The sequence below is a fragment of the Neofelis nebulosa genome, chromosome 18, assembly GCF_028018385.1.
Source record: "Neofelis nebulosa isolate mNeoNeb1 chromosome 18, mNeoNeb1.pri, whole genome shotgun sequence".
Classification (NCBI taxonomy): Eukaryota; Metazoa; Chordata; class Mammalia; order Carnivora; family Felidae; genus Neofelis; species Neofelis nebulosa.
In genome coordinates, this window is record NC_080799.1 from 28,450,460 (window position 1) to 29,027,175 (window position 576,716).

A 576,716-nucleotide genomic window follows, 5' to 3' on the forward strand; every position below is an offset into this window, starting at 1 on the left:
GGGGCCAAAATGAAGAAATCAGGAGACTATAGATGCTGGAGAGGATGTGGAGAAACGGGAACCCTCTTGCACTGTTGGTGGGAATGCAAATTGGTGCAGCCGCTCTGGAAAGCAGTGTGGAGGTTCCTCAGAAAATTAAAAATAGACCTACCCTATGACCCAGCAATAGCACTGCTAGGAATTTATCCAAGGGATACAGGAGTACTGATGCATAGGGGCACTTGTACCCCAATGTTTATAGCAGCACTGTCAACAATAGCCAAATTATGGAAAGAGCCTAAATGTCCATCAACTGATGAATGGATAAAGAAATTGTGGTTTATATACACAATGGAATACTACGTGGCAATGAGAAAGAATGAAATATGGCCTTTTGTAGCAACGTGGATGGAACTGGAGAGTGTGATGCTAAGTGAAATAAGCCATACAGAGAAAGACAGATACCATATGGTTTCACTCTTATGTGGATCCTGAGAAACGTAACAGAAACCCATGGGGAAGGGGAAGGGAAAAAAAAAAAAAAAAGAGGTTAGAGTGGGAGAGAGCCAAAGCATAAGAGACTGTTAAAAACTGAGAACAAACTGAGGGTGGATGGGGGGGTGGGAGGGAGGGCAGGGTGGGTGATGGGTATTGAGGAGGGCACCTTTTGGGATGAGCACTGGGTGTTGTATGGAAACCAATTTGACAGTAAATTTCATATATTAAAAAATAAATAAATAAATAAATTTAAAAAAAAATAAAAAATAAAAAAAAAATAAAAAAAAAATAAAAAGAATGAAAAGAAAGAGCTCAAAAAAAAAAAAAACAATACAATTAAAAAATGGGCAGAAAACATGAACAGACATTTCTCCAATGATGACATAGATGGATAACAGACACATGAAAAGATGCTCAACATCATCAATCATCACAGAAATACAAATCAAAACCACAATGAGATATCACCTCACACCTGTCAGAATGTCTAAAATAAAAAACACAAAAAACAATAAGTGTTGGCAAGGATGCAGAGAAAAAGGAACTATCGTGTACTGTCAGTGGGAACGCAAACTGGTGCAGCCACTGTGGAAAAGAATATGGAGGTTCCTCAAAAAATTTAAAAATAGAACTACTACATGATCCAGTAATACCACTAGTGGGTATTGACCCAAAGAAAACAAAAACACTAATTCAAAAAGATATATGTGCCCCTGTGTTTATTGCAGCATTATTTAGAATAGCCAAATTATGGAAGCAGCTCAAGTGTCCATCAATAGATGAATGGAGACTATATATATATGAATATTACTCAGCCATTAAAAAGAATGAAATCTTGCCACTTGCAACAACATGAATGGATCTATAGCATATTATGCTAAGTGAAATAAGTCAGAGAATGACAAATACCATATGACTTCACTCATATGTAGAATTTAAGAAACAAATGAAGAAAGAAAAAAAAAGAATCAAAAAACAGACTCTTGCCTACAGAGAACAAACTAATGGTTACCAGAGGGGAGGTGAGTAGGCGAATGGGTGAACGAGGTGAAGGAGATTAAGAGTATATTTATCATGATGAGCACTGAGTAATGTACACAATTGTTTAATCCCTATATTGTATACCTGAAACTAATATAACACTGTATGTTAACTATATTGGAATTTAAAATTTTTTAAGTGCCTTAAATAATTCATAGATTTCTTCCTTGGATCTTTCCATAAGAGCCCATACAATAACTGTTTTAGGCCACCAAGACACAATAGAAAAGAAACAGTCATTGTAAAGGGAATTAAGAGATACAAACTTTGAGTTATAAAATAAGTTGTGGGGATAAAAAGTACAGCATAGGGAATATAGTCAATAATATTGTAGTAATGTATGGTGACAGATGGTAACTATACTTATCATGGTTGAGCATTTCATAAAGTATATAATTATTGAACCACTATGTTGTACACCTGAAACTAATATTGTATGTTCACTATACTTCAATTTTTTAAAAAAGCAGTATTTACCCCAAAAAGCACACAGTCTAGGAAAAGAGAGATGTAAAAAGATGATTACAGTACCATGCTTCAGTGTTACAGGAACATATAGTCAGGGTCCCAGCAGAAACAGGGGTGACTGAAGAGAATTCAATGAAGGGGCCTTAGGAAAGGAGAAGGGAGAGTTACAGGAAGCAGAGGAGACAGTGAAGCATGCCAAGGCCAGCCACAGTAGGAAGCTGCCACCACCACTCTCTGAGTTGGCATGAGCAGTTAGGGAACCCAGCAAGCACTGGAGCTAGGGCAGACAGGGGCTGTGGGCTTGGATGAAGGGAGGCAGCCGCAGCCCCACAGGGAAATGAGAGGTGGAGTAAATGTCTCAGCCCCTCTTTCCTCTCACTCTCTGGTCTCTTGATGGTGCCTCCCACTGGCCAAACCCAATCAGAAGTCCAGGGAGAGTCCATGGAGGTCACCAACGGGACACAGAGGAAGGTGGAGAATAGCAGAGAGAGGTTCTGGAGGTTAAACAGAAGATGGCCTGCACAGCTACAGGGTCCAACCCAGACTAGCGGCAGGCAGAGAGGGTGAGTCTCCCAAGAGAGTTGGCTACATGGAGGAAGGGTTTCCCAGGAGGAGGGATGATGGTGTGTGGGGGCACAGGCATAGGAGAGGCACACTATATTCAGGAAGCTACAGGAAACCTGGTGTGGCTGTAATTAGGAGAGAGAGAGAGGAAGGGCCAGAGATGAGATCAGAGGCTTGTTAAGCATGCCATTCTCAAAAGAGGAAGAATAGATACAGCCCTGGGTTTCTCGGTCTCTGCATTATCAACATTTGGGTTCAGATTATTCTTTGTTGTAGGGGGCTGTCCTATGCACGGTAGGATGTTTAGCATTCCTTGTTTCTAGCCACTAGATACCTGTATCAACCCCTGGCCCCCAACTCACGATAATGAAAAATGCCTGTAGACATTGCCAGAGGTCCCTGGGGCAAAATTATCCCAGTTAAGAATCACCGACTTGGGAGAAGATAGGTTTAGTTCTGGGCATATTGAGTTTGAGGTACCTGTGAGACATTCAAGGGGAGACGTCAGATATGCACTCGGGCTTATGGATTTGGAGCTCAAAACAATGGTCTGGGTTGGTTACTCGGATTTTGGAATTGCAAGCATACAATTGATGTGTATAACCTGACGGCCTGAGATATAAGCACGATATGTGTTTGACACACCAAACTCCTTCAGTGAAATGTTCTTTCTTTTATTTCTCACTGACTTTTACGTTAGACTACAAAGAGAGGGAGACAGAGAGAGAACCAAGGGCATTAGGGAGTTTGATAGCACTGGATAAGCATCTAGTTTAAGGGATGGAGGTCTGAATACAGTGAGTATTTAAACTCATCCAGGCTCATAATCCTCCAGTCTGTCTCTAGACAAGGCATTTATACTACTCTAGCTTCCTCCCTTAGGCCTCTCTTGTTTCATTTAGTTTGAAACATCTAGAATTCTTATAACAGTTATAACCTTTTATAATATGGTATAAGACTTTTTTTTTTTTTAATTTTTTTTCAACGTTTTTTATTTATTTTTGGGACAGAGAGAGACAGAGCATGAACGGGGGAGGGGCAGAGAGAGAGGGAGACACAGAATCGGAAACAGGCTCCAGGCTCCGAGCCATCAGCCCAGAGCCTGATGCGGGGCTCAAACTCACGGACCGCGAGATCGTGACCTGGCTGAAGTCGGACGCTTAACCGACTGCGCCACCCAGGCGCCCCAAGTATAAGACTTTTTTTTACAGCAATGTGGCATGATGGAGAGGCTGTATCCTTCATGATAAGTTGGGAGAACATTCACATACTGATTCTGTAAATAATCCATAAGAGGCCAAGAGCCCACAAGAAGAGCATAAAGGTGCCTGGTGAGATCCCCAATAGCAAATGTCTCCCCAAAAGAGGTGAGAGTTGTCCAACGTGACTGATGACTACAACTATGTTACACTTGAGGCAGAAAATGGATTGAGAATGGTTTGTGCAATGGGGAGAAAGTTTTTCCTTTCAGAGTCACTCCTTTCGACGTCACATAACCCACCCTGACCCTTAGATGCCATGTGAGACACTACATTCAGTGAAACTCCTAGGAATCAACAGCCCAGCATAATTTGCATCTTGCCTCCAGCCTAGGCCTCCCATCTAGTTATGCAACGATAAATACTGACCATCTGCTATATGACAGACCAGAATTTGGTGCAAGGGATATGTCAGTGAACAGAGGACAGAGAAAACTCCCTGTCTCTAAGGAGCTTACATTGTAAGGCAGAACCTGGCTTCTCCAATAAGGAAGTGGGCGTAGCAGAGTTCTCAGTAGTGGGAAACTTTTAATTCAACTTCTTTGCTCCCTGATATATAAGACCGAAGGTAATTCTCACTGTTTTGTTCATATATTTTGATCTAATTTTTGTGATAATTGCAGACATGGTATCTACCCTTTAAATGGAACAACAGGAGATGTTCAGAGAATGGTAGATGAGCCAATGGAGCCTACAAGCTGGGTTACCTTAATAAAAATATCATTCAGCTGTTGAAAAAAAAATGCAACTCTGACAACCCATTGTGGCCTCACAGAGGTTTATGATTATTCACGTGATAACAGAAAGGGACTAGGTTTGGTCCCTTCTTTTTAATCCAGCAATTTTGGATGGCATTTTCATGTGACATTTTACAATCCATATGTCCTTCAAAATCATATCCCCTTCTCTCATCACAAAATTGACATGAAGTCCAAGGGGATGGTCATGGTGAGAGCTTCCAGTTCTACTGGACAAACAAACATCCTCCTTCCTCTATTTTCTGAGCCAAATACTGCCCCTCCAGTAGGAGAATTCTCCAGCATGGAGAATTCCAGCTGGAAATGAGGGACTCCCACAAAGCACTTTGAATGAGATCCTTTAAGGCGGAGAGTTCCAGTAATATTTCCACTGACCTGCCTTTTCTCATTCTCCCAAAGAGGTATCTTTCCACGTCCATAAGGTGATATTCTATCCAGGCAGCAATGCAGGTTTCCAGCTCACAATTCTTTGTACCACCTCACACAGCCTCTCATTTGCTACAATGTATCGCCAGGCTTTCTATACTACTTTTACCTCTGACAGTCATGTACAAAGTACTACTAGAACTCATCCTTTTTGTTAACAGCAGCACTTCCTCCCCGCCCCCCAACCCCAGTGACTTATACTTCTCATATATCCTAGGAACCAGTGTCTCATTAGGCAGATTCTGGAGAATAAGTGGAGAGAGGATCCTGGCATCTACAATAATGAAGTACTAATACACGCAGGCTCAGACACAACAAACTTTATCTGGGTTTCTTTTATGTGCCAAATGCTTTTGTGCACACTTTTTTGAAAGCAAATACAGCTTCAGTCTATTCCAGACCAACAAAATGCAGTACTTGTAAACATGATCATCCCCTAGTGCAACATATTTATTCCATGACTGACAATCTTTCTGAATCTATCCATTGAGGAAGAATGAGCCAATTGTTCATCAGATTTACACATCTGTATCCTCCTTAAGCTTATCGTCTCCATGGGGGCCTCTTGAAATAACCCAAACAGATGTGCATGAGGAACCATGCTGAAGATGAACAGCTGTTTCTGTATTATACACACAGTCAATAGTAAATTCCACTTGATGTAAGTCTGGCTATAAAAGTCCAAGGAAGCTTAGCTATTCAGTAGGGTTTCAATCTGAATTGGGACGGCCATTCAAAAATGTCAGCTGCAATGCTGCCAGTTTATATCGTAGAACTTACACATATTCAGACATGTGGCCATGCTGACAGACAAGAGTAGATAAAAGATATGTACACAATAGGGGCTCTTGGGTGGCTCAGTCGGTTAAGCATCGGACTTCGGCTCAGGTCATGATCTCACAGATCATGGGTTTGAGCCCTGCATTGGGCTCTGTGCTGACGGCTCAAAGCCTGGAGCCTGCTTCGGATTCTGTCTCCCTCTTTCTCTGCCCCTCCCCCTCTCATGTTCTATCTCTCTGCCTCTCAAAAATAAAAAAAGTAATAACAATTTTTTTAACCACATAAAAAAAGATATGTACATGCACATAAAAATGTAAAATTTCCTTTTATAATCAACTTTTCCTTACAAATGACCTAGATTTCCCCCCCTTAAGTTTCAGAAGGCACTTACCTTGAGAAAAATCATGAAACAGTCCAGACTTTTTCTCGGCATCCTTATTTTCTCTCCACTCCTTAGTCTTGGTCTGCTAAGACTGCCATAACAAAATACCACAGACTGGGTGGTTTAAACAACAGAAATTTATTTTCTTACAGCTCTGAAGACTGGAAGCGCAAGATCAAAGTATTGGAAGGTTTGGTTTGCCTGAAGCATCTGTCTTTGGCTTGCAGATGACTGTTTTCTTGCTGTGTCCCCACGTGGCCTCTTCTGTGTGTGTGTGTGTGTGTGTGTGTGTGTGTGTGTGTGTGTGTGCAACCCTGAGTGTCTCTTCTTATAAGGACACCATCCATCTGTGTCCCTTATGACATCATTTAACTTTAATCACCTCTCTAATGGTCTGATCTCCAAATACAGTTATGTTGAGGCATAAAGCTTCAACATACAAATTTTAGGGAGATACGATTCATATTACATCAGGTACCTGGTATTCTATTTCTTTCTTCACTCTCCCTACATGCTGCTCTGCCTCTGTTCCCAGGCAGGAATATTATAAACCCATTTCCATTACTTATAAACATGTAAACATCTGTTGAAGGGTTAAACACATTTAAGTTGGACATGAAGCCTCAAGCCAATGGAAGAACTCAAATCTCTTCCAACAGACAAAGTCGTAGAGCTCAGGACAGAACTGGAGTTGGAATCCCCAGGCTCTAAGGATGAGAAAGTAAGCAGCACGCTTGCGTGACGAGAGACTATAATTTTTAAGTTCAGAGTTGGAAAAGTAAAGAGATTTTCCCTTGTCTGTCATTCATTTAACCCTTTCTATATTCAAAAATATCAAAAAGATAATTGGAGATAAAATTGCATTTTTGTATTCCCAGATCTCTTTGAGTTGGTCATTGGTGGTTTTTTTGGACAGGTACAGAATATTTCTCAGACTACAGTATGGGCCTCTTTCTTAGGAGCGCATTTCCAAAACCCTAGGAACTATTCCCAGTGGCCTGGCATTGGGCATACAGAGGGTGTTGCCTGGAGGGTTTCCAGTGGGCCACAGCATTGCCCCATTGCTGCAGGTTCACCCTGTGGACCCAATAGTCCATCAGAGGCTGGTGTCAATCAGGTGCCCAGGCTGTTGTAGCACCTGCTTCCTTCCATTTATAGCATTAAGAACTTTCTTCCTGGGACCAAGCTGCATTTGTATACTCTGAAGGTCCTCATCAGAGCAAAGTAACAGAGCTTCTAGATCAATCTGCTCTCTCATGAAAATGGGAAGGAATTCTTCCAGGTGGTGGGACTGCAAAAATACTTCCAGAGGAGTAGCATCAACCACATCTTCCTCCCACTCCACTTCATCCTCATCCCAAGGCAGATCATCTTCTTGGCTGTTTTCCACTCCCTCTTTGTTAGCCTCAGCTTCCTCAGCCTCTGCTGCTCCTTGTCTCTGAAGCAATTCACTGTGCATCTGAAATCCCAACACCCTCTTGCTGTCTGAGAGGTCTTCGGGACTTAATATTCTGTTCCTTCTAAAAACAATATTGCCTAGACCCGGACGGTTAAGAATGGACTCGTGCTGCACACCTCTGTCCTCCTTTGCTGAGAACTGGAGCTTCTCTTTGAAGTCCTGGGAGAATGTGTCTTCCTCCTCTTCTCTGAACACTTCCATCACATTCCTCTGCCCACTTCTGCTCTCCTTCCCTTCCAGCTCTTCTGTATCTTTGTTCTTCTTGAACTTTATCTTGAAGGTGTCTTTAATGCCCTTAGTTGCTGACCCAAATGTACCAGAAGCAGAAGCATTTGAAAGGGATGACCTGGAGAAAGTAGCCTTGGAAGAAGAAAGAGTCCCAGATTCCTCCTTGCTATAGGTGCGAGCCATCTTATGTTGGTGTTTCTCTTGGAGCCTCTCGCACTCTTTGATCTGCCTCCTGGCATTCTTCTGAGCCTGCTCCTTCAGCCTGGTAACTTTCTTGGGGCTCATGATGTTCTGGGCAGTGGCAGCCTTATCCAGGAGAGCAACACATTCATTCTGCTCTCTGCTAGCAGCAGCATCCAGTGGAGACTGTAAGTTGTTGTCCAGGGCAAAGATGTTGGCACCAAAGTTGACCAGGAATGAAACACAGTGGGTATGACCATTGGAGGCTGCATAATGCAAGGGAGTATTTCCCCAGATGTCACATCTATTAGGGTCCCCTCTAGAAAAAATATCAAAAATATACATAATTTTTGTTTCTTAGAACATGAGGTCCAAAATAAATAAATAAATAAATAAATAAATAAATAAATAAATAAATACAAGATGAACAAAATACATGTTAACCCTACCTTGGCATTGGTTATAACTTGTGAAAGTCTAAACACATAGAGAAATCAACATGGCCAGAAACAGAGAGAGCCCATCTCTACCCTTTGTTTCCTTTTTAGAAGAAAAGCTTTCCAAGAAACATCCTCCTCCCCCCAAAAAAGCCACTTTCATGTCTCATTGTTCCCAAATGGGTCACATGTCTATAGGAAGAGAAATAGAACTACTATAACTTAAGCCAATTAAAATTTTCCCCTGAAGCTAGGGATAAGATTACCCAGTGGCATGCTTGTAAATGTTTAACAACTGGCTTACCCAAGAAAAAGATCAAAGCTCTGATTTATGGCATGTGCCAATTTTTGTGTTGTACATACACCCATCATGGCAAAATTCAAGCTACTAATGTGATATTACTGGACACAGTTTGGAAGAGATGTACGGTAACACACTGTTATAAATTATTCCCACCATATATGTAGATATTGCAGATGTGCGAAATCTTAAGAACATAGTTAATAGTAAAATGCACTAAATAATTAGGAAGTGATAAGTTTTGAGTATTGAAAAATATAATTTATTAACTGATAGGTTAAATAACCTTATTTTTAATAATGACTCTGTTTAGCAGACTGAAACTTCCTGAAAATTTAGCAATCATCTCTCATGAGCCGGTAAGAGCTCATTCCCACTCTAACAGTGTTACCCCACTGGAGTCACATGTAGGAAAATAAAGAACTGAACAGAACTGGGTTCCCACCAGCAAGAAAGAAGAGGAGAATGGATATTGTGTAGGTACCAAACAGTATCTACTATAACCATTATTCATACAAAGGGTAGAACATACCCATTGATTCCCCAACTTACTTCCATGTAATTACAGCGTCATATATGCGATCAGTTCTGCAACGGTTTATGGTGTGATTGGGGGTACTATTAGATGGGATTAAGGCCAGAGACCCCATGCCAGCATAGAAACAGTCATGTGGTAGGTGCTCAGTAAAGATTTGTGGGATGAATTAATGCCTACTGGAATCTTGCCCCAGGCCACAACCCCACTCCCCCTATGAGATTGTGAGTTACTGGCGGTCATGTTGTCTAATATGGCTCTGGCCCCAAGCTCAAGCCATTGATGAGGACTCTGATAATACAGGTACTAAGAGGGATTCTTCCCTCACCCTAGACTACACCCCCAAACCAGGATCCCTCTAAACTTTCCCCAGTCTGGACCCATGGAAGGACAGGAGACAGGTTCCGAGAAGGCCTCTTGACATTCTTGGTGAGTAGGATGTGGAAACAGGAGAGACAATCCATGCACTTGCAACTGCCACATCAATGCCCTGTGACCCTTCCTCTGTTGCTTGCTACTCAAAGTTTGGTCCCTGGATCAGTAGTAGCAGCTGCAGCTGCTAGTTTGCTGGAGATGCGGAATCTTGGACTCCAGCCCAGAATTCCTGAATCAGAATCCGAAGTTTAACAAGATCCCAAGGTGATATGTAAGTTCCCTGCAGATTGAGAAGAGCTACGCTAGTTAACGGAGCCTAACCAATGTCCAGTAATTTGATGAATCGGATTTGTAACTCCTCCATGGAAACCCTTGGTCTCCTCAGGCTTTTCAGTTGTGAAGGTTTATACTTTCAACACCATCACCACCACCCACCATCACCATCTCCTTCTTAAAGAAAGACCAGGATAATTATCAGAGGGGTAAAATAAGGCTCAGAATGGTTAACTGATTTAAGCCTGTTACACAGGCAGCATACTTTGGAACAGGCTTGCCTCCAGGCCTAACGGTCTCCAGCACAATGCAGTCTTACGTTAACAGACCTCAAGTTTTTCTACTTTACCAGCTATGAGGCCTCAAGCTTAACTCACTGAGGACTCAGTGTCCTCATCTGAATGAGTGTGAGAATAATTTTCATGGAGTTGCTATGTGAATAAGTTAACATAAAGCCTTAGAAAAGTGCTTGGTCCATAGTGAATACTCAATAAACATTACCTATTATCATTTCCCTTTTCCCTAAACTCATAATCCCTAATTTCATATATTTATTTTTCCCACAGCATTATAATAGCTCTTGTGACTTTTGTTAAATGTTTAGTTATTTTGAGAGAGAGAGCACAGGGGAGGGACAGAGGGAGAGAGAGAATCCTAAACGGGCTTTGCATTCAGAGTGGAGCCCGACATGAGGCTTCATCTCGTGACCACGAGCTCATGACCTGAGCCAAAATCAAGAGTCGGACGCTTAACTGACTGAGCCACCCAGGCGCCCTAGCTCTTGCGACATTTTAAACACTTACAGTCGTACTTAATTTGCCCAATATTTATGCCCCATCTCCCTAATGAGATAATATGCCTGAGAGGGCCAAGCCTGTGTCTTTTTGTCCTTTGTATCACATCTCCTAGCAGAAGTCTCAGACTCAAAGAAACCAAGCAGGTAATTTAAGCAGCTGAATGGAGCCAAGCTTGTTCTTTCAACAAAGTCATAGTTGAGTGTGAACTTCAATGAGAAAGGATAGCTGTCACTCAGCAGCAGCTGACTGCCACCTTGAATAAAAGCAGCCACAATTTGGCCAGGGCTTCCATTTTCCACATAAAGCCAGACATCCAGGATTTCATGTGGAATTTTTTGAATTTCAAACGTTGGCTCCAATTTAAAAGAAAAATACAGTGAAATCCAAATAAAACAGAGTTTTGGACTGGATCCAGCCCATACTCTGGCAGTTGGTAACCTCCTTCTGAGCAGAGAAGAGCATGAACAGATGCACATATGGGTGATGTTAAACATGGCATATCTGAGGAACCAGGAGTATATTTCGGTTGACCAGAGTGCATGGAGATGGGGCAAGGGAAATCAGTGCAAAGGGGAAAGTAAGAAAATGAAATTTAATCTAAGGAAAGCAAATATTAAATAAGACCATTCTGTCGGGCTGCTACTTCCAAGAGGTCTGCTCAGTATGCCTGATTTAATTGTTTTAGATCAAAGAAAACCTCTTTCAGTCTTAGTGCAGTTGTGTATCTTAGGGGGGCACAGTGCCTCACCCCCAAAGATGTAGTTTTACATTTTATTTATTTTAACCAAGCACCATATTCAAAAGACTCCTTAAGTACTCTAGACATCAAAGAGGGATTGTAAAAACATCCAAGATGGTACTATAAACATAAACAAAAACATACTGGTTAAATTTGCTTGAAACTATTGGGTTGTATAAGTTAAAAAAGAAATTATTGAGAGGAGTGAGCTATGGTGGGGATGTTCAGGGTCTTAAGGAGTTTAGGTTAAATCTACATGCTTTGGAACTTAAAGGAACTTAAATGATCCTTTCAAGATGGAAGGAAGAACATCAAGAAAACCTTGAGATGACCCCAAAGATGTGTCTTGTTCTAAGAAAATTTCAAATGCAAAATTCCAAATTTATAGATGAAACTGTCAGTAAGATGATTTAAAAGTTTCCCTAGTGTATTTATTTCCACTTATAAAAATTCTATTTAAAAGCAACTTTCTTGGGTGCCTGGGTGGCTGAGTTGGTTAAGCATCTGACTCTTCATGATCTCACAGTTTGTGAGTTCGAGCCCCAAGTAGGGCTCTGTGCTGACAGCTTGGAGCCTGGAGCCTGCTTCAGATTCTGTGTCTCCCTCTCTCTGCCCCCCACCTGTTCACACTGTCTCTCTCAAATAAATAAATATTAAAAAAAATTTTTTTTAAAGCATCTGACTCTTAATTTTGGCTCAGGCCATGATCCCACAGTTCTTGAGTTCGAGCCCCGCATCAGGTTCTGTGCTACAGCTCAGAGCCTGGAGTCTACTTTAAATTCTGTGTCTCCCTCTTTTTCTGCCCTTCCCCCAGCTCCCTCTCTGTCTCTCTCTCTTTCTCAAAAATAAAATAAAATAAACATTAAAAAAAATTTAAAGGCAACTTTCTGGGGCACCAGGGTGGCTCAGTTGGTTAAGCAACCAACTTCAGCTCAGGTCATGATCTCGCAATTTGCGAGTTGAAGACTCGCGACAGGCTCTGTGCTGACAGCTTGGAGCTGGAGCCTGCTTCAGATTCTGTGTCTCCCTCTCCTCTTCATGCTCTGTCTCTCAAAAATAAATAAAAACTTTAAAAAATTTTTTTAAATAAAGCAACTTTCCAAATTTGTGTATAACTTAAAATATTTCCTAATGACAAATTTCATGGAGACCTTATATTTTTTTAATGTTTATTTATTTCTGAGAGAGAGAGACAGAGCATGAGCAGGACAGGGGCAGAGAGAGAGGGAGACACAGAATCCAAAGCAGGCTCCAGGCTCTGTGCCATCAGCACAGAGCCTGACACAGGGCTCGAACTCTTGAACTGTGAGATCATGACCTGAGCTGACGCCGGATGCCCAACTGACTGAGCCACCCAGGCGACCCTCATGGAGTACTTCTAAATTCAATCTTTGTCTTTCAGTCTTTGGTGTCTTTCATACTTCTTGATAGAATCATTACACATACCCGCCCAGATATGCACAAACTGGTCCCCCTCGTTTGATTATCTGAATCCAATATTGATGCTATAGTGTTTGCCTAGGCTAAATTCAGTCTTGGGTTGGTTTCTTTTCCTATTTCTTTTTTCCAAAAGAGAAACTCACTGAAGAGATTTTAAAATAATCCCCATTTTGCTCTTGCTTTTTTGTAGGTCAGTGCATTTGGGCAGTAATTTTTAAAACTGGATTGGTATTATAGTCACTAAATGGGCAACTTGCTTATATTAACTTACTCTGAGCATCTGGTCCACATCATTTTTTCTCTTTTGAAGTTAATTTGTTTTTTGTGAAGCTGTTATCAGAAAAAAAACTCAGTATTTCAAAAATGTTTTTCTACATAAGAAGGAATATTTGGACTTTCTAATAATCAAAGAAATATAAATGAAAACAATGTACTACCATTTTCTTGCCCATCAGATAGGCAAGGATTAAAAAGAACACTAATACTCAGTTTTGGCAGGAGTATGGGAAAATGAACAATGCTGGAGGAATCATAAAGTAGTTCAAATTTCCTGGCACATTATGTGCCAAAAGCTTTTAAAACATAGTATCCTCTTGAATCAATAACTCTGCCTTTAAGAATTTATCCTAAGGAAATATTAGACCCTTGTGTAAAGATGAGTAAGCAAGGGTGTTCATCCTAACTTGTTAATAACAGTTGAAAGACTGGATTCAAATTTAAGTGTTATGAACAAGCAACTGATTAAATAAATTATGATGAAACCGTAAAAACAGAATACCATATAGTCATTAAAAACCAGTGACATGCTGGGGCGCCTGGGTGGCTCAGTCAGTTGAGGGTCCGACTTTGGTTCAGGTCATGATCTCACACTCCGTGTGTTTGAGCTGCATGTTGGGCTCTGTGCTGATGGCTCAGAGCCTGGACCCTGCTTCAGATTCTGTGTCTCCACCCCTCTCTGCCCCTCCCCTGCTCATGCTCTGTCTCTCTCTGTCTCAAAAATAAATAAAAACATTAAAAAAAATTTTTTTAAAACAGTGGCATGGGATGCCTGGGTGGCACAGTTAGGTGACTGTCCAACTCTTGATTTCAGCTCAGTTCGTGATCCCAGGATCATGGGATCAAGCCCCACATCAGGCTCTGTGCTGAGCCTGCTTTAGATATTCTCTCTCTCTCTCTCTCTCTCTCTCTCTCTCTCTCTCTCTCTGTCTCTTTCTCTCCCTCTCCATCTGCCCCTCTCCTCACTCTTCTAAATCCAATCTCTGTCTTTTAGTCCTTGGTGTCTTTCATACTTCTTGATAGAACCATTACACATATCTGCCCAGGTGTTCACAAACTGGTTCCCCTCATTTGATTAGCTGAATCCAATATTGATGCTATAGTGTTTGCCTGGGCTAAATTCAGGCAAATTCTCTCTCTCTCTCTCTCTAATTAACAAAACAAAACAAAACAAAACAAAACAAAACAAAACAAAACAAAACAAAACACCAGTGGTATAGATTTCTACTTCAAAGAGCAAATAAAAAACTGAAATTGAAAATGATCCATAATCTATTGTTAAATAATTAGAAGCAGGTGTCAGAACAGTTTGTATAATATGACTGCCTTTTTTCAGGGGGAAAAATGTATGTGTATGTACATGTTCTCAAAGGAAAAAGTCTGGAAGGACATAAGCCCAAATGTTAATGACTGTGAAAATTGGTTTGATTTTTACTTTATTAAATTTATCTTTGTAATATGATGTAAAATTTTGCAATAAGTATCCTTGAAGAATCAGGGAGGAAGATAACTTAGGTTAGCAAGTGAAACAAAACAAAAAAAATTCACATACACTTTGAAGGCAAAATGAAATTTTGTATAATTGGAGCCATCTTCCAAGTGTAGGAGAACATATGTAATTATTGCTTTTCATCTTTAAATTTTGAAAAGAAAGGAACACAGTTTTTAACAAATCCAGAGTTTGGGTATTAATAATTACCACATGATCCACTGTCAGTGATCAATGACTGATTAACTTCTAAATTCAATTTTTAATTTATTTCCCTTTTTAACTCCCTTAAGTATAACTGGCAATTGATCTCTCACAGTTCCTGAAAATTGGCTGTGGTCAATATGGGAGCCTAAGAAAACCTGTACAAGATATTTTTTTCAGCCTATGTACTCCATGGCAACCTAACACATTGGTGGAATATGGGGTCTTACCTTCCTCTTCCTCTACTCACCAAAACATCCAGTCAACTGTAATTGATCCTACACCCAAACTGCCACTCCAATCCATCCCTGTCTCTCCATTGTCATTGCCACTGCCCTAGTCCAGTTCATCTCTCATCTCAACCATTAAAATAGCCCTTGAACATTTTCCGTGACTGCTACACAGCTGCCTGAACAAGTTTTGTAAACACAAATCTACCAGGTGGCTACCCTGCTTAAACCTGACAATGACTTCCCATGCCGTTAGGATAAAGTTCAACTCCCAGAGTTTACAAGGCTCTTGTGATCTGGTCGTTTCTTATAACTTGGCCTCTCCCCATTAAAGCTGCATCCAGCCATACTCAACTTCAGTGCCTAGAATGCAAAGTGCTCTCACTTGGGGGGAAAACATTCTTCCTTCCATCTTCTGGCCAGCTTCTTCTCACCTTTTAAGTTACAGCTTCAATGATCCAGAAAGCCTATCCTCACTCTATGGTTTGGGATAGATGCCTGTGTTATTTATGTAGTGCCCTTTCTTTCCCCCCTTTATAACCAATATCATCTATGACTTAACTTATTTAATTTCTGTCTTCCTCTCTCAAATCTGATCACCATGAGGAGAGGAAATGGGTCTCTCTTGTTGACCAGAGCATCCCCAGTGGCCAATAAAATGGCTGGTACATTGCAAATATGTAAAAGTAAATATTTACTAAATTGAAATTGATTCACTTAGCTCCTTTATTAATGTTTTCTTTTTTCCTTTCTTTACTGCCATCGGGTTATAGTTGCCAACACTGCCTAGCCCTTCTGGTAACATGCAGAAGAAAAGAGATAGGTAATTCCTGCATTAGAATTTGGGGGAAGTGTGTATGCATGTGTATATATCTGACAGCTAGAGAGATAAGACACGCTGAAGGTCCCTTATAAAGCCAACTATTTCATCTAAGAATCATGGCTTGCATTAGGGTTGTGTATTAATAAAAGGCTGTGGATTTTAATGGAATAGATAAAAAAAAAAAACAATGCATCATTTGTTCCAATCAAAGTTAACATCTTAAAGTCAAGTAAAACAGTGATTTCTTTTTAAGAGCCAACCATTTAAATTTCATGGAAAAGTTTGTTTGTTTGTTTGTTTGTTTGTTTTAAAGTAGGCTTCAGACCTAGCATGGAGCCCAATGTGGGGCTTGAATTCATGACCCTGAGATCAAGACCTGACCTGACATCAAGAGTCAGATGCTTAACTGCCTGAGCCACTTAGGTGCCCTTATGTAAAAGATTTTTAAAGACACAAAATTAAAATATCCTCCCCCCCCCCATCCCCCTGCCCCGAGCAGATAACAAAGCCTTAAGAGTTCAGGATCTTTCTATGTGTGGCTCATAAGGGATGAGCCATCCTCATGGTACCAGTTCTTAATGTGAAAAGAGCATCTCTAGGCAGTTTTCTCTTTTTCTCTAAAAAGACAATTATTTAGACAATCCATAAAGAACAAAGTATTTTCACTGACTTCCCTGTCTCTTGCTGCTGTCTGTAAACTCCTACCATAAACACTGTTTCCAGTAGAAACCATCAGGTTGAACTTACCCTCTGCTGCAGATTATTTCTAGGGCTTCCAAATTCCCATGGTAAGCTGCCAGGAGTGTGGGAGTCATGCCATCTTCATCAGAAAGATTCAGATCTCTCTTGGTAGCCTCTTTCAAAAGTTCTAAGTAGCTATCACTAGCAGCTTGGTGGTAGCGAGTGGACATTTTTCCTGCCCACCTAAGCCCAGCCAGATATTGCTCTCCAGGCAGATCAGGTTGTTGGTGAAGTAGCCTTCCTGCAAAGCTGGTTAATCAGTAACAAGGAAGAGTGTCACCTCAGGACAAAGGTCATTCCAGCCTCCTCCATGGAAGGCAGCCAGAAAGGTCCACAGCACTGAACTTGGACCTTTCCTTTCTGGCATGGCCATGACCTGGAATAGTAAGGAATGCGGGGTTCGTCTTGAGTGTTTTAAGCCACTTTTAATTTTTTCTGTCCATTAGCATGTCTTGAATGTAGTATTGGTCATCTAGGCACAGAATGTACAAAATAATTTCCAAACAATTCAGAACTAGTCTAGTTCACCGGGGAGGTCTATTTTAGAAACTATTTTATTGAGGTATAATTTATACACTATGAAATTCACCCCTTTTAAGTGTGTAATTCAATGATAGTAAATTTACATAGTGGTTCAAGCATCACCACAATCCAATTTTAGAACATATCTATCACCCTCAAAATATCCCTCATACTCATTTGTAGTTAATCCCCATTTCCCCTCCCAACCCCAGGAAACTACTAATCTGCTTTCTGTCTCTATAGATTTGGTTTTTAAGTGCATTTAATATAAATGGAATCATAAAATATATAGTCTTTGTGTTTAGGGTTTTTTTTTAGCTTCACATAATTTTCTGAGGTACATTCATTTTTCAGTATATAACAGTACTTCCTTTTTATTGCTGAATAATATTCCACTATAGAAATATACCAAATGTTCATGATTCATCCAATAGCTGATGGACATTTAGATTGTTTCCCCTTTTTGTTTTTATGAATAATGCTTCTAAGAACATTCACACGCAAGTCTGTGTGGACATATATCTTTATGTCTCTTGGGTTTATAGCAAAGAGTGGAATGGCTGGGTTACATGATGATTTATATGTAACTTTTTCAGAAATTGCCAGTGTTTTTCCAAAGTCACTGTACTGTCATACATTTCTACCAGCAATGATTGGTGATAATTTCTCCATATCTTTGCAGCCTTTGCTGCCTTTTTGCTTATAGCCATCCTTAGCGGATGTGAAGTGGTATCATTATGGTTCTAATTTGCAATTCCTAATGATTAATGATGTTGAGCACATTTTCATTGTGCTTGTTAGCCATTCTTACATCTTATCTTTATTAAATTGTTTGCCCATTTTTCTCACTGGGTTATTATCTTATTATTGAGTTATAAGAGTTCTTTATATATATTGAACAAAAATCCTTTATCAGATCTATTTTGAACTGAATGAAAATGAAGACACAACATCTCAGAATTTTAAAACAGAGCTTGGCCCAAATGTCCATCAACTGATGAATGGATTAAGAAGATGTGGTATATATGAGGTGCCTGGGTGGCTCAGTTGGTTAAGTGTCTGACTTCGGCTCAGGTCATGATCTCACCGTCCATGAGTTCAAGCCCCATGTCAGGCTCTGAGCTGACAGCTTAGAGCCTGGAGCCTGCTTTGGATTTTGTGTCCCCTCCCTCTCTCTCTGCTCCTCACCTACTCACACTCTGTCTCTCTCTCAAAAATAATAAATAAACATTAAAAAAATATATATATATATATACATATATATATATATGTATACACACACACACAGTGGAATACTACTCAGCAATGAAAAAGAATGATATCTTGCCATTTGCAACAGTGTGGATGGAACTGGAGGGTATTATGCTAAGTGAAATAAGTCAGTCAAAGAAAAACAGATATCACATGATTTCACTCATATGTGGAATTTGAGAAACCTAACAGATGATCATAGGGGAAAGGAAGGAAAAATAAGATAAAAACAGAGAGTAAGGCAAACCATAAGAGACTCTTAAATAAAGAGAATAAACTGAGAGTTGATGGGGGTCAGGGGTGGGGAAATGGGTGATGGGCATTAAGGATAGGACTGGTTGGGATGAGCGCTGGGTGTTATATGTATGTGATGAATCACTGGATTTTACGCCAAGACTACACTGTATGTTAACTTGAGAATAAATAAAATAAAAATAAAAAATGTAAAAAATAAATAAAACAGAGCTGGGGGAGAAATTAGCAGTTTTTAATGCCTGTATTAAAAAAAGAGAAATATCTCAAATCAATAACTTAAACTCCCACCTTAAGGAAAGGAGGAAAACATGGAAAAAGTAGTGCAAATAAAGAACACAATGTAAGACCAAAAACATGGTCCAAATATCTCTGTAAAACAAATAGGTGTAAATGGACAAAATTCACCAGTTGGAAGACCCAGCTATATCTTATTCACAACAGACACAGCTAAAATATAAAATTGCAGAAAGATTGAAAGCAAAAAATGGAAAAGTTTTATCAAGAAAATACTGACAAAAAATGGTATATCTATATTTATATCAGACAAAATATAGTTTAAGCCAAAAAATTACTAGGGATAAAGAGAGATGATGAAAGGAACAATTCATCAACAAAATATAATAGTCCTAAGCTTGTGTGTACCTAATAACATAGCCCCCAAATAGAGAAAACAAAAAATAATAGAACTGGAACAGAAAGAGCAAATCCACAATCACAGTAGGAGATTTTAATTAACTTTCTTAATATTATATATATAATGATAATGTTAATTCACCCTCTGTATATCATACACACACACACACACACACACACACACACACACAAACACATATATATTAGGTTAAAGATTAGTAAAAATATAAAATATTTGAACACAATTAAAAGCTTGACTTAACAAACCTATGTATAACTCTATACTCAATAGAAAAAAGCATGTTCTTTTCAAGTACACAGAAATATTTATAAAAATTGCCCACCTAGAATGCAAATTGGTGCAGCCACTCTGGAAAACAGTGCAGAGGTTCCTCAAAAAATTAAAAATAGACCTACCTAATGACCCAGCAATAGCACTGCTAGGAATTTACCCAGGGATACAGGACTACTGATGCATAGGGGCACTTGTATCCCAATGTTTATAGCAGCACTCTCAACAATAGCCAAATTGTGGAAAGAGCCTAAATGTCCATCAACTGATGAATGGATAAAGAAATCGTGGTTTATATACACAATGGAGTACTACGTGGCAATGAGAAAGAATGAAATATGGCCCTTTGTAGCAACATGGATGGAACTGGAGAGTGTGATGCTAAGTGAAATAAGCCATACAGAGAAAGACAGATACCATATGGTTTCACTCTTATGTGGATCCTGAGAAACTTAACAGAAACCCATGGGGGAGGGGAAGGAAAAAAAAAAGAGATTAGAGTGGAAGAGAGCCAAAGCTCTCTTTGAGCCAAAGCATAAGAGACTCTTAAAAACTGAGAACAAACTGAGGGTTGATGGGGGGATGGGAGGGAGGGGAGGGTGGGTGATGGGTGTTGAGGAGGGCACCTTTTGGGATGAGCACTGGGTGTTGTATGGAAACCAATTTGACAATAAACTTCATATATGGAAAAAAAAATTGCCCACCTAATAAAACCAGTGCAGGCATCAATAAGTATCAAATGATAGATTTCATGCAAACCATGTCCTGTGAAGACACAGCAATAAAATTAGAACCCCTCACCCGATACAACTGATAAACTGTATAGATATTCTCTTGAAGTATATATTTTACATAGTTTTTATCATCAAATACATACATTTTTGCATTGTCTTTTCCTCTCTTTAATCCACCATAAGTATTTCCCATATTGTTAAAAAACCTTTAATATGTTTGGATAATAGTCCATGGAATTGAGGTGAGGAAGATCTATTTTCAAAGTCTATAACTCTTTATTCTTCTTATCTCTTTCTGTCTAAGCCTTTATTCCAAGATAAATTATCTGTCAACTTTGAGAAAGTACAAGCTTTCATCTGCAAGTTTCTCACGATAATTAGCTCCAAGAGTCAATGTTTGTTCCTTTTTCTGGTTTCTATGAGAACCAGTAGAAGCTGTAGAAGCAACCTGGAGGACACTATTATTTATTTGTAAGGAGGGAAAAAGAATTTTTTTAAGACTGCAGAGAGTGAAATATTCAAATGTGATTATGGATACTTTGAGAACAACTAATTTTTTCATGAGCTACTTTAATTTAGACACAATTACATTCATTAATATATTCTAAAATAGAAAATCATATATAATCTGACAGAGGGCTTCTCAAAGATCGATTAATTATAGTGTATATAATTATAAACTATATTATTAGCTTATAGAAAGCTAAGTGCCAATCAAACGAGGAGTCTGTTACAGGATGAAGATGATGATAAAGATAATGTGATAATGATGGGGAGAAGGAGAATGATAAAGATAAGGATGGAAGCAAAGATAAAGGAGGACAGAGCAATCATTCATATAGGAAGAAGGGTTAGAAATGGAGGAGAAGGAAGAGTTTCTCAACTCCAGTAGCACTCATGACTTGGACTTGAACTCTTCTGTGAAATGGTAAGACACCTGAGCTGTTTGTTTTAATATTTTTAAATGATATTTAAATATCCTGGCACCCTTTGGCATTTCCTTGGGAAAACCCCTTCCTTAAAAGAAGAGTGTGTTGGGAAGGTGAGGTGAAGCAGAAACAGATCCTGAACTTGAAGATCCTCCTTACACCATTCCCTCAAGAGGAGATTGACAGAGAGGGTTGAAATTAGACCTAGAAGACCTGAAGTCCATATATTCTGGAAGAACTTACTGCATCTATTTGAGTTTCCATTTCTTTGTGAATAAAATTGGAGGATATTGCTCATGATCATATTATCATCTAAACTTATAGTAGTAAAGGTGAAATGATATAAAATTCCTTGCAAACTGTGAAGTATGGTTTTACAAACTGGAAGAGCCAAAAAGCCATGTGATTGTGGCTAAGAGTGCAGTTAGAGAGAGAGAGCTCTAAAACTTAGTAATTGGTCTCTTTTCTTATTTTCTACTGTACTTCTCAAAGTACAAAGGAGAGACACAACTGATAGGTAAGGGCAGAGATTAATGAAAATACCTAAGACAGATCTGCATATAATTTAGGCACTAACTGCTCATGAGGAGTCTAGATAATTATGGGGCAATTGTGGCTTTTGACTGTATGTTTTGACAGTATTGGCCTTGTGGAAATAAGTATTGAATCTGTCCCAACAGTATGCTATTGGACTCTTTGAAGGTCAGAAAAGAATATCTTCCCTACACACTGGTTGATAGACTTTAAGGGTCAGATTTAAATGTCCATTTAAATATCCAGAGTAAGTCAGGTGCTCATCACCTTCCTGCTGTAACCAACCCTGTCCTGCTCCCACCTCCCTATACACCTGCAATATTAGAATAACTTTAGAAACTCTTGCTAGTGACTTCTATGCCCCTCTGCTGCCACTTAGGTTCAGAGGGGGTAGGCTTTATTTCCTCCTTTGTTTTCTTAAAAACTCATTCATTACCTGACACCCCATGCATTTAACCATTTCACTTTGAGAGTCCCTTAGACCCAAACACCACTTCTTTCTGCCAATGACCCAGAGAAAACAGGGTTAATTGGCACCCCCAGGGGCAACACTTAGAAAGATTCTCCCCCTAAAGGGTCTCCTCCTCCCCACAAAGCAATGGCATTGTCCATTCTTCATTGCTGTGTTTATAATTTTGCAGCCTCTCCTGCCACCTGACAGCTTGATGTTGTAAACAACTGTCCCATCTACCATGGAGTCTAATCCTGGATGAAAGGAAGTAGTAGCCCTTGGATGAAGAATTTACCTAGGACTCTGACCTATCTATAAAACAGAGTCTTGTGTGTTCCTTTGCCCAGAGGGAGAGATGGAAGGAACAAAGATTAGTGGTAGTTGATACCTCCAGTCTACCCCCAAGAAAAACCAATGCCAACAAAGTGGAAACCCAACTTCTTCCTTGTTCTGAAAAACCATTCACTGCTAATTGGGAAAGAAATTCAATGTGAAGCCCAGAAACACTTATTTTTATTAACGAGATTGCCCCCTAAACCCAAGAGACCTGGTTTTCAAAAGCAGCCTGTATTTGTTCTCCAAAGCTATTTACGCCTAATTATAGAGGAAATTCACTTGTATGGTAGGGAAGCACATTTTTACCTAATAAGGAAAAAGAAAAGATCCAAGCAGAACGTTGCTTTTAACAAGATTGTTTTATCTAATGAGCATCTTATTATGAATTTTAATGAAAATAAAAGGATTAACAGAAAGTGAAAAAAATTATAAAGGATTACAGAAGTCCTATTGTTACATGGAACTTATAGGAAGTAAGCAAGGACAGAATAGGCGTCATTAACACATTACTGTATGTGCTGGACTTGGGTTTGTGAGAAACAAACCATTTGAGGTAAAGACATTTTTAAGTCCATTACTCAGAAAATGTCACTTAGTTATTTATGTACGTTTTCCTCCTGAGCACAGCAACAAAATCTTCAACCTATTTGATGTGGATTTTTCCTCTTCAAAAGAGATTCAACAACCCTGCTTCTCATTTAAACACATATATCACTCAAAATACAGAGAAACTTTCTTTGCCACATTGAAGGTCACTGGTGTTGTTTTTCTTAGAAACATTGTTAAAAACAAACATGAGGCAATGAAAGGAACCACTGTCTGCCCTTTTGTTTTTTTCGTCTCTAAATGAAAACATTTATGAAAATATTTAGGTGGGTAAGTTGACTATTGAAATTATAATGTCCCTGAAGTATTGATTGGGCTTAATTTATTCACATAAGTTTCAAGCCATTCAAAGCCCTATTTTTCTGCCAAAAACACAGACAGAGCTGTTATTGTACCATCTGGTTTGCATGAAGAATCTCTTGGCATCTCTTAACTGCATATTTTATAAATGCTAAATCCCAGATGGCATTACATTGTAACAGTGGAGAGTTTTATAAAGGTTTCCAAAAACAAATTCTTTAAAATGTGAATACTGGATAGTCTAAACAGGGGCTACGAATTTAAATTCTGCACTTGAATCAACTGGCTTTGTTACCTAGACAAATTTACTTTTTCTTTTGCCCTTACTCCTTTCTAATTATTATTGGCTCTGTGAATTGAAGATTTCAATCAATAAAATCATATGACCAAGTCCTCACTCAAAGCTTAAATTCATATAAAAGTTGTAAGAACAATGATCACTGGAAAACCTGTATTAGCTGCCATTTTGTTTCAAGATAGAATTTACCACAAAGGAGGGATGTTACAGTACCTGTTAGCAGATCATCAAATACCGTCAAAACCATTCACTACTCTTAAAGCTGATAGTTGGACTGGAAACTATGCAACTGTGAGCAGCATGCGTTATGTTGAAACAAAGCCCTAGTATGGTAATAGCTAAGAACACAGATTCTTAAGTCAGAGACTGACAGACACTAACCCAGAAATTAAATCCCACCATTAATTTGGGCAGATTACTTCTGAGCTTCAATTTCCTCACCAGCAAAATGAAGAGAAAACCCCACAGAGTTATTGCAAGTAATATTATTCACAGGGCTGATGCAAGTAATTAGTTACTTCACACAATGTATGGTCTGTAGTCAGTACTCAATGAATGTAAATTAGTAGTAGTCCCACTGGAAGTAGAAGCTGAAGTCAAGCAGAAGTAGCAGTACTACTGGTAGAAAGGAAGGAACTCTTGGGGCGCCTGGGTGGCTCAGTTGGTTGGGTATCCGACTTCAGCTCAGGTCATGACCTCACAGTTGGTGGGTTCAAGCCCCACGTCGGGCTCTGTGCTAGCATCTTGGAGCCTGGAGCCTGCTTCTGATTCTGTGTGTTTCTCTCTCTGCCCCTCCCCTGCTCACACTCTGTCTCTGTCTCTCAAAAATAAAAATGTTTAAAAAAATTTTTTTAATTAAAAAAAGAAAGGAAGGAACTCTCTCCCTTCTTTAGGTCAATCATAAATGTATAATTACTGCATTTTCTTAAACCTTCTCTTTCCTTTGCATTTTTCTTCTCCGTAACAACAAGGAACTGGCTTTTTGTTTTGTTTTGTTTTTTGGGTTTTGGGGTTTTTTTGGTCCTATCCTTCATCATGGTTCAGTAAAAAGAGTATATATTTTATAGTCACACAGAGTTGTCTTTCAATCTGAGAATGTGTATTTGTCTTCTAGGGTTGCCCCAAAAAGTACCTCAAACTCGGTGGCTTAATCAGCATAATTTTTTCCTTACAGTTCTGCAAGTCAGAAGTCCAAGATCAAAGTGTCAGCAGGGTTGGTTCCTTCTGAGGGCTATGAGGGAAGGATCTTTTTTGGGGCCTCTCTCCTTGGCTTATAGATGGCCATCTTCTTCTGTGTCTTCATATTGTCTTCCCTCTGTATACATCTCTGTCCAAATTTCCTCTTCTCTTACAGACACTAGTCATATTGCATTCGGGCCCACCCTAAAGATCTCATTTTAAGTTAAGCTAGAGGATCTATCTCTAAGTACAAGGCCTCTCAAGAACTGGGCTCAGAACTGGCATAGTGCCTGTTCTACCACATTCTGTTGGCCAAACCAGCCAGACTCAAGGGGGAAGTGAAGACACAGGAAGAAACTGACCTCGAAGCACACTGCAAGGGATGGGAATACAGGGAGGGGTGGAAGATTGTGACTTTTACAACAAATCTTCACATCAGCTTCAGAACTTTAATATTTAACATATATTCTATCAACTAAAAGTAATGTGCTGCATTGCCAAGAAAACCTTTCCTCTATTTCTGTGGTAACCACTGCACTCTTTACTAGCTATGGAGTAATCTGTATTAATACTTTTATATAAATGGGTTTTTATTTAGAACTTCTGAGCCTTCTCTGTCATCCATTTACCTAAGCTGCCCTATCTTTATATTTACAGATCAATGAAGTCTTGTATGCCTTTGTTCTAGTTCTTTCTGAGCCCATGGCTATCAAAAGGCTTATTCAACTTGGATCTGTCTAAAGATCCCAAGGGGAAAATGATATTAATATTGTATAGTTACACTGTTAAAGGAATTACCATATGATGTTAAGAGAGAATGTCAAGAACATTCTCATTGACATAATCTATCTTGTTTTCCTAAGTTAAATTCATATTTGACATTTGAGAGCTATTTTAAGCTATATTAGCATAGCTGGTAGAAGTTTCTAGATTTCTTATTTATCTTATACTGCTAAATTCTAATTAATGCCATCTTGTACTTCTAAAGCTAACTGATCTGCAAGAGAAGCAGAGTTTTAAAACACCTCCTCATACACACACACACACACACACACACACACACACACACTCACAGGGGGAGAGAGAGAGAAAGGGAAAATCATAATGAATTAGAAAGAGTTTGGGAATGGACATCAGGACCTGATTTCTTACTGGATCTCTGCTGCTAACTTTTTGTAAGATCTTGAGCAAGTTACTAAACCTCTTAGGTGTAATTTCTTCATTTTACATTAGGGAGATGGACTTTGGAAGCCTCACGTACCAAATCCACTCACTTGGGTGCTATACCTTTATATCATGAAATTTGAACCCATGGGCCTTTGATTGTATACCTTCTATTGATCACTTAAATACCACTCAGATTTACTGTTACTTCTGTTTGCACTTTAAAATTATTTTAATTGGTTATTTTGTCACCAAGACAACTCAATCAATACAGAAAAAAAATAGAGTCAGTAAAACAGGAGTTCCCCACCTCCGTATTCCTATGGATGATATTGTGCATATATTTATAACCAGTAGTAGAAGAAGAGCACAGACAAACCAGAACCAATAATTGTTGTAAATGGCCAGCATAGCTGGACTGGGCTTGACTGCCTGTATATCTGCATGGTCTCTTCCTCTGGGTAACACAATTAGCTCTCTGGAAATACTTTCCTGGACTTTTTTTTCCATAAGAGAGAGAGCACGCACATGGAAGCAGGGGAGAAGGGCAGAGGGAGAAAGAGAAAGAGGGAGGGAGGGAGGGGGAGAGAGAGAGAGAGAGAGAGAGAGAGAGAGAGAGAGAGAGAGAGAGAGAGAGAGAGAGAATCTTAAGCAGATTTCATGCTCAGCGAGGAGCCTGATGCAGGGCTCGAACCCATGGTCCTGGGATCATGACCTGAGCTGAAATCAAGAGGCAGATACTCAACCAACTGAGCCATCCAGGCACCCCATCCTTCCTGTACTTTCAATGCAAATATACATTTATATACACAGACACAAAAATGTATAGACATACACAGGTTTTTTTTTTCTTTTTTTAAGTACAATATAAAAACATTAATTATACAACTCCAAAACTCCAATTTTATTGTGGTCATCTTTAATATTACCATCCATAGATCCACATGAATCCAGATGCATTTTAGAATTTGAAGATATTCATACTTACCTAACAATCTGATGATGACATTTAGGTTGTCTTTTAATATGTTTATATTGTAGAAAATAAGACAGCAAGCAAGCTTGGAATTTAAGAATTGTAAATTGTTGGGATGCCTGGGTGGCTCAGTTGGTTAAGCATCCAACTCTTGATTTTGGCTCCGGTCATGGTCTCACATGCTTCTTGGTATCAAGCTCCACGTCAGGGTCCAGGCAGTGTGGAGCCTGCTTGGGATTCTCTCTCTGCCCCTCCTCCACCCTCCTCTCAAAATAAATATGTAAACATAAATGAAAAAGAACTGTAAACTGTCATTTATGAGAACTGCATTTCAGAAGGAGGGCACATGCTCAAATGAGGCAACAATACTGCCTTGTTATGCATAACAACTTAAAACTCCATTCAAGAAATGCCTGGTGATGAGCAAGTAAGAAGTGACCTCAGGACCATCAGGTAGAGACCCACTCAGAGAGTAGAGGGAATACCTTGTAGTCATTGGCACAAAGAGTGCTAATGAAATTAGTCGCGAAGGAAGATGGTGGTGCAGGAGGACTTAGATTCCACCCACACCTGCCTAAATAACCCAGAAAACCGCCAGAAGACTAGCAGAACAGATTCTCTGGGACCAAGTGTAGATGAGAGGCCCACGGAAGAGGGTAGGAAGGGCAGAGAGGTGGTGAGCGCTACACGGAGAGCTGGGGCGGAAGGGCAGCCCACCGGCAAAGCAGAGCCCGCGAGTCTGGCTTACAAAAGCGGAGGGGCCGGACAGAGTGTGTTCCGACAGCAAGCGGGACTTAACATCTGGAAGGTTATAAGTTAACAGCTCTACTCAGAGAGAGCGAGGGCTGGAGGACAACGGGAGGGAGAGTTGTTGAGCCCCTGATGACAGAGCTCAGCTTGGCAGGGAACAAAGGTGCTGCCAGCGCCATCTCCCTCGCCCATGCCCCAGCCAAAATCCCAAAGGGAACCAGTTTCTGTCAGGGAACTTGCTTGCACTGCGCAAACACCCAACACTGTGCTTCTGCGGATCTATCCCTCCGGCGGCGGGTCTGACTCCCTCCTGCTGCCGTAGGGCCCCTCCTGAAGCGGATCACTGAATCGGATGGAAAGAGCCTAAATGTCCTTCAACTGATGAATGGATAAAGAAATTGTGGTTTATATACACAACGGAATACTACTTGGCAATGAGAAAGAATGAAATATGGCCTTTTGTAGCAATGTGGATTAAACTGGAGAGTGGTAGCCTAAGTGAAATAAGTCATACAGAGAAAGACAGATACCATACGTTTTGACTCACGTGGATCCTGAGAAACTTAACAGAAGACCATGGGGGAGGGGAAGGGGAAAAAAAAAAGTTAGGGAGGGAGCCAAACCACAAGAGACTCTTAAAAACTGAGAATAAACTGAGGGTTGATGGGGGGGTGGGAGGGAAGGGAAAGTGGATGATGGACATTGAGGAGGGCACCTGTTTGGATGAGCACTGGGTGTTGTATGGAAACCAATTTGACAATAAATTTCATATATTAAAAAAATAAAGGGGCGCCTGGGTGGCGCAGTCGGTTAAGCGTCCGACTTCAGCCAGGTCACGATCTCGCGGTCCGTGAGTTCGAGCCCCGCGTTGGGCTCTGTGCTGACAGCTCAGAGCCTGGAGCCGGTTTCAGATTCTGTGTCTCCCTCTCTCTGACCCTCCCCCGTTCATGCTCTGTCTCTCTGTCTCAAAAATAAATAAACGTTAAAAAAAAATAAAAAAAAAATAAATAACATTGAAAAGAAAAAAGTATACCCTAAAAATAAATAAAGAAATAATAAAGAAATAAAGAAATAAATAAAAGAAATTAGTCTTTGGTGTACTCACCACCTTTACCAGTTCCCACAGTGGTCCTCCTTCTCTCCATGCCTCCTGCTCAGGGCTTTTGTGCTGCCCCTTAGTCTCCCAGAACCCCGAATTTGGGGCTGGGATCAAATCTGTCCTTTCCAAGGCAAGACCTCCTACTTTGGAGAAAAGGCACAATATTGGTAGAGAAGCGAACCTGGGGGTGGGGCCTGGGAAAGTGGAGTGACACATCAGTCTCTGAACCTTGCTTCCACACTGCATCCTCTACGGCCTTCCCATCACAGTCTTAACAATCATGGTAGGAAATTACCTTCACATTTGCAGAAAAGTTGTCACTTTTTGGAAAATATGCTTCAGAGAAAAGGAGTAACTATTGCTACCATGCCTCTGCTTGGAATCTAAATCTTCTCACTGTCTCTAATCCCAGAAACCTGCTTATCCTGGCTTCTGTTCCCTCTCCCCAATTCCATATAACATAATGGGTTAATTCCCATTGAAGAAGTTGACCACTAACAATCACTCATTTTCGTGCCTTCCCTCCAAGTATGTGCCAAATTTTCCCCATCATAAGATTCACCTGTGGTGCTTGTTAAATAGTACATTAACTCAGGACCCTCCCCTGGAGAGCCCAATTCAGCAGCTTTTGGGTGAGAGCCTGGAATGTGTGCTATTAATGAGAGCCCCATGTAATCCTTTGATCAAGAAAGTTGGGGAAACACTGCTCTAACCTACAATGGTATTTCAGACACCTGTAACAGGGAGTGGAGATTACCCCTCAAGTTACATTACAAAGACAACACCATAAATCAATAATTACAAGTGCCACCCTGCCACTTGCACAGAATTTGAACATGGCTGCAGAAATCTAGGTATCTCGAATTGCAGTAAGAGATGCTGAAAATATCTTGATTGGGCCTTACAAAATCTGAGTCCTCAACCTGGCTCTGACACTCAGTTGTTAATAGGTTGGGCAAAGTTGCTTTGCCTCAATTTCCCCATGTGTAAACTCCCAATTGGTATGCACTATGACATTATTATTTAGAATGTTACTCTCTTTGACCCAGAATTTCTACTTACCAAGGGTTAGCCAGGGGAATATACAAGAATGTCCATGGTATTATGGTTTATGATGATGAAAAGTTAGAAGTCTTTGTCATGTCCATCATTAGGAATAAACGCTGATTTATGTAGACATTGAATACTATGCAATCTTAAAAATGGTAATGGAGATCTTTATGTTTGATATATAAAATGCCCATGTCATGTAAAGTGGTAAAATCAGGTTACAAAACATTACCTAAACTTTGATCCCAGGTTATTGGTTTTTGTGTGTGGTGTTTGTACAAAAAGCCCATAAAGCTATATATCTAAATATTAGCAGTGGCAAGATTACAGGTGACTTTTTCCTTTTCTCTATATCCTTCTGTAATTGTCTGAATTTTTGTAGTTAATTTAAGTTTTTATACTTGGGGGAAATAATATATCATCATTTTTTGTAAAGGTACTTCATGCACATTGCTAGGGTAGTGATAACAGCCAGGAAACTAGGGGTTACTTAAAGGAAAGGTTTGTTACTTGAAGATGGTATGAACAAGAGATGTTCTTTCTTCAATAAAATCCACCACCCTCTTTCACTCTACACTGGAGTTGTATTTTTCCCAAAAGATACTAATTTTGCCCAGTGTTATGGAGAAAAACACCAATTCGTTCACCTGGAGCCAATTTTAGTGACCTCTGGTTTCATGGCTGGCCCACAGAGAAGCTGGTAGAATAACCCAAAGGCAAATGTCAGGAAGGGCAGAATTATGCTTCCTTCAGGCCTTCCAGAAAGTCCTTCCTGTCCCAAATCCCTCCTCTCAGGTGAGAAAGCTGGAGAAAACTCAGGTGTCTCCAATGGGGAGAGGGTGGGGTCATGTTCTATGTTCTGCTATAAAAAAAGCACAGAACAACCCATCCCTCTATCTGGTTGATTTGGTGATACATTTGGCCATGGCTTCTAGACAGAAAGGAGAGAGTGGGAGTCCTTCAAGCTGGTTTAATACAGATTGGAGGTGAGTAATTTTGGCAGCAGAGTAGGGACAGACACAATGGCCTTGTTTGCTGAAGCTCATTCCTCCTTAACTCTCTCCCCAATCTCCTTCTAGCACCTACAGGTCACTTTTTCTACTCTTTATCCTCATGACTTCAGTGAATTCCATAGGTGTTTTGCAGTTGGTGAATCCTGTCTTCCCAGGTATGTCTGTTGGGTGAGGGGAAATGCCCTTAGCATCTTTCAAACAGGTTGCAGCTAGATGGCCAGGGAACATTAACATGGGCCACAATCTCCACTCACCCCGTTTCTTAGTTTGATCAAGTCAGTAGATTTTGCTATTACTTACCCATGACTTGCTATACTAGCTAAAGAAAAGATCTTGCAAAACACCTACACTAGTTTTTATTCCCTTACTGCCTCAAGCTTTACGGTACCCCCAAAACAGCAGAACACAACACTAAATCCCCATCTTTAAGGGTAGTCCTTTTCAAACACAAGCTTATGCTTAAGGAAAGCATCAACATGACAGACAAAATTGGAGCTGCTCTGCTTAGGAGTTTTCTAAACTTTCACGTGGGCAAGAGGATGTAAAATAGCATATTATAGGTAGAATTTAGCCTTTAAAAAGTGTTCTTGGGCTTACGTAGGGTGAAGTTTTTAAGTTTAAGTAATTTCTACGCTTAACACGGGACTCAAACCGAGGACCCTAAGATCAAGAGTCTTGCATGCTCTTCTGACGGAGCCAGCCAGGTTGGGCATTTTTTAAACTTCAAGTTGAAAAGTCTTTAGATAGAACGTTCGTTCTCCAGCTTTTCACAGACCTACCATCCCCACCTCTGTCAGCATCATTGTCAAGGTTCTAGCCTGGCCCCTGTTCTGGGGCCTATTCTGGGCTTAACTGGAGAGTTCCAGAAAGCCCCAGGCATTTAATTGACAACTTCCCTACAGTTGGTAACTTGCATTTTAGTTATGTCTTTGCCACCAATCTGTGAACTCCCTGAAGGTAGGGGTCAGAGTTTGCCTCTTGCAAGTGGTATTCTTCCCTGATGCCTGTTGGAGAGGTGGCTCCACAAGTTTAGGAATCCTGCCTCCTGCAACTCAAGGAGGCCCCAAACTTTTCCTTTCCTTTTCAGGTACTGTCACTTGCTATGAAACTAGAATGGCAGTGGAATTTCCAAGTGATTTTGGCACCAAAAAATGGCATACATCTGTGGTGGGTAGGTAATGTGTATATTCTTATCTTAGTCTTAGTAGAAAACTCTTGGTTCAAGGCTAGCCCTATTTTTCAGGTGAGCAGAGTACGCAAACTTTAGAGTAACTGACACCCAATTCCCATGATGCCACAGGGGTCCCTGATTTGCATGATTCCAGTAAGAGTGAAAGACCTCCTCTTGCCTTAGAAACCTGTCTTATCTTAGAATTTCCTGAGAAATCTTTAGTAGCAAACCACAGCATCTTTTATTTTTATTTTTATTTTTTTTTATTTTTTTTTTCAACATTTTTTATTTATTTTTGGACAGAGAGAGACACAGCATGAACGGGGGAGGGGCAGAGAGAGAGGGAGACACAGAATCGGAAACAGGCTCCAGGCTCCGAGCCATCAGCCCAGAGCCTGACGCGGGGCTCGAACTCACGGACCGCAAGATCGTGACCTGGCTGAAGTCGGACGCTTAACCGACTGCGCCACCCAGGCGCCCCGCACAGCATCTTTTAAATCTTGGGTCCTATCACCCATCTGGGACAATAAAAAGTAAAATGATGGAGCTTAGAAATGGATTGATACTCTTGGCTATGTAGCTTTGGTTTACTTTGTTACTGTAATGCACTTCTTGGCAATTTGCTCTGGCTTCTATAGATCCCTTTAGTTTTGAATTGTTGAACTGCACTTACATCTTGGATCCAGAAAAGCTCACCTTAAAGGCCCCATATGAGACCTGTACCAGAAGAACGGTAAGTAATAGTTTTGAGGAGTGATGGTGGGAAATAGTAACCTAGTAGTTACTAATAGTAACCCTACTAGTTAAGGATTTGGCTTTAGAGTAGAGCAGTTACTCTCAATCAAGGGTGGGTGGTGGTGGTGGTGGTGGTGGTGGTGGTGGTGGTTGGTTGGTTGGTTTTTGTTACTGTTTTGGGGGGTTGGGGGGAGTTGTTTAGTTTTGTCTTCCAAGAGGACATTGTGGAATGTTTGGAGACCTTTTGAAGACCTTACTGGCTGTCACAACTGGTGTAGGGGGCTGTCTGCCACTGGCATCTAGCAGGTACAAGCCACAGTTGGTGCTAAAAAGTCTACATTGCACAGGGTGGCTCCCTTTAACATGGAATTACCAGTCCTGAAATGTCAATAATGCTGAAAATGAAAAACCCTGAAGTTAGGGCCTTGGTATGAGTTCTGGCTTTGCCACTCTCAAGTTGTGATCTTGAGCAAGTAAGCTAACCTTTCTAAGCCTTGGCTTGCTCATTGCAAAAGGGGGATTATGGTACCTTTTCTACAGGGCACCTAAAAATTAATAAGATACAGATGAAGAACTTGGCACAGCAGTAAGATACAACAAATGTTTAAAATGAGATATTCTGATCAGTAACCTCCATGGGCAACTGAAGGCTATTTTGGTGCTGGCAAAGAGCACTGCTATGCTATAAAAACAGGTGTTGGAAGGCAAGCAGCAGCTGAGCAATAGGGTTTTCTCTATTGCCAAGCAACAGTACTGCCCAATCAAGGTTATTGGGAGCAGTAAAGGAAACCTGTCAAGCAGCCAAGAATCACTTGGGGAACTTTGTATACACTTAGTTCATTGATCTAAGTTGATGACTTAGGTCTAAGGTACATTTTAGAAATCTGCATATTTAACTGGCTACTTGATCCAACTCTGCAGTTGAAGAGTTGCAACTGGAGAAAAACCTCCAGTAATTAATTTTTCCTTTCGGAGATGGCCTTTGCCAACTTGGAGAGAGGCTAGAGTTTGCTTTAGACCAAGGGTCTGCCAACTACAAACTGTGGATGGCCACATTGAGCCCATGATGTGCATGTATGCATGTGTGTGATAGTCCTTGAGCTAAGGATGGTTTTTAAAGACTTAAAAAGTACATGTTAGGGGCGCCTGGGTGGCTCAGTCGGTTAAGCGTCCAACTTCGGCTCAGGTCACGATATCACGGTCCGTGAGTTCGAGCCCCGCGTCGGGCTCTGGGCTGATGGCTCAGAGCCTGGAGCCTGCTTCCGATTCTGTGTCTCCCTCTCTCTCTGCTCCTCCCCTGTTCATGCTCTGTCTCTCTCTGTCTCAAAAATAAATTAAAAAAACGTTAAAAAAAAAGTACATGTTAGAAATTGTATGTGGCTTTAAAATCCTAAAATACTTATTAATAGTTAATAGAAAAAAGGTGGCTGTCCTTTGCTTGAGACTGAGTTCCCTAAAAGAGGGGAAAATACCAAAGATGGCCCTGTCTAGCACCCAAACAATGGCTGATAAATATGTGCTCAATATTTGTTTGACTTGGGCAGAGGTGCCAAATTAGCTGGAACCACGATATTCAAAGGTAAATGTCAAATCAAAACCTGAACTCTAATCCCTGAAGCTCAATAAACTATTTTCTGCCAAGACAGGAGTCTTACCTAGCCTATAGCTAGTGCTTTCAAATATCCTATCTTTGTATAGGAATGGTTACTTTCCAGAACCTGTGGTACTAGTAACCTCAAGAGTCTGGCCATTCAGCTGGATCCAATGGTCTTCTGGAATCATCTTTCCCACCAAATTACCAGCACTTACTGTTACTATGCCTTTGCACACAGCTTGGCCAGCACCGGATGATCATCCAACTCAAGGACCACAATGCTGCTTCAAAACATAACAGTTTGATGTATCAGATCAACTGTCCAGTTATGCAAGCAGAAGAAACCCATGAGCATGCAGGATCTACTATCTGCACAAAGGATTCCATGTCTGTGAGTGAAGCAGACTGATGGCTTCTCATGGTTACTGCAGGGGAAATGTGGTGGTCTACACAGAGCTGGTGTTAGGAACAGGATCAGGATTAGAATCTGGTATTCACCACTAATTGATCATGTGGCTTTGGATTCATTTCTTGACCATATTGAGCCTTAGTTTCCAAGTCTTAAGCAGGGACAATAGTACTTAACTCAAAGGATGGCCCTGAGAATTAACTGGGAGGGTATATACAGTGCTCAGCACATCATACCTGGCAATAGAAAGGATTACATTGGTAGCTGCAATCACATTAAAAAACATGTGACAAACTGAATGCCCATGATGTGCCAGGTTCTGTGCCAGATGCTGAGATACAGTAAAAAAGCAAAATAGCCCAATCTCCTACTCTGGGATTTTATAGTCTGACATAACTAATATCAACAATGGGAAAATAAATTCATCCTTGATTATAACAATGATAAAAAGGCATGACTTGACTGAATGCTTGATTTCTGTGGACAAAGGGAAAAAATGAGCATCTAAGAACTTAGTGTCCCAATTGAAAACTGGAAGAGAGTTGCGATCTTGCAATTGCTTTTTGTCATCAGAAGCCTGGAGGTGAAATGATGTCTAAGGGCACAGCTAGTTTTCATGACTGGACTTGTGCCTCTTCTTACCCCACAACCAGACCTCTTGGTAGAAGTACACAGCAGTTGCTCTGGGTGTTCTACACATATTGACAGGTGGCATGATTTCAGAAACCTTCTCTGCCAAATCAAAGCCTCACATCATGGTTTCTTTACTTTTTCTTTCCAGTTTACCTTTAATGTCATTCCTGGCCTGGCTGATGAAAATACGGTATGAAAGTCACCTGTTAAATTACAGATCTAAGTAACCTTTAGTTCTAGAGTAGAAGTGACCTAACTTCAATCTTGACTAAAATATTAAGTAGACGAATAGCCTTGGAGTTAAGGTGAGCACGAGCCCTCTAAATCAAACTTGTATCTTTAGGATACCAAGAATCTGATGGGATGGAGCATTGAGGTTGGTGATGGTACAAAAGCCAAAACTCTGACTCTTCAGGATGTCTTGAGACAAGGATACGATATCCTGTTTGATAACCACAAGATCACCTTCCAGGTGTCATTCAATGCCACTGGAGTGACTCACTACATGGTAGGTATGAATCTTCTTGTACCACCACCAAAGGACAGACCAATATTCAAAGTCTAAGCATGGTCTCAACCATGTCTTCAAAATAACTGAGAATACAATTGATAGAACAGGTATCTTAATGCCTCCCATGTGCTAGGCGCTGCACTGAGTATGAAAGATAAAAGGGTGAACAAAACAGATGTGTTCTTCCCATAGATCTATCTAGATCTACTCTATAATGTGATCTAGGGTACCATGAAGGTCTTTGAGGAATTAAGATGTTGTCGTTATACATGATAGGACAAAGATTGATTGTAGAAATTGGTGCTTTGAGGGCCAACAATGAAGACATGAAGTTAAATGAGTTAATGTGTGAAAGTACTTTAAACAGGTCCTAGCAAATAAGCGCTTAAATGTCAGCCATTTTAACAAGAACAGTCCTGTTACACAGAGAATATAAACAGATTGCTGAGTTTTACAAACATTTCCTCTGAATGCTGTTAAGATAAAACCAGCTTTTGTTCACATCTGCCTAGGAGTGACGTATAGGTCCTACCAGTAGACAATACTGACTGGCCAGAGGCTAGGAAACATAAGATTTAAAAACTAGAACATCTGATCAACAGTCACTGGACAAAATGCTTAAATTCTATTTGGGCCAAAATAGTGCCCAATACTTGAGTATATATTTGCCCTGATGACTCCTAGAGCATTTGTTAGAAATTCAAGTAAACCAATGTTGGAAAAACGTTCTCTCCCCACCCCACCCTCAGCAAGGTAACAGTCACCTCTACATGGTGCCTCTGAAGTTGATACATGAATCTCTTGGGCAGAAGATAATCTTAACAACACGAGTGCTTTGTATGTCAGGTAAGGCCATGACATACAGGAAGGGGCAACTCCAGTTGTGGGAGACACTGTTCTAGGGGCTTAAAGCTGATCATGGGCATTGTGTTGGCCATTCGTTCTAGATGCTGTGACCTGTAACGCCACACATGTAACTCTGACCATACCGGAGTTTCCTGGGAAGTTAAAATCTGTGAGCTTTGAAAATAGGAACTTTGCTGTAAGCCAGCTGCACAACAATGGGATTGATAAAGAAGAATCAAGTGGCTTGACATTGCACTTCAGCAAAACTCTTCTCAAAATGGAAGTACGTTCCTATCATGAACAGCTAGGCTTAAAGGAAGCCAGACTTGAAGCACAGTCGTTAAATAACCCTGATACAGCTCATGACTTGTCCATAAACTGTCAGTAGAATGGATGCAAACTCGAAGACCTCATTTGATCACTTGGCCTAAGCGAATTCTCCAGTAACTGAAATTTACTCTGAAACATACAGCCTCCTAAACCGCTGCAATGGAAGTATTCCTGTGTGGGGTTTTTTGTTTGTTTCAGTGTGTGTGTGTGTGTGAGTTTAACTCAGCTCATCGAACTGATTGTAAGTTGTTAATGATGACCCTCCTATGCCCTACTAAAAGCAGGACAGTTTGATCCAAACAAAAGTGTCCTGAACTGTTAACTTGGAGGCCAGTCTTGACTGATGGAATTGCCAGGGACACCAGAGAGTCATCTTAGGTTGGGGTAGTGTGTTTCGCAATAACATCTGACAACATTTGTAGAATGCTTGATTAATCAGACCTAGCTTGGCAGAGCACTCCACTCTTTGGAATTTGATCTGTAAATTCAGGCTTGAGTGAAAAGTACAAAGAGCATGCAGAGCTGGGTATTTCAGGGCATGAGTTTAAAGCAATAAATTTCCTGCCTAGGAAAGCATCCTGATCTGGAGAAGTGATAGGATCTTGCTTGTTGTGGTTTGAAGGGAATCCAGATTAATTCTAGAGTGTGACCTACAGGTATTCAGTGTACTTCCTTCCTGCTTCACTGGGACTGTTGTGGGCCCCCAAGGCTCTGGCTGCTAATTGATATTCTTCTCTCCTTGCAGTTCTCTGAAAAATGCCTACCCTATCAGTTCTACTTAGCTTCACTCAAGCTGACCTTTGCCTTTACACAAGAGACTATATCCACGGTGCTTTATCCTGAGTGTGTCTGTGAGTCACCAGTTTCTATAGGTAAAAACATTTCCAAGAAAAATGTTTTTCTACAGTATTTCTCCCTTAGCCTTTCTGTAGGTCAGAATGGGTATAGAAGTTCGGACTCTGTATTGCTTCTTACTGAGGAAACTGATCAGATCAGAAATCTCAGTATAGCTACTAAAACAGCATCCTAAGTAGATAAGCTCTCCAAAAGACAGTGATAGGTACCTGTATGTATAAGGGATCCATGTTTAAGTAGCCTGGATGTATTGTGGTCTAGGAGCCTGAGCCCACCATCTAAGTAAGATTGATTCAAACCTGTAACTATAAGGGCTACAAAAGTTGAAAAGACTTCCCCCAAATGCTGATAGGTGGCTCAAAAACAGGGAGTAAGTATTTCTTCAGTATTGCCTCTGCCCCTGTGCTACTCTTATTTACTAACCTGTATCCAGTCCAGCCAATAAGAAAACTAGCTCCTGCATCCACTACCCTCCATCCTTGCCCTCCCCAAACCACTCAGGATTTGTAAGTCTTGAAATAAGGGACATGATGATACAAGGCATTACACTTTAAGCCATAATCTGATCCATGAATAACTTCAGCCCCTCAAGGGTTTCTCCTAGATCTCCTCATCCACTCTTCAATGTTGGTAAATACCATTCACCTGGCAGACAAACTACTTTAAACTCTAACCACCATCTAGTTACAGGTGACGTGTGTACTCAGGATGGGTTTATGGACATAAAGGTCTACAGTCACCAGACAAAACCAGCTCTCAACTTAGAAACCCTAAGGGTGGGAGACTCATCCTGCCAACCTACCTTCCAGGCTGCATCTCAAGGGTTGATACTGTTTCACATACCCCTGAATGGATGCGGGACAAGACATACGGTTAGTGCTGGCAGACTATGGAATGCTAGGGCTTGACTTCAAGGTCACTTGTTAGTAGCTTCTAACCTTTATCCCACTTTAAGTTCAAGGAAGGCAAAGTCATCTATGAAAATGAAATACATGCTGTCTGGGCGGATCTTCCTCCAAGCACAATTTCTAGAGATAGTGAATTCAGGTATGATTAAATTGCTACTTGTTAAGCTCCAGATGAAATTCAAGCAGGATCCTAACCTAAAATTCTTCTGTACCACCTTGCCCCTCCCCTAATGTCTTACAGAATGACAGTGAAGTGCCATTACAGCAAAGGTGACTTGCTAATAAATACCAGAGTCCAAAGTCTTCCTCCTCCAGAGGCCTCAGTGAGGCCAGGTCCACTTGCCTTAATCCTGCAAACCTACCCAGGTGAGATGTTACAACCTAAAAAATCTGCTTGGGGCACTTAGGTGGCTCAGTTGGTTAAGTGTTCAACTTTGGCTCAGGTCATGATCTTACAGTTACTGAGTTCCAGCCCTGCTCTGCTTACAGTGCAGAACCTGCTTTGGATCCTGTCTCCCTCTATCTACTCCTCCCTTGCTCACCTCCTCTCTTTAAAAAAAAAAACAAAACAAAAAAAAAAACAAACAAACAAAAAAAAAAAAAAAAAAAAACTGAAAAAATTTTTTTAAAAAACCTGCTGAAATCCTTTGAGGTAAATCTTCCCTAACCTGAACTTTGTGATGATGCCAGACTAATGGAACATTAGTGATGCTTGCTTTAGCTCCTATTGAAACCATCAACCACTTGCGGGGCGCCTGGGTGGCGCAGTCGGTTAAGCGTCCGACTTCAGCCAGGTCACGATCTCGCGGTCCGTGAGTTCGAGCCCCGCGTCAGGCTCTGGGCTGATGGCTCGGAGCCTGGAGCCTGCTTCGGATTCTGTGTCTCCCTCTCTCTCTGCCCCTCCCCCGTTCATGCTCTGTCTCTCTCTGTCCCAAAAATAAATAAAAAACGTTGAAAAAAAACTAAAAAAAAAAAAAAAAAAAAGAAACCATCAACCACTTGAATACTGAAGAGGTCTCAATTCCATTTCAGATAAATCCTACCTCCAACCTTACGGGGAGAAGGAGTACCCTGTGGTGAGATACCTCCGCCAACCAATTTATCTGGAAGTGAGAGTCCTAAATAGGTCTGACCCCAACATCAAGCTGGTCTTAGATGACTGCTGGGCAACACCCACAGTGGACCCAGCCTCCGTCCCCCAGTGGAATATTATCATGGATGGGTAGGTATTCTCTATAGATAAGGTAGCTCAGCTAATCAAAACACCAGTGAAGAGACTCCTGGCTGGCTCAGTACAGCATGCGACTTTTGATCTCAGGATTGTGTGTGAGCCCCGTGTTGGGTGTAGAGATTACTTTTAAAAAGTTTAGAAAAAAAAGGCCAGTGAGAAAATAAAACCCTCTAGGGTTTCAGAAGAGCACTAGGTCACAAAAGTGCTGATTTTGGTACTCATTAGTAACCAGTCATTGGTCCAATAGGATGATATATTTTGCTCTTAACCTTGAATCTAAAAGAATGGGTTCCTCTTCAAGGATGCCAGGCTCTAATACTCTTGATCTAGAAAGAAGAGATTGCCAGTTCCTATTCACCCATGTTCCAAGCAAGGTGCTATGTACTCAGCATGCATTAGTTGAATCTCCTCATGCTATGAAGACACTAGCCACCCCACTTCGTGATAAATCCCAAGCTGGCTGCTTAAATGATTAGCCAAAATAAGATGTAGTAAATAGTGGGATTTAAATGCCTATCTGACTCAATCCATAATGCTCTGAAGCTGTGACTAGACACATGGGAATTGGTGGCTGTCCTCCCAGCTCTGCCCTCAAGGGTCTTCATCTGTATAGAAACCATAGATTATCTTCCTTGAAGCCCTTATAATCTGTTCCTAAGCTCTTAAACTCCAGGTACACTCTTGGTCCAGGAATACATGTAGCCCACCTAACATAAGATTTTCTCTACAGCTACCAACCTCTTGTATCATCAGAGGTAAAATAGCAGTTCTCTACTATTTTTTTAGTGTTTTATTTATTTTTGAGAGAGGAGAGAGAGAAGTGAGGGGGGATGGGCAGAGAGAGACACAAAATCCAAAGCAGGTCCCAGGCTCTGAGCTGCCCGCAGAGCCTGATGAGGGGCTCAAACTCCTGGACTATGAGATCATGACCTGAACCAAAGTTGGTTGTTCAACCAAGTGAGCCACTCCGGCACCCCAGTTCTCTACTTTCCTTGTCCCTGATCTATACTAACTGCCTGGGATAAAATAGGTACTCAGATATGTATGGAAGGATTAAGCCAATGTCCGATGAAAACACACATATAAAACTGGAGGTTCTTGATAAGTTTAGCTGGCAAACAAATAGGTACTTAAATTTTATTAATGCACGTTTGAAAAACAACTAGCATATACAACTCATGACTTAATATTGGTGGAGATGCGATGTCAGAAGTAAATAAAATGTACAGGAAGAAGATAGAACAATTCTGAAGGTGTTTGAATACACATAGCTGAATATGGGCAGATGCTGAGTTAAACTTCAGGGAAAATGAAGCTGATAATCTTTGCTGATGTGTGCCTCCTAGCTGTGAATACAACCTGGACAACCACAGAACCACCTTCCATCCAGTTGGCTCCTCTGTGACCTATCCTACTCACTATCAGAGGTTTGATGTGAAGACCTTTGCCTTTGTATCAGAGGCCCAAGTGCTTTCTAGTCTGGTAAGTGATTAAGTCACCCGGGACAGGTCAAAAGTGAGTGCATCAGTTCCACTTAACTCTTCTTCTATCCCCAGGTGTACTTCCACTGCAGTGTCTTAATCTGCAGTCGACTGTCTGCTGACTCCCCTCTGTGTTCCGTGACTTGCCCTGTGTCATTCAGACACAGGAGAGGTAATATCTTGAAGTCCTTGTTGCCATGAGTTGTCCAAGCAAGACTGGTCTTTATAGAACTAGAAACTAAGAATAAGGGCTTTGGCGTGCTTGGATGGCTCAGTTGCTAGAGCATGGAATTCTTGATCTCAGGAATGTGAGTATGAGCCCCAAGTGTGGTGAAGAGTTGACATGGAAAAAAAAAAATTTAAAAGAAAAAAAGGAGGGGCGTTGATTGAGACTCTTCATTCAGTTCCAAGAAACCTTCTTAGCCCAGTCTGCCCTACCAATAGAATAAGACTGAGATGACCAGTTCTTGATGAGACTGGGCAAATTTGGTTTTATACATGGACTGGAGCCTGATGTTTTGCAAACATGACTCCCAAAAGTTACTATGCTGGAGTCCAGGTTGACTCGGAACTTAATCTTTGAATATTCTTAGAGATTTCATCCTATTCTTACCCTAAGGTGTATGTCCTCTCCTGCAAAGGTGGGGAAAACCCACATAGAGCAGGGGACTCGATGGAGATGTGCTCAAAAAAGTCCATCAACACCCCTCTCTACTACTGGCTATTCCAGAGGTCAGACAGACACAAATTCCAATTTCTCCCTCCAGCCACAGGCACCACTGAAGAAGAGAAAATGATAGTGAGTCTTCCAGGACCCATCCTCCTGCTGTCAGATAGCTCTTCACTCAGAGGTATGGAGCTAAAGCTTAGGGTACTTCCTGAACTCAAGTTCATACCTTTTATGTTGAAATTAACCATACATGAGTAATACATGATTATAGTAATTCTAAGCAGTGAAAGCATAGGAGTATCTCTTCCTAGCTATACTTGATTAAGTCTCTTGTGTACTCTTCCAAAAATCCCCCTTAAAAAAAAATCTCTCTTTAACACAAGTGGAATCATATTTTCTACCTGCTTTCTATGATTTTACACTTACTTTAAACACTTAAATCTGTACAGAGAGCACCTCACAGCTAACAGCTACATAGTACTGCATGCATACAGCTGTAGTTTAGCCACAGTCCTCAATCAAGGACCTGTAGGTTACTTCGAGCTCTGTCAATAATGTCACAGTAGAAGACTCTTAAATCTTTGCCAATTAAACAAATTCAGGATATCTTTCTAGAAGTGAAACTATGAGATCAGAATGAATGTGCCTTACTACTGCCAAATTTGAGTCTGTACTAGACGGTGTTCCTGGTCACATCCCATATCCTCATCGCAAATGGTCTTAATTTTAGGCTTACAATTGGAAATTGCAAGTTTTGTTAGGGACTTAAGACAGTGTAAGAAAGTGTGCATCTTTCTACATCTCTATGAGAATCATCTCTATGAATGCCAGAATGTTGGTTAGACTGGAACAGTAAGATTGTTTCCAGGTGTCAGCCCACCTGATTTTAGTTTAATTAAAGTTAGTAGCAAGTAGGAGCAGCAGTGGGACCAGAGAGAGGAGGAGGTTAGCTCAAAGAGTAAAACTAAATACTCTATTGCAAGCTTCCTAAAGGAGACATTAGAGGCATAATTTAACTTCTCTGGGGAGCCTAAGGCTTGAACTTAAGCCTTTAGATTTGAAATGATCTTAAGACCTGAATGTCTGCTTTCTTCCCAGATGTGGTGGACTCAAAAGGGTATGGGGCTGCTGGATATGTTGCTTTTAAGACTGTGGTAGCTGTGGCTGCCTTAGCAGGCCTTGTGGCAACGCTAGGCTTCATCACCTACCTGCGCAAGAACAGAACCATGATGTTAAATCACTAAGGATTTTCAAATAAAATGGTTGAAGTAAGCTACTTGGTTTTTACCTCATTAACCTTACAGTCATGCTTTAATGGTAACTATAGGACCTTTCCACAATCCAAATGGGCTTTAGTCTGTGTGGATGTGAATAAGGAAATGGGTGACTTCAGTGCTTACTGTCAACGCAGCTTTGACGTCCTTAACCAAAACTGGTAGAGCCAGAGAATTAAACAGTGGCTCTTGACTACAGAGACAAGTCTTAAACCCCTCCATTCATCTATGCAAGACTAAAAGACAAGAAATCACCCCTAGTCACTGGCATGATTTTCTTTGTCTAGACGGGCAGGGAAACCAGGTGTTCCCAAGGAATTAATTGAATTTATCTAGTGTTCTGCTCCAACATTGCCTAATGGAAATTATTCCTTGAAAATTTACCTGAGAACTTGAGGTATTCAGTCACATTCTTCCCTGTACTCCTCATGCAATTCAAGACCAGCAATCTCCCTTGGAGGGATAAAATTAGAAGGTTCTAGTTTACTTAAGTGCAATTACAACATTTCTAGTCTCTTTAAGACTCCACAGCTGAACACCAGCCCTTTAGCTGAGCCGGAGAGTGGCTTTCCCCACTACCAACACATGATCATTCATTGTTCCTGAGCCTTTTTACCCTCAGCGTCCCCTAGCTTCTGCTACGCTGCAATAAAATCAGTATGACTAGTGTTTGCTTCACACTGAAGAAGCTCTAACAGACCATCTTCAAGATAACTAATGGAGAATATAAGTGAGTTCATTTCTATAACTAGAAAAAGCCTAGGTCTAAATGAGAACATGTTTTGGAAAAAAGTCATAAAGCTTTTAAATGTCTGAACAGGGGTGTGCCTGGGTGGCTCAGACAACTGGGCATCTGGCTCTTCATTTTGGCTCAAGTCATGATCCCACAGTGGTGGGATTGAGGCCTGAGTTGGGCTATGCACCGGGCATGTAGCCAGCTTAAGATTCTCTCCCTCTTCCTCTGGTCAGCCCCTACTTATATGTGTGTTCTCTCAAAAGAAAAATTAAATATCTGTACATGGCAGGGAGGTGAAAACAGTGTTTTGAGGACTTCTTCAACCCTCAATTGGGAAATGTCATAATCTGGTGTTGTTAAGTGTTGTTTCCTTAAGAAGGCTATGTATAATGTAGGTCTTATATATTGGAAGGAGGAATCCAATATTCATTTCCATTCATTAGATATATATGGTAGAACTCATCCCTGGTGTGGGGAAGGAAACCCCACACCATTATATGAAATGTCTTGTCTGTCTAGAGTAACAGGTTAAAAATTCAAGGTATCTCATCAAAGCCCTTCTTTAAATACTGCTTGATAAGAGAATATGGCCTTAACCTACCAATGACAAATGGTGTTAGAGTCCAACTTTTCTGTGACTATCCTGTAACAGTGTTACATATTAGAATCAGAAATCTTGCATATGCTGTACTTTGTAAAATGGCACTTAAGAGTTGGCCACTTAAGTGGCTTCCTGATCTCCCTGAGTCTATATGGACTGGGCAGATGCGGTAAGGGTCCTGACAAGGGGCTATTATGCAATAGGGTCCAATCACATGGGTCCCTATAAAAAGGGTAGATAGATCAGAATCACATCATGTCCCAAAGGGAGAAATCAGAATGACATGGGCTACAAGCCACGGAATGCAGGCAGCCTATATTAGGTGGGGCATGGCAAACAAATATATTCTCTCCTAGAATACAGCCCTGCTGCCCCATTTTGGACTTCTGAATTCAAGTTGCAAAATAACCTGTGTTTTAAACCACTCAGTTTGTATTTCTTAAAACAGCAATAGGAAACAAATATAACCTCTAATGCATCCCTACAGCCAACACTTTGCTAGAAATGCATACATTTTACAGAAGAGCAACTTGAACCATAGTGTAGCTTGTCCAGGATATCACTGTGTCTTGATCATGAAGCTGGAACTTCTCATCCCCGGATTGGTCTGTTTGTGTAGAGTCAGGATCAAGGTGACCTGGGCTCCAGCGTGCTGCCACAGACTTTTTTCTGATGTTTGCCACAAATGCTTGGGCAGAACTCAGAAAAGCTAACCGGCTGTGGAACAGCTGCTAGGATGAATACTTGTTGCCATGGTAACCTGGAACAAGTATAAGAGTGATTGAAGAAAGTCACGTTCTCAACTTTGGGTGGTACGCATCCTGCCATATGTGGGGGAGGCAGCCTAGCTGTGTGGGGAGTGAGCTCAAATCCCAAGAGGCTGCTCCTTCACCCAGCGTCTGCAATCTACCTTATCCAGTAAGGATAAGCTGTAATTGTGACACAGGTCTCAGGAGGTAGATGAAGGGCATGTGGGATTCTAACACTCAGCCCAACAGTTCCATGGGTGGAGGTTACAGGGGTTGGTAATGGACCTATGAGCCTTGGGAAGTCCCCTCTAACATTGAACTCTTCTTTCCTGCCATTCTGCTGACTTGGGTGGTTTTATGAAATTTGCAGGGTGCTAGAATAAGGTTTGTGTTCTAGTTCTGTCTCTCTCTTGCTGCATGACTTTGGGCAGATGGAACACAATCTCTGAGTCTACTTCCACATCTGTAAAATGGGAATAAAACTTATTTGGGGGCATCTGGTTGGCTTTGTTAGTGGAGCATGTGACTCTTGATCTTGGGGTTGTAGGTCCCAGCCCCACACTGGGCACAGAGATTACTTAAAATCTTAAAAAAAAACAAAGCCTACTTGGAAAGCACGTGAGCATTCAATAAGATGGTCAATCATCAAGTTCTTGTGTATGTGATGCCCAGTCAGCATTGGAACCATCTAAATAAAACCTCGGAGATAAAATTATAAGCAACTGAAGGTAGGATATAACTATGTACTAGGTAACAGGTACTTAATCAGGCATATATTTTGAAAAATAAACATGTCCTGACCCCACTTACTAAACTAGAATCTTTAAGGAGGGGTGTCTAAGCATGTTTAGGTTCTGTGGGAGGCCAAAGAATGGCCCTCAAATATCCATGTCCTAATTTCAGAAACATGTGAAATGTTACCTTCCATGGGAAAAGAGGAGTTTGAGTACATGATTAATTTCGGGGTCCTGGATAGGGAAATTATCTGAATTATCCCTGTGGGCCCTAACTTCAATCACAAGGATCCCTGTAAGAGAGAAACAGGGTGAGATCTGACCACAGGAGGACAAAGCAATGTGACGATGGCAGCAGAGACTGGAATGATGCATAGTGAGCACAAAGGAGGAGCTACCAGCCAAGAAAAACAAGTGGACACCAGAAGTTAAATGAGTCCAGGGAAAGGACTCTCCCCCAGAGCCTCCAGAAGGAAATAGCCTCACTGGCATGCATCTTGACTTCAGCCTAGTGAAACTGATTTGAAATTTCTGATCTCCAAAATAAATCGGTTATTTTTAAGCCCATGAGCTTGTGGTAATTTGTTACAGCAGCAAAAGGAAACTAAAGCAAAGCTGCTCCTGTGAGTCTGACATACACCCCTGGGTAAGAATCGCTGTGTTAAACAAAGCGATTGGTGGCAAACTTTGTCACAGACGTGTTACAAACACACATGGTTGCTCCAATATAGAGTCGAAGAACATGGGAACAGTTTATCATCTCAAGGACTTGGCAAATTCAAGTAGCAACCAGCCTCGTTTCTAAACCATAGTATATCCTGGTGAAATAGAAGAATTGCAGAGAACAGAAGTCCATCCTGATGTGGGAATTTAAGTTGTAACCCGTTGAGTTACCAGAATGTGAATTTCCTTTTATGGTTGTCATTACTGGGTCAATAAGCAGAAAATACATAGAGCTACATTGCTTCTGGCTTGAAGGTGGTGGTGCATGGAGAGGCAAGCCACTTCACTGTGGGCAGGAGGGCAGGACAGGGTGGTCAGCAGAAGGTAGTGTTATGTAATCAAGCTGGAACGCTGGTGGAGACACCAAGCGGCACTTGGAGATTTTGGTGGATCGGAGATTTATTTAACACCGGCGGGCGCAGAGGAGACCGTTTCTCCAAAGATCTGAGCGCTGAATGCAAGTGGGGAGGGTAATTTATAGTTGTCAGCTTCCACACCTGTGGGGGTTTTCACACGCGCAGCAAACAAAGGAAGAAGAACCTGGAGGAGGGGGTCTCTAAACTAGAGACCAGAGTTTGTTTTAGCGCCATCAGCCATTTTGGCGTACTTTATTCACTTCTCCAACAGTAGAACATGCAGTGTCCATGGTCTTGGTCATAGCAGCTTCCACCTGATGAGTCAATGGATTCCAGTGTGCATAGGGTGGGCTACTGGGTGGCAGGAGTAACGACTTCTTCTCTTGAGAGTAGATTTCCCTGCCAGAGGTTAGCATTTTGGCTAACCTTCTTGGTCCTGACCTTTGATCACAGGGCACCTGAAGAACTTTATTTTGTGAATAAACACAACTACAACAGTCATGAGTGCACTGGAACAGACAGTGTAGTGTTGGCTGCTTAATCAGAAAGGGTTTTCTTCCCCCTTTCTTTTACTGTAATACTGTGATTTATAATAAATACATATTTCGTCTTTGTCCAGGTCTAGCACAGAGCTCCTGAAACCCTGGGAATCTCCTAAGTGAAGAGGGCAATCAAGGAGTCTTTTGTAATGTTAATAGACGACTTAAGGAAAGCCCCTAGATAACCAAGGAAGGGGATTTGTTGCCAGGGACACCAACCTCAAATAGACTGTAGAGACCTTCAGTCCCACCCCCTTGATGGGGAGAGAGCACAGAGGTTGAATCAGTCACCAGTGGTCAGGCACTTAAACAATCATGACTGTAAAACCCAAACAGGTGGGGATTTGAGAAGAGTGATGCTTTCAGAGAGGATATGGAAGTTCCTTGTCCTTTCTCCATGCCTCTGCATCAATTCCATCTGGCTATTCCTGAATTACATCCTTTAATAATAAACCAGTAATCTAGTAAGTACACTGTTTCTCTGAGTTCTATGAGACACTCTGGCAAACTCATCAAACCCAAGGAGGGTCTCATCAGAACCTCCTATCTGTAGCCAGTCCATTAGGAGGAGCACAGGTGACAACCTGTACTTGTGACTGGCACCTGAAGCAGGGTGGGCTGGGGTGGAGTCAGTCTTATAAGACCTAGACCTTAACCTGTGTGTGGGATCTGATGCCACAGTGACATCAGATAGTCACAGAATTCAGTTAAATTGTAGGACACGAGATGGTGTCAGAATTGCTTGGTGGTATGGGAAACCCCCCACCCCCACCCCGCCCTGACATACACATTGGAGTTGGTCCCAGAATCCTCCTTCTTCTCTCCCCACTCCCTTCTTCCCTAATAAGAGAAATTTGACCTTGTTCTGGAATGGGGTAGTATATCCCCCAGGGGGTATACCCAGATTGGGCTAAATAATGAAGATAAAGTCTCATTCCTCTTGCAGATCAGCTACCAGCAAGCATATGATTCTGTTCAATCACATTTATTGAGGGATATTGGAAGGGGGCTTCTGTCTTTTGCTTCCTTGTTTAAAAAAAAAAAAAAGTTATGTAATTCTAGCCCCTTTTCTTCCTGCCTGTGGATGTGGTTGTGTGACATTGTGATTCCTTGAGCTGTGGCAGCCATCTTGTGACCATGAGGAAATAAACCTAATGACGCTATCTGAGAATGATGGAGTAAAAACAGAAAACCTAAATTCCTGACTACTTCATTGTGTTTCCTCAATCAACCCTGGAGTCACTTGCATCTTTTAAAAAGAAAACCACAGGCCCCAAAATGGAATAACTTATGCTAGGCCAAGTTACCAAAACAGAGCTTAATACCTAACCTAATTGCAGTTTCAACCTACCCCAGAAATGTAGTCTTAACTGGTAAATCAGGAATTTTTTAATCAGCACCAATGGGCCCTCTCCATTCCCCAAAATAAGATGAGATCATCTTTATCTGTGTAAGACCTCCTGCTCTTCCCCTAAGGGAGAGTGACCTTGCCTAAAACAATTTTTTTCTTTTGCTAATAACTTCTTTGCCCTACCCTCTTTCCTATAAAAACCTTCCACTTTGTACAGCTCCTCAGAGATCCCCTCTACTTGCTAGATGGAATCATGAATTGCTTCATAAAACCAATGTGAGAAGTGAGATGATTCATTTTCAAACATACCAAATAAAAGCTGTGCTGTCTAGTTAACCATAGGTTTACAACCTATTGGAAATATGTACAAGCTGCCCACACACACCCCTCCCCCACCCCTTGCAACAATGGAGTCCCCAACACTTGGACACTTCACTTCCTGGTTATTCCTCTCCTCTCCATTTCCCCAGGCTTATTTTTTGTGGGCTCTGCAATGAGCATGTGCCAAAGAACTGAAGTTCTCTGTGTCACCTCAAGGAGTGTACATTTGTTCCAATCAGACTACATGGCCATAGGTGACTTCCAGGTAAGGCTGTTACCTCTGTAGTACTCAGCCAATGAGGAACCAGGGGAGTAACGTGCACGCTAGAAGATAAATTGCATGCTATAACTGCCCCAAGTTGTGCCTGTCCATCAGATACCTGCTCTTGCAAGAACTTTGATTGAAGCCTTGCTTCACTGTGCTCCAAGTCTCCTAGTCCCTCCTTTGATTGGGCCAGTGGATTTATTTCTCACAACCAATTAGATCTTCAAATTTTCTCAGCTGAAATTTTAACAATCTTTGACGTTGAGTGAGATTCTAAGGATTCCTATTTTTAAAGGGAGGCAGTTTGTTTCTTGTAGGTAAAAAGCACTCAAAATGATTCAGGATTAAAGAAACTTTATTTTTAGGAGAATGACTATGGGTATAATTTGCATCTGTAAGAACACCCCAAGTTATATGTAAGCTGTCCTTTGGATTAATAGCCAAATTTGTATAAATCACAAAGAAGAACACCTTCTGTTACATTTATTTTGTTTTGGCTCCCACAAGGCCCAAGAGGACCAGAGTCTTGTTCTGTTCATCTTTGAATTCCCACTGGTACTCACGTGGGGAAGTGGTTGACCAAAAATATAGTACAAAGAAGTTTGATTCTATGAAAATTAGTAACAGGAAACAACACTAAAATGGAGTCAGGAAGTTTTGGCATGGGGAGTTCCCATGCCCTACCACTCCAAATCAATTGCAGACACAACAGAAGAGATGAATTTTACTGTGAATATGGAACCACTCTACTGTTCCAGGTGGAAGTAGAGATGTTTTCCTCATTTCCTGCCCCCCCCCCACCGCCCCCACCAGGCAAAAGTTCAACCAATGAGAAGCCACTATACTTCAAACTCCCAGTTTCCTCCAATGGACTTTTAGTTCATAACAGCTTTCCCAATTTACCTCTTCTCTCCTTAAAAAGAGCGTTCCTCAGGGCACCTGGGTGGCTCAGTCCATTGAGCTGTCCCTCTCTTGATTTTGACACAGGTCATGATCTCATGGTTGTGGGATGGACTCTGCTCTGCACTGGGCATGCAGCCCGATTGGGATTCTCTCTCCCTCTGCCCCCTCTTGCATGCTCACGCATACATGCTCTCTCTCTCTCAGAAAAAAGGGGGGGGGGGGCACCTGGGTGGCTCAGTCAGTTAAGTATCCAACTTCAGCTCAGGTCATGATCTCATAGCTGGTGGGTTCAAGCCCCACACTGGGCTCTGTGCTGACAGCTCAGAACCTGGAGCCTGCTTCAGATTCTGTGTTTCCCTCTCTCTCTGCCCCTCCCCACCTTGCACTCTGTCTCTCTCTCTCTCTCGAAAACAAACATTAAAAAAAAAAAAAAAAAAAAAAAAGCATACCTCTCCCTTGTAACCTGGACTTGCCTACAGTTTTGCTGCTGTTTGTCCCCAATTGCAATTCTCTTTTATTCACAAATAAACCCATCTTTTTCTGGTAAAATAACTGGCAGTATCTATGAGGTTACCAATTCAAAGCAGACAGTATGGTCTCTTCTCTTCCATACTTAGGAATGGATCCTCCTCCCTTAATTCTGTTAGGGTCACAGGGGCAGGGAAGATGCCAGGAAGCAAGCATGGATGCAGGAAACATGGGTTCTAGCCCTGGTACTGCAGACTTACAGTGTCTGGCCTCAGGTGTGCATCTTCAGGAGAGGACTGAAGAGGCAATCCATTTATTACCTTGTTACCCAAGCTGTGTGGTCTGTGCAAGGCTTCCCCTGGGAGCTGGTAAGCAACGCATAAACTCAGGTCCTGCTCCAGACCTAAGGATTCAGAATCTGCCCTGTAGCAGGACTCCTTGTTACGAATGCACATTAACAATGCACATTAATGGATGCAAGTTAACATTTGATGTGTGAGTCAAAAGCTTCTTCCAGTTAGCGCTACTCCCTGCTGGCCCAGCTTCATATTGCCTGAACGTGAGCTCCCTCTTCTGGCTCAGAAATTAAGCGCTTTCTTTAGGAAACACTTCTGATCCATTTGTTTTTTTTTTTTAAGGGTTTCAAATGGGGCTTGAAGCTAGCTCCAGCACCTAAACAGGGGCATAAGGGCTGTTTTTTTTTTTAAGGGTTTCAAATGAGGCTTGAAGCTAGCTCCAGCACCTAAACAGGGGCATAGCATATGTATAGGACCTTGAGTCTCCTCCCGCGTTTTGGAAACTTGAACAATGCCGACAGCCAGCCTTGTCATTTCTGCTTTTTTTGGTAATATTTATTTATTTATTTATTTATTTTAATTTTTTAACGTTTTATTTATTTTTGAGACAGGGAGAGACAGAGCATGAACAGGGGAGGGTCAGAGAGAGGGAGACACAGAATCTGAAACAGGCTCCAGGCTCTGAGCTGTCAGCACAGAGCCCGACACGGGGCTTGAACTCACGGACCGAGAGATCATGACCTGAGCCGAAGTCGGACGCTTAACCGACTGAACCACCCAGGCGCCCCAATTTTTATTTATTTTTGAGAGAGAAAGAGAGAAAGGCAGACAGAGAGAGGGAGACCCAGAATCCAAAGCATGCTTCAGGCTCCCAGCTGTCAGCACAGAGCCCAACGCAGGGCTCGAACCCACGAACTGTGAGATCATGACCTGAGCTGAAGTTGGAGCTTAACCGACTGAGCCACCCAGGTGCCCCATGTCATTTCTGCTTTAACAACAAAGCAGGGAGAGATGAACAAACAGTGCCTGACCTAGCAGGCTGGTGATGGGCTAGTCACCAGCCAGCCCTGAGACCTCTGGCAAACTGTTGGCCCAGTTTCCTCTTCTGCCAGCTGATGAGTATGGCATGAAGTTGGAACAGAGTGACCTTGCAAAACTGTTGTGAAAGGTCAAAAATAGTAATCGATGTGAAAGGTCTTTGAAAACCTGAAATGTTTGTTTCACAAACATGAAGGTGTTTTCCTGATGCCATTACTGTAACTGGCTGCTCTAGCACAGACCTGGCCAACTCCAGTCTCTGATCCCAGATGAACTGTGCCTTGCTTGGCCTAATGCTCTTAATTCTCATTATTTGTCTACATCAAGATTTCTCAACCTTGGCACCAACATTTGGGCCCAGATAATCTTTTTGTAAGGAGGTGTCATATGCACTGTAGGATGGTTAGCAGCATCCCTGGCCTCAACCCACCAGATGCCAGTCTCACCCCCTCTTCCAAACACACACAGTCATGACAATCAAAAATGCCTCCAGATGCTGCCAGACTATAACAGGCTATAGATCCAGACTTCTTGATCTTTGTAGTCAATGGAAAATGTTGTTCAGGGGCTTCTATGTATAAGGTTATAGGCTACCCAAAGTGAATAGACAGACTTTGTTTCCATCCCCAGAGCACTGGTGGAGAGGAGGCACGTAAGCAGGGTGGGAGGAAGGACAAATGCAAGAGAATAGCACCAAACAAGAGACAATTTCGTTGAGCAAGGGTATAATTGTTCCACTGTGTTGTAGCACTTTTATAATCTAGAGATCACTTGCCTCCACCTCCCAAAGATTCTGGGTGGGTAGCATTCTCACTACAGACTGAGGAAGTCAACACACAGAGAGGTTGTCACTTGCTCACCATGCCTGGTCCACAAGGGCTGTACATATAAAGACAGTGCACACAGCAAGACATGACTTCAATTTAAGCTGGACTATGGAAGGTGGAAATGTTTCAAAAAGGGAGGTTTGGAAAGGGGATGCCCAACACCATTGATTTTCAACTTTTCTGCCACACACATGATGGATAGTATCCACCCTAACGACACACCCAAGAGGCACACCAAATTTGTATGTAATCCCTACCCCCTTCCTTTCCTTCAGGAAGGCAAAGAAAGCACTTTAATAATTCGTAGTTGTCACAGCTCTTACCAATCACTCAGTGTGTGTGTGTGTGTGTGTGTGCGTGCACGCATAATTTAATCACTCAGGATATGTGTATGCATGCACGCACAGGGGTTCTGGGGGATGTCATGGCATAGGTAAGGTTACTCTCAAATTCTACGTCCTCTCTCTAGCTCCACCTTTTCTCTCCTGCTCAAGGAAGCACAGCAGAACCTCATGAAAGTACCGTTAGTCATTCTCAACCTTCTTGGGACAACTCACACCTGATCTGCCTTTGCCAGAATGCCGCAACTTCTGGGCTCAATCTCCCTTTTTTTTCTCTCTTTTCCAACTTCTATTTAAATTCTAGTTAGTTAACATACAGTGCAATATCGGTTGCAGGAGTAGAATACAGGGATTCATCACTTACCTATGACACCCTGTTCTACACGGAGCAGACTGCAGAAGTTGCACACAAGTGGTAGTTGAAATGGTTACTTCAATGGGGACAATTTTAGGGGAAGCCAATCACTCACATTCCGTTTCATGAAACCGGCGATCTCTGGAGTTCAGTGACACGGCAGCAAAGGATGTGGGTACGGTCGCAGACGGCATCTATTAGGGCATGGGTCCAAATTTCAGAAGGCCTCAAAGGCAGGTTGGAGGAGTGGATATTGAACAGTACACGGGTTACACAGGTGGGTTTTGTAGTCAGGCAGACTGGGCTTGAGTCCCACCTGTTTCTGGGTGCCCTTAAAACAGTTTAACCACTCAGTCTTTTGGCTTCTTCATCTCTAAAATGGGTGGTAGTGAGGATGGACTGAAAACGTGTATTGATTTGTAGAGGTTTCATGAAAGTCACAGCTTTCATGCTCTGAGGGCAAATTACCTTTCCAAATGAGCCACACATTGAACTGTATCTAAAAAGCAGGCACCTTTTGAATAATGGGTGAGTCCTAACATTCCTCCAAGCTTGGCTAACAATAGGCCTCTTACACGTTCCTGTTGCACTGTTTTAAATGATGGTGCACTGTGCATTTTGACAACTGTGCCTTATGGGCCCGTTCTATGGCAGGCACTCTGCTAGGTTCTGTACGTTATTTTACTTTGTTTGATTGGCAAAAGCCTTGGGCTCCAGGCAATATTATGGGGAGCCTGAATTGCAAAGCTATGATTAGATGCCACGTTTCTTGGCAGAATTATTGAGTCAGTTCTGCTCTAAACCTTAGTTTCACTTCTAAACTCCAGAGGCTGATGCATACAAAAAATGAGAAGCCAGCAGGGGCAGCTTGTGATGGGTCTCACTCAAGTGTAGTGGGAAAGCACCTTGTACTTGCAGAGTTTGAAGTAAGGATGTTTATATAATCGGAAATGTGTTTTAAAATGATCTCTTGGGGGGCGCCTGGGTGGCGCAGTCGGTTAAGCGTCCGACTTCAGCCAGGTCACGATCTCGCGGTCCGTGAGTTCGAGCCCCGCGTCAGGCTCTGGGCCGATGGCTCGGAGCCTGGAGCCTGTTTCCGATTCTGTGTCTCCCTCTCTCTCTGCCCCTCCCCCGTTCATGCTCTGTCTCTCTCTGTCCCAAAAATAAATAAAAAAAAAACAAAAAAAAAAAAAAAAAAAAAAAAAAACGTTAAAATGATCTCTTGGCTACTCCTAAGAGACCATCTCATAAGATGTCTGTGTAAAGCTCTCAGCACTGAAAATACTCCCAAACATTATATCCTCAGCCCAGACCTACACTCTAAGCCAACAGTCTACTTGATTCATCCTATTGGTGTTAAAGGCATATCTGACTTAATATAAGCAAAGCAGATTTTGAATATTCACCCAGTCCCCACCTCAGATAGTGTCTTTGTCTACCCACCAGCTCAAGTTTAAAAAAGTTAGGTGCCATCCTTATGCCCCCCTTTCCTTCATCACCCACATGCAATCTACCACCAGATGCGGCTCTCCAAGGGAGGGAGGTCTCCATTACCTCCATCCCAGTGTGGTGCCACAACCATCCTCTGCTCTGGGCCTCTGGAGACCTAAATGGCTTTCAGCTCCCAACCCACTGCCTATAGAGTGATCTTTTAACATCCAAGTCTATGTCCCTCTAAACTTTATGGTCTTCCCTTTACTCATTGGTGTAAATTTCTTACTATATGGACCACTGCACGATGGACTCCTATCTCTTTCATCTACCCTTTGCTTACCAGGCCCAGCCACACTGACATTTCGATTTTTCCAGTCTCTGGGCCTTTGTGTCCCTGTGCCTTCTGCTGGGAACACGCAGCCCCAGCTCATGGCATGGCAGTAACTTCTCATTCTTTGGTTCAGAGAAGAAATCCCTGCTTGCTGTGACTAAACTGGCCTCCCACAGTTATTTATCACCCTTTACTTTCTTTGATATGCTTGTCACAATCTAATACTTTGTCTGCTTGTTGTAGCAGGTAGACTCTAAGGTAGAGCCCATGATCCCAACCTGTGGTACACATGCCTTTGTGCGATCCCATCCTTTCAAGTGTGGTTGGGACCTGTGATTGCTTCTAACCCACAGAATACAGTGAAAGTGACAAGATGTACGTGATTATGCTACATAAGAATGTAATGTCTGCCCTGCTAAGAGACTCTCTCTCTCAGTGGCTTTGAAGAAGCAAGCTGCCAGGTGTGAAGTTCTATATACATTGCACGGGACTGGATGCTGCCAGTGACCATGTGGGCTTGGATGTGGATCCTTCCCCAGGTGAGCCTCAAATGAGAACCTAGCCCTGGCAACACTGTGTTTGTAGTCTTTCAAAGGACCCAGCTGAACCAGGACTCCTAACACACTGAAAATGTGAGTTAACATATGCTCTTTTAAGTCTATAGTTTGTGGTAAACTGCTATACAGCAACATTTAATACACTTGTTAAACAACTCCTGTGTTAGAAAGTGAACTTCAGGACTGGGGACCTTTTCATTTTTCCATTACTGAAGCCTCAGAACCCAGCTGGGTACATACCATAGACAGAAAATAGCAGACCCTTGCATGAAGAAAAGAAACATTTAATAAATACCAACTGTTAATACTGGCAAGAAAGGGCACCTCTTGTTCTCAAGTAGAGGTAAAACCACCTTTAGGGACAGGCATGACAGTCAAGGGATTCAGAAGTTTCCAGATGAAGGCCTTTATGCCCTATCATAAGTAGCAGGCTTATTATTTTAGTTTGCCCAGTAAATATTTCCTCTCCTTCTCATATTCTTTTGGGAGTATGCACACCATCCTATGTGAAACCAGTGGACCTGACCTAAACCATCCCTGGTTCCCATGAACCTATGTCCCAGCCCTGCCCTATCAGCAGAGTCTAACATCCTGGCCACTGTGATTGGTTCAGGGTTGCTCACATGACCCAAGTCTGTCCAATCAGAGCCAAGCCCAGAACATCTGCTTGTACTGTTGGAAAAGAGCAGCTTTCTTACCAGTGCAGAGTGCTGACTGTAAGGTTGATGTAAAGCCAGAGTTGCTGGGACCCCAGGTAAGGAGGGCCTGACTGGAAAAGGAGCTCACAAGGAGGAAAGTAGGGCTGAGGGATGAAGGGAGAGAGATGCCTCAAAGCACCACTGGATCCGGCAGTACCTGAAAATCTAACCCCTGGCTTTTTAGTTGAGTGAAATGAACTTCCCCCTTCTGCGCCCCACTTTTTAAAGCCACTTTGGGTGGAGTGTCTATCACAAACCCTATTACCTGGGATCTGACATGAAATCAACAGAGAAGGAATAAGCAGGTATGATGTCTTGGGGGTGAAATAAAGAGTTAAGAAGCTCGTCTAGATAAATATTTAATAAAATGCCACAGCAGACCACTGAAGTAGAAATCCCATGGGATTTTAAAAGTTTGTGTAATCCTTTAGCATTGCCATAGGACTTTTTACAGATGTGGCTTAACAAGTTCCTTAAAACAATACAAAAGTGTCAAGTGCAAGTATTTTAGAAATTAACAGCACTTAACAGTACTCAACGTGGGAACTAAGCCTTTAGACTTTTTCAAAAGTGCCCTTGGCCATAAAGTTAACTTTGGACTGTATTTTCCAGCTTTGTCTGAGAGGCCATAATTACCAAATTTTGCTAGTTTTTCTGATACAAAGCTAATAAGGCAGAAGAATTTGTTCTGTTTTCGATCACTTTTGCCACCTCGTTTCAAGGAAGTGAAGAAATAAACAGCTTCCTCATTTCAGAAAGAAAGAAAAAAAGAAAGGAAGCAAGGAAGGAAGGGGAGGGAGGGAAGGAAGATAGAAGAAAAAAAAAAGAAACCATAGTTGCTCCAGTTGGGCCCTTGGACACAAGATTGGAGTCTTAGGGGTCAAGCTGCTGGCTGTAAGGAGTGGGGCCAAAGTCAAGACTGCACACTGGAGAGGAGTGAAAGGTGGGAGGAGCTGCCAAGCCACTGCAATTTTCAGCTAATTCTCACGTGAGGGTGGGTCAGCCAACAGGACCACAGGGACTCAAGAGCAACTGATCACCAAGTGGCCTCAAGTTGCCCCCGCAGGATCCTACAAATAAGAGAAAAGGCTAGAGGACACATACAGGGAGTGTTTGACCACCCAGCCCCCTTCTGAGTCAATCCTAAGGGTTGAGTATGATCCACAGACTTCGAGAAGTGCTTGCAAAAAGCTCTGGCTTCGCTCAGCCGATCATTCCTGGTAGAGCCCCTCTAAGTCTGCGGACTTCATAGCAAGCTGACAGTCGCCACCGGAGTTTTGTTGTGTTAACAGTCTGTTTGGTAACAAGAGGAAATGGTTAGCCCTACGGCCTCTTTATTTGTTTATTTTTTATTTTTTGAAATGTTTATTTTTGAGAGAGAGAGACAGAGCATGAGTAGGGCAGGGGCAGAGAGAGAGAGACACAGAATGTAAAGCAGGCTCCAGGCTCTGAGCTGTCAGCACAGAGCCCGACGCGGGACTAAAACTCACCAACAGTGAGATCATGACCTGAGCTGAAATTGGATGCTTTAACCGACTAAACCACCCAGCCACCCCATGTTTATTTATTTTTTAATGCTTATTTATTTTTGAGAAAGGAAGAGAGAGATAGAACATGAGTGGGGGAGGGGCAGAGACAGAGGGAGACAGAAAATCTGAAGCAAGTTCCAGGCTCTGAGCTGTCAGCACAGAGCCCCATGCGGGACTCAAACTCAGAAACTGTGAGATCATGACCTGAGCCGAAGTTGGATGCTTAACTGAATAAACTACTTGCCACCCCATGTTTATTTGTTTTTTTTTTTTAATTTAATTTTATTTTTTTAATGTTTATTTATTTTTGAGACAGAGAGAGACAGAGCATGAATGGGGGAGGGGCAGAGAGAGAGAGGGAGACACAGAATTGGAAGCAGGCTTCAGGCTCTGAGCCATCAGCCCAGAGCCCAACGCGGGGCTCGAACTCATGGACTGTGAGATCATGACCTGAGCTGAAGTTGGATGCTCAACCGACTGAGCCACCCAGGCGCCCCTGTTTATTTGTTTTTTAATGCTTATTTATTTTTGTGAGAGACAGAGAGAAAGAGAGAGAAAGAGAGAGAGAGAGAAAGAGAAAGAGAGAGAGAGAGAGAGAGAGAGAGAGAGAGAACGTGGGTGGGGGAGGGGCAGAGAGAGAGGGAGGCACAGAATCTGAAGCAGGCTCCAGGCTCTGAGCTGTCAGCACAGAGCCTGATGCGGGGCTTGAACCTATGACCCATGGGATCATGACCTGAGCCAAAGTCAGAGGCTTAACCAACTGAGCTACCCAGGCATAGGGCCTCTTTAAAGAGCTTTAATGCTGAGCATGCACAAAACTGAATACAGGACTTTCTTTGTTGGTTTGTTTTTAGCTGCTTCTTGAAACACCAGATTTGAGGCTTTACCATTTACAGATGGAAATTGAGGGCACAAGAGGTTAAAATGACTGAGTTAGGGGTAGGGATTATGGCCCTTCCCTCTATTCTAATTTGGACACTGCATTTTCTCAGTGTATTGTTCACATTCTCGCAATAATCCAGTGATTGTTGGAGTAGCCCTATTTTACCAGTGAAAGAAAACTGAGAACAGAGAAGTTAAGCAGCTTGTTCAAGATCACACAGCTAAAAAATGGCAGAGCTGGGATTGAGACCCATATCTTCTGATTCCAATTAATCCGCTGTTTCTTGACATCTTCAACAGAAGAGAGGTAGGGGGCAAAAAGGAAGACAAATAGGGCTTTTTTAGCCCCTGTGATGGCAAGTTTCTGAGGGGAGTGAGAGTGGAGATAGCATTATCGATATTAAGTGCATCTATAGATTATCTTTGAATTTCAAATACCTTTGCCAACATGGACACCCCAGTGCAGAAAACTGTGGCATACACCAGAGTTTGGCTGACCAACACAGCTGAGAAAACAGCACTCCATCTCACAGCCTCCTTGCCAGCTTAGAACAGCCAACTGACACAATTCTAGCCAAGGAAGTCAGCTTGGGCAGGATGGGGAGAGGTCCTAGGAAAAACTGCACTTACTTGATAAAAATGGTCAGACTCAAGTGGTGAGGGAGGTCTCATTTTTTTTTTCTCCCTTCATCCTGCCTTGAATGTTCTTGGTGTAGCCAGAGCCACAACAGCTTTCTTGTGGCCATGAGGTCACAAACCAATGGGCTAAGCATGGCAACACCAAAAGACATAAGGTGGCTGGTATGTAGATGACACCATGCAGTTAATCCATTTTCTTAAGGACATCTTACAGTTTTATTCCCTTTTTTCTTTTTCAAAAATTTTAGCTGCATATTATCTTTTGTTTTAAGGTCAAGATCCCATTTGCATCATGGAATAAAGTGAACAGTTCCTCTTTCTTCCCCCCTATGCTTTGGAACATTCAGTAAGAGGTTTCTTGAGTTTAAGAATTCACTAGTGCAAGGGTTTTCAGGTGACAACTATTTTCATAGTAATATAATATGCTCAATGCCTTTGTTGCTCTCATTCTCCACAAAGGAACAGTGGAGTGTTTTTTTTAAGCTTATTTTTGAGAAAGAGAGAGAAAGCATAAGTGGGGAAGAGGCAGAAAGAAAGGGAGACAGAGGATCCAAAGGGGGCTCTGTGCTGACAGCAGAGAGCTCGATGCGGGGCTTGAACTCACAAACCGTGAGATTATGATCTGAGCCTAAATCAGAAGCTTGACTGACTGAGCCACTCAAGTGCCCCAACAGTGGAGTTTTCACAGTATATGTGGAACATCTGCATGACTCCATGAACCAATATTCTCCAAATGAGCAATGCATGAAGTTAAAAAACACGCACCATAGAAGATCTAATAAAAGTGCAAGACAGACCAGTAGATTTTAATATAATGAACTACAAAAAGTCACATTTCAGTTAACCTTTGAGAAACTACCACATATTGAGTTTTCGTGTACTATCAAAGAACATCCACAGTCATCTGAAAAAGCTTTTCCTCTCTTTGTCAGTCACACATTTGTGAGGCGGGGGTCTGCAAAACCCAGCTGACCTCTATTAAGGAGACCTTAAAGATCTTTGTAACATGTAAAACAATGCCACTTACTTCATTTTGTAATGGGAAAATGTTACTTATAAAGATGTTATTTACATCAACTGGTAAAACTGCTCTTTTTAAAGGAATAAACATTTTTTGAATTTGTTAATTTCTACTACAGTAATTATTGGTACATTTAAACCACATGAACAAAAACTTGGGGAGATTCAGTAGTTTTAAGAAGGTAAAATGGGTCATTTTAAGAAGGTAAAAAGCTTGAGAACCACTGCCCTAATGAAAACAATCAGTCCAGGGGTCTTGGTTGGGAGGAGAAGAGGGCTGTAAGGAGATAAAGGAGAAATCTTGGGTATCTTTTTTTGTTTGTTTTTGAGAGAGAGAGACAGAGTGCGGGCAGAGGAGGAGTAGAGAGAGGGGGGCACAGAATCCAAAGCAAACTCCAGGCTCCGAGCTGTCAGCACAGAGCCTGACATGGGGCTCGAACCCACAACACTGAGATCATGACCTGGGCCAAAGTTGGATGCTCAACTGACTGAGCCACCCAGGCATCCCTCTTGGATATCTTTTTACTCTCTTTGTTGACAAGTAGGTGGTATTCAGGTTTTGCTACTTCCTGCGGTATAGCAGAGCAGGGTTCAGAGGTGGGGAGAAATTTTGGCTCAGAAACATCAGCTTTAATAAGCCAAATTTTGGCTAATATTTTTCCTTTTATCTCCTTTGAGACTGATAGTCATCAAAACAATTTAGAGAAGCTGAATGTAACTCCAGAGACATCAACCAGGCAAGCCTGTGACAACCACCCCTGAGGTATTTTAAATTATACCTACTTCACATTTTATTTTCCAACATGAGTAACAAGAGGATAACACTTTGGTAAGAAGTTCAAGGGCTAGCCTATAGAAAAATAAAATTCAGGATGTAGGTTCTTTTAGGGCAAGGGTTGGCAAATCCCTTGGGCCAAATCTGGCCTGCTGCCTGTTTTTGTAAATAAAGTTTTATTGGAACACAGCCATGCTCACTTGTTTTCTTATTGCCTACATTGTTTTTTGGCTACAACAGCACAGGTGAGGAGTTACAACAGAGACCACATGGTCTGCAAAGCCTAAAATAAAGTATTATCATCTGGCCCCTTAAAGACATTGTTTGCTGACTCCTGTTTTGGAGTCACTTTGGAATCTTGGTTAAAAAGCTTCAGAGTTAAGTGATTTGTATTTAAGTCCCTTCTCCGCCACACTTTGCTTTGGGACTTGGCTTCATTTAGTTGTCATAGACTGGAGCTAGTACCTGCCTCACAGGATGGTTGTGAGGATTATATGAACTAAGGCCTGGAAAGCGCATAACAGAGTCCCAGGCACAGAGCAAGTGCTTGATGGGTAGCTGCTGTCATCAATTAAGCAAGAGCTTAAATGAAGCATAATGGACAGCCCACTTGGGACTTAGATTCTAAATTCATCAAGGAGAATGGATAGAAATCAAGTATTAAAAAAAAATCATCTCTAGGGGCTCCTGGGTGGCTCAGTCAGTTAAGCGTCTGACTCTTGATTTCAGCTCAGGTCATGATCTCATGGTTATGGGATCAAGCCCTGCACAGTACAGAGCCTGCTTGGGATTCTTTCCCTCTCTGCCCCTTCTGTGCTCTCACACACTCTCTCTCAAAATAAATTTAAAAAACATTAAAAAAAAATCTCTGAAAATCCCTTAGGAGGGCAGTCCATTATAGACAAACATACTGTCTTACACTAATCTCAGTATGTCTGGTTTTCCCTCTAGCATTTAAATACATCACTGTTCCTTCAGTGAAGGCCCAGATGAAGTGTAGCTGGCATTTAGGAGCCATAATGTAGGAACATAATCCATGTAATCAAACACAAGATAACACACTCAGTATGGTGAGATACACACACACACACACACACACACACACACTCTGAAGAGCAAAGGGAATGAAGACAGACTTTGGGAACAGCAGATTTGTGGCCCCCTGCATCATCCTGAGGTACATGCATGCTGAGTATTTCCGGCTGCCCCCCTCAAAAACCCTTAATTTGAATTTTTGTAAATTTAATGGTATCTTTTAAAAGGAATTAGTAACAATTACTTCAGAGTTGCCATGACAACAAAATGAGTAATTGTGTGTGGTGGTTGTTTGAAACTCCATTGTAAATTCCCATGTGATGTCTGATGTATATGGAAACCTATAAGGAACACCTGCCTCTCACCATTTTACTAACCAAATAGGGTTAAGGTATTATTTGTGAAAATCCCCCAAATGGTAAAGATTAAATTATTGCACTGACATGTATTTACCTGGGAGAAAACCAGTAGTTGACAAGGCTGGAGACCATCACATAGGACACCATGATTGTCCCTGACATGACGAGTGACACAAAGCTCAAGCCACAGAGGACACAAAGCAGTGAGAGGCCACCCACAGAGATGACCAGTCCTAGAAGAAAGCATAGTTAGGAGAAGCATTCAGCTAAAACAGATTGAAAGCTACCAGACCCAAGGCCACTGTGCTTATGACAGTTAACAGACTTTTTAAGTGAGATTTCCCATAAAGATCCAGGTTTCCAGCATCACTTTAAAAGAAGGTAATCTAGGGGCACCTGGGTGGCTCAGTAGGTTTAGTGTCCGACTTCGACTCAGGTCATGATCTCACAGTTTGTGAGTTTGAGCCATGGGTCGGGCTCTGTGCTAACAGTTGAGAGCCTAGAGACTGCTTCGGATTCCGTGTCTCCCTCTCTCTCTCTGCCCCTCACCTGCTTGCTCGCTCGCTCACTCGCTCTCTCTCTCTCTCTCTCTCTCAAAAATAAATAAAACATTAAAAAAAGATTAAAAAAAAAAGGAGGTAATCTAACCACCCAAGTGGGCATCACTGCAAGGCAAATACCCTTTTCCTTGCCTTGGGAGTGGTCAAATAACTCAGGACTCCATCCTCATGGCTGCAGTGATATAATTTCAGGGACGGACCTTGCAAAGGAAGGAAATCAGACAATATAAATGGATGTGCTGCCTTTTTACAAAGATTTGCAAAATCCTGGATCCGTGTTTTTCCAAGTGTGGCCAACAACCACTATATCAGAATCAGATGCATCAGGAAGGCTTGTAAAATTTCGGATTTTTGGACCCTACTCCAGAACTACTAACGATCTCTGGATGAAGCCTAGAAGTCTGTATCTTCAAAAACACAAGTAAGACTTAAACACACTCAAGTTCCAGACTACTGTTCTAAAGGCTTTATATATGCTGTTCCTCCTGTTTAGAAAGTCTTTACTTCCCCAAAGGAAACAAGAGTTGTTACAGATCTGTAAATCCTGTCCTCTGTTAAACTTTGCATGATACACCAAAATGCAGTGGTTCTCTTCCCCTCCTTAAATTTACTTTTGCTACAGTACTCATTCATTCCTCCACTCATTCATTCATCCATCTCTCTATCCGTCAATATTTAGTGAACAGCTACTCTGCCAGGCTGTATTTTGCTCATCTGCCTATGATGCTCACTTTCTCCTTTGAATATAAATTGCCTTATCCACAGTTCCCCGGGCAGGGAAACAACTCTGCGTGATCTTAACCCTGGGAAGTCGTAGGATAAATCAGAGGTGATTGCCTGACCCAATGGCAACCACCTCTTTGGCCAGTATTTTGTGATTTGTGATCTGATATGAAAAGGCAAACTGAGCTGGTCAGATCTGCCTTCTCAGTAATTTTATCTTAGCAACAAAAGGAGAAGTTGACAGCTGGCAGTGTGACTTCAGGAGGAAAGGTGGGGAAGAGGAAACATTACCACCTAGCAAGGTACCTGGCATGCAACGGATATTCAGTAACTAGTTGTGAAATAGACTGTTACTATTCATGTAGAAGCTACTAGGTTTCATGGGCTGAGCTAAATACTTTATGGAACTATGAATTTTAATCCTTACAATAATGCTTTGAGACAGTTATTATATCATCCCCATTCTACATATGAGGAGTTTGAGGTTCAGAGAGGATAAATAACTTGTCCAAAATTGTGTTGGTGGAAGTAGGATTCTTTTAAAAAAAAAAAAATTTTTTTTTAACGTTTATTTATTTTTGAGACACAGAGAGAGAGAGCATGAACAGGGGATGGTCAGAGAAAGAGGGAGACACAGAATCTGAAACAGGCTCCAGGTTCTGAGCTGTCAGCACAGAGCCCGACGCGGGGCTTGAACTCACGGACCACGAGATCATGACCTGAGCTGAAGTCGGACGCTTAACCGACTGAGCCACCCAGGCGCCTCTGTGGAGGTAGGATTCTAATGTGGACTCCAGAGTCCATCTTTTAACTACTCTGACAATCTGCCTTGGTCATTCTGATTTTTTCAATAAGAGGAAACTTTGATATCAGTGGCAGGTGCCAAATAAATACTGTGCTCCCATTTGAATCATTTTCCAAGGGGGTGAATAGATGAGCAGGATACCTTCCAGTAAAATGACTCCCACAAGAGCAGCCAGGGAGGTAAGCACCACAAGGAGCAGGAAGAATCCAACAGGAATGGCTGACACAGCAACAAACACCAGCATAGTGAGGGCCAGAAAAGGATGCCTGTCCAGGTACTGACCCACCGGAGACTTCATAAAGGCAACCACCTGCAGGCAAAGGAGAAAGAGCCAGGATTAAACGCTACGTCTGACCCCCAGGTTGATGGACCCACCTGAGCTGCAGGAAGTATATAAGCAAAGGCCATGAAGTTGGATGGCTCATAAGTAATGTAACAAGTCAGCAACACTAACAATTTTCCCAAGACATGAGTCACCCTGGCAACAGCTTAAGGTAGCTATAGGCAGATGGCAGGTTTGAGGGTCATAAGACTTTAAGTCTTATGAAAGTAGGAAAGACCTGGTCATGGCTCTACCGCTTAACACACACCCTCTCAGAAGAGGCCCTCAGCATGTGTACACATGGATGTAAAGTACACACCATTTGTCTCCTACTTCACAGCTGAAGTTTCATAGTTGAGGCCACTGAGGCACAGAGAGGTTAAGTCCTAGCTACTTGGCATCACCTGGGAGCTTGTTAAAAATGCAACATCTCAAGCCCTCCCCCAGACCTGCTAAATCAGATGATTTTTTTTTTAATGTTTATTTTTGAGAGAGAGAGAGAGAGAGAGAGAGAGAGAGAGAGAGAGAGAATGAGCAGATGAGGGCAGAGAGAGAGGGAGATAGAGGATCCAAAGTGGGTTCTGCGCTGACAGCAGAAAGCCTGATGCAGAGCTTGAACTCAGGAACCGTGAGATCATGACCTGAGGTGAAGCTGGGTGCCTAAACGATTGGGCCACCCAGGAGCCCCCATACCCCAGATGTTGATTTTTTTTTTTTTTTAATTTTTTTTTCAACGTTTTTTATTTATTTTTGGGACAGAGAGAGACAGAGCATGAACGGGGGAGGGGCAGAGAGAGAGGGAGACACAGAATCGGAAACAGGCTCCAGGCTCCGAGCCATCAGCCCAGAGCCTGACGCGGGGCTCGAACTCACGGACCGCGAGATCGTGACCTGGCTGAAGTCGGACGCTTAACCGACTGCGCCACCCAGGCGCCCCCAGATGTTGATTTTTAATGAGATCCCAGGTGACTCGTACGCACATTAAAGTCTGAGAACCAATGGCATTTGCCTAGAGTCACGCGGTTTCCAAGTGGCAAAATCTAGGCATCCAAAGCTGAATCTCTTCATTCTGAATGTCTAATGCGTGCAATGGCTTCACCTTGTTAGGAAAAAATGCTTTTATGTCATCAACTTGGATACCACAGTCAGGACATAGTCCGATGACACCTGCAAGCTTATGCTGTATTAATAAACAAGCTAACTTCCTTCACCAGGCAAAAGGGTTTTTTTTGGATCTGGCTCAATGGGGAAGGGCCGCTTTAATAGAGAACTGGCCCTAGACAACCCCACAAGGATGGGCTTCGCCCCTCTTCTTAAGCCCCATGCTGTCTCCTCACTACTGACATGTTGGTTCCAGTTCCCTTACAATGTTCCATCAAGAACTTTTCCCCATCAAAACTGGTCCTTCCCAGGTCTCATTCCTCAGTGCCTTACAGGCCAGCAGCTGAAATGAAGAGGAAATTCAAGCTACAGTGATCGTGGATGCCACTACACAAAACACATGTACCTCTTAATGACTCCAATAGTGGGGATCTGGAGGCAAGCTAGAAGGCAATAGGGTTTTGCAGTTGAAGTTGATAGTGATCAAAATACAGTGCTCATGCTGCTTAACCAGAAAAGGCTGTTGTTCCAAGAAGCCACTGCCCTTGGTCTTGGGGCTTCAGCACTGCTTCCTTAGAACTCTCCAGGCATGAACAACTTCACTTCCTGTGAGGCCACAAAAATGGCACAATGCCCACTAGCTATACTGCCTCTAGCTCCTCCTGAGAAAAGCTATCAGATTTGGCTATTCAACTTCTCTAGCCAGAGGTGACTATAGTAGGAATGCGAGCTCACATAATCAGAACCCAATGAGATTCTCCTGTTAAGTCAGCTGAAGGTGAGAGAACGGGTCACGGGAGTGGGGCTGGTCCCTGGATCTGTCTTAAGTCCTGATTGTTTCCAGCTGTAGTCCACATATATTCTTATTAACTCCTCCAACCACCCAAGGCATCATCTGACAGACTGAACTGTTCTCTCTGACCCTTATAATCAAGAGACCCAGTAACCACAGTGGGGAGATGAGGCTGGAACACCTGAATGCCAGGCTCATGAGTTTACACCTGGACCATCCAGCACAGTAGCCCCATGTGGCCACTGCAGACTTGAAATATGGCTGATGAACTAGGTTTTTAACTTAGTTTAACTTAAATTTAAAAATGGATATATGCTTCAGTCACAGGAATATTTTTAATTACATTTCAAATAGGTCAGGTAGGTTTCAAATAAATTTTCAAATGTAAATTTCATGAAATCTGAAGAGATCAAGTATTTTCTTTTTTTTTTTAATGTTTATTTATTTTTGACAGAGAGAGACAGAGCATGAACAGGGAAGGGGCAGAGAGAGAGGAAGACACAGAATCCGAAGCAGGCTCCAGGCTCTGAGCTGTCAGCACAGAGCCTGATGCGGGGCTCGAACTCACAGGGCGTGAGATCATGACCTGAGTCGAAGTCGGACGCTCAACTGACTGAGCCACACAGGCGCCCTGAGATCAAGTATTTTCAATGGATATTTAGTACCTGAATTGAGATGTGCACTAAGTATATTAAAAAATGTAGACTGGGGTGGCTGGGTGGCTCAGTCAGTTGAGTGTCAACTCTTGGTTCCAGCTCAGGTCAGGTCAGGATCTCATGGCTGTGGGATCCAGCCCTGAGTCGGGCTCCACGCTAAGCATGGAGCCTGCTTGAGATCTCTCCCTCTCCCTCTCTCTCTCTCTCTCTCCTCCTCCTCCTCTGCCCCCCTTCCTTGCTCACGCTGGCTCTCTCTCTAAAATAAAAAAATAAACCTAAAAAAAAGTAGACTATCTCGTCACTAATTTTTTATATTATTACATATTGAAATGATATTGTTTTGGATATTTTGGGTTATATAAAATATATTATTGAAAGTAATTTCACATTTCTTTTCATGCTTTTTAATAGGACTACTAGCAAATTTAAAACTCTATACACACATTGCACAGTACTTCCACTGTAAAGCACTTGTTTAAACTTTATCTAGAAAAAAAACAGGAGGCAAACTGCTGGCATTTGAGCATGACTATGATATCATGAAAGCACTAATTTAAGATATATGAACCTGGCAGTCATGTGCAAAAGGCAATTATGAGAATTCGCCTGAAATCAGGCAAGAGACACTGATGGGCAAATCTAGGCTGATGGCAACATGAAAGTGGAATGACAAAAGAAAAATCAATAGGACTTGGGGACAGTTTGGCCTGGTGATCCAAAAGGAGAAAAGTAGGACTATTCTTCCAGACCCTAAGAGAATCTATTTTTTTCTTAGCCTCTTCTGAGTCTGGGCCCTGTGACCAACAAACAGAATCATTCAGATATGCAGAGAGACCATTTTAAGATGCAGTTAAGCCCAGCAATTGTCTTCCCCTAAGAAGTACGGCCCTACTTAGGCCAGTCTGTCATAGAAGAGGAGGATATGATTCAGTTACACCTAATAATAATAGAGGGGCAGCTGAGTCAGTTGAGCATCCAACTCTTGATTTCAGCTCAAGTCATGATCTCAGGATTGTGGGATCAAGCCCTGCAACAGGGTCCTGCTGAGCCTGCTTAGGATACTCTCTCTCTCCCTCTGCCCCTCTCCCCCACTCACTCTCTCTCTAAAATAAAAAAAGGAAATAAAAAAAAAAATAATAGAGAACATTGATTAAACACTCAGGCACCAAGCACGGTTTTAAGTGCTTTCAATGTATTTCCTCATTTATTTTCCCCTAAGACACTCACAGGCAGGTAAGGAGGAACTTTATTTAAATCCAGGGAATTGGAACATAGCAATTAACTTCTCATTCTCATGGCAATAGAGGGGGATACAATGGGAGGATGGAAAGTGGGACAGCTTATTATTCAGTAACATGAACTGCAATTTTCCATCCCTATCCTGGAAGCAGGCACATGTCATCCAACCTGGATTTTACAGGGAGGGTGCTGTGCTGAAGAACTCAGGAATGCCAGGCTGGGACAGACTAGCACTGTTATGTGCCAGGCTCTGTGCCACAGCTTTTCTAAACAGCTTCTGAGATCACCTCACAACAAACCAATGAGCCTAGCATTGCTTATTTTAGAGAAGAGGTGATGGAGATTCAAAGACCCTAAGCAACTTGCCCAAGGTCAAAGGAAATTTATTTTAAACTGCACACAATTTATTTTAAACCTGCCTGAGTATGGCAGGTTCCAAAGTAAGGGTGATGTGGCCAGTATTTAAGGACATGAAGGCTCCATATGGAACTGTTTAGGAGACAGGCCAATTCCCTGGTGTCAGAATGCAAAAGACAATCAGTGTCCCTTGCTACCAGAGAGAAGGAGGACAAAGGCATCGGATTATTTAAAACCACTGGTAAAGTACTGGTATCCAAAATCTATAAAGAACTCACCAAACTCCACACCTGAAAACCAAATAATCCAGTGAAGAAATGGGCAGAAAACATGAATAGACACTTCTCTAAAGAAGACATCCCGATGGCCAACAGGCACATGAAAAGATGCTCAACGTCACTCCTCATCAGGGAAATACAAATCAAAACCACACTCAGATATCACCTCACGCCAGTCAGAGTGGCCAAAATGAACAAATCAGGAGACTATAGATGCTGGAGAGGATGTGGAGAAACGGGAATCCTCTTGCACTGTTGGTGGGAATGCAAACTGGTGCAGCCGCTCTGGAAAACAGTGTGGAGATTCCTCCAAAAATTAAAAATAGATCTACCCTATAACCCAGCAATAGCACTGCTAGGAATTTACCCAAGGGATACAGGAGTGCTGATGCATAGGGGCACTTGTACCCCAATGTTTACAGCAGCACTTTCAACAATAGCCAAATTATGGAAAGAGCCTAAAAGTCCATTAACTGATGAATGGATAAAGAAATTGTGGTTTATATACACAATGGAATACTACTTGGCAATGAGAAAGAATGAAATATGGCCTTTTGTAGCAATGTGGATGGAACTGGAGAGTGTTATGCTAAGTGAAATAGGTCATACAGAGAAAGACAGGTACCACATGTTTTCACTCATATGTGAGATCTTGAGAAACTTAACAGAAGACCAAGGGGGAGGGGAAGGAAAAAATAAAGTTAGAGAGGGAGGGAGCCAAACCATAAGAGACTCTTAAAAACTGAGAATAAACTGAGGGTTGATGGGGGGTGGGAGGGAGGGGAAAGTGGGTGATGGGCATTGAGGAGGGCACCTGTTGGGATGAGCACTGGGTGTTGTATGAAAACCAATTTGACAATAAATTTCATATTAAAAATTAATAAATAAATAAAACCAGTGGTAAGGACAACTCCAAGGTGCTGGGTAACAGTTTCTCCCAGACCGCGGTCCCTGGGTGCCCACTGGTACGTGATTCAGAGGTTAGTTCAAAAACATCCCTCGTGGGCCAGCATGGGAGCAAAACTAGTTAGTCATAGCATCAGGGGGCATCTGCCCAGCCCATGTTCCTTCTCTCTTCCCACCTCTCTGAACACCGTCCCTTCCCACAATAGGGGTAGGCCCCTGGAGCCATGTTTCTCTCCACGAAATGAGAAGCCCCTGCCCAGCTGTCACCAACCTGGCCACAGGTGACTTGGTCAAGCCTGATCCTAGGAATCAGAGATTCCCAGAGAAGGCTCCTAAAGGGCTTCAGGGAGGGAGATATAGGGAGTTGAAGGTACCAGCCTGGGGAGTCACACTGGCGCATGTGAATGGAAGAGTCAAGAAAGCCAGGCTGTAGAGAGAGGAGAATGAAGGTGATGCACAAGGAAAAACGGTAACTGGAAGCAACATGAGCAACATGGCCCAAGAGAAGGTGTTGAGAGTTACCTCTAACCCCTGTTAGAGTTACCTCTAACCCCTGGCAGTGACCTGTCAGATCCTGATTCACTTCCCACCCTTGGCTTCTAAGATAGCCTCCCATTTCCAAAGTCCCAGCATGCCTCACTACTCGTTTGCTTAAGCTATTTTGAGCAGGTTTCTGACTCTCAGCCTAAAAGTAAGACAACAAAGACTTGACATTCCAGAGGCTTCCTAGAAGAAATGATGGGAGTTGTTTCACAAATACTCTGTTTAGAAGCCAATCTATTCTTTTCTGGAATTTAAAGGGCTGATTAACTCTGAGGAAAGGCTAAAACTTATTTGGGAGAAATAAATCATCTAAATATGCTCCAAACAAGTAGATGTTTCTGTAAATTATGCTTATGTCAATCTGATGGAAGGTTCTGTAATACCTTTTCTTACATTTTTGTTTTTTGTTGGTAATTTCACCATTCAAAATGGCAGAAATACTGTCTAGTGTTCTTAAGTGTAAGAAGGCTGTGATGTGCCTTAAGAGAAAATACTTTGTTCAGGCAAGATTTCTAGTGCTATTGGCCATGAGTTTAATGTTAACGAATGAACTATATATATATATATATATATATATATATATATGTATATATATATATATATATATATGTAACCTTCAAACAAAAATACACATGCAATAGTTTATGTATTTATCAATCGATGAGTATGTTGTGACCATACATTTGCCAGAGCCTAATCCTGTAGTTCCCCTGGAGAAATTGCGAATTCATTGTTTGAGGTGACCTCATAGAACTTAACTAACACATTTAATGAGAATCAAATGCACATGGAGATGAGCACAAGGACCTTTCCTACTAAGCTAACTTTTAGTAACAAGAGTCTCATCCTGCTGACTAGAAAGCTGCTTGGCCAATTTAAAAATAGCTTGGTAAATCCACCAAGAGGGCCAGAGGCATTTTGGGGTGAGTCCAGGAAAGATCGCTAGAGTATATTGTTCTAGACTGCAAAGTGGTAGCTCTTCAAATAGACCCTAGGGGAATTGTACTGTCTAATACAAAAAACAGATCACAAACTAGTTCATTTCATTACATATATGTATGTACCTTATGGGTATACTGCATGGGAAAAAAAAAAGTCTGGAGGGAAATACAACACAATGTTAATATTATCTCTGAGAACTGTTATTTTTTTTCCTGACAAAATGCTGAGTGACACATAGAAGAAGAAAGATAAAAATTCAAGAAAGCAGAATATACCATCTCAAGTCCCATTGCCATTGAATGGGTACTGAACATCTGAAAAGTGGCTAATTCAAATGGAGATGTGCCATTAAGTGTAAAATACACACTGGAGTTTGAAGACTTACTACAAAATAATGTAGAACGTTTCAATGACTTTTTTCATTAATAATTTTTTATAATGATTACATATTGAAATATTTAGATATATTAGACTAAATACATCAAAATTAATTTCACCTACTTTTTACTTTTTAAATGTGGCTACTAGAAAATTGTAAATTACATATGTGGCTCCTATCATACTTCTATTGGACACTGGGTTTCTAGTGGAAAACTGGACTCAAATCTTAAAGTAGGCTTTAGCCCCTCAGTCTCAAGATAACAGGACAAAATTAACAACAAAACAAAACAGGAAGGTATCTGTGGCAAAGACTGAGAGCTACCCTCTATATCTAAAGAACTGCATTTACCCCTAGGGGAGACCTGCAACTAAATTTTGGTCTATGAGATATAATTGGAAGTGCTGCCTGTGTGTGACTTCTAGGAAGACCCTTTAAATTAGAAGTGGCTTGCAAGTCTTTCTCCCCTTCCCTCCTCCATCCCATAGCCTGAAATGTGAATACAGTGGCTGATACTTTAGCAGCCATCTTGAACAATGAGTTTGAAGATCACAATTTAGGCATGTCAGAGTGGTGAATTAGAAAGATTCCTGACCTACTCCAAATTTCTTCTACCTCAGAGAGAAATAACCTTCTATGCTGTTTAAGCTGGTGTTATTTTGGGATTTTTCCATTACATATCCTGATTGGAAACTGACCTTTGAGTTATTCTGGATAGACTCAATCAGCAAAGACAGCTTCCTCTGCAGTTCCTGCAAGTCCTTTGAGGTACTCGGGAGGTCTTCTTTTGCCATCCTGAAACCCACTTCAGTCTCTTTACGGGTTAATTCTTCTATCTGTAAGCTGTCCAGGGCAGGGTGCAGTCGAATCTCTCATGTCACCCTGTCTCTTGCTGTCACTGGTGAAACAAGAAGTAACTTAAACCATTAGTAGTATTCACCTAGCCAGTTCAACAAAAGCTTCTACTATCCTCACGCATTGATGGTAGGTGTGCAGGCGGAGGGTAGCTTGGCCGTATGTATCAAAATTTCTAAGTGCACACACCTTCTTCCAACAATTCATTTTCCAGAATCTGAAGGAGATAATCAAATAGGTATATCAAAACATACAAAAAGGATGTGCAGTGCAATTGTATTTATAGTATGTAATAAGCAGCAAAACATTGGAAAGAAGCTAACTGTAAGAAATTGGTTAAATAATGACAAATTCATAAAATGGAGTATTCGTTACTTGTTAAAATGATAATGTGGAGGGGTGCCTGGGTGGTTTAGCCGGTTAAATGTGTGAATCTTGCTTTTGGCTCAGGTCATGATCTCACAATTTGTGAGATCCAGCCCTGCATCTGGCTCTGTATTGTCAGCACAAAGCCTGCTTGGGATTCTTTCTCCCTCTCTCCCTACCCCTCTCCACCCCCTTCAAAATAAACAAATAAACATTTTAAATAATGATAATATGGACATTTAGTGATATGAAAATACATCCATGGTAATAAGTAAAAAAAAAAATTACAAGATATCCCATACTGTTACGTAAACCTTAGTATTTTACGTCTATATTCCATAGTAAAATAAAAGACCTAGAAGGATATGTATCATATAATACCAAAATATTAATGATATTATCTCTGGGGGCTTACGTTTATTTTTTTTAGCCTGACAAACTGCTGCAAAGAAAGGTGAAAGGTGAAACACTATTTTAAGTCCCATTGCCTTTTTCCCCCCAGAAAGCTTTTCTTAAGCAATGATGGTGGTCAATTTCTTTATTCACTACCCACATTAACAGGTTGGCTCCCAATTACACAGCATCATAAATCATTCTCTATTTACTTGTAAATCTCCTAACACAGGTGCCTCAAGGGGAAACCTAGCTACAATATACTCCCTGACTCAACAGCCTTTAATTTCCAGGACTGTCCTAATCACATATAACTTATAAAACCAATTTGTTCAATTAGATATCTATTTTTTTAACCCTTACTGGATTTTCATACAAAAAACATATTGTTCTTATTTTGTATTTTCCAAAACTGTAGGGCTGAACACAATTTCTTCCTTACAAATGACCTCTTGCTACTGATAGTAAAAAAGCCTCAAAGATCCTGTCACAGTGGCCAAAATTAACTGAGTGATGCCGACATTTGTTTACCATATTGACTATACCACATGGTAATTATGTGAGTTAAGGGGGGAGGGGTTACTTACTAATACCACTAAGGCCTAGAATGAAAATTAAAGTCCATTTTAATTACCCCAGCTAGAGTGCTTCTGCTACAACCCCGTTTGTGAAACAGGAACGCTTTGCACAGTAAAGGACTAACCCCTCTACAGCCATATTCTGTCTTTGAAGCTGCTACTCGCACAGATTTTGGATTTGGGATGTTCCCAGGACTCAGCTCCCCTAATCTCATCTCTGCAGCGGGCAGAAACAAGCCCAGCTCCCCTTACTGGTCTCCAGAGGCCTTAGGGAACCCAAGGGCCACCCAGACCGGTTAGGGAAGTCCGATGGGAACCAGGGTGGGTAGAAGGCCGTGGGCCATTGCGGTGAAATACATCCACCTGGCTTCCAATCCCCAGACTGCCTAATCACTCACTCTACGGAGGGGTCTCCCCAGGCACTTAGAAGTTTCCAAACCGAAGGCGGCAATCTCTTAACCCTGCGCAGCCCGTAAATTACCTGCCTTCTCCGCCTTCCCGGCTGACCAAAGAGATCACTAACCAACCTTCCCGTCCCCCTCCCCCAGCCATGGCTCTTCCACTCCCGCCCCTCCCGGGGCTAACGGCCACCCGGAGCGTTCCAGCTAGAAGGGAAAGGGGGAGCGTCTCTTTTTGGGGAAAAGGAATGCGGGGCGCCTCGGGCCTACCCATGCCGCTTCACCCATCAGCTTCCAAGTCTCTCAGCCTTCGAAGCCGCGAGGGGGAGGAGGCGCCCTGCTTCTAGGGATCCATGGGCATTGGGGGAAGCGGCAAGGATGCAGGTGGAGAGGGTGGTCCGCCTACGAGAGAGCACGGAGGCTGAGAAAGGGAAGTTCAGGGGCGATTGGAGTACTCTTGTCATTAATTTGGGGGAAAAGAATACACCTTTGTTACTTGGAGCTCCCCTCTCTGCAGTGACAAGGGAGAGGGTCCCTCGGTAGAGAGGAGGGACCCCTTGAGAAGGAGGGCGCCCATTTTCATTAATCCTGCGGAAAGGGTTTAGGACTCCCCCAGCCAGGTTTCCCCAAGGGGCAGGGTCTCGGGGGTGGGATGGGACTGGCAAGCCTGTTATCAAATCTAGTGGTGGATGTGAGGGTGTGTGTGCACTCCGAGCCCGTTTTAAGGTTTCGAAGGGGTAAGACGTCCCTTTTCACTACACAGCGGACAGGGGACCACACCGCAAGGCACCCACTGCCTTCTCATTTGCCCTTCCCCGCGAGGGGGTCTAGCCAGCCCAGGCATGCTGTATCCTACCACCCAAGCTTCGAGCTCTCACCAAGGCTCGGCGGCTACACTTACCGGTGTCTGCGACCGGAGCTGAGGGAGATGGGAAGAGGGGGAAAGGTAAAGGAGGAGGAGGAAGGAAGGTTCTTCGGCACTGGCGGGAGCTGCAGCCGGCTTCCTGCCCAGTCCCGGCCTGCCACCTCCCTGCGCCGCGTCCCGCCCCTTCTCCGCCCTCGCCCCGCCCCCTCCCCCGCCCCTCGGTTGCCGACGTCTACCCCAACTTTGCTCTGCTCGGCTCTTCCCGCCTGCTGCCGGAGGGAGCCGGAGCCAGCAAAGGCGCGCCCTGGCCTCGCGCACCACGCTCCGCCGAGCGCGCTCTCTGCCTCAGCGTTTTGGAGCCATCCCAACAGGCCCTGAGAGCTTTACAGATGAGGAAACTGAGGCCCAAAAGGAATTGCCCGTCCCCCACCCTTGGCTTGAGGTGAGAGTGCCCATGCCACCGCCAACACAGGTGGGCTGGCCTCTGAGCACGGGTTTGTGTAGAGTCTTAGGGCTTCCCCTGCCTAAATGCCTACACCTGTACCAACTCTTCTGGAAGCATTCCTGGAGTTCAGGACACCCAACAATGAGGTATGGCCTTTACTGGAAGGTGTTAGCCATTACTTTTCATGCAGAAGTCACGAACCCGCGAGATCCTTAAAGATGGGTTCAGCTATTATCTCTGTTTTTTTTATGGATGAAAAAGTCTAAACCTAAGTCCCTCAGTCCTACATCAGAGCCAGACACGTCCCCTGGCCCCAAACCCATAGAGCAGGGTTTCTCAATGGCAGCAATATTGACTTAGTAGGTGGGAAAATTCTGTATTAAGGGGCTGTGAATTGTAGAATGTTTAGCAGCATTCCTGGCCTCTTACCCACTAGATGCCAGTAGTAATCCCTTTCCTCCCAGTTGTGACAACCAAAAAATGTCCCCAAACATTGCCACAGGTTCTGTGAGGGGGCACAATCGTCCCCAGCTGAGACCCACTGCGGTTGAGGGTTGAGTGTATCCGTAAACACCATGGCTGGGGGAGGGGGATCCCAACAGTTCTGGGCTCTGATCTCATGGCTTACTGTGTGACCTTGGTGAGTTACCTCTCTAAGCCTGGGCTTTGTAAAATGATAGGCCCGTGCATTGGCCTGCTACTACATAGTTTTCAGGCACTTTCCATCCAGGGACCTATGTTGACCTACCTTTCTTCTGTGACCTGGATGACAGTCACAGGGTTTTAGTGAGGACATGTGCAATAATAGCTATAAAGAAGTTAATACCTATCTGGAGTATAAAAGAGACTCAAAAAGATTGGATGGCACAGTCTTTTACCAACTAATGTTTCTAGAAATAAACAGGCTGGTGGATAAAGACATAAGCTTGGGGTTAGTAAGAATAAAAAGAAGCTAAAGGAGGCACCTTGGTGGCTCAGTTGGTTTAGCAGGTCATGATCTCATATCATAATTTGTAAGTCTGAGCCCCGCATCAGGTTCTGCACTGACAGCGCTGGGCCTGCTTGGATTCTCTCTCCCCCTCTTTCTCTGCCCCTCCCCTGCTCACTCTCTCTCTCTTTCTCTCTCAAAGTAAATAAACTTAAAAAAAAAAAAAAAAAAAGCTAAGGAATCCTGCTCTACCTCCACAACAGCCAAGAAAAGAGGAGCTAATGGTGGGGATAAGTGTCCCTAAATTCTTAAGTTTCAGGCAATCCTGTGTGGCTTCATGCACTTTGATTTGCTGCAGTATGATGGGTGCCCCATCTAAGAAAAAGTTGTGGGTTTTTTTCCTTTAGAACAAAACATTACAACCATCATTCTTATTTCCTTTCGAAAGTTGAACTGGGTCCTCCGTGGGATTGTTCAAGAGTGCCATCTAGGGGCGTCTTTGTGAATCCTTTACTTCCCCCTCCTCCACCTCTGTCATTGTAGGGACAGCCAGGTTTTGTTTTATCCTTGTGCTTTGGCTGCCTTCTGCACCATGTTATGTATACTCTGATGACTAGGATGTTAGCTCTCTCCATAGCATCAGGACTTGGCTCATGATGACCATTGATGGGTCAATAAGATATATTCATATGCAGCCTCTTCTATGCTTTTCAGAGATTACTTACTCTGGGTGAGCAACCATTTCAGGTCTTAGAAAAGATCTGCCAGGAGCCTTGGGCTCTGAATAAGAAATGTCTGAAAATTTCCCCGCAACACATTGAGATCCTAAGCTGTTTATATCACAGAGATGGGGACAAACCAGACTCTAACTGACCTCTTCTCCCTGTATTGCCAGATATAGCAAATAAAAATTCAGGACACCCAGTTCAGAGTGAATTTCAAGTGAACAACAGATAACTTTTTAACATAATTATGTCCCAAATACCGAATGGGATAAACTTATGCTAAAAAAATTATTTGTTGTTTATCTGAAATTCTAATTTTACCGGGCATCCTGTTATATCTGGCAACCCTGTGTACTTAGAGTTGAGGGATTGAGGGATTTGAAGCCTGCATCCCTCTTGGGACTTATCAGACAGAAGATTAAGTCAGACAATTCTGGTGCAGATGAGGTGGCTGGGGAGTGTGTTGGGGGGAGATGGCATTTTCATTCTCCTTAGTTGATATTTTATTTTTTTTTAATTTTTAAATGTTTATTTTTGAGAGAGAGAGAAACAGCATGAGCAGGGGAGAGACAGAGAGAGAGGGAGACACACAATCTGAAGCAGGCTCCAGGCTCTGAGCTGGCAACACAGTGTCTGACCTGGGGCTCAAACTCAGGAACTGAACCGTGAGATCATGACCTGAGCCGAAGTCAGACACTTAACCAACTGAGCTACCCAGGCGCCCTATTTATTTATTTTCTACGTAACAGACCACACGTAGGTTTTTGGTTAAAGCTAGGGAACAGATTCCATAGTCAGGTTTAAGTCCCAACTTTGCCACCAACCTAGCTGAGTGATTTAACCTGCCTGTGTCTGTTTCCTCAGCCATAAAACTTGGGATAATAATTGTATTTATTTTCTGGGTTGTTGAGAAGATTTGGAAAGATGATGCTTAGCACAGTGCTAGCAGATAGTATAGCTCAATACATGGAAGTCATAATCATTGTTTTGATGTTTTTGAACACAGGTAGACTTAGAGTTCACTAACTTTCAGATGGAGGCATGTCTCCTCCTCACCCACAGGGTCATGGGGCTCATTAGCACCATACCAGTCTCTTTCTACTGTTTCACTTTGTTGGGCTACAGCCACTGGTTTTTATGTGACATTGGGTTTCATGCCCCATTATAGGAGGCCTGGTAATAACCCCATTTCTGTCTAAACCAAAGTTTCAAACCCTGTCACTAGTTCATTTATTCCAGATACTATTTGAAATTGTATATATTGTGTTATCTAAATGTCGTGTCTGTCCAGAAGATGGGGGCCCCCAGTTGTGGGATAACGATCAGGTGGAAAACAGTGGCAAGGGCAGTGAAGGATTCACCTGAGGCAGAACAAGGAAGCTGGAAGTTTACCAAATACACCTCAAGGGAGGTTGGGAGGGGCAGGACAGCAAAGGAGAGGCAGTGGGTGCGGGCTATTTTTAAAAGGGAAATGTGAGGAGGAATGGGGATGTATGGAAAAAAGGGAGACTTTATGGTAACTATGCCTGGTTGTAAGTAGCCCATTGGTTAGTTAGGGCCTATGGATGTTTTGAGGTGAGTGCCCTGATGGTCTTGTCTATATTCAGCCAGGAGGTCACTGTGAGCCCTTTCTACATTCCATTGCTCAAGATTGTTTGCCTAAAAGCGGACTCTACATATATGTCTGATGGTAGAGAGTAGAAATAAAAGAGATGGGGAAGCACAAGGTTATTTTCAAAGTATGGAGAGGGGTGCCTGGGTGGCTTAGTTGGTTAAACATCTGACTCTTGGGGCGCCTGGGTGGCTCGGTCGGTTAAGCATCCGACTTCAGCTCAGGTCACGATCTCATGGTCCGTGAGTTTGAGCCCCGCGTCAGGCTCTGGGTTGATGGCTCGGAGCCTGGAGCCTGCTTCCGATTCTGTGCCTCCCTCTCTCTCTGCCCCTCCCCTGTTCATGCTCTGTCTCTCTCTGTCCCAAAAATAAATAAACGTTAAAAAAATTTTAAAAAACAAACAAAACAAAACAAAACAACAAAAACATCTGACTCTTGATCTTGGATCAGGGCTGACAGTACAGAGCCTGTTTGGGAGTCTCTCTCTCCCCCTCTCTGCCCCTCCCCTGCTCATGCACTCTGCCTCTCTCAAAATAAAAATAAATAAACTTAAAAAATAAAAAAAGTAAGAAAAAGGAGAAACAGAAGTACTTGGTGCTGTGCTGGTAGGATCTCAGAAATGTTTGTTTTCTGGATAGGTCCTTTGTGGAAAGAGCAATGGACTCTGGAGTCATAAGGACAGGCTTCAACTTCTATTTAGCTCTTATGAGTTGCATCAATTTGGGAAAGTTATGTATTTTTCTCAATTTTGGTTTTCTCATCCATAAAATGGGAACAACATGGCATTTTGGGGAAAAATGAATGAAATAACAGATATGCAAGCATGACACCCCAAAAGAGCTCAATAAGTCTAACTTGGTTTTGAGAGAACTTTGAAAGCGACCAAATAATGTGTGCTTTGAATGTTTGGACAGCAGCTAATACTGTAACCTGTGTACACAAGTATACATGTGTGTGAGTATGTGTATGTGTGTTTCTGTGTTTATAATAAGAATTATATTAAAAAAAAAAAAAGAATTATGTTAGCCACAACATCTATAGCGTGCCTCCTATATCAGGTGACCAAACCATCCCACTGCCTAGGACTGCGGGGGTTCCCCGGATACAGGACTTGGAGTGTTAAAACCCAGAAAGTCACAGGCAAACTGGGATGAGTTGGTCATCCTCCTGCTCTGTGCAGATTTTTACAGACATTATCTCATTAAACCTTCCAACCTACCCTGTGAGGTAGGTACTCACGTTTGTTGCCATTTTACATTTAAGAAGGACATTTAGAGAGATTAAGCAACTTAAGCCACAAAGCTAATTAATGGGAAGTGCAGGATCTGAACCCAGCTGGGTCCAGCCTGAGAATTTAACCACCATGCTATAGGCATTTAGACTTTACCAAAGGCATAGTCTTTTATTGCCACTCATCTCTACATTCCCAGATCTTTGCTAAACACCCTCCCATCTTCCCTTCTGTCACCACCAATTTCTGCTGCCCAGCCAGGCCTCCAGCAAAGGGAGACACCAGCTGAGTCAAGCCCAGTCTTGTATCTGGGCACAGCTGAGGCCCCTCCTTCCTTAGCAACAGACGCTGAAGCCTGGTTACCGGCCCCAAGGCCTGGGTGCAGGCACCTCCTATGTTAAAACAGCCCAGAGAGGAGGAGAGAGAAGAGTTCAGGCTGCTAGGGTATTGTTTAGTGGAGGTGTTTCTTCCCTCTTATCTGTATTAACATGTAACTCTGCTTCCATTTTTCCTCTGCAGTGAACTCGGTGTGTTCCTGGAAAAGTTCTAAGAGAGGAGCTGCTCAGTGGAAGGGAAGAGCGGCCAGAGCAGAAGGCATTGCAACCACAGCAGAAAAGCCCTGCAGAACCCCAATGCTCTCCCTTCTTCATTCTCTAGCTTCTCTTTCTTTCTTCTTCTACCAGAGAACTCCTCAGGGGGCCAAAGTCTATGACCTCAGAGAGACAGCTCTGTGAACACAGCTTTCAGAACATTTAGAAAGTTCCATTTTCTGTGTCACCTCACTATGCTATAAGCAAGTGTGAATTTCAGAGCCACTGGTACAAGAGGATCATCCCTAGAGAAACGGAGAGCTCTTTATTCATTTTGTAATAGACCCAACTAAAATGGACAACATGAGTGACGTGGATTGCTCATCTCAGAAGGTAGGTGTGAATTTTAAGGTGTATTTCTTTTTTTCTTTTAAACCTGTATTTTCAACATGTAGGGAATTTGGGAGTGGGCAGGAAGGGGATGTTTGAATCATAGACTAATTGCCATGTTAGATCCCCTTGACTGAGCAACTGTGTTAACATTTTTATGCTTTGTCCTTTGAAATATGCTTTTTGCTGAATTGGGCTTTTGGACTAAAAGCCTCAGGTTTTGCTGTGAAAACTTCAGGAATAGATACCTGTTGTTCCTTTCCCTTCCCTTCCCGAGGCCTTTAGACCATATATTCCATCCAACAGTTCCCAGATGTACATCAGAATATCCTAGAGAGCATCTTGAAAACAGAGACTTGGCCTCACTCCCAAAGGTTCTGATCCAGAAGACTTGAATGGGGTCCTGGAATCTGTATTTTTAACTAAGAATTGAGTGATTCTGCTGTAGCAGGTGAGCTTTTGAGATCGGCCTCCAAGAAGAACATGCAAACATGATGTGTAGTCAGAAATCATCCATCTGAAAGTAATAGTGTTACCCCATCTAGATGTCAGAATCTTGGTATTCAAAGCCAAGATCCATTAGGTTGCCATACCCTAAAGTGCCCAGAGGAGCATTTTCATGTTTTTTTTTTTTTTTTTTTTTGAGAGAGAGAGAGACAGAGCATGAACAAGGAAGGGGTAGAGAGAAAGAGAAAGAGAAAGAGAGAGACACAACCCAAAGCAGGCTCTAGGCTCTGAGCTGTCAGCACAGAGCCCGACACAGGCCTTGAACTCACAAGTGGTAAGATCATGATCTGAGCTTAACTGACTGAGCTACCCAGGCACCCCAAACCAGAGGAGCATTTTAAGTTGAAACTTTATGAAATGAAGGTGGTTCTTACAAAAATCAATCTTTTTCCTTCAAGATGCCACAGAGCATTCTTAGGTATGGTCATGTTCTGCTCTGGAATTGATTTCTAGATCTGGTGATCCTGTGTGTGTTCCATGTATCCCTGTCCCATGCACTGAGATGTTTTCTGCTCTCCGTATTTCTGGCTCTGTGTGTCTAAGTCTTAGTCTGTGCCTATGAACAAGCTCAAATTTTTAACTTGTTCTCCAAAGGTTCTGCTTCTATTATATGCTGTAAAATTCTTAATATTGGCTTGCTTTTTGCAAAATGTTTCAGTTTCTTTATTTTCTCAAGAATGGCTTATGTCTTTGTATGATGATTCAGCTGCCTCTGTGTCTGCCCCTTGGATGAACATCTCTCAGTATGAAGGAGCATAAATATAATTTAGCTCAAACCCAAAAGGGAATCTCTGGGCTCAAGTAACCGAGAAGTCCAAATGGGATCCAGGAGTCCAGCCGATGTCACTGGGAGTCTATCTTTTGCCTTCTGGGAGTCTTGCTTCTATGTTGGCTGTATTCTAATGAAAGCTTTGTTTCCACATAAGGCAAAGATGTTTATTGAGAGTGCCTCTTTCTCAATAGGTCTAGTGAAACTGTCAGGAAAGACTGATGAGCCCAGCTTAGGTCACATGCCTGTCCCTGAGCCAAGCACTGTGTCTAGGAGGGTGGAGAACCCTGATTAGCCTGACCTATGTCACATGTGCTTCCTGGAGCCAGGGACTGGGTGGGATCAGGTGACTGTATAGCACGGACTGAAATTGGAGAAGAGCCGATTTTGTCCACTGGGGCTGTGCCCTACTAATTTTGGTAGGGAGAATAACTTCCCATTTGGTGTCAGAGATGACATCAGGTTTATCCCAGCCACGAGCAGAAGCAAGACACCTCCTGAATAATGTTAACGTCCTACTTGACTGTAAAAGTTCAAGGTTTTTTGGTTTAACTACTCATTTCCATTTTTGTTGTAACTTACTCAAGATGTCTGAAATTTGTGGTGTTTGCTTGTTGCTCTTTTAATGAAGATTTTTATTTGAAACATATTTAAAAGCTAGGCCAAGGGAAAGATTTCCAGTGACCATAAAACTTTCTTGCTTGCAAAGACAAAAAAACAAAAAACAAAAACAGGCAGCCAGAACTTATCAATCATTACATGCTGTACATCTGGGATCCTGATAGAAATCATGAATGACTTCATAGCGCTGAACGTACCACTGCCAGAATCGACCTCAGATGGTGTGGTACCCACTTTGGATGACCAGGTTCCTTTCAGGCTGTTGCTGGAGTTCTATCCTTTTGTTCACCTGATTGGTGCAAATCTGATACTAATTTCAGTACCGAAAAATCATCTTGGAGATAATTGATCAATTCTTAGGTCCTTGAAACTGAGGTCAAGAACAGAGAGGGGCACCTGGGTGGCTCAGTTGGTTAAACGTCTGACTTTGGCTTGGGTCATGATCTTGTGGTTTGTGGGTTCAATCCCCACCTCAGGCTCTGGGCTGACCGCTTAGAGCCTGGAGCCTGTTTCCTATTCTGTGTCTCTCACTCTCTGTTTCTGCTCCTCCCCGGGAGCAAATCCCCAGACTTGCATTCTATCTCTCTCAAAAATAAATAAACATTGAAAAAAAAAAAGAGAGATAGACACAGTTATTTAACTCAACAAACTGAGTTCTCTAAAAACAGCAGAGTCTGCAGGTCTCAAACTCCTCCCGTTTAAGTTGGAGCCCAAGGATCCCTATTTTTAATAAAGTTCTATTGGTGAGTGTGATGTGCCACAATTTTTTACAATAACTAGATTAGGCCATTAGACCAGTGGGCCTGTTGTATGTTTTTTAAAGATCTCAGGCTTGGTGTGCATCTTTATTTATGGGTTTGCATGTTTTTGTTGAATTTTAAGATCAACACCTTCCTAAAGTGATTTGCCATGTTATCAGTACTCACTGTTTCCAATGTGTTGGGATGCAGAGTCATGTGTATTTAAAATTTTTTTAATGTTTATTTAATTTTGAGAGAGAGAGAGAGAGAGAGAGAGAGAGAGAGAGAGAGAGAGAGAGAAACACAGCATGATCAGGGTAGGGGCAAAGAGAAAGGGAGACACAGAATCTGAAGCAGGCTCCAGGCTCTGAGCTGTGAGCACAGAGCCCGATGCAGGGCTTGAACTCACAAAATGGGAGATCATGACCTGAACCAAAGTCGAACACCTAACCAACTGAGCCACCCAAATGCCCCCAGAGTCATGTGTATTTAAAAGCACCTCTGTGTGGCCAGGATGCATTACTTCTATTCTCTGGGCTTTAGTTTCTTCATGTCAAACATGGTTATCAAAAACTCTCATAAGGAAAAAAAAAACCTCTCATAAGGTTGTACAGTGCCTAGCACGTAATAATTTGGAATAATTATAGTGGTATTATTGTTATTTTATGAGGTGGAGTCATCAGTGAGCAGTTGGTTAGGGCGTGAGGGTGGCTGACATCCGATTCATATACCCCCTATCTGCTACCCCCTGCCAGTTCCCCTGCATGACATAATTTGCTGATTTAAGTAAATCAAATGAATCCAGTAATGTCTTATCTTACACAGTTTAGTCCAAGGTCATTGCCTTAGGTGGAAAATCATGGAGAGCCAAAATTGCCCTTGAAAGCCCCTTAAACCATCTTTAAAATGCTATACAGCAACATGTCTCAGTAAGTACAACCCACAGTTTTCCTTTACTTTTGGAACAAATTGTACCTTCTCTGTCACAGCCCCAGATAAGTAGTTGTCGTGCACATAGAGGCTGGGTCCTAGGACAGAAACACACACAGAATTGTTCAATACTGCTGTCACTTTCAGCTCTGCTCAGGAGAGGTACTTGGGAACTGAGAGTGGCCATGGGAGCCGCAGGTTCACCCCTACCTGAGGCTCACCCCTAAGTGCACCCTCACTGAATGGAATGGTGGACTCAGACACCCATACTATTTAAGTGACTCTTTTTTTTTTTCAAAGCAGGCAGAGCAGAGAGTTGCTCATGTGTGTGTTAAACACACAAAGTACAATGCCACCACATAAGCAAATTTCTATTTGGAATTGTGTTTTTGTGAAGTGCAAGGGTCTATTTTTTGTTTAAAGTTAACCCCTTTAATCACAACCCAGGATAGGGTAACTTCCCTCAGAATTTGGGGTCTTCCCAGGGGAAAAATATTACCCTAAATTTGCTCATTGAGGAGTAGCCAAGGAGAAGACGCTGGAGGAGAGACATCACTGATTTAAAAATGAAACCTACACTATGGATGGGGGTGAGAAGGTGTTTAGTGGGCATAACTCTGTCCCTAAAACTTATCTTAGGGATCTTTTTACTCCTTGCCAACCTAGAGGCTTGGAAATCTTCCCTGATTCCTGAAGAGCGGCTTTGTTCCCATTTCCCACAGATCCCTGAAAGTGACTCAATACATCACATGAGCCACTCCCAGATGCGGCCAGAGCTGCCCCCTCTGCCTGCTTCTGCTAATGAGGAACCATCTGCGCTCTACCAGGTATGTTCACTGGGCTGCTGCTATTCTACTGATATTAGTGGGAGACAAACAGCTAGGCTTGACGAGTGGGATCAATGGCTTTGGTCACTTCTGCCACCAGAAAAGGCTATGGTAGTGGGGGGAGAAAGAGCTATCTAGTAGTACAAAGGTGAGTTAGGATCCAGCCTTCTCACTTCCCTGCTGTATTATTGAGACTTTCTGAACTTCTGCATCTTCAGTTGTGAAAAATATAAGGATGATTATTTCTACTTTACAGCCATGTCCATAAAGAATAAAGACAATAGAAGTAAATCACCTGATGCACAAACATACTGCTTATTGAAAGCCAGCTTTTGTCCTTGACATCAGAAATCATGCTCATGGTGGTTGGAGAAGTGCAATTGGTGAACATCCAGGAAGCATATGGCTGAGTTTGCAGGAAGTAGAAACAGCGTAGGGCATGCAGGACTCTCTTGAGTCTCCATGTGAGTGGAACTTAAGCTCCTCCAAGAGATGTCCTTCACCTCGTCATACTCTGCATTTCTTTCCTTGTAGACCATCATGTCGCATAGCTTTTATCCCCCCTTGATGCAACGTACATCGTGGACCCTGGCTGCACCCTTCAAAGAGCAGCACCACTACCGTGGACCCAGCGACTCCATTGCCAACAACTACTCCTTGATGGCCCAGGACCTGAAACTGAAGGACCTGCTGAAGGTTTACCAGCCAGTCACTATCAATGTCCCCAGGGAAAGGACCAGAAAGGGACTGCCATTAGGTAATTGTAGCAGTGTGCCATACCAGATCCAAATGGGGCTTTGCAGTGAGATTTTTAGTCGTGGGTTCTAGTTCTGGCTCCATTGCTTGCTGAAGCTAACCTTGGATAACCTCATAGGGTCTCAGTCTTTTCATCTATGAAATGGGAATGATTGTAATATCTAGCATTACATTTACTGTATGCCGTGTCCCTTACATTTACCACACACCAAACACTTTTCTGTGTACTTGTGTTATTGAATCCTGAATAACAAATTATTCCCAAAACTTAATGGTTTAAAACAACCACCACTTATTATCTCATAGTTTCTATGGATCAAGAATCTGAGCATGGCTTAACCGAATAGTTCTGCCCCAGAGCCTCTCACAAGCATGCAATCAAGGTATCAGCTAGCCCCACAATCCTCTAAGGGCACTGGGAAGGATCCTCTCCCAAGCTCATTCATTTCCTCAGGTTTTTGCTGGCTGTTGGTCATAGACATCAGTTTCCTGCCACATGGGTCTTTCCGTAGGGCAGTTCACATTATGGCTTCTGGCTTCCCTCATAGGGAACAGGGGAGAGAGCAAGAGACAGAAGAGAGCCAAAAAAACAGAAACCACACTCTTTTTGGAATTTAATTTTGGAAGTGACAGCCTATCACTTTTGCTGTATTCTATTTGTTAGAAGTGAGTCACCAGGTCTAGCCTGCACGCACAGGGATTGCACAAGGCCGTGATGCCAGGAGGTGGGGATCATTGGGGGCCATCTTGGAAGCTGTTTACCACAGTACTTTATATGTATTAATTTATTTAATCCTGCTGGGCACACATAAGTCTGCTTATCCTTCAGTAATTTTTGTTACATGTGTGTTGGAGCCTCAGTCTGCCCTCTGTCTCAAACTTATTTTCATATTTTTCATTTTTCTCTCTGTGCTGGGTCTGGGTAAGTTCCTCAGATGTATCTTCTGATTCACTAATTTGCTCAACTGTGTTGAGCCTTGAGTTTATCATGTCTAATGAACTTTTTTTACTTTCATGACAAAATCTTTTCATTTTCAGATTTTCTTTTTTTTTAGTTAAAAAAATTTTTTTAAGTTCATTTATATTAGAGAGTGTGGGTGCAAGCACAGGAAGGGCAGAGACAGAGAAAGAAAGAGAATCACAAGCAGGCTTTGTATGCTGTCAGTGTGGAGCCCTGCACGGGGCTTGATTCTATGAACCATGAGACAATGACCTGAGCTGAAATCAAGAGTCAGATGCTTAATCAACTGAACCACACAAGTGCCCCTCATTTTCAGATTTTCTAATTGATTCTACCTGCCAATTTGTCATTTTACTCTTATAGGCTTAGCTCTTTCAATATTCCTGGGAAGATCTTAAACATTTATTTTGGAGCAATGTTTGATTGCTGTATTATTTTTACTTTGCAAAATTATCCCTTGCTTGTTGAGTCAATTAACTGTCTTTCTTACTATTGGTTTTTCTCATATGGTCTGGGATTTTAATTTGCAGGCTTCTGTTGAGAGTTTTTTCCCTTCTTGTGACTTGCATCCCCCCCCCATTGTTTTTATTGAGGTATGATTTACATACAATAAGATGCATAGATCTTAAGTGTTCAGTTCAGTGAGCATTGACCATTGTTTATACCATGTAGCCACCACCCAAACAGGATATAGGGCATTTCCATCCCTAGAGAAAGCTCTATTGTGCTTATTTCCAGTGAGTTCTCTTCCCTACCCAAAACCATCCCGTTGCTTTCTGATTTTTGTCACCATAGATTAATTTTGATTGTTTTCACTTAGAAATGTAATCAGTGTACCTTTTTGACACATACTTCTTAATCTAACGTTTTTATTCTTATGCCTTCATCTGGCCTCTTAGGACCCCAAATTAGTACCAGACCTTATATTGGTGGCTTGGGACTCCCATCCTAGGTGATATTTGGAGATCTTGTAGATGTGGTCACTGAGGCTGCGTGAAACTTGGCCTCCTTATTATTGGGCTGTCTCTGTTATCTCTGGCCAACATAAGAATTGAGGATCCTTGTGCTTTATCTGCATGACAGTGCTGTCTTCATGGATAGGGCAGCCTTGCTTCAGTCCTGGCTTTATGCTGTGAACCTAGATCATTGATTTATTTTGAGAGAGATGGAGAGAGAGGATCCCAAGCAGGCTCTGTGCTGCCAGCTCAGAGCCTGACTTGGGTCATGAGGTGGGGCTTGATCTCATGAACCGTGAGATCATGACCTGAGCCAAAATCAAGAGTCAGACGCTTAACCAACTGAACCACCCAGGAGCCTCTCAAAATGTCAATTTAATATTATGTCTTCAACACTTCTCTGTTGCTTGTTAATTCCTTTAGGCTGGAGACTTAAGTAACAGTATCTAGTTAAAGCTTTATAATCTAGTTTTATTTTATTTTTTATTTTTATTTATTTTTCTTTTTTTTTTTTTTAACGTTTATTTATTTTTGAGACAGAGAGAGACAGAGCATGAACGGGGGAGGGGCAGAGAGAGAGGGAGACACAGAATCGGAGACAGGCTCCAGGCTCTGAGCCATCAGCCCAGAGCCTGACGTGGGGCTCGAACTCACGGACCGCGAGATCGCGACCTGAGCCGAAGTCGGACCCTTAACCGACTGAGCCACCCAGGCGCCCCATATAATCTAGTTTTATATCAACTATTGAATTCATTTGTAGTTACCTTGTATTGTGCATGATACTGGTTTTTCTATTTGTGATAATCATATATTTCCTTTAAAATAAATATGCCAAGTGTAAAAGTCTTCACCTACTTAGAAATATTAAACAGTAATTTCCAACATTTAGAAAATAGGGCATACAGGATTAGGGAGTGAATCGAGTAGGACTGATATTAATACTTGACAATTGTATGGGTGAATAGAAGGTATGTGCATTCGCATTTCACAGTTGGGGGAACTGAGGCCTGGAGTGATGAAGTCACTGCTTCAGAGTCACACAGGTGATTAGTGGTGCATGTAGAACCAGGCGGCCCATCTCCTGCCTTATCCCCATTGCACCGAGTCTACTCCCCTTAGTATGCTCTGGGACTGTCCTGTGGACAGAGGATGACTCTAATGTGTTTCTTCTCCACTCTTCTAGCAACTAACTGCTCATCAGAACCCAACAAGAAGAAAAGAAAGTTCTCCTCTAGAGACAAAGAGAATCCCACCAGGTAAGTATCCCTGTGGGTGCAGGAGATTGTAGGACACCTGGCTGAACTGAAGAAGGCTGTGGTCTCATTAACCATGCTCTGCTTCTTGACTTTAAAGCATTCCCAGACTTTAAGTAACTCATGTGTTTTTCCACCAGTGCTCTTCACTCAATTTTTTAAAATGTTTATTTACTTTTGAGAGAGAGAGAGAGACAGAACACAAGTGGGAGAGGGGCAGAGACAGAGACACAGAATCCAAAGCAGGCTCCAGGCTCTGAGCTGTCAACACAGCCTAATGTGGGTCTCGAACTCATGAACCATGAGATCATGATCAAAGCTGAAGTCGGTTACTCAACCCACTGAGCCACCCAGGCGCTCTCTTTTAACCCAATTTTTTAAGGCTCTAAATAAAACTAAAGTAACCAACTGAGCAGAGGCACCTGAGTGGCTCATTGGTTGCCAACTCTTGATTTCAGCTCAGGTCATGATCCCAGGGTCCTGGAATTGAGCCCTGCATCAGGCTCTGTGCTGAGCATGGAGCCTGCTGAAGATTCTCTCACTCTCTCCCTCTACCTATCTCTTGAACTCTCTCTCTCTCTCTAAAATAAAAAAAGGAGGGTTGCCTGGGTGGTTCAGTCGGTTGAGCGTCTGACTTCAGCCCAGGTCATGATCTTGCGCTTCATGCGTTTGAGCTCTGGCATCAAGCTCTGTGCTGACAGATCATAGCCTGGAGCCTGCTTCAGATTCTGTCTTTCGCTCTCTCTCTGCCCACCCGCCACCCCGCCACTTGCACTTTGTCTCTCTCTTTCTCTCAAAAAGGAATAAACATTAAAAAAAATTTTAAGTAAAAAATGAAAATAAAAAAAATAAATTTACCACCTGAGCAAAACCAATGCTAGCATACCTATGGATGTTCCATGGTTAGAGGCTGTCACTGCAGTGCACATCCATACTGTTAGATGACACAGAGGAGAGGGGTTTCCATTGCAGAATGACACTCAGCAGCTTGGAGACAGTAGGCCTGGCACAGAGCACCTCTGCAGAGAACCAAAGGATGTGTCTACTTTTCAGGACCAAGCTGGCCCACAATATCTCAGCCTTATCATCCATAAAGAAGGAGGCAGTGACATCTTTGACCCTGCCAGGAAGCAGACCAATGAGTCCAGAAGAACAGATTGGTGTGATGTTACAGCAGGAGATGAAAATAGAAGGTAAAGAAACCCAACCATCTGAATCAGACTTAGAGGTATGTTCTTGTTGCTTCCTTTCTCTCAGTTTGCTAAGAATTATTCTTGACAGCTCAGTGATTCTAAACTCAGGGAGAATAGCAGAATCACCCAGGGAATGTTTTAAAAATATCAAAGTCCAGACCCCATGACAGACTACTCAATAAGGATATGTGTGTATTTGTGTGTGTGTGTGTGTGTGTGTGTGTGTGTCTGTGTCTGTGTGTCTGTGTGAATTGTTTTAGTAGGTCTTAGAAACCTTTGAGTCCTTATAGAACATAGGTTGCGGGACACCTAGGTTGCTCAGTCAGTTAAGCATTTGACTCTTGATTTAGTTCAGGTCATGATCTCATGAACCATGAGATCAGGCCCCACGTTGGGGTCTGCACTGACAGCAGGGAGCCTGCTTAGGATTCTTTCCCTCCCTCTGTTTCTGCCCCCATGCTCTCTCTCTGTCTCTCAAAATAAATAAATAAACTTAAAAACAAAAACAAAAAACCAATGGTTTTAAAATGGTGACCCATAAGCTAGGGTTGCAAAATTTTGAAAAATAAAACAAAAAACAGGACACCCAGTTAAATTGGAATTTCAGATATACAATAAATAATTTTAAAAATTATACTAAAATACTAAAAGTATAAGTATATCCCAATGCATCCTGTATTTGGAAGTTTCTTCTCTATAAGCAGCTTCCATTAAGGTTGGAGGAAGGTGAGCTCAGCCTCTTCTGACTACAGACAGTTGTCACAAAAGCTCAAAGCTGATTTCCTACACTTTGTGCTTCTCACCCATCTTGAAATATTTGTTTCTAGAGCTATTCAGCCATCTGGCAGCTTAGAGCCCTAAACGAACAAAACTTCCTGAAATCAACCAGATCACATTGGCCATTTAAAAAAATTTTTTTTTAATGTTTGTTTATTTTTGAGAGAGACAGAGACAGAATGCGAGTGGGCTAGGGGCAGAGAGAGAGGGAGACACAGAATCCGAAGCAGGCTCCAGGCTCCAAGCTGTCAGCACAGAGCCCCACGTGGGGCTCAAACTCACGAGCTGTGAGATCATGACCTGAGCCAAAGTTGTACGCTCAACTGACTGAGCCACCCAGGCGCCACCACATTGTCTATTTTTGTTTAGTTTGTGTGTTTGTATTGCTTTCCTAAACTCAGAAGCCCATGGTTTGATCAGAACTATTGTAAGTTTCACTTGGACTTGGGGAATTTCCCCTCCCTGGCTGCTACAAGCCACAGGATCAAAGTCCTTTGTAGACCACCATTGTTGTTGAGGACGGTGAATTATCCGGTCCATTTGAGGAGCTTGTTAATTATGGTCTTAAAGTTCACCGATGGGCTGCCTCTGTCCTGGCCTCAGTAGTCATTCCACTGCTCCTCTCTGCATGGCTTTTGACAAGTCCTTCCTTATAACCCACTGAAATTTCTGGCTCTGAGTCAGTCCTCCAGAGTCATGGAAAAACTTGCCCGCCATCACACTGCAGAGAGTGTGTGGTGATGGTCCCAGAAAACCCGATTGTAGCGAGTGAAGGGTGGGGATGGGTGCTGTGTGAACAGGGCCCCTTGGAGGCTGATGGGTGTGGGCAGGTGAGCACAGTTAACCAATCACAATCATTGTCTTGCTGGTGGTTTGTTTATGGAAGAGATACTATTACTATTTGACCAATGGCATCCGAAAAGATATGATTGCTCCTGAGGAGGATGAAGTGATGTTTCGGATTTCAAAGCTGATTTCTAACACACTGCTGACAAGTCCCTTCCTGGCACCCCTGATGATCATCCTGGTGAAGGAGAAGGAAAATGACTACTATAGTAGCATCATGAAAAGCATTGGTAAGGTTGGGTATAAGTGGTTCAAGGGGCTCCCATGTGGAGGGCACTGTCTTTATCAGTCCACCTTCTGTTTCCTCCTTTTCATTCAGATGCTCTCCCCCCATCACTAAGGTCTACACTAGCACTTCCTGTACTTTGATGGGCACCCACATAACCTGAGAATCTTATAAAAAATGCAGATTCCGGGGGGCGCCTGAGTGGCTCAGTCGGTTAAGCATCCAATTTCAGCTCAGGTCATGATCTCACAGTTTGTGAGTTCAAGCCCTACATCAGGCTCTATGCTGACAGCTCATAGCCTGGAGCCGACTTTGGATTCTGTGTCTCCAGCTCTCTCTGCCCCTCCCCCACTTGCACTCGCTCGTGCACTCCATCTCTCTCTCTCTCTCTCTCTCTCTCTCTCTCTCTCTCAAAAACCAGATTCCGATTCGGTAGATCTGGGGTAGGGTCTGAGAGTCTGCATTTCTAACAAGCTACCAGGAGATATGGATGCTTGCTCACCTCTGGGCAACACTAGGACTAGCAAGGGTTTACCTAAGTTTTAAAATCTAGCTCAAGACCTGCCTCTTAAGTACTTTTAGCTCTCTGCACCCCACAGTGGTCCCTCCACCCTCTGCATGCACAGCACTTCTTATCTCTACTTTTAACTCACCCTACTTTGGACCATCTCTGGGCCATTATTTCTCCTCTGTCATTTCACACTGGCATTGTCTTTTCATTTCTCGTGGGTCTTGGCTCCCTTATTAGACTGTCAGTTCTTTGACCGTGAAGGACATATTATTGATCCTAGCTCCCCTTCATTCCTTAGGCCCATGTCTTATACACACAGTAGGTCATCGGGAAATATTTAATGATGGTGAGTAATGTGAGAAATACATCGAAGGGGCATAATGATATTAGTTCCTCATCTTTCTATTTTCTCTGGCCAATCGCTGTGTTTACCAAGTTATCTAGTTATTTTTAATTTCCTAATTAACTTTCTAATGGTGTCAGGGTAATGGCTCCTTGTCCTCTCTAGGGTAGAACCAAACTCATAAGGTTAAACTTGTAAAAAGTCTTTTAAATTCCAGCCTCAATGTACTTCTGCAGTCTTATCACCTTAAACTCGACCACTTGCATCTGATATTTCAGCTACAAAATAACTCCCAGATCCTTCAGCATGTTTTACAAAAGTCATAGAACTGCATTTCATTATATGCTGTTACTTCTTTGGTTCTTCCAAAGAACGTTATATGTTCTTTCCTTCCTATCCTGTCTGCAAATGCCTACTCATTCTTCACATTCCAGCTCAAATGTCCCTTCCTCTGTGAACCTTTTACCAATCTTTCTTTCCTTAGCATGTGAAATATTTGGTTTCTGAATTTCCAATTCTAAGTATATGGTATCATCCATTATGTTGATTTTTTTGTGTATGGCTATTTAGGTGTGAGAAATCAATTAATGATGAATGAGGTATCATCAAATAGTAGCTCCTTGTCATGCATGATGCTAGATATCCTAATAGGTCTCAACCCCAGGTTCTAAGCTCCAGACTGTGAAGTTACACTCCTCCTTCTCCCTGAAATATCTTCAGAAAGAAAACAAACCAACAGAGTGGAGCTTCCCCAATTTAGTTATACCCAGGGGATTATCAACATAATGGGTATTATCAGTGTAACCGGTCAGAGGCTCATTTACATTCTGAATTCTGCAGCTCAGAGCACAGAGTGTTCCAGGGCCTGCCTTACTAACAAAGTATTTGCTCTGCTGGTTATAGTTGATTACATCCTCATGGACCCAATAGAGAGAAAAAGACTCTTCATTGAGAATATTCCCCGTATGTTTCCTCGAAGAGTGATCCGGGCCCCTGTGCCCTGGCACAGTGTCTACAGGAATGCCAAGAAGTGGAACGAGGAACATCTGCACACAGTGAACCCCATGATGCTCAGCCTGAAAGAACTGTGGTTTACAGAGTAAGAATTTCCTCCCTTCCCTTTTCTTTCCCTTTCTTTCTTGTTTGCACACTTAAGAGACTATCTATGCTGGGCACAGTTAGGGTAGCCCAGCCCTTAAAAGGAAATGATGAAAATCCTGGACCAAAAGTGCATATGAACTATAAATGACAGCTCTCCGTGCACAGTGAAGGTACTTTTCTTTGCATGACACCCAGTGCCAGTCTCTAAGCCCTGGTACGTACCAGTAAAGAGCACAGACTTGGAGCCAGCCCGCTAAGGGCTGTATCTTCACTCTGCAGCTTCCTAGGTAATATGGGTATGTTACATCATCTGTCTGGGTCTTGCTTTCCTGATCTCTAAATTAAGGGTAGTAAGAGTTCCTGCTTCATTGGGCTGGTAGGAGGAATGAATAACTTAATACATGCAAAGTACTCAGAACAGTGCCCGACCCATTAAGTGTGAATGAGCCATTAACTCTGTGAGGACATGTACCACACTGAATTACAACTGTGTGTTTGCTAGTTTGTCTTTTCTCTAGCCTATGAGATGTATGGGAGATTGGGTCTTATTCCTTAGGTAACTCATTACCCGCACAGGGATGGCAAACAGTGGTCTGTTATGTTCATCAGTGGAGCGCCTGGGGGGCTCAGTCAGTTAAGTGTCTGACTCTTGATTTCAGCTCAAGACCTAAACTCATGTTCATGAGTTCAAGCCCTGCATCGGGCTCTGTGCTAACAGTGGGAAACCTGCTTGGAATTCTCTCTCTGCCCCTTCCTAGCTGGCGTGCTGTCTCTGTCTCTCTCTCTCTCTCTCTCTCTCTCTTTCAAAATAAATAAATAAAGTTAAAAAAAATTTTTGTTCATCAGTGACTGAATTGGCCACAGGAAGTGGAGGAGTTTAGAGGATGCAAGAATCCCTTTTCTGTCATTTTTCTAAATTGAGATATAATCCACATACCATAAAATTCACCCCTCTTAAGTGCACAGTACGGTAGTTTTCAGTGCATTCACACGTTTGTACAACCCAGAAAGAAATGCGATATCCATTAGCAGTCACTCCTTCATCCCCCTTCCGCTCAGCCCTTGGCAACCACTAACCTGATTTCTGTCTCTACAGATTTAACCTATCCTGGACATTTCATGTAGATGGAATCACACCATATGTGACCTTTTGTGTCTAGTTGCTTTTTGCTCAGCATCAGGTTTTCAAGGTTCATCCACCACTGAAGCATGTGTCAGTGTTTCATTCCATTCTGTGACTGAATATTATTCCATTGAAAGGCTATACCCTGTTGAGTTTATCCATTCATTAGCTGCAGAGAAAAACTGTCATTTTGGGGGAGTCCATCAAGGGAGGTGCCAATCCTGGTGGGAACATGAGGCCAACAGATTTCACTGAAAGGTCAGGCTGATGACATGATGAGCTGCCATCATCTGAGTTCTTTATTAGAAAAATTAGAGGCTGGGGGCATCTGGGTGGCTCAATTGGTTGAGTGTCTGACTCTTGCCTCAGGTCTTGATCTTAGGGTTGTGAGTTTGAGCCCTCTGTTAGGCTCCACGCTGGGTATGAAGCCTACTTAAAAAATGAAAAGTAGAGAGCCAGGAGGCTCAGTTGGTTAAGTGTCCGATTCCTGATTTCGGCTCAGGTCATGATCTTAGGTCACATAGGGCTCTGCGCTGACAGTGTGAAGCCTGCTTAGGATTCTCTCTCTTTCTGCCTCTCCCCTGCTGTCACCACACCCCCCCCCCCATTTCTCTCTCTCTCGCTTTCTCAAAATAAATAAAATAAATTTTAAAAAATAAAAGAAAAATTGAAGGTAAATATGCTTACTTAATTTTGATTGGCTAAACTTGCCAGTAGCTCAAATATTTTATTTTGGGGAGGCTCTGTAGCTTTGAGTGTCTTCAGTCTTAAGGGAGGCTTGTTACCTGGAGAACTTCCTTGTTTATCACATTCTTTGTTTTACTTATGTTTTAAAAGGGAATGGAAGGAGAAGTCAAGCTAGCATGGAGCCCACCAATGTTAAATAAGCACATTCCCTTCTTTGGACTGTATTCAGTTTTCTAAGTCATTGGAGGTGCCAGTCAGGACTGAAAAGAAACAGTCATTTTCTAATGAGGCAGAAGCATATAGGGTAATAATTTATAGTATGGGCTCCAAAACTACACTGCCTACATTCTGATTCTCTCTCTGTTAATAACAAACAGTGTGATTTGGGGGAACTTAATCTCTCTAGGCCTCTATTTTTTTATATGTGAAATGAGAATAATAACAGTTACCTCATGGGTTGTTGGATGAATTGCTTACAACAGTTTTGGCATATAGCTGTTCAATAAATGAAGGTGCTGCTTTAATTATAAGCATGTTTATGGCCTCAAAAAATAACCTAGAAATTAACAAAAAAGGTCAGTCTTAGGGATGGTAAATTGCTAAATGCTCAAAGCCAAAAAGATGTACATGTGCATTTAATTTGATCATGTAGTGAAGATGGCAAATTATTGAACCCATAGCTTCTGAAAAGAAAGAATTCTTACCGCCTGCTTTTAGGGGTTTCCTAAAGATTACGTAGGCAACAAAGACAAACAAAGCCATTTAGAAGGTCTTTGTCAGCTGAGCCAAAAAAAAAAAAAAAAAAAAATCAACAATGAGAAAGATTTGTTAAGGAAATGATACAGACTGCTCTTCTTTATGGCCTGCATGATTAATTTTAAAAATTCTAAGGAGTCGCCTAGTGGTTGGCAAAGGGTAAAGGACCTGGGGGCTCAAATAGGGTTGTGGTCTAAAAAGCCATTGTCAGAAGTTTGTTAGAACTGAATTAAAGATAAGTAGCATAATTACCAAGTGGTGACAAGGGCCATACTCAGGTTGGATATCAAAGGTGTGGTGAGGGAGGTCTCAGATTCTGTCCTCCCCTAACAGTGCTTTGTGACTGGCCAGACAAGATGGGGACCAAGTTCACCACCTACACCAAGGAGGAATAGGGATTAGGAATAGGAATAGGGTAGGCTGTGGGATTTAAGAAAGGTGAGAAAAGTGCCCAAGAGGTCATTACAGTGGATAATGAAAATGAGAAGCAAGACATGAAATGAGCTAAGAAAGTGAGGAAAGGTCTAATTGAAGAAGTGAAAGGCAGTGATTATTTAAAAGAATGAGTTATAGGGGTGCCTGGGTGGCTCAGTCGGTTGAGTGTCTAACTGCAGCTCAGGTCATGATCTCACGGTCAGTGAGTTTCGAGCCCCACGTCGGGCTCTATGCTGACAGCTCAGAGCCTGGAGCCTGCTTCAGATTCTGTGTCTCCCTCTTTCTCTCCCCTTCCCCACTCATCCTCTGTTTCTCTGTCAAAAATAAATAAACATTAAAAAAAATCAAAAGAGTGATTTATAAATGAGTGGAATAGATATCAGGAAGAGATATGGTGTCCCTCTGAGCTAAAAGAGGCCTTGGGGAATGTGGTAAAGGGCAACACATCCATTGATCTGAGAGAAATAGGAGAAGATAAGAGCCTCGCAGGAGAAGGTGGAAGGAGATTCGTGTATTCATTCAACAAATATTGCGTGCCTGCATTGTGTGAGGGACTGTGCCAAGGTATGCTGTGCATGTCTTGGTGAGTCTGCCAGCCATCGGGGTAGTAGGTCTGAAGGGTTTTTTTTGTTTGTTTAGACCAAAGCAGTCCTCCAAGTTGTCCTGAGTAGCTTATCTAGGGGCCACGTTGAGGATTAGATGGAACCCACTTGATCATGAAGGTGGTGCTTCGCTTGACCTGTCTTCTCTCTCTTTGCTGTTGTAAAGAACTTTGATTTGTCCATTTCATATCCCAGTTCCCAGGCAGACAAATAACCAGGTTGCTGCCAAAACCCCACTCCTCAGATGGGTTATTTGGAGCAGGACAGATAGGAAGGCTCAGCAAACACCTATTCAGTTGGCTCATCTATCTACTCTTTGCAAGGTTCTTGTGGACTGTCTACCCCTCCTCAGACTTTCATATTTTTCAAATATAAATGGTTTTACTCTCATTGAAAAGTGAGGATGGGGCACCTGGGTGCCTCAGTTGTTTAAGTGTCTGACTCTTGATTTCGGCTCAGGTCCTGATCTCACAGTTCGTGAGTTTGAGCCCCACATCAGGCTTCGCACTGAGCACGGAACCTGCTTGGGATTCTCTCTCTCCCTCTCTCTTCCCCTTCTCTACTCACTCGCACTTGCACACTCTCTCTCTCTCCCTCTCAAAATAAACAAACAAAAAGATAAGAAAAGTGAGGATGTGTGCCCTTTGAACCCATCCTCGAGAATTCATTATTGTCTTCTCAGCCCAGGACGGTTCTCCCTCTCTTTTGGCAGATTTAAAGACCTCAGGTTTGTTCGAACAGCAGAATTACTGGCAGGAAAATTGCCTTTGCAGCCTCATGAGTACTGGGATGTGATCCAGAAACACTGCATGGAAGCACGCCAAATTCTTCTCAACAAGTCAGTATCTGGCCTCAGAATGGGACCTTGTCACAACATCATAAACTCTCAGGAGGGAAAACTGGTTCCCAGCCTGGAGGTTGCACAGTTTGCTGACTTCTCACTGACATCTTTCTCTGTCCCTTTCCTTCCACATTCCATCCCACCAGTATTTGTGTCTCCCCAGGTCCATGCTTCAACCCTCATTCCTGTTCTCCCTCTGCCTTTTTGAAACTCTCATTACCATTCTTTGTTGGGCTACCACTTCCTTACCCTCCCTCTGAAATCTGTGAGGTCTTGCTAAGTTACATGACTTGAGTTTGAATAACTTGTGTTCAGGTGGCCCAGATAAACAGCTGCAAGATTCCAGGGTTAGAGAGTTTTCAGTCACTTAGACTATTCCTTTTCCCTTTGCAAATGCATGCAGGATGATGTCCAGAGCTAGAGAAACCCCCTTATGTAAAATGATGGTGGTAATACTGACCAGTGGGTTTTTATTATCAGAGAAAATGTATATGCCATAGTACATAGTAGCTGCTTGATAAATATCATAATTATTGTCTTTACAACTCTGGCTGTTACTAGTACTTCTCTGATTGTTAGAGTAGCACCTTCCTAGCAATCATAAAAGAGATGTGATAGGATGAAAAGGCCAGTGGTTCCCACTGGGAATTAAAAATTGGGGGAAGTAGGAAGAAAGAACAATGAGACATCCATTTTTTCTTTTTCTTTTCTTATTTTCACTCTCAACCTCTGAGCAACTATCACCACACTGGAGTTTCTCTTAAGTTTTCTTCTTTTTCTCCTCTTCCTCTCTTTCCCCCTATAAAGTCTGAATCAGAGGCCAGGCATTTGCCAGGGAGAGAAGTTGGACAGAACATTCCATTTCTTTATGCCCCTTCACCCCAATCTCTGATTATAGTGAAGAAACTAGAGACTCTTTGAGCAGGACATGCCACCAGCATCCCTTGTGCCTTTGGATGAATAGTCTCTCAATTCAAATCTTACTACTTTCTTTCCAGGAAAGAGGCGTTGGCCGGGGAGGTGGCCAGGGATATGAAAGTACCGATTTGGAAAGCTGCTTAGTGGGGAATGAGCCACCTTCCTTGTTACAGAGAGTGGGGAACATCTGATAGGATTTCTCCGAGCTCATAAGAGCTTCTTACTTCTCTGCCCTTCTTTTTTCACAGGTGGATCCCCACCTGTGCCCAGCTGTTCATCTCACAGAAGGAGCAGTGGGTCCATTTTGCTCCCAAGAGTGACTATGACTCCTCTCATAACATTGAGGAATATTTTGCTTCTGTTGCTTCCTTCATGTCCCTCCAGCTGAGGGACTTGGTCATTAAGTCTCTCGAGGACCTCGTCTCCTTTTTCATGATACACAAGGTATGTAGGGGACCAGCAGTAGGCCCTTTGAGGGGAAACAACCAAGACAGAATCAGAATTCCATCATGTAGGTCTTCAGCTACATTAGTTCATGAAAATGAATTTTGTGAGTCACAGCAAGCTTTCCTGAGGTAATTGCCTATACCAAATTGCCAAAGATCTCCAGAAGTGGAGAAGTTGTTACAAAAATTGAAAGAAGATAGAATAAAATGGAATTCATACCTCCTATAAGAGGGAATGGGGTCACTTTTTCATCCTCTGTGAAGGAAGGAGTTGAAAAAATTTTGTTATCAATCTTTGGCTTGATATTTAAGGAGTGTTGTGTGTATCATTGCAAACATTGGCTTTTGGTTCTTTGGTCTTTGAAGGGGCATCTCTGAAAACAAAAGGCTTTGTTGACCTAATTAATAACTTTCTTCATGAAACTACTTCAGTGAAGTCAAAATAAAAGCTAAAAACACTAAGCCTTGGATTTCAAAAGAGCATAGCATCCCCTAAACTTAGATAACCTATGGACCAAGGTTTGTTTACATTTTATGCCACGTGCACATTTTACCTTAAAAAGGAGTAATAAAAATATATAATTGCCTGCTTATAAAAGGTTAAGTTCTAAGTATTTTTACAAATGAAGTAAAGATGAACAATTGTCCTTTTGCTCAAAAAAAGTATAGAAGCCAATGTTGCTGAATTTAGACTGTGATGTTAGCTTTGTAGCAAGGACCAATCAATAGATGTCACTGTAATCATCCACTTTGCTAAAGCAGAAGAGGCTCAGATGTGGAACAAATCCCACTCTAAAATTCCCCACAAAGGGAAAAGTTAAATCTTTATATGTCTGAAAGAAGGGGAGATTTATGGGTATTTGATACATGGTAGCTATTCAGCAAATGTTTATCAATCATCCTTAAACAGATCTAGAGATGTCTAATATCACTGACTTAGGCAAATACTTTCCAGCTACCCTGTGACAATTTCATTAGGCAGGGTAGTTTATGAGAGGTATCTCCTATTACTACCCTCATAGGGAATTGTAGATATCTCCATGCCAATATTTCTGTTGTAGGAGTGTTGACATTTTGAGTGTTTAAAATAGACTATACACTCATTAGCTCCATTTGAGGTATACAGATAACTATTTATGTTTTTGGATTCTGTCAACAGATTTTTATTGAGCATCAGCTATGTATTAAATGCTACCTTGGAGATTTCAGAGGAAGTACAGGGTTCAGACAGATCCTGCCCTTGAGGTTAGAGTAGAGAAAATAAGATGTACCTATAAATCTCTGCAACAGAGAAAGCTAAAATAGCATGAAGGAAATAGAAACACATAAGTTCAGAAGTGAAAGAGATTATATCTTGCTAGAGAACAGAGAAGCTTCCTAGAGCAGGGACTTTTGAGCTGAATTTTGAAGGGTGGGAAGGATTTGGAAATAATTAATGCAGGAATATCTAAGCAAAGAAAATATACTGAATTAAAACTTCTGGAATGGGGGAGTGGATAAGCTCAGGGTGGGCTAAGCCATACCCAGACCTTATGTGAACATGAACAGTGCCTGGTACCCTGCATTTCCTTTTCTGGTATTCATGTAATACTGTGAATGGGTAAAAATCACTCCTTTGATTCTGGAAGGCCCCATCTTGTGACAACTGCCATATCTTATATCTCCTGAAGGATGGGAATGATTACAAGGAGCCCTACCAAGAGATGGAGTTCTTCATACCTCAGCTAATCATGATCAAACTTGAAGTCCATGAACCCATTATCATCTTTAATCCATCTTTTGATGACTGCTGGGAATTAATACACAATTCTTTCTTGGAAATTATTAAAAACTCTAGGGAGATCCCCAAGGTATAGTACTGACTTACTCATTTATAGTTTTATTTACTTATCGAATAAAATATATTTAAAGTGACTGTTTGTACAAGGTAGTCAGAAGAGTTTTTATTTTGAGAGCTCAATCCTGAGTATGCCTCCCGTGACCCCAGACAGAAGATTTGGGCCATAAAGAAATGTCCACGCATTAGAGAATTGTGCTTCTAATACAAGCATTAATGGGGCGCCTGGGTGGCTCAGTCCGGTAAGCGTCCAACTTCAGCTCAGGTCATGATCTCATGGTTCATGAGTTCAAGCTCCGCGTCCAGCTCTGTTGTGAGTACAGAGCCCACTTCGGATCCTCTATCCCCCTATCTGCCCCTTCCCTGCTTACATGCATGCTGTCTCTCTGTCTCTCTCAAAATAAACATTAAAAAAATTTTTTTAAGAATTATTTTGTCAGCAAGTAGAGTTCCTCTTTTCCTCAACATGACGCCAACTTCAAAGGGACAGATGTGTCCCAAGCCGTAACCAACTTGGGTTGACAATCCACGATGGAGCAACGCCATGAACTCACCAAGAATCTTCATGAAATGATACCTAATTTAGTTCTTGAAGTTGCATTTGTTTAACCACTGAAGACATCAAGGGGAGAGATTGAAGCTTCTCTTCCTGATCCAAGACCTTTCCAGCTTCCTTTCCAGGATGGGATTGGTAATCATATTCCAGACACGTAGCAGACTTTTAGTGCTGGGCAGGATCACCCACATGAGTGTGACTCTTCTGTACTCTGTACTCCCTCTGGGTGGCTGAAGTGGCAAGAAGGCCAGTGTCCAGAGCCACACAGGAAAGGGAGCCATGGGGTGTTTTTCTCTATTTTTCTCCCCCTCCCTCATTGCCCAGGCATTATGTGTGATGCTTAGGTACTCTTAAGTACTCTTTTCTTTGCAGTCCTATGCTTAGAGGGTTCCAAGAGCTCAAGAGTAGAGTTTGGTGTTTGTTGTAGGGAAGCATGTGAGGCCAAAATGCTCTAGTCGATTTCACCAGATAACTCTAAATTTGGGGTTTCGAACCCAACCAAGCCTAGTTAACAAGAAAACTGGGTGTGTGGAAGGGAAAGAAACAGTGGGCAACTCTCCTACAATTGATATCCCTAGAAAGGAAATGAAAGAGAAGACCCTGTAATTTGGAAGGATAAGTGTGGGGCTTGGGGACAGATAAAATACATACCACTCAAGTTCTCTTTCACTGATCTTGATTAGCAATGTTTGCAAGCAGCTGGGCCGGGAGAGCCAAGGGCTCATGTGGTCGCTCCTGCAAACACCCAGCAGGGGTGGTGGAATTTAGTGGATTCCCATGGCAAGAAGATGTAGTCACAGGTTATAGCGTGTACCAGGTTTGAAAGCTAGGCCCAAGTGAATGCCAATGACTTCATCAGACTGTGAGAAAAAGCAGCCCAGTCTCAGCATTCTCTATCTAGACATGCCCACAGCACTGGCTCCTGTGTCAAACTCCTCACACGATTCTGTCTCTGAACTGGGTATTGAAACTTAAATTTTTTTTTTTTTAGTTTTTTAATATTTATTCATTTTTGAGAAACAGAGAGATACAGAGCACGATCAGGGGAGGGGCAGAGAGAGGGAGATACAATCTGAAGCAGGCTCCAGGCTCTGAGCTGTCAGCACAGAGCCCGACACAGGGCTTGAACCATGAACCGTGAGATCATGACCTGAGCCAAAGTTGGACGCTTAACTGACTGAGTCACCCAGGCACCCCAAAACTTAAATTATTTTTAATGTTTATTGTTTTTGAAACACAACTGTTTTATTTATTTATTTATGAAACACAATTTATTGTTTTTGAAACAGTGACTGGGTGCCCCATGAACTGGGTATTGAAACTGAGTGCCCCATGAACTGGTGCCCCAGGTGCCTCATGAACTGGGTATTGAAACTTTAAAAGAATAGCCCCTCAGGTTGAGTATCTAATAAGTATATCTAAGAACTGCAACAGATGGACATTACCCCTAATCCCTACCTTTCCTGCCTTTTTTATGGTTGAACATAAATATTATTTCATTTATTTTTATTGTTTAAGTGTTTATTTATTTTGAGAGAGTGAGAGAGAGAATCCCAGGCAGGGTCCATACTGTCTGGGCAGAGTCCGGCGTGGAGCTCAAACTGACAAACTGTGAGATCATGACCTGAGCCAAAATTAAGAGATGAATGCTTAACTGACTGAGCCACCCAGATGTCCCTCATTTTATTTATTTTGGAAGTTTTATTTTAAAGTAATCTTTACACCCAATGTAGGGCTCAAAATCACTGTCCTGAGACCAAGAGTTACATGCATGCCCTACCAAACAAGCCACACAGTTTCCCTTAAACATAAATTTTTTTAAGTTGGGAAAAATGTCAGCATGAAGTTTTGAAAATAAGTTTCAAGGTATAGAAGGGAAGCCTACCTATGAGAAAGTTACTAAAGGAAAGCAAAGTACATATTAGAAAGTATTTGTCTTGGCAAAAAAATTAAGACATAGATGTTGTAATACTGATTGAAATGAAAAGAGGTGAATGAGCGGCATAAATAAAATGAGGTGGGGTGAAATAAGGAAGGGTTTTCTAAAACTAAAAATGCAGCAAGGAAAAAAATCAGCATTAGCAGCCATGTCAAGACATTACTTTCGTAATCAGGAATACACACACAGATACACACACACACATTACTATGGAGTCTTCCTGATGGGAGACTTTTCTCACTCAGAGTGCCAGGGAAATCCCAAACTTGGAGAAGTGTGCAGGCATAAGCACTGAGGGTGATGACAAGACCAGGAAGTCAGGGATCAGAGAGCCATGGAGATAAGAAGATTGTAAGAGTGATTACCTGGGAAGGGCACCATTGATCTCAGCTCAGTTTTACAGACTACTACGGAGCATGGGAGAACCTGCCACATTTAAAGGGCAATAAAAGGCATTACTTCCTCTTTTGACTGAAGACTTCTCAAGAAACAATCCCTTATGCTGTCCACATGTGATCTGTTGAGTGGCCTGGATGTACCAGTTGTGTGTCCCTAAACCATATCTTTTTCTTTTTTTTTTTTTTTGTAATGTTTATTTTTGAGAGAGAGAGAGACAGGCAGACAGAGAGGGAGACAGGATCAGAAGTGGGCTCTGCACTGACAGCAGAGAGTCTGACACAGGGCTCGAACTCCCGAACTGTGAGATCATGTCCTGAGCTGAAATTGGACGTTTAACTGAGCCACCCAGGCACCCCTCCCTAAATCATTTCATCCATATGCTTGACCAATGCCCTATCCTCCATCTCCTTGGAGAAGGATCACTCCTCCACTGTCTGCAGCATGGCCACAGCAAAGAAGCTGTTTGTTCCTCTGCTGGCTTAAAAACCTTAGAATTGTCCAAAGAAGGAGGATACAGACCATTTGCACTGGGCTTTCCCTCTTTCTAAATCAGTGTATTCTCATCCATGGTGTATAATTGCTGTAACCAAGTAGAGCACTCTGACAGTCTTTTCTGGGACCCATCACCATAAGCTTTCTTAGGGAGGACATTGGGTACCCAGCACGGACTTGGCAGTCTTCTTGAATCATGCAAGCGAGAACATTTCCCAGGGATACACACATGCCATTTAGAAGTTGGAGTACTTGGGGTGCCTGGGTGACTCATTCGGTTAAGACTCCAACTCATGATTTCAGCTCAGGTCATGATCTCACGATTCTTGAGATCAAGCCTCACATCAGGTTCTGCACTGACAGTGTGGAATCTGCTTGGGATTCTCTCTCTCTCTCTCTCTCTCTCTCTGCCCCTCCCCTACTCATGTTTTCTCTCTCTCAAAAATAAATAAACTTTAAAAAAAAGGAGTACTTGAATTATCAGAAAAGATACTGTTCTAGCTATAGACTTTTTTCCCCCTCTGATCTGAGAGAAGAATCTAGTGTCTCTCCTTTTCTTCAGGGGAGAAAATGGAAGTTCAGAGAGAAGTAGCTTAGCTCAGGTCACATGGTCAATTAGCAGCAGAATCAGATTTAGAACCCATGTCTCCAATAACTTCATTAGTAAAAGCTGATCAGGGGGACAGGGAGCCACCACTATAATACTCATTCAGTCACACCATATTTACTGAGCACTTACTATGTGCCAAGCTCTTCAAAAAAAATTTTTTTTTAGGGGCGCCTGGGTGGCGCAGTCGGTTAAGCGTCCGACTTCAGCCAGGTCACGATCTCACGGTCCGTGAGTTCGAGCCCCGCGTCAAGCTCTGGGCTCATGGCTCGGAGCCTGGAGCCTGTTTCCGATTCTGTGTCTCCCTCTCTCTCTGCCCCTCCCCCATTCATGCTCTGTCTCTCTCTGTCCCAAAAATAAATTAAAAACGTTGGAAAAAAAAATTAAAAAAAAAAAAAATTTTTTTTAATGTTTATTTTTAAGAGAGGGAGAGAGAGAGAGAGCACGCCTGAGTGGGGGAGGGGCAGAGAGAGAAAGACACAGAATCTGAAGCAGGCTCCAGACTCTAAGCTGTCAGCACAGAGCCCAACACAGGGCTGGAACCCACAAACTGTGAGATCATGACCTGAGCCGAAGTCAGATGCTCAATCGACTGAGCCACACAGGCGCCCCACTATGTGCCAAGCTCTTGTTGAACTCTTCACAATAGTGAAGAAGTCAGACACGATCCAGGCCCTCATGGTATTTATATCCCATGACAAACCTAAAACGGCTCATTATACATTATTTCGTTACAGTTGTGCTGAGTGGGAAGAGTTCAGAATGTGGGCTTTAAGCAGGGAAACTTAACATCCTAACTAGAGGCCCAGGGGACTCTCCAGGGACAGGAGACTTGAAAGGGGCAGGGAAAGATGAGTAACCCAAGAGGGAGAGAAGAGAGGATAGAGGTAAAGGGACCAGGAGGGTGATCCTGGCACTATCCAAGGGGAAACAAGTGTCAATGCAACTGGTGTCTCTGGAAGGGAGTCCATTGCAGAAGATTTTACCTTTTGGTACCATTTCCCTTCCTGTGTCTTGTGGATGTGTCACTACATAAAAGTGGTTTCTGGGGCGCCTGGGTGGCGCAGTCGGTTAAGCATCCGACTTCAGCCAGGTCACGATCTCGCGGTCCGTGAGTTCGAGCCCCGCGTCAGGCTCTGGGCTGATGGCTCGGAGCCTGGAGCCTGTTTCCGATTCTCTCTCTCTGCCCCTCCCCCATTCATGCTCTGTCTCTCTCTGTCCCAAAAATAAATAAAAAACGTTGAAAAAAAAATTAAAAATAAAATAAAATAAAATAAAATAAAATAAAAGTGGTTTCTAATCCTTTAGGTGGAATCTATCCTGTTCCCGGAGTTGAAAGGATATAATCTGATTCTTGGAACCATTAACGCTGAAGAAAAACTGGTTTCTGATTTTGTGAATCAAACCTTCGAGGTATTTCAGAAAAATCAAGTCGGCCCCCGCAAGTAAGTGGGTTTAGTTGTAACTTAGACATTTTGGCATTGGTTTGTTTGTCATCAAATAAATAATCGCTGTTCCCATGCACCCAAAACACATCTGTAGTAAGAACAGCCAACACTTATATTGGAATTACTATTTATCCCCATCTTACAGATGAGGAAACTTTCCCAATGTTATACATCAAATAAAAGAACCAGAATTCAATTACAGGTGTGCCTCCACTATCTGAAAGCTGCAAGGCCAGATAAGTTTTGGCATTTAGAAATTGCTGGATTTTAGCAAAGTAACATAATGCATATTTCAGATATTATGATGCAGCTTCAGCAAGATCTCAGGTCACACCCCTTCATTAAATCTATTGATATTTCTGTAGTGAAAAATATGACTATTCACACAAGTAGCCTCACATTGGTTTACACCAGCTTTTGCTATCAAATGAATTTTGAAGCAACTTTCTGTTTTCAGAGCTTTTGGACTTAGGAATTAAAGGAAATTGAGGACAAGTTATCTGAATGCTCCTTAATCATTGTACTGTAGGAGGGCACCTGGGTGGCTCAGTCGGTTAAGGGTCTGACTCTTGGTTTCAGCTCAGGTCATGATCTCACGGTTCATGGGTTTGAGCCCCGTAATGGGCTCCGCACTGACAGTGCAGAGCCTGCTTGGAATTGTCTCTCTCTCTCTCTCTCTCTCTCTGCCCCTCCCCCCTTCCTTTTATCTCAAAATAAATAAACTTAAAATCATCATACTATAGAATATCTCACAGTTGCTCATGTGAGCAGTCCCTAGTTTAGGGTGATCATTTATATAATACTGCTTCCAAACTGAGACACTTTGAGAGTGAAGAGGTATTAACAATTACCATGGTACAACAAGTGTAAATCTAAGCTGTCCCAGGAAAACCAGGATATATGGGTTTCCTGACTGCAGCTCTGTCAACATTTTATACCAGAAAATCCTGTATTGTGAGGAGCTGCTGTGCATGGTAGGATGTTTAGCATCATCCCTGGCCTATACCCATCTTCCCACAACCAAAATCATGCCCAGACATGGCCAAATGCCCCCTGAGTGGTCAAATCGCCCTCAGTTGAGAACTACTTCTGATCTAGTCTGAGAATCATAAATTCAGATTTGGAAGCTCTACCCTTATGAGTTTGATTTGGGGACATCTATTTGAAACCTCTGTTCTCCCTGTTCTTGAAGTCTGACACAGTTTGTCTTTCTGGACTGACAGCTTTGGACTGACTGCTCCTCAGATTGTATCTCAGGTTTAGACTCTCTGAAGTGTTGGGGCACCTGGGTGGTTTAGTTAAACGTCCGACTCTTGATTTCAGCTCAGCGCATGATTTCACAATTTGTGAGTTCGAGCCCTGTGTCGGGCTCTGCACTGACAGCATGGAGCCTGCTTGGGATTTTCTCTCTCTTCCTTTCTCTCTCTGCCCCTCCTCCTCTCTCCTCAAAATAAGTAAAAATAATAAACATTTAGAATCTCTGAAGTGTTGGCCAACTCTTGGAAGTATACCACTGTGGCCCCAAAATTAATTCTGCTTACTTAATACCTTCTTATTTTAATTCAAACTTTTTTTAAAAAAGGTCTTATTTTTAAGTTATCCCTACATCCAATGTGGTACTCAAACTCACAACCCCAAGATCCAGAGTCACACGTTCTACTGACTCCGTGAGCCAGGCATCCTTAATTCAAACGTATTTTAAGTCAGAACATCCCAAACACATCCTCCTCCAATTTGGGAGAAACTGTCCAGCTATTTTTGCATGATATGACAGAGCAGAAAACTAAATTTATCCCATAGATGTTAGGTTCATTAGTTCCAAATTTTCATCTTAAAATTTAGACATAGGGTTTTAGAACTCGAAGAAAGGATAGGAGCTAATATGTTGGGCAAAGCATTTGTTGCTTTGTATGTATATTATTGTAGGTAAGCTTTACAGCAATCCTATGAGGTGTTACTATTTCTACTTTAAAGATACTGATATTTGGAAAAAAAGAGAAATATCTTGTCTAAGTTCATATAGCTAAGAAGTGGCAAGATTGGAGTTTGAAGCCAAAGTTCTGAATTCCCAGTTCACTGTACCTTTTGCAACGTTTTATTTCCCTTTCCTAGCTAAGGCTAATTTTTACTATATTTATGTCTTCATTTTCCCCTCTGCCTAATCTGATTTGGTGACCTGCATTTGCTTGTCTGATTTTACACTCTTCGATTATGGAAGGTACTTAAATGTATACAAAAAATACGATGACTTATTGGATAACACGGCTGAACAAAGCATCACTGCGTTCCTGAAAGAAAATCACGATATCGAGGATTTTGTGACGGTAGGGAAAGTAATTTGATATATATCTTGGAGACGTGTGCTGCAGACAGTCCAATGAGTAGTCAGTGTATTTCAATACATTGTGCTGTGCTCAACATTGGACTGGGTTGGCTGGGGGTGAGGCTGGGGCAAAAGCAGGGAGGCTAAAGGCAAATCAAGCTACTGACTGTGCTCCTTTCTACAGAGGATCAGTAGCATAAAAAAGCGGAGAAATGAAATTGCCTCCATGCACATTACCGTGCCTTTGGCCATGTTCTGCCTTGACACCATGACCCTGAATTATGACCTGTGTGAGCGAGCCCAAAATTTGAAAGACCGTCTGATTCAATTCCAAGTGGATGTAAACCGGCACACCAATACCAGGTATCATGATTGTGGGTAGAGAAGTAACAACAGTATTTGGCATGAACGGGAGAATAGAAAAGTGGACAAAACTTGCACCTTCTATTAATGACCAGACAGAACTTCTAGCTCAAGTTGTTTTTGCCCCAGAGTGAGGGTGGCAGGGAATTCAGGTTCAGGCTAGAAGGTGATCAGTAGGGAAAAAACTACATGGGGCTTGGAACAGGAGTGTGGAAAGCACCCTGCAGCTAGCCATCTCTGATCTCTCAGTGTTTGCTTCCTTGGAGGCATCGTCAGGGAGATGCTGCCTCTTGGGTTTGGCCATCAGAGGTCCTCTCCCTGGCCATGTAGTACATTTTCAGAGACACAGGGTGCTTACAGGCATCCCCCTAGAACCACTCCTATGCAGGCTTCTGCTGTACAGATCTGAGGATTCTGTCATTTGGTCTTAATTAAGCTCTATGTCATACCTTCATTTCACTGATGACTATATATTAGTCCAAACATTTTTGGTTCTAAGGAATAGAAGCCCAGACAGGTTGGCCAAAGTGGAAAAGGTAATTTGGGTCTCACGTGTTGAAAAGTTGAGGAATTGCTAGCTTCAGGCCATCAACACTACAATTAGGATGCAGTCTCTCTCCCTCTACTGGGCTTTCATTCTCTCTCAGGGTTTCTCCCGTTTGTGGGCCCAGCAGTTCCAGGCTTACATCCTCCCTGGTTCCCATCCAGAGGGGTCAGTGGTTTCTGTCTTTCCAGTTACCTCAAAAAGTCCTGGCCTGTGTGACACTAGCCTGACTTGGGTCTTTTGTGCAGCACTGAACCAAATGCCATGGTGAAGAAGATGGCTTAGATCGGGTGGCAGTCCCATCTCTGGGGTGGATGTCTGCCCTATGTGAACCGTGTGAATTTGGGGTGGGGGTACCCCAAGACTTAGGGTGTAGTTCCCAGAAGAGGGAAAGATGCTAAGAGGCTGGGAGACCAACCATCTGGGGTCTTTCTTATCAGAGCACTAAACCCATATATGAGGGCATAGCTCTCATGACCTATTTACCTTCCAAAGGCCACCTCCAAATACCATCACATTAGAGAATAGGTTTTAACATAAGGATTTTGGGGGCACACAAACATTCAGCCTGTAGCAAAAACACTAGTGCCCAGTGTGTGGCTGTATTTGAAGCCTAGGCCTTGAAGGAGATGATGAGGTTAAATGACGTCATAAGGATGGGATCCTAATCCGATAGGGCTGTTGCCCGTGTAGGAAGAGGAGGAGGCACCAGAGCTCTTTCTGCCTCTCCCCACATGAGGACACAGTGAGAAGGCAGCTGTCTGCAAGCCAGAAAGAAAGCCTTCACTAGGAACCAAATTGGTCGGTACTTTGACCTTGGACTTCCCAGCCTCTAAGAACTGTGAGAGAATAATTTCCTGTTTTTTAAGCCATCCAGTATGTGATGTTTTGTTATGGTAGCCCAAGCTTACTGTTAGAATACCCAACTAAAAATGCAAAGGAGGCTGGGACGTGTAATGTGGCTCTGAGTCCAAGAAGTGGAAAATACTATGTAATATTGAGCCTATGTAGTACAGTAGATAATTTTTCTCTGCAGAAAGTTTCTAAATTGTGTAGAAATTCATTTTTAAGATCCTGGAAGTGTCTGCAAAGATGTTTTAATCATTTTTTCTTCAGTTTGATGTAATTAGCTTCACTATGGAGGGGTCTCTATACATTAAGAAGGAATAGTGAGTGTCAACTATACTTCAATTGAAAAAACAAAAACAACAAAAGAAGGAATATTGAGGACTGAAAATATTGGAACGAGTGGTTTTTATAATGCATGAATGTCAACATGTAATAATCAATTACTAATAAAAATTATGATAGCTATTGCTAGCATTTCTTGAGGGCTACTATGTGCTAGGCATGGATGTATTACAGGCAGTTTGTTCCTAATTATAATTAAAATACTGATGATGGTCATCGCTGGCTTTTGCATAAGTTAGGGACATTCAAATTATCCTTAAATAGCATCCTTTCTTGGGGCACCTGGGTGGCTCAGTAGGTTAAGCACCTGCCTCTTGGTTTCTGCTCAGGTCATCTCAGTTTGTGAGAGCCTGCTTGGGGTTCTCTCCCTCTTTCTTTCTGCCCTTCCCCTGCTCACTCGCTCTCTCTCAAAATAAATAAACTTTGAAAAAAAAGATAGCGTCCTTTCTCATAGTCTTGTGTTTGGGAAGCAGGCAGTTAGGTCTAGTGGTCCCAGTGGTTGAATGTCACTTTCTCTTTGCCAACCAGGAACTACCTCTAGCACATGAGGATAAACTTGCTGACATACTATAAACAGTAGTGATTACCATTCGTTTAGTGTTCTACTTCAGCGTAAAATTCAAGGAATTGCTATTGCTGGTGGTGGTGGTGGTATTCTTGTTGTTTGGGTCTAAATCTGGATTCTACCCATGGCATATCTGTTAAGAGTACAAGCTTTGGAATCGTTTGAGCCAGGGTCACATCTTGTCCCTGACACCTCCACAGCATGTTGCTTTGGACAGAGTTACTCAGCCTTACTTTCTTCCATTATAAAATGTTGATAATAACAGTCCCTACCCCTTAGAATTGTTGTGAAGTTTAATATATATATATATATATATATATATATATATATATATATATATAATGTGTGTATATATATATACACAGATATGTATATATTATGTATATATTATGTATGTATACATAATATATACATATATATATATTCACTGATTAGAATAGGGCATGGCACATAGTAAAGGGCTTAAAACCTATGAGATGTTATTTCCTTTACTATTGTTTGTATTCTTGAGGTGTGGTGTGCACATGAATATTACCTATCACAGATCTGCAGGTAGAGAAAAGTTGGAAACCATTGTTCTAGTCTCCAGATGAGAATTATACCTGTTTAGCATAAGTCTTAAAAGAAAGTGATTTTAGATGGTAGAGATGATGATGGCTGTTCCTCTCTCTGTAGCATTTGCAATCAGTACAGCACCATTGCAGACAAAGTCAGTGAAATTCCTGCCAACACTGAGGAGCTGGTATTCCTCATTGAATTCTTAAAGAAATCCAGTGATGTCACGGTGTTCAAACTCCGGAGGCAACTTAGAGATGCAAGTGAACGGCTAGAGTTCCTGATGGACTATGCAGACTTGCCCCGTAAGTCCAATGACATGTAGATTTATGTGCAAACGTACATGTATATTTATATTTTTAGAGGTAAGGAGTCAGGAAGGAGAGTCGGCAGTCCTACCTCTAAATGTCAATATTGGGAGTGCTGCTTTTCAAGTGTCCTTATACGTTAGAAGCACCAATTCCATGGTCTTATCCTCAGGAATTTGAATCAGACAAAGGGATTTCTTATTGTTAGACTAAAAGAAGAAATATCTAGGGACTTGAGTTCTTAGATGCCTGTCCTGGTATCTTGTGTCTGGTTTCTGGAAAAAAATCACTTCCAAATGCAGAGTCCTTTTATAAATGGATAGATTTCAGTTATCTATAATCTTAATACAATTTCACCTTTGAGGAGAGGCCAGGGCACTTTCCTTCATGCTCCTGAATATCTTTATTTTTTTTTATTTTTATTTTTTAATGTTTTTTATTTATTTTTGGGACAGACAGAGACAGAGCATGAACGGGGGAGGGGCAGAGAGAGAGGGAGACACAGAATTGGAAACAGGCTCCAGGCTCCGAGCCATCAGCCCAGAGCCTGACGCGGGGCTCGAACTCACGGACCGCGAGATCGTGACCTGGCTGAAGTCAGACGCTTAACCGACTGCGCCACCCAGGCGCCCCGCTCCTGAATATCTTTAAAGGAAAGAAATGGCCAGAGCCCTTTCAAGGCTTGTTGGGCCAAGTTAGAGTTTTGTAAGGACCAGGTTCTGAGGGAAAAACTGATACACTCTCCACAAGCCAAGTTTTCAGATCCTCCTTCCATCTGGAAATACCTGTGAATTTACCTGGTGTTCATGGTATTTGGGGGAAAGAGTGATGGGAGGGAGAGATGGGTACTGGGACTGAGAGAGGGGTTGCCCTAACCATCCCCCTGCACATTCATGAGCTGTGCCCTTGACCATGTGAACACACACTGCACCTCTGCTTCCTACGTTCTTCAGGGTACAGAGAGAGCCCAGGACATTTCAGCTGACCTGAGCCTTAGAGTGATACTGATTTTATTACTGACATTTAACTAGAAGGGAGACTGAGACTCAGATGAGGTGACAATTTAAAGAAATGGAACTTCAGCCCAAGTTTCTACTCTACTCAGACGCACCCTGGGAAAACAATGAAGCCTAATGGTTAGAACATTAGCTTTAGAGTTGGTTAGACCTGGGTTTGAAATCGTCTCTGCTGCCTTCTAGTGGTGTGACCTTGATTATTTGGCTAAACTTTGTTTCCCATCTGTAAGAACAAGGATGATAATACTGTTGCCCTTCTAGCCTGGCACTTGGTAAGTGCTCGATAAACATTGGCTATCATTCATCCATAATGGGCCCATCCATTCATTGCCACCCCCACACCCACTTCTGTTGACTTCTTGTTCTGCTGAATTAATTCCCTGAATGCTGACCTATGCTGAACAGTGTCCTGGAGCAGACTGTATGTGTTTTACAGAAGAGGACATCAAACTGAACAGCACTCTTTTCCTCTGGCCAGACCAGATTGAAGATATCTTTGAAAACAGCCGAAACTTGCTCCTTAGCAAGAGAGATCAGGCTGAGATGGACCTCATTAAAAGGTACAAGGAGAGTCTGAGGTTATTTCAGAAATGATACCCAGCTTTGTAACACACTGCTTGTTTCTGGTTCTGCCTAGAGCCCCCCCACCCCCCACAGGAATGCGTGGGCGAAGGCTGAAGACAAATGGTGGAGAAGAAATTTCCTTTTGTTTCCCACTGAGGGATGTTCTCTTTAAGCCTGCTTCACTGTGGTGACCCTGCCAATGCCTTCTCTCCCTGCTTTGAACAATTGGAATTTGGTGGTACAGAGAGAAAAAAGACAAAAATAGTGGCATGTAATAATGGCCTCACAATAATAATAGCAAAATTGTCAGCCTTACATTGGAGACCACAGATCTCTGAGTTATCAAGACAGGGATAATAGAGGCATGGTAGGAGGCTGAGAAATTGCCTATTTTGCAGCTGGTCTTGTTCAATGCTAATGTGGCTGTATCATTTATTCATTCATTATTTGTCAATTCAACCAGTATTTATTAAGGATTTTTACTATGGGCTGTGTTGTATTCTAGACATGTAAGTGTGTTTGGCTGCTAAATAAAGATTTTAATCCAGAGGCAGAGAAAATATAGGCATACTGAAAAATCAAAAAATGTTGAGTGAAGTGGGCCAAGTGCCACGTACAGGGCAAAGACATGCACGCAAGCACACATACCCATCCCAGCTTCTAACACTTGGTTTGTGAACTGTGGTCATACCAGTTACTATCCCCTTCACGTGTGAAGTGCCCACTGCCCAACCTTAGGTCTTATAGTCCCTGAAAATACTTAGAAGGAAGGAAAAATGTAGATAAAAGAAATTTCTACATAGAATGGGAGTTTGGGCTGAAGGAGAAAATGTGCACACAATTTTTTCTTCCAGTGGCCTTTTCTCTCTACCTAAATGAATACTGTCCTCAGAACCTAGAACTAGCCCAGTAGGTGGTACTGAAAATTTTTAATTAATAAACTTTATTTCTTGGAGCAGTTTAAAAATTCACAACAAAAGTGAGAAAGTACAGAGTTCCCATTTACCCCATGGCCCCTTATGCACAGCCTCCACCATGGAACTGATTTGCAGGTTCGTGAACAGGAGCAAGTTTATCTTTTTGAGCCTTAGTGTCCTCATCCAGAAAATGGGATAACAGAGTCCATCTCAGATCATCTCATTTCCTGAGACGTATCATTGTGCAGAGGGATGAAATGAGACGATGTGATATTGTGCCTGAGTGGTACCCAGCACATGGTAGGTATTCAGAAACCATCCGCTTCCTTCATCCTTTGAACAATGACTTCTTTGGGGAAAAAAATCCCCAGACCACAGCCTTACAAGCATACTCTCAGTGCTCTAAGACTATTCAGAGGCAGCAAATGCTGTTAAAGTTCAGAGGAGTGACGGGTGGCTCTGGGAGAAATGTGAACTGTCATTTATGGTGAGAGGAGAACACTATTGGAGGGGCGACTCTTACCCTGATGGCATGACTGGTTCCTGAGCTCTCAACAGCGGATTCAGCACAAGAGCACCTCTAGGAGAACCCCATAGCCCTGGGTCCAGCCTTCTCTTTGGTGAACTCTTAAAACTCACATCCATCATTCTTGCATTAGTGCTGAGAACAATGTGTGAGGAGGGCTGAGCAATATTCATTGATTCATTTGTTGTCTGTGAAAGCAACCCCATTCCCTCTCTAAGAAACTTGACCTGTTTTCCCAGCCCACATTAATTTTTGGCTTTGGTGCTAATTTTTCTCCATTTGCTATCCCCATCTCAGTTCCCATTGTTCCCTTGGCCCAAGGGGTCATAGTGGCTTCCCTGTAAGGCTACCCATATTTCACCTCTGTAGGCAGTCTCTTCATTAAAGCCTCTCTCTGTGGACATTGGAGTAAGTTCCATTTCATGCCAGAATTCTGACCAGTCCACCATCTTGAAATCCCTAAATTACCCTCTCTTAGACTCCAGGTGGTCCCACAAATACAACTCATTTACTCAACCTAGTTTCCTGAGTGCCTACTATTTACTAGTGACTGTATTATTATATGAAATATATGCCTATGTATTTATTATGGCCATGAAAATACTTTGGAAACTATAATGTGCTAAGCAATTATAACTCAACACTATATAATATAATCTACCTTGTTAGAAAAAGGGAAAAATAAATTTGTGACCTGCTTTGTTGCTAAAAGGTCTTCCCTGATCATTTTAGCTGGAGTAGCCTTGTACTTCCATCCACTAGGCACTCTTCCCTGCTTTATTTCTTCAAAGTATTTATCACCATCAGAAACACAACATTTTATCTTTATGTGTGAATTTATCCATCCATCTCTCCACCCACCCACCCACCCATCCATCCATGTGTATTTCTTGTCTAGATCTCCTCAAACTAAAATGCAAGCTCCATGAGGCTAGTGTACATCAAAAATATGTCCCTGATGCCTAGAGCAGTCCTTGGAATGCATTAAGCCCTCAATAATAAATATCTAATGGATAACAATAATATGTGTATACATACATTTTATATATATGTATATAGTATATAGATTTCATATATGTGCACACGTATGTATTTACCAATACAGGAAAACATCTGGAAATGTTTAACCACCAATAGATTCATAGCAGGCATCTCTGAGAGGTAGGATCATAAGTTAATATATTATATTATATCATACATCATATCAGATTCTCCCCAGGCTTGAATATGAGTGAGCAATGCTGATACTCTGAAAATCAAATTGGAAAGTCCAGATGTGATTGGGATGTCCTTTGCTTTTAGGTGCTCAGAATTTGAGTCGAAACTTGAGGGATACAGCAAGGAACTGGAAGGGTTTAGGAAACGTGAAGTGATGACTACAGAAGAAATGAAGAACAACGTTGAAAAGCTTCACGAGCTTTCAAAGAACCTAGATCAAGCACTGGTGGAATTTGAGGTTTGGGGTCTAGGGGTCTGGGTTGGAGACTTATGACTCTGTCCTGCTCTCTTCATTCTGTTTCTTGGTTTTGCATTGTCCTAACATCACCTGTCAGGTAGATACTATTGATTGGTTGGTTGACCACTTCTTTCATTGGTGCTTACAGCTACCTTTTTCTACATCCCTACATTATACCAGCTTTGTTAGTTGCTGAGTGCACAAAGAAGAAATTACAGTAGAAAAATTGCTCACGTATTTTGAGTATTATGTGCTCAACAGTATACAATGGGCTTCATATGCAATATATCACTTAACACCCATAACAAACCTTTGGGGTAGGCATTGTTATTGTCCCTATTTATCTCTATTTAAAATGGGAGAACTAAGGCATAGAGAAGCTAAGGCAATTTCCCTGAAGGTCAGCAAATAAGTTCTTTAACCATCAAAGTCCTTATCTTTGAGGTAAGTCCACATAAGAAGGCAATATCATGTTGGGGCGCCTGGATGGCTCAGTCGGTTAAGCGTCCGACTTCAGCTCAGGTCACGATCTCGCGGTCCGCGAGTTCGAGCCCCGCGTCGGGCTCTGGGCTGATGGCTCAGAGCCTGGAGCTTGCTTCCGATTCTGTGTCTCCCTCTCTCTGCCCCTCCCCCGTCCATGCTGTGTCTCTCTCTGTCTCAAAAATAAATAAATGTTAAAAAAAAAAATTAAAAAAAAAGGCAATATCATGTAGACAGCTAACGTACATAAGAAAATTGTGAAAATGGGGACGTGGATATGGTAGAGTAGGATCAAAGATGATGGAGCAAGTGTCAAATTATCCCAGGGTTTCATCCAGCTAGATCTTAGCTGTCGTGGCCCTCAGAGGTAGCAGAGGGACCGTCTTACTTGAGTCCATGCCTTATTTTTCTCTCTTGCTCTCCAGATGAACAAGCATCTTCCTCAACTTGGTGTTCAAGGCACTAAGGAATTTGCCATGGTGGCTTCCAGGGTTCAGAAAACCAGCCACCCAATAAACAGCATCCCCTTTTGCCCTGCAGTTGATCAATAAGGAAGAGGATCTGTTGGAAAAGGAGAAGAGTACCTTCCCTCTCCTGCAAACCGTGTTGACCAACAAAGGGCCTTATGAGCAGCTGTGGCTGACAACGTACGAGTTTAGCATCAAGTCAGAGGAGTGGATGAACGGTATGTTGCAGGCTCACTCTACTGGGACAGGGTAGGGATGAGATAGTGGATCCAACCTAGCCAGTTCTAGAATAGGGTTTGGACTTTAGCTTCAGGCTGGACTTTTTATCATATTCTTATACTCTAGAGTAACGCAGCCACACAGTCGAATTTTTCCAATGTGATAATGATGGAAAGTGGGGATTGAAGAGCCAAGACCTTTTGCTAGGGTAGAATTGAAGGGGCAGCCACCCAGAGCTGTGGATTATGGAGAGGCAGGTGAGAGGAGAATAAGATGGCAGTTGCACTACTGTGCTGCTTCAAGAAAGGCCAGAGTGCCACAGATAACTGTAAACTACTCCTCTTTTTCTTTAGATCCTGGAGGCTAGAGAGAAATTAAGGTAGAGTCAACAGGACTTAATGATTGATCTCAAAGGGGCAAGGGGCAAGGAGGGAGAGGGGAGAAACTGGAGTGATTTCCAGATTATTAGCCCAGGCAGTTTGGTGGATATTGCCATCACTGAACGAGAGAAGTGACAAATTTGTTGGGAAAAAAGACACATCAATTTGAATATACTGGGTTTAAGGTGTCTGCAAACATCCAAATGGGAACATTAACTAGCATTTGAGAAAATCAGCCTGAAGTTAAGTTATAGGTTTGGGGGGGGGGGGTGATTTATATTGGGAAATGATTGAGTATAGATTACAAGTAAAAGGCATGAATGATGTCACCTGGGGAGAGGGCATAAGAGCAGAGGACAAACACAGGGACCCTTAGAGGTGAGCCTTCAGTTTCCAGTGCCGCAGTTATTTCAAGCACAACTGTGATGAGCATCTTTGTACCAGTTTTCTGGATGCAATTTTGATCGTTTTCTTAGGATAAATTCCTGAAAGTGAAATGGCTAGATCAAAGCTATTGTAATGAAAATTACTAGGATTTTAAAAACTGGTTGTTGATGATGATGATATTGTTACGGTCTTCCAGAAAAGTTATGTTTTATTACCCTTCTAGCAGCACTTGAGTGCCCATTCTTCACACCCTCAATGAACCTGAGAAATAATAGCTTTGAAAACTTTTTGCTATAGATTTACTTTATTTATTTATTTATTTATTTGTTTGTTTAATTTAGTTTTGTTGATTTAATGTTTATTTTTCATTAAAATTTTTTTTTAATGTTTATTTGAGAGAAAGAGAACATGAGCAGGGGAGGGGCGGAGAGCGAGGGAGACACACAGAATCCAAAGCAGGCTCCAGGCTCTGAGCTGTCAGCACAGAGCCCAACGTGGGGCTTGAACCCATGAACCGCAAGATCATGACCTGAGCCAAAGTCAGACGCTTATAACCGACTGAGCCACCCAGGCACCTCTGTTGATTTTATGTTTAAATTGGCATTTTCTTTTTCATTTAAAAAACTTGCATTTTCACTGATGCTCTTAAACTTTCCAGGTTATCAGTCATATCTAAACAATATATTTTACCTTTATTTATTTTCTTACCCCTTTATTTATTCACTGTTCTGTGTTGACCAGCACTTCCAAAATAAACAGTGGTAATAATGGGCATCTCTGCCTTCTTCCTGATTTTCATGGGAATTCTTGCAGAGTGTCACCTTTAAACATGATGCTTTTCATTGGTTTAAGATACAAAATTTTTATGGTGTCAGAGAAATATTTATAGTTGACCAAGTCTTTTTATTACAAAGAGATACTGTATTAAAATTTTTTTACACTTAGGGGCACTTGGTTCAGTTAAGAGTCTGACTTTGGCTCAGGTCATGATCTCACATTCGTGAGTTCAAGCCCTGCATCAGGCTCTATGCTGACAGCTCATAGCCTGGAGCCTGCTTAGGATTCTGTGTCTCCCTCTCTCTCTGCCCCTCCCCTGCTCCCACTCTGTCTCTCTCAAAAATAAAAAAAAATTTTTTTTTAGTTTTTTTACATTTAATTTTTTTAATTCATATACAACAAAAAGGACTTTTTTGGTATATAAATGTTAACACATGTATAGATTCACCACGATCAGAGAGCAGAAGTTTCATCATTTCAGTAAAATTTCTTGTACTGCCCCTTGTAGTCACACTCCCCCCTCAGCCAGAAGACCTGGCATTGTTGAGCTCTTCATTATTACTATAGTTTTGTCTTTTTGAGACCTTTTGAGAGTGCTTCTTTCACACAGCATACTACTTTGAGATTCATCGAAGTTTTTGGATATATCCATAGGTCCTTCCCTTTTATGCTAGGTAGTGTTCCATTGCATGGATATACCAGTTTGTTTACCCATTTATCCACTGGTGGATATTTGGGCCGTTTCCAGTTTTAGGCTGTTATGAATATAGCTGCTATAAACATTCATGCATGAGTTTTTATGTTAACATAAGTTTCTGTTCTTCTGGGATAAATGCTTGGGAGTAGATTGCTGGGCCATATTTAAAGTTTATATATAACTTCATTTCAAAAATGCCTTGTAAAAACAAAGTGTTCCTAATTCTTCCCTTCTATCTGCTGTGTCATTTCTGTTCTTCATTACACCTGTATATAAACTGTAATCATCAAATATATTGTTACTCTTATTATTTTGAACAAACTGTTAGATCATCTAGGAATAAGAAAAATCAAAGTATTTATTTTACCTTCACTTATCCTTTCCTTAATGCTCCTCTTTTCTTTAAGTAAATCTGTGTTTCTGACAAATACTTTTCCTTCTTTCTGAAGAACTTCTTTTAACATTCCTTGCAAGGTACCTACTGGCAAATTCCCTCAATTTCTCTCTGTCTGAGAAAGTATTTGTTGCTCCTTCACTTCTGAAGGATAATTTCTCAGGATAGAGAATTTTAGGTTGGTTGGGTTTTTTTCTGTCAATACTTTTAATACTTCATTCCACTCTCTTCTTGTTTTTGTTTTTGTTTTTTCTACTTTCTCTGAGGAGAAGTAGAATGTAAGGCTTATTTTTGCTTCTCTAAAGGTATGGTGTTTCCCCCTGCCCCCCCGCCCCCCACCACCACCACTGGCATTTTTCAAGTTTTTTCTTTAACTTTGATTTTCTACAGCTTGAATGTCATATACCTAAGTGTCATTTTTGGCATTTATCCTGGATCTGTAGCTTGGTGTCTGACATTAATTTGGAGGAAATTCTCAGTCAGTAATGCTCCACATATTTTTTCCATTTCTTTCTCTGCTGCTTCTGGTATTTCCATTACCAGTGTGTTACACATCTTGTAGCTATCCCACAGTTCTTAGCCTTTCTGCTCCATTTCTTCCCCCATCTTATTTTCTTTTTAACTTTGCAAGTTTCTAGTGACATATTCTCAAACTCAAAGATTCTTTCCTCAGCTGCATCTAGTCTACTAATGAACCCATCAGGTATATTCTCATTTCTGTTACAGTGTTTTTGCTCTCCAGCAAAGATTTCATTATTGTTGTTATTTAGATTTCTTGGATCACCTGTATAAACAGTCATGTCATCAGGAAAACTAAGACATTTTATTTCTTCTCTTCCAATCTGTATGCCTCCTCTTTCTTTTTCATGCCTCATTGTACTGTCTAGGATTTTAAGTAAGATGTTGATAAGGAATTATGAGAGTGAAAATTCTTGCTTTGTCTTAGGGAAAAAGTATTCCATCTTTCACCATTAACTGTTAGGGATCTTTCTTTCTTTCTCTCTATTCTTTATCCTTTTTGTTTTGTTTTTTTTTTTATAGAAAAGCCTTAAATTTTATTTATGTATTTATTCATTCATTCATACATTCATTTGAGAGAGAATGAGCAGAGAAGGGACAGAGAGAGAGGAAGGACAGAGGATCTGAAGTTGGGATTGATGCAGGGCTCGAATTCATGAACCACAAGAGCGTGACCTGAGCTGAAGTCAGAAGCTTAACTAACTGAGCCACCCAGGCACCTCTGGTTTTGTTTTTTAAAATCACTTTGATAGGGGCGCCTGGGTGGCGCAGTCGGTTAAGCGTCCGACTTCAGCCAGGTCACGATCTCGCGGTCCGTGAGTTCGAGCCCCGCGTCAGGCTCTGGGCTGATGGCTCGGAGCCTGGAGCCTGTTTCCGATTCTGTGTCTCCCTCTCTCTCTGCCCCTCCCCCGTTCATGCTCTGTCTCTCTCTGTCCCAAAAATAAATAAAAAACGTTGAAAAAAAAATTAAAAAAAAAAAATAAAATCACTTTGATATAGTATGATTGACATGTAAAAAGCCGTAAATATTTCCAATATACAAGAGTATGGTGGTAGTATAGGTTTTTCATAGATGCCCTTTATCAAGCTGATAACCTTCTTTCTATTTCTAGTTGGTTTAGAGGTTTTTATCATAAATGGATACTGAATTTTTTCAAATGCTTTTTCCACATCTGTTGATACTATCATGTGATTTTCTTTTTTTAGATTGTTAATAGAGTATATTACATTGTTTGATTTTCAAATATTAAACAAGCCTCACATTACCATGAAAAACCCCAATTGGACATGGTGTATTATTATTTTTATATATTTCCTGTACACTATGTACAATTCAAAAAGTTTTAATTTAAAAAAATTTTTTCTAATGTTTATTCATTTTTGAGAGACAGAGAGAGACAAAGCATGAGCAGGGGAAGGGCTGAGAGAGAGGGAGATGCAGAATCCGAAGCAGGCTCCAGGCTCCAAGCTATCAGCAGAGTCTGACACAGGGCCTAAACCCACAACCTGTGAGATCATGACCTGACTGAGCCGAAGTCAGATGCTTAACTGAGTGAGCCACCCAGGTGCTCCAAAAAGTTTTAATTTTTTTTTTTTAATTTTTTTTTCCAACGTTTTTTATTTATTTTTGGGACAGAGAGAGACAAAGCATGAACGGGGGAGGGCAGAGAGAGAGGGAGACACAGAATCGGAAACAGGCTCCAGGCTCCAAGCCATCAGCCCAGAGCCTGACGCGGGGCTCGAACTCACGGACCGCGAGATCGTGACCTGGCTGAAGTGGGATGCTTAACCGACTGCGCCACCCAGGCGCCCCAAGAGTTTTAATTTTTGATCACTCAACTCACAAATGTTGGGCTGATGAAACAAGTTAAATTAACGAAGCTTTATTTAGTCTTGGTAGCCATGAAATAAGAGTGTTTTTGAGTAAATTAGCAACATCATGACACAAGAGTTAACACCGATTTGATATATCCATGGGGAAGAAAGCAGCAGTGTGGAAGGATTTTGACCAAATGTGAAGCCCAAATGCTATAGGATCCCTATGAAGAAAAGGAGGAGAAGGAAATTAATGTTTTGGTGCACTTTTTTTTTTAATGAGGGGTCAATTTTTGTTTTGAAAAGAATCTTTTTACGATACTTTCAAACTTACACAAAAGTTGCCAGAGCTATACAAAGAACTCCCATATCCTCGTTCACCCACATCCTCCAGTTGTTAATATTTCACAGTATTTGTGGAGCACCTTTTACTGCTTCTGTAATGGCATCTACAGCCAGGGCTAACAACTGACTCCATAACTACACTTGCATTACACAGCAGGCGTTATGTTGTGCTCGCCACTTTACTTACCTTGCTTACGGTCACTTGCCAAGGTATCCATTATTACCCCGGTATCGTAGGTGATACTGTTGAGGCTTAGAAAAGTTGAGACAAACATGCTCAGTGTTTCATTGGCTAAGGAGAGGTTTTAGATCCAGACCCCACTCCAAAGCCTATGCTTGTTCCCATATCCATACCATAGATAGGCAGAATCCTAAATTCAGGGAATTAAAGGTGTACCCATGACTAACATCTACTTGGTGGTCTGACCCTTCTCTCATGATTTCTATTTCAGGACCCCTCTTTTTGCTGAATGCTGAGGAAATCTCAGAGGAAGTAGGGAATATGTGGAGAACGATATATAAATTGACCAAGACTCTAGCTGATGTACCTGCACCCAGGCGGTTAGCAGAGAATGTGAAAATGAAGATTGAGAAATTCAAGCAACACATCCCTATCCTCAGCATTTCCTGCAACCCAGGGATGAAAGACCGGCACTGGCAGCAGGTGCCTGTCACTGTCCACCTCTAGCCAGCCAGTCAATGCCTATGCCTACCTGGTCCTGGTCGCCCTTTGGAAGGCAGGAACCATTACTGGGTCAAGCCTCTCCTTTCTGAAAGGAGAATCTGCTTGAAGCCAAGGGGTTAATAATGGGAGGGAAAGTCTTTTAAAGGAAGGGAATGGGCAGGATACAGGATGAAATGCCTGTCTCTCCACATAAACAGGTTGACCCCTTTCTTTGGAGACCCCATTATTGATGATTGAATATTGCTTCAGCCAGTGGCTAGAAAGACTCTTGTAGTCTGCTTTTGTAAGCAAGTGGCTGCTCAGGACCCTAAAGGATGATAAGGGCATTGAGTTACAGTGAGAGGGGCCTGGGTTTGTCCCTTGATGAAGGACACACAAAAGAGAAAGCCATGCCTTTTCCTGGGGCCTCTTGACAATGCCAGATGATTCCTGCTTGGGCCAATGATATTGTAGAGCTTCATCGTCCAGCAGTCTATGTTCGGAAATAATACCTCACTCTTCTTTCAGCCCTTTGAGTCTATAAATGAGAATAATAAATATTCTCCTCTAAAAATAGTTGGGACTTTTATAAGCAACTAAGTGTGAGGGTGATAAGTGTGGTGTGAACACTAAGCAGAAAAAAGAAAACTGACTGTGTTTCTAAAATAATCATCACATTCAAGGGCTAGAAATGGCCTTGAAACGTCCTCTACCAGGGAGTTGGAGTTGAGACTGCCTCTCCATAGGCAGATTTCTCTGTGACTTGGCCTAGAATTCCCTCTTTCGGAAACATGCACAAGACTGAGGACATGTCTCTGGAAGGACCTAATCTGAGAGCACACCCATTACCTTCCAGAGAATGAAGTCTGAGCTGAGAGCATTTTGATCTCTCTGGGAAAACCAAGATCTTGATATGTCAGAGATTCTGGATTTTTCTGTAAAGAAGAACTGCTTTCAGTTTCCCAGAAAGCCTTGAAACTCAACACCTAAGTAAAGGGTGTAAAGGAGGGCAGGGGAGAGGTCCTCTTAGGAGACTTATGGTCTTGGGCTGTCCCAGCAGAGAGGGCTGCACAGGAGCACCTGCCCCCACTTGGTGCTCATAGGGTGCCCCTATGGACCTAGCCTGACTAGTACATTGGCCCATTTGGAGGGTTGGGGAGGTTGGATAGACAAGTGGCCTTTGGTGTAGTGCTAGGTCTCTCCAGGAGATGGCGCTATAGAAAGTGCCCTCATCAATGGCCATTAAAAAACCCCTCAGGAGACTCGGAAAGCCATCTCCTCCACCTGGTCCTTTCCCTTTGATGATGCTATTCCCACATGTAGACACTTTAAAAATCCCAACCATTCCTAGACATTCATAATTCTCATTTACAGATCACTTAGATGGACAGAATGGGAAAAATTCCTTAGAAGAATAATAACAATAATAGCTCAAACATAGTTCATACCAACTATGAACTAGGCACTGTGTTGTATACTTTGTGTGGATTCCCTCATTTTATCCTGTCAACAACCCTTTGAAGTAGGGATGATCATCTCCACAGATAAGAAAACTGAGGCTTTGGAGAGAATAAGTAAATTGTCATGTGACTAGTAAGTGGTGGAAGAGGGAATTGGAATCTAGGTCTGTGACTCAGCCTAGATGGGGGAAATGGGGAAAGAAATATCAGGTCAGAGGGGACAGTAAGCTGTAGGTAAGAGTGGAATATAGCCCCAAGAAGGTGGCTCCTGAAAAATGAGCCCCTAAAGTGGAACCCCAGTGGGCTGAACAGTTACAGGTGAGCTCAGACAGGAAAGAGGCCACCAGATACATAAAAGGGGTGCCCACAGTCAGAGGCCTGTCCTGCCTGCATTGTAGGTCAAACCACAAGCCACCCTAGTGACAGCCACCGGCCTAGGGGAACCATTCTCTGCCCAAATGCCTAACTCAAGAGATCCATTTGTACAGGTTCTGGCTCAGGCAGGGGGCTCTGAAGGCTAAACTACCTCTTGCTGTCAAGGCTACCAAATGTAACTTCTGGGGTCATAGGGTGGCTGTGCTGTGGTTTCTGACCATTTCCCAGAACTTAAGCAGGTAGGGCTAGTCCCTTTATTTGGGGCACTGATATCAGCAAAAGGGTTGCTACCGTGATTTAAAACAAGATGGAACAGGGTGACATTTGACTTAGGAAGAAACCACGTTGATGTGTACTAAAGCTAGCCCTCTAGGACCATGTTGCCCAATGAAAATAATACAAGCCATATGTCTAGTGTTAAAGTTTCTAGTAGCCATGTTTTTTAAAAGCACTGACAGATGAAAAAAATTTACATTTCATTTAACCAAACATATTCAAAATATTTTTTCAATAGGTAGTCGATGTAAAAAAATGTTAGTGTGATCTCATATTTTTCATATTAAGTCTTGGAAACATGGTATTCTTTTACACCTAGAGCGGATCTCAGTTTGGGCCAGTCACATTTCAAGTTCTCAATAGCCACAAGAAGCTAGTGGCTCCATAGTAGACAGGGCAGCTGCAAGCTCTTAGAATTAGAAAGCCAGATGTTTTGTTAGTCTCTATAATTAACAAAAGCAATTACAAAAAAAAAAAAAATAGGGGCGCTTGGGTGGCTCAGTCAGTTAAGCATCTGACTTTGGCTCAGGTCATGATCTCGCTGTTCGTGAGTTCAAGCCCTGCATAGGACTCTGTGCTGACAACTCAGAGCCTGGAGACTGCTTCAGATTATGTGTCTCCCTCTCTCTCTGCCCCTTTCCCACTCATGCTCTGTCTATCTCAAAAATAAATGTTGAAAAAAATTTTTTAATAATAAATAAATAAAACTACCAGTCTCTGAGTTGGCCAAGTCCTATGCCAAATGCTTTATGTAGTTATGTCATTTAATCCTAGAGATAGTGTGTGTTCTAAGCCGTATTTTCAGGTATTGAGAATAAATCAAAGTCCAGGGCCACCAGGAACAGTTGTGCAGACTGCAATCCACAACTCTAGGGAATGCTGTTCGTGTGTGCTACAGTGTGAATTGTACTTTTTAGAGTTATGCAGTGTATAACCTTCACAACTGTACATAGAAGACCTAAGAGACCCACTAGATGTGATGAAGAAGAGCTTTTCAGGCAGAACTGGGTCCAAGTCCCAATTCTGCCATTTACTGTTGGATGGTCTTGGACAAGGTACTTATTTTCTTTGTCTGAGTTTCCTTATGTGTAAAACAAGAGTAATAGTACATTAGTATCTTCCTCGTCATATTGAGGGAATGAAATGAGTGTATAAAAGTCTTTTAAAACAGTGCCTACTTCATAGTAAGCCCTCAATAAGTGTTTATTACTTCTGATTTCCACTATGCTAGTGGTCCTCCAGGTGTCTTCAGGACGCAGATTGGAAGCCATTTGAATTAGCTGGTTCATTCATGCTTTTGCTCTGCAAATATTTATTGATGCCTACTGACTGCCAGGCCCTGGGGACACAGGGCTAAGTAGGACAGAACAGCCTGCACCTCTCACATTGCTTTCTGCTCTGACATTCTGTAGTCCTCCTGGGGTTGAACAGAGACAAAATTGGGCAGTAGGTGAGATTTCTTACAGAGCCTCATTATCCTTCAGTCTTCTTGCTTGAAGAAGACTGAGCACATGTAACCCTCATCCTCCCCCAGATCTCTGTCTTTGAGAAAAGTATTCAAACCCATCAGAGATTTCAAGTGAGACCTTCTTCAGGGATATTTTCACTTAAAAGACAAGCATGGGGTAGTATTTACACCAAAGGAATGGGCACAGTTGCGAACTGTTCCAACAAGTTAGCACACTGGGGTGGAAAGGAAGATATTTGGACAGAGCGGATTTCTTCCTTCTCAGCATCCTCAGATCACAGAATTTGTGTGGAGGGGGTCTGTGTACTCAGCAAACGCTGAAGCTTCTGTCACTGACCAGGCTTTGCACTAGGAGCACAAAAACAAACCAGATCCGGTTGCACCCCCAGGATGCTCACAAGTTGACACCACTGGTCCTCACAAAGACCACTGAGTGCTGCTGGGTAGAGACCCCCAGTAAGCCAGATGGAATGCAGTGTGGGCCCTAGGCAGCCTCCCACATTTTTAGACCTGCACCATCCAATTCATTTGCCACTAGCTGTACACAGCTATTCAATTTTAAGTAAAAGTAGATTTAAAAAATCAGCTCCTCAATCACACTAGCCACATTTCCAGGGCTCAATGGCCAAATGTGACTGGTGGCTACTGTAAGGGACAGCGCAGAGTACAACATCATGGAAAGCCTACTGGCCAGTGCTACCTTGGACAGTACACACTTGTTTTCTTTTTTCTGCAGATCAGTGAGATCGTCGGCTATGAAATAAAACCCACAGAAACAACTTGCCTTTCAAATATGCTGGAATACGGATTCGGCAAATTTGTTGACAAGTAAGACTCCTTCTCTCCTTCAGGAAGCTTTTCCATCAAAGTATCTAAGTTCCTACAGGATATGACTGACCTCAGGCTGTTTTTCTCTTTATGGTTCAGGGTAACTTAAGCATTTTTAATAACCTCCACCTTGGGTGATTAGCTACTGGTGAAACTCACTTTCAGCTGCTGGGTTGATGATGGATTATAACTAGAAAATTGAGTCAGAGATTTTATTTTAAAGGGAAATTACAAAAAACAAAAAAGCTCTTGGAACCTGAGCTCCAAGCCCAGGTCTCAGTGACTTCAGGTAAAACTGTTCCACCTTTTCTGGGCTTCAGTTTCTTCCTCCCTTCCTCCCTCCTTCCCACCCTCCTTTCCCTCCTCCCTCCCTCCTGAGAGAGAGAGAGAGAGAGAGAGAGAGGTAGAAAGAGAGGGACAGAGGATCCGAAGTGGGCTCTGTGCTGACAGCAGAGAGTCCAATGCAGGGCTCAAACTCATGATCCGTGAGATCACGACCCGAGTGGAAGTTGGATGCTCAACCGACCCAGCCACCCAGGCGCCCCCAGTTACCTCTTTTGAACAAAAAACCATCAATAAACAGGAGCAGCTCTCTGAGTTCTTAGAGTCCGGGAAACATGGTCCAGTGAGAGAATGTTTCACTTGCTTTCTCCTTTTCTCCAAATGCCCCTAGAGTCTGTGTGCAAGAAACTGTGTTCTTTGAATTGCTGTTTTCAGGACGCAGAGACTCGTTGGACCTTGACTGTCCACACCTCCAGGGCAGGGGATGGGAGGTACTGTATTGCCTGGACTGGAGTCCCTGTCGGACAGCTGGGTTCAGGTCTAACTCGACACATGCTTCTCAGAGTGTGGCCCCAGACCAGCTGCATCAGCATCACCTGGGAACCTATTAGAATTGTATATTCTCGGACCCCACCCCAGTCTGCTGAATCAGAAATTCTGGGTGTGGACCCTGCAATCTATGCTTTAACCGGCTTTTCGGATCAGCACTGTCCAGTCCAGAAGCCACCAGCCACATATCCTACTGAGCCCTTGAAATGTAACTATTCTGAATTAGAGGTGAGGCAAATATAAATAGAGGCTGGGTTTCAAAGTCTTATTAAGAAAAAAAAGCAAAATGTCTAATGAGTTTTAATATTGATTATATGTTGAAATGAATATTTTTGATATACTGAATTAAATAAATTATTAAAAATTTTTTCACCTGTTTCTTTTTACATTTTCAAAATATGGCTACTGGAAACCTTAAAGTGACATGTGACCCACCTTTTGTTTAGAATGGGCAGTACTGCTCCAGGTGATTCTGATGCACGCCAGAGTTTGGAACCCCTTTCTCCATCCCTGTGGGATAGGCCCCCAAATCTCTCTGCCATCTGAATGCTCTGATTCCCAAACCCCTAATACCACCATTGTAGTCCCTTTGTGAGGAGGAAGCCTAGAGACAGATTAGTGAGATTGTTGGCTATGAAATAAAACCCACAGAAATGCTGTAGGTTATTTCATGAAAAGGCTTCATTTTCCCCGATAAGATAGATGTTTCTAAGAGAGACCAGCTATAGAACATTTATGCTGCACCAACATTTAATAAACATTAACCAACTTATCCATCACTATAACCTAATGTTGTAGCTACTATTATTATTCCTATTTTACAGATGAGGAAGTAAGTTGATGTGAGTGTTTAGGTAACTTGACAGAGGTCACAGCTAGTAACTCAATGAACCAAGACTGGAGCCCAGACTGGCTGACTTGAGAGCCTAAAGTATTGTTACCCTGTACTGCCTAAAAAATAAACTCCTCTAAGGAAACGGAAACCAAGCAAACACACAGCAACTCTGCCACTTTCGGTGCCAGCTGGCCCCACTGTGACAAACCCAGAAGTGGTGACACCTTGGCTAAGTTGTTTGCCTCTGTGTGTCTCAGTATCCTTATCTGTAAAATGGGAAGAAGAATAGTAACTGGGCGATTAGAGTCATGTTGAGGGTTATGAGGTAAGACATATAACCTGAGCTGAGTTAACGTCTAAGTTCTCAGCCACGACCTGTTAGTGAGGCGTGCAGTCCCAGGTCTCCATCATCCCATAGTTAATGCAACTTTGTCACATCACACTGTTAATGGGCTCCTTTAGCACATTTGGTTAAGGTCAACTGTTGCTGGACTTCAGAGATGCCCAAACTCATTAATGCTTCTCCTGTGCAATATTTTGCATAATTATAAGTCATAAAGCATGTTGCAAACATTTTATCTTATTTAATTATACCAACAACCCCTGATATGTGCAGAGGCAGACCCACTACGGCCTGTTGAGTGACTTGGTCACAGACATGCAGACAGCCTCTTTGTCTCACTCCCACCTGGGCTGGCACCTGCCTTTATTAATTATTCCCTAAATGCACACTCATTTTGTCATCTCCCAAGAAGGCCATGTTTAGGATGATGACCATGCTGCTGAAGTCTTGATCAGTCATTCTTTGGAATGGGCCTCATCCACTACCCTCAAGGAAGCTGAGCAAACGTTCTCAGCTCTGTTTAGTTGACCCTATTTGGCTGACCACGTGTGGACAATTCTCTTGCTCCTTCTGATAAGGAGAAGAGAAAAGGCACATAGTGGAGGAGGAAGAAACACTGGATTGGAAGTCAGAGGAACTAGTGTCTGGACCTGGTTCCAGCACTCCCTGGCTGCAATTGAGTCTTTGGGAATATCACTTGCTTCATCTGGGCTTCAGTTGCCTATATGCAAAGACCAGATAGTGTCATCTCCAGTCAAGCTTGCAATGAAAGACAAGTACCGAGGCAGAGAGAATAATCCCTCCTTCTCCTTCCAAGAACTTGGCTTCCTGGTTCTTCCCAATTCCCAGGCCACACCTGAGTTTAGGACCCCAACTCTCCATGTGGAAGCAAGAAGAAAGGAACTTGTCTTCTCTTTTTCTGTGGAACAGAGGGGCTATGGATGTGGACCCAGCATATCAGGAAAATAGCAGTGATTTTTAAAAAGGTAGGGACGTGGGCACCTGCGTGGCTCAGTTGGTTGGGTGTCCGACTTCAACCCAGGTCATGATCTCTTGGTCCATGAGATCATGGACCCTGTGTTGGGCTCTGTGCTGACAACTGAGAGCCTGGAGTCTGCTTCAGATTCTGCCTCCCTCTCTCTCTGCCCCTCGCTCATGTGTTCTCTCTCTCTTTCTCTCTCTCTCTCTCTCTCTCTCTCTCTCTCTCTCTCTCCCTCAAAAATAAGTAAACATTAAAATTAAAAAGGTAGGGCCGGGCTCCTGGCTGGCTCACTTGGTAGAGCATGTGACTCTTGATCTTGGGATTGTGAGTTCAAACCCCATATTGGGTATACAGATTATGTTTAAAAAAAAAAAAAAGCAGGGACAGGAAGTGGAGCAAAGCCATCGTGTAAATTAACAGAAGTTCTAACATCTAAATAGGAAGTCAATAATAATTCTGGGGGAAATAAGGAGTAAATGAAAATAGAGAAAAGGGGGTCTTATTTTAATGGCTTTGAAAGAATGGTTCTCAACTGGGGACAATCCACCCCACCCCCACTGGGAAACATTTGACAATATCTGGAGACATTTTCGATTGCCACAACTGGCAAGAGGTGGGAGCAGGGGGAGTCTGTTACTGGCATCTATTGAGTAAATGCCAAGGATGCTACTAAACATCCTCCAATGTACAGGACAGCCCCTTCTCCCAACAGAGTTAATTAGTATTAGTTTGCTAGGGCTGCTATAACAAATACCTTAGGCTGGGTGGCATAAACAACAGAAACTTATTTTCTCATAGTTCTGGATGCTGGAGGTCCAAGATCAAGGCACTGGCAGAATTGGTTTCTTGTGAGGACTCTCTTTTTGGTTTGCAGAAGACCACTTTCTCCCTGTATCCTCACACGGTCTTACCTCTGTGTGTGTCTGTCTTAATTTCATGTAAGGACCCCAGTCATATTGGATTAGAACCCATCCTAATGACCTCATTTTAACTGAACTATCTCTAACTGATCTCTTTTTTAAGATTTTAATTCCAGTATATTAGTGTTATATTAGTTTCAGATGTGCAATATAGTGATCAACAACTCTATACATAACTAAACTACCTCTTTAAAGACCCTATCTCTGGGGCACCTGGGTTGGCTCAGTGGGTTAAGTGTCTGACTCTTGATTTCACCCAGATCATGATCCAACGGTTTTATGAGTTTGAGCCCAACGTTGGGCTCTCCACAGCTGGCAGCACAGAGCCTGCTTGGGATTCTCCGCCCGCCCCCCCGCTGCTCCCCCCACTCACAATGTCCCCTGTCTTTCTCAAATAAATAAACTTCAAAAATAAAAGTAAAGACCCTATCTCCAAACGGGATACCCCTCATTCTCAGATTCTGGGGTTTAGGACTTCAACGCGTGATTTTTGGGGGGATGCAATTCAGCCCATAACACACCCCGTACGCCACTGGTGCCGAGGGTAAGAAACTCTGCAAAACACTGGAGGTAACCAGCACGTCTTAGAGCCGGGTATTATTAAACATTTTAGTAAAATTAAGGGCATTTTGAATTTGTCTTAAGGATGAACCAAAATTACTCCTCTGCCATGTTTTCACTGCCCTCCTTCCTCCTGTTGATGTTGCTATTGCTGTGTTCTGTCTAGACTGGAGCCCATTGGTGCAGCTGCCAGTAAGGAATACTCTCTGGAGAAAAACCTGGAAAAAATGAAGTTAGACTGGGTTAACATGACGTTCAACTTTGTGAAGTACAGGGACACTGTGAGTGTTAGTCCAACTGCCCAGCTCCCTGACAGCAGCCCCTTGATTATGTAGCAGGTGACAGAGGGGAGTCATTCAGAATTGCAACAGCACTTGGGAAGGAGGGATCCCTAACGTCTTGTTTTTTAATTTATTTTTATTGAGATATAATTGACATGCAACATTGTGTAAGTTTGAGATGTAAAACGTGTTGATTTGATACATTTATGTATTGCAATATGATCACCACCCTAGTGTTAGCTAACAGCCCTGTTATGTCACATAATTATCATTTCTTTTTTGTGGTAGGAACAATTAAGATCCAGTTTCTTAGCAACTTTGGAGTTTTTCTTGCCGTCTTGTCTATAATCACTATCCTGTGCATTAGATTGTTTCCTCCCATCTGCCTTCACGTGCCAGTCATTCTTCCTCCCCAGCCCACCCACCGGAAGGGTGCAATTTTAAATGAGAAAGGCCTTTTGATTGAGAGCTACAGGCTTTCTCAGTGCAAAGAAACTGAGTAAGCCTGCTTAGTTAGCATCTCCCAGGGAGGGCTCCCCAGGCCTCTCAGAAGCATACCTGGGTAAACAATGCTTAGAGCATCTCAAAAAAAAAAAATCTGCAATTGATTCTTTCTGGCTCCTCTTACCCACAGAATCTGTATTTTTCAAGCACTCCGGTTTTTTTTTTCTAATGTGCAGTACAGATTAAGAAACTCCCTGTCCCCCAGGCTGCATGTTATCTTTTGTGACTCTCCACTGCTTTAACTTGAATGGTCACGACACCTTGATCACGTGGATAGGAACTATAGCTGAGCCAATGTAAGGGAAGAGAACTGGGCCTCTCTCAGCAAGACCAGGCCACTGACAGTGCCAGTAGCTTGGTGCTACATCACCTGATGGGACTGGATACTGCTAGGGGCTGTTGGGCTGGGGTGAGAGGTTGAACCTGGGGAACCTGGGAACAGGTCAGTTGCACCTGGCCCATCTTCAGAGTTTGGGACTGACACAACTATAGACAAGGATCGACAGCAAAAGGGAGTCACAGTAGCACTTTATCAAGAACTAGACACACCTTCTGATGCAGAGCTACTGGTAGAAGGTACATGAGAGAATATATCCTAGCTCCAATTTAACCACCCAGATGTGTGCTTGAAGGAAGTGAAAACAGAGCCAGAAAGGCCAGACCTGCCAGACAGGGGCAGACCCTTATCAGCTTGCTCACCACAGTGGCCCAGGAGGAAGAAGAGTGCCATTCACAGGGGCTGACCTCCAAGGCACAGTAACCTGAGCTGCTGGTAAAATATGGCCCAGTAAATGTATAGGCAGAAATTCCCAAACTTTTTTCTGTGTGTGGTGCCTTTGTGTCTCGGTACCTTTTTTTTTTTTTATAGTTCCCCTCCCCGGGCTGAAAGAAACACCTAACAGCTTTGTTTATGAAGTAATAAGGTTCAAACAACTTTAATAAGTATTTGTGTCATTTCAACAACTGTTTTTTTTTTAATCCATATAAATGGAAAGAAAAAAACATTTTGTTTCATTTTTAAATAACCACAACTAATTGCTGCTAGTTTGCTGCAGCACCCAGGGGTACCTTGGCACACAGTATGGGAACCACAGGTCAAGGTCCAACCAGTCAGATTAGCAGCTCATCCTACCTGAGAGAGAACCAACAAAGCAAGTGGAAGTAAGAACATAGAGAAGGGACTAGAATAATATGCTCTTCCCCCACCCAGTCCCCAACAGATACTAGTTGTAGGTCTGGGCTGGGACCATGTTTGATTTCTGCAAAGGAGGTAGAAAATAAATGTCTTTAAGAACACTTTCGAGGAAGAGAATAGAAATTCCATGCCCTGTGAGACAGATTTCTGTCCCACTTGGGTGCAGATCTGAGCTGTGGGGCCTTTGGAGATCAGCATGAAAAGTGGGGGGCGGGGAGGGAGGGCCTTGTGATTTTGAACGGTCGGGGAATCTTTATTCATAGGGTACAAGCATCTTGTGTGCGGTTGATGACATTCAGCTGTTACTTGATGATCACGTGATAAAGACCCAGACTATGTGTGGCTCCCCATTCATCAAACCAATAGAAGCAGAATGCCGGGTAAGAGGAAATGAGATTGAGGGTTCTTGATGTCTCATTAGCTCTGGGTTTGCTGGAGGAGGGAGAAGATTTTTAAGTTCAGTTAACAAAGAAGCTCACTTTTTCCTGATTGGAAATAATACATAACTCAAGACTGAAAGCAATAACCATCCAAGTAAGCATATGGTACTCTGAGCCTTTACAGTAGTCTGCCAAAAGAGAAGATGAGATGATTTTAATGCACTGAATAAAAATACATTTGTAAAGTATTTTATGAGCTAGAGTAATCTAGAATATAAACTACATAAGGGTAGGGGTTTAGGCTCCTTTCTTGCCTCATTGTTTGTGGAAGTGGCATAAGCTAAGGCCACTCTGGAGCCAGACTGCCTGGGTTCAAATTCTGGCTTTGTACCTTGTTGTGTGACCTTGGGAAAGTTACTTGAACTGTTCTATGTCCATTTCTGCATCTGTAAAGTGAGATTTATAATAGTATCTCCCTCATAAATCTGTTGGATTAAACTGGTTTCATATATGTAAAGCACTCAGACCATCGCTTGTCACAGAGTAAGCATTATAGCTGCTATTAATATTATTCCATTGGGAAAACTACATGAAGGCAAGGACTCTTGTTTTTTTCATTGCTGTATCCACATTGCCTAATGACCAGAACACTGGGGGCAAATAATAAGTACTTTCTTAAACAAGTGAATGAGCAAATGAATGAATGAATCCATCCAGTTTGTTCAGGCAATGGGTCTGTGTTGCAGAGTGGCAGGTTAATGATTCAGATATGAAATGCTAAATTCACAGAAATGGGAAGAAAAGCTGGTTCGTGTGCAGGAAATTTTGGAGGCCTGGTTGAAATGCCAAGCCACCTGGCTGTACCTGGAACCGATCTTCAGCTCAGAGGACATCATAGCCCAGATGCCAGAAGAGGGCAGGAAATTTGCCACCGTTGATAGTTACTGGAAATCACTCATGTCCCAAGCGGTGAGTTTTTCCTCCCTAGCACATCTCTCCATCAGGAATGTGGGATGCTGTACAGATGTTCCTCACTGCACATCGTAGCCATGTCCCTTGAAATTTATAAGTAAACTAGATTTTTTCAAATTTGATATATTTTAAATTTTTTTCTAATTTTGAAAGTTGTTACTAAAAATTCAAATGTAGAAATATGTAATACAGAGAGTGGAGGCCTTTTGAAAGCCTACCTCCTTAGAGGCAACTGTTAGTAGTTTGTATGATTTAGTTCTCATTCCTAATGAGGTAGAAGACTGTGTCACATGATAATGCAATAGAACTTTTATAGATTGAGGATCATTTTAGAATTCAAATCATTCTCCATATTCAGTTACCTAGTTATTTAACAAATGTTTATTCAATACCCAGCATTGAATTAACAGTCAGAAAACAACTTGAAGATGACTAGTATATGATTTCTGCCTTCATAAAATTCACTGTCTTGTGAGGAGAGACTCAGAGGTAAATAAGAGAGCTATAAAAGAAGTATATATAAACACCTTTTAGAACACAGAAGAGTGGTTTAGTTGCCTGGGAGTGTCAAGAAAGGCTGCAAAGGGGGCAGCATCAGAAACAAGCCTTTTAGGATGAGTTCACTGGGCATACAGGGCAATCAGGGGTATCCATTAAGAGATGATATCTTTTTCCTTTTTGAAGTCAAGTGTACTCAAATTGGGGCTCACTTATAAAGAATTTATCTCAAGAATATTTATCTGTGTTAGTGGGAATTTATATTGCCCAACCAGTGGAGCCAGTTTTCATGATATCCTGCTTCCTCCAACTCCATATTAGTTCAGATTCTTCAGTTGCAAGTGTTCAGTAACAAAAGTTCCACTGAATAAATTTTAAAGATCAAATTGGCTTTTTTAAAGAATTCATAAATTGGGCACTATCCCATCTAACAAATAATAGGATGCTCAAAGGAGTTGTACAAAATGGAAAGTTTATTTTTTTTTAAATTTTTTAATGTTTAATTTTGAGAGAGAGAGCACGCAAGCAGGGGAGGGGCAGAGAGAGAGGGAGACACAGAGTCCAAAGCAGCCTCTAGGCTCCAAGCTGTCAGCACAGAGCCAGATGCGAGACTCATACCCATGAACCATGAGATCATGACCTGAACCAAAGTTGAACACTTAACCAATGAGCCACCCAGGAGCCCTGGAAGGTTTTTATAGAAGGAGGAGTCGACCATGTCCAGAGGAAGAGGATCATGTTGTATGAGCATTCACCCTTGTGGGATTAGGAGGCAGTTAGCTGGGCAGGGAAGTCATCAATTGATGGGCTTGGTCATATACTCAATGATCAGTCTCAGAATCTAGGAACCCCGTGGTGATTCTCATTTTTTTATGGAACCTAGGTGAAAGATACCAGGGTTCTGGTGGCAGCAGACCAGCCACGGATGGCTGAGAGGCTTCAGGAAGCCAACCTCCTCTTAGAGGACATCCAGAAGGGGCTGAATGATTACTTGGAGAAGAAGAGACTGTTTTTCCCCAGGTATTCAGTACTATTCTTTTGTTTGGAGTTACCTTTTTGACCCATGTATAGTTAGAATTACATTTTTCATCCTGAGGGTTGGCTTCTACCAATCTTTTTCATAGTTTTTTCCTGGTTTTCCATTCCCCACAAGACAGCTTTCAGAAGTAGGGCATGTCTTTCTGGTCATTGCTTAGAGTGAGGTTGAATGGACACCAGTAGGAACCAAATCATGGTCAAATACCTAGTTGAAGGGATATAGTAGTCCTGATTAAGAGCCTAGACTTGGGAGTTAAACAGATCTCTGTTTGAGTCCCAGCTTTTCCACTTATTAATCTTGAGACTTTTAGCAAATCTACCTGAGCCTCAGGTTCTTCACTGTAAAATAGAAATATAATAATGGCTCCTACCTCATATATTTGTGCAGAGCAAGGAGATAATGCATGTAAAGCATTTAGCCACCTAAACAGTTAAATGTTTTTTGACATCACATTTTGCAGTTTCTGGTAGGTATGTTTTTAAATATTTGACTCTTGTTAAATATTTATATTTTTGCTTCTGCATAAAAGTCAAAGTCATTTTAGAGGGTTGGTTTCAGAAAGAGGATTCTCGCTGCTAATATCTATCCATGTCATTTGACTTGAATTGGGATGTTGGTTTGATCCAAATTTGCTTTTAGGAAAAGTAAATTTTTGTGTTCCCTTGTATGGAGAAAAAATTAGTTTCCTGCTTTCCACCACAAACTTGAAAAAAAATTTTTTTTTAAGTAAGCTCCATGCCCAGTGTGGAGCTTGAACTCATGACTCTGAGATCAAGAGTCATATTCTCTACTGACTGAGCCAGCCAGGTACCCCTCCACCAGAAATTTTTTAAAAATGGTTTGTTTAGGATTTACAAATGTCCTTGTGTCTATGTAGTGCAGCATTGTGTGATAGAACTTCCTATAATGATAGGAATGTTCTGTATTTGTGCTGTCCAATACAGTAGCCATTAGGCGCATGTAGCTATATAGCACTTTAAATGTGGCTAGGGTGCCTGAGAAAGTGAATTTTTAATGTATTTAATATTAATTTTGCAATGTAGATAGCCACATACAGCTAATGGCTTCAGTTTTGGACAACACAAATACAGCACAAATCATGGAAGGAACCTGAACTTGGAAGCACAAAACTTAGGAAGAGGAAACCCCTGAGATTTGGGCTTTTAGTCCTATACCCTGTCCTGTTATTCCTTATAAAAATATGAGCAATAGCCAACACTAACACAGCATTTACCATATACCAGGACACTTCTCTAGGTGCCTTACATGTATTAACTTATTTAAACTCACAATAGTCCTATGAAGTTGGAAGCATTATTATTATTTCCTTTTACAAATAAGGAAACAGTAACTTGCCAGAAGACACAAGACTGGTAAATGGACAAGCTAGAATTCAATCCAGGCAGTCTGTATAAGATACCCTGTTATTTAATCTCTCTGAGACTGCTTTTCTCCCTAAATTACACACACACACACGCACATGCACACTCTATTCTCTCTCTCTCTCTCTCTCCCTCCCTCTTTCCCTCTCTCTCTCTCTCTCTGTCTCTCTCTGTCTCTCACCACGAATATCTCAGTTTCCTTACGCATTTTTATAAAGTCATGCACTCTCAGAAAACACTTTGAAAATGTTAATGAATAATTTCACATATTTGAAATTAATTTTGTCTTGAAAATATGGAGTGCTAAATAATGATTTTATGTTAAGTTATCCAAGTAATTTAATTATTACTATTATGGCCTTTGAGCCTTACTCACTGTCACACTTGATGAATCCATAGAGATCACCTGTGTTAATTTCCCTTGGCAGTGAGAGAAATTGATATCCTCATTAGATATTGGTATGTTAGTCAGCCAACAAATAATTATTGCGCTCTTACTATCTGCTCAACATTGCAGCTATAATACATTAGTTTGCTTTGCATCATAACAAACCTCCCCATAACTTAGAAGCTTAACACAGCAACTGTTTATCTAGCTCATAATCCTGTGGACTTGCAAATAGGGCTGGAATCAGCAGGGTGGCTCTTCTGGTCTCATCAGGGCTCATTTATGTGCCTGGTCAGCTGGCGATTGATAGCCTCAATGACTTGTCTAGTGGTTGGCTTCCTTTTGGCTGGAGCAGCCAGGATAGTTGGGCCACATGTCTTTCATCCTCCAGAAAGCTAGCCTGAATTTATTTACATGGTGGTGGTCGCAGGGTTCCCAAGGCCAGCCAAGAGTGGAAGCTGTAAGGCTTCTTAATGTCTAGGCTTGGAACTTGCACAAATGCATGTTTGCTATAGTCTGTAGGCCAAAGCAGGACATAGAGCCTGGCCAAGTTTGAGACATGTAAAAATAGATTCGACCTCTTGTAAAGAGGAACCATAAATATCATGGCCATAAATATCATGACCATACACAGTGAAGATTGTAATATATGGTCCATCAATTATGGGACTTTTCAGGTTGATGGTTACAGTTTGTCTGTAAAATAGAGGTTTGTCTATTGAACATTTGCTAAAAGTTTGTGGTTGGTGACTTAAGGGCCTGAGCAAGACAATGATTCTACCATCTTCTAACTTAAAACATGAAGTAAAGTCCTCTCCATATAGATAGTGATGTGATGTGTGGTCTGGGAGTGAACAGTCAAGAAAGAATTTTTGAGATGTTTCAAGTGCAAAAAATGTGGTTTTATTAAAGCATGGAGGAGCCCCTGGGTGGCTCAGTGGGTTGAGTGTCTGGTTCTTGATTTCAGCTCAGGTCATAATCCCAGGGTCATGGGATGGAGCTCTACATTGGCCTTTGCACTGAGTGTGGAGCCTGCTCTCTCTCTCTCTCTCTCTCTCTCTCTCTCTCTCTCTCCCTCCCTCCCTCCCTCCCTCCCTCCCTCCTTCTCCCTTTCCCCACCTCTCCCTTTTCCCTCCCCTCCCCCACTCACTCTCTCTAAGAGAAAGAAAGAAAGAAAGAAAGAAAGAAAGAAAGAAAGAAAGAAAGAAAGAAAGAAAGAAAGAAAAAAAGAAAGCAAGCACAGGGACAGGACCCATGGGCAGAGAGAGCTGCACTGGAATTGGGAGGAGCAATTGATTATATACTTTGGAGCTGGGAGAGGGGAGGTGAGTAGAGACAAATGAAGTTTCCAAAAGGATTTTCATATGTTAAAGAAGACTTAACAGGATCCTGGAGGTCTGGCTATTGTCAAGTGAAGGTTGCCTTTGCCTCTAGAAAAGTATTAACATTAAGACAGTTGTGAGTTCCTGGAGGAATGTCATACTCTGCCTGTCTTAAGTATTTGGCAATGGACTGCAAGTTGTAAGGAAATCTAATTTTATCTACATTTCCTTTTGCCTTTGTTCTCCACATCAGATAGGTCAATAATGTACTTCTTATTTCATACTGGTAACATTTTCTGTCATACCTGGAGATAAGGAAAGACAAGGAAGTCTTCTCTCTCCTTCTAATAATGGTTCTGTACTGATTGTATATTAGAATCACCTTGGATTTTAAAACTATAGATCCCTAGACCTAACCCAAGTCACTTGTATTAGACTCTCGAGGCAGTGGAACCTTAGCATTGGAGGTTTTTTTAAGCTCCATAGGTGATTCTAGAGTGCAAAGTTGAGAACCACTGCTGTATCCAAGTTTCCTCCAAAAGGTGGCACCCTGCCCCCAAGCCATATTAAACTCACATATACCAGCTTTCATCCTTTGTCTTGCTCTGAGTCAAAACTGTCTCCACCCTCTATGCTTTACAGAAGACTCTAGAATATATCTGGTGTTCACGGGTGTCATCTATCTGTTGGGGAGTATCACCTTCTTGGGAAAAGAGGTTCTCAAAAGAGATTCCAGTTGCCATCTTCTTTTGCTTTAAAATAGGTTCTTCTTCCTGTCAAACGATGAGCTGCTGGAGATCTTGTCAGAGACCAAGGACCCCCTCCGCGTGCAGCCACACTTGAAGAAGTGCTTCGAAGGAATTGCCAAGCTAGAGTTTACAGACAGCCTGGAGATTGTAGGCATGATAAGCTCAGAAAAAGAAACCATTCCATTCAAACAGAAAATCTACCCAGCTCAAGCCAAAGTAACTCTCCTCTTACTCATTTTCATTCTTTTCTCCATAACAGAGCAATACAGAGAGAAGCAGAGAGCATATTGATAGGTTAAGCACTTGGACTCGAGTTCCTGCCGAGTACTGCCGGGGTGTGGAATACCTGAGTTCCACAGCTTAAGGACTAGGCGACTTTGGGAAATTGCTTAATCTTTCTGAGTCTCCATTTGCCCATCTCTAAGATGAGGGTTTTACTGCAATCCAAGTGACACACTAAATTTATGGAAGGATTTCAACCAAACTTCATGTGGAGGCAATAACAGGCATCAGACCCAACAGCCGATGCTGTTCAGATCTCCATGATCAAACCCCGATTAAAAGTGATCTAGTCAGACAGCTTTCTGGGGCAGGTGTTTTTAAAGGTCAATAAAACATTATGGAATCAATGCCATTTTACTCAGGTTTTGATACAAGTGTCCTTATATAATGAGTAAGATGTAAATTACTCCCTCTTCTGCTGAACATGATGGCACCATCAACTAGAAGTAGACAAGCACTCTTGGCTTTGCTTTGTTAACCATTTTTGCCAGCCACACATATAAGTTGTAATAACCAGGAATCACGTTACCAAATAGACACCAGCTAGCTCACAGGTGCCTGAAGTTACCTGAAATTCTAAAACTGAATAATTTGATGCATATTTGAATTACCTGTAGAGCTTTAAATAAAATTCAAATGCCCAGGTTGCATCCCATAACAAATTGAAACAGCTGGGAGTGGAAGTCAGGTATCCATATTTTTTAAGAATCTCCAAATCATTCCAGTGCACGACAAAGTTTGGGAACCACTGGAATAAGGCAAGAATTAGAACTGCTCATTAGAAATGAGCAATTATTTTATGAACTGAAACATAAATGTGTCATTTGCTTCCTGAGAAGTTGTCTGTTTCAGAAAATTACGTGAAATGTGTGTCAAGAATCCCCCATTTCCCCTTTTACGTGACACATACTTCCTAGAATGAAAAAATATAAATAAGTAAATAAATATAAAACATATAATTAGAGAATATTAGCTTGAAGGGGTGTCAGACCTTTGACCTCCCTCCAGCCTTGGTCCAGAGAGAGCTTGGGTTCTGCCCATGATGTGTCCCTCTGGGCTTGGCTAGCTTGCTCCTTTTTTGTCTTGCCCCACAGGGCATGGTGGAAAAGTGGCTCCAGCAGGTGGAGCAGATGATGCTTGCCAGTATGCAGGAAGTTATTAGACTTGGGATCGAAGCATATGTCCAGGTAAATGAGAATTGGGATATACATGCCAGGGTGTTGGTACAGCAACCACAACTCTGGGTTAAATGGATCAGTTATAACCACCCCTCTGTATTCTACCAAAACCCACGCTAATCCTGTTGGGTAACACCTGACCCCTCTGTGCCCTCTCTTCTTTCCCTGTGAATCTTGGGGTGATGTACATATTTCCGATGAAATAGAAGCAGCTGGGACAAGACAACATGGTTAGCTTTAACCCTCTGGCTGCTCCCTGCCAAGTCCTTTCTGTGAAATGAATTGATGGTAGGAGGTTTTTTTAGAGCCCCTTCCAATTAAGCATTTTCCCTTCCAGGCTTTTAGGTTCTATTACACAAGCCCTAAACAGTACAACTCATTAAACTCCCAAAATTTTAGGGAAAGAAGGTATGACTGAAGAAAGCCAAAAGAAAAAGAGCTGGTGGCAATCACTCTTCAGCCAGCTCCTAGCAAGGCTAAGTGTAGGCAGATCAGGTCTTTGTGCTCCTTGATTTGGGTGCCTTTTTTGCCTTACTTTTCAGGGCCCCACCCCCATGACCCTTTCCATCAAACAAAAGAATATTCAGTTAATACCTTCCCACTAACGTACAGGGTACTGACCCTGCTGTCCCTCTTGGTAGTAGTACATTGTAAATGAAAGGCCTATCCTTTGTCCTGCAATTTATTTTAAATTAAAAAATTAAGGAAAAATGGCTACCAGTATGAAATATTTCATGCAATTGCATGTATATATATATATAGCAAGAGTCAGCAAACATTTTCTGCAATGTAAATGTTTTTATAGTGTCTTCAGCTTTGTGGGCCACAAAAAAACAGCCTTGGATGATAGGTAAACAATGGGTATGGCTGTGTTACAATAAAACTTTATGTTCAGAAACAGAAGCAAGGCCAGATTCAGCCCTCTGGTCTTAGTTTGTAAAATCTATAGTTTAAAAACAAGTTTGAGGAGTTGCTGGGCATGGCTAAGGAACCTGGCACAGCACTACAATATTATATAGACATCAAAAAGAATGGGTATGAAAACTCACTAAACAGCACCTTGATTATAACTGTAAAATTCTTGGATTGGGAACTTAAGAAAAAAAAAAAACGAGTTGAGCTTGCTGATGATTTTTTTTTCTTTTTCATAAAATTCAGTGAGGAAGACATAAATCAGTAATCCCAGAGATGTCAAGCCTAGTAGCTTCTGAGGGTGGAGGAGGATTTTGTATTTCTTGAGGGGGTAAGGTGGTTGGGGATGTTTTTCAGACATTGATTTAAGTCACACAAGATGAAATGACCCTACCACCTGCCCCCACACACTCCTTTCCAGGTCCCTCGTAATCAGTGGGTCTTGCAGTGGCCTGGCCAGGTGGTTATCTGTGTCTCTTCCATCTTTTGGACCAAGGAGGTGTCCCAAGCCCTGATCGAAAAGACCCTACCGGTAAGTGAGCCTGTCATGAAGCTTGTAGAGGAGATTCAAGCTCGATTAAGATTTGAATGACATATACTTAAAATAGCCCTATTTTCTGAACAACAACAAGAAAAAATCATAGCATCCAACTCTGACATTGGGAAAGCCAGAGTTTTCATGGGGATGGTGGGATGGATTTGGAATTGAGGCTGTCCTGGAGTTCTCTAGTGTAACACCTCTCATGATCCTTCCCAGGTAGAAATACTAGGCTGTAATATACTAAATTTTTATCAGTCTTCACTTCCAGGGGTGAGCTTGGCAAAATTTCTATCAACAGAGACCTCTTATCTTCTTCCTGGGCCCAAATACCACCTGGTCCTGTTTTCCCCTCCTCCTTTACCATTACCACTTCTTGCCACCTGCAGTTCAACACAAACCCACCTACAACTCTTCATTCAGCTTTCTTTTAAGACCAAGAATGTTGAAGTCCTCCTTGTCCTCAGATCCAGACATGCATATTTCCAGTTAACTCCTTCCGTGGAGGCCAATGCTTGAGAGTTCAAGACCTGGATGGACTTGGGGGGTGCCTGGGTGGGTTAGTTGGTTAAGCGTCCAACTCTTAATTTCGGCTGAGGTCATGGTTCATGGCTTTGAGCCCCATGTTGGACTCTGCGCTGAGAGCACAGAGCCTGCTTGGGATTCTCTCTCTCTCTGTCCTTCCCCACCCACCCCCCCTGCCCCCACCATATGTATATACATTTTCTCACTCTTTCTCTCTCTCTCTAAATAAAAATTAAAAAAAAAAAGATCTGGATGGACTTGGGTTCATATCTTGTACTTTCCCTTGTTAGCTGTGTGACCATGGGCAAGTTATTTAATCTAAGTCTTGGTCTCCTTGCCTCTACAATGCGCCACAGTGCACCACATTGTAGTACAACATCATACTCTTCTGTGGGAGAGTTAAATGAAATACTAGCAAATGAGTCACTGCTACAGACCAGGCTATGAATCCCACAGGGCAGAGGCTATGTCTGTTTTGCTTGCTATTATATCTTCAGGGGTTACTGCAGTGCTGAGCACATAGTAGGTGCTAAATATTTGCTGAACAAATGGATTGTAACTCCATTCCCAACCTTTTTACCATAAACATACTTTCCCATGTTTATTCCATTAGACCTTCTGTTATTCCCCCTGTAGATGACTGGCTGCAGACAAGAAAATATTTTAGTTTATTATACTTTGTTTTATACCTTAAAATTAGAACATTAGTATTTAACCAGCATTCAAATTTCTACAGATTCCATGTTGATAATTCCTACAAATATACTTTACACTTGCCGACTGCTTTCATGTATTTCATTTCACACTTTTGAAGCACTAAAAAATTATGATTTTTGTGACTGCATCTCTGTGCCCCAGTTTTCCTACCTGTAAAAGGAGAGCCTGCTTCCCATCACACATCAGTGCCATAGAGTACCTGTGTGTTGAATGATGTGGCTCAGTGTCTTAAAGGGAGCAAATGTTGGTAGAGGATCACCATCCATCCATCCATCCATCCATCCATCCATCCATCCATCCAGTATTCCTTTAATAAATATTTGCTTTACATCTGCCCTGTGCTGAAATGATGCTACTAGGCAAAGGGAATTAGAAGTGAATCAGAGCGACAGGGTCCCTGTCCTCATGAATTTACAGTCTAGTGGGGGAGATAAAAAGTCTCTTCAGTAGGAGTGTGATAAAGAAAGCTTAGGGATTCAAGAAGCATGGGAAGGAAGGAGAGAAGAGAGAGGTTAGGATTAGAGATGATTTCCCAGGAAAATGGTGCCTAAGAGGAGACCTAAAATATAAGCAGGGATTAGCCAAGCAAAAAACAGGAGAAAGAGTGTTCGAGAGAGAGAGAGAAACCACAATGTGCAAAAGTCTGAAGATGAAAAATGTGGTGCATTCCAGCAACTGAAGGCACTTTGGTTCAGAATAGCTGTGGAATGAGTGTGGTTAAGAAAGATGTGGGGAGGGGTGCCTGACTGGCTCAGTTGGCAGAGCATGGGACTCTTGATCTTGGGGTTGTGAGTTTGAGCCCCACACTGGGTGTAGAGATTACTTAAAAATAAAATCTTAAAAAAAAAAAAAAAAAAAAAAAAGATGCATCACCAAGAGTTTTCCAGACTCACAGCAAGGGCAATGGGGAGGCATTGAAAAGGCTTTTTTTTTTTTTTTTTTTTTTTGGCTATGTGTCAGGTACCTTATTAATAATAATAAAAACCATCAGTATTTACTGGATGCTTTATTCACACTGTGCCAAGTGCTTCGCCATTTCATTTAATCTTCAAAACAGCTCCAAGAGATAGCTGAAATTATCTAGACTCGGCAGAACAGGAGACTAAGACTCAGCAGGTTACTCTATTTTGCCCAGAACTGCATAGCTAGGAAGTGGGGAAGGTGAGCTATGAACCTAAGGTGGTCTCACTTTTTTTCCTCTTTAAAATATATTTGTATTTTTTAACTCTTTATTTTGAAGTAATGTCAGACTCACAAATAATGTTGCAAAAATAATGCAAAGAGTTCTCATATCCAGTTTCACCCAAAATTAACATCTTAAATAGCCACAATATGATTATAATTATCCAAATCAGGAAACCAACATTGATGCAAGATACATTCTTATCTAATCTGTTCCAGGGTCATGGTTTACATACATTTACTTTTCACATCTCCTATGTCTCCTTTAATCTGAAAAAGTTTCCATTTTTTAAAATTCCAATTTACTGCATAATTTATATACAGTAAAATTCACCCTTTTTAGTGTACAGTTCTGAGTTTCAACACATACATACATTCATGTAACCACCATCACAATCAAGATATAGAACAGTTGCATGCCCCCCAAAGTTCCCTCACTGCCTTTGTAGCAATCCCTTCCCCTGTTCCACACCTCTGGCAACTACCAAGCTGTTGCCTGCTCCTGTATTTTGTCTTTTCCACAGTATCATAACAATAAAATCAAGATATCTGGCCTTTCCAATTTGACTTCTTTCAGTTAGCATAATGCATTTGAAATTTGTCTTGAGGTTAATGAAGAGAGTGAGGTAAAGGTTGCTGGAGGGATGGCTTGGGCCATGGGCTGGTGGATGGTGCCATTCCCCAAGAGGGGATTACAGAGAAGAATCCAGTTTAACCAGATGTCCCCTCCTGTGCCCCTGCCAGGATTTTCTGAAAAAGAGCAACAATCAGATCACACAGATTGTCCAGCTGGTTCGAGGGAAGCTAAGCAGTGGGGCTCGACTCACCCTCGGGGCCCTCACGGTCATCGATGTCCATGGTGAGCAAGGAGGCTTCTCTGGCATTTCTGACTGTCTAGGAATAGCAACCAGGCTTGCTGCTCTCCATTCTCCTGGATGGAGTGATTCAGGGTCTCCTTTCCTGTTGGGGAGAGGCTTCTCTAACTGTAAGTAAGGTGAGGGAGTAAGAAGTCAAGGCTTCTGTGAATCTCCACCTCCTTTTCTCTCCCATCCCCACCCTTATTTCCAGGGAACCCCTAAGCAGGGCCCTCTCACTGAGACCATGATGGCCAAAGCCATTTCTAAGATTCACCAACTTGGAACATTTTCTTGAGGCTGACCATAGCTAATATTTTTGAATACCCACCAGGTACGAGGCTTTGTGGTCAGTGCTTGACATACATTATCTTGTTTTTATACACACTTAACAAATTAAGAACCTGAGGCTTAGAGGGTTAAATAACTCACCAGAGAGGAATACAGCTACTAAGTGGCAGAAGCTGTTTTGTAATTTGATGTCATTGATTTAATGGTAATTCTTTGTCTGATTCCAAACCCAAGAGACTGGAAATGGGCAGTGTATGCAGGGAGAGAACAGGTGAGACATAATGCCTTCCGGCAATTCCTTTAAAAAAAAATGGGAATGCAAGCTGGTGCAGCCACTCTGGAAAACAGTATGGAGGTTCCTCAAAAAACTAAGAACTACCCTACAACCCAGCAATTGCATTACTAGGCATTTATCCATGGGATACAGGTGTGCTGTTTCAAAGGGACACATGCATCCCCATGTTTATAGCAGCACTATCAACAATAGCCAAAGTATGGAAAGAGCCCAAATGTCCATCGACGGATGAATGGTTAAAGAAGATGTGGTATATATATGCACAATGGAGTATTACTCGGCAATCAAAAAGAATGAAATCTTGCCATTTGCAACTATGTGGATGGAACTGGAGGGTATTATGCTAAGTGAAATTAGTCAGAGAAAGACAAAAATCATATGACTTCACTCATATGAGGACTTTAAGAGACAAAACGGATGAACATAAGGGAAGGGAAACAAAAATAATATAAAAACGGAGGGGGACGAAACAGAAGAGACTCATAAATATGGAGAACAAACTGAGGGTTACGGGAGGGGTTGTAGGAGGGGGGATGGGCTAAATGGGTAAGGGGCACTAAGGAATCTACTCCTGAAATCATTGTTGCACTATATACTAACTAATTTGGATGTAAATTAAAAAAAATTAAAAATAAATTTTTTTAAAAAAAAGGAGAGGAGGAGGAGGAAGAACTGGGGCCTTTATATAAAACAAACCACCCCCTCACCCTCACTCCATCACCACCAAGGAAACTAGGGCTGGACTAGCTGGTTGCCTGGAAACAGTGTCTCTCTTGTTCATACACCCAGCTGCCTCCTGGCATTTTGTGGCATCTTGTTCTCCTTAAGATTGATGCTCATTTCTATCTAATTTTGCTTGGATAGACAAGCATGAAATCAGGGAGAGAGAAGGGAGAATGTGAACTTCATCTAGTAGGAGTAAGAAGTGCATGTGTGGTTACCACCCAGGGTTCCCCAGAATGGTTGTGTTCACACATTTGCACATACACACTCAGGCACGCACACGTGCACGCGCGCACACACACACACACACACACACACATGCTGCATCATGCAGGCATTCCCCATACTCAGTCCCTTGAGAGTCATCTTCCTCTTGGATCCCTCATGGAGACCCCTAATCCTGCTACTACTCTGTGGTTTCTCTGAAGAACCTAGAGGGGAATTACATTCCTCAGGAAGGACGGAAGAGCTATTGGTGTAATCTTCAAGGACTCTTCTCCGGAGGGTTTTGGATTTTACTGTCATGAAGAAGACTTCTCTTCACAGAGGGGCAGTAGACTAACAGAAGCATCCCTTTGCAAAGTTATGTTTCTGAGATACTAAATTCAGGCTACTGTCCTAGTTATGAGATCTCAATAGCTCTCATCCAAGCATTCCATAAAAAATAACTAATGATTCTCATAAACCTTTATTTATTCTTCAACTTCAGGGCTCCCATAACTGTGAGAAAATTAAATTAGGCTCATAATCCTATGAGAGAAAGAAGGACACCCAGAAGTATATCTCCCATCTGTTTTCTCAGGCCCCGAGATGGAAAGACTATATGTAACCATGGGTTCTGGGGACCCCTTCCCTTGCCAACTGCATCAGGCCAAGCTGACTGTATTCTCCTAGGATATCCTAGAAGCCTGGAACAGGGTCAAAAGGACCATATTGGGGATTTGACAGCATTTGGGGTAACTACATATTGCAAATCTCTCTGGGTCAGTCCCCCCAGAATTTAGGAACAATAACAATAGCTAGTATTTATATAATCTTTCCTTTTTTCTTTCTTTCATCTATCTGTATCTGCATATATATGTGGATATATATTTATATATGTACACATGTGTGTGTACATATGTGTGTATATACATGTATGTGTATACAGTTGGCCTGTGACCAACCTGGGTTTGAACTGCACAGGTCCACATAGAAGCAAATTTTTTCAATAAGTACAATACAGTACTGTAAATGTATTGTCTCTTCATGACTTTCATAATATTTTCTCTAGCTTACTTTATTGTGAGAATACAGTATATGATACATATAACTTGCAAAATATGTGTTAATTGGCCACTTGTTATCTGTAAGGTTTCCAGTCTAAGAGTAGACTATTAGTAATTAGGTTCGAAGGGAGTTGAAAGTTATAAGCAAATTTTTGACTCTACAGTGATTAGGCACCCCGACCCCTACGTTGTTCAAAGGTAAACTGTATATACAGTTAATCCTCCTAATAACCTTCTAATAACCCTAGAAGGTGGGTACTATGTTATCCCCATTTTACAGATTATGCAACTCAAGAGAGAGGTTGAGTAACCTGCTCAAAGTCACGTAGCTAGTTAATGGCAGAACCAGAATTTGGATCCAGGCAGTCTGACTTCAGAGTACGCACTTTTAATGCCTCTGCTGTACTGTCTGAGAGAAGACAATGTAGCATGTTCTCTGCCAGGCTTCTTGGGAGAAGCAAAGTCCAGCTTCTGAAAGATATTGCTGCCTGTAGGTTAGGAGTGGGCAGGGAAGCTAGTTGAGCCTGAAACTGTTTGGATAGTGAAGGGTGGCCTGGATAATGTCCTGACATCCTGAGCAGTCTCTGGACATATGAGTATGCTGATGGCTCTGCACTTGTGTGTTTCCACATCTGCATCTGTTCCAATAGCTCGCGACGTGGTGGCCAAGTTATCTGAGGATAATATTTGTGATCTAAATGATTTCCAGTGGATCTCCCAGCTGCGTTACTACTGGGATTCAAAGGATGTACAGGTGCAGATGATCACCACAGAAGTCTTATATGGCTATGAGTACTTGGGGAACTCCCCCCGGCTGGTGATTACACCCCTCACCGACCGCTGCTACAGGTAACCTCTGGGTCTCCCCCAAGACCTGAAGGGTGAATAGAATGCCAGAAGGAAAACCTTCTGGGGAAGAAGGTGTGGAGCATCTTGAGTTTGTAACCTTTACCCTCTACATTTCAGATACTCAGATCGTAGAATTTTGTCCTTAATTATCATGGTCCCACAACAGGCGTGGAAATTAGCCCTTAGGCCAGAAATGAGAACCCAGTAGGAATCCTAATGCAAATTAATGTGGCCAAACCAACAAGCAGAATGTTGATGCCTGTCCTTAAAAATGCCCCGGTACTGGGGTGCCTGGGTGACTCAGTCAGTTGAGCGTCGACTCTTGATTTCAGCTCAGGTCATGATCTCAGAGTTCATGGGGTGGAGCCCTATATCGGGCTCTGCACTGACAATGCAGAGCCTGCTTGGGGTTCTCTCTCTCTCTCTTTCTCTCTCTCTCTGCCCCTCCCCTGCTTGTGCTCTATTTGTCTCTCTCTCTCTCTCTCTCTCTCTCTCAAAATAAATGAACTTTAAAAAAAAAATGCCACAGTATTTAAGTAGAAAGCTGTCCAGTGGCAGGAATCAAGATGGTGCCTGGAGATCCCATAGACGAAAGAATCAAAAGGGGCCAGGTGAAGGACTCAGGCAAGGAGTCTCCAAGCTCAGCCATCCAGTCTGATGGCAAGACGTAGTCATTCTGTGCTCAGCAAAGTGCTTTTCCACTTTCCTTGGTATTCATAACATTAGAAATGTGAACTTTGTGAATGTGTCAACTTTGTGATGTTTAGATTTTCTTTGATTTTGTATATTCCTTAAAGTGGAATTTTTTTAATTAAAAAGACAATTCCTGAGTATTTTTTCCTTTGAAAGTCCTCAAACACCTGTTTTCTGTGTTCTGTGATTTTTGTTCTTCATTCATTTTTTTCATTATTCACTAGTCATTTCTTAAAGTCTCCTGTGCCCCATGCATGACCTCAAGAAACCCTCAATCTAATGGGGTCAGGGGAGAGAGATAGATGATTATAAGATGGTGTGTTAACTGAAACTATAGAGGCCCATACAATGGACTGTAGTGCCACACTTAACACGTCATTAATTTCTAATATTTATTTTGCCCCTAGTGTATCAAACTGAATCAAATACAGGTCCTGAAGTCAAGAGTTCATAATCCAGTGGGGGAAATAGATTTATTTTCACCACTCCATTAGAACTGGTGATCTTTCATGTGTGGAGTTTATGAAGATTTTTTACCTTTATTTGATTCATTTGTGTATGTATTCATTTATCCATTCAATCATTCATTAAAACAAATGTTTATGGGTGCCACCCATGCACCAGGCTCTAAGATTACAGTACTGAGTAAAGCAGAATTTTTTACAATGATGATATCCTGGTCATATAATCAGGGAAAAAATTTAAAGCTATTTGTAGGAGTCAAAACAAAGCAAAAGTCTCTTTCTTCCCTGTGTCTTAGGACTTGGGCACCGAATTCTTATTTTCTTCCCTTAGGACACTGATGGGGGCTTTGAAGCTGAACCTTGGGGGAGCTCCGGAGGGACCAGCTGGTACAGGAAAGACAGAAACCACAAAAGATCTGGCCAAAGCTTTGGCCAAGCAGGTAGGGAGATGCTGTCTGTTCTCACCCTCTCTTGTCATCCCTGTCTAGACTCCTATCAGGGGAGTGGGCATTAAGTTCAAGATGGTTAAGGGTGAGAGAGGCAGAGTTGGGCCCCAGCTCCTACAGTGGAATAGGAAGAGAAGAGCCACACCCGTGTTTTATGGTGCAGGGTAATTCAGATATGAGGGAACCCACCCCTAATGGTGCCCACATTCTCCTTCTCTAGTGTGTGGTCTTCAACTGCTCAGATGGTCTGGATTACAAAGCCATGGGGAAGTTCTTCAAGGGACTGGCCCAGGCCGGAGCATGGGCCTGCTTTGATGAGTTCAACAGAATTGAGGTAATCCTGCAACGGGACTACAGAGCAGGGATTGGATATGCAGGGGCCTTTTTCTGGGCTCTTAGCTGCTCAGTGACAGTGCCTTATGTCTCCTCTAAGACTGTTGCACAGAGTAAGTACTCAATGAACTAAACAAAAACAGTCCCAAGGAGACAAAGTGCATATTTTATATACATATGGATCCTCAGTATATTCATTCCTTCGCTCCTTCATTCAAAAATTTATTGAGTAGCTAGTATATGTCAGATACTCCGCAATTGTTCATGACACAAAGATAAGTAAGAAATGATTTTGCCCTCTGAGTGTTAGAATTGAGCAAAGGGAAATAAAAAGTAAGTGAAGCACATAGAATATGATAGAAGTCTATGGTAGTGGTACAAAAGAGGCATCACAAAAGAGAGGGGGTGATTAATTCTATTTGGGTAGGGAATTTAGGTCAGGAAATGTAAACATGCAATGGGAACCAATAAACACTGAGTACATACTATGGGTCAAGCATTATGCTAGGTGCTGGAACAGAGATAAAATACTATGGAAACTAGTAACACATACATACACACACATACACACACATACACACATATCAATTTTCTTTTTCTTTACCAAAACCCCAAACCATTCTTGTAATTTTGAAGGTGAAGTTCTGGTTTTTAGGTGATTGGGTTTTTTCATTGCTAAGTGAAGGAGACTCTGGCAGAGTTGGGTGGTGGCTGTCAGAGCAAGAGCTCACATCTGCCCACTATTCTCACTCCAGGTAGAAGTGCTATCTGTGGTGGCTCAGCAGATTCTCAGCATTCAACAAGCCATTGTCCGGAAGCTAAAGACATTCATCTTTGAAGGCACCGAGCTCCTTCTGAACCCAACCTGCGCTGTCTTCATCACCATGAACCCTGGATATGCTGGCAGGGCTGAGCTGCCAGATAACCTCAAGGTAAACGTGAGCATGTATAAATTCTGCGTGTATTTTATGGTGTAGAAACCTCTGGAGGTAACAGAAGATCTCACAGAGAAGGCAAATAATGGGTGACATTTTTCAGCTGTGAGAATTAATAGTGGAGCAACAATGGTAGTAAGTTAGTCCCCAGAACCTAACTGTTGCCCCAACAATGTCTCGTGGGGGAGGGGCATATATCCATAATGAACAATGGCAATTAGAAGACAATGAACACTAGAACAAGAGTCACTATTTCTGTTGTGTACAGGAGGTCGATGAGAGGAACCAGCTGGGCTTGGTAGGGACTCTGACAAATGCCCCCTCTAGAGGGAGCAGCCCTTACTTAGCCGCCAGCCTACTGTTGCCAAGCAGGAATTGTCACATCTTCTCATTTTTCAGGAAAAGCCAGACATTTGGATTTTTACATGTAATCTGATTGTTGTGATCCTGGCTAAATGCAAAAAAAAAAAAAAAAAAAAAATCACTGTAGGCCAAACAAAAACATCTCATAAGACAGCATCAAAGGTAGTCACAGAGAACTCTGGGAAACTTAGGCAGAACCACATGGAGGTCCTCTTCATTACCAGCCTGCTTAAGCTGAAGTGGTGTCCATATCAAAACAGGCTGTTCCAACCAGCTGCAGAGAGGACAAGGAAGTATGTATGTCCCCAGTGCCTACTGCTGAGCTGGCCTGAGTTGCAGCCATGGTAACAGCTACTGGTCCTGCTGCTAGTAGAGAAGGAAGGTGCCTCTGAAGGAAAAGTCAACCAGGCCGTCTTCAAGGGAATAGGCTGTAGATTGTGCTCTGATGGAAGGAAAAAACCCAAAGTACAAAACGGCTGGCTCTCCTGTACGAGGAGACCCTAGCACCCCAACTGCATGAAAAGAGGGGCCAGAGAGAGACTTCTAGGCCTGCTTCTTTATGGATTTTCTTCTACGTTATTAATTCCATGAATGGAATTCACAAGACACAAGAGTGGAAGACACAAGAGAGACCCAGCCAAACCCATATGAGTACTTCATGTGCCAGAAACGCGTCTGATTAGTGCTCTGCGATCTTATTCAGAAACTTCTTCTCACTGCCCCCCAAATGGAAAAGAGTCAGGGAGATCCTTAGTAATGACTCCTCCCGTCTAGGCCAGGATAGGCCAATGAGCACCAAAGTGCAATTTGGACCCACATTTCTCATTTTTACCACCCAACGGTTGTAATCCCCCCCACCCCCTGCCACACCTCTCCCAGCCAGCAATCCTGTCAAGTCTGTATAAGCAGCTTTCGTGAGATAGTGTGGTATAGCAGAAATCACCAGGGGGTGGTGTCAGGAAGCCTGGGTTCTAGTCCTGGCTCTACCTGTAACTGACTGTTTGGACTTCTGTAAGATCTAAGGTAATAACAATAGCTGATGCTTATTGAACACTCACTTATGTGCCACACACTGTTCTAAGCACTTCACTTATATGATATCATTTGTTCTCATGAGAACAATACAGTTGTTGGCCCATTTTGAGGTGAAATAACTAGAGGGAAATTACTTGCCCACAGCCAATAGACAGCAGTACAAGTACTCAGATCAGTATCTGTCTGACTTCAAGATTCTTCAGATATATATTGGTCCTGAATTCCTAAATGACTTCCTCTGTCCTTAATGAACAAAGGAAAGGTCTGATAGTTGAACGGTACTCATTTGGCATAGGGAAATGAGGTGTTATTAGAATACCAGCACCTAAGGCCTTCCACGTAACCACTGAGGGACCCATTGTGGCAACATGTACATAGACAGGGCCAGTGGGGAGGTTAGCTGGGCAGTGGATCTGCCCAACAAAGACGGTCTCTTGGCATTGATTTGTCCTCCTGCTTTTCTTTCCTTGATTTCACTGGAATGGTGTGAATGACTTTCCTGCTTCTCTTTGTATCTGTAAATACACCTTCTCCCAGAGTTTACTGTGTGTGTTCAGGTTCTCAGTGGCCTTTTCTTTTCTTTTCTGGCCATTTGTTTTCTAGGCCTTATTCCGGACAGTTGCCATGATGGTGCCAGATTATGCCCTCATTGGGGAAATTTCCCTCTATTCCATGGGGTTTCTGGACTCCAGAAGGTATGTGATATTGGCTTTCCAGTAGGTTCTAAAGGTCCTGAAAGAGTGCCTTTTGTGTGGTGGATTCAAGTTAGGTTGCCCATTGGAAGAAAAAAAGAAACAAGAAATGGACTTTGGCTCCCTCGTTGATGTGACAGCAACTTAGCCCTGGCTTTGGTCCTGACCAGGAGATGGTCCAAATTCCCAAGAAAGAGCCTCCTCTCTCTTTATATATACGTGGACTCCTGCTAAAGAAATCGGCCACTCATCTTCTCTTTATCCCAACCCTGTGTACATACACACTCACACACACACACACACACACACACACACACACACACACACACACACACACAGCTTAAGGCAAGACTTTAAAACATGAAATTATTCCAAGATTAAAGAGGAAATTTTTAATATGATTTAGAATTAACATTGTCAACAGCATAACATTTATTGACTTTAAATGTTTTTTAATGTTTATTTTATTTTTGAAAGAGAGAGAGATGCAGAGTGTGAGCAGGGAAGGGGCAGAGAGGGAGGGAGACACAGTATCTGAAGAAGACTCCAGGCTCTGAGCTGTCAGCACAGAGGCCAATGCGGGGCTCGAACCCACGAACTGTGAGATCGTGACCTGAGCCGAAGTCAGGCACTTAACTGACTGAGCCACCCAGGCTCCCCCATTTATTGACTTTAGTGGATATGGGAAAAAATTGTTAGGTTATAGAAGTGAAAAAAGCAAGTTTCTTCTCAGTGACCCTGAGTTCCATTCTCCAGGGGTTAATATTGTTGATAGTTTGATGTTTCTTCCAAAATGTGTGTTTGTGCATGTGTGTGTGCTCATATATTCACATATACACATAAAAGTATATACCCATACAATTTCTTGTATAGTAGGTTGTATACACATGTGTGTATGCTTACTCTTTTTCCTCCAAACTTTGAAAGAGAACTCTTCCTTAGCTCATCCTGGTAACTGTTAAAAGGACTTCAGATGATGGGGCTTCTCCATCAAGTCCATGAATAGGTCTGGTTCCTGAAGGGACAGGATACAGGGATGTTGGGAATGTCTGATGAGCAGGAGCTGTTCCTCTCTGGCGGTCTGCAGACATGTCTCTGCCCTCCCAGTCTCGCCCAGAAAATTGTCGCAACCTACCGTCTGTGCTCGGAGCAGCTGTCCTCACAGCATCACTATGACTATGGCATGCGCGCGGTCAAGTCTGTGCTCACTGCTGCTGGCAACCTGAAGCTCAAGTATCCCGAGGAGGATGAGAGTGTCCTGTTGCTCCGGGCCTTGCTTGATGTCAACCTGGCCAAGTTCTTGGCTCAAGATGTCCCTCTGTTTCAGGTATGCAGTGCTTTGGGACCTTGGCCAAGTGCTGGGACTCAGTTTCTGAAGATGAACTATTTCTCTGGCACCCTCTCCATCTCCAGCCAGCACTCCCACCACCAGATACCCTCCCCCAAAAGTTAGATAATGTGATAGCACTATCCCTGTCTAGTTCCTGGCTTAAAATTTTTTAAATGTTTTTATTATTTATTTTTGTGAAGGGGTGGGAGGGTTAGAGAGTGAGGAAGACACAGAATCCCAAGCAGGCTCCAGGCTCAGAGCTGGCAGCCCAGAGTCCGACATGGGGCTCAAACTCATGAACCGTGAGATCATGACCTTAGCCCAAGTCGGATGCCCAACTGTCTGAGCCACCCAGGCTCCCCTAGTTCCTGATTTTAATAAAAATGATTTCACTGATAGAATAATATCTGCCATTGGTTTGGGGTAGGTTTTTTTTTTTTTTTTTTAACCAAATGTAGTTTTCCTTTGTAATTATTCTAATTCCTCTCTTCCTTATCAGGCTGTGAGCTCCATAGAGACAGAAATTATGACTATCTAATTCATTCCTAGTACAATAACTAGAAGATAATACAGACTTATTAAATATTTGAGGGCTTTTTAAATTATTTGGGAGGGAAATCATATTTTACAGATTGTGTTGGAATTTGCAATTGTGGATGAGTTTTGGCATAGAAAAATGAGGTTTGGAATTTTACAAAGACTTCTGCTGTCTGTGAATCTCATTTTCAGAAAGTGTCGAGGTCATACCCCCTGACAATTCTCCCTTTCCATCTTCTCTCGAATTCTTGTTAACAGGGAATTATATCAGATTTGTTTCCTGGAGTTGTTCTTCCAAAGCCAGACTATGAAGTTTTTATGGAAGTGCTGAATGAGAACATCAAAAAGATGAAACTCCAGCCGGTACCTTGGTTTATTGGGAAAATTATCCAGGTTGGTTCCCTGTATCTATATGAGAATGCACGTGTTTTTCTATTTGCTGAAGTCAGGAATTAGAATTGTGGTTGATTGGAGCAGAGTGATGGCAACCACAGGAGCCAAAATAGAAATGGAAGTGCCTTCAGGTCTCATTTCCAGGAATTGAAGTTAAAATCCAATGTTTTTCCTCTGACCATCTTATTTGGGGTTCCTTTTTTTAAATTTGGGGATGAAACAAAACCTTTGGGGGCACTGGGCTTGAACTAGTCAGGACTTTATCAGTTTCCAGTGACAGAAACCCAACTCAAACTGCCTTAGTCAACAAAAGGGAGTCTGTTCACTTACCTAACTTGAAAAACCCAGATGTGTGTTGGCCTTAGGAACAGCAGGATCCAGGAAACTTTCTCTTCATTTCTGGGCTCTGTCTCTGAGTTAAAACTTCATTCTTAGTTGGGTTTCCAGCAGCCTCAGACTTAGATTGTCCCAGGTTCAAGCCCAGAAGGAAAAAGAGCATTGCTCTCCAAATGGCTTCAGTAAATGTCTCAGGATTAACTTTGAATTGTGCTGGTAAAGTCACAAAACCACCCTGGAACCACTTACGAGGAAGATCATTTATATTTTGCAGCATGGGCCTGGCTTGGAAAATACCTTTTATCTGTTGAGAGTTCTAATCAAGTCAGAACTGCATTTAGGCCTCAAAAAAGGAAGTTTCCAGTTGAAGTGCAGGGTGCTAAGATGACTGCTGTTTCCTTTTCCCCTTTAAAAGCAAATAGAGGGGTGTGCCTGGGTAGCTCAGTTTGTTGAGGGTCAGATTCTTGATTTCATCCCAGGCCATGATCTCATGGTTTGGTTCATGAGATCAAGCCCCAAGTAAGGTTCTGCACTGACAGTGAAGAATCTGCTTGGAATTCTCTCTCCCTCTCCCTCTCCCTCTCCCTCCCTCTCTCTCTGTGTCTCTCTGCCCCTCCCCAGCTCACACACAAACACACTCTTTCTCTCTCTCTTTTTTTTTTTTAAGTTTTTTAAAGTGTTTATTCTTGAAAGAGAGAGAGAGACAGAGCATGAGTAGGGAAGGGGCAGAGAGAGAGAGAGAGAGGGACACAGAATCTGAAACAGGCTCCAGGCTCAGAGCTGTCCGCACAGAGCCCAACACGGGGCTTAAACTCACAAGCTTGAGATCATGACCTGAGCCGAAGCTGGATGCTTAACTGACTGAGTCACCCAGGTGCCCCTCCCTTTCTCTTAAAATAAATAAATAAACATTAAAAAATGAAAAATAGAAGCAAATAGAAATGGCCTAATGAAAAAAATTGAGGCATAAACTTAGACAGTCACGTGTGCAAATCATGGTTTCACCACTGATGAGTGTGGGCAAGTTACGTAACCTCTCTGGGGCTCAGCATTCCTACCACTAGAAGGTAGTTCATGATACCTGAGTGCATTAAATGAAATAATTTATGTAAGTCACTTGATGCTTAACCCATGGGTAGGTGCAGAGCAAATAGAAGGTCCCATTCCTTAAATATATGAGACATACACATGTATTTATTTACCCCAAAGGTATTTAAACTACAAATCATAAAAAGGACCACAGTTCACCAGGGGTTGAAGGGACTATGGAAATCCCCTTTTAGTCCCTCGTTCCTCACTGACATCTGACTGACTTGTAGCTCTGGAAGGTTTGCAATGATTAACTGTTTATATGTCTCTTCCCAGATCTATGAGATGATGCTGGTGAGACATGGCTATATGATTGTTGGAGACCCCATGGGTGGCAAGACCTGTGCTTATAAAGTGTTGGCTGCAGCTCTGGGTGATTTATACGCAGGTAAAGCTCACATCCCTGGCTTCCTGGGAGCACAGAACTCCCCAGTCAGTTGGCTGGCTCCATGGAGATAATGCCAGGCTATTAGTTTTGCCATCCCTGGATTGTGACATCAGAGCCAGAAATAGCACATGGCACACAGATGTCTGCAGGCAGAAAATAAAGGGGGGTGGGGTGGGAGCTTCTAACAGGAATTTTATATGCCTGTCATTAAGTGCAGGAATTTTCTCAGATTTCTCAAATGCTGAATAGGGGCTTCTCCAAAGGCTTCCCAATGAGAGAGAGACACTCCTATCAGTGTCCTAAACAAATTATTTTAAAAGCTGATTATTGCATGGTTTCTTTTCTTCTCCTTTTTTCCTTTTTTCCTTTTATCCCTTTTCCCCTTCTCTTTCCTTTGCTTCCCTTTCCCTTTTTTTCCCTTTTTTTCCCTTTTTTTCTCCTCCCTACCTTCTTTCCCTCCTTCTTTCCTTTCCCTCTTCCCCTTCCTTACTTCTATTTAATGTAGAACATAAGACCTCAGACTTTTGAGTCAGACCCAGACCTTGGACCGGTGATTAAACCTCTCTCAGCCTCTACTTTTTCAGCTGTGAAATGGCATTGTTGCGCAAATTAAGTGAGATTATGCAGGAAAGTAATCCAGCACAGTTTCTGATCAACAAATGGAAGCTGTGTTTATTGCCAGAGAAAGAGTTTTGGGGTTTTTTTCTTTTATAAAACGTAAGCCTATGGTTTTGAAAAACAATGCCTTGTATTTATACAATCCCTTCCAGTAATTCAGCATATTTTTTTCTTTTTGTAACATTTTTATGTTTATTTTTGAGAGAGAGAGAGAGAGAGAGAAAGAGAATGAGAGAATGAACTGGGTAGAGGGAGAGAGGGAATCCCAAGCAGGCTCCATGCTGTCAGCACAGAGCCTGACATGGGGCTCAGTCCCACAAACCGTGAGATCATGACCCAAGCTGAAATCAAGAGTTGACTGCTTAACTGACTGACATATTTTTTTCTAATAATTTTTGATGATTGAGTTGCTGTTGGATTTTTGAGGCTTTTGTTTTGGGGACTAACTTGGCCCTAGTAACTAATTAGGGCCTAGTAACTAAGCATTTCAAACTTACTATTTTCAACATTTGAATACAGTTTAGGAAACTAAATGAGAAAAGAGGCTATCCCATCGTTTTTGCCTTGGGATTCTGCAGAAATGGTTCTTTATTTAGCTCATGGTTCAAGCATTCCAACGTTTCCTTACTTTGAAGGATCATATAAAAGTGTGATTATTTTCTGTTATTGAATGCATCTGATGTGCCATCTATCAGCCTGTGTATTCCGGTTGGGTCCTTGTATTCTCATGGTGTGAATTTCTCAGCGGATACTTGCTGAGCAGCTAAAGAAGAGGTGCCAGGGCTAAACTAATCCTTCAGATAGAGAAAAGAAAAGTAGTCAATATTTTCCAGAATCATTTACATGTCTGCTATTCCTTCATTTCAAGTCAAAGCCAAGGTTCTTAGGGTAGCTGTGAGAGTCAGGTACATAAAGACACTTAATAACATGGACCTCTCTCCCTTACTGCTTGAGTTCATTTAGACCCAGACAGATTTCTTTAGATCTGACCAGAACATTTGTCCTGTTTGAAATGAGACTCAGAAGAAAATTTGGTGAGAAACTAGTGGGCATAATAACCTAATAATTTAAGTCATTGCCCATCCAGATATCCTAGCCTTTATAAGAACTGAGTACCAATTTCATAAGGACTCTGCATGGATGACATAATCATAAAGGTTGGTTGGTCTTTGAGGTGGCATTGTCTCTTGTCTAATGTTCTGGTCTCTCCAGAGCCTTTGTAACTCATGTTGAACCTTCTTGCTCAGCCAAAGAGATGGAAGAATTTGCTGTGGAGTATTTGATCATCAACCCCAAGGCCATCACCATGGGGCAGCTCTATGGGTGCTTTGACCAAGTGAGCCATGAATGGACAGATGGTGTCCTAGCCAATGTTTTCCGGGAACAAGCATCCTCAATATCTGATGAACGCAAATGGATTATATTTGATGGGCCAGTAGATGCTGTTTGGATCGAAAATATGAACACAGTTCTGGATGACAATAAAAAGGTACCTACTGAGTCTCATATCTCTTTTATATAGGTAGGTTATAAATTCTCTTTTTCAAGTGAGTAATTGACCCAAACTATATAATACATACATTTGTTACATGACGAATAAATGCCCCCCAAGAAATTTAAGTTTATGAATTAAGCTTTTATTTGTACTTGTGGGTAAGCTCTGTCTGTTTAGGGATAATGTTGCATCATGGTTAAAAGCATTGGTGTTGGCATCATATTGGACCACTAGCTCTACAACTGAGCTTTTGTACTGGGCAAGTCACATAACTTCTCTGAATCTCAATTTCCACATTTGTAAAAAGGTAGTAATAAAATAGGGATATTGGCAATTAAATAAGATAGCATGCACAAAGTGCCTGATATATGGAATGTATTTGGTTATTCATTACGGTATATTTAAAGACTTAAAATAGCCATTTACTTTGCTCATGATATTGTGGATTAGAAATTTTGGAAGGGGTCAGCTGGGCTCAGCTCATCATTGTGATGTCAGCTAGGGCAGCCATGGATGGAGGATCCACAACCAAGGTGGCTTCCTCACTCGGTCATTCCTCCTTGGCCTGTCTCTCTCTGTCTTTCTTTCTCTTCAGATGACATCTCATCCGCCAGGCATCTCCACATGTGTCAGGTGTCTCACTTAGTGGTCTTGGGTAGTGATAGTTCTTACATGGTGGTTAATTTTCCAAAAGTCAGGAAGTGAAAGTTTCCAGGAAATTAAGAGCTGTGCTTGGAACTGGCATAGCATCACTTTCTCTGAATTCTAGCAGTTGAAGAAGTCACTGGGCCTACTCAGATTCAAGAGAGTGGAGAAAGAGACTCCACTTCTTGATGGAGCAGGGCAAGGTCACATTGCAACAGCATTCATGTGATGGAAGCTACTGCTACAGCAGTCTTTGGAAAATATATTCTGCCACAGTTAGCATATTGGCTAAAGACTTGGACTCTGGAGCCAGACAGGCTGTGTTCAAATCCTGCATAGCTGCTTACCAGTTGTATAAACTCAGGCAAGCTATTTAGTCTCTCTGTGTCTCAGCTGTATCATCTGTAAAAGAGGACTGTTAATTAGGAAGATTAGATAAGTTAATATTTTCAAAATGCTTCTGATAGCACCTAGCATATAATAAGTGCTATTTTACTATATGTTAAAATGAAATAAAAATTTTTTAAGATAGCTAAATGGATTTATTTATTTTTTTTGTATTTGAATCACTTTCAAATTATGTTTTTTTTAATATATGAAATTTATTGTCAAATTGGTTTCCATACAACACCTAGTGCTCATCCCAAAAGATGCCCTCTTCAATACCCATCACCTACCCTCCCCTCCCTCCCACCCCCCATCAACCCTCAGTTTGTTCTCAGTTTTAAGAGTCTCTTATGCTTTGGCTCTCTCCCACTCTAACCTCTTTTTTTTTCCTTCCCCTCCCCCCATGGCTTTCTGTTAAGTTTCTCAGGATCCACATAAAAGTGAAAACATATGGTGTCTGTCTTTCTCTGTATGGCTTATTTCACTTAGCATCACACTCTCCAGTTCCATCCACGTTGCTACAAAAGGCCATTATTTCGTTCTTTCTCATTGCCACGTAGTACTCCATTGTGTATATAAACCACAATTTCTTTATCCATTCATCAGTTGATGGACATTTAGGCTCTTGCCACAATTTGGCTATGGTTGAGAGTGCTGCTATAAACATTGGGGTACAAGTGCCCCTATGCATCAGTACTCCTGTATCCCTTGGGTAAATTCCTAGCAGTGCTACTGCTGGGTCATAGGATAGGTCTATTTTTAATTTTTTGAGGAACCTCTGCACTGTTTTTCCAGAGTGGCTGCACCAGTTTGCATTCCCACCAACAGTGCAAGAGGGTTCCCGTTTCTCCACATCTTCGCCAGCATGTATAGTTCATTTTGACCACTCTGACTGGCGTGAGGTGATATCTGAGTGTGGTTTTGATTTGTATTTCCCTGATGAGGGGTGACGTGGAGCATCTTTTCATGTGCCTGTTGGCCATCTGGATGTCTTCTTTAGAGAAGTGTCTATTCATGTTTTCTGCCCATTTCTTCACTGGATTATTTGTTTTTTGGGTGTGGAGTTTGGTGATTTCTTTATAGATTTTGGATACTAGCCCTTTGTCCGATATGTCATTTGCAAATATCTTTTCCCATTCTGTTGGTTGCCTTTTAGTTTTGTTGATTGTTTCCTTTTCTGTGCAGAAGCTTTTTATCTTCATGAAGTCCCAATAGTTCATTTTTGCTTTTAATTCCCTTGCCTTTGGAGATGTGTCAAGTAAGAAATTGCTGCGGCTGAGGTCAGAGAGGTTTTTCCCTGCTTTCTCCTCTAGGGTTTTGATGGTTTCCTGTCTCACATTCAGGTCCTTCATCCATTTTGACTTTACTTTTGTGAATGGTGTAAGAAAGTGGTCTAGTTTCATTCTTCTGCATGTTGCTGTCCAGTTCTCCCAGCACCATTTGTTAAAGAGACTGTCTTTTTTTTCATTGGATATTCTTTCCTGCTTTGTCAAAGATGAGTTGGCCATACTTTTGTGGGTCTAGTTCTGGGGTTTCTATTCTATTCCATTGGTCTGTGTGTCTGTTTTTGTGCCAATACCATGCTGTCTTGATGATTACAGCTTTGTAGTAGAGGCTAAAGTCTGGGATTGTGATGCCTCCCGCTTTGGTCTTCTTCAAAATTACTTTGGCTATTCGGGGCCTTTTGTGGTTCCATATGAATTTTAGGATTGCTTGTTCTAGCTTTGAGAAGAATGCTGGTGCAATTTTGATTGGGATTGCATTGACTGTGTAGATAGCTTTGGGTAGTATTGACATTTTAATAATATTTATTCTTCCAACCCACGAGCACGGAATGTTTTTCCATTTCTTTATATCTTCTTCAATTTCCTTCCTAAGCTTTCTATCGTTTTCAGCATACAGATCTTTTACATCTTTGGTTAGATTTATCTTTAGGTATTGTATGCTTCTTGGTGCAATTGTGAATGGGATCAGTTTCTTTATTTGTCTTTCTGTTGCTTCATTGTTAGTGTATAAGAATGCAACTGATTTCTGTACATTGATTTTGTATCCTGCAACTTTGCTGATTTCATGTATCAGTTCTAGCAGACTTTTGGTGGAGTCTATTGGGTTTTCCATGTATAATATCATGTCATCTGCAAAAAGTGAAAGCTTGACTTCATCTTTGCCAATTTTGATGCCTTTGATGTCCTTTTGTTGTCTGATTGCTGATGCTAGCACTTCCAACACTATGTTAAACAACAGCGGTGAGAGTGGACATCCCTGTCGTGTTCCTGATCTCAGGGGGAAAGCTCTGTTTTTCCACATTGAGGATGATATTAGCTGTGGGCTTTTCATAAATGGCTTTTATGATGTTTAAGTATGTTCCTTCTATCCTGACTTTCTCAAGGATTTTTATTAAGAAAGGATGCGAATTTTGTCAAATGCTTTTTCTGCATCGATTGACAGGATTATATGGTTCTTATCTTTTCTTTTATTAATGTGATGTATCACGTTGCTTGATTTGCGAATGTTGAACCAGCCCTGCAGCCCAGGAATGAATCCCACTTGATCATGGTGAATAATTCTTTTTATAAGCTGTTGAATTCGATTTGCTAGTATCTTGTTGAGAATTTTTGTATCCATATTCATCAGGGATATTGGCCTGTAGTTCTCTTTTTTTACTGGGTCTCTGTCTGGTTTAGGAATCAAAGTAATACTGGCTTCATAGAATGAGTCTGGAAGTTTTCCTTCCCTTTCTATTTTTTGGAATAGCTTGAGAAGGATAGGTATTATCTCTGCTTTAAATATCTGGTAGAATTCCCCAGGGAAGCCATCTCATCCTGGACTCTTTATTTGTTGGGAGATTTTTGATAACTGATTCAGTTTCTTCGCTGGTTATGGGTCTGTTCAAGATTTTTATTCCCTCCTGTTTGAGTTTTGGAAGCATGTGGGTGTTTAGGAATTTGTCCATTTCTTCCAGGTTGTCCAATTTGTTGGCATATAATTTTTCCTAGTATTCCCTGATAATTGCTTGTATTTCTGAGGGATTGGTTGTAATAATGCCATTTTAATTCATGATTTTATCTATTTGGGTCATCTCCCTTTTCTTTTTGAGAAGCCTGGCCAGAGGTTTACCAACTGTGTTTATTTTTTCAAAAAACCAACTCTTGGTTTCATTGATCTGCTCTACAGTTTTTTTAGATTCAATATTGTTTATTTCTGCTATGATCTTTATTATTTCTCTTCCTCTGCTGGGTTTGGGGTGTCTTTGCTGCTCTGCTTCTATTTCCTTTAGGTGTGCTGTTAGATTTTGTATTTGGGATTTTTCTTGTTTCTTGAGATAGGCCTGGATTGCAATGTATTTTCCTCTCAGGACTGCCTTCGCTGCATCCCAAAGCGTTTGGATTGTTGTATTTTCATTTTCGTTTATTTCCATATATTTTTTTAATTTCTTCTCTAATTGCCTGGTTGACCCATTCCTTCTTTAGTAGGGTGTTCTTTAACCTCCATGCTTTTGGAGGTTTTCCAGACTTTTTCCTGTGGTTGATTTCAAGCTTCATCGCATTGTGGTCTGAAAGTATGCATGGTATGATCTCAATTCTTGTATACTTATGAAGGGCTCTTTTGTGACCCAGTATGTGATCTATCTTGGAGAATGTTCCATGTGCACTCGAGAAGAAAGTATATTCTGTTGCTTTGGGATGCAGAGTTCTAAATATATCTGTCAAGTCCATCTGATCCAACGTATCATTCAGGGCCCTTGTTTCTTTATTGACCGTGTGTCTAGATGATCTATCCATTGTTGTAAGTGGGGTATTAAAGTCCCCTGCAATTACCACATTCTTGTCAATAAGGTTGCTTATGTTTGTGAGTAATTGTTTTATATATTTGGGGGCTCCTGTATTTGGCGCATAGACATTTATAATTGTTAGTTCTTCATAGATAGACCCTGTAATTATAATATAATGCCCTTCTTCATCTCTTGTTACAGCCTTTAATTTAAAGTCTAGTTTGTCTGACATAAGTATGGATACTCCAGCTTTCTTTTGACTTTCAGTAGCATGATAGACAGTTCTGCATACCCTCACTTTCAATCTGAAGGTGTTGTCAGGTCTAAAATGAGTCTCTTGTAGACAGCAAATAAATGGGTCTTGTTTTTTTTTTATCCATTGTGATACCCTATGTCTTTTGGCTGCAGCATTTAGTCCATTTACATTCAGTGTTATTATAGAAAGATATGGGTTTAGAGTCATTGTGATGTCTGTAGGTTTCATGCTTGTAGTGATGTCTCTGGTACTTTGTCTCACAGGATCCCCCTTAAGATCTCTTGTAGGGCTGGTTTAGTGGTGATGAAAAATGAAATGAAATTTATCACCATTTTAAGGAAGTTTCTATACTGAATATGAATGATTATTGAATCAAAATATACTTTCCTACTACATTTAAATTTCACAAGACTATGAGTGAGTCATGCTCAATGGAAGGCCTAATTATCCAAATTACACACATACGCTAATTATAATATGTGCGTAATTTTGATTACATAACATAAAAATTGAAATGTTTTATTATATTATATAGGCCATGTGATATAAACTAATTGTACAAATGTATTTGTTGGTTTTGAGATAAGAAGTATAAAGAGTTATAAACCGTGAATTCCTGATGGCTCTTCCTGTCACTGGGTGTAAATCAAACTACCGTCAGAGGTATGGGTCTCTTTTACTTTTCTTGATATTCAGAGATGATACTGCTGGTGGTGTCAGCCCCATAATGGCTATTGACCTTCTTGGGGATGCATGTAGTGACCTGATTCTAGTGACCTGTTTCCAGGTGTGGGCCAGGTAACGTACAAAGAACTTTTTAAGCACAACTTTGAATGAACAGCAGGGAGTAATGGGGTTTCCTCTTTGCCACTGAGAGACCGAAGCCTCAGGCAATCTTGTGACTTAAAGATCTCACTTGAACCCATGTTGGCAAATAGGAAGTACCACTTCTTTGTATGTACACTGAGTCTCCCCTGTGTGTTTGAACTACTTTCTACAGGGACATACCCTGTAAACACTAGGATTTCCAGTGGTCTTTCCTTCCATTCCAGAAAGGGTTTGTAGAGATGTTCTTGTCCCTGTAGACTTACACCAGTCCATGGGAGATCCCAAAAGGAGTCCTTCATGGGAAACTTGAGCAAATAAAACAGGAGAAAGGTGTGCAGTTACATCTATATTAAATGCTAAGGAAGGAACCATGAAACTTGATGTAGTCTGATAACTTCTTGATCCTTCATCTAAGGCTGCAATTCATTGACTCTCTGACCTCACTATTTAAAATCACCTGGCCCTGGCTGATCATTTTCCAGCTTCCTCTTCTACTTAATTATTTTCCAAAGCACTTTCATCATGTTATGTGCTATGTATTTTATCATCTGTTTCCTCCCAGCAGAATGTAAATCCCAAGAGCACAGGGATTTTTGTCTGTTTTATTCTACATATCTAGAACAGTGCCTGATGCATATAGTTAGTGCTCAAGAAGTACTGAATGAATTTAAACCATCTCTGTCTCCACTGAAGCCTTTCACTTGCAGATAGAATTTAACCCCTTTGCCTGCCCTCCACTTCTCTGCTTTGCCCTTTCAGCTGTGTTTAATGAGTGGAGAGATTATCCAGATGAGCCCCAAGATGAGTCTGATCTTCGAGCCAGCGGATCTGGAGCAGGCCTCGCCAGCCACTGTGAGCAGGTCAGTCAGCCTCATACTGGCACCCTGAGGGAATTGTATGTATATACCCATCTTCTTTATGCATTCATCTATGAATTGCTTCCACAATATGGCTATTGTAAATAATGGTGCAATAAGCATAGGGGTGCATGTATCCCTTTGAATTAGTGTTTTTGTAACAAACTGTAATATTTATATATCACTCAAAATAAATAAATTATACTGACTAGAACTCTATGGATAAATCTTATTAACTATAAAATCTTAGCAATGTTATGTATAAAAATAAGCACACAATAGTATATATAGTGCAGTGTCTCCATTTAAACTGCTAAAAACAACTAACATAAATAAATTTACATTATAGGAACATATAGAAATACTATAAAACTATATAAGAAAGAAAGAAATCAAGAGACAGGTGACCATGAAATTCAAGATAATGAGTTACATCAGGTGGAGAAAGCCATGGGTATAGGATAATGGAGACCAAATGTGTAAGATGAAAGTTATTGTCAAGATCCTAGCTTCTGTCTGGGTGGTGGGTTCATGGATACTCATTAAATTATTGAAAACCCTTAACTAAGAAATAAGAAAGGCCCTGCATGGGCTACTGATAGTGTGCCAAGGATGACAATGAATCCAATTCTGTACCTGAGGTTCATAAAAAAAATAAAGTCAGCCCACATTCTGAAAGGCAATGTCAGGGAGTAGAAAGAGCAATGGCAAATTAGACCAACTTGGTCTTCCACCCTGGCCATGTCAATATCTAGCTGTGTGGCCTCTTCCAAGTCACTTAGCCTCTCCGAGCCAGTTTCCTCATGTCTTAAAACATGACCATAAAGATATCCTTAAAGATAAAGGTCATTAGGACATAGCATAGTGCCTGACATGCAGTAGATGCTCAATAAATGGCAGCCATATTTTAATGGGGGGAAAAAACCATGTACTACATACAATATCAGTACTTATTAATGCTAATGATAATAGTTTCCATTGATTACGAGTTTTCTATATCCTGGAAATGGCACTGAATTATTTGTTGGCATTTTCTTATTTAACCACTGTAACAGCCGTATGAACTATGTATTTTTTGTTTCTTGATTTATAGACAAGGATGAAGAATTTCAGAGATAATAAAGAAAGCTTGCCCAAGGCCACTCAGATAGTAGAATCTGGGGCTGGGATTTGAACCCAGGTCTCTCTTATTCCCAAGACCAAGCTGTTATCACTGGTCCCCATCCTTTGCTGACAAAATCTGGGCACCTTCCTTTTGGCCTAGAGCAGGCAAGGGTCTGTGCTCCACCCCAAGCTACAGCCCCTTACCTTGCCATGACTGCCTGCATTTACCTCGCCCCTGTGTGCTTGGGAGCCTAGCTGTGGACCAGGCTGGTTCTCTCTTTGTGCTTGCCAGGTGTGGGATGATCTACATGGAGCCCCATCAACTAGGCTGGAAGCCCTTGAAGGACTCTTATATGGACACCCTGCCCACCAGTCTCACTGAGGAGCACAAGGAATTGGTGAGACCATCAGACTCCTTTACTTCCCCTCCCTCCCTGTCTCCCTGCTCCTCATTTCTAAGGCCTTATAGACACATCTTTACCTTCTAATTCCAGGATGCAAGAACAGGCGTGGCTCCCCTGCTTGCCTCTAGTTGTCTTCTTTCCTGGCTGCCTGCCATTTTTCCAACTTTGTTCTCCATGTGGAGAGGATGGGATATGGTCAATTTCTACTTTTCTTCTACCTTCTCCATCACTCCCCATCTCCCCAGTGGAGAATTCTGATGCTTGAGAACATTCTATAAGGTGGCTGGAATGTCACTCCTTTTCCCATTGCTCCACTAGCAGAAATATCTCTAGAAGTTGCTCTAGAGATAGGCCAGATTAGGAAGAGCTGTGTTCCTCTCTGTACTGCCACTCCCCATCCTAGTGACCTCGACTTCATTCCTCTCATATCTAGGGAGCTGGAGCCAGCTTAGAAAAGCTTGTATTGCAGGTACGAAGAGTATATGTCCCCTTCTTCCCTTTCTAAAAGAGGTGTGAACATTCAGGTTAATGGGTACATGAGCACACTCTCAGCCTAGGGAATCAGGAAGGGAGAACCCAAGCTTTTGGTGGCTTTTGTCTTTCCCTGCATTAATAGAATTCTAGGAAAGTTTCTCACCGAAGAAGCCAAGAAAGGTATAGTTGGGCTCTCTTCCTACTGTGGAAATACTCTGATGAGCTATGTAGGATGGCCCCATTCCTGTCACATTTATATGCACGTACCATGTATATAATCACATACTTATACAGATACATGCCCACATGCACATCAAGAGACCAATCTATACAGGTGCACAGGAAGCCTTCAGTGAGACTCCTCAGCGTCCTTAGGACAAAGTCTAACTTCTTATCAGGGCCTCTGAAACCTCAGTCTGACCCTGTCGCCTTTCTTTTTTTTTTTTTTTTTTTTTTTTTTCAACGTTTTTAATTTATTTTTGGGACAGAGAGAGACAGAGCATGAACGGGGGAGGGGCAGAGAGAGAGGGAGACACAGAATCGGAAGCAGGCTCCAGGCTCCGAGCCATCAGCCCAGAGCCTGACGCGGGGCTCGAACTCACGGAACGCGAGATCGTGACCTGGCTGAAGTCAGATGCTTAACCGACTGCGCCACCCAGGCGCCCCTGTCGCCTTTCTGAACTCATCACTACCCTCTTCTTCAACTTATTACCCTGCAGCCCTTGTATTTTGTTTCCATTCCTAGAAGACCCCAGGTTTCATCACCTCAAGACTTTCGCACCTTTTCTTCCTCTTCCTGGAAATGTTGTCCCATTTTATCTTCTGAGGGATGATTCACCTTCATCATCTCAACATAAAGGCCTCCTCCTCTAAGAAGCCTTCCCTGACCACCCTACTAAGCCCTTCCCATTATTCCCCATTGTAGCATCTTTATTTGTTTCCTGCTAGTACTTTCCATGATTTGTAAGTATTTTATTTATTTCCTTGCTTGTTTAGTTATTTATTTTTTGTCTCCCCTATCCTTCAGTAATTTCTGAGAGGGCAGGAATCTTGTCTATCTTGTGCGTTGTTTATCCTCAGCACCTACAACACTGTAATTACTAGATACTCAATAAATATTTGTTGGCTGGATGAATATACCACATATTCATGTACACATGTATATGTATTCATATATATGTTCATGTGTATGTATTCATATATACATATAAATGCATCTATATATTTATATACGGACATATATCAATATATATATATATATGTATATATATATATATGTATTTATTTAGTGATGACCTATCTACTTCCCAAAAAATGACTTAAGATAATTTACAGTGACAACCACAAATATTTTAACAAAAATGAAAAAATATCCCAAATAAGAGGATAAAGGAAAAATTTTTTGGAAAGAGTAACTGGGGTGAAGAGCAGAAACGAGAATCATTATACCTACAAATAAGTACATATATACATACATACATACATACATACATACATACATACAGATAATTACTGAAAATCAGCCTTGAACTTAGCTCTGCACTTCCTATGGCCACTTTATACAGGAGTCCAGCCTAAAGTCATTTGAAAATCTTGTTTAGGGTTCCTAATGATTTTATACAAACAAGTCAGATGCCCAGTTTGGGTCCTAAAACTACTTTATGCATCTTGTAGCTAACCCACAGTAGCTCCAAGCCTCTGAGTATCCAGCTCTGGGTAGTAAAATGGGAGGAGTAGGGATGGTCTGTGGGCTGCCTGTCCATTGAGTAGGAAGTTTAAGTCAGGGCCCTGGGTACCTTTGGTCCTTTTCCCAATACACCTACATTCAAAAATAATCAGCAACTTTACCAGCATCCCTGGCCTTCCAGAAGTGTACCAAACCCTTAGTCTTAAACTCATTTTTTGATAACGTCTTCAAATTTCATTTCTACTTTCAGGTCAATGATATGTTCATGTGGCTTGTCCAGCCCTGCCTGGAGTTTATTCACCTTCAGTGTAAATTTGTGGTCCAAACTTCTCCCATCCACCTTGCTTCCTCAATGATGAGACTGTACTCCTCTCTGCTTGGTACGTGCTACTATGATTCTTGAAGGTGGGGTATATGCGGGATATTTCTTCCTCTTCCCCATCCCTTCTATTCCTGCCCCGTCCATGAGTCACAACGAGAGTGGCATTTTAGTCTAGAACAAACAAGCCTTTGGAGTGGAGATAGTAGAATTTAGCGGAAGGAATCCATGTTTTGGGGCTTTAACATTAATCTTAGATTGATTTCCTGGATGTTTTTGTGCAAATTACCCCATCTTTTCTTGTGTTGGGTTTCTCGTCCACACAATGAGGATAAAAATCTCTGTCTCTCTTTACCTAACTAGGATATCCTGGAGGGAAATGAATTTACATGATACATATGAATGTATCTGAGAAAAAAAGATTCTGCAAAAAATAAGACCGGAGATTTTCCTGTGTTAAGAAAACTTATAAAAATCTGATTTCACAAAATACATAGTTACACGGTCAAGAGAACTGATCACATCAGCTACAAAACTAGGGAACTTCTCCAGGACACGAGAAGTACCTAAATCATAGAACTATTTGTTTAAAGGTCCTAGAGAAGTTCCCTGTAACCATCACATATAAATCAAATTTCATTGAATTCTGTGGGAAATGACAAAGCATGTGTCCATTTGGATAACTTCTTCCTGGATGACATTTCTTTTTCAATATCTCACATAATTCAGGCTCAAGATGGATCTTCCCAGAACTTCTGTTACATGTACATTTTCTCAGCTCATTGCTTCCAAAGGCATTATAGGAACAGATTAAAAAAATGTAATATGGTGAACAGTTGAGTGGAGACTTTCTTTGGCTAAATATTATGTGATTTTTCTGAAATTAAAATTACAGGCAATTTCAAAAGCACACTAACTGCATACAATGCCATATATTTGCATCATTAGTTGCAAATTTTGCATATTTTCCCAAGCCCTGTTTCCTGTCCTTGTGTTGTATCTCCTCCAGGAAAAAAGGCATCGCATGAGAAACGGACTCATTGTCCCCAGCACTGAGTGCCCTAATATCTTGCCTTCCCAGATCTATAGCCATGAGTCCTATCAGGAGTGTTGAAAGACACACAACTACTAAAAACTGGGGACATGAACACAGACATGTCTGATTTCAGAGCCCTAACTTTTTCCTCTGTCAGTGCTAAAATGCAGGAGTATGGTAACTATGATCAATCAGCAAGGCGTTGAGCTAAGGAATACTAAATACAGTTGTTAGCCTTTTATTTTAAAATAATTTCAGGCTTGCAAAAAAATTGCTAAAGGACTATGTTGAGTCACATATCCCTTCACCTAGCTTCCTTTAAAGTTAACATCTTACATAACCAAGGCACCATGATCAAAATAAGAAAATTGAAACTGATACTAAACTATTAACTACACTACAGACTTTATTTGCAGTTCATCAATTTTTCCACAAATGTCCTTTTTCTGTTTTAGGATGCAATTCAGGAGGTCACTTTTTTTTTTTAATTGTTGTATCTCATTCGTGTCCTTCAATCTATGACAGCTCCTCAGTCTTTCCTTGCCTTTTTTTAAAAATAAACCCAGCATGGGGCTTAAACTCATGACCCCCAAATCGAGTCACATGTTCTACTGACTGAGCCAGCCAGGCACCCCTTTCCTTGTCTTTTATAACTTGGTTACTTGATAAATAATGGTCATTTATTTTATAGAATATCTCTCAATTTAAGAGATATGTTTTCTCATAATTAGATTGGGGTTATGCATTTTCAGTAAGAATACCACGAAAGTGATGATGTATCCTTCTCTGTACATCATCATGGGGCACATGATGTTGCTATATGTTATGACTGGCGAAGGCTCTGGTCAAAGTTAGCTTTGATCAGAGCCACATTTCTCCACTGTAAGAGAAGAGTTACTATGTTTTCCTTCATAATTAGTAAGTATTTGGGGGGAGGGGAGACAATTTGAAACCATGCAAATATCCTATTTGCTCCTCAAATTTTCACCCACTGATTTTAATATCTGTTGGATCTTGCCTACCACAGTTATTACGGCGGCATTTGCCTAATGTTAATTTTCTGTTTCTCTGTGTATTCCTTCTATATTTACTAATTAGAATTTTCTGTAAGGAAAAACTGTTCTTCCCTGTTTCTTTGCTAATTCAGTTATTTGCTGATTAAAGTATGAACTCACAATATTTATTTTATCCTATGGGTTATAATCCAATGCTATAGTTATTTTGATGCTCAAATGTCTTCAGCCATTGAGAGCTCCTTCAGGTTGGTGCCCATGTCCTTTCAAAATTAGAAAAAGTTTTTAAAACTAGCACAAAGAAATATGTGGATAAAGGATCTGGCAGGTGATGGCCACTCAGCCACTATCATTCCCCTCTCCAGAGCCCTCACAGACAAGATCACCCAGCTCACATTGTTTATAGATCTGTATATAAGCAGATATTTGCAGCTTTTCTTGAGGTTCCTTTTTCTTGCTTTTAGATGAAATCAGAAAAATAGACAAGGAGGAAAGTGAATTATTTGAAGGCCCAACAAGCCAACAGATCTTTCTCTGGCTGCAAGGTCTATTCCTCTTTGCCTTGGTGTGGACCGTGGCCGGCACCATCAATGCGGACAGCAGAAAGAAATTTGATCTGTTTTTCCGCAACCTGATCATGGGTATGGATGATAACAATCCAAGGCCCAAAAGCGTCAAACTTACCAAAAACAACATCTTTCCTGAAAGAGGTAACTTAGTACCTGTTTGTTTTGTCTTGCTATAATAATCTGGATCATATGGTTCCAAAATCCAATCAAAATGTGTGGTCCAAGTAAGGGTTTTACAATGGCCAAGTGACATTATGTAGCTTGCCTGAGTGGGTTCAAGGTCTTCAGAGCCGGCCCACATGTGTAAGAGATGGATGGCTCAAAGTCAGGGTCTTATGGGATGTTTTAACTATTGTTTTAATTTAGAAAAGTTGATATAACTTTTTTTCCCCCAAAATTACCCATAATTCCATCATCCAAACAGACTCCAAGAGACAGAATGAGAAATATAGCACATTTGTTTTTCTTATTCCCTTCTAGCCTTATTCTGTGTGTTTACATTCATCGTATTATGTTGATTATGGCGTTAATATTCATTGTAATTTTGTCATTGTAATCTAATTTCATGTTGAAATGTTTCCATTTTTACCATATACATTTTCTTCAAAGTGATCACTTTAATGATCTATAAATATTCTATGTGTGACATCATTTACTAAAAGATCAAAAGATTTTTTTTCTTTTAAGTGGCTTTCACTATTACTTTTCTTAACACCATGATGATATATAAAAGTTATTTTTTAATATTTTACATTTAAACATGTTATTTATTTATTTATTTATTTATTTATTTATTTATTTTTAATATGAAAATTATTGTCAAATCGGTTTCCATACAACACGCAGTGCTCATCCCAACAGGTGCCCTCCTCAATGCCCATCACCCACTTTCCCCTCCCTCCCACCCCCCCATCAACCCTCAGTTTATTCTCAGTTTTTAAGAGTCTCTTATGGTTGGGCTCCCTCCCTCTCTCTCTTTTTTTTCCTTCCCCTCCCCCATGGTCTTGTGTTAAGTTAGAAAATACAGAGAATAGCAGAAAATAAAAATCAGTGGTAATCCAACTACCCACAAATAAACACTTAAAATTTTTTCTTCAAGTTTTTTTCTATATTTCTGTAACAAAAAGGAGATCATACTATAAACACTTTCCAAATAGCTTTACTTTTTGTGATTATAAAATAGTAGATAAAGGGTGATGAAATAACTTCTAGAGTGATAGTAATGGGTATATTGAGAAAGATTTGGTTTACACAGATATGTGCATTTGTCAAAACTCAGTGAATGTGCACTTAGGATTTGTACATTTCATTGCATGTAAATTTTAGATCAAGAGAAAAAGCATAAACAAATACTAAACAGTGAATGATATAAATGCTGAAGTTTACGGGGAAGTGTATAGATGTTTTACGTTGAAGTCTGTCAAAAAATCAGATGGCTTACTTGATAGATGGATGAGCAGGTATATGATAAAACAAGTAAAAACTAATCATAAAGTTTAGGAGAAGGGTATGTAAGTGTTTGCTGTACAGTGTTTTCAGTATTTATGTTTGAAATTTTTCCTAATGATAATAATAAATGAATGAACAAGTAGGGGCCACCCACTGCCCCTATACACACAGTCCTTCCTCAGCACATGAGGCATACTTTATCTGATATGGTCATCTGTCCCAGTGAACTGCATAGAGGCCCTGGGCCAATCCAATATTTAGATTGTAGTACAATCATTCTGTTTTCTTTCTTTTCTTTCTTTCTTTCTTTCTTTCTTTCTTTCTTTCTTTCTTTCTTTCTTTCTTTCTTTCTCTCTTTTCTTTTTTCTTTTCTTCTCTCTTCTTTTCTTTGTCTTCCCCTTCCTTCCTTCTCTCCTCCTCCTCGTTTCTCTTTTACTTCTTCTTTGATTTAGAAGATTCTTTTTTATTTTGGTAAAATATGTATAGTATAAAAATTTACCATTTTAACCATTTTTAAGTATACAGTGCAGTGGTGTTAAACATTGTTGTGCACCCATCACCACCATTTATCTCCAGAACTTTTTTCATCTTCCCAAACTAAAACTCCATATTCTGTAAACACTAACTCTCCATTTCTCCCCTCCTTCTGGCTCCCCTATCCCCAGCATCCACCATCCCACTTTCAGTCTCTATAAATCTGACTACTCTAGGTACCTCATTTAAATAGAATCACATAGTATTTGTCCTTTTTTGACAAGTTTATTTCACTTAGTAATAACTTCAAAATTCATCCATGTTGAAGCATGTGTCAGAATTTCCTTCCTTTTTAAGGTTGAATAATACTCTGTTGTGTGTATGTGCCACATTTTGTTCCTTTGTTCACCTGTTGATAGACATTTGAGTTACTCTCATATTTTGACTACTGTGAATAATGCAGATATAAACATGGGTGTACAAATATTTATTTGAGTCTCTTGCTTTCATTTCTTCTTGCTATGTGCTCAAAAGTGGAATTTATTTTTTTAAGTTTATTTTGAGAGAGAGAGAGAAAGCACATGCACAAGTGGGCGAGGGGCAAAGAGGGAGAGAGAGAATCCCAAGCAGGCTTTGCACTGTCAGCCCAAAGACTGATGTGGGTCTCAGGCTCACAAACTATGAGATCATGACCTGAGCCGAAACCAGGAGTTTGATGCTTAACTGACTGAGCCACTCAGGATCCCCTTAAAAGTGGAATTTATAGATCATATAGTAATTCTGTGTTTAAGTTTGTGAGGAATTGCCACAATGTTTTTCATAGTACTTGTACCATCATACATCCCCACCAGCAATGCGCAAGAATTCCAATTTCTTCACATTCTCATGTATTGTTTTGTCTTGCTTTTTAGGAATAGCTATCCTGACGAGTGTGAAGTGCATTCTTGATTTTTTAAGAAAAAATATGAATAGATCATATAATAAAAAAGATAAATATTTTAAAAGAGATAACCACAATTAACATTTTGATAACCATCCATTTAGACGTTTCCCTGTGCATATATGTGCCTATGGATTTATTTTTGCAAATATGGGATCATTCTGCACTTATTTCCTAGTTATTTTCTAGTTTTTGTTATCATTAACAACACTGTGATGAACAGTATTCCGGTAGCCACCTGCTTGCTTAATCCATGATTATTTTCTTAGGATAATTTCCTAGAATTAAAATAACTGAATCAAGGATCAATAAAATTTTAAAGCTTTGATTGCTAAATTTCCCTTGTGCCTTCCCAATCCATTTCCTGAATAGGTAATCATGCCATCAACAAACAAAAATAGTTTTATTTCTTCCTTCCCAATCTTTTATTTCCTTTTTTGTTGTTGTTTGTTTTTTTTTAGTCTATTGCATAAACTAGGACTTCCTGTATGATTTATATAGGTATGATTAGGGGGAGCATCCTTATCTTAGGGAGAAAGTATCTAGTTCCTTGCCTTAGGTATGAGATTAGCTGTAGGTGTTTTGTTGATATTCTTTATCAAGTTGAGGAAGTTCCCCTCTATACCTAGTTTACTGAGTGTTGGATTTTGTCAGATGCTTTTTCTGAATTTATTGATAATCATGTGAGTTTTCTTCTTTAGCCTGTTTCTGTAATAGATTACATTAATTGATTTTTAAAAAATTACCTTCATTTATTATTTCTCCAAAAGATTTCCTTTTTTCTTTTTTAATGTAGATCCAAACTTCTGACCTATATCATTTTCCTTCTCTCTGAAAAAATTCTATTTCCTGTGGGGCTGCCCTGCTGATTATGATTTCCCTCATTTTTTTGTTTTCTGAGAAAGCTTTTATTTCTCCTCTAGTTTGAAAATATAATCTCAGTGGATACAGAATTTTATCATGGTGAGTTTTTTTCCACCAACACTTTAAATATTTCCCTCTACTCTGTTCTTTCTGGCATACTTTCTGATGGAAAGTCTGCTATAATTCTTATCTTTGTTCCTCTATAGGTAAGATCTTCCCCAATAAACTGATGTTTTTCCAGATTTTCTCTTTGTCTTTGGTTTTCTGTTGTTTGGTTATATTATTCCCAGGTGTTGAATATGGGGTGTTTTTCTTCCTTCATATTTTCTGAGCTACCTGGTTCTATAGGTTGATATCTATCATTAACTTTCAAAAGTTCTTGGCCATTATTACATTGAATATTTGTGCTTTGCTGTCTCTTCTTTTTCTGGTATTCCCAGTATTAATATCTTAAACGATTTGCAATTGGCCACAATTATCCAATAATCTGTTCTTTTTTAAAATTTTTTCCTCCATTTATTTCAGGTTAGTAAGTTTATATTGTCATATATTCCAGCTCATAGATTCTTTTCTAGGCTGCATCTAGTCTATTAATAAGCCTACCAAATGCATTCTTCATTTCTACTACAGTGTTTTTGTTTTCTCTTATTTTTCTTTTGATTTTTTTTTTCTTCATTAGCCTAATGGATTACATTAGTTGATTTTTGAATGTTGAACCAGCCTTATATACCTGGAAGGAATAAATCCCACTTGAATGTGGTGTGTAATTCTTTCCATATATTGTTGATTTGATTTGTCAGTATTTTTGTTAAGGATTTTTGCATCTGTTTTGAGGAGATATATTATCTATAGTTTTCCTTTATTGTAGTATCTTTGGTTTGGGGATCAGGGTTATGCTGACCTCATAGAATAAATATGCTTTTATTTTCTGGAGAAGATTGTAGGGTATTGTAAAATGTTTTTCTTTAAACGTTTAGTAGAATTCATCATTTAGGCCTGGTACTTTCTCTTTTGGAAGGTTATTAATTGTTGCTTCAATTTCATTAATAGATATCATTCTCTTCAAATTATCTATTTCTTCTTATATGAGTTTTGTTAGATCATGTCTTTTGAGGAATTGTTTTATTTCATCTAAGTTATCAAATTTGTGGTCGTAGAGTTGTTCATAATATTCCTTTATTATCTTCCTAATGTCTCTGGTATCAGTAGTGATGGTTCCTCTTTCATTTCTGATATTAGTAATTTGTGTCTTCTCTCTTTTTTTCTTGGTTGGCCTAACTAGAGGTTTATCAGTTTTATAACCTTTTCCAAGAAACAGCTTTTGGTTTTGTTGATTTTCTCTATTGATTTTTTCTGTTTTCAACTTCATTGAGTTCTACTCTAATTTTTATTATTTATTTTATTCTGCTTATTTTGGATTTAATTCACTCTTCATTTCTAGTTTCCTAAGGTGGAAGCTTAGATTATTGATTTTAGAGCTTTCTTCATTTCTAATATATGCATTCAATGCTAAATTTCTCTGTAAGCATTTCTTTCACTGCATCCCACAGATTTTGAAAAGTTGTGTTTTCTTTCTTTTGTTCGTTTGTTCTTTCTTTTTGAGAAAGAGAAAGAGAGGTCACTCAAGCAAGGGGCAGAGAGAGAAAGAGAATCCCAGAGAGGCAAAGAGAGAGAGAAGTGGGGCTCACCCGAAGTGGGGCTTGTGTTCACCCAACATGGGACTCAAACTCATAAACCATGAGATCATGGCCTGAGCCAGTCAGATGCTTAATGACTGAGCCACCCAGGCACCCCTAGAAGTCTTTTTCTTAATCTTCAAGTATTTGGGGATTTTCCAGCTATCTTTTTGTTACTGATTTCTAGTTTAATTGCATTGTGGACTGAGAGTATACACTGTATGATTTCTACTCTTTAAAAATTTTAAGGTGTGTTTTATGGCCCAGAATGTGGTCTCTCTAGGAGAATGTTCCATGTGAGCTCAAAAAGGATGTATTCTGCTGTTGTTGAAGTAATCTATAAATGTCAGTGAGGTCCAATTGATGGTGAAGGTGCTGTTTAGTTTAACTATATCCTCACTCATTTTCTACCCAATGTCAATTGCTGATAGAGGCGGACTGAAGTCTCCAACTATAATAATTGGATTTTTCTATTAATTTTTGCAATTCTATCAGTTTTGCCTTATGTATTTTGGTGTTCTTTTCACATTTGTAGTACGAAAATAGTATCTAGTTTTAATTTCTTCTCTTTTTAACTGTGAGATTGAATTATATATATATAATTAATTATTAATTATATGTTATATGTAATTTGTTATTAATAATAATTATTATCAATATAATAAATACATATACTTATGTAATATAAATTATATTATAAATTATCATTTATAATAAATAAGTAATAATTGATAATTAATTATATATAATTAAATCTCACAATTAAAAAGAGAAGAAATTGAAATTAGATTATATAGGGGCGCCTGGGTGGCTCAGTGGGTTAAGCGGCTGACTTCGGCTCAGGTCATGATCTCGCGGTCCGTGAGTTCGAGCCCCGCGTCAGGCTCTGTGCTGACAGCTCAGAGCCTGGAGCCTGTTTCAGATTCTGTGTCTCCCTCTCTCTGACCCTCCCCCGTTCATGCTCTGTCTCTCTCTGTCTCAAAAATAAATAAACATTAAAAAAATTAGATTATATATTATTTTATAATTATTAGGTTATATAATTATTAATATAATTATAATTGATAACTATTGAGATTATATTAATCATATAATTAATAATTAATTATATTATATATCTAAAGCAACTGTTTGTTTCACCTATGTTCTGAATGGTTTGTGTTCTTTTTTTAATATTCTACTGTAGGGTTTTGTTTTGTTTTTTAACATACTGTATCTAGATGTATGTCTCCTTTTGTCTATTTTCCCTGGAATGTGATGAGGCCTTTCCATCATCGAGGGAAATTTTTATTGTCTGGCTTCCATATCTATCATCTCTTTCCTTATTTTTGAGTTTTTGCCTTTTTAAGATAGTTTTTTTTTTCATTTTAATATGTCACCCACAACTTCAGTTATGCTTTTAGTGCCTTGCATGGTGTTGGTTCTGGTGTTGTTACCTATTGTTTCCTTATGATCCTTTCTTAGTGTAATGATTAAAAACAAGTCACATTGTCAGGGCTTGAATCCTGCCTTCAATACTTAGTAGTGAGGAAGTTCCTTATCCCCTCTCAGTCTCCTCATTTATAAAATGGGGACAGGGCACCAGGGTGACTGTCACTTAAGCATCCAACTCTTGGTTTCGGCTCAGGTCATGATCTCATGGCTTGTGGGTTCATGAGTTCAAGCCCCACATGAGGCTCTGTGCTGACATCATGGAGCCTGTTTGGGATTCTCACTCTCTCACTCTCCCTCTCTCTCTGCCCTTTCCCCCCGCATATAATAACAGTATGCAGTCATGGTGTTCTTACAAGAATTAAATGAGTTAACACATGTAAACACATTTAGAATAAAAGCACGGTATATAGAAGATGTTAAATATCAGCAATTTTTATTGCTGTCTTATCATTGTCACCATCATTCTATTAGCTCATCCATCTTCCTTTTTTTATCTCATGTGGCCTTTTTATCTTAGCCTGTTTTCTCCTTACTGCTTTCTTTCCTGTTTCATTAAAATGATAGCAATCAACCAGAAAAGACCCCAAATAGCCAAAGCAATCTTGAAAAAGAAAACCAAAGCAGGAGGCATCACAATCCCAGACTTCAAGCTATACTACAAAGCTGTAATCATCAAGATAGTATGGTACTGGCACAAGAACAGACACTCAGATCAATGGAACAGAATAGAGAACCCAGAAATGGACCCACAAACATATGGCCAAATAATCTTTGACAAAACAGGAAAGAATATCCAATGAAATAAACACAGTCTCTTCAGCAAGTGATGCTAGAAAAACTAGACAGCAACATGCAGAAGAATGAACCTGGACCACTTTCTTACACCATACACAAAAATAAACTCAACATGCATGAAAGACCTAAATGTAAGACAGGAAGCCATCAAAATCCTTGAGGAGAAAGCAGGCAAAAACCTCTTTGATCTTGCCCACAGCAACTTCTTATTCAACACGTCTCCAGAGGCAAGGGAAACAAAAGCAAAAATGAACTACTGGGACCTCATCAAAATAAAAACCTTCTGCACAGCGAAGGAAACAATCAGCAAAACTCAAAGGCAACCGACAGAATGGGAGAAAATATTTGCAAGTGACATATCAGATAAAGGGTTAGTATCCAAAATCTATAAAGAACTTATCAAACTCAACACCCAAAAAACAAATCATCCAGTGAAGAAATGGGCAAAAGACATGAATAGACACTTCTCCAAAGAAGATGTGCAGATGGCCAACCAACCATGAAAAATGTTCAATATCACTCATCATCAGGGAAATACAAATCAAAACCACAATGAGATACCACCTTACATGTGTCAGAATGGCTCACATTAACAATTCAGGCAACAACAGATGTTGGCGAGGATGTGGAGAAAGAGGATCTCTTTTGCATTGTTGGTGGGAATGCAAGCAGGTGTAGCCACTCTGGAAAACAGTATGGAGGTTCCTCAAAAAACTAAAAATAGAACTACTCTACAACCCAGCAATTGCACTACTAGGCATTTATCCAAGGGATACAGGTGTGCTTTTTTGAAGGGACGCATGCACCCCCGTGTTTATAGCAGCACTATCAACAATAGCCAAAGTATGGAAAGAGCCCAAATGTCCATCGATGGATGAATGGATAAAGAAGATGTAGTATATATACACAATGGAGTATTACTCAGCAATCAAAAAGAATGAAATCTTGCCATTTGCAACTACGTGGATGGAACTGGAGGGTATTATGCTAAGTGAAATTAGAGAAAGACAAAAATCATATGACTTCACTCATATGAGGACTTTAAGAAACAAAACAGATGAACATAAGGGAAGGGAAACAAAAATAATATAAAAACAGGGAGGGGGATGAAACAGAAGAGACTCATAAGTATGGAGAACAAACTGAGGGTTACTGGAGGGGTTGTAGGAGGGGGGAAGGACTAAATGGGTAAGGGATACTAAGGAATATACTCCTGAAATCATTGTTGCACTCTATGCTAACTAATTTGGATGTAAATTTAAAAAAATAAAAAATTAAATTAAAAAATGGTAGCAATCATCATCATCATCATCATCTTTTTGTAGTCTATTTAGGATTCCAAACAGTTTCTTGAAATTTGGTTTTGAGTCTTGCGTTAAACAAGGTTCAAGGATATACTCTTGAAGTATAATCTCCATATTATATTCCTTTATATTGCAGTATTTTTTCACAGTTTCCGTATGCTGTTTTCTGCTTCCTCTATCCTTCCAGATCAGTCTGTTCATGCTTTGTGTCAACAAAGATGGTTCATGAAGTTCCCTTGACCCCACTCTTGGCCCACTTTGTGTCAACATCTTTCCTTTCCTTCTGCAGCTAGCAGGCTAGTGATATATATATATATATACAACTCCCACTCAGTTTCCAGGTAACTTTGCCCTATAACATCTCCTATCTACTGTGATGGCCTGTGTCCTCCCTCCACATCCTACTCAACTGATGCGCTATTTAAAACAAAAATTCCACATATACAGCTTCTTTGTCTATCTTCTTTTGCAGCACCTACTTTACTTAAAAACCAATTTAGTTCTGAAAAGACCATTCATAAGACTAAAATGACACCTTGCAAGTGATCATTGCAAACCTGTCCATGGGAAGTTAAGCTTTACTTTTTCTTCATGGTAATCCCACATCTCTCTTTTTGCTAGTTTTCCAAATTGTCACAGCTTTTGGACATGATCAGGGTAAATAATATTCATATAACACTTTTAAAATAAACCTAAATGCTATAAACTCTGCTCTAGAGTAAGAAGCAATAGGATGGCCAAGATCCAATGACCACATATGATCAACTAATGCCATCTGTTGGAGGCAGCCTTTTCTATTTGTTTCATCTCTGAACATTCTAGAAAAGGGAAGTTTCTCAACAGAGGGGCATTTGTGGCTCTTTACTCTGGAAGACCGTATCTCACTGAATTTAAGGTGTTCTGACTGACTCCTCCTTACTCATATGGTCTGGGACCCTACTGCACTTCTCAGCTGTACGGGGCACCTGGGTGGCTCAGTCAGTTAAGTGTCCGACTTCGGCTCAGGTCATGATCTCGCAGTCCGTGAGTTCAAGCTCCCCCACTCATGCTCCTGCTCTCTCTCTCTCTCTCTTGCTCTCTTTGTCTCAAAAATAAATAAATATTTAAAAATTAAAAGAAAAAAATAAGAGGCAAGGATAAGGAGAAAATGAGACAGTACTCCTGGATTAATACCTGGTAGGGCAAAGGAACAGCTACACAATTTTCTGTGTGGGATGGAACCTGAGTCTCTGCATCCTAGTGGCCTTTATTGCCTTTCCTCATGAAATCTCTTTTAAAAAAATTTTTTTTAACATTTATTTATTTTTGAGAGAGAGCGTGAGTGAGGGAAGGGCAGAGAGAGAGGGAGACACAGAATCTGAAGCAGGCTCCAGGCTCTGAGCTGTCAGCACAGAGCCTGACATGGAGCTCGAACCCATGAACCGTGCGATCATGACCTGAGCCAAAGTCAGATGCCTAACCGACTGAGCCACCCAGGCGCTCCCCTCATGAAATCTCTTGAGGTAAGATTTCTTATTCCAGCTGGAGATGCTGCTCAGATTTTTTTTTTTCAGTTTTTATTTTCAATGACATCATTCCACTTCTTTTTCTTTTTGGCTTAATAAGTATTTTAGTGTGAAATTTCAAAGTGCCTAGCCAGAACCCATTTGAATCAAAGACATGTTTTAAGTACTAAGTATGCTTTTTTATATATAACAACTTTATGGAGGTATAATTTACATACCATAAAATTATCCTATGTAAGTGTACAAATCAGTGGCTTTTAGTAAATTTGCATAGTTGTGCAACTGTCATCATAATCCAATTTCAGAACATTTTCATCACCCTGGTAGGATCCTTCAGGCCCATTTCCAATTAATCCCTGTTCCCATCTTCAGTCCCAGGCAACCACTGACCTGCTGTCTATATATTTGCCTTTTTCTGGTATTTCATATGCATGAAATCATGGAGTATGTGACCTCTTGTGTCTAGCTTTGAGTATACATTCTTATTACCACCTTAAAAAGCTTTAAATGCCTTTCTAGCCTTTCCACAAGGAGCCAAGGTTAAAATTCTCATGGTAAGACCTCCAGGGAGGCTTCCCTGACCTTATGGGACATTGTGTTCTGGGCTTTTCACATTCAGGAGCTGTGGGATAAGTAGACTTCTGAGATAAATGATGGAGGAACTACACTAGGGAGCATACGTTAAGGAAAGCAAACAGACCTTTGAGGGATTCTCTCAGGGTTGGGTTCACATCATCTGACATGTATCCTTGTTTGTCAACTAAGAAATTTATTTATCCATCTATTCATCTATTCACTGTATGCCCTTTATCTTTTTTTAATTTATTTATTTAAATTCAAGTTAGTTAACATACAGTGTGGTATTGGTTTCAGGAGTTGAACCTAGTGATTCACCACTTACATATAACCCCCAGTGCTCGTTAACCCAACAAATGCCCTCGTTAACACCCATCACCCATTTAGTCCATCCCCCCACCCACCTCACCTCCAGCAACCCTCAATTCATTCTCTGTATTTAAGAGTCTCTGAGGGTTTGCCTCCCTCTATGTTTTTATCTTATTTTTTCCTTCCCTTCCCCTACGTTTATCTGTTGTGTTTCTTTTAAATATATATTTTTTTGAGTCAGAGAGATAGAGCACAACCAGCAGAGGGGCAGAGGGAGAGAGAGACACAGAATCTGAAGCAGGCTCCAGGCTCTGAGTTCTCAGCACATAGCCCGATGAGGGGCTCAAACCCGTGAACCATGAGATCATGACCTGAGCCGAAGTCAGACGGTTAACCAACTGAACCACCAGGCACCCCTATCTGTTATGTTTCTTAAATTTCACATATGAGTGAAATTACATGGTATTTTGTCTTTCTCTGACTGACTTATTTCATTTAGCATAATACACTCTAGTTCCATCCATGTTGCAAATGTCAAGATTTCATTCTTTTTGATCACTGAGTAGTATTCCAGTGTGTGTGTGTGTGTGTGTGTGTGTGTGTGTATCTCACATCTTCTTTATTCATTCATCAGTGTGCGCCCTTTGAAACCTCACTCCTTTGTTGAAAAGTTTACCTTATTGGAGTGCCTGGGTGGCTCAGTTCGTTGAGCGTCTGACTTTGGCTCAGGTCACGATCTCACACTTTGTGGATTCGAGCCCCACATCGGGCTCTGTGCTGATAGCTCACAGCCTGGAGCCTGCTTCAGATTCTGTGTCTCCCTCTCTCTCTGCCCATTCCCTGCTCATGCTCTGTCTCTTTCTCTCTGTCTCTCTCTCTTTCAAAAATAAATAAACATAAACATTTTTTTAAAAAGTTAACCTTATTCTCCCAAGTGCTGGAGAAGAACACAGGGTGAAGTGGGGGGGAGGTCAGAGGTAATAGAGACAGAATATGCCTTCCTGGATTTCTACTATTCTCTCCTTTTCTTCCCTTGTACTTGGAACAGAGTTTGAATTAAAATCACAGTGCAGAGTGAACAAGAGCCATTACTCTGATAAGAACCAGAGACCTAGAGCTGAATCTTCTCAGTGCCTGTGTGCTCAGAGCTATGCTACATGTTTGACACATATATCTCTCATTTACCCTCTACAGTGACTCTCTGAGCTTCACATAAAATCAGGCCCATTTTACAGGTGTACAAATGGTAACCTTGGCCAAGGTCACATCGCTTAGCAAATCTACTTTTACTCACTTGAGGCTTTTCTCTTTGGCCTTAATCTTCCTGTGTCAAGCAACAAACTAGCTCTATTGAATCATAACATCCAGGGAAGGGAGACAAATGCTTTTCTGAATCATGCTTTTAGTGTCTCCTTTTTTGTTGTAAAACAATTCAGTTCTATTTTTTAAAAACGACCAAAAAGTATCTCTTTGTTCATACCACCCTGTCCCAAGTATGTCAGAAAAACTTTTCTCTGTTTTGTCTACCTGATTTCATCTCTTTACCTCTTTAGCATAATGACATATGTTCTATTTTTTATTCTATTTTCATCTGTCATTGCTTTTTGAAAGCAATTTGATATGTTGATACTTAGTTTTTGCAAAATATTCCATTCATCTCATAAGACATAATTTTGACTGGTCTCCTAATGTGAGACATGTAAATTATTTCCAAATTTTTGCTATCACAGATGGTGCTGCATAGCCATGTATAGAGATTATTTTCATTCTGAATTATTTCCTTATGATAAATTCCCAGAAGTGGGATTTCTGGCTTAGACTACAGAACATTTTTGTAGCTCTGTAAGCATAATGCCAGATTGCTTTCTAAAAGTGTTTTGCTAGATTAACTTCTAGGTAAAGCTGCAGAGGGGTGTAGGATAACAGAGCTCCCTCCTTTAATACCTAGTGAAATGAACAAAAACAACAACAAAATTAAGCCTCAAAATATCCCAGCAATAATTATAGAAAATGTTCCATCTTGATTCTGTCTATAAACATTAAGAAGTGATGGACAGGAAAAGTAAAACTAAGATCTGGCATGCTGCATCTTCCAACCTAGACCCACCCCCCCCATCCTCCTAAGAGTGGTTTTGGGAGGAAAGGTGGTGAGTTGACAAAATTCTGAGAGTTCTCACTGGTAATCACCCCTGTGGAGAGAAGTGGATTACAGTGGCCTCCAGATGCAAAGAATGTCTATGAGAAACCCTTGGGCATGAAGCACCTGCATGCTTCTGTAGAATCTTAATACAAGTGGGAGAAACTACGAGGGTTTGCACCTTCCACAGTCTATGCTGCATCAGGGTTGTGAGATGATGATACAGGAATGTGGGACATGTTGCTAGCTGGGATGGGAGTGGCACCATAGTTCAGGAACCTTGGCCAAATTGTAGAAAGAGAGTGTAGAGCCCAGGTTTCCTAGCAGGGGCAATTGAGAATTTTCTTTTACTCGGTCCATGTAACCTCATGCTACAAAAAACAAAGCCACTCACTAATCCTTGAATTGTGGTCAGGAAAGTGGAGGAGATAAACTGGCCTCAGATAACATTAGGAAAGATGTCAAGAACTTACCTGATTGTAACAGAGCAAGAATGGTATGGAAATTGCGAACGAGAGAGAGAGAGAGAGAGAGAGAGAGAGAGAGAGGCAGACAGACTGAATGAATCTAAAAGAAAAATTACCTAAGAAACATAAAATATTTCTGTTGAAAGAACTTAGTTATAACAATTTAATTTCTTAAAAAGTTCATAGACGAACATGTGGTACTGGCAAAAGGATAGATATTTAGCTCAGTGGAATATAATTGAGAGTTCAGAAACAAGCCCCTCACATTTATGGTAACTTGCTTTTTGGCAAGGGTACCAAGATAATTAAATGGAGAAAGAATAATCTTTTCAACAAATGGTGCTGGGACAGGTGAATATTTGTCATAAAATAATGAATTTGGACCTCTACTTTGCACCATAGTCAAAAATTAACTCAACATGAATGAAAGTCCTAAATTTAAGAATTAAAACTTGTAAAATTACTAAAGAAAAAATAGGCGCAAATCTTCATGACCTTGGACTAGACAATGGTTTCTTAGGACACCAAAAGCACAGGCAAATAACAACAAATAGGTAAACTGGACTTAATCAAAATTAAAAACTTTTGTGCTTCAAAGGACAATACCAAGAAAGTGAAAAGACAACCCACAAAATGGGTGAAGCCTTTTTACAATCATATGTATGATAAGGGACTTCTATCTGGAATATATAAAGAGGTACTACAACATAATAATAAAAAGATAACCCTACTAAAAAATGGGCAAAGTAACTGAATAGACATTTCTCCAAAGAAGATACACAAAGAGTCAATAAACACGTGACAATATTGTTAACCATCAGGAAATGCAAATCAGAAGCACAATGAGATACCACTTCACAACTAGGATGAGAATAATAAAAAAGAAAACAACAAGTGTTGGTGAGAACATGGGAAAACTGGAACCCTTACATACATAATGGAAATGTTAAATGGTACAGCAGAGTTGGAAAACAGTATTTGACAGTTCCCCAAAACTTAAACATAGAGTTGCCATATGACCCAGCAATTCTATTCCTAGTTCTATGCCCAGGAGAAACAAAAACATGTCTACCCACAAACTTCTACACAAATGTTCATAGCAGCGTTATTCATAAAGGCCAAAAAGAAGAAACAATCCAAGTGTCCATCAATAGATAAATGAATAAATAAAAATATCCATATAATGGAATATTACTCAATAATTTAAAAAATCGAAGTAATAATACATGCTACAACATGGATGAACCTTAAAAATATCATGCTCCCAGATGCCTGGATGGCTCAGTTGGTTAAGCATCCAACTCTTGATCTCATGGTCCCTGCATCCAGCTTTACGCTGACATCACCAAGCCTGCTTAGGATTCTCTCTCTCCCTCTCTTTCTTTGCTCCTCCCCAACTCGTGCATGCGCTCTCTCTCTTAAAATAAATTAATAAACTTAAAAATATATATAAATCATAATAAGTAAAAGAAGACAGCTACAAAAGAACACATATTGTGTGATTTCATTTACATGAAACATCTGGAATACACAAATCTGTAGAGACAGATTAGTGGTTGCCTAGTGCTGAGAGTAGGAGGGGGAAATGAGGGGTAACAACTAGGAGATATGGGGTTTCTTTTTCATGTAATGAAATGTCTTAAAATTGGTTATAGTATAGTTGCACAACTATGAATATTAGTACATCACATATACGTTTTTAGTAAAGCTATCTTTTAGAAGTTTGTAGATGAGGTGAAAAAATCACAGAATTAGAGGAAAAGAGGGATTGAAAAACCATAAAACAAACTGACAATGAGACAGTACCATTAGTGGTCTAATAAATACATTAGGAACAGCAAGAAATAAAATGTATAAATCTAGGTATCTCATAAATGGCTTAGAGGGGAGGTTTGAGAGAACTACACTTACTATAGAAGAAAAAAAACCAAATACATTAAAGCAATTATCAATATGATTGATATAGAGGCCAAACCATGCTGATTCCTTAAGTGGGTAACCCAGTAAATAGTATAGACAATATATACAAAGGTATATATGAGAGGAGGGGTTTCTGGGTGGCTCAGTCAATTGAGTGTCTGATTCTTGATTTCAGCTCAGGTCATGATCCTAGAGTTGTGGGATTGAGCCCCACATCCGACTCTGCTGAGCATGGATCCTGCCTGCATTCTCTCTCCCTGTCCCTCTGCCCCTCTCCTCCACTTACTCTCTCTATACATATAATAAAAAATAAAATAAAAAATTTTAAAAAGATATAAATGAGAAATTGTTCCTCAAATGAACAACTGTTTCTACAGATTATGAGTATGCCATGTTTCAAGAAAAAGCGATAAAGAATAATTGAACAAAAGATATAGCCTGATTAAATTATTAAATTTACAGATAAAAGAAATTACATGATACATATAGATAAGGAAAAAAAGTCCAGTGAAGAGGGAAATATCTGATGGACCTCAGATTTCCACACAGCAACTTAGTATACAGAGAAACATAAGAGAACAGTCAGAAGTCTGAGGGAAAGAAAATGTGACCTGAGAATATCACTCTCAGCCAAGTCATTGTTCAAAAACAAAATCAGTGGGCAGATACTTCCAAACTTGCAAGAGCTGAGAGAATGAAGCACCGTAAGTCCCTTCTTGGGGGGGGGAAAAAAAAGGAAAGAAAATAAATTTTCCGACTAACAGATGGATCAAAACAAAGAGCTTTTAAATGGGCTGTGTTAGAAGCCATGAATTTGAGCAATGAATCTATTGAAACTAGACCTAAGACTAAGGAATGGGACAATTATGGTCATCATCAACAACAAAAGGAGTCAGAGGAGAGGAGATGGAAGGAAAAGTGAGTTAATCACTCATAGCTTATGAATGAATCAGGGAAATTGGTCTAACATTGAGTCACATGTATTTACAAATGAAATATAATGTCAGGATTTGCTACAAAAGACTCCACACAAACAAAGGAGAATGGAAAGGAAAGGGAGTTGGTTAAGTGTCCAACTCTTGATTTTGGCTCAGGTCACACTCTCACTATATGTGAGATCAAGCCGCTCATTCAGCTCTGCGATGACAGCACGGAGCCTGCTTGGGATTCTCTCTCCCTCTCTCTCTGATCCTCCCCTGCTTGCTCTCTCTCTCTCAAGATAAATGAACATTAAAAAAAAAGAAATTTAACATCTTTATTTTAAAATAGTATAATAGATGATATATATAACATATATGTGATACATATAATATATGTGATATGTAAGTATATAATATATGGTATACATTAATAGAATATATAATTCTATATTAATATATCACATATAATTATATATCATAGTATAATATATAATGTCAAATGATCTTATTCTTATCAAATCCTTTCATCTGTCCTTCCATGTTCAATGTGTTTGTGTGTCTAAAGAGAAAGCTAGAAGGATTGCCATCAAAAGTTATTTCTAGAGGGACGCCTGGGTGGCTCAGTTGGTTAAACATCCGACTTCAGCTCAGGTCATGATCTCACAGTTCGTGATTTCAAGCCCTGTTGGGCTCTGTGCTGCCTGGAGCCCACCTTGAGTTCTGTATCTCTCCCTCTCTGTCTGCCCCTCCCCTGCCCCTTCTCACACTCTGTCTCTCTCTCTCTCTCAAAAATAAATAAACATTTTTTTTTTAATTTTTTTTTCAACGGTTTTTATTTATTTTTGGGACAGAGAGAGACAGAGCATGAACGGGGAAGGGGCAGAGAGAGAGGGAGACACACAGAATTGGAAACAGGCTCCAAGCTCCGAGCCATCAGCCCAGAGCCTGACGCGGGGCTCGAACTCACAGACCGCGAGATCGTGACCTGGCTGAAGTCGGACGCTTAACCGACTGCGCCACCCAGGCGCCCCTAAATAAACATTTTTTAAAAAAATTTTTAAAAAGCTATTTCTGGATGTGAGATCTGATTTATTGCCTCCTTTTATTGTCCTTTTCAGTACTTCCCATTTAACATATTAAAATAATTATTTATATAATTAGTACCTATCATTTTTTATGCAAACTGTAGAGTCATTACTCTCTAAAAGATATTTTTCCAATTTATACAGTTACCATTAATGTGTAAGTTTTATGGGGCGCCTGGGTGGCTCAGTCGGTTAAGCGCCCGACTTCGGTTCAGGTCATGATCTCGCGGTTTGTGAGTTCGAGCCCCGCATTGGGCTCTGTGCTAACAGCTCAGAGCCTGGAGCCTCCTTCAGATTCTGTGTCTCCTCCTATCTCTGCCCCTCCCATGCTCATGCTCTGTCTCTCTCTGTCTCTCAAATAAATAAACGTTAAAAAAAAATTTTTTTTAAATGTGTAAGTTTTACCACAGCTTGGCTAATACTGGTAGATACACATTTTCAGATGTCTTATAACTGAGGTGGTTAAACACCTCAAATATGAAATGTAAACCCCTGGGGTGCTAATGACCTGTTTTGTTTCTTTGAATCCAGGGAGCATCTATGATTTTTATTTCCTCAAGGAAGGTAGTGGACATTGGTACACATGGACAGAGTATATTACTAAAGAAGAGGAAAATATCCCAGCTAATGCCAAGGTAAAAGAGAGGTATTTGTCATGGAACTTCGGTTTCTAAAATGACCTGAACTTTCTCCAAGGTGGAGCAATTAACGTCAACTCTTTATTAGCATTTTTTTTTAATTTTTTTTCAACGTTTTTTATTTATTTTTGGGACAGAGAGAGACAGAGCATGAACGGGGGAGGGGCAGAGAGGGAGGGAGACACAGAATCGGAAACAGGCTCCAGGCTCCGAGCCATCAGCCCAGAGCCTGACGCGGGGCTCGAACTCACAGACCGCGAGATCGTGACCTGGCTGAAGTCGGACGCTTAACCGATTGCGCCACCCGGGCGCCCCTTTATTAGCATTTTTAAGAACTTTCTTTAGAAAAAGTTTCAAACATGAGCTGGATCAGCCTTCAAAACCTTGGACTTTAGAATTAGAGGCACAGATTCCTTACTCGGCCCTCACACTCTCTGCCTCAGTTTACTCAGCTACACAATAGCAAAAAAAATACTTGAAGGATGTTTGAGAGAATTGAAGGTAATATACCTGAACACGTGGCACACATCATGTGCTAGATCCATGTTGATTGCTATTTTGATTATTATCATTGTCATGTGGTCAGTTATCAATGCTGGGGGGTCATCAGTCCAATGCTGGGCGGTCATCAGTCTTACCTCTCAGACATCTCAGCCAAAAAGGATCATTGTCTTTTCTTCAAAATTCCCAGAGAAAGATTTCCTTGATCAGAATTCTCAGAAAAACAGGTCTAGCTGTTTTTCTCGGCTCCAACTTCTCCTTGTAGAAAATTTGCCTCTATTAGTAGTTTCTAGTGAACACACTTTACCTTTCTGGGGGTGGTTGCAGATCATTCAGGCCCCAGATGGAGTGGTGGACAATGTATAGAAAAGTGGGAATATTGACAGTCAAGTCAGGCAGCCAGCAGGGTGACAGCTGCTCCTGAAGATGGTGTGATAAGCAGAGGTGGATGTGTGCTGAATTTTGGGCACACTCTGGGGGCTGAGTGTTGTGCAGAAGCCCTGAGCATGGAGGTCCAAAACTTTAATTCTCCTTAAAGAGCTTAGTCACCTGAACCTCCAGGGGGGGTTGAAATAACACTGAATTCATACAAATAAGAGAGTCCTATGGAGAAAAGATTTTAAGTTGTGCTGAAAATTTTCCCCTTGTCAAAGTGTTGTGGTCTTTGAAAATAAAAATCTCTGAAACCCAACTTGCTTTAAATTCCATCTTGATAGAAAAATAAGCATTTTTCACCTGGCCCTGTATTCAGCACCACTTACTGGCCACATGGCTTTGGACAAATGAGCCAGTAATCTTCCAGCCTCAGAGGGTTACTGGGAAAACTGCAGGGGATAATATAGGCAAAGCCTCCAAAGCTCAACACCTATTAATGCTCTTCCTCTATACTTCAGTTCCCTTGCCTTGTCCCTTTTCCTTTGAGCAAATTACTTATCAAAAGAAGCCCAGCCTTTTTCTGCCGATATTTACAGGGCTGCCTTGTTGCACAGACTTGCAAAGGCACTTGGTGCCATTGGCATTGTGGTCTAGCTTTGCTTTAGTGGCACCATTTACATAAAACACAGTAGGAATGGTACTTTCTGGAGTTGTGCAACACACTGGCTCCATGTTCGCTAGCCCCTTCCAGCCTAAACATAAGGAGATGTCAGCATATGATATACATCTTCCAGTCCCTTCCTCTGTCCCCATGGAAGGACCAAATGTGACCAAATGGACAATGACAGTGTTCAGGCTCAAAGAAGCCAAGCTAAGGTAAGGTATTCTACTCAAAGTAATAGGGAGTCCATGACTCCAAACCAAGCCCTTAGAGTCCAGTTGGGGTTTGAATACCAGGAAGAGTGTTGTAATCCCCATATTGGAAAAAGGGTTAAGTGGGGGTGGGTCCTAGAACCAGGGATCCAAGTGTTGGAAAAAGGCAGAATAGGAGTGAGTGCAGGGAAGGGGGCTAAGTGTCAAAACCCACCCTCCTGAGCCAAGCAGTATGGAAGATGATATATGGGAGGTGGACCTTCCTTGCCTGGGGCAAGGCATACAGGTTGGTTCAGAGCAATGATCTCAGAGGGCAACAACTATAAACTGATCATTAGTGTAATTGGTGTTTATTCCTTGATAGTTCAGTGGTTAAGAATATAGACTTTGGAATCAGACAAGCTAGAATTCAAGTCCTTGTATTTCCACTTACTTGTTGTATTACTTGGGCAAGTTGCAAGTTGTATTACTTGGGCAAGTTGCCCAAGTTGGACCTTGGGCAAGGTCCAAAAAGGTCTGGACCTCAGTTTCCTCATCTACAAAACAGTGCCAATAATGCCCATTTTGACATGTATGATCTCATTTTAATCCTCAAAGCATGTCAGTGAACTGGATGCCATTATTATCACATTTAAAAGGTGAAGAAACAGAGGCCCTTGACGAGGTTAAATACTCGAAGTCATAAAGGTAGTAAGGGATGGAGCTGAATGGATAGTAAGTACCCTGAATTCCAAACCCAGCATCTTTGGCCCAGTAATAAGACTGTTCCATATCTTTGCGGTACAGGTCTCAGAACTCATCATCTCCACAATGGAGACAGCCAGGCAGTCTTTCTTCTTGAAAACATACCTGGACCATGAAATTCCAATGCTATTTGTGGGGCCCACAGGCACTGGCAAATCAGCCATTACCAACAATTTCCTTCTCCACCTTCCCAAAAGCACCTACCTGCCCAACTGCATCAATTTCTCTGCCAGAACCTCAGCCAGTCAAACTCAAGATATCATCATGTCCAAGCTGGATCGACGGCGGAAGGGTCTTTTTGGGCCTCCCGTAGGGAAGAAAGCAGTGGTATTTGTGGGTAAGGCATTGGCCTGAATCTAAACATAACCAGATGCTTCTGTGCTGCAGCAAACCAGAACTTCCCTTTGTAGGGCCAATGTACAATTCTTTTACTCTCTCTGAGACATAATATATTTCTGGTTAATGTAGTGTTCCTTCCCTCCCTTTTTCTTCTCCATCCTTCTTTCTGTCCTTCCTTCCCTCCTTCCTCCCATTTTTATCCCTCCCCCTTCCCTCCCACTCTCCCATGTTTAATTTTGACTTTCCTTTCCTTCTTTCATTACCAAGTATTTGTTGATTATGTGCTATATGTCATATTTTCAGTAAGTAAGTTGTAGTCCAGGCCTTTTTGACCTGAGGTAACTTCCAAGTTTCTCCTGAGAGGAAGATGAGCCTTTGGATCAAGCAAGGTTACCCTGTAGTGAGAATTCGTTCCAGAAGGGTATTTACCCTCTTGGATCTCCAAAAGCAACACTCACTTTGTGATAAACTCCTTATTCCATTTTTTTTTGTCAGATAAATGTTATCAGTAAATGAAGAAACCTAATATTTGCTAAATAAGTATTTTGAAATAAGCACATTGAATATCCCCAGGATTTTACCTGTTTACAAAGCACTTCCTCATTTATTTCGTTTGAGCCTATTATCCCTTTGAGGTTATTAACCATCATTCTCATTTTACTAGTGAGATTGAGGCTCCAGAAGGTTAAATTCTCTGTCAGACATCTAGAAAATTCTGGAGCCATAACCCAAATCCAGATTTCTTGGTGCCAAATACATGATATTTTTTCATCATCTTACTGCTAACTCATAGGGTTTTCATTTAGTAAAAGTAATGCCCTAGTCTTCTGGGTTATCTCATATCCTGTCCTTAAAATTCATGTATTGATAGTGAATATTGCATGTATTTATATCCTTACCCACTAACATTACCTTCTTAAAGGCAGAGATCCAATTTTGTTTTGTTTTCTTTTTCTTTTCTTCCTTTCCCCTTTCCTCCAGACTGTTCCCTCTTCCTATCTTTGTGGTATATACAGAAACAATTTTTTAAATGTCTTAATGCTAGTTTATTTTTGAGAGAGAGACAGAGAGTAAGTGGGAGAGGGGCAGAAGGAGAGGGAGACACAGAATCCAAGGCAGGCTCCAGGCTCTGAGCTGTCAGCACAGAGCCGGATGTGGGGCTTGAACCCACAGACTGCAAGATTATGACCTGAACCGAAGTCCAACACTTAACTGACTGAGCCACCCAGACCCTCCTATCCAGAAGCAATTTAAGCTTTGCAGCAAACAGGTCTAGGTTCAAATCTCACTCTTTAACCCTAGGCATATTGTGACTTAACTTCTGTGACCCTCAGGTCCTCACCTCTAACATAAAGGTAATACTATCTTCCTTATAAAGTCATCATTTGGATTAGGTGAGATAGTGTGTATAAAACTACTAAAATGTTATGTGACATAAACTGGGCATTCAGTTAGTGTTCGTTAGAGAAAAATTAAAAGGCTTTCATTCTATTGAGTGTCTTCTATGTGCAGTGACTAGGTCACACAATATGCTTTTGAGGATAATCAACCCCTGCCCTTGAGAAAGTCACTATCTTTTCTTGCCATTTTGGTTTTGCTCCTCAAAAACCCTTGCTTAAAACCTTTCTCCCATTGAGGTTCAATTGTTACCTGCCAGTAAAATTATACACACTGTTGGCTGGGAGTATGATTGTCTTCCTCACCATCATATCCCCAGAAATTAACAGTGTCTAACACATAGTAGACATTCAATATAGTGTGGTTGATGGAATGGGAAAAAATTAAATGCCTGTTTGTTGATGCCAATCCATGCATCCTTAATGTCACAATGGGCAGAGATCTCAATGAGGCAGGAGAGCTCAGAAATTTTCTTCCCATATGGTCAGTATGTCCACTGGCTGAGCTCTTCCTGGAGTGGAGAGGGGACAACTAGTGAAGAGGGGACTCCTCTCCCATGGAGGGAATAGTTATCTGATGTCTCTCCTAGACTTAGAATGTGTGGCTTCTTTCCCCAGATGACCTCAACATGCCAGCCAAAGAAGTGTATGGGGCCCAGCCCCCCATTGAGCTCTTGAGGCAGTGGATTGACCACGGTTACTGGTTTGACAAGAAGGACACAAGCAAGCTGGACTTCGTGGATGTGCTGCTTGTGACTGCCATGGGCCCCCCTGGGGGAGGAAGGAATGACATTACTGGTACGTGACAAAGAAACTTCATTCCTCTTCATCCTCCAGCAGAGCCAGACCACCTTCATGGATGGAGAGTTGGTACAGGACACTCTGTCCTGATGGAAGGTAGAGAAAAGTAGGTTTATGCTATAGCAAGAGGGGGTTGGGCTAGCTCCAGGGAGTGGAATTTGAAGTCTTCATGTTGGAAGTTGTGTGAAATAGGACATGAATGTGGAAAAATGTGAAAGTCTTTGGCTAGGCTCTGGAGAAACAGAGAGTCTCCTGTGAAAAGGAGAGTTCAGTGTGGCCAGCATGGGTGCCAGGAGGGAGACTAGATCAGAGGTTCTCAACCAGGGGTGGTAAAAGATTCACCTGTTTTGTTTGTTACAATTCTTCAGATTGCCGGAGATAGAACAACTAACCCAAAGTGGCCTAAGCAAAATAATAATAAACAAACAAACAAAACAAGTTAAGAGTTCCTCCCATCATCCAACAGTTTAGGAATACATTTTGCTTCCGGTGTAACTGGATTCATCAAGGATCTGCATTTAATTCTGAGATACATCCTTGCTTAAGAATCTTAATACCATTTCCAGACTTAAGATTCTTTGACCTTGCTCTCCCCTCTGGCATTTAGCTTTCTCATCTGTAAAATTTTCCATAAGGAAAATGGACAGGATAATCGTATTTGGCACATTGTGTACCTAAGAATACAGACTCAAAAATGACCACTACCAAGACATGCACTAGTAAAATTGCTGGACTTTATAGGAAAGGAAAAATTCTTTTGGACATCTAGGCACAAAAGAGCACGTGACTTAAAAGAAAAAGAAAATTAGATCATCTTAAAACTATTCTACCACAATGCTTTATGCCACAAGAAAATGAAATAACATTTTTAAGATACTCAAGGAAATAAAATGAGAGGCAAGGATTTTATAGCCAGCAAAGCTGACCTTGACATATAAAAGGAAAACTGTTATCAGCATGCAAGAACTCAGACTTATTTCCACAGGCACTTTCTTGGGAACCTACTAGAAAATGAGTTTCACACGATCAAAATGACTGAAAATAAATAGATATCACAACTGGTCATAAGCTTTAAATATATGGTTATTTGTTGGACTAAGACTACATGGGAGAGATTATAATATGTAAAGGCTGTAAGACCCAGTGTTGTAGACACAGAACAATTGAAAATGGAGGGGGGATGAGGATAACAAATACAAAAAGTTTCAAATCGTTTTCAGTTATCATAATTGGTAGTGGTAGTATATTCTTATTCTGAGAGATTTGTATAAAGTAGGATTATACAAATGAGTTATTGTGGAATTTTCTATTTTATTTTTTTAAGTAAATTTATTTTCTTTGAGAGAGAGAGAGCACAAGCAAGGGAGGAGCAGAGAGAAGGAGAGACAGAATCCCAAGCAGGCTCCATGTAATCAGCACAGAGCCCAAGGTGGGGCTCAAACTCACGAACTGTGAGATCATGACCTGAGCCAAGATCAAGAGTTGAATGCTTAACGAATTGTGCTACCCAGGCACCCAGGAATTTTTTATTTCTACTGACCCTTGTGTCCTTGAGAATCAGAAGTGTCAGTATGAAATACCAGGATGTAATATAGATGAAATTAAGTGAAAACCCTGTAGTCCTAAATTAGAAATATCAGTAGTAATAACTCATGATGTCCATTGATGTACTAGGTCTAGGAAATAATAGCCAACTCGCTAACAATGAGCATGCCTACCACCCAGATTGTTTTGAAATCCAACTTCCTGCTGAAAGAAACCAGAGCTTCTTGAGAAATGGCTGATTGCATATCTGGGGCAGAAAATACAAAATGAGCTTGTAACTTCTTGATATACCAGATAACGAAAAAGCTCTCAAAGTTTAAACGGTCTTGTCAAAAGGACTCAGTTGTCAACATAAGCAGGCTCTCACTGGCCAAAGATGGGAAAATTTGAGCTTCAACAATGATAGCAATTTTAATGGATTGAAATTTATCAAAATATATTTAAATCCACAAGTCTATAATAAAAATGATAATTGGCCATTTTCACGGGATGGTAAGGAACCAATTTATTATCTTAAAAACTGATAAATAAATGGAAGTAATCAAACATTTATCTTGAGTTTCTTATATGAAATGTACCACAGTATGAGCAAATCCTAGATGAGGGAAGTATCTCTTTATAAAAATATTCCAACCAATAAATGAAAAAGAAATGATAGAATCAGAGTATCACCATTTTACAATCCCCAATAAATTAATAGATCTAGCCAACTGAGCATCAGTAGCTACCATCATCACAAAAGGAGAGACATCATGTCTCTGATGAAAGCATATACCACCACCTACCATCTGGTCAGAGATGTAATCTGAATCTGATCAAGTCTCTGGATCCAGCTGCAAATTAGTATGAAATACAAAGGACAGAGGAACAGAATTAACTCACTATGAGTATACAGTCAGCAAAATCCTGACTGTGAAGCTACACATCAAACAGCCCTCATACTCATCTGGCAAAAGATGAAAGAAATATAAGGGGAATCTATGGATTAAAAGAGATTTATCAGACATAATCAAGTTTTTTTTTTAATTGGGAAGATTAAACTGTGCTGTGTAGAAATGAACACTTGGGTGATAAAAGACATAAATCAAGACAGCAAAGCAAATTACTATAAAAGTCAAGATAGTAATCTTTGGAAAGAGACAGAAAGCTAAGATTGAGATGGGATATGCAGAGGGGCACCTGGGGAAGGTAAGCAAAGCTTTGTTTTTTGACTTGGATGGTAGATGTATGAGTATTGATCTTATGATGATCCACTAAACTTTATATTTGTTTTTGTATGGTTTTCTGTATCTGTGTTTTATTTTGTATAATCAAATGCTTTTTTAAAAAAGACATGCAGGCAAATTTAGAGAAATGAAAAATAGGCTATTCATTGCCAAGGACTCCAAGGAAATGGGGAGTGACTGCTAATGGTTACAAGATTTCTTTTTGAGGTGATTAAAATGTTCTAAAATTGATTGTGGTATTGGTTGCACAACTATAATACTAAGAAATGATTGAATTGTATACGTAGTTGAATTGGATAGTATGTAAATTATATCTCAATAAAGCTGATATATAGACATAAATATATAGATATCTAACATTAGACAGGCATAATATAGATAGATATGTAAGGATACCACATTGATAGTGGTTAATTGGGGAAAGAATGGAGGTAAGCCAAAGATGATGCTCACTTTCTATAAAAGTATTTCTGAATTGACTATTTTATAATGATCACATGTTGCCTTCACTTTTAAAAGCAATCGTGAACATTAGTGCTGTTAATAGAATTTCTGCAATCATGGAGATGTTCTGCATTTCCATAGTGCAATACAACAGCCACTAGCCACATGTTAGAAATGTGGCTAGTGAGGCTAAGGAAATTATTTTTTAATGTTATTTAATATTAATATTAATTAAGTTTAAATAGCCACATGTGGTTAGAGGTTACCATATTGGACAACACAGCTCTAGAACATGAAGTCAGAAGAAAACCTACTCTTCCATATCCCAGGATCACAAGGCCCAGGAGGTAGGTGTGAGTCTGTGTGTTTTCCAGGACGATTCACTCGTCATCTGAATATTGTTTCCATCAACGCCTTTGAGGATGACATTTTAACCAAGATTTTCAGTTCAATTGCTGACTGGCACTTTGGGAAAGGGTTTGACGTGATGTTCTTAAGGTAAGAGATTCCTGTGTCTTCCACAATATTGGCCTGGGATCCTCAGTTTTAGCCCCTCTTTGATGGATTTGCCTTCCCCTTCCTCCTAAGGTATGGAAAGATGCTGGTACAAGCTACTATGACAATTTATAAAGCTGCGGTGGAGAATTTCTTGCCAACTCCCTCTAAGTCACATTACGTCTTTAACCTGAGGGACTTTTCACGGGTTATCCAAGGGGTAGTGCTCTGCCCTCACACCCACCTGCAGGTCAGACACTATCATTTCTCTTATCCAGTTCATTCAGCAATATCCTTGGCTACATGGAATCAATAGTGATAATAGTAATTGCTAACTTTTATTAAGCTTTTATTTATGCTAGGCATTGTGCTAAGTATTTTATAAGCATTATCTTGTTTAATACTCAGTCAACCCCAGGATTTAGAAACTAAGAACTACCACCTCAGGTACCACTCAAATAATTAACTCTGGATTTTCAGGATATAGAAAAATTTATCCGGCTTTGGATTCATGAGGTTTATCGGGTCTTCTATGACCGTCTGATCGACGATGAGGACAGACAGGTCTTCTTCAACATGGTGAAGGAAACCACATCCAACTGCTTCAAGCAGACTGTGGAGAAGGTAAGCCAGACCCTCTGAGCATTTGGCCTCAGAAATGGCCCCAAATATTTGACTATGTTAGTCTCAGATTTCAGGTTTCCTTCCTCATGGAGACTCATAGCTCTGCTCTCTGAATCTCAGGAGATGGGATTGAGTCAACTAGTCACTTGATTTGGTGATATTATATTTGGCCCAATTTTGCTTCACTTCCCTGATAACATATACGTTTGGATCCATTCAAAGTGGTTTATGATCTGATGTAATTGTTTATAATTAGCTTAAAATACATTTTTAAGGTTAATTAATTTGTGAGTTGAGAAATGAGCCATGAAATTTTTATGGTTTGATCAACATCCTACTTGATCTTCAAGTAGAAGACTATCATAGTTTCCCATTTGTAAATATTTTCTCTTTTCCCTTTTGATGTAAGAAAAGTTGTTTTTAAGCCTATGTGTTTACATAGTCTAGTTGTACCTCTATTTTTAAGAAGATGTGATTTCTCCACAGAAAAATTGTGAGTGTTTCATGTTGTATCTAGAGGCCAAGTGCTGTAGCACTGCCAGGTTCTAATATCAGGAAGAGAAAGCACCTAGAACATTCCCACTCTAGCCACAGAGTGGGGATCAGGGGTAGCACCTGTACCTCTCTTTGGTGAAGGAGCAAGTTTATTGAAAAAATGGTGCCATCCCTCAACTACCACTGGGACCTCACAATCTGACCACCAACATTTTAGCCATTTGGCAAACAGATTGACTCTCACTTTCATGCTTTTTTCTCTAATGTCCTTTCATTATAATCTTTACAACAAGCAGATCCATCTATTATGTTTTTAAAAAACTATTAAAGAACGCTGACTTTGGAGAATATGCTCAGAGGAACCACTCATATCTCTTGTTCCCTCCCTCTGTACCTCACACCGTCATCTTGGTTGGGCCACTGGGTGAATGCCTGGCTGAGATTCACCTTTCCCACAGGTCCTCATTCACCTGTCACCCACTGGAAAGATTGTCGATGATAATATCCGTAGCCTCTTCTTTGGAGATTTCTTTAAGCCAGAAAGTGACCCAAAAATCTATGATGAGATCACTGACTTGAAACAGCTCACAGTGGTCATGGAGTACTACCTAGAAGAGTTCAACAACATCAGCAAGGCCCCCATGTCCTTGGTCATGTTCAGGTTTGCCATTGAGCACATCTCCAGGATCTGTAGGGTCCTGAAACAGGACAAAGGCCACTTGCTTCTGGTGGGCATTGGGGGCAGTGGGAGGCAGAGTGCCAGCAAACTGTCCACATTCATGAACTCATATGAGCTTTATCAGATCGAGATCACCAAGAACTACTCAACCCACGACTGGCGGGAGGACCTGAAGAAGATCATGCTGCAGGTCGGAGTGGCCACCAAAAGTACCGTATTCCTCTTTGCTGATAACCAGATCAAGGATGAATCATTCGTCGAGGACATCAACATGCTTCTGAACACAGGAGATGTGCCCAACATCTTCCCGGCTGACGAAAAGGCTGACCTTGTAGAGAAGATGCAAATGGCAGCTAGGACAGAAGGCGAGAAGATCGAAGTCACTCCTCTTTCTCTGTATAACTTCTTTATTGAGAGGGTGAAGAAGAACCTTCACATTGTCCTTGGTAAGAAGAAGTAAACTCACTTTGCCCTTTTCCTCGGGGTGTTTCGGGGTCTCCTGTGCCTAAATTTGGTCCTCTTACAGTGGTCTGAGGATTGATCCAGCCATGGCACTCACCCAGGGCTTTATGGCTGAATTTCTGTGGAAACTTACCCTTCCTTGAACAACTATTTTAAACCTGTTTCACTCTTCTCAATTCTCTGAATTCTTCTCTGAACCTTTTCCTACCTTTTAGTGCATTACCCTGGTGGCCTCACATCTGGAGTTCTCTCTGTGAATGGCATCCCCAATCTATCCAGAAACTGAGGCATTCTATTTAATACTTTTCTCTCGCATTACCATGTCCTGTCAATTTTTACCTCCTTGGTCTCTCTCATATCCACCGATTTATCTCCATCTCCACTACGTTTGCACTAGCTAAACTGCCATCATCTTGCCCAGCCTCACCTCTGCAACCTTCTAACTATTCTATGTGCACTCTTGTCCATTCCAAACCTTTCTATTCCACTGACCCAGGATGGGTTTTTTCCCATGTACTGCAAATATGAACATTGTGTACACACACACACACACACACATTAAAACACTTAAAATGCTTTCTATCAGGATAAACACCAAAATTCCTAATCTTTGGATTTATAAGGCCACCTGCCATACTGTCCCCTGTATCCTTTCCACTCTCCTCTCAAACCAAGCTCCCCCTTCTCTCTCTGTTCTTCACCTACAATGACCTCCTCACACTTCCCACCTGTGCATCATGTTTCCTCCTACCACACTGAAACCAAATAAAAAATGAATGGAATTTATCCAAAATTTGTTCTTGGATGGAGATGGGGTCCGAAACAAGCCGATGGCCCCACTCAACTTCCGTAAATAACTGTGTATGGGTCATCCATGATTCCCTTATATCTGAGTCAGCACAAATAGAGAAAGAGGATCAAAGGGCATAAACCATGTTGGCTAAGTGATGCAAAAGATCTGTAAAGGAGAACAATAGGTATGGGAGGCCAGTCAGAAGTCTATTATAATATACTAAATTCCCATCACAAAGTTGCATGGAAGTATCCGATGATTCTGCTGTGGTTCTCAGGCACTCATTGTGACTATTCCCATTATACCCCTGGAGTACCAACAGGAAACCAACCCCTTACCCACCAGAATCCTTGGAAAAACCTGCCTGCCTCTTTGCCTTGGAGGAAGGAAACTAACCAAGTCTGCTTTTCATTAGCCATGAGCCCAATTGGGGACGCCTTCCGGAACCGCCTGCGGATGTTCCCTTCACTGATCAATTGTTGTACGATTGATTGGTTCCAGTCCTGGCCCACAGATGCCCTGGAGTTGGTAGCCAACAAATTTCTGGAAGATGTGGAGCTTGATGACAATATTCGGATAGAGTAAGCATTAGCTGCATTTTAGTACCCCAACCAAATATTCCAAATTGAAAATCCAGATATTGGCTGTATTGTTACTATTGTTTTATGATTTCTTGATTTATATATAGAAAATCCCATTTAGGGGCCCCTGTGTGGCTCAGTTGGTTGGGCATCCAACTCTTCAATTTGGCTTAGGTTATGATCCCAGGGTTGTAGGATTGAGCCCTACTTTGGGCTCCATGCTGAGCGTGGAGCCTGCTTAAGATTCTCTCTCTCTCCCTATCCCCTACTCTTTCTCCCTCTCTCTCTAAAAATTAAAAATTAAAAATAAAAAAAAAGATTTAAAAAGAGAAAATCACATTTATTTAGATATTTAATAAAACACCTTTGCTGAAAAAGAATGAAATTTCATTGTTCAGAATTGTCCTGGAGATGCACTGTTGTCATAGCTATGAGAACCTTGCTCTAACAATATAGCTATTTCAATCATTTTAGAGCATGCATTCTCGGTAGGGATGACATTGCTACCAAGGGGATGAAAACCGGTTGTTTTGAGAGTGAAAAAAAACTTACTCTTTTATGTATAAAGCACAGATATACAAAAAACAACCCCAAAACGCCCTTAATTTTGGCTAGAGTAAGGGAAGAGAGGAGAATGTTGTCCACCTGGGTGCCCCATAAGAAGGCAGTAGTCACATTATCTGTCTTGTCTGACTCTATATCCTTAGTGCCTAGCAGGTTCCTGGTACATAGTAATTCAATGGCTATTTAGTAAATGAATGAATGGAAAATGAAAAAGTAGGTAGGGGTCAGAGTATTGATGCCTATAAATTCCTCCTTAAGAACTTTGAACTTTATTCTCTAGGCCACAAGACCCTTAACTTGGGTCCATGGGCTCAGGGATAGAATTCAGAGGGTCAGTTAATGTGAATGGAGAAAAATTATATGTTCATTTTCATTGACATCCAACTGGTATTTTGCATTTCCTTAAATGATGAATGTAGGCAGTAAACCCCAGTAGGATTAGCAGGACTTGTTACCAATCGGAGTCCCAGTTGTGTGTGTGTGTTTTAAATAACACATTCAGTCTTTACAGATGCATTAGTGTATCATTTCCTTCAAAGTTGTGGTAGTTTTCAGACCTGTTGCCTCATCTTATTATTTAATGCAGAGTCAGCAAGCCATGATCCACTGACCAAGTCCAGTCCACAGCCTGTTTTTATAAATAAAGTTTTGTTGGAACTCAGCCATGCCATTTTTTTCCCCACACAACAGCAGCAGAGTTGAGTAGTTACCACTACTCAACCATGTGACCCGTTGATTTTTACTATTTGGCCCTTTCCAGAAAAAGTTTGCTGACCGCTGATATATTGCAAATTTGGTTTTTAAAATATTTTGAAAATGGGGGCGTCTGGGTGGCTCAATTGGTTAAATGTCTGACTTGGGCTCAGGTCATGATCTCATGGTTTGTGAGTTTGAGCCCTGCATCAGGCTCTGTGCTGACAGCTCAGAGATTCTGTGCTGAATCTGGAGCCTGCTTCAGATTCTGTGTCTCCCTCTCTTTCTGCCCCTACCCCACCTCTGTCTCTCTCTCTCAAAACTGAAAAACGGTAAAAAAAAAAAAAAATCAATATTTTGAAAATGATTTCAACATAATTGGTTCCTTTTGTAATTTTATGTATTTTTTTATGCTTTTGAGACTATCATTCTGCAAAATCCAGAGGCTTCACCAGACTACCTAAGATTAAGAACTCTTACTCAAAGCTCTGGTGATTCCCCAAAGTGACCAGAAATAGAAATTACTTGCTCGAAAATCATTCTAGTAGGAATATATGTCTCTCCAAACCTTCTTGCAGCTCTGTTGGGCTGTCTCTGAGAATTTGGGACTCTAGCAGGCCATAGTCAGTGTGTACCTTCTCACATCCTCACGTCTGTAGCCAAAGCTGTGGTAGGTCTCTCTAGAGGACGTTGGGCCTGCCTAACCATCCTCGTGTCCTTGGTAGGGTCATCTCCATGTGCAAATACTTCCAGGAAAGCGTGAAGGACCTGTCACTTGATTACTATAACACACTTCGCAGACACAACTACGTCACCCCCACTTCCTACCTCGAACTGATCCTAACCTTCAAGACGCTCCTGAATACCAAGAGACACGAGGTTGAGATGATGAGGAACCGTTACCTGACAGGTCTGCAGAAACTAGAATTTGCATCTTCACAGGTGAGCACTGCCAAAGTAGAAGAGAGACAAAGAGGTCCAGGCTTAGGTGGGTACAGTGAGGCACTTGTTCAGGTGCAGAATTCAGGAGGTCACTACATAAGGACAGCATCTGCACCTCTTCTTGTAGAGCTTTACCTTGCTTGCCTCAGCCTAAACCCAGCCCTCGGAGATTCTGTCTTTCTTTAAGATCTTGATATCTTGTTCATCATGGATGAACCCTGAATGCATTATTTCACCCCTTGGAGCCTCAGTTTGATCTGAGGGGGGATAATAGTTTTCACATCATAGGGCTATTAACAAAGGTTAAATGGGCTAACACAAGTGCAGCCCATAGCAAAATACCTGGCATATGAATTAGTAATTAATTTGTGCTTGGAGCCACTTGAAAAACCATCTAAAATGAGAGCTGTATAAATGGATGGATTTTCAGCACCAATAAAGAACTGAGCTAATTGAGGTTCGCAGTAGGTTGACCTGCCGCTGAGTACAGCAAACCCACTAGCACTACGACACAAGGATGGGGGAGAACAGCAGAGGTGGCCTCCCTCGTTCTGTTTCTGGGGGTCCCTGGCTCTTAGAGAGGTTTTGAAAATTGGATTCTGTCCAGGCAAGGGTGAGCAAACCATGTTGTTAGAGGAGCAGCAAGGCAGTCTAGACCAGAAAAGAGAATTATGGTGCCAGTTAACATTCCTTGAGCCCTTCCGTATGACGGTGCTGTGTATGAGGAAAGTACTGTTACCATTTCCATGTTACACACAAAGAAACCACGATGCAGAGAGACCAGGAGACTTGCCAAAATCCCACGTGCAGGCTCGTGAGTAGCCAGTGTGAACAGTCAGGCCAAAACTGAAACCCTGTTCTGCATGATTCCAGAACCTGTGCTCCTAATCAGGCCAGCATGCTGTGCTTCTCCCACATGCTTGTGGTAGCAGGATTATGAAACCTTCCTCAGATATGCATCTGAGCTGCCTTAGAAGGTAGAATCCGGGCCAGTAGGTGAAAAATGGCACAAATGTCCTGAGAGGGAGTGAGCCCTCCACCATTAGAGGAACTCAAACGGAGGTCAGAAAACTACTTGACAGGAATGCTCTAGAAGGCATTGACTCTTGGAAAAAATGACCTTGAAAATTTCTTCTACCCTAGGTATCTCATGTATGCTTCCTTCACAGACTAAAAAAAAAAAAGTAGGAGTTTTTTTTTCTAACTTGCTTCTGTTTTATCTCTCCCTGCCCCCCAACACTGAAATGTAGGTTCAAGAGCACAGGAGGAAACTGTAACTTTTTAAAAAAAATTTTAAGTTTACCATTTTACGTCTAGTGCCTAGCACCTGTACTTGATAATTTACAGTACATAGTATGAATTCAGTAACTAAGTATTGAAAGATCAAAGAGAGAGACTCCAGCCAACAAATACATACCCAGGACCATGTTAAAATCATTAGTATTTTCTGCATATATCATAGGTTGGAGAATGGTTTCAACTCTTGCCAACCATGCCATTCTCAGTGATGATAGAGCTGATGCTGCCCCCCCCCCCTTCTTGCTAGGTGGCAGTTATGCAAGTAGAACTGACTGCTCTCCAGCCTCAGCTCATCCATACCTCCGAGGAGACCGCCAAGATGATGGTGAAAATTGAAGAGGAGACAAAAGAGGCTGATGCCAAGAAACTTCTGGTGCAGGCGGATGAAAAAGAAGCCAACGCTGCTGCTGCCATTGCTCAAGGAATCAAGGTATAAAGAGCCAAAGAGGAAAGGGAGGGAACCAGCATTTTCTGGGTTCATCCATGATCTCACAAAAGCCTAACAAAGTCCTGCACAGTGTATGTGGTCGGGCCCATCCTGCAGGGAAAAGTGGGGTCTGAAGAAGACAGCTTAACATACATCACACAGCTAGTAAGTGGTGAAGCAAGTCTTTGTGACACCTGGCTCTCTCCAGGAAGCATTACTGTTTTCCAAATATTCTCCATCTCACTCAGAGTCAAGACCTACAAGACCCAACATGATCTAACCTCATCTCATTACCTTCCCTTCATTCACTCTGCTCTGGCCACTCTGGCATCCTAACTATTCCTCGGATAAGTGCAAAGGCACACTCCCACCCCAGGGCCCTTGCACTGGCTATCCCTCTGCCTGTCTCCTCCACCTCCATCATCTTTTGCTCAGATGTGCCTGGTATGTTACAGGGGTGGAATAAATCATTGTCAAATAACAGAATGTTGAACCTAGAAGATGCCACTTGAAGGTGATTCTTGTATCAAAGAATAGCCCTGGGCAGGGCTTCACCTACATTCTGATATTAGAAGAAAATATGATTAACATTCATGTGATGCTATATATTTCTCGGCCCTTTCAATTGCACAATTCCATTTGAGTGTCACAACTGCCTTGGACTTGGGAATGACGGGTATCAGTATCTGAGAGTTAATGACATTGAAGTTCAGTGGTGAAGTGATTTCTCAGAGTTGCACAGCTAGTTAGTGGGTTTAGCGCTGTTGGCACTTAGCTCAAGATAATTGTCCCTATTCAGAATTAGAAAATCCTTTTGACCATTCTTCATAAAAGAGCTTGAATAGGAAGTAGCTTATGTCTGGATTCTAGGTTAAATACATCATGGGGCACCTTCTTGCAAAGGACAGGTGTTATAGACTGGCTCTTCTCCAGTGAGTCCTGAGACCTGGCCTCTCATAGGTTCCTTTAGATCCAATCCCTGATCTCAGAGTCACACAGTGAAGGCCCTGGGTGAGAGAGGTGTGCTCATTCATGTCCCAGTGGCATAGACAAGAGGCCACTGGAACCATAGAAGATGGTGACCACCAGGAACCATAATCCAGCAGGTGTTTTGCCATTCTGTGACAAGATGATAGTAATAGCTACTACTCTTAAGCACCACGGTGGTTTCTTGCAGTCCTTCATTTAACAAATACTTACTGAACACTTGCTGTGTGCTAGTGCCTTTCCAGGCAGTGGGGGGTGAAATGTGAACAAGACAGACAAAATCCCTTCCCTCATGGAGACTGTATTCTCTCATACTTGATATACCATTGCCTTTTATCATTGCAGCAGCCCTGCAAGACAAATGATAGCATTCCCAGCTTACATATAAGGAAATTATGGTACTGGAACTTAAATGATTTGTCCAAGGTCATGTGGCTACCAAGTGACTGAATCTGGGAGTGTATATTTACCCTGTGACACACACAGTATTTTTTTTAAGTCTGAAACAATCTTCAACTTTTAAAAATTAGGAGATTTCAAGTAAAAATTGTGAATGTTCAGTTTTTCTTGGGGAAAAAAAAATCAAGCATTCTGGCAACATTGGACTGCATTTCTGGGTTACACCCATCAGCAGTATTGAATAGATGATGCCCCATGTGTCTTCCAGTTCCCCAAAGCCCCACCCAGCCCACTTCCCACAGTCACATCATGGGCCTGGCCCCTGTAGGCACAGGAATTTGCAGTTCCTCCGTGGTTTAATATTATAATTGGGCACATCAGGCTCAGTATTTTTTCTGTCCCTTTTCTAACCTCAGTTTTCTTGCCTATTAAGTGAGGATAGTAAGAGAAAAACAGGTAAATTTTGTAGCACATGTCCAGCACACAGAGTTTAGTGGTGCATATTCTCCAAAACTGTTATTTACCTTGTACCAAGTGGATTTACCTATTTAATAAAGGACAGTCTCTTTCCAAATATGGGTACCATCACTGGATTCTACTCCACAGCGTCAGGGGAAAACAGGGACTTGCTGGAGCAGGAGGGAGGGAGGTGACATGGAGACAACCCACCACACCCATTCCTGGGCAGTAAACTGCTACTTTGGGTTTCAGTGTCAAGGGTAAGGTCTGATGTTTTGCCATGTCATCCCTGAGTGTCGGAAATGACACCCTGGAGGTGAGTCAGGAGGTGTACCCAGGAAGGAGGAAGATGCTGTGCTTGCTCTGAGTTTTCCTGAGGACCAGAACCCCTCCTTGAACTTCTCAGAGCTACAGTCCCTCTCTATACAAGGATTATAATTTCCTCCTATCTCCTCCCACCCCTAGAAAGGAGGTAACCTGGGAAAGCCCCCAGTGTGGTAGCCCCTGCAGCAGAGAGGCTCAGCCATGCAAGTGGAATCTATCCAGGGACAGTGAGGAGACTGGCAGAGAAAGAGGCCCAAATACTTGCTTCCCAAGTACAATAGTTCACTTACAGCAGTCATTTCTTTTAAGTGAATGAATCATTTCTTTTCCCCCTAATGAGGATAATAACTGATTCCAGAATTGCTGTAGAGTTGATTGTGTTTCTTGAGAGTGCACCGTGCTTTATACCTTTCAAAGGGCCCTGCTGCTCCTTGAATTGCTAAGCAACTGGGGTCATTTTTAATCAATGTTTTTTATCATAGAAACAAATGATGTAACAGTAATAACACGTATGAAAGATTATTTAAGAACTCAGCTTTAACATCTTTTTGATTTCCCAAGTTTCCTTCTAGCCCCTGTCTATACACATGGATAGTTTTATATTATTGCAGTCACACCATAATTGCAATTTGCATCATGCTTATTTATTTCCTTAACATCCTATCACACCTGTTTTTTCAAAATGTCATATAATCATTTCAGTGACCATTTTAAGTAAGTTCTTCTCTCATCAAGTAGCCATTCCCCCATTGGGCACCAAAGTCTGTTCCTTCCTGCCATGTTTTCAGTTTCGAGAGTGTAAGCTGGAGTCTCTCAACAGAGCTGTGTGTCAGAATCACCTCTGGAGTTTTAAAAAGGCGGTGCCGAGGCCTCGCCCAGATTGAATGAATCAGAATCTCGGGGCGTGGGGCCTGACCATGAGGATGGCCTTAAATGTTCTTCGGTGACTCTGAGGCAGAACCAGCGTTGAGAATCACTGTACACACAGTCTTATAATTAAAGCCTTTTTGCATCACTTGACAAACAAGCTTGCTGGTACCCAGGCCTTGCTCCTTAGGAAAGGGAGCAGAGCTCCTGGGCCACTGGAGGACAAGAAGCATGTGTGGGCCACTGGTTGTCTGGCACATGATAAGAAAGGAACATGAACTATTGGTGGCACCTGTGGGAACCTGGGATTATTGAAATTCCACCAAGAATCCAAAGCTGTGGCTGAGCCAACACGTTTGTTCTCCTCTGCCACCAACTTTATCTGAAGCTGACCATGAGAAACAGCAGGCTTTGGTTTCAGTTCTTTTCCTCTTGCATTGCACTCTGGCACTTATCCTAGGACTGAAGAGGGAGCAAACTGAGTTACCCCTGGGACTGGGCCATTTTTGCCATCTGAAGCGGAGCATTTCATTTTGATATTGGGAACATCTGACGTGGTTCATGGAGGGCATTGGTGTTGTTTTAGTATAATAAAGCCAAACAAAACATTGATGCAAGTTTATTTAAAAATCAGAAAACCTAAAATAAAGAATCCATGATATACACACATGAAGATACATACAAGTGCATGCAAGAAGGTGATGCCACCTGTATTTTGTTTGCCTACAATACACCTGTGGGATATGGACTTCAACACATGCTGCTTTGCCTAAGAATTGTTGTTCTCTTGTGAAGCTTCATTTCAGCTGTGGCTGTGTGACCATTTGTAGGGCAGGGCAACCAACAGAGTATTCACAGAGTGTGAACCAGGGTCCCAAAGTTGGAGCTTCATGACCGGGGCTAACTCATTTTGCCTACTGAGACCTTGTTTTTATTTTTGTTTATTTGGTAATTGGATTACTAAATAGCCTATAAGGTCCCTTCCAGTTCTAAAATCTTACAATGCTAAGCTTTTTTTAAAAAAAAATTGAGGGGCGCCTGGGTGGCTCATTCAGTTAAGCGTCGGACTTTAGCTCACATCATGTCATGGTTTGTGGGTTGGAGCCCTGTATCAGGCTCTGTGCTGATGGCTCAAAAATGAATAAACATTAAAAAAATGTTTTTAATTGAGATTTAATTCACATACCATTAATAGCCACCTTTTAAAAATTTATTTTGAAAGATAGAGACAGAGAGGGTGGGGAAGGGCAGAGAGAGAGGGAGAGAGAAAATTCCAAGCAGGCTCTGCACTGTCATCACAGAGCCTGATGTGGGGCCTGAACTCATGAACCATGAGATTATGACCTGAGCTGAAACCAAGAGTTGGATGCTTAACTGACTAAGCCACCCAGGTGCCCTCCACCTTTTTAAGTTATGCAATTCAGAGGTGTTTAGTACAGTCACAGAGGTATACACTTATCACCATTAATTCTAGAACATTTTTGTCACCCCACAAGAAACCTAAACCTGTTAGCAGTCACTCGTCATTCCTCTCTCTCCCCCAGCCCTTGACAACCACTAACTCATTTTCTGCCTCTATGGATTTTCCTTTTCTGCACATTTCATGTAAATGGAGCCATATAGCAGGTGGCATTTTGTGTCTGGTTTCTTTCACTTAGCATGTTTTCCATGTTGTCACATGAATCAATACTTCATTCCTTTTTATGACTGAATAATATTTCATTGGATTAATCTCTGTTCCCATTCCTCATCCTTAAACTATTGCCTTAAACTCCACCCTATCCCCAAGCTTCACCTTATCCCTGACTCAACCCCTGCCTCATCTCTGAGCTACAGTACATTCCGGACCTCACCCCATCCCTGACCCTCCCCCACCCCTCCTGCCTTATTTTTCCCCCAAGCTTGCCCTAATCCCCTTCCCAGCTGTCACTCAACCCCTGGGCCTCATCCTTTACTCCATTTCTCAACCCATCCTTGATCAGTGGGTGTGAAGTTACCCACTGCATATATCTCTTGGGAACTTGTTTAGAATCCAAAGCTTGATTTTTTTTTTTAGACCACAAATCAGGTGAATTCTCAAATGTCCAAGGCATCAAAACCACAGCCCTGAAAAGCCATGGATGCCTGCCTGCTGCCACTCAGTAGTTAGAGCCACCCTCCTGTGCAGAACTCCAGGACGGGGCACCGTCCTGGAAGGACATGGAGGGGCAGGAAGAGCCTCTTCCAGTTTCCTCCAAGAGGTGAGCGCCTAGTGTGCCAGGCACTCATCCCTCTCTGTCCCTGTGCTTCCCACAGAATGAATGTGAGGGGGACCTGGCAGAGGCCATGCCGGCACTGGAGGCTGCACTTGCTGCCCTGGACACCCTGAACCCAGCAGACATCTCACTGGTGAAGTCCATGCAGAACCCGCCTGGCCCTGTCAAGCTGGTCATGGAGAGCATCTGCGTCATGAAAGGGCTAAAACCAGAGAGGAAGCCGGACTCCAGTGGCAGCGGTAACCCCCTTCAGCTCCCACCCCTCCCAGCAGCCTTCACAGGCTGTTTTCCCTGGCAGGAGGGGTACCACGCCCCCACCCACTGCCCCAGGCCTGCAAGCAGGGTCTGGAGTCCCAGAAGAGATCAGAAAGGTGCCAGGAGGTGCATACTCATCCACACAGCTCTCTCCTTCCTCACTTCTCTCAATCAGTAGGGAAAAGGCAGGCGTCTTTAGGCAAAGCTGAGCTTAGTCAAGGCCCCTGACTGAAAATCATTACAAAAATGAAGGCTGCAGATCCAAAAGGCTGACACAGAGTAGTGTGTGGTTGTGAGGGTGAGAAACAGAAAGAGCTAGAGAAAGAGAGAAACTGAGAGAAAACCAGAGAAGGAAACGCAGAGAATGAGACCGAGATACAGGGAGATGGAAAGAGATAGGCACCTGGACTCACACGCACATGCTCAGGCATGCATATGTGCACAAAGAGATAATGAACTGGGCGAGATGTGAGGAGGGAGGAAGGCAGAGGGAACAGAAGAAGAGCTAGAAACAGTTAAAGGCAGAGAGAAAGGGGCAAAGGGAGGAAGACAAGGAATCAGAGACTTGGGTGTAAAGGAGGAAAGAAAGCTCCTCATATAATTAAACCTAGAAGCATTAGTAGGTGAGTATTCGTCCTCCTTAAAATCCAAATTACACGTAGAACTTTGCATTATTAATAACAGTGTCTTAGAGCTAAACAAGGACTTTAAGAACCCATCTCAGTAATTTCCCTGCCTTTTGAATCCTCCTGTCCTGGGAACAGCCCTGATCTTCCTCCATTCCTTCTGAAAGGTTCTAAATCCCTGATCCCTCATTCAGGAGCCTCTGGCTTCTGCTTCCCACTGACTAACATTTCTTCTTCCCTGATTGGTGGCAGGCCAAAAACCACATGAAGAAGATAGAGGTGATCAGGAATGGACAGGCAGGAAGTAGACTTCACAGGAGAATCCCTTAGGGAAACAGCTGAGGTGTAATAAGTTGACTGAGTAAGAATGAGCTAGTCCAGCACTTCTCCACCCTGTCTGCACCCTAGAACCACCTAGGGAGTGTAAAGAATGCTGAAGCCCGTGCCTGCATTCCTAGAGATTCTTACTCCACTGGTCTTGGGTACAGACTGAGCTGTGTGTGTGTGTGTGTGTGTGTGTGTGTGTGTGTGTGTGTGTGTGTATATATATATATATATATATATATATATATATATATATATATTCAGCTTCCAGGTGATCTAAGGTGCAGCCAGCGTGGAGAACTGCCAAGATACGCAAAGTATGGCCAAAGTCATGAAAGTTCATTCTCTTCTTGGATCACTTGATCAGCACAGGTCTCACCATTCTCCTTTCTTTTTTTTTTTTAAATTGAAGTGAATTGTGTGTATTATTCATTTATCCCACACAACTTTAGCCAGAACATTAAGACGGAGCATAAGACCATTTAATTCATTTTGGGTACCTTGAATTTAAATGAACCAGATCATTTTCCTGAATGCAGACAAAAACCTTCATGAGAAATATTTGTTTGGTTACTGTGCTTGCATTAGAAACAGGACACATCTGACCTATTGTACTTAATATGATTTCTCAAGTATAACTTTTTTTTGATTAACCTGAGGTTGGCAAGTGTTTACAATGCTGTGAGCCAAAAGGGCTTCTAACTCATTTCCAGCATGTCAACAAAAGGGATGCAGCCCCAGGTGGGATCAAGACTCGCTCAGTCATTGGCAGGATGGGTGCTGAGGAGAATAAGGGCCCTGCTTTGTTTCTGGACAGGGCAAAGATGGCCTTTTCTATAGTTACATGCTGCTTCCCCACCCTTGCTCTTTCTCTTGAGACTCACTCACAGGGACTGATTGGGTACCATCTAGCCCACCTCCCAGACTTCAAAAGGAGTATTCAGAGGCACCTGGGTGGTTCAGTCAGTTAAGCATCTGACTTCAGCTTAGGTCATGGTCTTATGGTTTGTGAGTCTGAGCCCCACATTGGGAGCCCCACAGCATGGAGCCCGTTTCAGATCCTCTGTCTCCCTCTTTCTGCCCCTCCCCCACTCTGTCACTCTCTGTCTCTCAAAAATAAATAAAACATTAAAATTACAGGTTGCATAAATGATGTAAAGGGAATCGACATTCCAGCAGCTGAGATGAAAGAAAATGCTGGGGGAGGGATAGAGTAGCCCAGTGTAGTGATAGAAATCTGGGGAAAGCTCTCAGTGGAAGTAACTTTAAAAAAAATTGTTTTTAATGTTTATTTTTGAGGGAGAGAGAGACAGAGTGCAAACAGGGGAGGGACAGAGAGAGAGGGAGACACAGAATCCGAAGTAGGCTCTATGCTCTGAGCTGTCAGCACAGAGCCTGATTCGAGTCTCGAACTCATGAAACGTGAGATATGGCCTTAGCTGAAGTCTGACATTTAACCCATTGAGCCACCCAGGTGCCCCTCAGTGGAGGTGACAATTGAACTGAAGTCTGGTTGAGAGCCAGCAGATGCTATTTACAGTCTAGGTCAAGGGCTTATGATAGGGAAGCACTTAAGATCTTTGAGGAGTTGAAGAAGGTTCTGCCTGACTAAAGTCCAAGGAGCAAGGCCTCAAAGATGAGGTAGATGAGTTCAGTGGGCCTCCTGGACCATGGTAAGAAACTTAGATTTTTCTTTTTTTTTTTTTTAATTTAGATTTTATATTTTTAGAGCAATTTTAAGGTCACAGCAAAATTGAGAGAAGGGTACAGAGATTTCTCATATACCCCTAACCCACACACATGCATAGCATCCCCTGTTGTTGTAACAGAGTGGTACATTTGTTAAAATTGATGAACCTATTTTGACACATCATTAACACCCTGAGTCCATAGTTTATATTAGAGTTCACACTTGGTATTGTACATTTTATGGATTTGGACAAATATATAATGAAATATATCCATCATTATGATTATTAAACAGAGTATTTTCCTGCACTAAAAATGTTTGGTAGGACCTTGGATTTTTTTCCCCAAATATGAGTAGCCATTGCAAATCTTGAAGTCTCAGCCAGAATGTCTTAATAATAGTCCAATATCCATTTCTTGTTCCAAATAGGTAAAATGATAGAGGATTACTGGGGAGTTTCAAGAAAGATTCTTGGAGATCTGAAATTCTTGGAGAGTCTTAAGACATATGACAAAGACAACATCCCTCCAACGATCATGAAGCGGATCCGGGAAAGGTTCATCGATCACCCAGATTTCCAGCCAGCTGTCATTAAAAATGTGTCATCTGCCTGCGAAGGTCTGTGCAAGTGGGTGAGGGCCATGGAGGTGTATGATCGTGTGGCCAAAGTGGTGGCTCCCAAACGGGAGCGGCTGAGAGAGGCCGAGGGGAAGCTGGACGCACAGATGCAGAAACTGAACCAGAAGCAAGCAGAACTGAAGCTGGTGGAAGACCGCCTCCAGGCCCTGAATCTTGACTTTGAGGAGATGAACACCAAGAAAAGGACCTTGGAGGAAAACATTGAGATCTGCTCCCAGAAACTGATCAGAGCAGAAAAGCTGATCAGTGGTCTTGGGGGAGAGAAGGACAGATGGACAGAAGCCACCCGGCAGCTGGGGATCCGTTATACCAATCTAACAGGGGATGTGCTATTGTCCTCAGGGACTGTGGCTTACCTGGGGGCCTTTACAGTGGATTATCGGGCAAGGTGTCAGAAGCAGTGGTTGGCCCAGTGTAAGGACAAGGTCATCCCTGGCTCTAGTGACTTCAGTCTCAGCAACACATTAGGAGATCCTGTAAAAATCCGGGCCTGGCAGATTGCTGGGCTGCCCATTGACTCCTTCTCCATTGACAATGGCATCATTGTGTCCAATTCCAGACGCTGGGCCTTAATGATTGACCCTCAGGGGCAGGCCAATAAGTGGATCAAGAATATGGAGAAAGCAAATAAGCTCTCCGTCATCAAATTCTCAGATGCCAGCTATGTGAGGACGTTGGAAAACGCCCTGCAGTTTGGCACCCCCGTCCTGCTAGAAAATGTTGGAGAGGAGCTGGATGCATTTATTGAACCCATCTTGCTCAAGTCCACATTTAAGCAGCAAGGGGTTGAGTACATGAGGCTGGGTGAAAACATCATTGAATACTCCAGGGATTTTAAGTTATACATCACAACCCATCTGAGGAACCCACATTACCTCCCTGAAGTTGCTGTGAAAGTCTGCCTGCTCAACTTCATGATCACACCCTTAGGTCTCCAGGATCAGCTCCTTGGCATTGTGGCCGCCAAGGAGAAGCCAGAACTGGAAGAGAAGAAGAACGAGTTGATTGTAGAAAGCGCCAAGAACAAGAAACAGCTAAAAGAAATTGAAGATAAGATCTTGGAAGTCCTCTCCCTGTCTGAGGGCAACATCCTCGAGGATGAGACTGCCATCAAAGTTTTGTCCTCCTCCAAAATGCTGTCTGAGGAGATATCTGAGAAACAGAAAATTGCTTCAGTGACAGAAACACAGATCGATCAGACTCGGATGGGCTACAAGCCAGTGGCTGTCCATTCTGCCACCATCTTCTTCTGTATCTCTGACCTGGCCTACATCGAGCCAATGTACCAGTACTCCCTGACATGGTTCATAAACCTCTATGTGCATTCCCTGGCTCATAGCAATAAAAGTGAAGAACTGGACCGTCGCATTGAGTACATCATCGAACATTTTACCCTCAGCATCTACAACAATGTCTGCCGCTCTCTGTTTGAGAAGGACAAGCTACTTTTCTCTCTCCTCCTCACCATCGGCATCTTGAAAGAGAAAAAGCAAATTAATGAGGAGGTTTGGTATTTCCTTCTAACTGGAGGTGTCGCCCTGGACAACCCCTTCCCCAACCCAGTTCCTGAATGGCTGTCCGAGAAGGCGTGGGCGGAAGTGGTTCGTGCCTCGGCATTGCCCAAACTGAAAGGCCTGATGGAACATTTAGAACAAAATGCTGATGAGTGGAAGCTTATCTATGACTCCACCTGGCCCCATGAGGAGACATTCCCTGGATCTTGGAAGTTCCTTCAGGGATTGGAGAGGATGGTAATCCTGCGATGTTTGCGGCCTGACAAAATGGTTCCAGCCATTCGGGAGTTCATCGCTGAGCACATGGGCAGTGTATACATTGAAGCCCCTACCTTTGATCTCCAGGAGTCCTACAATGATTCCAGTTGTTGTGTACCGTTGATTTTTGTGTTGTCTCCAGGTGCAGACCCAATGGCAGGTAAGGGCAGAATGTTGTGTGAAGAACATAAATACCCCAGGATGCATGAATGGATGACAACAGCGTGTCCCTTCCAGCAGGAATCTCAAACTCAGATGCTTTGAAATGTGAACAGTTAACAGGTGAAGGTGAGGGTGAGGCCACTGAAAATTTCTTTTCCCACCTAAAGAAAGCAGCTCCTCTTCAGCCCCGAAGCACCATGCCATCTGATAATGTGAGCCCAGGAAGGCTAGGTCACCTGACTTTTCAAGAGAAATCAGAAATGCAGAAATCACCCATTTTTACATCCTGATAACTCATTCAAATTCTTTCCTAAAAACTGTGAGGGCCAGACCAGGACTAGATTTAGCCTACTGGGTGGTAGTTTATCATCTTTGTCCTAAATCATTTTCTAATACTACTGCCTCTCCAAATTAGGCTTTTCTCTTTTCTTTTAATTTTTAAATTAAAGGTTTTTTTTAATGTTGGTTTATTTTGAGAGAGAGGGGGCATCTGGGATGCTCAGTCAGATGAGCATCCGACTTTGACTCAGGTCATGGTCTCATGGTTCGAGAGTTCAAGCCCCGTGTCGGGCTCTGTGCTGACAGCTCAGAGCCTGGAGCCTGCTTCAGATTCTGTCTCTCCCTGTCTTTCTGCCCCTCCCCACTTGGTGCTCTGTCTCTCTGTCTCTCAAAAAGATAGATAAACATTTAAAAAAGAAGAAACACAGAAAGTGAGAGAGTGTGTGCCTATGCATGCGTGTGAGTTGAGGGGCAGAGAGAGAGAGGGAGAGAGAGAATCCTAAGCAGGTTCTGCACTGACAGTGTGGAGCCCAAAGTGGGGCTCAAACTTATGAACTGTGAGATCATGACTAAACAGAAATCAAGAGTCAGATGCTCAACCAGCTGAACCACCCAGGTGCCCCCAATTAAAGTGTAATGACTAATACTGTGTATAACTATATATAGTAAAAAAAAAAAAAAAAAAAAAAAAAAAATCAATGTGGAAAAGTATAGGACTGTGGCTCCACCAGGGCCATTTTGCCCCCTCAAGGGACATTTGGCAAAGTGGTGAAACATTTTTTTGTCACAAGTAGGGGGTGCTACTAGCATCCAGTAGATTGAGCCCAAGGACGCTACTAAACATCCTGCAGTGCACAGGACAGCCCCCTGCAACAAAGGATTATTTGGCCCAAAATGTCAGTAGTGCTGAGGTTGAGAAACCCTTGTGTAGAGTGAAAGGTATATCTTCCTCCTAACCCTTCCAGAAGTAACCATTATTACTGGTTTGTGTATCTTTCCAGAAATCAATTATTGCATATTAACAGGTATGAGTTATTGACAGAAATAGATTTGTTTTCTGTTCCGCTGGATCTCAAAGCTTTCATTTTCTCTGTGGCTGAATGAAGAAAAGTACCAGAAATGCAAATGACAAGGTTGCCATTCTTTTGTAACCCCTGAGGTGTTTGACACTTATCCTGACCTGGATGGAAAGCTGACAGCTGTGCACCAGGGAGGAAGTCGGAGGAGGGAGCTGAAACGAACTAGTACCCTTTCCACGCTCCCATACCACAGTGTTATTGTCAAAGATAAATTCATGGTCCCTTTCTAGTAGCTTTATTTTAATGCCTATGTCCTTTATGTGGCAGATTTAAATTAGAGCAATGAGGGTAAACCAGGAAAGGTAAAGAGAAATGGAGGAAAGGTCATAGTATGGTCTGTAAAATGATGATGTGCTGGCAAAGGATGGGCCAGTTGTGTCCAGTGGCATATGTTGCATATTCCTGTCTGTCTGTGCTAGAGGCCTGATCAGATTTAACTTGGATAACTTCCCAGGAGACCTCACGGGTACTGTGTCCCTTGTAGTGCCTCACACCAGGAAGCATATACTATCTGATTGTCTTTCCCTTTCTGATTAAGTTTTATCAGTGGACTCAGGCACTGTCATTGTGATCCACCTTCCCATTCTGCTCCCCTTGTAAAGTTTCCCATCAGCCTCACAGCTAATGTGATGGTTCTCAATCTTGGCTGCACAATGGAATCACCTAGTTTGAGGGGCAGGGGGCAGATTAAGAAAAACCTCCATGTGCATGCCACACCCTCAACCAATTAAATTAAAATCTTTGTCAATGAGGCTCAGGCATTGTGTTTGAGAAGCTTTTCAGGTAGGGGCGCCTGGGTGGCTCAGTTGGTTAAGTGTCCAACTTTGGCTCAGATTATGATCTCATGGTTCTTGGGTTTGAGCCCAGCGTCAGGGTCTGTACTGATAGTTCAGAGCCTGGAGCCTGCTTCAGATTCTGTGTCTCCCTCTCTCTGCCCTTCCCCTGCTTGCGTGCTCTCTCTTGCTCTCTCTCTCTCTCTGTCTCAAAAATAAACAATCATTAAAAAAAGAAAAAAGAAGTCTTTCAGATAATTCCAGTATGTTTTGGAAACAACTGACCTGATGATTTTAGTGGCCTTAAAAAAATCAATCCCCAGATCCATTATTTCATTAGGGCTACAAAATGGTATTTGAATTCTGTCAACTATGTTTGCATTTATTCGCTGGAACTCCTCTATGAAGAAAAATTTCCTTGGTCAACTCTTTGGTTTACTCTGACTATAGCTCAAAAAGGACCAGCAGAATAGACACTTGGTTCATTCTCTTGATTTCTCAAACTTCATATTAATAAATTAGTGCCCTGGTATCCTGTGAAGTTACTTAAGCAATAAGATTTTCTTTGTGCCATTGTGAATGCATAGATTTTAACATAGTGGGTGTTTCAAACATGGTGGTGTTTTATTATTTACTATTCTTTTTGGTTTTCAAATCATTCAGTCTCTAGCCTGTAGGGGCCCCTTCATGCCTAGTAGTTTTCACATAACCCCAGTGGTTTTATATAGCATCCTTGCCGTATAGAATTAACATGTATTCTGGGCTCATCTTGTACAGACATTTCTTTAAGGAACTCCAGTTCTTTCAAAACAGGCCACAGGATTTGGAAACCACAATATGAGTACTACTGGATGGATCATTGATTGCAGACCTTACTGCTCACTAATTCTTTCTGGCTGTCTCTACCCTGTGCTTTTAATCAGTACTTTGAGTTTTTATCTGCAGTGACAGTGCTTTCCATTTCTAGAAGTTTTATTTGTTTTATTCCAAATCCACGTATTTCTTTTTTCATAGGACTTTGAATTTTATTATGCTTTGTGGTCCTTCTTTATTGATTTTTAGATGTATTTCTTTCATGGTCTTTTTCAGAAATTATCTTAATCTGCTAGGGCTGCTATAAATAAATATCAAAGACTCAGTGGTTTAAATAAGAGAGATTTATTTTCTCTCAATTCTGGAAACTAAACATCCAAAATCAAGGCGTCGGCAGGGTTAATTTCTTCTGAGACCTTGGCTTGTTTGTGGCCAGTTTCTCCCTGTGTCATCTTCTCCCTATGTCTTTATATGGTCTTCTCTCTGTGAGTATGTCATTGTTCCAGTCTCCTCCTCTTTTAAGGACACCAGTCCTGTTGGATTAGGACCTGCCCTGTTGACCTCATTTTAACTTAATCACCTCTTTAAAGACCCCATCTCCAAATACAGCCACATTCTGAGGTCCTGGGAATTAGGGCTTCAACATATGGATTTGAAAGAGACATAATTGGGCTCATAACAGGGTTCATATATAATCTGTGGAGTATAAATTCTCCTGATTGTTTTATGTGCTATCCCTTATAGTGATATATTTCCTCACGTAGCTTGTAATTTTTTATTGTGAGTTCACAATCAGCAATCTTGTGTTCTTTTGTGGGAGTCTCCTAATACCTTGGGTTTTAGGAGTGCCCTAACAGAACGACTTTGCATATGCAAACACTGATGCCCCAGGGGGGGTTGCCACTCTAGATCAATTTTTTTAAGTTTATTTATTTATTTTGAGAGAGACAGAGACAACATGAGCAGGGTGGGGCAAACAGAGAGGGAGAGAGAAGCCCAAGCAGGCTCCACACTGTCACACGGAGTGCGTGACCTCACAGAGGCGCGTGCAGAGCCTGACACGGGGCTCAAACTCACGAAACCATGAGATCATGACCTGAGCCAAAATGGACAGTCGGGCGCTTAACCAACTAAGCCACCCAGGTGCCCCCATTCTATATCAATTTTATGGGAAATTTCTCAGTTGGGGAATCCCACCCACAGGTACTATAAACCCACATCCTTCATCCACATGTGGCATAGGCTTAGTGTTTTGTTTTCTCAGCAGAGAGTTATTTTTTCCACCGATGAGCTTCTGCATTGCTTCTAGACCAGTAGCCAGATTTCTGGCCACCTTAACATAAAGGTGCAGCCCTTTGAAGGTCCCAACTCTCTACAAAAGTCTCAGTTCTAGCCCCCCATTTCTTATGAGTGCAAAAGTTATGTGTCCACAATCACCCAACGTCCAGATTGGTTAAATAAAGTATGGTATATTCCAATCGTGAAATGCTATGTAACCATGAAAAAGAATAAGACTTTTCTGTATGTACAGGCATAACTTGTTTTATTGTGCTCTACCTTACTGCACTTTGCAGATCCGGTTTTTTTTGTTTGTTTGTTTGTTTGTTTTGCACATTGAAGGTTTGTGGCAACCCTGCATCAAGCAACCTATCAGTTCCAGTTTTCTTGTGTTTTTTTTTTTAACGTTTATTTATTTTTGAGACAGAGAGAGACAGAGCATGAACAGGGGAGGGGCAGAGAGAGAGGGAGACACAGAATCTGAAACAGGCTCTAGGCTCTGAGCTGTCAGCACAGAGCCCGACACAGGGCTCGAACTCACAGATCGTGAGATCATGACCTGAGTCGAAGTCGAACGCTTAACCGACCAAGCCACCCAGGCGCCCCAGTTTTCTTATTTTTTTAAGAGAACAAATCTACACATTTATGTATGTATGTATGTATGTATTTTTTTTAATGACAGAATGTCTAACTAAGGAGAGTTTTTTCTTAGGAATATTTACTTATTTTTGAGAGTGAGAAAGCACATGTGTGCACACTAGCAGGGGAGGGACAGAGAGAGAGGGAGACAGAGGATCTGAAGCAGACTCAGCACTGACAGCAGAGAGTCTGATGTGGGGCTTGAACTCACGAACTGGGAGATCATGACCTGAGCCGAAGTCGAATATTTGAGCAACCCGGATACCTCTCAGTTAAGTTTAAATCCTTAAGGAGTACAGCATCACACAGATTTTTGTGGTCAGTGGCCTTAGCAGGAAGGTTGCTTTGAAACTTGGCACAAAACATGGCACTGTTTCCATGAGCATGAATTACTTTTCCCCAGAGTACTCTGGTTTTCTTCAGTTTGCCACCAGGAATTACTGTGTTGTTCTTTGCTTTGTACACATAAGCACATCTCTTGCGTAGATAGAATTCAGTTTCATGTTGAGCATAAACACCTTCAATTTTAAGAAGTGCCGTGTGCTCCCTCTGGTTCCAAAGAAAATTGGCCTTGGACCACAGCCTTCCAGACATATTTGTCGTTTTAGGAGTCCTGTTTCCAGCAGGCCGCCACAGGCTCCAAGATGACAGGAAGAGTATTGGTGCCATTTTTCCAACAACATTTGCTCACTTCATGTCTCTGGGTCACATTTTGGTAATTCTTGGCAATATTTCAAACTTTTCCATTGTTTTTCATGGTGATCTGTGATCAGTGATTGTAACTTACTGAAAGCTCAGATGATAGCATTTTTTAGCAATAAAATATTTTTAAATTAAGGTACATACATTGTTTCTTAGACATAATACTGCTGCAAACTTAATGGGTAATATTGTAGTGTAAACATAACTTTTATATGCACTGGGAGGCCAAAAAAAATCATTTGCTCATTTTATTGCATCATTCACTTTATTGCGATGGTTTGGAACCAAACCCGCAATATCTCTGAGCTGTGCCTGTATTGATGTGGAAAACATCTAAGTGAAAGAAGCAAGTGTAGTATTCTGCAGTTCACATAATAGTATATATGCATTTATTTAATGCATAAAATATGTTTGGAAGGATTCACAAAAAGCTAGTAACATTGGCTGCCTCAGAGGAAAAGAGAAGAGAAAGAGACTTACTTGAAATTTCACTGTACAAATGCCTATTTTTCTAGTAAAATACATTTGTAACAACCCAGTTTCTAGTTCTTTGGTTGTGTGTTCATCTCTTTAGTTTTGAGTTCCCTCTTCATTTTTGGCACCTGGGAAATTCTGTCTCTCAGACTCTGTTTTTTTTTTTGTTGTTGTTATTGTTTGTATTATATAATTCAGTTTGTAATTTTTTTAAATAAAGAATGCCTGGGGCACCTGGCTGGCTCAGTTCAAAGAGAATGAGGCTCTTCATCTTGGGGTCATGAGTTCAAGCTCCATGCTGCGGGTAGAGATTTCTTTAAAAAAAAAACTTAGAGGGGCTCCTGGGTGGCTCAGTTGGTTGGTTAAGCATCTGACTTTGGCTCAGGTCATGATCTTGTGGTTCGTGGGCTCAAGCCCCAGGCTGGGCTCTGTGCTGACAGCTCAGAGCCTGGAGCCTGCTTCTGTGTCTCCCTCTCTCTCTGCCCGTCCCCTTCTCATGTTCTCTCTCTCCCTCTCTCTCTCTCTCTCTCTCTCAAAAATAAATAAACATTTTTTTAAACTTAAAAAAAAGAATGTCTATGTATTCAGAACAAAAGAGGAATCAATAGTAGCTTCATTCATCCTCTTAAAAGAAATCTAAATCTTCCCCATAGAGATGCTTATTTTTGTAATTGACAGAAGCCAGTGAGTTTCTTTCTGAGTCCAGAATTTTGATGTAGCCCTTCTTTCTGCATAGTCCCTGTTAATATGGTCTTAGCTGGCCTGTCCTCTTTCAGAAAAACCCTTTTCTTCCTGGTCTCAGGCCTGCTGAAGTTTGCTGATGATCTTGGCATGGGAGGCACCAGAACACAGACCATCTCCCTTGGCCAAGGCCAAGGCTCAATTGCTGCCAAAATGATCAACACTGCCATCAAAGATGGGACCTGGGTGGTATTACAGAACTGCCACCTGGCCACAAGCTGGATGCCTACACTGGAGAAGATCTGTGAGGAGGTGATTGTTCCTGAAAGCACTAACATCAGATTCAGGTGAGGTGCTGCCCCACCACTACCTGTTTCTGGGCCCCAATCTTGAGCTCCAGATGTCATGCTGGTGGCTGGGAGTGCAAAGATGAGCAAACGCAGTTCTCATCTAGCAGAAAACAGACCATGGATGAATGATGTTGATGCCATGCAGTACCTGCTGTACTCGTTTGAATAAGAACCCTGGAGCACAGAAAAGGGAAGGGAAAGCTGGGGAGTGCCTAGAGGCCTGACAGTTGCCTGGGGTTTTGAAAGATGATCGTTTTGCAGGAAGGACATTCCAGCTGGAAGGGATAGCATCTATAAAAGCAAAGATGCATATGAAGGAAACACTGAGAAGTTATTCTATGAATATAGGGTATATACTATGAGAAGTTGTTGGGGGATATAATAGGAGATGTGTCTGGGAAAGTAGATTAAATGTCAGTAAATCTGATTTTTAAAATTGTCATGGAAGAAATCTCACCTGTAGTGTAGGCACCAATGTCCATGCTGCTCTAACCTGTATTTCTTGGGCTCTGTGGAATTTTAATCAATACTGGAAAGAGCTACCTATTTTTTGTGTGAATTTTAAAGCCTAGCAAAACTGGGCCTCAATTTTCGCGTATACAAAATGATGAGATGAACCAGACAGACTTCAAAGCCCTTTTCAACTCAAATGTTCTCTTATTCCAGGCAAGAGGTCAGCGAACTACAGGCTGTAGTTCAAATACAGCCTGCTACCTGATTTGTATGGCCTATATGCTAAGAAGAGTTTTTACATTTTTAGATGGTTGAAAAAAAATCAAAACAACAATATTTCATGACACATGAAAATTATATGAAATTCAAATTTCAGTGTCCATAAATAAAGTTTTATTGAAATAGAGCCATGCTCATTCATATCCTGTCTATTGTGACTGCTTTCACAATATAAGTAGTTCTAACCGAAACCATATGGCCTGCAGAGCCTAAAAATTTACTCTTTGACCTTTTACAGGAAAGGTTTGCCAACTCCTGTTCTAGGCTACAAAGTTTGCTGGTTATTTTTTCTTTCTTTCTTTCTTTCTTTCTTTCTTTCTTTCTTTCTTTCTTTCTTTCTTTCTTTCTTTCTTTCTTTTCTTCCTTCCTTCCTTCCTTCCTTCCTTCCTTCCTTCCTTCCTTCCTTCCTTCCTTCCTTTTTAATGTTTATTTTTGAGAGAGAGAGAGAGAGGGCACAAGTGGGGGAGGGGCAGAGAGAGAGGGAGACACAGAATCCAAAGCAGACTCTGGGCTCTGAGCTATTAGCACAGAGCCCGACCCACGGCTTGAACTCACAAGCCATGAGATCATGACCTGAGCAAAAGTCAGATGCTTAACTCAGGTGCCCCTGGTTATTTTCATCTTAGTCATGTTTGCCTGAAAATAGGAAAGTGTTTGGTGTTTATTTACAAAGCCAGATTAGGCCATGGTTTATTATATACATGTAAGACTCCTATAAAATCCATAGAAGAGTTTAAAGGAATCCAATTAGTTTCAGGAATTCTGTTTGGTTTGGGATGGTGGCTTGATTAAGTACCATCAATGATACAATGAACATTGAACAAAAAATTATTTATGCTGATATTATGGTCTTCTGTAATATGATCCTAACACAAAAGTTATTACCCCAAGTGCCTATAGGAGCCAGGAATAACATATATGAATGAAGAGGACTTGGCCACAGGAGATATTCCAGTTCCCACAGTACAGTGGCAGTCATCATGGGCAGTCAGCCTCAGTGTTGGACATCAACGGAGAGTGGTGGGGACTGCAGTGAACTAGAGGCCCATGCATGACCTTTAGAGAAGAGCAGTGACTACCTAATACCAAGTGACTATTGCCATGCAGGAATGCAGGCCCCTTGTGTTCAGATTTTCTCATTATTTTAAAGGGAAGATGGGAATCTAGAATTTTAAAAGAAAGTCCCAGTTTTTTTAAAAGTTGGCAGCTACTTCAAACTATGTTGTAGCCTTGTGTTGGTTTGCATGGTAGGAGCTAAATATCACCTAACTGCAGCCTGAAGTCAGACCTCAATCTACCTGTTTATGGCCTCTTCCCTTCCCTCCTGGCAACTCCTGGGGTGCCAGGTGTCATACTGACCTAGTAGATTCTCAGGTAGTCTTGCAGGGGAGGAATATGGTGTGGTGTTTAAGATGGCCTTTGGAGTCAAGGAGCCTGAGTTCACATCCCATTTCAGTTGCTTCTAAGTGGTGTGTCCTTGAAAAGTCCAGTTGACCTCTGCATGCCTCCGTTTCCTCCCTGGTATAAGGGAATAGCTAATCCCTTCACATAGGGTGGCTGAGAGGGTCAAGGAAGGGACATACATTAAATTCTTATCATGGGGTTTGGCATCCAGTAGTGCTTAATAAATGGTGGCTATTATTTTTTGTTATCGCTTTTTAATATAACTTACTGCATTGCTCTAAATAGTTAGATCTGTTGTTCTTCCAGACTCTGGTTAACCAGCTATCCATCAGAGAAATTTCCAGTCAGCATTCTCCAAAATGGGATCAAAATGACCAACGAGCCCCCCAAAGGGCTGCGGGCCAACCTTTTGCGCTCCTATCTCAATGACCCCATCTCGGACCCCGTGTTTTTCCAAAGCTGTACAAAGGCAGTCATATGGCAGAAGCTGTTGTTCGGGCTATGTTTCTTCCACGCCATTGTTCAAGAAAGGAGAAACTTTGGACCCTTAGGTAAGTGATGACAGTGTACCTGGGCTGCTGGGGCACAGATCACAGACAAATGCAGGTATGTGTTCAAGTTTATACTCCGATAAGGTTGCCAGTAAAATGCTGTATAAGTATATTCCATGTAATATTTGGGACATACTTAGACTAAACATGATTTGTTTAAGTGAAATTAAAATTTCACTGACTGTCCTGTATTTTTATTTGATAAATTTGACAACCCTATAATTAGGTCACTATCAATGTCAAGAAAAGAGATGTTGCTCCAAAATTAGAGGTCTCCTAATTATTGAAGTAATATGTTAATGAAAAAATTGTAAGCCCTTCCCTTTGGTGAGTATTTGCCTATCTTAGGTACAATGGCCATTTTCCAGGGAGTTGTCACCAGGTAATTTATGAAATTTTGAGTAGTTCTCTAAACATGTGCATAACAATGAAGGAAGTACAACTGGGACATTTGCCTGTGCTTCTTCTTGAAAAACTAAAAATAAATTTCATTATTAACATATCCTGTCCATGGCCTAACTTACTACTTTATCTTAACTTAATGCTGTTGTTAGAGCAGAACATCCAACTGCTAAATACAGATTCCATATCCACATGGTTTAAAGGTTGGGCTACCTCTGATTTTGTTCAACAGCCTTGAAATGGCCCAAGGCGATGCATTTTCAGCTGTTCTTTTGGCTTAAATATGGAGGCAAACTGTCCTCTTGGTGATTCTCTCTGAGCATCTTCTTCCTTTCCTTCTCCCACCACCCACAGCCCCTGTTAGCTTCCCAGACCACCTGACCATTCCACTGAGGGGTACAGGGATGACACAGCCTGGGCTGGACACTCCCACCACATCTGTGTTTCATATACCATATTCTCCCACCACTATTCTCCCACCCATGCCAGATCTCCAAAAATCCATGTAAGAGTTTGGCTTGGAGCCAACAGGCCAGTTGTGGGTTTTTTTGCCAGAACACGAATTTTTTATTTTGCTAAATTTTTATTTGCATGTAAATGTTCAGGAGGAGATTAAATGTCCCTGCAGAGCACACATCCCACTGAACTCTGCTATCTTACACTGTGCCCACTTCACATATTTATGTCACTTTTCCAGCCCCTCTGGGCATTTATCATTATACCCTTGAAAATACCCTTGATAGTTTCTTCAAGGCTGGCCATCCCATTTTTCCCATGAGCATGAGGAGGGGAATTCTCCAAGCTGATTTAGTTCTGTTGCCTAATCATAAGATATTGCTCTCTAGCTATGCTTTAGTGTTATTTTTGGAACCCTGTGCATTACCACAGTATTCCAGCCAGGGTGAATTATTCTCATTCCACAAATTCCAGCATATTAACATCTACCTTAACAAATGGGGAGATCCATAAGAAAATTGATTTTAGAATGGATGTTTTCTCAGGCAGAATGGCTCCCACATTGGCAGTAAATGTCAAGGCTAATAGTTGGCCTGGTACTTGATATTCATGGGGCTGAAAGAGGCTGCTGCTCCACATGATGCTTAACTCTACAGCTCAATGTCTGAGTGGAATTATGAGCTCTTGGCACTGAAGTCTTTAATTCTTCTATGCTTTGTGCAGGCTGGAATATTCCTTATGAATTCAATGAATCTGACCTGCGGATTAGTATGCGGCAGATCCAGATGTTTCTGAACGACTACAAGGAGGTGCCATTTGATGCTCTGACTTACCTGACAGGTATTTCTGGGAGGAAGCTTTGCAGTTATAAATGTCCAGTATCCTACTCCACCTCTCTGCTCTTCTGGTTCCACCTCCATTCATTTATTTACTCAATCATTCTTTCAACAAACATTGAGCTCTTAATAATGCTGGCCACCATGACAGATATTATAAAAAATGAAGACACAATTCCTACCTTCAAGTGGCTCACAGTCCACAAAGGAAAAAATATATATAAAGAAATAAATGACAATACAGTCATAAATTCAGCAAGGGAAACATATATAAAGTCGAAAGGCAACGCAGTGATTAAATCTCAGGGATAGGGTAGGGGGTGATCATGGAATACTTCCTGAAGACATAAAGGATGGGTTTTGAGGGATGAATAGGAGTTTTACAAGTGGAAGAAGAAAGCAGGGTAGGCAGTGGGAAAAAAGGAGAACGTTCCCAGCACAGGTATCCTAAAGTGAAAACATCACTTGCTGTTTTATATTAAAGCAGTCTACAGTGACCTTTTATTAGTCACTCAGATATTTACTAGTACATGATATAGAAGAATGTAAATGGATAGAACTTGGTTGCTTCCCTCATGGAATACATCATGTAGGCCCAGAGATAGGAGATAAAATATAGATGGGTAAAGCGAGTGGAATACCATGGCGGAAGGTCAAAATGCAGCACAGTTGGAAAACCCTGGTGTCTTCAATATTACGGGGGCACCTGGGTGGCTCAGTCGGTTAAGCGTCCGACTTCGGCTCAGGTCATGATCTCGCGGTTTGTGAGTTCGAGCCCCTCGTCGGGCTTTGTGCTAACAGCTCGGAGCCTGGGGCCTGCTTCAGATTCTGTGTCTCCCTTTCTCTCTGCCCCTCCCCCACTCATGCTCTGTCTCTGTCTCAGAAATAAAAACATTAAAAAAAAATTTTTTTTTAAAGATTACATACAAGTTCCTTCCTCAGCTCCATATGTTAAGGAGTTTGTGTGGATCCTTTCCCCGATTGTGTGGCAGATGCTCCATATATACACAATCATCACCTTGAGTCTTCACAGTAACCTTATGAGCTTCATGTTAGTGACCCCATTTTAGAGTCAATGAGACTGAGGCCTTAGAGCAGTGGTTCTCAACAAAGGGCAGTTTTGTCCCCCAGGGGACATTTGGCAATGTCTGGAGACATTTTTGCTTGCCACCACTAAATAGAGATGCTACTGGGTAGAGGCCAGGGATGCTGCTGAACACCCCACAATGCATAGAACAACCCTCACCACACAGAACTATCCAGTACAACTTGTTAATACTGCTAAGATTGAGAAATCGTACTTCAGAGTGATTAAGTTTGGTTGTAAAAGGTCACGTAGACCTTACTTAACGCAGTACACTGTCCCCTAAAATGAAACCCCAAGTGACATGCACAACATAAGCTCAGTGGATATTAGTTTGGTGAAAGAACTTCTCTAAAGAAGTGAGTCATTTTCCTCTCATTTCAGGTCACACAGAAGCATATGCCAGGGCTGTTCTTCAGAATGCAGAATGAGTGCATACTTGCCCTAGGATAAGGTCTTAGTATGGGACTGCCTGGAGCCCATAAAGCAACCTGCCCTGACCGTGTCAGCCCACTGGAGGAGACTCACTTCCCACCTAGACCAGTCAGCATAGACTAATTAGGCCAGGAGAATCAACAACCCCCACATCTCAAGGGTGTAAGACATCTAAGGTCCATTTCTCAGCCACTCTACATGTCTGGGGTGAAATGGCAGGGGTCTGTGCTCCTTGTGATTATCTATCTACCAGCTGACAGAAGCTCCACCCACTTTTGATGCCATGTCTCAGCTCATACTTGTGTGGTCACTGCCACAGGAATAGCACTGAAGGGCTCATGCCAGGAATTAAATGCACAAGAAGTTGTCTCCCATACCTGGCCCCCACAAGGGACCCAGAGAAGTGTAACTTGCCTATGTGCCTGGAAGGAAAGAAAAACCAGATGTGGATGATCATTAGAACTCTGTGCTGACACTAACCAAAGAGACAGGTCTTGTTTGAACAGTGGTTATCACATACAATGGGCCAAAGTCAATGCATTATTCATCTGGTACCCCCAGCCCTTTGGCAGGGAGAATAGAGACCTTAGAGGAGACAAAAGCAAGGGTGCCTGGGTGGCTCAGTCAGTTAAGCTTCTGACTTCATCTCAGGTCATGATCTCACGGTGCATGAGTTCAGGCCCCACATTGTGCTCTTTGCTATCAGCACAGAGTCCACTTTGGCTCCTGTGTCCCCTGTTCCCTCTCTGCCCCGCCCCTACTCTCTGCCCCTCCCCCACTCGAGTGTGTGCTTTCTTTCCACCCCCCCCTCTCAAAAATAAATAAACAGTAGGGGTGCCTGGGTGGCTCACTCGGTTAAGTGTCCAACTTCATCTCAGGTCATGATCTCACAGTTGGTGGGCTCAAGCCCTGCATCGGGCTCTGTGCTGACGGCTCAGAGCCTGGAGCCTGCTTCAGATTCTGTGTCTCCCTCTCTCTCTGCCCCCCCTCTGCTCATGCTCTCTCTCTCTCTCAAAAATAAATAAACATTAAAAAAATTTAAAAAATAGCTGGGCTCCTTTAAAAAAATTAAAAAATTAAAAATAAATATTAAAAAAAGACAAAAGTACATCCTGGCTCCCATAGGAACTTGTGCTCTTGATACCAGAATAGACCTATAAGTAGCTATAAAGAAATCCACCTTTCTTCACAAACATAAAACCCAAAGCCTGCAAGGGTATCCCCTGGAGGAAAATTTGCTGATAAGGGTGTGGTGGCAGGACCTTGCACTATGACTCTGTGCCTGAGATTTACCTTTACTTGGGTTCACTTTTGGGTGCCCTCGAGCTCTGCCATGCTGACTTCAGTGAGGGAAAACCACTGCGCCTTTGATGTTATATTTTTAATTGTTATATGTAATATAGTGCTATCAAAAGTTTGTTTATAGCTGAGACCAACCGTAATGTTCAAACTGAACTTTGCTAAACGCCTGGAAAAGTCCATAGAGAGAGCCTCAGAAATCTAGATGGTCTGGCTTAAGGTAAAACAGCATCTGCAGGGCTCAAATTACTCAAAAAGTAAATAGACCCTTACTCTGCCCTTAATGAGCCACCCATATCCTCCTCCTTCACATTTAGACCCCTCCAAGACCAAGAGAAGCTGAGGCCTCCTGCCCCCACCTTAGGCCATACCTCCTGTTTCTTGTCTGTAGACCTGTGTCTTCCTGGAATGGTTGGAATTGGAAATGAGCCTGCATATGTGTGTCCACACACGCATATACGCACAGATGTGTTTCCTCCTTGAAGACTAGTGTGTTGTCCATTAACTACCAAATACCAGGTGGCACCCACATACTATGGAATCTGGACCAGCTAGAAAATGCGTCATGGGCTTGGCGAGATGGATTTGATGTGGCTTCCAAAGAATTACCTAATTATTTTTGTAGAAATCTGAGTGTAGAAACCTGAGTCTCAGAGAATGATATTAATGATGGGGGTGGAGTATCCCAAAGCAATATGTATGGGATAATCACAATTTTCAAAAATATATTTATTTGTAATAGCTGTAATAAATTGAATACTTTCTGTGTGCTATATATTGTGCTAAATGTTTTATAAGCATTATTAACCACAACCTTGTAAGATGGGTACTGCAATTATCTCTGCTTCTCGACAGATGAGAAACTGCTGGGATTGGAACCCAGGACTGTCTTATGCCAAAGTGCTTGCCCTGAACCACCTTTATGTAATGCCTTTCATGTATGTACACACACACACACACACACACACACACACACAACCACACACGTGAAGAAGATGCCTAAATGTTCACAGTTACCTTTGATGGAATTATTGGTGATTGTATTGGTTTTTTCTTTCAGTTTATTTTTACTTCCTAATTTCTAATGTGGTGAATAAGTACTATTTTTGTGGCAAACATAATACCAAAAAGGCCTGATCTCATCCCAATGTGAGCATTGGTTTCAGCAACCCTGCATCTAAGCAGAGTTTCTTGGCCGGAAGAATCCTCTGTTTTAGGTTAATGACCAAGTTCATTATGACCTTCCTTGAGCTCAACTTCTTCCTGTTGGTTGTCCACAGGAGAATGTAATTACGGGGGCAGAGTGACTGATGACAAAGACAGGCGTCTCCTGCTATCCCTTCTGTCCACGTTCTACTGTAAGGAAATTGAGCAGGACCATTACTCCCTCGCTCCTGGAGACACTTACTACATTCCTCCTCATGGCTCCTACCAGGTGAGGGGCTTGGCAGTCTCCATGTGGCTAGGGGCTGCGGCGTAGCCAAGGAGAGCCAGGGGTAGCTTTGGGCTTCCTGACTTGGGACCATAAGTTATTTCCAATATTCCAAAAAGCCTCTAAGAGAGACATTATTATTATTGAATGAAAACTGGGTATTTGATAGACAAGATCTTTTCAAAATGTGGGGCCCATCTTGGGGAGTTAAGGGGAAGGATGGTTAAAATGAAGCCTTGGTAGTAACCTGGTTACAAATTGCTACTTGAAAACAAAGGTTCAGAAAGTGGCTAAAGGGGAAGGACAGAAAAACTGGATGGGAGAATGAGAACAGGAAGAAGAAAACAGGAAATCTGTAAGAGCTTTAAGAGGGATTTCTTTTATTAAACACCTTTTATATGCCAAAGCCTATTACTCTGTAACTTCACTTATCTTCCCATTTACAGATAAGGAAACTGGGGTCAAGGTTACACAGTTAGTTTTCAGTAGAGCTGGGATCCAAACCCAGTTCAGTCTGACTGTAAAGCCAGAACTGCAGGGGGAGCAGGGAGAAGCTAGGGGTGGGAGGGGAGATACTCAGTCCTTCTGCCTTCATACTCACTCCCCAGAAGACTGTATGAGGAACAGCTTGGGGTGTGTTCACCGTGTGTGTGTGTGTGTGTGTGTGTGTGTGTGTGTGTGGTTTGTTGGTTGGTTGGTTGGTGTGTGGGGTGGTGGGCAGATGTGGCCTGTGCTACCAATCCAATGTGATTCTTGCTTGGGTTGGGTACAGCTAAGCCCTGAGTGATCTCTGGGACCCCAGAGGACCTGGGTTTGTGTCAACTGAACATTTCCTTTCCAGTCCTATATCGAGTATCTTAGGAACCTACCCATCACAACCCACCCAGAAGTCTTTGGCCTCCATGAGAATGCTGACATCACCAAGGACAACCAGGAAACCAACCAGCTGTTTCAAGGAGTGCTGCTGACCCTCCCTAGGCAGTCAGGAGGGAGTGGCAAGTCCCCTCAGGTAATTGGGCTTTGGGTGGGAGACGTAATTCCATTCACAGACAGTTGTCCGTCTGGTGGTCATGCAGGATTGTGGGTGATGACCTAGAAGGCCGACAATCGGAGGCTTGGTAGACTCCGTGGGGCATGGGTGCTCTGGTCTTCCTGCTGAGAGTCCTTAAATACAGACCTGGAAGAGCAGCAGTGTTTCCGGATTGTCAGCTGCTCCTATATAACCCTCAGGAGTCATTGCTCTACCCGTATGTCATCTATACTACATTTACATAATATTTAAAACAAAATCTCTTAAAAACATTTCTTTTAAACACTGCATATCATGCGACTGTTGATCTGGAGGTCATGGGTTAAAGCCTTACATTGGGTGTAGAGATTACTTAAAAAATAAAATATTTAAAAAACTCTGCACATCAGTACCATAAATGGAAACTCAGTGTCACTTCCATAAAGTCACAACAGCCACAAAAAGAAAATGAAAACTAAACGGTTATTAGGTTTTTCTCAGATTATGTTGCTGAGGCCTTGCTGGCTGCTTGTGAAAAGAGGAGGATCAGCCAGTGTTACAGAGCGTTTAGTTAGCACTGATCTGAGACTTTGCCCTTGAGAAGAATGAAAAGAGAAAGGCAGCTGAAACTTGGAAAGAGAATGACTTTCTCACCATGTGATTCAACATGATGTGTTCCATGTCCTGGAAACACCTAGAAACAGCTTGGGTGCCTCTTGCAGTCCATGCTTTATGAGGCACAGACCTGGTCCACCATCCTCAGTCTACAGATGGGGGTGAAATAGCCCAGTGGGAGGAAGAGACCTGCTTCAAAGCATTCATCTACTCAAAGGCAGAGCCAGATCCAGGACTGCCATCTCCTGACTCCACCACACCCTCTTCTTTCCTATCCTTCCCTTCCCTTCTCCATCTTCTGAGCTACTCCCTGTTCAAGCCCTCTCAGCTGCGCGTTTCTCTTGATTTGGCTCATAGTGCCATAAATGATAATAGGTATAAAGATAGAGCAGCCTGCTTGGTTTCAGTTTAGGGATGGAAATTCCCCTCACTGTGAGAAGAGGGAAGGAAGTGTGTGTTCCAAGCCTTTCAGATCCACAGGATGGCAGAGCTGTGTGTCTCTCCTACACCCAGGTCCTACTCCTTGCTCCTCTAGGCCTGTCCCCTCCCCTACTTGGCCAACCCCATTGCCCTGGGCTATTCTTGCTCGATGCTGAGGAAAGGCTTACCGCTTTCCCAGGTATCCTATACGGTCACTGGCACTGAGCAAGAGTCCCATCTGTACCATGAGCTGGTTATGAGGGGCTGGCTGAGAGAGCTGTGGGAGATGCTCTCCTAGGAGGAGTTTGGCTGGGTTCAGCACTGCCTGAGGCTACCTATCCAGCCGTCAGAACCTTGCTTCAGGTGTAAGAATAGGGCTCTTATTGCTTAGCTTTTTTTACTTTCTGGGCCAAGAGGTGATGCCTTCAAGAAGACTGGTAGAGAGGTAAGTGACCTCCTTTCCCCCAGGCAGAATTGGCTTTTGTAGGAGAGTTCCCAGGAAGGTCCTGTAGGCTGTGATTAAAAAGACCAATGCTCACTGCTTCACGTTTAGCCAGACAAAGCCACAGTGCACAGGCCTTGTTTCTCATTTACCTCTCTACGTCTGTACTTTAAGGAAGTCATTGAGGAGCTGGCTCAGGACATACTCTCCAAGCTTCCCAAAGACTTTGACCTGGAAGTGGTTGTGAAGTTGTACCCTGTGGTCTATGAGGAATCCATGAACACTGTCCTAAGGCAGGAGCTCATCAGATTCAACAGGTGGGCTGGATGGTCTTACTTGGATCCTTGGAGTGGGAGTGTAGGGGTATGATCTCATGGGCAGTAACTGACACGTGCACTTGATAAGTGGTTTGCCCCACCTATGGGGAGGGCTGTGAATAGGACGATCCCAGCATGTGTTGACCCAAGTTTAACTCAATTTTTCTAGTCATTCCCTTCCACTCATTGATAGTACACCTGTAAAATCAGCTTAAAACCAATACCAAGCAGACTCATAGTAAAAGTAATTATCAGAGCCACTTTTCTTGAGCCTTTAGTGCCAGGTATAGCTCCAAGCACCATGTATGTGTTTGCATTCAAGCCATATAATAGTCTTTTGAAATAGGAACAGTTAGTAATCCCTCTGCCCCCATTTTAAAGGTGAGAAAACAGACCCAGAAGAGTTATACAACTTGCACAAGGTCATACAGTAATTCAGTGACAGAATGGAGTTTGAACCCAGGCTGTCTGATTCCAGAGCCCATACACTTACCAAATATGTGAAATCAGGGCGAATATAGAAAAGGGTGGAGAGAAGTTTATCCCATTGCCCCTACCACACAGGTAGAGAAGGGGTGTGATGGGCTGGCCATGGAGCTAAGGGTCTCTGGCCCTCCTTACTTCTCTAGTTACTACAGCAGAGAACCCAATAGATCATCTTGATTTGACTTCTAAATAAAACTGAAAGGGTTCTCAAAGACCATATATACCAAATGAGAAAATTCATCACTTCTGTCTTCAAGTCAAAGGTTCTCACTGCTCCCAGCTCTCCATCTGTTACTGTCTCCATTTTGCCTCATTGATCATTGCTTAGTTTTAGGGACATCCCTAAACTCTGAAGTACTAGAGAACTGGAAGAATGTCATCTAAGTATTCCTTGCCTTCTCAGTGTTAGGATTAGAGTCAACTCTAGAGTCAACAGACAGTTGACCATATGGGGGAACGAAGCAAAGTATAGGGTGTGAGCTAAGGATGCAGCAGCACTGCTGTGAGTCAGATACTTTGCATGATGGGATGTAGTTGTCATTCATCCAGATGCCAAGCCTAATGGCTTTGCTCTTCTGCCATCCATCCTCTCCTAAGGTCACAGGAACTCTTCCTTAGTGGTTGTAGGGGCCTTCACTAGCCTTTACCACTGGTCATTGTAATAGAAGAGAACAGGGTAACAGCAATCTTATTTTCCAATGACGCTCAGGATTAATCACATTGAGTAATCCACCCCCACATCCTCACCAATCACTTTTTTTTTGGCCTGTTCACCATGTGGTATGAGAATATCAAAATGATTAGGTGACAGTTCAGTTTCCAGTTCAGGGGAATCATTACTGTGTCTTCTGAGGCAAATGTTACTTCCTAAAACCTTGAAACTAGCAGAGCACATAGTTAAAAAAAAAAAAAAATAGAAAAACTCTTACAAGTAAGTCTTTAGGTGTAACAGCCAAAGGTCTGTGGAATAATCCTTCAGATAGTAACTTTGCCCCTTGACTCCTCAGCCAAGCACATGAACCAAAGTTCTGACCCTTAAATTCCTCTTAATATGAATATTAAGTGATTACACGTCTAGGAATCCCTTTCTTGCATATGATCATTCTCATATCCACTTGGCTGGGATTCCAAAAATTGCTAGAGATGACAAGTTATTTCTGGTGGCATATTCTTTGGCACTCTCAGGTGAATTCCCTCTGGGCTTAGCTAGGCCTCATAACATAGAGGCCAGAGAGACAGGCAGGCAATCTTGGCATCTCCCAGGCTGCCTTTTCTCAGGCATGGAACTCATAATCTATGAAAAGAACTTTGGCAATATGGATCAAACCCCTTCAAATTGTATTACCTTTTGACCTAGAAATTCTACCTTTCATAGGAAAATCATTATAAGTTTCCACAAAGATTGATATGGATGGATGTTCCTAGCAATGTTGTTAACAGTGGTAACAAACTTAGAAATAACATGTTTCAGCAATAGGGAAATGGTTAAATAAAATGAAATACCTTGTAGTCATTAAAAAAGGATGATTTAGGTCTCTATTGAATTGGAAAGATGCTCCCTATACGCTAAGAGAGAAAAACAGATTACAAAAAAGTAATATAGTTAATACCATTAAAAATAATTTATGTTTACATATAGAAAAATTTGGAAAGATAAACATCAAAGTTATCTTTAGGTGGTGAGATACCAGGTGATTTCATTTTTTTCTCATCTTTATAATTTTTCCATCATGAATGTATATTACTTGTCTGACCTTTCAAAGAGGGGAAAAGTGAAAGGAGACCTGAGTCAGGGTATTTGGGTAGGGTAAAGCTGGAGAAGCTGGCTGAGCCAGCTCCTTTGTTCTTGCAGGCTGACCAAGGTCGTTCGCAGAAGCCTCATTGATCTTGGCCGAGCCATCAAAGGACAGGTCCTGATGTCCTCAGAGCTGGAGGATGTCTTCAGTAGCTTGATCGTGGGTAAAGTGCCAGCCATGTGGATGGCCAAGTCCTACCCATCCCTAAAGCCCCTGGGGGGCTATGTGGCTGACCTGCTGGCCCGCCTGGCCTTCTTCCAGGTACCTGGGAGTCAGGGCAGCTGGGCACCTGGCACACGCATTCAGGTAGAGAGGACATTCTGAAATGGATTGAGCACCTACTGGAAACAGTCTTGCCAGAATTGAGGGCAGGAGTCGGAACTAGAATAAATGTCACAAACTAGTGGCTCATGGGCCAGATTTGACTAATAGATATATTTGGTTTGGCTGCCTGGTAATTAAAAAAATTTTTTTTAAGTTTATTTATTTATTTTGAGAGAGAGAGAGTGTGTGCATGTGTGAGCATGTGCAGGGAAGGGGCAGAGAGAGAGAGGGGGAGAGAGAATCTCAAGCAGGCTCCATGCTCAGTGCAGAGCCTGATGCGGGGCTTGTTCCCATGACTGTGAGATCATGACATGAGCTGAAATCAGGAGTCAGATGTTTAACTGACTGAGCCACCCAGGTGCCCCTAATTTAAAAACTTTTGAGATAGCATGTAAACATTGAATTATTACACATAACAATCCAGATGTTTGTCCTGCAAAAAAAGGAAGAGCTGAAACAATGAGCCTGCATTCCTGCATGGCAACTATTATGAGATGAGTGGCTGTTGCTCAGTTTAGGCAAGGCACATAGTTTCCACTATTACATTCCCTGCCAGTGTCTGTTATACCCCAACACCAGCTTGCACGTGTGCTTTTCTTAAAGTAGAAAATATGTTTGTACCTTCATTTCAAAAGTGGGGGAAAAAAGTGGGAAAACACAAACTAAACCGAGAGGGCTACCTGTTTTGAGAAAAAAGAGAAAAAACATCTTTCTTAACGGAACTCATTTACATTACTTGCCTTTGAACTATCTTTGATGTGCTGTTGATTTTGAATTTTTATTTCTGTGACTCTCCAGGAATGGATTGACCACGGGCCCCCTGTGGTCTTTTGGATCTCTGGATTTTACTTCACACAGTCATTTTTGACCGGTGTTTCTCAGAATTATGCCCGGAAATACACCATCCCCATTGACCACATCGGATTTGAGTTTGAGGTAGACATACTTTGGGTTAGGCCAGCTCAAGGGACCAACCAGAGAAAGCAGTGTTGCCTGTTTTTTAATGAGTCCAAACATTTGGATGTGTTAAGGCCCAAATGCTTCTGAGATGGTACAAGTGAAGTATTTAGTATGACTTAAAAATAGCTCCAAAATTTATTCCAGACAGAATCAGAGAATTCCCAAGGCTTTGTTGCTGTGTATACATAAGGAATATTTCCAGAGAAAAACTCTGCCACCATTATACCAAGAAAAATTAAAGCATGCTTCCCTATTGTTTATTCATCATGGTGGACTCTTCATTTGGAAAGATGTTAATGGTCTTGGGTAGTGCTTTCCTTGGAGTGAAGTCAAAGGAATGACCAATAATCAAGTATCACCTTTGTCCATATATGGAGAGAAAAGAGTAAGATCATCTTGTCCAGAGGTTGCAGACTGGTTGATAGGTCTTAATTTAGTTTATGAATGAACTTGATAATCTTCACAGGCTACGTGAAGCTGAAATTAATGCAATAAGGTAACAAAATAACTGGGATAAATATTGGAAAATAGATAAATCCATCTTTTTTGATGTTGAAATGATTGCATACCTAGAAACCCTAAAGACTCTAAAACTACACCTGTCAGAATACTGATAGATAATAGGTATCAGAATACTGATATGGTGATTGGATACTCGGATACTGGTTAAATATACAAAAACCAATAGCCTTTCCTATTCTAGCAATAAGTACTTAGGAGTAAAAATGAGAAAAATATTCTATTCACAACAACAGAAAGAGAATTTGAATGATTTTAAATGGAGCTTGTCTTCTCTGGTTCATCATAATCCCCACCACTCCTTATTCTCCTACACCTGGACCATTTTCTGCACTCACCTTAAGGAATTTGACTTTACTACCTCTGAATTTAAACAGTGATGTGCTGGAGCTGGCTCATATCAACTCACCAGAGCCGGTTGCAGCTGGTTATTACATAGTTTTAATAGCCTGAAACATGTACACAATAGAAATTGACAAAAACTGCAAATCAAGGCTTTATTTCTCCCTGCCAGACAGCTGTTTTACCAGCATGCATCTGAATCTTACCTCTCACTTTATGGATCCAGGTCCCGATTGTGCAAGGTCACTAAGCTAGTTACAGTTAATGTGACCCCCCAGCTCCTACTTTAGTGCATTCTCTATGCCTACCATATAGGAGCACAGCATGCTGACTAGGAATCAGACCTGGTTCATTTGTGAAGGCAGGAGTATTATTACAGAAGCCACAGTGTCCTGGGAAATGTATATTGGGAAAGGCAGACATTGCAACAGATTTTCTGATCTCTTGATGCTGCCCCATTTAGGGAAATTGCAGGTAATGGAACTTACAGCTCTCTCTCTTCCAGGTAACCACACAAGAAACAGTCATGGAGAGTAACCCAGAAGATGGGGCCTACATAAAAGGACTCTTTTTAGAAGGTGCCCGCTGGGACAGGGAAACAGTGCAGATTGAGGAGTCTTTCCCCAAAATTCTCTATGATCCACTGCCCGTTATTTGGCTGAAACCTGGGGAAAGTGCAATGTTTCCACATCAGAACATTTATGTATGTCCAGTCTACAAAACAAGTGCCCGAAGAGGCATCCTCTCCACCACAGGCCACTCCACCAACTATGTCCTCTCCATTGAACTCCCAACAGACAGGCCCCAGAAGCACTGGATAAACCGAGGGGTAGCCTCTCTGTGCCAGCTGGATAATTGATGGCATCCATCTCAATGCAGAAAATAAAAGGCATCTCATTCTCAACCACAACCTAGCTTTCCTTTCATAAGAGACACATGGTATGATGATGATGGCGGCAGTTATATTAATAGAGCACTTGCTACGAGCCAGTATTTCAGAGCATCCCTATAAAGTAGGTTATTATTATCCTCATTTTATGGCCACAGCACCATGAGACAGAGAAGGTAAGTAAGATCTCCCAAATCAGATAGCTACTAAAATAGTGGAGCCTGGATTTGAACACAGATGATGGGACTCTTCAACCTAGACCTTTAGCCACTTGGCTAAACTCCTTTGTGTTTTATTTCCTGTTGTTTTGCTGTAACTTCCACTGAACTTTAATTGCTTCTTTCCTAGTGCTGTTTCCTAGCACTAACATCACAGCCTCTCAGGTTCAAAAAGGCTTGAGCCACTGTGCTGACAGCTCAGAGCCTGGAGCCTGCTTCAGATTCTGTGTCTTCCTCTCTTTCTGCCCCTCTCCCACTCTGTCTCTCTCTAATAATAATAATAATAATAATAATAAAAACATTAAAAAAAACCCCAACTAGTTCAAGGTTTCACAACTCATCAGTGATAGAAGTGGAACCCAAATACTTCTCTACTAGCCTGCAACAAATGGGCAGAAATTTCAGGAAGGAGACATGAGAAAACCAGTATTTGTTGCATGCCTACTATGTGCCATGGGTTGTGACCTGGTCCTTTAGGTATCTTGTTTTTTCCTATGTGGTGGGTACCATTGTCTCTCCCTCTGGAGATTATGTAACTTGCCTAAGATCATCTAGCTCTTTGACATTGCAGAGCCAAGGTCTGTCTGGCTCTAGAACCCATGCATTTTTCACTGCCACATGCTGCCTCCCTGCCAATGCCTTGGCTATGTTATGATGTAGAATCTTAAATGTGTAGCTCCAACAACCATGTCCAAAAATTTTCTAGTTTATCACTTTCCTGTTTTCCCCCAGAGCCAGCTAAAAGAGAATCCTAAGGAATATAAAAATCAAATTCTTTATATATTACTTCTCGACTAACTCTTTCATTTAGCTCTTTGGCTCTAAGTGACTTCAGGGCATTCCAGTGGTCAGTTCATAGTTGAGCAAAGACATAAGGCTGTTTGAGGGTCTTTTTTTTTTTTTTTTAGAACAGTTTCTGAATGTATTTTTTAAAATATATGAAATTTGTTGTCAAATACAGTTTCTGAATGTATTTTTTTAAAATATATGAAATTTATTGTCAAATTGTCAAAGTGCTCATCCCAAAAGATGCCCTCAATACCTATCACCCACCCTCCCCTCCCTCCCACCCCCCATCAGCCCTCAGTTTGTTCTCATTAAGAGTTGTTTGAGGGTCTTAATGTGTCTTTCGGTTTCTCTGCCTCTTCACTACAAGAAAGGTCCTCAGGGTTTATTTTTCCTAAACGTGGGAAGCTTCAGAGAACCAAACATACATACTCCAGAAATCTCTTCATGGAAACATGGAGTTGATAAAATTCTGATTAAGAACCCTAAATTAGGGGTGCCTGGGTGGCTCGGTTGGTTAAGCGTCCAACTTCGGCTCAGGTCATGATCTCACAGTTCATGGGTTCGAGCCCCATGTCAAGCTCTCTGCTGTCGGCTTAGGGCCTGGAGCCTGCTTCGAATTCTGTCTCCCTCTTTCTGCTCCTCTCCCTCTTGTGCTCTGTCTCTCTCTCTCAAAAAACAAACAAACAAACAAACATTAAAAAATTTAAAAAGAACCCTAAATGCTGAGATCAGCAGAATTATCTGAGAGATCTGAGACATTAAGTGCAAAAGGGGAGTTATCCAAATCTTGCCAGGAGGCAATAAAGAGGAGCAGTCTCTTCCAACTCAAAGCAGGTAGCTTAATAGTTATTTTTTCGAGAAAGACAGTTTTTTAATTTTTACTTTTTCCAATGAGGGAAAGAAAATCAGAATGAAAAGAGAGCTGAAACTGCATTATCATTCCAAGTAAGATTGTTGGTCATGTGAGATGGAAAGATGGTCAGGATCCCAACTGCCTGAATCTTGGACTGGTTAGGTTAAGTTGTATTGTAAGTTTTAAGGCAGTGAGGGGGTGGCTAAGAGAACAATTGGATTTTAATTAGTTGTCTAACTCCCAGATTCAGCAACAAAAAGCTGAAGGAGGCAGGGACTGACTGTTTCATTCCTCAGGGGTCAAGGGACAGAATGTTTCTGTATGACGGATTAAATTTTTGTAATTTAAAAAATTTCCTCCACTTTGAAAAGAAAGAGTGCCCTAAATTTGAGGTCATTTTCTACTGGGGCCAATGGGGTATATTTAATGTTTCCCCCTGGAAAGAGCTGTATGTTCTTTCAGAAATCCTGGTGAGTTAGAGGCTGGAGTCTTGGGGCAGAGATGGCCAGAGATCAGTTTGGTGAGAAGCTGCAGTTCCTGCCAATAAATAGTGCAGCAGATGACATCAGACAAACATTGTCACCAAGCTAGTCATTTCTCTTTAATGTGTTGGGTAAAGAATTTTCAGTCCTTGTCAGTATTGGAAGAAAATTTCATTGAAAGAGGGGATGTAGGGAAGATAGGTTTGGCCTTTAGAAGAACCAAGATGGAGATTTTATAGTCTTGGAGAGAAAATGGGAGAAATAAAAGCTATTATAAACATTGTTCATATGAAAGTTTTGGTAGTAAATTGGTAATTATGTTACTGTGTAATAGGACATGCACCTTTGCAAAGGAGGCTAGTCATATAAAATTCACAGTTAGGTAAGATTCCTGGCACAGAGAAGATACTCAGGAGGCTAGCTAGCAATTAGATCAACTTCCATTTTGGAAGAGGCTGGGTGGGAAGGTTGGTTTCTTCACTCAACAGAGTTAAAGACAAAAACTGCACAGTCAAAATCACCTTGAGTTACTTAGAAAAGGACGAGGACAGAGATAGGCAAGTCACGTCTCACTTGGTCCAGCAGAGCCAGTTTTTCCACCAATTTGAGAATAGATCACTGTTTCAATGGTTGACCCCCAGATGAAGTTACTTGACTTGATTTCACAGGCCCTATGTTGCATGACAAAATGTGTAAACACTAGAACCACCTCTGAACAGGGAGATGCTTCCACAATGAGACCAGATAGAAGGAGAGTTACTGATGGAACAGCAGATGTCTCCCAGTTGAAGCCAAGCTGGGGTTTATGTGGCAACCATGTTAAATATGCATTTGCTATTACTACAGTGATATATTTGTTCTCCACATCATTGCCAAACTCTGCGATACTTACCCTCAGCATTAAAGTGTATGCTTCTGCTCACAGGAGCAGGCTTTGAGATTGAAATATAATGCTTACTTTGAATTAGAGGAGCTGTGTGACAAGAGAATCCTAAATCTAGGTATGGGCTGGAAGTTACCATATGCTACTTCTGAGGGTCTCAGAGCCATTTTGGAAAAGAATACAGAGAGACCAAAATCGATAAAAATTTGTTTTTATTGGTGATGCTCATTGTCTTTGGAGGTCAGAAGGAATGTTAACAAGGTGTGTGTGACTTGCCATGGGATTCCACACATGCAGGAGTATAAATCCTTTGTGTTTTGAGTTCTCTTTGTGCCATTGCTGTTTAGACATAATTTGAAAACCAGCTTGGCCCTTGTACTTCCTAATTATGTTAAGATAAAATATTCATAATGAATGCAGTATGAGTTTCAAGTAAGCCTTTCAAATCCTAAGTGGATCCTAAGTAATCACAGGCTTTAAGATAAAGTAAACATACGCATTTACCTAAGACAAGTACTTTTACGTATGTATATGTCAGGGGCAGGGTGTCATGTAAAATTTCCATGAAAAACCACGATAAATCCAATGATGCACTTTTTAAGGGTAGTTTATCTGGAAACTGGGATGGTCAAAAGACAGCAAAACATATACAAAGAAGCCCACTTTTAAGCAAACCTTTGTTTTTTAAGCAAAAATTCGGGAGAAAGAAGCCAAAAAATATTCTGAAGGCAGTGTAGAGTTTTATGGTAGCTATGAAGACTTTCAGCAGCTGGCTGATTTCTTCCTATCAGCTGACATGACTGGCAAATGACATTTCCATGAAAATCTTTGTCATCCTTATCTTCCTTCTACAGGCCTTGGCCTTGTTTCCAAAGATGCTTCAGTGAGGGTATATAAGGTCCATGACCTCTAGGGTTAGTGTCATCCACTTTAGGCAACAAGACCCTGATGAAGTGTCAGGATGAGTGAGCACAGATCTTGGGGTGAATACCAATATTTTGGAGGTTTTTAAGAAGATATTTAAATTTTTACCCCTAATCGAAGAGAAGGGTTTCATCATCTGGTTTACATTCAAGATCTAGTCGGCTCATCGTTCTGAGAAATAAATTTTCTTCTGGGTTAGGAAATCTCATCATGAGACTTGAGATATACTGGTTTGGAAAGTTTCCTCAGTTTTTCCTGGCTTCGAAGTCCCCGGCCTCGTAGTGGGGTGAGGCCCATTGGAGGCAGATGAATCTGAATAGGAAGAATAAGAATAATGATAATATTAAGAATTATAATCACCAGAGCAGCTTATTCATTGAGGATTTACTAAGTACCGTGCTCCCTGCTAAGCACTAAATCTACGCTGACTCATTAATCCTTAAAATCCTTACACACATTAATCCTTACAATAATCTCATAAGGAATTAGATAATATTTATAGATGAGACAATGGAGGCTCAGAAGTTAAATAACTTGCTCAATCTCATATACACATTAAGTGGTAGAGCCAAGATTTGCATTCCAGATCGCATTCCAGAGCTTGTGCTCTTCTTTGTCATACTGCCTGCATGGAAGGAACAATGACCACAGATCACATGGTGAGATGAGAATCCAAAGAAGGCGAGAAAAAAAGTTTGGGTAGACAAAGCTATTCTGCGCAGAGTGGAAAACTGGGAGTAATCTAAATGCCTACTAAAGAGCTGCTGGGTAAATTATGGTATATTCTTGTAACAGGATCCAGTGGCAACCATTTAAAAAGATGGGAGGCAGAGATGGCCAGGACAGATGACATAAACTAAGCAGCAAACAGTATGTCCAGGATCCCATGTACTTTAAGAAAACGTAGGTACACGAATATAGAAAAAAAGACGAGATATTACCAAACTATTAGGTTGAGCCAATACCAGGTAAAATTGCTGTTTTTGTATTATAGGTTAAGAGTAAAATATTGGCAGTTTCATATAGTGCAACCGAACAGTTACAGTGGTTACTTCCACAGGGTGAGAATTTTGGACCATTTTCACTTTCTACCTCATGCACTCTTTTAATGATATTAACAACAAACCTTACTTTTATTATAAGGAAAATAAAAATACTTCCATAAAAAAGGTGAAAGTCAAAAAGAGAAAGCTATCTAAATATGGGCTAGCTTTCCCTTCTATATGTGGGAAAGTTGTATGAGTAGGAGAAATCAGGCATTCATTGACATTTTAGCTTGTTGTGATGGGTTGGCGGCATGCAAGGATAGCTTACTTCCAACATGCCTCCCACACAAGCTCTAGACTGCTCGACAAACACTGGCCCTCTTGGTACACGTTCTTGGAAATAACTGGGTTGGTGAGGAGAAGTACCCGCCACATGTTAACTGTCACACTTACTGGCCGTGGATAAGGAATCTGGTAATGCAGTCCAATTTCAATCCTTGCTGTGCATTCATCTATACACTGTTTAATCAGGTCTGTGTCTGTGAGCTATTAAAAGAGGAAAACAGGTGAGGTTCTTAGCATCTTTCTAATGCTCCTTATGTAGAGGTGTACATCATCTTCAACTTTCTCAGCTCACCAGCCAGTAAATTCAATGCTGATACTTTGAAAAATCAAAAGCAATTTAGTATAAAATTTACTGTGGATTAAACTTTTTAAAAAATTATGGCAATAGGTAATACCTGCACACAGTAAAACATTATTCAAATAACACAAAAGGATATAATATAAAAACAAAGTCTCCTTTTTACCCCTCTCACAGTTCCCCCTTCTCAAGGACCACAATTATTGGCAGTGTTTGTCCTCCCAGGGATATTCTATGTAGATAAAAGCATATGTGTATATATATACTTTTTTTTTCCTTACACACAATAGCTCTCTTTGTTCTGAACTTTGCTTTTTCCCCTAACAACGTGTAGCTCCTTTTATATTTACACAGAGAGGTGCCCATTCTTTTTTTTTTTTTTAATGTTTATTTATTTTTGAGAGAGAGAGAGAGAAAGAGAGAGAGAGAGAGAGACAGAGCATGGGCAGGGGAGGGGCAGACAGAGAGGGAGACATGGAATCCAAAGTAGGCTCCAGGCTCTGAGCTGTCAGCACAGTGCTCGACGCGGGGCTCGAACCCAAGAACCATGAGATCACGACCTGAGCCAAAGTCGGACGCTTAACTGACTGAGCCACCCAGGCGCCCCAGAGAGTTGCCCATTCTTTCTAAGAGCTGCACAAAATTCAAACATAAGGCCGTGTTATAATTTAATCAGTCTTTTCCTGATGGATATTTAGGTTATTTCCAGTTTTTTTCCCATTATAAACAATTCTGTTATGGATCCCACTAAAGTTGTTTTTGGCTTACACGCAAATATATCTAAAAGATAAATTCCTAGAGAACTGCTGGGTTAAAGGGTGTATGTTCATGCATGTTTAATTCTTCAGATATTCCCTCTAGATTCAAATTACCCTCTAAGAGTGTACCAATTTATAGTCCCACCAACACCCTGATGAGAATGCTTCTCTACCTCCTCTCCATGTGGATCAAACTTGAACCCAACTGTTTCAGCAAGTGCTGTCCAGAAACCCCCCAAGTAAGATATTGGAGAATGATCCACTTCTTATTTTGAACTGTAAACTGCCTTGTTCACTGGTAAGGGGAAGAAATGGCTTTTGAAATTCCCAAATAGTCAAATTGTGGTAGTCCAGTTTCAAGTAAAGGGATGACAAATTCATTCTAAAAAACAGAACACCAGGTAGAAGGGGAGAAACCCTTACATTTCAAGGATGGAAAATGAGTCAACATGTGGCTCTGCTAAGAGTTTGCAAGTGGGCCTCAAAGCAGAGCTGGGATTGCACCAGTCCCAGATGACACCCACAGTGACGTCTGGGCCAGCAAGGCTTGGAAATTCCAAGGGCGTGCCTATTCTATGGCACCTTTTGGAGCAGAGAAGAGTTCTAGGAACTGCAGTGCACAGAACTACAGCTGGGTCCCCTGGGGCAGAGGGTCTGCTTTCTGACCTCTGCTTCTCAGAAGCTGTTGCTCTGATGTCCACATTGGGAATAGATTTCCATGTTCCCATTTGCCCATTAGGATTCAGAGCAATTCATGAGATACCTCTGAATTATTATTAAAATCTCACAGCAAGTGAAGTTCTAAGAAACGACTTAACTCTGCGTAAGGGACTGGGGAGAAAGAAGCCCGTCATAAAGATACGTATGGTTAAGGGGGCTGAGGGCTCCTGGGACTGCAGCTGTCCATTTGAACAAATCTGGGTTAGAGCTCTCCAAATTCAGTCATTCATTGGCTGCCTTCATGATTCTGCTATATCCACACACCATTTATACTAACATTAAGCTTTCTCTTTAAATGTACTGTCTCCTAAGCATAATATTTGTGGCGTTATCTGATATGCTATTTTCTAACACATGGCAAAATACGTATCTTAAAAACCCATGTACCTTCTCCCCAGACACAACAAAATAATCTTATTTATGTCACATCACTGGCACATACACTTCCCTCTGACTCACACCACACTGGGCCAGCCCAAGCTGAGGCAAAGGAAGGATTGATTACTGCCATAACTGAAAACCCTAAGGGCCTTGATCAGTCCTCACATGAGTGAGCCTGAAAAGGTTTACTGGGCACATCCTGCTATGATATCTCTCCAACACCGGGCTAGACACTGTGAGGCCATGATTCTTGCCTTCAACTATCAAGGTTATTACCTGGGCAGAACAACTCTGATGCATAAAGCTACAGAAAAGGCATGGAGGCATGTAATCAATAGGGCAGTGACTGCTGCAGACTGCTCTAGAGGAGTTCAGAATAGGTCACTGTCACAGGGTTGAGTGAAGGCTCATGAATTTAGTGACAACCACAAGGCAGGTCCCATGGGATATATAAGAAAGTATAAGACATTGTCTCTTTGCTCGAGGAAGTGGCAGTCTGGTTGGGGAGACCACACCAACATAAATGAAACAAACAAGAAGGAATGTGACCAACTACATAGGGACAGGCATAGGTTATAGTGGTCTCCCAACTTTTTGATTATTTACTGCTTTCAGTAAAAATTTCTGAGCCCATAGCTCCTATACATGTACTCATACTGATTTATAAAATATATTAATAAGTGCATTAAATACATCAAAAACCTTATAAGTATACACCAAATACACATTTTAATTTTTTTTTATTTTTTAAAGTTTATTTTTTTAGTAATCTCTACACATAGTGTGGGGCTCAAACTCACAACCCCGAGATCAAGAGTCACATGCTCTCCCAGCTGAGCCAGCAAGGCACCCCATGAACAGACATTTTTAAAGGATGCAATAAAAAATAAAGAGAAATAGCACTTGCAGTATTTTATTTCCATTTCTCAGAGAACTGTTTAAGGACTTCATTGGGCATATACATTGTGATGTGTGGCATGGAAAAGTTTGGAGAAGCTGGAGGAAGGCTGGAAAGGCAGAAGCTTCATGAGCAGGTTGGTTTTATGAAGCAGACAGGATTCAGATTCTGAGATGGGGAAGATAGTGTTGTTTGGGAGGGTTTCTTTGTAGTGCTTACCCCAATTGTAATTTTTTAAATTTCTAACCATCTAACTCTGAAACATCTTTGAGGGATCCTGTCTTGGTTTTGCTCATTTTATGTCCTCAACATCTAGTCCAATGTTTGGCACATGGTGGGCACTCAAATACTTGCTGAATGAAAGAATGAGAGCAGAGAGTTGCAGAGTGGTGATGGGAGCTATGGCAGAAATAGGCAAGCTGGAGAGGGGAGGCATCCTGGTGGAAAGAGGTGTTCTGCTTTGGATCGTTACACTTGGTGTAAGGCCCTTCAGGAGGCTGGTGAGGGGCTGAGGCTGGGTTTTCAGATGTGGGAGCTGAAACCATAAAGTGGTTGCACAGTCTCTGGGCCTCAGTGCAGAGGGCTGACTTTCAGAGGATCCTTACAGCTGGCAGGAGGGTGTGTGGCAGGAGGGTGTGTCCAAAAGGACACAGAGACAGGGGTCAGAGAGGAAAAGTAAAGAGAGTGGATTGTCAGGAAGTGTCATGAGGGGAACAGTGACAGCATTGACTTCATGAGATCAGTGAGAAGGAGGCAAGAAAAGTAAGAAGCTGAAAGCCTCTTTCCATGCTTAGTGCCAGGCAGTCTTTGTAAGAAGCTAAGAGCCAATGCTTTATAGTCTGTGGGATGGGTCACATCAAGCCTCTTACAAATGGTTTTTGGCTCCCTGATGTCTAGGTGTGCAGTTCCGTTAAAACTACTTAATGGAGGCCCTTTCTTACCCAATTCTGTGGTCTCAAAGGGCAAACTCACTCTGCTAGCCAAAGAGGCTTGAGTTCAGAGTGAAGTTGTGAAGGGAACCCTGTGTCTTTATCCTATTCTCTTTCTTCTGAATGGGTTTACACTTAGAGGCCTTGAATAGTTTATGAGTTGAAGAAAAAAAAAAAAGTTTAACTGTGCACCTCCTGTGGGAGGGGCCGGGAACAGGCACAGTGATTGCGAACTGCTCCTCCCCTGAAAACCCTCACTGGCCTGGCTCCTGTCACCTGGCTCATGGGGTCTTACGAGGACGAGGACGCTAAGACACTGACAGGCTGGACTGAGACCTGAAACAAATGACGAGAGGAACCCAGGCTGGGCTCTGCTTCCCAGTAGTTGGGCAAGCTAGCTGGGCCGTGCCTCTGAACCCTTCCTGCCCCACACTCTGCCACTGTGACCTGTGCTGCTCAGTCCTCTCAATTTTAGGACGAAAAAGAACAAGTATCACAAGAAACTGCCCTCCTCCTTACAGTTTCCAATTGGGGCCTACTTACATTTTTGTTTTTCTGGAACAGCGTTCTGGCTTCATTTAATATGTACTGTTTTTCTTTAATGGTGTCTTCCATCTGCCCTGATGCCGCCTGCCATTTCCTCACAAGCCTGAAAATTCTGCGGTAGAGGCCAAGAACTTCTTGTCGTGTTGCTGTTGTCATCCTCAGACCCACCAAAATAGAAGAGGGGAAATTTGCATGAAAATTCAATTTGACAGTAGGCAGCTAGGCAGATGTACATTTTTTTTAATCAAGCTTTTTAATTAGTCTGGAAATAATTGCTCTTTCTCAACAGATCTGTTTGGTAGCATTGCCAGAACGTGCTATAGGAACACCAGATCTCTCTCAGCCGTGCTGGTATATCCCCCCCATGGTTCAGAGTTCATGTTTGCTATGATGGCCATTTTTACAAACATGGCAAACCAAAATTCAAATTTACTATACTTTAAAGCAGTAAATTCTTTACCAGAATATCTTGGGAATGATGCTTTTAGTGTGTATTTTTATAAGATTGCAGTACTTACCAGAGTGCCTGGAAAAGGCACATTTTGAATAACTAATTTTTTTTTAGTTTATTTATTCTAAGAGCGCGCATGTGCAAGCATGAGCAGAAAAGGGGAAAAGATAGAGGGAGAGAGAATCCCAAGCACGCTCTGTCTTGACAGCATGGAGCCTGACGTGGGGCTAAAACCCATAAACTGCGAGATCATGACCTGAGCCGAAATCAAGAGTCAGATGCTCAACCGAGCCACCCAGGTGCCTCCAAATAACTAAAATTTCTAGTTAAGTAACTTGAGTTTAATGCAGGGATCTCAAATTCAAGCACATCCAGGGTCTGGCAGGTAACAAAATGAGGGAACCTGGCTAGGTAGAGACAATGGCCAGGAGAGGACATCCCCCCGTCCCCCCAAAAGGGACAGTTGCTACTCAGGATCAGGCAGCTACTACCATGGAGAAATGAGGGCCTAGGAATGCCAGATTTCCTGATAGTTTAACAGTAGGTAGCAATCCATATTTTTTAAATGTGAAATCTCAAGACACTAATTCATTCTTTTCGAAAGTGTGAGTATCATGAAAGCCAAACACATTGAGTCTGCAGGCTCAATTCTACCCAGAGGCTGGCAGGTTGCAACCTCTCTTTTAGTTCATCATAACCTTGTTGAAAATATTTCTCAAAATTGTTGGTCTGCTTCCTTGTCCATGTGAGAACCATATAGTAAGTATAATGGAAGATCTTGCTGATGATGACTAAAGAGCTTGTGGCCTCTTTGGGTTTTTACTCTGAAACATCAGTTTTAATTTCAGGAAACTTGGCTAAGTGAGTCCCAACCTAAGTATATTCCCAAAGCTAAATGCATTCATTCATTCATTCATTCATTCATTCATTCAGAGAGAGAGAGAGAGAGAGAGTGGGAGGGGCAGAGACAGAGATACAGAATCTGAAGGAGGCTCCAGGCTCTGAGCTGTCAGCACAGAGCCCAACGTGACCCATGGACCATGAGATCGTGACCTGAGCTGAAGTCAGATGTCTGACCAACTGAGGCATCCAGACACCCCATATGCATTAAAAAAAATTAAATTCCTGTCATTTTTATTTTTATTATGAAATATTTCAGATATACAAAAAGATATAGAGAATATAATTAAACAGCCATATATTCACAATGGATCTTAAATAAATTATATATATATACCCCTACTGTATCACTTCCAGTCAAATTTCCCTTCCTCTGTACTAGAAGGAACCACTGTCCTGAACTTGTTATTAATCTTCTCACACATATCTTTACACTTAACATTCTATAGTATTGCTTAGCAAGTTTACAAACCTTATACAGCTGACCCTTGAACAATATGGGGCATAGGAGCACTGACCTCCACGTAGTCAAAAATCTACAATAACTTTTGACTCCCCAAAACTTTACTAATGGCCTACTGTTGACATGAAGCCTTACTGAGAACATAAGCAGTCAACGAACACATATGTATGTATATGTATCATATACTATATTCTTACAATGAAATATGCTAGAGAAAGGAAAATGTTAAGAAAATCATGAGGAAAAGAAAATATTTATAGTACTGTTCTGTATTTGCAAAAGAAATCTGTGTCTAAGTGGACCTGCATAATTCAAACCCATGTTGTTTAAGGGTCAACTCTCTATGTAAAAGGTATTATGTCCTTCTGCAACTTGCTTTTTTTGCTCATGTTGGTATGATTCACCGATGTTGTTACATGTAACCCTAGCTCATATATTCTCAATACTGCAATTCAGTCCCAGTATATTGTCTCTTCTCCTGCTAATGTTCTAATGATGGGACGTTAGGTGTTTTCCTTTTTCTTTCTCTTTTTACTTATGCAAAAACTTCAGACTATGTCTTTACTATTTACTACTATATCTAAAAGAAATTCAGGGAAGACAGAAAAAAGAAGTCTCAAAACTAGAGGATTCTGATTAGTCACATTTTAGAGAATGAATATATCGTACTGTCTTTAACAAAAGGGTAGGCTGGGAAGACAAGAACACATCTGGTGAGTAGCAGGGCCAGGCACTGGAACACCTCATGAGTACTGGGCTTTCCTCAAACAGGCTCATCAGGATGGGGAAGTAGGCTGCTCACTGCCCTTTGGGAAGAGGACCCATTTCCAACTCAAGGTGGAGGTGTAACATACGGAGACTGTATGCTTTAGGGTAGTCCTGAGCTCCTGAGGACTTGGGCAGCTAAATGCAGATAGGAGCTGGGAAGAGTGAGTTCATCTAGAAGTTCTAAGTACCTGCAAGGAATTTACCTTAGAATTTCTTTTGAATAGGATTGCCTCCCTGCCCCCTGACCCTGGTGACCTTTCTTAAGCAATGAGTAATGAACCAAGGCTTAATCACTTGCTGAAAATGTTGAAAGCACTGCTTCACCCAATTCAAAGTTAAGATGAAAGTTATAATCAACACCAATTCTGATGTCCATGGATACCTCACAGAAAAAAATGCTTAGAAGAAATTCATAAAAACCAGGAGAGAACATCATTCTTTGTGGCTAATCGTAATAAAAACCCATGAAATGATGACTTTTCCTGGTAAGGAAACAGGTTTCTGAGTTTCTGGTTCTCCCTAAAACTCCATGGTTTCATATGAAAATACGTGAGTCAGTTCCTGTGAGGGGCATAGAGTCTGTAACTACGATTAATGATTGCTTCACTTCCTTAACAGATGAAACGTCTCTGACTGCATGACACTTGAGGAAAGTGACGGAGGTATGGCATATTAAAGCAGTAGCAACCTTCTCCAAAGCCTTTGTTTTTTTTCTATTCGAAAAAGCCACAACTTCAAACTGTAACTGGTCATATACCATAATCGGATACACAAGCCCTGCAATTAGGGTACTCAAGGTCATAGGCAGTACCAACAATCAGTACTTAATAGGTCTATTTTCAAAACACTTTAATTAACATATACAGTGTTTTGAAAACTAATCCTGAAAGGGAGATTGATATCTCCCTCTCCACCATCAGGTGACCCAGAAAACCCAAGTCTGAAAGATTTCCGGAGAAGGGTCTAAAGCTGTATTCTCCATTGTGCACTATTAGCAAGTCTAGCTTAACGCTTCCCAATCTTCAGAGAATAGGCAAGAAAAGAAAAATGCCTCCTTTGTTGTTTTCTTACTGGATTTCTTTCGGTTCTTTGAGGGAATCACATTTTTCTTACTGTAGGTAGGGGTATACACGCATGCTGTTCCCTCTTTCTAGAAGGCTCTTTCCTGACCCTCTCTCTTTTACCTGACCAACCCCTACTCATCCTTCAATTCCCAGTGAAAACCTGGACACCTCAGAGAATCCTTCTCCCTCCTGTCACCACATGCACTGGGTCAGGTCTGTTGAACCTTCCCATGGATTCTTGAATTTCTTCTTTGTGGTACTTACCACTCAAGTAATTATGGTTTGTTAGTGCCTGTCTTCTCCCAATTGATCCTTACGTTTATGGGGACAGTTACGACATCCATCTTATTTACTGCTCAATTCTTGGCACCTACCCAGGTCTGTAATTGGTGTTCCACAAATGCTGAATAAATAAAAACATCTCATGATACAGAAAGCTTGGGATTCTAGAAACAAAACTGACCATATAAAATTTTTTTTTTCCAAGCTCTTTCCCCTTTGGTTTATATTTTTGTCTTTGTTCCTAGGAAGCAACCTGTTTAGAAAAAGTGCTTTTTCCCTAAGAGTGTTCCTTCCTATGGATTCAATGACTTGAAACCAACATTTATTCCTCCGGAACTATCAATGATTTCTCACTACTGATGCAAGGCTGAGATGGCTCTTTTCTTTACTAGTTTCATGGGTTGATCCAATGTAATGAGGTCTGCTGGGATTTTCCCACAGGCAACATGAGAAATATCAAATTATTTAGAGGATCACATTTTTAAAAAAGATTTTAAGTAATCTCTACACTCAACATGGGGATCGAACTCACAACCTTGAGATCAAAAGGTGCAGGCTCCACTGACTGAGCCAGCCAGGTGCTCCTAGAGGACAACTGAACCAGTCTCACTCAACTGGCCATGAAATCTACTCTTACAGAATTTTTAAAGTTTTATAACTTTGACTATGAGATTGACATTTGGTCAAACTGTTTCACTTTACTTCCTTAACCCCAAAGCCCCAGAATGAGGAAAGGTAAGAGATATGAAGTGTTCCTGGGAGGAAACGTGACTAGAAACTGGCCTTTTCTTCTTCTTCTTTTAATGTTTATTTATTTTGAAAGAGAGACAGAGAGACAGAGAGAGACAGAGAGAGAGAGCGAGCACGTGAGCAGGGGAGGGGCAGAGAGGGAGAGGGACTCCCAGACTCCATGCTGTCAGCAGAGATCCTGACACCAGGCTCGATCTTACCAACCTGATCTCACTATCATGACTTCAGCCGAAATCAAGAGCTGGACGTTTAACCAACTGAGCCACCCAGGTGCCTCGAAATTGGCCGTTTCTTAAAATCGTACCCCATATATACATAGTACCAAGAAAAAATTCACAACTAAGCATCTTCCAAGTGAAGCCTGGGCCACTAAGAAAAGGCTGATAAATGTTGCTGCTAGCGTGGTTTGGTCTCTGGTCACAGTTGGGAGAAGTTTTCCCGACAGCAGGTGTCCCAAAGATTGGTTGGGGAGGTTATTTTTTGGATGTACAAGTATTTTATAATGTACTATAATAGCCTATCAAACATAATTTAATAGCATGATTTTGATTTCACAGCAATAATATAGAGCTTCTTTGAGATGAACGTATTATAAAAGTTTTTTTTTAATGTTTATTTTGAGGGAGTGAGCATGCACAAGCAGGGGAGGGGCAACGAGAGATGGGAAGAGAGAAGGGGGAGAGACAGAGACAGAGAGAGAGAATCTCAAGCAGATTTGGTGCTTCACCACAGAGCTTGATGTGGGGCTCCAGCTCATGAACCGTGAGATCATGACCTGAGCTGAAATCAAGAGTCAGACACTTAACCAATTGAGCCACCCAGGTGCCCCTGTATAGAAAAGTTTTTAAAGCTGGCCTAAAATATGGGTAATAATAGTAAAAATTGTGATGCAGAGTGTGAAATACACAAGTTTTAAAGCTACAGCTCTAAGGCACCCTGCAGGGTCATGCCTTGGTGTTTATTCTATCATCCACTTACAATGCTTGCTTTCTGCTAGTTATCACACCCCATCTACTAGATACCTATTTGCTCCCAAGTTTTTCTGCGGCCCCCTTTTCTCTGCTTCTCTCCTAAGCCAGCTATTGATATTTTGCTATTTCATTGTGTCTTTTTCTTCACAGTCTCTGAATTCCTGCAGGGCTCAGACTGTTTTGCACATTAGAGTAATTATAATAATACTACACTTTGCTCTGTACTAACTGTGCTAGAGGCTTTGCTAGGTGCTTTATGTATGTTAACTCCCCAAATCACAATTCTATAAGGTAGGTAACTACCATTACCCCTTTACAAAGCAGAAACCTGATGCAAAGAGAGGTTAAGTAACTTGCCCAAAGTCACATCAGCTATATTAAGAGGTAAGGCTGGAGGCACCTCTCTGGCTCAGTCACCAGAGACTCATCTCAGGGCTGTGAGTCAAGCCTCAAGTTGGTTGTAGACCTCACTTAAAAACAAAACAAAACAAAACAAAAAAAACGGGGCATCTGGGTGGCTCAGTCGATTGGCATCTGACTTCAGCTCAGGTCATGATCTCATGGATTGTGAGTTCAAGCCCCGTGTGAGGCTCTATGCTGAAAGCTCAGAGCCTGGAGCCTGCCTCAGATTCTGTGTCTCCCCTCTCTCTCTGCCCCTCACACACTCTCACTCTGTCTTTCAAAAATAAATAAACATAAAAAAAAAAAAAAAAAAAAAAAAAAAGGTGAGCCCAGGATTCAAACCCAGACCCAGACAGTCTGGAGTCCAGCCCAAATGTTTAATCACTAAATAGGATGCTCAATCTCAGTAAATGTGGTTGAATGTCTGTTAACTGCTTTAAAGAGCTTGGCTAGTTTGTGACAAAGGGAACTCAATTTTATTCCCTTCCCACAAACAGCAAAAAACCATTGTTTTGCACCTTGATATGAATAACCTTTTAATAAGGTTTTCCATATGCCATCTGCCCTTGCCTTTTTTTTTACATTTATTTATTTTGAGAGAGAGAGACTGTGAGCAGGGGAAGGGCAGGGAAAAGGAGGAGAGAGAATCCTAAGCAGTCAGTGCGAAGCCCAACTCGGTTCAAATTCATGACCTGAGCAGAAATCAAGAAATGGACACTTAACTGACTGAGCCACCCAGGCACACCGCCCCCTACTCCTGACTTTTTTAAAAAGTTTACTTACTTATTTTGAGAGAGTAAGAGTGTACATGAGTGACTGGGGGAAGGGCAATTGCCCTTCCTTAATAATTGTGTTGCACATCAGCACCTTAAAAGATGCTGTGCACCTGGCAGGACTGGGCTGCTCTTCCATTCGCTATGGCAACTCTGTTCCATCACTCCAAAAGGAGTGGACATCATAGAAGACTCACCAGGGCTCATTACAGTGCTACCACTCTGCAGGCCTTACTGGTCCCTCCCAAGCATCTATCCTTTCAGTACCCACTGGGACCACACACAGGAGATTCTAGGGATACACAACCTTGATAAACAAGCAGCCTTAGTCCCTGCCTTCCTGAAGCTTACATTCTAGTGGCCAAGTAGATGACATACAAGAAAAACAATTTCTGATGGTGGTATGTGCTCTCTAGGAATGAAACAGTAATAGGATTCAAATGAACAGAGGCAGGGTTATTTTATTTTGGGTAGTTAGTGCCATTTGAGTCCTGAATGACATGAAGGAGCCTGAGCCTATTCAAGGGAAGAGTTAAGGGAAGGGTGGTTCAGGAAGAGGGTGGCAATCAACAAAGGCTAAGAGGTGGTAAACAAGTCAATGTTAATGCAGCAAGAACCTGTGGGGAAGGTGGGATCACAGGTGAGCAGAAATCTAGGACGGGTTTGGAGCGTAGGCCCTGGAAAGGAGTTCAGCTTGTAATCTAAGAACAAAACAAAAGGAAGACATTGGCTGATTTTAAGCAAGCTGGAGTACCATGGTCTAATTTGCATTTATTCTATCCTTTAAAAATATTTTAATGTTTTATTTTTTGAGACAGAGAGTGAGCAGAGGAGGGGCAGAGAGAGAGGGAGACACAGAATCCAAAGCAGGCTCTAGGCCCTGAGCGGTCAGCACAGACCCCCATGCAGGGCTCAAACCCGTGAACACAAGATTATGACCTCAGCCGAAGTTAGATGCTCAACTGACTGAGCCACCCAGATGCCCTTAATTTACATCTTTTAAAATGTGCTGGATTTGGGGGCACCTAGGTGGCTCAGTCAGTTGAGCATCCAACTCTTGGTTTCATCTCAGGTCATGATCTCAAGGTTTGTGAGATTGAGCCCAATGTCAGGCTCCACAGCCTGATCCACAGTGTGGAGCCTGCTTGGTATTTGCTCTCCCTTTTCTCTCCGCTCCTCCCCTGCTTGTACTTGTGCTTGCTCTCTCTCTCTCAAAACAAACAAACAAACACTAAAAAAAAAATGTGCTGGATTTCAAATTGTATCTTGCACATGGTGAAAAAAGTTTTGCCTAATGCCACCTAATTGACAGGAGATTTGGGATTAAGAGCCAATAAACCTAGATGATTATTTCCCTGACCAAGAGTTTTCCCATTTTTATTTTGGAGTCAGTAATGGGGCAGTAATTAATCTCCTAAAACCAAACAAAACACACCACCTACTCACTCTTCTACTCCGTGATGAGTGGAAATAGTGAAAGGTCTGGGTAGGTTCCAAGAACCCACTCTATACAGCACGTGTAGACACATGGCATGTTTAGGTTTGGCTTTTCAGGATGTCTGCGTGAAGATATGCTAGTATTAGGGGATTTATCCACTTCACCCTTTCCCCCACCTTTGGAAAGACCATCACAGCATGAACACTGAGGAGTTTAAGAGCAGAGATGAAAATTCCTTCTCCAGATGAAATTTATAGAAGTATGACTCTGGTCTCAGGAATGTCAAAATTCCCAGTGTTGGACTCTCATGAGGCTTTGCCTTCTACTTAAGAAAAAGTGTTGCAGTATAAACAAGGGACAGAAAAGGCAATGGGAATTAACTGACTTTCCAGCCCCAGGCAGAAGGAAAGACTCTTGCCATTCTTTCAGTATCTGCTCCTGGGTGGAATTTTTCTTTTTCTCATCATAACTAATGAATGTAATAGAGTTAAATTTCTCTCCCAAGTACTTTATGATTGGGTGGGTGGTGGAGACTATGAAACTCACCCAAATGAAATCACTGTCTCGTGTGTTCATTGTGCACCCATGCTGGCCGGTCCCGGTCCTGCTGCCCAATCTCCTTAGATCTGGCACCCCTTCTTTTTGCCAAATGAAGGTCCAAATTCACACAACTGAAATATTCTTTCTTTGCCTAGCTGTTGATTCTCATTCTTGGATTTCCATTACTTTTCATAGGGTGCCATCTTCATGCTGAAACAGGTTCAGTGACTCTGCTATGTGTACTCCAGGCACCTCCAGCACACTTGTATCATAAGTTCATCCTATTCTAGTGTAATTTTCTGGCTGGCTTACCTTTCTTCTTCCACTGTGTGTGTTTTGGGGAGGGAGAAAGAAGGTTGGGAGTATGCCTCATTCATCACACTCGTAAGACTGGGCACAAAGTTGGAGCTCGAAATATATTTGTTAGAAGAATAATTCATTTACACACGAAGAATAGTCACCAGTAATGTCCATTCTCATTCTGAAACACACACAGTGGTTATGTGGGCCAGGTTTCCCAAGTGAAGACCCTAGAACATTTAAAAATACTAATTAACCCTCACAATGATGTTTTCAAGAGTGGTGCTGTGGGTGTCAGGTTTGGGGAGGAGGCCTTATCAGTTCCATCCTTACAGTTATAATAATGTAACCCATACTCTTAAGTTCTTTAAAAGCCAGTAAGTGTTGGTCCACTGGAATGAAATGATTTACTATGTTTTCATGAAGCTTAGAACCAAACAGATAGAAAAAATATGGCTCGGACACATTTTCTCTTGGGAAAAAAAAAAAATCCTTCTTGGGAATAAGATCTATTGCAACCAAATGATCGGGGATCAAAACCAACCTCCAAAATTGTTATTTGGAGCAAGCAAACAGATTTTCTTGCCCAGGAAAGCAGAGGACAGAATGATTGTCTTGGTTTTAGGCATTCAAAGTTTTTCCACATATGTAAGGAACAGAAGATAAAATGCAACTATTGAACAAATGGGTTCTGGAATGGTCAAAAGTGGGTTTCAATCCTGACTTCACCACATTGGTCAAGTCTTCCTGAGCCTCAGTTTCTGAAAAAGTGAAATGGGGTAACAATAGAACCCTCTTCAAAGAGTTGGGGTAAGGATTACTCATGAGATAATCCATGTAAATCACTTAGCATTGGGAGCTAACAAAGGCAAATGTTACCTAAATAGGAGGAAATAAAGGAGGAACAATGACGCCTCTTTTATCTATGCTAAGCTTTGTCTGCAGAGGTGGGAAAAGAAGCGTGTTGCCTGTTGGCAAATTTATTGCTTTGTGATACTGATGGATTTTCCTAAAGCTGTTTCCCTCTGATCATTAATAATCCCTGTACAGTAAAGGGCTATTGTTCTTCAGTATAAGCAAATAACCCAGTCAGATGCACTGCTTATCTTCAGACCACAGCACATACTTCTTACTGGAAATATAATGCAGGTGCCAACACTGAAGGCATGACCAGACTTCCTATTTTTCTTCCTTTATCTCTTACTCCTTGCTTATCCTTTGGCTTGTTTTTCTCCTACATCTCTTATATTTCCTACTTTCTGGTGTACACCCATATCCTATACAGTATCATCCTTACCCAAATCGAATAACATTCAAGTTAAGCTGTGCCCCACACATCACTGCCCTCTATCCCCCACTCCTCTCAATTAACAGACAGGCAGACACACACACCCCACAGACTTGTTTCCTGTCCTGGATTCAGTTTTTGGTTACTAGAATCCAAAAAGGGAAGTGTAATGCCACACACTGTTCTCCAAATCTCAGGATATGCTTGTGTGGTGTACTTAATCATACCACAGCTATTCTCTGAAACAGCATCTTTTTACACAGAAAGTGACAATATGGTGTGTCAGAGATAGGAGGCAGGGAGTGGAAGGTAGATCGTGTTTTCATTTTACTTAAAGGAATAGAATTAGGTTAGGCCCTGTAATATGGGAAATCTCCAGAACACAGGGAAAAACCAAAAATACTGATGTCTGAAAGGCTTCTAAATTATCCAAAACAAAATCATATGAGGCAAGTATGCTCATTCTAAATATACCAGCATAGGAGCATACACAAGATTATACTTGTAAGGGGGAACTCCAATTAGGCTTTTGTAACCAAGAGAGATACAGCTCTTTTTCCCCTCAGACAAATTCTAAATGGAAACCAAGTTTCTGCCCTTCAATTCAAAAGAAATGGAAGTATTTGTTTCTTTATCAGCATATTTTAAGAGACAAAAGTAAGGGTCAGCCAGAGGGGGTAAGAACCAGTTAGCAGAAGTAGGATGAGGTGTTAGATGTGTGTGGGGGTGTGTGTGTGTGTGTGCTGGAAATAGATGAAAACTAGGTCAATGCTAAAAATCAACCCCAGTCATTCATTCATAACTACCCAGAATTTCACCCCTTCATAGGAACTAGGAAAGTCAGAACAAGAAACACTTAAATTTAAATTAGCATTTAAATCCTCCTTTGTGATAATTTCCTAGGGAAATGGATTAGGAAACTGACAAAAGGGCTTTGGTTATAACATTAGATACAGCTGGAGTTTTCTAGCACCTGACCCTTGATCCAACCATCTGATGAATAACCTCACGTTGAGTAGTGGTCCCTGCCTTCACAACAGTTTCCAAATACCCTCCACCTATCAAGTAACTACCAAATGAGCAACTTTTCTCATCTGCAGAGGCAACAGAGCTCCTTACTAGACAAAATCCCTTGACAGCAGGAGCAATGACTGTCCATCCTTATGTTGTGTGGAACTATTTGCACCCAGAATACCTTCAAGCTCCTGCAGTTCAGTGCTGACCCACAGAATGTATTTCCTTTTTACTTTATTTATTTGTTTATTTATTTAGAGCATGAACAGGGAAGAGTGGCAGAGGGAATTAGAATCTTAAGCAGGCTCTGTGCTCAGCGCTGAGCCTGACCCAGGGCTCAATCCCACGACCCTGAGATCATGACCTGAGCCAAAATCAAGAGTTGGATGCTCATCCAACTGAGCTATCCGGGCACCCCCACAGAACGTATTTCAGTGATGGAAATATTCTATAACTCTGATGTCCAGCAGGGTAGCTAGCCCCTGGCCACATGAAATATGGTTACTGCATCTGAGACACTGGCATTTAAAAGTGTATTTAAGTACCTACATGTAAAAAATAAATAGCAACATGTAGCCAGTGGCTACTGGGGAACAGCACAGTTCAAGACCAAGAACTGCAAATCAAATGCCCACAAGGGTCAGGCAGACAGCTGAAAAGAGAGGAGGCCTTTGGCACTGAGCCACATACAAAGGGGGGGGGCGGTGGCGGGGAGAAGCTTTATTGGCTCCAGGTGTGTTGCCAGATTCTTTTTTCAATGAAGCTGAAAATCTGGATTTTGAGGTCTAATTTTTAAATGTTGGCAAGTCAATTTTAAAAAGAATTTAAATTTAAATCATTTTGGAGGCTGAATGATATGTTTGTAGGCAATAGCTGTATTTCCATTTGCAATCTCTAATTTAGGCCAACCCCTTCAGCTCAAAGAAAAAGACCTTCTCCAATGAATGCCACTGCTGATCAGTAGCAGATCCAAGATTGAAACCCAGGCCTTCTGATACTTCTGATATTCTTTCTAGATTTTATGAGATTAACCATATCTAGATTGTGGCTGGCAGTGGCAGCATCAGCGGGACAAAAGCCCCTTTGTCAGAGCTGCTGAAGTCCATGACTGATACCTTATGAATACAGTATTCCTACCTATATAACCACATATTGGGCCCTTTGGGCAAAGCTCTATACTAGAAGCAAGACACAAAGAAGAAATAGCCCACAGGGGAGTCAGACATAACAATTAACAAGCAAAGTCAGGCTTGCTGTAATGGACACAAATCACCTGCACACAAGTCCAAAAGCAATGACAGCTGGGGGAGGAAGGGAAGGAAGAGATTTGAGCCAGGGCTTAGAGGATGAATAGAAGCTGGCTGGTGGGTGAATGAGTCTCACGGATTATGAGAGTGAGTCTCACTATTGTAGGATATTAAGGGATCCTGCTTTTATCTCTGAGGCCTTATCTGTGTCAAGTCTCCTTTGCTGGCTTCTGTTCTTCTCCAGGGAATCTCTGAATGTCTCTAAAAACTCCTGTGTATTTTCTCTGGGACTTTTCCCCTGACTTGTATATCTAACTTCTCCGACATCTTCACCTGGATGGTTAGTAGACTTATCGAACCTAGTATATTCAAGAGAACTTAGGATATTCCGTTCCAAACAGTTTCCCCTTAGTAGTCCTCCTTGGTTCCTCTTCCTCCCATACACTTCACACCCAATCAGGCATTAAGTCTTGCAAACTCTACTTCCAAAATGCATTCTGAATTTAATGATCTGCATTTCCACTGACAATACTTCTTGGCCTACTGTAACAGGGTCCTAACAGTTCTGACAACTTCTACCCTTCTCTGTCTAGCAACCAAGTGATTTTTTTTTAAATGTAAATCAGGTCAGGTCACTCCCCTTCTCAAAACCCTCAGGTAACACAACAGCCAAACCCTTACCTTGGGCTAAAATGCTGTGCTTGTTCAGGCCCTGCCATTTCTCCATCAAAGACCACTTTGGCCCTTGTTTGTTCTGCTCCAGCAACCTGGCTTTCTCGCCGTTTCCTTCCTCAGAACCCTGTCCGTTGGCTCTTTTCTCCACCTAGACAGTCCATTCCCTAGCTTCTTTCTTTTCTCGAATCTCTGTGAAACCCGGCCTTCTCTGAAGAGCTCTACCCCATTTTAGAGTGGCCCTCCCCCCATCTACTACCACTTCATCCGGTACTATTGTCTTACTTGCGGATATCTTCCTTCCTGATTTACATTTTAACTTTAACTTTACATTTTAACTTTCTTCCGGACTCGACGTCACCGAGCAAGGCCTCCGTTCTCGCTCTCATTTGTAAATCGAGGCAATAAGAAGCTAGTTCTCACTATTCTAGAAAGTCTCCGTAGCTTGTACGGGCCCTCGTTTGGGTCAACCTTCCCCAGCTTGACGCCTCTCGCCCCAGAATAGCCCCTGTTAATCTCCTATTTATATTCGGGGATCCAAGCGATTCAGCAAAGTTTGAGATGGGCCCCAAATCGGCATCTCAGAGTCCCCAAACCAGGCCTTCCCTTCCTGGCCTTCGGGCCACTTCCCAAGGCAAGTTCTCGAGGCCAGGGGCGACGACATCCAGCCGCCCTCGCGAGGCAGGGGTCACACAAGCACGTCTCTTAGCAACGTCGCACCCCCGCCCCCACCCCACCCCTGCCCCTGGGGAGCCAACCCCTTCCCCCAGTCTCCCGCGCCAGGAGTCAGCGTCTCCATCCCCTACACTCACTCTGCGTCAGTCCTGCCTTCCCCCACCCACAGAAGCGCCGCAGCCTACCGCGGGCTAGGAGGAGGCGGCGCCAGGAGCCTAGCTGAGCCGCGGGCGACGGAGGTCGGGCAGGTCCGGTAGGCCAGGCCGGACCAAACCACCGGGAGGACCTCTGTGGGAGCATTAGTTCCAGGTCGGGAGTAGCCACGAGTCTCCCTTACACTTCATACTGTAGCTCATATTCCGCCGTATACAAACAATATAGCCAACTTCATCCTCTCCCTAGTTTCTCTTTACCCCTTCCGCTATCGTTCCCCCCACTCTAGTCAAAAAAATGGTCCAGCCCAGCACCTCCTAGCCCTCCCTCCTCGTCGCTAGGTCTTTGCCCTTACTTGGCTACAGCTTCGTGCGTCTTTGCGTACGTCGTGACGCAATCTTCCACCCGTTCCTCCCCGCCCCTCTTCAATTCTCCCTCCTGGAGTCGGCGGCCTGCGGGGTTACCGGAAGTGATGATGCAGGAGGCGATGGAGGGGGCGGGGTTTGGGGGCGGCTGCCGCCGGTGGGCCGCAGATGAAGAGGAGGCGGCGGCAGTGGTGGAAGAAGAGGCGGCGGCGGCGCGGGTAGGGAGCCTGGAAACGCGAGCGGGGATGGTAGGTGGTTTGGACCCGCCGGGCCGCCGTCGTTTCCAGAAAGGGTTTGACTGGAGGAACCTCTGGAGCAGCTGTGAGTTTGGGGGGGGGGGGCTTTTGAGGAAAAGGGGGGAGCATTGAGAGATGAAGGGGCGGGGGTTGGGTACCTTCGAGAAAAGGGGGTGGAAGGGGAGGAGTGGAAATCAGCGCCTTGTCTGGACTGGTCCCTTTGGAGGAAGAGGCTGTGAGGGGAGCCTGTGGCGTGTCAGCCGCAGGGCTCAAGAAAACTTACCTACGGTCCCTGCCTCCCCACCGCCAGCACCCCTCAACCTAGGCCTGGGGATCTGGGGGCTGGAGCTGCCCTGGAGAGGGTGCAGACTCTGGTTCTATGCCCCGGGTAAGCGCCGTAAGGTAGGAGTCCAAGCGGGAGGTGGTGGGTGAATCTCCAGCTCCCTCCTCCCTCATTTCACTCCCCACCCCCATCCTTCTCTTTAATCATTAACAGCCCTGGAATTAAGGGGCTCAGACCTGAAGGCCTTTCTATGCACCTTTGCTACAAACGATAACCATCTGTGCCTGAGGTAATGGGGCTGGAAGCTTTGCCCGTGTCCTGTATAGGAAGTGGTACGGGGTGACAAATGTATTGTTTTTTTTCCATTCCCTTTCACCCCTTTTCTTCTCCCATATACACCCCTCGTTTCCACTTCAGTTCTCTGTGGCTAGGTGGTAATCATGGTGGTTTTTCTTTTTTCTTTCTTTTTTTCCCCCCTTTATGTCACTTGGTACCTTGATTACCTCTTTCGAATTTGGTGTTCAGCCTTTATCCCAGATCTTACTGCAAGCTTTGTAATACTTCAGTTACAGGCTGTGTCACATTGGGAGTACCTCTGAATGCCTGGTAGCTCCAAATTAAGATGAGCATTTTCTCCTGTGAATACTGGAATTCCTAAGGCCTTGCAAGGATTCCTAAATGGCATCATAGCCCAGGAATCAAAGTCTCTTGTTCTAAATACTTTATGTGTGAGGAATTTACATGTTGTCAACTCTTTCCAAAATGATTTGATGTTAGGCTAATTCTGGATTTCTGTGTTTCTCTCCACCCACACTTCATGATGCACTTCAGAGAACAGAAAACCCCATATTACTTTTTTGTTTCTGCAGTTGGACAATAGGTTTTTAATCTTTTTCTACATTTGTTGGTCACACAAGTCTTCAGTGGTACATATGATTTGTGCTGATTTCCATCTTATTTAGCTGATTCTTTGTGTATAGGTGGTCTTAAATGAGAAAATGTGTGTTGTTTTAAAGAAGAATACAAACCAATAACGGATGTGCAAAAATTATTTGAACAAGGCAGATAATGACTGGAAAGATCTCTTTATGGATGTTCTCTTGGCTTAAAAAAAAAAATCAAGTAGTGCTCTTTTAGCTTGTCTTAGAAGTTTTAGAGTGAAATGTAAGAATTCCTATTTTGGTGTTGATATTTTCTTTGGAAATCTGTTGAATGTTGAACTGTGTTTTCTGAAGAACTTTAATAGATAGTGCCTAAATATTAGAGATCCTTTGATTAGAAAGTGTCCATAAATCCGGGCCCTCTATAACTGAGTTTATATGCATATTGCTAGGAGAATTATCATAACGGGTCCCATCCGACTCATTAGGGCTTTCAAGCCTGATAAAACAGAATATTTAATGCCTTGATTGTACAAGTAACAGCTTGTTTATGTGTTTCACAGAACTGTAACAAAAAGAATGACTACTGTTCTCACCTTAATTGATTTGGAACCATTGTATAAAAAGTCCAAAATGCATTCATTCAGCAAGCATTATTGACGAGCAAGTAAGTGCTAGCCAGTATTTTGGGTTCTGGGTGGGCAAAGGTGAACACAATCATAAGGTCTGAGCTTTCATGGAGCTTACATTAGAGAGTGTGGGGACAGAGAATAAATAAGCAAATAAATCAGATTTTAATAAATGCTGAAGGAAGTAGAGTGATGTGATAGAAAGTGATTGGGATGCAGTCAAGGAAGACCTTTCTTGAGGAGGTAACACTCAAGCTGAGCTTTAAATAAAAAGAAGCCAGCCATGCAAATATAGGGGAAGAGCCTTCCAGCCTCTCGGACTAGCTAGTGCAGAAACTGGCTGAAGTGACTTTGGCAAGTTCCAGGGTCTGGGAAGAAAGGGGTGGGGTGGAAAGGGGGTAGGGAGGTGAGGGAGGATGGGAAAGAGGAGGCAGTAACAGCCAGAGCCTAGTGAGCAAAGAGGAAATGAAAAAAGTCTAGGTCAGAGAGGTAGAGGCTAGGCTCAGAACAGGTAGGCAAAATAAGAGCAAGAAGAAGGAAATAGAAAGTGATGCTCCTTTTTGATCAATTCTATTTCCTTTCGTAGAGTATTATCACTTACTGTTTTGCAGGTACTGTTGGGCTGTTGGCAATTAAAAAAAAAAAAGTTGCCCTGCTGAGAGTGGGAGAGGAGCCGTCTGTGGTCACCTGGGTCTTTTCTGGCAGATAAATGTCAAGCTGTGTTCAGAATTCAACAAAATGTTCAACTGAGAGCACACTTTTTCTCCTTAGAGGATTTTGTCTTGTATGCTGTTTAAAATTGCATAGTGGGTACCCTGAATATGTTCTAGTAAATGAATCCTCCTTTGCTTCCAGCTGTGTATGAATTTAGGGTTGAAGGTTGGGCAAGTGATAATAATATAACCCTGTTGGTCTACAAAGATGTCCATCAGGATCTAAGTTTGAAGTTGTTTTTTGTAGGGAGGCAGGTTTTATGTTGCAACACTTCCACTCTTGCCTGGTCTGCCTGATGACTAATAACACTGAGCTGAGGTGTAGGTTGGTGCTAAAAGTTCACTTGGTGGATTACAGTAGATAAATGACCATTGTGGGCTGAATCCCACTATGTCGGCATCTTTGGGCTGGCATGTAACCAGGGGATGTAACCTACTTTTGCCTTCTGTTGGGGCCATTCATCTCCAATAGTCAGCTGCTTTTCAGCCTCACCTTGACCAGATTGTCCACTTGAGAAGCCCAATCAGGACTCCTCCTTGATTTGGCCCTCTTCTGCCATGTCACAGTGGGCTGAAACAGAAAGAATACGCTGTTTTCTTCTTTTGAACCCCACAACAGTGACTAGTGTGTTCTTTGAGTGAATTGGCCCTTTGAGCCATGTGGTTGAGAGACTTAAATGTTGCTTGGGCTGTTTGTAGTAAAGTCGGTATTAGAAATGCTAAGTAAAACCTTTTAGTGTTTGGGGGAAAACAAATCTGAAATTGAGGACTTGTCACCTGTTTTAAGTTCTGCTACTTTAGTAGAATTGGTAGGTGGATTGCCAGAACTAACGAATAGGGCTTGCTGGGCAGTCCTCAGGGTAATGAGGGGGGTGGAATAGAGCCTGGTACTGAATTACTGAATTCCGACTTGAATACCAATGGAAAGTCTTTTAGTTAGCAAGCAAGTGACTGAAGTGAACAGCTAGGACCAGGAAAACAATAGACTCCACTCTTCTGTACTACAGACTAAGTCAAAGATTGGAGAACTGATGATATATATATATATATATATATATATATATATATAATATATATATAGGTTAAATATATATATCATATATATAGGTTAAATATATATATAATATATAGGTTAAATATATATTTAATATATAGGTTAAATATATATATATATATATATATATATGTCTAGGTTAAAGAGTTTTGGACTTTGTATGCTAATGCTGGGCTTCAGATGCTCTGGCCAATGGATTATTAAGCTGTCTACTATTCATCTTCATTTCAATGGCTTATTATAACTCAGGTATGAAAATATCCTGTAGGTTGAAATATTATCAGCTAGTTTGTAGACTAGTGGCTCTTTTCTAATTTCTGAAAGGGGGTGGATACGTAGGAGGGGACTTGAACATGGGGAGAAGCCATTGACTCCTACATTGACCACTGATTGTGTTTGGGGAAAGAATCCACCAATCTAAATGAATGTGGAGTCTTGGAGTTGAGCTGGCCTTTTAATCTAGGGTACCAGTTGATTTCTTTCTTGAACTTTGGGGGCTTTTGGACAAACTCTTCTGAGAGGTGGGCAACCTAGGAGGCCAGTTGATGCCACTTAGTTTGGAGTTGTATTGCAGTAGACTTAAAATTAATCTGATTTTGCTGTTTTGGTATCTGTGCTGCAGTAAGAGTTAATTGTACACTGGCTGCCAGTTGTTTTGAGGTGAAGATGTGGTAACTCAGATTGAAACAATGGTAATTACGTGGTAACTCCTATTTCCCCGGCTCTTGATAACTTACAATTACTTCTTTGTGTCTCTTTACAGATGTTGATACCAGTGAACCAGGATCAGTTCTCCCTAAATGTTGCACAGTGTTCTGAAGCTCTTTGTACAAAGGACCAGTGAGTTTGAGTTAGTGTCTTTCACTTCAAATCTAGTTTCACTGGTTCTTGTGTCTGCTTTTCTAGGTGATGGAAGGTCTTATTTCTTTTGGGAGAACAAAGAGATTATCACAGTACCTCACCATTTAATTAACGATTACGAAGTATAACTCAACATATTAATTTAGTAAAATAATGAGAAAAAGGGTTGGAAGCTCAGACTCTAATTCTTTGAAGTTGTGATATGCTGAAAGGACAAAATGGGAGGGGGAAAGAAAGTCCCACATGATCTTCTTTTAGATGTGTGTGAATGAAACTTTATTTAAATACTGTACATCAGAATAGGGAAGATCAGTAAGTCAGTGTTGGGGTGGTGATTAGCCCTTGTTGTGGCAAAATAAGCCACCTATGGCCAGTGCCCATATACCAGCCTGAGTGCATGGAAAGGTAGGCATCATGTTAATGACTCCTCCTGACTTCCTGAGGGTGTGGCTTTGCTCAGGACTATCCTTTGAGCTGTGCTGTGTTGTTGGGTTTTGGGCTGAATTGCAGTGTGGAAGCTTAGATTGCTATAGGAAACATTCTCTTTGTCCCTGTTGTGCCATGCTCTGCTGGAGGGCTCAACCTGAGGACTTGAGGACCAGAAATAATTCTGTAACTGAGGCCAGACCAGATATGACTGACAGAGGATCTTGGATAGTACCCCCTGCATAGTGTAGGACTTTCTGTTTTTGGAGAGTTGTTTAGCATCTTTTGTAGCTACTGCCCCAGTCTCTGCTTGTCATTCTAGGAGACAGTGTGCTGGAAAGACTTGCCTCCCCTTATTTTATTAATAGATTGCTTCCACCCTATCAGGACAGCAGAGTTTGGTTCTAGTTTTTAGTTCTTGTTGGTTGATGAAGGGTTTGGTCTCTCCAGTGTTGGCTTAAAGTGGGTTGGTGTGTGATCTATAATTTTGATTCTGAGCAAGAGTCAAGTGATAGCATTTAATGTATTGAATGCAGTTCATTCCTCTTTCTCCAGTTTAGGAAGAAGCCAGAAAAAGACCCTCAAAGAACCTTACTATCTGGTGTGGTGTTTGTTTCAAACTGGGCTCTTTGGAACCCTTGTGGGTTGTTGCTGGAGTACATTTGTGGTTGGGATGAGAGAGTTTTGCTGTCTCCCTTCCATTTCAGCCCACTGTGCTTCACTCTGTGAAAGTTAACTTTAATATTCTCTTATATTGGGTTTCCACAGAAGATTTCAATGGAACAAAACGTTCTGAGGCCAAAAACAGGTTGAAAAGCGGTGATTTAGGCGGGAAATGGAAATCTAGAAAGGTTACGGTAAACTTGCTTGAAGTTACAGAGCGGAGTACTGGCAACTATAGGACTAGAATCGGGCCTTCTCTGTGATAATTTTGTTTTCTCATTTACTCTACTTCATATGTGTCTTTGTAGGCACTTAGTTTGTTTGAGTTGAATTGAAATCCTTGCTGCTTGGTCTTTTATATATTCTTAGTTCTTCACTCAAACATTTTGTCACAAACTGCTGTTCTTTCAGGGAAGACTCCTTATAACCACCTTTGAAGCATATGCGAAATAAGGCTATAAGTGAGTAATGGCACCTGTAAGTAGCTGGCCCTTTCTCCTCAGTATTCCTGAAAGTGACAGTAGTTCTCTCAAATAGGAGTTGAGGCTTTATCTCTGTAATTTCTTAAGCCAGTGGGCTGTAGAGAATACCTATTCAAAATGCTGAACCAAATACACTACTTCCTTTTCCCAGTGACTTGCCCTGGAATCCGAACAGGAAAACCTGGGTATATCCATTGACACAACAGTTTTAGAACAACTCTGGGAAAGAACTACAATGGCCACATTCCTTTTTTTTTTTTTTTTTTTTTTTTTTCTTTTTTTCTTTGTGAAGCAAATTTGTTTTCAGTTAAACTCTAGCTTTATATCTACTTGATTACCTAGTGGCTGCTCTTTAAACTGAAAGGGAAGGGTAGGAATCCACTGCAGTGAGGGCTGGCACTCTAGTAGCCTGGGTTCTAGGTGGCAGGATCGTGGATACGCTGGAATTCCCAGGTCCTCAGAGGAGACATTTTTCTCAGTTCGAATGACACTTTCTTGCTTCCGAGTAGAATTCAAAAGTGAGAAGTGATAGAGTGAATGCCCTGTTTCCATTTTTTAGAATGTTTCCATGGTTCTTTTTCTCTAGTAAATTAGTTTTTTTTGAAACAACTAGTCATTTGTTCAGTCATTTACTCAAAACAGTTGGTTATGGCTAATGCCTATGGTAAGGAAAAGTTTGCGGGTTTCCTAACATTTTATGAAAGAGAAAAGTCTAAAGACTTTTGAAGGATTTTATTTTATTTTATTTTATTTTATTTTATTTTATTTTATTTTATTTTATTTTACTTTATTTTACTGTTTATTTAGTTTGGGGGGGAGGGGCAGAGAGAAGAGAGAGAGAGAGAGAGAGAGAGAGAGAATCCCAAGCAGCCTCCCCAACACAGCGCTCAGTCCCACAAACCCAAGAATATGACCCGAGCTGAAATAGAGCTGAAATCAAGAGTCGGAAGCTCAACTGACTGAGCCACTGAAGTGCCCCCTGAAGGCATTTAGATAGGTGGGTTCAGTGGTGGAAGAAGAGGGTGTGTAGGGAAGGACTTTGGGAAGGCAAGGTGGTCGGGGTGGTGGTAGTGGTATTGTGGACTGGGTGTATATATAGGGTGAAGAGAAATGCCCATTGGTGGTCCAACTGGGAAAGGGTAGAAAACGCTAACGATGGCACTTAGGGGGGGAAGAGTGGGTAGGGAAGGAGCAGGCCCACAAGATTGCACAACTTCGGGGAACAGTGTTTCCAAGGAGAGGGACGGGGAACCTGTGGAGTTGGGTAATCCAGGGGCCCTGACCAGGTCTCTGACCACAAGTGTTCTCTCCATTACTGGAAAGTGTATTTCTGATGGGGAGGGGTGAATGCAGGGATGCAGTATCTGGTTTGATCAGATTGGTCTTAAAGATTGCTTACTGAGTGCTGGCCTAAGTTTTTTGAGATCTCTGTCTCTTTTGATTTTACTTTTGACAAATCAGAAGTTGGTAAACAGGAGGGAATGTAATGTCCCTGGTCACATTAGAGTTTGGGTAAAAGTACAAATGAAGCAAATACTAGGTGGTGGTGATTGTCATTTAGCATCATCTGCTATCCAGAGGGAACAGTTAATGTAAACTATTGAGGTAACTCGTGATTCTCTCATGGGAGAGAATCTCATGGAGACTATAATAAATGTGGAATAAATCACAACCTAAATTATTAAAGAATAATCATTTTTGGTTTCAATTTCTACAACATTCCATGTTTTCTTCAGCAGGTCAAATTAGTCCATAAGCTTTCTTCTTTTAAAAGAAATTTTATTCTACCAGGCACGTGCAGATCTGTCCATAGAGCCATATTTTCTACTTGCACTGAAAATGTCAAGTAGTGCTCTAAATTGGTGACAGCTATAGATTTAATGATTAGATCAAGCAGGGAAGTGGCTTCTGAGCACCAGTTAGATTGGTTTTAACGTAAACCTCTTTTTCTGAGGTTATTAATTATGTTCCAACAACAATTCTCTGACACAACCTGAGTGTCCAACAATTCAATTCTGACACAAACTGCCTGGAGTGAGTGCATACCCCACAAGTTAATGTTTCAGTCTCTTAAGATTGCCCCACTTCAGATACCAGCCACAAGTATCAGGTAGCCCCAGAGTACCTGCACTTCTGCCTGACAGGCTAAAAATTTGGGGTTCCTCACAACCTCCCTCCCCCAGGTTCAATAATTGCCAGAACATTTGACTCACAGAACTGGGGAAAGTGTATTTATGATTACAGTTTCACTATAAAGGATACAAACCAGGAACAGCCAATTGGAAGAGGGGCATAAGACAAGATCTGAATTGGTACAGCTTGCATGTCCCCCCTTGGTTATTGCTGCCTCCCAGTACATCAGTGTGTTCACCAAGCCTGGAGCTCCCCTAGCCTGGTTTTAGTTTCAGTTGAGGTTCCTTGATGTAGGCATAACTGATTGAATCATCAGCCTGGTGATTAAACTCCAGCCACCCTTCGCGCCCCTTCCCTGTGGTCTGGAGATGAGGCTGAAAGTTCCAACCTTTTAATCTTGTGTCTGCTCTTTCTGGTGAGGCCAGCCTCTGCCGTGAAGGTATCTAAGGGCCCACCCTGAGTCACCTCATTAGCATAAGTTCCAGTGTGGTCCAACCAGGATCCTTATGAATAACAAAGGACACTTCTGTCTGTAAGGACATACCAAGAGTTTTAGGAGCTCTGGCACAAACTGGGGACAAAGACCAAATATATTTTTTTATTCTACTACACTAATAATCCAGCTTTGGATTCCATAAGTAGATGCTACCTAGAGAAGGCTACCTAAAGTTAATTTAGGTGAGAAGTAACAGTATGCATTTACTGTTAATTTGATGGAGGTTTTGGTCAAGAGAGTGCAAATTAAATAGCTTCAGATTACAAAAGAACAAACTTCTCCCTCAGTCAATATGAAATGGCATTCTCAGAATGTGTTATAGTTTCTTGGATTTCACAGGTGCTGTATCTCTAGACTTGCCTAGTGCAAGAAATGAGCTCCCTTAATAAGAAATCAATTACACAATATTCATGTTTTCTTTTGGTGTGACGTTAAAAAGATTCAGGTGTACATAGTGCACTAGTTAAGAGCATCAGCCTAGTCTGGGTTTTAGTCTGAACTTTACCACCTACTTAAATGTTGATCTTGGATGAGCCACTTAACATCTCTAAGTCTCATTTTTATATTTTTCATGTATAAAGGGAGGATAATCATAGCAAATACTTGTAAGTCAGTAAGACAGTCCATTTGAAGGCTTTGGCACCGTGCCTGGCATGTATGTATATATATAATCTAAGAACATCAGCTATTATTAGCTATGTGCATACATAGCTAAGCTCACCTGGGTTGGCATGTCCCAAGGGGCCAGGAACTATATCATTTTACTTCCTTTTATAGGGAGACATATAGGACAGTGTATAAAACATTGCTGGGCACACAATAGACACAGGTTATCTGTCACTTGAAAATAAAACCTGCTCTGGGTATCTGGGAAGTATAGGAGTGACTCTGTGATGGAAACTTCCAGCCCATTTCCAGAGCTGGCCTAAAACTAAGAGATGGAAAATCTCCCTGAAACTATAGAGCATGCAGGAGTCTAGCAATGGGCACTGGGGCTCAGTAGCAAAGGTACTGTTAAACCAAAAAAAAGGGAAACTGATCCAGGAGACATTTTTATCTTTTGCAGTATACCTTGAGTGCATTGAATTGGGCATAATCACATGAGACTTTGGGAAGGAAACAGCGAGTCTATTTCAGCCAGTCTAGAAAAACCAAGTACTATGTTATGTGTGTGCTTCTCAGAGAAAGTGAAAAGCCCAGATACACTGGTAAAGGGCTTACCAGCTGCTTGAGGTTCAGTTGTTGGTGAACTCCCCTAAGGCCAGCTCTCTAATTCTCCCTGTAGCTCACCCATCTGGAGATTCTACTCTGGTGGGACCACCACTGGACTTAGATCCTAGTCTGGGCTCCACCACCAGTTATTCTGTATTTTTGAGCAAGTTACAGGCCCTCTTTGAGTCTGTTTCCTTAACTGTGACATAAAGGATTTGAGATGAAATCACTGTTTCTCAAAGTGTGGCTTTGGTTATATTTTTAGTGTATATGCTGCTGAAATGAGCACGCAAAAGTGTTTTTTTTGTACTATTGATGGTACATAAGATTTTTGGTGGTACACAGATGAGACCTTTTTGTTTACTAGTTCTGTATTTTACTGTGTATTAATGAAAACAAAACTAGCATGCCCAGACCTGTGACTTCATGGATAGTGTTGCTTAAGATAATATTAAAGTGGGTATGATTTTTTTATGCTTTTAAGAAAAATATTGGGTGAACAATAGTTGATGGTAAATGGATATGTAAGATCATAAAGGCTGTCTAGGAAAGGCTGAAGTTTGTAATTCTAAGGTTCATTAATTCTGCTCCAGTGCCACACCTTCATGAAGTCCTCTGGGGGACACAGCAGAACAGGTTCAAATTTGAGTGGATTTAAAGACTTGCCGCACTCAAGCAAATTGACAAATTTCTATTTCTGCATTCATGGTGAAGATCTCCGTAAGTAGGCTGTATAGAATTTAAAATATTGTAGATGTTAGTAGTGGTGGCTTTTTTTTAACGAATGAAAAATAAGTAGTAATGCTTTCTCTTTCACTCTAAGCAGTTTTCCTACAACCTGGATTGATCTTTTTTCCTTTCACTTTTTGGGGTTGGGACTCCCCATAGAAGCAGCTAGGATTCTGACCTATTCTGTTGGGGAGGGAGAAAAAGCCAACCCTCGTGCTCTCTCTCACTCTTACTTATTTATTTATCGATCTATCTACTTACTATTTATTTATTTATTTATTTATTTATTGCCAATCCTCTCTCTTGAATGCATGCTAGTGCATGTATTCTGGGTTCTGGAAGGCTGAGGCTGTGCTCTATCTTAATCTTACTGGTAACTTCTTTAAAGGTATAGTGTGACACCTGCCCTAAAATGAAGTTAAACACTGAGACAAGCTTTATTTAAAATTTTATTTCACTTTTGTTTTATTGGCTCATAACATAATGGGCATGGTGAGAAGTAAACTGAGCAATGGTAAAAAAAAAAAAAAAAAAGTATTGTGGGAGGTGCTTTCTTTTTAAGGAAAACCCTAGAATAAAACTGAAATCTTGATTACATAATAGGAGCCAAGAAAGTTGCTTTCACATGTAGTCTGTTTTCTCGAGATTGTTTTTTTGTTTTGTTTTGAACCTTAATTACCTGTGTTCCCTTGACATTTTCTGTGTATCTTCACACTGTCATCTTTCATTATCTACTTTGCTTGTTGACCAGTGTTCTGCAAGTGATAGTGTTCTGTAATTACTTCAGCATAAAGGCCCATGCATCTGGTATAGTTCCGTGTAATAGTTTAATGTTTCAAATTGTAATTTAAAAGAATTGCTATAAAGGTGGTTCCGTGTCTATTACCTTTCGTGCTGTGTGTTACCTAGTCAAGATGAGGTCAAAATTGAGCACAGTGGTGACAATGATGTAGCCCAAGATGATTTTCCTCCTTCATTTATTTAATACAGAGTTTCTACTTGATTTCATAATGAGAAACTCTTCAGATGTTTCCCAACTGAGGTAAATCTAACGTTCCAAGCCACAAGCCCTCAATACTTGGTAAATTTTCGTTTTGTCATTCATACAGTTTTGTCTCCTGAGAGAAGTGGTGACTTGCGGTATTGGGCACACTGGGAAAGGGAAAAAGCCTTTACTCAGGCCTATAATTTTGCAAGATTAAAAAATCTTTTTTTCTCCACTAAAATCTGTTTCATGACATATATGACATTCATCCTTTGTGCAGATTCACAAGACTGCCTTACTCATTGTAGATGTCTTTCAGAGTCCATTTTCCTTGGCGCAGAGTTTAGTCATTACTTATATATTATTGCTGGTGAGTCGGAGGAAATCCTAAAAGGGGATGGAGAGGAGTCGTGACATTTGCCCTTGGTCTGTAGACTAGGATTTGCAAAGCTAGAGTGAGGTTGTTTATTTCTTTCTCTTCTTGGAAAATTGCCATTGGATCAATGAGTCTTGGTTAAGATATCTTGTGGGCAGCTGAGTCGTTGGGCCTTTAAAGATGAGAGCCCCATGAAATACTATTCTTTCCCAGTCATACAAATAATTATCTCCATGGTAGTAGAATCTCCACAGAAGTGTAAGCATTCAAGATCACACATTTAAAAAGATAAAATGTAATTTAGAGTCAGAATGAAAGATGTACAAACAGTGGTAGAGTTCCAAACCTTCTCAAGTCATTCTTCCATGTTTCTAGCACTTACTGGAGTAAGACGACTTACTCTGGTGTTCTCATGGAAGACTAACATTTTAATTCTTGTTGGAAATTGAACTTTCATGGTAACTTGAAGTAAAAAAATAATAATAATAATTGCCGGCTTTAACTCTTAACTCTAAACCTCCCTAATCAAAGAACCAGAATTACTTAGTTTGTCAGGGCATTTGCTTTTCTAAGTTCCAGCTCAAAACCATTGCTCGGCCTAGCAGAGAGAGATAATAAAATGTTATGCAACAGGTAAAAATCTTTCCAGTTGCCTTTTCCCCATTTGGAAGGTTACAGTTTTTCCTTCCCTCTGTAGTTTGGCCTAAGTTTCCCCTCAGTCTGATTTGTCGCTTTACCATTTGCATACAATGCTTAAGTTGACTTACTCAACACCAAGTTCTGCAGGTCTCCTGCATTTAGTGCTTCTGACTCAGCCCACTGAAGTGAAAGAGCTTTTGATTACAGTAGCAGCTTAACAGAACAAAACTTTTATTTTTAATTTTTTTAACGTTTATTTATTATTGAGAGACAGCATGAACAGGGGAGGGACAGAGAGAGAGGGAGACACAGAATTGGAAGCGGGCTCCAGGCTCTGAGGTGTCAGCACAGAGCCCGACGCAGGGCTCGAACTCACAAACCGCAAGATCATGACCTGAGCCGAAGTCGGACGCTTAACTGACGGAGCCACCCAGGCACCCCAACAAAACTTTTAAAAACACACTGTTAATAGCACTCTCAGTTTCCAAACAGATGCAAGATATTCTAAGAAGAACCATCCTATATAGTTTTCAAATTAGACATATATGAGCAGGGGACCAGCTTTCCCAGACAGAATGTGGATCATTCGTAGGGAACTTCTGAAACTCAAAACTAGCTTTGTAACCCAGAAAAATTTGGCCTTCAGATTAGATGCTTTCACCATTGTATTCAAAATGAAGTGTGTGTGGTCTGAATTTTTCTTAAAGGACTGACACTGGGATTGGATGCACAACGTGTGTTTATAGGTTGCCAGCTATTCATTCTGGTACATTTAAGTGCCTTTTGTGTATCTTGTTCTTAAGGCCCTTATGATGTGGTAGGAAAAGAGACATAAGAACAACTAGAAAATGTAAAACCGTTGCCAAAAAATATCTGCCATAAATGAAGATGTGGAGGGGCAGAAAGGCTCTAGGTCAGCTTGAAGGAGTCAGGAGAGGAGTCCTGTGGGAGGTAAAAATCTCAGCTGAGCTTGACAGACATAGACCAGAGAGTGAGATGGCGTTCCGTAGAGGTAACAGGATGTGTAAACCTAAGCATGAGAAGCCGTGGCATTTTGGGGAATGGCAGGTGTTTATGGCTGAGGGATGGGGAATATATGAGATGGGGAGAATGACAGTAGTTGAGGCCAGACTCAGAAGGGCTTTCTTTGTATGACTTATTGAGTTTGGGATTGTGTTTTGTAGGTGAAGGGGAACTATTAAATAATTTTGAGTAGGGACGCAGCATAGTCAAGTGTGTGTTTGTATGTGTGTGTAAAAGATCATTCTGGTGACAGTGTGAAAGAGGTTGGAGGGAGCAATCCCAGAAGTAGGGAAACTATTTGTGAGGGTGCTCCAATAAAGATGTCAGGGGCCTGAACTGTAGAATTACTGAGGATGGGTAGATAGTCAAGAGTCAGAATTTATAAAGTCTGCCTTAATCTGATTAAACTTTATTGTTTGGATGTCCCGCGTGGGTCAGTAGGCTGAAGGGTGCCCTGTTCTATACAGTCACTCAGAGGCCCAGGCTAATGAAGATTCCACTCTTGTGTACTATCTTGGTCACCATGGCAGGGGAAAAGATGGCTGGGATGTCACGTGCCAGCTCAGTGTTTAGGGTTAGAAACGATAAGAATCACAACTGCCTACAGCTCATTGGCCAGAAATAGACACATTTCCCCACCTCACTGAAAAGAACCTGGGAAACTGGGGGAGCAGATGGACAGTTTGGTGAGCTTTTCTGTGCCACAGTGTAGGGATTTGGGTAAAGTGGGTTTTTTCTGAGATTATTTCAGTGTATCAGCAGTACCAACTTCGTAGGGTAGATGTGGGGATTAACTGCTGTCATGACTCTAAAATGCCTAGTATTTTGTCTGGCACAATAAGGCTATTGAAGGGGACCTTTAAGTTTGATCTTGAGAGTTTCTCACTGTGGGTCATATCTAGTGAGTATAATCAAAAGTTAAAAACCAAATTAAAGAAAAGGAATAAATTATAGTGCATCCTAGAAGTGAGGGTAAGGTAAATATTGCTTCATGAAACTTTTGAGTTATATGTGTATTTACATGTGTATTTGGTCAGGGGGTAGTGTTCATTCTCACTGAAGGCTGCAGTTAAAGTGGAAGGCAGTGATCTTGTTCTGTCTCTCATTTCACAGTAACTGAAAGCTTATACATACCACACAAAAAACTATTCATTTTATTTAAAAAAATTTTTTTTAAGATTTTATTTTGGGGCTCCTGAGTGGCTCAGTTGGTTAAGCGTCTGACTTTGGCTCGGGTCATGGTCTCATTGTTCGTGGGTTCAAGCCCCACATTGGACTCTGTGCTGCCAGCTCAGAGCCTGGAGTTGTTTCAGATTCTGTGTTTCCCTCTCTCTCTGCCCCTCCCCTGCTCACACTCTGTCTGCCTCTCTCTCAAAAATAAATAAACATTAAAAAAATTTTTTTTAAGATTTTATTTTATTTTATTTGAAAGAGAGGTGAGAGCACACACGGGGGAGGGGGAGGAGAGAGAGAGAATCCCAAGTAGGCTCCATGCCCAGTGCAGAGCCCGACGCGGGGGTCAGTCTCAGGACTGTGAGATCATGACCTGAGCCGAAATCAAGAGTCGGACACTTAACTGCCTGAGCCACCCAGGCACCCCTAACGATTTTATTTTTAAGTAATCTCTGTACCCAACTTGGGGCTCGAACTTACAACGCTGAGATCAAGAGTTGCATGTTTTACCTACTGAGCCAGCTAGGCTCCCCAAAAAACTATTTTAGTATGGTTTTTGAAAGAGTTAGTTTAAATTTCCATATTTTAAAAACTGTGGGTTTGAAAAGCATTATCCTTAATTATGAAAAACAGTAAAACATGGGTTTGAATTTTAGCTTTGCCACTTGCTGGCTGTGTGCCCTTATATAAGTTATTGGTATTTTCTGTGTCTTAGTTTTCTCATCTATAAAACAGTGATAATACCTACCTACTAGGGTATGATTGTTGGATTAGTTCATATGTGTAAAATGATTTGAAAATGTTGGGTAGTACATTGTAAAAGTCATGTAAGCATTTGTGGACGTGATTGTGTAAAACTGGCTAGTACCATGCATGTAGGTAGATTTGTGCGGTGTGCTTGGTACAAAGTAGGTGCTTATTCTTTAGAAAATGTTTGTTAGGTGCCAGTTAGCTCTTTTCACGTTACCATGCACACTCCCTGCCTTCTTAGAACTTGTAATCTAAGATGTAATAATAATAATATCCTTTATCTTCTGTGCACGTGTTATTTTTGGCTATCTGCTTTGGTGTCATGAATGTTTATGTTCAATAGGAGTAAAGGATACATAATGCATTCAAGCTTTGAATGCATAATAGAAATAACAAATTGTCTATTATAGGGGCACCTGGATGACACAGTCGGTTGAGCGTCTGACTTCCACTCAGGTCATGATCAAATGGTTCGTGGGTTTGAGCCCTGCGTCGGGCTCTGTGCTGACATCATAGAGCCTGGAGCCTGCTTCGAATTCTGTGTCTCCGTCTCTCTCTCTCTCTCTCTCTCTCTCTCTCTCTCTCTCTCTCTCTCTCTGCTCCTCCTACCACTCATGCTCTGCCTCTCTCTCTCTCCTTCAAAAATGAATAAAAAAAATAAAAAATAAAAAAAAAACCCAAATTGTCTACTATAATAAAATGTCAGCATAGGCAGTTCCTATAAAAATTCAGTCCGGAGAACTTACTGGAGGAGAAACCAACAAAATACTTTTCCTTTCTGGATTTAAAAAAACTTTTGGCCTGCAAGAAACAAGTATCAAATTTGTTTATAAGATTGTTAGGTTGATTTCTCTTGCAGTGAGTAGTTGGTGTCAGCCAACTGATGAGCAGTGAGAAATGTGCTGTGCCTTTCTCAGGGCAGTGGTGGATAATGACTTTCATTTTGATAAGCCAGTTGGTGATACTGAGGAGTAGTGCCCTGGGTGAATAGGAGTTAATCCTGGCTGCCTGGCAGAAGTGGATTTGTTATATAATTTATGGCACCCAGAAGCCCTTTGGGGAGGTCTTTATTGTCTTATTATCAAGACAGTATCCATCTAGGCCTGAAGATTAATTCTTGTTGCTCCCATCTAGTTCCACCAGAGTGGTTCTCATAACTGAAAGGGTAGCAGTTTGCTGTGAAATGCCTGCACTTGGCTTTTGCTTTGACACAAAGGTGTGTTAATCAAGAATGGCTATTAGAAATCCAGAAATGTTTCAGTTAGTGATTTATTAATAGTGTAGAGGACTTTTTTTCTTGTTAAACTGATTTAACTTTTGAAAAATGAGTCATATTCAGGGTTTCAAACATTTCCTCTTTGACTAGCCTCACAAAAGGTGTATGAACATTTCTGTCTTGTAAATTGCTGCTGCCGTTCATTTGTGTCTGTTTTGCCATTGCTGAAACAAATGCAGGAGTGTCCGTTTGGTTTTCCATCATCTGACACAAGTGGACCTCTTTAACTCTTATTACCGGTGTCCACTGTTCAACAAACCTGTACTATTTTTTGTGACTCACTGAGAAGTCATGTGGTGGTGTGATCCCCGTCCTTAGCTACCAGCACTTAAACTTGTAATTTTCAATGTATTGTGTTAAAACAGATTTCTAATTCTGGCTATTTTTCTTTTCAATTTTAGACCTAAAATTGGAAGCTCTATTTTTATAAAACACTCTCCTAGAAAAGTCACTGGTGTTGCTACCCAAATATCATAACTGGGCCCGGGGGCGGAGAGAGCAAAAGCTAGCTGTTTCACATGGTTAAGCAGAATGTGTGGGCCTGCCTGCCAGCCAGCGGAGGTGGAATCTGCCCTTTGCTTTCTTGGCAAATGCATCTAGCTTTGAAGGCCCTTCGTTCTTGGCCTTTCTTTTCTTGCTGTCATCTAAAACATAGTCCATTGTCCCCTGTGGTTCTAACGAGATGCAGGACCTTGATGGTCCATATCTCTTACTATCTTTGATGAGGTATGCTCTTTAACCCTCAGAGTTAAAAGCCACTGTGTCATCAAGCGACTTTTAGTAAATACAACAGTGGAATAGCAGTATAAAATGGCTGTGTGTTCTTCATGTTCAATATGCAGTATTCAAGAAAACTGCTGGGTTTTGCTCTTGCATCTCCAAACACCTTAAATGTGTGATGCTGTAGTTTACTGAGGTAGAGAAGATGTAGTTCAGACCAGCACCAGAAGGCTTTTTACTGGAGTTCACCTGACTGGCAAACCCTTGGAGCTTCCTAGAGTGCCACATGGCAGTGGCTTGAATGAACTCTTTGGACTTTCTCCCTTGCTAAAAGGAGAGGCCGGAGTGATATCGATATCCATCATTAATGAGAATTTTTTCCAAGGGGCTGGGGTGCAGGTTAAAGAGAGGCTCGACAGGATGAACATGTTCTATTTCAACTTTAACTTTGGCTCTTGTTGGGTTTGAGGTGAAAATTAGCTTGTGGCATGTGGAGAGTGGTATATGCTGGCTGAGAAGCTGTGTTTTACATTATCTGGGAAATGATGAGGTAGGGAATAAGGGGACAGTTCCTACTCTCTCTTCTCTCTGAAGGTAGTGAAGTACTGGGAGGAGAGGAGTCCAGGAGAAGTTAGACCTTAGGAAGCAGTTCTGGAGAAGTGAAATTAAATTCTCCATACTTACGGCTTAACCCCCTTTTAGTATTTGGTAACATCGTAGAATTGGTATAAATGGCTACCAGTTGTTGAGTTCTAACTTGTGCTAGGGACAGTGCTAAGTATGTTGGACTCCTCATTTATTCAATCATGAGTTAATACACTTAATGTACATAGACTAGTGAGTGCCTTGTATAGAAGTGTTCAGTAGATCTCAGTGACTATTATTCACTCAACAGATATTTATCAAACTGTTGCTTATGTGACACAACTTAGGTGCACAGGACAAAGAGGTGAATAAGATAAAATCCCTGCTCCTGTGGCATTTGCCTTCTAGTAGTGGGAGCAGACAACAGGTAAGTTAACAAGAATTTCAGAGAGTGGAATGTGCTGGGAAGAAATAAAATAGTGTGTCAGATTGGATGGAGATGGAATTTGAGGTTGGTTGAACAGTAAAGGCATCTCAGCATTAGAACTGAGTCCCACCTGATGCGAAGGAGCCATTTATTCTTCACGGTGACCCTTTGATTTTCCTAGTTTTTAGGTGAGAAAACCGAGGCACGGGTGATTAAGTATGTGCTGGGGCGCAGACAGAGCTGAACTGTACAGACTCAGTCATCTGTGTGCAGAGCATGTCCTGCCTTTCTCCGAAGGCATGAGACTGTACTGGGGCAGCTGTAGGAGCTACACTATCTGCAAGTGGGTTTTCTGGATGGACAGAATCAATGTGGTTGCAGTGTAGATTAAAATCCTGATGCATTTTGGAAAAGTTCCATGTATTTTCATAGACCTCAGTCATTGGATGCAAGCTTTGTGTGTATTTGTATGTATCTACAGATTATTCTGGGTCCAAAGCTGTCCTATCAGATTTTCAAAGATACTGATGACCAAAAGAGCTTATGGTACTGCTGCTTTATTTTAGGATTTCCTCATAATCGGTTTTATGAAAATAGGGCCTAGCTGTTAGGGCAGAGTTTTGATAGCTTTGCAGTGACCATTTGGTGGCAGCAATTTTGGCAGGTCAATATGGGCGGGAAGTGGGCAAGAACTGGGCTGGAATCATCAGATGTGTCTTTTACCAAGTCTCTAATACTGTGATCCCAGCCATCAGGGTATAGGGGTCTATTTTGATTTAATTATCTGCTTATCTTTACACGTGTTAATGAATACTTTGGCTTCATGCCATGTGAGTACGTATCTGTGAAATAAGTAACTGGGGGGGAAAAAAAGCCCAAACCTTGGGGCCTCAAGTTTCAACCTGCAGGGAATGGATTTCCAATAAAGACACACAAAAACGAGCATTTACTGTCACAGTTTTTAAAACCTGAATTCTTTCTTGCTTTCTGTCTTGCTGTCTTTCAAGAGGGAGAGAGAGTGGGTGCACGTGTGAATGAGCGGGGGAGGGGCAGAGAGAGGGAGAGAGATAATTTTTTTTTAATGTTTATTTATTATTGAGAGAGGCAGAGCGGGAGTGGCAGAGGGGCAGAGAGAGAGGGGGACACAGAATCCGAAGCAGGCTCCAGGCCCTGAGCTGTTAGCACAGAGCCCGACATGGGGCTTGAACTCAAGAATTGTGAGATCATGACCTGAGCCGAAGTCAGATGCCAACTGACTGAGCCACCCAGGCACCCTGAATCTTTTTTTTTTTTTTTTAAGTTTATTTTATCCATTAAGAGAATCCCAAGCAGGCTCCATACTATCAGCGCAGAGCCCCATGTGGGGCTCAAACTCACTAACTGTGAGATCAAGACCTGAGCTGAAATCAGGAGTTGGACGCTTAACTGAATGAGCCACCCAGGTGCCCCTGGAGAGAGAATCTTCAACAGGCTCCAGTCTAGCGTGGAGCCCAACATGGGGCTCGATCTCAAAAAACCGGAATACTTTCTAAATAGGCTCTTCAGTGCTTGAAACCAAAGAGAAATGGTTTCAGCAATAGTAACTGAAACCAAGAGGGCAGTCAAATTCTGGTCAGATCTGGTCTTTCAGTTTCATAGAATGTGGTTTAGATGAGATACCTATTTCAGCTGGAAGATTGATCATGTTGTTACTATACAGAGGAAGACTTCCAGGAGCTCTTGCTTTACAGCTTTTCACGTGGTGTCTGCGTGCTGGGAGGAGGTTCCTCCTTGGGAACATGAAGATGACAGAAAGTGTACACAACAGAATAAAGCAGCTGTTAAGTGCTCTGTGGCCTGTCTGCTTGAAGGAGGCCAAAGGTGATAAAAATTGCAGTTGGAAAGGTTCTTTTGCTCATTAGTAACATCAGCTTTTAAATGGCATCCTAGTGGCCCACCCACTTGTAATAGAATTTTACAGTTTGCTTGAGTTTGGGATTATTGGTCCTGGTGTTCAGCTAATGGATTCCTTTGATGTATTGGGTTGAAATTGTGGCCTAGTAAATTGGTTCTGGATGATGAATCAGAGAGCCTAGGCATCAGACCTTCTTTCTTTGGAGTGACATAGCAGTGTGTTGGTAGGGACTCTTTCTGTTGTGACAGTAAACCTGATACCCGGTTTATGCAAAAGAATTTATTGGCTTACATAACTGGAGTTCAGGCTTTGATCTGACTTTAGGTAGTACAGTTGGATTCTGGGTACAGATTATGCCTTGAAAACTCATTTTATCCTTGTCTCTTGGCAGTGATTTTATTCTTGAGTCTTATATACATTTAAGTTGAGACCCATTTGATAAGAAGGGACCATTTAATCTTCACAGTGACTCTTTGATAGGCATTATTATTTTCTCTGGTGGCTCTTTCAAGATGACTACAGCAGCTCCAACTTCCCATACTTGCAGTGCTAAGATTCACTGTCTGCTTAGGTCTCTTGCATAACCTTAACCCAGTCAGTTGAAGCCAAGGGCATGTGAGGCTCTGGTGGGCCTGAGTCACATAGTCCATTATGAACCCCACCCAACTCTTGGGTGAACTCTTAGCCCCTGAACTATGTGGCCAAGAGTTCAAGAGAAGGCTCTTCTAGTGAAAACTAGGTAATCACCTGATGCAGAGCCTAGGTACTGGGGAAGCAGACAAGTGGGTGTCAATTTAGATAGAATTAAAAGGTGTCCTTACAAGTAATCTTTTTCTGCCCCCCACTCCGCATCATTTAACAACACTGTCTTGAAATCCTTGAAGCCAGAATCCTTGGATTTGTCAGCCTTTTTGATGTGATTTACAGTAAAGCAAGTGATCTTTCTTTACCTGTTTCCATTCTCCTTTGGTGGTTTGATATTTCCCCTTCAATATAATGTCTTAATGTGCTTTTGGTAAGGATTTTTCAAAAGAGGTTGAATTAGTTGACAAATATCACAAGATAATGTTGGGAGAAATACACACTCCCAGTACATTGCCATTATACAAGTTGATATTCTTTGGAATTCAGATTGGAATTGTATATGTGTGTGTGTGTTTGCAAATCCTTTGATCTGTTGGTTCCACTTACAGGAATTTATTCTCAGGAAATAATTATAAATGTGCTGAGTTTTAACTGCCTGTTCTGTTTATTATCACAGTATTATTTATAATAGTGAAGTATTGGAAGCAAGCTAAATGTCCAACAATGAGACATAAATCAGCCTATTATGGTACCTCCATTCAGGGAAGACTTATCTGAATATTAAATATGTTTTAACAGAGAATCTCAATCTTTTTTTAAAAAAATTTTAATGTTTATTTATTTTTGAGAGAGAGAGAGAGAGAGACAGAGCACAAGTGGGGAGGGGCAGAGAGAGAGGGAAACACAGAAAATGAAGCAGGCTCCAGGCTCTGAATTGTCAGTACAGAGCCTGACATGGGACTCAAACCCATGAACTGTGAGATCATGACCTGAGCCGAAGTTGGACGCTTATCTGACTGGGCCACCCAGGTGCCCCTCTCAACCTTTTTTTTTTGCACACCCTCTGCAGTACAGCACCGAATTTTTGACAGAATGAATAGTAGGCTATAAATAGTCTCTGGGTTACATAACGTAACTAGTGTGTTAGTGGTGATACCAGTACTACCATTGAATTGCTGCTCTTTAAAAGCGTTGGATGAGAGCACAAGATTTATATGAAAAAATGTTCAACGGAAACGATTACAAAATAGAATGTACGGTATGACCCCACATTTGTTTGAAAGTCCATGTGCATAATATGGACATGTATGTATTTTACTTGTGCCATCCATATGTGCTCATGTAAAAGACTGAAAAGACATACTCAGATATTAATTGTAAGTAGTGGGATACTAGGGGACTTCTTTTTTTTTTTTTTTTTTTATCTTTATGCTTCTATTTTCTAAACTTTACAGACTAACTATGTAATATTTTTGAATTTGGCAGCAGGATAGAAAGCCTTAGTGGCCTCACTTCTCTGACCAGTTTACTGATGTGGTTGAAAACAGATATTCTTTTATTATACAGCTCTTCTCTCCTTCTGCTTCTTCCCGTCTGCTGTGCATTAGCAGTCAGCTTCCATCATGGGCCTCTAGGAAAAAAACTGATAAATGTGGCCTTAATGGATTTGGATTTTTTTTTTTTTTAAAGAATTAGCAGACATTTAAGAGATTGATTAGTTACCACATGATGAACCTGAGGCATTCTTAGAGGAAATGTGGCTCTAGAAACCACATCTATACATTTGTGGTACTTCTGGTGCCCCTTTAGACGTTTGGATGCAGTCATTTATCATCTTTATATTGGGTTCCTTCCTCATCTTTTGACTCATTTCAGTTTCCTTTCTTGCCTTTCTTTTACTTAGGGGCAAAAAACAAAGCTGATCTCTAGTTAACTAATTTTCAATTTGTGACTACTGAATTCCTCAGAAGGAGACTGAAAAGTGCACAGGTGATGTGGTAATTGGGTGTTTGAGGACTAATCAACCACAATCAGGTAAGCCTCTAGGGTGGCTGGTATCCATATGCTAACTGGAAGCCGGGAATTAGTGCCTAATCACTGGTTTACCTTCAGCAGGGCCTAATGAGGCTGCTGCGTCCTAAGAAAGAAAACAAGCAGCGTAGAGCCAGAGATGAAGAGTGCAAACAGGCATGCCATTTTTATTACAGTGCCACAGAGCACAGATCCAACACAGCCCTCAGGTCTTAAACCAGGAAGGAAATTGAAAAAGTTTGTACAGAAACAGAGTAGTCAACCTAGAAATCTGGTGCCCCTTAATGATGCCTGCTTTGCACATAAGTGGGTAGTCTGTCCTGATCAATAGTGACAGCAAAAAGATTCCAAGTGTGGGTCAGTGAAATGATATGGCCCTTTTTTGGTTATTTTGAGTCATATGGGATTAAACATGTAGCTCATTACTGGAGCTCAGAGACCAAAAATGCTTCATTATTTGGTATTTGGAAACTTTATAGTACATGCGTGTGTTGGCTTGGTTGCATTTGGCAAGTGGTATTTGTTCTAGCCAGCCCATACTGGCCTCAGTCCTCTGGCCTTAGTTGGATATATATTCGTACTCTAGTATATTTGAAGTATGCAAGGTAAGGAACAGTAATAACACTTTAAAAAGAAAAGAAAATTACTCTGTGGAAAGCTGGCTGGTCTTAGTCATGTGACCTAAGATTATTTTATAGAAATATAACCAGTTGGTTTATTATTTTTTTTAAGTCCCCTCCCCTCCCCCAACGCCTTCTTTAAGCCCTTTTCTTTTCATTTGCGCTTTTGAGATTTGTTGATGTAGAAAGTCATGTGTTCCTATCCAACCCTAACTGGAAGTGCTGTCTTAGCTTGCTGCTGTAGTACATTTTAGGACAAAAAGTCTTTTAAAAGCATGAAAATAGCAGCAGACTGGTCTCGTTTGCTTTGGCAGAGGGAACAGCTTTCCCTCCCAAGTAGCTCTGGGTAAGACCTAATCTCCAAAGGTGATCTTGTAAGGCCCAAGTTCCAAGTGACAGCAGGCGACTCTGCATTTAAAGTACTCCTTCACTGTTAACCTCCTTGTTATTTTTGCAAGTTTACTTTCTAGGAAGTAGTTTACAAATGGCCACCACCCATTTCCTATCTTTTTCTCAGGTCATTCAGCATCTGTAGCTGCCAGGTGGGATCAAGAGGCTCTTGTGGGCTTCCTTTGAGACTCCCAAGGGGGGGGATGGTTTCTGCACATGTAGCGCATTAGCCCCTGGCAGTTGGAGAAAAGCTGTCTGAGGAAATCATGTTCTCTGGCCCTTGGGTGTCTGGCATATATAGTAAGACATAAAAACATGCACCCACTTGGCTCCACAGACTGATGAAAGTTGGAAAGGGGTTTCTCATTGTCACTATATAGAAATACCAGCATTTGTCGGTGGTTTCTTGCTTCTGAATAGACACTAGATGGGAACAGAATGGGATGGTTAAATCAGACTGGTCCCTTCTCTCCAGGAAGTCTCAAAGTAGATTGCAAGTGCCTTGTTGACACTGATTTTTGGTGCCAGCATTTGCCTCCTGTGTTTTATCTCCTCATTTCACAAGGTTGTTCCTTGGGTGACAGGCTCCCCATTAGCAGCCAACGCAGCATTCCTCTGAGTGAGCCTTCCTGACCCAACCAGCTGCAGCAATGAGCCAGCTCGCTCTGGTCTGTTTTCCATATGCCAGGGCCTATTGCTGACCCTGAAGAGATCAAACTAAGATGACTATAGAGAGGCAGACCTGCAAAAATAGTATAATCTTTCACCCCTTATTCAGACTGGAGTAGTCCCCGCTTTCTCTCTCCTCCTTTACGACTTCTTGTCTTATTTTCTCTTGGGTCTGATAGGCTTGGGCAAGAGAGAACTGTTTACTAAGCAGTCTTGCAAATTTTGATCGTTAGCCTCTTTGCATGCCAAAAAGTAAAGGTGGTCCCAGAACATTAAACTTGGAAGGACTAGTCTAAACTCCTCATTTTAATGTTGGGATCACACAGACTCAGCGAGGTTAAGTGACTTGTTCAATGTCTCACACTGCTTAGAGATACCAGACCAGAACCAAGGCTTCCTGGGAGTTTACTCTGTATCTCTGGTACACTTAGGTGTTGCTAATGTACCTACCATCTCCATGGGAGAAAGGTGTGTCTTTGGGACACGTCATAGCAGAGAATAGTAGTGAGGCCAGTGATGAAGAATGGAGAGTGTAGAAGTCAGACTGCCTGGATTTGAATCCCTTTTCCTTTGTAGACTGGCTCTGGGACTGGAGGCCAAATCCCTTAAACTCTTGAGTTCTCTTCTCTGTAAAAAGAACTATAGTATCTTCCTCATATGGTTTGTAGTGGGTTAAATGTGACAGTTAATGTGAATCCCCTCAGTACATATGTGTAATTTAAAAGATACCACTATTACTAAATGTTTTACATCTCCTTTCCACATGGACCAACCAGATTGACCCTTTGACTGTTGACTCTTTCCTTTCCATGTGGTGTTTCTAGTCATTTAAAGACCAAACAAGACCCGCTTCTCTGAAACTTTCCCACAGGGTGAACTTTGGAGTCTGACAGGCTGGTTTTATTTCCTAGTTCCCCTGCTTAGTAGTTAAGAAACCTCAGTTTGCTCATCTGTAAAAACTCTGACAAGCTCTAGGTGTCTGTGAGGTCAAAGGCGGATGATACATAGGAAGCGTGCAGCCCTGTGCACATAACACACATCACTTCCCCTTAGTCAGCCCTCCACCTTTCTTTCCGTAACACTAGTTCACACACCTCTCTCCTTTTCCTGTCTCCAGTCACCCTGTGTCCTTGTGTGGTTTAGCCCGTCATGGTCATTATCTTCCATAACAGGTAGATAGTAAACCTGAGAAGACCCAGGGACTTACCTGATCTCACTTCACGAAACTGCCTACAGGATAGATCAGCTCCTGATCCCTCTTTGGAGCCAGAGCATCCACAGGGACCACAGCCTCTGGGATCGCCCCTGGCCAGCAGTGCCAGCTCCAGGCATGGGGCCAGGCAGGCAGCCAAGTCCATCCCTATGAACAGCAGCCAGGGCTGGTACTGTGGAGGGGGGAGGGGAGACTAGGGCTGATGTGCAGAGAGGGAGGGTGACAGAATCATTTGGAGCCGAGATTGAAGGAGAAAAGCTGGAGGCTGATTGTGGTCCAGCATAAACTGAGCTGAGAGATAACTGGCATCAATCTTTCAGGTAAACCCCCAAATTATAATTGTGCTAGAAGTAGGTTTCTGGTGTGCGTGTATGTGTGTTTGTTTTTTCTTCATTTTTCTTCCTGCCTTTGCTTTCTCCGTGCCCCTCCTCGTCCCTGGCTCTGTTCAACTCATTAATGCCTCTTAGCTAAAGCAGGAGAGCAGAATCCCTGCAAGAACAGGTTGCTGCTGTGGGTACCTGGGGAGTCCTGCTTACCTGAGCTGCCCCCACGCCCATAAGAGCTGCACTGGCCACTGAAAGGAGCACTGTTCTAGGAGCAGGGAGGCTTGATTCTGTCACTGTCTTTGCAATAACAGCAGCAGTTACGATAAAGGTTAACATGTACTGAATACTTTGTGTGGGCAGAACATCTGTGGATTATCTCATTTACTCTAACTTGGGGTACAGCTGCCCCATTTTAAAGTTAATGCTGACAGTCACAGTTGGTGCCATCACTGTAATTCACATCCAGGTTTGTCTGCTCCAAGAGCTCATCCTCTTCGTTACTCTGCTCCTGTTTTTCCCTTCCTGGAGTAGCTCCTTGACCTTGGTATGCCTCCATTTCTTTTCCTATGAAATGGGGATAATCATTTCACAGAGCTACATTTATAGCTATTGTAATATCCTACTAAATACACAGTGGTGCTTTGTTGCTGATCAAATTTGCCTCTGAGGGTGCCCAGATTGTGCTGAGGCTGCCTACTTCAGAGGTGGCTGGGATGACCAGCTGGAAAGGCAGTTCCATTAAATTAGTATAAATAAATAGTAAGCCAGAAATCCTGTCTTTTTTAAATCTACAGATCTGGGACTAAGTAGAAAGGGGAAGAAATCTGGAACTGGCTGGAAGCTTGCCCCAGGTTAGGGTCGGGGGTAACCATTGGATTCGTGGTGTCCATAGAGCACAGCAGATACCTAGCTTGATTTTATTCAGCGTCAATCACAAGGCAGTCTTATCCTGTGGAGAACTCAACCCTCCAGGTGTTTCTGGGCAGTGGTACATTTGAGCAGGGTCAGTGCTGTGGTTTAAGAGAATTTTTTTTTTTAAGTTTATTTATTTATTTTGAGAGAGCAAGAGAACACGAGCGGGAGAGGGCCAGAGAAGGGAGAGAGAGAATCCCAAGCAGGCTCGTCACTGTCAGCACAGAGCCCACTGCAGGTCTCATACTCCTGAACTGTGAGATCATGACCTGAGTCGAAATCAAGAGTTGCTGTTAAACCTGACCGACTGAGCCACACATGTGCCTCTCAAGAGACTATTCTTGAGCAAGACCCAAACATGTGACTCGAGGCAGGGGTAGGCATCCTGGCTGGATCTGGAAAAGCTGAAGCCTGGCACCCATTGTTCTGATGGGACAAGCTGCGGTTTTCATCAGGTAACCAGATATTACTTTGCTGTTAATAATAATGACTGATAGCTGTCCTATCATTTCTTTCTGGGGAGTGGGGCACTGTGTGGCAGGTACTCTTTATCTGTATTACCTGACTGAATCCTTAACAACAGCTCTGTGAGGCAGATACTATTCTGCCGGTTGAGGAAATAAAGATTTCAATCAGGATCAGCAGTAATAACTGGCAGAGTTGGCCTTTGATTTCAAACCTGGAGCTTTGAACCATGTCGATGGACTGAAACATCACTGCTTTAGGGCATCTCTGGTGAGGCTGAGCCCAAGGAATCTTGACTGCCTGGATCACAGTGGCAGGGCTCACTGGGAGAGGGCAGTGGGTAGGACACCCTTCTTGAGCACTGGGCAGGGACAGTTTGTCATTCTCTTTCCAGTGGCTGATGGTAGAACTTACTCTTCTGAGATCAGTGTGGTGACTTCAGAGCTCAGGACCCATCCATTGGTGGGCTTTCCCTGGGTGCTCTCATGTAGGTGGACTCAGCCGCCCAGCCTAGTGGTAAAGGCTACGTTTCTCGAGCCAGACATACTAGGTCCTCTTTATGTGATGTTGAATGATTTACCTTGTGCCTCAGTGTCCCCATCTTTCAGTGGGGTTGTGGTGAGCATATACGAGTTTTAATGTCCATAAAGTGCTTAGTGTAGTGCCAGGCATGCTATCAAGTGTTCAATAATTGACAGCTGCTATTATTAGCTATTAGCCAACAGCTAGCAAGTCCAGGGAGACTTATGACTTTAAAACATCTGAAGTGCTGCCAGCCTGGGACATAGGGCTTGTGAGACTCAGCCTCGAGAAAGCTCTGAGAGCATAAGTGTTTTCCCAAGGAAAGAGGTAGATACAAAAGAAGGGGGACCATTGAAAAATCGGGGCTGGACTCCCCATCAGATCTGAAAACATTGTGCTCTTGCGTGAGGTCATCAGTTGCCTCTACACTCCTGTGGAATGGGGGCATCTCACAGAAGGGGACCAGAATGGAAGAAAGAGATCTGACCTTCTGGCACTTGCTGATGGATCATCTGTTTACATTGATTTTCCCCTCCTTATCTGCTGGGCATGTTAAAAGCCTTCAGGTTCTGCTGTGTCAGGTCATCAAAGATGCTCTTATGTGGAGGGCCGTTTGGGTAAATGGGATTAGGGCCTCTTTGGGAGGCCCATCTGTTCTGTCCTTACCTGAAGGCCTAGGCGCCAGGATTTGGAGGAAGCTGGTACAAGGAAGCATCTGTCCCGTGGGGGTGGGGATGAGGGTGAGTGGCCTGGGGTAGGTGGGTCAGACAGAGGCCAGGAAATCCTCTTACTCTGCCAGGTACCCGGGCCTCCCTCTGCAGCAGGAGCTGAGCAGCAAACCCTGGTGAGTCAGCATGCCTGGGAATTAGAGCTGCCAGTCTGTGAGCATGTGGGGTTTGTATGAGTTTGGGCCTTTTGTTTCTTTTAGCACTGTAGTCTTTAGAAACACCAATCTGGAAACCAGACCCTCCACATGGTATAGTCCTGCTTGTTTTGAGATAATTCGGCTCCAACAGTTGCTTTCCTTGCATGCTGGTCTTCCAAGAATTAACCCCTTGCCTTTTAAAATTTTAAATAGCTTGTTCTTATGGCTTATTTGCTGTACTATTAAGGCACAGAAAGACTTAAGGAAACTTAATTGGATCTTTCCCCACACCAAAACCCTTCAGCCTTTCGGTGTTTTTTTTTGAAGCCTAAGTGGAACTGCAAGTCTTTTGAGGGCACGTATGGGCACGTCTTTCTGTCAGTTTATTCTCTTTGAGGGTGGAGAATAGGACACACCCTGATACAGTTGAGTCTCTGATAACTATAAGAGTGATCCTGGTGGTCATTTTAAACTTGTACATCCAGAATTTACCTGTAGAATTCCTTATGAAGATAGCCCCAAATGTATCTAGGCACTATTTGGAGGAGAGGAAAGTTCTTTAGGTAAAGTTTAAGCTCCAACCTTCCATGAAAAGCACCCTTCTGCCCCACTGCCTGTCTCCTAAGAGCTTTGAATTTGGATCATAAAGGTCCATGAACGCTTCCTAGAGTGGAGCAGGCATGGGACTGACATGGATTTTGGTCCACTTTGCCTACTCTACTTCTGGCTCCTGGTCTGAAGTTCTGTTAACATTGTAACTTTGGTGGCCGCAATTACTATGGCAGGTGGTAGTATTTTACAGATACTAAGTTGTGGCTGGATCTTCTTGTGGACTAGTTAAGACACAGTTTGCAGAGAAATCACCTCACCCCTGGCCAGGAAATTTCTAACAATTTTTTAAAAACACACAAAACACACTTTTAAATAACGTAAGTAATAAACCACCATGAGGAGTTTGTATCAGCGCACACTCTTGTTTTTTAGCTAGCAATTACCCTACTATTTAGAGGTTATATTGAGGTAAATCAGCATGTCTTTTAAGGTGGAGACCTCCTCTTGGAGGACTGAGCTTGCAGGTCTTCTAGGACCTTCCATTTTAGTGTGGACTTGGCTTGCACTCTACATACAGCCTTGAGGAGGACCTGAGTGGGGAGAGAGAGAAACTGAAAGACCAGGAACCTTGGCATGGAGTACAGGCTTGATGTTTGGCTCCTGTGGGTGGGCAGAGGAAGGGTGGAGAAAGGGCATTTCACTTACTGTGTGAGAGAGTCCCAGAGAGGAATTTGAAGAGATCAGAGACAGATTTTACTTAGCTATTTGGCTAGGACACTGTAGTCTTGACTCCACAAATCCTTTACCTCATCTTCAGGCCATTATGAAACTCTTAAATGTGGCTACCCTTTCTCCCTACTCATCCTACTTAAAAAGAAAATCTGAGGATTTTGACATTAGAAACTAGGAGATGAACTTTTTATTTGCACCTTCTGGCTTAATCCAGGACCAAACAACTTTCTTATGTGATGGCAAGTTGGCAAGACAGATTTCCTCTGGAATATTTCTGGCAAAACTGCAGTCTTCCCTGATGTGTTCTGCACATGAATCAACCTCTTTGTAACCTATGTTACCTTAAGAATTTTAGGAATTTTCCTTATTGATTCTCCATATGTGCCCAGCCCTGCATTTCCAGTGTGAAGGTACAGAGCTTATGGGGAGGTGGTGATGAACTCTGGGTCTCTCATGGTTGGCTCAATGAAAGAGAGTGGGGCCCCGGGGCGCAGTCCCTGTACTCCTGTCTCCTTATCCAGTGGTAACTGTTCTCTGATTTTCTTCTAGGTTGGCTAGCTCCTCTGGCTGATGGCATGTTGAGGCACATGGGCCAGTGGCAGCGAGGGCATCTGATCCAGAGGGGGCCACTCTAGAGGCCAGGCCACCAGCACCATGGGCCAGTGCGTCACCAAGTGCAAGAATCCCTCATCAACCCTGGGCAGCAAGAATGGAGACCGTGACCCCAGCAGCAAGTCACACAGCAGGCGGAGTGCAGGCCACCGCGAGGAACAGCCACCAGCCTGTGGCAAGCCAGGTGGGGATATCCTTGTCAATGGGACCAAGAAGGCAGAGGCCGTCACCGAACCCTGCCAGCTGCCAACGTCCTCTGGAGATGCTGGGAGGGAGCCCAAGTCCAATGCCGAGGAGTCTTCCCTGCAGAGGTTGGAAGAACTGTTCAGGCGTTATAAGGACGAGCGGGAGGATGCAATTTTGGAGGAAGGCATGGAGCGCTTTTGCAATGACTTATGTGTTGACCCCACGGAATTTCGAGTGCTGCTCTTGGCTTGGAAGTTCCAGGCTGCTACCATGTGCAAATTCACCAGGTTAGTCACAAATCCTTAATGTCACCAGGTGAGCAGAGGAGGGAGAATGTACTACTGGGCAGTGGTGCCCAGCTGGGGTAGAACTGGGTTGGCTTCTTAGGGTTTTGGGTAAGTCTGTCTTTTTCTGACCAATTTCTCTAAAGCAATTCAGCCTCTGAATAACCGGCACCGACCATCTTTGCCTAAAGTTAAGCGAGGAATAACCCACGTGGAGCTCTGCTGCCCAGCCCCACTGCTGCCCCAGACGTTTATCTCTTCTTTCACTCCTTCACTTGTTGTTTCCCTCACTTCCTCACTCACTCGATACTTACCATGCACCTCTCCTGTGCCAGGCGCTGTGAGTGCCAGTTTGGGGAGCACCTTTGGTGTCTGCCTCTGTCACTGCGTGAAGCCAGTTGCCCCTTCTAGCTTTGCATACATGTCCCTTAGCCAGCATGCGCACCAAAAAGGACAGCGGGCCCCCGTGACCAAGCAGTAGTTGTGCACATCTCCATGGTCATGCATCCCTGTAGAGGTTGTTTGTGGGGACGGAGGGGCAGGGTCACCTCAAGGTGTGGTTTCCAGAGCACTGGGTTATAAATAAGAATTGACTTTGAGACCCCCCCCACCTCCACCTCCCAGTTTCTAGCCCCTGGGTAGATTACCCGACAGACTTTAGATGCCTTATATTTTTAGCTGATACAGCAATCTCTGAGAAGATGATTAGTTAGAAACCTTGTTGGAACCTAAAAATGCTACATAGATATTAAAAATACATACTCAGTTTTTGTGGGTTTTTTTTTTTAATGTTTATTTTTGAGAGAGAGAGCGTGCATGAGCAGGGGAGGGGCGCGTGCGTGCGCGCGCACACACACACACACACACACACACACACACACACACACACAGAATCCAAAGCAGGCACTAGGCTCTGAGCTGTCAGCCCAGAGCCCGACATGGGACTCCAACCCATGAACCATGAGATCATGACCTGACATGATCAGGTCATTGGACACTTAACCGACTGAGCCACCCAGGCACCCCCACAGTTTTTTTTTTGTTTTTTTTTTTTACATTTATTTTATTTTTGATAGAAAAAGACAGCACAAGTTGGGGAGGGGCAGAGATAGAAGGAGACACAGAATCCAAAGCAGGCTCCAGGCTCCAAGCTGCCAGAACAGAGCCCAACGTGGGGCTCGAACTCACAAACCACAAGATCATGACCTGAGCTGAAGTCGGACGCTTAACCAACTGAGCCACCCAGGCGCCCCAGTTTTCATTTTTTAATAACAGAACTTTGGCCTCTGGTGGCAGAGTTACCTAGGTTTATCCAGAATCTTTGACTCCAAAAATCTCCCTTGGCAGTCACCAAAAATATTCGGAAAACAAACAACCCATGGAGAATCAAAAGGAAAGCAGGAAGACTTCCCGTCTGGGAGGGGAGTCTGCAGCTTAATTACTACTGCCAAATGGGAAATAGGGCATTGAGCAGGAGCCTTGAGTTTCATCTTTGGAAAGATGAGTAAGTGAATGAATGAGCCACTATTAGCTGTCTACCATGTGCTAGGCACTGTTAGATGCAGTTGACACGTATTAACTTGTTTAGTCCTTACCAAACCCCTAGAAGTTACGTGGTAATCTCACCATTTGACAGATGAAGAAATAGGACTAATTTAATTAGTGGAGGAGCTGGAATTCAAATCCAGGCCATCCAGACTCAAAGCCATGCTCTTAATTACTATGCTATATTGCCTCTCAGCAGATGATAGTGTTTACAATTATTAATTGTGCCCCTTCCTTCCTGTTGCAGGAAGGAGTTTTTTGATGGCTGCAAAGCAATAAGTGCAGACAGCATTGATGGGATCTGTGCACGGTTCCCTAGCCTCTTAACAGAAGCCAAACAAGAGGATAAATTCAAGGATCTCTACCGGTTTACATTTCAGTTTGGCCTGGACTCTGAAGAAGGGCAGCGGTCACTGCATCGGGAAATAGCCATTGCCCTGTGGAAACTAGTCTTTACCCAGAACAATCCTCCAGTATTGGACCAATGGCTAAACTTCCTAACGGAGAACCCCTCGGGGATCAAGGGCATCTCCCGGGACACTTGGAACATGTTCCTTAACTTCACTCAGGTGATTGGCCCAGACCTCAGCAACTACAGTGAAGATGAGGCCTGGCCAAGTCTCTTCGATACCTTTGTGGAGTGGGAAATGGAGCGAAGGAAAAGAGAAGGGGAAGGGAGAGGTGCACTCAGCTCAGGGCCCGAGGGCTTGTGTCCCGAGGAGCAGACTTAGTGGCTCTATCCCAGGAGCAGCGGCAGCAGCCGCAGCAAGGATCTGCCTGCTGCTCTGTAGCCAACTGAGGGATTGGACCTTTCTGGAAATTACTGAAGATCCAGATATTTTCTACTTTACACCTTTCTCTGCCTTGTATCTGAAAGGGCTCTAAAATGCTGTATCATGTTTTAGGCACTTTCTTCACTTTTTGGTTATTTTGGTTATTTCTTTTTTTTGGGGGGGTTCCCCCAAAATATTTGAACCTGGCTACATGTTGTGTATCTTTTTTTTGAAGCCTTCAGATAGAATAAGCCTGCCATTTCTTGCACAAATTAGATTATTATTTTTTTTTTTTTGTGGGGGAGGGCATAGAGCAGGGAGGGGGGAATGGGATGGTTAGGTTGAATTAACATTACAAGATGATACAGTGCCAGATCTCAGTTTTGCATATTCTGTTTTTCAGGGCAGGTCTGTACTGTGTGTAGTGCTGTTTACATGGTTGGATTTAGGTTATAATAATTATTTTAAAAGATTTACACAGAATTGAATAGCAGTGTTAACTGTTAACCATATTGCATTAATTCCCAGGCGATTTAAAGCTCTTGGAGAGCCAAGGCCAGCCAAGAGCATTTGTAGTCTGGTGACAACCCCCTTTTAAGCTATTTTATCCGAACCCCTTTTTTCCACTTCTTGCTCATTCCTTCTTTGACCTATTTCATTTCACGTTGCATTTATCCATCAACATGCTGCACCTGTCAGTCAAGTGAGCAGTTTTTTTATACCACATTGTACTGAGAACCACTTAAGCATTGAATGCAGAGAAAGCAGTGCTACCTCAGTTTTGCTGGAAGTAGACTTTGATAGTTTTCTTTCTTTTTTTTTTTTTTTTTTGATGAATATTCTGTATTTTCATGTTGTAGGTGAAAATACTTTTTTTTTTTTTTTCATTTGCCTTGGAGCCAAAGTTTCTGTTCCTGGTGGTCGGAAAACTGTGCCTGCCGGCCAACTGACTTGAAGGAAAACTGTGGTATGGAGCTCTGCTTGAATTTTTTTTATTTTTTTTATTTTTTTTAATTTTTTTTGATTATCATCAGCTTACTTGTCTGGCAAGTGCAGAAGCCTGGGACTGGCCTGAACTCTGCCAAACAAATATAGAAGTGTATTTAATAGTTAAACTTGTGCCCTTTCCCTTCTTGCTGCACCCATGTTGTCACTTAATCCCCAGGAGTTATTTATTACCTTCTTTGTTAATGTCAAGCTCATTTGGGGTAATGTGATAACTGTTTAGGTTTACATGACCCTCCTCTCTTTTTCCCTACCCCCAAATATGTATATATACATATATAAGATATGTATATATTTTACCTATATAAAATATATATATATACACATATATGTATCTATATTCCTTTATTTCTTTGCCTGCTAAAACTGGCCATAAAAGAGGGAGCTGCCTTCAATATATAAAGCATAAGAAGAGTGCCAGGGAATGTCATAAATGGAGGCTTTTGAATCTGAATTTGGACCATTTTCACTAAAGAGAAGATGAATTTTCTCAGCCCTTTCCTCATACGAGGGCGGGCCAGTTCCCCAGACTCCTCCACGTGCTTGCTCCATAAGGTCTGCTTTGGCCATACTGCCACACGGGAGCTGACTCTGGTCCTACCAGTTTCAGTAGAGGGTCCTCTTGTTATTTTTCCTTTTAAAAAAACAGCCTCAAAAAACTGTACTGGAAGGGTGGGTGGCAGGAACTTGTATAGTTCAGCTTCCAACACTTTGGAATAGATTGAAAAGGGAATCTTTTGAATAAACACTTTTAAAATATTTATACTCTTGAGGTAATGAGAGTTTGTCTATTAAACATTTGGAGTTTTCTTCCCTAACTACTCCCATCTGCCTCCCAGGTATGTTTCTCAGCCTGGGCAGAATTTGCTTATTTTGAGTTCCTTTATTAGTAGCCTATGGCTCCAGGCTCCCATCTTTCCAAAGAGGATTATTTAAAGAGTTTCTGCGGTCGATGTTTTCTAAGATTGATAATGACCTAGGGAATGTACTTGGGGGGTTGATTTTTTTTTTTTTTTTTTAAAGCCCCTAAACCTTACAGTTGCTTCTTCTAGAGGACTAGAAAGGAAACTTTCAAATCAGCCACAGCAAGTTAGCAGTACTGCTGGAAAGCTGAAGAGGGTCTCAGGCCAGATGTCTGGCTTTTGTTCTAGCCTAAGACACAAGTTCCTTGAATAAAGAGAGTTTCTAGGGGCCCATTGGGTTTTGTGGGCTCAACTGTAGTCAGGGTGCCCAGACTGAGGTCTTAAAGGGGGAATGCCTTTTATCCAGCCAGTCTGCGACCTCTAGTTTTTCCTGATTCTGGACTGGGTCAGGGTTGAAAAGGGAGAAAGGCAGGCTGCTTCTCCTAGTCCGGTAAGGCTCTCTTCTTAGATGACAAGGGTATATGGAGAGAAGTGCACAAAAGAGGGAGGCACTGAGGATCCTGAGGACTCTGGAGAAACTGGATTCCTTTCCCAGCCTACAAGGTAGCATTCCATGCATGAGGTGTACTAGACTGGGTGGATTTTGTAAATTAACTATTCAGCCTCCCCACCCCCCAGAAAAGGGCCAGTAAAGAAATTATTTTTGGTTATATTTTTAATGATGTATTTGTTACAGAAATGCAAATGAGAAACCAGAAAAGGGAGCCGTTAGGGAAGGACTTAAAGGGTCCTTCAAGGTTTGACTTCATGATGCAAGGAATTCCAAGCTTCCACAGTAGCTCTGCGCCAATACTTGACTACAGGAAAAGCAGTTTTGCAGAGGGATCGAAGATGGGTGTGTATGTAGGATTTGTAGTCATTTCTGGGAAGTGAAAGGTCTCTGGTCCTTTTAACCTAGAAACAGGTTTTCTGTTTAATGGGTGAGCAGTAATTGTGTGGAAGAGGCCAAATGCGTGCCCCTCAGGTAAGCCAGTGCACTCTTCACTTTAACAATGTAACACCAGGGTGGTGTGAAGAGGGGCAGGATATGGATGCAATTTTGAAAATAGGCAAATATCTGAGGGTAACTACAATACATTGAATACGTATTGGGAAATTCTTGGTTTTCAGCAAATGGCTGAGTTTGTGGTTAGTGATTAGAAAGCTGTATGAGATGAAGTGTTGCTTCATTGAAATGCTCTTCCCCCATCCCTGCCATATTTGAATGTATCATTAACCCCACCTATTGTAATGACTTTGCTGTGCTTCAGCTGGTTGCCTCAACAGTGTTTCCTCATCTGTGCCAGATGTGCTCACATCTGTGAGATGTGAGATAGGTCCCAGACACCATGTCTACCCTTCCAATAAGAAGTATTAGAGCTGGGTAAAGATCCCAATTTCAACCAAGCCCACAGGCCCAAAGAAATCCAACTGAAAACGTACAGGGCAGTGTTTTTGACATTAAAACTTTCCTAAGGAAGGCACAAACTAGCCTTCTTAGAAAGGAAGAAGGGATTAAGCCACAAAGTATTTAATCAGTCTTTGAAACAGTCTTGATTTCCCAGAGGCTGATGCCAAATTCAGCCCTCATTGCTGGAGCCTGTAGGATGTGGGACTCCATAGTTCGTGTGATGGCCTCAAATACTATACACTATGCCAAATTGCATTAAATAGTGGGAAATTACTGGGATAAGGACTTGGGTCTAAAAGTTGAAGAACCAAAATATCTGTATTTAAGACTTTGGTTTGCCACATTTAAAGTGAAGTATTGAGTGTAGTGAAGCCCAGAAGTAGACCCAATTATGCAATTATAAGGGCTGGAGAGAAGATGCTGCTAGGTTTGTTTTGTTTTAACTGCCTGCTTTCGCCTTTTTCTTGTGTCTCTAATGTTTGATTAGTGATGACTTGAACATCTTGGCAACTGACAAAGGTCTTCAGTGGTGGACTCTAGCAGTATCTTGTTTAGAAAGGACTATTAAAAGTTAGTATACAGTATGTTGAGACTCACTTGAGGACATTCACATTGATCCTCAACTTACTCCATAATCTGTTTTTTGAATCTTATAGGGTGGTTTCCACTCACCCCTTTCAGAATTTATTCCTATAAGCTGTAATTATAGCATATATCCAGTTTAATCTGGACTGGGGGCCGTGTTAAGGTGAGGATCTGCAGATGTTTTTTCTTACTGAAAGACAGACGTGAGCACTGGTTGCAGACGCCAAGATGATTTATATAGCTTTGAGTAACCGTCAGGTACTGCGGCATCACATCCTCCCTATTCCTCTTGGAAACTAAGCCTGCTTTCATAGATACCTTTTTCCACCATGCACCTTCCCTTCTTTCAATATAATCTTGGATAATGCCAAAGGAAGCCATTCAACAGAAGCACACCTCCCCACCGGCCCTGCCATTTATTCTGGGGGAAGTATCTTCCCTCTGACTCTGGTCCCCAGCCCCGAATCTGTAATAAACTCCTCTTACCTGTTGCACTAATGAATATAATTCTAGGTTTCAAAGGGGGAATTTGAAGCAATAGGCAAATGGGGCTTGGATGAATTGGTCCTACAGATACCCTGCCTTAACCCACTGAGGTGATGAGTCCACTACTCATGTGACCCTCCACCTTTGTGGATTCCTCTTGGTTTGTGACCAGTCTGTCTGTTTCTTGAGGTTGTACAAACTTGTTGACAAAGGTCAATACTTTTGTTTGTATTCTCTGCACTGTTGCACTCTCCAAATGGCCCCTTGAATATTTTTAACTTGTTACACACGTTTTGGTCTTTGTCTACATTTTTCTTTTGATGTTTTTGTTTTTTTATTTGAAAGGTTACCTGCTGTTGGATTTAATAAATTTGTTTACTTGACTGTTGACAATTGTGAGAGAGAAAAAAACAAAACAAAACCAGTGACTTAATTCTGGGGCAAGATTTACCCACCAGGAGCCTCTTCCAGCGTGATATTGGATAGCAGTTTCTATGCTTTGGAAAATAATCCAGATGGTACAGGATCCTCAGACTTCAAACATGGATGTTGACTTCCCACTCACAAACTTAAAGGCCTTTGGGTCATAATACTTGTAGGCAAAAGGCAAATGAGTCCTCAGAGGGCCACTACTTAAATAGTCTTACCAGAACAACTGATTTGGATTCCTATGAGGAACAAAAAGTGAATGTGAGCACTGTGCTAATGGATGGCTCCTACATCAGGCTGGCAGTGATTAAGGCAAAGGAGACCAGCTGAAACTGTCAAGTGCCACTGCTGTGTGTGACCTTTGGCAAGTTAGTGAAATTCTGAGTTTCCTTATACTCATCTGTAAACTCAAGAGACTATTTCCATCAGAGTGTTAGGATTTAAGAGTCTTTATAAAAAGCACCTAAATCACGTAAGTTTAAGGTTTCCAAAAGGATGTCAGGTGAGTAATGGCAAGGAATCCAGAGAAGAGGAGATGGGGGGGTTGGCATGATCACACATGACCTTTCACAAGTCACTACCCCTCCTGGGGGCTTAACGTCCCTCTGTGCCAAATTGGGGGGTGGGGGGGATGGGAGTGCTTAGACTAACATGATCCCTGATGGCTCTCTTTGGCTCATACATCCTAGAAGTCTGATTATGGTAGACCAGTTATGACCCTTAGCTTCCTTTCATTGTATTTTCTGTCTTGTTATTGTTTGTATTCAGGAAAGCTATTGGCCAGCCATCTTACTTCTTTGATGGAGGCCCTAATGACCTTCCTAAAGATTTCCAGCCTCATGTTGGTATCTCCTAAAAATAAGTAAGTACAGTGGTGGGACTAGATGTGCTTTTGTTTTTCCTTTCAGTTGGAAAGGATTTGGGAGTCATGGCTACATCCTCTAGCGAGGGACAGGGTTATAGAGTTCCTCAATGAACTGGAATTTTTTTTTTTCTTCTCTTACCCTTATTACCAAGGTTAGCATCAGATGGAGGCTGGAAGGAAACCTAGGGGAGGAGTGGTGACTTTTTTCCCCTCGCTTAAAGTGCATCTCTAAAACATGTACTTATTCCCCAATTGGCTCTTGGGCTTGTGTCTGCTGTGCTTTGGCCTTTCTGAGGTATTGAGCCCAGCCAGGGCCTTAACAAACAGAGGTCTGGAGAATTACACAGTGAAAGATACTGATTTGGGTGCTTATATAGAGCCTGGAGCTATTCAAAGTGTTGTTATGGTGCTATACAGCTGTATAGATAATATAGGGCTAAAATCCAATTTATTTTTTGATGAGGGGCAAGCAACTTCACACCAGAGATGAGATTAACTCTGCATATAGAATGGACAGTTCGTAGCAAGAGAGATACAACAGAAGGTAGTGCTAAGGGTCCAGAGACATACAGAAGAATCACCCTAGCACTGGCCTCTTCTCTCTCTTCTCAAATCCAGTTGCCAAAAGCACATGGTTGGGTTGCCTCTAGAAGTCCTCTCTTAGCTCTGGGTTTTGATCTAGGCTCAAAAGGGTTATTAGTCTGCCTGGAAAGGAAAGGTAAGGGAGCTAGCCCAACTTCTCCCATTTCCTTTCCTTTGCTATGACTTCTCAGGAGGCCCTGTCTTTTGAAAGCCATAAGGCTCTTATCTGGGCTTAATATTCTTCCTATGTAATGTTCCAACCTTGATTCTCTTGCCTTAGGGGTGCTGAAAAAGTCCTAGTGAAATACGGCAGCAGTGCAGTCAACAACAAAGCATCTGACTGTAGTGTTGTATAATTCATGCTGATGGGGACTCTCCATGGCCCTGTGTTTATCTGGGGTGGTGCTGCTGAAATTGCTAGTATGTTAAAATATAGAGCTACAAAATGGTAAGGCACCTTTTGTAAGAAAAGACAGAAGAAAACAGTGACACAGGCTCTTGCATACATGGCCTTACATAGTAAAGGACACATCCTCCGTGATTGGGTAAGTAGAGATAGGTAAATGGGTAAAAATATAAATATTTGGGGAAAAGTTGTCACATGCCAAAATAAATTACAGGAAGAATAAAAGTGTAAAAATTAAATTATTTAAAAAATATATATACACACACACTTGTCAGTGGCTATTAATCTCTGAATCAAGAAGACTTTCTAAATACAAGAGCAAATAGAACAAATCATAAAAGACTTCTTTTTTTTTTTTAATTTTTTTTTCAACGTTTTTTTTTAATTTATTTTTGGGACAGAGAGAGACAGAGCATGAACGGGGGAGGGGCAGAGAGAGAGGGAGACACAGAATCGGAAACAGGCTCCAGGCTCCGAGCCATCAGCCGAGAGCCCGACGCGGGGCTTGAACTCACGGACCGCGAGATCATGACCTGGCTGAAGTCGGACGCTTAACCGACTGCGCCATCCAGGCGCCCCCATAAAAGACTTCTAAAACTATCTTAAAAAAGTAGAAATATTTTTACAATAATAAACCAATGGGACACTGTACTTAATCTATAGGGAGACCTTAAAGAAAAACAACTGGCCAAAAAGCTTCTGAAAAAAATAGATGTGAATCTACAGGATATTCAAATAAATAGAAATTAAAGCTGTACTGAAAAGTTTTTTTTTTAATTTTTATTTTAACCTATCAAACTGGCAAGATTTGAAACAAATCCATGTTAGTAAACACAAGGTAAAAGCTTATATGGAATTAAAAAAAAAAAAACCTTAAGTGTCCATACTCTTTATAATTTCACTTCTAGGAATGTTTCCTCAAGAAATATTATCTGTCAAAGATGTTGTGCAAGGATATAATTGGTAGCATCAGTTGGGAACAACTTCAGTGTCAACAATAGGGGGCAGTTTTAAAAATTATGGCACATATCAACATGTTGGAATATTATGCAGCTGTTAAAATCTCTGCTTTTAAATAATGGAAAAAGTATGCTAGACTAAAATAGGGGCATTTGTGGACTCTAAGTGGTAGGAACAGATGTGACTAACTTTTCTGGATTTTCCAAGTTGCCATTAATTGGTCCTCTTTATAATAGGGAAGAGGTTTTTTACAAAAAGGGGGACAAAAGGAAATTGCACATGGCTAAGTGTCCTGAATAATTCTACTATGGGTGAGGAGGTTAGAAATTTGGGAGTAATATGTTCAAAGCCTAAACCAAGAGTTCTGTAAAAACTCTTGGGAGTTGCTTTTTTCCCCCACAAACGAGAAGCTGCTTCTCCAGCAGCTGCCTTGGCAGCTCTGCATTGGCTGCCTAGAAGGGTGTGGGAGGAAAAATGCACAAATGCACTTATGAATGGAATGTGTGTTTTGCAAGAGGCCAAGTTGGCAGCTTTGGCTTCCAAAAGGTGGGAGCATCAGCTGAAAGAACAGAGTGTGCAGACTTGAGGCCTCAGAGACCTTATGGTCTAGGCCCAACTCTGCCGAGTTCTGGAGTTGGGGGCCCACTGGGAAACCTCCCATCCAGGAGAAGGAAATGATCTTGGCTATTCCTAGGAGCAAAGGCAGTGCTCTTGGCACATGGAGCCTAATCTGTGATCCCACACTTGGAAAATGTTTCTCAGTAACATGTCATTTATTGAAGACTTAATGTGGGTTTTCCCTAATTTAATCCTCATAACAACCTTATTATGTTAGGTACTAATGTCCCCATTTAAAGGTGAGGTAACTGAGGCTCAGAGAGGGAAAGTCATATATAGCCCACTATTCTGTCATTTTCCACAAGCTGGATCTTTGAATTTTCACAATAATCCTTAAAAAGATATGGCCTCATTTTATAAGCTGAGGAACTCTACTCAGATGAGATTAAGTGGCTTGCCCAGAAGCAGAGGTCTGTCCATATCCAAAGGCAGACACTTAATTTGTCTCAGGACTGGAGTCTCAAAAAGTAAACAGCAGTTAAGCTCCTATAGCTTTGGAGCTCAGCTGGAGGTGGAGAAAGAATCCAGAAGCATTGTCAACTTCAAGATGGTCTCAGGGCCTCACAGTACACCTGGAGAGTTTTCCTCTTTACAAGGGAGCTTTAAGTGTTGTGTCTCCATCCTAAATCAAAGCTCTTAAGTTCTGGCTCCTGGTTCCCAACTTTTACAGAGGGCCAGCTCTTAACAGAAGTTAAAGGATTAAACACTGCCTTATATGCCCAACCTTGAGAGGTAATTTAAATATTGTTGTTGTAAAATATATGGTGATTTAAAACCAAACACAGAAAAGCAATTGGTAAAACCTAATCTTCCAATCTCACTAGTAAGAGAAAAACACTGTTCACATTTGGCATACAGTCTTCCAGGTTTTGTTCCAAACTTAGGCATGTCTTGGTGTACCTTTTTCTACAAACTACACACACTATTCAGTAACCCTCTATATTTCCTACAACATATATTGGGAATACATAATCACATCTTCACAAAAATCCCATAAGGTAGGTATGTACCATTACTGTCCCAAACACAGAAATGTTATTCAAGTTCATACAATATGTAGGAAAGCTAGGATTCAGAGTCAGTCTGTATCCAGAGGTCCACTTCCACTTAATAGCTACCAAGAATTCCACTGTGCTCACTCTGTGATATCTGCTCCGTACGTGTTTATGTAAAACTATCCTATTATGATAGGATATTCCTACAGAAGTGGAATTGCTGGGTCCCCATCTATGAAACAATTTATAAGGGTTTTGGTGTGATACTTACTGTATACTGGATTAGTTCATCTTTTCTAGAGGGCAGCTAAGTATCTCTGTTTTGGAGTTGTGTGTGCCTGTACCCATGTCCTTTCCAACACAGAATGTTAATATTTTAGGAGGTGATAAAAAAGAGCAGTAGCTTTTACTGAAATTGAAGCTTCCAGTTCTAAGGGGAAGATCTGGTGTGATGGGGCCACCTATTGGTGAAGGGTGACACTGCAGTCTCACTGAAGGGAAGGAAGCATTCCTAAAAATGGAATTGGAAGGGTGTTTCCAGTGTTGGTAAAAAGCTTAATTAGTCTTCCTCTCCTGTGTTGGGGGGGGGGGGTGGTCTGCCAGATTTTCAGTTTAGTCTCTTTTCCCTTCAGTTTTTTAACAGCTGTCAATGAGAAAAGTGTGCCTTAGAGAAATTTGCTTCATGGATACTATAACCTTGACAACCTGCATTAAGGGCTGAATTTTCTCCATACTGAAGTCCCTTTTCCTGGTTTCCTTACCTATATATTACCATTTAATAGGAGTGCTACCTACGATGAGCATGTACTACAATTTCCACTGACACAAAGAAAAGTACAAACTGGTTTCCTTCCCTCACCCCATCTTAAGATCAGGAATGCTTGAATTGTAGGCATTTATTGAAAATTTGTACATGCCATATAAACGTTAGGACTAAACTTCTTAGGTAGTACACCATTTCCACAAAAGCTTGTCTGCTGGACAGAGAGGCTGCAGCCTGACCACATTCTCTGCCACTGTCCACAAAGGATGATAAATGGCACATGGAAAATGATGGTCAGACTCACGAACATATTTTTGGGGTGGTGCTTTCCTCTTCATCTTTTATTCCCATCAGTCCTAGGCCAGAGAATGATCCATGAGTGCTGCAACAAATGAGTGAAGATAGGTTTCTAATCCACAGGGTTGAAAAAATGGTTACAGACTCATAGGTAAGAGGTGGTAAGTTATTTTGGATATATGTATGGGGCAGAGGACAAGCAGGGAGACAGTTTATGGAAAGCTGCCTACTGAAAATGATTCAAAGAAAGAATACTGACCAGTCCCAGAGGCCTAGAATCAATTCAGCTCTGCCATTTAACAGATGCGAGGCACATCTCAACCAAAGGTGAATAACCTCAAACTGAGGCTATTGTCTTCAACTATAAAACCATTAAATACTTAAGTTAGGATCTCACAACGCTTTTGTGAGGACTTTAGACAATGATTGATAAAATACATCATTTCCTCATATATCATACAGATCATTCACCATGTACCAAGCATTATTTTAAGCACTTTATACGCATTCTCATTTAATCCTCAAAAGAGCTGCTGTACCTAACGTAGGTACTGATGCAGGTACAATTGTTACGTCCACTTTTCAGAAAGAACCAGGCTCATAGACCTAAAACTCGCTCAACAAGTTGAGTGACAAAATAATGCATATTGTAAAACACTTGGTACAGTTTAGAATTTAGGAATCAACATTTTAGTTCCCTGCCACCTTGTAGTGAATATTCAAAGAATTGGATTGGAGGGCTGAGGAGCTATCCAAGGCAAATCAGGTGGAAATGAGCAAAAACAAACACAGAATCTGTCACTACCTGATGTCTGAACTTATGCTAACAAGCACTAGCCTTTTGGGCATGGAAGACTGGAGCTTTGAGTGCTGGAGAGTGGCTCTGGAGTCAGACCATCAGGGTTCAAGTTGTAAACTGTACTTATTAGCTAGTTGTGCGGCCTTCAGCAAGTTGCTTAACCTGAACCATCTTCTCCACTTGTTAAATGAGCACTCAACAACCTCAACTGAAAACACATTTAGCACAGTGCTAAGCATTTAGCACAGTGTCTGACATTAAGGGTTTGATGAATTATGGCAAATATTGCAATATTTAAAATCTTCATTTTAGCATCTACTGGAAATACAAGGATTAAGAGTTGAGTCAGGCTCCATGCATGAGGAAGCCTATATTCTCTGCTACTCCTTCTTCCTGTGCTTTTAACCCTTTCCCAGGGCATTGGGATCATGGAGACAGTTGCCAAAACAAGGTCCAGAGAACTTAGTCACACAGCAAGCTTATAGTTTAAGGAAATGCATGCTCAACATGGCTATAGAAATCAAGATGTAACTTACAATTTTTTTTTTTTTATTTTAGTTAGGCTCCACGTGTGGGGGTTGAACTCCTGATCCTAGATCAAGAGTCACATGCTGTACGGACTGGACTAAGCCAGCCAGGCACTCCCTTAACATGTAACTTTTAAAAGAAAGAAGTAACATCAGGTTTCCTTACTGTAGGCTTTTTGCTATTTCCAGTTTTTTCCTGACTTGTTAGATGTGTCTTAGGACCTTTTGCCTTAGAACCTAAGCCTTTTTGCTCCCTGACCGCAATGATCCCTTCCTCAAGCTCTCATCCACTGTAGAATAATATCCTTGCCACTTCTGGAAGGAGAAAGCTTTGGCCTATTCTTAGCTTAGTTTACATACACAATGGAGAATCTAAGCATTCTACCTAGAACAGAAGACCCTTACTCTACCCCCACCTCCACATACTGGCTCTGACAAACTATCTCAGGGCAAGTCAGTCTGTTCTTCAGAGTCTCTGCTCTTAACCAAAAAGATTTTTTGGCAACTTACGGTCACCTTGTGCTGTTAACCTCCACAAAAGCCTGTTTAAAGTATATCAGTCTAAGATTTTTTTTTTTTTTTTTTAAATGTAAAGACTTAATGGCAGCTTCTGTTCCTCTCAAGCAATTCTCTCAAGCTGCCCAAAAGGTAGCCCATCTCACTAGTGGCCCTGAGATGCATGTTACAAGAATTTTATGACAGGAAATTAATTTCTGATCCCATGTTTTAATGCCTGAGGCATTCATGTTCTGCCATCTGGGACCTTGGGGCTGGAAAAGAATCCTAGAATGTCAAAATTTTAAGGAAATTTTTCAGAAGTAAATACAATCTAGTGATTTGCAAACTGCTCAAAAGAGCTACAGCCCCCCCTTGCCCCCTCCCCCAATATATATGCTCATCCATCTACCCACTCACTCATTCTAGAACTGCCTATCTTTATGCATTAGGATTTAACAGCAATTTTTCTTTCAATGAAAAGGTTTTATAGTTGGAAGGTTTGAAAAACACTGATCTACTCCAAATCTCTCATTTTACCAAAGGGAAATTGAGACCCACAGTGGGAAAGTGGCTTGACCACCTGTCAGGAGATACATGAGTGGCTTGACCACCTATCAGGAGAGCTGGGACTGGACCCAGAGTTCTGGTCCATTATTCCTCAGGCTTAGAATCAGCAAAACAGGCTCTCTTTGGCAAAGAGGGAGATGGTAGAGAAGGCAGGAACACCTGAAATGTGAGAAAGATCCTATCTGGTCTAGGCCTTTCCCTAGAATTTTTTGACTTTTTGCTCAAGTGGGGTTAGGTAGATGCCTCCTGTCCTATAGAGGCTGCAGGCCCTAAGACCTCTGGCTTTAAACTGGGGTGAGCTATCTCCTTGTGGGACTAAAAACAGTAATTGTAGGACATATACATGTAAAATGGATAAAGAGAACATCAACAAAAGGCCAACGGCTGAAGTCCAGGAGCCAGAATCATGAAGGGACAACCCTTCAGTCCTTACCTCCTGGTTCCTGGCAATAGGATGAGGCAGAGAGTGCCCGGGCTCAGGCTGTGGTAGAGCTTTCCTATCTTCCGGCCCCAGCGCCAGGCTGCTATCTTTGGGTGGTCCACCTTCAGAACCTACAATAAAAGTCATGTATTAACACTCAGCCAGAGTACCCTATGCTCACCTGTGGAGAGGCTGCAACTTTTCAGGGTTTGAATTGTGGGGTCCCAGGAAAGGCTCTACGGAAATCCTCTATCTGAAGCTAAAGCCCATACTTAAGGGTTCTTTGTCCATCCCTGCATCCCTAGTCCACAGGTCAGTTTAGTAGGAGTATTCTGTGTGGGTCTTCCAGGGCCCTGACTTTGGGGAACCACATCACTAACGAGAGGCCCAGACTAAGGAGTCTGGCTCCTGTCATGAAGTATCTTTGTGACCTGGGAAAGTCACTCACCAGCTCTGGCCTCTGTTTCTTAAGTGTGGGAGATTAGACTAGGATAGAGTTCCCCAAACTTCAGCCATTCATTCACCTTCTATCTTCACCCTTCTTGTGTATCCGTGTAATATTTTTCTTTAACAGTGAGTCAGTTTGTTCCCTCACCTCATTGAAATAATTTATCTAGAAGTCACAGGTTCAGTGTGATTGCCGTGTATACTTTAGTGTTAGAAAAACAAGATCTTAATATATAAGTGGGGGGATAAAAAGTCCATCTATGACCACTAAAAATCATCTTGTATATGTAACTACACTTTGAGAAAAGCCTTGAATTACTAAAGACGTGCCCAGCTCTTTAACCTCCTCCTATGTTAGCAGGCCCTCAAAGTCCCTTGGAGAGCCATCTGGAGGATTAAAAGCCTGATTTTAGCAGGCATGGAGGAGGCAAAAGTGTAAGACATTTTGAAGAAAAATGTGTTTAGGTCTGGAAGAAGCTGGAGAATGAAATAAAACTAGTGCCAGGGAAGGAAAAAAAAAAAAAGCTCAAAGGCTTTAAGTGTCACTTGAGCTGGACTCCTAACTTCCGTAAACATCAGAAGGCCAATCAATGCCTAGAGACAGTGAACCAAGACCGCTACCTTCCCCTCTGACCCCAGGATTCACTCACTCACTCACCTGTAAGGCCTGCTGCTCTGAAGGGGGAGGTATGACACGAACCCCTGGGGTCCTTCTTGATTCAGGAGGTATGCCCCTGAGCCAAGCATGGAGATGCCTGGGGGTTAAGGCATGCCTGCCTTTCAGCTTCCAGTCCTTGCCTTTGAGAATGTTGAGAGCCCTCTGGGCACTGCCAAAAGTTTTGAATTCTGAAAGCAAGAATACCCCCTTCTGTCATTAAGGGCCTTTAAAAAGCCTGGTCCCCATGGTACCCATCCAGGTTGGAGCTTGCCAGGGCCAGGAGAGGGCAGAATCAGCTGCTGACCTGGTCCAGTCCCCTAGGAGGGCTTATTTGGTGAACATTTACCTTTTCTGACCTCACATTATCACCATCCCTAATCTCATTACCCCAAGATTACATTGCGTAGTTTATTTTTTTTTTTTTTTTTTTTTTTTTTCAACGTTTATTTATTTTTGGGACAGAGAGAGACAGAGCATGAACGGGGGAGGGACAGAGAGAGGGAGACACAGAATCGGAAACAGGCTCCAGGCTCTGAGCCATCAGCCCAGAGCCTGACGCGGGGCTCGAACTCACGGACCGTGAGATCGTGACCTGGCTGAAGCCGGACGCTTAACCGGGGCTCGAACTCACGGACCGTGAGATCGTGACCTGGCTGAAGCCGGACGCTTAACCGACTGCGCCACCCAGGCGCCCCGCGTAGTTTATTTTTAAAAAAAAATTTTTTTTTCAACGTTTTTTATTTATTTTTAGGACAGAGAGAGACAGAGCATGAACGGGGGAGGGGCAGAGAGAGAGGGAGACACAGAATTGGAAACAGGCTCCAGGCTCCGAGCCATCAGCCCAGAGCCTGACTCAGGGCTCGAACTCACGGACCGCGAGATCGTGACCTGGCTGAAGTCGGACGCTTAACCGACTGCGCCACCCAGGCGCCCCTACATTGCGTAGTTTAGACTTACTCAGGAAACAGTATTTTTTTTGCTTTCCACTTTTAAGATCTTTAGGCAAGATCACAGCTTCCAGGCCAAGGAAAATGTTGGACTGCTGCAGTAGGTGTTCTTTAAAGGTTTGGTTCACTCCAGACAGGTATATAGTACCTCGGTTCTCAGAATCTTGTTCTAGCTCCTTCACAAGAGTGCTAGAGTCAAGAGTGAGCTCTGTCACAGGCCTCTGCACCTAACCAAGGAAGATGGTATTAGTGGTAGCAAGTCACTACTTCAACTTCGAGGCCTATTATATACTAGCAAGTAACTTAATTCTGCAGTTTCCTTATCTATATAAAGAGGTTAATGATAAATGCTGCAGAGGACTATGGTAGAGACTTCTGTATTAGATAAATAATACATAAATGAAAATATTTTTGTGTAAACCTACTCTCCTCCCTTTCCTCCTCCCCCAAACACCCTGCAATGGAAATGAATTCCCTGATTTCTACCCCAATGAAATGATTTGCATAAGAAACTTAAAGACACCATTTGATCTCTTTAAATGTTAAAGGAAAGGGCAGCTATGGAAAAACATCCAGAATAAACCTTTTGAGGTCTAAGGAGTGATAAAGAGTACAAGACCCCAATGTAGCCAGGCTGATTATGACAAGAACAAAAGCTGTCATGTTTTACGGTCACTGCTAGAAGAATGCTGGGCTTGGCTGAAGGCTTTCCGTAACACAAAGTCTTGTGTTTGTTGGGCCTCTTGAGGGCATTTCTCAAGGTGGTGTTATACACTAGGGTACTGTAAATACAGGTCATGCTAGGTCAGGGCTGATTGAAGGGTGCTGCTTTTTGCTTTCTCTGACCCCTACCTTGATGCAGGTACTTTCTACCAGAATGCCATCCAAGGATTCTATGGCCAGCTGGGCAGCTTCCAGAACTTCATACTGAATACACAGATGTGGCTGCAGAAAAAACAAGATTTTATCTTTGCTTTCTAGGCTCAAACTATTAAAGAAGGGACTGGGAAAGGGCCCTAAACTACTGGCCAGAGCCATCAGAATAAATGTTCTCTTTGCTGTGCTGGGCTAGACAGTGATCGCAGATCACCTTTAGGTAAAATCACCAAGGTTCGTTAAGTGATTTCTCAGACAATAAGTAACCTTTATTAGTCATTTAAAATTGAAGCCTTCTCTTCCTGGGTGGTATCAGCAAAGCACTAATAAATCTTTAGTACCCAACTTGCTTTTCATATTATGTATTATGAACCACTCAAGTCTTCATTGCAAGTCACAGAGACTAATTGTGTCTTGTTAGCTTAATTTCACACGGGCACCTTTCATATAAGCTTGGGGAGGTTAAGTGCTTCCACTGGATAGGCTGCATCTTCAAATTGACTGCTTTTCTGCTTAATGATTGAGGTATAGCATCATCATGGAGATTAAAGTGCTCCCAGAGAAAAGCTTCATGATACTAATTTGGCAAAAGAAAATAAAACAATTGGACTTTATCAGAATTAAGAAGTACATCAAAGGACACTATCAACAATGTCAGAAAGCAACCCTAAGAATGGGAGAAAATATTTGCAAATCACGTATCTAGTGTAGACTTCATATCTAGGGGCGCCTGGGTAGCTCCCTCAGTTTGGCATCCAACTCTTGATTTGGGCTCAGATCATGATTCCAGGGTCATGGGATCGATCCCTGCATCCTCTGTACTGAGCATGGAGCTTGCTTAAGATTCTCTCTGTCCCTTTGCCCCTCACCCTGCTTGCAATTGTTCTCTCTCAAAAAAAAAAGCATATCTAAAATAAACTGATAAAACTCAATAATAAAATATCAATCCAATTAAAAATGGGCAAAAGGACTTGAATAGATAATAGATATTTCTCCAAAGAAGACATATAAAAGAGAGATAGAAATGCAAAAGGGAGACAGAAAAAATAAGTGTCAGCTAGAATATGGAGAAACTGGAACCCTTGGCACTCGGAATGTAAAATGGTGGAGCCACCGGGGAAACCAGCATGGCAGTTCCTCAAAAAATTATACATAGAATTGTCAATTTTGGGTATATACCCACAAGAATTAAAAACAGAGATTTAAATAGATATTTGTACATCCATGTTCACAGAAACATTATTCAGAGTGGCCAAAAAAAGGAAACCATCCAGATGTCCATCAACAGATGAATGGATTAACAAAATGTAGTACATCCATACAATGGAATATTATTTAGCTTTGGAAGGAATGAGATTCTGAAACATGCTACATGGATGAACCTTGAAGACATCATGCTAAGTGAAATAAGCCAGAAACAAAAGGATAAGTACTATATGAGTACACTTATGTGATGTATAACAGACTAGTCAAATTCATAAAAACAGCACAATAGTAGTTACCATGTCTGGGGGAGAAGGACTGGAATTCTTTTTTGTTTTTGTTTTTTTAATTTTTCTTTAATTTATTTTTGAGACAGAGACAGAGCATGAACGGGGGAGGGTCAGAGAGAGGGAGACACAGAATATGAAACAGGCTCCAGGCTCCGAGCTGTCAGCACAGAGCCCGACGCGGGGCTTGAACTCACGGACCGTGAGATCATGACCTGAGCCGAAGTCGGCCGCTTAACCGACTGAGCCACCCAGGTGCCCCTGGAATTCTTGTTTAATGGGCACAGAGTTTCAGTTCAGAGTGATGAAAAAGTTCTAGATGCATTCCAAAACCCCCAGTAGATGCCTAAAACCAGAAATAGTACTGAACCCCTGTATATACTATGTCTTTTTCTACACATAAATATCTGTGATACAGTTTAACTTACAAAAGCACAGTAAAACATTAAAACAATAATAATAAAATATAACAATATACTGTAATAATGTTATGTGAATGTGGTCTCTGTCTCAAAATACTCTACTGTATTTATCCTTCTTATGATGTGAGACAATAAAATGCCTACTGGTTAAGATGAAGTGAGGTGAATAACTTCCACAGGCATTGTGAGGTAGTGTTAGGTTACTACTGATATTCTGACGATACATATGTCAGGAAGAAGATCAAGTACTTCTGGACTGTGGATAAGGAGGTACTACTGTACTTAGTAACACAGAACTGTACATTTCAAAACAGCTAAAAAGGCAAATTTTATGTAGATTTTACCAAAAAGAAACAAAAATCAAGACTTCTAGCAAGAAATTACAGTCCCTTGACATATCCTTTTTATCCCTTAGGTTCATCTTTCCGGGGGATATTTCTATTTATATTTTTAGGTATAGGAAAGACATTAATAAAAGATTAGGAAAAAGCACATTTTAAATATCTAGGATTCTGTACTTAGATCACTTTGTAAGATAGATTTTTTTTTATTAAAAAAATTTTTTTTAATGTTTTATTTTTGAGAGACACAGAACGTGAGTGGGAGAGGGGTAGAGACAGAGGGAGACACAGAATCTGAAGCAGGCTCCAGGCTCTGAGCTGTCAGCACAGACCCCGATGTGGGGCTTGAACTCACGGACCACAAGATCGTGACCTGCGCTGAAGTCATGCTTAACCAACTGAGCCACCCAGGTGCCCCATGGAAGATGGTAGATTTCTTGATTCTCAAAACAAAACAAAAAAATCAGAGGGTTGGCAATACTAGGTACACATCCTTGTGGGTCAAGAACTGCTTCATCAGACAGAGCATGACTCATACTCCAGTTGGTGACAATCAAGCTCACATCAGTAACATTTGTTACCTGAATGGCCCCAGTAGACATCTGAATTTCCAACACTAATCCAAAGGTGAAAATCTAAGTTTTCCTGTTTCATTACCTGATGGGTTTCAAGAACAAGAGACATTGACCGGACTGGGCCAAAGCTCTTAAAAAGCCTCTTCACAGCCCTGAGGTTGCAATTTTTGCTAAATGGCCCAGCATAAACAGTTGACATCTCTGTCCACTTGCTCCTCATCTATAAGAAAAACAATACAGCAAGGAGGTGAATGTGGTAAGAGAATTAAATCAAATCTAAAAAAATCGTGAGTCAAAACATGGGATAACTCTGATTCAAGAAATTTCTCAACACAAACACTTGCCAAATGCACAAAGATTTGTATACAAGGATTTCATGACCACACTATTTGGAATAGCAAAAATTTATAAAGCACAAATGATGAAAATAACAGGTATACAAATGGAATACTATACAGCCGTTAAAAACAAAGATTGTGTACTGACATGAAAAGATGTACATGATACACTTAAATGAAAAAGTAAAGTTGCATGATAGTATACATAGTCTGACTCCCATTTTTATAAAAATGTGTTTTCTAAAATATTAATACAAAGAAAATGGAGAAATATAGAGCAAACATAATAAAGTATGCATTACTTTCCTTTATGCAGAGAGATTATAACTCATTAAGTAAATCATCTAGCACAACTCATTTACTTACCCTCTTGTTCATCTCCTCAGTGAGTTTGTATGAAAAAGGTTCAAAAGAGAACTGGACAATGCTGAAGGGAAACAGAGGGATTTCCACTCTGGCCTGCTCAAGAACCTGCAGAGAACAGCAAAGCCTGGATGAGGCAGGAAACTAGTAGCTTCTAGAAGTGAGCCACAATATGAACAAGGTTGCCTTTTTTACCCATATTAAAAAGCAATATGGGGCTGACTTTAAGGTCTAGAAGAAAATGGTGACACCATACAACTTTCTAGAAAACAGTAAAGAGAATGATTAACATCACACAGGATTCATGCCTTTAGGATTACTAAGAAAAAGAGACTACTATAACCAAATTATCTCTAAGAAATAAGTTAAATTCCAACAGAGCTCCCACTATTTCATACTGTTAAAGCCTGTGAGTAAAGACAGCAAGGAGAGGAGGCTTAAAAGACTGGAAAGAAGTCAAGAGGCATGGAAGACTTAGATGAAGTACAAACAAAATCACCCCCAAAAAGAAAAAGCACAACTGAAAGCCAAAATAATGAACACATGTCACGAATTTGATATTTCACAACACTTGACTAAAGGGAAGAAGCTTGGCAGCCTCAGAGAAATGCTTTTGGGGAAGATAAGATCTATAGAGAAGAGGTAATACCTCCTTAGAGACACTGCAGTGAAGGGAAAGAAGGAAATAAGGGAGGAAATTAAGGATCCTGGCAGAAAGATAATAAGACTAATGCCACCCTCTCCCAAGAGTATTATAAACTCCTTATTCTTTCCAGCACAGTATCATCCTCAAAATAAGCACTTAAAAAAAAAAAAAAAAAAAAAAAAAAAAAGAGTGTGGCATCAGCAAAGTGCAATACAAGGAAGCTTCAGGCCCTTACTCTCCCACAAACACCAAGTTAGCAATATAGGCCAGAATACTTTTGTGTATTCTGTGAGAAACCAGTTGAGAAGCCACAGCATTTAGACCAACATAAAATCAAGAAAGGATTCTATGGAAAGGAGTAAGAAAATTTGTGGTGTTTTGCATGCTCATTCATACCCCTCCCCCCATCCAACCTAGCACAGTACAACTCAGAGGAAACCTCCCCACACTGGGAGATTCAACATTCTGGCTTGTCTTGAGGCTGCCTCAGGGACTAGTTTCTGTCTCACTTGACTCAAAGCACTGATGGTACTGGCAGCATTGTTTAGAAATTCCTGAAAAGGAGTGATGTCAGTAAGGTCATAAAGTAGGAAGCTTCAGGCCCTCATTCTTCCACAAAGACACCAAGTTAACAGTAACAAAGAGACCAGAATACCTTTGCAAGAACTCTAGAAACCAGTTGAGAAGCAACAGCACCAAGACCAACAAAAAACCCCAGGGGTTTCAGCAAAAGGGAAAGGAAAATATGCAGTTTTATGTGCCTACCTATGTTCCTCCCCATCCTAGGAAGGATCCACTGGAGATCCTCCCACTGGATGGAAATAAGAGTGGACTCTGCATCCAATTTTATGGCTAGTCTAGGGTCGCTGAGGGACTAGTTTCTGTCTCACCTGACGTAGAGAACTAACAGGACTAGGACTGGCAGCCTTGTTTGGAAGCCAGTGAAAGCAAATGCAATCACCATAGCACATTAGAGCCACAGTTTCATAGGCAGATGCCAAAGGGGGTAAGAGATTATGAGAATTGAGAAGAAACAGACAAGCTCCTTAGGGAATCTGAGATAACTAAAAGTACCCACGTAAGCTCCGAGAAGACACATCCTCAAATTGGTTTCAGAGGTCCTGGAACCTGTAGCTAGGCTATTTACCGAAAGTCATCTGCTCCATTATGCCAAGCCATATGATGGCAGAGATACTTGGTTCTTTTCCAAATGGTTAGATCTCAACAAAGAAGATCACAAGGCATACAAAAAATAGGGGGAAATGGCGCAAATGAACAAAATAAAATTCTAGAAACTAAACCTAAAGAAACACAGAATGAACTAAAAGAGAACAACACAGACAACTAATGGAAATGAGCAAAATGATGCATGAACAATATGAGAATATCAACAAAGAGCAGCCATAGGGGCGCCTGGGTGGCTCAGTCGGTTAAGCATCCGACTTCGGCTCAGGTCACGATCTCACACTCCGTGAGTTCGAGCCCCGCGTCAGGCTCTGGGCCGATGGCTCAGAGCCTGGAGCCTGCTTCCGATTCTGTGTCTCCCTCTCTCTCTGTCCCTCCCCCGTTCATGCTCTGTCTTTCTCTGTCTCAAAAATAAATAAACGTTAAAAAAAAAAAAAAAAGAGCAGCCATAAAAAGTGAATGAAATTCTGGAGCTGGAAAACACAGTAAGTGAATTGAAAAATTCACTAAAGGAGTACAACATCAGTCTTGATTAGGCAGAAGAATGAATTAACAAATGTAAAGACAGATCATTTGAAATCATCAAGTCAGAGTAAAAAAAAAGAAACAAACAGATTCTAAGATGGGACAATATCCAGAAGACCAATGTACATACAATGGAGTCCTGGAAGAAGAGAGAAAGGGACAGAGAGCTTATTTGAAGTAACAATGGCTGAAAACTTCCCAAATCTGAAAAAAAGAAATGGACCTTGAAATTCAAGAAGCTCAAAGAACTCCAACCAGGATAAATCTAATAAATCTAAAGAAACCCACACAAAGACATATCAAATTGTCAAAAGTAAAAATCAAAGACAGAATCTTGAGAACATCAAGAGAAAAGCAACTCCTTGCATAGGAGGGAACTTCCTTAAGTTTATCAGTGGATTTTTCAGCAGAAATCTTGCAGGCCAGCAGAGTGGTGTGATATATTCAAAGTGCTAAAGAAAAAAAAAATCAAGAATACTGCAGCCAGCAGGACTCTGCTTCAAAAATGGAGGGAAAAAAAAAAAAAAAAAGCTGACAGAATTCATTACAACTAGCCCTGATCTGCAGGAAAGGCTAAAGGGAGTCCTTCATGATGGAAGAACATTAGACAGCAATAAGACGCCACATGAAAACAAAGTTTCCAGTAAAGGCAAACACGTGGTCAAATACAGTGACCTCTATTAAGGTAATCTTGGTGTATCAATTCACTTTTAATTCTTATTCAAAATTTAAGTGACAAAAACATGAAAAAATAACTATTCCTATGTTAATGAATATGTAATCTATATAGATGTGATTGACTAATTATTAAATGCATTCACTTAATCATTTTGAAACTCTTATTGGTAACTTTTCCTGTTTTTTTATTTTAATTTTTTAATTTGAATATAGCTGACATACAATGTTACATTAATTTCAGGTGTACAACATAAGTGATTCAACATCTCTATACATTATGCTACACTCACTACATTTATCACTGTACAATGCTAATACAATATCATTGGCTATATTCCCTATGCTACATCTTTTACATAAAGGTGCAATTTATAACATCGATAACATAAAATGGGGAGAGTGGAGCTTATAAAAGTAGAGTTTTTGTATGCAACTGAAATTAAGCTTTAAGATGTTTTAGGTAGTTGTAATAACTATAAACAAAATATTTATAGAATATACACAAAAGGAAATGATAAAGATATCAAAATATGTCACTACAAAAAAAAATCACAAAGGAAACAAAGGAAGACAGTAGAGAGGAAAAGAGGGACATGGCACTGGCATAAAGACAGACATCTAGAACAATGGAACAGAATAGAATTCAGAAGTAAAACCTTGAGTATATGGTCAAATGATCTTTGACAAAAGTATATAGTCTAACAAAATGGTACTGGGAAAACTGGATATCCATATGCTAAGGAGGGAAGTTGGAACCTTGCCTTACACCATCTATAAAAATTAACTTAAAATGGATTAAACACCCAAAGTAAGGTCCAGAACTATAAAACTCCTGGAAGAAAACATAGAGGAAAGTTTCATAATAATGGATTTGTCAATGATTTCCTGGGTATAACATCAAAAGCACAGGCCACAAAAGCAAAAATAGACAAATGGGACTACTTAGTTCCTTAAAACACACAATCAGCGAGTGAAAAGGCAACCTATGGAATGAGAAAATGTTTGCGAATCATGTATCTGATGGGAAGTAAACATATTGGAGATATATATATATATATATATACACACACACACACATATATATGTATATATGTATATGTACATATGTATATATGTATATGTGTATATATGTATATGTACATATGTATATATGTATATATATATATATGTATATACATACATACACACATGCGCGCGCACACGTAGGGGCACCTGGGTGGTTCAGTTGGTTGAGCGTCCGACTTCAGCTCAGGTCATGATCTTACAGCTTGTGAGTTCGAGCCCCACATCAGGCTCTGTGCTGACAACTCACAGCCTGGAGCCTGCTTCAGATTGTCTCTACCGCTCATGCTCTCTCTCTCTCAAATATAAATAAACATTAAAAAAAAAATCCTAAAATGTTAACAACAAAAAAAACAATTAAAAACTGGGACTTCAAGGGGCACCTGGATGGCTCAGTCGGTTAGGTGTCCTACTTCAGCTCAGGTCATGATCTCGCGCGGTCTGTGAGGTTGAGCCCCACATCAGGCCCTGTGTGGACAGCTTGGAGCATGGAGCCTGCTTCAGATTCTGTGTCTCCTCTCTCTGCTACTCCCCCACTCATGCTCTATCTTTCTCCATCTCCCAAAAACAAATAAATGTTAAAAAAAAATTTTTTTTAAATGGGACTTCAATAGACATTTCTTAGAAGATTATATACAAGTGACAAAAGAAAAAATGTTCAACATCACTAATTATAAGATACAATGAGCTACAACTTCATACCCATTAGGATGGCTACTAATAAAAAAAGTAAAAGTGTTGGCAGAGCTGTGGAAAAGTTGGAACTCTTATGAACTCTGTTGGCAGGAGTGTAAAATGCCGCAACCACTATGGTGAGTGAACACTATAGGAGTTTCTCAAAAAATTAAAATCCCTTTAAAAAATAACTATTTAGGGGCACCTGGGTGGCTTAGTCGGTTAAGTGTCCAACTTCAGCTCAGGTCATGATCTCATGGCTTGTTGAGTTTGAGCCCTGCATCGGGCTCTGTGCTGACAGGTCAGCGCCTAGAGCTTGCTTCAGATTCTATGTCTCTCTCTCTGCCCCTTCCTTGCTTGTACTCTCTCTCAAAAATAAACAAACATTAAACATAAATAAAAATAACTATTTAAAGTAAAATAATAACATGTAGAAGTAAAATGAATGATGACAACAACAGCATCATGCCAGGAGGGGAAAATGCAAATATACAATTATAAGGTTCTTGTATGTTGAGTAGTAGAAGATCACTTAAGGTAAATTGTGACAAGTTAAAGATATACTATAAATCCTAAAGCAACCACTAAAATAACACAACAGAGAGTCATAGTTAATACACTGCCAAAAGAGATAAAATGATCATAAAAAATACCACATTAACTCAAAGGAAAAAGAAGAAATAGGAAAAAAAAAGAGATGGGACAAACAGAAAACACAGCAAGATAAGAGATTTAAACCTAACAATATCAATAGTCATATTAAATGCAAATAACCCTACTACACCACTTAAACAGCAACAATTACTGGATTGAACAAAAAAGCAAAGCCTAATTGATTATTACAAGAAACCTACTTTATTGTTTTATTTTTTTTAAACATAGATTTCTTAACTTATTTATTTACTTATTTACTTATTTTTTAGACAGAGAGGTTCTTAAGCTGGCTCCATGCTCAGCTGGGATTGATGCAGGGCTCGATCCCATGACCCTGGGATCATGATCTGAGCCAAAATCTAGAGTCAGATACTGAGCCAGCCACCCAGGGACCCCAAAAAACCCACTTTAAATATAAAGATACAAATAGACTAATGCAAAATAAAAAATATGTACCATGACAACAGTAATCAAAAGGAAGCAGGAGGGGCTATATTAATATTAGACAAAGTATAAGTCAGAATAGAAAATACTTCTGGGGATAAAGTCCTATTTGTAATGATAAAGGGGCCGATTCATCAGGAAGACATAATGCATAATGTTTATGGGTCTAATAGCAAAGCTTCATTATACACAAAGCAAAAATTAATGAGACTCCAAGAGTATACATACAAATCCACAGTTATAGTTGGAGATTCCACCTCTCAATAAATTTAAAAGGATTCAAGTAATTGAAAGTACATTCTTGGATGACAGATAATTTAAGAAGTCAGTAATAGATCTCAGGAAGATACCTAATTATTAAATGGAAACTAAACAGTTGCAAATCAATGACCTCACCTAACACTGTTCTGGCTGCATTAGCCAAAGCATTTAGAAAAAAAAAATTAGGGACATGAGAATTGGAAAAGGAGAAATAAAACTATGGTACATAAACACACTGGAGTATGGTGTAGCTATAATAAAGAATAAAGAAGATCCTCAACAAACTGATATGATTTCTAGGATATATTGTTAAGAAGAAAGAGCCAACTGCAAAAGAGCTTATACAGTATGTTAACTTCTGTGTAATAAAGAGAAATACTTGCTTTTCTTTACAAAAAAAAGGGGGGGGAGTGAAGTATAAATGAGAAAATAACAAAGTTATTTACTTACATGAGGTAGTGGGAAGGATTAGGTAACAGAGATATGTAAGGGAATTCTACTTCTCTGAGTATATACTTTTTGGTAGTTTTGCCTTGGGAGGCACATTAATGTTCTACAGATCCCAAAAATAAATCAATAAAGATTCAAGAGGGAAAAAAGCCTAAAACTGAAAGCAAAATGAAACAATTGAACCAAACTATATTTTAAATACAGCTAACCTGTAGGTGAGAAAAACCAAGTAACTTATAAATGAAAAATATTCCAACTGAACACCCAATATTCAGTTGTAAATGGGGTGAAGGATAAGGAAGAGACTGAACTTCAAATTCTTAACTAATTCTACAGTGATTTGGGTGCAACAATTCTACAACTATTTTGGATATAGTTTAGGTTTGAGCAATGAGTAAATGTTGATGTTGTTGGGAGCCAATGTTCCCACACTGGATAAAGGGAGATTAAAATATAGAATGAGGAAAATCAAGGAACACCCCTATATGAAAAGGCTGAAATTAAAGGTATTCATATAGACACATGATTTCTAAAATATGTGTATGTGTATACATATATATGTGTGTGTGTATATGTATATACATATATATATATGTATATATATATATACACTTATATTTACATGTGTGTGTGTGCACACACATGTATGTATATCTATATGCATTTATTTCCTGTTGTCTGCTTTAAGGGTCTAGAAACAAAGACACCCCAGTAGCAATATGCATACCCAATGCCCAGATCTTGGTTTCTAATATCATGATGAAACTAAGTATCTTGTAACAAAAAGTGCTAAAAAAAAAAAAAAATTATGGGTGCATGTCACAAGGACAAAGAAGCCACTTTGAAGGGGCTACCATTTAGCTAAATCTGGGAAGTCTGAAAACCAAAACAATGTAGTAAAATCATAAATTATAATTTATAATTAAACAGGAATCTATGAGTCCTGAACTAAACTGGAATCTGTGAGTCCACACTGAATGAATAAATAAATAAATAAATAAGGTAAAGGGAGGACTCTTGCTTATGGAATGCTGAGTAACAACTAGTAAGTATGAAGGAAATGCTAGAGTTGGAAACCACTGAACAACAGGTTAAGAATCATCAGTTTTTCAAAAAAGTATCTCCTCATATTACTTATTAGAAGTAAGGGACAAAATTAGTAAATCTACAGTGGAGATAGCAGACAACATCTTGCTAAGGTCATCAAAATAAACAGCACAAAAGAAACGACAGATGGGCAACATGTGCCTCTGATATGATACCCTGGAAAGTAAACATGACTTATAAGTAGTCTGGCAAAGAATGCATAACCTGTGTCTAATCATGGGGAAACACCACACAAACTCATAATTGAGGAACATTCTGGGTGAGGTGATATGCAACACGTATTACTTAAAAACCACCACTGTCATGAAAAAAGAAAGGTTGAGGGATGTATTCAGATTAAGGGAAACTAAAAAGATAGGACAACTAAATGCAGTATGTGGCCCTGGAAGGGAAAAGAAATGCTAAAAGGCATTATTGGGTCAGCTAAAAACACTGAAATACAGATTAAAATAGAGAAAGGTACTGTGTTAATATTAAATTTACTGAAGTTTATTATGGTTATGTAAGAGAATATTTCTGTTTTCAGGAAATATACATTGAAGTATAGAGGGGGGAAGGGCCATGATATACGCAACTTACACTCAAATAGTTTCAAAATTAAAACGTCATATAGAAAGAGGTAGAAAGAAATAGCAAGAGAGGATAAGCATGCCAGCATATACACACATAGAGGAAATGGGACAAAGTGCTAACAGAAGATGAATCCAGTTAGAAGGTATAGACCAACATTCACGTAAATCTTCTCTAAGTTTACAAAACTCTTCCCAAATAAAATTGAAAAAAAAAATATATATAGGTCTTCTGAACAAGATGATTTAAATTCATGTTGTGATATATCCCTTCTACTTTACACATACAGCAATAATAGAAAAAAATATAAGAGACAACCAAAAAAATACAGTCAGGTTAAAAACTAAGATAAACATCTCTATAAACCAGAAGGAGACCAGAAATACAAAGTGGTGTACGATGCCGAAGGTGGGCTAGGCAAGCAGACACTGTCAGCTGACAGTCCTGCTCCTGTGGGGCAACCGGAACACAACCTTCAAAGAGAAAGGAGGTCACTCACCTCTTTATTTGTAAGGCACTTAATAGTTTGACAGTTTCTGGAAGAAGAAAGTTCACTAGTTTCTGCTTCCCGGGTCAAGAAAAGGAGTTTCTGACCCATTAAGTCCAAGCATTCTAAAACACTGTAAAGAAGTTGAAGAGATCAAATTAAGAACCACCATTTTCCCTAACCTCAGAGTTATTTCTCTATACTTGTACTGTCAAATAAGGGAGCCACTAGCAACATGTGGCTATTTTACTTAAAATTAATTAGTATTAAATAAATTTACAATTCAGTTCCTCAACTGCATTAATCACATGTACTGTACTGTGTGGACCTTACTGGACAGCAGAGATATAAAACAATTCCATCACTGTAGAAATCATATTGGACAGTAGTGCTCTATATTTAAGGGAAGGAAGGATAAACAAAAATTCTCAATGTTTAGGTTATACTCTAAGGATCTGATACATTTATTATGGTGTGGTGACAAACTCCTTCTGAACCTGTTTTTCGTTTTCCTCTAACCTGGGCAATACCTCAAGGCTATCGGTGATTGTTGAAATCAAAATACCCACAAGTCTATCATCTCCCCTAATGCTACTTAGTTCATTTCAGTATCTTTTTTTTTTTTTTTTTTTTTTTTGGTGAGACAGTTATTTTAATAGCAGTCACGAGATTTAGAAAATAATAATAATAGATGCTATTTAGGGTGGATGGTGGTATTTTTCCCTCCATGGTTTTTGTGATGGAAGAATGTTACTCATACTATTGGTAAACATTTTTCAATAGACTTAACAAACAAAAACTCCAAGTTTTGTATGTCAGAAACCATATACTCTTTGTTCTTGTTTAGATCTGAAAAATATTACCTTGTGTTTGACTGCTGAACTACTTCTGCTGTATTTCTTGGCCCTTGGCCTGCTGCTAGTAATTCTTGGTGACTAGCTAGTGCCTCCAGATTTAGTTCTGCAATCTTTAAGAAAATAAAGTAGTAAAAACCATCTAATTTCCTGCAAAGCATTTGAGGTTTAAAAAAACAAAACAGCAAAAAAAAAAAAAAAAAAAAACATCCAAGAAAAACCCATTCAAGTGGTGTTCTTTGCTTCTGCAGACAGTGGCTTTGTCATTGCCACAGACCCAGGCTGGCTTCAATAGTTACCAGATTGTTTCTGGCTGCTTAGCCAAGAATGGCAATCTGTTACCAGCTGTTGGTGTTGTTATATGAATACAGAAAAGGGCCAAGTAGGGCTAAGTAAAAAGGGATGGCAATTTTGACTCATCACTGACCCCATGGAGTCAGTCATTTAAAATTTACTTCTTTATGAACATGCAACTTTTGTAAATGATAAAAGAATGGCTTTTACAGCAACATCAAAAAAGACCTTTTATTGGTTTAATACAAAATCAGTTTATTATTCTTCCATAAAGAGGGGAGACCACTTGGGAGTTGTGATGTAGAGAGTGAGATACAAACTATTATTTATATGTCCAATAAGATATTTTAGAATGTCTTTCTACCACCGTGACACAAAATACTATTCTGGATGTTCATGGCTCTAAATGGACTACAATTTATTTCATAGTGCAGTCATGATAGAACATATGCAATGGGACAATCTAATAGGTTAGAATGTATTGTAATACGGCCTGTCAGAAACTGTGTCTTCTTCAATGTCTCCCTTATGTGCTATTCTAACTTAGCACCCACTGAATTGCTACTGAAAAAATGGTAAGCTCCTCTCACCCCAAAGGAACAAAGGCCTATGTCGATTTTTTAATTATTACAATTATCAACATACAACGATCAACACCACATTATGGTGCTTAATATATTCAAGACACTATATTAACAGCTTTATAAAAGATATTTCATTTACCACCAACAACAAACTAGAGAAATGTGTTCCCATTTTACAGGTGTAGAAACTAAAGTTGTTCAAAGAAACTGACCCAATTGCAGGGCTTGAACTTACAACCCTGAGATCAAGACCTGAGCTGACATCAAGAGTCGGACACTTAACAGACTGAGCCACTGAGGTGCCCGTTAAGATTTTATTTTTATGTAATATCTACACTCAACATGGGGCTCAAACTCACAACCCTGAGATCAAGAGTCATGTGCTCTACTGAATGAGACAGCCAGGGGCCTCTATCCTATATTTAAAAACAGATTAAGTCCAACTTCAGAGACCACATACTTATCTACTACATTATGCTAGTAATATAGGCCTTAATTCTGAACGCTCAGCTTGAATTATACTCCTATCTTTGTAAAGAAAGGTAACAACAGGGGATGGCAGTCTGTGACTATCTATTCTAGTCCCATAATTTTAAGAAAAGTAAACACACAGGTCAAAGATACTAACCTTCCTTGGGCCATACTTAAGGAAATACCGAGCCAATTCAAGGGTTGTTCTAGCATCTTCTGTGGCATCATGACCAAGCCTATCTGGACACTGTATATCCTTCCTGGAAAGTCAAGATAAAATTGACATACCTGGGACCATTTTTTAACGACAGGTTCTTTCAGCTACCTCAAATATTCTGGTTATATGTAAAATTTCAGCAATCTGATAATCAGATTTCATCATAACAATCAAGATTCCTTTATTCCTAAGTGCCATGAGAGTACCAGGAGTGAGAGGACTGACGATATACAACAATCAGAAATGGCTCTGTTTACAGCAAGCATATTATCTGGACATTAGGCTACCCAATAAAATCTCTGACCATGCCCCAGCCAACCCCGTGTCTCATTATTTTGATGTAACCATTTTTTAAAGTTAACTTTCAGAAATGTTTTATTTGCATGCAAGTGTCTATATGTATTTATAGGTCCATACATCTTTTCTGATTCATTTTTAAAAACCTTTAAAAAGTATATATATTTGTGTCTATAGATACATCTAAATCTAATCTATATCATATTGATATCTGGGGATATACAGATCTTGTTCTGCATCTCCATTTTATCCTCAGTAATATCTTAAGAGTTTTTCTTACTAGCACATATATAGATTCATCACGTTCTCTTAACAATAATGAAGTATTCAATAATACAGATAAATGTAATTTATTTAACCAGTACTACAGAATATTTGCAGGGTTTTTGGCTATTTTAAACCATACTATAATGAACATCTTTGTACACATGTGCTTGTACATTTAATATAGGAACATTATGTTTTCAAATTCTGATTAACTTTTCTGCCCCTCCCTGTCCCGATCTATCCATTAAACCTCAGCTGTGAATGTAAACCCCTTTTTGTATTCCCACGATTTTTCCATTTGTTAGTCATACTTCTCTGGAATTAGCATCCCAGGATTCATAAGAAATGAAAGGAATAATGTCTACAGACTAAGAAGAAGAGCAGAGATCCTCAATTTTGCCATTTGTATTAAATAAGATAGTATATGTTAACTTATATGTAACTTATCAGGACAATATTATAAGATGCAAACAACCTACCCCAAAATAGCTTTGGCTAAGAACTTTAGCTTAAATCTTCTGCCCTGCTCTCTGACATAAAGCAATGATGTATCAATAACATATGGATGTATCATCTGAGGAGGAAAGAGAATAGAATGAGTAGCATCCTATGCTAAAGTAAAAAACAACTGGGCTGGGGGACAGAAGAACCCAAGACTTTAGATTTGAGATGAGTGGAACAGGCATATAAACTGGAAAAACTAAGTTCTAAATCAGATACTCACTTTTAGCGCTCTGAGATCCAAGCCTAATGAATGGCCCACTAACACAGCATCAGGAGGAAGCAGTGCTTTTAACTGTCTCTGTACATCTTTGAGTTTGGTTGTCACTGGGTTAAGAATCTTCTTTGTAATTCCTGAAAAGCTTTCAATGAAAAAAGAGAAATGGACAGGTCAGGATATTAATAAGGTTTCCTCCTTGAAAAGTCATTTCAAAAAGCGTATTTTTAAAAATTAATATGTGCTAACTGTAAAAAGGCTGAAAATACAAATAAACAAAGAGGAAACTTAAAATGACCAATAATCTTACCACCCAGAGATCACTTTTTACATTTTAGTAAATATCCTTTCATACTTTTGATACATATATTCATGTATATATTTCATTTATAAAAATTCAATCATAATGCATATTACTTTATAACATGATTTTATCATTTACTATATATCATTAACAAGTTTTCACATCAATTAACCTATTTTAACACATCCTTTTAAATGGTCACAGAGTATTCCATTATATGGATTTCACATATTTTAATCAATCCTCTACTATCATATGTTCCCATATATTTGAAATACTGTGATAAACAAACTTATACATACATCTTTGCCACAAATGACTGATGATACTAATTATCATGCCTCCTAATAGGACAATCTTTATCACTATCATGGCCTCTCTGTGCCTAAGTAAGCATCAATTTATAGATGCAACTTCAATGGGCAAAAAAGAGTAATGCTTTACTAGCTTTTTTTGCCTAATCATGATAAAATGTATACTCTAAAATTGCATGATAATCCTTAAAAAGGCAGACAAAAATTTTTGAGCTTCAAATTTCTTAGTTTTGTATTGGTTTTCAAGGTCAAGGCAGCTTAAGCTCTAAAATCCTTTGATAAATAATGATTTGCAGGTTTTTCACATGAGGTCTTATTAGACAGCAAAGTTCCAGCTGTTTGGCAGTTGCTAGATCATGATTACAACCGGAGACTCTAGACAAGGAAAATATTGTGCTTCCTTAAGGTCACAGGAAGATTAGAGAGCGAGAAGGGTTAAGAGCTATATACAGATATTGTGCAATTTCAGTATTAAAATTTATACCTGTGGTACCCCAGCTTTGTCTTTCATAATATAGATGTAGATAATACCTAACTAAACAGAAACTACAAACTATTCGTGTTTTCACATTCCACTCTAGTCTGCCAGTTCAAGGGAGAGCAGAAGGCAAGGTGAAAAATACCTGGTAAGGTAGTCCAGAACCTTGTTGTCAGGTTTAACAAGTTCATCCATAACACAGCAGCCTCCTTCAGCAACCAGTGAGATGCGTGTTAGCTCCCTCCCCTTGGATGTGAGGCACTGAAAGACCAGGCCAGAGTCAGACTGCTGAACAGTGGAAGCTCTTGCTTCCTCTCATTATTCAGACTACATCAACTGCTGTCGACTATAACCTACTGGGGACCCAATGACAATGGCACAGCCTTTTGCTAACTAGAGAATCCAGAATGAATGAAATTAAAGCTGGGCAGACTGCTGAACCTTTCATCTAAGGTAACTGATTCAGTTTAATTGCTCTGAAAAGGATGTGTTCAAGGAAGATGGATGGAAATAATACATCAGCCATCATTTTACCATTTATTGAGTGTTTTACATTCCAGTATTAGCTGAGTACCACTAGTAATTTAAAAAAAAATTTCTTAACGTTTATGTATTTTTGAGAGAGACACAGAGCGCAACCGGGGGAGGGGCAGACAGAGAGGGAGACATAGAATCCGAAGCAGGCTCCAGGCTCTGAGCTGTCAGCACAAAGCCTGATGTGGGGCTCGAACCTACAAACCACGAGATCATGACTGAGCTGAAGACAGACACTCAACTGACTGAGCCACCCAGGGGCCCCTGGATAGCACTAGTAATTTTAATTAGCATGCTCTATTATCATCTCATGCAATACTAAGCATTCTATACATACCACCTCATAATAACCCAATGAGGTACCTCTGTTATTATCCCCACTTCAAAGAGAAGCTGAGACTGAGAGAGGTTAGGGATTTGTCCAAGCTGACAAAGCCATTAACAGGCAAGGCCAGCATATACACACCCTGATATGAGACTCTAAAATTTTAGCTCTTGGCCACTTTGTTCAGAAATGAGAGACTGTTACCTGAGTACTAAGTGAGAGAGGATGCCCTGTCTTTGAAAGGAGACTTACTAATTAGACAAAGTGAAACACAAAGGGAGCTTGAGACAAATCCTACTTCTGATCTTAAATGTGTAACACTAAGCCAAACCAGTGGTAGCTGAGGCAGTCCTTAGGGGAACAAAATACTTGTTCAAAAGACAGAAGGAGTAAACTTCTAGTAATGTATAGAGATCTGGTTAAACATAACAACTAGTTAGAAAACTTAAGTGATATTTATTCTTCATCCTGGAGCATATATGTAAGTTTTCTAAAATGTGAGTAAAAGTGTCTACTTTCAGTTATTTAAACTGAATACTGGAATGAAATGGACTGATTCACTGGTACATTAGACTCAAGAAATCATCTTCTACTCTAGTTTGTAACACTCCAGTTGAAACATCAAAAGTAGTACTTACCATTTCACAGTTAAGTCCAAAGAGAGGACTGTTGTCTGTTATAGAACCATGACATTTGGTAGGTACAAAGTTTTCACAGTCCGGAAAACCTAGAAGGAAAAGAAATAAAATATTTGCCTTTAAAACTAGAGATGGTAAACATCACTCAGATTCATTCACCCAGGGAAAACTGAAATACTGTATTTGCTGGGCACCTTCTCTATGTTAGACACTCGAAATATAAAAAGAGACAACGTGTGTCCTCTAGTCTTTCTCCATCCACTAATTTTTTTATATTCTGGGGAAATACAGGCTGCTGTTATAGGGGATACTAGGGCCTGGACTTCTTGGCAATTATCAAATAACAATTTTTCCTTCTTTAATTTTTTTTTTTTCAACGTTTTTTATTTATTTTTGGGACAGAGAGAGACAGAGCATGAACGGGGGAGGGGCAGAGAGAGAGGGAGACACAGAATCGGAAACAGGCTCCAGGCTCCGAGCCATCAGCCCAGAGCCTGACGCGGGGCTCGAACTCACGGACCGCGAGATCGTGACCTGGCTGAAGTCGGACGCTTAACCGACTGTGCCACCCAGGCGCCCCGACAATTTTTCCTTCTTATGAGAACAGAGATTTTAACTAAAATTTGGCTAAATCCAAAGTCAATGGACATTTTCATGTTAGGCATTGAGGGAGGATAAACAAAGTATGCAATAATTGCATGTGGCATCCTTCTTTCCTAAATAAAGAAAAAGTAACAATAAGATTCCACCATACTAGAGATCTAAAAGGATTTTACTGTAGGCAGAGTGACATTCATCATGTGCACCCATGCACCGAACTCTACCCTTGAGACTTCTCTGAGATGCCTGCATTTTTCTGGAATCATAGAGTGAAAATTCTCTACAGAGGCCCAGAGCTATAGGCTTAAGGCACCCACTCCATCGTGTACCCTAACCAGGTATCAATAACCAGGCATGTTCAGCTAAGAGGCCCCAAAGTGTTTGAACCAACAAAGATTCCTACCTTCAGACAGAGGCTAAAAAAATAAAAATACCTAGATCTTGTATGACAAGAAACAGAGGAATCTGAGAGACTCTGACTAGTTCCTGTATCATGGTACCTTAAAATTTCCAACTAGTTACAATTAAAATAATTAAATATGATCTAGACCAGAAAAGAGAAGCATCCCCAAATTTGGGAGACTTTATACTTGCTGCCCAGATATTATCTATTTTATTAGTAGCAATAATAACAAAAAATAACTTCTTAAAAGCATCATGTGCCGGGCACCATGCTAAGCACTTTTCTGTACATTAACTCATTTAATCCCCATGGCAATCCATGATATATGAACTATTAACTCCATTTTATAGATAGCATATGAAAAGCTGTTCAATATCATCAGCCATCAGAGAAATATAAATCAAAATCACGAGATACTGCTTTACACCACTATAATGGATATAATAAAAAAGACAGAATAACAACTTTTGGTATGGATGTGCAGGAACTAAAACCTTTATTTTTTATTAAATGTTTTTTAATGTTTGTTTATTTTTCAGAGAGAGACAGAGTGCAACTGGGGGAGGGGCACAGAGAGAGGAAGGCACAGAATCTGAAGCTGGCTCCAAGCTCTGAGCTGTTAGCACAGAGCTCGACATGGGGCTCAAACTCCAGGGCCGCGAGATCATGACTTAAGCCGTAGTTGGACGCTTAATTTACTGAGCCATCCAGGCACCCTGAAACTGGAACCTTTATACATTGCTGAAGGGAACGTAAAATAGTGCAGCTGCTTTGGAAAACAACCTCAGAGTTCTTCAAAAGGTTAAACAGAGTTACCATATGACCCAGAAATTCTACTCCTAGGTATATACTCTCCTAAAATGAAAACATTATGTCCACACAAAAACTTGTACTGAATGTTCATAGCAGCATTATTCCTAAGAGCCAAAAAGTGGAAAGAACCCAAATGTCCATCAACTAATGAATGGATAACATGTTGTATATCCATATATAGAATATCATTTGAATGAAAATAAATGAAGGTGGCAGATGGCAGCTACACTTAATGAGAACAGCATAATTACAGAGCTGCCTAATCACTATGTTCTACACCTCAAACTAATGTAACATTGTGTGTCAACTATACTTCAACAAAAAAAATAAAATTATTGCTGGTTAAATCTTTTAATTTTTTGTTTTGAGAGACAGAGAGAGAGCATGCGCACATGCACACAAGTGGGTAGCAGCAGAGGGAGAGAAAGAGAATCTCAAGCAGGCTCCACACCCAGCACAGAGCCCGACTCAGGGCTTGATTTCATGACTGTGAGATCCTGACCTGAGCCAAAATCAAGAGTCAGACGCTTAACCAACTGAGCCACCCAAGCACCCTTGCTTCTTAAATCTTAAAAAAATGAAAGTATAAGTGTTATAATAAGTAGGATAAACTACAAGATATGGATGGTACCATGCATATTATTTGAAAACTAAATAATATATATGAACATGTATGTGTGTATGTGTATATATTTTACATATATATACGTGTGTATAAATATACACACACATATATGTACATATACACATATATACATATACAATTTTAATATTTATGTAATCTCTACACTCAATGGGTTGAAATCACAACCTTGTGATCAAGAGTCTCATGCTCGGGGCACCTGGGTAGCTCAGTCAGTTAAGCGTTCAACTCTTGATTTCGGCTCAGGTCATGATCTCACAGTTCATGGGATTGAGCCCTGCATCAGGCTCTATGCTGACAGTGTGGAGCCTGCTTGGGAGTCTCTCTCTTCCTCCCTCCCTCTCTGCCCCTTCCCTGCTTGCACATGCATGCACCTGCTCTATCTCAATATAAATAAATATATGTTAAAAAAAAAAAAAAAAGAAAAAAAGAGTCACATGCTCTTCCACCTGAGCCAGCCAGGCACCCCCCAAAACTAAATTATATTTAATCTTACTAAAATTAAATTTAAAAATAAAAAGAAATTAAAAAAAAGAAGAGGAAATGGAAGTACTGATACAAGCTACCATGTGGGTGAACCTGAAAACTAAGTGAAAGAAGCCAGTTACAAAAGACCACATATTGTTCAATTTCATTTATAGGAGATATCCACAATCAATAAATGTATAGACAGAAAGTAGTGAAGGCCTAGGAGCTAAGGTAGTGTTGTGTGAAAAATAATAGTGCAGGGTTTCTTTTGGGGTGATGAAAGTATCCTAAAATTGATTGTGGTGATGGTTGTAAAACTCTGCAAATATACTAAACTATTGAATGGTATGTTACATGGGTGAACTGTATGGTAGTTTAACTCTATATCTAAATAGAGCTGTTTTTGTTTTTTTTTTTAATTTTTTTTTTTAACATTTATTCATTTTTGAAAGGCAGAGAGAGACAGAGCACAAATGGGGGAGGGGCAGAGAGAGAGGGAGACACAGAAACAGAAGCTGGCTCCAGGCTCCGAGCTATCAGCACAGAGCCTGACACGGGGCTTGAACTCACGAACCGTGAGATCATGACCTGAGCCGAAGTTGGACACTTAACCGACTGAGCCACACAGACGCCCCGAGCTGTTTTTGTTTTTAAAGGAAACTTAACATCACTGCTATGATTAAGAGGTAACAAAATAAAATTATAGCATTTTTCATAAACTCCTGTTACATAACTGACCAAGGCTCTGAGCCCAGACCTTCACTGACGAAAATGAAAATGGAGTATGGTGGAGTGGGAGGAGAATTAGAAGTATCAAAGAAGTGTTAAAAACATATTGACTTATTTTTAATATACTAAGAAGGAATGAAAGAAAAATGAAAAAGGAGTAACTTTCTCACAGAATATTTCAATGATATTTAAAGTCATGTTTATGTACTGCACATCCTATACTCTAGGAAACACTGTACTTAAAGTGTTTCCTTATTAATAGAAGATGGACTAAGTCATTTGGAAAGCAGCCAAAAAACCGGAACTTTCAACAGTAGTATTTAAAAAAAAATTTTTTCTAACGTTTATTTATTTATTTATTTATTTATTTTTAATCAGAGTCACTGAATTTTATTTATTTATTTATTTTTTATTTTATTTTATTTTTTAATATATAAAATTTACTGTCAAATTGGTTTCCATACAACACCCAGTGCTCGTCCCAAAAGGTGCCCTCCTCAATACCCATCACCCACCCTCCCCTCCCTCCCCCCCCCCCCCCCATCAACCCTCAGTTTGTTCTCAGTTTTTAACAGTCTCTTATGCTTTGGCTCTCTCCCACTCTAACCTCTTTTTTTTTTTTTTTTCCTTCCCCTCCCCCATGGGTTTCTGTTACGTTTCTCAGGATCCACGTAAGAGTGAAACCATATGGTATCTGTCTTTCTCTGTATGGCTTATTTCACTTAGCATCACACTCTCCAGTTCCATCCACGTTGCTACAAAAGGCCATATTTCATTTTTTCTCATTGCCACGTAGTATTCCAACGTTTATTTATTTTTGAGACAGAGACAGAGCATGAACGGGGAAGGGTCAGAGAGAGGGAGACACAGAATGTGAAACAGGCTCCAGGCTCTGAGCTGTCAGCACAGAGCCCAACGCGGGGCTTGAACTCACTGACCGTGAGATCATGACCTGAGCCAAAGTCGGCCGCTTAACCGACTGAGCCACCCAGGCACCCCTCAACAGTAGAATTTTTAAATAAACTACTAAATATTTTTACATTGTTACCAACATCAGATTAAGTCTAAACCAACCTTGTAATGGAAAATGAAATGTTTTCATTTCCTCCTTTGTGAGAAGGCATCTGGTTAAGCCCACTTTCTTAGAGCCATATTTTTGAATAATAGGGTCATTCTGCAGGCTGATGCTGACTTTTGAACTGGAAGAAGGTAAAGACCCTGAAAAAAAATAAAAGGACAAATACACATTGTCAGAATATGTGTTTAAGAGACCTCAGAGGACATATTTCTTAACCTTGTGTAGGGTAAGCATAGTGAAGATCAAAAGATGTATTAAGACCCAGCTTCAACTCAAAGGAGCTTGTACTGATATAGTTATAGGAAAACAAAGAGAATGTAAGTCTGAAATGAATTATAATAATAAAAGCTATAAAAATGAAAGGAAGAATACATGGTTGGGGTGGTCAGAGATGGTTCAACAGAGGAAAAGATTAGCTGAGTCTTGAAGAAAAGGCAGAATTCAGATAGTTGGTGTATTACACCTGTCCATCACAGTGCTTGCCACTCCTAACAGCGCATTCTACCTAAATCTACTCCACTCCTAGCCACTTACTCAAGCATCAGCCTGTTCTTTAAGCAAGAGTAGTCACTGACTGGACTGAGAGTGGGAACCTGGCTTTAGAGTGACATATCTACAAGCAGACCAGCAACTTGATATTCCTTGTCAAGACATGTTCAAAAGGGATAATGGTAACTGGCTAAGCTGATCAGATTGCTTGCTTCCAGAATCAAACCAGGAAATACAGAGAATTGACCAGTTATGAGAAAAGAGAAAGCAGAGAAGATAGATGCCTTGAAAGGGCACCTGGTTTCCTGGTGGCTTTCTAGTTTAAATGCATCCTTTAAATAGGACAGTAGTGTAGGAAACAGTTGAGAGGAATATAAAAATGAATTGTAGAGCAGTGCAAATGCCTGGCACAAGAGATTGGGCTTTAGTCCATAATTCAGTACATAATGGAGAGTAACAGCAAATTCCTAAGATGGGAAATGGCACAACCATAACTTTAAGAAAGATCAACCTCAAAGATATGGGGAAAATGGAGAAGAGAGAGAAATGAGAAATGAGTCATGCAGACTGAGTATAAGGAGCCAAAAGAAAAGTAATTCTAAAATTCAGGGCTGTTACCTTAGAAAAAAACGGTACCAACAGAAAAGGCTATTTGAAGATGGGAACCTGTAATTTAAGGATGAGAAAAATGTTTTTACCTATTTCATGATTGAGGGAACTGGGAAATATCCAAGTAGCAACATCCAGCAGGTGGTTGAAAATGCAAGCCTAGAATCTCGGACATCAGACCCAGAGATAAAGATACAGGAGTTATCAAAAGAAGAGTAATAGGTCAATTGGGAAGATAAATATTTTTAAGGAAAGACTGAATTGAAGGACGATCACAGTGCTACAGGCTATGCTTTGGGACTTTGATATTTAGGATGGGAAGCAAATGAAATCCTTTAAAGAACAAAGAACTAACCATACCTCTCTAACTTCTTACAGCCTACAGAATAAAATCCAAAGTCCTTAGCATAACACTTACAACCTGCAGGACAAAGCTTTAACCTACCTCTCTGTCTTGTCTCTCACCACTACTTCCTCTTATTCCAACTCATCATCCTCCAGTTATCCCCAACAATTATATTCTTCAGCCACATCAAATCTCTTTTGCCTGATTATTTCTTTTGCAATACTAAGTCTTTACATGACCTTTGAATCTAATAATGACTACTCCATGATTACTTAAAAAAATTTTTTTAAGATTTCTCATATTTTAAAAAAAAATTATCTATTTTGAGGGGGGGAGAGGGAGGGAGGGAGGGAGAGAGAGAGAGAAAGAGAGAGAGAGAGAGAGAGGGCACACGCTCTGAGAGAAAGTGCGAGCATGAGCAGGGGAGGGGCAAAGAGCAAGGGAGAGAATCCCAAACAGGCTCCATACTATTGGCACAGAGCCCAAGAAGGGGCTCAATCTCACAAAACTATGAAATCATGACCTGAGCCGAAACCAAAAGTTGGATGCTTAACTCAATGAGCCACCCAGAAGCCCCACTCAAAGAGGTTTAAAACACAGTGGAGATCAAATCAAACACAGCTGCAGGTCAGATACAGGCATTTATTGGAAGGAGAGGGGAACAATGGAAAGGAAGGAAGCAGAGGTCTTTGAGACAGAGGATAATAGGAAACACAGTCCTAGAGGAGATAGAAAGGAGCCACTGGCAACTCCTCACCACCTTTTCATGTCAGCTCAGTATAACTATTCAATTATTATTGCTGAACACACACACAAAAGTATCACTGATTAATACTTACCTAGGTCCAATGAATTCTAGCAAGTTCTGTTCTATTCCATCATCTACCTCCTTCCCCTCACAAAAACAGAAGGTTAACTACAACTTACTCATGGACACAACCCATATGTTTGAAAACTACTGCCATCATGGATATTTCTCTTTCAATTAGCTAGCATCTAAACCTCCTGCCTATTCCCCACTCTGAGTTTTTTTTTTTTTTTTTTTTTTTTATTTTATTAAAAAAAATTTTTTTTTCAACGTTTATTTATTTTTGGGACAGAGAGAGACAGAGCATGAACGGGGGAGGGACAGAGAGAGAGGAAGACACAGAATCGGAAACAGGTTCCAGGCTCCGAGCCATCAGCTCAGAGCCTGACGCGGGGCTCGAACTCACGGACCGTGAGATCGTGACCTGGCTGAAGTCGGACGCTTAACCGACTGCGCCACCCAGGCGCCCCTATTTTTTATTTTTTTACATCTATTTATTTTTGATAGACAGGGACAGAGCACAAGTGGGGGAGGGGCAGAGAGAGAAGGAGACACAGAATCCGAAGGAGGCTCCAGGCTCCGAGCTGTCAGCATAGAGCCCGATGTGGGGCTCGAACTCACAAACCGCGAGATCATGACCTGAGCCGAAGTCAGACGCTTAACCGACTGAGCCACCCAGGCGCCCCCCACTCTGAATAGTATTAATGGGTGTTCCTTACATTAGTCAAAGGCAAGATCTTCATTCCCATCTGTATACTCATGGCTACAAAGACCCACTGATAGTTTAAAAATTATTCACAGTAATCTGTAAGAGTCAAATGTTATTGATATCCAGGGACAGCCTTCACTTATCTCACCTAACCAAATGGTTTCTGAGGCATGAATGCTACCTATGGTTCCTGCTGTCTAATCTCCCTAAGTACTGATCCATGTTGTCCTTAAAAAAATTGTTTTTCTGTTTAGTTAGAATTGATCTTTGTTTTTTGCAAGAATAAACTTGATTGACAAACCTACTTATAAGCATAGCCGTAATATCTTTTATTTTTTTTAATACATTTAAATTTTTTTACAGTTTGAGAGAGAGAGAGAGAGAGAGAGAGAGAGAGACAGTATGAGCTGGGGAGGGGAAAAGAAAGGAGGAGAGAGACAGAGAGACTCCCAAACAGACTCCGCACCACCACTGCAGAGCCAAACAGGGGGCTCAAACTGGCAAACCGTAGTATCAGGTCACTGAGCCAAAACCAACAGTCAGATGCTTAACCGACTTAGCCACCAAGGTGCCTCTCCATAATATCTTTTAGAATGAGCAAATCATCAAACCAGAGTCACAGCCATACCTTCCACCATCTTGGATAGATCCCCAGTTGTTTGTTTCTTTTGCAGTCCAATGATATCAGCTAGAAAATTAGATGATGGAGGAGGCAAGCGGAATTTCTGAAAATACATTAACAAGTTTTTATAAAAATGCTTGAAAGCAGTTAAGATAATGTCAAAGACTTGCGCTTTACTTAATTCTATGTCTAGCAATGTATTTATTTATTTAGGCATGCACTTTTTAAAAAATTTTTTTAATGTTTATTTCAAGACAGTGTGTACTTGCACAAGCAGAGGAGGGGAAGGGGCAGAGACAGAGGGAGAGAGAGGATCCCAAGCAGGTTCCACGCTGTCAGCACAGAGCCCGAAGCAGGGCTCCATCCCACAGATGGTGAGATCATGACCTGAGCTGAAACCAAGAGTCGGGACACTCAAACAACTGAGCCACCCAGGCGCCCCCACTCAGTGCTATGAAAGGTCTAGACCTTAACTATTTGTATTGCAAAATGAGAAGTTTCCTTAATGTGTAAAAGTGACTAGGTAATTAAAAAAAAAAGTGACAAAGGAAGTAAGACCACATTCATCCCATTCCACAAATTTTCTTTGCTTCTCTGATTACAGAGGAAAGTCCCCTATATTTTTCAAAGCACTTCTATCTATTATGTTAATGGACAGCTTGCCAGGTAGGAAAGATGACACAGCCAGGCTTAGAGTTTGAGGGCTCCAACCTTAGGCTCACTTGGGCTGAAATTCCAGCTCCGTCACTTACTAGTTATAACCTGAGCAAGTCACTCACAGTGTCCTTATTTATAGAAGACACCTGTACCTCTCACAGAACTACTGTGAGAATTAAAGATAATGCATGCAGAATGACTGATGTAGGTCCTAACACATATGTAGTGTTTAATAAATGAAAATAAAAAAGAAAATAGAGGCTCAAGGATTTAAATTAGTACTCACCAAGTCCAATCCCTCAGGGTAAATGGATGAAACAGTTCAATAAAGAATAGAGGTGGCTATGGGAAAATGGAGAGCACATGCCTCTTCTAGAGGTAACAGCTGCTATTCAGCTGCACATACTATTCTAAGGATGTCCAATCTTGTGATATTGTCAAGAGGCCAAAAAACATAAGACTTTACATAAACTGTATAATTTTTGAAAATATCGTAACCCAAATAAAATAGGATAATATCAACCTGGGACTACATATAGATTGTAATCTGGTAATAAATGTCTTGCCTAGATCATCAAAGAAAATTGGAGACAAACCTAATCTCAACATGAGATCTCTTTTTTGCTTTCTACAACCTCTACTGTTTCTTTTATCAGGTTGCCAAAGAGCATAGTTTGAGAGACGTGCACTAATCTCTGGATAAGAGGACTCAATTCAGGCCTTAATACAAAGTTTTCTTAACTTACATGTGTGAATGCCTTTCGGAGAAATCCAAACTCCATATAGAACCTATAAAAGTGGAGCTGGCTCATTCCCTGCAGTACAAAAACCACCACGTTGTTCAGCTGGTTTTGGTGAAAAAGCTGGCACCAACTGCTGAAAAATCAAACCAAAACAGCTAAAAGTGATACCATCAAGTCAGTTCAGACATACAAAAGGAAAGTGTGGAAAAAAAGCAGCAAGCAACAGTTAATGGAGCTTATCATCACTTACTGACTGCCTGGTAAAGAACAGCTTTTAATGCACAGAATTCAAATAAAGATCTCATGAGATAATTATTTATTGCATTCAAATCCAAAATCCTATTAAGATTTGCTTTAAATTGGAAATAAGGTAATTTTACAAAGGCATATCCTCAAGATCCCAAGTTGCTCTGCAGTCCTTCCTAAGCAAGTAATCACATGACTGACCTCAAGAAAGCCAGTTTTAGATAAATTGACAGACTAACGGCAATATGCGTTAATGTAGAAGATGGCTTTTGAGGTATCTAGCCAATCTCTCTCAGATAGATTTCTGAAAAACTTTGAAAAGTTTTGAAACAATTTGTATTGGTATATATAAAAAGCAATTTTCATTAGATATTTAACAATGGCAGTGAAGATATCAGAAAAAAATCTCTTTCACCCTTCACATAAAGGGAACAAAAAAGATTGGGATTCTTAACATTTAATCATATTATTTCAATTGGGTCTCCACTGGGGGTTATAAACCAAAATACCTATAGTGGTGCTGGGGAAGGTCATTGAAAAGACATGACTGCAGCTGACCTGGGAGCTGCTCCAAGGACACAGCCTTGAGATAGTGATGTGGTGTTGAAAACACCAGCATGGTGTATGTGACTGAATCCAGTTAAGGCCTGTATGTACACTTATAGGATTTGGCAGGTAGGTGTAGGGATCTATTTGTTTTGCTCCTACCCAAGACCAGCTTTGTATATGCAAGTTCCCTTTGCTTATTATTAAAACTGCCACTTACCAACCTGAAATGGCCTGCCTCATTCTTTAGTCTCTCCCTGCCCTCCAAGTAACGGGAACTGGTTTCAGTTTTCACCCAGAAAGTTCCAAAGAAGGTTGCAAACCAATAAGCAGCCAGACAGATAATGCAAAAAAGAGAAGCAGGTCAGGTAGGACACTAAAGAGTACATGCCCCTATTCAGATTTGACAAATTGTTGCCATTTGGGAATACAGGGACAGCTGCCAGATCTTAAGAGTTTTTTGAATAAAGTATCTGGATTTTAATAAAGGAATTCCCAAATTAAATATTGGCAACTAGTATAAGAAAAATTTAGGATATTCTGTATGGCAAATAAACAATGTAAATTAAGAGTATATGGCCCTGTAGACACTAGTTTGAAACCTCGGGTCATTTAAGTTCATCTCATACCTGGGTTTAGAAACATTGGAGTTGCCCAGAACTGCATACTTCAGCAATTCACATAACTGTTCATGTGTTACTTCACAGTTTTCAGCAAATAAAATGGTAGATAAGTGGGCTTTCTGAAAAGATAAATCAGGGCATAACAAATGACTATTGGGAATAACAATAAAGCAAAGCAAATTATTAAAACATTCTAGTTTCTGATTACTTTAGCATATATGCAAATGAGGGGTCTAATTGAAAATGAAGGTCTAAAACAACAGCCTATGATAGGACATTATTAATACAGTGTTTAAGAAACATTGATACAGAACCTTAATTATAGATACTTGGTTACATACTAGAGATAGTAGGATGAATAAAACAAGATTCATGCTCTCATGTTCATTTTACTGAAGTAAAAGAAATGCAAAAATAGGTGATTCCAATGCAATGTGGGTAAGTGCTATTATAAAGTATAGGAGTAAAAAAGGCTAACTGCCTTGGGGGTTAGAGAGTTTGGGGGATAGCTTCATGGAGATGAGAATACTGGGGCTGAGTCTTGGAAATACTTTGTCAGCCAGATAGGAGGGAACATTGTGTCTAAACATGTAGTTTTATTTGGCTGGAGCCAAGATGGCATGATGCAGAGCAGAGGAGATTTGAGAGTATACAGAAGAGGGAGCCAGATCATAGAAGTTCAATGTGGTCTACGGTAAAGAGTCTGACATTATTCTGGGGAAACAAGGAGTTCACTGAAGCTTCTCCCTCCTGAAATAGCTATGCACTTATATTTGGTTATTAAAGCAATTCATGCTTGTGAAAAGAGTCAGATAACTGAGAAAGGTAAATAAAGACAATAGGTAAAAGAAAATAAAAGTCATCTGTACTTACAGAAGTCAGAGATAATTACCTACCACTCTTATTTTGGTTTGGGAGGCAGCAGAGTAGACTGGTTAGGAGCTTAAGTCCCAGACTCCTACTACTTGAGTTCAAATACCAAGCTCTACTATGTAGGACAAGTACCTTAACATAAGACTCAGTTTCTTCATCTACAGAGTAATTATAATTCCACCTCATGAGATTTTGGGAAGACCAACGAGGTAGTGCAAATGCAATATAGTAAGACTGACATTATCATAAGTACTTAATAAACACCAGACATTATTATTGCTATTGTTCCCATGAGTTTTTAAAGATAATGTTGAGCACCTATTAATTAGCCATTTAACAGTTCTGAGCACTTCACATCTATTAACTCATTTAATTCTTACAGGTCTTTTAAGTGGCTACTACTTTATCATCATTTTGCATAAAGAAATGAAGGAATGGGTAAGTGGTAGAACGAACACTGGAATACAGGCTCCAAAGCCCAAAATCTTCATCTCTATACTATACTGCCCCTAAAGGATTATACTATACATTCTGTTTGGTAACCAACTCCCCCCAGCCAAAAAAATAAATAAAATAAAAATTTGTATCTTTCCATAGCAGTTAAATATAACAAATACAAATTTTAATAGTCCATTCTCTAAATTTACCTCAACACCTAAAATTTATGTGAAAAAATTCATCATCGAGGACACTGTTTTTTGTAATAAATTATGAGCATCGTTTTAAACTTCCCTGTACACCTGGATAAATTCTCCAGATAAGTTCCTGATCAAAATAAAACCTACAGTTGATCCTTCACACCTTTACACACAGGTTTAAATTGTGTGGATCCACTTATATGTGGATCACTTTTGGTAAATACAGAATAGTGCTGTAAATGTATATATATCCGTGTTATTTTCTAATTTGGATGGTTGCATTGTGGCTACGTAGGACTGTTTATAGGAAATACATACTAAAATATGGGGGGTGGTGATCATAAGCATTGTTTGCAATTACTTTCAAATGCTGGCTGGGGATGTTTTTGGTACTGTTCTTGCAACTTTTAACTTTGAGAGTGTTTCAAAATAAAAAGTGATGAGATTGTCTATTTCCTTAAACTTCTCACCACATTAACCCTTAAAAAGTTGTTCTGCCAATCTGATAGGCAAAAAAAGAAAAAAACAAAGAATCTCTTTTTAATAGATGTTTTTAACAAATGTTTTCATAGCACTAATTCCCTTTTAACATACTACAGGTATCCCTAGCTTTCTGAAACCTTGTGTTCTGCCACTTCCCTCTTAAAAAAAAAGACCTGTATAATCACTGTACCTGTTTTCACTTTTACTTTCAGCATGTTTCACAAGCCAGTTACAGAAGCGGGCACCCCTCGCAATTAAATTGGCACAGCCAAGCTCCTTCTCCAAGGACTACACTGAACAAGAAGCCCCCATAGCTTTGATCTGTGTCTGTGAGCATCTACACTTTATCTCTATTTTGTGTATTAGTTAGCAAGATCTGTCCTGAGATATCTGAAAGCTTAACAGAAGTTATTTAGGGGGTATGAAAATGCTTAATTTTTTTTTATAAATAAATGCTTCTTCACTTTACACCATTTCAGCTTACATTTCACAGGAACGCTCTACTTTTGGATAGTGGAGGAAACCTGTATATAACTTCTATTTGTCTTTCCACTACAACTAAGGAGGAACCTTTATTCTCCAAGTATCTAGGGCAGTGCCCAGCATATGGCAGACAAGAGAAATCTGATGACTGAAGAGATGGGCCACATATATCTGGCTCTCAATAAATGGCAGGGATGATCATCAGCTTTGTTATGTCCCTACTGGTATGTAAATTGTACGAGCGCAGGAGTTTTGGTTTTCTGCACTGGGATACCCCCAAAACCTAGAACAATTTCTGGTACACAGAGCAAATTGTTGAGTGAAGTATTTGTTGAGTGAACATTCTTTTAGGGTCGCAGGCACCTTACTAGGTTTAAACCGCCAGTATCAGCCCTGAGGCAGGTGGTAATCCACTATCATTCCCATTTTACAGAAAGCCTAATGGGTGGGTGAGGGCGACCAGTGTCCAGGGAGGATTTGGGGCCCAGAAGGCGGCTGGGGAGGCTCCAGCCCCGGGACCGCCCACTCGGGCTCCCCGTTGCTCACCTTGGCCTCAGGCTGACTCTCCTCCAGTTCCCAACGGGCTCTCATCGCCTCAGCCGCCCCGACCAGCATGTTCGGGCCTCGCCTCCTCTTCCTGCCCTTGAGGTGCCTCCCGGCCCTCTCCCTCTGGGGTTCCATGAGTCTGTGGAGAAAGATGCACGAGAGCTGAAGAAACGCCGCCTCCTAACGGGGAAACAGCTGGGGCTTCGACAGCCTACCGCCTCCCTCAAATCCTCTCTTCACCTGCATGTACGGAGACCTCCCAGACCTCCCTTAAAAGCAAGGCTGCCAACGATCCTCCCCGTTCCACGGAGGAGAAAACAGCACCGAGACCAACGGTTTTACCGTCCGCTCCAGAGGCAAGATTCTAAACGGTTCCCCAACGGCGCAAACAGCGCCTCCGCCCGTTGGAAGAGAGGAAAGTTACTGCCAAGAGCCTTCCCTGCCAAACCACTCCCCGCGCCCCCCCGAACCCCGCAAATGCCGAAGAGAAGCCGGGAAGCGAAAACAGGTCGCAGCTACCTCCGCCTCAGTCGCAAATAGAACCGCAGCCCCGGCTGCCGCCTCAACCGCGCCAGGCTTTTGAACGGACCGGAAGGGGGAGTCTGACGACTTCCGGCAGTTGGGCTGTGAGGAGAAAGGAGAGCGGAGAATGGCTACCAAGAAGTTGGCGCGGTACGCGAGGGGTTTGGGGGGCTTGGGGTGGCTCCTGGTCCGGCGCTGGGGACCGCGGTAGGGCTAGGCAGTGGGCATCCGCGGTGTCAGGCTTCATGCTCTGTATCCCGGCGTCTCCGACCTGCCTGCCTTCTCTGGCCCGGACTGAAAGATCTCTGTCTGGACCTCGGTCTCGAGCCTCAGGCCGCCCTCTGCGCAAGGGTGGAAGGACCGGGTTCGCGACTGTGTGGCGTTGAGCCCGTGTCTGCCCATTCTAGACCTCGGGAAACGGGTTAAAGGTGACAGCGCCTGGTAGGCCGTTCCGAGGTCTCAGACAACCCCCACTGTATCTGTCAAGCGGTTCACCCCATCACTTCCTCGTGATACGTTTAATTCATAATGTGAATTAATTGTGGCCTTCTCCCTGATTCCCGGTCACGCTGTGCACATTTCCGATTTCTAGATGTACTGTAATAATGTATTAGAAGATAGCATGGGCTTCAGAGTTGGACGATCCTAGGTTCACACACCAAATCTGTGTTCTTTGGCAAATCACCGAGTGTTTTCTTATCCATAAAGTAGAGGTAGCAAAAGTGACTACCTCGTACCATTGTTGAGGATTGAGATCACCAGAGTTCAGTGCCTACTATCTAGTAAGCAATCAAATAAATATGAGCAATTATTCCCAGCTCCTTGCACTTCCATCACACCTCCTTTTTCTTCTTTTTTTCTTCCCCCATCACACCTCTTAAACTAAAAACTACAACAGGAAGTGTCTGCCTGGTTAAACTCTACCAGTTGTCATAGTGGTTTGTCTTAACATCTCAGTAAGCCCAGCCCTTTCTGTGGACTCCAGTATTACCTTACAGTCTTTTACCATGAATGTCCAGTTTCGTTACGCAGGTATATTTTGAGCTCCTAGAAGACTGGATCAGCCCAATCTCCTCAGAACTGTGCTTTGCGCATAGCAAGGGCATGAAAAATGCAAAGGCAAAAATAAGTTTGTCAATGCGTCTTCTGCAATCACTCAAGTTCCTCAGTATTTACTGTAAAATAAGGGGAGCAGAAAGAATTAGTCTAAGTTTGCAAATATGAACTTTGAGGCTCATGCTGGTAAAATGACTACTAAAATCAAAAGAGGGTGACAGTCAGTATAAGAACCAAGGTCTTTTGCTCTCAAAGTCTAGTTCAATTTCCTCTAACATTGATACATTAATAATGAGGGTTATATCATTAGTTTGTTAGCATATTCAGACAGGAGCGTGAATGAGTTTGTTGAACATACTGGGTTGTTTTACATTTTTAGGCAGCTTGGATTAATTAGAAGAAAGTCAGTTGCACCAACAAATGGAAATGTAGGAAGAAGCAAATCCAGTAAGTAATGTGCTTCATTTCTTTACATGTTGTATCCTTGCACTTTTAATGCCGGTAAAGCATAAGGATATCCTTTGTTTTTCAGAGCAGTTGTTTGACTATTTAATTGTCATTGATTTTGAATCAACATGTTGGAATGATGGGAAACGCCACCAGAGCCAAGAAATAAGTAAGTCTGGACTGCTAATGACCAAAGCTAGCCCTAGAGGAGTCACTTTAAAGTTTATAGATACAGGGGTACCTAGATGGCTCTCTTGATTAAGTGTCTGGCTCTTGACTTTGGCTCAGATCATGATCTCAGTTCATGGGTTCAAGCCCATGTCAAGCACTGCACTGGCAGTGCAGAGCTTTTTTGGAATACTCTTCTTCCTTCTCTCTTCCCCTCCCCTGCTCATGCGTGCTGTCTTCCTCAAAATAAATAATAAATAAACTTAAAAAAATAAAGTTTATAGAATAAAATCAGTCAATAGTTTATTTTTCTTTTCAAATTTTTATTTAAATTCTAGTTAGTTAACATACAGTAAAATATTGGATTCAGGAGTAGAATTCAGTGATTCATCACTTACATACAATACCCAGTGCTCATCCTAACAAGTGCTCTTTTAATACCCATCATCCATCTAGCCCGTCCCCCACCCACCTCCCTCCATCAACCCTCAGTTTGTTCTCTATCTTTTAAGAGTCTTTTACGGTTTGCTTCCCTCTCTGTTTTTTTCTTTTTTCTCCCCTCTCCCATATGTTTATCTATTTTGTTTCTACATTCCACCTATGAGTGAAATCATATATTTGTCTTTCTCTGACTGACTTCTCTCCATCCATGTCATGGCAAATGGCAAGATTTCATTCTTTTTGATGGCTGAGTAATATTTCATTTCAACAGTTTAAAGAAAACAGATAGTTTATGAATTGGTAGTTTACTATAAAACCTGACTTGACCAAAGGAGAGAACAAAAACCTAATATCTAAATGTATCATCATATAAAATAATTTTAGAATTCCATACAAAATTTCAGTTGTATAGAAACTGAAAAAAATACCTTTGCAAAAAGGAGTACATTTCAACTTCCGTGTGGTCTTCTTATTTAATTGTGGTATTCAAGAGTTTTAAGTAGGTATACTCAAAATTTTAATATTCTGACTTATTCTTTGGCATAGTTTTATTATAACTGTTATATCACACTGTTTAGGTCATTTTAATATGCTTTTACTGAAACGATGGTATATGATGCTATAAGCTATATATATATATATATATAATTTATGTATATAATGTATACAATACTGTATGATGGTACATTATGTTTAATTTAGAGTGATTACATCATTAATATAACAATTATACATTCCAGTGTCAATTGGTGATTCTTTCATATAGTTGAATTTCCAGCAGTATTACTGAGCACATCAACTGGAGAGATTGAATCTGAGTTCCATACTTACGTTCAGCCTCAGGAACATCCGATTCTTTCTGAGTTTTGCATGGAACTGACAGGCATAAAACAGGTATGCCCTACCCTTTTCCCTTTCTCTCTTCTCATCCTACCCCTCTCCCCCAGAAACAAGTAAGTGTGATGCAAATATTAAAATTCATCAATCAGTTAAGGGTTGCCTGGGTGGCTCAGTTGGTTAAGCATCCAACTCTTGGTTTTGGCTCAGGTCATGACCTCACTTTTCATGACAGAGCCCCGTGTCTGGCTCTGTGCTGACAGTGTGGAGCCTGCTTGGGATTCTCTCTCTTCCTCTCTCTCTGCTCCTCCCCTGCTTACACTTTCTCTCTTTCTCTCTTAAAATATATAAACTTAAAAAAAAAACATAAAATTCAGTAATCAGTTTTAAAGAGAAAGGGAAAACTATATATCATTTGGAATTAGATTTATGCACTGTTAGGAGAAATAATGTTCCCTCTAGCACTCTGTTGGAATCTTTAAAAATGAAAAATAGCATAAAAATGAATATCAAATTTATTTTATGGAAATTAAGTGACATCAAATTTCTGTCAGTCAGGATTTAATTACTATATTTCTGTGTGATTTTAGGTAGAGCAACCTAATTTTTCTTATCTTGCAGCATTCTAATCATTATATTCTCTTGCATGTGTTTTAATATCTTTTTCACTAAATAAACTCTTTGCCAGTCCAAACCTCTTCTTTTTTATATCCCCCTATAGTGCATAATTATGTGCTAATGATGTGTTCAATAATTATAGAATTTTATTGTTGAATTCAAATTTTGTGGCTTTACTCAGGCTCAAGTTGATGAAGGAGTCCCTCTGAGGATATGCTTATCTCAGTTCTGTAAATGGATTCAGAAGATTCAGCAACAGAAGAAAATTATTTTTGCTACTGGGATTTCAGATCTGTCTAATTCCGAAGTAAAATTATGTGCATTTGTTACTTGGTCAGGTAAAAAATAAGTTAATATCTATAAATCATAAATGAGTAGGATTACTGCTATGTAATTCTTCATCTGTAGTAAGAATTATACTTGTTAACCTCTTGGTACTCAAAAAGAAATCTAAGTGCCTAACAGATGTTAACTAAGGAAAGTAAGTTTATTCATATTTTTCAAATTACCATTCTGGGATATCTTAAAATTTTAAGACTTAACTTTAAGAATATTTTTAGATTTTTCCTCTCTGTTCTTCTGGTTCCAGGCAAAGATGATTTAGTGAAAACTCTTATGCTATTTTCTACAATCTTGAATAAAAAGAATCTTAATTCAACTCACATCCTTTGTTTTCACACTAGGAAAAAATGGGTTATTAAAGTAGATGTTTTGTATGCCTGTGATATAGCATTGCCATTAATAGGCATTGATAGCAATGCTGTGCCATTGATAGCATAGCATTGATAGTCATATTTGGTTTTAGGTTTCTGTAAGATGTCTGGTTTCTCAGTTACATTAGTATTTTCCTAGAATTTTAAAAACAGATAACCTTCTCCATGTAGGCCTTGTAACTTGACACCTTATTCTTCTTTCTGAAATAATTTAGTGTGTTTTTTGGGGTGTTTAAGAAATCATTTTGAAATTTAGTTACCAACTTAATTTCTTAATAGTAAATTATGTAAAGTGAATAATTGTTAGATATTAACAGCAATGAAATTTTATTTTATATTATATAGTATATTGTTATAGCATACACATTATAGTTTATACACTATATATGATACATATACTATAGAATATAGTATGTTTTGGTGGTACACTGTATACTATTAGGTATATTATGTTTTTCTAGTATATATGCTGCCGAAGCGAGCACTATATTATGTTTTTATAAATTTTAGTATTTTATTTTATATCCTCTTTCAACCTTTTATTTATAAATGGTGATAGCATACATAAGTAAAAACTGCTTGGCATCTTTGAATTTGTTCTATTTTAATATACTTAATGCAGACTGGGACTTGGGGGTTTGCCTGGAGTATGAGTGTAAAAGAAAACAGCTGTTAAAACCTGTGTTCTTAAATTCTTGGATTGATCTCAGAGTAACTTATAAGGTAAGGGTCAAAGATGGGGGCATGTTCACTTTTCTTCTACTGGAAAATGATGAAACTTCATCCCACGCATGGCTATAGGTTACTATAAATGAAATGTTTTCTTTTGAAACTTTTACATAAATACATTTTTTAAAGTCTGTAAAACAGCACAACATAATAAACACATTCCAAATCTAATAGAACTAAAAATTATGAAAAGTAAGTGGTTAATATATAGACTTTCTAATAGTAACTTTTTTTGGATATGTCTTCTTTTATTTGATTAGATTTTCTATAGAAGAAAACCAAAAGGACTAAGTGGTGCCCTGCAGGAAGTGGGAATAGAATTCTTGGGAAGAGAACATTCTGGTTAGTATAAATTAAAAATAATTTTATTATCTAAGTCATTTTATTTTTATAAAATCTTTCGTATGAATCTCATGTTTTTGGTGATGTCATTAATAAAAAATATCCTTCAACCTAAAAAAAGCTCCTAATCTATACTATACCATTCAAATTATTTCTGACTTTCAAATTACTAGTATTGTAGGGTAAAGACTGCCATCTAGTGGGTTAGTTGCTAAAAAGAATGGAAATTAGCTAAATCAAATGGAGATTTAACAAATGCCCAGATAATACATTGAATTAGTGAAAAAACCAAACAAGATCATTAGATTACTCACAAAACATGGCCCCTACAATTGCTTACAGTTTTGCGAACTGTAATAGATTTTTATCTTCTTCTCTATAAATGTGTGTGATCTTGTCTTTATTGGTACAGTTGCCACAGCTTTTTGCTAGTCTAATTTATCATGATTAAAATTAGTAGATGATTATAAATAGTATGCTCCAATTTAAATTGTGATTTCTTATTTTTGCTATACTTCTTTATGCTGGTACTACTAAATTCAGTGTTTGATATCTATTTACTCAGGGTTGGATGATTCTCGGAATACTGCCCTTCTTGCTTGGAAAATGATCAGGGATGGTTGCTTAATGAAAATTACAAGGTCCTTGAACAAGGTTAGTGGTATCTTGCCTATTTGGTTATATCAAACTCCAGAAGTAATCATAGGTTCATGGAAGTACAGATACCATTGCATGCAATCATTGATAAATCAATGAATGATGACATTTTTCTTTTTTTGTCCAATCATATAGTGTATAATAAAGAAATTATGAATGTACAGTTTCTAAAGCTATTCTGTGGAATCATAGGTTCCCACTAAGAAGAATCCCAAAATTTTGGCCAGAAATTTGAATACGAATCAAGTTGAAGAAGCATCGGTCTGCAACAGTAGCATTTGGGGTCTGAGCACATATGATAGGGAGCCTAAAAATACAGTAAATTCTCATGAAAAAGTTCAGTTGAGGTCAGCTGGTATGAATTTTCCTATAAAGGGACAAGATCAGTTCCAACTAAAGAGCAATGTAAAAGTGGGTCTTCACGGTGGCAAAGACTATTTATCTCTTTTTAATACAAAGCCCTCTACTTCCCTGGAGCAGTTGCAGTCTCCCAGCTTGAATACACCTATGCAGAAGCACATAAAAAATGAACACCTTGCATTTAGTACCAAACCTATGTCTTCAACAGTTAGTTCAGAATCGGTACTTATTTCAACTACCATTTCATCTGTTAATCATATTTCTGATATGGAAATGAGTTCTGCTCTTGATTGTTTACCTATGTTGGCTGATTGGGAGGATGTAGCTTTACTGCCAGCATCTCAGCCTGAGCAAAATATAGATTGTATACCTCCCATTAATGACTCAAACTTAGACACTTCACTTAATTCCATAGAAAGATTAATGATTTTAAAGGAAGGCACAGAAGAAACTCCTCAAAACTCTGAGACCTCTAAGTCTATTGTTTATAAGAGTCCACATACTACTATTTATCATGTAAAAGATGCCAAAGATCAAGGTTCAGTTGCTTCTGACTTTAAATTACCTGAATGCAAATCAAGTAGCTCCAACAGTATTAATGCCAGTATGTCTCATCCTTCAGTTTTGGGGAAATACCCCCTCCTTTTAGGTAGTACTAAAAGGAATCCATCCAGTCTCCCAGCTTTCCCACCAGCAAAAAAACAGTCCTTCACTATTCATGAAGAAAAGCCTACATCATCTGATGGCTTCCCAGTGAGAAGTTGTTCCCAGAAGGTCTTCCCCTCTGTCTTAGCTTCTACAGTTAACCTAGAAGGACCTTGGAAGAGTGGAAAAATGACACCTCCATTATGCAAGTGTGGCCGAAGATCTAAGAGACTTGTTGTTTCTAATAATGGACCAAACCATGGAAAAGTCTTCTTTTGTTGCCCAAATGGGAAATACCAAGAAAATAGAAAATGTTGTGGTTATTTTAAGTGGGAACAAACACTTCGAAAGGAGAGAGCCAACAGCAGCGTTCTGTCTTATTCTCCGGGGGGACCCACTTTTAGTTCCCCAGAAATAAGCCATATTTGTGACAGAAATGTAAATTTTTCTACCAAAAATTCATTGAGACTCAGACCTTCAATGAGGAATTGATAAACCTTCCCTATGACTAAACTGTGTTTTTACTTTAATGTGACTTTTTGTGTGATAAAGAGAAAAAAGTGTATAGGGCTACAAGTCATGGGGACTTAGCATATCTGAGTTCTGTAGACTGCACTGGGGCTATTAAACACACATGCATGCACACACACTGAAAATGAGAAAAAAATTGATTTCACACACTTTGAATTTCCTTGATCAGTTATCTAACACTTCTCTTGTATTCATTCATCTATGAATCCTGATTGTTCCTTGAATTTCCAAACATCATGAATATTCTGATAATCGTCTTACACTTTTATTTTTGTCATATATTAACGTGCCAAATTTATCATACTTTTATCAAGAACCACAAATATTTTATATATTCTATTAGACTAGATATAATAAACAACAATAGTATATAACATCCTTCTTTTACAGGTAGACCTTGAAATAAATTTAAACTGTTTTTAAATTACTTGAATAAAAATGTGACTATTAAAAATCCCTAGTCTATTTTCAGATAGACGCTTGTACTTTGAGAATTAGGAAATCTAACTGATATATTTTTTTTTCTAAAAAATTTTATTTATTTTGAGAGACGGAAAAAGAGCACGAGAGGGTGGGTCCAGGGAGGAGAGGGAGAGAGAATCCCAAGCAGGCTCCACGCTGTCAGAACAGAGTCTGACAGCAGGGCTCAAGCTCGTGAACTGTGATATCATGACCTGAGCCTGAAATCAAGAGTTGGACACTTACTGACTGAGCCATCCAGGTACCCCTAAAAACTTTTATAATAAGTTGTTTAGTTTTATTTCAAAGCTTGAAGATTTGTTCTGATTTGTACATCAACATACCAGAAGAATTACTCAACTAGAGTTTGAAAACCAACACATCAGAAACTTGGTTTGGATAATACATGTTTAAAAATTTCTCAGCAATTGATGGTATTCTTTTTATATTACCAAAGTCATGAGAACATTGACACTAATGCAGAGGAATTTACCGAATATTTTATTTCAAAATTCAGCCTCTGATGTTATAACCACAAGATATTTATTTAAAGATTTTTTTTTTTTTAAGGAATCCCTGCATCCAATGTGGGGCTCAAACATACAACCCTGAGATCAAGAGTTGCATGCTCTACTGACTAAGCCAGCCAGACACCCCAACCATAAGTCATTTTAAATCAACAATTTACAAGTATACTATTATATTTTTAATCACCTCTCCATAATCTTGTGTTTGTACAGTCTTTGTTTTATAGATACTGTGATAAATAATAGAATGGAATGGATTTAAATCATTTCCCATTCTTTCTTCCTTAGTTCATTTCTTTTTATCTTCCCACTGATAGTCTTTGGCAACTCTTGAATAAATTCTACCTGTTGGTATCAAGGGAAGAAAATTAGCCAAGAAGTTTTCATCTTTAGACAAATCCAATTATATAGCAGTTTTATTATCTCTAAGTGAAAGAATTAAGGTACCCATCTGGGTGGGTTTTGGTAACAACCAAAACAGCAGAGGTATTGTTGAGGAGTTTTTTCTTGGTATTTAGTATTTACTACACGTCCAGTTAGCCAGATGACCCAAAAAATTATGTCAAGAATTTCATTTTAATCTCAAAGATTATGAATCTTATCCATGTCATTAGTTCAGTTTGGAATATTTGGTGTGGCATGTTTGAGGAGAATATTCATTAAAATGGAAAAAGTAAACAGCTGAAGTTTTTCAGAACACTAAGCAAATTGTCATCATAATTAGAATACCTACCTTTCTCGGATATTTATAAGGTGCTGTAATTTTTTTTACATGTTCCTGAATCTCCTTTTTTAGTTGTTCTTGATCATGTGACTTGTAATCATGGCTCAGAACAATAAAAGCCTTTACTACCTGAAAAAAAAAATTTGAAACACCAGGAAGATATGTTATACATTTTTATGTTTCATTGTGTCTTGTTTACTTTCTCTAACTGGGAATCTAAGTGCCCGGGATTGGGGGCAGGAGGCTTCATAGGGTTTGATCCCAGCTCTGTGCTCTTAAGCCAGCCATTGGAGTCCCACACCTCCTGTTCTGTATCTAATTCAAGAATTTCTGGGACCCCTGCTTTGCCAATAACTTGAACCTTCTTATCTAAAAACATCTTGAACTTTACTTTCTGACCTGTTTGTGTTTCTGAGCTGTCTTTGCTCTTGACTTCTTGCCTCATCTTTTATTTCCTTCAAGAAAATTTCCTCTTAGAAACTTGACAATGTATTAAGTACAGTCTCTTGGGTAACAACCTAGCCTATCTAGCCTACTTTCTAGATCCCCACCCTCAGTATGGCCCTTATAAAGAGTATTCACACTTAGTTTGCCATATCCTTGTGGAAGGGAATAGTTGAGACTGCACACTCTTTATTCCAGAGACACTTGTGTTGATGTAAGACTGTGAAGATTCCAACAGCCACTTTGCTACTACTCTGACCAATTACCTGGCCCTGAGAAACGAGCAAAAGTGGTAGTGACCGTTGTTCTCTAATTGACAGAAGACAGGGAAGACTTCATCACTTTATGCTCACAAATGCTGTTTTTCAAAATTGACTCTTCTTTGAAGTGTTCTGGAAAATCCTGCCCAGTTTTTGGATCATGTATATATGCATTTATACAATTTTATCCTATCCATTTTTTGATATTTCATAAAATGTTTTTGTGTTTATACCTACTCTTCTGCTTTATCAACATTTTTATGAATTAAATTTATCCTTGCTATAAGTGAATAATTCAGATGCACATTGAGAACTAATATTTGTAATTATTAGTTTGCATATTGATGACTTGTACACCTTGGATAAGGTCTACTTTATTTTTATAAAAGTCTTTATAAATCATTACATAAGATGGTAAACTAATAAGAACACCCTAAGATGGTTAAGAGCATGAACTTTAAAATCAGACAGGCTGGGTTCGAATCACACTTGGTTGTGTAATCTTGGGGAAGTTAGGATACATTTCGGTGCCTCAGTTTCCTTCTCCAAAAAAAAAAAAAAAAAAAGTTGTGAGAATTAGATAAGCTTACATATACAGGCCCTGTGTAGGGCTTATAATACCTGGAACATGCTAAGTCATCAGAAATATTAAGTATTAGTTGTAGTAGTATTAGAAGTACAAGTTTTTTGTTTTTTGGGTTTTGTTTTGTTTTGTTTTGTTTTAGAGAGTGTGTGAGCGGGGAGAGGGACAAAGGGAGAGAGAGAGAGAATCTCAAGCAGGTGCCATGCTCAGCATGGAGCCTGATATGGGAATTGATCCCATGACGCTGGGATCATTACCTGAGCTGAAATCAAGAGTCCAGATGTTTAATTACTGTGCCACCCAGATGATCTGTTTGTTGTGGGTTTTTTTGGGTTTTTTTTTTTAAATTTTTTTTTTTAACGTTTATTTATTTTTGAGACAGAGTGAGACAGAGCATGAACGGGGGAGGGTCAGAGAGAGGGAGACACGGAATCTGAAACAGGCTCCAGGCTCTGAGCTGTCAGCACAGAGCCCGACGTGGGGCTCGAACTCATGGACCGCGAGATCATGACCTGAGCCGAAGTCGGCGGCTCAACCGACTGAGCCACCCAGGCGCCCCTATTTTTGTTTTTTTGTTTTTTTGTTTTTTTTAATTAAAATCCTTAAGTGGGCTTCAGAATTTCTCTCAAATTCTATGCAAAATTTTGCATTTTTATGAGAAGAGCCTACAGTTGTGCTATTTGATATAGTAATCACTAGCCACATGTAGCTGTTTAAATTTAAATTAAAATGAAATAAAAATGTTCTCAGCCACACCAGCCATATCTCAAGTGCTGTATAGCCATGTGTGGTTATTGTATTGGATGGTGCAGATAGAGAATATTTATGTCTGTCATTGCATTAGTCTATGTCCAATGTCCTTCAAATTCCAAAAAGCTGTGTGATCCTACTGGTGGAGTTCAGAGTGAAGGAATAAATTTTAATCACCAGCTCAATTCCCTGCTCTCATCTATCTGGAATATTGGGGGCCTTGCCTGGCAAAGGGGACCTGAAGAGTGGCATGGAAACTTTAAACCCAAACTACCATTTGACCAACCCCAAAAAGAATGAGCTTTCAAGGGTGCCTGGCTGGTTTAGTCAGTAGAACATGTGACGCTTAATCTCAAGCCCATCGTTGGGCATTTACTTTAAAACAAAAAAAAAAAAAAGGAAGCGCTTTCAGGACTCCTGTCTTATTCACGGTTTTTTTGAATTCTCTACTTGGCTACCTACCCAGCCTACTTCTAATTGCTGCCTTGGTTCCTACCTTTGACCTTGCTCCCACCCCTGATATGTGATGCCAGCCTATCCTCCTCAGCTACATAAGGGACCATGTTGTTTCCAAACCTGGGGAATAACGCGTTTCTATCTAGCTGACCTCTGACATCCTATCCTACTGTGAACCTGAGTTGTTGGCATTCACACCATCCCTGCATGGAAAGAATTCAAATTCCTTATATATATTTTCAGTCTTATCTTTAGCAATTCTTTCCTGACTAGCATATTTACTAATGACTATGTGACTTGCGAAGTTAGCGAATGAATCATTTAATTGTGTTTCCATAAACTGTTGAAAAGTATGTGTTAGACAGCCAACAAATTATAAAGTGGAGATGAATCCATTTTTTTTACCTCTCCCCTGATGGGATCTGGGCTGCTGACAACAGCTGCCTCTGCAACTGCAGGATGCTCAATCAGGGCACTTTCTACCTCAAATGGTCCAATTCTGTAACTGGGAAATAAACATATGACAGGAATATATAAAGGTGAGCAGCAGGTTCACTCTAGAACACACTGATGATCAATTAACTTAGACATACGCACAGATGAAAAAGAAAATTACCCAGAGGATAATATGATATCATCTGATCTTGCGACAAACCAGAAATACCCATCTTCATCCATATAGCCCCGGTCCCCAGTGATATAGAAATTGCCTCGTAGGGTTGAAGCTGTTTTTGTAGGATTATCCTGTGAAACAAGTAGCATTTTGTTAATATTACTGTGAATGTGATTCTTCTGTTCGGTTGGATTTTTAAGTGTTGAAGGATAAAAAAAAAAAGTTTGGTTTCTTTGAGAAGGCTTGGAATGAAGAGTAGCCAGTGCAGGAAGTAAGGATGCAATTCCAGCATTGAGCTAGCCCAATCGAAGAGAGGTAAACTACAGTTACAAAGACTAGGCATGCTGCCATCCTGAGAATTGTCTATGATGATCACTAAACTCTCTGCAAGAGTTCAGAGCTCCAAGATATGGGCTAATTAAGTCTTTTGCTAAGTGGTTAATATCTAATACGGGTAGGAAAAGCGAGAAGTGAATGCTTAGAGTTAAAAGAAAGCACCAGCACCTAATAATTCAAAGAGCAGTTTTTCTGTTTTTGTATTTTGTTTTAGAAACAAAACCCGTTCTGCAACTTGGTAGGAGGAAAAATGAAGGATTGTTACATTATGTAAAATTCACTGACAAGTAGAACCTGGACTTTTGATTATAGTGATGCAAATTTTAAAATATATATACTTCAATTAGACATGAAAATAGGTCTGCAAACAGTAGGGAGCCTGTAAAGGCTCTAGTGAAAGACATTTACTTAATCCCACTGCCCCACTTTCTTTCCCTCTCACTGCTGTTCAGAAGGGAAACCACTAATCACATTTCAGGAAAATGATTGGGTGCTGTCTTCTATTGGAGATGATCAGTGTATACAAAGAGGGCTGTTTTTCTAGGGCTCCCTTCTCTTACCCTCATGGGCCTGGAGCAGTGATCTAGTCCAGGGAGAATAAGCATTTGGGCGTTTCTTCGGTTTCCTACCTGAGGGATTACAATTCAGGACAATGAGTCTCTCAAAAAGCCTATCCTACCTATCCTACGTGTGTTTTGTGACAAATAGGGATAGTTACCAAGCACTTTTTAAAATATGTATTTTTGTATTATTTATTCATTTTGAGAGAGAGAGAGAGAGAGAGAGAGAGAGAGCGAGCAGGGGAAGGGCAGAGAAAGGGAGAGAGAGAATCCCAATCAGGCTCCACGCTGTCAGCATAGAGCCTGTTGTGGGACTCGATCCTACAAACCATGGGATCATGACCTAAGCCCATATCAAGAGTCAGTGCTTAAATAACTGAGCTACCCAGGCTCTCCTTTTGAGAATTAAATAGGAAATAAATCTCTTACTATGTAATGAGCAAAGAGGCCAAGTGGTCGATTAGGTAGGACTTGAATGCCAATATCTCCTTCTTCTCCAGGAGGTAGAACATTGCCATTTATGTCTAAAATCTAGGATAAAATAGAATGATTTATTTAAGGGAATATTTTATTTAATGTGCCAACATGTTAAATTTTTACTTTGCATGTTTTGTTTTGTATTTTAAGTATATTTTAATTCCCAAAAGAAATATGTTTTACTTAAATTCTTACTGCAAAATATATTTTAAAATGCAAGTTAGCAAAACGTGAAAGAAGAATAAAAAATGTCTTTAATTTCACTATCTAGCAATAATCACATTTTTGGTGATATTTTTTGAGACAGTATAGACATAGAAAAAAATAGAATCACTTTATATATACTGTTTTACAGCCTGCTTTTATCAATTGGCAATATATCTTGATTATCTTTTAAGTACATATTTCATTACCAGTTTTTCAAAATTTAACTGTGGAACAAACAAAACCTTACTTCAGGAGCCCATTATAAGCGAGGAAAGGGGAATGTTCTCTGGTGGAGACACTGGTGATATGTTAAAAGTCTTGCTTTCTTACCTTCTCCCCAGTCCTCTGATTCTCTGAAGTGCCTAGCATTTCGTAAGCGCTGACTGCATTCCAAGTAATAAATGCTAGAGCTCTACGTACTTCACGTGTATTGTTTTCTTTAGTCCTTACAACGGTCCTATCTGGTTATCACTATCACTATGCTCATTTTACGTATGAGGAAACTGAGGTGCAAAGTTTAAGCAACAAAGTACATGACTGAGCTGGAATTCAAATCTCAACAACCACACTCCAGATCCTATCCTTTTTCATCATTACACTTCTTTGTAGAATCTCTTCAGGGAGTTCAGTCCACTTTTTAAAAATCCAGATGCACATTTCTCAGGTTGATTGCTTAATTCGTGTGCCAGATTTTGCCTTAAGTAACTTTTAGCTGTTTTTAAACACGAACACTCTACTTTTACATATATCCTCCAAGAGCCTTCAAACCCAGGTTTGTGTGAAATGGCTTGTGTGGAAAATAAGGGTATAATACTTATTTGGCACTTTCCAGATGGAAATGAGCTATGTCTCCAAAAAGAAACTTGAAAGGCAAAGGAATTCTAAATGTAAAATCTTACTTTTAAGTTCTTGTAAATAAAAAAATATAAATTCCCACCCAGTCATCTAAAGAATATTTGGCTCCAGTATCAAGGAATTACTGATGGAAAGGAGATGTTTTAAGAGTTCTAAATACTTCTCACAGACTACTCTTTAATAGATGAGAATGTTCTATTTCTGGAGAGAATCATGTTCCTTATTCAAGTGTTCTTAAAATCATGAAAATTATGGGCTTGGAGCTTTGAAGTTGCAAGAATCTCATATCCAGCTGGTTGGAGTATATCCCCAGATTCCAGGATGTCACTGCAGATGCTCTTATCTAGGTAACAAAAGCAGTAATAAGAGCTCTTGGGGAAAAGTTAAAAATGAAGATAGCTGCATTAGGGAAATGCAAATCAAAATTACAAGGAGACACCACTTCACACCCATTAGGATGGCTACTATCAAAAACACAGAAAATAAGTGTTGGTGAGGATATGGAGGGATTGGAACCTTTGGACATTGTTGTGGGAATGTAAAATGGTATAGGCACTGTAGAAAACAGTATGGCAGTTCCTCAAAAAATTAAAAATAGAATTACCATATGATCTAGCATTTCTACTTCTGGGCATATACACAAAAGATTTAAAATCATGTTCTTCAAGAGATATTTGTAATAGCTAAAATGTGGAAAGAACCCAAGCACCCATTGACAGATGAATAGAAAAGCAAAATGTGTTATAGCCAATCCAGTGGAATATTATTCAGCCTTAGAAAGGAAGGCAATGCTGACACATGCTACATGGATGAAACTTGAGGACATTATGCTAAGTGTGAGAAGCCAATCACAAAAAGATGAACAGTATGATTCCACTTATAAATAGTAGTCATAAAAACTGAGAAAAAACTGAGGGCTGATGGGGGGTGGGAGGGAGGGGAAAGTGGGTGATGGGCATTGAGGAGGGCACCTGTTGGGATAAGCACTGGGTGTTGTATGGAAACCAATTTGACAATAAATTTCATATTATAAATAAATAAATAAATAAATAAATAAATAAATAAATCCTGAAAAAAAAAAAAATAGTTGTCATAGAGGTAGAAAGTAGAATGGTTGCCAGGGCTGGGGGCATTGGGGAATGGGAAGTTACTGTTTAATGGATATAGAATCAGTTTTACGAGATGAAAAGAGTTATGGAGATGGATAGTGGTAATAGGTACACAATATTATGAATGTATTTAATACCACTGAATTATGCACTTAAAATGGTCAAGATGATAAATTTTATGTGTATTTTATTATTTATTTTTTTTAATTTATTATTTTTTTTAATGTTTATTTATTTTGAGAGACAGAGACAGAGCATGAGCAGGGGAGGAGCAGAGAGAGAGACACAGAATCCAAAACAGGCTCCAGGCTGTGAGCTGTCAGCACAGAGCCCGACGCGGGGCTCGAACTCACAAACCGTAAGATCGTGACCTAAGCCGAAGCCGGACGTTCAACCGACTGAGCCACCCAGGCGCTCCTATGTGTATTTTATTACAATAAAAAATTGGGGGGGAAATGAAGGTGATGATGCTGAGTGGGGATGCATGATAGAGCAGTTTTCCTCTTGGCCACATCCTTTGTGCATTCAAATATAGTTGCTCCAGAAATCCACAGGGCTTAAATTAGTGGGAAAGTGGTGATACATTGCTGTTGGGATTCATGTGAGTACAGCTGTACTGTGAGAACTTCATAGCAATGCATGTTGGGAATTGTCACTAAGAGGGAAGAAAGGAACACAACTTTGTGAAATGCCAACCTGATTGCATATAATGCAGACAACAGAATGTTCAACTATCAATATTTCTTTCTCCAACCTAAGGCATCCTATAAACCAATGAACTATTATTAAGCCTGGTTACAGAATGTAACCAGGGCTCTCTGACCATCTCTTCTTAGAAAAGCTTTTCAGGGGTCCCTGGGTGGCTCAGTTGGTTAAGTGTCTGACTTTGGCTCAGGTCATGATCTTGCGGTTTGTGGGTTCGAGCCCCACATCAGGCTCTCTGCTATCAGTGCAGAGTCTGCTTTGGATACTCTGTCTCTCTCTCTCTCTCTGCCTCTCCCCGCCCACCCCGTTTCTCCTTCACTCTTTCCCTCTCTCTCTGCCCTTCTCCCTTTTGCACTCTCTCTCTCAAAATAAATAAATAAACATTAAAAGAAAAAAAGAAAAGAAAAGCTTTTCAAAGGAAGAGAATGCAAGGGAGAGCTGAATGATAGTAATGGCACCTATCTTTTAGACCTTTATTATGTGCCAAGAACTTTGTTATGCTCTTTAGGGATATTATCTCATTTAATCCTCACAAGAAACCTATGATATCAGTTTCATTATTAGGGCGATCAACCATCTCAGTTTGCCCAGGACAAAGGCAGGAGAGTGTCCCTGGGATGTATGACTTTTAGTGCTACAACCAAGTAAGTCCCAAGTCGTTCACCATAGTCCCTATTTTACAAATCAGGAAACTGAGACTTCAACAATTTACCCAAAGACATTCAGCTAGTGAATAGTAGAGCCAGATCTGAGCCATCAGGCAAGCCTATCTTTAAAAAAAAAATTTTTATGTTTATTTATTTTGAGAAAGAAAGAGAGACAGTGAAGACAGAGAGGGAGACACAGAATCTGAAGCAGGCTCCAGGCCCTGAGCTATCAGCACGGAGCTGGGCATAGGGCTCAAACTCGCAGACCACAAGATCATGACCTGAGCCAAAGTTGGAAGCTTAACTGACTGTGCCACCCGGGCACCCTGAGGCAAACTTATCTTTAAACAAGGTTCTCAGCAACGTTAAAGTAAGGGAAAGAACCCAGCATCTGGTTTATTCTATAAACGGTGACATCAGCAATCAATTTCATCTAAATTTTCTCAGACTTAACCTAATCATAAGAACTGGGGCACTTGTTTAAAACAAATATTTCATTTTCATCTAGCAGGGGCCTGAGAATTAGTGTTTTAAAACAAGTATCCAGGTGATTCTTATGATCAGAAAAGCTTTGGAAGCATTGATCTAATCCATAACTAACCCTCATTTAGTTTGGTTCTAAGCTCTCCATTCTGTCAGCTCATCCATTTTGTGTTTTTGTTGCTATGCTATGGTTTTCTCTTATATATTAGTGTAAGTTCCTTTGGCTATATCTGGCTTTGGGTATGTTGATCTGAGAACATTTCTAACCCTGTAAAAAGTGTGCAGATAGGAGAATAGGATGCTCCCTAGGGATCAGGTGGTAATAATGGCCATGGTTAAAGAAAGCCAGGAAATGGCCTGGTAGGACTAGGGAAAGATAAAAATATTTCAGCCACTGTAAACTGTAACTTCCTTTGGCCTACTTGACCCCTCAGGAGGTCTTGACCTCCTTCATCAGAAAGGGAACAGTGCGATGATGTGATTAAGAATATAGATATTGGAACCAGATTGCTTGGAATTGAATCCCAGCACTAGTATCCACTAGCTATGTGACTTCTGGTGAATTCCTTCCCTCTCTGTGCCTCATCTGTAAAATGGTTCTTTTTTATTTTATTCTTTATTGAATGACAGTTGACATACAATGTTATATTAGTTTCAGGTTTACAATATAATGATTTGACAAGTTTATATATTATGTTGTGCTCACAAATGTAGCTACCATATGTCATCACACATTATGATTACAATACTATATTGTATTGTATTGATTGACTATATTCCCTATGCTGTATCTTTTATCTTTATAACTTATTCATTCTATAACTGGAAGCTTGTATCTCTCATTCCCCTTCAGCCATTGTAAAATTGTTCTTATATTGGTATGTCTCTTATAGGTTCTTTCTGGGAATCAAATGGATTAGTACTTATAAAATGCTTACAACTGCATGGCACAAGCCACTGCTTTGCTAAAAAAAAAAAAAAATGGAGACCATTAAAGTAATATCTCTAATCCATTTCTAATACGTGGAAATTAAGATATCATGGAAGTAGCATGAAATCATCACCAAAACTAGGAGTGTAGGGGTAGGTGGTAAACAGATTAGGTTGTTAAATATTCTCCTGGAAGGGGATGTGCAAACCTTAACATCAAAAGCAGGAGATGGCTTTCCCATTGAGCCAGACTTGATTTTCATTCCCTTAAAATTTCCACAGATTAGCACCTAGTTAAGAAGAAGAAAGAATAAAGTAACATTACAACTAACTTAAAATTAATTTATTCACCCACATGCATTCATTCAACAAGTAATTATCGAAAATTTATGATGAACCAGACTCAAAAATAAAGCAAATTTTCTGCTCTCAGGGAGTGTAGAGATAGACACTAAACAAAGACATACAGTAAAGTTATAACACTTAATAAATTGATAATTACTAAAATATCCATATTTATGAAAACATACCTATATTAGCATACTTGTTCTGCTCTTTCTATTTAATACATTTGTAAATTTTATTTTTGGTATATTAATTTTTGACCATTCTTATGGTTTATAAATAGAAGCATTATAAAAAGACACTATGAAAAATTTCTTTCAGCCTTTCCCTTTTCTGCTCCATTGTATGCCTCCTTTTCCTTACATAATAACCACTTTTGTTATGAGTTTATTCACTTCCTCTAGAATTTCTTCTTCTTATGTCTACAAGCTCTTTAAATAACCCCTTTTAGAGTATACTTGCCAAGGAGTTATCTAAGTGAACTCTTAATATTTTAAGTAGCAAGGAACTCAGAATTTTCCATTTTTGAGGCAGCTGTAAGAAAGTTCGCTCTTTCATAAGGGGAAATCTGTCTGTTGATCTAGCATTCTTTCATTTAAAATATATTTTAATGCCCTTGCCCTGATCAGGTCTATAGTGGTTTTTCTCAGTGAATGGCTACTTAAACAACTGTATCTGTTACAGTTGTAACTTTTTTTTTTTTGGTAACTGTTTCCCTCCAACTTTCTTTAAACTACTCTTCTAACCACTCCTCTACTGCCCTATCCCTCAAACAATTGTAAGGATATAATAAACACTTATTTTTAAAATTTATCAGTTATATAAATCACTTTTTATTTATCCAGCTAACTCGAGTCCGTCCCTGTCTTTTCAATGAGGTCATATACCGTTTCTGTCTGTCCATATCCTTCATAGATATCCAGACCTGTTCGGTTTCTCCATTGTTCAGTCACTTCAGGATTGATTGGTTCCCCAGCACTCACACAGTGCTTTAAGCTTTTGAACTTATAGCTTCTCAGAAAACAAATAAGTTAAATTTAGGAGACAAGAATAGAGAGAAATGAAAATTAGTGTTATTTCTAATGAAATTCAATAGGAAGTGTGTTTTAGTTCCTTCCTTACTCCTCTCTTCAATACAAACAAAATGAACAAACCCTTCTAACATCATAAAATGACTCCCAAGACATCCATTTTTTTCCCCTCTTATTTTCTGGGAGTGTGTGATTTGTTGTAAAAAAAAAAAAAGAAAAGAAAAAAAAAAGAAAGAAGGAAAGAAAGAAAGAAAGAAAGAAAAAGAAAAAGCAAGCTATGTCATCCTCAGGGAAGGTATCTCATAATAACATTTTAAATCAATGATTAAGAATTTACCAATTTTATGGTTAAATTCACTGTGGAATATTTATGCAGTGGAATCCTATAGAGCTGTAAAAGGAAAAAAAAATAAGGAAGCTCCTGGACAGTGTTGTCCAATAGAATTTTTTGCCACAATCAAAATGTTCTATTATCTGCACTATCCACTGCAGTATCACCTAGCCCTATGTGGCTACAGAGCACTTGAAACATGGCTAGTGCAACTTTGGAAGTGAATTTTTAATTAAAGTTAAATTTAAATAATTGCATGTGGCTAGTGGTTACCATATTGGATAGCACTGGATAGCACACAGTTCCAGGATGTACTGTTAGCCAAAAAAAGGAAGGTGCAGAACTGTGAGCATACTATGTTTCCATTTATGTGTATAAAAGAACAGGGGAAGAATACTGGCATATTGGTTTGTATAAGCACAGATTTCAGGGAGAAGGAGAACTGACACTGAGGACAAGGTTTGGAGAGAGACTCCATTCTATAATCTTATATACCTATTGAATTATATGTCATATGAAATATTTCCTATTCAAAAAGTTTTAGCAATTTTAATGATTTAAAAATATTTACCAATGTGCCCTTTCAAATGGAATCAAGAGTAAAAGACATTCATCCTTTTTTCCTATTTGCTGGGACAGGGCTCCAAGTTGGAGTAATTTCTCTACTTTCTCAGCTCATGTAACATTCATCATCCAAAAGATTGAACACTTTCTTATCCATAACCTCTGGGCTCAGGGGTATACCTGTGACTAAACCCTCCCTTTTCTCACCTTTCTTGGGGGAGCCTGCCCTGGATGTAATAATTATGATTTAAAGAATGAAAGCAAGAAGGAGAAGGGGGTGAAGAGATTGTTAAATTCTGTACCTACTAGTGTGGAACTTTGTTTTTAGGCAGAAAGATCCTTTATTTTATGGCTTACTCTTCCTCTCTCCTACCCCCACTAAGTGCCTATTTACCAACATTTCTTACCTGGTCATATCATTCTGTATAAGCATTCGGTATGCAGTCGGCGCTGAACAGAAGACGGTGATGGGAAACTCGGAAAGTGTCTGCAATTTAGAAGTAAACTCTTAGTCTTACTACAACTTTAATAAGTTGCTAAATGTTTATTTAGGGCACAGCACAACTTAAACATTGTTTATTCTAACATAAATGCACTCACACCTTTTGCCTGTATATCTTTTCAGGATAAATGACTTACCAGGTGTGAAATACCTTAAATCATGTTGTTCACTCTGATTTCTGCAAGCTACTGTATTCATCAGTCCTGTCAGGAACGCTGCTAAAGCATTTCTAAATGGTGACCTCTTGTTCTCTGCCTTACCTGAAAGATGGAAGTTGGCTCAAAACGTGGCAAATAATGTGCAAATACACATGCTCCCTGGATCCATGGAGAAAAGACACTGCTCCATGCAGACTTTGCCCAGCCTGTGTCTGAGGTATTCCATATCACATCTGAAGGTGTCAAATCCAGCCAGAACCTGGGAAAACAAGGAATCATCCTGATATATGTAGGAAAAACAAATTTAAAGACCAATAAATGAATCATCACCTCTGCAGTTTTGACATGTCAAGCTGCAGTTCCGTGAAGGTACCTTCCATTTACAGATAATCCTAAACCAAAACTGCTATGGGTGTGTCCAGTCATTTTCGGAGTTCCACTTGTTCCACTGGTAAAGTAAATGGCCATCATCTCATCGTGTTTTGTTTTCACACAGGTGTGGTTGTCACTGGCCTGTCTACAAAGGAAGAACTACAATGATTCTGCACATGATACACAGCACCATGAACTGTTAACCACAGCCAAGTATTCGAGAAACCATCTACTCAGACCTCTTCACCTTATGAGTCAGGCCTCAGTGACTTGGGTTGAATTCCAAGGTAAAAACCATCTCTTTATCTTCTTAGGTGCTTTCTGGAATCAAACTAAATTTTGTCATCAAAGCCCACTTATGGGCTGGTTTCATAGCTTTTCTACTATACAAAAAAGAAGACTTGATGCATTTTAAAAAACTGAAGAGGGTGCCTGGATGGCTCAGTCGGTTAAGTGTCTGACTCTTGATTTCTGCTAGGGTAGTGATCTAATGGTTTGTGGGATCAAGCCCCATGTGGGGCTCTGAGTTGACAGTGTGGAGCCTGCTTGGGATTCTCTCTCTTCCTCTCTCTCTCTGCCCCTCCCCTGCTCATGCTCTCTCTCTGTCTCTCTCAGAAATAAATAAATTAATTAAAAAAAATAAATAGATAAAAAAACTCAAGAGTTTGATCATAACACCAGCATAATGAGGATTCTATGATCTCATAATGATGGCTATGTGAGAACTGCCCCATCCCCTTCACTGTGGATGTTCTCAAATATGATTTTCTTTTCTCTTCTTTTTTTAAAAGTGATATGAGTGCCTGGGTGGCTCAGTCCAATGGTTAAGCATCTGACTCTTGATTTCAGCTCAGGTCATGATCTCACAGTGCTTGAGATCGAGCCCCACATCAGGCTCTGCACTGACAGTGTGCAGTCTGCTTGGGATTCTCTCTTTCCCTCTCTCTCTGCCCCTCCCCTGCTTGCATGTGCTCTTTCTCTCTCTCTCTCTCTCTCAAAATAAATAGGTATTTAAAAAATTGAGTATGTTAATAGAAGTCATAGGTAACAGTATAAGGCAGGTTGGTGATTCCCACATTGTTCAAGGATCAGCTGTAGTTCTGAAGGATAACTGGGCTGCTAACAGGCCCCACATTAGGGCAGCTAAGAGGAGGTAAACACTGCACACAGAGATTTTATCTGGGAGTACTGGGCTGAGAATGAATGAATTAGAAAATCCAGGCCAGGAGAATTGTAGAAAAGCTGTTTTCCTTTTCTTTCTTTCTTTCTTTCTTTCTTTCTTTCTTTCTTTCTTTCTTTCTTTCTTTCTTTCAAGAGGGAGCAAGTGAGAGAGGGTCAGAGAGAGAGAGAGAGAGAGAGAGAATCCCATGAGGGGCAGAGAGAGAGAGAGGGAGGAGAGAGAGAGGAGAGAGGGAAGCAGGGCTCACCCAAAGTGGGGCTCTAACTCACCAACCGTGAGATCATGACCTGAGCTGGAGTTGGATGCTTAATGACTAAGCCACCCAGGCTCCCAAGAAGCTGTTTTCAAAGCCTAACAGGTAGACTAGGTATTTAGTCTATGATTTCATAATTTTCTTCCTTAAAAATATTACCTAGAGCAGTGTATTTATCACTTCATTATAAATACAGTTGCTTTTGAAAACTAAGGTGGGGTTATCATACCAATCTCTCACCACTATAGGCAGTAAACATAGCCTTTAGGAGTGTGGGTTCAGAAGCCAGACTCCCTGGGTTTGAAACCCAGCTCTGCCAGATCATAGCATTTGACCTTATTCATCTGTATTACTATAGCACCCTTTCCTTAGGTTATTGTGACATTTTAATGAGTTAATATATGTGAACGCTTGGAGCAGTTTTTGGCACCTAACCAAGGCAATATAAATGTTACCTGTTATTGCAATTATAACATTATTTTAATTAGAACAGTATTTGGCTTTTGGTAAGAACTCAATTAATGATGGCTATTTTAGAGGCAGTAGGAACAAATCCATAGTTGCAAGCATGCTTCCAAATCCTTGAGTAAAGGTAGGAAGTTCATTCTAGAGGGAACTGGCTGCCAGCCTAAAGCTAAGATAGAACCAGTACATGGCCAGAGTGCCAAGTGACCCCTGGAAGCATTCCATAGCAGGGATGGACATCAGTGTAACTCAGTTTTATAATTGCATCCATCTTATTTATAACCAGAAGTGTTGTTATCAGCAAGGTAATGATATAGCCTACACAGAAGAATTCACTGTGTTTCTCTGTTTCTCTGGGAGATGATAACAGCTCTGTGGTTGGTGCTGTGAGACACAACAGCACCACAGGTGCTGCAGCAGATCCTGCTGCAGGAATGAAGGACTTACTTCCCACAGCTGCTGGGAGCCAGCTCTCTTTTAGATTGCTTTGGCTGAAGACAGCTGCCTTGCTCAAGGTCACTCACCTCTCCTTCTAGGGATAGGCCACACCCAGTTACTGATCAGTATGGGTATATAAAGGCCAGGATCTCTTATTTTATCTGGGAATAGCTTTGAGAGGCTATCCATGCCCCAGAGGTCCCAGTGGGAGCGCATGGCAGATACATTTCTTCCTTTGTCCAATTGCACATCCCTCCCCTTCCTTCATAGGTGTTGACCCCAAGACAACTCCTTAATAAACTTCTTACACAACTAATCTCTATCTCAGGGCCTGCTTCCTGGAGATCCTAACCTCTAAAAAACACTCCAACCTCTTTCCTGCCTCAGAGTTTGCATTGTTGGTGCAGCCATAATTACTAGTTGTTCCCTTTGCCTCATTTTACTTTTCATTTTTCTGATCACTTGGTGGGTTGAATATCTTTTCAGTGTTGCCTTCCTCTGGGGAAGCTGTTCTACAACAATTATGGCTACTCACTTCATCATTTCCTTTAGGTTCCCCCATCCATCTTTGGGTTTCTGAGACACAATTAGCTTGGAGTGCAGATTTTCACATTTAGATGCAACAGCATCTACTGCGGGGGCTAAAACTTCGTCGGTAATAATGCACTTTGCTTTTGAAGATTGTAGTCTGTAGAGAATGTCTCTCTGGGTCAGCTGGGTGGTTCCTGGAATTAAAACTGTCCCTACAGGGGCAGAAAAGAAGCTATGTATAGAAGGAAGGATTTCCTTTATCATGGTAGTTAGCCAGTGTAGATATCTCATGTGTACCTTATGTCTCAGGATGAGTTTACCATTCCATTTAACAGTCTAGATATCTATTTATCTTCCATTAATTATTTGGCTTTTGCCTTTCAAGGGATCTTAAAATCTGTGACCCTTTTGGCCTACCATGAAAGCATGTTAAATGCTGGATAATTATCTTCTATCTGAAGACCATTCATAACGTTCAGCTTGAAGAGAGGTTTTTTTCCCCATTTTTTTTTAAGAGAGTTTGGATTGTAGAGTAATATTACCCAACATTTATTGGCTAAATGTCAGATGCTATTCTAAGTGTTTTGCATGTTTTAACTTATTTAATCCCTACCCCCCCCCAAAAAAAAACCACAAAACACAAAATCTATGAATAATTTGCCAAAGATCCCTGAAATGGAAAGTGGCAGTGCAGAGATTGAACCCTGTAGCCTGACCCCAGAGCTGTACACTTAACTACTTCAGTCCAGCACCTTTTAAAACATACGTGAATGTTTTATGATTTCTCTCCAAAGGGAAGGATCAAGGCATTCATCTTTTCTGTACTTCTACTTCTCCCTGCTGTAAATTACACTGTAAGTGTAGTGTAATGGTTAAGAGTGTGTCCTGGAGCCAAATAGTCTTATAGCTTGGCCTTGGACAAGCCACTTCATCTCCATGAGTCTCAGGTTCTGCTACTGTAAAATGAGGATTCTATAAGATTAATGAGGAGTAAATAAGTTAGAATGTATAAAGAGCATAGAACAGTGCTGACCAAATTTTAGCTATTATTTTCTCAAAGGATTAATGGACTTTCAAGAATATGTCTATATCTGTATCTCTATATCTACATGTATCCATATTTATATTTCAGACTCCACCACTCTTAGGTCCAGACCCTCAGGAGAGGGCTGGAAAGTATACACTTCACAATGGTTTTTGCTCTTCCCAGCATCACAGCAGGAAAGGAAGATCGAATAACACATACCTGCTCATTCCTGGACTCTTGACACTGACTCGTCTTTCCATTTTGGAAAGGATAAGCCCCTCAGTGGAGTTCTTCAGGAAGCAGACAATCAGTACCAAAACACAAAGTTCTTCAGAATATCTCTCCTTTCTAATCAGGCAATGCAGCAATATTTATGAGGCTTTATCTCCAAGGTTATTCCTTAGAGATGTTCCACCTGGGGATAAGTGATTCTCTTGCCATGGCCTAACAGTCTTCTGTTAATAATTTAAAGGCACTCTCTAATGACAAGTTCACAGTATTTGATGCCTAGTAGGAGCACTTTGTTTAAACACATTACCCTTAGATAATTAATTTCTGCTAAAAAATTATTCATATCCTATTTTATTAAATTTCCTTTTTCTGTTCTTTTCTTTTTAATTTTTTTATATGAAATTTATTGTCAAATTGGTTTCCATACAACACCCAGTGCTCATCCCAACAGGTGCCCTCCTCAATGCCCATCACCCACTCCCCACCCCCTCACCCCTCTTAAACTCTTAAATAAGTTTAAGAGTCTCTTATGGTTTGCCTCCTTCCCTCCATGTAACTTTTTTCCCCTCTTCCCCTCCCCCCTGGTCTTCTGTTGAGTTTCTCAGGATCCACATATGAGTGAAAACATATGGTATCTGTCTTTCTCTGTATGACTTATTTCACTTAGCATAACACTCTCCAGTTCCATCCACGTTGTTAAAAAAGGCCATATCTCATTCTTTCTCATTGCCAAGTAGTATTCCATTGTATATATAAACCACATCTTCTTTATCCATTCGTCAGTTGATGAACATTTAGGCTCTTTCCATAATTTGGCTATTGTTGAAATTGCTGCTATAATCATTGGGGTACAAGTGCCCCTATACATCAGCACTCCTGTATCCCTTTGCACTTCCTAGCAGTGCTATTGCTGGGTCATAGGGTAGATCTATTTTTAATTTTTTGAGGAACCTCCACACTGTTTTCCAGAGCCACTGTACCAGTTTGCATTCCCGCCAACAATGCAAGAGGGTTCCCATTTCTCCACATCCTCGCCAGCATCTGTAGTCTCCTGATTTGTTCATTTTGGCCACTCTGACTGGCGTGAGGTGGGATCTGAGTGTGGTTTTGATTTGTATTTCCCTGATGAGGAACGATGTTTAGCATCCTTTCATGTGCCTGTTGGCCATCTGGATGTCTTCTTTAGAGAAGTGTCTATTCATGTTTTCTGCCCATTTATTCACTGGATTATTTGTTTTTCTGGTGTGGAGTTTGGTGAGTTCTTTATAGATTTTGGATACTAGCCCTTTGTCCAATATGTCATTTGCTATTATCTTTTCACATTCCGTCGGTTGCCTTTTAGTTTTGTTGATTGTTTCCTTTGCAGTGCAGAAGCTTTTTATCTTCATGAGGTCCCAATAGTTCATTTTTGCTTTTAATTCCCTTGCCTTTGGGGATGTGTCAAGTAAGAAATTGCTACGGCTGAGGTCAGAGAGGTTTTTTTTCCTTCTTTCTCCTCTAGGGTTTTGATGGTTTCCTGTCTCACAGTCAGGTCCTTTATCCATTTTGAGTTTAATTTTGTGAATGGTGTAAGAAAGTGGTCTAGTTTCATTCTTCTGCATGTTGCTGTCCAGTTCTCTCAGCACCATTTGTTAAAGAGACTGTCTTTCTTCCATTGGATATTCTTTCCTGCTTTGTCAAAGATGAGTTGGCCATACGTTTGTGGGTCTAATTCTGGGGTTTCTATTCTATTCCATTGGTCTATGTGTCTGTTTTTGTGCCAATACCATGCTGTCTTGATGATTACAGCTTTGTAGTAGAGGCTAAAGTCTGGGATTGTGATGCCTCCCGCTTTGGTCTTCTTCTTCAATATTACTTTGGCTATTCGGGGTCTTTTGTGGTTCCATACAAATTTTAGGATTGTTTGTTCTAGCTTTGAGAAGAATGCTGGTGCAATTTTGATTGGGATTGCATTGAATGTGTAGATAGCTTTGGGTAGTATTGACATTTTAACAATATTTATTCTTCCAACCCATGAGCATGGAATGTTTTTCCATTTCTTTATATCTTCTTCAATTTCCTTCCTAAGCTTTCTATAGTTTTCAGCATACAGATCTTTTACATCTTTGGTTAGATTTATTCCTAGGTATTTTATGCTTCTTGGTGCAATTGTGAATGGGATCATTTTCTTTATTTGTCTTTCTGTTGCTTCATTATTAGTGTATGAGAATGCAACTGATTTCTGTACATTGATTTTGTATCCTGCGACTTTGCTGATTCATGTATCAGTTCCACCAGACTTTTGGTGGAGTCTATCGGGTTCTCCATGTATATTATGTCATTTGCAAAAAGTGAAAGCTTGACTTCATCTTTGCCAATTTTGATGCCTTTGATTTCCTTTTGTTGTCTGATTGCTGATGCTAGAACTTCCAACACTATGTTAAACAACAGCAGTGAGAGTGGACATCCCTGTCGTGTTCCTGATCTCAGGGGGAAAGCTCTCAGTTTTTCCCCATTGAGGATGATATTAGCTGTGGACTTTTCATAAATGGCTTTTATGATGTTTAAGTGTGTTCCTTTTATCCCGACTTTCTCGAGGGTTTTTATTAAGAAAGAATGCTGAATTTTGTCAGATGCCTTTTCTGCACCGATTGACAGGATCATATGATTCTTATCTTTTCTTTTATTAATGTGATGTATCACATTGATTGATTTGTGAATACTGAACCAGCCCTGCAGCCCAGGAATGAATCCCACTTGATCATGGTGAATAATTCTTTTTATATTCAATTGAATTCAATTTGCTAGTATCTTGTTGAGAATTTTTGCATCCATATTCATCAGAGATATTGGCCTGTAGTTCTCTTTCTTTGCTGGGTCTCTGTTTCGTTTGGCAATCAAAGTAATGTTGGCCTCATAGAAGGAGTCTGGAAGTTCCTTCCCTTTCAGTTTTTTGGAAAAGCTTGAGAAGGATAGATATTATATCTGCTTTAAATGTCTGGTAGAATTCCCCAGGGAAGCCACCTGGTCCTGGACTCTTATTTGTTTGGAGATTTTTGATAACTGATTCAATTTCTTTGCTGATTATGGGTCTGATCAAGCTTTCTATTTCTTCCTGTTTGAGTTTTGGAAGTGTGTGGTGCTTAGGAATTTGTCCATTTCTTTCAGGTTGTCCAATTTGTTGGCATATAATTTTTCCTAGTATTCCCTGATAATTGCTTGTATTTCTGAGGGATTGGTTGTAATAATTCCATTTTCATTCATGATTTTATCTGTTTGGGTCCTCTCTCTTTTCTTTTTGAGAATCCTGGCTAGAGGTTTACCAAATGTGTTTATTTTTTCAAAAAACCAACTCTTGGTTTCATTGATCTGCTCTACAGTTTTTTTAGATTCAATATTGTTTATTTCTGCTCTGAAATTTATTTCTCTTCCTCTGCTGGGTTTGGGGTGTCTTTGCTGCTCTGCTTCTATTTCCTTTAGGTGTGCTGTTAGATTTTGTATTTGGGATTTTTCTTGTTTCTTGAGATAGGCCTGCATTGCAATGTATTTTCCTCTCGGGACTGCCTTCGCTGCATCCCAAAGCATTTGGATTGTTGTGTTTTCATTTTCATTTGTTTCCATATACTTCTAAATTTCTTCTCTTATTGCCTGGTTGACCCATTCATTCTTTTTTAAAAATTTTTTAATGTTTATTTTATTTTTGAGAGAGAGAGAGAGGGAGCGCGCCTGCAAGCAAGGGAGGGGCAGAGAGAGAGGGAGACACAGAATCTGAAGCAGGCTCTAGGCTCTGAGCTGTCAGCACAGAGCCTGATACGGGGCTCAAACTCACAAACTGTGAGATCATGACCTGAGCTGAAGTCTGATGCTTAACTGACCGAGCCACCCAGGCGCCCCGACTCATTCATTCTTTAAAACTGTTTTTTTAATGCTTATTTTTGACAGAGAGAGAGAGAGAGAGAGAGAGAGAGAGAGAGAAAGAGAGAGGATGAGCGGGGGAGAGGCAGAGAGAGAGGGAGACACAGAATCTGAAGCAGGCTCCAGGCTCTGATCTGTCAGCACAGAGCCCAATGTGGGGCTCGAACTCACGGAGTGTGAGATCATGACCTGAGCTAAAGTCAGATGTTCAATTGACTGAGCCACCCAGGCACCTCGACCCATTCATTCTTTAGTAGGATGTTCTTTAACCTCCATGCTTCTGGAGGTTTTCCAGACTTTTTCCTGTGGTTGATTTCCAGTTTCATAGCATTGTGGTCTGAAAGTGTGCATGGTATGATCTCAGTTCTTTTATACTTATTAAGGGCTGTTTTGTGACCCAGTATGTGATCTATCTTGGAGAATGTTCCATGTGCACTCAAGAAGAAAGTATATTCTGTTGCTTTGGGATGCAGAGTTCTAAATATATCTGTCAAGTCCAACTGATCCAATATATCATTCAGGGACCTAGTTTCTTTATTTATTCTCTGTCTACATGTTCTATTCATTGCTATAAGTGGAGTATTAAAGTCTCCTGCAATTACCACTTTCTTATCAATAAGGTTGCTTATGTTTGTGATTAATTGATTTATATATTTTGGGGCTCCCATATTCGGCACATAGACATTTATAATTGTTAGCTCTTCCTGATGGATGGACCCTGTAATTATTATATAATGCCCTTGTTAATCTCGTTACAGCTTTTAAAGTGTAGTTTGTCTGATATAAGTATGGCTACTACAGCTTTCTTTTGACTTCCAGTAGCGTGATAAATTTTTCTCCATCCCCTCACTTTCAATCTGAAGGCATCCTCAGGTCTAAAATGAGTCTCTTGTAGACAGCAAATAGATGGGTCTTGTTTTTTTATCCATTCTGATACCCTATGTCTTTTGGTTGGAGCATTTAGTCCATTTACATTCAGTGTTATTATTGAAAAATATGGGTTTAGAGTCATTGTGATGTCTGTAGGTTTCATGCCTGTAGTGGTGTCTCTGGTCCTTTGTGGTTCTTGCAACATTTGACTCACAGAGTCCCCCTTAGGATCTCTTGTAGGGCTGGTTTAGTGGTGATGAATTCCTTCAGTTTTTGTTTCTTTGGGAAGACTTTTATCTTTCCTTCTATTCTAAATGACAAACTTGCTGGATAAAGGGTTCTTGGCTGCATATTTTTTTCTGTTCATCACATTGAAGATTTCCTACCATTCCTTTCTGGCCTGCCAAGTTTCAGTAGATAGGTCTGCTACTACCCTTATGTGTCTACCTTTGTGTGTTAAGGCCCATTTATCCCTAGCTGCTTTCAGAATTCTCTCTTTATCCTTGTATTTTGCCAGTTTCACTATGATATGTCGTGCAGAAGATCAATTCAAGTTACATCTGAAGGGAGTTCTCTGCCTCTTGGATTTTGATGCCTGTTTCCTTCCCCAGAGGGATTTTGATACCTTCCCTTCCCCAGGGAACTTCTCAGCTATGATTTGTTCAAGTACACCTTCAGCCCCTTTCTCTCTCTCCTTCTTCTTCTGGAATTCCTATGATAGGGATATTGTTCCATTTGATTGCATCACTTAGTTCTCTAATTCCTCCCTCTTACTCCTGGATTTTTTTATCTCTCTTTTTCTCAGCTTCCTCTTTTTCCATAATTTTATCTTCTAATTCACCTATTCTCTCCTCTGCCTTTTCAATCCACACTGTGGCAGCCTCCATTTTATTTTGCACCTCATTTATAGCATTTTTTAATTCATCATGACTATTTTTTAGTCCCTTGATCTCTGTAGCAATAGGTTCTCTGCTGTCCCCTATGCTTTTTTCAAGCCCAGCAATTAATTTTATGGCTATTATTCTAAATTCTTGTTCTGTTATATTGCTTCAATCAGTTTTGATCAATTTGTTAGCTGTCACTACTTCCTGTAATTTCTTTTGAGGAGAATTTTTCCGTTTCATCATTTTGGCTAGTTTTCTGTCCCTTATGCGTTTTAAATGTTTGTTGTTTGCCCTGCACCTGCGAGCACTGCTATATTAAAGGAGGGTCATACACTGCCCAGGGCCTGGCCCTTCAGGAGGTGTTTTTTCAGAGATTGTTACTTGCTCTCTGTTGTGACTTTGGTTATTTTATTACCCTATTCTTAATATTTTGGACCCTCCACCAGATGTGCTTTGATTTGTTCCTTGGAGTGGCCCTGCAAAGGAAAACAGATAGACAAACAGGAGACAAAAACATGCAAACACACAAATAACACAAGCAAATAAACAAAAACAAAAACTTAAAGACTAAAAACAAAAAACCCAAAAGCACCGACTACAGGTAAAGAAGAAAATGGAGGCAGTGCTGATGGAAAAGCATATACAAAGAGAGAAATGATAGGAACGCGTGGTGGGGTGGGGCGGGGCGGGGGTGGGGGGGAGAAAAAATAAACATTGATTAGGCAGAGAGACTAAAAGCCTTAATCCAGAGAGAGAGAAAGGAAAATAAAGAAGGAGGCGGGGGAAATGAAACGAAGATAAAGTTACCCAGACAGAGAAATTATACGGCTTGATTATTCCAGAGAGAGAGAAAGGAGTGTAAAGGAGGTGTAGAACATGTATCAAGACAATGGATTAAATATGTCTGTTTAGACAGCCCAATAACCAGAGTAACCAGCCTAGGGGAGAGAAGAAATAAGGAGAAGAAATTGGGGGTGGGGGGAGAATATATCTATATATCCATAATTGACCTAGAGTTAATCCAGGCAATGCTGCATTGCTTGTCGGGAGGAGCTGTCTGCAGGGTCTGTGCCAATCAATTGGATACGCAGTTACCCAGTGCAAGGAGGCATGATTTGGCGTATTCTGAACTCACCTCCACTATGGGCCCCGGGAGTGATCCTTGAGGCCTCACCTTGGTGGTGGTGGGATGGGGTCGGGGGGAATGGTGATTCCCCAGTCTCTTCTCCACAGAGCCAGACCTGGTGGACTCAGTTTGAGTAGTCCTCACTGTGCCGGGGCGCAGATGGGGGGGGGGGGGTCCTTCTGGCTCCACTCCGCCAACTCCCCTGACTCTGCGCTTGGCTAGGATTCAAAGTCCGGCTCAGTGCGCTCTGGCACTGGGGAAGCGCCTCTCAGTGCGGCGATATGTGGTGTCCACTGGCTTTGTCTGTGCCTCTACACTTCAGGGAGGACAGCCTTCTCCTACTGCGGACTCAGTTGCTGCCCTCGCTGCGAGCCCACAGGGTGGCGGATGCAGGCAGGCTTTGTCTTTTCCCACAGCACTCCAGGGAGACAGCTGCCTTTTTCTCCTGCAGACTGCGCCCTTGGCCCAGCAACTGTGCCCAAGGGGTGAAGGATGCAGGCAGGTTCTGTACTATCATGCAGCCCTCCAGGGAGGGAACCACTTTCTCCACCTGTGGACTGAGCTCTGGCCTACCACCACATCCAGGGCTGGCTCCCCTCCACCCCAGGTGCATGAACGGGGAGCCAGCCCCAGTCGGAAGAAAGCCCTGCAGTTAGAGATCAGATCCCTCTCAGTCTCAATCCCAGTCCGAGGTCTTTCTCCTGTCTAGATACAGTCCTGCACTTCCCTAGCCACTCTTTCTCTTCCCTTTGTCTCTTTGCAGAAGGGGGTCCCTCCCCTCCGTGGCCATGCAGCCTTTTTTTTATCTCCCCCAATTCGCAGTTACCCACCTTTTTTCCAGCTTTCCCATTTTCTTTCTGGTAGATTAAGTCTCTTTTCCTCCCAGGCTCTGGTGTTCAAAGTCCTTTAGTTTCTACACTTCTTTGTTTGAGAGGCATGGGAAGTATTGATTCCCCCTACTTCTCTGCCATGTTGGACCCTCTCCTCATATCCTATCTTTAAAAGAACCTATTAATAGTGATCAATCTTACCTATTAAAACTGCTTCCTGTCCAAATTAATCATTCTGGGAAGCATTACATTATTTCTTGTCAGGGAACAAAATGTTACTTTAAATCTTGGGAGAGGCCTCTCATCACCATGTTTGTGATATAGGGTGTATAAGATGATATTACCAATTTTTGCATGAAGGGTTAAAAGACTGACACTCGTAGCCCCTTTTCTCCCTGTTAACAGATCTACATGAAAGGACAAAATTTTTACAGAAGTTTGTTTGGTGGACAAAAGAAGTAACTCCCATCATTCAGTTTGGCAACAGGATTTGAAAGCCTAGTCCATCTACCCATCCCTCTAGGTGGTAGGTAATGCTTATTTTCAGAATTGTTAGTATATTAGATTTACCATTTATTGCCTCCCTTTCATCCTCCCTTCTAAGAGACTGTGCCTTACTTTCTGTAACCTCAGTAACCATGTTTGTACCAGATGAACTTGCCTCTGACCACATCTGACTGGCCTAACCCAAGCCATGCCAGTCAGATTCTGCCTCAAATATTTGATTTAAGAGACTGAGAACATACAGAGTTAGGATCTAAGGTATCTGTGTGGCAAACCAAAGCCACATGTCGGCCAAAATGAAGGCAGCAAAGAAATCATGTGTTAGCAGATGTCAAAAGAACAGATGCTTGAGAGAGGCAGAGACAAGAGGCCCGATGGCTTTAGAGCAAAAGAAATAGAGAAAGAAGCTGCCTGCCTCCCTTGCAGAGGCCAATTGCTCTTTCTGCACTTTTTTTTTCTGTAAGATTCTTCAGTAGACATCCAATAATTATCCTTCCTTAATTGAACTAATATGAATGGATTTCTGGTCTTGGAAATCCAACATTCCCCTTACTAAGACAATGAGTATAGCAGCATTCATGAAAGCTATCATTTTGTTAAAAAAGAAAAACTGTAAAAGTGGGTTCTGCTACTCCAGTGTATAATTTATATGTATATATGATATGGAATGTATAACTCTCCTCAATTGCAAGTAATTATTATGATAAATTAAGAATGCTTACTTAATATAATGATTTATTATAACGGTAGGGATAGGAATTAATTCAACCAATATTTTACTGAGCATTTACTATATGCCAACAATTGGAGGTAAGACATGACTATCTCATAGTCATTGCCTTTTAGGAACATACATAGTCCTATGGGAATGACAAATTTATGAACAAATGATATACCTAGACAACATAGTACAGGTTAAAATAAAAATGCATACATGTTTTTTAGGGGAGCTCAAAAAAGAAAGCACCTAATTGGGACATCAGGGTGGGGTTGCCTGAGAAGTGACATTAGAGTTAAGACCTGAAAATCCAATAGTTGTCCAGGAGGTTAGGTGTGAGGAAAAGGCTTTCCACACATAGGAAACAATGTGCACAAAAGCCAGGAAATGGGAAGGATCATGAACCTTATAGGAAACCACTTGCTACTCCTGGAGCACAGAGTATGAAAACAATGAAGGGAAGATAGTTCAAACCTTCCATGACAAACTAAAGAAGTTCAGATGTTACCAGGTAGGCAATGGAGAGTTATTAAATCATGTCAAGCAGCATAATGACAGGATAAAATGTGCATTTTAGAAAGAAGAGTAGCTATGGAGAATGAATTGCGTAGGAGTAAAGTGGGCACACACAAGACCAGAATTAGGAAGACTTTTGGGCAAGTCCATTCAGGAGATGGTAAACATGTGAAGTAAGGCAATGGCGATGGAATTGGAGAAGAAGAGGGACTCAAGGGGCACGTAGAAAGTCAAATTTACAAGATGCAGGAACTGATTTGGAAGGAGGAGTAGCAGCTGCTTGGCTTAGGGTACCAGATGAATGGTAATTAACCATGAGAGAAATAAAGGCATGAAACAAGAACTAGGGGAGGTTCTTTGAGTTTGTGGCTGCATTGAGATTCAGATGGCCATGAGTCTATAGGAGGAGAAGAGTGGCAGGTATGAGGGTATTCAATTGTTGATTGGCATTTGGTTAATAAACTTATTTCATGGGGCATCTGGGTGGCTCAGTAGGTTAAGAGTCTTGACTCTTGGTTTTGGCTCAGGTCATGATCTCAGGGTTTGTGAGTACAAGCAGCACATCAGGCTCTGTGCTGACAGCACAGAGCCTGCTTGAGAATCTCTCTCTCCCTCTTTCTCTGCCCCTTCTCTACTCTCTGTCTCTCTCAAAAATAAATAAGTAAACTTAATTAAAAAAATAAACTTAATTTCATTATGAAAAACCCAACTCATAGTTTAAGTCAAAAGATAGGAAATGTTTCAAACACATTTCTAAGGTTTCTGAGAATAATACTATATTGTGTATAGTTCCTCAAATAATTTACCCAAATGAATGTCTCATGATTACTTAGATGTGTTGGAAACTCTCCCATCTAGCCTATTTTAAATATAATCAGATTGCAAGCACTACTAACCTGTTCGCAGACAGGCTACATTTGCAAGCCACCATTCTGGGATCCTGGGCAGAATCACAATTACTCGATCTCCTCTTTTCAGGGCACAGGCTTCTGTAAGTATATTGGCAAATTTTCTAGACAAAGATCCCAGTTCTTCAAAACTCCATCTCACTTCTTCTCCATTTCCATTTATCCACCAGAAGGCTGGATTGGAAGGTCTCTTTCCAGCCTGAGGAAAGACAAACCAGTCATGGATTTAAAGGTCATTATGCAGCTAAATTCTATTTTAACTGACTTAATGGAATATTTTTTCCAGAAGAAAATTCACAGGTCATTAGTTAAGACACACATGGAATATTGGGAAATAACTCTAGAGTCTTTATTTCTAGCTGTTGGGAGCCATGTCATTTCCTCCAGCATATGTCATTTCTCATTTAGCCTGATTGCTTTTCTTTCCAAGAAGTTAGAATTCTTGCATCCCTTTATATTCTCTCACTGACATATGTCTTGTTTCCTACCATTTCTGACTCTTGGAATCATTTTCATTCGAGTCCTTTCTGGATTTTTAAGAAGTTAACCTATAATCATGCATTTTTATAACCATCACCTTTCTCAACCATGGAACTATTAACATGTTGAGCCAGATAATTCTTTGCCATGGGGAACTGTCTTATGTATTAGAGGATGTGTGGCAGCATCCCTGGCCTCTAACCATTGGCACACACCTTCTCACAAGTCATGGCAACAAAATTGTTTCCAGACATGGCCAAATATCCCCTGGGGGCAAAATCACTTCTATCTGAGAAACTGTAGTTGGACTGGCCCTTGCTTCATACCTTTTCCATATTGGTCCATTGGTCCAGGATATCTTTAGCAAAGTTGAAATACTCTGGAGTCTCCAGCTTGAATTCCTGTTTAATGGATTCATAGTTGGAAAAATTCTGAGGAGGTACTATTCTATAATCTTTATGCAGTTCTCTCACAGAACCAGGGATTGCTAGGCGCCAAAAACACTTGGCATGAAGTAATGTCTCCATAGTGACAAAAGGTAGCATCAGTCTTGTTGGATGTGTTAGCACTCAGGATTTCCACAGAAACCAATCCATCTAAAAGACAAGTAAAAGGATATGTATTTGTCTCTCTCCTAAAGGTAGCTATACCCCAAAATAGCTAAGTTTTATTATTATTACTAACAATCATCCTAAAAATGCCATTCTCTGAGTACTCAATATGTTTTAAACACTGTACTCTGTTTTACTTACATACAAATTATCACTAAATCTTCAGAGTAACTCTGTGACATGGATACTATTATCATTTCTGTTTAAAGAAAGAAAAAATGACGAAGCGAGGCTGTCTTAGTCAACTCTGGCCACCATAACAAAATACCATAGACAGGATGGCTCAAAAAATAGACATTTATTTCTCACAGTTCTGGAGGCTGGGAAATCTAAGACCAAGTGCTGGCCAGTTCAGTTTCCCAGTATGGACTCTGTTCCTGGCTTGTGGATGACCACCATCTCTTTGTTTCCTCACATGGTAAAGAGAGCAAGAGCTCTGGTTTCTCTTCCCCTTTTATAAAAATATTAAACCCATTATTGGGGTCTCACCCTGTGACCTCATCTAAACCTAATTCCCTCCTAAAGACCCCACCTCCAAATACCATCACATTTCGGGGGTCAGGGCTTCAACATAAGAATTTGGAGGGGTCACATTCAGTCCACAACAGAGGCATTAGTTGGATCTGAACCTAGAACTGTCTGGTCCCAGCCCATTCTCCTGACTATGTACTACTTACTATTGCCTCCCATATGCATTTCTAAAGAAGTGAAGATCTGGGTCACTCAGTTACTCTCAGTGAAAGCAAAGGGCCAAGCCTGCTTATCTAATTTAATCTTTCACCTGCATTTCAAGAGTTGTACAGACATGTTCAGGAGAAATTTCCACAGTGGGTAATCCATAAGTGAGAAAACTGAGAGTATCCCAGTACCAATTAGGCATGAAAGAACTGTCAAAAGTCCTTTGGTTTATAGGCCATAGTTCCCATGCTCCCAGTAGGAGCCCACACAACCTTCCAGTCCAGGCTTGGAGCTGCATTTATGGGAGATGTAATAATAGGGCTTTAACCTTTAGGACTTTTGTGGGGGAGGACCCTTCAGGCCACTGAGCCCCCCTGCTTCTGTGGGAAATCATTTGATCATGATGTCATTTACTTGGCTGAGGTCTCATAAACAAAGTTATTAAAAACATGGTTCTAGGGATTGTAGGGTTCTCTTCTTCATACATTCTGTAATCTTCCAAATTTCCTACAATGAAATACTACTCTCATAATCATTAAATCATTTTTAACTGTAATTCTAGCTATGTGGTATGTAAGGCAGCATGGCTATGTGGGAGAGTTTCTTTACTGATATGTTGCCAAACAATAATTAATAATGTCAGCCATCAGTTTTATCCTAAATAGGTCTGGTGTTTGGGCATCATGTTGCTGTACCCAATACGTTATAAGATCTGGGTTCTTCTGACCCTCCCACCTGTTTATGTGAAGACCAGACAAGTCACTGAACTTGAACCCTCTGAGATCATCTGGTTTGAGCTCCCCATTTTTCACCTGCAGAGAAAACAGAGCCCCGGAGAAGGGAAGCAACTTGCTTCAATATGTCATATCAGAGTTAGAACTAGAACTCACGTCTTTGGATTCTCATTTGAATGTTCTCTTTACTGTTGTTCAATAGGATTTCAGTAGAGCAGTGATTCTCAACCCTGGCTGTATATTTGAATCACCAGCAAAGCTTTTTTAAAAATACCGATGCCTGGGTATTAGACCAATTAAATCAGAATCTCTGGAAGATGGGGCCTGGGCAGCATATTCTTAAAATTTCCTCAGAGGATGTTAACGTGCAATCAAGGTGGAGAATCACTGATTCAGAGGTTGTGATCTGTGAACCAGCAGCATCAGCATAACCCGGAAGCTAGTTAGAAATGCACATTTTCAGAACCCGGTTTTCCATTTTGCCAATGTAGAGACTAATAGAACCCCTGTCAGAGAGAATTGTCCCAAAGATTAAATGAGATAATACATACAAAGTGCTTATCATGGTGTCTAGCATATTACTACTCTCTAGAGCAGGGGTTGGCAAACCTTTTCTGTAAAGGGCCAGATAATAATTTAGGCCTTCTGGGCCATATGTATGATCTCTGTGGCAACTGCTTACTTCAACTCTGGTTGAGATAGAAGCCATTGACAATACATGACTAAATAGAGCTATGTTCCAAAAAAGACCTATTTATGGATACTGAAACTTGAATTTCATATATTTTTCATGTGTCATGAATTATTATTCCTCTTTTGACTTTTTTAAAAATGAAAAAAACATTTATAATATAATATAAATTATAAATATTATGTAAAGATAAATCCCATACATTTGGCAGCCGTCTCCCTTATTACAGAATTAGCATCAGGTTTCATTCAGCTGAAAGGAGTTGTTAAGTAGTAGTTAAAAACACTAAGTTTTCAGTGTTGTAACTTTTCTCTTTATTTGTAATTTTTTAGATCATGTCTTCAAATGTTTCAAAAAACAAAAAATGTTTATATTTTTACGTTATAATATTTATAAAAAATTAAAATGTAAAAACCATTCTTGGTTTGCAGCCTGTATAAAAACAGGTAGAGGGTGGGATTTAACTCATGGCTCTAGTGTGCTGATCTTTGGTGTTAGAATGTAAGTTCTATGAGGGTAGGCATTTAGTCTGTTATGTTCATGGGACTATCCCTGGGAAATATCATCGTGTTCGGCCCATAGTATTTGCTTATTTGTTGAATGAAGAAATGACTCAGAAGGGAGAACTTTTATATACAGTTTATTTCAATAGCTCAGGATAACAGTAGACCTGAGCAGTGCCTTTATTGCTTAATTAGATTTATATAACTACCTGGACTGTTCACATGTGGCTATTTAAATTTAAATTAATTTAAATACTATTTAAAAATAAGTTCTTAGAGTAACTGAATTTTAAGCACTTAAATAGCCACTTGTGGCTCTTGGCTACTGCATATAGATAACTGCAGACACAAAACATTTCTATCACTGCAGAACATCTCTTGTGGACAGTGCTGATCTATATTGATAATAGCTCAGAAGTGGGTGATATAAGGGGCACCTGGGTGGCTCAGTTGGTTAAGCTTCCAATTTTGGTTCAGGCCATGATCTCATGGTTGGTGAGTTAGAGCCCCATATTAAGTAGTAGTTAAAAACACTAAGCCTTTAGTGTAACTTTTCTATTTGTAATTTTTTAGATCATGTCTTCAAATGATGCAAAAAACATAAAAATTACACAGTGAAAAAATCTTCCCCCTGCACCCCCATCTCACAGCTGCTCAGTCTCATCCCCGCCCCCCCACTCCCTTAAGGAACTACAATTACTTCTATGTATCTTTTCAGTATTTCTTTATGTGTATTTAAGCAATAGATTCTTCTTTCTCCACCACTTTAACACAACAGGTAACCTACAGTACACACTACTCTTCCCATTAAAAAACATTTTTATGACAAATTCTTGAAGGTCTTTCCATGTCATTACATAAGTATCTTTCTCATTTTGGGTTGTTTTTTTTTTTTAATGTTTTTGTTTTGTTTAAAGAGTGCATGGCATTCCAGTGAACAGCTGCACCATAATTTCTTAAGCCAGTCCTCTATTGATGTCATTTGAATTGTTTCCATTATTATGCATTTAAGATGAAATTTTGAAACTGTTTCCTCCACCACATTTAGAATCCTTCAAACATATAATGAAAAGAAAATTGACCAGTCATTTGGAGCTTAAAATGAGCCTAACCATTCCGCGCTACCAAAAAGAACTTATCAGCATCCTCCTCATCAAAGTGGTAAGATTGCCTTCTCCCCAGCGATGTTCTTTTCAGTGATCTTAGCATTTCATAATCGATTTTCCAGGTTTCCAATATTCTTTATAGGTGAAGGAGCTGAGCTAGGAGTAGAGATGTTTATACTGAGCTACAGAAAACTCCTCTAAGAGAGAAAGTACCATTCCTGGTCAGCTGGGCTTTCAAAGTATTTAAGGTCTCATCTAAAATGCAAGCTCTACATCTATATAAACAGCAGTGCAGAAGACCTTTTAGCCGCCCTACATCTCTGTAAGTATCTCTCCTACCAAGTAATCCAAGTAATAACAGTGGCTTAGCATATATAGCCTCAAAGCAAGGGGAAGCCCCCTACTATTCTCCCTAGCCTTAAACTTAACCTTCTCTATAGGATTTTTGGAGCTGCCCTTGATCACTTAATGGAGAAAAGTGGCTTCCCTGGATTATTTCCTTGGGTTTTCATTTATACGTTCCCTGAAGTTTCCCTAGAGGTAGTATGCATACTTTCTGGATGATGCAGAAGATGGATTCCTACCTGCCACTGAGCAGGGTGGAGAGGTAAGTAGACAGCACAATGAAAAACTCAGCTGGTACTTGAACTCAATTAAGTTTTTTCCAAAACATTTTACCAAGTTAACACATGCACATAGTTAAAAAAAAAAAATTACATAGTACCAAAAGACTTAAAATGAAAAACTTATCTGCTATGTTAATAGCCTTTTGTGTGTACATACTCCTTGCTACTTACTAGATACAATTACACAACAGCTGAGAAATTCTGATAGAAATACTTTCATGAGAGCACTTTTGATTTGTTGGTTTTGCTTGCTTGTTTGTTACTCTTGCTCAAAAGTGCATGTGCCAGCCCAGAAAACCTTACATAGAAGACAGATAAGGTAGTACTCACTAAAGTGAAAGATTCCAACACAGCTGGCGGTGATGGCAGACCTGTTTCCTAGAAGAGCAGCCCTGAAACTTGAACTCTCACTTCTGCTTTAGTCCTGGTAGTAGCCAACAGAAGAGGGAGAAGTAGTCTGACAACTGGAAGAAGCAAGACATAGACAGAGGGCCCTTCCTGGATTGGTGGAGACATTCTAGAGGGAGGAGCAGGAGTTTCAGGCCAAGTTTACGCTGAAAGTTTACACAATTTTCTGCCACCCTCCCTTTTAGAGTTAATTATTTAAATACCCTGTAAGCTTTTGCTGGGGAGCTGGGAAAGTAATTTATTCACAGGAAGAAAAGTGTCTATGGAGTTGCTGGGGGGATGGGTCCCATGAAGGAATAGAGGAAGCTTTCTCTTAGAAGGAGCAAAGAAAAAGGGACATAAGAAGACAAAGAGGGGGTTTGAAATGGAAAAGAAAGAAGTTAAGGGGTGGGTTTGGGTTGCTCTAGGTCTTAGGGAACCTGTTGCTGTGTTTATCTGTTGAGCTGGTGATGACTAAACATAAATGCTATCAGGTCATTCCTCTGCTCAAATCCTTCAGTGCTTCCTGGTTCACTCCAGGTCAAATCTCAAGTCCTTCCATGGACTACAAGGAACTGGTGATCTGGCACAGGGTCCTCTCTGACCGCCACCCACCTCTCCTTCTCTTAATCTTCTGCAGCTTGAACATACCACACATGTTCCAGCTTTGGGATCTTTGAACTTGCAGCTTCTACTGCCTGGAAAACTCTTCTTTTAGATAATCCCTTGGCTAAATCCCCATTTTATGAGGTATCCATCAAAGTGGTCTTCTCTTACTACATTTTCTAAAACAGCACCCCTCATTTTCTTTCTTTTTAATCTGTGTTAACTTTTTACATCTCTTACCATCACCCTCAGGAATAAGAACTTTGTTTTGTTTGCTGATGCATGACTATTGTCTAGAGCAGTTGCTGGCAGCTTTTAGGCATTCACTAAATCTTTGGTAAATGAATAAGTAAATGACCTTTTCAGTTACATGTGACAGAAACCCACTTCAAATGCACTCAAACAAAATGGGGGATTTATTGGTCACTTTTTAGTTCTATGAGTTTTTGGTTGTTGTTGATTCCCTGGGATTATCTATGTAGATAGTCACATAATCTGCAAATAGGGACAGTTTTACTTCTTTCTTTTGGTTCTCTGTGCCTTTTATTTCCTTTTCTTGCCTTATTGCATTAGCTAGAATTTATAGGCTATGTTGAATAAGAATGGTGAGAGCAGCTATGCTTGCCTTGTTCCTGATATTAAGTGGAAAGCATTCAGTCTTTCATGCTTGGGGGTAATGTCAGCTGTAATATTTTGTAGATGACATTTATCAAGTTGAGGAAGTTCTCCTTTATTCTTATTTTTCTGAAAATTTTTATCATGAATAAGCCTTGAATTTTGGCAAATACCTTTTCTGTCTCAGTATCATCATGTGATTTTTCTTCATTAGCCTATTAATAAAGTGGATTTTTTAATCATTGAACCAGCCTTGCTTCCCTGAAATAATATATATTTATATTTATAGATGAATTCTATATACCTCTTGCCAATTTTGAGAAGTTTTCCATCATTATTTCTTGGAGTAATTTTCTAGTCCTGCCCTCTCTCCCTTTTTGGGAGTCTTATGACACAATGTTAGATCTTTTATGATAGCCCTACAAGTATCTGAGGCTCTTTTTTTTTTTTTTTTTTTTTTTTTTTTTTTGTCAGCCTGGTTTCTCTCTGTTGTTATAATTGGGGAACTTTTTTTTTCAGATTTTCTAAATTGACCACTTTATTTAAACAGAAAAAAAAAACCCACAATTTTAATTATGTACATATGTGGGAACCCTACAAAGATATGAGACTCCTACATTGATTAAATTTTACCATCAAAACTGTTACTTTTTAAAAATGTTTATTTTAAAATTTTTATTTATTTTTTTAATTTACATCCAAGTTAGTTAGCATATACTGCAACAATGATTTCAGGAGTAGATTCCTTAATACCCCTTACCCATTAAGTCCATCCCCCCTCCCACTACCCCTCCAGTAATATATTGGGTAATTTTTATTTTTCTATCTTCCAGTTAACTAATTATTTTCTCTTCTTCCTCCCATTCTGCCGTTGAGTCTATCCAATTAAGTTTTTCTCTTATTATATTTTTTATTGTATTTTTTAATTTTAAAATTTCCATTTGGTTCTTCTTGATAATAATCTATTACTTTGCTGAGGCTTTGGTGTTTCAAGCATATATATTTACAATTGCTTGTTGAAGCATTTTTATTATGGCTGCTTTAAAATCTTTGTCAGATACTTCTAACATCTTTGTCATCTTGGTGTTGGTATCTATTGACTGTCTTTTTTTATTCAGTTTGAGATCTTCGTGGTTCTTGGTATGGTGAGTGATTTTCATTTGAAACCTGGACATATTTGTATTATGTAATCAAATTCTAGATCTCATTTAAACCTTCTCTTTTAGCTGGCTTTGTTCCACATTGTCCTGGCAGGGAAAGTGGGAGGGCACCACCTCATTAATGCCAGATGAATATGGAAATCTAGGTTGTCCACTAAGTCTCCAATTAAACTGGGATTGGGAGCAATGCTGGGTGGGGATAGCAGTTCCAACTCCTCATGGGGTCTCTACTGACACTGGCCTGTTCCCTACTTGGCATTCTCTGATGCTACCCCAGCGGAGGGTATTGGGACACCTTGTTATAGACTGGTGAGAGTAGAAGTCTAAGCTTCCCACTCTACCTTTTGCTGGCATAGGTAAGGATATGGGGAGCTGTGATTTTTTTCTGTGGTATTTGGCTGGAGTAGAACAGATAATATTTAAAAGGTTTTTTTTTGTCTTGGTAGGCTGCTCCTTTCATGGTCCTCTGGTAAAAGACAGTAGGCTTTTTCTGGGGCTTTTATTGTTGGTACCATTGGTATTTCCAGGTTTCTGGCTTTTTCATCTCCCAAGTCTACAATATATGAGGCAAAAAAGAAAACCCAGGGAACTGACCACTGGGTCATTCCTTAGGTCCCAAATTCTATAACCAGTCTGCCTTCCTCTCTATACCTTCCAGAGTCTTATGTTTGTTTTATATCTAATGTCCAGGGATTTCAGTTGCACTTAGCAGGAGAAAAGAGAAAAGTCTGTCTACTTCCTCTTCCCAGAGTAGAAGTCCTCCCAACTCATTTTTTGAGATTAGAATAACATTGATAGCAAAACGAGACAAGAACACTGCTAAAAAGAAAATCACAGGCAAACTGAAAAACTATGAACAAACAAAAAGTCAAAAATAGATTTTTAACAAACTGAAATCAGCAATGTACAAAAACCAAAAATCCATTATGACAAGTTTCAGTTTATCCTAAGAAAAGGTAAAAGGAGAAAAACCAATATGAGCATTTCAGTGCACACATAAAAGGTATAAATTTCAGTATTTATTCACGATAACCTCCATTGCCCTCAAAAGTAAAATTCAAGTGGAAGGAGATTTCTTTAATGTGATAAATAATGTATATCAACAAATTATTTTGATATTGAACATTAGAAACATTTTATGGTGAAAAATTAGAAGCATTCCAACTGAGAATAAGGCAGTGGTCACCATGCCTAATTAATATTATACCATGGGGCACCTGGGTGGCTCAGTCGGTTAGATGTCTCACTTTGGCTCAGGTCATGATCTTGTGATTCATGGGTTTGGGCCTTGCATGGGGCTCTGTGCTGACAGCTCAGAGCCTGAAGCCTGGTTCGGATTCTGTGTCTCCCTCTCTCTCTGCTCCTCTCTTGCTCATGCTCTGTGTGTCTCTCAAAGATAAATAAACATAAAAAAAGTTTTTTTTAATTAAAAAACCTAAAAAACAATGCAGAAGATAGCCTCCAACAAAGAGTTAATTATCCAACTTTAAAAGTAAGGGCTATGGCTGAGAAACCCTGATCTAATGTCTAAGTGGATTCAGTGCTTACTAATAGTCCTTTACACATAGCTTCTCTTTCCTTGTATCCATTAATGTTTTTCTTTGTTAGCTGAATTTAACACCTACTAGATTTTTTTTCCCCCACAAGGGCTTATAATGACTGCTTTCCCTTGCTTAGTTGGTAATGCCTATCTACTGACTTTATACTGAGAATATAAAGTCTAGGTAAGAGTTTCTTGTGTTAAATTTTCTCTCCCTCAGAAAACTGTAGACCTTGTTTCATTGTTATTTGGCATTAAATATTACTTTGGAGAAGCCAGAGGTCAAACAAGTTCTGTTCTCCTGAAATGTGCCTGTTGTATAATAGAAAATTTGACTGGCCTTTGTCCCTGGTTCCTAAATCCTTGGAGACTCTAAATCCCTAGAATTCCTGAGTAATGGGAGTGCCTTTGTTATTCATGAACCCCTTAAATGCCACCTGAGATTATGCTAGCAAGGTGACTCAGGATGAAGGGTCTGATCACCAGAAAGGTCAGCCATGTGATCAGAGGGTTGGAGCTTTGAAGCTCTGGGGAGGGAAGGGGAACTGGAGATTGACTTGAGTCAAATGCCTAATGATTCAGTCAATTATGCCTAAATAATGAAACCCCAATAAAAATGGTGAAGTTTCCTGGTTGGTGAATATATCCAATGTGCTGGGAGGGTGACATGCCCTGATTCCACAGAGAGAGGGCATGGAAGCTGTACATTTGGGACTTTCCAGACTTTCTTTTATGCTTCTTTTCATTTGGCTGGTCCATATATATAACCTTTATAATAAAACTGTAATCCCAAGTCTAGCACTCTTTTGAGTTCTGTGAGGTCTAGTGAATTAAAGAACAGGAGGGGGTGGTAGCCAGTTGGTCAGAGGTTTGTGTGGTCTGGGGACCTGTGAACTTACAGTTAACATCTGAAGTATGGGAAGTCTTTCTAGGGACTGTGCTTTTAAAGCTGTGAGGTCTGATGCTATCCCAACAGTGTCAGAACTGAATTGAAATGCAGCACTGTAGAGCCTCACTTACTCTGCCTGGGTGCTTGTGTAATTTTTTCTTTATTCACAAATTAATTAACTTCAGCCAGAGGTGTTTTAATGTTGTTATTCCTATATCAGGTCTTACCTACAACAAATGTGTCTTATTCTGTAGATTCTTTTTCTGTTATGCTAGTTTATGGTCATTCTCTATTATAATTTCTACATCATTCTTCATAATGTTACTGACTTGGGTCCTTGGGCTCTCCAAGCAATAGGAATTGACTGGGGCCAAATGGGAATTTCCAGGCAAGGCTTTTATTGGGCTTATGCTCGAGCACAAGGGAGACAGCGCAAAGGAAAGGGTCCTTCATGCTGGCTGTCAGAACAAAGTCCAAGGAAGTTTTTAAAGACGGTAAGGTGGGAAAGGAGTGATGTCTAAGCATGTAGGGGTGAAGAGAGATACAGGAAGTTGGGCGGACAGGCAAAGTGGACAGAACATGCTTCTTCACGCATTGCATGTCTCATTACCATGTTAAATCTCTACCCCTGGGCATGGTTTTTAGTATTATAATGAGGGACAAAGTCAGTGAAAGGTCAGCACTGGGGTCCATCTTGCAGACTGGTTTGATTTGGTCTTCACCAGTCTTTGTAGTGGGGTCCCTCTTTTGGTAAGCATCCTGTTTTCCCATTCCTGTGAGACCATAGAGATCCATCTCTCAAGGATTGCTGGATTTTGTGGTGAAGATTGAGGGGACCTGAGTTCAGTCCCTGTTCCATCTTAGTAACTTCAGTGCTCATGTAAACAACCCATTTAATACTGTGGTCTTTCATTCTCTTAATATCCTGTCTCCCAATGATCTTAATCCTACCCAGCCTTAGTCTCTCATTCTTGTGACTGTACCCCACACCTTCTCATTACCACCAACAGTACTACCTCCAAAATCTGTGTCAACATCCCCCACCCCGCTTTTTTTTTTTTTTTTTTACTAATTCCTCCTGTCTTGCCAGTTCATTTCCCTTTACTATCTTTATCACAGTAATTCCTTTAACTCCACTAAAATCTTCAGTCCATTGACTTGAACACTGTCTTCTTCATACCTTCACTTACCTCTTGCCCATCTTGGATTCTAGGTCCTACACAGCTCCTTTGTACTGCTCTCCCTCACCATACTCACCCGACAAAACCCAGCTTTCTGCAAAACTCCAGATAGCTATCTCCCTATATTGTGACTGCACATGAGCAGCTTAACATAGCTCTGGAGAAATGGTTCTGCGGAAACCTGGTTCTGCACTTAGGATGTTGATGGTACTTGCTAATGGTCTTAAAAAATCCAAGCAGGTCCTTCCCATTGCCTGATAACCCCATTACATATCTATAGGTGGAGATAACCATTTCATACCTTCTCCTATTTCTATAAACCTTCATCTCTCCTCTCCTCCTCTTATTTCACTGAGATTTAGAAGTAGCCAGAAGAGAATTTCCTCAACCCCCTAGTACTTAATCAACCTAAACTCCTACAATTCTGTTCATACCTTCTGCATTCCTTCCTGTAACAATGAATAGTTGTCAGGTTCCTAGTTTGGGCCACCCTCTCCACAGTGTCCTTGACATCATCTGCTCTCCCTAACTCAAGAACATTACTCCTTCAATTACCTCTCTCCTGTACCACCCATTTCTTCCTTTTATTTTGGACTAGGAGTTGTAAGGAGACAGCCACAAACACATAGTAATATCTCCTATATTAAAATATCTTAGGGGGGCGGCTCACCGGGCCCTCGATTCTAAACCACACACCTACAGGGAGTCAGAAAGTTGTCGCGAGATGAGGAAATCCTGATGCTGGCTTTGTCTTCCTGACCCGGGAGGTAGTCATGACAATGGATATGAAGTGAGAGGGTGATGTCTGGGCCTCAGCTGTCATCTGTCCTATGCTGGCATTGGGTGAACCTTATCAAGTTCCATCTTTGAACAATTTTCACAGTGTTGGACAACAAAGAAGACAGAAAAGCATCCCTGAGAACATCATTTTCCAGGTTCCATTTGTGTCAAGGAGGTGGCTGGTAACAAGTTCTTAAAGAAAAAAGACTGGCTTCTGGGAAGATCGCGGTGTAGGAGGACGCTGGGCTCACCGCATCCTGAGGATCACTTAGATTCCACCCACACCTACCTAAATAACCCAGAAAATCACAAGAAGACTAGCAGAATGGACTTTCCAGAGCTAAGCCTAGATGAGAGGCCCATGGAAGAGGGTAGGAAGGGTGGCGAGGTGGTGCGCGTTCCACGGACTGGCAGGAGAGAGCTGAGGCAGAGGGGCAGCCCACCAGCAAAGCAGAGCCCCTGAGTCTGGCTTGCAAAAGCAGAGGGGCCGGTCGGAGTGTGTTCGGACAGCAAGTGGGACTTAACATCTGGAAGGTTATAAGTTAACAGCTCTGCTCAGAGAACCGGAGGGCTGGAGGACAACGGGAGGGAGAGTTGTTGAGCCCCGGAGGACAGAGCTCAGCTTGGCAGGGAACAAAGGCGGTTGTCAGTGCCATCTCCCTCGCCCATCCCCCAGCCAAAATCCCAAAGGGAACCAGTTCCTGCCAGGGAACTTGCTTGCACCGCACAAACACCCAACGCTGTGCTTCTGCGGATCCATCCCTCCGGTGGGTCGGACTCACTCCTGGTGCCACAGGGCCCCTCCTGAAGCGGATCCCCGAAGGAAAAGCGAGCTGAGCCTCCCCCTCCCGCCCCTGTGCAACTTGCCTATCCACCCCAGCTAATACGCCAGATCCCCAGCACCACAAACCTGGCAGTGTGCAAGTAGCCCAGACAGACCACGCCACCCCACGGTGAATCCCGCCCCTAGGAGAGGGGAAGAGAAGGTACACACCAGTCTGACTATGGCCCCAGTGGTGGGCTGGGGGCAGACATCAGGTCTGACTGCAGCCCCGCCCACCAACGCAAGTTATTCAAGACAGCACAGGGGAAGTGCCCTGCAGTTCCACACCACTCCAGAGACTATCCAAAATGACGAAACAGAAGAATTCCCCTCAAAAAAACCTCCAGGAAATAATAACAGCTAATGAACTGATCAAAAACGATTTAAACAATATAACGGAAAGTGAATTTAGAATAATAGTCATAAAATTAATCGCTGGGCTTGAAAACAGTATAAAGGACAGCAGAGAATCTATTGCTACAGAGATCAAGGGACTAAGGAACAGCCAGGAGGAGCTAAAAAAATGCTATTAATGAGCTGCAAAATAAAATGGAGACGACCACAGCTCGGATTGAAGAGGCAGAAGAGAGAATAGGTGAACTAGAAGATAAAATTATGGAAAAAGAAGAAGCTGAGAAAAAGAGAGATAAAAAAATCCAGGAGTATGAGGGGAAAATGAGAGAACTAAGTGATGCACTAAAGAGAAATAATCTAAGCATAATTGGTATTCCAGAGGAGGAAGACAGCGGGAATGGAGCTGAAGGTATACTTGAAGAAATAATAGCTGAGACTTCCCTGATCTGGGGAAGGAAAAAGGCATTGAAATCCAAGAGGCACAGAGAACTCCCTTCAGATGTAACTTGAATCGATTTTCTGCATGACATATCATGGGGAAACTGGCAAAATACAAGGATAAAGAGAATATTCTGAAAGCAGCTAGGGATAAACGTGCTCTAACATATAAAGGGAGACCTATAAGACTCGTGACCGATCTCTCTACTGAAACTTGGCAGGCCAGAAAGGAATGGCAGGAAATCTTCAATGTGATGAAGAGAAAAATATGCAGCCAAGAATCCTCTATCCAGCAAATCTGTCATTCAGTATAGAAGGAGAGATAAAGGTCTTCCTAAACAAACAAAAACTGAAGGAATTCATCACCACTAAACCCAGCCCTACAAGAGATCCTAAGGGGGATCCTGTGAGACAAAGTACCAGAGACATAGCTATAAGCATGAAACCTACAGACATCACAATGACTCTAAACCCATATCTTTCTATAGTAACACTGAATGTAAATGGACTAAATGCACCAACCAAAAGACATAGGGTATCAGAATGGATAAAAAAACAAGACCCATCTATTTGCTGTCTACAAGAGACTCATTTTAGACCTGAGGACACTTTCAGATTGAAAGTGAGGGGATGGAAACTATTTATCATGCTACTGGAAGTCAAAAGAAAGCTGGAGTAGCCATACTTATGTCAGACAAACTAGACTTTAAATTAAAGGCTGTAACAAGAGATAAAGAAGGGCATTATATAATAATTACAGGGTCTATCCATCAAGAAGAACTAACAATTATAAATGTCTATGCGCCAAACACAGGAGCCCCCAAATATATAAAACAATTACTCACAAACACAAGCAACCTTATTGATAAGAATGTGGTAATTGCAGGGGACTTTAATACCCCATTTACAACAATGGATAGATCATCTAGACACATGATCAGTAAAGAAACAAGGGCCCTGAATGATACATTGGATCAGATGGACTTGACATATATTTAGAACTCTGCATCCCAAAGCAACAGAATATATTTTCTTCTCGAGTGCACATGGAACATTCTCCAAGATAGATCACATACTGGGTCACAAAACAGCGCTTCATAAGTATACAAGAATTGAGATCATATCATGCATACTTTTGGACCACAATGCGATGAAGCTTGAAATCAACCACAGGAAAAAGTCTGGAAAACCTCCAAAAGCATGGAGGTTAAAGAACACCCTACTAAAGAATGAATGGGTCAACCAGGCAATTAGAGAAGAAATTAAAAAATATATGGAAACAAATGAAAATGAAAATACAACAATCCAAATGCTTTGGGATGCAGCAAAGGCAGTCCTGGGAGAAAAATACGTTGCAATCCAGGCCTATTTCAACAAACAAGAAAAATCCCAAATACAAAATCTAACAGCACACCTAAAGGAAATAGAAGCAGAGAAGCAAAGACACCTTAACCCAGTAGAAGAAGAGAAATAATAAAGATCAGAGCAGAAATAAACAATATAGAATCTTAAAAAACTGTAGAGCAGATCAATGAAATCAAGAGTTGGTTTTTTGAAAAAATAAACACAATTGGTAAACCTCTAGCCAGGCTTCTCAAAAAGAAAAGGGAGATGACCCAAATAGATAAAATCATGAATTAAAATGGAATTATTACAACCAATCCCTCAGAAATACAAGCAATTATCAGGGAATACTACGAAAAATTATATGCCAACAAACTGGACAACCTGGAAGAAATGGACAAATTCCTAAACACCCACACACTTCCAAACCTCAAACAGGAAGAAATAGAAAGCTTGAACAGACCCATAACCAGCGAAGAAATTGAATCAGTTATCGAAAGTCTCCCAACAAATAAGAGTCCAGGATGAGATGGCTTCCCTGGGGAATTCTACCAGATATTTAAAGCAGAGATAATACCTATCCTTCTCAAGCTATTCCAAAAAATAGAAAGGGAAGGAAAACTTCCAGACTCATTCTATGAAGCCAGCATTACTTTGATTCCTAAACCAGACAGAGACCCAGTAAAGAAAGAGAACTACAGGCCCATATCCCTGATGAATATGGATGCAAAAATTCTCAATAAGATACTAGCAAATTGAATTCAACAGCTTATAAAAAGAATTATTCACCATAATCAAGTGGGATTCATTTCTGGGATGCAGGGCTGGTTCAACATTTGCAAATCAATCAACGTGATGCATCACATTAATAAAAGAAAAGATAAGAACCATACGATCCTGTCAATCGATGCAGAAAAAGCATTTGACAAAATTCGCATTCTTTCTTAATAAAAACCCTCGAGAAAGTCGGGATAGAAGGAACATACTTAAACATCATAAAAGCCATTTATGAAAAGCCCACAGCTAATATCATCTTCAGTGGGGAAAAACTGAGAGCTTTCCCCCTGAGATCAGGAACACAACAGGGATGTCCACTCTCATGGCTGTTGTTTAACATAGTGTTGGAAGTGCTAGCATCGGCAATCAGACAACAAAAGGAAATCAAAGGCATCAAAATTGGCAAAGATGAAGTCAAGCTTTCACTTTTTGCAGATGACATGATAATATACATGGAGAACCCAACAGACTCCACGAAAAGTCTGCTAGAACTGATACATGAATTCAACAAAGTTGCAGGATACAAAATCAATGTACAGAAATCAGTTGCATTCTCATACACTAATAATGAAGCAACAGAAAGACAAATAAAGAAAATGATCCCATTCACAATTGCACCAAGAAGCATAAAATACCTAGGAATAAATCTAACCAAAGATGTAAAAGATCTGTATGCTGAAAACTATAGAAAGCTTAGGAAGGAAATTGAAGAAGATATAAAGAAATGGAAAGACATTCCCTGCTCATGCATTGGAAGAATAAATATTGTCAAAATGTCAATACTACCCAAAGCTATCTACACATTCAATGCAATCCCAATCAAAATTACACCAGCATTCTTCTCGAAGCTAGAACAAGCAATCCTAAAATTCATGTGGAACCACAAAAGGCCCCGAATAGCCAAAGTAATTTTGAAGAAGAAGACCAAAGCAGGAGGTATCACAATCCCAGACTTTTGCCTCTACTACAAAGCTGTAATCATCAAGACAGCATGGTATTGGCACAAAAACAGACACATAGACCAATGGAATAGAATAGAAACCCCAGAATTAGACCCACAAACGTATGGCCAACTCATCTTTGACAAAGCAGGAAAGAATATCCAATGGAAGAAAGACAGTCTCTTTAACAAATGGTGCTGGGAGAACTGGACAGCAACATGCAGAAGAATGAAACTAGACCCCTGTCTTACACCATTCACAAAAACAAACTCAAAATGGATAAAGGACCCGAATGTGAGACAGGAAAACATCAAAACCCTAGAGGAGAAAGCAGGAAAAGACCTCTCTGACCTCAGCCGCAGCAATTTTTTACTTGACACATCCCCAAAGGCAAGGGAATTAAAAGCAAAAATCAACTGTTGGGACCTCATGAAGATAAAAAGCTTCTGCACTGCAAAGGAAACAATCAACAAAACTAAAAGGCAACCAACAGAATGGGAAAAGATATTTGCAAATGACATATCTGACAAAGGGCTAGTATCCAAAATCTATAAAGAACTCACCAAACTCCACACCCGAAAAAACAAATAATCCAGTGAAGAAATGGGCAGAAAACATGAATAGACACTTCTCTAAAGAAGACATCCGGATGGCCAACAGGCACATGCAAAGATGCTCAACGTCGCTCCTCATCAGGGAAATACAAATCAAAATCACACTCAGATATCACCTTACGCCAGTCAGAGTGGCCAAAATGAACAAATCAGGAGACTATAGATGCTGGAGAGGATGTGGAGAAACGGGAACCCTCTTGCACTGTTGGTGGGAATGCAAACTGGTGCCGCCACTCTGGAAAACAGTGTGGAGGTTCCTCAAAAAATTTAAAATAGACCTACCCTATGACCCAGCAGTAGCACTGCTAGGAAGTGCAAAGGGATACAGGAGTGCTGATGCATAGGGGCACTTGTACCCCAATGTTTATAGCAGCACTCTCAACAATAGCCAAATGGTGGAAAAAGCCTAAATGTCCATCAACTGATGAATGGATGAAGAAATTGTGGTTTATATACACAATGGAGTACTACATGGCAATGAGAAAGAATGAAATATGGTCCTTTGTAGCAACGTGGATGGAACTGGAGAATGTGATGCTAAGTGAAATAAGTAAGGCAGAGAAAGACAGATACCATATGTTTTCACTCTTATGTGGATCCTGAGAAACTTAACAGAAACCCATGGGAGAGGGGAAGGGAAAAAAATGAGGTTAGAGTGGGAGACAGCCAAGCCATAAGAGACTCTTAAAAACTGAGAACAAACTGAGGGTTGATGGGGGGGTGGGAGGGAGGGAAGGGTAGTGGGTGGGCATTGAAGAGGGCATCTTTTGGGATGAGCACTGGGTGTTGTATGGAAACCAATTTGTCAATAAATTTCATATATAAAAAAATAATAAATAAAGAAAAAAGACTTACAATACAGAAAAAAAAATATCTTAGGGGATGCCTGGGTGGCTCAGTTGGTTGAGCGTCCGCCTTTGGCTCAAGTCATGATCTCCTGGCTCATAGGTTCAAGCCCTGCGTCAGGTTCTGTGCTGATAGCTTGGATCCTAGAGCCTACTTTGCGTTCTGTGTCTCCCTCTCTCTCTGCTCCTCCCCTGGTGACGCTCTGTCTCTCTCTCCTTCAAAATAAATAAATAAATAAACATTAAAAAAACTTTAAGTATCTTGGGATATTTTTCCTCTTCCACCTCTTCATTTCTTTTTATAGCAAAATTTATATACAACTTGTAGTTTTTACTTCCTTATTCTCTTTCTCTTTGTCCCTCATTGTGGAAAATTTCAACCATATATACCAATAGCTAGAATAGTATAATAAACCCCTGTGTATCTGTCACTCTGCTCCAACGATTGTCAACACATGGCCAGTCCTGTTTCATTTATATCCCTGCCCACCACTCCCTCTCCTTGCATTACTTTGAAACAAACCTAAACATCCTATCATTTAATTCATTTTGAGTATTCAACCCTGTGGCTGAATTTAACCTATTTTTCTGTCCCTTTATTTCTGTAAACTAATATATCTAGAGGCCAGATCAATATTTAGTAAAAGGATTACATAAAGAGTATTGTGTAAGTACTATTGCATGACATCTTGGGAAACATAATGTCTAGTTGGCTTGCCTTTTTTGATGTTAAGGTATCAGCCTGACCCATCCAAGATTCCATCAGCTTTTCACCTCATATAGTTTTTGGTTTTTGTTTTTAAGTAGGCTCCACGCCCAGCATGCAGCCCGGTACAGGGCTTGAACTCACAACCCTGAGATCAGGACCTGAGCTGAGATTTCAAGAGGGCACAGGGCACCCAGGTGGCTGAGTTGGTTAAGTGTCTGCCTCTTAATTTCAGTTCAGGTCATGATCTCACTGTTCTTGAGATCAAGCCCTGCATCAGGCTCTGCACTGACAGAGCCTGCTTGGATTCTCTCTCTCTGCTTTTCTATCTGCCACTCCCCTGCACACATGCACTCTCTCTCTCTCAAAATAAATAAATAAAAATTTAAAAAAAGAGTTGGATGCTTAACCAAATGAGCACCCATGTGCCCCTCACCTAATGCAGCTTTTGACAATCATTTCCCATATCCATTATTTCATGAAGATTCCTATTTTCTCTGGAAAGGAATCAGGTTTTCTTCTCTAGTACCCAACTGAAATATAATCCCCTTCAAAAATAAAAACACTTTCAAAACCTGTTCTACAGGAAAGAGGACAGAGGTTTATATAACTGTGTCAACTATTTTGTTAACTACTTACAGACTTAAGAATTTTAATTCTATGTACATTTTGTAAGGAGGGAGCAAGAGGCATTTCATGTGTCCTGGCAAGAAAACAGAAAGCTGGCCACTGGTCCAGGATTTCCCTCTGAGTCTAAAAGAAAATAACAAAGCTGGGCTTTCCAATCAGGTCTTACTTCAAAACCCATGTTCTCTTCACTTTGTTATGAGCTGTTTTATTAATTTATCTGAAGGACAGTGTTCATAATCTCTGTGGACAGTAAGACTCTAACAAGAAGAATAAAGACGTTCTGAACAAACTCTAGATTGCCAGTGTATTGTTCAAAAGGTGCTATGTTATGCAGTAGAAACAAACCAAGGTAAAGCTCAGAGGCTGAAGTCTAATGTGAAAGTTCTGTGTTGCTGGGCTTTCCTGGTTAGCTCCACTCCACACAGTGACTCAGTGTGACTTATATTCACAGTGACACAGTGACTTATATTCATGGGCTCCATTCTCCCTCAGCCCTCCTCTAAGAGCTGTGTGCTGGATCCTCTGCAATCAGCCAGTAGAAAAGCAGAAGAGCAAGAGCCAGAGCAAAGAGCAGAGAGAGACATTTGTAGAGGATCTCATATGAATTTAGGCCTAGAAACATGCACCACTTCTGCCTACATTTCAGTGGCTCCACCCTCACTTCCAGGGAGCTGGAAAGTGATAGCTTAATATAAAAATAATATAAAATATATTAATATAAAATATATTTATTAATATAAAATAATATAAAATATATATTAATATAAAAATAATATAAAAATAATGTCTGCATATGGATAAAAATGAAAGATACAGAATGATATAAAGTAGTTACTAAATGTGTTGCAAAACAAGGGTGTATGTGTGTATAGGGAAGTGGGTGGAATATATATGCAACTAGTTTTTCAAATAAGTCTTAAATCAACTTTAGTTTTTCTCCCAATTTCTGTCCCCCCACACCTGCTGTATCCAATATCCCTTTTCTATCCCTTAGTGACTTGCTGGGATGATCCCACAATTCACAATCACTTTTAGTTATAAGTTTGTCCACTTAAAAATGTTAATCACAGAGGTGCCTGGGTGGCTCAGTCGGTTAAATGTCTGACTCTTGATTTTGGCTCAGGTCATGATCTCAGTGTGTGTGAGATTGAGCTCCACATCAGGCTCTGTGCTGACAGTGTGGAACCTGCTTGGGATTCTCTCTGCCACCACTCACATTCTCTCTCTTTCCCTCTCTGCCCCACCCCCCTCAAAAATAAAAACATATTAATCACAGACTCAATGTACATTGCACCTGTTCCCCTCTCCCTAGCACAGACTTGCTCTGTGCTTCTTGGGACCAGCAGTGGACAGGACTGGCCACCCTTCTGCACTCCTCCCACTCTAGTATCTAGAATAGAGACATGTAGCTTGTCTGCATCTCATATACCTTCCCCCTCTTATCTAACCTCTAGACACTCTACTGTCAGAGTTAAGGAAAAAAGATTAAGAGAAGAGGGTTTACCATGCTGGCTAAGACTTTAATCCTCTGTTGGGCCTGGCTGTTCAAGCCTAGGTATCTTCTGGGAGTCCACTTGGCACAGAAGATACTCACACATTTTTAGAACACCTTGTCTCAGGCTGCAGGCCTCTGCTGTGTTGTCTTTCCACCCACCTCACTCTCTGTGCTCTGCCATGTGTCTCTACTTCTCTTTCTGGCTTATTTCCATACTTGGTCAGGCAGAAGGGGACATCATCCCAGTAATGCGATGCCAGTCTCCTTCCAGGAACCACTAACCTTTATAATGGATTCCCTTAGTGTCCCTCTCAGCAAAGGGTGTGAAAGTACTATCTTCTTTCCCATCCCCAAGTTTCTGATTTAGGCCCAAAAGCAGAGTGCTCTCAGTGTAGCAGGAGCTACAGTTGAGCCACCTATTCACAAACCTGGAGAGAGTTACAAAACTTAGTCTTTTTTTTTTTTTTTTTGGTTATTTATTTTGAGAGAGAGGGAGAGAGAGGGAGAGAGAGAGAGAGAGAGAGAGAGAGACAGAGAGAGACAATGTCAAGCAGGCTCCGCATTGTCAGTGCAGAGCCCAACATGGGGCTCGAACTCACAAACTGAGATCATGACCTGAGCTGAAATCAAGAGTCAGATTCTTAACCAACTGAGCCACCCAGGCTCCCCTCTTAGTCTTTTTTGACAGTTCTCTTTAGAATGGAAAGGGCAGGGACATAATGCCTCTTAATCCTTAGCTTTGGGCTTTAGTTGAGAAATGTGAAGAGACACCTGAACTCTTACTAAGCACCATTTTTATATACATGTAGGATGAAAACATACATATGTGAAATGTATAGGTTATGTGTATACATTCACATATGTATGTATAAGTATGTGTCATATATGTGTCACATATGTATATATACATATGTATGTATACATATATGTATGCATACATGTCACATATGTATATATACACACATATTTATGCACTTAATTATTCCCTTTTAAAACATGAATCAGTTCATACTACACATACCTCACTTTTTTTTTCCTTCATTTTCCAATGTATCTTGTAGATCTTTCCATATTAACCCATTTAGATAAAATAAGGCTTATCTTGAGTACTGGAAATCAGTAAGGAGTGACTGGAGACACCTCAGAGCAAACTGAGCAACAGAAAAAGCCTGGGTCTTCACCTCAACTCTTGTTTGCTTAAAAATTAATCTTACCAAACCTTCCAATTAGCAACAGCCATGACAAAACAGCAGTAGCTAACATTTATTGAATATTTTTATGTGATTACCATGAATTATTTTTATTCAATACTCATAACTTCCTATAAGGTATATATTATAGCTATTCCCATTTTATAGACGAGGAGCATGAGGTTAGAGCAGTTTATTTGCCCAAGGTCATAGAGGTAGCAAAGGGGTGGAATCAGTATTTAAACACAAGACTGCGACTCTCAATGTATGTTCTTAATCAGTTGGTCTATTTGTTCATCTACACATTGAATGCCATATTCTCATTGACTTCCCTCCAATTTTTAAAAAAATTTTTTTTAACGTTTACTTATTTTTGAGACAGAGAGAGACAGAGCACGAACGGGGGAGGGTCAGAGAGAGGGAGACACAGAATCTGAAACAGGCTCCAGGCTCTGAGCTGTCAGCACAGGGCCCGACGCGGGGCTCGAACTCACGGACCGTGAGATCATGACCTGAGCCGAAGTCGGATGCTTAACCGACTGAGCCACCCAGGGGCCCCAACTTCCCTCCAATTTTTAACTTAAATATAAATGATTCAACCTGACTACTCATGTAGATTCTTATTTAGGCCTCATCTGTGCTGAAAGATCCTCTAAGCCTCTGTCATCCTGGACTATTAAGCATGTGCTGTACCTACTCTGAAATTTATACTTCTTGCATTAGTACTTTATCCAATACTATTGTTATGCCTTGGTGGAGTGTGCAGTTCACAGATGATTTCAGTTCCAAATGGATGTATTTCTAACTTGTTGAACTGTCTGAGACTCCACCATTAGGGATTCATTCTTAGGAGCACTGACAAAAGTGGAAGTAAGAAGCAGGAGGAGGACCTACAAGTACTCAAAAAAGTAGAGCTATATAGTAAAACAATGAAATTTAAACATAGATTTATTCAACCAAATCTCAGAGAAGCAGGAAGATAGTACCTGTGAAACCTCATGAAAAGTTTTAAGAAGACTCATGCATGTATAGAGTGTAAAATTGGAGAAGAAAATTGGAGGGAAGATTTATTCACTTTTTCTCTCAAGAACCAACATCCATAACATGCCAAATTTGCCTTACCTGTCAAAATTAGACTCTAGCTATGGTGGGATGAAGCACACTGGTGGCGGGGGCAGGGAGGGGCTGGGATCAGGAGTTCAGGACACCCAACAGGGCTAAGTGAGGATGCAGGTAGGAACAAACGGCTAGACCAAATGTGGCTTCTCCAGGGATAGACCAAGTTCACATGGCTTCAGAGTCAGGTTCCATTGTGGAACTCAGGCTGTTGGGCACGTTTCTTATGCAGCTTGTAGGTGTGATAAAAGTGCAAGTGTGGCACAAGTGCTGTGGGCACAGAGCCAATGAAAGACCTGGGGTGTCATTCAATCAAATGTGAGGCAGGAGCCAGTTGGCAGAGGTAAGGTGTTACGTATTTTATCTTATTTTATGATACGCGATATTAAGTTAACTATATTTAAAGTTTCTTTCCCTTCTGGCCTCCTTCCTCAAAGGATTAAATTTAGCTTTCAATAAGTGACACATGGAGATAAGACATTAGGGGACAAATAATGTATTTAGGGGACTGGGTTGGGGAATGGATACTAATATAAAAAATACTAGGGACACCTGGGTGGCTCAGTTGGTTGAGTGTTGGCTCAGGTCATGATCCCAGGGTCATGGGATTGAGCCCTGTGTTGGGCTGTGTCAGGCTCCATGCTGAGCATGAAGCCTGCTTGAGATTCTCTCTCTCCGCCCCCCCCCCCCTCTCTCCGGCTCGTACTCTCTCAATCTCTAAAATTAAAAAATAAATAAATAAAAATACTAGACATCACTGAGTCACAACTGAGCCCCAAACCAGCTGTTTTTAAGTCCACACTGACTCAACAGTGACTATGAACAAGTCCACATTGACTGAACAGTGACTATGAACTAAGCACTTGTCATGCCTATCTTAATGAGTTTTCCTAGTAACCCGGAAAATAGGTATTATTATTATCCCCATTTAAACGCTGTTGTTGTTTTGTTTTTTTAATATAATGAGGTAATTCAGCTTCTCACTTGCTTGAAGTTCCACAGCCAGAACATGGCAGAACTGGGATTTAAACACAGTTTTACTTTAGAATTTGGGCCCATGATCATATACATATTATCAACTCTGAAGGTGGCAGGTGTAGAGAAATCAAATCAGCAGGTGACCAGGGTTCAGTGTTAAGACATCTATTATCTGAAAATGCTGGGTAACAAGAGAATAAGGCAGGAAATCCTGGATGGATAGTGTGGTCAGACCAGGAACAAAATCTAAGAGTGTTTCCTACCTGTGTTCGGGGCAAGGATGGATTCTGTACTGAACATACAAGTAGAAGTTAAATGGCAGTAACTTTGAAAGGAAGAGAAAGAGAATTTAGAATGTCTTACATCATTCTTCCCTTTCTGGGCTGAAGACCTCATGAATATGTGAAGCAAATTAGAATTAGGTTAATTAGAATAAAAGGCAAATTCCTCATAGTACTTATTCCAAACCCACATTATCCGCTGCACAGGGTATTAAGTGATTTTTCTATAATGCCGACATTCCTTTTCTTAAAACAAAACAAAACAAAACAAAAAAACCACTTGGTATACAGGAGCCAGAAGAGGGGTTTACAAGCCACATCACAGAGCCCTTGGTGCCCAATGATAGACACCAGACCTCTGACCATGACTGGTAACCTAAGGAGGTGAAAGTTCACACAAATTGAAATTTCATACAAATGTGTTTCCAGCACTACCAGGGAAATCTCTCTCTTAATTCCTAGCTTCTTTTCTTGCTCTTCTGGTGGGGCTTAATGGGATCTGGACTTGGTATACTTCCCTTCTTAATAGCATTGGTCTTAACCTTTTTCCTTTACTATTTCTTGGGGTTGAGTTCAAATGTTCAATAATATTTTTTGAGCACCTAATATGGATCCGGCATTATGGCAGGCACCAAGGATGAAAACAAAAGTAAAAACAAGTTTGAGTCAGCTCTCTTTATGCTTCTGAACACGACAGCAATGCCACTGTTCTTCACAATCAACTGAGGACCTCCAGAAATCTATGCTATGCAATCTCCATTGTCAAAAGTAAAGGCTATGCTGATTATATAGGTGAAAGCAAAAAATAAGATGATGACAAAATTTTTGGAAATAGTGGTAGATCCAGGGTCAGAAGAACCAAGGATGACTGGGGGAGTGAGGAGGCTAGAACTAGCATCAATGTTCTGAAAAGTCTAGTACTGCCACTACTTGTGGAGTGGCTGCAAAGCTGATGATACTGGATTTGGAATGCCACTGCCATTGGTTAGTTGAACTCTAAATGGGCACGCCTCTTTACACATTTGCTTCCAATTCTCAGTCCCTCACAGATGCATCCAATTGATGAAGCTGAGGTGATGTGCTCACATTACAGAGTGGGAAAAAGGGATACCTGACATGTCAAGCTTCCATGATGCAAGGTGGGCCCTGCCTTCCACTCAGACTCATCCAATGATGGATTACACCTCCTCCCCAAAAGGGGGTTCATTTATTGAGCAAACAAAAACAACAAATGTTAACCATAAGGTAGACAAAAACTAACAAGGAAGTAGTTATAGGTGATCATGATATGTATTCCAGCCCAGTTTTCCCACTGGTGATAGAATCTGCTTATTTCTCTGCCTTCATCCCTAGGATAATAGTATTAAAGAAGACATATTGGAAATCACTTCCTCAAGGATTCCATTTCTTATGAAATTGCCTCCATATTTGGCCAGAGGGAGCACCCTAAAAGGGAAATGAATTTTTTCCATTTGTCCTACTCTACAGTGTGGAATGGGACCGTTAACACCTAGTACTAATCAGGAACTCTAGTATTAATATTAGTAATTTAAGCAAAAGAACCTGAGGGAAGATAAGGTTATACACACACACACACACACATCTTTATATACATATATGTATATATACAACTATACATACATATACATATATATTTACATATACTAAGAAAAAACCCAGTTAACCATGAAGTTCAACATCAGGATAATTACTTTTCCTCTTCTTAGTATGTTGTTGTTTCATACATTACAAGTAAATCTCGGAATGTGAGATTGAAATATCTAGGTCAATAAAAAGCACAGTACTCCTGAATTGCTTACCAAAGCAATATACTGTCATAGGTGGAACACCAACATAAGGGATTTATGAAGTTCAAGTTGATTTTTTTTTAATGTTTATTTATTTTGAGGTGGGGGGGGGACAGAGAGAGAGGGAGAGAGAGAGAGAATCCCAATCAGGCTCTGCTCTGTCAGTGCAGACCCTGACACCAGGCTCAAACCCACTAACAGATCATGACTTGAGCCAAAGTTGGATGCTTAACCTCAAGTTGACTTGAGTTGGAGCCACCTCAAGTTGACTTTTAATTGCATGAAGTATAAGGAGATGGATTCCTGACTTTAGGGTATGGGGAATATTATGATGTTAACTCTGAAGGGATTGCTTATCTATCCAGTTTAATGAGTGGGTTCATAAACATTTTAGGGGACAGATATGAAGAAAATAAAATAGCAAGGTATATTTAATTGGAGAAAAGAAGATGAATAATTTTCCTAGTAGTGAAAATTCTTTTATATGTATATGGACTATTCTAGACTATTATTTCATATCAGAATTACTTTTTCATAGGTGTCACAAGAATGTGAATCTGAGAGATGAAGGCCTTACAATAAATAAGTTCTTTATTCCTGACTTTCTATAACAATCTACATTTCTGGGTCACTGGATTCGCTAATTCTTCCTAGGGCAACAAAGGACAAACCTTCTTTTGGCTCTTCATGATTTTGTTCAGAAGTGAGGATGTGATTTCCTGTCCAGACCAACTACAATCGGAACAATAATTCACCAAAATGTTACTATCACTTGTTATGACATCAGCGTCAAACAAAAGTTGTGTTAAGAAATTGATATGGACAATATCTTGGGTATGAATATGAATCTTGGGTATGAATAGTGACAATTCAATGTTAAGAAGTTTGGCAGGAGCACCTGGGTGGCTCAGTCGGTTAAGCGCTGGACTTCAGCTCAGGTCATGATCTCATGGTTCGCGAGTTTGAGCCTCACGTGGAGCTCTGTGCTGACAGCTCAGAGTCTGCAGCCTGCTTCAGATTCTGTGTCTCCCTCTCCCTCTCTCTCTCTGCCCCTCCCCCGATTGCACTCTATCTCTCTCAAAAATAAACATTAAAAAAGTAATTTAAAAAAAGAAGTTTGGCCAAGTTTCCCTGTATTTTATATTTCTTATTCTGATAATCAACTCTCTGACTTCAATGAGTTTCTTATACTTTGTGCTCTTTATTTGTACCTCTGGGGTTCTCCAACAGGAGTGCTAAAGTCAAGTCCATTGCATATGCACATTTCAAAAGGAGCAAAAAATAAGTAGGGTGGTTTGGAAGAAACATTGGCTTCTAAGAAACACTGGCCTATAAGGGCAACATGAGTATGAAGTGTGTCTGTCTTTGCTAATGGTCTCAACCTTAGTACTTAGGTCAATAACTAGTGCATGGGTACTTAATAAATATTACCAGAATGAATCAATGACTATGAATGGTAAACAAAACAGTTCTTTACAAGCATGGCCTACATCCGGCTGGAGGCCAGCATGTAAATTTACAAACCCGCTCCATCCAGGCCAATTCCCCAGGATGCCCTGGCTTTTGGATAGTGAGCAGTAAGAGGTGCCCATCAAGGGCGCCTCAGTGGCTCAGTCGGTTGAACTTCCGACTTGGGCTGAGATCATAATGTCACCCTTTGTGGGTTGAACCCTGACAGCGCACAGCCTTCTACGGTTTCTCTGTCTTCCCCTCTCTCTGTCCCTCCCCCATCTCAAAGAAGAAAAAAAAAGTGCCTGTCCACTCTCTCCAAGGGCGGGCCTCGCACCACCATTCCACAGCCGGCCACCTGCCGGCTTTAGGACCCGGCGCAGCACGGAATGAAACATGGGAGGCGGGACTAAGAGAGGCCGTCGCACACACAAGACGAAAGCAACTGGCGTCAGTAGAGGTGAGGAAGCCGGGATTAGAGGAGAAAGCTGTTTCTCGCTAGCCTTGGTTCTCACGCGCCATGGCGGCCCCCGTCCAGCAGCCTCCTCAGTCTAGCGGTGGAAAGCGCAAAGGGAAAGCTCAGTATGTGCAGGCCAAGCGGGCGCGGCGCTGCGACGGCGGTGGGCCACGGCAGCTGGAACCCGGGCTACAGGGCATTCTCATTACCTGCAACATGAACGAGCGCAAGTGCGTGGAGGAGGCCTACAGTCTGCTCAACGAATACGGCGACGACATGTACGGGCCGGAAAAGGTACGAGCCCCAGAGAGGGTAAGCGGGCCTGTGAGAAAAGAAAGGAATGCGGAAGGCCGGCTGTCTTCTACGCGTGCGCGAGTTTTGTGGCCTGGTCTGTGTTCCCGCCTTCTCGCGGAGTCTTGAGTTGTAGATCGCTGCCGGGTCGCGTGCTTGAAAAGCTTGCCCATTTGAGGGGTTTTTCCCATTATTAATCACAGGGGCTCCTGTTTATTGATTGCTTCTGAGATCCACGTGTTGTGTTTCTGAAGCCCCCAAAGAAACGTTTATTTCTTACGGTAGACTTGTGAAGTAATATTCACGAGGATATTGGAGCTCAAGTAGGTTAAGTAAACGGTCCAAATTCACAGGGGAAACTTCATTGGTCGTCATAGTTTTTATATATCTTACCACCATCTTTACGCCATGGTTGTAATAATTGTCCTAAGCATTGTGTCTGAAATAGTGGGTTTAGTACTAGTGCTAGTTATTTCTCAAATGCACGTGTAAATACATTTTAAAAAGCAAACATTTTTGTACCAATTCCATCTAAGATCTAATTGTCTCAACACAGTTTGGAAATCTTTATATTATTGGTATAAGATCTGGACTAATACAGAAACACCTCAATTAATTAAAAGGGGGAGGATAGATAATACAGAGGGGATTTGGATTCAAGTACTGTTATTTACTAGATCTGCGGCATGGGTATATTATTTAATTCTGAGCTAGATAAAAAAGAATAAATGATAGTATATTTAATGTTGGCTGACAAGTTGCTTATGTATATAAATACATCCTGATAAATAATAAAGGTTCCATAAATGGGTATAATTATTACTGGTGCCTGACTGGGAAACTCCATTGGTGGGGCAGAGAACTAGGCAACAAGTTAGTGTCCTGTCTCCACTGGTGTCTTGAGCAAATTCTCAAACTATTTTTGTTCCCTCTTCCTTAGTAGAATAGAAATAAGGGTTTTTAATGCCATAACAGGTTGGTCTAATCTCACCAAAAGGAGACTGTCTCATTAGGTACAAAGATATCTAGTGATGGGATTTAAGGTTTACCTTGAAGTAATTCATTTGGTGAGCACATTTCCCTGTGTCCCAGAGTGTCAAGATGTTTTTGAAAGCATTTTCAAATTATATGTACCCCAGTCTGAAGGAACTTCCTTTTTCCTGTACATTTTGTAGGGAGTGATGTGTCAGTTTCTTAATAAAAAGCTTTATTGTCAGTATTGATCCATCTGCCACTGGAGGTTTCACATAAATATATAGTTATAGCTTTTAACATGAGCTGTTTTGGCATTTTTGCTCATTAATTTTATGCAGTTTACAGACAAAGATCAGCAGCCCTCTGGAAGTGAGGGAGAAGATGATGATGTGGAGGCTGCCTTGAAGAAAGAAGTTGGTGACATTAAAGCATCTACGGAGATGAAGCTAAGAAGATTTCAATCAGTGGAGAGTGGAGCAAATAACGTAGTCTTCATCAGGACACTTGGGATAGGTGTGTCTAATAAGCCTTAAGATTATTGAGCCTATAATATCTAGACATCACCTTGTCTTAGTGAACACTGCCTAAAAAGTGGCTTCGTGGTCACGGCTCAGTTAATAATTTGATTGATCTTCTTCACACTGTTTTAGCACTAAGGATATGGAAAGGTAGAATGGTGTGGTGAACATAACATTGGCTTAAGAGTGGAAACCTGGCTTTGCCACTTTCTTTGCGTGTAACTTTAGGTGAAACAAGAGTACATGTTCTGTCTAAAAGAAGCAGCTGCTATTCAGCTCCAGCCAATTTGGAATGACTTTAGCCATCTGGAATGTAGTCCTAATAGGGCCAGGTCTTTTGATTTTTGAAAAGAAGGTGGAAGTCTGGAGAAGTTTGTAGATTTTTTAATGTAGTTAACTAATTTAAAAGTATTGAAAACACTGAGTAGCCCCAAATAGACTTGTATGTCGTCAGGATGTGGCCTAAGGATCATATGACGATTTTGTGTAATTCATGGTTTTGGGGCTCCTCTGAGTTCTGAGATCTGGATTTTTGTACAAATTTGATCAATGGATGAGTTGAATGTGTGGTTTTTAAGTTTATTTATATTTGGAGAGAGTGAGTAGGGAAGGGGCAGAGAGAGATGGAAAGAGAGAATCCTAAGCAGGCTCCATGCTCAACTCAGAGCCCCAGACAGGGCTCGATCCCATGACAGTGAGATCATGCCCTGAGTTGAAATCAAGAGTCAGATGCTTCACCTGCTGAGCCACCCAGACACCCCTGAATTAAATCTTTTAAAGTGACTTGCAGATTTTGTTTTGTTTATTATTGTAAAAAAAAAAAAAAAAAAAAACACTGCTGTTTAATAACAATATGTTGGTAGTTGCTCTTGTTATAGGAAAACAATATGGTCTTGTTTGGACAAGTCAGACATCACAAAAATGTTAACTCCAGTGTCTTCATGAACCATTGTTTTTAGTGAAAGCAGTAGTAATGCTGAAGAGTTAACATATTAGATATAGTAGTAATCATAGGCAGTGAAGAAAGTTGGAAAAACTGTTTGATTAGACTTATTAATGTTCATCGTGATAATTTCTTCTACTATACTGTTGATGTAGGTTGCTGACAATGAAAATTCATTTTGGACAGTTTGAAGAGGTTTTAAAATGTCTGAGAGCTTATATTCTTGTTCTTTTTTTGCCGATTTTTTTCTTTTCTTTCAGAACCTGAGAAATTGGTACATCATATTCTTCAGGATATGTATAAAACCAAGAAGAAGAAGACTCGGGTTATTCTACGAATGTTACCTATTTCGGGCACATGCAAGGCTTTCTTAGAAGACATGAAAAAATATGCAGAAACATTTTTGGAACCCTGGTTTAAAGCTCCAAACAAAGGGACATTTCAGATTGTATATAAATCTCGAAATAACAGCCACATGAATAGAGAAGAAGTTATCAAAGAACTGGCAGGTATGTTTCTTTTAGTGATTTTACGTTCGTATGTAATAGTAAATACTTGTTTTTAGGAATTTTTTTTTAAGATTTAAGGCTTATATTTTTGGATATAAAACAAGTATATTAAAATGTCCTTAAAATAAGGGCGCATGGTTGGCTCAGCTGGTAGAGCATGTGACTCTTGATCTCAGGGTTGTGAGCTCGAGCCCCACATTGGGGACAGAGATTACTTAAAAAAAAAAGTCCTTAAAATAATATCAGACCTAACAGACTTGGATATGAGACTTTCTGGTAGTTAGATATTAAATCTTCCAAATCAAGATTGAATTTTCTTTGGAAAAAAAATTACTCTGATTAAATATTTCAGGATTTTATTTGTATTTATTTATTGAAAGAGTTCACAGAGTTTGACTGAGGTCCATGCAGAAGCATAGACTAGTATGTATATTGCTTTTAACAAGTCCCAAATGGAAAGATGAAAGATTGTGTTTGTATCTGTCAAGCTTCATGGTACCATTCTCCCTCTAAGCATTTCCCTATTCTTTTTGTTACAGGAATAGTAGGCAGCCTCAACTCGGAAAATAAAGTGGATCTTACCAATCCACAGTACACAGTGGTAGTAGAAATCATTAAAGCTGTCTGTTGCCTGAGTGTTGTGACAGATTACATGTTGTTCAGAAAGTATAATCTCCAGGAGGTGGTTAAGAGTGCTAAGGACCCATCACAGCTTAACCCAAAGCAGCCAGCACAAGCAGGAAATGGGAAAGAAGCTAAATTGGAATCTGGTGACAAATCAAATCAAAATGACCCAGCAGAAGGAAAAAATAACCAGCAAGTGGTACCAGAAAATAATGAGGAGCTGGGGCAGACAAAACCAAGATCTGAGACACAGGTGGTGAGTGAGGGAGGAGCTAATCCTGAACTTGAAAGTCAAGTCACAGAAGGATCTGAGCCAAATGAAAATGACCTCTCATAGAGAAAAAAAAAAATCATTTGATGTTTCAGGTAGGTTTCTCTGGTGGCATTTGGTGAGATGTTGGTAGGATTCTGTATAAAATTGTGACTGAAAATACAAGTTTTGAACTTTGTATGTTGCATAATGCTGTACTCACAATAGTGAACAGTGATTGAGCAGCTCCATTAACAGTTATGTTGGAGATCTTTTCAGCCCCATGTGCCAGGGTGCAGTTTGGCTTATGTGAATTTTGCTTAGCTGGGAGAAACTGTGGATAATTGGTGAGCACTTGCATGGAGGGGAGGGTGACAGGAGGATAATGTTGGGCTCTCCCTCATGATTACTTTCCCCAGCCTCCCTTTCTGCACTGCCATCTAACTTACTGGAGTAAACAAACTCTGTAAGAGACACTCCTAGGGAAAGTATCATTCTAAGGAAGGAAGTTTTACATGTTGCAACTCATCTGTCCCCTGTCACTTTGTTGTAAACATTGCAAAAACATGGGTCTTCTAGGTGAGAAGTGAATTGTTTTTTGTGAAGTTTTTGTATTTTTTTGTGATTCTTAGAGTTACTCTGTAACTCTTAGTTATTATGGCAGATTTTATATTTTATTAACATTTGTTAAACAAATCTGATGTTCCAGTGCTGCAATTTTTGAGGTCATGGTGTAAGGTAGAAGAGGACCATTCTAAGCATAGAAATACAGACATTTCTGTTGAGGTTAGTGATGAAGAATTAGTCTTCTGTGATACTTTGGTATGCCAGTGCAACAAGGGACACAGATTCTTTCTTTACAGTGAAAGCTACTTTTCAGTGATCTTATGGATTTACAATCCAAGCTGTTGTCTTCCATTGTACATTGTGGAATGCAACTTACAAACCTAGCATTTGCTCTAGCAATTGTAACTATAAATGATAGCCATTTGATAAGTAAAGATGTTGATTATTTTAAATGGCATCTGGAATAGCAAAACAGTAAACTTTGTTTAAAAAAGTCACATTCAGGGGCACCTGACTGGCTCAGTTCGTAGAGCATGTGACCCTTGATCTCGGGGTTGTAGGTTTGAGCCCCCTGTTGGGTGTAGAGATTGCTTAAAAATAAAATCTTAAAAAAACAAAAAATCACATTCAGTAAAAGGTTTAAAAAGCAAAATTTTAGTAGCAGCATTATATTAGAAAAATTTAATAATCTAATAATAATAATACCAATGTAATAATACCAATATAACATTAAAATGTGAGGGCAAGAAGCAGTATAAGAAATTGAAAAGCCTTCACTTTCAGTTTAATAAATTGATTTATGTCTCCTGATACTAAAGAGGTTTGGGTAATTAACTGAAAAGCAGCCGCTTCTCTGTCTGGGTTGATGAGTCAACAGATTCCATGAATATTTGTCCTACTATAGCCTTGGTAAGGTTGGTGAATGATGACGAAATTCAAGAAAGCTTGTTCTGCTGCGAGGAGCCTCTCAAAACAAAGGCAATATAAATTTAGTGGGTCTTTATAACTGAAGACTGAAGGTCTGTCATCTCTACTCCTGGTGCTCATCCTTGGCTCCATGACCAGTTTTGCCTCATTCTGGTAAAAGGAAATGTTGACATTCATGTTATAGCACACTGCTTTCTTCCCAGAGAGGTGCTGATATAAAACGCTTGGAGTTGAAATGAAGAAAGTTCTGGATAATGCTGCAGAAATGGTTAACTTTATTAAAGACCCATTTATGCAGGAATGTTTAAAAATAAATAAAGCTCAAATCTGAACAAAGAGCACATAAATCTACATACAGAAATCCAGTGGCTTGTCAGAAGAGTTCTCAACAGGATATTTGAGTTGAAAGGTCAATTGCCAGAGTACTTACAAGAAAATACTAGGCCAGATTTTGCAGAGTGCTTTGGAGATGAAGGATGGCTAAGACACTAGTCTATTTAGCAGACATTTTTTTTTTTTTTTTTTTTTTTTTTTTATCACATGAACAAACAAGTTCCTGCAAGGTCCTGGAGAAAATGTATTTTCTTAAAAGTGATAAGATTCTTGGATTGATAGGAACTGACTCGTTGGAACAGTCACATCGCCAAAGGAACTCTTGAAATGTTTCCACACCCACTTGGGCATGAGAGTGAAGAAAAGATAGCAACGAGTCTGAGGCCTTAACTAAAACTCTCTGTGAAGAACTGCAAAACCAAATAGCCTTTACCCTCCTTTTCTCAACACCTGTTTATGAGTAGGTGGGAAATCCCTTCTCTGAATCTCAGCCTGAGGTTTTGTCCAGGAGAAGAGAAAGAACTCTGAGTCATCGTCTGATAGTTCAGGATTTCTGTGAAGTAAGAGTATTCTTAGTGCTGACACTCACATGCCATGAAACTTAATTTGAAAGTTTTTTCAAGGTTTCCCCCAGGGTAAAACTACTGAAAAAACTGGAAGAGACTCACCAAAGAGGGCTGCATAAGAAGTCCAGGTTGAAAATAAATATTAAGAGGCTGTGAAATTCACTTTTAGATGGGTTTATTTTTAAGTTTTAAAAAGTTCATAAGTATTATAAATGTTGAGTCTTCCTGCACCAACGTCTATGTCTGTTTAATGGCCAGGGAATGTGGTAATGTATTTTTATCCTCCTAAACTAGTGGTCCTGCTTGGTAAACCAGACTAGAAGGATTAGGGAGGGAAAAGACTATAGATTGGACCTTGGTAATGCAGATGAGGCTGCAAGTCCTTCTAGATCTTTAGATATTTAGAGTGTTAACTCTTAATAGGTTGAGATCATTTTAAAAGGATGATCAGAGCATTTTAACTGTCACGGAGGATAGGATTTTGGTGCCTTCATCAGACTTGCTCCAAGACAAAGACACTTTTATTTTGATAGTGCAAGACTTTGGGACTCTGGGAATAAAATTGGCCATATGCTTACAGAACATCCAAGTTTGTGGAACTGGGTTCCTTTTACTTTGTGAAAGCTGCTACTCTACAGAAAGATTTTGATTTAGTAGTTTGTTTTTAATCCTCTTGTATTTATTTTTATTTGGTAAGACCTGCGACAAAAGCTATTCTTTCCAGCTGTAAAGCACTGTGTTCTGTTGGAATCTGATTTCATTCATTGATGCATTTTCAGGTTTCATAATTTTATTGTCACTGACTTTTGAGCATGTTGTTTTATAAGTGACAAGATTCCAGGGTGGATATTGAGTGTTGTTTTTTTTTTTTTCCATTTAATTTTTGTTTTTGTTTTTAAGTTATGTCAGCTAAAAAAAACTCCAGTGTTGTGGTTTAGTAAATTTGTTTTGCTTTGTGGAGGATAGGGTGTTATACTTGGTATTTTGAGACGTGTTTGTTTAAGGTTAAACATGATTTCTAAATGTTCTTTTTATTTGTATTTTGCTTTTGTTATGGCCAGATATTTAGCTTGTTTTTCATAGTTTCTGATATTTTCAGAAAAATCAAAATAAATTTGTTCCCTAAAGATTGGTGTTCTGTGCTTTTTCTTTCTTTCTGCCTCTTAGTAAAACTCTTGATTTATGTGTGTGTGTGTGTGTGTGTGTATACACATACGTATGTATAATATATATATATAATTTTTTTTTATGTTTATTTTTTTTGAGAGAGAGAGACAGAGTGTGAGCAGGGCAGGGGCAGAGAGAGAGGGAGACCCAGAATCTGAAGCAGGCTCTGGGCTCTGAGCTGTCAGCACAGAGCCCAACGCAGGGCTGTGGTGCTCAAACTCATGAATGGTGAGATAATGGCCTGAGCTGAAGTCGGATGCTTAACCGACCTAGCCACCTAGGTGCCCCATAAATCTCTTGATTTATAATAGATACCTCATAAAAGATGTTTTTATGTCAAATTATACATTGTCCTAAAATATAAATCATTTTTATAAATGATTATATAAAAAGGATATAAAACATTTAATAATTGCTCTTGAATAATTACTCTTAAGTAATCCAAACTTTAGATATTTTACAGCGAATTTGCTTCAAAAGGAGGTATAGTAATACATTAGTCAATTAAATGCACTTATTATTTATATTCCTTATTTTAATATTAATATTAAAATATAAACTAATAAAATTAATATTATAAAATATTAATATGTTAAAGAACTAATAAGGTCTTAGAAATTATTATTTTTAGATTTATTTATTTTTGAGAGAGAGCATGAGCAGGGGAGGGGCAGAGAGAATGGGGGACAGAGGATCAAAGTGGGCTCCACACTGACAGCAGAGAGCCCAATGTGGGGCTAGAACTAACAAACTGCGAGAACATGACCTGAGCCGAAGTTGGATGCTCAACCAACTGAACCACCCAGGCACATTGAAGAAATTCAGTCTTGAACTTTTAGAATAGTTCTAATCTTTATTTTGGCTTAATCATTCACAAGATAATTCAATGTCCACCGTGCTTTGCTAAGTAATTATTTGCTATTTTAAACCCTTGCAAATCATTAAAATCATTGCCTTTGTCAGTTTGGTCATTATAACAGTTTTCTTCCCAAATGTTTTTAGATTTTCATTTATGTTTTGGCTAATTGCAAAACAAAAAATTGAGTTTTTCAACCAGGAAAAATCTTCAGCATTTTAAGAGACTAATCACTAAATTGTTAGGAAGCAAGGACTAAAAGCAGCCCTATTAACAACTTAATGCCATCGTCTCTTATCCGGCTATGTTCTACCCCATTCATGGTCTCTCAAAACGTTGCGTTTGATTTTCCCAGTGATTGTCTTTGGGAGTTCTGGAACAAATTCCACCTAATTAACAGAAACAGATTAGGAGACACTTGATTCCATTTTGACAATCCCAGCTGTCAGTACAATAGGGAAAGCTTTCATGCAACTCTAGCATGGAGTTTGAGTCTAGGGGTTGTCTTAGCCCACCAAGCTCATTGAAATTCTTGTGTTTATATAGTAAAGTTGACAATGGAGCTCCATCCTGGGTTTTTAGTGCAAAGGCTGTGTGCTTCGTCAGAAGAATATAATAATTCCTTTACTCCTAAGTTCAACTGGACCTAGGCCTCCACTACCCCAGGGAAATAGAGGCCACACCTAAATGCACAAGGAAACAAGTTAATTCTTGGGGTTTGGGCTTTTAAGAACTGGGTCCTACAGTTTCTGAGGGAGATTTTTGAGAGAGAATTTTGAGTACACACAATTTTCCCCTGATGTCCATGGTAAATCCTCTTCGTTTCCCTTCCTCAAGATGTAACTATTGTATTTTAAAACTTTCTCAAATAACATTTCTGAAAATCAACTGCCATGGATTTAGTAAATTTAATGGAGAAAATGTAACTATGCTTAAAGTTAACTACCTTTTGGTTGAAATACCAACTGAAATGGAATTCTCATGTTAAGGATCAATATCAACCAATAGTATTCTGGGATGAGAAGGAAGGAAGTTGCAGTGCCATCTCTATGTTTTTATATAGAATTATTTTTTTATTAAAAATTTAAAAAAATATTTATTTTGGGGAGATAGAGTGCAAGCAGGGGAGGGGCAGAGAGAGACACACACAGAATTTGAGGCAGGCTCCAGGCTCCAAGCTGTCAGCACAGAACCTGATGCAGGTCTCAAACCCACAAAGTGCGGGATCATGACCTGGGCTGAAGGCAGACGCCCAACCGCCTGAGCCACCCAGGCACCCATATATAGAGTTATTCTTAAATCCTGCCTTGAAGAAGAAGGTTTCTGGAAAGATTCCACAGTTTCTTTGGATAGTATGTATATATATTTTTCTAAGCCTTAAGTTTGGTCAGTTTGATACTAAAGCCCTGTGCTTTGAATTTGTAAGGGTATTATGGATCAAGAGTGCCATGATTGTTAAATTAGGTGCTGTTTTCATTTTTTAAAAACATTTTTTAAAGTTTCTTTGAGAGAGAGAGAGCACGAGACGGGGAGGGGCAGAAAGAAAGGGAGAGAGAGAATCCCAAGTAGGTTCCATGCTCAACATGGAGCCTTGGGGCTCTATCTCATAACTGTGAGATCATGACTTGAGCCGAGATAATGACTTGAGCTGAAATCAAGAATAGGATGCTTAACTGACCAAGTCACCCAGGTGTGCCCAGGTGGTTTTTAAAATCAATTTGCCAGTATTTTTTTTTCTCATGGAATGGGACTGGTTAGTCCTATAAGGATCCTTAGTAGTTACTCAGTATTGCAGAGTTGGTCAAAGCTAGTTTACCAAATATTTGAAAATAAGTGTTCTAAAGCAAAATTGTTAGGGCAAAACAAGTTGAAATAGGTATCCTCTGCTTACATACTGAGCAAACATAAAGTCACAAGCTAATAAACTCTATGTACTTACTGCCTTAGACCCTTGTTTGGTAATACATTAACTTTTGGGCAAAAATACTTGCCTTTCTTGGATATTTGTAAGGTGCAGTTGATTTTTTCACATGATCCTGAAGTTCAAGAGTTAATTTCTCTGGGTTGGATGATTTAAAGGGTGCAGATAAGACAACAAAAGCTTTCACTACCTGCAGGAGAAAAGTCCATTTATATTGATGTTTGTTTTTCAGATATCAAGAGTTTGGAACCAATGCTGAACACAGGTACTTGTAATCAACAGGAGCTTGAGTGATGAATGCAAATCCAGAGATCACCTCTGAACAGAGCTTGGATTACAAATGAGGTTTTGAGATCTAATTCCAGACAAATGGATTCTGAGTGTGAGGAGTGCAGTGTTTCATTAAGGGTAAAGGTTGAGTTTTATTTACATGTCCACATGTATTTGACATTTCAGTCAGACTAATCCTAATAGGCAATCCTTGATTTACCGATAACCACTTATTTCAAACCTACACTGTTAGAAACATGCAGTAGGGGGGACAAATGGAGTTCCCAGAGAATACAGTTTGAAAGGGGTTTGGGAGGCTTAGTGGAGGGATTTTGTATGCTGGGGGATGAACTCTCAGGAAGGATTCGTCTACCTCTGAATATTTTTTTTTGCTTCTCTTTGGAATACCATGCAAAACTAATTAATTATTGAAGTTAGTTAAGTATAAATTGTTAACTATTCCTACATTGATCCAGTTGGTATTTACTTCTAATGTTCACCTGAAATCAGCTCTATTGAGACTATGGTAGCAGGAGGAAAATACTTTGAAGAATGGAATTCATTGAATGGGGAAGTGGTACAAGAGGTTTGAGTGTGGGATCCATAGAGTGACTGCAGAGGGTCACAATTCTATGAATGGCAGTAGAGAAAGAGATGTGGGAGGATGCTGATACAGAAACTGATTTTGAAATTTTGCTACTTACTCTATTAGAAATTTCCTCAAGGAAAGGAAAAGTCTCCCTTTCATACTACATGGCTTCCTCCTAAACCTAAGGTTATTCCTGCCGTTCCCCAGATTCCCTTTAATAGGTTGAAAGTAGGCTTGTGGGACTTGTTTGGGAACCTGGCCACAACATCCTATTTGCGTTGTTCCTATAATGAAATGTATTTTGATTTCCGTGACAATAGTACATACAGTAGAATCTGCTGTTTTTTCTTCTGTAGCATCTCTTCCTCTTTTAGTAACAGTACCCTGAGTTTCGTACAGAGCATTACCCTAACTTCTCTCTCTAGTGGTGTTGACACTAACGCCTACCTCCAGTGACCGGCATATGATCCAGGTCTGGCCAGTGAGCATATACCATTCCCTGGACCACGTTGGTTGGATATGTGATCTAAGATAGGCAAATATTATTTTGAGAGTTGCTTGAAACTGGTGGAAAGGGAGCTGTCTCTTTTCCTGGTTGTTAAGCTGTGTGCATTTGGAGTGGTTGCTGTCAAGTAGGAAGAACCTTTCCGAATGGAACCAACCTAAAGCACAACAGCCAAGAGATGGAGAGAAACGGTTTTGCTAACTTCACATGAACCCTTGGATGTAGTTGTACCTGAAGACCTCACTTATGTGTGAGCCAGTAAATTCCTTTTTTTAAAAACTTAAGTCAGTTTGAGTTGAGTTTCTGTCATTTGCCTCTAAAAGAATGCTAATACATCCCCTTTGAGATGCAACTCATTTGTAAAGTTGATTGCCTAGTATACATTTTTGGCACATGTGCTTCATAATAAGAAGTACATGACTACTCCTGAGTCACTCCTTAACATGGTCAAATGGATAGAACTTGAAAATATGAAATTGCTACAGTAATGACATTCACTCTACCTCTCCTCTGATTGGATCTGGACTACTGACAACAGCTGATTCAACAACTGCTGGGTGCTCGATTAGTGCACTCTCCACTTCAAATGGCCCAATACGGTAACTGGAAGAGGAAAAGAAGCCCTTGGTCACTACACCACCCAATAGATCTCCCCTGACAATCAATTACTTCCTAAGAGTAAGAGTAGCAAATATACAAACCCAGAGGATATGATGACATCATCAGCTCTACCAACAAACCAGAAATACCCATCACTGTCCATCACTCCTCTGTCTCCAGTGACATAAAAATTCCCTCTTACCGTGGCAGCAGTTTTCTCTGGATTGTCCTAGAAATCAAAGATGACTCTTGGTCAGAATAGACAAAGGGCTATGACACCCATGGAGTGACTTGTACATTGTGCCTTCTATTTCTAAAAGAAATTAATTTAGAGAAATGTAATTCCTAGTGTTGAATACAAAAGGTTCAAGAATATAATAAAAAGTAAACCCCTCTTCCACCTCTAGCACTCCCTAACACTCCCTCCCTGCCCTCTGCAGCCTGCCTAGTTGTGTTTTCTGAGGACACTCACTGCAACTGGTTTCTTACACATAGAATTTAATCTTTGCACAACTCCTAGGAGATAGATGATATTCTCCCCATTTTGCAGTTGAAGAAATAGACTTGGATTTTGTGACTTGCCCAAATTGACACAGCAACACGTGATGGATATGAAATTTGGACCCAAGTCTGTATGATTCCCTGTACCACCTTTTCTATTAAAGTGTGACTAGCCTATTTTACATTCTTGTACCACATATTCAGAGAAGAAACAGAAAGGCCGTATAGTCTGTAGTCTGAGGGCAATTTCCCCTTCTTTGCCAGGTGGTAGGACGTTGCCATTTTCATCTATAATCTAGAATGAAAGAAACAATTTAGGTTTCTAAATTTGTTTTTTTACAGTGTGAAAACAGGTTATAAATAGTTGTACAATGACTAGTAGAAAACTGTAAAACATTTCTTCCTTATTGAAACAGATATTACTGACCTGGACATCATAGGGTTGAACTCCTTTGCCCATTGAGCCCGGTTTAATTTCTTGTCCTTTCTGATTGGCACAAATTATTCCCTGTTGAGAGAACATGTTTTATATAAGGATGTAAAAATTCAATTTCTGTAGCTATTTTTATCATGACAAGAAAACATAAGACTCAGTATTGACTGATTTTCCCAGTTGTACACACACACACACACACACACACACACACGTACACATACACACATGCACATTATTTTAGATCAGTGCTTCTCAAACATAAGTGTGTACCAGAGTCACCTGGAGCATTCATTTTTCAAGCACAGATTTCCAGGCACCATCTCAGAGTTTCTGATTCAGTAGGTCTGGCCGGGTGGGGTGTCTGAGAATTTGAATTGCTACCAAATTTCCACGTGCAGCTGATGCTGCTGATTTGAGGACCACACTTTGAAAACTACTCCTTCGACTAAGGATACCCCTTAGTGCCCCTTGGGATAAATTCCCCACTGGGGGTCTGTGGGGTCCTCAGTGTTGCTGAGAAGATGAGCTGCTCAAATCTGACCCTCTCTGACCCCTAACACCTTTGAGACTTCTCCAGCATGGGGAGAAGGCAGGAAGACTGGAAGGAATAATCCTAATTCCCCTCTAGCCAAACCTAATTGGGCAATTCAGAGGTTGTGGTGGTTACTTGCAAGGTAAGGTATCCTGGGAAATTCCATAAAAATTTAGAACACCAAGGGGACTCTTCAGGGGCTCAGTCTGGGGTTGAAGTGTTCCCAATATGCTAAACCGAAACTGCCCATTAAACATACCACTTCTGTCTGTCCGTAGCCCTCATACAGTTCCAGTCCAGTTTGTGCCTTCCACTGTTCCAGCACCTCGGGGTTGAGTGGCTCCCCTCCTGTCAAGCAGTGCCGTAGCTTCTTGAATTTATATCTGTAGACACAGATATAGGGTCTTTGATGGGAGAAGTCTGAGTGGCTTTCACTAAAACATTATTAGTATGTTCTAGCAACAAGCAAATGAGCTAGGAAAGACAAGTAGTAGGAAAGTTCAGTCAGCAAATATTTTTGAGCACCTACTATCTTGTCAGACCTGGTTGTAGGTGTGTGGGGCATGTTAGTAATTCAAATAAAATTTCCTGACAGAGCTTGCATTTTAGCAGATCATTAAAGGAGGCGAGAAGGTAGGAGAAAATACCAATAATGATCTTAAGTGCTTATTATGGGCCAAGTGATAAAACAGCTAACATTAATTAAGAACCTACTATGCTGTGAGGGCTTTAGGAGCATTCTCATAATCCTCACATCCTTATTATACAGATCAGGAACTTGAGGCTGAGAGAATATAAAGAGGTTGTTCCAGGCCTCACATATAATAAAGGGCTGAATTGACTACCCTGCACTTACCATTTGTCAAGTATGTCACCAAGTAGGCCATTTCCCTGAATTCTCTCCACAACCGCATGAGGCAGCCCTTAATCCTCTCTTGTGGATGGAGTTAAGGAGACTTAGTAAGGTCATCTGGAGTGTCTGAGGTCACACTATCAGTAAACAGTGGAGCCCTACTTGTTTGGTTTTGGAGCTTGGTCAGTTAACCACTGGCCTTACTACTCCACTGCCCACTTTCTCAAGTGAGGAAGTCTGGAATAGCCCAGCTCCGGTGCATTGAGGTGTCCAATGGGGAGGACAGGAGTTGTGCCTATTCAAAATAATCCTGGAAAGCCCTGAACTACTCTTGAAATGCGAGCAAGATGCTTACATTCATATCTGCTTTATTTTGTTTCATAGCACTCTCTCTTCTGGGCATCCACACTTGAGGGTGCAGAGGATGGGTGAGCCTATACTACTTAAATTATTTCTCTCTTCCTTTCTCTTTTTCTTCAGGTACTCAATTTGTATTAGTTAAGTAAATATGCATTGCAAGTCCACTAGGTGTTCAGATGATTTGGATAAATTGATTATAATCTTCACGTCATAAGACTTCATTAGCTTCTCTTCAAGACAATATGAATGCAGCTGTATTTTGGGGAGGGAGGTTGGTTCTCAGACTTCAGGGTTCTGGTTGTCCCTGGGAAAATGTTCAGTTGCCCCTAGAGGCTACCCTTAGGGGCAACTGGGAAGTGATTAGGCAATATCTGAAGACGGTTTTGATGGTTGCGAGGGAGGTTCTACTGGCATCTAGTAGGTGGAAGCCAGGCAGAATGTTGCTCAACATCCTACAGTGCACAGGACAGTCCCCGACAACACAGAACTATTCAGTCCAAATGTCACTAGTGGCAAGACTGAGGAAACCTGGGCTATCCTGCGCTGAGAAGGGGTGATGCGGGACTATAGCTTTTGTTTGTGGTTCAAATGGAGATTTCTGCCCAAGTACCTCTTAAGGTCTTTTTGCACAAGCATCCGGTACACGGTGGGAGCGCTGCACAGGGTCGTGATGGGATAAGTGGTGAGCGTCTGGATGATGGAGAAAGACAGTTTCAGAAGTGGTTCATTAGAGGCCACAACCAGAGCTGATGTCTGCAACCCCTCAACGTCTATCATTAGCATGTTTTCATCTCATGATCACTACTAGGCATAAGAAAGCAAATAGTATTATTGTCACTAGTGACTGGATGTCCGTTGGAAACTTCCAATTATTGGGAAGAATACATATATGTTACAGTAATAGACACACACAATCAAATTCAACAAAAAGTCAATTGTCGAATTTGAGACCAACCCCAAAGTAGGAACTGGTTGATTCTACCTCAGGGGTGCAAATTACCTTTCATGGTGGAATTTTGAAACCTCCTGCCCATATATTCCTGCACAGTACTCACCCTAGATGTGAGCTAACCTACCAAAACTTCCCCAATACTGTTTCTATAAAAGATACCAGTCCTTTTGAGTGGATTGATTAAATGCATAAGTCATTTTCCAGGCCCAGATTTGCTGGGCTCATTTTCCCTCTAGCTCCTTAAAGAAAAATAATGACATAGGCAGGTTAAATCTAGAGAGATACTCACGTGTTAGATTTCCTGTTTCTAGAGAGGTTCGACTATGCCAAGTGATAAATTGACAGTTTGTATTAAACTTAAACATTTGAGAGAAGGCTTTCAAGACGTATTTCTAGTCTATCTGGATCATGAAAAACTTTTGATCTGTAAGTGAACATCTCTACTATGTGTACTTGCTCCCTGGATTCCAACTATTCTTCATAGGTGTAAGTGCTCATACCTAAGAATAGCGTAAAGTTTTTAGAGCACTTAAAATACACACATCTTTGTGTATTTGTGTGTATTTTAAAATACACACTATCTTTGTAAAATAAGAATATTCTTATTTTAATCAACTTATTTAATACGTTAAATAATATAGATTAATAATATAAGAATACATTAATATTATTAACATATTACTAGCGTGACTATGTCTTAATATAATGTTAAATAAGTTGATTAAAGTATATTATGTATCTTACTTAAATACTATACAATATTTAATATTTTACTAATTATCATTCTTATTTTTAAAAATGCAGGTTTCATGGGGCTCCTGGGTGGCGCAGTCGGTTGAGCGTCCGACTTCAGCCAGGTCACGATCTCGCGGTCCGTGAGTTTGAGCCCCGCGTCAGGCTCTGGGCTGATGGCTCGGAGCCTGGAGCCTGTTTCCGATTCTGTGTCTCCCTCTCTCTCTGCCCCTCCCCCATTCATGCTCTGCCTCTCTCTGTCCCAGAAATAAATAAAAAACGTTGAAAAAAAATTTTTAAATGCAGGTTTCAGAACTGCAAACTTAGTTTATCTACTTAGGACACTTTATTAGCCTGATGGAGAGATCCTAGTTCTTATGCTACCCAGCATTTCTGTTAAGACCCTCAAGCCATCTCGTCAGACCAGTTAGCAAAATAACAGGGTGAGTAGAGCTTTTATTCACACAGGTGTGGTGTTTGTTTCATAACATGTATTTTGTTGAACATAATTGATTTTTCATGGGTGAAAAATAATTGGCCTGAATCACATCTTTCTAAAGGCTAAAGAAATGAGAGCAATCTGATACCTCGATTTAGCTGTCTCTGGCTGAAAAGGAGGGACATGCCTGATTTCAAGACAAATATTGGGTTCTGAGAATTCACAAAGTGAGAAGCTCAGGGTGAGGGGAGAATGGAAGGAGCCGCTCTGGGAGAAAGGTGACCCCACCTTTTAGTCTTCTCTACACAGGGTTTGGGATTTATCACGTATTGTTTTTGTTTCACTGAGTCAGAAACCAAAGATTTGTTTGGACTTGAGACTTCTAATCTGTTGCTTAGAATCTCATGGTCAGTGGGACATTAGAAATCCTGAACAGTTTGAAGCACAAGAGTGGATTTTATGCCTGAGAGTGTTGTGGGTGTTTCCTCTCTGTTAACTACATTCAAAGGCCAAGTCCCTGGAGACTTCAGTTCTTAAAAAGGAATTCTTTCCACAAGCCCAGGAAACTATATTCTGAAGAATCATTTCTCTGTAGTTTTGGAGGAGACAAGGAAGAGATGTAGCTAGAAGTCATGACTTACGTCTAAGAAAGTGTCAGTGTCAAACTGGGCCATCCGATGTACAAAGACACACGCTCCCTGAAGCCAGGATGAAAACACACTGCCAATGGCAGCCTTGATCCAGCCAGTGTCAGACATGTTCCATATGATATCTGAGGACTTCAGGTCTAGCCAATACCTAAGTGATATGGAGAAGCAACAAGACCAAAAAAAAAAAAAAAAAAAAAAAAAACAAAACCCAAAACAAAGCTAAAGAAAGAAAGAAATCCCATGAAACAAAAAGCAAAACAAACAAAAACAAAAACAGAAAAGCAAACAAACTGGTGTCTTTGAGAACTGGCCAGAACATCAGGGGCTACAGAGAACGATCAAAAGAAGCCCGAAGGCAGGATGAGCTATTATTCTACCTCCCACTTTTGTTATTTTGTTAGAGAACTTCTTCAGAATCCTAGGTAATATGAAAATAGGGAGGCTGGGTTTGGCATGATAGTCTAGGTTTGTTCATTGATGCAACAAATATTTATTGTGTCAATATATGCTAGGCACTGTTCTGCCTAGCATAGTGAGATAGACTAGATATCTGCTCTTACTTCAGCAAGACAGATAGCTAACAAGCACACAATAAAATGAATGAGTATAGATCAGTATCATAATATCAAAAAGTGATAAGTGCTCTGAGGAAAATAAAACAGGTAATGTGATAGCTTTAAGATATCTAGGAAGGCCTTTCTGGGTGGGTGAGCTTCTCTGGCAATGAGAAGGAGCCAGACATACGGTTATGGAGATGTGGCCAAGGGTGATTCCTGTACATCACCCTGTGCTCATCACAAGTGCACTCCCTAATTCCCATTGCCTGTTTAATCCATAAGTTCTTGCTTGATCAGTTGGTGAGATGGTGCCATTTACTGAGCTAGGGTTGGGCAGGGGCATCAAGGATTCTGTTTTGTAGACATTATATTGGAGAAATCCAATAACCCTCCAAGTGGTGGTGTCAGCTCAGTTAGATACACATGTGGGCAGCTCGGGGGAGAATTTAACAAAAACAGTTTTCCTCCCTACCTTCCACAAAGGGTGTACCCAATTCCAAGGCTGCTCTGAGAGTGCTGAGCCATCTTGGGAGCACCTGTGGTCCCACTGGTGAAATAAATGGCCACTGGTTCTTGACTTCCTGTTTCTACACAGCTGTGCTCTGCAGAGGCAGATCTGTAAAATATGGATCCCAACATAGTGGCTGAAGATGGCAGACCAGTTTATCTCTCTATATATATATTTGCATATATCTATATCTGTATATATCTTCTTGATACCAGAAAACAGTTAATAGAACAAAACCTAATCCAAAGCCTCCTTGAGAGGAAATTCTCAAGAAATCTGAAAGGGACTTTGTAGATAAGTACTAAGCTTTAACAACTCACTTGTCTGTTTTTTTAAGTGCCACCTTTGTAGAGGTCACATAGATAACCAAGAGACTTTCAAAATCAATGGCAAAAGGATATGTATTTAAACTTTTTCTCTCAGTGCTTCTTTTAATCTATGATTTTTTCAAAAATCAGTGAATCTTTGTGAATTTTTATTAACATTTCAAGAGTTTTTATGATTTAGAGGAAGATCTTTTGGCATTTGAATCAAACTTTTTAATACTTTTTGTTCAGCATCTTCAATATCGCTGACAGACACAGCTTCTTACCATATAGCATCCCATTCTTCTTCCTTGCACTGATAAAACTCTGATTTTGTTCAGGTATCAGGCAGGGGAGACTGTTCCTTATATAGCTCTAGGGGGTGAATCTTGATTATCCTAAGCCAATCATGCTAATTCTTGTGCCAGAGACTGATTTAGGGATGGGTACCTGTTGCAGTTATGGTCAATGAGATTTAAAGGCTTTATGGAAAACGTTTCCTTATTTTAAAGAGTCATGAGGAAGGGATGCTGCCTTTCCTCACCCCACCTATCTTGTTTTCTGGACTTCGGATATTGTTGTGAAAGCACATTATGTCTGGGACAACCCTAGCCATGTTGGGATCACAGGAGGGATTAGCAGACACACTGAGGATGGCATGATGGAAAGATGAATGAATCTGGGTTCATGCTAATTTCATCAAACTCCTGAATAACAACTCTCATTCGGCTCTATCTCTGTACTTCTTACTTGTCATAGAATAAAATAGTTTGTGTTGTTTAAGCCACTTATAGTTGGGTCTCCTATTACTAAAGCCAAGAGCATTTTAGGAATAGATAATAACAGTATCTGTGTAAGATTATCTGCACAGACAGCTCCAACATTTCCTTCCCACCCTGCACAAGAATGCCATTCCCTCACTGAGGAGTGGAGCCTATGTCCTGTCTCCTTGAATCTGGGTGGCCTTATGACTAATTTTGATTGACAGAGTGTGGCAGAATTTCTTTGACTTCTCAGCCTAGGTCTTAAGAGGCTTGGTAGTTTTCACTTGCACTGGGGCGGGGGTGGGGGGATGCAGCCACCATAGGAAAACGTCCAGACCCTCCTGCTGGAGAGAGAGGGCATGTATGGGACAAGTGAGGTGCTTCAGCCAATAGCCAACACCAGAGCCTCAGACTTGTGAGTGAACCCCCTTGGGTCCTTGAGCTTCAGTCAAGCTGATATGGAGAAGGATAAGCTGCCTCTGAGGCCTACATGAACTTTTTTTTTTTTAATGTTTATTTATTTTTGAAAGAGAGAGAGAGACACAGAGTGTGAGAGAGGGAGGGGCAGGGACAGAGGGAGACACAGAATCTGAAGCAGGCTCCAGGCTCCAGGCTCTGAGCTGTCAGCAGAGAGCCTGATGTGGGGCTCAAACCCACAAACTGTGAAATCATGACCTGAGCCGAAGTTGGACGTTTAACCACCTGAGCCAGCCAGGTGCCCCTGCGTGGACTTCTGACCTACAGAATCTTTTTTTTTTTTTAATTTTTTTTCCAACGTTTTTTATTTATTTTTGGGACAGAGAGAGACAGAGCATGAACGGGGGAGGGGCAGAGAGAGAGGGAGACACAGAATCGGAAACAGGCTCCGGGCTCCGAGCCATCAGCCCAGAGCCTGACGCGGGGCTTGAACTCACAGACCGCCAGATCGTGACCTGGCTGAAGTCAGACGCTTAACCGACTGCACCACCCAGGCGCCCCTGACCTACAGAATCTTGAGAAAATAAAATGTTGCTTTATGCCACTAAATTTTGGGATATCTTGCTTCTCAGTGAATCCAAAGTCCTTTTTCTTCTGATTTTTTGGGCACCTTTAAGGGACTCAATGGCACATTGCAGAGTTGGTCAGGGCAGGGACCTGTGAAGTAGGGGTGCTTGCCGTTAGGGGTATATAAGATACCCGAGATGGGGAAGAAACTAAGAGGACTTCAAATTATATGCATTCTTGTATTTATTATTTAAAGTATTTATTTTTGGTATTTGTATAATAACCAAAAACACATGTATATGATTTATAAATTAATATGCATGTATTGTGGGAGTGTTAAAAATATTTTACTGACGGAGATGCATATTCCAATAATCTGGGTGCTATTACCTTAGGGAATCACTACACTGCCGAATGACTTTATTAACTGAAAATAATATGAGTAATTATAATTACTATAATATTTGTGGAGTGATTACTGTGTGCCAGGCTTTATACTAAACACTTCACATGCTTCATCACATTTAATTCTTTTACAACCCAGTGAAGTATATACTATCCTTATCCCCACTCTTTGGAAAAGAGAGAGTTTCAGAGATGTTACTTGACTTATCCCAGGGTACACAGCTTATAAGAGACACAAACAGGATTCATTGGCATAGCCCTTGGGAGAGAATTTTGGGATTGACTAATACAGGAATTTGGTTTGCATGAATTAGTAGGATAAACTTTCATTTCAGCAAACACACACACACACACCCCACTGCCCTATTCATATCTTCTTTCTTTAAGGTTCTCTGGAAGAATTTTTAAAAAATATTGTATTTAATAGCTCTTTGAAGGATAATACCATTAATTAACATTCTATTCTTTTTTTTTTATAGTTGAGGAAGTACTTTCTCACATATTAGCTTATTTTATCCCCAAAACAACACTTGAGATATGTGCAGTATAATTATCCCTGTTTTACATATGAGTAAAACCAAGGTTCAGTGATCTGTTTTGTTCATTCATTCATTCAGCAAATATTTATTAAGTATCACCTGTATGGCCGGAACTGGAGATAGAGTGATCAAGCAAGCAGATAAACAGTGCCCCTGTCTTCTTGGAGCTTACAGTTTAGGGCAGAGTTTGGCAAACATTTTCTATACAGGGCCATGTAGCAAATATCTTAGAATTTGTGGGCCATATGGTCTCTGTTGCAACTACGCTACTCAGTTCTTATAAGATTTACAAAAACAAGTGCTGAGCCAGAATTGGCCCATGGGCCCTATTTTTCCAACCCCTATTGCAGAGGATAAAAACACAGTAGATAAGGGAAAAATGACTGGACACAATATTCAGATAGTAATGACTGCCATGAAGAAAACAGGATGATGTGATAGAGTGGTTTGGAATTCTGTAGATAGGGTGGTCAGAGACAATCTCACTGAGAATAAAACATTCACGCTAAAATCTGACAGGAAAGAGTCAGCTGTGAAGAGGACATTGGAAAAGCATTTCAGGCAGAAGCAACAGCGGATACAAAGGCCCTGAAGTGGGGCATGTTTGAGGAATTAAAGGGTGGCCAGAGGGAATCAAGGCAGGGAGAGTAGTGGGAGAGGTGATCTAGGATTAGGCTAAGTCCAAGCCATGCAGTATACTCATAACAAGCCACAGTAGGAGGTAGGGAAATGGAGGCAGAGCTGCATCTTTTCTTCTGTGCTTAAAAATATTTTATTAGGTGATTCTTTAAAAAAATGTTAATGCTTATTATTTGAGAAAGAGACAGCAAGCAGGGGAGGGGCAGAGAGAGAGGGAGACACAGAGTCGGAAGCAGGCGCCAGGCTCTGAGCTGTGAGCACAGAGCCCGATGCAAGGCTCAGACTCACAGACTGAGAGATCATGACCTGAGCTGAAGTTGGCCTCCCAACCAACTGAGCCACCCAGGCACCCCATATTAGGTGATTCTTTTATGGGAAGGGGTCTGGATCGAGTGATAGTATTGCTGAGTCCTTGAGGCCAGGAGACTCCGAGATATAGTTGTAATTGGTGTTATTGCTGGTACTGCAGTTGAGGCGGGGGGAAATACTCACTGAAATAATTCCTGGAAGCTGAGCCACCCATTCTGGCTGTGTGGAGACACCAGGAGTTTGGTCTTTAAGTCGGGACACTCTGACATGATGGCCTCCACTGCTGGGACCACCTCCTCACTGACCACAACACACTTGGCTTTGGATGCTCGCAGCCGATAGAGAATGTCTTTTGCTGTCAGCTGGGTTGTTCCTGGCATGAAGACCAGCCCTGGGAAGGAGAGAGGGCCCTGAGCTGAGCTGAGCAGCTCATCCTACAGGACCTTGGTCACTGGGAGATCATTAGAGCACTGGCTTTAGATTCTGATAGTCCCTGGGTCTAATTCTGTCCTTGCAACTTACTAGCTTTGTGACCTTGAACATGTTACTTGATCTCTCTGTGCCTTCCCTTCCTTATCTGAAAAATGAGGGAAAATAGTAGTAAGTGTCTGGCATATAGTAGGCATTATAATGGCATAACATTTTTGTGAAACATTTGCATCATTATTATATAATACTTAAATAGCACTTTACAGCTCATAACATATTTTAATGAACATTATCTTAGCCCTCTGAACCAGTGGTCTCCAAAGTGAGTTTTGCAGGGTAACCCACTGAGGATAAGAAGAAAAATTAGAGTTAAAAAATTTTATGGTGATATTAGAATTCTTTGTTTTAATCTCATTTTTGTATATATTTTATAACATGCATGCTATATTAGTACAGAAGAACAATATAAATATTATATCCAGATGGGAGGATGTGTGTCCCAAATATTTTTATTGATAGTTTGTGCAATCAGAAGAGCCTGGAGACCACTGTTCTAAAAAGCCGTGTAGGTCCATGCAGTTGTTGACATTTGATGGAATGTGAGATTGAGTCATAGCCAGTGAGGTGCAGAATCAGCCCTCAAACCTGGGTCTTCTCAGTGGTCTGGAATCATCAAAGTTTGTCTACACTCCTTTGGCACTCCTTTGGCAATGTTTAGTTTATCCCACCTCTTCACTTCATTCTAAACACTGGCCTGAGATGGACCTGATTTTAAAGTAGCAGTTCCTTATGAGAAGGACATATATAGGAGAATTAGATGAAAAGCAGAGGGAAGGTGGTTTGCACTTTCTAAAGTGAATCCGTGAAGGAAAACAGAGTGTATGTAAAGCATTACAAACAGCCACTGAGCACTTATTAGGCTTCCGCTATCTCACTTAAAACCAGTCCCAGTGTATAGACGACAACTAGCCCAAGAGTCACAGAGTCTGTAAGTGGCAACCAGGATTCAAAGGTACATTTACTAGACTCCCCAGACCTGTACTCTATAGCAGACTACTTATTTCTTGGTGAGTTTCCTGAAGTCAGCTAAATGGGGAGAAGTGGACTTGAATTCCTAGAAAGAGACTTTATTTATTGAATATATTTTAAAAGCTTTCATGTGTCATTCTCCTCTTGAGAAAGTGAATAAATATATGACAATAAGGAAGTTAATCAAGGAGATACCTTACAGGACCTCAGATAGTGCACTCTATGTAAAAATATAAGATTATTTATTTTTGCAAACACTTGTTCTTAATGGCTCAGAAATTATTAGTACTCTTGGTAGATTTTTGACATGAATGTGTTCAGTGCATAGCATGGGGGTTAAGGAAATGTTCTCTTCTGGCGGATTTCAGAGTGTAGCATTCTAGCAAAAGTGAAATATTTTGCCACATTAGGTGCAATACAAGTATCTCAATATTCACTCAGAAGATTTAATAATTCTGAATTAGAATTATGAATTAGAAATAATTCCGAATTAGAAAACAATCCTTAGGTGCTTGCTTAACACTTAATTAACTGAATGTTTTTGATAATTTGGCCTGGGGGTTTGTTTTTAATCTTGGCATTTCACAAATTACTTAAATTATGTTAAATAATATTAAGTACATTTTTAATGACAAACCACTTTTAATCTCCTTCCAACATACAATTGGTTTCACATTTCCAAGTTCCTTTTTATAGTAGATACAAAAAGTACTTTATATATTGCTTTTATAAAATTTAAATTGGTAATTAAGAGCATTTTCTAATACCATGGTGAAATCCTTATAATTATCTTTTTAATGATATCCCATCAAGTTTGAGGTATCATAATTTCAACTAGCAATAAACACTTCTATTAAACTTGATTTAATCATTTCTATGTAGTTGTTTCCATTTTTTTTCTCTTGTTAATGATATTGTAGCAACGATCTTGTGTTCTCTACGTATTATATCCTTTAATATTCTTACTTTTTAAAAATGTTTCTTGATTTATTTGGGGGTGGGGTGTGAGCAGGGAAGAGGGGCAGAGGGAGAGACAGAATCTTAAGCAGGCTCTATAGCCAGTGCAGAGCCTGACATGGGGCTTGATCTCACAACCATGAGATGTTGACCTGAGCTCAAATCAATAGTCAGATGTTCAATCGACTGAGCCACCCAGGTGCCCCAGTATTTTTATTTACCTTTAGTTGATTTATAGACATTGTGTCATGCTCTACAGTAGGTACTGGAAACTTTTTCGGTAAAGCACCAGGTAGTAAATATTTTAGGCTTTGTGGACCATCCCATCTCTGTCTCAATTAGCAGTTCTGCTGTTGTAGAGCAAAAAGAGCTGTAGACAATATGCAGATGAAGGAGCATGGCTGCATGCCGTTACAACTTTAAAGCTTTATCTACCAAAATAGATGGCCAACCTGTAGGCCACGGTTTTTGCCGACCTCTGTCCTAGAGTGGAAAAAAATATTCTAGAATTTTTATTTGGGGTAAAATATAAATTATTATTTTTATAGAAAATGTGTCATTGAATACATTAATCTTTTTGCCTGGAACGAGGCAGAGGTTTTCCAATTGGGATCCGCAGTCGTATTCTTATAAGTCCTTGTATTCTACAATGCTTTTTCTTCCTTTAGTGTTTTCAAATCTGGGAGAATCCAAATATATTCAAGAAAGTAAATTCAGGACTATCTGGCTAAATACATCATAACCAGCTCTGCGAAAAGGCGTTAGTGTCCACATTTGCTTTGATAGAGTTTTTGTTTCAATCCCAATTGCATAGCTTTCTAGCTGTGTACCTTTGGACAAGCTTCTTAAACTCTCTGAACCTCAGTTTCCTCTTTTGCAAAATGGGCATCACAATAATACCCACCTCTTTTTTCTTTCCTTTTCTTTCTTTCTTTCTTTCTTTCTTTCTTTCTTTCTTTCTTTCTTTCTTTCTTTCTTTCTTTCTTTCTTTCTTCTTCTTCCTTCCTTCCTTCCTTCCTTCCTTCCTTCCTTCCTTCCTTCCTTCCTTCCTTCCTTCCTTCCTTCCTTCCTTTCTTTCTTTCTTTCTTTCTTTCTTTCTTTCTTTCTTTCTTTCTTTCTTCTTTTTTTTTTTTTAGCAATACCCACCTCTTAAAATAGTTGTTATTATTATTACATCATGGTTCCTCTTCATCTTAACTCTTCTTTCTCTGTTCTCTGTAAGCATAGCTTCAGTTGGAACTAACAATTCAGAAAAGCCTCAAATATCAGTCTCTCTCTGTTTCTGCATGATTTAGAAATGTTAAATATTGGCACTGACCTGTTCGCATACAAGCCACGTTTATAAGCCACCACTCTGGGATACGGGGCAGAATCACAGCCACTCGGTCTCCTCTCTTTAGGCCACAGGGCTTGATGAGCACGTTGGCAGCTTTTCGGGACAAGGAGCCCAGTTCTTCAAAGCTCCATTTCACCTCAGCCCCTTTGCCATTCACCCACCATAGGGCTGGGTTGGCTGGTCTCTCTCCTGTCTGGCCATGGCCACATGGGAAAGAGAGAAGGCTTATATGACTGGTCCACCAAATAGATGGGACATCTGTCATTACTTCTTGTCAGCACTTGTGCTGGTGGATTCTGGTAACAGCACCCTAGTTTGTCATTGGAGGACCTACTCCTCTCCTATTGAATATAGCTTAGGTGAGACAACCCATCAGGGTAATTGTCCACCCACCAGTGAGAGACATGTGACCTATGTTGGGTGAATCAGACCTTCTGTCCCTGATTTTGAGTTTTCTGAGAAGAACAAAAAGATAGAATAGAGTGGAAACAAAATCTGTGTATGAGCTCTTGGTGCTTCTATATCTCCAGGGAGCTATCCTGGTTCCTGTTCTTGCTGAAACTGACTGTCCAGCTTGCAACCCATTTTTATGAGCACTCCTATGTCCAATAAATTTCTTTCTTGCTTAAAATAGATTCTGTGCCATCCAAATAACCCCATTGGTTGTACTAAGGTTTATAAGGAACAAAGCATCTTTTTCTATCTATCTATCTATCTATCTATCTATCTATCTATCTATCTATCTATTTTTTAGAGAGAGCACACACACGTGTGCCCACATGACTGGGGGGAGTGGCAGAGAGAGGGGGAGAGAAAATCAAGCAGGTTCCACACTCAGCATGGAGCCTGATTTGGGGCTCAATCTCATGACACTGAGATCATGACCTGAGCTGAAATCAAGAGGCAGATACTTAACCAACTGAATCACCCAGGTATCCAACATCTTTTTTTTTACCCAAAAGGCTGAGGGATGGTTTTCAGAGAAAACAAAAAATAGGATGATGGGGCTTTGGGGGAGGCTCATCAACTGATGGATTTTTGAAGGAGACTTCTATGATTCTACAAAATACACTGTCTATACTGAAAAACCTCTTCACTTTGTGAATTACCAAAAAAAAATTACTCCTCTTTTCTTCCCTTTTCTGGAACTCTCTTTTTACCTTCTCTGGTTAGAAAATATTTCAAAATCGGGGCACCTGGGTGGCTCAGTCGGTTAAGTGTCTGACTTTGGCTCAGGTCATGATCTCACACTCCGTGAGTTCAAGCCCCTCGTCGGGGTCTGTGCTGGCAGCTCAGAGCGTGGAGCCTGTTCAGATTCTGTGTCTCCCTCTCTCTCTGCCCCTCCCCTGTCTCTCTCTGTCTCAAAAATAAATTTTAAAAATTTTAAAAATTTAAAAAAAGTATTTCAAAATTCAATTTCAATTTCATTCCCTCTCTGAAGCCTTTCTCAGCCTCCTCTTCTCTTCTCTGACTTCTCTGTGTTCCCACAGCATTGTGCTCAGATGCCAGATGACTGTGTTATATTGTATCCTAATCCCTACCCTATGGGTGTAAGATTAGGGTCTGACTCATGTACTCTTGGGACTGGTGACCTTGGATAAGGAGCTTAACTTCTATGAGGTTAACTTCCTTATTTGCAATCCCCCAGCATGGTGATGGGGATTTGGTGAAATAATATAGGTCAGTATTTCTTAATCTTTAGTCATGTGAGTATCACTACTTTTGTCAGATCTGTTTACACCTGTGCTATTGTTCTTTGTATTTTTCTTTACATTCACTCCTTTTTACTTGTATACATTTACTTAAGAAGGAAAATGTGTTTGGTTATTATTGGTAAAACCAGGACTGCTTGCTAAAAATAGGTTACTGAAAAATAAATATATTGAAAATAAACTATGCCCTTAAATTTTGTCTAGAGATATTCAACTTCTACCTGCTCTTTCTGTTCAAAAGAGAGTTTAACGAGTGTAAAAGAGCTGTTAAAGATGTAATGGACTTAAAGGAAGACTTTCCCCTGAATTTAATAGGAAAGATTGATTCAATGTTATTTAATATTTTGTTTATCTAGTATCTGCATCTTTTGAGGCACAGGTCGTTGCAAATGACTATTATTATTAAACCAAAGCTCAAATTACTGTTCTTTCCATAAATCTGTAGCTAGCCTGAACAGATGAACGGAGAGCAAAGAGCTGCTGAAGGAAATGAAAGAAAAGAGAAAATGAAGGAAAAGAGGCAGGGCTCTGTGAGTAACTACCATGAGGGGGTCTGAGGAAGATCCAGAGAAAGACAGTATGTGGAGGTGAGGATCAAAGATCTTCCCTGGGGAGAGAGAAGAGCAAGTGGAAAACAAACAAAGGAGACCCAGAGGGATGAAAGAACTGAATTAAGAGTGACAAATGGACCACAGAACAAGGAAATGGAAGGCTGAGACATAGGTGGATACCAAGCATCCAATGGAAGCCTATCGTGTCATACCTTTTCTTTTTGGGACCACTGGTCCAGCACATCCCCAGCAAAGTTAAAGTTTTTAGGCAATGATCTGTCACAGCGATTTATGGCTTCAAAGTCAGCAAGAGTCAGAGGTGCCCAAAGCTGGTGATCTTTGTGAAGGTACCGGCCAGTTGGCTTGGCAAGCCAAATGAATCTGAACATCTGATAGCGGAAAAAAATCATGATTTCCAAAGGGCTTTGTCAACTGATATGGATGTGGAAGTTCTGTAGCCTGCGGGGAGAGATGGGCAGGGGGAGCGTTAGTCTCTCTGGTTGCTCTGTGGTGAGACCGGGGAGTGGACTTGTGGCTGTGTGCTCCCCAGGGAGTTGGGGAACACCTGAAAAACACTCCTCCTTTTTCAGCCATGGACTGTGGCAGTCAGCCATGGACTAGTCTCCCTACCACTGACCTCTCCTCTTCGTTCTGTCTGTGATCAGGTTATTCTTCAAAACAAAACAAAGCTGACAACTATAGAATTGTCAAGCTTCCATTTTTCGTCCCTATCTTCTCCCCCAACCAAACAATAGACAAACAGTATTTTGCTGCCTCAATAGACATTCAAGCCCTGCTTCTGTCTGCCTCATTCTCTATTTCAACTGTATTTTGTAACTCCTCTACTTGAATTTCCTCTTCTAGTTAAAGCAGTCCACTTATTTTCATGAATGCCTTTTTCTAGCTCTAAGATTTAGTCTGTCATTCACCTTTCCTCTGGCTTCCCTACTTTCTTCTCCCCTCAGTCCTTCATTATAATCAGTTAGAAACCTTGATTTAAGTCCTGGCTCAGCAACTTTCTGATAATAGGACTTTGGGTAAACCACTTACCCTTCCTGCACCTCCATTTTCTCATGTGTAAAATGGAGGAGGGGAGGAATGTAATACCTCTCTCCTAGGGTTATTATGAGGATGTAATAAGATAATGTGTGTAAAATAACCAGCATGTAAAAAGTATCTTCAAAGTGTTAACTAATGCTTTTGTTAAGATTATTTTCATTAGTACTATGGTGGCATTGGTTCATGAAGTAATTTTACTTTCTGAATCAGGAGACCTGGACTTTACTCTGAACTCTTTCAGAATTAGCTTTGTGACATTGGTAAAGCCACCTCCCACTGCCATCTGTAATTTAACATTTTTTAATAATACTGTTATTTCTTCCTTTGAATTTCCATCATATGCATCAATATTCCTCACATGACAGGTTTCTAGCTTATATTATTAATTGTTGTTTTCAATATATGTGCTTTGCCTCTGTAACCTACGTAAATGGTGTGGGTAGAGGCTATGCATTGCATCCTTGCTACTTAACATGACCTACAGAGCCATCTTCAATAACAGAAGCCAATGTTTATTAAGTGCTTGCTGTAGACCAGGCATTTTGCATTCCTGATATCATTCAGCATTCATGACAAGCTTTTGAGGCTGGCGTCATTATTATCTCCATTTTAAAGATGGGGAAACTGAGACCCATGTAGACTTAAGTAGTGTGCCCAAGGTCATCCATCTTATAGTGGCAGAGGCAAAGTTTGGACCTGTATGATCTGTCCTCAGAGCTTGTGTCCTCCACCTCTTTGCTCTTCAGCCTCCCTTGTGCTGCCGTCTTTGATCAAGGTTTCTTGCTGATGAATATTGCCTTTCAGTCCTACTTGGTTGCCTTGTATGGAGTAGAAAAATCTGCAGGTGCAAAGGGTGCCTGAGTCTGCCACATGGTGATAACATAAATAGTAAAACAAAGGGTGTAGGGTGTACCATCCCTTCATTGTTGCCAAGCCTTCTTTGCTGTTCAGAGAGACGTCTGGAGAAGCGAAAGGCCATTTGGTGCAAATGCAATTTACTGTATCCCAGGAAGAGCTAATTATGGCAATACCATTGGTATTAAACTCTCCACTATGTCCAGGAAGAAAGACGAGGGATCACCTGGGCAAGTGTGGTGGAGGTAACAAGAGTAGAGAAGAGCAGGGAGAGGGAGAGTATTGGGGGCCATGTTTATGATTTAGCATTTTACTGAAAGTGAGGCCCCACTTCTCCCCTAAACTCACACACACACACACACACACACACACACACACACACACACCACACATGCTTGCATCCACGCTTGTCTCTCTGCATGCCCTTTGCCAAACTGCTTAGCATTTCCAAGTTTCATCACATTTGTGCAATGAGAGTAATGAAAGTACCTTCTTCACTGGCTGGCTGTGGGGTTAAAATGAGCACTCTAGCACAGTGCCTGGTGGGTGGCTAGGACTCAGTAAATGCTTCACATTAAGAATCAAACTTCAAAACCATTCATGGCAGAAGGCTTTAGCTGTTTGATATCCAAAAAGACAAAAACCAAAAAACAAAAAAACCCAAACTAGAAAAGCTGTTGGATTGGAGCTATCAATATTTTGGTGGCTTATTTTGCCTCTTTTATGCCCTGTCACTGTGCTCCAGGCTCTTGGGGCTGAACTGAGCCCCCATCAGTCTGAAGCATTCTAGCCTTCACTTCCATCATTTTGACCTTTCTTGGTCCTAGTTTAATGATGAATTGGAAAGATTCTCAAGACATGAGATACTTGGAACATTCTTGCTTCCTAAGAAGAATAGTGCCGATAATAGAGCAGATAGTTTTTAAAGCAAATCTCCTTCATCTTCTCCTCCAAATTGAAAAATGATTTTTCATGAATTGTTCTGATTTCCCATACCTCTGTAACCTATCTAGATGGTGTGGATAGAGGCTATACATTGCAACAACAAATCAAAACTAAATCAAAAACTAACAATAAATCAAAAACTAAATATCATAAAACAGATTTGATCTGAATATACACTTTAGCATTACCCATGTTATGTGCCTAATCAGTGAAATAGGTCTTGCATATGCAAACATAATTATTACTAATAAAATACAAATCAAGATATCACAGAGTAGGATTTTTCAGTTAAACTGTAAAAATTTTTTGCCAGTAACATTTCTTCTTTCTATCTCTTTGGTCTGCTTTTGATTTTCTGAGATTTGTATGGATAGGCCTTTAAGGAGACCCCGAATCTCCGAGGAGCCGCCATTTTGCATTGAACATAGCCATTTCCTGGCTTTGGATCCTGTGGGAAGTCCATATGATTCCAGGGTCAAATATGAGAATCACTGAGTTTTTTCGGTCAAGACATTATCTATGTAGAAATTAGTACCTACACATGTTTAACAAAATATTTCCAGATGATATCTCTAGAAGTGAGAGATTCGAAATAGGTGATTTTTAAAGTCTTAGTGATTTCCAAAGTGTTAAGGGAAACTTTAACAGTGGAAAGATGTTTAGGCAATTGGTGTGCACTCAGCACTGTGAAGTATTTTTATGCACTATCTTGTTTCATTCTCTTAACACCTCTTGGACGCAGGCATTTTGTTTTACATATAAAGTGACCAAGGCACTGAGAGGTAAGTGATTTACCAAAAGCTATTCATCTAGCGAGCAGCGTCAATTCTAGCCTGCATTTCTTGTCTCTAAAGGCAATGCAAGGAAATGCTATCATAAATATTTGTTATATTTCTATCAATCTTTGTAAAGTAGAAGAGTCAATTTTCCCATCAAAGAGACTTTTATTCGGTGTTGGATCGGCACTTATCCAATTACAGCAAGGCAGTGTGACCTCTCGTACCGCTGTTCTATACGTTTAAACACACTTGCACAAGTTCTCATTATTAGAGTTACTTCCATGTTACCACATGCATTATTTCTCTTACCCAAAGATGGTATTATTGTTCCAGAAAGGCCTTCGACTCCTTCATAAGACTCAGCTCTGCCTCAGCCAGGAAATTGGTTCCTTCCTTCTTTTCTTTTGGTGGCATCTGTTCCATTGTAGTCCTGAGACTCTGGTGCACAATTGGGAGGATCATAATCCCTTGGGAGGGGAGTTGACGTTTCTCTGGACAACCTGTGGTTAAAGGGACAGCAGCTTATAAGAGACACCTAGGAGGGGAGAGAGGAAATGCAGGAACAACTTCCCTTTATGATTCAGTGCTAAGCCCCAGCACGTTAGTGGATTATTCTTGTCCACGGAGTTGATAATATCAAGATCCATTGTGCTTCGATGACCTATAATCAGAGCCTCACGGCATGATTTCCAAACAGTCTAGAACATTGGCATGCTTGACTATTGTGATATAGCTGGATGTAGCTTGGCAAACCTGGAAAAGGACAGCTAAAGGAATCATATCGGAAGTCTCACCTCACTACTAGGTGACTGTCCTGACATTATCTCACTTGGAAAGAATTTTGAGAGAATGTTACTGACTGGTTTGAATATAAACTTTGCCTGCTTGTACCTTTGTGGATGTCAGTTGCTGGCAACAAGGATTGGGTTTCATGAAGTCTGTGGCTAAAAGTTGCTTGCTGATGACAATGATCAAACAGTGACATTTTTCACCTTCAGAGTTCATTGTTACCCCACATGATATCCAGAAGAGAGTATCTCTCATGTGCTCAGACATCAACAGGGCTCCTTGGTCCTTTAATGAATGAAGGCCAAGGCCGAGCCCAAGGTGGTAGACTGAATAAAGGCACTCCAAAGATATCCATGTCCTAATCCCCAGAAACTGTATGTTACCTAATACAGCAAAAGGGAATTTGCAGGTGTTAAGGATCTTGAGATGGGGTGATTATCCTAGCTTATCTGGGTGGGCGTGATGTAATATAAGAGGCTGATAGCAGCTGGCACAGCACCTGGAAAATAGCACTGGTTCAACCAATAACAGTGCTCATTAGGAGGTGGCAGTCTCCTCCCTTGCACATTCCATCCCCCTGGGTAGGGGTGTGTAGAGAGGTTCCTAGAGGAGATGAAACTTGAGTCGGGCTTTGGAGGATGGCAAGACTATGAGTAGGTGGAAAAGGGAGCAGGCAGGCATCTCAGAAAGGGACCACAACATGGAGAAGGCCCAGCTCTACCTGGATCTTCCATGGTTTGGCTGATCCATACATTCTTGATTCACCAAGCCAGAACATTCTTTTCTCCCCTCAAGCAATATAGTTTGGGATTCAGTTACTTACCATCAAAAAAGTTATTGACTAGTATAGTTTTGGTTCCTTCCAGTTTGTGGGCTAGAATCGGAATTAGAAGTCAACCAATCTTTCTATTTCACTTGGGTGGCACCCCCAACTCCTGTGTGCCCCAGAATCTTCACTTCCTATAGATCCACTACAACATCACCAGGGTAGCCATCCTAAATACCTCTTCTTTAAACAACATTTCGTATCTCACACATCACCTTCCTTACCACCATTAGGGTATAATCAACTACTCCCTCTTTAAACTAGTCACATGACATGCAACAGTTTGGTGGCTAACTTCTTTAAATACCTCTTCCCCAGAATGTAATGGCCTCCAGGACAGGTGCCATGTCTTATTCATCCATGACACCTTTATTCCTACTGCATAGCTGAAATATTGTAGTGTCCACTAATTATTTGCCCCCCACCCCTTTGGCTTGTCTCTGTGTAGAGTTGATATGGTTCTTATCAGTCTCCTTGTATTTCTGAAGAGGATGTCAGTCCAACTCCCACCTCAATGGACTATCTTGACTTAGTGGCTGTGTTATAGTTATGTGTCTGCTTCTAAACCTTCATATAATTTGCTATTATCAAACTGTGTATTGCTGAAATGCTCTATTGCCTTGGGCACAGAAATGAACCAAAGAGAGATTCATTGCTGAATTTAGTGTAGGAATGACAAATATGATGTTCACAGGAAGATGCAGGAGAAAACTTTCTCTCTGACCTGAATATCAGGAAAAAGTGGGATTTTTTTCTAGGCACCTGGTCTGTATTTGTCATATGGACACTGCATGTGCCCAATCATGCCTCTTTCCCTCTTTCATCTGGATGGAGGAAAGCTCTAGCCAAATTTCTGGCACACGTCTGGAAAATGGATAGGTCCTTGTGGCATACATTTTATATACTCATCTCGCTCTGGTTTTTGATCTGGCTTTTCTACCCTATTTTGTATTCATTATGTATTCATTTCCTACCCTATTTTGTATTCATTTCCTCAGTTTTTTTTTTAAGTTTTTAAAAAAAGTTTTATTTATTTTGAGAGAGACAGAGGCAGTGTAAGCAGGGTAGGGGCAGAGAGATGGAGAGAGAGAATGCCAAGCAGGCTCCACACTGTCAGTTCAGAGCCTGATGTGGGGCTTGAACTCATGAACGTTGAGACCATGACCTGAGCCAAAACCAAGAGTGAGACGCTTAACTGACTGAGCCACCCAGGCGCCCCAGTTCCTTTTTCTAAAGAAAAATATTTTATTCCATACCTCTATAACCACAATGATTTCCTGATTAGGCACTGCACAGCTTTTCCACTTTGGTATCATATTAGTGATAGCCACCATCATCCCCTTCCACAATGATTTTCACACAGTTCTTATCAAAAAAAGAGATTGAATCCATTCCTTCTTCTATTTCCCTGAATATAATTTTAGTAAGAATTCTTATTTTAGAATAGTTTCAATTTACAGAAAACTGGCAAAGACAGTACAGAGAGTTCCAGGGAATGTTTTTTCCTTGGCTAGACTGGGGTCACTGCTGTTGGGGAAGAAGATCACAGCAGTGCCATATCAAGGGTGCCTGCTATTAACTTGACCTGTCGCTGATGATGTTAACCTTGATCACCTGGCTGAGGTAGTGATTTTTAGGTTTCTCCACATGGATGCGGTCATGATAGTCATATAGTTGAGGAGATAGGCTATTCTAAGAAGTTGGTTGCTATGCAGACGATCCTAGATATCTGCCTCACTTATTACATGTTTTTTTACACACAAGTCTCGGGGCCAGGAGCTGGGGATGTGAGACAGTACTCAGTATTCTCTCTCAAGGATGTCATGAAAACCAATCACTAATTCCTGGACGACTCGCTCTTGAATTCCACTTCTCAGATATTTTCTCTCCCTACTGCTTTCATTCAAAATTTGGGGCACAGTCATCCAACCATGTTCACTTGGGATCCATTTGTCTCTTTGAGCATCTCTGAGGTCTTTGCTTCGTTTCGATTGTAAGAGCTGAATTCTCCTTCCTACAAGGGGCAATATGTACTCTATGCTTTTTTACTTGGTTACACAAGTGTCCTATGGGAGCTTTTTACCTAAGCAAGGAAGGCAAGGTAACAAGCCACCACTGTTAAATTGCCATCAGCCCTCTAATGGTTCCTTTGGAAGGGCCAAGATTTCATCCAGTGATGACAATCACCAGGGACCTTGTTATGCTGGAGACCTCAGGGAGTATATGAACATGCAGCTTGCACCGTTAGCTAGGCATTTTGGGAACATACTTCATTGCTGGCAAGTGAGAGGTAATATTTATAATCCAGCATAGGTTTTGAGGGGGAGATTGCAAATTATATCAGAATCAACAATCTACACTTAACCTCTTAGGTAAACTTATTGGATCAGAGGCTGAGAATTGTGAATCACTCCTCAGGGTTGGATAAGAATAAGAATCCAGAAGATAGGTGTCTAAAACCCCCCAGAGATCTGTTTTGTTTGGAAACTGTCCACATAGTAATAACAGCTATCCTTTACATGTATATAGTACTTTATAATTTCTTGAGATCTCATATGCTATTATTTCAGGTAATCCTCACAAAAAGCCTATGAAGTAGGCACTACTAGTACTATTTTATAAATGAGGAAACTGGAACTCTGAGAGGCTAAGTAGTTGCCTCAGCCTACGTATTATTTTAATGCTTGATTCTTTGTCTTTGTTATTGTCATCAATTTCCAGCATCATGAGTTGGGGCTCTTGCAACCTGTAATGATGACTAATGAATTTTTTTGACTAATACATTTTTGAAATAAGATTATAAACTGAAATATATAATTATATATATTAATGTATACACACACAACACACACACACACACACACACACACAGTGTTTCAGTCTAATGAAGTAATTTTTTTTTTATAGCTTGAATAGTCCCAGAGTGATTCATGGGAGCCCGTTCAGTCTGGCTTCTGGGTTTTTTTTTGTTTTTTTTTTTTTGTTTTTTTTTTATATGACCTGTTGACTGACCCCATCAGTCTTTGAAAGCTTGCTTGCTTTCTGGCACAATGAGATGTCCCAGGCTTCTTTTGTACATTTCTCGTCAAGGTTCTAAAATCAACCATTTTTCTAAGGAGTCCTGGTTTCTTTCAATGAAGAATGATATTTTACAACCAGTTAATCAACATCCACTTGCTGTTGTGCTTTATTAATATAAGAATGACTGACTAGTCAGATTTGGCCTTATAGTATAGTATTAGAACAGTGACTGGGGCATTTTGGCCAATAGTGCACTATATCAGAAAGGATATAGCTCATAGCTATTAAAATAAAATAAATGAGGTGGTACTGTTACTGTCTTTGTCACCCTTGGATGAGATGGCACATACATTAAATGATAGTTGACCATGAGTTGCAGTATTTTCTATGCAAACATAGCAGTTAGAGTAACAAATGTTGTTACCATTGACTCTATTGTTTTTAAAAAAGTGTATTTATTTTGAGAAGGAGAGACTGCATGCACGCGCAGGTGAGGGGCAGAGAGAGAGAGGGAGAGAGAGAATCCCAAGCAGTCTCTGTGCTGTCAGCACAGAGTCCGACATGGGGCTCAATCCCATGAACCCTGAGATCATGACCTGAGCCAAAACCAAGAGTCAAATGCTTAACCGATTAACTCACCTACCAGGCACCCCTACCATTGACTTTAAACTCTAGCTCTGGAGCTTTCTGGCCTGAGTGGATACTTGCCCTAGGCAGAGTAATATCTTCAGGAGTTCCCAAGGGGATGAAAGGAAACTTAGATGCCAGATGTGATGATGAAAACATCGACTCCACTTCTTTCTCTAGGCCAGTGGGCAGGACACCAGGTGCAGCCAGAAGAAGAAAGAGCTATTGTTTCCTATGAAGGGAAATGAAAACTAGTATTTAAGAGTTTAAGCCAAATTAGTGACCTGCAATTCAGGGCCTCAGACAGTGTAGGTTAGATTAACATGCATATTGTTTCACACTTTACCCTAAATGTTGAGGCATGAGGGAGGTTTTTGGTTTGCCACATTTCTCATTTATTCAGATGGATGTTCAGATCATGAAAAATAAGAAGAGAATGTACCAGCACAATTAAATACTTTTGGAGCTATGTCATTTTCCTCCCTTACTCCTTTGGAATATAACCCCTTGGAGGGGTTTCTGTCTGTTCTGTTCACTATTCTATCTCTAGCACTTTGGGTAATGCCTGGCACATGGTAGCTTTCCCAGTATTTGTTGAATGAATTAATGTATATCTTCCCCAGAAACATTAGCATGGGTAGGCTCTTTTTTGAGAGACCTTCTTTTTACCCTTGCTTGGCTCACATATGCATTTTCCTTCCAAGGAGGTGTTTGTGGTCTGAATGCAGCTATTTTTTGGTTTTCCATTATCAGCTGCCTTGTCAGATTGAACGGTCATACTGACAAAATACCTAGAGGAGTGTGTTCCACTAATGGACTTGGAGTTTTTAATTTTGAATGGACTTATTAGTAACATGCAAATATACACATACATATACACACATACAAATGTTTTCTGTGGGCATGTGTCTTACATAAATAGAAGCAGTGATTTGTCATTCCTAGTAAAACTATTAATTTGTCATCCCTAGTAAAACTCAGAGAGGGTCCAATTTGTATCAGGATAAACTATGCTATGCTGTGTATCAAATAATCACTCAGATCTTGGTGGTGTATGGCATAACAAAGGTTTGCTTTGTTTTTTTGTTTTTGTTTGTTTTTTGTTTTTATTTTTATTTTTTTGCTCTTGCTTGCTACTGTCCATGATGGGTCTTCAGTGACCTGGCTGATGGAACAACAATTATTCAAAGGGTTGCCTGTAGATGTGGAAGAGTAAACAATTATATGTTCTAGCCTGGAAAAGATGGACATCATTCCTACTCACTGGTCAGAACTTGCCCCTTGGCCAGAGTGCATATTCTCACATTACTTGGGGGATGAATAGCTGGGTAATGACTACCATAGTTGTCCTTTTACAAGAATATGTTAGATTCATTCTATTTTTGGAAGTCTTTCATAACATAACCCAATAGAACTTTTCCAGAGGAGCAATACTTAAAAAAGTAAAGACTTACCATTTTGTAAACCTAGCAAACTAGATCTTACATACAGTAGATGGTGACAACCATAGACTTTTTGGAATCGGAGAGAATGAAGTTCCAATTTCAGCTCTGCTGCATAGTGGCTGTGGAGTATTATGTAAAAACATTTAGTGTCTCTAAGAGTAGTATTCTAATTTCTAAAATGCTTAACAGGATGAAATTGTTGTGAATAAAAAATGAAGTTATGTACAAAGGTGTCCAACACCTTTGGACCAATTCAATACCTGTTAGCTAGCTTGAAAGATGGAAAAGTCTTGATATTTTATGAATTGGTGCCTCTTGGGCTAAGTGTTCTTGGGAGGCAATGCTTTTATGTTCTCTGGAGGGCTGGCAATTAAGATTGCTCACATTTCTCTGTGGGAGAATGTTCTTGAAAGAGCAGTTCTTTTGAAATGATTCTTCGGCTCACTCCATTTAGAATTCATTAATTTTCTGCATCCACCCACAATCTTTCCACACATATTCTCCTTACTTCAGACTGTCTAGAAGTCTTAGTATTAGAGAGTCTGAACCTTAAATATCTATCAGAATCTCCAGGAAGATTTTCAAAGCACCTACGTCTGAGTCCCACTTCAGACCAATTAAATCAGGCTCTCTGAGAGAGGGGACACAGTCATCTGTATTTTTAGAAAGTACTTCTTTTTTTTTAAATTTTTTAACGTTTATTCATTTTTTGATAGAGACAGAGCGTGAGTGGGGGAGGGGCCGAGACAGAATCCAAAGCAAGCTCCAGGCTCTGACCTGTCAGCACAGAGCCCGACCTTGGGCTCAAACTCATGGACCGTGAGATCATAACCTGAGCCGAAGTCGGATGCTCAACCGACTGAGCCACCCAGGTGCCCCATTTACAAAGTACTTCTTAGTGACTCTAATGAGCAGAGAAGACTGAGAACCACTGCTCTACATATCCTTGCTCTTGCCTACCTCTCTAGCCTTATCTATTCCAACTTTTTGCTCCCTTGCCCACCATCCTCCAGCCATCTTTTTGTTCATTGAACATGCCAAAGTTGTTCCTACTTCAGGGCCTTTGCATTCACTGTTCCCTTAGCCTGGAATACATCAACTCAAATTTTCATATAACTGATTCTTGTTCACCAGGTATCAAGTCAAATGTCACATTTTCAGAATGTCACATTATCACCCCTCATCCTGTATTATTTCCCTTTTTAGAAATTTTTTTAACATTTATTCATTTTTTGATAGAGAGAGACAGAACATGAGTGGGGGAGGGGTGGAGAGAGAGAGAGACACACACACAGAATCTGAAAGAGCCTCCAGGTTCTGAACTGACAGCACAGAGCCCGATGCAGGGCTCCAACTCACGGACCATGAGATCATGACCTGAGCGTAAGTCGGATGCTTAACTGACTGACCCACCCAGGCGCCCCATTATTTCCTTTCTAACACTTCATGGTATCTGAGCTATTGCTGATTAATTTCTTGTTTACTGCCTATATCCTAATTATTCTTTTTTAATTTTTTAACATTTTTTATTTTTGAGACAGAGAGAGACAGAGCACGAGCAGGAGAGAGAGAGAGAGAGAGAGAGAGAGAGAGAGAGACTGAGAATCTGAAGCAGGCTCCAAGCTTCGAGCAGTCAGCACAGAGCCCAACGCGGGCTTCAAACCCACCAACTGCGAGATCATGACCTAAGCCAAAGTCAGATGCAAAACCGACTGAGCCACCCAGGTACCACTATCCTAATGAGTTTTTAAAAAATATTTATTTATTTATTTATTTATTTATTTATTTTGAGAGAGACAGAGAGTGTGAGTAGGGGAGGGGCAGAGAACCCGACACAGGGCTTGATCCCACCAACCGTGAGATCATGATCTGAGCTGATGTCAAGAGTCTTATGCTTAACTGACTGAGCCACCCAGGTGCCCTTGACTATCTCTTCATTATTATATGAGATCTACAAAGGTAGAGACTTTATCTGATTTATTCACTATAGTATGCCCAAGGCATAGAACAGTATGTGACACATAAGAGATACTTAAATAAACATTTGTTCAATAAATTATTTTTGTCTGCTGTTCACTGATATCATTATATAACATCATTTTAACAATAAATTCTTATGATGTATTTACAAAACAATTATTTCCTTATAAGCAAGTCTTGCAGCTTCTATATGTCCCATGCTCCTTTACACAATTTATATTAACTATTTGTTATAGGGAGAAAAAAGAAGCAACCTGGATACATATCCATTGGTATTACTATCTTATACTATGACCTTTGCCCTATTTAGTTTTCCATTGTACCTACTTTTTTTCTCTTGCTGGTTACCATCATTCCAAAGATTTCTTGGGTTGGAAAGCATTGAAGTTGCTTTTCCCTAAACTCCTCTCTCTAGTGATCATTAAGAAGAAGAAAATGCATGGAACTTGAAGTCAAAGGTTTGAGTTCGAATTTTGACCCAGAAACTTACCAGGGGAAACCACGTAACCTCTCTGAGCCTATTAATGAAGTCAGGCTCTTCACCTGACTTCAGGTGATAGCTCCTATCACAAAAAAAAAAAAAAAAAAAAAAAAAAAAAATGTATCAAATAAAATGAGAAACTATAGGTAAAATTAGCTTGTATTTTGTGAAGATTCAGTAAATACATTAAAAAGATGTACCATTCAAAATACCACTTAGAATTTTGCCATTTCTTTCTGTCCCTCCTGCTATTGTATAAGAATCAGGGAAGGGATCTCCTTCTCAGTCTCCCTACCTCCATCCTTCTCTCTTCTGGACCATGAATATACTCTAGCCAAGCCTCTTATTGAGGCAATCATGTTCATTGTATTTCTGCCCTCCTTGGGAACCTGGTGGCTCTTTTACTTGTCATCCCCAGACTCCTCTGTCTGTTTCTCAAATTCCCTTAAAGTGTCCTTCTTGCTTCCTCATGGTTCACGGTGTATGATCGCTGCAGTGACTGAGAAATGACTGAGGCTTTTGGTGACAGATCACCTGAATAAATGAATAGTTGGGATTTTGATGAAATAATGTCACTGCTTTTATACAGGTATTTCTATGAGAATCTCCCCTTAGTCAAGTATAAATACTCTGTGCCTTCTACTTCATCTCACTTAGACTCAATTTTCTCATTTCTAAAACGGGACTAATCACAGTGCATACAGGTGTTTGCAGAATGAGTGAGAAAACATGTGGGATGCCTTTTGTGAAAACATCCTTGCAGTCTCAGAGCTTGAAAGTTACCTCCTTCTATCCCTTTGTACATGCCACATTACCTAGGTGGTCATAATTACCTGTTTATGGAAGAGAACACCCAGCTGCCTTACATGTTGCCTTCTGCTTCTAAGGGAGGAAATTGTGTTTCAAGTGAGAAGTAAGGGTGTCAACTCGTAGTTTGGTCATTTAGAAGTTATCTATCTAATCTTAGAAGTTGAGGTATAAGTTGTCCAAGGCCACACTACTGGTAAAAATTAGGATCATACTGGTAAAGTCTTCATCAGTCTTCTGGTGCTAAATTCTGACCTCTTCCACTGTACCAGCCTACTCTTCTAAATAATTATATAAAAATGTGTGCATTTTATTTTCATGTTTTAAGAAGTTGTTCATGCTCTCACATTGTACAATTTTCTCTTGGAGCAGTCAGTATTGAAGGATGGAGCTTTAGAAGTAGAAGGCACCATAGAGCTCCAGACACTTTACCCAACAAAAGAAAAGGAAATAATATCTACTTGCCTTGAGAGGTTGTGAAATCAAAGGAAAAAGTCACCTGCTCCCACACTGCAATTTCAGTTGAGAGTTACTGACTCTTGAAACAGACATTTCTGAGGCAGATCAGACGTTGTCTGTATTGATATACATGATGAGGAAAGCCTTGTATTATAAGATTTAAAAAAAAGCAGAATATAAGATTATAAAAGCCAGAGAAGAAAACCAGTGGGAACAAGTCCATTCATGAAAGTGTATTAAGAAATCCCAGATATTACCATGATTGAATTGAGGCACTAAGAGAGACATGCATGGGGATATGGATTATCCTTTGGCTTCTGGGAGCTTCCACCAGCCACCATCAGAAATACTAATTTGGGGAATCCAGTTTGAACATTGCCTAGCTTAATAGTTTTCAAAGTATGTTTTGGGGATCTTTAGAATCAGAGTCATTTGGGGGTACTTTAACTTGTTACCCTATTTGCGTTATTTCTCTCATTATTTACATACACAGACATACATACACTCGTATGAATATACACATATATATGTATATGCACATTTTTTTCTGAATCATTTGAAAGTTAGTTGCAGACATTACTCTCCTCACATTTAAATTCTTCAGCATTCCAACGTCGCTCCTTATCAGGGAAATACAAATCAAAACCACACTCACATATCACCTCACGCCAGCCAGAGTGGCCAAAATGAACAAATCAGGAGACTATAGATGCTGGCGAGGATGTGGAGAAACGGGAACCCTCTTGCACTGTTGGTGGGAATGCAAATTGGTGCAGCCACTCTGGAAAGCAGTGTGGAGGTTCCTCAGAAAATTGAAAATAGACCTACCCTATGACCCAGCAATAGCACTGCTAGGAATTGACCCAAGGGATACAGGAGTACTGATGCATAGGGGCACTTGTACCCCAATGTTTATAGCAGCACTCTCAACAATAGCCAAATGATGGAAAGAGCCTAAATGTCCATCAACTGATGAATGGATAAAGAAATCGTGGTTTATATACACAATGGAGTACTACATGGCAATGAGAAAGAACGAAATATGGTCCTTTGTAGCAACGTGGATGGAACAGGAGAGTGTGATGCTAAGTGAAATAAGCCATACAGAGAAAGACAGATACCATATGTTTTCACTCTTATGTGGATCCTGAGAAACTTAACAGAAACCCATGGAGGAGGGGAAGGAAAAAAAAAAGAGGTTAGAATGGGAGAGAGCCAAAGCATAAGAGACTCTTAAAAACTGAGAACAAACTGAGGGTTGATGGGGGGTGGGAGGGTGATGGGTATTGAGGAGGGCACCTTTTGGGATGAGCACTGGGTGTTGTATGGAAACCAATTTGACAATAAATTTCATATATTGAAAAAATAAAAATAAAAATAAATAAAACCAAAGACATTCACATTTAAACTAATTAATAAATAAATAAATAAATAAATAAATAAATAAATAAATTCTTCAGCATTCATCCTTGAAACATAAGTACACTCTCCTGTATAACAATAGTACTGTTTCACACCTAAAATAATTAAACATAATTCCTTAATACAGTTTATACCCATTCCAAACTAAAATCTCCTCAATTGTCTCAAAATGTCTTTTTTTTTTAAATATCTAAGATCCAAACAAGATCCATGTGATGCATTTTGTTGTTATGTTTTGTTGGTCTTTTCTGACCTCGAGGAATCCTTCTGCTTTTGTTCCCATGCCATTGCCTTTGAATCCAGGTGAGTAATCTTGTTGAATATCTCACATACTGCATGTGCTTGATTGTTTCCTCATTCCTGTGGTCTGAATATTTGCATCCCCCATCCCACATTTGTTTTGAAATCCTATCCCCCAAGGAGATGATATTAGGAGTTGGGGAATTTGGGAGGTTATTAGGGATCACCTAATAGTATGTATGTATGTATGTATGTATGTATGTATGTATGTATGTATGTTTGTATGTATTTTTGAAAGAGATGGAGGGGCAGAGAGAGAGGGAGACACAGAATCCAAAGCAGGCTCCAGGCTCTGAGCTGTCAGCACAAAGCCTGAACCCACAAACTGTGGTCTCAAACCCACAAACTGTGAGATCATGACCTGAGCCGAACGTTGGACAGTTAACTGACTGAGCCACCCAGGCAGCCCAAAACTACAATGTTTTTTTAACCAATTGCAATGATTATTCTTTTTGATGCCTAAATTTTATCAAGTTAGGTCAATGACAGCCCTTTGACATGCCCCCATCATTATTTGATTACTTCTTTACTTTCTGATATAACAAGAGGTCCCAGGCTTACCTGATATTTGCTCTACACTTGGAAACATCAATTTCTCACAGGATCTCCTTGAAAAGGGAATGGTTTTTAGAAGTCATGATCTAGGCTCTATGTTGATTCATTACTAATAGTCACCATTGTTTTGAGGACCTTTTAAGCATACAGAACTGGGGCGCCTGGGTGGCGCAGTCGGTTAAGCGTCCGACTTCAGCCAGGTCACGATCTCGCGGTCCGTGAGTTCGAGCCTCGCGTCAGGCTCTGGGCTGATGGCTCGGAGCCTGGAGCCTGTTTCCGATTCCGTGTCTCCCTCTCTGTCTGCCCCTCCCCCGTTCATGCTCTGTCTCTCTCTGTCCCAAAAATAAATAAAAAACATTGAAAAAAAATTAAAAAAAAAAAAGCATACAGAACTGAGAAAAACAATTTCCAAATCAAAATTAACATTACAGGTTTTTTATTTTAATGTTTAAGGAACATTTGTTTATCTTTTCCTGTAAACTGTCTATTCATGTATTTTGCCTAATTTCCTATCAAGTTTGATATGTTTCTTCTTTAAGAATTCTGGATATATCAGGGATATAAACTCTATATTTTTTATATAACTTGCCAATATTTTTACTCAGTACTTCATTTGTAATATCTGACCCCCATTAACCAGCCTGGAGCTAACTTCTGAAGAAGGGCTCCTATTCACACAAGCAAAATATGGGCAGAAGAAAATGGAACTCCTGTTTTTCAGCTGTCAGGCACTGTTCTGGTTGAACATTTTCTCATTTGCAGCTCATAAAATGTCTTTGAATATTATTTCTTACCTGAAATCTCTATGGCTAACATGTTTTAAAATTCAGTATATTTCAGTTTTTATTAAGGTGATAATGCTATCTAGAGCCATGCTACACCCCTTGCAGGATCGGATGCTGCATCTTGAGATCATACTCATAAATATTTCTGCATTGGTGAATATTCCTATTTTTTTTTTAATTTTTTTTTTTAATTTTATTTTTGGGACAGAGAGAGACAGAGCATGAACGGGGGAGGGGCAGAGAGAGAGGGAGACACAGAATCGGAAACAGGCTCCAGGCTCCGAGCCATCAGCCCAGAGCCTGACGCGGGGCTCGAACTCACGGACCGCGAGATCGTGACCTGGCTGAAGTCGGACGCTTAACCGACTGCGCCACCCAGGCGCCCCTGGTGAATATTCCTATTAATTAGAACGAATAAAGTCTATACATGGTTTCACTTCCTGATAGGTTGGGTTTTGTTGCCAAATGAGATATGAAAAGCACTTTTGTTTTTCAGAGCTTCTCAGATTTCGGAATGATAGGTAAGAGATGTTGGACCTCTATCACCCTTTCTTTATAGGGAGGGGATAGGAATTTTGGTGTTTGTTTGTTAACAAAACACATCCTCTGACTTTTATCCTTTTCTTCTTTTTCTCTTTGTTTTGTAAGGCAGGGAGGAGGGAGCAAACTTCAGAGCATGAGGATTCAAGTGAATCCCATGAAAACTGTGGTGTCTCTCCACTTCTCTTCCCTCCCCCCGCCTGCAGCCAGGGTGAGACTGAGATGTGTAGCCCCTCTGATAGCCCAGTATTCTTTATAACCAACATTTAACCAATATTCGTTATACACGTGCTCAACATCTGTTTGGGGGAAAGGCTGTTTGCTGTATGGGGAGGGTGAAAAAGAAGGGCATAGGTGACAGCATGCAGCCTCATCCCCAGAGTTCCAAGCAAATCAGCTGTGCCGCCAGACTTGCATGCCCCTCTTAGCCAAAATGGAAGCTCTGCAGTTGGTCTGAACTACTTTCCATAGTTGGGTGTGTTGCAACTACTTGCTTTTTCTCATGTGTCTTTTATAGGATTCTTTTTTTTCCCTTTGTTTTAATGTTTATTTATTTTTGTTTCATTTTTGTTCATTTTTTTCAATATATGAAGTTTATTGTCAAATTGGTTTCCATACAGCATCCAGTGCTCATCCCAAAAGGTGCCCTCCTCAATACCCATCACCCACCCTCCCCTCCCTCCCACCCCCCATCAACCCTCAGTTTGTTCTCAGTTTTTAAGAGTCTCTTATGCTTTGGCTCTCTCCCACTCTAACCTCTTTCTTTTTTCCCCTTCCCCTCCCCCATGGGTTTCTGTTAAGTTTCTCAGGATAAGTTTCACATAAGAGTGAAAACATTAGGATTCTTTTTTTTAAATTTTTTTTTTCAACGTTTTTTATTTTTATTTTTGGGACAGAGAGAGACAGAGCATGAACGGGGGAGGGGCAGAGAGAGAGAGGGAGACACAGAATCGGAAACAGGCTCCAGGCTCCGAGCCATCAGCCCAGAGCCTGACGCGGGGCTCGAACTCGCGGACCGGACCGCGAGATCGTGACCTGGCTGAAGTCGGATGCTTAACCGACTGCGCCACCCAGGCGCCCCGAAAACATTAGGATTCTTACAAAGTATCCCATATTACTTCCAGCCACACACTCTCAGTCTCTCTGAGAGGAATTATAATACTACATATTTCTTTGTCTTATTACATTTCTGGTTCCCTTTATAGATTAAGCCCCAGACAAATATGCTGTAGGCTCTAGTCTGTAATGAAATATTTCCCCATTTGGGGGTTGTCTCACTTCATCGTCTCTCCCTTATGTGGCTGCATAAGGCCTCCTTCTGTCCTGTGGGAGTGTTATGGTTTTTATATTCTGGATTTTCATGTCGTGTCTCCTTTTCCATCAAAACCAACCTATCCTGTCTCCTTGTGCCTCAGGGCACTACTGAAAATCTGCTAAGTGATTTCATCATGTAAAGAAATGACTGGATTAATGATCCATTTCTCCCCCAGTTTTGATCTGTGAGGTAATAATACCTGTACTCAAAGTTCTCTAATGGCGAGCAGGTATTTTAGGTCATAGCATGTAAGTGGAAGGACTATATATTGAGGACTTTTAATTTCATAATCAGCACATCACCCTATGTTATTACCTCTTGCACACATAGCTTTCATATGAATTACACTATATGGAGTTTTAAAAAGTAGCTTCTGTTTGTAGCACATTTGATAGCTAATGGGATAGTATCTTTACCTTGTAGCAAGCTCTTAAAAATCAATCGGAAAAAGACAAACATTCATATATTAAAATGAGAGAGAGTCCAATAAACATAAGAAACATTTCAATCTTACTAATAATCAAAGAACAAATAGGACTAGCATGAAATATTTTTCACTTGTCACATTGGCAAAAACTTAAAATCTGATAATATCCTGTGTAATTGCTCTTCTACTGTCTGAAAGAGTTTTTGTAAATTTGGTGTTATTTCTCCCATAAATTTTTGATAGGATTTACCAGTAAAACCACTTGGGACTAGGGCTTTCCTTCTGGTAAGTTTGTTAACAAATATTTCAGTTATTACAATACATATTGGATTTTTCAGGCTTTTTGTTTTATTTGGTATGGTAAGTTATAAATTTATTAAGGAATCTTTCCATTTCATCTATATTGTTGAATTTGTTGACATAAGACTGTTCATAGTATTTTCTTAGTATCTTAAAAAAAATTTTTTTAATGTTTATTTATTTTTAAGACAATGCAAGAGACAGAGTGCAAGCAGCGGAGGGCCAGATAGAGGGAGACACAGAATCCAAAGTGGGCTCCAGGCTCTGAGCTATCAGCCCAGAGCCCGACGTGGGGCTTGAACTCACAAACGGTGGGATCATGACCTGAGCCGAAGTCAGACGCTTAACCGACAGAGCCACTCAGGCACCCCTCTTATTATCTTTTTAATATGTGTAAGTGATATCTGTAGTGATAACCCCTTTTTTTCTGATTTTGGCAAACCAAAATTTTATGGTAAAGGATGATCATCTGAGTGTTTGTCAAGTAAACAAATTGAAAAACAAAACAAGGGTGCTGGGTGGCTCAGTTGGTTAAGTGTCTGACTCTTGGTTTCAGCTCAAGTCATGATTTCATGGTTCATGAGTTTGAGCCTGGAGTTGGGCTCTGCACTGACACCATGGGACCTGCTTGGGATTCTCTCTCTCTCTCCCTCTCTCTCTCTGCCCTTCCTCTGCTCACATGCTCTCTCTCTCAAAATAAAGAAACTTTAAAAAAGAAAAACAAACAAAAAAAAGCCCTCTGAATGTCCAACAATAAGAGATTAGTAAAGTAAAAAACTTTACCATTTTGACAGAATGAACTACTATATGGCCCTTAAAATCATACTAAACTATAGGGGTGACTGGGTGGCTCAGTCAATTGAATGTCCAACTTTGGCTCAGGTCATGATCTCACAGTCTGTGAGTTTGAGCCCCACATTGAGTTCTGTGCTGACAGCTCAGAGCCTGGAGCCTACTTGGGATTCTGTGTCTCCCTCTCTCTCTCTGACCCTCCCCTGCTCAAACTCTCTTTCTCTCTCTTTCTCAAATAAGCATTTAAAAATTTATATTAAACTATAATGAAATACTATGGCATACGTACCAGAATGACTAAAATTTAAAAGGTTCACAACAACAAGTGTTGGTGAGGGTGTGGAGCAAATGGAACTTTTTAACAAAAGCTTTTCTTTAAATTAGTTAACATATAGTTTAATATCAGTTTCAGGTGTACAATTTAGTGTTTAGTGATTCAGCACTTTCATACAATACCAGGTATTCATCACAAGTGAAAAATGTGTATTCTGCTACTTTGTGATTGAATGTTGTGAATATATTTGTTAAGTCCATCTTGTCCAGTGTGTCATTCAAAGCCATTGTTTCCTTGTTGATCTTCTGCTTAGATATGTCCATTGCTATAAGTGGGGTGTTAAAGAGCCCTACTATTATTGTATTATTATAAATTAGTTTCTTTATGTTTGTGATTAATTGATTTACATATTTGGCTTCTTTCAAGTTGGGGGCATAAATATTTATAATTGTTCGATCTTGCTGGACAGACCCCTTTATTATGATATAGTGTGTTTCTTCATCTCTTATTACAGTCTTTGGCTTAAAATCTAGTTTGTCTGATAGAAATATGGCTACTCCAGCTTTCTTTTGATGTCTATTTGCAGGATCAATGATTCTCCACCGCCTCACTTTCAATCTGAAGGTGTCTTTGGGTCTAAAATTAGTCTCTTGCAAGCAGCATATTGATGGGTTTTGTGTGTTTTTTAAATTTTTTTCTTAATGTTTATTTTTGAGAGAGACAGAGATAGAATACGAGTGGATGAGAGGCAGAGAGAGAGGGAGACACAGAATCCAAAGCAGGCTCCAGGCTCTGAGCTGTCAGCACAGAGCCCGACGTGGGCCTCAAACTCATGAGCTGTGAGATCATGACCTAAGCCAAAGTCGAACGCCCCACCAACTGAGCCACCCAGGTGCCCCGATGGGTTTTGTTTTTACTACATTCTGGTACCCTATGCCTTTTGATTAGAACATTTGGTCTATTTACATTCAGTAATTATTGATAAATATGAATTTAGTGTCATTGTATTATCTATAAAGTTGCTGTTCCCTTGGATTATCTCAGTTCCTTTCTAGTCTTTGTTGCTTTTGGTCTCTCTTTCCTGCTCAAGGGTTTCCTTTAATATTACTTGCAATGCTGGTTTAGTGTTCACAAAATCCTTTAGTGTTTGCTTGTCTTGGAAACTCTGTATCTTTCTTTCTATGCTGAATGATGGCCTTGCTGGATATAGTATTCTTGGCTGCATATTTTTCTTATTTAGGGCATTGAATATACTATGCCACTCTTGTGTGGCCTGACAAGTTTCTGTGGACCGGTCTGTTGCTAACCTTACATGTGTCCCCTCACAGGTTAAGGGCCTTTTGTCCCTCGCTGCTTTCAGGATTCTATTTTTATCTTTGTATTTTGTAATTTTCACAATGATGTGTCTTGGTGTTGACCTGTTTTTGTTGATTTTGAGGGGAGTTCTCTGTGCCTCTTGGACTTGAATACCTGTTTCCATCCCCAGATTAGGGAAGTTCTGAGCTATAATTAGTTCAAAAACACCTTCTGCCCATTTTTCCTACTTTAGCTCTTCTGGGATCCCTATGAAACAGATATTATTGTGCTTTATGGAATCGCTGAGTTCTCTAAGTTTATATAAGTGATCTAATAGTTTTCCTTCCATCTTCTTTTCACCTTCATTACTTTTCAGAATTGTATCTTTTTTATTATTATTATTATTCTCAAATTAGTTAACATACAGTGTAGTTTTGGCTTTAGGAGTGGAACCCAGTGATTCATCTCTGACATATGACAGTGCTCATCCTGAAAACAGCCTTCCTTAATGCCTGTCACCCATTTAACCCACCCCCAGCCCAGCCCCACATCAACCCTGTTTGTTCTCTGTATATAAGAGTTTCTTGTGGTTTGTCTCCCTCTCTTTTTTTATCTTATTTTTCCTTCCCTTCCCCTATATCCATCTGTTAAGTTTCTCAAATTCCATGTGTGAGTGAAATGATATGATATCTGTTTTTCTCTGACTGTCTTATTTCACTTATCACAATAACCTCCAGTTCCATCCATGTTGTGGCAAATGGCAAGATTTCATTCTTTTTCATTGCTGAGTATATTCCACTATATGTGTGTGTGTGTGTGTGTGTGTGTGTGTGTGTGTGTATCATATCTTCTGTATCCATTAATCAGTTGATGGACATTTGGACTCTTTCCATAATTTGACTCTTGTTGATAGCACTGCTATAAACACTGGGGTGCATGTGCCCCTTTGAATCAGGATGTTTGTATCCATTGGATAAATTCCTAGTAGTGCAATTGCTGGGTTGTTTAATTTTTTGAGGAATCTCCATACTGTTTTCCAGAGTGACTGCACCAATTTGCATTCCCACCAACAGTACAATAGGGTTACCCTTTCTCCACACCGTCAATAACATCTGTTGTTGCCCGAGTTGTTAATTTTAGCCACCCTGACCAGTGTGAGGTGGTATGTGATTGTGGTTTTGGTTTTTATTTCCCTGATGATGAGTAGTGTTGAGCATTTTCTCATGTGTCTGTTAGCCATTGAATGTCTTCTTTGAAAAAGTGTCTGTTCATATCTTTTTCCCATTTCTTCAATGGATTGTTTGTTTTTTTGAATGTTGAGTTTGATAAGTTCCTTACAGATTTTGGATATTAACCCTTTATTTGATAATGTCATTTGCAAATATCTTCTCCCATTCCGTTGGTTGCCTTTTAGTTGTCCTGATTCTTTCCTTTGCTGTGCATAACCTTTTTATCTTGATGAGGTCCCAGGAGTTTATTTTTGTTTTTGTTTCTCTTGCCTCTAGAAACATGTCAAGTAGGAAGATGCTGTGGCTGAGATCACAAAGGTTGTTGCCTGTTTTCTCCTCTAGGGTTTTGATGGCTTCCTGGTTTACATCTAGGTCTTTCATCCATTTTGAGTTTATTTTTATGCATGGTGTAAGAAAGTGGTCCAGGTTCTGTATGTTGCTGTCCAGTTTTCCCACCCCATTTGCTAAAGAGACCGTCTTTTTTCCGTTGGATATTCTTTCCTGCTTTGTCAAAGATTAGTTGGCCATATGTTTGTGGGTCCATGTCTGGGTTCTCTATTCTGTTCCACTGATCGATGTGTCTGTTCTTGTGCCAGTACCATATCGTCTTGATGATTACAGCTCTGTAATACAGCTTGAAGTCCAGCATTGTGATACCTCCAGCTTTGGTTTCTTTTCAGGGTTTCTTTGGCTATTTGGGGTCTTTTCTGGTTCCATATAAATTTTAGAATTTTTTGTTCTAGCTCTGTGAAGAATTCTGGTGTTATTTTGATAGGGATTGCATTGAATATGTAGATTGCTTCGGGTAGTATCAACATTTTAACAATATTTATTCTTCCAATCCATGAGCATGGAATATTTTTCCATTTTTTTATGTTTTCAATTTCTTTCATAAGTTTTCTGTAGTTTTCAGTGCATAGATTTATCACCTCTTTGCTTAGGTGATTCCTAGGTATTTTATGGGTTTTGGTGCAATTGGAAATGGGATCGATGCCTTGATTTCTCTTTCTGCTTCATTATTGGTGTATATAAATGCAACTGATTTCCATACATTGATTTTATATCCTGCAACTTTCCTGAATCCATGGATTAGCTCTAGCAATTTTTTGGTGGAGTCTTTTGGGTTTTCCACATACACTATCGTGTTGTCTGCAAAGAGTGAAAGTTTGACTTCCTCCTTGCTGATTTGGATGACTACTATTTCATTGTGTTATCTTATGGCTGAGGCGAGGACTTCCAACACTATATAAAATAACAGTGGTGAGAGTGGACAGCCTTGTCGTGTTTCTGACTTATGAGGAAAGCTCTCAGTCTTTCCCTACTGAGGATGACATTAGTAGTGGTTCTCTCATATATGGCTTTGATGATCTTGAGGGTTGATCCTTCTCTCCCTACTTTTTTGAGGGTTTTTTATCAAGAAAGAATACTGTATTTTGTCAAATACATTTTCAACATCTATTGAGAGGATCAAGTGGTTCTTCTCCTTTTTTTTTATTATTATTATTAATGTGATGTATCACATTGATTGATTTGTACCTATTGAACCAGCCCTGTATCCCAGGAATAAATCCCACTTGATTGTGGTGAATAATTCTTTTAATGTATTGTTGGATCCGGTTTGCTAGTATCTTGTTGAGAATTTTTGTATCCATGTTCATTAGGGAATTTGGTCTGTCATTCTTTTTCGTGAGGTCTTTGGTTTCAGAGTCAAGAAAATTCTGGACTTGTAGAATGAGTTTGGGTGTGTTCCTTCCATTTATATTTTTGGAACAGCTTCTAAAGAATAGATGTTAACTCCGCTTTAAATGTTTGGTAGCATTCCCCTGGAAAGCCATCCAGCCCTGAACTCTTGTTTGTTGGGGGATTTTTGATTACTGATTCAATTTCTGTACTGGTGATGGGTCTGTTCAAATTCCTGTTTTCATTTTGGTAATTTATATATGTTGAGAAATTTGTCCATTTTTTCCAGATTGCCCAATTTGTTAGCATATGATTGCTCATAATGTTCTCTTATTATTGTTTGTATTTATGCAGTATTGGTTGTGACCTCTTCTCTTTCATTCATGATTTTATCTATTTGGTCCTTTCCTTTTTCTTTTTAATCAATCTGGCTAGGTATTTATCAGTTTTGTTATTCCTTCAAAGAACCAACTTCTGGTCTAATTGATCTGTTCTGCTTTTTTGTTTGTTTGCTTTTAATTTCAATATCATTTATTTCTGCTCTAATCTTTATTATTTCCCTTCTGATAGTTTTAGGCCTTATTTGCTGTTCTTTTTCCAGTTCTGTTAGGTGTAAGGTTAGGTTGTGTATTTGAGACCTTTAGTCCTTCTTTAGCGTGGGCTGGATTGCTATATACTTCCCTCTTAAGACCGCCTTTGCTGCATCCCAGAGGTTTTGGGCTGTCATGTTTTCATTTTCTTGGCTTCCGTGTACTTTTAATTTCCTCTTTAATTTCTTGCTTAGCCCATTCATTCTTTAGCAGGATGTTCTTTAATCTCCAAGGATTCATGGTCTTTACAAATTTTTCCTTGTGGTTGATTTCGAGTTTCGTAGTGTTGTGGTCTGAAAATATGTCAGGTATGATCTGAGTCTTTTTGTACTTGTTGAGAGCTGATTTGTGACCCAGTATGTGATCTATTCTGGAGGATGTTCCATGTGCACTCGAGAAGAATGTGTATTCTTCTGCTTTAGGATGAAAATTTCTGAATATATCTGTTAAGTCCATCTGGTCCAGTGTGTCATTCAAAGCCATTGTTTCCTTGTTGATTTTCTGCTTAAATGATCTGTCCATTGTTGTAAGTGGGGTATGGAAGTCCCCTCCTCTTATGGTATTATTATCAATGAGTTTCTTTATGTTTGTGATTAACTGATTTATATATTTGGCTTCTCCACTTTGGGGGCATAAATATTTATAATAGTTAAATCTTCTTGTTGGATAGACCCCTTAATTTTTATATGATGCCCTTCTTAATCTCTTGTTACAGTCTTTATTTTAAAATCTAGCTTGTCTGATATAAGTATGGCTACACCAGCTTTCTTTTGACAACCATTAGCATGATAGATGGTTCTACATCCCCTTACTTTCAATCTGCATGTGTCTTTAGGTCTAAAATGAGTCTCTTGTAAGCAGCATATAGATGGGTCTTATTTTCTTATCCATTCTGATACCCTATGTCTTTTGATGGGAGCATTTAGTCCATTGACATCTAGAGTGAGTACTAAAAGATAAGATTTTAGCACCATTGTGTCGCCTTTTGAATTGGTATTTCTGGTGATGTTCTCTGGTCCTTCCTAGTCTTTGTTGATTTTGGTCTCTTTTGTTTTGGTTTGTCTTTCTCCACTCAAATAGCCCCCCTTAAAATTTCTTGCAGGGCTGGTTTAGTGGTCGCAAACACCTTTAGTTTTTGTTTGTCTTGGAAACTCTTTATCTCTCCTATTTTGAATGTCAGCCTTGCTGGATAAAGAATTCTTGGTTGCATATTTTTCTGATTCAGCCTGTTGAATATATTCTTTTTTTTTTTTATTTTTTATTTTTTATTTATTTTTTTTTTTTAATTTTTTTTTTCAGCGTTTTTTATTTTATTTTTGGGACAGAGAGACAGAGCATGAACGGGGGAGGGGCAGAGAGAGAGGGAGACACGGAATCGGAAACAGGCTCCAGGCTCCGAGCCATCAGCCCAGAGCCTGACGCGGGGCTCGAACTCACAGACCGCGAGATCGTGACCTGGCTGAAGTCGGACGCTTAACCGACTGCGCCACCCAGGCGCCCCTGCCTGTTGAATATATTCTGCCACTCCTTCTGGCCTGCCAAGTTTCTGTGGATAGGTCTACAGTGAACCTGATCTTTCTTCCCTTATAGGTTAAGGACTTTTTCCTTTTCCCCCTGTTGCTTTCGTAACTCTTTCCTTGTCTGTGTATTTAGTGAATTTGACTGTGATATGCCTTGGTGATGGTCAGCTTTTGTTGAATCTATTGGGAGTTCCCTGTGCTCCTTGGATTTTGATGTCTGTGTCATTCCCCAGATTAGGAAAGTTTTCTGTTATAATTTGTGCACACAAAACTTCTGCCCTTTTTTCTCTCTCTTCATCTTCTTGGACGCCTGTGACTCAGCTATTATTCCTTTTTAACAAATCACCTAGTTTTCTAAGTCATGTATCGTGATCATTTGCCTTTGTTTCCCTCTTTTTTCCTGCTTCATTATGTTCCATAATTTTGTTTTCTAAATAGTGGATTCACTGCTCTGCTTCATTCATTCTTGGTGTCTTGGCATCCATTTGAGATTGCATCTTGGTTATAGCACTTTTAATTTCATCCTGACTAGATTTTATTTTTTTATCTCCAAAGAAAAGGATTCTATGCTTTTTTCAACTCAAGCTAGTATTCTTACCATGGTTCATATTTCTAGTTCAGATATATTGCTTATTTCTATGTTGATTAAGCTCCTGGCTGTCCTTTCTTCCTCTTCTTTCTTTTGGGGTGAATTCCTTCATTTTCTCATTTTGGAGGGAGAAAAAACTAATAAAGTAAAAAATTAAAATTGAAAAATCAAAAACAAAGCAAAAAACCAAATAAAGGAAGCTAGAGTCTAGGTGTGTTTTGGTCTCATTGTTGAAAGAAGCTCGATAGAAGAGAGAAGAAAGGGAAAGAAGGAAAATATGTAAGAAAAAAATAAAAAATTATAAAATAAAATGAAATAAAGAAAATGAACAAGAATAAAAAATTTAAAAAATAAACTAAAAAAATAAAAATAAAAGTAAAAATTTTTCTTTCTGTATCCAGGGTGAGGAAGAAAAGAAAGGGCGGGGGGGGGGGGAGAAAACAATTTAAGGAAAAACAGAAACAAAGAAAACAAACAAATAAATGAGCCAGTGAACAGAATGAAAACTGAATGAAGCTACGTCCAGTTTCCCCTAGAACTGAAAGTATGAAGCCTTCTATAGTCCATAAACTATGCAGGTGGAGTAACTTGTGCTGGTTTTCTAGCAGATATGTTTGGAGGGCACGGCTGAGTGGGGCTTGCTGTAATGGCTCCATTCTCTGCTGGGTGGTGCTGCTTAGCTTACTGGGGTGGATCACTGTGGTACACGTGCATGTGTGTGTACGCATGTGTGCAGGAGAGGTGGAAATGGCTCCATCCAGCTTCCTACTGTCTAGCACAGGAACACTGTGCTCTCACCAACCCATGATCAAGCACCCCTCCATTGTCTCAGCTCTCTGTTCTCTCTCCACCTCTACCCTGTCTATGTCCAAGCTTTCCACCTGCCAGGCAGCACCTCCATCCAGAGTTTTATCTGAGATAGGGTTGTGTTTCAAACCCCACACTTCAGAGACCCCTGTGGCTTGGACCTATGCTGACTGTCTGGCAGAGGGTCTTGCTGAGCAATGGCTGGGTGCCAGCTTGCCCCAGAAAATGGTCTTGTGATCGCACAGTGGCGGAAGTTCAGAGAGTATGGCAAATCACAACACACAGCTGGCTCCAGATTTCACTGCACTCTGGCATTTTCCTCCCGATACCAGCAAATGTGGCTGCTCTCCTGGGTCTGTTGGGACCTTTGCCTGTGGGGATGCTGTATGGCCTCTATGAAATGCACTCCAAGCAGGAGAACCTCTTCGCCCTGAGTGGCACATGGATCCCTCAGACTGGTCTGCTTGCTCATGGGGATTCGCCCTGCTTCCTCACCAGAGGACCACCAGACACTGAGCTCTGAATGTTCAGGCCCTGTGCTCCACTGTTTATAGAATCCTGGTGGTATTGAAACCCTCTCCTGTCTTCCCCTCAATGGTTTTGGGGGAACAGATTGGTACTTCAGTCCCCTGAGAGTGTTTTCACTCTTTATCTTTCTCTCCAGCTACTTTCGGAGGAGTGCTTTTCTTGCACGATCCCATTAAGCTTCACTCTCCCCGTTTCCCTTTCTCTATCCTCTCTGCAAAAATAGCTCCCCACCCTCCATAGCTTTTCTGTCCCCCAGTTCACCTCTCCGTACCATGTACCTGCTGAGTTCTGTGGCTCAAGTTATTCAGATGGTTGCGTTAACTCTTAGATCAGTTTCCTAGATGTTCAAAATGATTTGGTGCTGATCTGGCTGCATTTCAAGGATGAGATAAGCTCAGAGTCTCCAACTAGAGACCACATTTATAATGATCAAACTCAATATTTGGTTAACCTAAGGGTGAACGTGGTGGCATCATCCCATTGCTCTATTAAGTATTTCCCCCATTTACTGGTGAGGATGAGTATTGGTTTTGTTTCTAATATGCTTACTGGTCCTTCATATTTTTATCAACTATTTTTTGGCTGTCTCCCAGAATTAACACTTAGGTATGAATGAGGAGATGTGACCTTCCACTCAGACTGAGAACTAATAAGAACTAGAGATTGCTGTCCAGCTTCCTTCTCTCTCCTCTTACACCACCCAAGTTACATTAACACTTCTCACACATCATCCCATCTTCCAAAATAGACGTTTTCTTGTTTAGGCATCTTGTTTTTAGTGCCCACTCACTGAATCAACTCCTTGAAATTTAAGCACCCATCATAGCTCTTATCTGATACCAAGAGCTTGGTCTTCAAGGGGGCATAGGTTGGACACAACAGGGTCCACATGCAGGTCCATAGCCTTATTGACTACGATTCACTGGGCCTTAGATGTGTGAAATAGAAAATGTCCTTGACAGTCAGTTGAAGGGTTGCAGGCACAAAGGTGATTCCTGAAAATGCCACATAAAAAGGCTTCAATCATTCCTTTAAAGATGACATTTCCTCAAGCATCCTGGCAGGCACATGAGGTGTCTTTGAATGCTAGCCTTCTAGGCTGTAACCTCTCCATTGGGCCAGCAACCGAATGGCAGCTTTGGTAGACATGGTAGGGGCAAGACGCTGAGCCCACTGAGCATTGTTGCCATTATCTTTTCCCCTCAAACAGTCAATAATTTATATGGGTAGGTGTCGGGTTACTTGCCATTTGAAATATAGCCTGAGTTTGAAACTGTGTGATGCAAGGGGGTTGTGGAAACTTCCTCTGTATTGTTCCCTCTTGCATGAAAATAGCTGCTGCTATGGATTGCTGGATTTGCATTGGACACAAATTCCCTCCTCTTTTTTCTGGCTGTTGTGTAATGTTTCTTCCATCCAATTTCACACATATTTGGGGCCTATTATGTGACTGGTACATGCGGGATACATCTGTCTGCCCCAAGTTGTTCTATGATTGGGTCAAGCAGAAGCTTCCCTTGACTTCACAGGCTTGGAGAACTAGAATACTTCTGGGAGTAACTGATGGTGACAATGTCTCTCTTGTACTAATGCTTACATACCCTATTACAGACCTATTGGAAAAAGATCTGGTGTGCTGGTGTTGGCCTTGGTCACATCTTCCACCTTTGTCTTTTGCTTCTCACATTGAAATATCTTATTTCTATTTTTTAATGTGTATTTATTTTTGAGAGAGACAGGGACAGAATGTGAGTGGGTTAGAGGCAGAGAGAGAGGGAGACACAGAATCCAAAGCAGGCGCCAGGCTCTGAGCTGTCAGCACAGAGCCCTACACGGGGCTCAAACCCACGAGCTGTGAGATCATGACCTGAGCCGAAGTTGGACACTCAACAGACTGAGCCACACAGGCGCCCCTCACATTGAAATATCTTATGCACAATTAAAAAAAACAAACACTGTTCAAAATTGATGGTTCCCATAACACAAGAAGCAACGAGTGTTGGTGAGGATGTGGAGAACCTCTTGCCCTGTTGGTGGGAGTGCAAACTGCTACAGCCATTCTCGAAAACAGTATGGAGGTTTCTCAAAAAGTTGAAATAAGATCCCCTGGGTGGTTCATTCAGTTAAACATTCAACTCTTGATTTCAGCTCAGGTCTTCATCTCATGTTTATGAGATCAAGCCCTGCATTGGGTTCCATGCTGACAGCACAGATCCTGCTTGAGATTCTCTCTCCCTCCCTCTCTCTCTCTCTGCCCCTCCCCCACTAACATGCATGCTCTCTCTCTCAAAATTAATAGTTTTAAAACATTAAAAATAGAACTACTCTATCATTCAGCAATTGCAGTGCTAGGTATTTATCCAAAGAATACAAAAATACCAATTCAGAGGGATACATGCACCCCGATGTTTATAGCAGCATTGCCTACAGCAGCCAAATTATGGAAGGATCCCAAATGTCCATTGAATGATGAATGGATAAAGAAGATGTGGTGTATATCTCAGACATCAAAAAGAGTGAAATCTTGCCATTTGCAATGATGTGGATGCAACTAGAGCTTATTATGCTAAGTGAAATAAGTCAGTCAAATAAAGACAAATATATTGTTTCACCATATGTATATTTAAGAAACAAAACAGGTGAACATAGGGAAAGGGCAGGAAAAATAAAAGAAGGTAAAAACAGCAAGGGAGGCAAACCCTGAGAGGACCTTAACTATACAGAACAAACGGAGGGTTGTTGGAGGGGAGGTGGTTGGGGGGATGGGCTTACTGGGTGATGGACATCACTTGTGATGACAACTGAATATTATAAGTAAGTGATGAATCACTAACTTTTACTCCTAAAACCAATACTACACTATATGTTAATTAGGTTGAATTTAAATAAAATCTTGGAGGTAAAAAAAGAAGCATTGACAAAGATGTGGAGAAATCAGAACCTTCAAACACAGCTGTTGGGGATGTAAAATGGAACAGCTACTTTGGAAAACATCCTGGAAATTTCTCAGTAAGTTAAAAATGGAGTTGCCATATGGCACAGCAATTTCACTCCTAGACACATACCCAAGAGAATTGAAAACATATACTCCCATGAAAACTTGTATAGAAATGTTCATAGTAGCATTAATCATAACTCCTACAATGTGGAAACAATCCAAATGTTTATCAACCAATGACCAGATGCATCAAAGTGGTATAACCATACAGTGGGATATTGTCTAGCCATAAAAAGGCATGCAGTACTGTTACATGTGTGGATGAACTTCAAGAACATTGTGCTAAGTGAAAGAAGCAAGAGTCCACATATTGTATGATTCCATTTATATGAAATCTTCAGAACAGGAAAATCCAAGAGACATAAGTAGATTTTTGGTTGCCAAGGAATGGAGGAGGGAGGAATTGAGATATGGGCTTTCTTCTCAGGATAATAATAATCTTTTAGAATTAGTGGTGATAGTTGTGCAACATCAGGACTATATTTAAAGACACCGAGCTGTCCACTTTACAATGGTCAGAATGATGGATTTTAAGTGCAGTGAATTTCATCTTAAAAAATAAAAAATTGAAAGCTTCAAAAAATAAAAATAAAGCTAAATAGCCACAAAAGGGACATTCCAAACATAAAGAAAAACACTTCCCTGGTTTCCATATGATTAAAGTCATACAGTCTTGCAGATACTAAAACATAAGATAAAGTCTGTAACTTTCTGGAATGTCATGATGATTTATAACACTTTATGTGAAAAAATATATGTAACCCTGCACTGACTGTTCCTCTCTCAGAGAAGTTTCTTCTTTGTGAAGATTGTGTATCCTGGGCAGCTATCTTGGGATCAAATAAAAGTCTTCTCCATTCTCCCTAAATTTTTTGTGATATGAAATTTATTGTCAAATTGGTTTCCATACAACACCCAGTGCTCATCCCAACATGTGCCTTCCTCAGTGCCCATCACCCACTCTCCCCACCCTCCCACCCCCATCAACCCTCAATTTATTCTCAGTCTCCCTAAAATTTTTTAAAAGTTTTGTTCACTTTGAATCAACATAGTCGTTTTATAATGTTGTGCAACTCTCCTATTTCCTTGTTGATCTTCTGTTTAGCTGTACTATCCATGATTGAAAGTGGGCTATTGAAATCTCATACTGGGAAATATACTTTTGAATAAAAAAGTATATTTAGGGTAATGAGAGTTTAGTTTAATTTGGGGTAAGAAAGTTTAGGGTAATGAGTATGCTTTTCTTGGTGACCCTTTCCCCAAGTATTATCCTAAAATATTTTTGAGGAGAAGCAATACAATGACAACAAAGGTATACTCCCCCAGAATGGCTTCTTTGCAGTGGGAATGTGAATGTTGTGCTAGCTTCTTGCAGAATTCTTTCCTGATTCTTTAGCTGAAGGGAGTTTCTTTTCAGCTGAAGGGAGTTGGCTGAACTCCTTGGCAATTTATCTAGGACCTTCCTGTTTCCAGTAAATTGTTCCTTCATTGATCTCACCTCCCATAGGGATGTTTCAGCCCCATCTGAGGGTAAGAACTTTGTCTCATTCATCTTTATAACACCAGCTTCTAGCTCAGTGATTTTCCTTCTCTGGACTTTAGGTAACATTGCAGAGTAAATGTTAAGAAGAAAAATATTGTTGTTATTTGCCCAAATAGTGGTTTTAAAAACGTATTATTTCACATGTGGTTTAGAGTATGGACTGTGTAGCTGGGGTCAAGATGGCAGCATGGGAGGATCCTGAACTCACCTCCTCCCATGCGCACAAGAATTCAAGAGCTACATATGGTGCGATACCCTCTGAAAAGAACCTGAAAGATAGCTGAACAGTGTCTCTACAACAGAGGATAAAAGGGCCGTATGGAAACAGGTAGGAGAGGCATAGACACAATCTCACGAGAACCCCCACCACAGGTGTGGTGACCCACAGTCAGGAGGATCTCATAATATAGAGGTTGTCCCTGAGGAGTCAGGAGTTTGTGACCTACATCAGGCACCCCGATTCTTGGGAACTACACCACCAAGATGAGCCTCCAAACAGCTGACTTTGAAAAAAAATAGGACTTACTTCCTGAAGAACCATATAGCTATAAGGAAAAGAAAACCTGCTCTTACCAGGTTCACATATAGGCCCACACTCACCCAGGACTCAACCCCAAAGCAGCAATTTGAAAGGTGCCCAGCCAGCAAAGGAGACTCATGTGTTAATCTTAAAGCTTCTGCCAGAGAGGCAGAAACTTGTAGAGACTTACTGTAGGGATGGAGACACTGGCAGGCACTCTTTTTGCATTCTCCTTCCGCCTTGTGGGTGCCAGTGCCTCTAGACACCATGTTTGCAACCCTCACACACCCAGCCTACTAGCTCCGTGGGAGTGCCCTACGTAACACACCCCAGCTGCAGCTGGCCATACCAGCCACGTATGAGCACCCTGTCCCCACGGCCACAGCCATGGCCTGTTCTTCCGCAGCCAGCCCCTTGGGCACCCAGCTTTGGTGGCCAGGGAGGATTGAATTCTTGGGCCCCATGGGTCTAAAACAATTGGAGAGATAATGCTTGACAGGCTATCACCCCAAGGCACTGCACAAACACACTCCCAGTCTTTGTGGAAAAGGCCTATTTTCTTGCCCTGGAGCTTCAGCATGAGGGGCAGGCTTCAGGTTTGCCACTAGTCCAGAGGCTACAGAGGAGTTCCCAGAGAACATAAGCGGAAAGATGCCATATTAGCATCCTCCCTTTGTCTTGCCACAGTTCGGTGGCAAGCTCCCAGAAAGGAGCTTATATAAGATACAAAGTCACCATATTTGCTACTGTTGTTTAGGGGACACCCCCAGATCTCCTGTTATGGAAGTCAGCAGGGTTTACAATTGTGGACCCGCAAGACTATATATATTCACATGCTTTAAAAGCCTCTGCCTGAGGATCTGGCTTACAATTAGCCTAAAACCAGATGATCTCTGAGATCTGTCCGTTTGGAACAGTAACAGGTTTTGGCACACCCTCAACAACTAGGATCGGTCAAGAGCAAATCAGGCTACGTGGGCAATTATAGAGGTCCAAGAAATAAGCAAAAGCCAGGGCAAAGATGCATGACAACTTTCATCTCCTACATAGCCACTCCTTCAAGACTGGGAGAGGTAGCTGTTTTACCTAATACATAGAAATAAGCACAGAGAGTCAAGCAAATGAGGGGACAGAGGAATATGTTCCAAAGAAAAGAACAAGAGAACACCTCAGACTTTAATGAGATGGAGATAAGTAAACTACCTAATAAAGAGTTGAAAGTAATGGTCATAAAGATGTTCACTGACCGTGGGAGAAGAATGAATGAACATAGCGGTCCATCTCCTTTCTAAGACATGGATCACTTTTCCCTTAGCGTAACTCAGTACATTGGAACCTGGGAAAACTTTGAGAGTCTGAGTAGGCATGACAGTATGGTTTACCTCCTGTCTTTTCTTCTTTGTGCCTCCCACACCTGGCATTCTTAGGGACATCTGCTCTTTGAATACTTTTTAGGGTTTTCCTTAATTAGAGTCCCTGGTAGTAGGCAAATGCAATAGACTAAGCCATTTGTGACAGCTTACAATGGAAAAAAAAAATTTATGGGAAAACACCAGGGAAGGAGTCCTTTCTTTGACTTTCATAGGAGCCTCCCAATTCCCCCCCACCAAGAGAAAAGAAAGAAAAGAAAAGAAAAGAAAAGAAAAGAAAAGAAAAGAAAAGAAATGTATGCCTGTATTCGTGGGAAGACAGCTGTCATGTACCATAGCAGACAAAAGGGACTGATATTAGGGGTTGGCTCCTTTCCAATATCCTTTTGTTCTCACTACCGGGAAGTGGCTCATGACTGAAGCATTCCCTGCTGGGGGTATTTATGTTGTGGAAGTGAGCCTCAAAGGCATGGATGGGATGCCCACAAGGAGTAGCTCTATCCTAACAGTATCCAAAATCTGATCCCGAGCTCATTTAGTGTGACCCTCAAGGACTCTCCAATACTGGGTATAGAGGGTCCTTAGAGATGGTCCTTTATGGACCATCTTTTTATGGATGGGGAAGCTGAGACCTACCTAGATTGGGCAAGGTTTTCCTGCGCAGAGGCTTAGACTTCCTGGAGGTGATAAATGGCCTACAAGGTAGCTAAGCACTTTCTCTGGATTATTTGCTTTTCATTTTCACAAAAACACTGTAAGTCTGAATCTATTACTGTGCCCATTGCACAAACAAGGAAACTGAAGCTCAGAGAGGGATTATATTACAAAGGTGGTAGCTGGTGGAGCTGAGAGTCAAACTTAGGCCTGTTTACACACCCCCAAACTATAGGAAGAATTTGGACATAGGATGGACATCCTTGTACCATCTCTCCATTCAGTGAATGATTGAGAGTGGAATCCCATAGGAGCCTCTGACCCAGGAGTCTCTCTCCCATGTCTTACCCAATTGCATACAGGCCAGCCAGCTACAGTAAGTTTCTGGTGCTGGGGGGCAGGAATACCATCAGTTGGTCCCCATGGCTGAGGGCCCATGTGTCAGAGAGGATGCTGGCCACCTTCTGGGAGAGATGAGTCATCCTTTCAAAGCTCCATTTGTCTTCTTCTCCATTGGTGTTGAGCTCCCTGAGTGTGGGGTAAGGTCCCCTGAGTCCATTCTAGGCATGATGATATCCAAAATATTTGATATTAGTCAGCATGAACATTGGCTACAGGAGGCTCCTATTTGTTGGACACCACCCTTGAGTGGGTAGATCTTGAAGAAAGGCCAGGACGTCTGGGATATTGGGGTCAGTGAGTATGCCTCAACTGATAAGGAAATATTTTAATGTTTAATTAAACCTTTAATGTTTAATTGGTACTGGCATGACAGTACCAATGAGTTTCAACTAATGCCAGTCCTGATTCTCAGAAAGAATCTCCCAAGAGTGCTCAACATTTGAAGTGGACAGGGTCTTCTGAAAAGATGACTTACCCAATTTGCTCTAAGTCCGTCGTATTGGAGACATGACTGAGAAAGGCTTGGGCGTCCTGTCCTGCTCAGGCTATCTCTTGAAAGCCACTTATAATTGCTTCAGTTTGGGGTGCAGAAGTTTTTGCCTCTTTCAGTCCTTGGAGGCACCAGTCACTCTACTCTCCACCAAACTGGATTGTTGTCTACAGGCAGAAAGAGCTCCCTTAGAAGAGCTGTATTCCCTTGCATAGATGCTGGCAGGCTGGCTGACCCTATCCTGAGATCTATTTGTGGCAAGTTGCTGGTGAAAGTGGCAAAATGTATCCAACACACACCAATATTCCAAATGTTTCTATTAATTTCTCCTTGAGTTTCAGGGTTTGATGGCATACGATCTGCCATGACAATGACTGTAGACAATAGCTTAGTGTTTTGTCACAACATAAAAAGAGTCACCAAACTTTCAGGCTTTAATATCTGTTCATCTCCACCTAATGCCTGCCCACCAAACAGATCCACTTATTTTGGGTTCTAAACTCTCAGCCACTCACTTCTAGTACCAAATTCTGTAAGTTTGGATATAGTTTGGGCTGCTCTAACAGGGGCTGTAAATAAGTGTGGCTTCAACAAAATATGTATTTCTCTTTCATGTAACAGTCTAGGTATAAGTTCAACACTGGAATGAGTACCCCATGGTGTCAAGTACCCAGGATTCAGTATTGTTGCTCTGTCATTCCTTACCTACAAGGTCAAAAATGACTAAGCACATCAGCTCTGTTGGCAGCCAGCAGGGAAGGAATATGGGGAGGGGAGAGCATACACTTTCTCTTAATGCCATTGCCCATAGCACACATCACTTCCATTTGCATTCTGTTGACCATAAGTTAAAATTTCATGGTAATTTATAGTCTTGTTCTACAAAATCGTGTAGCCAGCTAAAAATCAGGAATTATCTCACTATGAGAAAGAAAGTGGGAATGGATGTTAGGTGGCAACAAACAGTATAGTTGATATCAAGTCATAATCTTGACTCCACTCTTCACTTCCCACCCTCTCCTCAACATATGGTCATCTGAGTTCTGGCCTTCACCTCTCATTTGTATCATTCCCACCAAGGTCACCTTGTCATAGCTCAAGGAAAGCTGTTCTTGACCTCCTCAGTCCCATTGTAGCATCTGATCCATTAGACCTCTCCCTCTCCCCCAAGCCCAATATCGAATCATCAAGACCTCTCAGGTCTATGTCTGGAAACAATTGCTGAATCTTCCCACTATTTCCATTCTCATGCAACTAACATAGGCCACCATCATCTCATGCACAGCCTTAAAATTGGCCTGTTTACTTTTACTACGTCCCATTTCACGTCAATTCATTCCATTTCACGTCAATTCATTCTCCACCTCCGATCAGAGTGATCTTTTAAAAATGAAAGCTCAGCAATCAGTCAGTGACTACTTAAAATTCTTTAATGGCTTCTCAGTACTTTCAGGAAAAAGCACAAAGTTCTTAACTGGTTTGCAAGGTCCTGCAGAAACAGGCTTTGCTATTTCTCCAGCTTCATCTCTTAAAATAAGCCTGTATTCTCTCCTCACCTTTTTGTTCCAGGCATATTGAAATAACATTTACATACCTATGTCCTAGTCCTCTTGTATCTCTGCTGGCTGTCACTATGCTTCAGGCATTATACGAAGTTATTTGCACACATTGGAATTTTATTTATTTATCTCTTTATTTTGGTTTTTATTTATTTATTTTTGAGGAATAAAAATTTTCTGTATTTAAGAAGACGTACAATGTGATGTGCTGATATATGCATACATTGTGCAATGATAACCACAGTCAAAGTAGTTAACATATCCATCACCACCATACCTACTTTTCTTTTCTCTGGTATTGTTAGAACACTTGAGATCTGTTCTCTTAGTAAATTTCAAGTATACAATCTGGTATTATTAACTACAGTCTCGTTGCTATACACTAGGTCTCTAGAACTTGTGCATCTTATAATGGAGAGTTTGTACATTTTGATCAATATCTTCCCCTTTTGCCTATCCCCCAGCCTCTGAGACCCTTCAACTCTGTCTCTACAAGTTTAACTTTTTCTTTTAAAATGAAGTTTCACATGTGAGAGAGATCATACAATATCTGTCTTTTTGTGTCTGACTTAGTTCACTCAGCATAACATCCCCCAGGTTCACTCATGTTGTCACAAATGGTAGAATTTCTTCCTTTTTTATGGCTGGATAATATTCCACTAAACGTATAAGCCATTTTTCTTAAGTTGTTTCCATATCTTGGCGACTGAATAATATTGCAATGAACATGGGAGTACAGATGTCTCATTGAGATAGTGACATATATCCAGAAGTGGGATTGGTGAATCATATGATATTTCTATTTTTAAATTTTTTAAAGCCTCCAAAGTGTTTTCCATAATGGCTGTACCAATTTATATTCCCGACAATAGTGCTCAAGGGTTCGATTTTCCTCCACATCCTTGCCCACATTTGTTGTCTCTTGACTTTTGGAGAATAACCATCCTAATAAACAGGTGTGAAGTAATAGCTCATTGTGGTTTTGGTTTGCATTTCCCTGATAATTAGTGATGTTGAGCATCTTTTCATATACCTGTTAGCCTTTTGTACTCTTCTTTGGAAAAATGTCTATTCGTGTCCTTGCCCACTTTTTAACCATGTTATATGGTTTCTTTGCTATTGAGTTTGTGAAAAGTATAAAAGGAAACTTTATTTAAAATGGAAGTGTTGAATTACTATATTGTATACTTGAAACGAATGGAAAGAAAATAAAAACTTAGAGAAAAAATAAAATAAAATGGAGTCAGGGGGCCAGAAGGGGGAAGCTCAGAGGCTCTACTACGTATCATTTACTGCAGACCCACCAGAAGGAGACATACCTTGTAAACTGATACTACTTCAGCTACTGCTTTCCTACCCCAGCAAGAGGAAGAAAGGTCTTTCTTCTTCCCTGATGACAGCCCAGCCAATGAGAGACTGTCACAACTTAAGCAATGAAAAGCCACTCTACTTGGATCTCCTAGTTTACTCCAATGACTTTTAATATACCATAGCCCTCCTGACTTCTCCCTTTGTCTATAAAAGTGTCCCTCTCCTTTGTTCTCCAGACTTGCGATAGCTTATTTGTCCCGAGTGGCAGTTCTCTGCGATTGCTGAATAAGCCAATTTTTTTTTTTAACTGGTAACATAACTGGCAGTTTTATTTTTAAGATTAAACTATTCACATGAGCTCCTTATATAGTTTGGATATTAACCCTTTCTTGGACATGGTCTGCAAATATATTCTTCCATTCTGTAGGTTGCTTTTTTATTTTGTTGATGCTTTCCTTCCCTTTCCTTTCCTGTGCTTTTTAGTTCCATGTGGTCCCAATTGTTCATTTTTGCTTTTGTTGCTTATGCTTTTGGTGCCAAATTTCCTCTTTAATTTTTTCTAGAAGTGTGATGGTTTCAGTTTTACATTTAAGTCTTTAAGCCATTTTAAGTAGATTGTTGTGTATCGTGTAAGGGAAGGGTTCACTTTCATTCTTTTGCACATGGATATACAGTTTTCCCAACAGTCTCTATTGAAGAGATAGATTTTCTCATATCCACCCATCTCTGGGGGTCACCTCTGGGGAGTCCCCTGTGTGGCAGCTCATTTCTGAGGTTCCTAGACACCCACACTCACAGGGAAATAAACAGACACCACAAGCACAGAATCACACCAGCCTCACCTGGGAACTCAGGTATGAGGCTTACGGACAGACCCACACACAGACGCACACTGCAGACATGGCCAATGACACCCGGAGGAAAACACACACACACACACACGCACACACGCACACACACAGATACAATCAGGAAGACCCAAAGGGGCAGCAAATTCACATGCGTAACTAGTGTACACACATACAAAACCCAGATATACATAGACACTCCCATATGGACACACATGTCCCCGAAAACGTACGTAATGGGCAGGGGCTTTTGAAAAATGCGGTCACGCGGGGTGTCCATTGTGATCTATCAGGGGCTCAGGCCTCTGATTGGTGGAGAGAGGGTATACAGCATCCGGATTGCTATGGCAACGCTCCAACAGATGAAGACCTGGACGGAGAGGGATCTTTCTCTGCTCCATCTTTTCCTGACAGTTTACTTAACCGGCTACTTGTGTCCTTCTCACCTAGTGATTTACTGATCTGTTGACCTACTAACCTTTCTAACCCTCCTCCCTCCCCTCGTGTACTTGATCATTCCTGGTACTGTCTCTGACTCCCTTCTACTCCTGACACACACCCCTCCCCACCCACCCCTATTTAAACCCCACCCCAACCTCAGTTACCACTCCACCCCCTTTCCCACCCCCTCCCTTCCCCTCCCACCCCCACCTCCTCTCCACCTCCATCTGCACCTCCTCTCTGGCGCCCCAGCTCCCCCTGAAAGGACTAGGACATAATGGTTCAGACGCTGATTTTCTGTATCCTCTTACTTGGGTATCCCGGTTACCCAAACACGAATGTGAGTACACATCCTACATCAGTGGTTTCTTCCTTATTTATTTATTTATTTATTTTTCCAGACTGTGGTTAAAAAACAGCTTTTCCATAGAATCCTTGATGAGAACTCGGTTCTTTCTGAAAACCGAGGACCTCAGGGCAAGTTTTCTCGACCAACTTGTTCTGGCCACAACTGTCCACATCAAGTTGTGTATCCTGTCTGGGCCTCTTGGTACAAAAAGAGTAGCATTGACACGATGGAAACCTGAGCTTCATAGTGAGTGTCAAGAAAGAAGGACCTGTGAAGATCCTAAAAGCCACTGAGATCTTTGCCTTAAATAAGGGGCCTGTATGATGTTTGAATTATACCTCATTAAAACTGTTTCTAAAAATGTCAGAAACCTTTAATAGGCACTATTTAATAGTATTAATAGTATTTCATAGTATTAGACTGGCTCCTGGAAGTCCTGTCAAGATCCTGCTCCAAGCTTTGTAAGTTTACAGTCCATCTTCTATGTAGTTTGTTTTCCTATCAGCGCATTGTTCATATTTGTGAAGTTTGGTAGCCCTGGGAACAGTGGTATCTGAAGCATTGGTGTTGGTACTAGAGAGTTAAAAAGTGAAATGTCCTTTGTGCTCTGTGCTTTCTGGTTTGTTCGCTTTTAGGATCTTGTGAATCAGCCCTCTCCCTCTGTTCTTGGAGGCTGCTGCCAAGAATTGTGTGTTCAAACAGGTTGATTAGAAGCTCAACATCAATGAAGTGGCCTCACCCTGCTTGGACATTTATAATAGGACAATCACTATGAGTGATGTGATCAGGAAGTGAATGAATTCTTGTCCTTTCTTTAGCCAAATATGTGCAGAGTGTCGATGTACTCAAACCAAAAAAGGTCTTGAATGTCCTTACGATTGTCCAACTATAAAGAAATACCTGGTTCCCAGTGTGAATGTTTCATTCTATCATTAGAAAGAAAAACCTGTACTCCCAGGAGCCTGAGACAGACAGACAGGGAACACCCATAGAGAGAAGTAGATTTCTTTAGATTAGCACGCACCAGATTCTTAGAGAGGGATCTACAAAGTCCCAAGTCAGGAACAACCTAAATTGAGGCAGAATCCTCCTACGTGAATACCTCCAGTCAAAACAGAATCTATTCTATTTCTTTTGAGTCTATGAAGGAGGAAATTTCTTGGTTCTGTTTATTGGAAATTCCCCCCTCTACCTAGAGTGTATCTCACAGATCAGTTCAGCTCTCTCTCCCTCCCTCATCTCTGAATTCGTCCATAAACTCACTTGTCTTGCATTTCCCACCTCCACCTAGTCATGGCCATCGTCTGTGAGAACCTGGCGTTATTGACCTCATTGGATCTAATCTAGTTAAGATTAACTACTGATATCAGCTTCCATATAGCTGCCAGAGGTATCAGGAGTGCCCAGGACTTAGAATGTTTACCATTCGTGTCAAGATGGGCTCTGTCTGTGGTGCATTTGATCCCCATGATCAATCATTGAGCGGACAGCTCCTGCTTTCTTTTAGACAGTGGCCACTCAAAGACAGTGTACATTTCCCACCAGCACACATTTTAGTGACCTCAGTTCTGAGAGCTGAAGATACAAATGGTACCTATTTTGGAGGCTGCCTTCTAGAGAGATTTATTGGCACAAAATTAAAGTTTGGTATGTGAATTAGTATGAATTGCATTGTGAGTGTATTTTCTCCTAAAATACTGGTAAGCCTAGTTTTAATAAAATGATATGTGTCCTGTTGTTTTGGTGAGCACATTCAGGACTTTTGTATTCTTTTAGAAAGTAATATTCATAGTAGCTATTGATTGATTTAGGTTCAACACTATGAAATAGCAACTTGACTTTATTGTATTGGCTATTTGGAGATGTATGTTCAAATACATTACATTTAAGTTCAAATAACTTAAAATCTCATAGATTTCATCAAAATAGACAAGATCACCTGATTATGCCAATCTTTATTTACTTCAGAAATCTGACAGCCTGAGCTGTGATTCAGATTCAAAGTAAACCTTGAAAGTAAAATCTCATGAGGCACCTGGATAGCTCAGTCAGTTAAGCATCTAACTCTTGATTCTGGCTCAGGTCATGATCTCATAGTTTGTGAGTTTGAGCCCAGCATCAGGCTGTGTGCTAACACCGTGGAGACTGCTTTGGATTCTCTGCCTCCCTCTCTCTCTGTGCCTCCCCCACTCTTTTTCTCTTTCAAAAATAAACATTAGAAAAAAGAAAACCTCCATGTTTTTAGAAACTAAACAGTAATGTAGAATTTATTTTTGCTGGAATAATCCCATATTATTATAATAACAGCTTCCCATCTCTCTCAGTCATATGCATATCTGTAAACATTTGTCTCTATAACAATCTCCTTTGAACCTCTCGTACATTTTCATTGTTACTTCCTCCCATCCTTCTATAAACTTTGGTGTATTTTTGGAAATGTTCCAAAGTATTTTATCCAGGTACTTCATGAATGTACAACAGAGGTCATTTACTTCTTGTCTACTAAAAGTTTGCATTTATTTTTTTTATTTTGTTTTTTCAATTTTAAGTTGGCTGATAAATTCTTAAGTTCTGCTAACTATTTAAAAATTGTTCCAGTGTGCAAAGTGAGGGTTGATGGGGGGTGGGAGGGAGGGCAGGGTGGGTGATGGGTATTGAGGAGGGCACCTTTTGGGATGAGCACTGGGTGTTGTCTGGAAACCAATTTGACAGTAAATTTCATATATTAAAAAATAAAATAAAAAAAAATTGTTCCAGTGTGTTTGTCAGCACTATAAAATTTCTCAGATGGCCTATTAGATTTTCCCAACAGCTGCAGTGTGGTATAACTTATGTATAATAACAAGACCTTTGTAAAGATTACAGTTTGTTGATATATGATATAGATAAGAAGCAATGAAACCATCGCCATAGTAAGTAAACACAGTCATCACTCCCACAAGTTTGCCCCTGCTCCTTTGTAAGTGCTGTGTCCTCCCTGTCCTTCATGAGGAGGCATTTGAGAGATGTGCTTATCACCTCCTGGAGGCTGGTTGAAGGTTTATAAAGATGATTCTTTGTAACAGATATTATAAATGTCTTTGATATTCCTCATTGTCTCAAATATTATTTCAGCTTGTCCATATTTTGGCTGGCCATTTCCCTTTTGGCTCTCGTGTGTTTGGGATTCTGTGGAAGCTTACCATTATTACTGCCACCCTTGCAATTTGTGCATGTCTGGTTTACCTCTGGACAGTTGTCCTTGCTGTGAGTATACTAAAGTACCTTATAGATAGGCTTGTAATCATAAGTAAGCAGAAATTTTTTTTTTTTTGGTAAGCACAAATTTTTAACTAGACCTTTTGTATGCATTCAGTACTTCAAAATTCCCTTTAAGCACTGCGTTCATTGCAGCCACAAATTGTAATAATTCCAATGTTCATTATCATGTAGATGGAAATATTTTTAAAATTCTGTGAATTGTCTTCTTTAACCCACTTCTGTTACAATATCTCTATTCTATCTCTATTCTCTATCTTTTATTAGAATATCTCTAATATTTTTTGTAGTTTTCCACCTGTCTTTCTGTTATTGATGTCTAGCTTGCATTTGTGTTCTGAGAACATATTGTCTATGATTTTGTTGACTTTAAGTTAAGATGTATTTTCTGACCCTGAATATGGTCCATGTCGGTGAATGTTCTATGTGAGTTTGAGAAGAGTGTGTAGTTGCTATTGTTGAAGTGTTGTACAGATGGTAATGCCATCCAGGTGATTGATGATGCAGTTCAGTCCAACTGTGTTCTTAAATTTGAATGTCTGTATGCTCAACCTGTCAATGACTGATAGAGGGTATTGAATTCTTTCAGCCATAATAATGTGTATGTCTGTTTCTCCTAGCAGTTGTATCAGTTTTTGCCTCATGTATTTTGACACTCTGTTGTTAATGCATGCACATTAAGGATTATGTTTCCCTGGAGAATTAAGCCTTTATTATTGACCTCAGTATGTCCGATAATTTTCCTTACTTTGTAGAATGTTTTGAAAGATAATTTCAGTGGCCACAGAATTCTCGGTGATGGATTCTTTTCCTTTAACACTATAAACATTTCATTCTTCTTGATGGCATGGTTTCTGAATTCTGAGTATTTTTTTTTCCTGGTTCCTCTTGGGTACGGTGTTATTTCTCCCTTCTCCCTGTAACTCCAGCCCTCAACACTTCCCCTTACCTTCTTCCAAATTGTTTTTTTTTTCAGTTTTCTGTTGATTGAGTAGTATTTGTCTAGGGGTAGTTTTTTCTTGTTGTTGTTGTGGTGAGTTTTTTTTTTTTGGGGGGGGTTATTTATCCTGCTTGGAATTCTTTTAGTTTCCTGGATCTGTGGTTTGCGACTATCATTAATTTTGGAAAATTCTCATGGTCATTTTCACTTCAAATATGTCTTCTTTTCACTTCTTCTCCAGGTGTTCCCATTTTGTGTATGTTACACCTTTTGTAATTGTCCCCCTGGTCTTGGATGTTCTGTGTTGTATTTTTAATTATTTTCTTTGTGTTTCTGTTTCAGATGTTTCTACTCGATATTTCCTTCTGCTTGTTGAGTCTTTCCTCAGCTATGTTGTGTGTGTTAATATATCCACAAAGGCATTTCTTATTTCTGTTATGGTGTTTTTGATTTCTAGAACCCAAATCTCTTGGATCCTAGAGTTATCATCTCTGTGCTCACACTCACCACCTCTTCTTGCATACTGACCACTTTTCCCATTAGAGTTATTCTCCTATTAATCAGAGCAGTTGTAAATTCCCAGCCTGATTATCCCAACATCTCTGCCATAGGAAATATGAGTCTAATGCTTGCTTTGTGTGTTCAAAATATGTGGCTTTTCCTTTTAGGGTACCTTGTAAGTGTTTTTGAGAGCTGGGAGTCACATCCTTGTTTAAAGAAACTGAGGTGAATAGGCCTTGAGTGGGAAGTTTTGTCTTTACCTGGCTAGGTTTTAGGCTGAGTGTACTCCCCTGTGAGACAGGAAGGAGGAAGAGCACTGTAGTTGAGTATTTCCCTTCATCTGCATTGCTTGTGTTTAGGAAAACCCCCATTAGGTTTTGGAGAAATAGTTTCTCTTGAGGGCAGGCCTTCTAAGGAAGAACAGAATACCATGAGTTTGAGTTTATGTCTAAATGGCTGTTTTTCCTCTTTTCCTGCCAATGTAGAAATCTTTCCCCTCATAAAGAAAATATAAATGTTATGTATTTGTAAGTCCATCTCTCTTTCCATTTCCCCTGCTTAGGAAAGGAAACATGTGATGTTAAAGGACTATCCATGGTTTTCTATTTGCCCTCCATAGATACACTTTCCTATAACAACATTATTATGACTTGCTTTTTGATAACACATTGATATTCCAATATCCTGGCAAGATGTTGGGGCTAGCTTCAGCCCCATTTAATACTTTTGAGTAGGGATATGCATTCGCGGAGTCAGGAAAATGTGTCTTTACCTTTTGTTAAAGTAGAGTCTGGCCTAGATTTTACTGAGCTATAATTCACCAGGGGATGACTCGGGTCTGGGTGTTATTGGATCCCCAAGACCAGGTTCTTGAGTCTCAGTGTCCTAGGAATGAACACTGAACTCAAGGGAAACAAAGCAGGTAGAGTTTATTAGAGATAGCTCGTATACAATGGTGCCAACAAGAAAGAGGCATATCGCTCCCTAAAGGGGTAGTGTGCCAGGCTTCTAAAGGCACTTTTCCAAAGAGTGAGGGGCTGGGAGTGGGGAAGCATCCTTTAGTCCCACAGTCACTATCTTGTGGTTGTTACTTTTCAGTGGACACAAGACCATCACGGGATGGTTTTCCAGGGTTGACATTCTTTTAGGGCTCCTAGAAAACAGAAATACTTGTGCAGTCAGGCTTTAAATTATTACTTCTAATTTTGCCCAGACAACCATTACTCCCTAATACCTGTGATCTCTCTTTTGTTCACGTTTCCAGAAGGAGGTATGGAAGCTTTTAACCCTTGCCTCAGACCACTGCCTCTACAGGAGTGAAGTTCCTTTTGTTTTTCTTATACCTTCTTACGGGGAGCACTTTTTCCTTTTTTTTTTTTTTTTTTTTGAAATGTTAGCCATCTTTTCTTTCGTTGCCTGTGCTTCTTCTCTAGTCATGTTCCACTCTCTTTCTCATTTGATGGCTTTTATTTTTTTTGGAAGACCCTCTGTTTTTAGTGATCTAGGAAAATCATAGCACCTGACATGTTGTAATTGTTTATTGATTCAGAGAGCAGCCAACTCTGTACGATTTCAGAAAGCTTTCTAGAGAATGAAAGAGGCATATCTTACTACAAAGGTTTTCCTTTTCTTTCCTCTTCCCTTCCTTCCTCCTTCCCTTCCCTTCCCTTCCCTCCCCTCCATCTCTCCCCAACCCCCTCTGTGGGTCTCTTTCTTTATTTCTCTCTCCCTGTCTCTCTCTCTCTCTCTCTCTCTCTCTCTCTCTCTCTTTCTTTTGGACTTTCAAATGATCCTAGGTTCTGGATTTCAGTGTGGATATTGGGTTTGACTACAAGAGAAAAAATCAGACAAATATTTTATTTATATATTTTTAAAACTGTCTGCATTATGCACTGACAAAATTGAATACGTTGATGTTCATGGAATAGAATGTAAATCTATCTTTTAGTGAAAATAATCCATGAATCTTTATGCTTTTATCAGAAATGGTTTATAAAGAATCATGAACTAAATATGAAATTCTAATTTTTGCTTATATTTAATATTATGAATTCATTATGCTGAACAAAATGATCATTGTAATTTCATTGGTTTACGTTTAATATTTTATCAGAAAGAATACGTTTTTACTAATAATATGTTTGACCTCAAACTTATTTTGTTTCTTCCTCTCTCAGATAGAGCCTCCAGTATATCAAGGTAAGATTTATGGTTTTAGTATTCTTTGTAAGTTTTTTTCAGTACTGGTATTTGATGTGGGTTTTAATTTTTTAACTAGGGATACATATGGTGACTTCTGATGTCTAATTGACTTGTTAACTCTTGAAAATCTTTCTCTTCCTTGTTTGGAGGCTAAGTGACAATGTGGAGCGATTTGGCATCTCTTAAGAGACCAGGGGAGGAAAACATCATAGGAGGAAGGAGAACAGGATGAGTGTAATTTTGCATAGAAATGGTTAGGAAACAAGTGATGATATGAGTCTGAGGTTTGGAGTGAGTACTTTGCCATGGCATGGCTCTTGGTGACATGTGAAGATGAGAAAACTTTCTCTGAGTCTATCAAGTGGCCTAAGCTTAGAGAAGAAGCCAGATATTGCCAGGCAGGGTGTGTGTCACAAGAGAGGTTTAAACCATGGTTTTGAGTCTGAGGTGGAGGGAGCCATTCATGCCAGGGGAGAATGAGAAGTGAACGTGATGCAAATGGGGGTAATGTATTCTGCATGGGCCTTATAGACTGTGGTGATTCTGTGGCACTGTGTGTTGAGAGCCAGGGTGGCCACCTGACACTTAGTAAGCCCTCAAAGGCTGGTGCTCATCACCGTGAATGCAGCAGTGGTCGCGGTGAGAAGAGCGAACTCAGGGCATGAGAGCTCTCACACTGGGCCCATAGAAGAGAGGTTTGCACTTTGTGCTTGTTAGAGGAGTCAGTGTTCTAGAGCTTACAAGTATAGTGATCTCAGTGAAATAAGGTTCCTTGGGTTTAAAATGCTACTAAAACTTGCTTTCTTCAGGCACAATAAGAAAGCAAAAAAGTTAGTTACACCCACGTGTCAGATAATGTGTCTCTGCTGCTAATACAGTGGGATTATTCGATGTCACCAGTTTGGTAACAACCTTAGAAATTGTTTTATCTCTTTTTAGTTAATTTACAGCAAATAACTGAAAAGATCAACACAGTGAAGAAAGAAAACAGAGAGCTGGCTGAAGCAATATCCATTTGGGAACAGAAGGTAGCATTGCCCTTTCAAATATTCTTTGTGTGATTTTCTTTCAGTTATTTCACCTCTGGTAGTTCATCCTACTGACCTAGTTCATGTGTTGTAGAAACACTCCCAATTCAAGACAAGCTTCACAAATGTAAAGGACTACCTCTTTATTTGTGAAAGGAATCACACATTAGAGATAAGTTTATCTACCATGATGCTATTTTTGAATTCTGATTCCTTTTTCATATGTTTTATATGTAGATCAATGAATCAAAGATACGTCTTCAAGAAGCTGAGAGAAGAAGCAACATTCACTCCGCTGAAGCTCTTAAATTGAAAGTAAGAATCCCATGGAGTGCCCGGGTGTCTCAGTCAGTTGAGAATCCGACTTCGGCTCAGGTCATGATCTCACAGTTCCTGAGTTTGAGCCTTGTGTGGGGCTCTGTGCTGACTGCTGGGAGCCTTGAGCCTGCTTCTCTGTGTGTGTGTGTCTCCCTCTCTCTGCCCCTTCCCCACTCGTGTTCTGTCTCTTTCCGTCTCTCAAAGATGAATAAACGTTAAAAAATAAAAATAAAAAAAAAGGAAGGTAAGAATCCCTTCTTTGCCTGGATTGCATGCTAAAAACACAAATAAAATAATGAATTATTATTGCTCATTCAACATGTTTTGTTGAAGGAGCACATCAAAAAAAGTTGAGCACTTGATTTAAAATTTAAATGACACCCTTCAAAGTGCACTTGCTACCTTGCAATCAGAGAGAGAGAGGAATGTCAAGAATCCAGAAGTGATGAGTTGGCTGCTGAGTTTTACTGTAACTTGGCTTTGGAGGCTTTTTGTTCATTGGGTGAGGTGAGCACAGCATATTCTTTTGCTGTTTACCATAGTAGAGAGTGGGCCTCTGGGAGCCAAACCTCCATCCTCACAAGGACCTGGAATTTCACTTAGGACCACCCTGAGGAGTTTTGCTATTTCAAGGACTAGCAAGTGTCTTTTATTTTCATAGCTGGGTAATTACCACCTCATTCAGCCCTGCCCTCCCAAGATATGGAGAAAATCCCCCAATACAGCTGAGAGATGAAGGGCAATAGCCAAATTGTATACTGCCCTCCTCCCTTAATGCTGAACAATGTTCAGTGTGAATATTCCCCTAAGAAAGCCATTTGTGAGCTCTTTGACTTGAACTATATTCCATGTTCTTTGCCTTCTCATGGTTATATTTATGCTTTGGGATCTTTCTTTGTTGCCATGCATAGTCCTGCTGTGTTAGGTACACTCACATTGTTATGCGGTCATTATTTCTTGAATGTCTTTTTTTCATATCTGTCTTAAAGTCACAAGATGCAAACGGTCAATTTGAGGATCCACAACTGAGAGCCGTGATGTCCACTAACTGTGAACTGGAAGGTATGTTGTCTGTTGGGGAGAAATGCCCATATGGTAGCAATGGGTTTGCTTTGGGAAGGGAAGGAATAGCTTCCTGCCTTCGTGGTACTTGCCCTTTTCCTGTCGCCCCAAAACCAAGTCTCATGTCGTGTGCACACACAAAAATAAAGTTCATTTTTTGACAGAAAGTAAAAAGGCCCTGGAGGACAAGTGTAATGCATTGAGGTCTGGGAAAGCAGTCGAGGAAGCCAAAGTCAGACAGTTGAAGGAGAAAGCAGGCATCCTTGAAGAATGCTATGAAGAAAGAAAAGTGGCTATAGAAAAGTAAGATGTTCATGTGATAAGAGTCCCAAGTACTGTTGTATGAAGGAATGTGGTGGCCAGTATAGGTAAATGTATTTCATTTAGAATTGGATCCCCGGAGTATTTTTGCCAAATGCATTCAGTAGAATTGTGCCTGCCCTTCCTACCTTGCTTTCTGTCACCTGCCTTTTCCTTTCTGTCCTTAGTGCTTGCCACACATTGTTGTGTCATGTGCCTAGGGTGGACGAGGGAAGGCATTAATCACATTGATACCTGGATTCCCTCTGGATCCATTTACATTGTCCTATAGGTTTCAATCCCATCACATTGTCCTATCAGCCGGGAATTAGGTCATCTTTGTTCAGCACCAGACTTGGGTCAAAAATATCTATGGGAAAAATGGAATTATCTTGCTGTAGAAACAATGGACAGTGGTTTGGGATGCCATCAGTACTGGATGCCTTCATCCAGTCTGCAAGTGAGATTTGCATGAAGTGTGTCTCATGGGTTCATTACAAATTTGGTGCACCACTCACATGTTTCCTCTTTTGTCCAGTATTTTCTTTTGTTCTCGGGAGGAGATGAGGGACCTTAAAGTCCCTCATTCACATTGAAAAGTAAACTCTTCCTTCTCTTCCCTGAGACTCAGCTTTGTGTTAGTCCTTCTCACACCTGGGGTGGGGGCTTCTCTGTCTCACTTACATCTTGTTTTTTTTAATTTGTAAGCTCTGACCACCTCTCTATCTTACCCCCTCACAACAGAGCCACTACATGACAGCCACAGACCAGAAAGGATTTGCTGAAGGACTGCCTGAGAGGCCAGAAGGAAATGCATGTGCCTTTCTCTGTCTAGTGCTTTTGCTCAGTTTCTAAGAGTCTTTCAGTTTTGCATGTGATTCTTGAGTATATCCAGTGCCAAGTTGAAACCCTTTAAAGCAACACCATGAACTAAGTAGTCTGAGGGCAGCACGGCAAACCAGACTTTTGAAGCATTGCCTTTTGCTGCCTTCACTATCAATAAACTAAGTCTTGTTAAAGACTGGATTGACTCCATGAAGTTGATAGTTTTCCGTCTGAAATCTCTTTCCTGGAGATAACAGCCTGACTGTGGGACAGTTCACATCATGTTATATTTCAGTAGATACTGCCACTCTAAGATTGGCCTTTTCCTCCACCAGGATCTTTGAAGGAAGAGGCAGGGGTTACACTCCTGTAACTCCTGTGTGGGAGTGATTTGCAATGCTGGTGAAACCATATCCTGGAAGGCTATCTTTCATACTGAGTGTCTGTGTCCGCGTACAACTTTTGGACTGAGACTCAGTGCATTGCCCCATGGAGGTATAAGGCAATGATGATCCCCTGCTTCATCCTAATGGGTATAGCTGGTCAGGCATAGTTTTTCACGATGAACTGAAATGAGCCTTCACCATCTCGAACAAAAGACCAACTCTAGGAAGGCACAAAGTGCAATGTTATTTGATGACTTTATGATGAAGGAGTAGAAGCAGAGAACTCAAAAGACCGCTCTGACTGCAGGTGACTTGGCAGCAGACAGGGGTTGATTTTTCTTTAACCTTAAATGGGGTCTTCATTTCTCTGATCGTGTTGTCAGTCTGTGCATCTATGGGAGGACAGTGTAGGCATATTTGAATCTAGGCCTTCAAGAGAGCTGGGAAGTTAAAAGGCAGAATTTCTGGACCTAGGCTCCTGGACTATGTATATATCTTTCTCATCCTAGAAAGCTGGATTCGATGAACTGTGAACTAGCTGCAGTGAAGAATCAGATGGCAACTACAGAAGAAAATCTGAAAATAGCTACACAGGAAATACACAAGTGCAAGTGAGTTCAGATACTGATCAGCAGAGGCTCATGAAACCCCTGTTCATTTCTTAGTTTGAACCTTGGTACAATGGGTGGACTCCACGAACGAAGTATACAAACGCAAATTCAGAGGACATATCTATAGGGAATTAACAGATAGGAAAAGATAACTATTAGAAAGAGTAAAACAATTAAGTTACTAAACATTTCCACATCTCCAGTGCTGGCCTGACCATGTGGAAACTTCATCCATGCCAACATTCCTGAGGGGTGGTGTCACATGTCATAATCTATAGGAAAGCAGTTTGTTATAAGATGAAATCATACCCATCAACATGGTAGTGCCATTTGATGGCCTTGGTCTTTGCAACCCCGGGAAACATGGTGAGTACAAAGTTAAAGGAGAATAGAGCTTTATGATGAAAGGCACTTGTCACATGATGAAAGATTGAAAATGGGAAGGAATTCTACAAACTCTGAACTCTGTAGGCAGGGAATAATGAGTAAGGAAACGATGGAACAATCACTTTGGTCCTACTCTACATTTATAATTATGTGAAAAGTGTTTCATGTGTAAAGATAAATTGTATCAGGAGACAGATATGAAGTTGATGGGAACATGGGCAGATCATTTAAAATCCTGTGCAATATTAGGCCTTATTTGACGAACGCAATTGTAACTCACAGGCAACAAATTGAACAATCACGAGAACAGCTGCAACAGGCAGAGCTCACCTTCAGACACCAGGTAACTTGATTTCTGCCTGACGTATTAAACCCTTAGCACTTCATGCTGGTGAGTGTAGTGGCCCTTGGAATCCCTAAACACGGGCTTTTCGTTGTTGGCTTTTTCAGATTGCAGTTTATGAGGAGAATGCTCAGCACAACTGGGTAAGTGTTTTCGTTTTTTCCTCCTCTGTCTCTTTGGTGCACAGTCTGGCATGACTGAAGGTGGATGTGTTTTTCTCCCCCAGATCAAGACTCAGATCTGGGAGAGGGAGATGGCGGAGGAGAGGAGGGAGGCGGCCCGCTTGAAACACAGGTGGGTGATCTTGACATGTGTTTTTAATGGTGTGTCCAGGGATGACAGTTGTGCTGTTTAGTGTCTTGTAGAGGACGTGGTGTTGCAACTCTTATGGAAGTCCATTCTTTTTCTCTATCCAAGACTGGACATGATGGAAGGAAAGAGGCTGCTTGACGGATACATGGGGCAGAAACCAATGCCTGGAAGACCACAGACCCAGAACCCTCCAAGGAGAGGTAAGGAGCACATGGTGATGGGCAGCAACCTAATTTCTGTGCAGCCTGTTCCTGGGGCCTGGAAAGAATCACAAGCACTAAGGACATCAGGTCATCTGAAGGGGTGATAGGAGGGTGCCCCAGGCAGTGGGGCACTTGTCCCTGTGACTTGTGGAGCTTATGCCCCTCCCCCAACTGCAGACCCTCCTGCCTCCTCCAGCATCCCCTAACTAAAGAGATGAGTCTGGAGGGGTGACATGCCATCATGTCACATGGCACATGGGCCTCCTCCTCCTTCCTACCTTGACTCAATTTTATTTTACTTTTTGGGGGGAGAAGGTCATTTATTTACTATTTTTTATGTTCCTTTATTTTTGTCTTATTTTTTCTGAACCATATTCCTACATTCCTAAGTTCAGGTTCCATATAGCTTAGTCCCCTGATGCTATCAGTGCAAGTCTGAAGCTTCAGTGCTAAATTCCCACAATTTTACTTTTCTCATTAGTATAATATCAGTCAAGTATATTTCTATTCGGAAATAGTTACATAATACCTGCTCACATGTGGAAGGCAGCTTATAGGTAAACTGGAAGATTGAACAATTTGCCTGGAGCCAGAAGAAAAACACCCATGCTCTTCTGTGGAGGGTTTTTTGATGTTATCCCAATCAGTACTCTCATTTTTATTCTTATCTGTAATGAGATGGTGAGTTATTACCCCTAATGTACATTGAGAAATGGCTATTTTGGTGACGCTTTCCAGACTTCTATTTGAACTGACCTGTTGCAAGTTATTTGACTAATTATGAAGAACACGAACCAGGGCCCTATGGTTTCTTCATTAACAAGATGGGATGGATCTCCCTTTATCTTTGGGGTCACCTAAGGCTTTGTGGGTTACTCTCTGCCTCTCCTCATGGTCTGAAGTGTGGGGAAAAGTTTAAGATGTCACAAAATGTGGTGTTTGTTTGAATTCTGCACAGCCTATTAAAATCGGAATAAACCTCCATCCCTTCTAGAGCCTTTAGCCGATCCAGAAGCTGGTGTCGCTCCAGTAAGTCACAACAACAAACACTCTACCAAAAATGCAGAAAAGGACAAGGTAAATGCTGGGGCCATTTTCAGTTGTAAGTCTGTTGGGAAACCCTCTTTTGCAGTACAGCAGGCTCTATGGCCTTTTCCCTTTTCTTGTGTGTTGTGTGATATGTCTGCCTGTTTCTGTTTTCCAAATGCACAGCCTTAACGCAAGAGTCTACAGGCTCCTCTCTTTGCAGCCTGTCATCGTTTTCTGGAACGGTTAGTAGCCAAAGGAACTTAGAGGTTGAGGGACCTATGGCTTTTCTCATGTGTTCTGGAGATAACACCAGGGAGATACACTGCACTCCATACTAAAGTCTCTAGGCTTGTTGACTACTACTATACCTCCTCTCTGTGGGATCAGTGTTGTTGTTGTTTGCCTCTTTCTGGTCATGTGATTAACATGTTAAAGCTATTTGTTAATTGGAAATGCGGAAAGAATTCCCTGTATCTTTACATTGTGTGCCTTGTACAACTTAGAATGCACAAAGTCATTGTCATAACTCACCACCTTCACCACCTTCACGTCTTTGTTGCTAAATGAACTCTTGGGAATCCTTTCAAATGTATCTTAGGTAAAAATATTCTGAACACGAGGTCCTTCAGTTGTGTTCATATGAGCAGGTTCTGTTTGTCTCCAATCAGTGTGAGAGCTGATACCGTCACTTATGACACATCCATGGAAATTTATACCAAAATCAAAACACCTTTGCATTAATCCTGTTACAGGAATTTCAACCTCTTTTTTTCCATAGGGTACGTATTACTCTGTGTCTTGTACTGTGCTCAAAATCAGAATTCCTTATGAATTCAGGTAAACACATGTGGGCTTAGTAGTCGTTGATAAGTAATATGTTCCTCACAGCAAACACTTTCTCAGTTCCCCTGCAAGACTCCAGGCATCCCCAACTCCCCAGTGGTCGGTCTTGTGGCCTTTGACAGCAATTCCAGAGAGGGAAGACCCCTTTTGCAGGGAGGGAAGCAGAGGGGACAAAATGAGGAGCCGGCAGGCAGAACTTTTCCCCAGTAGTAGCTGTGATTTCGTGTGCAGAGAATCAGGTGTTTATTTGCACTCAATTTTTTTGTGTTTGGAATATGCCAAAACCAGAGCTTCTATAGTCACTGTAGTGGAGGGATGCAGGGTGATCCTGGACATAGATGTCTGACTGTCTGGAATATGCTACTTCATTAGATTGGAATTACTTCTTTGATTCCTCTAAAATGGCATCATTTTGTTCTACATTCTAAGACATGGGCAGGGACATGTGATGACCGTAGTTCAACCTCCAGCATTTATTTGTCTAAGCTGTAGGCGGTTCCCAGTGGGAGAGATGGGGTTTTCAGGTACTGATGCTACTCCCTTGGATCCTGGTGGCTGAGAAGTTGGCAGGTGCTGACATATTCTTCTCTGGGTTTCAGCTGCTTTTGGTATTGGTTGTCTTGTCTGCTATATGCACATAGCTGTCACTTCTGTTCTGCAGGGCAGCGTGGATCCATGGGGACCTCCTCTGTTAACTGGAAGATTCTGCACACCCTACCCTAGAGGTCCCCCCATGGGCTATAGGGCATGTCCACCTCCTGAACCTTGGTGGCCCTGGGGACCACCCCGGACCTCTCTACCTACACCGCGTGGTAAGATGATCTGAGCAGTATGAGTTGACTTGCAAAGCACCTTCATCTAATTGTTGTTGTTGTTGAGTCTTGGACAAGGTGCAGAGGTGGTACCACAGACCATTGCAATGCGAGGGAAAAACGTTTGCCGCCATAACCACATTCCTTGAGGTTCTCTTGATCGACATATCATCTTTGTGTCATTTCCCACACCCTGTGTTGGTACAGGTGTCTCTTGTGGAGATGGAATGGGGCTGTAGACACAAAAGCAGACATAGGGCTTCAGCAGATGTGTGCTGTACACAGTCCATGTGCTGGGCTATGGGAGGCATGAGGCTCAGCCTAATGTGTATCTGTCCAGGTGAGCCACCAGCCATCCGTAGTTGTTTGATGAGTTATGAAAACCCCTGAACCAGGGCGTTTATGGGTCTTCATCAAGGTTTAAGGGGTGGTTCTCCCCTTTGCCTTGGGATCACCTGAAGCATGTGGGGCTACCCTCTGCATGTGACTTGGGATCTGACTGGGCCAAAGAGTTTAAGATGCTTGAGGGATGAGGGGAGGGTTTGTTTTTTTAACCTCTGCACAATCTCCTCAAATCAGAATAAACCTCCATCCCTTCTAGGGCCTTTTGCAGATCCAGAAGTTGCTCCTGTGAGTGAGAACAACACAGACTCTACCAAAAGGGCCAAGAAGGATACGGTAAACACTGTGGCCGTTTTCAGTAATACTCCTCTGGGAAACTCTCATTTTTCTGTTCAGTGCTCTCTCCTGACACTGTGCCCGTTTTGTGTGTTGTATGATACGTCTGCTTGTTTTTCTTATTTTCCGAATGCACAACCTTAACCCAAGTGTCTATGGGCTTCTCTATTTTCTGCCTGTCAACCCCTTATAGTAAGTTTCGAAGCCAAACGTATTTAGAGGTGAGGACCTTAGGACTTTTCCAGTGTGTTCCTGGAAATAACCCAAGTAGGATGACCCCACACTCCACCTGGAAGTCTCCTGGCATGCCTCATATTCCCTGGACCTCCTCAATGTGGAATCATTGCTCTTGCTGTTGCTTCCTTTCCTGTTTCTGTCTAGGGGATTAACGTGTTCACAAAATCTAAGGTTATCCTTATGGTTCGAAAATGCAAACTGCCTTCACTCCAACTTGTATTTTTGTATGTGTCATTTAGAGTGGTCTTAGACAAACTAAACTTCATACCCATCACCCTTCAGCCTTTTTTTTTTTTTTTGAATGTGCTGTCCAGAATCCCTTCAGGTGTCCCCTGGGTATAAATCCTCTGAACTATTTTTGTGACATATTTGTCCTAGAAAACATGCACTGGAACATGAGTGGTGAAGAAGAGAAAATCCATAATTACCTGCATTGTAATTCCCCACTGTGTCCTTTATTTGTGTTCCCATGAGCAGGTTCTCTTGTGTCCTGGCTCACTCTTACAGGTGGAACATGGGCATTTACAGCAGAAACAAATGTGCATTTGTGATAATTCTGTTATTTAGAATTTCAGCTCATTTTTCTAGAGGACACAATTACCTTGCAAATTGTACTGTACTTAAACTGAGAAGTACTTCTGAATTAAAATAAATTAGCTAAGCTTAACTAACATGTATAGATAGGTAGCATGTTTCTCTACGAATATGCATCCAGATGTTTTTCAGGACCTCAGGATCCCCACCCCTCTATGTGTCTCTGTGCCCGTGGATAGCACTTCTAGAGAGGAGAAGACCCCATTGTCGGGAGAGAAGCAGATTGGGCACAGGCGGGGGCTTAGAGGCAGAGCTTTGAGCCACGAGGGCTATGATTCCATGTGTGGAGCCTGGGATTGTCATTCCTTCCCATTCAGAAGTTCTTCACTTACAAATAAGCAGCCTCTGTGGTGGAGGGGCATGAGAGGTGGCGGGTGATCCTGGACTCAGATGCCTTCCTATCGGGAATATGCTATTTTGTTAATTTGGCATTCACACCATATATCCACTAGGACAAGAGCCCTTGCTGTTCTACATTTGCAGACATGTGAGGACACTAGTTTATCCCCATAGCATCCATTACCCACCCCAAAAGCTGTAAGTGGAAGCCAAAGTATGGGTAGAGGCTCCCTGGTGCTGATGCTGCCCTCTTGGAACCTGGTGGGGGGAAAGCTGGCCGGAGACGAGCGCTGCTTCTTTGGGTTTCCACTTTTTGCTGGTGTTGATGCTCTGTTCTGTCCAATGAACACAGCATTCGTTTCTGTTCTGCAGGCCATTACGGATGCAAGAGGGCCTGGTCCTTTCCCAGGATGGCCTTGCAGGCCCTACCACATGGACCACCCTTCATCACCAGCCAAGGGCTGGGGGCCACCTCCCCCTCCTCCACCAGCTCCTCCACCTACTCCATTTGGTAAGATGACCTGACCTGGATGAGTGACTGGTAAAGCACATGCATCTTCTTCATGAAAGACTTGGTGGGAATGATGTAATGATGGTTCTGAGTCTTGGCAACCCACCTGCAAACCTGGCTGAGGACACTGTCCCATATCTCAAGTTTCTCAGGACTTACATACCAAGGGCTGTGTCATTTCCCTGTAATGCGGTGAGCTATAGGTTTCTCTTGTCAAAAAGAAAGAGGATGTTTACACAAAGGCAGAGGTATCAGAGGTACTGGTGTGTTTTTTACAGACACAATGTCGTGGGTTCTGTGAAGGATGAGGTGCACCCCTAAATTTAGGTGCCTCAGGTGTCCTGTGTGAAATGGGGCACATGCGTTATATGACACAGACCTTGTGATCACCATAATGGAAGCACCAGTGAAGGAATGGGGGAAACTTGAATCACACAGGAATAGAAGGAAAGTTGTGGAAGGTAAGCAGAGTTTGAGGAGGTGTGGAGGAGAGGGTGTTGTGGGGACAGTAGGTTGGAGATGGAAGCCATTCCTGGCAGGGCCCACAGCCTGGGCAGGGAGCTTGAGGACAGCATGAGATCTGCAAAGAACTGCTTCATGGGTGCAAGCACAGTGTACAATGCGGTCATCATCTCCAAAATGTCAACTTTACCGCAGTGCACATAGTTCATAATCTAAATACAGTTTGCTGTTTCCCTTGGTTTTCTGAAAGGTCTGGACATGTATGCAAGAATGTGCTGGAGGTTTGGGAAATTAAACTTGGTCTTAGGAAATGCCTAAGTTTGTGTGTCTCAGTGAGACTAAAGGTGAAGACAGGTTGTAGATCAGCTGAGCGGCTTCCTTGGCCTTCAGCCTGAGGCAGACTCTTAGTGGGGATTTAGGGTTGACCAGAAGCCGCCCCTGCTGGACTCCTGTCACCACACACCTGCATCTGCTGTCATCAGCCTGCATGCAAGCTTGCATCTCCGAAACTTCCCTCACAATATCCTGAGGCTTTGCCTGTGTTCCTGCTGTCTCATCCCTAATACCAGCTCCCAGTGGAGCCATCTCAGAACCTCAGCTTTGTTATCTGAGAAACAGGGATAGTGTTGGGTTCTGAGATCAGTATGAGGAAGAGGTGGCAACCACATAAGGAATTTGTAAAATAAATGGGATGAGTGGGCACTCACCCTCCTCAGTGTGTAAATGAATGTATCTCCACACAGAAGCTCATCAAGAGATGTTCATTCAATTCCATTGAACTAAGAGTATACTGCCTGAGGCTGAGAGATTGGCAATCCCTGTTTCAAAAGATACAGCAAAGACCCCCGTGTTTTCCCTATAAGAATCCAGATCGTACTTCACACAGGAGGAAAAGATAACTCTGAGAAAGTGTACATTCAGGGATCTATATCTAAGACGTGAAGACAATCATCTTCCATTACCGGTAGACACACAGATGCAGCCACACAATTAAGTGTTCATCCAAGGTATATTTTCAAGGACAAAACGCATAGAGGAGAACAGAAGATCCCATTGCTATAACCCAAAATCTCTTTGCCTTTCAGGACAACCTGAAGTTTGAGGAGGACCCTAAACTGTGACCAATAGGCTGTGGCGATGTGATATATTTAGAAAAGTTGTCTGATACGCGTATTTGAATGAATCCTTTCCCTGACCATTCCTGTCCCCTCCATTTTGTCTGTCCTCGTTTCCTGTAATAAACCCATCATAGTTCTGCCTCTGTGTCAGTGTCTGCTTCCAGGAGGACCTACGGTCATTCTATTTCGATGCACACAGTGTGACTCCTGTATACACTGTCACAAACAGGTAGAATCTACAGTAATAGGGACAGAAGACAAGGCATTATTTGAATGGTACTGACTGCACATGTCCCCCTGGATCCTTCTGGGGTGGTGGACACAACCTTCATCTAGATCTGGTGATGGTTGTGTTCACTCCTCAGTAGCTACTCACAAGCACATGGCACCTGCTAGTCACAGTGGTGTGTGGTGATCAGCAAGACAGCCATCAGTCCCCGGGGAGTGGCTGATTTCTGATTGCAAGAAATGGATGAGGGGTCAGCTTTGTCTCTGGTAGAACAATGAGGAAACCCTGCATTAATCCAGGTGTTGGGGACTTTTCCCACCTACAAGCTACCTCACAGTAGCACTAATCCAGGTGGGAGCTGAGATAGACTAGTGGTAGTAGTTTTCGGGGTGAGTCTTATGATGTCCCATATTTCTCCCAGTGCTTTCTTTTTTTCTTCTAATTTTTGCAATGTTTGTTTACTTTTTTGAACGAGAGAGAAATACAGAGCACAAGCAAGGGAGGGGCAGAGAGGGAGAGAAGGAGACATAGAATCCAAAGCAGGCTCCAGGCGCAGAGCTGTCAGCCCAGAGCTAGACCAGAGGCTCAAACTCACGACTCACGAGATCAAATCTGAGCCGACGTCAGACGCTTAACTGACTGAGCCACCCAGGCTCCCCTCCTCCCACTGTTTCCTTAGGGAGGGATGGGCAGGGCAGAGGTCCATGACATGATACCCGTTCCTTCCTCACCACCATGGAGGAGTTGGTTGTAAGCATCTGGCTCTTTCCAGATCCTCAAACGCCATGTGTTCTTCTCCAGAGCCCCTGACACCTGCAGGGCCCTCCTTTCTCCCAGGTTGTGGAGGTAACCAGCCCTCCAGCATCTTTGGGATCATGGCTGGGCCACCAAGGGGTCAAGGTCTGGCTGTCCACATGCTTCCCGGGAGTGTCTGGGAACAGCAATGCTGCAGTAAACATCATCATGAGCAGCTTCTGTAAAGAGGATTTTCATCCACTGTGATCAGGACCTGGGCTTAAAACATGACAGGAGAGAGGGGGACACAGATATGTGGTGCCCTGATCCCTGGACAGGGCTGCACAGAACAGAAGGCACAAGGCCTGGGGAGAGGCAGAGAAAGAGACAGGCAGGAAAAGAGACAGTGAGTGGTGGGGGAACTGGGCAAGTCCTAGAGAGTGAGAGAAAGAAACAGAGGGAGACAGGGGTAGGGAGAAGCAAAGACAGAAATGAAGCACAGAGGAAAGGACGGAGCTGGTCACGGTGTGCGGAGGGGGCTATAGGCCACGCAAAAGGGGCTCTGCGAAGATGCTCTTAGGGTTGGAGGCAGAAAGGGTAGGAAACCTGGGCATTACAGTTCCCTGAGTTCAAGGCTCCAACCTCACTGGGGCAAGCTGTGTAGAGGCCATTGCCCCTGGGAAGATGGGTCCCCCTCATTTTGCCTGGCGTGTTGGGGCCCAGTCTCAGGAACGGTCATGGAGAGAAATGGCTTGAGGGAGAGCATGCCGTTCATTAGCAGGTAAAGTCCAGAGTGTGCCCCATGGGGAGGTAACCATGATCTGTCTCCGCCACTTTCCCCAGTCCCTGCTCCATTCCCCACTGCTTCAGCATGACCTTCTTATGTTCCACAGCCAGGCATCAGGCGTTGTGCTGCCCCCAGAGCCTATAGCCTGGAACTTGCACAGATGGATTATTGATCTCAACCAAAAGTATTTGAGAATAAGGTCCATATTCTCCTTCTAGCACTAGTTATGTGCAACATGATAGGGGGTTGCTATTCTTCCATCTACTGCTGGTCTCAGGATTCTGGATTGTAAGCGAGCAGTTTAAACCACCACAGCCTTCTCTCACATGAAAGGAGAAACCTATTTCTTCACCCAGCCTTCCTCTGATTGTGAAGAGATGCCATTTACTATTTGAAGGCACAATTATCTGAGTGTCATGGAAATTATTTCGTCTGTCTTCATCCCTGAAGCACCTTTCATTGAAAATATTACCCATATACAGGCAGGAAATTTATAACCGATGCGTAACTCCCTCTAGGTATGCATTCTGACCTTGTCACATTTGTGTCATCAAACATATTATTGACAACTTGAAAAATAAGCTCTCAACGTCAAGATGGTGACATTAGAGAACGTGGTATAAATGGAATTTCATATGTTCTTATTAGAAATAATGTTTTTAATGAAGGAAAATTTTAAATATTGCCAATTTTTTATTGGAATATAGTGGACACCTCATGTTGTATTAGTTTCAGGTATACATCATAGTGATTCCGTGTCTATACGTTATGCTCTCCATATACCTACACAAGTGTAGCTATCATGTGAAAGCATGCAACACTTTATTATAGGATTGACTATATTCCATAGGCTGTACCTTGTATCTCAATGACATAGTCATTCCATAGCTGGAAGCCTGTGTCTCTTTCTCAAAGGTGGCAATTTTTTATTTAACCCAAGTGTTTTGGTGGTAAACACAATTACCTGTAGTTCAGCATGTGTAAATTTGTAGTCTGTATTTCTTTGAATGTTGCTTAAAGCGTTACAAATTATATCATTACATTAATAAATTCGGTTTCGTTCTTCACTCACTAAACAGGAGAAGGAAAAGATTCTTTTTGGGTCCCAGGCCCTGTGACTAAGACCCATTCTAATCTGGAGAACAGGCTTAACTGGACCAGCTGCACCCTCAATACTTTCAGCTGAGCGGCCATGGCCTTGAGCATTGCAGGAATTCCCACGGAGGCCAGCAGAGGGCGCGCACGCACCGCGAACAGGGAGGGGCCGGTTGCTTGCGCGCTCAGCGAAGGCTGGAGAAGGCGCCCAATTAGGCTTTTCTGATCCTGGGCGGCTCAGAGCAGGAAAGCTTCCCGTTGCTTCTGAGGACCCAGTGCCTGTGACTGTGAGCAAAGAGCCAGAGCTGGGTTTCCAGCAGGTTCGGCCGCCGGCCTCGGGGACACCCTGGACGCTTCGCAGCAACTTGGCGTCTCCTCAGTGGTGGGGCTGAGTACCGAGGAGGGGCGCTGGGTAGCTTCCCCAGAGGCACCTGATGGTCAGTGAGCTGCTCAGCCGCTTGCATTTTCTGGGCTGTTGCATGGCGTGTTCCTAGTTTTCCCTGCCGATATTTGAACAAGATGTTTTTCAGCCAAGGATCCGTGGATTCAGGGGGTCCTGCAATGCCACGTCAGAGATGCTGGGGTTGGTTTGTTCCAGATTCAGGCTTGTTTTGGGGGGAGAAATCCTGACACAAATTTGGAGGAATGGGAGCAGCATTCAGTTGGGTAGTGAAGACAAGAAATGTTGACTCTCAGGACCTTCTAGAAGAATGAGCTGAGACCCACTTTCCGAGTCCTGCTGGAACCAGAGACCGAGGTAAAAGCACAATGTGCCCTCCACATCATACATGCTTTTATTAATTTTCAGTGGGAGTTTTTTCCGACAATGTTGTAGTCGTTGAAAACAACTGAAAACCTGACACTTAGATTGTGTCATGAACCTCCCGTTATTTGAATATTCAATATTATTCCTGCAACAGAATCTGTTACAATTATCCTTTCTTGTCTTCATTGGAAGAAATCTCATCAATAATACCTTAAAAACATACTCGTTACCTTATTTCCTTTTCAGTTGAGATTTGGCATGTTTTCTAATTTCTCAGAAACTCATGCAAATCTGAAATACTTTTAAATTGATAGCAGTTTTTACTAAAAGCTCATTCACAGGATCCCCCTGTGACTACTACTGGTCAAAGAAGGTAGCAAGGCCACTTCTCAGTGTAGGCAAGATTGTACTAAGCAAACACTGTGAGTCAGTTTTAGAAGAAAACGCCTGATGGTATTTTGTCTTTAGTAAAATTGATGCTTAAATCCCCTGTTTGATACATTTCCACTTTTTAAAATTTTTTTCTGTTTTGCTCATTTCTCATTCAGATATTCGTAGACCTGAGTTTTCCATTCACCACACATAGTTTCAAGGCTCCTTTCTGTCCCTGTAAGAAAGAAGACAGACGTTGTGATGAGCATGCAGCTTTCTGTGACTTCAAGATTTGTTTTTGTAGGTGTCTGTTAACTTTTTCCAGCCAGTTGAAAATACCATCCCACCTTGAGTAGTTCCATAAAAAATGGAATCTATGTGCACCAGTAGGATTTCATTTCATTATAGTTGATTTCTTCACTTGATATCTTATGTGTATGCATATTAGATGTTTTAAAAATGAGAAAATCCCACATATAATTGAATTTGAAAGACAAATTTATATCCTAAATATAAAATTATAATAATTGCATATTGAATTCATAAATGTAGAGTTTTTGCATGTGGAATTAGGCTTTATTTCTGAGAAAGATGCCAGGGAATAACCATTTCGGGGGAAAGAATGGCAAACAGTTTTTATATGCCTGCAGTAGTTACTCAATTATGTATCTGTTTATGAGCAATTTTATGACAATGTCCCATTTTTCCAATTTATTAATGATTTCATAAGCTAAGTGTATCACTTTTTATTCCAAGATGATAAAACTAAATCTTTTATCTTCTATTGCTGTAAGAGTCTTTCCATTTTATATTAATTTTTAACATTCAATTATATTAATTTTTTAACCCGATGTAGTTAGCATCGGGTTATATTTTCTTCAAGGTGTATAATATAATGATTTAACAATTCTTATATGACTCCCTGCTCCTCACCATAAGTTTATTCTTAATCTCCTTCCCCTATTTTTCACCCATCCCGACACCCACCTCTGGTAAGCACCAGTTTCCTCTCTATATTTAAGAGCCTGTTTTTTGTCTGTCTGCTTCTCTCCAATTTGTTTCTTTGTTTTGCTTCCAAACTTCCATGCAGAAGCGAAGTCATATGGTATTTTTCTTTCAGCACAGAGCCCAATGAGGGGCTTGATCTCCACACCTGTGAAAGCATGACCTGCGCCCAAACCAAGAGCCAGATGCTTAACTGACTGAGCCACTCAAGCACCTGAGGTGAATGACTTTTTTTTTTTTTTTTTTTTTTTTTTTTTTTTTTTTTTTTTTTTTTTTTGAGTTTTTCAATAATTTTTATTTCTTTTTTTTTTTTTTTTTTTTTTTTAATATATGAAATTTACTGTCAAATTGGTTTCCATACAACACCCAGTGCTCATCCCAAAAGGTGCCCTCCTCAATACCCATCACCCACCCTGCCCTCCCTCCCACCCCCCATCAACCCTCAGTTTGTTCTCAGTTTTTAACAGTCTCTTATGCTTTGGCTCTCTCCTACTCTAACCTCTTTTTTTTTTTTTTTTCCCTTCCCCTCCCCCATGGGTTTCTGTTACGTTTCTCAGGATCCACATAAGAGTGAAACCATATGGTATCTGTCTTTCTCTGTATGGCTTATTTCACTTAGCATCACACTCTCCAGTTCCATCCACGTTGCTACAAAAGGCCATATTTCATTTTTTCTCATTGCCACGTAGTATTCCATTGTGTATATAAACCACAATTTCTTTATCCATTCATCAGTTGATGGACATTTAGGCTCTTTCCATAATTTGGCGATTGTTGAGAGTGCTGCTATAAACATTGGGGTACAAGTGCCCCTATGCATCAGTACTCCTGTATCCCTTGGATAAATTCCTAGCAGTGCTATTGCTGGGTCATAGGGTAGGTCTATTTTTAATTTTCTGAGGAACCTCCACACTGCTTTCCAGAGCGGCTGCACCAATTTGCATTCCCACCAACAGTGCAAGAGGGTTCCCGTCTCTCCACATCCTCTCCAGCATCTATAGTCTCCTGATTTCTTCATTTTGGCCACTCTGACTGGCGTGAGGTGGTATCTGAGTGTGGTTTTGATTTGTATTTCCCTGATGAGGAGCGAAGTATTAACTCTTTAAATGGTTGAAAGGATTCAGCTCTGAAGCCATCTGATCCTGGCCTTTTGTTTTTTGGGAGTTTGTTGATTACTGGTTGAATTGGATTGCTATTCATCAGTCTGTTCAAATTTTCTATTTCTTTCAGGTTCACTTTTAGATGTGATGTTTCTAGAAATTGATGCATTTCTTCTAGGTTGTCCATTTTGTGGGCATATAATTTTTCATGAAATTCTGTTATCCTTTATATTTCTGTGATGTCTGTCATGATTTATCCTCTTTCATTTCTGCTTTTAGTTTCGTCCTCTTTTGAGGGGAAGGGGGATGAGTCTGGCTAAAGGTGCATCAATTTTGTTTATTCTTTCAAACTATGAGCTTCTTGTTTCATTGACGTCTTCTGCTGTCATGTGTCTATTGGCCATCTCTGTATCTTCTTTAGAGAGAGATCTGTTCATGTCTTCTGCTCACTTTTTAATTGGATATTTTTGTGTGGGTTTATTTGCATTCTTTATATATTTGGGATACTAACCCTTTTTTGGATATGTCGTTTGCAAATATCTTCTCCCATTCAGTAGGCTTCCTTTTAGTTTTTATTGATTGTTTCTTTTGCTATGCAGAAGCTTTTTATTTTGGTGTAGTTCCAATAGTTAATTTTTGCTTTTATATCCCTTGCTTCAGGGGACATATCTAGAAAAGTGTTGCGATGGTAGTTACCAGAGACATTACTTCCTGTTCTCTGTTCTGGGATTTTTATGGATTCATGTCTCACATTAGGTCCTTAATCCATTTGAATTTATTTTTCTGTATAGTGTAAGAAAGTGGTACAATGTTATTCTTTTGCTTATAGCTGACCAGTTTTTCCAGCACCATTTGTTGAAGAGCCTGAGTTTTCTCATTGCATATTCCTTCCTGCTTTGTTGAAGATGAATTGAACATAAAATTAAGGTTTATTTGTGGATAATTTATTCTGTTCCCTCAACATATGTGTTTATTTTTGTGCCAGGACCATACTGTTTTACTGCCTACTACTTCGCACTAGAACTTGAAGTCTTGAATTGTGATCCCTCCAGCTTTGCTTTTGTTTTTCAAAGCTTCTTTGGTAATTTGGGATCTTTGCTGGTTCCATATATATTTAGGATTATTGTTTTAGTTGTGTGAAAAATGCTGTGGGTACTGTGATAGAGATTGCATGAAATCTGTAGATTGCTTTGGGTAGTGTAGATATTTCAAAAGTATGGGTTCTTGCTTATTTATTTATTTACTTAAAACATTTTTTAACGTTTGTTTATTTTTGAGAGAGAGACAGAGCGTGAGTTGGGGAGGGGCCGAAAGAGATGGAGACAGAATCCCAAGCAGGCTCCAGGCTCTGAGCTGTCAGCACATGACCTGTTGTGGGGCTCGAATGCAGGAACTGTGAGATCATGACCCGAGCTGAAGTCGGACACTTAACCAACAGAGCCAGCCAGGTGCCCCCAACTTTAAAAAATTTTTTTAACGTTTTATTTATTTTTGAGAGACAGTGACAGAGCGTGAGTGGGGGAGGGGCAGAGAGAGAGGAAGACACAGAATCCCAAGCAGGCTCCAGGCTCTGAGCTGTCAGCACAGAGCCCAACGTGGACCTCAAACCCACACACGTGAGATCATGACCTGAGCTGAAGTTGGAAGCTTAACCGACTGAGCCACCCAGGCGCCCCTGCCTCTTTCTGTGCATGAGCATGGAATGCCTTTCCTTTTATTTATGTTGTCTTCATTTTCTCTCATCAGTGTTTCACAGTGTTCAGAGTCAAGGTGTTGCACTTATTTGCTTAGGTTTATTCCTAAGTATCTTATTATTTTATTGTGTAAATGTAATTGGGATTGTTTCCTTAATACCCTTTTAGTGTTTTATTATTATTTTATACAAATGCTACTGATTTCTGCACATTGATTTTCTGTCTTGTGACGTTACTGAATTCAGGTATCATTTCTGGTAGTTTTTTTTGTGGAGTCTTGTGAATTTTCTATATAGAGTATCACGTCATCTGCATGTGGTGAGATTGTACTTCTTCCTTCCCAGTGTGGATTCCTTTTTATTTCTTTTTGTTGGCTAGGTGCTTTAGATAGGACTGCCAGTACTCTGGTGAATACAAGCAGTGAAAGTGGACCTCATTGTCTTGTTACTGACCTTGGAGGAAAGTTCTCAGTTTTCTCCACTGAGTACGATGTCTGCTGTGGGTTTACATAGGTAGAGTATATTAAGCTGAGGTATGTTCCCTCTAAACCTGCTTTTACAGAGTTTTAATAATGAATGGGTGTTGTACTTTATCAAATAATTTTTCTGTGTCTGTAGAAATGATATGTATTTTATCCTTTCACTTATTACTGTGCCATAGCAGTTTGATTGATTTTTTTAAATATAAAACTACCCTTGCATTCTGGAAGTTATCCCACTTGATGCTGATGGACGATTTTTCAAATGTGTTGTTGGATTCTGTTTGCTAAATCTTGGTTGAGGAGTTTTGCATCTGTGTGCATGAACAATATGGGCCTGTAGTTTTGTTTTTTCATGGTGTCTTTATACCTGGTTTTGGAACAGGGTAATGCTGGTCTCATAGAATGAATTTGGGTATTTTCCTTCCTGTTCTGTTTTCTGGAATAGTTTGACAAGTATAAGCATCAACTTTTCTTTAGATGTTTGATAGAATTTGCCTGTGAAGTCCTCCAGTCCTGGTCTGTTGTCTGTTAAGTGTTTTTTGATTACTGAGTCTGTCTCCTTGCTAGTAAATCATCTGTTCAAATTTTCGATTTCATCCTGCTTCAGTTTTGGTAGGTTTCATGTTTCTAGGAATTGATCCATATAATCCAGTTTGTCCAGTTTGTTGGCATATAGTTTTTCACAATATTCTCTTAAAATTGTTTGTATTTTGGGGCGCCTGGGTGGCGCAGTCGGTTAAGCGTCCGACTTCAGCCAGGTCACGATCTCGCGGTCCGTGAGTTCGAGCCCCGCGTCGGGCTCTGGGCTGATGACTCGGAGCCTGGAGCCTGTTTCCGATTCTGTGTCTCCCTCTCTCTGCCCCTCCCCCGTTCATGCTCTGTCTCTCTCTGTCCCAAAAATAAATAAAAAACATTAAAAAAAAATAAAAAAAAATTGTTTGTATTTCATGGTGTTGGTTGTTCTTCTCTGTCACGGTTATTTCTATGAGTCCTTTCTTTTTCCTTTTCTGATTAGTCTGGCTAGGGTTATCAATTTTATTGATCTTTTTCATGGAAGCAGCTCCTAATTTCATTTATTTTATTCTACTGTGTTTTTAATTTCTATATCATTTATTTCTCCTCCGCTTTTAATCATTTTCTTCATTCTGCTGTTTGGGTTTTTTTGTTGTTGTTGTTGTCCTTTGTCTAGCTTTTATTGTTATAAGATTAGGTAGTTTACTTTAGTTTTTTTTTTTTTTCCTGAGGCAGACCTGTATTGCTGTAAATTTCCCTGTTAGAACCACTTTTGCTGCTTTACAAAAGTTTGGATTGTTGTGTTTTCATTTTCATTTGTTTCCATGTCCTTTTGGATTTCTTCTTTGATTTCTTGGTTGACCCATTGATTGTTTAGGAGCATGTTATTTAACTTCCATGTTTTTGCGCTTTCTCCAGATTTTTTTTTCTTTTTGTAAACTTATACTTTCATGGCATTGTGGCATGAAAAGATCATGGTATGACGTGGATCTTTTTGAATTTGTTTTGGCTTGTTTTATGACATATTTTATCTAGTGTGGGGAATGTTCCATGTACACCTGAAAAGAATGTGTATTGTGCTGTTTTAGGATGGAATGTCCTAAATATATCTGTTAAGTCCATCTGGTCCAGTGTATCATTCAAAGTCACTACTTACTTGTTGATTTTCTGATTGAATGATCTCTCCATTGATGTAATTGGGGTGTTAAAGTGCCCTACTATGATTTTGACTGTTTTATGTATTTGGATGCCCCCACATTGAGTGCATATATGTTTGCAATTGTTCTTTTTGTTGGATTGTACCTTTTATTATTATAATGTCCTTCTTTGTCTCTTGTTACGGTTTTATTTTTCAGCCTGTTTTGTCTGATATATGTATTGCTGCTGCAGTTTTCTTTTGATACCCATTTGCATGGTAAATGTTTCTCCATCCCATTGCTTTCTATTTGTAGGTATCTTTGGTTGTATAATTTGTCTCTTGTAGGTAAAAGATAGATGGGTCCTATATTTTTATTCATTCTACCACCCAGTGCCTTTTATTATTAAGAGAGAAAGCACAGGCATGGGAAGGCAGAGGAGTGGGGAGGAGAGAGAGAGAGAGAGAGAGAGAGAGAGAGAGAGACAGAGACAGAGAGAGAGAAAAATGACAATGACAATGACAATGAATCTTAAGCAGGTTCCATGCTCAGTGCAGAGCCCAACGTGGGGCTCAGTCCCATGATCCTGGGATCATAGCCTGAGCCAAAATCAAGAGTCAAAGTCTCAAGCAATTGAGCCAACCGGATGCCCCTATCTATCACCCAGTGCCTTTGGTTTGAGCATTTAGTCTGTTTCCATTCAAAGTGATTGATAGACATGTACTTGCTATCATTTTAGTACTTGACTTTGGTTGTTTCTGAATCTTTCTGATCCTTTCTTCTCTTTCTCTCTTTGATGGTTTGCTGGGTTTCTTTATTAGTACATTTGGAAATTTTTCTCTTTATTTTCTGCATATGTATTAGTGGTATTTGATTTGTGGTATATAGGTTTGTATATAACCACTTCTGTGTATAAAAGTCTATATTAAGTTGATGGTTAAGTTTGAAGCAGTTCTTACTGCTTTCCTCCCTGTGTTGTAGATATCATATCCCTGTGTGTCATATTACACAGCCTTTTATATCGTGAGTATCTTGACTGATTTTTTTACAGAAATTCTCATTTTTATTGCTTTTGTGTTTCGCACTTTAATACTGTCACTTTAGGTGTTTCTTTTCCACTCAAAGAGTCCCCTTTAACATTTCTTGCAGGGGTGGTTTGTTGGTTGTGAATTCCCTTAGTTTTTATTTGGGAAACTCTTGATCTCTCCTTCCATCTGAATGATAGTGCACTGGATTGACGAATCTCCTTGGCGGCAGATGTTTTCCGTTCAGCACCTTTAACATACCATGCTACTCACTTCTGATTTAAAAGTTTCTTCTGAAAAAATCCAGTGATAACCTTATGGTGTTTCCCTTGTAGGTAACTGTCATCTTTTGTTATCCTGCTGTTAAAATTGTTCTTTTTCACTACATTTTGCTTTTTAATTACGATATGACCTGGTGTGGATCTGCTTCTATTGAATGTATTGGGGGTTCTTTGTGCCTCCTGCTTCTGGATCTGTTTCCTTCCCTGCATTAGGAAAGTTTTCATCTATTAGGTCTTCAAATAAGTTTTCTGGTTCTTTTTCTCAGAGTTCTGAGAATCAGAGAGAGGACAGGAAAGACCTATTGAAGGTTCTCTGATGAGTCAGTGGATTTTCATGTGTGGAGGAGAGATTTGGGGCTCAAACGAACAACCTAACATTAACTTCAAAGAACTAGAAAAAAAAACACAACAATCTAAGTCCATTGTTCTCACAATGGAGAAAGTAATACATATGAAAGTGGAAACAAATGAAACTGAGACTATGAAATCAATAGAAAATATGAAGAAAAGCAACAGTGGGTTTTCTGAAAAGTTAAACAAAATTGACAAGACTGTATATAGACTATGCTAAAACAGAGAGAGGACCCAAATCAAAAAAATTATAAATGAAAGAGAAGACATTACATCTGATACCACAGAAACATTAAAGGAGACAAAGAGGCGACTGTGGTGAAATTATATGCCAGCAAACCAACTACCTAGAAGAAATGGACAGGTTCCTAGAAACACACAACCTACGAAGACTGAATCAGGAAGAAACAGAAGGTCTGAACACACCAATTTTTGGAAGGCTGTACCAATACAAGAAGATAACCAATACAAGTAAATTGAATCAGCAATCAAAACTCTCCCAGTGAAGAAAAGCCCAGGTGGATTCACTGGTGAATTTGACCGAACGTTTGTAAAAGAATCTAACAGCAGTCCTCTCACCAATTAAAGAATGAACACCACCAAACCCATTTCATGAAACTGGGAATTACCGTGTTAGGAAGCCAGAAAAGGATGCTACCTGAACAGAAAACGATAGGCCAGTATCCCTGTGATGAATATAGATGAAAAATTCTCAATAATGTACAGACAAATCAAATTCAGCAGCACATTAAAAGGATCATTTACTGTGATGAAGGGGTTTTTTCCCTGTAAAGGAAGGATGTTTCTGAATATGGAAATCAATACATGTGACACCTCACATAATTGAATGAAAGAAAAATCAACCAGAAACCAGACTCTTAACTATAAATAGCAATGTGAGGGTTACTAGAAGGGAGGTGGCAGGGGAATGGGTTAAATGGATGATGGGCTAAGGAGGGCACTAGTGAGGAACACTGGGTGTTGTATGTAAGTGATGAATCACTAAATTCTATACCAAAACTAATATTACACTGTAATGTAAGCAACTAGAATTTAAATAAAAACTTGAAAAAAAAAGTACTAGTGTAAAAATTTAAACCAAAAATAAATAAATTTTAAAAATTAAAAAGAAAACTCATATGACCATGTCAATAGACACAGAAAAAAGATTTGAGAAAATTTGGTATCCATTTGTGCTAAAAAAAAAAAACTCTTTAAAAATTCAGTGTAGAAGAAACATATCTCAACATAAGAAAGTCCATGTATGAGAAGCCCACAGCTAACATCATACTCAACAGTGAAACGGTGAAAGACTTTCCTCTAAGATCAGGCACATATGCCCTAGATATGTGAAGGGGATTGGGTGATGCAGGCTTCTGGTTATGGAATGAATAAATCACAGGTAGAAGATACAGCATAGGGAACATAGTGAATGGTACTGGAATAGCCATGTATGGTGACAGATGATAGCTACATCTGTGTTAGCATATCAGAATGTATACACTTGTCCAATCACTATGTTGTACATTCGAAACTAATGTAACATAGTGTGTCAGCATTCCCAGATAAAATGATTTTTTAAAATAAGGTAAAAGAATGAAATAAAAAGCAAGAAATTCAGTAAAGTTGCAAACTAGAATATAGCCATACTAAATTCTGTAGCATTCCTGTACACTAACACCAAATTATCTAAAAAGTAGTAAACAACCCTATTTTAAATAGCATCAAAAACAAAATATATAGGAATAAATTGAGCCTAGGAAGTGAGAGATCTCTCTACAGAAAACTAAAAAACCTGTGTGGAGAAATGGAAGAAATTCAATTTGGATGAAAGAAATGGAAGAACACACAAGTCAGTGAAAAGCAATCCCATGTTCATCTTTTGGAGGAGTTAATAAGGATAAAACGTCCATATTATCCAAAGCCATCTAGAGATTCAATGCAATCTCTACCAAGACTCCAGTGCAATGTTTACACAATTAGAGAAACAGATCCTAAAATGTATTTGGAACCACAGAAACACCCCAAGTACCCAAAGCAAGAAAGAACAAAACAGGAAGATCACACTTTTTGATTTCAAGCTGCATTATAACACTAATCAGTTATGTCACTGGCATAAGCACACACACAGGACAATGGAACAGAAATTGAGAGCCCAAAGAAACCCATGCATACACGGTCAAGTAGTATTTGACAAGGGAGTCAAGATTACACAGTGGAGAAAAGAGGTCTCTTGAATAACTGGTGCTGGAAAAATTGGATATTTACATGTATAAGAATAAAGCTTAGAACCTTATGCTAAACCACTCACAAGAATTAACTTGAAATGGATTAAAGATGTAAATGAATGATATGAAACCATAATTCTTCCTCATTATTTCAGCTCTTATTATGCCAAGACGGAGCTGTTGAGGTGGTGAAGGGCTGAGTGGAGAGTAGTCCTGGAAATAGATGCCTGGGAATGTGGAACAGACTTTCTTTAGTAGTCCGGAATTCTCTCTCTGATCCTCTAGGACCGGCCACTTCCTTCCCTACATTTTCAGACACAGCCAGTACTATGCACGCTGCCAGCAATGTACTGCCTTGTCTCCTCAAACTCCTAGAAGCTCTCGGTGAGGCCCAATGGGAAGGGTGGGGTTTTGTGGCACTGATACTGCCCTGTTGAAACCAGATGGAGGGGAAGGAGACAGGTACTGTTCCTGCTTCAGCTATGTTAGTGTTGGTGTTGGTGTTGGTGTTGGATTTTTGACCTTTTACCCTAAACACATCTCAGAAATTTAATTTCTGTCCAGCAAGGTCAACGTGGCTACAAGAATATTTCCTCCTTTCCCAGAAGGGCCCTCCATTCCATACCCCATGGGTTGTCCTTTATCACCATCCTGGGCTCTGGGCCACAACCACCTTCTCCACCCTGGTGGCCTCTTGGATCTCACCCTCCACCTCCACCTCCACCATCTGGTAAGATGATCTGAACAATATGAGTTGACTTATAAAACACGTTTCATCTTTTTTCTTGTTGAGTGTTTGGAGAAGATGCGGTGATGTCACCACAGGGCTTTCAGGTCAGCCTGACTGAGGACATTGTAACATTCTTCAAGTTTCTCAAGACATGTATGAAATGGGCTGTCATTTCTACATAGTGAGCTGGGCAGCCTGTGTCTCTTATAGAGAAGGAAAGAGGCCTTATACAGGCTGACAGACATAGCACTCCCTACAATGTGGCTTGTACAGAGACCATGCGCTGGGCTCTCTGAGGGATGAGACACACCCCTAACTTTATTTCTAGCTAGTTGAGACCTGAGCTGTTCACAGCTGCTGGATTAGTTATAAAAACACCTGAACCAGGGCCCTGTGGAACTGACCTCAAGGGACAGGGTCAGATCTCCCTCTTGTCCTCCAGGGTCACCCGAGTCGCCTGAAAAACCCTCTGCCCCTGGTAAGGGACCCGAGAGTTGGAAAGAGTTGAATATAATGAAACATGTTGCGGACGGTGTGTTCTTCTTCCACGAAGTCTGTGCAAGTCAGAATCAACCTCCATCCACCTCCAGCCTTTATGAGACCCAGGATGTGGTGCAGGTCCCATGGGGAACATCAGTTGTGTCTCTACCAAGGATGCAGAGAAAGACAAAGTAAAATCTGTTGCCCTTTTCAGTTGTAATGATTTCTGGAAACTTTTAACTGGCCTAGTCTGGTTTTCTATGTCCTATGGTATCTTTACTATTTTATTTACTTCTTCCTCACAAGCCTCCAGGCTTCTCCAGTTTAAGATCATCATGTTAGGTGGTGCCTCTGGAAGCCACAGGTGCGTGGAGGCTGAGGACCACATGGCTCTCACTTTGTGTTTGTGGAAGTAACTTGAGGAGGATGACACTTCACTCCACACTCAAGTCTTCTGGCGTGGCTGACTCCTTCCGCACCTTCTTCACATGGGATTATTGTTACTATTTTCATTTTTTCCTGTTTCAGTGTAGGTGATGAACTTGTTCAGAATGTCTGCTATGAGCCTCGTGACTGGAAAAGATGAAAACTCTTTCCAACTTTGTATTGTGTGCTTTGTGCAGTGCCGACTGTTCTTAGGTAAATTTCAGAATTCATTACTGGTCCTTCTGTGTTGGTCAATGTGCGATAGAGAATTTCTCCAGTTGTCCAGTAGGTGGAAACACTGAATTATCAGAAGCGGCACATGTACTCGAAAATGTATGTCGGCACTGCAGTCATGAAGGGAGAGGATCGGTGATTACCTGCAGGGCCAGTACCTCACAGAGTCCTTCAGTTGTGTTTCTATGAGCAGGTTCTCTTGTATCCCGGGAGCTGTTGTAACTGGTACTTTGTCTCATGATACCTTATGGGAGTTTTACACCTGAAATCGAGACATGTTTGTGTTAATTCTTTCATGTAGAATTTCCACCTCCCTTCTACAATGGGACAAAATAGCTCTGCAACTCATATTGTACTTAAAATCAGAATTACCTGTGAATTAAGATAAACATACCTGAGTCCAATGAGTGTGTACAGGTAACGTGTTCCTCTTAGAAAACACATTTCCAGGCCCCCTGCAGGACTCCATGAATCCCCATCTCCTCAGAGGTCTCGGTGGCCTTGCAGAGAAGATGCCTTTGGCAGGGGTGGAAACAGAGCAAGGACAGGCATGGGCTGGCAGGCTGAGCTTTGACCCTGGGGTGACTCTGAATCTCGGTGGTGCTGGGCTTTTCATTCCTTCATGTTCTGTCTGTTCTCAATGTGCAAATAAAAAGTCTGCAGATGTGGTGGAAGAGGATACCATAGGGGTCCTGGACATAGATGCCTGCCTCTATGGAATATGCTCCTTTATTAGACTAGCATCAATCTTCTAGAATAGGATGCCTTGGCTTTCTGCATTTGTAAACACTGGCAGTGAAGTGTGGTGACCGTAGTTTCTCCTCATGGCATCTGGTACCTTCAAGCTGTAGGTGGGACCTCATATGAGGGTAGAGTTTTCTGGTACTGATGCTCTGTTCTCCTAAAACCTGTGAATGAACAAGGAGCCAGGTGCTGACATCTGCTTCATTGGGTTTCAGCTCCTGTGGGCGTTCTGCTTCTGTCTGTCATACCAATATACCAGTGCCTTCTGTTCTGTAGGTCCCTATGGATGCAAGAGGACCTCCTCATTTACCAGGACCACCCTGCAGGCCCTTCCCCACAGACCCCCCTTTATCACCATTCATGGGCTCTATGAGCCGCCTCTAGCCCCCTGGTGTTCTCTGGGACAGGACTCTCCACCTCCACCTCGACTATTTGTTAGATGATCTGAACAGTAGAGTTGACTTGTTCAGCATGTTCAGCTTCCGTCTTGTTGAGTCTTTGAGAAGGGATAGAGATGGCCTCACAGGCTTTGCAATGCAAGGATAGGGCTGGCTGAGGACACTCTTAAGATTCCTCAAGTTTCTCGGGACATACATATGTTGGGCTGTGTCATTTTCGCTGACTGAGCTGGGCTGCAGGTGTCTCTTGAGGAGAAGGAAAGAGTCTTTTTATAAAAAAGCAGACATATCAGTTCTGCAGATGTGCCTTGTACGGAGTCCATGTTCCTGGCTCTGTGAGAGATGAGGCACACCCCTACCATCGGGGGCTTCAGGTGTCATAACAGGGAGAGAGTCCCATGCATTAAATGACACGGAGCTTCTGAGCTACAGTAGTGGAAGCTCCAGTAATGGGTCTTCAAGTACAAGAGCCGGAGACGTGAATTTCATGGGAATGAATTGGAGGCTGTGGACGAGAAGGAAGAGCTGAGATGATGCAGGGGGGAGGGTGTTGAACTCAGTGAGACGGAATTGGAGGCCATTTCTGGCGGGGCCCACAGGCTGGGCAGGGAACATGAGGGCAGCGTGAGGTCTGCAGAGCTGCTGCATGGGTTCAAGCACAGTTTATGTAGTTATCATCTCTCAAATGTCATTGTGGCCAAAGTGCACCTAGTTCATTATCTAAATAAAGACTGTTGTTTCCCTTGGTTTTCTGAAGGTTCTGGATATGTGTGAAAGAATGCCCTGGAGATTTGTAGTTTCACTTGGTGCTTATGGGATGCTTGTCTGCCTATGTTTGCGTGCCTCTGTGAGACTAAATGCGAAGAAAGGTTGTAGATCAGCTCTGTGGCTTCCTTGGCCTTTAGGCTGAGTCAGACTCTTAGCGGGGAATTCAGGGTTGACCAAGCACAGCCCCTGCTGGACTCTTATCACCACAACACTGCATCTGCTGTCACCACCCTGCCTGAAGGTTTGCATCTCCGAAACTTCCCTCACAATATCCTGAGGCCTGCCTGTGTTCCTGCTCTCTCAGCCTTAATACCAGCTTTCAGTGGGGCCATCTCAGAGCCTCAGCTTTGTTATCTGAGAAGCAGGGACAATGTTGGTTTCTGAGATCAGTGCGATGAAGAGAAACTATATGCACATAAGGAATTTGAAAAATACATGGGATGAGTGGGCACTCACCTTTCTCAGTGTGTAAATGAATGTATCTGCACACAGAATGTCATCTAAAGATGTTCATTCAGTTTCGTTAAACTAACGGTATAGTGCCTGAGGCTGGGAGATTGGCAGTCCCTGTTTCAAATGATATGGCAAAGACCCCTGTGTTTTTTCTATTAAAATTCAGGTCCTACTTTACAAAGAAGGAGGAGAAAAGTATGAGAATGTGTACATTCAGGGATCTATATTTATGATCTGAAGACACTCCTCTTCCATTACAGATAGACACACAGATGCAGACACACAATTAAGTGTCCATCCAAGGCCACAGATGTATTGTAGAAGACAAAGTGCATAGAGAACAGAAGATCCCATTGCACTAACTCAAAATATCTTTGACAGAGGACAGTTTGAAATTTGAAGAGGACACTGAACCATTACAAACCAGCTGTGGTGACTATATATTTAGAGATGGTGTCTGATCTGCCTCTTGGTCTGAATGTTTTCCTTGTCTACCCTGTCCCCTCCGCTGTCCTTCCTAGTGTCCCATAATACACTTGTCACAGTTGTGTCTTTGTGTCAGTGTCTGCTTCCCAGAAGATTGACACTCATTCTTCATCAAGTGTCCACTCTGGGGTCCCCGTAGAATGTATAGTATTGGTGGAAGAAGATAGATCATCCTTTGGGGTTGTATTGCCTAGAAGGGACCCATAGTTCCATCTGAGGAGTTGGACACATCCTATAGGGAGCTCTGGTGGTAGCTGTTAATTTTGTAGATAGATACTCATGAGCACATGGCGCCTGCTAGTTTATGGGGTTTGTGTTGATAACCAGGGCAGGTATCTGTCTCCAGACAAGGGTCTATTCTGATATTGAGGAATGGATTCAGGAGAGCAGTAAGGAGGCCCTGTATTAATCCAGCTCTTGTGCCCTTGTCCACCTTACCAGCTTCCCCCAATAGCACCAATCCAGGTGGCCTCCAAGGGAGCAAATGGCAGCAGTTTTCAAGTGAGTCACATGATGTCCCATAAACCTCCCCCTGTTTCCTTATTGAGGGATGGGCAGGGCAGAGGTCAATGGTATGAGATTGGTTCCTTCCACAGCACCCAGGAGAGTTGGGTGTAAGCATGTGGCTCCTTCTACATCTGCCAGTCCATTCCACTTTACCCCCAGGGACCCTGAACCCTGTAAGGCCCTTTCTGCTCCCAGTTTAGGGAAGCAGCCAGCCATCCAGCAGCTTTTGGGTCATGGCTGGGCCACCAAGGGTTAATGTGTGACTGTCCACATGCTGCCAGCATTGCTACAGCAAATGCCAACATGAGCAGCTGCTGTACGGGGGATTCTCCTCCATTGTGATCAGAGCCTGGGACAAAACATGACAGGACAGAGGGAGAGACAGGAGTGACCTGTGTTCCTGGACAGGGCTGCATGCACAGAGCTGATAGCCTGAGGGCCTGGTGAGAGGTGGAGACAGAGTTAGCCAGGGAGAGAGACACTGCATGAGTGATGGGGGGAATTGGGCAAGTCCTAGAAAGTGAAAGGAAGAAACAGAGAGAGAGACAGGGTTAGAAGAAAACAGACAAAGGAATTGCAAGGAGGAAAGCAGGGAGCTGGTCCAGGTATTTGGATGGGTGACATGGGCTAGGGAAGAGGGGATGTATTAGGTGGCTGTGAGTGTTGGGGCAGAAAAGAGTGGTATCATGGGCATCAGAGTTCTGTGAGTCCAAGACTCCAACTTCCCTGGGGCCAAGTTCTGCAGAGGCCATTGCATTTTAAAAGATGGGTATGCGTCATTTCTCCTGAAATGGTGGGGCTCAGCCTCAGATTCTTTCATGGAGAGGGATGTCTTGAGGGAAAGTGTGCTGCTCTTTGACAGGTAAACTCAAGCCTGCCCTGTAGGGAGGTGACCCTGAGCCATCTCCCTCACTGCCCCAGGCCCTGCTGCATTCCCCCCACACCAGCTGGCCTTCCTCATGTTCTGAACCCAGGCATCAAGCATTGTGCTGCCCCCAGGTCCTGCAGCCCGGACCTGGCAGAGGTGGACTGCTGATATGGATAAAAAGTATTTGGCAATAAGGTCCATATTCTCCCTCTGGAAACTGAAATGTGCATCAAGATAGTGGGTTGCTATTCTCCTGTCTGAGGATGCCAAATAGTAAGTGAACCCTTTTAAACACCATAGTCTCCTCTTACATCAAATTCGAAGACATTTTCTTCTCCCGGCTTTCTTTTCATTATGAAGAGATGGCAATTAGTAATTAAAGGCATAATGGTCCTATAGGAAATTGACTGATGGACATTATTTCATTCATCTGCATCCCTAAAGCACACTTCATTGAAAATATTAGCCAGGATACATGCAGTAAATTCATAACAGATGTATAGCTCCCTGTAAGTTGCATTCTGACCTTGTCACGTATGTGTCATTAAAGATATTATTAGTGACTTTTAAGATAAGCTGTCAACATCAAGATGGTGATGTTAGAGAATCTGGTATAAATGGAATTTCACATATTCTAAATTAGGAATGATTTAAAAATTTTTTTAATATTATTTATTTTTAAGAGAGAGACATCTTTTAAAAAAAATTTTTTTTTACATTTATTTATTTTTGAGAGATAGAGAGATAGAGCACAAGTGGGGGAGGGTACAGAGAGAGAAGGAGACACAGAATCCGGAGCAGGCTCCAGGCTCTGAGCTGTCAGCACAGAGCCCGATGCAGGGTTCAAACCCACAAACCTTGAGATCATGACCTGAGCTGAAGTTGGGCACTCAACTGAGCCACCCAGGCGCCCTGAGAGAGACAAATCTTAAGCAGTGGAGGGTGGAGAGAGAGGGAGACACAGAATCTGAGGCAGGCTCCAGGCTCTGAGCTGTCAGCACAGAGCCTGATAATGGGGCTCGAACTCATTGACTGCAAGATCATGACCCGAACTGAAGTCACATCCTTAACTGACTAAGCCATCCAGGCACCCCAGGAATGACTTTTTAATGGCAAAACGGGAGAAATTAAAAACAGTATAAAGGATATCAATTTTTAATTGAAATATTACAATTTCACATTTGAATATTTCACATTGAAATATTACAATATTACACATTTGTTGTATTAGTTTTAGGCATACATCCTAGTGATTCCATATGCCTATAAATTATGTTGTACTTTACCACAAGTGTAGCTAGCTATCATGTGAAAGCATGCAACACTATTATTACAGGTTTGACTATGTTCCATAGTCTGTCCCTTGTATCTGTATGACTTGTTCATTCCATAGCGGGAAGCCGGTATCTCTCTCTCAAAGGTATAAATTTTTTAATCTAACCTAAGTATTTTGGTGGTAAACACAATTAATTACCTGTTGTTCAGCATATGTAAATTGGTAGTGTATTTTTCTGTGATCATTGCTTAAAGCGTTAGAAATGATGTCATTACATTAATAAATTCAGTTTCATTCTTCACTCACAAGAAAGGAGAAGGAAAAGATTTCTTTGTGTCCGAGGCCCTGTCACTAAGACCCTTCCCAAGCTGAACAGGCTCAGCTGCCCAGAGCGCCTTCAGTGCCTCCAGCTGAGTGGCCATGGCCTTGAGAATTGCAGGAATTCCTAGGATGACCAGCAGAGGGCGCGCGAGCACCACAAATCCGGAGGGGTCGGACTAGGGCGCGCTAGGGGCTTTTCTGATCCAGGGTCCCCTTAGAGAAGCAAAGGCTTCAGTTGCCTCCAGAGGACTCAGGGCCTTTGCTGCTGCCTCAGGACAGAGACTCAGAGCTGCGTTTCCAGCAGGTTCCACCGCCCGCCCCAGGGGAGACCTTGGGAGCTATGCAGCAACTTGGCGTCTCCTGAGTCGCCAGAGACAAGCTGCCTTGTTGCGCTGAGTGCTGAGGAGGGGGCGCTGGGTGGCTTCCCTGGGCGCACTGGTTGGTAAGCAGCACAGTCTCTTGCATTTTCTGGGCTGTTCCCATGTTTCCTTCCTCACTTTCCCTGACGGTATTTGAACAAGACGCATTTTACTAAAGGATCCGCGGATTGAGGGGCCCCACAACATCATAGATGCAGTGGATGGTTTGTTCCAGGTTCAGGCTTGTTTCCGGGGAGAAATCCTGACAAATTCAGAAGAACGGGAAGCTGCATTCAGTTGGGATGTGAATACGTGAAATGCTCAGTCTCAGGACCTTCTAGAAGAATGAGCTGGGACCCACTTTCCACGTCCTGCTGGAACCAGAGACCGAGGTAAGGGCACAAACTGTCCCCCACATCATATGTGCTTTTTAAAAATTTAATGGTTATTTTCCCAACATGGTGAAGTAATTGGAAACTAGAGAAAACCTGGTAGCTAGGTATAATAAACCTTACGTTATTTTTCAATTTAAGTTCCAGTTAGTAAAGATGCAGTGTAATATTAGTTTCAGGTGTACAATATAGAGCAACACTTCCCACCCATCACCTAGTGCTCATCCCAAGTGCACTTCTTAATCCCCATCACCTGTCTCACCCATCCCCCACCCCACTGTGGAAACCCTCAGTTTGTTTCCTAGTTGAGAGTCTGTCACTGTCTCCTTTTTCCCCCTTTGTTTTGTTTCATTTCCATGTGTTAGTGAAATCGTGGTATTTGTCTTTCTCTGACAGGTTTATTTTACCCAGCATAACATTCCCTCATTCCATCCACCTTGTTGCAAATGACAAGATTTCATTTTTTACGGCTGAATAATATTCCATTCCATATACTACATCTCAATTTATTCATCAGTTGATGGATACTTGGGCAGTTTCCATAGTGTGGCTGTTGTGGAAAATATTCTTATAAACATCAGGGTGCATGTACCCGTTTGAAGTATTATTTTTGTATTCTTTGTGTAAATACCTCTTAGTGAAATTGCTGGATGGTAAGGTAGTTTCACTTTTCATTTTCACTTTTTGGAGGAATCTCCATAATGTTTTCCAGAGTGGCTGCACTAGTTTGCATTCCTGCCAACAGTGCAAGAGGGTTCCTCTTTTCCCACTTCCTTGGCAACACCTGTTGTTTCATCATTCATTGATTTTAGTCATTCTGACGGATGTCATTCTGACAGATTGTACTTTTGAGTTGTATTTCCCTGAAGATCAGTGTTGTTGAGCATGTTTTCATGTGTCTCTAGGCTGTCTGTATGTCTTCTTTGGGAAAATGGCTATTCAGGTCTTCTGCCCGTTTTTAATTGGATTTCTCATTTTTTGGGGTGGTGTATAACTTTATATATTTTGGATACCAACCCTTTATCAGATGTTTTGCAATTATCATTCTGTAGGTTGCATTTTAGTTTTGTTGATTGTTTCCTTGGTGACAGAAGCTTTTAATTTTTATGAAGTCCCATTATTTTTGCTTGTGTTTACCTCACCTCAGGAGATATATCTACAAAGAATTTTGTACAGTCAATGTCAAATAAGATACTGCCTGTGTTATCCTCTGGGATTTTTATGGTTTCAGGTTTCACACATAGGTCTTTATCCATGTTGGATTTATTTTTGTGTATGTTGTAAGAAAGCGGTCCATTGTTGGTTTTGTTTTGTTTTGTTTTGTTTTGTTTTGTTTTGTTTTGTTTTGTTTTTGCAGGTTGCCGTCTAGTTTTTCCAAAACCGTATGTTGAGGAGACTTTTTTAAAGTTTCTTTATTTATTTTTGAGAGAGAGAGACAGAACATGCAGAGGAGCGGGGGAGAGAAATGGAGAGAGAGAATCCCAAGCAGGCTCTGCACTGCCAGCACAGAGCATGACACAGGGTTCAAACTCATGAACCCTGAGATCATGACCTGAGCTGAATCCACAATCAGACGCTTCAGTGAGTGAGCCACCCATGTGCCCCAAGACTATCTTTTTTTCCATTGAATATTATTTCCTGTTTTATTGAGGATTAATTGACCATACAGGTGTAAGTTCATTTCTAGGTTTCCATTCTATTGATCTATGTGTCTGTTTTGTTTTGCTTTGTTTTGTTTTGTTTTTGCCAGTACCATACTATTCTGATCTGTACAGCTTCGTAATATAACCTAAAGTCTGGAATTGTGATGCCACCAGCTTTGCTTTTCTTCTTCAAGTTTGTTTTGGCTATTTGGGGTCTTGTGTAGTTCCATACAAATTTGGGGATTATTTGTTCTAGTTCTGTGACAAATGTTTTGTTAGTTTGCTAGGGATTTCATTAAATGTGTAGATTGTTTTGGGTAGTGTAGACATTTTAACAGTATTTGTTCTTCCCATCCATGAGCATGGAATGTATTTCCATTTCTCTGTGTCATCTTCCATTTCTTTCATCAGTGTTTCATAGCCTTTAGAGTACTGGTCTTTCACCTCTATGGTTAGGTTTATTCCTAGTATCTTATGGTATTTGATATGGTTAGGTTTATTCCTAGTTTCTTATGGTATTTGATGCACTTGTCAATGGGATAGATTCCTTAATTTCTCTTTCTGTTAGCTCATGATTGGTCTATAGAAATGTAATAGATTTCTGTACATTGATTTTTGTATATTGTCCCTTGCTGAATTCGTATATCAGTTCAGTTTTTATGGGAGTCTTTCATGTTTTTTGTATAGAGCATCATGTCATCTACATATAGCGAAAGTTCTACTTCTTCCTTGCCGATTTGGATGCATTTTATTTCTTTTTGTTGTCTGATTGCTATGGCTAGGACTTCCAGTACTATGTGGAATAACAGTGGTAAGAGGGGACATCCCTGTCTTGTTGCTGACCTTAGAGGAAAAGCTTTCAGTTTTTCCCCATTGAAGCTGACATTAGCTGTGGGTTTTTCATAGATAGACTTTATTATGTGCAGGTATGTTGAGTCTCAGTCTACTTTGCTGAGGGTTTTAATGAATGGATGTGACATTTTGTCAGGTGCTTTTACTGCATCTGTTGACGGCATCATATGGTTCTTATTCTTACTTCTATTAATGAGGTGCATCACGTTGATTGGTCTGTGAATGTGGAACCACCCTTGCAGTCCAGGAACATAACCCACTTGATTATGGTGAATGATGCTATTAATGTATTGTTGAATTTAACTTGAAGTTTTTTTAATGAGAATTTCTGCATACATGTTCATCAGGGTATTGGCCTGTAGTTTTCTTAAAAACATTTTTTAAACATATTTTTAATTGTTTATTTCCTTAGAGAGAGAGAGAGAGAGAGAGAAAACACAAAAGTGAGGGAGGGGCAGAGATAGAGAGTGAGAATCCTGAGTAGGCTCTGCACTGTGAGCACCGGGTCCAGTGTGGGGCCCAAATGCATGAACCACAAGATAATGACCATCCCGAAATTAAGAGTTGGACACTCAACCAGCTGAGCCACCCAGGCGCCCCTGCAGTTTTCTTTTTTAGTGGAGTCTTTATTTGTTTTGGTATCAGGGTATGCAGGCCTCATAGCATGAATTTGTAAGTTTTCCTAACTGTTCTATTTTTTGCAATAGTTTGAGAATATTACCTCTTCCTTAAATGTTTGGTAGAATTCATCAGTGAATCCATCTGGCCCTAAACTCTTGTGTTGGGAGAGATATTTCTTATTACTGATTCAATTTCTTTCTACTTTAAGATTTTCTGTATCTTCCTATTTCAGTTTTGGTAGTTCATGTGTTTCTGGGAATCTATCCATTTCTCTCAGAGTGTCCAAATTTTTTGCATATAGTTTTTCATAATATTCTCTTCTAACTGTATTTCTGTGGTCTCAGTTGTTATTTCTCCTCCCTTATTTGTGATTTTATTTATTTGAGTCCTTTCTTCTTTTTGATAAGTCTGGCTATGAGGTTATCAATTTTATTAATGTTTTCAAAGAACCAGCTCCTGGCTTCATTGATCTGGTCTAGTGTTTTTGTTTTTGTTTTTGTTTTTTTTGTTTGTTTTTTTAGTTTCTATTTCACTTATTTCTGTTTTAATCTTTATTATTTCCTTCCTTCTGCTGTCTTTAGGCTTGGATTGTTCTTTTTTCTCATTCCTTTAGTTATAAGTTTGGATTATTTGAGATTTTTATTTTTAAGGTAGGCTTTTATTGCTCTATACTTTCCTCTTAGGACTGCTTTTGCTGCATGCCAAAGATTTGTACCACTGCATTTTCATTTTCATTTGTTTCAATGTGTTTTCTGATTGAGGTCTTGGTTGACCTATTCTTGTTTAGTAGCATGTTGTTTAACCCCCATTATTTGTGGTCTTTAAAAATTTTTTTTAACGTTTATTCATTTTTGAGAGACATGAGAGAGACAGTGCGAGCAGAGAAGGGGCAGAGAGAGAGGGAGACACAGAAACCAAAGTAGGCTCTAGGCTCCAGGGTGTGTGCTGTCAGCACAGAGCCCTATGCAGGGCTTGAACTCATGAACCGTGAGATCATGACCTGAGTTGAAGTCGGACACTGAATTGACTGATCCACCCAGGCAACCCCTTTAGTTAGTTAGTTAGTTAGTTAGTTAGTTAGTTAGTTAGTTAGTTAGTGGTTGACTTCAAGTTTCCTAGCTTTGGGTCAAAAAACATGCTTGGTCTGAGCTCGTCTTTGTGTACTTGTTGAGGCCTGATTTGTGACCTAGTATGTGATCGATTCTGGAGACTGTCCCATGCGCACTTGAAAAAAATGTGTATTCTGCTATTTTAGTATGGAGTGTTCTGAATATATGTGTTGAGTTGGTCTGGTCCAGTGTGTCATTCAAAGCCATTGTTTCCTTGTTGATTTTCGGTTTAGAGGATCTGTCCATTGATATGAGTAGGGTGTTAAGGTCCCCTACTATTAGGTTATTATAAATGAGTTCCTTTATGTTTGTTGTCAATTGTTTTATATATTTGGTGCTTGCGTGTTGGTTGCATAGTTTACAATTGTTGGCTCTTATTGTTTGATTGTCCCCTTTATTATGAGATAGTGTCCATCTTCATCTCTTGCTAGTTGACATATGGTGCAATATTGGTTTCAGGAGTAGAATTCAGTGATTCATCACTTACATACAACGCCTAGTGCTCCTCACAACAAGTGCTCTCCTTGATACCCATCTCCCTCCATCAACCCTCCATTTGTTCTCCATAATTAAGAGTCTCTTGTGGTTTGTTTTCCACTCTGCTCTTTTCCTGCCCCCTTCCCATGTTTCCATCTTTTTTGTTTCTTAAATTCCACAAGTGAAATCATTTATTTGTCTTTCTCTGATTGACTTATTTTGCATAGCATGATGAATTCTAGCTCCATCCACATCATTGCAAATGGCAAGATTTCATTCTTTTTGATGGCTGAGTAATATTCCATTGTGTGTGCACGTGTGTGTGTGCATGTGCATACACACACATGCACGCACACACACCACAACTTCTTTATACCTTCATCAGTTGTTGGATATTTGGGCTCTATCCATAGTTTGGCTCTTGTTGATAATGCTGCTATAAACATTGGGGTGCATGCAATTTCACTTTTAGGTATTTACCCAAATCGTACAAAAGTACAGTCTTGAGTTGAAAGTCTGTTTTGTCTGAATGAAATATTGCTACTGGCTTTTCTATGACATTATTGGCATGATAAATGTTTCTTTATGCCCTCACTTTAAATCTGCAGGTGACTTTAGGTCCAAAATAAGCCTTTATAGACATCATATAGATAGGTATGTGTTTGTTTGTTTCTTTTTTTCTTTTTTGGTCCATTCTGACACCCTATCTGATGTCTTTTGATTGGAGCATTTGTCCATTTACATTCAGAGTAATTATTGATAGGTATATATTTAGTACCATTTTATCATTTGTTTTACCCCTTTTTCTTGATGTTTTCTCTGATCCTTTCTTAGCTGCATCACTTTTGATCTTTCCTTTCCACTCAAAGAGTCCCATTTAAATATTCTCTTCTTTTATATGTTATTACATTTATTTATTTATTTTAAATATTTTTTTTAATTTAAATCAAGTTACTTAACATATAATGTAACACTGTTTCAGGAGTAGAATTTAGTGATCTGTCAATTACATAAAATACCCAATGCTTATCCCAAGTGCCCTCCCTAATGCCCAGCACCCATGTAGCCCATCACCCTATTCAATAAACCTCAGCAACCCTCAGTTTGTTCTCTGTATTGAAGAGTCTCTTCTCGTTTGACTCTCTGTTTGTGTCTTATTTTTGCTTCCCTTCCACTATGTTTGTCAGTTTTGTTTCTTAAATTCCACAGGTGAGAGCAATCGTATATTTGCCTTTCTCTGACTTATTTCACTTAGCGTAATATAGTCTATTTCCATCCACATTGTTGCAAATGGCAAGATTTCATTCTTTTTGATTGCGGAGTAATATTCTTTTGTATATACACATACCACATCTTCTTTATCCATTGATCAGTTGCTGGTCATTTGGGCTCTTTGCATAACTTAGCTATTGTTGATAATACTGCTATAAACATTGGAATGCATATGCCCCCTTGAGTCAGCATTTGTGTATCCTTTGGATAAATACCTAGTAGTGCAATTGCTGGGTCATAGGGTAGTTCCATTTTTAGTTTATTTTTATTTTTTAAATTTTTTTATGAATCTCCTTCAATTTTCCAGAGTGGCTGCGCCAATTCTCATTCCCACCAGCAGTCCAAAAGGGTTCCCTTTCTCCGCATTCTTGCCAATATCTGTTGTTTCCTGAGTTGTTAATTTAGCCATTCTTAGAGGTGTGAGGGGTATCTCATTGTGGTTTTGATTTGTATTTCACTGATGATGAGTGAGGTTGGGCATCTTTTCATGTGTCAGCCACTTGGATGTCTTTTTTGGAAAAGTACCTATTCTCGTCTTTTTCCCATTTCTTCATGGGATTATTTGGTTTTGGGTGTTGAGTTTGATAAGTTCTTTATTGGGATACTAACCCTTTATCTGATATGTCATTTGCACATATCTTCTCTTATTCTGTTGGTTGCCTTTTAGTTTTGCTGATTGTGTTCTGTGCTGTGCTGAAGCTTTTTATCTTGATGAGGTCCCAAGAGTTCATTTTTGCTTTTATTTCCCTTGCTTCTGGAGACATGTCAAGTAAGGAGTTGCTGTGGCAGGGGTCAAAGAGGTTGTTGCCTGTTTTCTCCTCTAGGATTTTGATGGTTTCCTGTCTTACATTTAGATCTTTTATCCATGTTGAGTTTACTTTTGTGTATGGTGTAAGAACATGGTCCAGGTTCATTCTTCTCCTTGTGGCTGTCCAGTTTTCCCAGTTCAATTTGCTGAAGAGACTCTTTTTCCATTGAATATTATTTCCTCCTTTGTCAAAGATTAGTTGTCTGTCATAGACTCTGTCCAAAGTTCTCTCTTGGCCAGCAAGAGAGCAGATGCAGGATTAAAATGCGGGAGATGGCTAATGTCCAGGAAAAGACAAGAGCCCCGAATAAGGGTCCTTGCCCTGTTTTTATTAGGATCAGACGGCTTATAAACATGGTGATGGACATGCACAAAGAGACAATGAAACTGTGAACATTAACTCATGGGCGTGAGGGAAAGGGGGTCTTGAAGATATTCGGGATTAGGGGTTTGGGTTAATAGAAAACAAAATCCTGGCCCAGGCAGCCGGGTGGATTATTGTTGACAGCAGATGTGAGGCACCACCTGTTTATTTTAGCTAGCCTAGGGGATGAAACAGAGAAAATAACCTCAGGGTTAACAAGGCACCTTTTCTTTTGTTAATCAGCTCCCATCCCGGCAGCATCACCCACAGAGCAGTGGTCTATAGCCCAAGTTACCTTTTTACCTAATTTAGTCCTTTCTTCCTGTGAAAGCAGTTTTCTGCTATAGTGCTAACTTGAGGGGGGGGGGGGCGCTTCTGCCCTGAACACCTAATCTTATTTATTTTATGTACCTATGTTCTATATTGGGGCCTTTGCCCTGCCCTCTCTATACTGGGGCTTCGGCTCCGCCTTCCCCATACTTATTTTCCTAATCTTGTTTACCCAAACTTGGGTGTGAGCATCCTATGGCTTTGTAATTCTTTATGCCTTGTTAAACCATTGGTGTAAGCCCAGGGTGTTTCAAAGCTTATTCCCAACAGTTGTCCATATGTTTGAAGGTCCATTTCTGGGTTCTCTATTCTGTTCCATTGATCTGTGTGTCTGTTTTTGTGACAGTACCATACTATCTTGATGATTACAGCTCTGTAATAGACCAAAAAGTCCAGAATTGTGATATTTCCAAGTTTGTTTTTCTTTTTCAACATTTCTTTGGCTATTCGGGGTCTTTGCAATACATACAAATTTTAGGATTGTGGTTCTAGCTCTGTGAAGAATTCTGGTGTTATTTTGATAGTGATTGCATTGAATGTGTAGCTTGCTGTGAGTAGTATTGACATTTTAACAATATTTGCCTTTCTATTCCATGAGCATTAAAAGTTTTTCCATTTCTTTTTTTTTAACATGAAATTTATTGTCAAATTTGTTTCCATACAACACCCTGTGCTCATCCCAACAGGTACCCTCCTCAATACCCCTCACCCACCCTCTCCTCCCTCCCACCCCTCATCAACCCTCAGTTTATTCTCAGTTTTTAAGAGTCTCTTATGGTTTGGCTCCCTCCCTCTCTAACCTTTTTGTTTTCTTCCCCTCCCCCATGGTCTTCTGTTAAGTTTCTCAGGATCCACATAAGAGTATGCTATCTGTCTTTCTCTGTATGACTTATTTCACTTAGCATAACACTCTCCAGTTCCATCCACGTTGCTACAAAAGGCCATATTTCATTCTGTATCATTGCCACGTAGTATTCCATTGTGTGTATAAACCACAATTTCTTTTCCATTTGTCAGTTGATGGACATTTAGGCTCTTTCCATCATTTGGCTATTGTTGAAAGTGCTGCTATAAACATTGGGGTACAAGTGCCCCTATGCATCAGCACTCCTGCATCCCTTGGGTGAATTCCTAGCAGTGCTATTGCTGGGTCATAGGGTAGGTCTATTTTTAATTTTTTGAGGAACCTCCACACTGTTTTCCAGGGTGGCTGCACCAGTTTGCTTTCCCACCAACACTGCAAGAGGGTTCCCATTTCTCCACATCCTCTCCAGTGTCTATAGTCTCCTGATTTGTTCATTTTAGCCACTCTGACTGGCGTGAGGTGGTATCTCAGTGTGGTTTTAATTTGTATTTCCCTGATGAGGAGCGACGTCGAGCATCTTTTCATGTGCCTGTTGGCCATCGGGATGTCTTCTTTAGAGAAGTGTCTATTCATGTTTTCTGCCCATTCCTTCACTGGATTATTTGTTTTTCAGGTGTGGAGTTTGGTGAGCTCCTTATAGATTTTGGATACTAGCCCATTGTCCAATATGTCATTTGCAAATATCTTTTCCCATTCTAGTTTTGTTGATTGTTTCCTTTGCAGTGCAGAAGCTTTTTATCTTCGTGAGGTCCCAATAGTTCATTTTTGCTTTTAATTCCCTTGCCGTTGGGGATGTGTCAAGTAAGAAACTGCTGCGGCTGAGGTCAGAGGGGTTTTTTCCTGCTTTTCCTCTAGGGTTTTGATGGTTTCCTGTCTCACATTCAGGTCCTTTGTCCATTCTCAGTTTATTTTTGTGAATGGTGTAAGAAAATGGTCTAGTTTCATCCTTCTGCATTACATGTTGCTGTCCAGTTCTCCCAGCACCATTTGTTAAAGAGACTGTCTTTTTTCCATTGGATATTCTTTTCGGCTTTGTCAAAGGTTAGTTGGCCATACTTTTGTGGGTCTAATTCTGGGGTTTCTATTCTATTCCGTTGGTCTATGTGTCTGTTTTTGTGCCAATACCATGCTGTCTTGATGATGACAGCTTTGTAGTAGAGGCTAAAATCTGGGATTGTGATGCCTCCTGCTTTGGTCTTCTTCTTCAATATTACTTTGGCTATTCGCGGTCTTTTGTGGTTCCATAGAAATTTTAGGATTACTTGTTCTAGCTTCGAGAAGAATGCTGGTGTAATTTTGATTGGGATTGCCTTGAATGTGTAGATGGCTTTGGGTAGTATTGACATTTTGACAATATTCTTCCAACCCATGAGCACAGAATGTTTTTCCATTTCTTTATATCTTCTTCAATTTCCTTCCTAAGCTTTCTATAGTTTTCAGCATACAGATCTTTTACATCTTTGGTTAGGTTTATTCCTAGGTATTGTATACTTCTTGGTGCAATTGTGAATTGGGTCAGTTTCTTTATTTGTCTTTCTGTTGCTTCATTATTAGTGTATAAGAATGCAACTGATTTCTGTATGTTAATTTTGTATCCTGTGACTTTGCTGAATTCATGTATCAGTTCTAGCAGACTTTTGGTGGAGTCTATAGGGTTTTCCATATATAATATCACGTCATCTGCAAAAGTGAAAGAAAGCTTGACTTCTTCATGTTTGCCAATTTTGATGCCTTTGCTTTCCTTTTGTCATCTGATTGCTGATGCTAGAACTTCCAACGCTATGTTAAACACCGTGGTGAGAATGGACATCCTTGTCGTGTTCCTCATCTCAGGGGGAAAGCTCTCAGTTTTTCCCCATTGAGGAAGATATTAGCTGTGGGCTTTTCATAAATGATTTTATGATGTTTAAGTATGTTCCTTCTATCCTGACTTTCTCAAGGGTTTTTATTAAGAAAGGATGCTGAATTTTGTCAAATGCTTTTCTGCATCAATTGACAGGATTACATCGTTCTTTTCTTTTATTAATGTGATGTATCACATTGATTGATTTGTGAATGCTGAACCAGCCCTGCAGCCCAGGAATGAATCCCACTTGATCATGGTGAATAATTCTTTTTATATGCTGTTTAATTCAATTTGCCAGTATCTTGTTGAGAATTTCTGCATCCATATTCATCAGGGATATTGGCCTGTAGTTCTCTTTTTTTACTGGGTCTCTGTCTGGTTTAGGAATCAAAGTAGTGCTGGCTTCATAGAATGAGTCTGGAAGTTTTCCTTCCCTTTCTTTTTTTTTTTTTGGAACAGCTTGAGAAGGATAGGTATTATCTGTGCTTTAGATGTCTGGTAGAATTCCCCTGGGAAGCCATCTGGTCCTGGACTCTTATTTGTTGGGAGATATTTGATAACTGATTCAATTTCTTTGCTGGTTGTGGGTCTGTTCAAGTTTTCTATTTCTTCCTGTTTGAATTTTGGAAGTGTGTGGGTGCTTAGGAATTTGTCCATTTCTTTCAGGTTGTCCAGTTTGTTGGCATATATTTTTTCTTAGGATTCCCTGATAATTGCTTGTATATCTGAGGGATTGGTTGTAATAATTCCATTTTCATTCATGATTTTATCTATTTGGGTCATCTCCCTTTTCTTTTTGAAAAGCCTGGCTAGAGGTTTATCAATTTTGTTTATATTTTCAAAATGCCAACTCTTGGTTTCATTGATCTGCTCTACAGTTTATTTTAGATTATATGTCGTTTATTTCTGCTCTGAAATTTATTATTTCTCTTCTTCTGCTGGGTTTGGGGTGTCTTTGCTGTTCTGCTTCTACTTCCTTTAGGTGTGCCGTTAGATTTTGTATTTGGGATTTTTCTTGTTTCTTTAGATAGGCCTGGATTGCAATGTATTTTCCTCTCAGGACTGCCTTCGCTGCATCCCAAAGCATTTGGGTGGTTGTATTTTCATTTGTTTCCATATGTTTTTTAATTTCTTCTCTAATTGCCTGGTTGACCCATTGATTCTTTAGTAGGGTGTTCTTTAACCTCCATGCTTTTGGAGGTTTTCCAGACTTTTTCCTGTGGTTGATTTCAAGCTTCATAGCATTGTGATCTGAAAGTGTGGATGGTATGATCTCAGTTCTTTATACTTATGAAGGGCTGTCTTGTGACCCAGTATGCGATCTCTCTTGGAAAATGTTCCATGTGCACTCGAGAAGAAAGTATATTCTGTTGCTTTGGGATGCAGAGTTCTAAATCTATCTGTCAAGTCCATCTGATCCAATGTATCATTCAGGGCCCTTGTTTCTTTATTGATCCTGTGCCTAGATGATTGATCCATTGTTGTAAGTGGAGTATTAAAGTTCCCTGCAATTACCACATTCTTATCAATAAGGTGGCTTATGTTTGTGATTGTTTTATATATTTGGGGGCTCCTATATTCGGCACATAGACATTTATAATTGTTAGCTCTTCCTGATGGGTATACCCTTTAATTATTATATAATGCCCTTCTTCATCTCTTGTTACAGCCTTTAATTTAAAGTCTAGTTTGTCTGATACAAGTATGGCGACTCCAGCTTTCTTTTGACTTCTTTTGACTAGCATGATAGATAGTTCTCCATCCCCTCACTTTCAATCTGAAGGTGTCCTCAGGTCTAAAATGAGTCTCTTGTGGACAGCAAATAGATGGGTTTTGTTTTCTTATCCATGCTGATACCCTATGTCTTTTGGTTGGAGCATTTAGTCCATTTACATTCAGTGTTATTATTGAAAGATAGGTATTTAGAGTCATTATGATGTCTGTAGGTTTCATGCTTGTAGTGAGGTCTCTGGTACTTTGTGGTCCTTGCAACATTTCACTCACAGAATCCCCCTTAGGATCTCATGTAGGGCTGGTTTAGTGGTGATGAATTTCTTCAGTTTTTGTTTGTTTGGGAATACCTTTATCTCTCCTTCTATTCTGAATGACAGACTTGCTGGATAAAGGATTCTCAGCTGCTCAGCTGCATATTTTTTTTTCTGTTCATCACATTGAATATTTCCTGCCATTCCTTTCTGGCCTGCCAAGTTTCAGTAGATAGGTCTGCCACTAGTCTTATGGGTCTCCCTTTACATGTTAGGGCCTGTTTATCCCTAGCTGCTTTCAGAATTTTCTCTTCATCCTTGTATTTTGCCAGTTTCACTATGATACATTATGCAAAAGATTGATTCAAGTTACATCTGAAGGGAGTTCTCTGTGCCTCTTGGATTTCAATGCCTTTTTCCTTCCCCAGATTAGGGAAGTTCTCAGCTGTGATTTGTTTAAGTACACCTTCAGCCCCTTTCTCTCTCTCTTCCTCTTCTGGAACTCCTATTATACGGATGTTGTTCCATTTGATTGCATCACTTAGTTCTCTAATTCTGCCCTCCTACTCCTGGATTTTTTTATCTCTCTTTTTCTCAGCTCCTCTTTTTCCATAATTTTATCTTCTAATTCACCTATTCTCTCCTCTGCCTCTTCAATCCGAGCTGTGGTCACCTCCATTTTATTTTGCACCTCATTTATAGTATTTTTTGGCTCCTCCTGACTATTGCTTAGTCCCTTGATCTCTGTAGCAATAGATTCCCTGCTGTCCTCTATGCTTTTTTCAAGTCCAGCGATTAATTTTATGACTATTCTTCTAAATTCTTGTTCCGTTATATTGCTTAAATCTTTTTTGATCAATTCGTTAGCTGTCGCTACTTCCTGGAGTTTCTTTTGAGGAGAATTCTTCTGCTTCGTCATTTTGGATAGTCCCTGGGGTGGCGTGGAACTGCAGGGCACTTCCCCTGTGCTGCCTGTGTAACTTGTGTTGGTGGGCAGGACTGCAGTCAGACCTGATGTCTCTCCCCAGCCCACCAATGGGGCCACAGTCAGACTGGTGTGTACCTTATCTTCCCTTCTCCCAGGAGCAGGACTCACTGTGGAGTGGTGTGGCCCCTGTCTGGGCTACTTGCACACCGCCAGGCTTGTGGTGCTGCTTTGATGGGATCTGGCGTATTAGCCGGGGTGGATCCGCAAGGTGCACAGGGGTGGGAGAGCCAGGCTTAGCTCACTTTGCCATAGGTGGTCCCCTGCGGTAAGGGCCCTGTAATACCGGGATGGAGGCAGACCCATCAGACGGATGGATCCACAGAAGTACAGCGTTGGGTGTTTGCACAGTGGAAGCAAGTTTGGTGACGGGAACTGGTTCCCTTTGGGATTTCGGCTGGGGGATGGGAAAGGGATATGGAGCTTGCCAGTGCCTTTGTTCCCCACCAAGCTGAACTCTGTCCTCCAGGGCTCAGCAACTCTCCCTCCCGGTGCCCTTCCACCCTCCCTGCTCTCTGAGAGCAGACCTGTTGACCTTTAACGTTCCACATGTTAAGTCCCACTGGCTGTCAGAACTCACGCAGTCCAGCCCCTCTGCTTTTGCAAGCCAGACTTCAGGGGCTCTGTCTTGCAGGGCGGTCTGCCCCTCCACCTCCCAGGCTCCCTCCTGCTTGTCCGTGTAGCGCGCGCTGCCTCTCCACCCTTCCTACCCTCTTCCGTGGGCCTCTTGTCTACACTTGGCTCCAGAGAGTCCCTTCTGCTAGTCTTCTGGCGGTTTTCTAGGTTATTTAGGCAGATGTGGGTGGAATCTATGTGATCAGCAGGACGAGGTGAGGCCAGAGTTCTCCTACGCTGCCATCTTCCTACCTATAATCTCAAGTTTTTCCATTTCTTTGTGTCTTCTTTAATTTCTTTCATAAGCTTTCTATTATTCTTAGTGTATTGATCTTTGACCTCTTTGGTTAGGTTTATCCCTATATATTTTATGGTTTTCACTGCAATTGTAAATGGGATCGATTCCTTGATTTTTCTTTTTGCTGCTTCATCATTGGTGCATAGAAATGCAACCAATTTCTATACATTGAATTTATATAACCTGAGACTTTCCTGAATTCCTGTATCAGTTCTAGAAGTATTCTGGTGGTGCCTTTTGGGTTTTCCATGCGAGTTTCTAGTCTACCAAGTGTGAAAGTTTGACTTCCTCCTTGCCGATTTGGATGCCTTTTTTTGCTTTTTGTTTTCTGACTGCTTAGGTTAGGACTTTCAACAGTATGTGGAATAACAGTGGTGAGCGTGGACATCTCTGTCATGTTTTTTATCTCTGGAGGAAGGTCTCATGTTTTCCCCATTGAAGATGATATTAGCTGTGGGACTTTCATATGTGGACATTATGATGTTGTGGCATGATCCTTCTATCCCTCCTATCTTGATGTGTTTTTTTTTTAATCAAGAAAGGATGCTGTATTTTGTCAAATGCTTTTCCTGCAACTATCGAGAGGATCATGTGGTTTTATCCTTTCTTTTATTAATGTGATGTATCACATGAATTGATTTATGAAATCAATGAAATCTGAAACCCAGATATGGAAACAGCCTTGCATCCCAGGAACCAATGTGACTTCATTGTGGTGAATAGTTTATATGTATATATATATATGTATATATATATATATATATATATATATATATATATATATACACATACATACACATACACAAACAGTATATATAGTGTATATGTATATATATAGTATATATAGTGTATATATATATAGATAGATAGATATAGTTTATATATATATTTTTAATGTTTATTTTTGAAAGAGAGAGAGAGTGCAAGAGGGGGAGGGTAGAGAAAGAGAGGGAGACACAGAATTGTAAGCTGGCTTGAGACTCTCAGCTGTCAGCACAGAGTCTGACATGGAGCTCGAACTCACAGACCAGAAGATCATGAACTAAGCCAAAGTCAGACGCTTAAACAACTGAGCCACCCAGGTGCCCCTCATAATTATTTTTATGTATTTTTGGACTCAGTTTGCTAATTTATTGTTGAGAAATTCTGCATCCAGTTTCATCAGGGAAACTGCTCTGTAGGTCTCTGTTTTAGTGTGGTCTTTGTCCAGTTTTGGACTCAAGGCAATCCTGGCCTCATAGAATGAGTTTGTAAGTGTTCCTTCCATTTCTGTTTTTGGAAGAGCTTCAAAAGAATAGGTGTTAACTATATATGTTAACTAACTTGGATGTAAATTAAAAAAAAATCGAATTAAATAAAAATTTTAAAAAGAGAGTAGGTGTTAACTCTTCTTAAATTTTTGGTAGAATTCCCCTGGAAAGCCACCTGGCCCTGGACTCTTGGTTGTTGGGAGATTTTTGATTACTGATTCCATTTATTTAGTGGTTTTGGCTCTGTTCACATATTCTGTTTCTTCCTGTTTCATTTTTGGTAGTTTATATGTTTCTAGAAATTTGTCCATTTCTTCCAGATTGCTCAATTTGTTGGCATATAATTTCTCTATTATTGTTTGTATTTCTGCAGTGTTGGTTGTGATTTCTCCTCTTTCATTCATGATTTTATTGATTTGGGTCCTTCCCTTTTTCTTTTTGATCAAGCTGGCTAGGGGTTTATGAATGTTGTTAATTCTTTCAAAGAACAAGCTCCTCGTTTTGTTGATCTGTTCTACTGATATTTTTTATTTCGATATCCTTGACATCTGCCCTAATCTTTATTATTTCCCTTCTTCTTCTGTTTGGGCTTTATTTGCTGTTCTTTTTCCAGCTCCTTTAGGTGTAGGGATATGTTGTGTATTTGATGCTTTTCTTCCTTTTTAGGAAGGTCTGTATTATTGTTTCTTTTTCTTATGAACAATGCTTTAATGGTAGAATACAATAAAACCATGCCTTAAAGATCAGAGTTATTTTGAATCTTCAATTATATATCCAGTTAAAGTATTATCAAGAACAAAGGCCAGATAAAAACATTTTCAAACACACGAGCACTCAGCAAGGTTACTTGATATGCACTGTTTCTGAAATTGTTACGGTCACATCCAGACAAAAAATACAGGCTCTAAGAAAGAGAAGAGTAAACTCAAAAGTTCAGTGAAAGGAGTTCTAAGGATGATAGTTGGTCAGTAGGTCTAGAACAGCTGGTCTGTATTTGAACATGATTTGCTAACCTTTTAATGCAGATCAATTTAGCTTTTAACCTCTGTTCAATTTATATATCAGGTCTATATTTCATATCTAAAACTATAAATAAAAATAAACCTACTTTAGGCCTCTATTCATAACTGTTTAAAGAACTGCAATTTTACTTTACTTTAAATACATAGCCCAGATGAAATGTTTAGGAGTTAAATCCTGCTGGTATGTTTACAAATGTACCCCAGATGTTCTGAATGTGATCTTATCTGCCAATTAAGCAATATACTCAACTCAATTGTCATCCACACATTGAAACCCAGAACAAATTGATAAATGGGTTTTTACTTATTGTAAGTGCTGCAATTAAGAAGTATGAGTACTAGTTGCCTAAGCACTCCACCTTCATAAGGAAATAAGTAAACAAATGTGCCAAAATTAATATAATGAATTTTTATTGTAGTATTCAGTGTATTCATTCAAAAAATACTTGAGGCATTTATCAGTTAGAAAATTTAAAAGAAAGAAGCAGTCTAAATACATAAAAGTAAGTTACGGGATAAAGAAAATTATATTCATACATTTTGTCACTAAGATTGATGATGGCATAGAAATATATTTGTTAAAAATGAGAAGTCTTCTAATACACATGTAATGGAGAAAAGCAAGTTATAATATGTCATATGATCTCTTTTATATGGATAGATAACAGAAAGATTGGTTGATAAATAGATAGATTGGTTGATAAATAGACAAAGTATCTTCTTCCTGGTTTTCCACAGTTTTTCTATCCTTCTGGATTTGTCCTTCCCTTGAGACCATCTCTTCCATAGCATCAGGATGTAATTTTTTGTCCTCTGACCCCTCTTGAGGGTGCCCTTCCTCTAGCACATCTTGGATAAAGACATTTACCACATAATTGTGCCCATATTACTCTTCAGTGCTGCCTCCTTCCATGCCTCTGCTAGATCACTCAGGCTTCTCCTCCTTTGCTGCCATTTTAGTACTACAATCCTTTCCTTCTCTAGAGAGCATTAAGTTTTTACCTGTATTTGGGGTTTTTTGGCATTTTATTTATTTATTTATTTATTTATTTTTTATTTATATTTAATTTTTTAAAAATTTACATCCACATTAGTTAGCATATAGTACAACAATGATTTCAGGAGTAGATTCCTTAGTGCCCCTTACCCACTTAGCCTAGCCCCCCTCCCACAACCCCTCCAGTAACCTGTTTGTTCTCCATATTTATGAGTCTCTTCTGTTTTGTTCCCTCCCTGTTTTTATATTATTTTTGTTTCCCTTCCCTTATGTTCCTCTGTTTTGTCTCTTACAATCTTCATATGAGTGAAGTCATATGATATTTGTCTTTCTCTGACTAATTTCACTTAGCATAATACCCTCCAGCTCCATCCACATAGTTGCAAATGGCAAAATTTCATTCTTTTTGATTGCTGAGTAATACTCCATATATATATATATATATATATATATATATATATATATATATATATATATATATATATATATATATCTCACTTCTTCTTTATCCATATTCATCCGTCAATGGACATTTTGGCTCTTTCCATACTTGGGCTCTTGTTGATAGTGCTGCTATAAACATGGGGGTGTATGTGTCCCTTCAAAACAGCACACTTGTATCCCTTGGATAAATACCTAGTAGTGCAAATGCTGGGTTGCAGGGTAGTTGTATTTTTAATTTCTTGAGGAACCTCCATACCATTTTCCAGAGTGGCTGCACCAGCTTGCATTCCCACCAACATTGCAAAAGAGATCCTCTTTCTTTGCATCCTCGCCAACATCTGTTGTTGCCTGAGTTGTTAATGTGAGCCATTCTGACAGGTGTGAGGTGGTATCAAATTGTGGTTTTGATTTGTATTTCCTTGATGAGGAGTGATGTTGAACATTTTTTTCATGTGTCAGTTAGCCATCTGGATGTCTTCTTTGGAGAAGTGTCTATTCATGTCTTTTGCCCATTTCTTCACTGGATTATTTGGGGTTTTTTGGGGGGTGTTGAGTTTGATAAGTTCTTTATAGATTTTGGATACTGACCCTTTATCTTATATATCATTTGCAAATATCTTCTCCCATTCTGTCAGTTGCCTTTTAGTTTTGCTGATTGTTTCCTTTGCTGTGCAGAATCTTTTTATTTTGATGAGGTCCCAGTAGTTCATATTTGCTTTTGTTTCCCTTGCCTCCAGAGACGTGTTGAGGAAGAAGTTGCTGTGGCCAAGATCAAAGAGGTTTTTGCCTGCTTTCTCCTCAAGGATTTTGATGGCTTCCTGTCTTCCATTTAGGTCTCTCATCCATTTTGAGTTTATTTTTGTGTATGGTGTAAGAAAGTCGTCCAGGTTCATTCTTTTGCATGTTGCTGTCCAGGTTTCCCAGCACCACTTGCTGAAGAGACTGTCTTTATTTCATTGGATATTCTTTCCTGCTTCGTCAAAAATTAGTTGGCCATACGTTTGTGGGTCCATTTCTGGGTTCTCTATTCTGTTCCATTTATTTGAGTGTTCTTGTGCCAGTACCATACTGTCTCGATGATTACAGCTTTGTAGTATAGCTTGAAGTCCGGGATGGTGATGCCTCCACCTCTGGTTTTCTTTTTCAAGATTGCTTTGGCTATTTGGGGTCTTTTCTGGTTCCATACAAATTTTAGGATTATTTGTTCTAGCTCTGTGAAGGATGCTGGTGTTACTTTGATAGGGATTGCATTGAATATGGACATTGCTTTGGGTAGTGTTGACATGTTAACAATATTTGTTCTTCCTATCCAGGAGCGTGGAATCTTTTTCCATTTTTTTGTGTCTTCTTCACTTTCTTTCATAAGCTTTTTATAGTTTTCAGTGTACAGGTTTTTCACCTCTTTGGTTAGATTTACTCCTAGGTATTTTATGGTTTTTGGTGCAACTGTAAATGGGATTAATTCCTTCATTTCTCTTTCTGTTGCTTCATTGTTGGTGAATAGGAATGCAACCAATTTCTGTGCATTGATTTTATATCCTGCAACTTTGCTGAATTCATGGATCTGTTAGAGCAGTTTTTTGGTGGAATCTTTTGGGCTTTCCATATAGAGTATCATGTCATCTGCAAAGAGTGAAAGTTTGACCTCCTCCTGGCTGATTTGGTTGTCTTTTATTTCTTTATGTTGTCTGATTGCAGAGGCTAAGACTTCCAATACTATGTTGAATAACAGTGGCAAGAGTGGAAATCCCTGTCTTGTTCCTGACCTTAGGGGGAAAGCTGTCAGTTTTTCCCCATTGAGGATTGTATTAGCATTGGGTCGTTCATATTTGGCCTTTATGATCTCAAGGTATGATCCTTCTATCCCTACTTGAGGGTTTTTATCAAGAAAGGATGCTGTATTTTGTTAATGCTTTCTCTGCATCTATTGAGGGGATCATATGGTTCTTGTCCTCTCTTTTATTGATGTGATGAATCACGTTAATTGCTTTGCAGATATTGAACCAGCCGTGCATCCCAGGTAGAAATCCCACTTGTCATGGTGAATACTTTTTTTAACGTATTGTTGCATCTGGTTGGGTAATACCTTGTTGAGGATTTTTGCATCCATGTTCGTTAGGTAAAACAGTCCATAGTTCTCCTTTTTAGTGGGGTCTCTGTCTGGTTTTGGAATCAAGGTAATCCTGGCCTCATAGAAAACGTTTGGAAGTTTTCCTTCCATTTCTACTTTTTGGAACAGCTTCAAGAGAATAGGTGTCAACTCTTCCTTAAATGTTTGGTAGAATTCCCCTGGAAAGCCATCTGGCCCTGGACTCTTGTTTTTTGGCAGATTTTTGATTACTAATTCGATTTCCTAACTGGTTATGGGTCTGTACAAATTTTCTATTTCTTCCTGTTTCAGTTTTGGTAGTGTATATGTTTCTAGGAATTTGTCCATTTCTTCCAGACTGCCAATTTTATTGGCATATAATTGCTCATATTATTCTCTTATTGGTTTTATTTCTGCTGTGTTGGTTGTGATCTCTCCTCTTTCATTCTTGATTTTATATATTTGGGTCCTTTCCTTTTTCTTGTTGATCAAGCTGGCTAGTGGTTTATCAATTTGGTTAATTCTTTCAAAGAATCAGCTTCTGGTTTCATCGATCTCTTCTGTTCTTTTGGTTTCTAAAATTTTGTTTAATGTTTATTTTTATTTTTGAGAAAGACAGAGACAGAATGTGAGTGGGTTAGGGACAGAAAGAGATGGAGACACAGAATCCAAAGCCGGCTCCAGGCTCTGAGCTTTCAGCACAGAGCCCAATGTGGTGCTTGATCTCACAAGCTGTGAGATCATGACCTGAGCCGAAGTCAGACGCTCAACCAACTGAGCCACCCAGGCGCCCCTGTTTTTTTGGTTTTGATAACATTAATTTCTGCTCTAATCTTTATTATTTCCTGTATTCTGCTGTTTGGGGGTTTTATTTGCTGTTCTTTTTGCAGCTCCTTAAGGCGTAAGGTTAGGTTGTGTATCTGAGATCTTTCTTCCTTCTTTAGGAAGGCCTGGATTGCTATATACTTTCCTCTTATGACTGCCTTTGCTGCATCCCAGACGTTTTGGGATGTGGTATTATCATTTTTATTGACTTCCATATACTTTTTAATTTCCTCCTTAACTGCTTGGTTAGCCCATTCATTCTTTAGTTTGATGTTCTTCAGTCTCCAAGTATTTGTTACCTTTCCAAAATTTTTCTTGTCGTTGATTTCGAGTTTCATAGTGCTGTGGTCTGAAAATATGCATGGTACAATCTGGATCTTTTTGTAGTTACTTAGGGCTGATTTGTGTCCCAGTATATGGTTTATTCTGGAGAACATTCCATGTGCACTGGAGAAGAATGTATATTCTGCTGCTTTAGGATGAAATGTTCTGAATATATCTGTTAAGTCCATCTGGTCCAATGTGTCATTCAAAGCCATTGTTTCCTTGTTGATTTTTTGATTAGATGATCTGTCCAGTGTTGTGAGTGGGGTGTTGAAGTCTCCTACTATGATGGTATTACTATTGATGAGTTTCTTTATGTTTGTGATTAATGTATTTATATATTTGAGTGCTCTCACATTTGATGCATAAATGTTTACAATTGTTAGGTCTTCTTGGTGGATAAACCCCATGATTATGATATAATGCCCTTCTTCATCTCTTGATACAAGCTTTATTTTAAAGTCTAGATTGTCTGATAGAATATGGTTATTCTAGCTTTCTTTTGTTGATCATTAGCATGATAGATGGCTCCCCATCCCCTTACTTTAAATTTGAAGGTGTCTTTAGGTCTAAAGTGGGTCTCTTGAAAACAGCATGTAGATGGATCTTGTTTTCTTGTCCATTCTGTTCCCCTATGTCTTTTGATTGGAGCATTGAGTCTATTGACATTTAAAGTGAGTACTGAAAGATATGAATTTATTGCCATTATGATGTTTGTAGAGTTGGAGTTTCTGGTGGTGTTCTCTGGTCCTTTCTCATCTTTGTTGCTTTTGGTTTCTCTCTCTCTCTCTCTCTCTCTCTCTCTCTCTCTCTTTCTTTCTCTCTCTCTCTCTCTCTCTATATATATATATTTTTTTTTCATCTTTTCTCCCCTCAGAAAGTCCCCCTTAAAATTTCTTGCAGGACTGGTTTAGTGCTCACAAACTCCTTTAATTTTTGTTTGTCTGGGAAAATTTTAATCTCCTTCTATTTTGAATGACAGCCTTGCTGGATAAAGAATTCTTGGCTGCATATTTTTCTGATTCAGCACACTGAATATATCCCGCCACTCCTTTCTGGCCCGCCAAGTTTCTGTGCATAGGTCTGCTGCAAACTGCTCTGTCTTCCCTTGTAGGTTAAGGACTTTTTTCCCTTGTTGCTTTCATGACTCTCTCCTTGCCTGAGTATTTTGTGAATTTGACTATGATATGCCTTGTTGATGGTCAGTTTTTGTTGAATCTAATGGGGGTCCTCTGTGCTTCCTGGATTTTGATGTCTGTGTCTTTCCCCAGGTTAGGAAGATTTTCTGCTGTGATTTGCCCACATAACCCTTCTATCCCTATTTCTCTCTCTTCCTCTTCTGGGACCCCTATGATTCTGATATTGTTCCTTTTTAATGAGTCAGTGATTTCTCTAATTCTTAAATTATGCTCTTTTGCCTTAATCTCCCTCTTTTTTCTGCTTCGTTATTCTCTATAAGTTTGTCCTCTATATCACTGATTCTCTGTTCTGCCTCATCCATCCTTGCCGCCGCTGCATCCATCCATGATTGCAGCTCAGTTATAGCATTTTTAATTTCATTCTAGTTTTTACTTTTTTTTTTTTATCTCTGCAGACAGGGATTCTAATCTGTTTTCTACTCTAGTTCGTATTCTTATTATTGTAACACTAAATTCTGGTTCAGACATCTTGCTTGTATCTGTGTTGGTTAAATCCCTGGCTGTCGTTTCTTTGTGCTCTTTCTTTTGGGGTGAATTCCTTAGTTTTGTCATTTTGAAGGGAGAAAAGGAATTAATGAGGTAGAAAAATCGAAATTAAAAAATACTAAAATTAAAAAAATATTAAAATGAAAAATTACACATGCCACACACACAAATCGAATATATGATGCTAGATCCTAGGTGTGTTTTGGTCTAAGTGTTGAAAGTGGTGGGGCGTCTGGGTGACTCCGTCGGTTGAGTGTCCGACTTCGGCTCGGGTCATGATCTTGTGGTTCACGAGTTCGAGCCCCGCATCGGGCTCTGTGCTGACAGCTCGGAGCCTGGAGCCTGCTTCCGATTCTGTGTCTCCCTCTCTCTCTGACCCTCCCCCCATTCATGCTCTGTCTCTCTCTGTCTCAAAAATAAATAAGCGTTAAAAAAACAATTAAAAAAAGAAATTGGTTTGACAGGTTAGAGAATAAAAAAAGAGGGGGAGAGAAAAAGGAAAAAAAAAGGAAATTGTTTGAGAATTTGAAAAAATGAATACACTGAGGTAGACTAAAATGAGATGATGGGGGTTAAATAGAATTTGAAAATATATATACAAAAGTAAAGAATGTAGTAGGAAAAAATTAAAAATGTTTTTAATAAAAATTAAAAATAAATACGAATATTTCGGGGCGCCTGGGTGGCTCAGTCAGTTAAGCATCCGACTTTGGCTCAGGTCATGATCTCGCGGTCCGTGGGTTCGAGCCCTGTGTCGGGCTGTGTGCTGACAGCTCAGAGATTCGAGCCTGTTTCAGATTCTGTGTCTCCCTCTTTCTCTGACCCTCCCCTGTTCATGCTCTCTCTGTCTCAAAAATAAATAAATGTTAAAAAAAAATTAAAAAATAAATAACTATGAATTTTTCTTTTTCTGTATGTAAGAAAAAAAACGAGAAAAAAGATTAAAAAAATCGTTTGAAAATTTGAAAAAGTGAATACACTGTAGTAGACTAAAATAAACAGATGGAAGTAAAATAGAATTTGAAATAATTTACATAAAAGCAAAAAATATAGTAATAAAAATTAAATAAAAATATTTTTAATAGAAATTGAAAGTAAAAGTAAAGTTTTTCTCTTTCTGCATTCAAGAATAAGAAAAGAAAAAAGAGAAAAAAAGAAAAAAAAGGAAATTGAAAATTTGAAAAGGCGAATACACTGAAGTAGACTAAAATAAAATGATGGAAGTAAAGTAGAATTTGAAAAAATTTACACAAAAGTAAAAAATATAGTAATAAAAATCAAAGAAAAATATTTTTAATAAATATTGAAAATAAAAATTTTTTTTCTCTTTATTCAAGAAAAATAAATGAATTGTAAAAGAGAAAGAAAGAAAAAAGAAAAAAAAAGAAAGAAAATTGAATAGATGAACCTGCTAAAAGATTGAAGTAGGACTGAAATTGCTTCGTTTTCCCCTAGCAGTCAATGTAGCTCTTTATAGTCCATAAATTAAACTGGCAGTGAGACTTGTGTTCTTGAAGAGCAAAGTTGGCCCAGTTGGGCAGGGCTCAGTGTAACAGCTCCACTCTCCACTAGATGGCGCTGCTAGCCTACTGGGGTGGATTGTTGCAGTGCTCGTAGGTGCCTATGGGCATGCGCGGGAGCGGTGAAAATGGCGCCACGCAGCTACCCTGTGTGTTCTCCCAGATCAGCAATCATGAACCCGTCCTCTGTCTTCAGCTTTCATTCACTCCCTGCCATGATCAAGACCCAGGCAGTACCTCTCTCTCGAGTTTTGTCTCAGATGCAGCTGTTTTCCCAGGCCCCTTACTTCTGAAGGACTGCGGCTCTGACCCGTTCTGCCCCTCCCGGGAGGGTCTCACCAAGCAATGGCCGAATGAGCAATGGCTGAATGAACAATAGCCAAATGAGCAATGGCCGAATGTTGGCTGCACCCAGGGATGCTTGCTGGACCCTGCTGCTGCCAGGTGCCAGTCTGTCCCAGAAAAAGTTCACGAGACAGTGTAGCAGCAGCATTTCAGGGATTATGGAAAATCACAATACACATCTGGCACCAGGCTTCACCCTTAATGACCTTGTTCCAGCACCAGCGAATGTGGCCATTTTCTGGGGTCTGCTGGGACCAGGTGCCTTCAACAGTCTCTACCAAATGCCCTTGCAGCAGTGGAACTGCTTTTCCCCATGTGGTCTGAGAAGCTCCCGGACACCACTCTGTTCCTGGGGATTTGCCCTTCCCACCAGAGCACCGCCAGATATCGAGCTGCGGAGTTGCAGCCTTTGCGCTCCCCTTGTTTACAGTCTTAATGGAATTTAAACCCTCTCTTTTCTCCTTTCTCCCATTTTAGTTTAGTTCCTGCGGCTGTTTCCAATTTTCTACTTTCTCTCCCACTGCTTTTGGGGAGGGGTGCTTTTCCCATATTCTCCCCACCCCGTCCCCAGTCTCTGTCCTCTCTCCACCTGCAAAAGTGGTTCCCTACCTTTCACGGCTTCTCCCTCCCCAAATTCACCTCTCCGCATCATGTACCTGCTGAATTCTATGGTTCAGGTTGTGCAGATTGTTGTGTTAATCCTCAAATCAGTTTTCTAGGTGTGTAGGATGGTTTAGTGTTGGTCTGGCTGTATTTCACGGATGCAAGATACACAAAAATCTTCCATGCTGTTCCGCCATCTTGGCTCCTCCCTGGTGTAAGCAGGTTAGGTAGCCAGTGTGGGTAGCGCATTGTTTCCAGCAGGTGGCTCTGTGTTTATGCTGGGGGGCAGAGGAGGGAAATGGTGCCATCAAGCTCTCATCCCTAGAGAGGCATCTTTATGAACCCTGTCTCCCCATTGTGTGCTCCAAGAAGAGTGTGTAATCTCCCCATTGTGTGCTCCAGGTGTTGTAGAGATCACTGTTTCCATGCCATCTACCTGCAAGTTGTTTGCTGCCTTCTCTCCAGGAGTAGGGCAGTGCCCTCAGGACTGTATCTCAGCCGAGCCTGCTAACCTCTAAATCTCCACATTCTTGGGATGCCTGGGTGGCTCAGTTAAGTGTCTGACTCTTGATACCTATCTTGTGGGTATGGGATTCTTCTCTCCCTCTCTCCCTTCCCCTCCCTTCCCCTCCCTTGCATGTGCTCTCTTTCTCTGTGTCTCTCTCAAAATAAATAAACTTTAAAAAAATTAAAATTTTTAAAAATTTAGTGACAAGGAATACATTATTAGGCATATTTGCCTCCCTAAGGAGAATGGAAGGGGTCTATCAGTAAGATTTCTAGCCCTGACTAGGAAATTCTGTTAACTGGTTAAAGGTTACATTCCTGGAGGAATGAAACTAGGTTTGGTGACATGGGGCCTTAATGTAAGTGTCTCCATCATGGGCATGCGATTTTTCTTAACGTTCCAAACCCAAATTTTTACACATCCATTTTTTTTTTTGTTAAAAATAAAGCCCTAAATAACATTTTAGCCATCTATTGCTATGACCTTCTAATCATAGGTGGAGATCAACTCTTTGGCTCTAAGATCTTTGTCGGTCTAAGTTACTTTGATCTAAGTTACTAAGATACTTGTGAGTCTAAGTTACCGCTGGCCTTTTGACCCCCAGCCAGGCTGCTGAGCCATCACCTAGGCACAGAAGCACCCTTTCCAAGTCACCTCTTCCTAAAGTGTTGTCTTTCCCTCTTATACTTCTGGGTCTTAGCCTTACAGTGTTATGTACCTATGTTATTATCTTAAAATATGTAAAATAGATGTTTCTATGAATTGTATAACATTGTGCATTCAGTTTTCTATAACATGAGTGCTGTTATTTAAACAATAGTGAGAACAATAAGAATAGGTAAATGTTAATCACTAGTAACTAATACTAAGACTATTATAATATCATGTGTTGAAAAAATAAAACCATGATTACTGATATTACTAATAATCTTTTCATTCATTATGGGTTTCTAGTTACCAAAAAAATTGGTAAGATAGTACTGAGTCTCCACATACATCAGACTGTTTTCTGACTATCGATGTCATATCAGTTGGTACATTACCACAATCAATATCCAAAAGAGGTATTAACTAACGTTTATATTTTTACTCATATTTCTTAGGTTTCAACCTCTTCTGTTCCAGACTCATCTCAGATAGCACATTACATTCAGTCATCCTGTCTCCTTAGGCTCCACTTGGCCATGACGATTTTTAGGTTTTCCATATCTTTCATCATCTGCAAAGCTTTGAGGGTACTTTTGTAGAATGCATTTTGTAGAATGATCCTTGGTTGGATTATGTCTAATGTTTGTTTCAAATTATTAGACCAGCATTAATGTGTTTTGGAGAGGAGATCCAGAAGCATAATGCCATCCATAATTATCACTTCACATAAAGGATGTTTATTCTGAAGATTGGGGTCTTTTGTGGTTCCATACAAATGTTAGGATTGTACTAGTTCTGTGAAAAATGCTGTTGATATTGTGATGGAGATTGCATTAATTGTGTCAATCTCTTTGGGAAGTATAGACATTTTCACAATATTTGTATTTCCAATCCATGAACATGGAATGTCCTTCCATTTCTTTGTGTCATCTTGAATTTCTTTCATCAGTGTTGTATAGTTTTCAGAGTATAGGTCTCTCACCTCTTTGGTTAGATTTATTCATAGGTACCTTATTATTTGGTGTGCAATTGAATATGGGACTGTTTTCTTAATTTCTCTTTCTACTGCTTCATTATCGTGTAGAAATTAAACAGATTTCTGTACAATGATTTTGTATCCTGTGACATTGCTGAATTCATTTATCAGTTCTAGCAGTTATTGGGTGACTCTAAGGTTTTCTGTATATAGTGTTATGTAATCTGCAAAGTGTGAAAGTTTTTCTTCTTCCTGATTTTGATTCCATGTATGTATGTATGTGTGTGTGTATGTATGTATGTATGTATGTATGTATGTATGTATGTATGTATGTAAGTCTTATTGCTGTGGCTTGGACTTCCAGTACTATGTGTAATAAAAGTGGTGAGAATAGACATCCTTGTCTTGTTCCTCACCTTAGAGGGAAAGCTCTCAGATTTTCCCCATTAAGGATGATGTTAACTGTGTGGTTTTCATAGATAACCTTTGTTATGTTGATGTATGTTCCCTCTAAACCTACTTTTTTTTTGGTTTTAATAATGAATGGATATTGCACTTTGTCAAATGCTTCTTTCTGCATGTATTGAAATGATCATATGGCTCTTTTTGTAAATGATTATTCATTTTTGAGAGACAGAAATGAATAACATGAGTGGGGGGGGGGAGAGAGAAGGAGACACAGAATCACAGAATTTGAAGCAGGCTTCAGGCTCTGAGCTTTCAGCAGAGAGCCCAACACAGGGCTTGAACTCACGAACCATATGGTCATGACTTGAGCCAATGTCAGACGCTTCAAGGAATGAGCCACCAGGAAACCCAATCATATGGTTCTTATCCTTTCTCCTGGTGATATCATATATCACATTAATTGATTAGCAAATATTGGACCATGCTTGAAGCTTGGGAATAAATCCCACTTAATTGTGGCGAATGATTTTTTTAAGGTATTTTTGAATTTGGTAGACAGTATTTTATTGATAATTTTGCATCCATGTTTGTCAGGGATATTGGCCTGGAGTTCTCTTTTTTAGTGGTTCTTTATCTGGTTTTGGTATCAGGGCAATGCTGGCCTCATAGAATAAATTTGGACGTTTTCCATCCTTTTTTATATTTTGGAATAGCCTAAGAAGATTAGGTATTAACTCTTTATTAGCTGCGTGGTGGAATTCACCTGTGAAGTCATCTGGTCCTAGAGTTTTGATTGTTGAGAGGTTTTTTTTTTTTTTTTATTACTGACTCAATTTCTTTGCTGGCTATTGTTCTGTTCATGTTTTCTATTTCTTTCTGTTTCAGTTTATGTAATTTACATGTTTCTAGGAATTTATCTGTTTCTCCTAAATTGTCCAAATTGTTGACATACAATTTTTCATAATATTATATTATGATTGCTTGTATTTCTGTGGTGTTGTTTGTGATTTCTCCTCTCTCACTTGTGATTTTATTTGAGTCCTTTCTCTTTTCTTATGGAGAAGTCTAGCTAGAGGTTTATCAATGTTGTTTTTTTTTTTCACAGTGAACCAGCTCCTGCTCTCATTGATCTTTTCTGTTGTTTGTTTAGTTTCTATGTCATTTATTTCAGCCCTAATCTTATTTCCTTCCTTCTGCCATTTTAGGTTTTGTTTGTTGTTCTTTCCCTAGCTCCTTTAGGTGTGAGGTTCAGTTCTTTAGTTGAGATTTTTCTCCCTTCTTGGTGTAGGCCCTGTATTGTTCTGAAATAGCCTCTTAGAACCACTTTCCTACATTCCAAATGTTTTTGGACCATTGTTTTTTCATTTTCATTTTCATTTGTTTCCATGTATTTTTAAAATTTCTTCTTTGATTTTCTGGTTGACCCATTCATTGTTTAGTAGTATGTTATTTAACCTCCATGTATTTGTGCTCTTCCCAGAATTTTTCTTGTGGTTGATTTCTAGTTTCATAGCATTGTGGTCTGAAAATATTCATGGTGTCATTTCAGTCTGCTTGAATTTGTTAAGGTTTGTTTTGGAGCCTAATATGTGATCTGTCTATTCCATGTGCACTTGAAAAGAACGTATGTTCTCCTGTGTTACACTGGAATGTCCTAAACATATCTGTCAAATATATCTATTCCCCTATGTCATTCAAAGACATCGTTTCCTTGTTGATTTTCTGTTTAGATGATGTGTCCATTGTGTAAGTGGGGTGTGAAAGTCTTATTTTCCAATTAGTTCCTTTATGTTGTTAACTTTTATGTGTTTAGGTGTTCCTATGTTGGGTTCCTATATATTTACCATTGTTATATCTTCTTATTGGATTGTACCCTTTAGTGTTATGTGGTTTTGTCCTTTGTCTCATTACGTTCTTTGTTTTAAAGTCTATTTTCTCTGATAAAAGAATTGCTACCCCAGCTTTCTTTTTACATTCATTTGCATGATGTTTCTCCATCCTCTCACTTTCATTCTGTAGGTGTCTTCAGGTCTAAAATGGGTCACTTGTAGGCAGCATATAAATCTGCTTTGTTTTTTCATCCATTTTTACACCCTATGTCTTTTGATTGGAGCATTCATTCCATTTACATTCAAAGTAATTATTGATATGTATGTATGTATTGCCATTTTATTACCTGTTTTGTTGTGGTTTCTCGTGTTTTTCTCGATCCTTTGTCTTTCTCTCTTTCATGTTTTGCTGATTTTCTTTAGTGATATATCTTGATTTATTCTTTGCATATTTATGAGTGGTTTTAGATATATGGTTACCATTAAGTTTTCGCATAATTTCTTTGTGTTTAGTAGTTTGTCTTAAGTTGATGGTCATTTACCTTTGAACCCATTATTTTCTCCTCCCTATGTTTTGGTACATGTTATATTTTATATCCATTTTTGTGAGTTCCTTGACTGATTTTTTACAGAAATATTCATTTTTACTGGATTTGTGTTTTCTACCTCTCTATTGTCACTTTTGGTCTCTCCACTCAAAGAATCCCTCTTAATATTTCTTGCTGGACTGATTTAGTAGTACAAACTCCTTTAGTTTTTGCTTAGGAAACTCTTGGTCTCCTATTCTGAATGATAGCCTTACTGGATAGAGTATTCTTTGCTGCTGACTTTTCTATCTAGCACTTTGAATATGTCATGTCACTCACTTCTGGCTTGCCAAGATTCTGTTGACAAATCTGTAGCTGTCCGTTGGTGGCTAGTGTCTATGCACCAGGGCAGCCAGGGGCTCAAGGCTATTCACAGAGTGTGCTGGTGGCTGGGGACACATGGCTGGGTGAGACATATGAGGGCAGCAGGGGGTGCACAGCTCGGTGCAGTGCAGATGTGCACAGCGTGCAGTGGCAACTTTGCATGCAGCAGACCAGACCGGGTGCCCATGTGGATTTAACAAAGTTTGTCCTGAGCCCAGGGCTGAGGCCAGCAGCCTCGGAGTGAGTGAGTCCCCCAGAGAACTCTTGGGATTGGCACACTGCTAGTGGGTTCAGTAGCAAGTGTCTGTGCAGCCCAACCCATGGTAGGTGCTTCTGTGTTTATTGGTTGGGGGCAGGGGAAGAATGATGCCTGTGAGCATCCCTCTTTTCTGGAGAAGTCCCCCAACCACTCAGAAATCAGCATGAACATATCTGTCTCCTGTTGCCTCTGGCATTGTGTAAACTACCATGTTTACATTGCCTCTCTACACAGGCAAGGACCTGGCTATCACTCATCCTCCTGGATCACCCAGTGCTGAGTCAGCTGACCACCAAAGCTCCAGGATCCAAGCTCAAGGAATTCAGCCCCTCTGGTAGGGGATTAGTCTTCCTTGTGTGAGCTCCCTGGTGTGAGGACTCAGTTTCTCTGCCCTCTCTTCAGGCATTCGTCCTCCACCTTTCTGACCTTCTTAACCTTTCAGATGCAGCGTCTCACTATTTATTGTGGAGTTTGTTCTGCCAGTGTTTGGATCGCTCTCTGGTTTATGGACTTGGATGTGGATGTTATGTAGTTGAAAACATGGGACAGGGTGAGCTCAGGGTCCTCCTACTCTGCTACTATTAATTTTTTAAACGTCTTATTTATTTATTTATTTATTTTTTTAATTTTTTTTTTGATTTTTGAGACATGGTCAGAGAGACTCATATCACCCATGGACTTCAGGATTAGAAAGGAATTTTCCCACAGTTTTTTCTAGTATTTTATGTTTTGAAACTGTCTTTAATGAGGCTTAATTTACATATAACAAATAGCTTCAAATTAAAGGGTATATTTTGGTGAGACTTGATCTCATGGGTATAGCACCATGAAATCTCTCTAACCCTTAAATCACTACTGATTTAGTAGTACAAACTCCTTTGGATTCCTTTGTGTCCAACGTTAATGTTTATTTTGAGGAAACGACTACATTTTTTTATGTTTTCAGGTATTGCCCAGGTGTCTGAATGCTTGCTTTGGGATACCTCCTTTTCTGATAGTCTACATTCCTGTAAGTACTGCATTCGGTCTACCGTTGGGCTTTATCTTGTGTTGTATCTCTGTGTCTCTTCACATAATTTTGTTGCACTACTTTAATGATGAGGGCTTCATAATTGGATTTTCACTAAATGGTATGAGCTGCAGTTCCAATGATGACAGAAAGCATGGGCTTCTTGTGTTAGGTATTCAAGAGCAAGGCAGATATCCTGGGCACTTGAGCTGAGAATGTCACTCTGTCTTTTTGCCAGTCCTCTTCCCCACCCTTGGAGACAAGAATCCCCTTTTGTTCACACAGAAATGTAGCTGAAGTCGGTATAAAAGTTCCCTTCTTTTCTCTTCTTTGTCTCTCAAACTCCCTGTCCCTACCTTCTGCCTTTCCCTAACTCAATCCCCCAGGTCCACTGATCCATTCCAGCCATGATCAGGGTGTCCTCCAGCTGCTGGCCTCTGCCCTGGCCATCCCTCAGTGAGGAATCTGCAGGAGGATTATGGAGTTCACGGGACTGATCAAGAAATCTCTGCTCTTCAGAGCCCTCCTACACATGGTGCCGTATGGGGAGAGCTGGCACCCTGGGCGAGGGTCCGACTCCATGTGTGGCCTCCTCACTCCTCTCCCACAGTCACTGCTGGTCCCTCATCCTTACCCACCATTAGAAATCAGCCATATGCTAGGGAAAGATACCTGTCTATTTGACCATGAGGCACCAGGGAGTCAGTACATATTTCCACAATAAATGAGCATAAGCACCTCCATAAATCTAGATATAGGAAGTTCCCACCACCCCAGAAAACCCTCTCGGGCTCCCCACACAAAGGGTGATCTTGCTACTATCCACCATCACTGGCATTTTTGCCAATTTGTTACCTGTGTGTACAAGAACCCCACTGTGTGCACTGATGGAGAGTGACAGTAGGTCCTCCTAGAAGCGGATGCTGACAGAGACAGAACGGTGAAAGGTGTATTAGGGGACACTAGGAAGGACAAAGTGGAGGGGGCAGGATGGGTAGGGAAAGCATTCAGGCAGAAATGACACTTTTTTTAAATATATAATCACCATAGTCTGTCACCTTGCACAGTCCTCTTCAAATTTCAAAATAGTTGTCCCATAAGGCAGTGAGATTTAAGAGATTTTGGTTTATTTCCCTACAGTCTTATGTTTTCCTACATGCATTCTGTCTTCTGTAGTTCATCTGTGGCCTCAGATGAACATTTTAGTGTGAGGCTGCATCTGTGAGTCTATATGTAATGGAAAATGATTGTCTTCAGATCTCTGAATATACACATTCTCATAATTTTCTTTTCTTTGGTAGGTCCTGGATTTTAATAGAAGTCCCTGGGCTGAGGTGTTAACAGTCTTCATTTAATGAATTTCCATGAACATCTTTTTTTTTTTTTTGATGATCATTGTGTGGAGATATCATCTTAATTGAAACTGTGAGAAGGGTGAGTGGACACTTCCCAGACATTTTGCAGATGCTTTATGTATTTAATGTCTTCTTCTCATCATGTTGTTCAAAACAAATATTTTTTCACAGATGACACAGCTGAGGTTCTGTGTAGGGGCCACTGAGAACTGGTATTAGGGCTGAGCCAGCAAGAACACAGGCAAAGCCTCAGAATATTGTGAGAGAAATTTGAGGAGATGGAAAGCTATGGTCCGGGTGATGACAGGGGTGCAGCAGGGGTGGCTTCTGGCCAACCCTCAACTGTAGGTTGACCCAGGGTGAAGGCCAGTGCAGGCACTCAGCTGATCTAGATCCTGTCTCCCCTTTATTGTCATTGAGGGATATGAACTTGGGCAGACAAGCATTTCCATAAGACCAAGTTAAATTTCCCATATCTCCAGGGCAATTTTCCCACAAAGTCCAGAAAACCCAGGGAGACAGCAATCTTTTTAGATAATTACCAAGGTTCACTTTGGCAACACTGACATTTCAGTGATGAACACTGCATTGTGCACTGAGAATGATCCCACATAGCAGGTCTGTTTGGACCCCATGCTCCCTGCTCAGGCTGTGCCCAGGAATGACCTCCAACTGCATCTCACTGACCCCAGCACCCTCCCCTCTGCACCTCCTCAAACTCTGCTTTCTATTCACAATTTCCCTTGTATTACCTATTTCTGCACTGGATCCTTCACTGATGCTTCCATTATGCTGATCACAAGGTCTGTGTCCCTTAATGCACGTATCCCTCTTTCACAAAGGACGCGTGAGCACTAAATTTAGTGGTGCACCCCATTCTTTACAGAACCCAAAACATTGTGTCTCCAAAATGCACACTAGTACTGCTGATATGTCTGCCTTTGTGTAGAAATCTTCTTTCTTTTTGACAAGAGAAACCTATAGCTCACTACATTACAGGGAAATGACATAGCCCATTATATGTATGTCCTTGGAAACTTGAGATATGTTACAATGTCCTCAGCCACGTTTGGAGTTGGATTGCCAAGACTCAGAACCATCATTACATCATTCCCACCAAGTCTTTCACGAAGAAGATGCATGTGCTTTACCAGTCACTCATCCAGGTCAGGTCATCTTACCAAGTGGAGTAGGTGGAGGAGAGGGAGGTGGCCCCCAGCCCTTGGCTGGTGATGAAGGGTGGTCCATGTGGTAGGGCCTGCAAGGCGATCCAGGGACAGGACCAGGCCCTCTTGCATACATAATGGCCTGCAGAACAGAAATGAATGCTGTGTTCATAGGACAGAACACAGCGCCAAAAGCAGAAACCCAAAGCAGCGTTCATCTTCTGCGAGCTTCCCCACCACAAGGTTCCAAGAGGGCAGCATCAGTGCCAAAATCTCTAACCATACTTTGGGTTCTGCTTACAGCCTTGGGGTAAGGAATGGATGTTATTGGGATAAACTAGTGTCCCCACATGTCTGGAAATGTAGAAATAGCAAGGGTTCTTTTCCTAGAAGACTGATGGACTTAATACCAAATTAACAAAGTAGCATATTCCAGTTAGGAAGGCATCTAAGTCCGGGATCACCCTCTATCCCTCGTCCCCCTCCACCACAGGAGCTGCTTATTTGTATGTTAAGAACAGACAAAGTGAGAAGGAATGACAATCCCAGTCTCCACACATGGAATCATAGCCCTTGTGGCTCAAAGCTCTGCCTCTAAGCCCCTGCCTGTTCCCTATCTGCTTCTCTCCTGACAATGGGGTCTTCTCTCTGGAAGTGCTGTCCATGGACACAGAGACACATGGGGTGATGGGAGTCCTGAGGTCCTGCAGAGGACCTGGAAAAGCATGTTCTTAGAGAAACAGGTAACCTATACATGTTAGTTGGGTTCAGCTAATTTTTTTTTAATTCAGAGGTACTTCTCAGCTTAAGTACAGTACAATTTGCAGGGTAATTGTCTCCTCTGGAAAAATGAGGTGAAATTCTAAGTAACAAAATGCACTTTATTTCTGGTGTAAATTTCTGTGTTTTAGCTGTACCTGTGACAAAGGACACAAAAGAACCTGCTTATGTGAACACAAATGAAGGACACAGTGGGGACTTGCCATACAGGTAATTTTGGATTTTTTTTCTTCACAAGTTTCAGTGCATGTTTTCTACAACAAATATGTCACCTCCTATATAGTTCAGAGTATTTATACCCAGGACACACCTGAAGGAATTCTGGACAGCATGTTTACCAAAAAACTATTGAATGTTGATGGGTATGAAATTTACTTTGTTTAAGACCACTCTAAATGACACATACAAAAATGTAAGTTGGAGTGAAGGCTGTTCGCCATTTCAAATTTTAAGGATATCCACAGATTTTTCTGAATACATTAAAACCCTTGATAGAAACAGGAAAGGAAGAAACAGCAAGAGCAATGATTCCACACTGAGGAGGTCCAGAAAAAATGACACAAGCTAGAAGACTTCCAAGTGGAGTGTGGTATCATCCTCCTTGATTTATTCCAGGAACACATCGGAAAAGCCCTAAGGTCCTTACCCCTAAGCACGGTTAGCTTCTAAAGTTACCACAAAGCAATTCCAGGTGGAAAACAGGGAAGGCTGTGGACTTCTGGGTAAAGGCTGTGCATTTGGAAAATTAAAAAAAAAAAACAAGCAGACATATGATATGACCCACAAACTAGAGACAATGGCAGGAGTGCGTGCTATACAAAAAGATGTGGGTGTCCCAAAAGACTTAAAACTGAAAATGGCGATAACATTTACCTTGTGCGTCTTGGCAGTTTTGGTAGAGTCAGTGTTGTTGTCACTCTCGGGAGTGACACCTGCTTCTGGATCTGCTAAAGGCCCTAGAAGGGATGGAGGCTTATTCTGATTTGAGTAGACTGGAGGTTTAAAAACGAACGAACAAACAAAAAATCCCCTCATTCCTCAGACAACTTAAACTCTTTGGCCCAGTCAGATTGCAAATCACATGCAGAGAGTATCCTGCATGCCTCAGGTGATCCCCAAGAAGAACTTATCCCTTATAACTTAATGAAGACTCCTAAAAGCCCTGATTCAGATGACAACTATGGATGTCTGGGGAGCGCGACTAGATGGATATGTTTGGCTGAGCCTCATGCCTCACAGACCCCAGCACGTGGACTGTGTGCAGAGCATTTCTGCATACAGCCCCATTCCTTCTCCACAAGAGACACCTGTACCAATACATGGTGGGGGAAATGACAAAGATGATATGTCAATCATGAGACACTTGAGGAATGTGGTAATGGCCGCAGACACATTTCCCTTGCATTGCAATGATCTGTGGTACCAACTCTGCACCTTGACCAAAGACCCAACAAAAATAAGATGAGTGTACTTCACAAGTCAACTCATAAACTGTTCCGATCATCTTACCAAGTGTTGCAGGTGGAGGGGTTCAGGGGATCGACAGGGCCACTAAGCTTCAGGAGGTGGATGTGCCTAATAGTCCATGGGGCTACCTCTAGGGTAGGACATGCAGAATCTTCCAGTTAATGGAGGAGGTCTCCATGGACCCATGCTGCCCTGCAGAACAGAAGTGACAGTTATGTGCATATGCCAGAGAAGAAAACCAGTACCTAAAGCAGCTGAAACCCAGAGAAGAAGGTGTCAGCACCTGCCACCTTCTCTGCCACCAAGATCCAGGAGCGTAGCATCAGTACCTGAAAACTTTATCCCTACCACTGGGTACCACCTACAGCTTGGGGTGGTAGATGCAAGAAGTTAAACTACTGTTATCACACATGACTGTCCTGTCTGCAAAAGTAAAATGGCAAGGGTCCCATCCTGGAGGACTAACAGAAGTAATTACAGACTAATGAAGTAGCATTCTCCAGACAGGCAGCCATTATGTCCAGATTCACCCTGTATCCCTCCTCTATGGTAATTCCAGTGCTGTTTTTTGTATATTAAGAACACAAAACAATGAGTTTAAATAAATGGCTCATATTCTGCTCATGGAATCACAGCCACTCCTGGGGAAAAGTTCGGCAGCCAGCCCTTCAATTTGCCCCCTCTGCTCCTCTCCCTGAGAAAGGGGTCTTCCCTCTTGAAGTATTGTCAAAGGCCTCTGAGACCTATGAGGAGTGGAGGATGCCTGGAATCTTGCAGGGGAATGAGAGTCTTCTGTGAGGAGCAAGTTACTTGTGAATGACTACAAAGCTCAGATTTGTTCATCTTAATTCATAGGGAATTCTGATTTTAAGCATTACTATAGGGCACAGAGTAATTATGTCCAACAGAAAAAAGAGGTAGAAATTCACATAACAGATTTATTGCAAATGTGTTTTGATTTCTAGTATGACTGCATCAGCTCTAACAGTGACCGGGGACACAACCAGAAAGTGCTCATATGAACACAGTCAAAGGACACAACGTTCAGACTTTTTACCTAAGGTATAGCTGGAAGGATTCCAGACAACTCATTTACCAACAAAGACAGGAAGTTGATGAGTGATGACATTGACTTTGTCTAAGACCACTCTAAATTGCATAGGGCACAAAATATAAAGTTGTAGTAGTAACAATGTTGTTTTGCACTTTTGAATTTTAAACAATATGGCAGACTTTCTAACAGGTTAATCTGGCCGGAATCAAGAAAGAAAGACACAGCAGCCACACTGTTCCCACAGAGTTGAGGTCTGAAAGGGGTCACCCAGGCCAGGAGACTTCTGTTTGGAGTGTGGGGTCATCCTCCTCTGGTAATTTCCAGAAACACATGGAAAAGCCTTAAGGTACTCAGCCTCTAAGCACTTTGGGCTTCTAAACTTACCATAAAAAAGATGAAAGTAGAGAAGCTGTAGCTCCTGGGATAAGAGTGTGCATTTGGAAAACAAATAACAAGCAGACATATCACACAAGGCCAGGAAAGCGTCTGTACAGAAAGATGAGGGTTTCCCAAAAGAGTTACAATGGAGAATGGCCCTGGCACTTACCTGTCCTTGTCCTCATTCTTGGTACAGTCACAACTGCTGTAACTCACAGAGGTTGCACCAGTTTCTGAATCTGCTAAAGGCCCTCCCTAGAAGGGATAGAGGTTTATTCTGATTTTAGTGGACTGTGCGGAATTAAGTCCTCATCTCATTCCTCACATATCTTAAACTTTTCCCTACACTCAGGTCCCTGACCAGAGGCAGGGGGCATCCCACGTGCCTCTGGTGACCCCCAAGAATAAGGGGGAGAACCATCCCCTCACCTTAATGCAGACCCCATGGTGCCCTGGTTCATGTTTTTCATAATTAATCAAATAACTGTGGACAGGTCAGGATCAACTAGTAATTTAGAATTCATCAGTAAAACAGAAATTTCTCAGTTTACATCATGGGAAATCACTATTTCATTACAGATTAAGAATAAATATGAGGATGCCTGAGTGGCTCATTCGGTTAAGCATCCAACTCTTGATTTCCGCTCAGCTCATGATCTCACAGCTTTTGAGTTTGGGCCCAGGATTGGGCTCCTCACTGACAGAGTGGAGCCTGCTTGGGATTCTCTCTCTCTATCCCTCCCAAACACACACACTCTCTATCTCAAAATAAATAAATTTAATAAAAATGAGAATACTGATTTGGTGTATATCATCAGTGAATCCTGAAGATGGGTAAGTTTCTTTAGGTTCCATGTGGATTGTTCAATCTTTCCACTTATGTATAAGGTGCCTTCCACATGTGAACAGTTATTATATAACTATTTCTGAATAGAAATGTATTTAGACTAATATACTAATCATAAAGTGAAAACTATGGGAATTTAGCAGTGATGCTGCAGACTTGCACTGATAACATCAGAGTACTAAGCTATATGGAACTTGAATTTAGGAATGTAGGGCTATGGTTCACAAGAAAATAAAAATAAAGAATGTTAAAAATATCAAATAAATAAGGTCTTCACATTGAGTCAAGGTGGGAAAGGGGGATTAGGCCCATGTCCTGTCACCCCTCCAGGCTCATCACTTTATAGAGGGGAATGCTGGAGGAGGTGGGAGGGTCACAGGGGAGGGACATGAGCTCCACCAATCACAGGGACAGGTGCCCCACTGTCTGAGACACAGAGAACACCCTTCTGTCACCCCTTCAGACCACCTTCTGTACTTAGTGCTTGTGATTCTTTTCAGGCCACACGATGATCACCCACAGGAACAGGCTGCACGGCAGTCTTCCAGGCACTGGTTTCTGCCTCGGGCATCCCACAGGCAGCCTCTTTCCTTCCATCACATCCAGTCTTGGATAAAGAAAAAGAATGGACTTCTATAAGAGTTGCAACACCACGTACTCTACTAGATAACAGCACAGGCATCATCCCTGGAAACATCCATAAAAACACAAGTCAAACTACCATACCTGTATTTCAAGTAGGTGACCTCCCTGCTCTGCTCTGTCATCTCCCTCTCCCAGACTTGAATCTTGATATGGGGGAGAAAAACATACCCACCTTCAGTTGTGCCAGACTGTGCACCAAAGAGAGGAGGAAAAAAGAAAACACCCAGTTGTCCTGAGCATTCTTCTCATACACTGCGATCTGAAAAAGCCAACAATGAAAAGCCCATGTTTAGGGATTCCAAGGGCCACTACACTCACCCGCATGAGGTGCTAAGGATTCAATACATCAGGCAGAACTCAGGTTCCCTGATGTCTGAAGGTGAGCTCTGCCTGTTGCAGCTGTTCTCTTGTTTGTTCAATTTGTTGCCTGTGAGTTACAATTGCTTTCATCAAATAAGGCCTGATATTGGTTAGGATTAGACATAATCTGTCCATGTTTCCATCAGCCTCATATCTGTCCCCTGATATAATTTATTCTTACACATGAAACACTCTTTACATGGTTATAAATGTACAGTAGCATCAAAGCTATTGTTCCATCCTTTCCTTACTCATTATTCCATGCCCATAGGGTTCAGAGTTCATAGAATTCCTTCCCATTTTCAATCTCTTCCTAATTCATCACATGACAAGTGTCTTTCATCATAAAGCTCTATTCTTTAACTTATATCGTCACCATGTTTCCTAGGGTTGCAAAGACCAGGGCCATTAAATGTCACCACCATGTTGATGGGTATGACACATCCTACGACACACTGCTTTCCTATAGATTATGACACTTGACACCAACCCCCCAGGAACATTAGCATTGATGTAATTTCTATACAGTCTGGCCATTGCTTGAGATCCACAAATGTTTAGAAACGTAATTGTTTTGTTCTTTCTAAAACTTACCTTTTTTTTAGTCTGCTAATACTCTATGCCTATGTCCTCTGAATTTGTGTTTATATTACTATGTTGGGTCTAAACATTGTAAAAAGGTTAAAAACAAAAAATGAGCAGAGCTTTCATGAGCTGCTGGTAATTAGTAGCTGAACTCACTTGTACTTGTTTTCTTCTGTAGTTTTTTTCAAATTTTCCCTGCAGCTGCCAGCTGATTCTTCTTTGCCGCCAGTCCACACTGTGTCATTTTAAGCTTCCTAAGATAGGAAAAATATATACATAGTCCAGGAGCCAAGGTCCAGAAATTCTGCCTTTTTACCCCCCAGCACTCTTGAAGGCAAATATCCCTTTCCCCATCTCTCCCGTAAATGCACAGACTGACAACACAATCAGAGAAATGAAGTGAACACCCCATTTAAGTTAAAGAAAATTCAACGTCTGTCTGCTGCCATGTCTTTGCTATCAGAACTGTCTTTCTAGTTCTCTGCTTCTACTCCTTCATCATAAAGTCATCAAATAACGTTGCACTCTGTGCCTTCCAAGAGTTGGTCTTTTGTTTGAGATGGTGAAGCCTCATTTCAGCAATGTCACAAACTATGACCAACTGTACCCATTAGGATGAAGCAAGAGATCATCACTAGTCTTATACCTCCATGTGGAGCCCTGATTCTCAGTCCAAAAGTTGTACCCTGACACAATCACCCTGAAAGAGACCTTCCAGGATATGGCTTCACCAGCATTGCAGCTCACTCCCTGACATTGCTAGGGGTTAGGAGTACAACCCCTGCCTCCACCTTCATATATCTTGGTGGAGGAAAAGGCCAATCTTAGAGCAGCAATGTCTCCTGAAGTATAACCTGATATGAACTGTCATATAGTCTGGGTTTATATATAGTCTGTTTCCTGGAGAGGAAACAGATTTCAGATGGAAAACTATCAACTTCATACAGTCAATCTACTTTAACAAGACATTCCATTGATAGTGAAGACAGCAAAGGGAAATGCCTTAAAAGGCTGGTTTGCCATGTTACCATCAGACTATTTTGTTTGTGTAGTTGATTTAAAGGGTTTCTACTTGGCACTCGATGTACTCAAGAATCACATGCAAAACTGAAAGTCTCTTAGAAACTGACACAAAAGCCCTAGACAGAGAAAGGCACATGCATTTCCTTCTGGCCTCTGAGGCAGTCCTTCAGCAAATGCTTTCTGGAGTGGTTGTAATATAGTGGCTCTGTTGTAAGGGAGTGAAGGAAGAAAGGTGGTCAGGGCTCTGTACCCACTCCCAAAAAGAGCTTACAAATTAATAAAAACAAGATGCCAATGAGACAGAGCATCCCTCACCTCAGGTGTGGGAAGGAATAACACACAGCCGAGTCTCCAGGGAAGAGAACGAAGAGCTCATTTCCCATTATGAATGAGGGACTCTAAAGGCCCCGATCTCTGCCTGAGAATGAATGGAAATACTGTACAAAGGAGGAAATATGTGAATGAATGCACCAAATTTCTATCAACCTCATGAAGACACACAAGACCAAGATAGAGAAGAAGGAAGCCCATGACAAAGCCAGCCTGGCAGTTGGAGCCAATCTCCCTAGGTTTCATCAATGATTTGGGAGGCTTACAAATGAACTGCATTGAAGCTGAACAACTTTAGGGGCATAGACTTAGAATGAAACACGTGTAGTTCAGGGTCGGCCAGCAAAGATGAGCCCTAGTGAAGCTGCAGGCTTTGGTCAAGACCCAGAAGAGTTACACTTAAAAATCAGGGGACAGGAAATAACTAGGCTTTCTTAGGGACTGGGCCTGTAGTGAACAATCTCACTGGCAGAATGGATGCAGGGATCCAGTACTGCTGGCGCCCCTACCCACTTTCCAGGAAGAAGTTACTGTTGTTTCTGCAGCAAGATAATTCCATTTTTTCCCTCTACACTTTTGACCCATGTCTGGTCCTGAACAAAAATGACCTAATTGATGACAAAACAACGTGATGGGATTGAAACCTATAGGACAATGTAGATGGATCCAGAGCAGATCCAGGTATCAATGTTATTAATGCTGGTACCTTCCCTCTTCTGCCCCAAATACATGACACAATGTGTGACAAGCACTCAGGACAGAAAGGAAAATGCAGGTTACAGAAAGCAAGGTAGGAAGGGAAGGCACAATTCTACTGAATGCATTTGGCAAAAAGACTCTGGACCCAGTTCCAAAACAAGTATCTCTACTGGCTGCCACATTCATTCATACAACGGTACTTATGACAGTTATCACATGATCATCTTACTCTTCTGTAGCCACTTTTGTCCATAGAATTCTTCAAGGATGCCTGCTTTCTCCTTCAGCTGTTTGACTTTTGCTTCCTTGGTTGCTTTCACAGACCTCAACACATTACACTTGTCTTCCAGGGCCTTTTTATTTTCTGTAAAAAAAAAATGGGTTTTCTTTGTAAGTGTGTACATGACCTGAGTCTTGATTTTGGTGTGACAAAAAAAGGGCAAGAACCATGACGGCAGGAAGCTATTCTTTCCCTTCCCAATGCAAAGTCATTGTCATCATATGGGGATTTCTCCCCAACAGACAATATACCTTCCAGTTGACAGTTACTGGACCTAAAGGCTCTTAGCTCTACATCATCAAATTCACCATTTGCATCTTTTGGTTAAGACATAGATGAGAAAAGACTTTCAAGAAACAATGATTCCACAACAATTTGAGTGTACCTAACACAAAAGGATTGAACACCACAATAAACAAAGACCTTGAGGCATAAATATAACTAGAAGACAAAAATGGTGGAAAATAGTTCATGTACAACAGCTTATACATGGCTCTTAGTGGTGTGTGTGTGTGTGTGTATATATATATATATATATATATATATTCCTCTATTCTCATTGAAAATTCACTGTTCAGCATTAAGAGAGAAAGAGACCATGGGGCACCTGGGTGGCTCATTCAGTTGAGCATCAGACTCTTGATTTTGGATCAGGTCATGATTCCAGGATCATGGGATCAAGACCTGTGTTGGCCTCCATGCTGAGTGTGGATCCTGCTTAAGATTCTCTTTCCCTCTGCCCCTTTCCCCTACTTGCATGCCCTCTCTAAAATTAAAAAAAAATTAATAAAAAATAATTTAAAAAGAATTTTTTTAAAGGGAAAGGATTATACACTTTGGCTAACACCCTTTATCTCTCAACTATATTTGGGGACTTTCTACTATCTTATAGGGCAGAGCTGAATGATGTGATAATTACCTAGTTGTGAAAATAAAAGATACTTCCTAGTCTTTGAAATAGCAAAACTCATCATGGTGCTCCTAGTGAAATTCCAGCGCACTGTTCAGAAAGAGGTTTGGTTCCCAGAGGCCCAGTCTTTACTGTGGTAAACAGCAAGCAAATATGCTGTGCTCACCCCACCCAATGAACAAAAAGCCTCCAAAGCCAAGTTACAGTAAAACTCAGCAGCCAACTCTTATCATTTCCTGATTCTTGACATTTCTTTCTCTGAGATTGCAAGGTAGCACGTGCAGTTTGAAGGGTGTCATTTAAAATTTCATTAAAGTGGGCACCTGGGTGGCTCAGGTGGTTAAGCGTCCAACTTCAGCTTATGTCGTGATCTCGTGGTTTGTGAGTTCAAGCCCTGCCTTGGACTCTGTGCTGATAGTTCAGAGCCTGGAGCCTGTTTTGGATTCTGTGTTTCTGTCTCTCTGTGCTCCCTTCCCTGCTTGTGCTCTGTCTCTAGCTGTCTCTCAAAAAATAAATAAACGCCAATTTTTAAAAATATTTCATTAAAGTGCTCAGCTATTTTGATGTTCTCCTTCAACAAAATATGTTGAATGAGTAATAACAGTTCATTAATTTTACTTGTGTTTTTAGAACACAATCCAGGCAAAGAAGAGATTATTACCTTCAACTTAAGAGCTTCATCAGAGAGAAACTTAGTTTCTCTCTTAGTTTCCTGAAGACCTTTCCTTAATTCATTTTTCTATAAAACACGAAAAAAGATTCAGAATTCAAAAAAAAAAAACATACTGCTAGATAAACCTATCTTCTAATGTGTGACTCCTTTCACA

At 40.9% G+C, this 576,716-nt stretch overlaps 12 protein-coding genes and 1 long non-coding RNA gene across 71 annotated transcripts; 7 read left to right on the plus strand and 6 right to left on the minus strand.

Annotated features, from left to right (window-relative positions):
- Window positions 1-6,274: 6,274 nt before the first annotated feature.
- On the minus strand, window positions 6,275-20,659 carry ANKS4B (ankyrin repeat and sterile alpha motif domain containing 4B). 2 transcript variants are annotated; one of them, XM_058711566.1, is made up of 3 exons: window positions 20,340-20,659; window positions 16,689-17,058; window positions 6,275-8,341 (listed from the first exon to the last, which is right to left on the minus strand). In XM_058711566.1, the coding sequence occupies exons 2-3, from the start codon at window positions 16,850-16,852 to the stop codon at window positions 7,252-7,254; spliced, it is 1,254 nt and encodes a 417-aa protein (XP_058567549.1). In that variant the 5' UTR covers window positions 16,853-17,058; window positions 20,340-20,659; the 3' UTR covers window positions 6,275-7,251. The 2 variants fall into 2 exon arrangements, with proteins under 2 accessions (XP_058567549.1, XP_058567550.1); XM_058711567.1 differs by lacking the exon at window positions 20,340-20,659 and having other exon boundaries at window positions 16,689-17,361.
- A 10,306-nt stretch (window positions 20,660-30,965) lies between these two features.
- ZP2 (zona pellucida glycoprotein 2) lies at window positions 30,966-43,698 on the plus strand. The gene is made up of 18 exons (XM_058711578.1): window positions 30,966-31,027; window positions 31,121-31,209; window positions 32,142-32,225; window positions 32,864-32,958; window positions 34,793-34,945; window positions 35,745-35,786; window positions 35,940-36,104; window positions 36,857-36,953; window positions 37,055-37,236; window positions 38,029-38,155; window positions 38,823-39,010; window positions 39,094-39,185; window positions 39,288-39,412; window positions 40,079-40,268; window positions 41,624-41,759; window positions 41,834-41,930; window positions 42,526-42,609; window positions 43,527-43,698. The coding sequence occupies exons 1-18, from the start codon at window positions 30,966-30,968 to the stop codon at window positions 43,670-43,672; spliced, it is 2,154 nt and encodes a 717-aa protein (XP_058567561.1). The 3' UTR covers window positions 43,673-43,698.
- An 8,369-nt stretch (window positions 43,699-52,067) lies between these two features.
- LDAF1 (lipid droplet assembly factor 1) lies at window positions 52,068-76,810 on the minus strand. Of its 7 annotated transcripts, none has more exons than XM_058711576.1 (5): window positions 76,660-76,810; window positions 73,867-74,066; window positions 65,794-65,962; window positions 63,659-63,797; window positions 52,068-54,499 (listed from the first exon to the last, which is right to left on the minus strand). In XM_058711576.1, the coding sequence occupies exons 2-5, from the start codon at window positions 73,960-73,962 to the stop codon at window positions 54,454-54,456; spliced, it is 450 nt and encodes a 149-aa protein (XP_058567559.1). In that variant the 5' UTR covers window positions 73,963-74,066; window positions 76,660-76,810; the 3' UTR covers window positions 52,068-54,453. The 7 variants fall into 7 exon arrangements, with proteins under 7 accessions (XP_058567559.1, XP_058567558.1, XP_058567560.1 ...); XM_058711575.1 differs by lacking the exon at window positions 52,068-54,499 and adding an exon at window positions 56,896-58,618; XM_058711569.1 differs by lacking the exon at window positions 52,068-54,499 and adding an exon at window positions 61,155-61,672.
- An 81-nt stretch (window positions 76,811-76,891) lies between these two features.
- Window positions 76,892-247,444, plus strand: DNAH3 (dynein axonemal heavy chain 3). 3 transcript variants are annotated; one of them, XM_058710216.1, is made up of 62 exons: window positions 76,892-77,214; window positions 82,084-82,487; window positions 86,774-86,878; window positions 87,413-87,635; window positions 90,735-90,807; window positions 91,858-92,032; window positions 93,661-93,850; window positions 95,604-95,799; window positions 100,117-100,242; window positions 101,412-101,607; window positions 103,280-103,459; window positions 108,748-108,884; window positions 111,106-111,211; window positions 111,395-111,573; window positions 114,549-114,733; window positions 116,189-116,312; window positions 119,062-119,215; window positions 120,236-120,380; window positions 126,148-126,359; window positions 130,675-130,766; window positions 135,405-135,519; window positions 137,482-137,598; window positions 138,388-138,567; window positions 139,952-140,088; window positions 143,963-144,164; window positions 145,325-145,417; window positions 146,742-146,852; window positions 150,027-150,141; window positions 153,364-153,562; window positions 155,051-155,159; window positions 155,386-155,499; window positions 156,254-156,430; window positions 158,435-158,526; window positions 159,631-159,850; window positions 160,649-160,783; window positions 162,485-162,596; window positions 164,462-164,703; window positions 171,357-171,457; window positions 172,851-172,956; window positions 175,374-175,503; window positions 177,956-178,201; window positions 196,447-196,550; window positions 199,089-199,383; window positions 201,401-201,580; window positions 205,173-205,296; window positions 205,387-205,543; window positions 205,774-205,917; window positions 206,871-207,537; window positions 208,762-208,927; window positions 210,910-211,126; window positions 212,673-212,855; window positions 218,184-218,382; window positions 221,468-223,609; window positions 230,451-230,676; window positions 233,122-233,366; window positions 234,948-235,064; window positions 239,159-239,313; window positions 240,152-240,319; window positions 241,971-242,113; window positions 244,452-244,656; window positions 245,518-245,655; window positions 247,046-247,444. In XM_058710216.1, exons 2-62 carry the CDS (start codon window positions 82,449-82,451, stop codon window positions 247,397-247,399), a joined length of 12,219 nt encoding a protein of 4,072 aa, XP_058566199.1. In that variant the 5' UTR covers window positions 76,892-77,214; window positions 82,084-82,448; the 3' UTR covers window positions 247,400-247,444. The 3 variants fall into 3 exon arrangements, 2 of the variants coding, with proteins under 2 accessions (XP_058566199.1, XP_058566200.1); XR_009256448.1 differs by lacking the exon at window positions 244,452-244,656 and having other exon boundaries at window positions 247,046-247,157; XM_058710217.1 differs by lacking the exon at window positions 76,892-77,214 and having other exon boundaries at window positions 81,883-82,487.
- A 3,405-nt stretch (window positions 247,445-250,849) lies between these two features.
- On the minus strand, window positions 250,850-272,589 carry LYRM1 (LYR motif containing 1). 9 transcript variants are annotated; one of them, XM_058711631.1, is made up of 5 exons: window positions 270,772-271,447; window positions 261,350-261,488; window positions 257,437-257,596; window positions 253,018-253,110; window positions 250,850-251,890 (listed from the first exon to the last, which is right to left on the minus strand). In XM_058711631.1, the coding sequence occupies exons 3-5, from the start codon at window positions 257,593-257,595 to the stop codon at window positions 251,774-251,776; spliced, it is 369 nt and encodes a 122-aa protein (XP_058567614.1). In that variant the 5' UTR covers window position 257,596; window positions 261,350-261,488; window positions 270,772-271,447; the 3' UTR covers window positions 250,850-251,773. The 9 variants fall into 9 exon arrangements, with proteins under 9 accessions (XP_058567614.1, XP_058567613.1, XP_058567612.1 ...); XM_058711630.1 differs by lacking the exons at window positions 261,350-261,488; window positions 270,772-271,447 and adding an exon at window positions 272,475-272,589; XM_058711629.1 differs by lacking the exons at window positions 261,350-261,488; window positions 270,772-271,447 and adding an exon at window positions 271,946-272,047.
- Window positions 271,635-310,665, plus strand: DCUN1D3 (defective in cullin neddylation 1 domain containing 3). 24 transcript variants are annotated; one of them, XM_058711604.1, is made up of 8 exons: window positions 272,110-272,276; window positions 273,919-274,022; window positions 275,890-276,000; window positions 276,515-276,601; window positions 282,618-282,744; window positions 295,090-295,220; window positions 303,033-303,568; window positions 305,358-310,665. In XM_058711604.1, the coding sequence occupies exons 7-8, from the start codon at window positions 303,138-303,140 to the stop codon at window positions 305,839-305,841; spliced, it is 915 nt and encodes a 304-aa protein (XP_058567587.1). In that variant the 5' UTR covers window positions 272,110-272,276; window positions 273,919-274,022; window positions 275,890-276,000; window positions 276,515-276,601; window positions 282,618-282,744; window positions 295,090-295,220; window positions 303,033-303,137; the 3' UTR covers window positions 305,842-310,665. The 24 variants fall into 24 exon arrangements, with proteins under 24 accessions (XP_058567592.1, XP_058567600.1, XP_058567602.1 ...); XM_058711606.1 differs by having other exon boundaries at window positions 276,515-276,591; XM_058711599.1 differs by lacking the exon at window positions 282,618-282,744.
- Window positions 310,666-316,008: 5,343 nt separating this feature from the next.
- Window positions 316,009-355,278, minus strand: REXO5 (RNA exonuclease 5). Of its 5 annotated transcripts, none has more exons than XM_058711207.1 (20): window positions 355,170-355,278; window positions 354,651-354,789; window positions 351,634-351,746; window positions 350,216-350,345; window positions 348,819-348,915; window positions 345,226-345,369; window positions 340,496-340,584; window positions 339,144-339,259; window positions 337,909-338,047; window positions 337,664-337,758; window positions 336,561-336,663; window positions 335,064-335,167; window positions 334,213-334,333; window positions 325,460-325,564; window positions 324,838-324,975; window positions 321,904-321,996; window positions 321,062-321,278; window positions 320,105-320,292; window positions 319,012-319,130; window positions 316,009-316,272 (listed from the first exon to the last, which is right to left on the minus strand). In XM_058711207.1, the coding sequence occupies exons 2-20, from the start codon at window positions 354,783-354,785 to the stop codon at window positions 316,191-316,193; spliced, it is 2,328 nt and encodes a 775-aa protein (XP_058567190.1). In that variant the 5' UTR covers window positions 354,786-354,789; window positions 355,170-355,278; the 3' UTR covers window positions 316,009-316,190. The 5 variants fall into 5 exon arrangements, with proteins under 5 accessions (XP_058567190.1, XP_058567191.1, XP_058567192.1 ...); XM_058711208.1 differs by lacking the exon at window positions 355,170-355,278 and adding an exon at window positions 354,916-355,019; XM_058711209.1 differs by lacking the exon at window positions 355,170-355,278 and having other exon boundaries at window positions 350,216-350,342; window positions 354,651-354,909.
- Window positions 355,225-419,557, plus strand: ERI2 (ERI1 exoribonuclease family member 2). 10 transcript variants are annotated; one of them, XR_009256741.1, is made up of 14 exons: window positions 355,225-355,322; window positions 356,608-356,675; window positions 356,761-356,844; window positions 358,051-358,178; window positions 358,921-359,077; window positions 360,075-360,175; window positions 360,442-360,523; window positions 361,089-361,177; window positions 377,269-377,431; window positions 389,279-389,399; window positions 396,445-396,644; window positions 396,763-396,929; window positions 417,678-417,777; window positions 418,985-419,557. XR_009256741.1 is itself a non-coding variant. In XM_058711214.1 (11 exons), the coding sequence occupies exons 1-10, from the start codon at window positions 355,300-355,302 to the stop codon at window positions 389,365-389,367; spliced, it is 984 nt and encodes a 327-aa protein (XP_058567197.1). In that variant the 5' UTR covers window positions 355,225-355,299; the 3' UTR covers window positions 389,368-389,399; window positions 396,265-396,400. The 10 variants fall into 10 exon arrangements, 8 of the variants coding, with proteins under 8 accessions (XP_058567197.1, XP_058567199.1, XP_058567202.1 ...); XR_009256742.1 differs by lacking the exon at window positions 389,279-389,399; XM_058711214.1 differs by lacking the exons at window positions 396,445-396,644; window positions 396,763-396,929; window positions 417,678-417,777; window positions 418,985-419,557 and adding an exon at window positions 396,265-396,400.
- ACSM3 (acyl-CoA synthetase medium chain family member 3) lies at window positions 363,654-420,650 on the minus strand. Of its 3 annotated transcripts, none has more exons than XM_058711221.1 (14): window positions 420,562-420,650; window positions 392,326-392,595; window positions 391,508-391,718; window positions 380,016-380,223; window positions 377,146-377,289; window positions 376,875-377,031; window positions 376,520-376,599; window positions 375,074-375,197; window positions 374,051-374,131; window positions 368,858-368,959; window positions 367,536-367,663; window positions 367,325-367,424; window positions 364,432-364,555; window positions 363,654-364,043 (listed from the first exon to the last, which is right to left on the minus strand). In XM_058711221.1, the coding sequence occupies exons 2-14, from the start codon at window positions 392,542-392,544 to the stop codon at window positions 363,961-363,963; spliced, it is 1,761 nt and encodes a 586-aa protein (XP_058567204.1). In that variant the 5' UTR covers window positions 392,545-392,595; window positions 420,562-420,650; the 3' UTR covers window positions 363,654-363,960. The 3 variants fall into 3 exon arrangements, with proteins under 3 accessions (XP_058567204.1, XP_058567203.1, XP_058567205.1); XM_058711220.1 differs by lacking the exon at window positions 420,562-420,650 and adding an exon at window positions 397,279-397,432; XM_058711222.1 differs by lacking the exons at window positions 368,858-368,959; window positions 420,562-420,650 and adding an exon at window positions 397,279-397,437.
- On the plus strand, window positions 420,195-427,982 carry THUMPD1 (THUMP domain containing 1). Its single transcript, XM_058711223.1, has 4 exons — window positions 420,195-420,646; window positions 421,957-422,131; window positions 423,340-423,588; window positions 424,128-427,982. Exons 1-4 carry the CDS (start codon window positions 420,416-420,418, stop codon window positions 424,547-424,549), a joined length of 1,077 nt encoding a protein of 358 aa, XP_058567206.1. The 5' UTR covers window positions 420,195-420,415; the 3' UTR covers window positions 424,550-427,982.
- Window positions 427,983-429,180: 1,198 nt separating this feature from the next.
- LOC131501627 (acyl-coenzyme A synthetase ACSM4, mitochondrial) lies at window positions 429,181-449,690 on the minus strand. The gene is made up of 13 exons (XM_058711922.1): window positions 449,455-449,690; window positions 446,962-447,172; window positions 443,412-443,619; window positions 439,248-439,391; window positions 438,210-438,366; window positions 436,056-436,135; window positions 434,492-434,615; window positions 433,692-433,772; window positions 433,458-433,559; window positions 432,865-432,992; window positions 432,667-432,766; window positions 430,870-430,989; window positions 429,181-429,267 (listed from the first exon to the last, which is right to left on the minus strand). Exons 1-13 carry the CDS (start codon window positions 449,650-449,652, stop codon window positions 429,181-429,183), a joined length of 1,740 nt encoding a protein of 579 aa, XP_058567905.1. The 5' UTR covers window positions 449,653-449,690.
- A 40,890-nt stretch (window positions 449,691-490,580) lies between these two features.
- LOC131500916 (transport and Golgi organization protein 1 homolog) lies at window positions 490,581-510,187 on the plus strand. 4 transcript variants are annotated; one of them, XM_058710505.1, is made up of 17 exons: window positions 490,582-490,740; window positions 493,864-493,995; window positions 497,626-497,647; window positions 498,590-498,678; window positions 498,916-498,993; window positions 499,986-500,058; window positions 500,223-500,361; window positions 502,079-502,180; window positions 502,850-502,910; window positions 503,018-503,053; window positions 503,137-503,204; window positions 503,328-503,422; window positions 504,420-504,502; window positions 505,959-506,109; window positions 506,711-506,787; window positions 508,330-508,468; window positions 510,016-510,187. In XM_058710505.1, exons 1-17 carry the CDS (start codon window positions 490,678-490,680, stop codon window positions 510,030-510,032), a joined length of 1,425 nt encoding a protein of 474 aa, XP_058566488.1. In that variant the 5' UTR covers window positions 490,582-490,677; the 3' UTR covers window positions 510,033-510,187. The 4 variants fall into 4 exon arrangements, 3 of the variants coding, with proteins under 3 accessions (XP_058566491.1, XP_058566488.1, XP_058566490.1); XM_058710507.1 differs by having other exon boundaries at window positions 504,420-504,454; XR_009256532.1 differs by lacking the exons at window positions 508,330-508,468; window positions 510,016-510,187 and adding an exon at window positions 506,317-506,449 and having other exon boundaries at window positions 490,581-490,740.
- A 55,154-nt stretch (window positions 510,188-565,341) lies between these two features.
- LOC131500638 (uncharacterized) lies at window positions 565,342-574,937 on the plus strand. The gene is made up of 3 exons (XR_009256395.1): window positions 565,342-565,444; window positions 567,443-567,521; window positions 571,558-574,937. It is a non-coding gene; the product is annotated as an uncharacterized LOC131500638 (long non-coding RNA).
- Window positions 574,938-576,716: the final 1,779 nt, after the last annotated feature.

Coding starts and splice junctions, on each gene's coding strand:
- ANKS4B (XM_058711566.1), bottom strand. CDS start 16,852: ATGTCCACTCGCTACCACCAAGCTGCTAGTGATAGCTACTTAGAACTT. Junction 8,342..16,688: donor GAAATAATCTGCAGCAGAGG/GTAAGTTCAACC, acceptor TATTTTTTCTAG/AGGGGACCCTAATAGATGTG.
- ZP2 (XM_058711578.1), top strand. CDS start 30,966: ATGGCTTCTAGACAGAAAGGAGAGAGTGGGAGTCCTTCAAGCTGGTTT. Junction 32,959..34,792: donor AGACCTGTACCAGAAGAACG/GTAAGTAATAGT, acceptor CTTTGCACACAG/CTTGGCCAGCACCGGATGAT. Junction 36,954..37,054: donor ACGAGTGCTTTGTATGTCAG/GTAAGGCCATGA, acceptor CATTCGTTCTAG/ATGCTGTGACCTGTAACGCC.
- LDAF1 (XM_058711569.1), bottom strand. CDS start 73,962: ATGGCAAAAGAAGACCTCCCGAGTACCTCAAAGGACTTGCAGGAACTG. Junction 63,798..65,793: donor GGGAGTCATTTTACTGGAAG/GTATCCTGCTCA, acceptor GCTTTCTTCTAG/GACTGGTCATCTCTGTGGGT. Junction 61,673..63,658: donor AACTACTGGTTTTCTCCCAG/GTAAATACATGT, acceptor ATCTCCTTACAG/CCCTCTTCTCCTCCCAACCA.
- DNAH3 (XM_058710216.1), top strand. CDS start 82,449: ATGGACAACATGAGTGACGTGGATTGCTCATCTCAGAAG. Junction 100,243..101,411: donor CGCCAAATTCTTCTCAACAA/GTCAGTATCTGG, acceptor CTTTTTTCACAG/GTGGATCCCCACCTGTGCCC. Junction 171,458..172,850: donor TCGCCAGCCACTGTGAGCAG/GTCAGTCAGCCT, acceptor TGTGCTTGCCAG/GTGTGGGATGATCTACATGG.
- LYRM1 (XM_058711622.1), bottom strand. CDS start 271,737: ATGCTCCCACAGAGGTCCTCCCGGTGGTTTGGTCCGGCCTGGCCTACC. Junction 257,586..271,574: donor GAAGGCAGGACTGACGCAGA/GTGAGTGTAGGG, acceptor GGATGACAACAG/CAACACGACAAGAAGTTCTT. Junction 253,111..257,436: donor TGTTCCAGAAAAACAAAAAT/GTAAGTAGGCCC, acceptor CTCTTTTAATAG/CTCACAGACACAGACCTGAT.
- DCUN1D3 (XM_058711609.1), top strand. CDS start 303,138: ATGGGCCAGTGCGTCACCAAGTGCAAGAATCCCTCATCAACCCTGGGC. Junction 303,569..305,357: donor ACCATGTGCAAATTCACCAG/GTTAGTCACAAA, acceptor TTCCTGTTGCAG/GAAGGAGTTTTTTGATGGCT.
- REXO5 (XM_058711207.1), bottom strand. CDS start 354,785: ATGGAACCCCAGAGGGAGAGGGCCGGGAGGCACCTCAAGGGCAGGAAG. Junction 350,346..351,633: donor TCCAATGTTTCTAAACCCAG/GTATGAGATGAA, acceptor TTGATTTTTCAG/CAGTTGGTGCCAGCTTTTTC. Junction 335,168..336,560: donor TTAAGTATGGCCCAAGGAAG/GTTAGTATCTTT, acceptor ATTTTCTTAAAG/ATTGCAGAACTAAATCTGGA.
- ERI2 (XM_058711211.1), top strand. CDS start 355,300: ATGGCTACCAAGAAGTTGGCGCG. Junction 359,078..360,074: donor TGCATTTGTTACTTGGTCAG/GTAAAAAATAAG, acceptor TACTTAATGCAG/ACTGGGACTTGGGGGTTTGC. Junction 360,176..360,441: donor ATCTCAGAGTAACTTATAAG/GTAAGGGTCAAA, acceptor TTATTTGATTAG/ATTTTCTATAGAAGAAAACC.
- ACSM3 (XM_058711221.1), bottom strand. CDS start 392,544: ATGCTACCTTTTGTCACTATGGAGACATTACTTCATGCCAAGTGTTTT. Junction 367,664..368,857: donor GCCTCTTTGCTCATTACATA/GTAAGAGATTTA, acceptor CTTGTTTCACAG/GATAATCCTACAAAAACAGC. Junction 367,425..367,535: donor GATATCATATTATCCTCTGG/GTAATTTTCTTT, acceptor TTTATTTCCCAG/TTACAGAATTGGACCATTTG.
- THUMPD1 (XM_058711223.1), top strand. CDS start 420,416: ATGGCGGCCCCCGTCCAGCAGCCTCCTCAGTCTAGCGGTGGAAAGCGC. Junction 420,647..421,956: donor ACATGTACGGGCCGGAAAAG/GTACGAGCCCCA, acceptor AATTTTATGCAG/TTTACAGACAAAGATCAGCA. Junction 422,132..423,339: donor CATCAGGACACTTGGGATAG/GTGTGTCTAATA, acceptor CTTTTCTTTCAG/AACCTGAGAAATTGGTACAT.
- LOC131501627 (XM_058711922.1), bottom strand. CDS start 449,652: ATGATTTTTTTCCGCTATCAGATGTTCAGATTCATTTGGCTTGCCAAG. Junction 439,392..443,411: donor AGCTTCCAGGAATTATTTCA/GTGAGTATTTCC, acceptor CATATTTTACAG/ATCTGCCTCTGCAGAGCACA. Junction 434,616..436,055: donor GTGCAAAAAGACCTTAAGAG/GTACTTGGGCAG, acceptor CTGTGTCTACAG/ATATAAATTCAAGAAGCTAC.
- LOC131500916 (XM_058710505.1), top strand. CDS start 490,678: ATGGTTCAGACGCTGATTTTCTGTATCCTCTTACTTGGGTATCCCGGT. Junction 493,996..497,625: donor TCTGGACAGTTGTCCTTGCT/GTGAGTATACTA, acceptor TTCCTCTCTCAG/ATAGAGCCTCCAGTATATCA. Junction 503,054..503,136: donor AGAATGCTCAGCACAACTGG/GTAAGTGTTTTC, acceptor TTTCTCCCCCAG/ATCAAGACTCAGATCTGGGA.